Source organism: Camelus ferus, chromosome 10 (genome assembly GCF_009834535.1).
Source record: "Camelus ferus isolate YT-003-E chromosome 10, BCGSAC_Cfer_1.0, whole genome shotgun sequence".
NCBI classification, from domain to species: Eukaryota; Metazoa; Chordata; class Mammalia; order Artiodactyla; family Camelidae; genus Camelus; species Camelus ferus.
Window position 1 is genome coordinate 50,284,889 of NC_045705.1, and position 499,691 is coordinate 50,784,579.

The following is a 499,691-nucleotide window of genomic DNA, read 5'->3' on the forward strand; positions in this document are numbered from 1 at the left end:
TAAACAACAAGGTCCTGCTGTATAGCACAAGGAACTATATTCAATAGTTTGTAATAACCTATAATAAAAATAATATGAGAGAGAAAAAATATATATTTATATGTAAAAATAAATAAAATGTGAGGCCTTCACATCAATGAGGATGTGACAGGCCATATCCTTGTCTTAAGAAAAAAAAGAACGATGAATCAAAGACATACAGTAGTCTCCTAAGGCGGTTCTGGGAAATATCGCTGGAATAAGATGACTGGTTGGAAGCAGGTAATGATGCTCTGATTAGATTCATTCTGGATTTTTCTCTCAAAAAACACCTAACTATTCTATTCCTAGGCTATTCATGCCACCCGCAAATTCGTCCTATTTGAAAAGTGTAAAACCCACGTAATAATATCACAAGAATGATGTTATTTTCTTCCAGACATGACTGCCTTAAAACCCCTCCAAGATATATAGTAAATGGACTAGTCTTTCTGTGGTTGGCACCACAGGGTCGAGGATGCAGAGACTGCAGACTCTAGAAGCAGCTGTTAAGAAGATTCGCACTCTAATTTTCTGCCACACCTTGAAATGGCGAAATGTATTAAAATGTGCCACATCGCTTAACATGGGGCCAGGTTTGGAAGGTGGGCGAATGTTCCTTGGCGGCCATGTTTGCTGCTGCCCAGGCCTGCACCGGCTGTGTGTGGGACCGAATCAGAGAGAACCTATATGTGAGGTTCTGGCACAATCCAAGCACAAGTAAGGCGTGGGGAGTAGCCTCCTGGATGAATCATTATTTCTGAATGAGGAGGAAGGCACACGTGGAAGGGAGGTAGGGGAATGGAAGTCCTTCTAAGAAGTCTCTGCTGTCAGAGGCGCGGATGCTCAAATGAGCTCCATGCAAATGAAAACTGGTCCCAACGGCATCCTGAGCCAAAGAAAATTCTTGGTTGGGGTTGAAAAAATGTCAGATAAATAGTTTCTCTTGCTTCTCAGCAGGCCCCCGCTATCACAGCAATCCAGATCTGGCCTCGGAGCCGTTCTGGCAGGTTTATCTTGGACCAGCCGCTGTGATGAAATCGCAGTAATTCCAGGTTTCCCTCAAATCTAGAGTGAGCCAGAGGCAGTCTGGGCTTCTAGCATCCGGCTTACTTCACTGCCCTCTCTCTAGTCCCTCCTCAGCTTTCAAGCTTCTGACTTTTTTTTTTTTTTTAAACTGAGATAGGGTTGGTAGAGGGAACCTTTCCAGTGCAGCCCAGAAATCTGGAAAACATCACTAGCAGGTTAGTTCAAGAAACCTGTCTGGAGCACTAGTGAGTCTCCTGGGGTGGGCTGCACGGTGTGAGGCTGACGTGGATCGTGAATCTGATGCTATGCCAGACCCCCTACACCAAAGATCTCATTTAACCCCCAACACACTCTGAGGTAGAAACCATCATCCCTATTTTACAAAGGAGGAAACTAGGCCTCAGGAAAGTTGAGTCTCTTTCCTTTGAACTGACAGGGGTAAATAGAAGTGTCTGGATTTGACCCTGGCTGTAGCCTGAATCTCGGCCTTTCCTTGTTCTCACTGTGTTACAGCACTCGCCATGGGCAAGAAGGCCGTATTTAGAGTCCAAGGAAAGAGACTGGAATGAGAAAAAAGAAGCTGAACAAAAGGGAAGCAACCCAAATGGGAGAGGGTTGGGAGAGTATGTTACGAAAATGACAGAGGCCCGGCCAACGGTCGCCCAAGCCCCCCCACTGAAGACCTTGTGGGTCCCGGGAGCCCCCTGGGAGGTTATTGAGCGAGTTTCCTCAGAGAACACTTATTTAAGGAGAAGAACTCCCAGCAACTGGCACAGAGACGCGGGTGTTCTGAGAAGCTGCCCATTGCTCTTTGCCCTCGAAGGGGAGGAGACAGTGTCCTGGGTACATTTACCGTAGAAATACATGTGTGCTCTAACGGGTCCAGATTGCAGACACGACGGCCCAGGGCACTGAGAGACCTGCAGTGTGACTCACTGGGGCTTAGGCAGCGATGTTTATGGAATTTCTTGTAATTCCTTCAAAACAGGCTTCCTGGGCTAGATGGGTGGCTCCCTGCCGACTCCTTGGCTCCTGGGCTCCCACAAAGCATCCTCAATCCAGACAGGGAGATGAATTCTGGTACAGCTCAGCAACATCCAGCAGCGTGTGCTGGTGAAGAGGAGGAGCGTGGATTCATAGTGGACCTAGTGGGATCCTGAACCACATGACATGTCAAGAAGGACACTTCCTAGCAAAGCTGGCCAACAAATATCTTTCATTTCCACCTGTGGCATCTTAGAGCTTGTTCTTCAAATTGTCATGAGGCAGCTCCAGAAGGCCCAGAGGGACCAGAAGGCTGGTGGTAAAAGGGCCTGACATTCAAAGTGGACAAACGGCTGGATTCCAGAAATGACTCACCAGGGATGCTGACCTGAGGAAAATTATTTCTCCAAACAGTGAAGAGAGAAGACGGATCCCACGTCCCTGACTGCGGGTTCTCCCTGGCGTAACTCTCCAGGTGAGGGAGGGGACACATTTTAATCTTTGACTTATTTTATTAGACACTTTATGTGAGGCATGAAGAGTCAGAAGAAGATGGTGAAACTGCCCAACTTCACTCCTGTTGGTCGGGGAAGGGCCACCCCCACTGAGTAGAGCAAAAGAGACAAAGATTTAAAAAAAGCTGGCCTTATGACAATAACTTTTGAGACATATTCACATGCTGGCTTAACGTTTTACTTTCTTTTTTGTTGGTAAGCTAGGACATTCTGTAGGGCACAGGGCACAGAGAACGCGACTAATAGGAAGAGAGGGAGCTCTGAGTTAGGTGGACTCTGTTTGTCCTTGAGTCTGACACCCACGAACCCTGAGACTTTGGGCAAGTTCCTTCCTGTTCCACAGTGTCACTTTCTTGTCTGCCAAATGGGGTACCAAAAATACCCTGAATCTTGACCTGAATGTTATATGTTTCCAAAATCCCCAGCACATTATGTGTGCTAAGTAAATGTTAGTTAATAATAATAATAATAATAATAATAATAATAATAATAATAATAATAATAATAATAATAATAATAATATATAATAATAACCCAAAGGTACCAGGCTGTCAGCTCCAGGGCAGAGACTCTGCCTTGTTCCTCTCTGCACCCCCTGAACCCTAAAAACTGCTTGGCACACGGTGGGCAACCCCTAAATGTATGTTGCTTTAAGTGTGCTGGTTTGTTGAGCACTATCTCTCTGTACAACATTGTTCTGGATACTCTTGGGATTGTAGGAGTGAGAGGGATCCTGGGTAGAATCCAACAGACAAGGATTGAAGTTACTGAGTTTCTTCTTTTTCTTTTCTTTTCTTTTCTTTTCTTTTTTCTTTTCTTTTTTCTTTTCTTTTCTTTTCTTTTTTCTTTTCTTTTTCTTTTCTTTTTTGAGGTACTGGGGATTGAACCCAGGACCTCATGCATGCAAAGTATGCTCTCTACCACTGAGCTATACCCACCCCACTGTCATTGAGTTTTTTCTCAATGTTTTTTTGTCTTTTTCTTTTTCATTTAAAGCCAGAGAAAACAGCACCTACCAGGATCAGAGATATCTGGTCAGTTCGCCCCACACCATTCTCCCGTTTTTCCTTGCTGGCAGAATCCTGATTGTATATAGGGCTCCGTGTCTCCTTTCCATGACTCAGGAAGGCATAATTAATATTCACTACTTCAGGCCAGTCATTCTGGTGATCTCACTCCCTTTGCCTGTGACTGGTTCAAGGGAGGCCGTGAGGCTCAGTCCTGGCCAAGAAGGCACATTGCTAAGGGATGCCAGGAAAGGTTCTTTGCTTTAAAAAAAGAGGCAGAAGAAGACACACAGCGGAAGAATCCAGTCCCTTTTTCACTGGCTGTTGAGGCTGCCATCTCAGGCCCACGTGGAGAAACACAGACCCTGAGGATGGCACAGCTGAACACGGGAAAGATCCTGGGTCCTTGGTGATGTCATGGAACCACGGAGCAAACCAGCCCTGGAATTCTTGTTATGTGGATGCAGTTTCCTTTTGATTTAGGCCAGTCAAGTCAGAACTTGTGCTTTCTCCAGGTGAAGGCAACCTAGGGGAGGCTCTCCTTCACAGGCTGGTTAATGAGGGTTCCCCTCCCTTCTTCCAGGACACAGGACATTTGCCAGGAATACTGTGGGAGGGGTTCCTGCCTCGTGTGGGAGATGAGGTAGGTCCTCTCAAACGCTAGAATTCTCTGTTCGCCTGTTCTTCAGAGAGGACCTCTGAAAAGCCACTGGAGGGAGTTCCTCAGGGAAATAGGAGGCAGCGGGTGACACGAGAAAGAGTGCAGGACTTAGAGGAAGGAATCCTGAGCTTGACCCTGGCCATTCGCTTGGCAGCCCTGCAGCTCAGCTGAATGACATAGGCTCTCATAACCTCAGTTTTCTTACCTGCAAAATGGGGACAAAAGGAGCCCCTACCTCAGGATAAGGATTAAATGAGAAAACGTCAAAGTGCTTTACAGTGTGAACTCCTCTTTATAGACAATCAAAAAAAAAAAAAAAAGTCAAAGAGCAGAAAAGGAAGGCTTTCATTTACCTTACTAGGAAGGCATAAAAAAATAGAGAGAGATGGAATATATAGATGTTTGCTGGGAAACAAACAACTTGGGGTGGTCTTCTCTAGGAAGGATTTCATGCGCTCTGCCCCACCAACTTTCCCAAATAATACAACTTTTTCTAAGTGGTTCTAAAGAGCAGAACAGCTGAGAGCAGAAGGGAAAAGAGAAGTCCCTTGGACCGTGGCCTGCAGCCCTGCTGCCACAAACTATTAATAGCCTATAAACACTTGGAGTGGAGCCCCAGCCCCTCCCACCCCGGGGACAGCAGCGGGGTCAGAGCGCTGCCTGATATGGTCTCAGAATACTGGTGATCCCGGAATTCTCCCAGTTAGGGAACTGTTTTCCTGCTGGGCCGGGCCTGGCTGGGTTTCCTCCCGCCGAGCCCCCCGCCTAAACTGCCCGTCGGGTTCACGATCAGCAGGCACTAACTGACCGCCCTCTGGGTGCTCACCACCCACGAGCTGCCTTGACACGCATGTTCTCGTTGTACCCCTGCAGCAATGAGCAGAGCTGTTTTCCAGAAACAGAACCCAGTTCAGAGAGTGGTCATGACCTGTTCAAGGTCACCCAGAAGGGAAATTCGGTTTTAGAACCCAACCTGACTGTCTCCAAGCCCGTGCTCTAACTTTGCATTACCCTGTGGAGTCTCGGGACTTCTGGGCCTCCAACAAGACCAGCCAAATCCTCTGAACATGCTGGCAAGAAGGGTAAGGAGCCTGGGGGTAGAGTGAGCAAGAGAGCAGGGATGAAGCCAGCCTGGCACCTGCACAGAACCTGCGGGCTGAAGGAGCTGACATGCCCGTCAGCACTGCTCTGCTGGCTAGGCTGAGGGCCCAGGGAGCAGGCCCTCTCCGCTTCCCTCTCTTTGCACAGTCATGCCTGGTTTTATCACTTCCATGCTTAGAGAGACTTACAGACCCTCTCTGCTTCCTGAATGCAAAACAAAGACAGTCCCCTAGCTTGACATTTGAGGTCCTTCACGACTCAACTCCTGTCCTTCTTTCCACACTTACCCTGTGCCTTTGTTCCCACCCAGACCTGTTTTACAGGTCCCGGGATAGCCATTTTGTGTTGTAGGCCTCTTTGGACCCCAGAGCCCAGCCCAGCATCTGGAAGAGCTGCAATGCTGAGGAAATAAAGGAAAAGTGGTTTTCCCCTTATTAACTGGGTCCGGACAGCTGGAGCCAGGGGGATGGGGCCTGGGGTGCGGGGTGAGGAGCCCACAGACAGAGGAAGGCCCAGCCTGCCCCTTCTGACTGCAGGGCAGAGTTCTGCGACCCTGGGCCCAGGCGGCTTGGCCTTTTCTCCTTTCGGGTGTGCTGGGGCTGGGGCGTTGGTGCTGTCTGGGGCCCTGGGTCCATGCTGCTTCCAGGAGTCCTTCTCCAGTGGGTTGGGTATAAACATTAGATCCTGAGTGTTGTCTTCTTCAGTCTGGATGGCAGTACGTCCCACGGGGGAATGGAAGTGAGAGCATGTACTGGGTGCCGTTGAGGGGCCAGGAGTTGTGCTGGGAGTTGTTGTCCCAGGAAGCACGTCCAGAGAGGAGCCCATCTACCTAAGACATCTTTTTTTCCAACAAAGAATGGGAAGTGGGGTGCTTCTCTGGGTGGCCTATCCTGAGAACTAGGATCATTAAGCTTACAGGCAGTCTTCCTAGGCTGGCTTTGCTCATCACCAGTACCTGCTCTTATGAATGTAACAGAGAGGACTTGCTGGGAATGGCTGATCCCACACTCTACAATGGGAGACTTACCCAGTTTGTACTGCATTCTAATGCACCATGGGTTGGGGCGGTGGAGGTCTGGGAGTCACAGGGGGAGCTATTTCTGCCCTGACTCAGGCAGGAGTCCTTTCCTTGCAGATTCTGTATTCCCTGCCTGGGAGCTCACTGCTGAGTTTCACTGGGATGCCCTTTCCGTGCACCTGCAGGGAATTCTCAGCATCAGCAGAGGTTCAGTTTGCTGCAATGTGAGCACGGTCTTGGTGAATTAGTTGCCGTGGAGGTCACTTTTGCCTGATTGGTCTGCCCGACTCGTACCACCCCAAATCCCCAAAGGACTTCTCTCCCCGTGACCTTGGTGCTCAGAGTTCTGGGGCCTGGATGTCTGTGCTCTCAATCCCAACCATCCTAATCTCCCTCCTGCCCTGGGGCAGGGAAGGGGTAGCCCTCCCGCTGCCTTTGATGGGAAGGGTCATTTCTGCCCAGTGCCTGGTAGCCTCGGGGAGAGCTGCGAGCACAGGGCACTACTGCTTGATCTTACCGCATCCCCGGGTGCAGATGCTTTTCCACGTTCCATGTGCTTTTTCGGAGTCCTCATGGAAACTTGCAGAAGTGGAGATTATTATCACTCCTGTTCTGCAGGTAAGAGGAGACTCAAAGAGAAGCCTTTGCCACTAGTGGCAGGGTGGGAATTGCATCCAGGGCTGCTTTGTCAGTATCCAGTTCACATCCCTCATGCAGCTAAGGAGCTCGCCCTCAGCAGAGGAGAGCACGTGCCCAGGGGTTCATCCTCCATGTCCGTCCCAGCCACCCGGCACCTGGAAGCCATGGGATGCCCTTTGAAGAAGCATGTGTTCACCAAGACTTGAGGAGCCAGCTTCTGGGGGACCTGGGGCTGTGGCTGGCACGTGCCTTGGACCATGTTTTGCTCTGAGGCTGAGTCATCCCTGGACATTCGTATCAGGTCACTCTGTGGTCTTATGTTACCTGTCTTACAGCATTTTGGGGTTCTTTTGGACCTTCCCCAGCCCTCCTTCAGGGGGACTGGTTTCACAGGCCACCCATCTTACTTGCTTTTTCACTTTTATTTTCACCACTTCACACTGTCTGTGCCATTTCCTTCTGTGTCCCATGTCCCTAAGAAAGTAAAGCGCTCCTATTTAATGAGTGCCTGGCACACATCATGTTTTTGAATTTAATCCTTATAACAAGCCTGTGAGAGTTTAGTCCCATTTTTACAGTTCAGGATGGTACCTTCCCTTTAGTATCCTTCCTTACCTAATAAGTGGCAAAGCCAGAATTTGAACCTGGGCCTTTTAACTGCTCCTTTTCCATATACCCTCTGTCTCCTAAGGAAGTTGGTGCCAACTGCGGTGGCCACTTAAATTCAAACTTGAGCTTGAACTCTGCTGGGTCTCCAGATGGGCTAAGCCATGCTCCCCCTGATGTTTCTCTTCTGTCCCAGGTGCTCTGCTCAATCCTTCCTTCTAGTGACTTTATTTGCTGATAATCCTGGGCTCAGAGAGCTGAGAGAGGCTTCAGAAGCCTCCCAGTCCCCTCCTGCCCAATCCTCACAGCCTCACTGGAGGTGAGCAGGACAGACGCTGTTTCCTCCTTTCTTGGATGAGGAAGTGTTTTCAGAGAGGGTGTGCTGCATCTTCTCTGTTTGCCCCTCCAGGCCTGCTTTCAGGCTGTGTCCACCCTTCCCTGTGCCCCAGGAGGCTGCAGCAGCTGGGCTCCCTTGGCCTCCGGCAGGAGACTCCAGGGCCCCAGGAGAAAAGGGGGTGTTCACTCCCCTGCTCCCTCCCTGGCCTTGGTTTGGTGGTACTGAGTAGATTTCTGCACCGAAAGCCACGGCTCCTGTCTGGCAGCCCTTTCTTGTGGCTGTAGATGTCGGGTCCCCATAAGGGCCCGTGCTCCTGCCCCCAGCGTGGTACTGGGTGCCCAGGGCTACCTGCTTGTCTCCAGAGCTTTGTTGTTCCTCGTTGCTCCCTCAGCCCTGCCCCCAGCTTTGAAAATGGTGACTTCATTAAATTCTCACTCCTGAGAGGTCCATCTGTTTCCTGCAGGGACTCACCTGAGACCGAGGTGCTGTGCCTGGCCCAGGGTCTCTCGGCATCTCAGGGGAGGAGCTGGCTCTGAACTCGGGTCTCAGGGCTCCTTGTCTGATGATAAACTTCGTGTGCTACCTGGGCCAGCCCTGCTCTGCAGCCCAAACACAGCTGCCTAAGGCTGAGCACCTTACAGATTAGCTCTCACACACATTCCCGCAGTACGACATTGTCCACTCTGGTCACTTTAGGGGACCAGTTACTCTCGGCTCTTCCCAGGCAAACATTACTGAGTGTATGAGAGCACCTCTGAGTCCAGACCCCTTATTTCTTGCCCCAGCTGGCCCTGCCTTCTCCAGGGCCATCCCTGCTGGCCCAGAGGCAGTTCAGTCCTTCAGCCTAACAGTCAGAGCCCAGCCCTTGAGGTGTTTTCTGGCCTGGGGCTCAGCCCTGAACTCCAGGGATCTCCCGGAAGTTTCCAGTCTTCCAAGCTCCTGGTCACTAGCTGCATAGGTGGCTGGAACCACCCCCTCTGCTTGATGTTGGATGTTGGACACTGTGTCTGCCTAGGGGACTGTCTCTTCCCAGGTCCACCCCATCTAGACCTTGTCTGAGTTTCAGAGTCCACATAGTGCCACCTCCACTGGCCACCCCCATCATCAACAGTGCCTGAGCTCTGGGAACGCTGTCCCTTTGAGGAGACCACAACCAGTGGCCAGATTTGGGGGCACAAATACCGATATCCCTACCCCCCAGCCCCTGGGGAAGGGAGCCAAGGCTGGGACCGATGGCAGGACCTCAGCCAACCGGTTTGGACTCATAATCAGTAATACTCCCTTCGAGAAATAAGAGAGCCAGGAAAGGACACTGAGGCAGAAACACAGGTGTGTTGGAGAACGGCGCCCTGTCCCCTTGCTCTCACAGCCACAGCCTCTGAACCGAGGGGACCCTGTGGGCTCAGGGCCTGAAGGAGGCTGAACTTGCAGGTTGGGGCCTCTTTGCCTGAGGTGCACATGGGGCCCCGCAGGGACCAGTAGGACTGCCACCCTGATTTTCTGCCCTTTTCCCCTACTTGCTTATGCAGCAGTGAGCCCTCCCTTGTCTCTCCTGGCTGGTGTATCAGGAGGCTTTTTTCCCACCGAGGCCTGGGAGCACAGCCTCTTCCACAGAGGGCCTCCCCCAGCCATTATTCCCAAGAGGCGGCAGGGGCGAGGACCCATGTGGGTCTCATATGTGTCATAAACGACCTGAAGACCCCATTTTCCCCAAGAGCTAGTGGCAGTATGACCAATGCACAGAACCCAGGCTGGGAAGTCTTGCAGACCTGGTCTGGAATTTGGCGCCACCGCCTCCAAGCTGTGCAACCTCATGCAACTCATTTATAACATCTGTGAAATGCAAAGTCGATGACATCTCCCTCACAGGGCTGCTGGGCCGATTAGGAGAAATGCTTATGTACAGAGCAGGTATACAGATGTACCTGCAGGCCCCTCAAGATGGCGGCTGTCTTGCTCTTTGTACATCCCCTGCTCGACCTACACCTGCTGCACCTACACCCTACTCACAGGAACGTGCTTGCCCCCGCGCCTTAGGCCAGAACGGCTTCACCTGCTAGTTATTAAAAGGAAACATCTTGTGATGGTCGTTAACATGCGGGGCCGTGAGGGGCGTGCTCCTGTTGGTTGCTGGTTTCCCTGGGAACTGATGAGCCAACCTGAGGTTAACTCCCCCTATAAATGGTAGCCGCCCTCCCCCACCGGGAGCGGCGTAGGCTCTCATGTCCCGCCTGCCGTCCGCCGCACATGACGGGGGTGTTGCTCTGGGGAACTCGTCTCCGATAGGTGAGCTTCCCCGTCCAGCAAGTCACTGCTGTCTCTGTCGCTGTCCCCGGGCCACTTAGTGGTCTCGAGGCTGGGCAACCTCAAGGCCTGTGGGTCTGTGGGGAGCAGCCCAGCATCAAACACGTCAGCACTTTTAACGTCGTCCCACAGGGGTGGAGGGCAACGGGGTCAAAGGCCCCCGGGGCCAGCTTTGCTACCAGTCTGCCCTGCGACCTCGGGTGGGCTGTTTCCGCGGTGGGGCTGGGTGAGACCACTTCTCAGCTCTCTGAGCATCCAGACCCTACGACTCTTCCTTCCCTTTCCAGGCCCTGAGATGGAGGTTGGCCAGCCCCAGGCAGACTTGGGAGCGAGGGAACGAGGCACACCTGTGTCGAGCACCGATCCCAGGGCCAACAGCTGTGAGGGAGCAGGAGCAGGCGGGGAGGGAAGCTGAGCTGTGCGGCGGCTGCTCAGCAATCTCACCAGGGGCTCCGCGGCTGGGACGGCCCCTCGGAGACATCCTGGATGGAAATAAGGTACTGGCCTTTGTGCCTGCGTGGGCCAGTGAGTGGTTCTCCAGGGGAGTGCTCGTAGACTTGGCCCAGCCGCCCCCTTGGCTGAGGCTGGTGGCGGCGTGGGAGGTAGCTGGGGGTGGGGGGACGGGTGTGTGTGGGGGGGGGGAGAATGAGTGCCTGGGTTCTAAGGGGGATCTGAGTGGGTGCTGTGGCATCCATAGCGAAAGCCCTTCCCACCTCCAGAGTTTTCTGGAGGAGAGACTTGGTCGGCTGCCTCTGACTCAGCACTGGCCTGGGCTGGCCTTCCCCGGCACAGAGTCGGTGTCTGTCCACCAATACTCGCCCTCTGCCCCGGGCTGCCAGAAACTCTGAAGGCAAAAGCTGAGGAATTCAAAGCATTTATGACTTAGCAGGATTGTTCCCAAACTGCAGGCTTCTCTAAAAAGCCTTCTGGATTTCATTGTGGTTGCTTCTCAGCTTTTAGAACTGGCCAAGGGCTCCCTGGGCCTCACTTTTCAGGCCTCCCTGCCCTCCAGCTGCAGGGTCTGCGGGCCTCTGAGATTGGCTGGGTAATGCAGGGGAGTCTGCAAACCCTGGTGCCTGCCCAAAGGTAAAAAGTTCAGCCCCGGGGATCAGATGGTTCTAGCCCTTTCTAGAGGGTCATCTTGGCCACACCGCTTAACCTCCCTGGGTTTGTTGGCTCACCTCCCACATGGCTTGGGGCTACCCTCAGAACCCAGGAGAGTGGCTTTTCCAGAGGAGGACGATAGCTGCACCTGAGCAGAACAACGTGCTTTTTTCTGGTAGGTGTTTTCTTCTCTCGAGCTTAGATGGTAGCTACTGTCTCTTACAGGTTTGGCCTCTGCTCCTACTACCAGCTGCAGCTAATTGGCTCAGAAGTGGGCGCCTGATTCAAATAGGGCCAGTGATTAGCATTCAGACACCTATTTGGAGCTTTGAGTTGGTATCCAAGCTATAAACTGCAGCATTGCACTGGCAAATAGCTCTCCTTCCCTGCCTCCCTCCCATTCCACTGCAGATGTTGCTGATCATTCTAAGGGGGAAGAGTCCTGGATTGGTTAGTAATTTCTGCCATGGGTATGTGAAGAGCAGAGTGAGCATGCTGCTGTTGGCCAACCTGGTCTGATGCTTGCAGGAATCACAATAAAAACTTCATATGTGTGGTGGAGCTCTCAGCTTCACCAAACGTCCATAGCCACACTCATTTGGTCCTCTGGACAAGCTCTGGGTTATAGAATGGTCCTGCTCAGTCTGGGATGGTTACTATCACAGATGGAACACAACTTCAGATGGGAGGCCTGAAGAGGGTGAGATGGGAAGGAGACACCTGAGTCAGGCAGGCAGAGCCAAGCCCAATACTCAGTCTCACTTAACATCTTGCTACAGAAAGCGGCTCAGAGAGGTAAAGTGACTTGCCCAATGACACACAGCTAGCAAGAGCCAGGGCTTAAACCCAGTCCTTTGCTCTAAATAGAAGTTTTCAGGGGTTCTTGCTGTACCTGGACCATGTGCTGAGTCCTCTTTCCTGGGTTTATCCTGGGTCAGTGGAACTTGACTCCCTGACACATTTGGGAAAACCTAAGAAAAGATGGCTGCTGTGTGTGGCTGGCTTCCTTCTTCCCCCTGGAAATCTATTCTGAAATGTGATCTCATAGAGTTGCTGTAAATACGCAGCACCTTCTAACTTTCTGAACTGCATTTACATGGAGGCCAGAGTGAGTAATCCTGGGTCATGAGTGGAGGAAGCGGAGACTTTTCGTGGATTCGTTCACACATGGACACAGGCCCTGCCAATGGAGCCGTGTGCTCTAAGCAGGTAGCTGGGCTGGGCCTGGACTGTGAGCCAGGATGGCTGTCATCACACTTCCTCAGTTCCCTGTCGCTAGGTCCACTGATACTCCCAGCCACAGATGCAGGAGCCAGCTCCCTGCCTGGGGGGTGTTGGGTAGGAAGGTTGGAGAGGGTGGGGGTGGGGGTGGGGGTGGGGTATGTTGTCAGATAGCCACTCAACAGCCCTGGAAGGTTTGGTTTTTAAAGACCCAATGTCTAGCTAGAGCACCTGGGCACTTTGGCGGAGCCCTCTTCCCTGGCTCTCTGTCCACTTTACAGACCTAAGCTCCTGTCTTGACCCCTGCCCTACACCACCATTCCTCGATGGATCCCAGAAGGCTAGTCAGTCAGCCCCCTCTGTAAAAGGCATCTCCTCCTCTGATCTTGAGTCTTGCTTACTGCCTGGGCTCAGTCCTACCTGCTGAAGTCCTCTTTCCTGCTCACTCCCTCCCCATATACCTGCCTGAACAGCGCTGTGCCTTGTGAGCCTCACCTGTGGGACATCAGCAGGTCTGGCTGCTTTCCCTGGGCCCAGCCCCAAGCCTGCCTGGACCCAGGCCCTTTCCCCGCCTCCAGCCACGTGCCTCGTGCTCAGCCTGACTCCTGCTTTCTGCCCAAAGTCGCACAGCCCCCCGAATCCCCACTCCAGGGCAATGCCAAGCTACTTCTTTCCTAGAGAGGAAGTGAGGCTCCTTCAGGCATTCAGACCTGTGCTCCTCCCAGGAGCACCTCGATAACCAAGTGTTTGGCAGGAAAAGATGCAGAACATACCCTCAAAAGAACACCTTTGGAGTTTTGTTAAACCTTTCCTCCAGTTTCAGAGTTTCCTGCAGTCAGTTAAGGAAAGCCTCACCACTCCCCTCTGCCAATCAAATAATGCAATAGATAAATACACAAAGTGACGTCAAGAAGAAACATAGTGTTTAAGATGTTAAGAGGAACACTGATCCACAGTTAGAGCCAAACCCCATTGACTTCGCTCTGGACCCCAGTCTTTGGCCCACGTGGCTTGGGTTGACCAGGTTTATAAGGATGTGGAGGCAGCAGGGAATTGTGGAGAGAATGAAGACTTCAGAGTCAGACTGAGCTGGGTTTGAGTCCCAGAGGAGAACCTCTGTGGAACTCTGTTTTCTCTTCAGTAAAACAGAGATAACCTGAGAGGTTGCTGAGATGTTTGTAGGAGCCAACCCTGTGCCTGGCACATGGTTGGAGTCCAACAAGAGTTTGTCTGAAGTCTTTGCTTTATCTCTGCAGCTTCTCATTTAATCACGCTCTCCTGAGCAGAAAGGGCTTGAAGCTGAGCTTTCCCAGGAGGGAGCATTCATCCCCTGGCAACACTCTTGGCTTTGGCAAAGCACATGCTACATAGGATACAACCAAAGAGGGCCTGGTCCCAGAGACACAGGGATTAGCAGGATCCTGGTAGGGGTGGCAGTTGGAGGGGTCAAGGCTGAGCAGAAGCAGGGGAGATGCAGCTGAGTTCCGTGTGGAATCGGGAGCATACACATGCAGGGACAAGGCATGTCTCTTCCACTCTCTGCAGTGTCCTGTGCCTAGCACAGTGTCTGGCACCACAGGCAATGTCTAAATATTGAACAAATGAGGAACAAACAAATGACAGCCTTATCAGTCTGAGCCTGGTGGTTTCAGGAATTCCATTTAAAAAGCAAAGGAGAACAGCTGCTGGCAGGAAACGAAAGTTCTCTGGCAAACACATGGGTCTGTCTGGATACAAAGAGTTAGCTGTTGGTCAGTCAGCATAGAACCGGATTCTAGAGGCCTTGAGCAGGCAAAGGGATTCTGGTCTCTGGACAGCAGAAGCCACTAACGGTTCTGAGTTCACGAGGTTAGAACCTGAACTCTGGAGCCAGGCTGCCCAGGCTCAAAGCCCAGCTCTGTAACTGATGAGGCATAGGACCTGTGTCATGTCAATAAATCTCTGTGCCTTCATTTTTCCTTCTGTAAAATGAGAATAATAGTACCTACCTCAGAGGGTTGTTGAGAGGATTAAGTGGGATTATTTGTAAGTGTCGAGAAGCACCACTGTTAGTATTGAGAAGGGGCGTGGGATTCTGAGCTGTGTTTCAAGACATTTAAGCAGCAAATATGTGTAGGATGGATTAGCCCAAAGGGAAGCTAGTTCAGAGGCCATTGCAATATCCAGGCATGAGAGGATGAGGTCGAAATTAGGGAGTTAACTGACTGCCTCAAGATGCAAAACAGGTGCTTTATGAAGCAGTCAACCAACAGTCAAGGACTGGCTGGCTGTGGTTGGGGTGGGGAGCGGGAAAGTCACCGTGAGCCTCTGGAAGCGAGGGTGCTGGGAGGGAGACAGTGCCTCTGGAAGATGACGGGTGTCTAAAGGAGCAGGTGTAGGGAGGACAAAAATTCAGTTTGAGGTGTGCCAAGTTGGACCTGGGGTACCCTATTCAAAAGGTGATGTTGTAAAGCTGGAAATGCCCCCCTGGCTGGGTGAGACGTGGGGGCCGGGGGAGAGCAGGCAGAAGGGGAAGCCAGGGAGAGGCATGAGGACAGAAGTACATAGGACGCCCCCAGGGAGCATTCACGCCGGGGGGGGGGGGAGCTGGGGGGAAGGATGAGTGTATCAGGGAGGGAACAGAGCAGCAGCCAGAGGGTGGGAGGGAAGCGGCAGAACGTAGCGCCTCTGAAACCTTGGCTGCCGAGTTCCTGGAAGGAAGTAATGGATGACAAGGTCGGATGCCACACAGCCAGGGAGAGAGGGGCTGGGTCAGCCCACTGGGTGGAGAGCTGACCACTGAGAAAACAGTTTCATCAGCTTCTGGAAAACTAGTGGTCGATTTTCGGGATTCATAAAAGAAAGGAGAAATGGAGGAAATGGAATCACCATAGATCTGTATACTTTCAGGAGAATGTCTCAGGGGAGAAAACGAAAGAAGATGGAATTGCTGGGAGAACTGGCTCCAATACAAGTGTTTTTCATCCTAGGAATCTGCATGGTCTGGAGTACAGGTCAAGATGCTGGAGGAGGAGGGAGCTGGTCCTGGACGAGGCAGGTGGAGGAAGGGGCGGGGTGGGAGTTGAGGCAGGAAGAAGAGGCAGTGAGAAGACATGCCAAGATGCTTTGGTTAAGAGCATGAAGCAAATGGCTTTGATATCTTGGTGAAGGAAGAGGGGAAGACATAACGGGGGAGAAAGTGGGAGAAGTGGCATGGGGAAAAGGTAAGGAATAGGGGTTTGGAGAGATGAAGGCAATTAATGAGAGATGAGAGAGGACTTGAAGAAGCCAGGAGCATCCAGTGGCAACTGAAGGATGACCAGGTGGTCAGCTGGTACATGGCCATTCTGTGACTTTCTGCAGCAGCTCTGTGCCGGGGATTAAGACTAGGGATGCCTACCAGTGGAGCTGAACGAAGGTGACTGGAGAGGCAAGGAAGCTTTGAGTGTGACGGCAGAGTCAAAATGGCTAGCAGTAGGGTCCAGGCTGGACTTTGGGGTCCTTGCTGGCTATTTGGAATCTGTGGAATAGAGATAGTGATTTTCCAGCAACAAATAAGATTTGAGAAAAGTGTTCCTCAGTCTCCGTGCAGCCTAAGGGTGAGTTGTGTGGTTTTTGAAGCACCTAATCTGTATGGGACATGAAATTTCTGATCCTGAGGGCAAATGCCACTAAAGATTACACAGCGACTGGGGTGATTTCTGAGAGAATCTAACTAGGGACCTCAGAGGTATCTGGCCTGTCTCATCATGTCACTCAATTATTTCAAATGAGCTGCACCTGTCGCCCCCACTAGGATGGAAGAATCCATTTGGGAAGGGACCCTGTACTTTCTGATCTCAGTCTGTGCATAGAATGGGGCTGAACCCAGAACAGGCATTCCACAAATATTCCCCGACTCAGTTGCATTCCGATCATGTGCAGCTTGGGGCCCTGCCAAGGGAGTGACTGGGAGTCTTCGTGTCCCGTGGTGTTTGGTGTTTTGTTCATCAATGCTAGGGCAGGCCTGTGCCACCATGGGTGGGAACACTTCATGTAGGCATTGGAATCATCATGAAAAGAACAGGAGAGAAAGCTCTGTATCTTTTTGGCAAATTGCACCAAAGGTATGCAGGTCAGAAAGCCATTTAATCCATGACTGAAGACACATGGATGGGTAAATTTAATAAACTAAAATAATCTGGCAGGTCCCCTGATTAGAGTAGTTGCTGTTAAGCTTGCTCTCGTGTTACAGGCAATGACAAACTTGGTCATGGGTCTGGACAGCATGCAATTCCGATGCAGGATAGTAGGACATTATGGGAATTAGCTGGAAGGACCAATGATGCAGGAAGTACAGGCTCAGGCATTGTACAGAGAATGCGGTCACCCCCCACGTGCACTGCATCATCCAGAGACTCAGCGTGGAGGAGAGAAGGGTACACGCCCTCAGTAACCTAGCGTGGTGCATGCTTACTGGTCACCGTCGTATTGTCCATTATTTCAAGCCAAATGTCCCCAGTTCCATGAGAGCTGGTATTCTCCAATATCATGGCAAATAAGGAAAAATGGGATAATCTGAAGCTTGAGTAAGAAAAGCCTTCCAGGAGCTGCTTTTCAGAAGCACTGGCCAATGTTTGCCAAGGGTGGCGAGGCCATTGTCACAGTTTCCAGGAAGACGTGTAAGAGCCTGAGTGTTGTGCAGTCCCAGCCCTGGCTCCCAGACCAAGCGAACGTGTAGCAGATTAAATATTTATCTATTGTCCTGTCCACCTCAATAAAACAGGACACTCTTTAAAGCGGTTGCCTTAACGACATTTGTGTGTTTTGGAATGCTGCCCCAGGGCGAGCAAATCGCATCTGAAGATGTGAAAACATGAAAATCGATAACAAGAAATGAAAAGTTTGTTTCACTGATAAAACATCATTTATCTTAATCATTGGGGCTTCTCAGAATTTCCTAAGTGCCCTTTTAAATGGCAACACCAGAGCTAGTGCCCCTGTGTGGGCAGAAGGCCCAGGGGACTCGAGGCAAGAATGCCGACTGCTCAGGCCCTGGGAGCCGGCTAAGGAGAAGTGTCACCCAGGGGCAGGCACCCGCTGGACAGCTTTCCAACCAAGGATCTCCCAAGGTGGAGTTTCTGGGGATATTTCTGGTATTTCAAAACTCCCAGTGAAAATAAAATAATATGGTACCTTCCTGTGAAAGATATTTTGCAAGACCCTACCCGTAAAGTGTAAGTGGGCCAGTTTCGGTAGGCTTTATGTAACGTACCAATAGTAATTCATGCTGATGATTATGCGCTGGGAGAACGAAATTATTGTTCCACCTCCGGGAACCCTGTACGTTGCCCCTCCCCTAGGCTGGGTGACAGCATGCCTGCTCCCCTCACCGAATCCAAACAGGTCCTCTGGTGGGAAGGTTGGGGGCATCAGTCCCAGGGGTGAGCTCTCTGGCTCGTAGTCCTCTCCTCTCCTCTGCTTTACATCTGCAGCCCCATCCAGTCTTCTGATTCCCTTAGCTCTTCTTAGACCCAGATGTAGAGAGGATGGAGGGGGCATAATAGCTCCTTCCCTCCCGGCAGCGGGAGGCGGAGTCTTAGGCGCTCCCAGCAGGCGCTGCCTTTGAAGAGCGCACCCAGGCCTCCTGCACACGCTTGAGACCAGGTTCTGGGTGGGGTGGGGCTGGGCAGGAGCTGGGTCTCCTCTCCTGGTCTCCTGTACTCTCCAGCCATGACCGTGGTATGGAGACGGAAAGGTGGTCCCAGACGTCCATCCTGCTGACATGGCTTTCTCAAGTTTTCCCACACAGCGGCCAGGGTTTTTAACTTACATTGCTTCCCATTTTTCCTACGATAAAATATGTCGTCCTGTGATCTGACACCTCTTCTCCCCTCTCACTCTTCATACCCCAGCCATCCTGGCTTTCTGCCAGTCCCTCCAAGGAGCCAAGTCTTCTCCTGGCTCAGCCGCCTTAATAGCTCTTTACTCGAGTAGCGCAATGACTCAGGTGTCACTTTAAGACGTCACTTTGCCAGAGACCTCTCTTGACCTCAAAATCTAAATGAGACCTCCTTCACAGTTTTTTGTGCTTCTGCACAGAGATCATCCCGATTTGTAGGTACCAGTGATTTGTGATGACTTCTGTGCATCTCCCCCATTATTAGACAGGGAGCTCCACAAGTGGGCCTCCCTCGCCACCGGACACAGTGTACCTAACACGTCGTAGACACTCAGCACATACTCCTAGGCTATACGGCCTAACGGCTAAATGAACGGGTGAGACCCACCAAGAACTCATCCTGCAAGTTCCTTAGGAGGCAAATAGGTCCTGTGGGATGTGCCCTCTTCCGTCACCCCATAGACTGTCACAATGTGCATCAGTGCAGGAAACTCTGAGATGGGCTCTAGTTATAAAACAAAAACAAACCAAAAAAAAAAAAAAATCAAAGCTGTAGAAAGTGAGTTTAATTTTCTTTTTAGCCTCTTGTTTCCCAAACTTGAGTGTGACATTTTCTTCACCTCACATCTATTAACCTCCTACATGATGTACTTGAAGAGATGCTTCACTGGGCTTCCTACCTGGTAAGCCTGCAATTCTCAAGGCTGCCAGGCTTGGTGTGGGGACCGGTCATCCTGCATTGAGCACCCTCGTGCTGCCTTGCTGTCATCAGGAACACATATACACACGTGCAAACAGCCCCAACAGCAAAGCAAGAGGCACGAGCACATTTTGGAGCTAGCCTGGGTTTATATTTTTCAGGGAAAAGGAGGAGAAAAAACATTAAAATTTGGTGTGTGCAGATAAAATCTTTGTAGTTATAATAGCGAGCAACTCCTACATACTAACTTGTCCTTTGCTGGGACCTGAATCTGCAAGCGTTGGGAAGCTGGTGAGTGAGTCCACCGACCACACAGCATTTGTATCTCAGTGCAGTCGTCTTGTTCTCAGTTTCCACAGCAACTCTTAAATTTTCCAATAGAGCTCAGTGAATTTTGGCGGTGGAGGGAGGGGAAAGACTGCATGCAGTAGTAGCATTGGTGAAGATTTCAGGACACATCCCTCTTGCATCTGTAGAATGTTTTTTAGGGAGGTGGGTTTGTAATTAACTGCAGTGGATCTCAAATTATTTTTGATCAGCCCCTACTTAGGCAGGGCAAAACTGCTTGACCTACCGACTCCATCTAGTCTCATTTTCCAGTGGAAAAATAAATTAGTGGTAATTTTGAGGGAGTGGATTATGTATACATTTGTTCTAGCACTGGAGTATGGATGATTCATATTTGAACCACAATGTATACACGTCTGAGAGTCGAGTTATTGGAAAATTACAGCCCCAGAATACTGTTGATGCAAATAAGCTTCAGTATACCCTGTAGGGTTAACCAAGCCACCCACAACAAAATAAACTGATAATGCTAAAGCTAAGCTAACCGTAATTCATAATTAAAAAGAACCGAGAACAGCAATTGCAAATAGCAACTAACTCAGGACAATACTGATGATGTGCTGATACAGAGTCCTTCTCCCAGATTTTGAAAATGTCAGCTCTGTGCCTATACATGTGAAACTGGAACCTTCCCATAGAGTAGATGGGCGCTGTATGGTGGCTGGGCTTGTAGCAGAACACTGTGGGGTGCTTTATATTTTTGCTTATTTATTTATTTATATATTTTTATATATGGTAGCTAATATTTGCAAGTCTCAAACTCCCATATTTATCCCTTCCCACCCACTTTCCCCAGTAACCATAAGATTGTTATTTCTGTTTTGTAGATGAGTTTCATAGTGCCTTTTTTCTTTTTTTTTTTAGATTTCATATATGAGTGACATCATAAGGTATTTTTCTTTCTCTTCCTGGCTTACTTAGAATGATGATCTCTAGGTCTGTTCATGTTGCTGCAAATGACATTATTTTATTCATTTTTTATGGCTGAGTAGTATTCCATTGTATAAATATACCACAGCTTCTTTATCCAGTCATATGTCAATGGACATTTAGGTTGCTTCCATGCCTTGGCTACTGTATATAGTGCTGTTATGAACATTGGAGTGCGTGTTCTTTTCAAATTAAGAGTTCCCTCCAGATATATGCCCAGGAGTGGGGTTGCTAAATCATATGGTAAATTTATTTTTAGTTTTTTGAGGAATTTCCATACTGTTTTTTCTCAGTCAATTACAAATTAGTAGCCCTAGTAATAAGTACAAATGAAAGCTTAAACTGCACACCATTCACCATAATAATCCAAAGGAGCCCTTTAAAGACTAAATTCAGCTCAGGGCACAGGAAAACGTGTCTGGTAAGACACCCTCTACCCCGACCCTGGTAGGTCCCGGTCTTGACTTTGGAATCACTATCTAGGCGGCATTACCTCCTCTGGTCGGGCTTTCATTTCCCAGCTCATGCAGACCAGACATGTGCATTTGGATTTATAAAGTACTCATATCCTCGTTTCAAAATGTAAGAAGTTTTAATACCCAGTGTAAAATAATCTCCATGATAGTACATTAAGTGAAAAAAGCAGTGTGCATGATAGTATGTATAATATGCTATTTATGCTAACAAATGATTTTATATGTCTGCTGATGCTTTATATGGCCAGGGTATCTCTGGAAGTAAATATAAAACAGATCAAAATAGTTGCTTCTCGGGACAGGTAAATTGGCTGCTGGGGGAGGGGAGAGAGGGAGATGAGGTTTTTCACTAGATACCCATTCATGCTTTTTTAATTTTGCACCATTTATAACTATTAAAAATATCAATGAATTTCAATTCTAGAAAAGAGCAGAAAGGACAAAAGGACCCAGTGAGCCTAGAGACTTGATTCTTGCCTCGGTTTTTTTTTTTCTTTTAAAAGAGATGGCGGTTAAGTTTGGCTTATTTATTTTCTAATGCTTTTCCCCGCTTCATGTATTAAGCAGGAGATTCCAGAATCTAAAGGAAAACGTCTAAATGAAACGATAGGGTTATAAAACCAGGCCCAGGCCCTGGGATTCTGGACTAAAGGCAAAGATCTCGGTGTCAAAACAATTTTCTGATAAATTAGACTTGTTATTGAAAACTTTCTAAGGGTTCTGAGGTGTTTTCATTACAGTGTACACATAAAATATAAAAAGGAGTGCCCTTAATAAGGCCACTTGTCCACTCTCCATTTACAGCTTGAATATAAGGAAAAAACAAAAGACAAAACTCTTATAGCAAAGCACGTTTAAATGAACACATTCCTCTTATTTCATCCCTCTTTAGTATTGCTCAAGGAGACAAAGCAGTTATTTACGTTGATTTGCTATTAGGAATTTAAAAGAGAGCAAACAGAAATCTCATGGTATCTAGTGTTTCCTAATGAAAAACGAAATACTTCACTAATTATGTAAAAACAAATTGTATTCTTTTACATAAATTGACACGAGAGTACATTTTCTTTGTATCTTAAATGCTCATTATGCTGAGTAATAATTCCTTTTTGGAGCAAAATCTCTGCAGAAACAGGCAGCGCATCTAAATCGCGTGGGTTCTGAGCTACTGCAGCTAGACTGTGGAGTCAGACGTGAGGTGAAGCTGGAAGGAATGTTTTAGACACGATGGGAGGCCTTGCTCTGGCTGGTGGTGTAGACAGAGGCCAAAATGAATTCCTCAAACTACAGATGGGCTTTGCACGACTGGGCCTCCAGTAGTGACAAAGCATTCTGGAGGCGGGACACAGGCTGGTGTCTACCTGGCATATTTAGGAAAATTCTATGATGCAGATATATTATCAGTACACGTTACTAGTTATCCCACGGCTTGGTCAACTCATGAGTACAAGTGTTAGGTACCATCAGCCCATCCCTATGGAGCACATGGAATGTGCAAGTATTTGCCCCACGCCGCTTGTCCTCCTAGTCACCCCCACTTCTGTCCCCTTCCTATCCCCGCAGGACCCGCAGGCTGGGACAACAAGAGACCTGTATACCAAACTTGGGTTCACATAGAGGGGACCCATGTAACCATGAGCCCGCGGGTAACCCACGCAAGGAAACCACTCAGCTTGGGTCTAAATAACTTACATTTTTCCTCGCCTGAATTAGCCAGTAATTGCATGTGGGCAGACTTAGCCAGAAATGGTCTAAATGATCAATTAGAGGGCAAAAAGGAGTTCCTTTCTTTAAAGCTCAAGGGTCCCTGTTGAAGAGCCCTACTTCCCAAGCCCTGCTCACATGGGCCCGCGCCCAGCTCTCCGCAGTGCCCGGGTATATTGTACATTTGCCTAACGATAATGAATCAAGTACTTACTTTGTAGGAAAATATAGGGCACTTCCATTACATGCAATCAAGCAAAAAGGCTGCAAAATGTGCCACTCCATTAATTTTAAACACAATCCTTCCCAAATGTCACTCTGAAACCAGAGTAAGGGGTTATTACAAATCTGAAGGAATTAAGAATAATTGTCATCTGCACAAAGGAGTTAAGGGACATGGCTCCTGCCACACACATACTATTAACTGGGTTAAATTTGATTTGCCAGTTTTACTGTGAACCACTGAGCCCTGACCTAGTCTGCCTGGTGGTGAGATCAGGGGGCTTCTGGCTTCTTGGAGGGTGCAGGTGGACACACACAACTATAGAACATGCAGAGAATGTTATGTGATGGGCTACTTATTAACATATGTTCAAAGAAGAAAAACAAGTGGCAACTTCTGGCAAGTTTATGGAACCTCTAAGCCTCAGTTTCCTTATCTGTCAAAGGGGCTGATAACATATGCTTCAATGGGAGTCATGAGTATTCACGAGTTGAGCAGGTCAGAGCACTTGGCATGGTGCCCAGCCCACAGGTTACACCCATTAAATGGTAACTATTATCTTTATTTTCATCTTCTGGTTGGGGGGAGGGTGGTCCCTTGTGCTTAAGCTGGTTCCCAAATCACACAGGAAAATCTGGACCTAGCACCAGGATGGGGACAACCTTCACCAGCCACTGCTGGGTCAGTCCTCAGAGCCTGGGAGGTGTGAGTCAGCCCACTGAGTTATTGATCACTTCCTTCCTAATTTCAGTTCCCATGGTCTCTGGGTCGCAGCTGGACTTAGGGAAGAGCACAGAGCAGGAGACAGGAACAAGCAGGTTAAGGCGGCTCGGGGGACGGTCCAGTCTGCCCCTCACTCCACATTCCGGTACTTGGTGAAGAGGTTGTACAACACTCGCAGTGTGGATTTCAGGTCGCAGTTGACGATATCTGCATAGAAAACAAACAAAATGCATGTTGCTTCAGTGGTGACACATGGCCCCAAATTGGCATTGCTTGTCCTCTTCCTCCTGCCACCCACCACATGTGCCCAGCATGGTCCTGGGGTGGGCGTCTGCCCTGCAGAGCCAGCTTCCTGTCCTGGGAGAGAAGAGCATCCCCATGAGACAAGCAGGGGCAGGTGGCTGTTGAAGGATGGGCAGTGTGTGCAGCAAGAATTCAGAGCAGGGGGCAGCGAGGGGCAGAGGTGCTGGGGCATGGGTGTCTCACCTCTCACTGAAAGAAAGCAGACCCCAGAGCATGCAGCCTTTGCCCTGGAAAAAGCATCCTGACCTTGACTCTGTCCCCTGGGTCTTACCTGTCTCTGGGGTCCCTCTCCCTCTGCCTTCAGCCTGCACCACAGAGCCAGCCAAGAGTGGTGGAAAGGAGGGGAGGGCCTGGGGCTACCACGGGGGTTGAGGTGGTGAGTTAGGAGGAAGCTACCTCTCCCTTAAGAAGGGAGGGGAGGACACAGGAGGCCACCTGGCGGGGAGCACTCAGTAGGTAGGTGTCATCCAAAAGAAAGCCTCAGATTAAGGACAGAGCCAGGCAGCCAGTTTCGAGGCTGGAGCTGGACTGTATTTTCAGGAGCGTTCCACTGTGGGTCCTGAGCTGCTGCTTCAACAATTTCCTCTCGTCCTCACTTCCTCTGTTCCTCCCTCTCTTCCTTCTCTTTACTGCTCACTTTCTCCAGCTGCCCCTCTAACCCTCTGCCGACTCCTCTGCCATCTCCTCCGCCAACAAGGCCCCTCTCTGCTCTCCTCCCTCTGCGCTCGTGCCCCTGTTGGAGAGCCTTCCTTTGAAGAACCGGAGTAGGGAAAACATAAAGGAGGGAACTCTGCCTACTATTTAGGAATACGGGCTTAGGTAATAAAATTATAAGGAAAAGAAAATGTGAAAAAAAGAAAGAAAGAAAAAAGGCCAAATTCTGAAGACTATACAAGTCAGGAGAGTTGCACTTGAAATTATGTTTAAAAAGGGCAAGTGATGAACTCATCTACAAAACAGAAACAGACCCACAGGCAGTAAACAAACATGATTACTGGGGGTTGGGGTGTGGGGGAGGGTTGGGAAGGGATAAACTGGGAGTTCGAGATTTGCAGATACTAACTAATATATATAAAATAGCTAAACAACAAGTTTACTGTATAGCACAGGGAACTATATTCAATATTTTGTAGTAACCTAGAATTAAAAAATATGAAAATGAATATATGTATGTGTATGTATGACTGAAACATTATGCTGTCACCAGAAACTGACACACTGTAAACCGACTATATTTCAAATAAAAAAAAAGGAGGGGGGAATTCTAAGGTTGCTAGAGAAAGAAAATGTCCAATATGGGAGAATGTTTCAAACTGACCATTTAATTTTTTCTTTTTTCTTTTATTGAAGTATAGTTGATTTATAATGTATTAGTTTCAGGTATACAACATAGTGATTCAATATTTTTATAGATTATACTCCATTTAAAGTTACTATAAAATATTGGCTATATTTTTCTGTGCTGTAGAGTGTATCTTTGTTGCTTATTTTGCTTATTTATTTTACACATAGTAGTTTGTATCTGTTGTTCCCCTACCAGTATCTTGCCCCTGCCCCCACCCCCTTCCCATTCTCCACTGGTAACCACTGGTTTGTTCTCTATATCTGTGAGCCTGCTTCTGTTTTGTTATATTCATTTTTTAGGCTCCACATACAAGTTATATAATACAGTATTTGTCTTTCTCTGTCTGATTTATTTCACTGAACATAATATCCTCTAAGTCCATCCATGTTGTTGCAAATGGCAGAATTTCATTCTTTTTCATGGCTGATATTCCATTGCATTGCATTGCATTCTCTTTATTCATATAAATCTGTTGATGGACACTTAGGCTGCTTGCCTATCTTGGATACTGTAAATAATGCTGCAGGGAACACTGGGGTGCATGTATCTTTTTGAAATAGTGTTTTCATTTTCTTCAGATATATATATACCCAAGTAGTGAAATTGCTGGATCATATGGTGGTTCTGTTTCAGTTTTTGAGGGATATTCTTACTGTTTTCCATAGTGGCTGTACCAATTTATATTCCCACAGTGTACTAGGATTCCCTTTCCTCCACATATTTGCCAACACTTATTAGTTGCCCACTTTTTGATGATAGCCATTCTGACAGGTGTGAGGTGATAGCTGATTGTCATTTTGATTTGCGTTTCTCTGACGATGAGCGATGTCAAGCATCTTTTTATGTGCCTGTTGGCCGTCTGTATATCTTCTTTGGAAACATGTCTATTCTGGTCTTCTGCCCATTTTTTAATCAGATTGTTTTTTTTAATATTGAGTTGTTTGAGCTGTTTATATATTTTGGATATTAACTGCTTATTGGTCGTATCATTTGCAAATATTTTCTCCTATTCAGTAGGTTGTCTTATCATTTTGTCAATGTTTCCTTTGATGTGCAAGCTTTTAAGTTTAATTAGGTCCCATTTATTTAATTTTGCTTTTGTTTCTTTTGCCTTAGGAGACAGGTCCCCAAAAATGTTGCTACAATGTATGTAAAATGGTGTTTTTCCTATGTTCTCTTCTAGGAGTTTTATGGTTTCAGGTCTTAAATTTAGGTCTTTAACCCATTTTGAGTTTATTTTTGTATATGGTATGAACAAATGTTCTAATTTCATTCTTTTACATGTAGTTGTCCAGTATTCCCAGCACCACTTACTGTATATTCTTGCCTCCACTGTTGTAGATTAATTAACCACAAGTAACTGGGTTTATTTCTGGACTTTCTATCCTGTTCCACTGATCTTTGTGTCTGTTTTGTGCCACTGCCATGCTGTTTACTACAGTAGCTTTGTACTATCGTCTAAAATCAGGGACCATGATACCTCCAGATTTGTTCTTTTTTCTCAAGATTGCTTTGGAAACTTGGGGTGTTATGTGGTTCCATATCAATTTTAGGATATTTGTTCTAGTTCTGTTTAAAAAAAAAAAGTCATGGGTATTTTGATAGGGATTGCATTAAATCTGTAGATTGCTTTGGGTAATATGGGCATTTTAACAATATTCTTCCAATCCATGGCCATGGGATATATTTCCATTGCTTTGTATCATCTTCATTTTCCTTCATCAGTATTTTATAGTTTTCAGAATATAGGTCTTTTACCTCCTTAGTTTATTCTTAGGTATTTTATTCTTGTTGGTGTGATTTAAACAGGATTATTTTCTTGCTTTCTCTTTCTGATAATTATTAGTGTATAGAAAGGCAACAGATTTTTGTATTTTAATCTTGTATCCTGCAACTTTACTGAATTCATTTATTAGTGCTAATAGTTTTTTGGTGGAGACTTCAGGTTTTCAATATACAGTATAATGTCATCTACAAATAGTGACAGTTTTACTTTTTCCAGGTGGATGTCTTTTTTTTTTTCTTATTGCTATTTCTGATTGCTAGGACTTCAAATACTAGGTTAGTTAGACATGACAAGAGAGGACATCCTTGACTTGTTCCTGATTTTAAAGGGAAAGCCTTTAGCTTTTCAGGGTGGAGTATGATGTTAGCTGTGGGTTTGTCATAAATGGTCTTCATTATATTGAGATATGTTCCCTCTAGACCAACTAATGATGAGAATTTTTATCAGGAATGGATGTTGACTTTGTCAAATGCCTTTTCTGCATCTATTGAGATGATCTTAGATTTTTATCCTTCCTTTTGTTAATGTGTATCAAATTGATTTGTGGATATTGAATATTCCTGAGATAAATCCCACTTGATTGTGGGGTTTTTATATATTGTTGGATTTGGTTTGGTGATATTGAGAATTTTGACATCGATATTTTTTTGAGAGAGATTAGCCTGTACTTTTCTGTAGTGTCTTTGGTTTTGGTATCAGGGTAATAGTGGCCTTGTAGAATTAATTTGAGTGTTCTCTCCTCCTAAATTTTTTTGAATGGTTGAGAAGGCCAGATATTAGTTCTTTATATGTTTGGCCTATGAAGCCATCTGGTCCTGGACTTTTGTTTGCTGGGAGTTTTGCTTTGTTTTTTACAAATTCAATTCACTACTCATGACCACTCTGTTCATATTGTCTTTCTTCCTAATTCAGTCTTGGAAGGTTGTACGTGTTTAGAAATTTGTCCATTTCTTCTAGATGGTCTGATTTGTTGGCATATAACTGTTCATAGTATTCTTTGTGATCTTTTGTATTTCTGTGATATCAGTTGTTATTTCTCTTCTTTCATTTCTTATTTTGTTTGGATCCACTCTCTCTTTTTTTTTCTTCATGAGCCTAGGTGAAGATTTATCAATTCTGTTATCTTTTCAAAAAAACAGCTCTTGGTTTCATTGATATTTGCTATTGGTATTTGGTCTTTATTTTATTTATTTCCTCTCTGATCTTTATTCCTTTCTTTCTACTGACTTTGGGCTTTGTTTTTTGTTTTTGTTTTTTCCCCTAATTCCTTTAGATGGTAGGTTAGGTTGTTTGAGATTTTTTTCTTTTTTCTTGAAGTAGTCCTGTATTGCTATAAGCTTCCCTCTTAGAACTGCTTTTTCTACATCCCGTAGATTTTGAAAAGTTGTGTTTTCATTTTCGTTTGTCCAGAGATACTTTGATTTTCTTTGAATTCTTCACTGACCCATTGGTTTTTAAGTAGTGTGTGTTTAGTATCCACGTGTTTGTGCTTTTCCCATTTTTATTCCTGTAATTGATTTCTAGTTTCATACTGTTTAGTCAGAAAAATGTTTGATAAATTTCTGTCCTCTTAAATTTATTGAGAGTTGTTTTGTGGCTTAGCATGTGATCTATCCTGGAGAATATTCCATGTATGCTTGAAAAGAATGTGTATTCTGCTGTTTTTGAATGGAATGTCCTCTAGAGATCAATTAAGTCCAACAGTTTTAGTGTGTCATTTAAGACCACTGTTTCCTTACTGATTTTCTGTCTGGATGATCTGTTCATTGATGTAAGTAGGATGTTAAAATCCACTGCTATTATTGTATTGTCAGTTTCTCCCATTATGTCAATATTTGCTTTATATATTTAGGTGTGTATATGTTAACAAGTGTTTATCCTCTTCTGGTATTGATCTTTCACTGTTTAATGCCCTTCTTTGTCTTTGTTATAGACTTTGTTTTAATGTCTATTTTGTCTTACTGTGAGTATTACTAGCCCAGCTTTGTTTCTATTTGCATAAAATATTTTTCCTTCACTTCCCTTTCAGTCTGTGTGTGTCTTTAGTTCTGAAGTGAGCCTCTTGTAAGCAGCATTTAGATAGACCTTTTTTTTTTAAATCAAATCAGCCATCCCATGTCTTTTGATTGGAGTATCTAGTCCATTGACATTTAAAGTGATAGATAAACAAGTTTATAATGTACAGCTCAGGAAACTATATTCAATATCTTGTAGTAACCTATAATGAAAAAGAATATGAAAACAAATATATGTTTGTGTATGTATGACTGGACTATTATGCAATATACCAGAAAGTGACACAACACTGTAAACTGACTATACTTCAATTAAAAAAAAAAAAGTGATTATTGAGGGGGAAGGGGAGAGCTCTGTGGTAGAGTGTGTGCTTAGTATGCACAAGGTCCTGGGTTCAGTCCCCAGTATGTATGTATGTATAAATCAATCAATCAGTCAATCAAATTCCTTCCCAAACAAAAAAAAATTATTGATAGGTATGTACTTATTGCCATTTTGTTACTTATTTTCAGGTTGTTTCTGTACTTCTCTGTTCTGTTCTTCTTTTAGTTTCTTCCCTTCTTGTTTGATGATTTTCTTTAGTGGTATGCTTGTGTTCTTTTCTCTATAGTTTTTATCTACTGCAGGTTTTTGATTTGTGGTTACCATGGGCTCCATATATATTGACCTTAACTATATCTACTTATTTTAAACTGATAGTCAATTAAGTTCAAACATATTCTAAAAGACCTAGATTTTTAATCCCCCTCCACATTTGTGTTTTTGATATCCAATTTTACATCTTCATGTCTGTCCCTTCACTGTTGCAGCTATAGTTGATTGTACAATTTTTTGGTCTTTTCATCTTCATACTAGCTTATTTTAAGTGGTTGATCCTCAACCTTTACTATGTGTTTGCCTTTACTAGTAGAATTTTTCCTTTCCTACAGATACTTACTTTTTGTATTAGCCTTTTATTTTCCACTTAGAAAAGACCCTTTAACATTTCTTTTAGGGTAGGTTTAGTATTGATGAACTCTTGGCATTTTTGCTTGTCTGAGAAGTTCTGTATCTTCCCTTTAATTCTAAATGATAATTTTGCTAGGTAGAGTATCTAGGTTGCAGATTTTTCCATTTCTACATTTAAATATAACATGCCACTTCCTTCTGGCCTGCAAAGTTGCTGCAGAAAAATCATCTGATAGCTTTATGGGGGTTCCTTTATATATGACTGTTTTTTTCTTGCTGCCTTTAGAATTCTCTTTAATTTTGCCATTTTAATTATGATCTGTCTTGATGTGGGTCTCTTTGGCTCCATCTTGTTTGGGACCCTCTATGCTTCCTGTACCTGGATATCTGTTTCTTCAGGCTCAGAAAGTTTTCAGCCATAATTTCATCAAATAAATTTTGGACCCTTTTCTCTCTCTTCTCCTTCTGGGACCCCATATAATCTGAACTTTTTCATGCTTGATGTCCCAGAGGTCACTTAAACTATTCTCATTTTTAAACATTTGTGTTTCTTGTAATTCTGATCAGGTGACTTCCATCATTCTATCTTGTAGATCACTTTTGGTTTCTTCTGTATCAACTAGTCTGCTATTCATTACTTCTAGTGTGTTTTTCATTTCATTTATTGTATTCTTCGGCTCTGATTTGTTCTTTTTATAGTTTCTAGTTTCTCATTAAATTCTCACTGTATTCATCTTTTCCCTAATTCAGTTAGCACTCTTGTTTTGTTTTACGAGGGGGGTGGTAATTGGGTTTATTCACTTATTTCTATTTGGAGGAGGTGCTGAGGTTGAACTTGGGATCATGTGCATGTCAAGCATTCACTCTACCACTTGAGCTACAGCCTCCCCCTCAGTTAGCATTCTTATTACTAATGCTTTGAATTTTTTTATTTGTTAAGTTACGTGTATTTCATTAGTTCATTTTTCAAGGGTTTTCTCTTGTTCTTTCAACTGAAACAAATTCTTCTGTCTTCTCATTTTGCATAACTTTCTCTGTCTCTGTGAGATTAGGTGAAACAGCTACCTACTCCAGTCTTGAATGGGTGTCTCATGTGGGAATGCTGCTATACAGTCTCTGTGTGCCCACTGCCTTAGTTGGGAGAGCTGAATCTGATGTGAGCATGAGTCATATTTTCCCCCATGGCATGCTGGCAGGTATCACATCGGTAGGAAGCAGGGCTGGAGATGGAGGGGCTAGATCCAGAACCAGCTGTGGTCTGGGGCTTCTCTGCTCAGTGGCCAACACCACCCTGTTTGGAGTGGGATGGGCCCCAAGTTGCTGGAGCAGAAGCCCTGAGGTTTGGGTCTGAACTGGCTCTGTTCCCTCTAAGTTGTTTTCTCCTCACTCCCAGCATCAGCACCCCTGCCCCATAGGGGAGCAATGCTGGATCAGGTACTCAGCATGGGTCCGTGTGTGGGCTGTGGCAGTCCCAGCCCTAGTCAGAGTCTCAGATGGCTTCTGATGTGCTGCCTCCATAAGCACTAGCATTGGCTTCTCCTGCACCTTTCAGATGCTGTTCTGGGTCCAAGTCAACTCCGCCCCGCCCACGTGAGCCGCAGCAGCCCTCTCCCTAGTGTGGAGCAGCGTCATAAAGCAAGTGGGGCCAGAGCGGGCTGGAGCACATGCTGGGACAGTTGTGGGAAACTGGCCAGAGTTTCTTGCAGTTTTAATCTCCTTCCTCCACTTTGTTTCAGGACCAAGCAAGTAGGTGCATGCTCTTCACAAGATTCTTACAGCCCTCCTGTTAGTCCCACTGATTTTCAAACCAGCCAAGAGGGGCTTGTCTTCCCGGTGTCAGACTGCAGGGCTGGGGTGCCCAATATGTGGCTTAAACTGCTCACTCCCCAGGGAGGAGCTCTGCCTGTGTAATCCCCCTCCTCTTCTGAGTCCCCTCCCAGGGACACAGGTCCCTGATTGCTTCTCTTTCCTTCCTACCCAATTCTATGTGGATCTTTCTTACCCTTGGTTGTACAAGAGTCTTTCTTCTATCAGTCTCCAGTCAGTTTTCAGTGAGAACTGCTCCACATGGAGATGTATTTTTGATGTGTTCATGATGGAGAGGAGGTGAGCTATGCCGGCTCCTACTACACCTTCTTGATATGTCTCCTCCATTTTAATTTTAATGCCCACTCAAGTTTGAAGCCCATCTTTACTACAGTGGGTTAAATGACTAACCCAGCTGAAGTCATTTAACTTCTTGGAATCGGTTTTCTCACTGGCAAAATTGGGTTTTATGAAAAACCCCTACAACATATGAAAGGCTCCCTGAAGGGTGGTTTCCTTCCTGCTTTCCCATCTTTGCTTGTTAGCAGAGCTGTTATGTATAGGCGTTCAGTCTGTGCACTGTACAGCTCCAGGGGGTGTCATTCACACAAATTAAGCCCTGCTCCTTGGGAAATCTGAGACCCTTCTTCTACAGGGCATCACCACGAGTTGCGCCTGGTGAAGTGGGAGATGACAGCTGGAGACACTGCTGATAGTTGTTCTTATCAAGAAAGCCACTGGCCACAAGAGTGTTTCTAGACAGGCCAGTAGGGGGGCTATCTCAGCTAAGAGAGGGGCTCTGGATGCCTGGGACTGGACTGTGATTCCATGCTATATAAACAGAGCCTCTTTAAAGCTCTAGGCTAATAAATTGTGATTAGCAACCCAGTACTGCTCTGAATACCTCTCTGCTGGCCCAGAGTCCCTCTCTCTCTGGGAGCAGACAGGATGGTAGGGCTTCTGGATAGAGACAGCCAGAGCAGAGGCTCTCTGGGGCTAAGGAAGAGACAAATCAGACCCAAGGTCACTCTGGGGAGAAAAAAGCCTCTGGCCAAGGGGCAAGGGCTCCAGGTTTGCTCTTGTCACTCTCGGTGGCATTGGTGATACTTCCCATCCATCAGAGGACCATCCAAAATGAGTCTGTGGTTCTCCAAATGATGTAGAAGTCAAGGAGGGAAGGGAACTCTAATCCAGAAACCCAGGCTTTACACAAAGAGATATGGCCCTATTTGTGCCATCCCAGCCTGATGGCCCTTCTCTGACACCTCACCACCCCCATCCCTGAGTTCGTTGACCAAGGTGGCAGGACATCTAGTGGCGCAGTGCCCCCAGCTGGTGGGGGCTGGAATAACTTGAGCGGCCAGAGGCCGCCTCCTCAGGGTGAGCCCAGCCCCCAGAGGTGCATCATGTTCCAGCCTCCATCCCACCCCCAGTGGATGGAGCTCATTCTGCCTCAGTCCCTCTTTGCACCTTATTCCCTACTGGGACAGAATCCATCCTTTGGAGATAGGTCATTTTGGTGGCAGCCTGCTTCCCTATCTGGTGACTTTGCCATTTTCTTCACATAATTTTTTAAAAAATATGACAAGCTTCCAGGAAAGTACATACAACATATATATATGCAGTTTTAAATACCTGGAAGAGAACCCCTGTGTCACCACCACCCATGGCAAAAGCAGAACGCCGTCATACCCTAGTAGCACACCCTTTCTCTCTGTGTTCCGGTCATACCGTGCTCGCACCCTGCAAAGACAACCACACTCCTGACTTTTATTCATGATTACTTCCTTTCTCTTCATAGTTCCACCAGCAACACATGCACCCTTAAACAGCAGGCTGTAGTTTTGCCTGTTTCTACACTTCAATAGAACAGACTCATACTACACACACTTAGATTTTTTTAAACTCAAAATTATGTTTATAAGGTTCATCCCTGTTGTTGCATGAGCTGTTCATTTTTAAAACAATTTCACTGAGGTATAATTTATTGCTTTATTGAGGTATAACTATAATTATTCAACTACATTCTGTAGTTTTTCAAGACTGTCTCAATTTGTTGTCTACTTCCGGTAAATTTTCAGTGCCTCGAAATGGTTGGTTTTGATCATTGTGTCCAGTTTTACAGCTGTTTTTTTTTTGCAGCGGATAATCACCGGCCCCTTCATGCTACAGTAACTAGAGGTCTCTCTCGTGATTTCTCACTAGTTCTTTTTTACTGTTGCCATTGTGTAACAATTCACAGTACTCTAGTTTGTCTACTGGGGATGCACAAGCTCCAGTTTAGTCTATTAGATATTCCTGGACTAGAGTCTGGTATGTGGACATGCATACTTACGAGTGGAATTGCTGGATCATAGGGTATATTAGCTTTGTATTGCTTCTCTAACATTATCACAGATTTGGTGGCTTAAGACAACCCAAATTTATTTTACAGTTTTAAAGATCAAAATCCAAAATGGTTTTCACTGGGATAAAAATCAAGAAGTCAGCAGGGCTGTTTTCTCTTCGGGAGACTCTAGGGGAGAATTTGTTTTCTGGCTTTAGTAGCTTTTAGGGGCTGCCTGCATCCTTTGGCTCTTGGCCCCCTTCCACTTTCAAAGCCAGCAATGGCGGGCTGAATCTTCCTCACACTGTGTCACTCTGAGTCATCTGCTTCCCTCTTCCCGTGATTACACTGTTACTACTCAGATGATCCAAGATAATCTCCTCAGCTCAAGATCCTCAACTCAATTACATCTGCGAAGTCTCTTTTACCATGTAAGGTACTAACAGGTCCCAGGGCTTAGGATGTGGACATTTTTGGGAAGGCCATCATTCTACACATAATACCACACTGGTGTTACAAATCTTAAATTGATAGTCATTTAGGAAAATAGTTTGTCCTTATCTAATATATTTATCTTCACACTAGCAGTTTCTGTTGCTCTGCCTCCTTGCTTACAGTTGATATTATCAGAGCCAAAAAATTTTCCCACTGGTTTGTCCACTGACCGAATCTTTCTGCAAGTAGTATTGATCACCTAGAACGAAGCTACATTCACCTGCCTAGATTTTCAGCATTGTTTGAAGTAGCCTGGTTCCAGCTATTTGACTCCTATTGTAGACATTCCATCAGCCTGCTGGCTGTCCTACATGCAGACTTCATGCCTGCCTGGTACTAGGTTTCGAGTCCCCACTTGCCTGTTATGCTGGGGTCATAATCATATTCAGTGATGAGTCTACCTGAATGATAACAGGGTAGGTGTGTGCATTTAAGACATGTGGTGTGATGTCCTAAATAAAAAGCCACCAGCTTCATGTGAGTATTTCAACTGCTCCATTGACCATGAACGTGATGCTAATACTTGGCTTACACTAGCTGGGGTACTAAAAGGTTATGAAGCCTGGGAGGCAAAAGTTATCTGAGATGGAAACCCAAAGTTTCCAGGGGTTAAAATCAGAGCTTTGAGTGTCTAACAGCATGGTGGCGGATGCATAAAAAATTTGCTATGAAAAATGCTTCCACCACAGCCAATTTGATTTTGAAACATCCTCAAAGGATTACCTACATTGGCATCTTTTGTAAAGTCTGCAGCATTTACTACTGAATCTCAGTTTCCAGGTAGAAGCAGAGAAACGAGAGGGAATGCTGGAATATACCTCTCACAGAGTACAGTCACACAAAATACCATTTCAGTTCTCCTTTACGCCCTGGAAATTTTCAGCATGGGCATGGTGCCCAGTATAATAGCCAAAAAAAAAAAAAAAAAAAAAAAAAAAAAAAGACAGATGTGTTTTTCCATTCACATTGGTTAGGAAATTTCATATTAAGCAGTTCAATAATTGCACAAGAAATGCCATCTATATGCTGAAATATCCCTACAGGCTAATTGATATTGGGAAACTGTCTTAAGGGAAATCAGTGCTTGAAAACTGAAGTATTAGAAGACGTACTCCCAATCTGTAACCAGGAAGTTTCACATTAAGCAGTTCAAGAGAATGGAAGCAGAAACGCTGGCGGGAACTCTCCTGCTGTGTCTCCCCTACCCAGAAGCAGGGCGTTGATCTGCTGGCCATGGGACACTCAGAGTCCATTCCTAGAGGCATTAGGATGGCTAGAGTGGCCTTGCAGAGGCAGAGCCCTGAGAGGGACACTAGCTTTACTAGAGGTCCTCCTCTGGCAATGACCAGGTGCTTAGAACAAGATGATGATAAATAAGAATAAGGGATTGGCTTTTGTTGTCTAGAGCTGATAGTTACCGGAGTCTGGAAAGTCATGAGACAGGGACTGAGCCCTCTTCTCTGGTTTTCCTGCTTTCTCCTCCAGCTTTGTAAAGTAAAGGCATTCCTACAAGATATGTCCCTCACCCTCCTCTACATGCTTTCCTGTTGTCCCATGCTCTCTTGGTGTATAAGCGGAAGGCTTCTAGTCATATAACCACAGCCTTGATCTGCTTGAACTCCAATTCTGCTTGTCAGTGCCTAGGTGTCAACCTCAAGGTTTTCAAAGCTGGCATCCTTATGCCCCCTCCCAAGCTTGTTTTTCCTTCTGGGTTCCCTAGTGCTGTCGCTGGTGCCCCACATCTAAATATCTGTTCTTCACACTGCCTTCAAATGATCTCCCTGGAATAGAGTTACAATCACATCACTCACCTGCTCATGGACCTTCCATGACTCCCACTGCCTACAGAATTGGGTCCAAACTTGCTGCCTTGGTCTCAAGTCCCTCCATGACTTGTTTCATCATCGTCAACTATTATTCAATTCATACTCTTAATATTCCCACCAAATGGGTAACTGCTTACGCTCATTATTAGGTATCAGGTGCTGTGCATCAGATATCATCTCATTTAATCAGAGCATGTGTATGTCCCTAGGAGTCCCATTTTTATAGACATGAAACATAGGGTCAGAGAGGGTAACTAAGTTGCCCAAGGCTGGGGTAGGGACTGGACCCAGGGCTTAGCCACATGCTTTGCTGTTTCACAAACTGAGCCCTCATTCCCCAGGCAGGACTTTTGCTCACATCGCCAGCCTGTCTAGGATGCTGGTCCTTTCAGTTTGGTCCAGCTGTCACCATCTCCTCCTATACCCACAAAAGCCTGGGAGGGCTACTGGAACATTTTGCTCCTTTTGTATTTTTTTCAGTCTTCACATTTACAACACAAACTTGACAAATCAAGCCTCGTCCTTGGGCAGAGTTGGAGCAGGCAAAGGACAGGAAAGGCAGTTATGCTCAGAGCAGAGCTGCCTGCGAGGGCCCCTGCCTCTTCCCCCTCCCTTACCTGGGAGGCAGCTCCTGGGCAGGCCAGCACCCTGTCCAGGGACAGAAGAACCTGGAGATCGGGCACAGGGCAGTTCCTGCAGCAGCACCTCTGCTCTGCGCACCATCTGCACTGGCCATTATCCCTGCGATCCCATGTGTGAGTTCAGATTCTGTTTTTCCCCCACAGCTGTGTGACCTGCAGCTCACAGGACTGAGCAGCTGCGCCCTGTCCCACCTTCCCCTGTAAATGGCAAAGAAAACTTCGAAAAAGACAGTCCTCCCTCTGGTATCAAACATGAGCCCTGCCCTGTGCCCTGAAAACTCGTGCGCAGGGGCCATCTTGTCACCCACCCAGAGAAGAGCAAAGTACCTTCTGGCCGTGGTTTTGGCTTTTCCAATCCTCCATCTTGCATGAGCTCAAAGGCAAAGGAGACGTTCAAGACCTGGAAAGAGAAATGCAGTGTGTGAGGTGCTGCACTCATTCCTGGACCCTCGCGGCTCCCTGAGACCTGCCCAGGAAAGTGAAGGGGCCAGCACCGTAGCCAGAGGCGCAGAGGCTGAGCTCAAACGAGGCCACTACTGGAAGGAGAAATGAAGCTACCAAAATGGGCCACCACGTGGAATGCCAGCCAGCCCAGCCTGCTGTGGGTGAAGTAACACTCCTGGAGGAGTTCAAAATCCTCTTCCTGTCATACTGTGTTCCTGTGTCACTGCCAAGACTGTAACCGCAGGGGTCTAAGTGCACACAGTTGAGAGTATCAGATGGCAAGACACGTTCAAGAGGCAGAAAAGGATTTCTGCTTGAGACCAAATGCCCCTTGTCTAGCAGGCAGCCGGCTGTGGCAGCCGATGAGAGGCATCAGAACTTGGCTACCTTCTGGCCATACTCTCTGAGTATAATTGTTCTGATCAAGAGAATAACGTGGGCCTGTGTGAGACAGAGGACACTCACCCACCCTCAGGTCTGACCAGCCTTGCAGCCACCTTCCCTGTCACCTCTGGGGAGAGAAGAGGCTGAGCTGTGGCCCCCAGCAAGAGCCTATGGCTAGAGGACCAGGGCCAGGCTGAAGGGGAGGGAAAGCTGTTCAGGATGCTTGGTGATGCACGGGTATCTGCTTCCCAGCTCAGCTGCTCATCCCAGTGGCCCCCTCCCCCCATCCAACCACAGAAGACCCTGAGCAGACAGGAAGCCACTGCCTTTTTCCCAGATGGCCCCAGTGGAGGTGTGGGCTAGGGGCCTCCCCTGACGTCACCTCCCCTTACCTTCTGTTCAAAGCTGTCCGGGGTCAGGAAGAAGCTGTGCAGGGGCACGAAGTAGCCCTCAAGGAGCCCCATGAGCAGCACCAGGTACACTCCATCTGCAAACTGGAGGGGGAGAGCCAGGTGAAGGCACTGGGTCCCTGAGCCCCTCAGCCCAAGCCCACCAAGGGGGCTTGTCAGCTTCCATGTCAATCCTCCAAAGGCTGTAGCCCCAGGCAGGCTGCTGCTGGGGTGAGGAACAGTGGCTCAGGGTAGAAGGGTTGCTCTGTAGCAGGCCTGCCCCTTGTCTGGCTATGTCTGGCTGGTTCAGCACAGAAGCCATAAGCCTAAGGTCCTGATCTCAGCTGGTCCAGCATTTATTGGGCACCAACTGGGTACCAAGCCCTGATCTGGGACAGGGGCCACAGAGATGAGTCAAGTGTAGCCCCTGCCCTGGAGGAGCTCACAGTCCAGTGGGGACACTGGTGTGGAAGAAATGCAACAGCTGCTCTGATGGAAGGAAGCATGTGGGCTTGCATGAGACTGACAGAGGCCACTCACTCCCGCTAAAGGCAGCAGGGAAGGCTTCAGGAGGAGGCGCTGCCTGGATGGAGAGGTGAGGGATGAGTAGGAGTTCACTAGGGAGGTCAGAGGGATAAGGGAAAGGGGATGTCCAAGGCCAACGGCACGTGGCCACTAGGGTGACTTCTGCCTTATGAACAGAGAAAGAACTCTAGTGTCGTGCAGGCCTGGGCAGTCTCTCCTGCCTGGGAGGCAGCACAGTGCAGCTGTTAGGGACGTGCGCTCCGGGGCTGGGCCGCCAGCTCCACTGCCTACTAGCTGCGTGACTTGAGCAAGTCATGGAGCTGCTCTGCACCTCATTTTCCTCATCCATAAAGTGAGAAGCATAAGAGTATAGAATCTAATTCAAAGGGCTATCACGAGGACTAAGTAAATGTCAAGTGCCTAAAACACTGCGTGGCACATAGGGAGCACTTCATAAACATTCATGACTGCTGCTGGTGTCGGGGAGGACAACACAGCTGCCTGGCTCTGCGGACAAAGCCCAACTGTGTGCCAAGGGCCATGGCAAGAGGCTTAGAGCCTAGTCCCTCACCTCAAGGATAGTAGAGACCATCCATCCATCTGGTCTACAACTCAGGCGGGTAGGGCCGGAGTATGACTCATCCCAGGCCACCCCAGGGTGGGCGATGGGAAGCAGACACCAGTATCTGTGTCAGAATCAAGGCACTTCCCCAGAACTAGTTAACTGGGACCATTCTGACTGTGGCTGGAATGGATTGAGAATGAAATGATACAATTTATCAACTCAGGGGAGGGCCTTGGATTAGGGTCAGGGTTACTCACAGCTCCGAGTGCCCCTGACCTGGACTACTCCCCATGACCGGGTGGTAAAACTCCCAGACAGTGCTTGGCAGAGACCCCCTTCCTAGCACTTCCTGCCCAGAAAACTGAAGAGGAGGTGCTCGTTCCAGCCCTCTCCAGAAACCCATCACTTCTGCGGAGCATTCCCTATCTCCCAAAGAGTATATGAAGCTGACTCCAGAGTCCAGACACACCCAAGGAGAGCTCAGTCAGACCCAGGCAATGCCTGTAAAGAGAACAGGAGGTGCCCATGGGTTCAAAAGAAAACCACACTTTAGAAGTTCATCAGAAATTAAAGGAGGTTAGGAAAGAGGATACATGACAGTCTCAAAGTATCTCCCAATAAAGATGCATCATTCATTATGAAGAGGGAGAGCCTTATAGTAGGGGAATAGGGTGGACACCAGTTTAGTCAAACGATCAAAGTTACCAGCACCAGGAATGGGACTGAGGGACAGAAGTGCCTGAGAAGAACACAGCATTGCCAAGGTGGTAGTGTTCCTAGCGCCAATCATGAGGGAGAAAAAGAGAGAAAGAACTCTAGTGTCGTACCAACCAAAGGGCCCATGCTCTTCAACAATGCCCATGTTAGGCAGAGAGGCTGAGGACTTGCTCTCTATTAGAGACTAAAGAGACATGACAACTGAATGCAGCAGGTGAGAATCCGAGGGCAGCTGTGCTTCTTTGAAGCATGTGACATTGTCAAGAGCAGTCAGATACCAGCAAGCTCACATGGCTCAACCTCAACAGAGTAACATATCGTACTGATGTTAAAACTGCCTGGGTTTGATTACTGAGTTGTGATTATCTAAGAGAATGTACTTGTTCTTAAGAGGATGTATGATAAAGTATTTAGGGGTAGAGAAAAACCCCAAAGGTGGCCAAAAGTTAACTGGTGTGGGTGGGGATCCATGATAATATTCTTGCAGCTTTTCAAAGTAAAAAATTGGAAGAAATTCAGAGAAGTGTCATGCCATGCATCCCTCGGAGTAGAAGAGATTCCTGTACTCCCCGTAAAAGCTCCAGGGTCAGGGTGGAAAGCCCTCCTGGCCGTGTGGGCTGGGGCACTGGCAACGGTGGCTGGCGAGGGGGGCCGTACCTTGCACCCTGCACTGTCACCCACCTGGGTTTCCAGTTCCGTGACTTCCAGGTTCAGTTTATTCAGGTGCTTGTTCACAAAAGTGATGAGCGTCTAGAAGAAAAGCACAAGCCAGGCAGTGAGATGGGGACTCTGGCCAGTGCCAGACAGAGGGGGCTGCCTCTATGACTCCCCCGTGAGCACATGGGACGAGGCCAGCCAAAAGCGCAGGGCCTGGGATCACTGGGCCAGGCTGAGCAAGGCTGAGCAGCCTGTGAGGCTTTTCCTGCAAAGCTCCTCGAGTTGACAGGAAAGGATGGCCCGTAGGAGGTGCGGTCCATGCATTGTGTGACTCAGCTGGCCATACTCAGGACTGTACAAGGTGCAGGGAGTGCTGAGGGGGCAGAATGACAGGTGGAATGTCCCAGCCCAGGGGCAGGGGGCCAGAGAAGAAGTGACCCCATTGGTCCTCCTTCCAGTCCCTCCTAGGTCCAGGTGCCTGTGCCCAGGGAGACAGAGGGAGGTCTACGTGAGGAGTAGGGATGGTTGGGGGTTCAGTGTGGGTGGGAAGGCAGGGGGCTCATAGCCTCAGAACCCCCAAAAGACACTGGAGAAGAGACTAAATGAGGTATCCAGTGAGAACAAGACAGGAAAAAATGGACATTCAGCAGGAAAGCCCCGTAGCTGCAAAGATCTGAGGATGACACCAGTTTGGGGAGGCTTGCTAGCTGCAGGGGTGGGTTTTCCTAATGGTTTGCAACAGCTCACTCCCCTCCCTCCCCCACTCCCTCCCTCCCTCCCCCTTCCCAAGCACCTGTCTCCCACCTTTTTCACCACGTTGAGCTTGTCTGGTGCATGGTCGAACAAGGTGTCAAAGGCATCACGTTCTGAAAAAGAGGAAAAGGTGAAGCAGAGCCTAGAGGTGATGCCACTGCAGGTCCCAGCCATGAGCTCTCACAGGCCAGTGGTCAGCTCCAGAAGGGGATTCTGTGGGGTATGAGATTGTGCTGGGAGCTTGGGAAACTGGGTTTGGGGTTGATTCTTGGAGGGTGTGTGTGTGTGTGTGTGTGTGTGTCTCTCTCTCTCCCCTCTGTGTCAGTCCTCTTCTGGGCTGGGGTTCAGGGGCTCCAGCAAGAATTGATCATTTCTCTTCACTGTTTGTATTCCTTGATATCGTGGTTTAGTCAAGGTTCCAAAGTGTTCCCGAAGCTTTTTCAAAGCAGAATGTCATCCAGATATCCAATCAATTTACCCCCTAATTTTCAAAACCATGATGCCCAAGACAGGCCTCCTGGTAGAGAGCAGATAAGCAGATTGGGAGCCAGGGAGCCCCCGGACGGAAGGGGAGCTCCCCCTCCTGAGTGATCCAGTCACTTCAGCCCTTTCAGCCTCACTTTCCTCTCCTATAAAACTGCCCACTGAGACATGAACCTCCCCCAGGTGGGTTCTGAGGATGGAAGACAAGAATGGATGTGCTCTGTAAACTCGGAAGTATCTACTGATCTGAGTTATTTGTGTGATCAGAATATTTCAAAATATTATCCACAGTAAATACAGGATCAGAGTAAACAGCAAAGCCATGCCCCCTGCAGGGATTTTCCCTGCACAGCTCCCCCGCTCCTCCGATTTGAGAGGTGAACTAGTGGAGGGCCCTGTGGCTGGGAATGAGAAGGCTCCAGGAGGAGCCTGGCGCCGGGAGGGCTTGTGGTGCTGGGGCTGCCTCTCCTACTCTCACACCGATGGGTAAATCTGAGATGGCCAGAATGGGGGGTGTGATCTGGACATTCACAGACTTTATAAGCAAAGTTCTGGGAAACAGGAGAGGCAGGAGGTGTGATGAGGAAAGAGGCAGCTTTAGGAGGGCTGGACAGAGTAGGGAGAGGGGACAGTCCTGAGCACATAAATACATCTCTTCCTTTACTTCCATGGTCTGCTTAGAGCAAGACTGCCCTGCAGATGCCCAAGACCCATCCAGAAGCCCAGAAATGTCGGTGGTCTGGTTACTTGCAAGAAAACTGCAGCTGTGGTCACTTCTCCTCTTCCCACCGGTGCACTGACCCTCCCTACCAGCCAGCCCTGTCCCCAGGCTGGTGCAGACACACATGCAGAAAGCAAGCTGAGTGCCTGTTCTTCCCAGCTGCTACAGGATTAACTGGACCCCATGGCAGCCACCAGCACCAGCGGACAACCTTATGCAACTCACCATGCCTTCCGGAAAGAGCCCTACAGGAAAAGGAGAAAGAAAACAGTGTGAGTCTTCTCTCATCCCCCTTGGTAACAGATCCCCCAAACCTTCCTTCCTTGGCATTTTATTCTGCACTAAATCTCCAGCTACTGGTGGTCTTTACCACATTACCACCTGCTATACAGATACACTGGTGTTTGCACAAACCCTGGTGTAAGTGATGCTTAAAGGACTATTTCTTGCCTTAAGTAAACTCACATGATTGTTTACAGTTGAGAAAGAGTATTGAGGGATCAGAGACTCAAGATCCCCAAGCATATTTTAGGAGCAGAGCTCAGGTACCACCCCAGTGTGGCATTTCACTGCCCAGGCTGTGGAGGGCATCTGCTTGGGGAGGTCAGGTTAGGCTCTCTCCTGTCCACCCTGTGGTGCCCACCAAACTGCTCCTGCCATTGGTCCAGAATAGGTTTTCTCAAAGAGGGCAGGAGCTGGAACCACACTCACAGCAGTGAAGCAGCAAAGTACTGAGAGCACAAGCATTAGGGACAGACCACTTTGGTTTAAATTCCACAGATTAAGATTGCTTACTTGCTTGCTGTGTGACCTCAGGCAATCTACTAAACCTCTCTGGGCTCCAGGTCTCTTATCTTTAAAATGAGGATAATAATGGTAAATGCCTCAATAGGGCGTTGTGAGCATTAAATGATTTAATATGTAAAGAGATTTACGCATAATTCCCAGTATCTACTAAATGCTCAATACACTTTTTCTCAATACGTGTTGGTTCTTATTATGTTGGTTTATTCCAGCTGTACATCTATCACCTGTTAAGCTATGATTTGCCAGTAGTGTACTGGGAAGAATGCTGAACTTGGAGTTCAAGTTGAGTAGACCAAGGGTGGTCTCCTCCACCTTTGGGCTGTGAGGTTTCAGGTCTAATCATTGCTTCGTGTGTTTATTATGAACATCAATGGAGTCAAAAGCCACACCTGTGGTGTTGTTATTAGGAGTCTGCCTCCGTGTTTCTGTCTGTGGGGCAGGGTGGCCGGGAGAGGCCACAGAAAGCATTACAGGCAGCAGATTGCTCTGCAAACTGTAACTTTGTGTTCCCTGATTTGGGGGTTTCTCACAGGTCCCACTCCTCTCAGTACATCTTCCTCTTTTCTGGAAGGGGAAACAGCAGGCGCAGACCAGCCCAGCATAGAGAAGGGGAGGTGTGGGGCAGGACGGAGGGGAACTCTCCTCCCAACAGGCCTGAGCCTGGGCACTTCTCTCCCGAACTCCTCACAGAATCGAGGCCCTTGTATATCAGCTGTCCACCGGCTGCCAAGACTGGCCTCTGGAGTGACGTGCAGGGGTCTCTGCCGGGCCATCACCTGGGTATCCACACCTCTGCCTGACCCAGAGCCTTTTTAAGGCACATGCACAGCGTGGTCCAGACAGGCAGCACCTCGATCCCACCAGCCTCGGCTGGGGAAGGAGCACTTTTCCTAGTGACTGAGTGAGGAAAATGCTCCCACTTCAAAGGTGAAGAAACCGAGGTCAGAGAGGAGAGGAGACTCACTCTCAAGTAAGCGGCGGAACTTGGATTTGAACTCAAGCCAGGCTGGCTTAGAGGTCCCTTCGCTTTCCACTTTGCTCTTCTTGTTCAGGGGAATATAGAGGAAAGGTCAGGGAGCAGGAGATGCTAAAAATGAATTTTGCCCCACTTTGCGGGCGGCCAGGGCTCAGGCCTGCCCAGGGATCTCAGACCCACGCACACCGTCCTGCTCTTTCTGCTTCAGAACAAGACTCCCCTTTCCCATAACAAACCTCTTACACGTTCTGATATTCCAATTTCTTAATGTAAATGGAAAACAAACAATCCACCACCCCAAGGTAGAGAGGGGCTTTCTAGGTCATGGCATGTGACCACATAAATAAGATTCAACAAAGGAAGAAAAACGTCCTTTTGAAGGTTAACAATTTAAATTCAACCCCGTGTTTATGGCATGACGATTTCATGCTGGTTGGCTTTTTTGGGCACACTTTTTCCTGGAGTGCCACAAAATTAGAATTTTTCAATCACTGCTAATTCCCTCTCCCCACTTCCCCACCCAAGTTTGTACCTTGAGCATTGAGAAGCATGTTTTGAATGCACGGAAAAGGCTAAACTATAATCATTGGCTGAAGTCTAATCCCTCTTGCAATCCCAATAAATGAAAACTAAATATCAGCAAATGGATGAATTTTGGAGAAACATCTGTGTTCCATTACAGAATCGCTGGCAACAATGGTGTTGACATACTCTGTGTTACCAGTTATTTCCTCTTGGATTTGCCGAGACTGGAGGATTCCTTCTCGTTTCTGAAAACGGGGGTGGGGAGAGGGTTGGGAGGAGGAGAGAAAAATATGCTTTAGAAAAATACAAAAAACTGATCAGCAGTCCTGATGTTGAGAAAGTCGCCGGCGTTTAAGAAATGAACCCAGAGAGGACAGACTGCTAGGAGTGAAACGAGGGCCCTGATTTCCTGGGACTGGACTGTACCACTCATATTTAAGTGCAATTACTGTTTATTCCAAATAAGTTGGCTGTTTCTTGGATGGTGAATCTTTTCTTTCTTTATTGGAAGACATTTCTGCTGGAAGCAAACTCTTTGCCTCCTGGAGAAATCCACAGTAAACCAAATGGAAATGAAGGCCAGGGTGTGTCTGCCCTCCAGCTGGGGCCACAGAGGGAAGCGGAGAAACACATTTAACTGTGGGGCTGGGGTGGAGGAACTGAGGCCAACTTGGATAATTTAAACAGAGGGAGAGTGTTTTTTCAATGTTTAAATAGGGGAGCTTTTAAGTAAGAAGTACAGTCCTTGGGTAGCCAGCTTACTCTTTGAGAAAAGGGTAAGCACCCTCGAGGTTCACCCACACATCCACCCACGCATCCATCATCTATCCACCCCCTCCCATCAATTCATCCTCTTTCTTCTCTAATTGATCAGTGCCTTCTATATACAAGCCCCTGGGCTGCACTTAGAGCAAACATCATGGGACATATGACATACTTTCTGACCTTGAGGAACTTAGAGTAAAATGAGGTAGATGAACAGGTATGCGAGAACAGTTTTCCCCAAAGAGTCCTCCTGGGTTATGCCTCATGTCCCAGCTCGGTTATTAGACTTGGACCGCCTTTCACTCTCAAATGTGTCGTGGATAGTCAATTACACGGTTGCCCGTTGCAGACAGGAAGTGCTGAGTGCAGGAAGGGAACAGGCACTTCCAGCTTGGAGGAGGGGGCGGTCAGGGAGACCCTCCAGGTTCTGGAATTGGAACTTAAAGGACACCTAGGATTTGGCTGGACACAGAGCAGAGCTCATTCCAGTGGGAGGAATGGCCCAAGAAAAAAGCAGAGTCAGGAGAGCACAGGTGTGTTCAGGAGGCCATTTGGAGGGACGGTGGCTGCTGTTAGTCAATTGAGCACCGCTTTGGAGTTGAAACCTCATTGTGTGGGCGTGGGAGCTGAGGAAGGAGTGCTGGGGTCAGGATGACCTTCTGATGAGGAGGAGGAGGGAGATGCATTTGATCAGGTCCCTACACAACCAGTTACCAGACACTTGGAGGATGGTCTAGGCGTGGCAAGAGGCTGTCAGAGCAAATTCATCTTCCACAAAGGCTCAGATGTCAAAAAGGAGCCTCCCAGCATTCGTGTTTCAGCTGAAACCTGCTTTCTTGACCCTCCTGCCCAAACTTCCAGAACCTTTTTTTCATATTCCCAACAGCCACAGAAACGAGCATCCTTGCAAAGTACTTTGACAGAAGGAAAGGTAGAGCTGGGTCAGGGCCAAGAGTGTATCTGGATTCGATTAAGAAGAATGGACTCTCAAAGCAAAAAAGGAAGAGAAAAAATAAAAATACCATTTAAAACGGATCCAGTGAGGATAAACCAGGACTTTCTCCAAATTCAGCTCCAACATATGTAAACTTTTCACATGGGCTAATGGAATCTGTGTCCTTGTTTTGTGAGGCCATTCACAGACATGAAACTTCATCTTTGACTACACACAGAATTAAATGCTTTTAGGCAGAATGGAAAAGAAATCTGGGTTAAATGACCCCTCACACAGCATCCTGGTTCACTTCCATCCATTGTTTGTTCCCTAAAGAGCTCTCCCTGCGGTTCAGTCAGTGTCTTATGGCCAATTCTGTGTCCTGCTTCTGTGCCTGTTTAACTTGATAAGGCAAAATACCCCATAAAACCTGACATGCATTGATGCCATTTTCTGTAACATGTCCTCCTTTGTCCCTCATGCTAACAAAACTGCCTACAGGAGAAATTAAGCCAGCAGCAGCCTTCCGATGGCCCATAACTGAGCTCAAAATAAGGCATGAGACGTGGCTCCCAGTGACCACCGTGTCCCCCGCTCCTCGCCCCTGCAGCAAGTCCTGAATAAGAGTTTAAAAATATATAACTAAATGGATCCACACTTGTATTGATTGATACAAATAACACAATAGAGGTGGCTTGGATTCACTAAGAAGATGCTTGTACCAGGATGCGCTGGGCTGGCCACATATCTATAAAATGCTCAGCACTGTGCTTGACGCAGTTGAGAGCCCAATAAATGAGGCCAATTAGTCCCTTCCAGTTGGCTGCACTTAGTGTCTGAACCACGCGTCTGCAGTGACAAGGGGCTTCTGACAGCCCTCTCTGCTGCTCCTCCTGGCAGGCAGGGCCAAGGTGTCATAGTCCTATTATACCCCCTTGATGTTCAGCAAGTTCAGTAACCAGAAGGCACTGGAAGAAATACTTCATTAGGGCACAACTGAGCAGCACCCTGATGTCTTCCTCCCCTCGCATTAACTTCTGATCCCTGAGAACTCAGCCCAATGACCTTTCATCCTGGAAACTGGCCTGGCTGCCCAGGCAAAGCCTACCCACCCTCCGGGCTCCTCCTCACCGAGCGCCGGCATCGCTGCCAGAAGAACCCTGGATAACGCTGGGTAACCGGGGGGCTGCTACAAGGGACATTCCACCTCGCAGCATGTTTATTTGGGAAAGAACAGAAATAAGCCAACAAAATGATGCCCTTTTGCTCAACAGGCACGAAGTTGGAAAATAAAATTGAATTTGAGTGTCTAATGGGGTTAGGAGCAGAATGAGACAGTCACTCCTCATGGAAACTGCACAGCCATGTGTGAATGGAAATTCCATCCAACAATCTGGAAAAGACGACTTGAGATCCCGGCTGTGCCTCTCCGGGTAGGTGAAAAGCAGCATTGCCCTCCATATGGGCACAGCCAGCTGGGGTCTCTCTCAAACACTCATGCACACAAGCCCCCACATGCACAGATAGCTGCCCCTTCTCAATACCTGGGCATTGTTTAACCAGAAAACGATGATTCTACATGGCTTACGGGACACACACAGACACATCTTTCCTCCTGATTCCCACTACACACACCCTTGAATATACACACACAGGCTGCCTCCTGACAAAAGCACGAGAAGCCCAGGCACACACCCCACACAAGGCTGTCCCATAAGCAAGCACCGCTCTCCCACCCTTTGCACACACACCAGGGATAAGCCCACGTGCATCAGAAAGCTCACGCACATGCCTCCCAGCAGAGAGCACACCCAGACACACTCAGTACTCATTCAGCTGCCTTTCTAGCAAGCTCCCCAGTGTGCCTTAGCTCCCATACCTTTAAGGGCGCAAGATGTTTGTGGTAGTTTCCAACTTACCTGGACCACAACCACTTGGATGGAAACGTGGTCAGGGAGTCGGATTGGTGCCCGGAAATATTGGGAGAGAGCAACCAGCAGATGCAAGATGGCTACCAGGCTCTTGGCATGAACAGCTGAAATAACGGATGATTGGAAAGTTAGAGAATCTTCTTCTAAGTTCTAGGGAGATATAAGCAGATATTCTAATGTAGCAGTACCATACCCGATGCCCCTTCCAGCCCCTCCATGGGTCCGGGGACACCCTTGGTCATCCCAGGCCTCACCCTGAGCCCCTCAGTTCTTGGCCAGTGTCACCCATGGATCTCCTTCGTAGACCATGTTGTTGCTGGGTTGCAACGTAGTGTCTCCCTGCTCTAATCCAAGGTTTCCACCGGAACCCCTGGCAACTGCTGAATTCTGAGCCCAGATCAGCCCTCCACCACCCCCATGTTCTTGTTTATTCCAACAGCCATGAGCACACCTGCTTTGCACCCCCTCTCCCTTCCCATCTGACTATGGACTCTTGGGGTTATCACCACTGCCCTTGTCCCAAGGCTCTACACAATGCAAGCTCTCAGTCAATGGACATGAGTCAGGAACACTGGATCCCTTCCTTTTTTCAGGGCTTTAAGACCCCTGGAGGAAGGCATGAGAGACATCTAAAGGGCTCTGTTGCCCTTTTGAGTGCCATACACAGCATAGACAATGATCTTTGAGGAACATCTGGGAGGGGATGCTCACGACCCAGCTGGCTTTTGTAGCTACTGAGCTATGTGCTGGATGTTAACTCATCTGTGTTGGAGAAGGCTGGGCAACTACTGGGTTGTAGTTTTCTCAGTAGTTGGAAGAAGACTGATGGAACGGAGTGCACGATGTCAGGCAGACTGGAGCCTGAGTTCTGACTGGACATCTCTATACAGTTTCTCTCTCTCTCTCTCATAAACACATACATGCTATGTGTACAGATACTAATTATTGTATATTATATTGTTATCTTTAAAAAATCTGGGAAACACTTATATCCAACAGCAAGAGGATGGTTTAGGCCAGTGGGTTTCAAATATTTTTTTGTTACTAAGGAGAAAAACCCTTTGTTCTAAAAGCCATTAGGCAAAACTGATGAAAAAAGTACAGCCGTTCTGGTCCCTGAGTCCTGCCTGCAGCCCGCTCACAGCTGCTTCTCTTCTCCGCAACAATGCCTGGGTTTTTCCTTGCAAATCTCCAGGTTAGGCCAAGCATGGTTTAATAGTCACTGCTTCAATAAATTATGGTACAGCCACATAGTGGAATAGTTTGCATGCACTGAAAATCACTGTTAAGACAATGCAACTATAAATATTAATAATGTAATGTTAAAGAGAAACAATGGAAATAATGTAAACATATACATTTATGGATTTACATACATATAAATACACATATATTTATATATAGGTATATAAAAATACATATACATTTATATAACTACACATACGTGCACACACACACAAGCATGTACTTGAGATCAAGACTTGGAAAGGAATACAAAAAAATAAGGAAAACTGTTATGCTAGAGTAGTTTTTTCCCCTCCCTATTTCAAACGTTTCTTTAGAATAAAGACATGTTATCTTTTCAATTAACAAAACCTCTAACTACCTCTGCATATCTGGGCACTCTCATCATTGCCGTCTCTCTGCACATCTCCCAGGACTTTTCTCCCTGAGGCCGGGCAGAAGACAGGGCCACTCAAGTCGGGAGGGAAACGTGCAGAGTGCGAGCAGGGCCGAGACCCAAGACTCCGCGGTAGAAACTGGCCACCGCGGCCGCTGTGCCAACAGTGACGCTCTAGGGCTGGCAACCGTTTCAAAGGAGCTGCTGAGACAGAAATAGTCCTCCAAACACAAACTGTGGTGGAAACAAAACCTGGTGCAGTTTTGAGGGGAGGCAGTTTGACAATATGTGTTAGGACCTTAAAATTCTTTGGCCCTAAACTACCACTGCGAGGTCTTTATCCTAAAGAAGAAGTAATTATGTCATTGAGCAGAGACTCATCACGCTGTATTGATATCAGTGAACAAATGGAAAACAACCTTAAAAATCTATCATTAGTTAAGTAAATTATGATCCATCCATACTGTCATAATATTAAAAGTGACATATGGAAGGATAGTTGATGATCTGTAAAGATATACCTCTTCTAAACAATATATTCAGGTTGATCTCACCTTCATAACAATAGAAAATGTTTTATGTATAAAGTATGTACCGCATTTTGCTTATTGGCATACTTATTTCTTCACACACACACACACAACACACACACACAGCTTGAAGGAACACACCACAAGGCAGTGCCTATATCTGATGGGCAGCTCAAGAAGGGGAGCACATGAAGGCCGGACTCTGTCTCATGCCTGGCTCCTCCCTTCACCTCCCGTGTGACCTTGGTCGATGACACTCCTCTAGCAAAAAGTACTGTGCTTAGTATGTGCCAGTCATGCTTCCAGGTTTTAGAGACACAGTAGGAAAGAGACAAAAATCCTTGCCCTCAGGAAGCTGACATTCATTGTTTCTTAACCTCTCTACGCCTTGACTGTCCCATCTGTAAAATGGGGACAGAGAGTTCTTACCATAGATGGCTGAGTGAAGATTACAAGGATCAAAATATGTGAAGTGTTTACATTAGTATTAGGCATACAGTAAGCACCATAAATACGTTAGATGTTATTTAAATCTCTTTGAATTTATTAGTATTTTCTAAATTTTCAATAATGGAAATTCTTGTTGTGAATTAAAAAAAAAGAGAAAAGGAAGAACTCCCTAAGGCCCAGGATCAAGGACCTTGGGAACTCAGCAGCTGTCCCTACCACCCTTCTCCTGAGTGGAAAGTTGCCACAACGTCCTCAGAAACAGCCAGGGAAGATAAGTGAGGGAGGAGGGGTCGGGTCATGCCTGCCACATTCCTCACGATAGGAACCACTGCTGCTTGAAGTCCCGAGGCATTGCAGGGAGCAAGCCACTGAGATAATTATTCCCTCTGACCTAGGATAAGTCCTCTCAGTTCTGGAAATATATCTGACGAGAATAATTCGAGAGAAGCCAAAAAGAGACACAACTTAACATTCAACTTGACACTATCTGATATTAGCAATAAGCTGGAAAACACCCTAAAAAAGGATTAATGTCAACACACGGTTTAAGTTAACTATGGGATATCTACCCCAGGAAACAGAGCACCTATCAAAAATTATAACTACCAGGGCCACATGCAAATACAGATGTGCGTGATGTAACATTAAGAGAGAATAACAAAATGAGTTTGTGTGCCTTCATCAAGTGAAAGTATGAAACATATGCATTGATGTGGACAGTGATGGCAAAAAATGAAGAGCCAGATAAGAGTGGTCAGATGAATGATTATTTCACTCATACACATCTCCCTACAAGAAATGAAAGTGAATGTGAACCCAAAACAAATCATTCAAAGCCACTGAAGACAATGGTTTTGATATGGCTTTAAAAATTCAATGTGTCCATGTTGGTTCATCGATTGTACCAAATATGTCACACTGATGAGGTATGTTGAGGGTAGGGGAGTATATACGTGTGGGTGGGGAGGGCTATGTGGGAACTCTACTTTCTGCTCAGTTCTGCTGTAAACCTGAAACTGCTCTAAAAAAAAAAAAAAGCCTAACAAAAAAAAAGGCAAAAAAACTCCCATCTTCTATTTCAGTCTTTCCCAAAGTGCGTTCCATGGTAAGTGAAAAGGTGTTTTGTTCTGTTTTGGAGGGATACATAGAGGTGGTCCATATTCAAAGGAGTGGGAAATAGGATAAAACAAAACCAAGCAGGGGTCTTCATTAGAGGACTTGAATGCTTATGACGATTATGGATTTCTAAAATGCAGATACATTTCCCAATCTAGTGATCAGCCCCACTTTGCCTTCTCCTGCTGAATACTATTAACATCCCTGGGACGCGGGACAGCATCTAAGGCCAAGGGTCGTGGCCTCCCCTCGTCCTGCCCTCAGGTATCTCCTCTGCTCAGCAGAGGATGCCCTGTTCCCAGCAAAGGCTGGGAAGCTGTGCGAGGCAGCTTATCACGCTGGGCAAGCAAAGGCGTAATTATGCTGAAGGAGGTACTTGGCGTCTCGCCTCCCTTGTTGGGTGTTAGGAACCACTGAAGAGACTGCCACTGGCAGTTGCTGGGTCTCTAACTTGGAGAGGTGAAGATTCCCTTTTCTTTCTGAAGTTTAAAAGGCTTTTTTTTCTTTTTGCAGGGGTAGGAAGGAAGAGATGTCCATTTTAAGTTGCATACATCAGATGCAGTAAATTCTAGTACTTAACCCCTTAATACTTAAAGGCAAAAAACCACAGTCTAAGTCATTGTACTCACCTAAATTCATATTTTTATCTATTACAAATAACAACTTTGGGTTTCCTATGGGAAATATGTTGTTGCTACCGGATTCCCCAAATTCTACTGAATTCATGTTGACTCTGATAGGGACTCATTTAAGCCCACATTAGATAGCCAGACCCTTGAGGCAGCAAAAGAATGAACAGTTTATACTTTCTGAGATCCTTGGGCTATGCTAGTGTGAAAATCTGAATTTTCCAATCCTGTTCCAGTGCCTACGCTCTCAGCTGCAGCCTTTGCTCCCTCTGGACAGTAAGGGGGTGGGAGGAAGGGCTTGGGTGCTGGAACAGAGCCAAGTCCTTGCTCCCCGCTTCTCAGCTGCACGAACTAGGGATCTCTGCTTCCGAGAGCCTCTGCAAGCTGGAGACAAGAGCTTTCCCGGAAGGTTGTGCTGAGACTCAGAAGTAGCTCAATGGATCGGAGCTTCCTTCCCCTTCCAATCTCACATGAGTTTTCTACAGAAAGGCCTTTTACAAAAAAGGAACACTAGACTCGGACATTGTGCTATTGTCCCCAATAGCTTTCTTTCTAAGGAAAGGCATACGTCGCTCAGAGATAAATGGGTTTGCACCCACCCGGGCCGCCTAGCTCATGATGCGGCTGCCTGGCCTGGGGGAACCCCACGGCAGGGGCCGCAGGTGTCATTAACGGCCCCGCTTTCCCTTGCAAAACTCACAGTCTACATTCCACTTGATGCTCCTGGGAGGAAGCTTCAGGGTTTCGTTGATCTTCTCCAGGACAGTCTGCAGCTTTTGCTTCTGAGCAATCTCTGACTGGGTGACCTCAGCCACGTTCAGCTTCTCACTCTCAAGTTTCTCTGGGGGTGACAAGGGAAAAGAGAACAGCTGTGATCTTTGCCACGGACAGCCCTAACTCATGCACGCACACAGTCACTCCCTTGCTCGCCAGACACATACGGAGCACCTCGTATGTGACGGACACCGCTCTCCCCACCGTCTGATGGTGGCACTGGTGGCACCAGGATATATTGTGAAAACCTTGTGATTGTGTACTGAATCTCCAAATTGTAAGATCCCAGGACCACAGAAGGGGGGCATTTAACGCAGCTTGTCCTATTTAGGCTCTTCCTCCTCATTTGGGGTTTTTTCCCTCTTCTTGTCACTTCTGCCTTCTTCTCCAAGGACATTTCTGTGCCCTGACTGGAAGGCTTCCATGCTTCCCCTGGGCAGTGGTCAAGTCCTTATTCAAGGGGTTGTGAACACTCCTGCAGTACAATATGTGTCCTGGTGAGTCGTATTTCTCTGTCTTAAGCATGTTCCTTCCTTTTAAACCCACCTGCAAGGTAACTAATCTGGTATCCAATTCATCAGTTCTAAGGCACACATCTTTTCACATTGTAACATCCCTGAAATCATGCTGTCTTAAAATTGATGGCACCCTACAACTGCGGACAGCCAGGTGGAAGGTATTGTAAGAGTTGTCACTGCTTCCACGAGCGTGAACTTGGTCATAGCTCTTCATAGTGGGGTCACTTCCATGTCTCAATAAGCCTACAAGAACAATTTCAAAAAGTAGGATATGAACATTCTAGGCAAGAAGTAAGCACTGGGCAATAGTTTAATTGAAGTGCTTTCTCTCTCTCCCAGTGGTATTTATACTGATGTGCTTTAAAATCAATGGTCCTTATATGCAATGACATTACCCTTTAATACTTAAAGGCAAAAAACAATCTAATCATTTTATTAGTCTAAATTTATATTTTTATCTTGAAGAACAACTTCGGATTCCCTAATGGGAAATACGTTTTCTGTTATTGGATTCACCTAATACACTCTCCACAGCCATTCGAGGACTGATAGAACTGACATTTGAAACATGTTTAAAACGTCTTTTCTCATTTTTAAGGGCTGCCATACAAACGAATTGAACTTCTCCATTCATCAGTGGTTCCCCTACAAGCTTATTATTTATTTTATTTTTTGGTAGCTGTAGCCTATCCAAGTCAAATATCCCTTGGGTAATTCTTTGAAGATGAGGTTGCCCACTGGAAAATTTCTGCAGGTTCTGTGGATTTAAGAATTGTTTTCAGCACCTTGATAGGATGATCTCAAACTATTCTTATTTGTGATGGCCTGAAATGTTATTTCTCTCTTTTCTTTAGTTACTTGAGACCATCATTATTTCTAAAGTTCAGGGATTTAATAAGCATATATTTAAGAGTCTTTCTCTTGAATGTTAAACCTTCTAAAGAAACCGTGTGCCTTTTCTGTTTTCAAGCTATGAATTTTTACCTTGGATCCTCTCCTAATGAAGAAGTAACAAGTTATTTTCATCCTATACTGCAACTACCAGCATTTGGTAGAGGTACACTGGCCACTGTCAGAGGCTGCCCAAGGTACTTGGTTAAGGAAACGTCTGAAGCTTTATCTTGGCTCAGAGGAAGGCTGCTGGGATGCATTAGTGACAGCTGTCTTGGGAGTGGATGGGGTAGGTGGGGCGGGGAGAAGCAGCAGCACAAGAACCACTTTTTTGCTAGCCCTGTTGTATTACATTGTTGCCTCTGAATTTTCATATTTATAACCTCCTCTGGCATTGGACTACTTAGAGTGAACAGTGTAGGTCTCTGAGTCTTTTCCAAGTTAGTAACTTTTTCTTGCTCTGTCGTCCATTCTGTTCTTGTTTTTTAAAAATTGGATTTTACACATTATGTACTGGAACATTCACTGTTTTTCTCTTTCCACCAATATTTTAAAGTAGTTTATAATACTGAAATTACAAGTCATTCTTCCTAAAATTTAAAAAAATCTTTTTTTTAGCATCTGGCATTTCTTATTCTGGAGAAGAGTTTTTTATGGCTTTGCTTTATTTATTTGCATTACTTAATATTTTAGAAAATGTAATTCTTCACTTTTTCTACTTTAGTTATTAAGCTTTGGGTTTATCTGCTTGCTTTTAATTTTTGTTGTTGGATACTTTTATGCGTTGACATTGGAACCTATATGGATTTGAGTAGAGAGACTATCTCAAAGTAGCCCTTATTAACAGTTTTAGGTGTATCTCTTCACGTTCATAATACACACAATAGAAAGAGTCTCTCTCATTCTCTCTGTTAATAAAAATAAGATTACAGTGTATAAATTTTCTGCTACTTTTTTTTTTCCCATTTAAGCATATATCTATGTCTCAATATATATGGATACACCTTTTTTTTTTTTTTTTTTTTTTGTACTTTTGGACAAACTTCACCCATTTTATCCATTTCCCCTTCCCCATCCTCTGGCAACCACCAATCTGTTCTCTGTCTATCAGGTCATTTTTTGTTTTGTTTTGTTTAGATTCAACATATAGGTGAGATCATAAGGTATTTGTTTTCTTAATTTCTTTCTGATAGATAGTTCATTATTAATGTATAGAATAAAAACAGATTTTTTTGTATACTGATTTTATACCCTGCAACTTCACTGAATTAGTTTATTAGTTCTAACAGTTTGTTGGTGGAGTCTTTAGGGTTTTCTGTATATAACATCACATCACTTGCAAATAGTGACAGTTTTACTTCTCCTTTCTGATTTGGATGCCTTTTATTTCTTTCTCTTGCCTAAGTGCTCTGGCTTGGACTTCTAATACTATTTCGAATAAAAGTGTCTAGGGTGGGCATCCTTGTCTTATTCCTGATTTTAGAGGAAAAGTTTTAAGCTTTTCACTATTGAGTATGATGTTAGCTGTGAACTTGTCGTATATGGCCTTTATTATGTTCAGGTAAGTTCCCTCCATACCCATTTTGAGAGTTTTTTTTTTTTTAATCATAAATGGATACTGAATTTTGTCAAATGCTTTTTCTACATCTATTAAGATGATCTTATGATTTTTATTCTTCACTTTAAAAATGTGGTGTATCACATTGATTTGTGGGTGTTGAACCATCCTTGCATCCATAAATACACCCCAGTTGACCATGGTGTATGATCCTTTTAATGTATTGTAGAACTCAGTTTGCTAATATTTTGTTAAGGATTTTTCCATCTGTGTTCATCAAGGACATAATTTTCTTTTCTTAGGTGTCCTTGTCTGGTTCTGGTATCAGGATAATTCTGGTCTTGTAAAAATGAGTTTGGAAGTGTACTCTCTTCTTTTTTTTTTTTTTTTTTCAAAGAGTTTTAGAAGGATTTTTTGTTTTTAATGTTTGGTAGAATTCATTAGTGAAGCCATCTGGTCCTGGGCTTTTGTTTGTTCGGAGGGTTTTTGATGACTGATTTAGTCTCTCTACTAGTAACAAGTCTGTTTAAAATTTGTTTCATCATGATTCAGTCTCGGTAGGCTGTGAGTTTTAGGAGTTTGTTTGTTTGTTTGTTTGTTTATTTATTTATTTATTTAGATTGTCTAGCTTTTTGGTGTATAATTAGTCATAATAGTCTCTTGTGATTGTATTTCTGTGGTATCAGTTTTATCATCTCTTCCGTTTCTGATTTTATTTGAGTTCTCTCTCTTTTCCTTAATGAGTGTAGCTAAAGGTTTGTCCATTTCATTTTCTCCAAGAACCAGCTCTTGGTTTCACTGATCTTTTCCATTGACTTTTTTAGTCTGCATATATGTCTCACGTAAACATACATCATGATTATCTTTCTACGTCAATATAAATCAATGCAACGCAATCTTTTAAAAACCGCATAATATATTACAGGACTTATAACTTATTCAGCCATTCCCCTGTAGATACGTAGTCAAATTGTATTCCACTTTTTTCCTATTTGTAATAAAGTTGCAGTAAGCATCCTGTGTGTGTGTATGTGTGTATCACCAGCTGATTATTACTGGTTAAAAAGAAAAGCTGTTGCCTTACGAATTTTCTTCTTGAATACAGTCATCTTACCAAATCCTCTTATTGGTTCTATTACTGTTTGAGTTTTTAGCATTCTGTATGTAAACAATATAAAACCCGGTTATCTCTATTTTGTAAGCTTATATTACTTATTTCAATTTTATGACATTTTAATAGAGAAGGTTTGAGAGCCTTTTCTGTTGTTTCTACCCTTCACATTTTAAAAATATTCAATCCTCAAAATTTAGGAGATACACTCAAATATTCCTACATTTAAACAGTAATTTAATTCAGTGTTGCTAAGAATTTAAAGACAATTTATTTTTAAAGTCTCCTAGTTTTCTTCTTTTTTATTAGGCTAATTTCAGCTAGTTCCATGAACATTTTCTATTGCTAAAATTTTTTTTATTTTTCCAGGAAATTGTTTCTCCCATGTATTTACCGTTCTGCAAATTGTTCATCATCAGTTTAACTTGTTGTAAAGTAGTATGCACGATTTTGAAATAGGATTCTATTTAGAAAATTTTCTCAGGTAGGATTATTTTGTGAACCTTTCAGTTGTTTTTCAAGTTAGCATCCAAATATGCTTTTTTAGCGATTATTTATAGAAAACAATGAAACAGTATTCAAAAAGTTCTGAAGTATCAAGACAGGGCAGAATAAACTCAATTATCCTGAATGGTAGAAGAACTGAGACGTTCTAAACAAACATAGTTGCCATGTGTATTATACTATATTAATGTAACCACCCTTCAAAGAATTATAATCCATAGACTATTCCTTCTAGTATGAGCAATTCCTGAGCTACGATTTTTTCCAAATATATGGAGAGGGATAGTTAAAAGTTTTTTTTTTTTTTTTATTACATCATGGTCATAGGATTTGGTCTGTATAATAACTCCTTGAGACTTCCCGGACATAGCCAAATTTTGTAAGTGTTCCATGCACAGTAGAAAAGGATGACAATATTCCAGCTTTGGGGTGTTGCTAGTTAGTAATATTGTCCAGATCTTTATCCTCATGAACTTTTTCTTTAACGTATTATTAAGAGAAATATCTTCATCTACTGTGATGGCAGATTTGTCAAATTCTTCTTGAAATTCTGGTTGTCATTTTTTATTTTTAGATATTTGATGCACACAAGTGCATTATTTTCCTAGTATTTTTAGCCTCATTAATATGTAGAGACTTGCTGAGTGATGCTTTTTGCCTGAAAGTCTATTTCATCTGATATTAAAATAGTTACCTTAGCTTTCTTTTAATTAGTAGTAGTCTAGTAAATATGATTATTTCCACTTTTTCTTTCAACTTTTCTGTGTCCTCATATATTAAGACTCTCTCTAGTAAATAACATACAGCAAGATTTTTTGTTAGCACGTCTGACAGTCTTTGTCTTTTAAATGAATAAAGTAAATTTACATTGATTGGGTTGATGAATATACTTGGATTCACTTCTACTGACTTATTTTGAACTTCCTACTACTCAGCTTTTCCGATTCTTCATCACCTCTTCCATCCTTGCTGCCTCTGGGACTAAGGCTTCTATTCTCTCTCATTTCATTTTCGCCTCATGACTAGTAGGGAGGTTATACACTCTGTTTTATTATTTTAGTGGTTTCCCTAGAAAATTTATCACGTGTATTTAACTTAATAGAGTCTTACGTTAATTAGTCTCTTTATCCACATACTAAATGATACAAGGCCCTCAGCACGCTCTGACTCTAACCACTCTGCCTGACTTAAGTGCTATAGTTGTCTGGGATTCTGATATCTTTATTTTTTGTTGCATTTCAGGTCTTTCTTTTGTGTTCATTTTCCTTCTTCATGGAGTGCATCCTTTAGAAATTTCTGTTAGTGAGAGTATATTGGTAGTTAATCCTCTCAGTTCATGTTTGCATAAAATGCCTTAATTTTTCTCCCATCGTAAAAACACAGGAGTTTTTTTTCTGGGTATAAACATGTAAGTTAACATTTTTTTCCACTTTTGAAAATTTTATTTCAATAACTTCAGGATTTTATTGTTCCTGACAAAAGACAGCTTTCAGTCTGTTGTTCTTTTACAGGTAATTTCTTTCTTTCTCTCTGCTTTTAATCTTTTATCTTCAGTGTTCTTAGGTTTCATTATAAGTGGGCAGGTATAGATTTCTGGATATTTATCCTGTTTGGGATTCCATGAGATTCCTGAATCGGAGAATGCATATCTTTCATCAATTCTGGAAAGTTCTGACTCATTGTGTCTTTAAATATTGCCTATACTCCATTCTCTTTCTTTTCTCCTGCTAGAATTCCAATTAGTCTTATGTTCGATTTTCTTAACCTCTATGTCTTCTAATTTTTGTTTTCCACTCCACTGTCTCCCTAATACTGCATCCTGGGTAATTTTCAACGCCACCTTGCAGTTCATCAATTCCTTCTTCAGCTGTGTCTAATCCACTGAGGTTTCCCATTTCATTATTCCATTTTTCTCATTTCTACAAGTTCTATTTGGTTCCCTTTCACATCGTTCCAACTTTGATAGTTATTTATTCTTTTATCATCCTTTCAATAGTCTTTTAAAACTTTTACTTTGACATATTAAATATATTTTACACGCCGTAAGTGATCAGTTGCTAACATCCATAGCATCTGTGGGATGAATCTACAGTTTATTGTTTTGGCTGATGCTTGTTCATGGTGGCTTCCTTTCATGTATTGGGTAATTTCTAATTCTGAACTCATTTGCCTTGGAATTTTATCTCTGGGAATTTTTTGTGGCCTGGGTTTAAAGTTCATTCCTCTAAAAGGACATATGTTTGCTTCTACCTTGGGGAGCACAGGTAACTTGGAACCACTTTAAACTACATTTTCAGCTTGGGGCTTTTAAAGCCAAATAAGCAGTGTGAATCCTAGCCCTAAAAATCTGTGTGAGTACAGACATTAGATGATAAGGAACTGTCAGGGACAGACCTTTTCTTTGTTCTGCTCCACTCATACCTAAGGCTGAGACAGACACTTGTCCTTACTGTCTCTCTCTGTGGGACAAGATTTTCTAGTTTACCCACTGACAGTGTTACCCTTCAGAGACTCTGGATTTACTCAGGGGTCTCTGATCCAATTCTTCTTCTTTTCAGACTCCACCAAGACTTTGTGTCTTAACCCTGTAAGTGTGGCCCCTTAAACCTCTGGCTATACAGGTCATTAGAAATTAACACATCTTACTGAATTTACATTTCCTTGTTGTTTTCAGCATCAGAAAGATTTTCTTCCCTTCCAGTTTAGCCATGCAATACAAAAATATGTTTTTTTTAAAGGCTTATCCAGTTTTTGAAGTATGCAGCACCAAGAGGATTTGTCTGAACATATAGTTATCCATAATGTTGAAACTCAAAATCTATTTTCTTATCTTATTACATTAATCAGTAATATCCCACTTAAAATGGTGGTGATAGCCATCATCTTTGACTTGTTCCTCATACCATGTCTTTGATATTTCACTATTTAATGTGTTCACTGTTAGATTTTGTATAAATGGTCTTTATCATATTTAGGTAGTTTCCTTTTCTTCCTATTTCACTTGGGATAGCTGTTGAAATGTACGAAGTATTATTTGACATCTACTGATAGATTCAGTTTCGTTACTAAAACTTATATGAATACTCTACCACTTTTCATAAAATTGATAATGTATAAACATGAAAAAAAAATTCAAGCTGTGAAAATTAAGTCCCTGCTTCCCATTGTAGTCCCAAGTTCCCTAGTTCCATTCTATAGAGTTTACTGTGACTTACCAGAGACATTCTCTACATGCTCAAGCATTAGATGTGTCTCTTAATGCACACACAGGACACACATATACACACAATTCTGCACCCAACTTTTTTTTACTTAGTAAGACATTTGAGAGAGCATCTCTACTACTTATAAATAAAAGAACAATAAAAAGACTTTTATCCAACTTCTGAGTCTTTCAGAGACCAGAAAACCCCTCATCCAGAATAAGAATAGCATTATACATTATCTTCAACTAGCCGAGAATCAATGACTATTCCAGCAGCAAGGCTTTAGAGCAGCGCTTTAAAGTCCAAAAGAACTTTCTGCTATGATGGAAATGCTCATTTCCACAGAAACCAGTATGGCAGCCACCAGACACGTTTGGCTAGGGAGCACCTGAAGTGTGGCTGGTGTGACCAAGTAAATGAATTTTTAATTTCGGTTACTTTTAATAGCTACATGTGGTTAGTGGGCACTGTATCGGACAGCTCAGCTGTAAGGTTGTACAAGCCATTGTCCTGGTTTTACAGAAGAGTGACCTGAACTGCCAAGAAATATTTTAGTGGCGGAACCAAGATTGGTACTCAGATCTCCTATCTTTCCCTTCATTTCTCTTTCAATTTTAGCATAGCTGCTACTTCAGCCTGGTACTACTTTGGGTGTGGGGCAGCTACTCTCAAACTCTTCAAGCTGCTCCTCCTCCTGGAATTCATGGAGTACATCCCCATCTAATATCCACCTGAGAGTTAGCCTCGTGTACTTTAGCTGCTCATTCCCTACATCACTAGTTCTCATAAAGCTTTTCCCCGACTATACTGCTGCTCCTCTAGTTCGACGGAATCATTATTTCACAAAGAGATGCTTTGCTGGAGTTTCCTCTACTTCTTCTAAGCAACCCTCCTGTGCTCCTAGGTCGTCATCTTAAAGCTCCATTTCTGATCATGTCAATTTGCTCACAAGCCATCAGCAGTTACCCTTGCCCACCGAATGAAGTCTAAAATTCTTAATCCTTTATAATGCAAACTCATCATCTTTCTTTAAACAAATTTTTCATTTTAGAATGTTTTTCAGACTTATAGGAAAGCTGAAATGGCAGTTCAGATGGTTCCTACATACTCTAAATCCAGGTTCACCTCTTGTTAACATCTTACATTAATTACTATGGTGCATTTGTCAAAACTAATGAACTGACAGTGGCACATGACTAGTCACTAAACTCCATATTTTATTTGGGTTTCACTAATTTTTCCCTAATGTCCTTTTTCTACTCACACCTACTCATCACTATCCCCCTCCGTTCTATGATCATTTTTTAGAGATTCCTGGTTTTTCATGACCTTGACAGTTTCGAGGAGTCCTGGGTTTTTCCTATTTTTTTTTTAACTGGTTAGACTGGGGACTCTGGGGAGGAAGATCACAGAAGTGAAGTGCCCTTTTCATCACATCCTATCAAAGTCACATGCTATCAACATGACTTATCATTGGTGATGCTAACTTTGATTTGGACAAATTAGTGTCTATACCAGGTTCCTCCACTGTAAGGCTATTTGCATGCCCCCCCCCCCAGCTCCATACCCTAATTATTGGAAGCCAGTCACTAAATCTAGTCTACTCAAGGGGTGGGGAGTTAACCTCTACATCCTTGAAGGAGTTGTAAATTCGTAACTTATTTGGAACTATTCTGTGAGGAAGAATTGTCCCTTTTCCCTCATTTAATCAGCTATTTTTATTGATATTAATGTGGATTTAAGGATATTTATTTTAGACTTTGGGTTATAATCCAGTATTACTTTTTTCCTCAAGTTGTCCCACCTTTAGCCACTGGGAGCTCTTTCAGATGGTCCTGAGCACGTTCAACATGCTGCCCCACAGGTCTATTTTTTTTCCCTTGGCACCTCTTTTTGGCACCACAAGACACTCCAGGCTCATCTTCTGTATGCCCTGCTCCAGTCCTAGAGTCTGCTACTACCTGATACTCCAGAAGCCCTGGTTTCTATTATTGGAGACCGGTGCTAGGTCCCAGCTTCTTTCTTAGCTACAGACTCCATTCAACCAATCCTGACCATCACCTACCCATGTTCTCCTGTCTCTACGACCCTCTTCCTCCACTCACACCAAAATCAACAGGGCTTTGCTGGCAACGTTTTTGACTAGAGTGTTGTTCTCCTTCATCTGGTTGAAATTCTGCTCCTTCCAGAAGGCCTGAATCAAAACGCCTCCTCTTTCATGATGCCTTTCCAAAACTCTAACTTGACAGCCCACAGCCCAAAACTCTTAACTCGACAACCCCTTCATGATACCAGGCTGTGAGTTACCTGAAGGTGGCACTGTGACGTACTGACTTCTACATCCCTAAACTCAGCTGTAGTATTTGGCAAATCAAATAGTTGTTGCTTGATGAATATTGATTGACTAGATTAAGGTCAGTATAAGATGTACTCTTTAGCATCTACCAGGAAAAAACCACACACACACACACATAACCCAACACAAAACAAAACATCCTCCTGTTGAACCTTTAATGCCCCAGGTACCCTTCTTGGTCTCATGCCTGGAGAAGATACCCTGTTTGAGTCATAAGCTATTGAAAAACCAGAAGGAAAAGCCTTATGACTTTTCATCCCTCAAAACAGTCCTTTTCTGTTCCTAGTTACATGCACATGTGCAAAGATAAGGATCAGGGGAATCAAACATACCATAAGGAAATGTGCAGAGCTGTCCCAAGTCAGGAAACCTCAATAGGAAACAGGCAGCAGCCCATGGTCAAATGAAAAGATGATCTGGTGTAAGCATTTCCCTAGACCCCGTCGCCTCCTGCCTTTCTCACTCAGTCACGTCTATCGCCTGGGTGTTGGGGATGTGAATGTAGCAAGGGGACCACGGACGCACCTGCATACTGAGACACTGGGAAATGTGTCCCAACTTTGGACCACTCAGAGACTGTATTATTTGTGCCCTGGGTATGAGTATACCCAGGGGGACTGAGGATGCTGCCTCCACCGATCACCCTGAGGAGAGGCCGATCCTGGGATCAGAAATGAGATGAACTTTTGGCATGGAGTAAGGGGGAACTTCTTCATTCTGAGGGGTGGGAAGCTTTTGTTCTGAGGTGTGGAAATGGCTGTGAAAGGATGGGGAATTGGTGTCATAAAGAGGAAGGCCAGAGTGGCTAGTATCTGACTTTTCCCAGGCAGTGACGCCAGTGGTACAGAGAAACGGCCTGTATTGGGAGGAGGAGCCCTTACAGTATGATGCTGACGCTCCTTCCCGGAGCCCCTTGGCCCACCTGCGTTCACCTGCAGCTGCAGGCGGCTCTCAGCACACCGGTGGGGCCCATCTCTGGCCCTGAAGCTTTCTCCTTCTCCACCAGGAGTACAATCCAGAGGTTCTTAATTCCTACACAATCCTCAACCACAGGGTGATGAGAGCCATAGGATAAATGCCCCTGACTCCCCGTCCCGGGGAGGGTGATTCTGAGGTGTGGTGTCACCTGGTTTCTCAGACGGACCCCTGCAGCACTGAGCCCTGGTCGCAAACAGAGCTGTCACCCTTATTAATACACACTGGACAGCATTTCTCTCCTACACTCCTTACTTGATGTTTTGTACTTTCTAAGATCACCTCTCATGTAAAGTTCCTCCACCCAAGTCCTTGTTTCAGTACCTACTTCCAGGAAAACCTCAACTCAGATCTGTTGCCAGGCAAGAGGGAAGACACAGAGCACGGAGGCAGCAGTGGGCAGCTGGGTTAGGCAGCTCGGAGAGAAGGACCTGGGGGAGGCTGTGCCAGAATAACCCCCCAGACATGCCTAGGGACCCTGAGCAGGGCAAGCAGACCAGACTTTGAGGCTGAGCAAGTAGCATCTGGCCACACCAGGCATGACGTCCCCTCTCAGAGCCCATTATTAGAGAAGACCCAGCCAGACAGTTCACCTGTCACCTCTTCAGAATTTCATCGTAACAATAACACACGCAACCTTCTGCCGGGAGATCCCTGCCTCAGCATCTTGTTCATCTGTGGGTTGAGTCCCTGCTCCACGGTGTCACCAGAATGGCTTCCTGGAATCCAGATCCATATCCTGTCCTCACGCTGGCACATCTGGACTCCTGGAGGTCCCTATGCCACTTTTTTCTTTTTTCAAGTGCCAGTATTTCATAGTTAAGTTTCCTAGTCCCAAACTCAGCCCCTTCCTACTCTCCATGATCAGCTCCAGCACAATTTGAAGCTGAATTTGTGGAAATGATCATACCTGATTCACCTTGGTACCACCCCTGCACATAGATGTTTATTTGTGCAACAGGTAGCAAGTTAAAAACACAAAGTAAAATGCCCAGATACTAATTTCTAAACATCATTCTCTAATAAAAGAGCCTGGGGCTCCTTGGAGAGGTAGTTGATTCCAGGGCCAAAGTAAAAGTGAAACAGAAGATGAGCCTGGAGCATCTTATGATATTAGAAAGTAAGGAAATGCTAAGAAAAAATACGGGGCAGCATGTTCAGGAAGTGCCCGGGAGCCAACCTGAAGGAGCGCCCAGTGGTCGAGGCTGGAGGTGTATGAACAAGACATGAAGGATGACAGCACCGGATTATAACCCAAAGTATGAAGTGAGTATCCTTGCACTCGTATTGACATAAATTAACACTGAATTAATAAGCAGGTGGGAAACAAAGGACAACTTTTCCTTACAGAAGACTTCCAACTCATGAATGCGGAGGGAACAGGAAAACAGAAAAACAGAAAACCTCCACTAGGCCACCACAGTGACAACTGCGGCAGACACGCTCCGCCGATTGTAGTTAGTGGGAGGAGTGCAAGGAGAAACAAGGCGTTCGCGGTCTTAAAGTATCTCCCTGCAAATATATTAATTACAAGAGAAAAACAGTCACTTTACAGTGAAGAAATCTGGCCGACACCACCTTAACCAAACGGTCAAGGTGACCACCAGCAGTGACAATTCATGCTGACATCATCATGTCCTCCCTGAAAGGACACACTGAGCAGGACACTCCACTTCCGTGGTGTCCTTCCCCGAAACACATAGCCGCAATCTAATCGTGAGGAAACATCAGACAAACCTAAACTGGGGGCCATTCTGCAAAATAACCAACCAGTCCTCTCCAAAACCCCAAGGTCATGAAAGACAAGAAAGACTGTCCCAGATGGGAGGAGACTCAGGAGATGTGACAACTGAATGTCATGGGGGATCCTGGATTACCTCCTAGAACCAAAAGAGGACATGAAAGTAAAAACTGGTGAAATCCAAAAAAATTCTGTGATTTAGCTAAGCATTGTGTCCTGAAGATAATTTCTTGGTTTCAATGCCTGTCCCATGGTTGGTAAGATGTTACCACGAGAGGAAGCTGAGTGAAGGGAAACAGGAACTCCCTGGGCTGTCTCTGCAAGTCCACTAGACGTCTAAAGCCAGTTCAAAATAAAAAAGCTTTAAAGAAACAGTGACGAATGGGCCATGAGTTTGTTTAAGTGTTAAGACAAATCATGAAATATAAAGAAGATCGGGAAGAACTCCGTTGAGTGTTCTCAAGGCAGGAGACAGTGTAACCTGCAGCAAAGGACGTCACAGCCAGGGAAGCCAAGGGAAGCGACGAGGCTCTGAGCTCCGGGGGCAGCAGAGGGGCTGGAAGAGAGTGGTGAAGCCCCCCTTGCCAGCACCAGCACCCAGCAAGCCAGTCACTTTTCTCAGTGCTGCACGTGTACTAATGGGATGGGTTTGACACAGACAGACACGCATTTGTGGGAATAAGGTTGCAAGAATTGTGACTAACAGTGCGGGAAGAAGAGGGAGCAAACCAGGATGACGCCCAGGTTTCTAATCTGTGGTGGTAACACGACTTATCAAGGTGGAAAACGGAATGGGTTTGGTGTTGAAGAGGACTATTAGCTCAGTCTGGGGCAGGGTGGATACAAGGTGACTATGTGACATCCAGGTGGGCATGTTTGGAGGGCAGTTAAAAGATAACTTTACTTACAATTTCAAAGAGAAAGCCGTTGCAGAGATGTAGATCTGAGGGTGATGATCATATAGATGACGGCTGAAATCGTAGGAGGAGATGAAACCCCCCAGGAAGAGGGTATGGAAGAAAGAGGAGGGCCAGGGGTGGAAGACGGAAGAACCCCAGCCGTTACGGAAAGAATGTGTGAGGAGGACTGAGAAGTGGGCGTCAGAGGTGCAAGAGAACCAGGGAAGCGAGAAACCTCCAGGCCGGGGAGGGGGAAGGGATGTTTAGTAGTGTCAAATGCCACAGCACCGGAGGAGGTCTGAGCTGACACTGGTGACCTGGGGAGGAAAAGTTGATGGAGAGATGGTGGCACCCAGCCCGTACCTCGGCAGGGAATGATTAGTGGTGGGGAAGCAGATAGAGGGAGTGCCAAACATTCTTTTGAGAAACTTGGTTGGAAAGAAGAAAGAAAAATAGCTGGAGGGGAACTCGAGGTCGGGGGGGGGGGTCACCCAAAACTCTAGCTCCAGACCGACTCCTTCTCCTGGGGGCACCCGATGCGTGTTTTTAACTGCAAACCCGCTCTCTCCACTGGGCACCCTGCCTGGGGCTTTTGAATGTGTCTGTCTAGCCCTAGACCCACAAAGGACCCAAACTTGAGTTGACAGAAGCAGCAGCACCTCTGTTGTGAATCACCTCTTCAACATGAAGTTGAGATCTGAAATGATCTAATCTGACTTTGCACTGGGTGCCTGACTCGGGGCCGCACGGATGTGATGCTGGAAGGTTTTGTAACCATTCCCGGAGGCAAGATTGCTTCACAACCACGTTCCATTGCTCCACAGCCATGTTCCACCCTTGCTTTGAAAGCCCAGCGTGGAACAATTTGAGACAGTCTCAGAGCCTGCTTAGAAATTTGCTGGTGGAGTTAAAAGCTACAGTCACTAAGAAAGATGCTCAGTGGGGCTCATGGCTCTTCCATCTCTGCCTGTCTCATTTCCGCTCCATGTTCAGTTGCATTTACAAGCCTTTAAATATTAACACTCATTAATATTGATGCTTGAGTACCAAATCAGCTTAGCTTCCTAGAAATGACTAGATTTTATATTATTCATTCATTCATTCAATATACATTGACTACATGCTCAGCAACACGTGTTAATACTGGAGAAGACTGGATAAATAAATACAGCATGGTTCCTGCCCTTGAGAAGCTCACACACGCTTATATAAACAGCAGCAAACAACATAAAATGTCTTATAATAATAAAGGCATGCATATTATATGTGTGTCTATATGACAACAGCATATTATATATATGCATCTCTATAATAAAGGCACATATGTTCTGTATATGAGTGTGTGTATGTATATGCAAGGAAACAAAGAAGAACGCGGGACTGTCTCTCCCAGATGTGACTGTGTTGTGAGGGCTGTGAGAGGGAGGCACATTCAGTTGACTCTAGAAGATGGAAGGATGGGCGGTAATGGTTTGCCCTGGTGGATGAAGGAGGAAGAAGGGCCTCAGAGGCAGAAGGAATAGCAAGGGTGAAAGTAGAGAGGTGTGTGTAGTCATGTGGCGACAGCATTCGTAAACAATAAATCACCAACAATGGAAACGAATGACGAAGGACACTGACCGGCAAGCACTGTGCGTCAGGCACTATTCTAAACCTTCCACATAACATGAGCCACCTGTCTGCGTGGCCGGAGGTGAGGCTGGCCAGACAGCTGGGTGTCAGAGGATGAAAGGTCTTGAATGCGGTGCTAACGCGCTGGAACTTTGTCCACAGGTAGGGGAGAGAGTCCTGGGGGGATTAGATTTGCGATTTAGAACATTCCTCCACTAGCTGTGTGGGGAATGGGTTGGGGGAGATGAGATGGGAGGCAGAGGTGAGTCTGGAAATTGTTCTGACAGTTCAGACAAGTGAACGTGGCAGTAGGATGGATGCAGGACAGAATTCTGAGCAAGAGGAAACAGACCTTGGAGACCCCACATCCCTGGGGGTAAGGAAGAGGGAGAGGGGTTCTAATCACTCAGAGGGGAAGAAACGACTTCAGGAAAGTGGATGAGCTCAACGTGAGGGGTCCTAGTGGGCAGCTAAGAAGGAGAGTCTAGAATGTGGGGCAGAGGTTAGGATGAGAGAAAATGGGGAACAGAGAGGAGAAGTCCAAATCCACTCTGCTAAGATCACCCCTGAAGTCTCCTTGCCCTCCCCCACAGCCTGACATGTTCACACGAACGGATGTGAACTGACACAGGGACACACACCTTTCCAGAGCCAAGACACCTAGAGACACACACAGGAGCCAAACGTCAGTCACAGAGGCACATACACTTGCACCAACCTAGAGATATACACACAGGGCCATAGATCACAGAGGTACACACACATGCACACACACGTACACATGTCCGCAGGTGACAGAGGTATACAGATGCATACATGCACCTCCACACACATAAATATCCCTACAGAGGCCACAGGTGCACAGGTTTCCGGAGAGGGTGAGGCGGAGCAGCCCTACCTGGCCGTGGAGACTCCCTAGGCAATTCATTTATGAGACTCCAAGAGGACATCTGACGGCCCTACTCGTCTGTTGCCTGACATGCTACGCATTCTATCCCATCCCAGGTGAACTGCTGTGAACGGAAAACAGTTCCAAACTAGGAGACCGAAGACATCCACTGTGCCATTCAACTCGCCTCTTACCAAAAAGCTTCTGCAGGACTTGGCCATCGTATAAGTCTTCAGCCAGGTCTTTCACAATGATTCTTTCTCCGACCAAAACATCGTTAATCCAGTCAATTAATACCTACAGAGAGAGAGAGAGAGAGAGAGAGAGAGAATAAGAGTCACGGGGTACTTTCTTATAGACCAGCTTTCTCAGTCTGGACAATGACAACGTAAATGAACCTCAGATTCTGAAAAGAGCAGAACTGTCCACGTGACCCCATACGTGGACAAGCAGCCTGTGAGTGTGAGCCCCAGTGGCTGTTAACTTTCAGGTGACAGCCCTTCTAGTGCTGGTGGCACCAGTGTCCCTGCTAATATCTTCTGGCCCCTACCATTCCCTACCCCAGTGGTAAGCAAATTCACACAGTGTTTGGCTGTGTGGCTTTGTACTGGGCAAGAGTATGGTCTTTGGAGTTAATGCAAACTGGGGTTGAAACCACTGCTTTACCTACTAACTTATTCATCCATCTCTGGGTTCTATGGACGTGTGTGTGTTTGTGCCTCTGTGACCCATGAATCTAAGGCAAGCTCTGAGCCTCTGATTCCTTATCTCTAAAATTGATGAAAATACCTCTCACATTAAGTGTCAGAAAAGAATTACATGTGGCAAGGACCAAGCGTGCAATAAACGCACATTTTATTCATCAGTTACGCACTCTCCCATTATGATGTCTGGCCAGGTGGTTACTGCCACCAATATGTTGAGGAGGAGAAATCAAACACAGAAGGAACCATATCTGCCCACGGTCACAGAGCTCACTGTGGGCAGAGACAGGAATCGGACTCTCGTGCACTGTTCTGCAAAGCATGCGTCCTCCTCCCTGCGCCAGGCTCCGTGTCAGTGGGGCCAGAGTCTCCTCTCCCGCCCGTATCGCTCCCTGAGAGCACTCCGTGCATCAGGCGTCCAGCAGCAGCGTGTCAGGTGACGTCCCACTCGGTGAATCCACACAACCCCCCGAGAGGCAAGTAGCACCAGTTTCATTTTTCAGGCAAGGAAACTGAAGCTTGCACAGGGTCACTGCCTTTTTCAGTTTTTACCTCTTTTCCATTTATGAGGATACTATAGTCAAGATACAGGAGCGTTCCCTCATCCTAAGGAGGTTCCTCGGGCTCTCTGCGCTCAGCCCCTCCCCTTAGCACGGGCCGCAGGCAACCACTGCAGTTCTGCCTTTTCAGCCATTTTATTTGAATGGATTTTGTGTTTGACTTCTGTGACTTGGCGTAAGTAGACGGCCTTGACAGCACAGGCAGGAGCTGGGTGGAGTCGGGGGCCTTGGCAGCACATCGCTCTACTGTCCTAAGGCAGAAGCTTCCTCCCTCCCCTCTGCTCCCCTCTCCTTCCCCTTCCCGTTCCTTCTCTCCTCTCCCCTCCCTCCCTCTTTCTCCTTCATCCATCCATCATCCACCCACCTAGCATTTATTAATACACGTTATATGCCACACTCTCTGCTGGACCTTGGGGGAGCAGTGATGAAAAAAAGAGACAATTTTTAATCCCCAGAGGCTCGCCATGTAGTGGCGGAGACAGAGATGTATACAAGTAGGCGTAACGTCATGTGGTGACTGCAAGGACAGAATTAAATCCAAGAACCACAGCAGCACACAGAGGGGAGAGCTACAGCCCTGGGGCTTAGAGAAGGCTTCCTGGAGGACATGGCCTGGCTGTGGCTGCAGGTGAAGAGTGGGTAGAGCATCTGGGCAGAGGGACCGCACGAACAAAGGCCTGGTGGTGGGGCATGCTGGAAGTGAGCGCAGAGTGTGGGTGTGTTCAGGGGGCCACCACCAGCAGGTCCGGTGTCCTGTGTGGCCAGGCAGGGACGATCTGGGGTTGGAGAGGCAGCTAGAGCATGGAGAGTCCCAAACCACCCCCAGGAGCGTAGGCCTCAACCTGCAGTTCATAGGAAATGACACATAGGTTTTGAGCAGAAAAATGATATATTCAGTTTAGCATTTTGAATGAATCACTCTGGCATCCAGTGCTTTTTGTCCTGTTTTTTAAGTGCAGCTTGGACAAACTGAAGAAGAAGAACACAGGACAGTGAATCAGAAGGGGGATGAAATGAACATTGTTTGAGGGGTGACCACTTGTCAGCCACTGTGCAAAGAACATTATGCACAATATTTCACTTCCTCTCATTTCTGTTTGAACCCCACCTCCTCCACTCTGCTGTGACCATACACAAACCACCTGGCTATTCTGACACTCGGTTTCCTCATCTGTAAAATGGGGATAATACTAAATCCTCCTTCACAGGATGCTTTGGAGGGTCCTTGAGAAAAGCAGTGAAAGGACTGTGTGAACTATAAGACCCTAGCAAATGTGCGCTTACTTGCGCTAACTTCTCTGGCACTCATGACCAACACCATTCCCTGGGCTTTAGTCGTGCCCACTTCTGTTAAGTTTTCCATGTCCACCTCCTGGACCACAAGCTGCCTGTGGACAGGGACGGCTGGGACTTTCTATTCTCTCTGCAGGGGCTCCCGTGGTGCCTGCACATGGCGGGTGGTCTACAGACACCTGTTGAGTCTGGGAGGCACCTTGAAGCCCCTTTCTGATTTCCTCTTACCTTCATCAGTTCTTGAAGTTTGGGGTCACTGCGTGAGTTGGGATCCACCATCGTTCTCACTTCATTCTCCTCTTTAAAAAGAAAAGGCAGTCAGCAGGGTGGTCCCACATGAAGGCATTAGGCTAACCCAGAGAACAAGAGACCCCGTTACCCAGCATCGTGTCCTCAGGGTCCAGCTCGAAGGGGATGGGGCTGAGGGGCAGGTTGATGGCGTTCATGCCCTCCTCCTGAAGCTCGGACACTGCGGGAAGAAAGCACAGGGTCACACTGCAGCCCACTGAGGACTAGGGGTGGGGCTCCGTCACAGTCGTGCTCCATACTGGTATGTATTGAGAAATAGAGAAATAAAGCCACGTTAGCCTGCAGCTGTTACTCAGCCTGCAACCAATTCCTGCCTCTCCTTGCTACAAGGACCAAATTGTCCCCTTCATCTCACTTTTTCTGTCACCACACTCGCTTTCCTGAGAAACTGGGCATGGAAATCTGCCTCCTCTCAGAAACGATGTCGGAATAGACGGAAGTGAGACGGGCACTGATGTTTTTCTTAAGGCTCTGCCTTCACCTCTGGCCTGTCCCTCTTTCAAGGGCTTGCTGTCTGGGGCACAGTGGGCGCCCGACAACTCTTCATGGACCGGATGAACCAGGTCCCCCAGTGGAGGCTACATTTGTGTTGTAGATTGTTTCCATCCTCGGGTCAACCCTCCGCTGACTTCTCTCCTGGTTTGGCTTCCCTCAGTAATTTTCTGATTATCCTCCCTCCCTCCTCGGGCTGCTGCTCAAGAATGCCCCCATCCAGCCTGGGCTCTGAACCTGTCCCTTCAGCAATAGGAGTCGTGGGCCCTGGGGCCGGGCACCCCACCTCTCCAGGCCCGTTTCCTCAGCTGAACATGATGCGCTACAATGGTTGACCAGCAAGTTCTTTTACAGTTTCCAAATCCTAGAAATCTACAACTCTACTGTCCTCACGAAAAATCACAAGAGGTCAAGGACCACTATAGATGTCCAGTCTGCTCCCTCCACACATGCATCCCCCACATGAAGCCTTAGTGAAAAATAAAAATTCCCACCACAAAACCAGTGGTATGATGGACTCTCGCTGAACACTGACCCTGGATTATCACCTCCCTTAAAAGCGGTGACTCAGATCCCTTCACCTCTACTCAGTTCTAGTTTGGCTGATGACTTTTCACCAATGAAGCTCCGAAGGACCATTTTCTCTGAAGGTGTTGGTCACCCAAAGGTTCTTAAAGCACTGATAAGCAGCCGTAATCAACCTTAATAAAAGCAATGTCCCATCTTTCTGTTTTATTTTTTATTGACTCTGGCTTCACCGATTGCCAGCATACACTTGCAAGAAGCCTTAAGCACAAGACAGCTGCTTACAAAGAGTTCTTTCATATTAGCAAACTCACTGGTGGTTGCAGTTGGACAGGGAGCGAGATTGCCTAACAAAGAGAGTGAAACCCACTCGACCCTAAAGAGACACAACTCGCATTATGAAGCTGGTATTTAGTCCTGCTGTTGTGGGCCCTTGACATTCACATGGGATATCGGCCAGTCACCATCTCGACTCTCCAAAGCCACAGACACCCACTACTCTATATAATCCCCCCACCCATAAAAACATAACTGAAAACTATAAGTGACCCTTCAAAGCTTAAATGATTCTATAAGTATAGGATTGCGTTTGCTTTCCAAAGAACAATTGCTTCCTTAGACTTCTATAATTTCTTCTAGTGTTCCTCCTAGCACTAGCAGTTTGCTTTCTTTTCCAGGCTGTTTCTCACAAAGAAGCAAGATTTCCATGACTTAACAAGCACCACTAGGTGAGCTATGGGCAGTAGAAGTCAAGTCACGTCACAGTGTGGATGTGAGGCTGGGCTTGCTGGCCAGTGAAGAGACTAGCTCCTACCCAGGACCTTCTGGATTTGCATCCCCCTAGCCAGGTCTGCGCTGTCCAATACAGTAGCCATTAACCACATGCGGCTATTAAAACTCAAATGAATTGAAAATTCAATTTCTCAGACTCACACACATAGAACACAAACTTATGGTTACCAATGGGGGAAGGGGGTGGGAAAGGATAAACTGGGAGTTGGAGATTTGCAGATACCAACTAATATATAGATAAACAAGTTTACACTGTATAGCACAGGGAACTATATTCGATATCTTGTAGTAACCTATTATGAAAAAAATATGGAAACGAATATACGTATGTTCCTATATAACTGAGTATTATGCTATACACCAGAAATTGACACAACATTGTAAACTGACTATACTTCAATAAAAATATATCTAAAAAATTCAGTTTCTTAGTTGCATCTTTCACATTTCAAGTGCTCAGAGGCCCAGGTAGGCAAGTGGTACCACACCGGACAGTGCCGATGCAGATTTCCACTGTCACAGCAAAGTCAGTTGCACGGCCCTGTCCTAGGTGATCCTGTGTATCCAAATGCTGATGATGCCCACGTTTAAAATCTCCAGCCGAGGCCTGACCCTGAGCTCCAGGCTTACTTGATGTGTCCCCTCATGTCTATTAATGGAGATCTCCAATTTACACATTCAAAACAGAACCCGTGAGTCTCAGCGCCCTTGTCCCCGCCATAACAACACTAAACCAAGACTTGTCCATCCCCTAGTCTTCTCTTAAAGGGCACTACCATTTACATAGCGGTTCAAGCCAAAATCTGAGGAAATCACCTTTCACTTCTTCTTCCTCACCATCTGTAGACAACAAATTGGCAAGTTTTGTGGGCTTCACTGCCACACCAGGACCCTCTTCCAACCACTTCTTATCATCTCCACCACCACCACCATCCTGGGTCAGGCCACTATTATCTTTCAGCTAAACTACCAGAACCACCTTCCAACTGGTCTACTGCTTTCTGACGCATGCCCCCAGCCCTACCTACTTTCCATCGCATAATCAGATGGTTTATAAGGATGTAAATAGGATCCCACATTCTCCTACTTTAAGCCTTCCCACGGCTTACCATCATCCTCCAAATAAACCCCAACTCCCTACTAAGACCGCCTGCAAGACCCTCTGATTAGCCCTCTGCCTCCCTCTCATGTCGTGTTTTCTTCACAGCGCTCGTTACCATCCGAAATAATGATTATTTCTCTATGTGTTAACTATTCGCCCTCAACAGAATGCAAGCCGTGGGAAGACTGGCACTCTTTCTCTTTTGTCCACTATTAGGTCTCCAAAGAGGAGCCAGACTGCCTAGGTTCCAATCCAGGATCCACCACTTCCTGGCTAGGTGACTGTGGGCAAGTTCACCAGCCTCTTATACCTCAGTTTCCTTATCTGCAAAATGGAGATGATAATAATACTGCCTACCTCCTAGGGTGGTTGAGAGGATTAAATGATTTAATATATGTAAAGCACTTAGAAGAGTGCCTGGTAAGAGATATGTAATTATATGCTATTACTACTTACGGTAAGGACTCAAGAATCATTTGTTGAATAAATGAAAAAACTGTTAAGACCACCACCCTTCCACTGAATAGGTTATAAGTTGAAGCACAATTTACCAAAGGGGTGTATAGGATGCAAAGAAGGATTTCAGCTTGTCCTTAGGGGAAAAAAAATCCTATTTTGGCCTGACCCTGAGTGTGTGTTTACATATGTGTGCATATTTCTAGAGCAGCATGTTCAGCTTACATTTTGTCAAGAGAAAAAAGCCGCCTCCGTCCCAAGACTGTTGTATAGCCAGAGCCAATCTGTGAATATGGAGATACTTACACCTCTCACGTGTGACTAGAAATGCAATATATGTGCCAGGACTCCTAAGGGTGTGGCCGAACAGGATCTCTTCTTCCGGGTAGATCTTGTTCAAAATGTTTTCAGATGAAAAATCTCCAGTCAGAAACACTCCCCTCTGCCCTGCCTCTTTAATTCACTCACAGAGACAAAACAAACCCGAGAAGAAAGGCTGAGATATGTTTGCAATTGGAAATGTTTCTTTTTTCAGGAAATGATTTGGTACAGGAACATCATTCCCATCCCATTAACTGCTGACTCGGAGCCAACTGTTTGTAAAAGTGAATATGCAAACTGCCCAGTTCAGGCCTGGCCCCCGCCCCATGGGGCTGCATTAGTGGCCACGTTCCCAAAACAGCCCGCGTGCTTTGGAGGTTTCACTTCTATTAAACCAAAGCAGGACCCGGCAGAAGCCCCTTGCCGATCCCTGTGCTCTGAAAGAGAAAGGGCTGCAATTCAATTTTCTCGGCCTAGAATATGAGTATGATGTTTCTCCTTTCAACCTCCTCTAACAATCTAAAACTAAGTCTGCATGTGCAGCCCTCGGTGTCTCGCAGCGCCATTAGTCATAACTTAATGAACAGATTAAATGCCCAGCTGAAGGTCGGGCTCGGGAGAGCAGGGCGATAGCCGGGACTCCTGACGCGCTCACCACGGGAAAGGGTGCTGGGCTCTTCTGGGAAATGCAGTCTCACTCGGGGGCTGGCTACACAGCAGGAAAAGTACACTGATGGGCTTTGGAGTTTGAAAGAGCTGGATTTGAACCCTACTTCTATTTTTATCAGCTGTGGGACCTTACGTTCGTGACTTAACCTCCCTGAAATTTGGTATAAAACTATTCTCTGTAAAGCAAGGGTGTAGCTGACACTGGTGGTTTCCTCCCCAATATTGATTTTATTTTTCTCTGCTGAAAGAACCCTCATTTTGTCCCAGTATACACCCCTCCTTCCTCTGCCTCTAGGTGTGATTTTGATTGATTTAAACTAACATGATGATTTCAATCCCCTTAGCAGTGATGGGCTCAAACGTTGTCTTGTAACACAATTCTGGTCAAAGAACTGTGACAGGAAATTTCTAGAAGCTTCTAGAAAAGTTCTCCTACATTTTAAAGACAGGCCCAAGGAAGAGAAGGTATCTTTCTAACCATTATTGCATCGGGATGTTAAGCCTGGATTTACTGCAGCCACTTTGTAGCCATAAGCTAAGTTAACCCAAAGAAAAAGCTAGTATGCTAAAGTTGATGGAGAAGAGAGATAGAAGGGGGTTCTTGTTGATACTGCCAAGCCACCATCCCTAAAGCCACCCTAGCTTTGTGTGTCTTGGTGTAAGTGATATAATCAGTTCCTTTATTGTTTAAGCCAATTGAGTTGGCAGTTTTCTGGGGCTTGGAGCCTGAACTCTCTTATACCAGGGCTTATAAAGTTAATGGAACATGGGACACCAGGCTTATAAAGTTGATGGATGAATGCAGTAGGTCTGCAATGAACAGTAATTTTCCTTTTCATTTTTTTCCATGGGAAACAGAATAGCTACAGGCATCCCTTTCACTCCAAAATATATATACAGGGACTCAAAGAACACCAGGTGGAAAACAAGTATGGCGAGAAGAACAGAGAGACATTTCTAAGAGCACAGAAGGGTCCATTTATGCAAGGCCAGTAATTTCACTCATTCAACCAATAAACAGTTACTGGGCATCTCCTCTGAAGCAAACCCTGTGCCAGCACTGGGGATAAGGGTTTGGGGATTTGATGTGAGTTGGGCCTCAAGCTGCTCACAGGTAGTGGGAGGGGCAGGCACATAAAAACACAACAGGCGGTCAGCTGCACTCAGGGGTGAGGGAAGTGTAACCAGAGGGCTCTGGGAACTCAGGTCAAACAAGGATAACTTGGGATGGAGAAGGCTGGGAACGATTCCCAGAGAGGGGGACATTTGAGCTGGACTTGAAAAACTTAAATTTTCATCTGACACAGGTACCCCACAAAAAGCACATCTTGTGTAAAAACAGCAAAATGTGGACAAACAAGGCAGGTGTTAGAGGACTGATTATGTCTGAGCACCGGGAAAGTAGGGAGCACACAGGGGAAGCTGTGGAGAGGGACAGAGGGGCAAATAAGTAGGTGGGGTCCTGAGAGTCAAGGGCTGCAAATCCATTTGTTCCCCAGCACGCCCTGGACCATGCTCCCTGTGCCTACAGAGGGAAAAACCCAAACAACATACTGAGGGAGGGCAAGAGAATAAGCAGGATGTTCTTCCTCCTTCAGTGCAGGAGGGTCCCAGTGAGATACCTAGGCTGCTTGAGATCCTTATCAGGACTCTAGTGATTAATTTCTGGTCCTCTGGAAAGCTCCTAAAGCTCCCTTAATTTCTTCATGGCTCAAGGGCCCCCACAGAACTTATTGGCAGCTAAAGACAACGACACTGTCTGGTGAGCACATCCCAACAATTTATCTCTATGTGAAACATCAACCTGAAAGAACATCCAGCAAAAAACTATAGCTAACAAAAAACATCATACTTAAAGGTGAGAAACTGGATGCTTATACCCTAAGATGAGGAACAAGGCAAAGATGTCTCCTCTTATCACACCTATTCAAAATCATACTAAAAATTCTAGCTAGTACAATAATAAAGGAGAAGGAAGTAAAAAGCATACAAATTGGGAAAGAGGAAATGAACTCATCTTTGTAGGTAAGATTATTGACTATGTAGAACATCCCAAAGAATTGACCAAACCAAAATAGAACAAAACCCCCCAAACTCTTAGAATTAATAAGCAATTATAATAAGGTTGCAGGATACAAGGTTAATATACAAAGATCGATTGCTTTCCTATATACCAGCAATGAATGATTAGAATTAGAAATTTAAAATACAATATCATTTATAGTAGCACCCAAAATGCAATAATTGCATATAAATATAACAGAATGTATACAGGATTGATAAGCAGAAAATTATAAAACTCTGATGAAAGAAATCAAAGAAGGTCTAGATAAATGGAGAGAGATTCAGTGTTCATGGACTGGAAGACATAATATTAAGAAGTCAATTCTTTCCAACTTCATCTATAGATTCAATGCAATCCCAGTCAAAATCACAGCAAGCTATTTTTTGGATATCAACAAACTGATTCTAAAGTTTACACAGAAAAGCAAAGACCCAGAGTAGCCAACACAATATTGAAGAAGAAAAAAGTTGGAGGACTGACACTACTAGACTTTAAGACTTACCATAAAGCTACGCTAATCAAGAAAGCATGGTACTGGCAAAAGAACAGACATATAGATCAATGGAAAAGAACAGAGAACCCAGAAACAGACACAAACAGACTCCCTTTGACAAAGGAGCAAAAGCAATTCAATGAAGAAAAGATAGTCTTACCAACAAGCAGTGTTAGAACTGGCTGTCCATATGCAAAAAAATTAATCTAGACACAGAGCATACATTTTTCATAAAATTTAACTCAATATGATCACAGAACTAAGCATAAAACACTGTATATAAAATTTCTAGGAAAAAAACACAGGAGAAAATCTATGTGATTTTGGGTTTGGCAATGAATTTTTATATACCAAAAGGATAATCTATGAAAGAAAAATTGGTAAGTTGGACCTCATTAAATTCTACTCTGTGAAAGATATCATTAAGGGAATGAAAAGACAAACCATAGACTTGGAGAAAATGTTTGCAAAATAAATATCTGATACAAGACTTGTATACAAAATATACGAAGAACTCTAAAACTGAAAAATAAAAAAACAAACAACCTGGCTACAAAATGGGCAAGAGATCTAAACAGTCATGGCACCAAAGAACAGGTATGATGGCAAATAAGCATATGAAAAGGTGTTCAACATCATTTGTCATTAGGGAATAACAAATTAAAACAATGAGACACTACTACACACTTATTAGAATGACTAAAATCCAAAAAACTGACAATACCAAATGCTGACAAGGATGTGAAGCACCAGGAACTCTCATTCACTGTTGGTGGGAATGCACAATGGTACAGCCATTTTTGGAAGACAGTTTGGTAGTTTCCTACAAAGTCTTACAATTTAATCCAGCAATCGTGTGCCTAGGTATTTACCCAGTTGATTTGAAAACATATTCACATAAAAACCTGCATCTGATATTTATATCAGCTTTATTCATGTTTGCCAAAATCTCAAAGCAACCAAGATAGCCTTCAATAAGCAGATAGATAAACAAATTGTGGTATATCCATATGAAGAAATACTCAGTGATAAAAAGAAATGAGCAATAAAGCCATGAAGAGACATGGAAGAACTTTAAATGTACAATTCCTAAGACAAAGAGGCTCGTCTAAAAATGCTATGTATGATTCCAATTATATGACATTTGGAAAAGTTAAAACTATAGATACAGTAAAAAGATTGGTGGTTACCAGGAGTTTGGGGAAGGGTTGAACAGGCAAAGTATGGAAAAACTTTAAGACGATGAGACTGGTTCTGTATGATACTGTAATGATGGATACATGATTTTATGCATTTGTCAAACTCATAAAACTTTATAGCACAAGTAGTAAACCTTAATGTATGCAAACTTAAAAAAATCATTTAGGAGGTTGGAAACCAGGCAATCTACAGATTTAATGTAATCCCTATCAAATTACCCAGGACATATTTCACAGAACTAGAACAAATCATAGTAAAATTTATATGGAAACACAAAAGACCTAGAATTGCCAAAGCATTACTGAAGAAAAAGAAAGAGGCTGGAGGAATAACTCTCCCAGACTTCAGACAATACTACAGAGCTACAGTCATCAAGATAGCATGGTACTGGTACAAAAACAGACATATGGACCAATGGAACAGAATAGAGAGCCCAGAAATGAACCCACAAACTTTTGGTCAACTAATCTTTGACAAAGGAGGCAAGAATATACAATGGAATAAAGACAGTCTCTTCAGCAAAAGGTGTTGGGAAAACTGGACAGCAGCATGTAAATCAATGAAGCTAGAACACTCCCTTACACCATACACAAAAATAAACTCAAAATGGATCAAAGACTTAAATGTAAGACAAGATACAATAAACCTCCTAGAAGAAAATATAGGTAAAACATTATCTGACATCATCTCAAAAATGTTCTCCTAGGGCAGTCTACCCAAGAAATAGAAATAAAAGCAAGAATAAACAAATGGGACCTAATTAAACTTACAAGCTTCTGCACAGCAAAGGAAACCATAAGTAAAACAAAATGACAACCTATGGAACGGGAGAAAATTTTTGCAAACTATGAAACAGACAAAGGCTTGACCTCCAGAATATATAAGCAGCTCATACGACTTAATAAGAAAAAAATAAACAACTCAATCCAAAACTGGGCAGAAGACCTAAACAAGCACTTCTCCAAGGAAGAAATACAAATGATCAATAGGCACATGAAAAAATGCTCAATATCACTAATTATCAAGAGAAATGCAAATCAAAACTATGATGAGGTATCATCTCACCCCAGCCAGAATGGCCAACATTCAAAAGTCCACAAATGACAAATGCTGGAGAGGCTGTGGAGAAAAGGGAACCCTCCTACACTGCTGGTGGGAATGCAGTTTGGTGCAGCCACTGTGGAAAACACTATGGAGACTCCCCAAAAGACTAGGAATAGATTTACCATAGGACCCAGGAATCCCACTCCTAGGCATATATCGAGAAGGAACCCTACTTCAAAATGATACCTGCACCCCAGTGTTCATAGCAGCACTATTTACAATAGCCAAGACATGGAAAGAGCCTTAATGTTCATCAACAGATGACCGGATAAAGAAGATGTGGTATATTTATACAATGGAATACTATTCAGCCATAAAAACTGACAACATAATGCCATTTGCAGCAACATGGATGTTCCTGGAGAATGTCATTCTAAGTGAAGTAAGCCAGAAAGAGAAAGAAAAATACCACATGAGATCACTCATATATGGAATCTAAAAAAAAAACAAAAAAAACAAAAAAAAAACCATAACTACAGAACAGAAACAGACTCATAGACAAAGAATACAAACTTGTGGTTGCCAGGGGGACGGGGACGGGGAAGGGACTGGGATTTCAAAACGTAGAATAGATAAGCAAGATTGTACTGTGTAGCATGGGGAAATACATACAGGATCTTGTGGTGGCTCACAGCGAAAGAGAATGTGACAATGAATGTATGTATGTTCATGTATAACTGAAAAATTGTGTTCTACACTGGAATTTGACACAACATTGTAAAATGACAATAACTCAATAAAAAAAAGTTAAAAAAAAAAGGAGGTTGGAAACCCAAGGATGGAATGCAGATATGACAACAGAATCTAACTGTAATACAAACATATGAGACAACCTCACTGAAGGAGGGTAGGGGAACAGTGCAGACCTAAGTATCACTGGGAATGAATGGAGTCTGAGAGACCTAAGGTAAGAGGAACTACACACAAGCACTGTATTCTAGTTAATAAAGTTACTCCCCACAGGGACTATGGGTTAACAATTCTGATACTGCTATACATGTATACCAGAATTGAACAATTGGGTAAATGGATGGTGGATGGTAGAAACCAGGTCTGTCATTGTTGGAGTGGGAGGTTACAGATAAGCAAGGGAAAAGGCTAGGATGATCCACGTGGTAATGAATTAGAGTTGGAGACCTCAGTAAGAATTCACGTTTATCTTAATATACAGATTGCTACCTACAGAAATATTTAGAGATATGTGTGTTTAATGGATTAGAGTATACACATATATTTCCTTGTCCTGTTAGCTGAGAAGGCCTAAAAGAAATGACTCTGGTAGCAATGAACATACCTACTACCCAGATCTGGGCTGCTAGTACCATTCTCCAATAAAAGCAACTAGGGCTTCTTGGGAAAATGGCTGATTCTAGGACCAGAGAGGAAATGTACCAGATGAGTCTACAAGCAGAAAGTAAGGCGGCTGGAAAAATTTGAGCCACAAAATAAATGAAGTAGTATTGGATTATAACCCAAAGCACAAAATTATTCATGAATCTATACCAATATAAATGACTGAATAATGCGAGAGAGGAAAAAATTCTCCTTTGTAGAATTCCAAATAATTCATGTAGATCCCATGTCCTCAAGGAGGAAGAACACAGCCCCTCACTCCCTAAATGTGGGTTGTGCATAGTGACTTCCTACCCAAGAGCAGATATGGGAAGGGGGAAAAGAGTAACTTGACAGTGGAAAAACCTGACTAACAGCTGCCTCAGCCAGGTGAGCATGGTCAACATCAATCACATGGGAGCTGATGTGAGGTGATGAAAACAACACTTACCTCTGCTCTTCCTTCCAAAACCCCCTAAACCCTAGACCGATCTTGAGAAAAACATCAGACAAATTCCAATAGAGGGGCATCCTAAAAAATCCTTGATTAGTACTCAAAACCGTCAAGGTCATTAAAAGCAAGGAAAGTCTGAGAAAATGTAACAGCTAAGAGGAGCCCACGGAGATGTGGCGGCCAAGTGTAATATGGTGTCCTACATGATGTCCCGGAACAGAAAAAGGACATCAGGTAAAACCTGAAGAAATCTGAGTGAACTATGGACTTCAGTTAATAATATATAAACACTGGCTCATGAATTGTAACAAAGGTACCTACCATATTAATGTAAGAAGTTAACAGGATGAGAAACTGGGTATAGGAATATGGGAACTCTGTACTGTCCTTGCATTTTTCTTGTAAATCTAAAAATATAAACTTGCCTATTAAAAAAAATCAACATAAATTTGCTATTTTTCCAGCCAAATAAGCTTTCACTGGAGGGGGGGAAATCCATGATTTTAAGAGACACATATGTTTCTTCCCATCACCAAGGAGATGGTGGTAACTTAGCCAACATTGGCTGAGCCCTACAGAAGCATTTGAATACAAGACAAAGCATAAAGACCATTTCAAAGCCCTACCATGCAAGCTGTGCTCTTTCCCAAGTGAGAACCCACTTCCAGGAAGAAACTACACGGCTTTTTGGTTTTTTCCAGAGCTGAGATGAGAAGACAGAGCTTCCTCATTACTTAAGGATGCCTGGCAAGGTCATTTCTGCTTTCCCAAGGAGGATTCTGTCCCACTACTACAACCATCACTCAAGGTACAGTGGCATTTTTAGTGCTTTCTCTGGAACTGCCCTGGAATATATGTCTATCCATGGTTCCTCATGGGGTCTTTACACCGCGGGTTTTTGTATTAGTTGTCTTTTGCTATATCCTTGGTGGCCTGAAACAACACAGATTTATTATCCTTATGGGTCTACAGGTTAGAAGGCCAACATGGGTCTCACTGGGCTAAAATCAAGGTGTTGGCAGTGCCATGTTTCTTTCTGGAGGGTCTAGGGGGAGAATCCATTTTTTGCCTTTTCTAGCTTCTAGAGGCCACCTGCAGTCCTTGGCTTGCAGCCCTCTTCCTCCATCTTCAAAGTCAGCAATGGGGCTGCAGGGGCTGGAGGTCAAATTCCTTTCACTTTGCATTACTCTGACCTCCTCTCCTGTCTTCCTCTTCTACTTTTAAGGATCCTTAAAAGTACCCTATGGTTACACCGGGGCACCTGGATAACCCAGGACAATCTCCCTAATTTAGAGTCAGCTGATGAGCAGCAGAAATTCCACCTGCAACCTTTATTTCCCTTTGCCATGCAAGGTAACATATTCACAGATACCAGGAACTGAGATGTGGACATCTTTGGAGGGCTATCAATCTGCCTATAACAGTTTCCTTGGTTAAAGGGACAGGTTCTGTTCCCAATACTCATCCTTGCCTACAATGTGCGGGTTCATTGTTTCTCCATGTGAGATTGTCAAAAGAAAATGCAAAATCCCAACCCCCTCCATCCCAGCCCTTAAATCAGAGGAGTTTTATTACTTTTAACTAAAAGGATACTTATTTCAGCAGCCATAATGTAAAATATCAGGTAAGTATGGGAAGCAGATCACAGGGCCTCAACAGACAGTCAGGGTCCCCCCACACTCCCCTCTACTTGACACAACTGTTTAGTCACCAGGATCTGACATCTGGACCTTGGAGCACAGCCAAAAAAGGGAACTTAGAGGCTGGTGTTGTGATTGGCACTGACAGGGGGATCTATAGTCCTGTGTCTTAAAGTTTCCACCAGCGTCTTTGTTTTGGTCCATTCTGTAGTCTCTGCAGAGTTGGAAGGCTGCCAAGCACATAGCCCCTGGATGTGAATTCACTGTTCAACCAAGCACGTGATTCGGCTGCCCTCCAACTACAAGTATGTACGGAGGAAGACGGATGCACCATTGATTAGCTTTGGGCAGTCAAAACTATCTGAACTAAAACATTGGTGGAGGTCTCAAGTAAGCCATGGGAATTTAAAACACTGCACAGGCACAGAGGGGTCCATCATCAAATACGTCACCATTCTCTGTCTTTTGCCATGCCACATCACATTATCTCTTTAGATGGAGAACCAGAGCCATTTTCTTGGCTTTAAAGGTCTGTTCTCACTTAAGCAGAAGGTGATGTGAGTTGTGCCATCCTGGGAGTTTCTCATGGAAAACACCAAGCCATTGTGCATGAGTATATGTCTGTGGGCATCCGTACACCCTAAGCACTTGTAACAACCTTGGAGAGACCAACAAAAATTGATCTGGTATATTGGCTGATGACACGTGAAGTGTGGGTACAACAAGCAACCCAGGACAGCCAGAGTGGAGCTGGCACTGCTTATCTCCTTCATTCTTAAGCATGCATGGGCATCTCTGGTACCAGGGGCTGGGCCGGGAGCTGTGAATACAATGACAAACAAGGACTTCTCTTCTGGGGTCAGTATGTCCCTGTGGGGCAGCTACCAGTGGTGGCCGTCAGAGACCAGTATAGTGCCGGGCACATGCTACACAATCAGTGCTCAGATGGTGCTTAAGTTAGGGGACGAAGGGCAAAGACCTGCCCACAAACTGCAATGTAATATGATAAGGTCCTCCCCACACTTCTGAACCAAGTACTGAGAACAGAGCATCTTTCCAAGCGGGAGGGAGCAGCAGAGGAAAGCATGGGCGATGCAGAGGGAGAGCCAGAGGGGCTCCAGGCACCTGGTGCAGCTTCTGCACCTCACTTCCTTTTATCTTTGTGTGTCACCTGAGTCAAGTTTCTTTATGTCATTCTCTGTGGCTTTTTGACCTTCATGTCTAAATCCTTATTACTCCTGAATAAGCCAGTCATTTTTTTTCAGTGGCTCAATCCTGCTTAAAAAGTGCCACATCAAGTACTAGTCCACTTGAATTCCCAAGTGGTGGCCTCTGTTGAAACAAGGGCTCTGGGTAGGGGTGTGGCCAGTGAATAAAGGCGGCATTGTTGTGTTTTGTTTGGATCAGTTCACTGGTGGGCTAATTCTGGACTTGTCTGAAGGTCACTCAGTGGTTTAGCCTGAAGGAGCACTGCTTGTGGAAACTCTCTCTTGAACAGACAATGATGAGGATGGTGAGAGAACACACGCTTGCCTGTACTTCCTTTGTACCAGGCACGTTGATGTGGCACCATTTTTTATAAACATATAGTAACTCATTTAAGCCTCCCAACAATCCAATGAATAGGTACCATTATTATCTCCATTTTACAGATGAGGAAAATGAGACCCAGAGAGGTAATGTAACTTGAGCAAAGCCACACAGCTCGAAAGTGAAAAAATCCAGATTTGATCCCAGGCCAGCTGGCTCCAGAGTTCACATCTTTAACACTACACTGTATGTTGTCCCAGTTTTATGAAACAGCTCTTTTTTTTTTAAATATATGAAAATGTCTGAAACACAGTCCCTTCTGCAGTCCCACGTAAAGCCAAGAGAAGTTTCATGGGGAATAAGCTCATGTACGTGAATCCCCACGGGTTGTCTGATCCCTCTACGGAGGCTCAGCCTCTGTGAGGGCAGATTAAAAAGGAGGTGACATTTGAGCAGCATTTTTGTTTGTTTTAAATAACAAGTGGATTTATTTCTCGCTAGAAAAGAAAAACATGCTCATGTAAGAGAACTTCGAACATATAAAAAAACCAAGAGAAAATAATTCTACCCTTAGAGATAACATGTCGTATTTTCTTACCAGCTCTTCCGTCTTAGACACACACACACACGTACACTGGGTACACCTAGTTCTATAGCTCGCTCTTATAGTATCAGATAATCTCACTGTGCTTCCTTATGCCATCAAAAATATCCCTTTAACTGGCTTTCTCAATCTCAGATGAGGGCACACGTATACGTGACTTAACCATTCCGTAACTGTCGGACATTTAGGTGGTTTCCAGTCCAGGGGGGAGGTGGCTGCGTCTGGAAGGTTGAGTCATTCACCAGCTATGGAGGGGGAGGGCGCTCAGGCAGCGGCACTAGCAAGTGCAGCAGGATGTGGTGCCTCTGGGGAACCAGATGACAGCCCCATGTGCGGGTCAGGCCACAGGCTAGTCTCTGTCTTTCACGGATGAGGAGGCTAAAGTTCAGAAAGTTTAGGAGATTTCCCTGTAAAGGTCCCTAGAAGAAGATTCTACCATCTCCCTTCCCCAGTGTCTTAGTCTGGAGTCATCTGAAAGAAGAAATCCCAGGGAAAGGGGTGAAGGAAAAGGACAGTGATTCAGAGACGGAGGAAGAGCCAGCAAAGGGGGCAACCTTACTGAGCCAGTCACTGTGGGCAACTGAGCCTCAACCCCATGGGACTGAGAACCTGTAGACAGTGTCCCCAGGAGACGTCTCCCCATTACTGAGGTGACCCCCAGCGGCCACCTCTCCACGCTTCCAGGCCACGCTGGGTGCCAACTGAGGGAGCTTCAAAGCTAGAGCCCTGGGACAGAAAAGTGAAGGTGCCAGATTAAGGTGGGAGTTCTCTGTATGCACCCACTGCCTGCCATTGCCAGGCTGAAACAGGTGGCTGGGGGCACCATGTACAGGGCAAATGCATCTGCTATGCTCACCCAGGGATTCTGGGACCAGGGCCCGCCACCCTTTCCCCAGGACACAAATCCCAGGAGACTGGGTGAAAGGCTAAGAAGATACATTTTTAGCAACATATCTAGGAGGGGAACACTCTTGTTCTCCAAGGAAGACGCAAACCAGCATGGATGGGCTGTTATTATGACACGAGGCCAGTGCCATTCAGAATAAACATTCCCTTAGTCCTGACTGTGATGGGCCTGTGCTGGAGATTCAGAGCTGAGCAGGATGCCAGCCTTGCCCCCTGACCCGTCTCAGGTCTGCTCTGAGAGGATGCCAGGGACTGCTGCTGGGCGTTGCTTCCATCAGAACACACCACCATCCTGAGGAAACTTCTAGGGTGCAGGGGAAGGGATGTACCCTGCGCTGAGCTCCTACACAGGCCAGGCCCTGGGCTGAAGGGTTCTGTTCATTACTCATCCTCTACATCCCTTCTGGAGAAGAGATGCCTTCTTCTTGGGGACATAGCTAAAATTTTGGAACTAGTTCTTCATCACAGCATCATGATCAGGAAAGTCTTTGATTCCTTCTTCTGATGGATGGGTCTTGTAAAATGTGCTCATTCCCTTCCTCCCTCTCTTAAATGCTGATTGAGCACCTGCTGTATGCCATACACTGTTCTAGGGAAGAATGAATCCTTGCCCTAGGAGCTGGCAGTCATGTACACCCGGAGTCTCAGTGGGCTGAGGGCCGGCACAGGCATGGCTCTGGGTGATGAGGGAGACTAGGCCAAGCTTGCACTGCCAGGAGGAACCAAGGAGGGCTTCATGGAGAAGGTGGGGCCAGACTCTTCTGTGGACAGATCTCTGTTTTCCTCTCCATCTCACTTAGCACCATTTGTAATTAGCTATTGGTGTGCATACTTGAAGGACCCCGTCCCCGCCACTATTTGGAGCACTCCAAGAGACCTGACGCCTTGCCCGCCCCTGCACTGCCAGCACCTGCCACACCATGACTGCTTAATGTCTATTTTCTGAATAAATGGACAGTGTGGCCATGCTGGCCCCTGAGCAATACTCTCTTCTAGCAGAGTCCCACAGCCAGATGAACAACTCCGCCTTCTACGTCAGAGCACGATGGTAGTCTCAGGTGGGTCTAGGCTTTAAGAAGAGAAGGAAAAGGAGGTGGAGGCAGCAAGAAAGGGAGCAGAGAGGGCCAGGGTGGCTGGCGCTGAGCACGGGGGGTCTGAGCATTTAGGTGGAAGCATTTTTGCTTATCATCTAGGCCTTCTCAGCATCGTGACTAAGTCCTGTCCCAGAGCAAAAATCCGGGACCATCACACTGGAAGTGGCAAAACACTGCTGGTTACTGTCCCTCACAAGAGCGACTGCACCTCCCTGGTTTTCTTTTCAACCAACAATCCATGTTGACAGCAAATCTGTACAGAGAACCTATTAAAAGAAATTGTAGTAAATCAGAGTTGCTTTAACCATCTGTCTGGCATTCTGACTGCATGCCTGACACTTGCACTGTAGCTTCCTTTTGTACAACCTTCCATTTGATTTAATTCCACGGATAATTATCAAGTCTTGACTACATGCAAAGCGATGCATTGCGAGCCTCAAGCTGGTTGCGTCTTCCAGGCCTAGAGCACAATTTAACTTACGACAAAAATAAACATGCACAACGGAAGAAGAGAGCAACAGAGGCCACAAGAAACTGTAAAGACTATTTCAAAGACGGTAACAGTTTACCCATGTGAGTAAGCGTGGGATAGCTGGGACCCCACACGCATTCACTTGTCTAAATATGCCTTCGACAGCCTTGCTGAGCTACTTTCCTGGGTCTTGGGGTCAAAGGGATGAATGAGACCCAGCCCCAGAGCACAGCACAGCCCCCTGTGGGAGCCAAAGTGGCATCACTTAGCCCATTGAAAGTGGAAATCAGGGAGGGCTTCCCAAAGGAGATGTGTTGTTTGCTCCTAAGAGGGGAAGGAGTTCACTAGGGGAAGAAGGAGCAGGACATGCAAAAGGGCTGGAGACACGAGAACAGGTGCGTTTTTGGGAAGACTGCTGGAAAGTCGTAAGTCTGTGAGGTGTTAAGAGAATGAAGCCAAAAGCCAGAACGCACAAAGTGTGGATTTACTCCTGAAAGCCACGGGGAACTGCTGCAGGGTCAGGAAAGCAGACATCAGCAAGTTTGCAGAAGGGCTTGGGACAGGTTCTTTGGTGGATCCATCCAAGCAGAAGTCCTCCTGGGATGTACCACCACGATAACGCAGTCTGAGCGGCCTGGGCTCTGGAGAAAGGTAGACTACTCCCAGCTCTGCCTCCGACCTCAGTGTCCTTCCCCTCTGCGATGGGAACCACCATACTTAGCTCAGAGCTTTGTAACGAAGCTCAGATGACATAATGGACATGAAGTGCCCAGCACAGGAGGAGGACATGCCTTGGTGAGCACTTGGTACTTGTTAACCCACCCCTCCCCACCTTTCCCCAGTGCGTGCCCCGTAACGTGGGAGAGAGAGGGACCGCTCAGAGATGATCTCACGGAACAAGAATGACTCTGGCAAGCCAACAGAGCTCAAAAACAAAGTTGGAGGCGACTTTAAGAAATTATGATCTATTCTCTTGTCTTGGGTCGATAAAAAAAGAGACAGGACAGTGAAAGAGCAAGTAGAAGAAGGTCCATGAAATGCTTTAAGATGCGGGACACTCGGACTCAAGTGGCGTGGTCAAAGGGCCCAGGCGGGCTGGAGAAGGAAGGTGGGTGTTATGGAGCCTGCAGGGTGGGCTGGAGGCAAGGTGAAGCTGGATGGTGACGGCGGTGGGCTGACAGCCGTCGTGGTCTTAATGGGTGGCTGTGCTTTGGATGGATTTTCAGAGGTGGAAAAAAATGGTGCTCAACACCCACAGCACCTGGGTTGTGGCCTCTAAATAATGATGCCACTTCCCATAAAGGAACCCCGACTCCTTGCAGAAATGGCCGATTCTAGCTCTGAGGAAGAAAATATATAAGAAGAGCTTGGAACATCTTATTGTTAGAAACTAGTAAGTTAAGCATTTCTACTAGATTAGGATCATATCCTGGATGCTTCTACTGGCTAAAGCCAGAAAAAGCTGAGCACCAATGAGGATAATAACTGCAATGGATTAAAATGCATCAAATCTAGTTAAACCCATGAGTTAGTAATGATATTAGAAAAACAAAACAAAACTCAACACGTCTCCAGTCACCTCTGGAGGATGCTAGGAAATCTGTTCATTTTGAAAACTGGTAAATAAAGGGGAAATATCTTATGCTTATCCTATTCTAAATCAAACTGTACCTGTGCTGATCAAATACTTAGTGAGGCAAAGTTTATCTTTACAAAGCATTTTAGCTGGTAAGTGATAATGGAATAAATGAATGAGAACATAACCATTTGGAAACCCCTAATGCATTAAGGTTTCTAGGCAATGATCACCAGTGGTTCCTGACAAATCAGTGACAACCAGACACAATGTCTCTGCTCCCCCGCCCCCACAGAGACATACCACCATCAGTTCCATATCTCCCTCCCAATTTTCAGGAGATACGGGGGTCGGAGGAACGTGTTAAGTGAGACCATCAAGATACAATGAGCAAAATCTAGACTGTGGGAATTCTGTTCTTCAATAAATCGACTTCAAGGAATGAAAGAGATCTGACATAACATCAGTCAATTGCAATGCATGGGCCTTATTTTGATCTTGATTCCAACTGTAAAAATAATAAAGAAATGAAACAAAATTATGAGACAACAGCTGAAGATGTTAAGGAATTATTAAATACATGTAATAATTGTATTTTTAAAAAGAAATCCTTATCTTTGAGAGCTATAACTGAAATAGTATATCTGGGATTTACGGCAAAAGAATCTTGCAGCAGGGGCAGAGGGTCAGAGGGGAGGTATAAATGAAACAAGGCCGGCCCTGGATTATCACTGTTGAAGTGGGTGATGGGTTCACTCGGGGTGTACTACACTGTTCTTTCTACTTTTGTGTTAGGAGTTTTTATAGTAGGAAGTTCTGGGTTTTGTTTTTTTCATGGTACCTAAGAACTAGATTCTGAACATGGGAAGCAGGAGGAAACCACAGGCTTGTTTTGTAAAACAAGGAGGCAGATCAGGGCAAGCAACTAAGAATAAGGTCAGTCTGGAAACAAAAGATGCAACTAATATGGCAAGCATAGATTAATATTCTTAATATATAATGACTTCATTAGAAAAATCCATTAGCAGTCTATCAAAGCCCCTAGGGAAGTTTAATAAAATACATTAAGTGGCAATTTATACAAAGAAAAAATATAAATAACTAGTGAATATTGGGGAAAATATTCAGCTCCATTGGTCCACAGAGATGTAAGTGAAACAACATGAAACGCTTCACAGCAGCGGCCCGGGACCATCTCTCTGGGCACCTTCCTCCCCTCCGCGTCTGCTCCGCCCACTGCCCCAGCCCACCAAAGGGCACACACCTGCTCTGCTCCGGGCAGCCCTGGGTCAGCTGTAACTTCGGGACCCCTCAGTCTCCTCCTTTCCCCCAGAGTTGCTGTTCTCTCTGGTTGGGAACTTCAACACAAATGCTTTGCCAGAGGGTGCAAAGGAGTGAATCTGCGGTCCAGCAATTCATCAATGGGCTGAGAATCTGTGATGGAAGCACGGCGGGTCCCAGAGAGGAGCGGGGTGCCCCCTACACAACTTCAGGGGAGCCAAGGAGACTCATCACCACGGCCATCCCTCGGGCTCACACATGACTGAGAGTTGCTCACGGCTACCCATTTTACTTCTTTATTTTATTTTTTTTAACTTTTTTTATTGAGTTATAGTCATTTTACCATGTTGTGTCAAATTACTTCTTTATTAACTGTGGTCTTTTCAGAACCCAGATCAAAGAGTCTGAACTGAGGTAACCTTTAACCTGTCAAAATCTATGAGGAGGCATAAACCCAAATATGTGAATTTTCAAGCCATGTTTAATCTGGGTGAAAACTGAGTGGAAAGTCTTGCCAAGAACTTACACGTACATCAATCAAACCCATTTCAGTTCTTGTCTTCATCTGTTTATTCCAAACTATTTGGGGGGATTGCAAAGGCCCCTTAGGCATTACTGATTATGAGCTCAGTAAGCTATTTGCCCTGTCCATATTCCCATCACTAATGAGAATTGCTACACCCACTCTGCTCCAGCTACAGAGCAGAGCTGGCTGTTAGGTTTCAGGAAAAGCATTTAGCAGGCTAACAGCTCACAGAGGCCAAAAGCATCTCTTTACACTTTCAGAATGCACGCTTAGATTTACCATTAGGTAGGGGCAGAGGACAGCGAGCAGTAAAATTAGGTAGATCTTTTCTTTCGTAAGTCCTTCACTCCTTTATTTCTGTGTTCACCCTCATCCCCCCTTACCCTGAAACATCCTACACACACACACACACACACACACACACACTCACTCCATCCCTCCCCTCCAGAGCGATCTCTAACAAGAGCTAGACTAATACAGGTCAGGATGACACAAAACACCTTCAGAGGCAAGAAGAGGAGGCACCTACCATCTCAGAAGCCCAAACACGGGAGATGCACCAGCAGCTGACCAGGGCACCCCCAAAAGAGAACCCCCCCCCATAGCATGTCCAGCTTCATCCAGGCTCTGACCCACCTTTAGGGCAAAGTGCCCCACAGCCCATGGTCTAGGATTTCAGCCACAATCATATCTTCTGCCCAGAGGTGAGCTCTCCCTGTGGTGGCCCACACCCCTCTGCTTTCAGGCTAATTTTCAGAGGTCTGGAGGTCTGTAGAGATAGAGAATCTTTTCCACTGTTTCCCGAGGAGAAGGCTGCCTGCTCAACACAACTCTCAGCTCGGTGCATCAGTTGAACAAGTGGCTGCCTATATAATTTAATATGATGCCACATGAGACTCCCAGACCTGCTGCAAAGCAAACAGGATTCTGCCGCTCGCCTCTTGGCAACTGGAAATCTGGAATGCCTGCTTGTTTCTGCTCAGTCTGGGTATACAATTCAACTTAACTGCCAGAGTTAAGCAGTGGTGGAGGCTGGGCTGGGTATTTTCAAGGGGTCGATGTTAGGGCCACAGAGAAGTGGGTCTCATCTGGGGGGAGTCCTGAAATTTCTTAGTCTGCCTACAGAGTCAAGGTCATAAGCATCTCCTTCAGCAAAGGCAAGGTGTGGGTACAGCTGGGTGACCCCAAGAAGCCCTGGATACAGCATGAGGGCCATGCTGTGCCCTCAAGCCTCCTGTCAGTTGTGGTGGGGGAACCCATCCTTTCAGGAAAGATAACCTAAACCTGCATGTAGTGAGGTAATGAAGATAGGAAGGGATCTACATACACATTTCCAGCCATGAACTTATCATTTTAGGTGCGTGTTAAGGCCAAGAAGAAAACTTTCTTGTATTTGAATATTTGTCACAGTGGCCCACTCAGTTTATTGGCTGGTTGGTTTAAAGCAAAGCCCTGGTGGGAGATGTGGGGGCAGGCCCTGGTACTGTGTACCTGTTTCATGCGCAGATGAAGCAGGGAGGGGACCCAGCACTGGCACTGGCTCAGTGGACTCAGATGCTGGGACCATCTCATCCGCACCCTGGTGGAGTACTCCTGCAGGGACTCAGGACTGGTTCCCAAGATGCCAGGTCGTGGGGCACTGGGCAGAAATGCCTACTGCTGTGGTCAGTCTTCCAGGACCCTGAGCCCAAATCATCCTGCCCCAGTGGTGGGGTGAGACTAAGCAAGGGGACAAAGATAAGATGGTCTGAGAGGCAGTCCTAGGGAATATCTCTGGGCTGGAAGGAGGCACCAGGTCAATTAAGCAGGGGATTCCTACTTCCTGCTCCATCGGACTCCAAAGACCAAGGTGTGGACTGTGCTGGGAGACAGTGCTACTGAGCTGCCCAAGGGTGCTCAAAAACTCGGGAGCATCAGACCCCTGGAAAGGGCTACCACTGAAAGCAGAGCCTTTTCATAAATATTAGCTTTAGGACTCTCAAGAAGCACTATATTCTTCAAATAGCTAACACCTAAAAGGCACAAAGTATGCAAATTCAACTAACTTTTTTTAAATTAATAATTATGTGGCTGGCATTAAGTCGACCTTGCATGCATTATCTCATTTAATCTGTGGGATGCTGAACTCGTAAAAGTGAGTTTATGTTCTACCTGCTGCCTAACGCAGAGTATGTAAAAGAGAAGTCCAGAAATAGCACTGCAGGGCTAGACTAAAAGGTTTTGATTCACAGCAAAGGAAATTTAATTAAAGCATGTAATGCCAATTACTGTCATTCATAATCATATTATACCTCTCCAGAAATAATACAGATATAAAAGTCTAGAGTTACCTGCATGTTTGATGTAAATAGGATAAAATTATCCAAGTTCTGAAAATGTCCAGATATCAGAAAGAAAAAAAGTATCTCTACCTAGTGTCATGTGTCATCAAATTTCATTAGGCAGGGACATGAGCATCCAGGCACAAGAAAGTCCACCCCTCCTCTGTGAGCAGGTTGTAAAAACTTCCAAAGGTGCCTGAAAACCTGAGGTTAACATGGTCATGATTTTTGAGCTCCTGTAAACAATCAGACACTCCTGCTTGTTTTTGACAAAGCCCAGGAGAGGCCAGACAGCAGACACTCTCAGCCTGTCCCATCACTTTTTGGACTCTGTATGGTGATAAGGACCACATCCTTTCAAGGGGAAGCACCGAGGTCCAGTGGAGGGAAAGAGTGACAGGAAAGCTCCAGGGCAGAGAAAACATGGCACAACTGCCAAGCCACAGCTGGGTCTCAACAGGGCCATCTATGGGCATCGAGCACGCTGCCACTTCATTCCCCCGTCCCTTCATCACTTTCTGAGTGTGCGCTATTGCCAGACCTGGAGCTGAATAGTGGGGTCACTCACGGAGTGAGAGAGCACTAAGGTCCTTGCATTCTTAGGATTACAGTGCAGTGGGGGAGATGGACACAAATTTTTAAAATACACACATTCATAAATACAAGGCAGGTTCCACCAAGACCTAGTTTCTGCACATCTGAAATGGGTAATATAAGACATCTATTCCATGGGGTCCTGACAAAAGTGAAATAAGTCAATATGTACAAAGCCTTCGGCTTAATAAAAATTAATAGAAATTCTACTGCTACCAGTATTACTATCCTTACCACTAACAATAGTAGAAGCATGATTTTGGGTAAGTTACTTAATTTTCTCACATTTCAGGTCTCCCATCTGTAAAATGGGATAACAAGAGTTCCTAACAAAAGAAATTAAATGAGCTAATATGTAGAAAGTGTTTGGAACAATGCCTGGCACACAGTAAGAGTTTGATAAATGTTAGTTGCTAATGGTGGTTATTATTTTGCCAGAATCTTAAGACATCACATCAGCTCATAATATGCTTACAATCTAGTCCAGGGTGTCTCAACAGAGACACTATTGATGTTTTGGACTGGACAAGTCTTTGTTGTGGGGGGCTGTCCTCTGCACTGTAGGGCATTTTGTAGAATCCTGGCCTCTTCCCATGAATGCCAAGAGCACCCGCCCCCAAGTCACGACAATCCAGAATGTCTCCAGACATTGCCTAACGTCCCCTGGGAGGGAAAAATCACCCCATAAAAAAACCACCAGTCTAGCTAGAAAGTATAATGCACCGAGATGAAGGGAGACAGTGCAGAGCTAGAACCTAGGGTCATGAGGAAAAGAGCCCTTGAACAGAAAGCCAGCGAAGGCTCTTCCAAGAGGGGGCCATGAACGGTGTGCTTCATGACCATTTTGAATCTAAGTCCCTTTAGCTCAACATAAAAATTACTTTAGTGAGATTTCAAATCGCAAAACAAATTAAACATCGTGACTAAACCCAAATGAAAGCAACTATAAGACGCTGAATATAATTTTCCATTACATGCAGTTCCCTCCTCTCACCAAAATCCTGACCGAGCTTCTTGGCTAAATGTTACACTGATTTGATAAGCTGGGAAGAGAAAAAAAAAAAAGAGGGGAGCAGGGGAAGGGAAACTTCTAGGTCACCCTTGGAAAACCCTGGAGCAATGTCCACTGACATCTACGGAGATGAGTCCAAATTTTAACCAAGTAGTAGCAAGTGAGCTCGCTTTCAAGAGGAACAGTGTTTGGCCCCCACGGGCTCCTGGTTGCTGCATCCCATCCCATCCCCATGGCTTGGACCAACTCTTGCCTCAGTTTCCAGGATTCAACTTGACCTGAGACTGTCCTGGGCTCAACAGCATCATCATCTGACCCCAGTACAGTGCTTCATTCCAGTACCAGACAGTCTGATATCCAGGTTCTTATGGTTGACCTTCTGCCTTGGTCCCTGTTGATGAATCCCTGTCCAAGAATCTTCCTGGTACCCTACCCCAGAGCCCTGACCACTTGCCCCTGCTCAGTGTCTGGGCTAAAACACCAGACTGCCCCAAAGTTGCCACCTGCTTTTCTGAACATCTGAGCATCACCCCCCAAGTCCCACTTGCTGCGCTTGGTCTACCCATTGGGACACCCTATTTCATCGTGGACCCTTCTTTGCTGCTGTTGATTTTTTGGGACGGTGATCAGAGACTGATGTACTCTATGCTGGCCAGACTCCATCTTTACTGTTAGCATGGGGACCAGTAATCTGAGTGCAATCCCATCCCCAAGGAAGAGTCAGATCCAAGTCCCATCCCTCCCTGCCTTCCCCCTTCTGTTGTTGATAACTGGTCATGCCCCAGTGTGACCAAGAGAAATCATATTCTCTGTGTTTGGTCATCTCTGTCGCATGGTAGGTGAATCAGGCTGCTGCTCTGTACATGTGACTCAATTAGGATGTATAAACATGATATACCAAGTACCCCCTGTAGGCAAGATACCTTACTGGGTGAGGGAAGGGGAAGAGAACTTACTGAAGGTTTATTTTGTACCAGACATTCATTATATGATGCTTTACAAGATTATTTAATCTTAACTCACAACTACCCCAAGAGGTAGATACTGTCTTTAACAGTTTCTGTATGAGGAAGAGAGGCAACGAACCATCAGTTAGGGACAGCGGTCCTGCTGACTTCAAAACTTAGGCTCATTCCCTGACAACCAGGAGTGGTCTTTTTGATAGGAAACTGGAACCCTGTGGGGTTTCTATTCTTTCTCCTTCTCCTTTTTTTTCACCTTTTATAAATTTTCATTTTATACATGGCATCTGCTTTCAGGGCCAGTGACTGAACTCAAGAGCACTCACATAAACTGTCCTCAGCCTCCGTCGCCATTTTTTTTTCTGCTACGAAAATTCAGGTGTCAAGCACTTTTTCTCGAGGTCACACAGAAAATGAAATGTGGGATTTCCACAAACACTCTCAAGGGGTCTGCATACAAGCAGTTAATGACACCTTATGGCAGCCACCATCCCAGTGAGCAGGGTACCAGTGGGACCTAGGTTTCCCAGAGGGAGTCGAACACTATCTGCAGGGCTTGGTGTTCAGCAGTGTGCTCTGGCCCCTCTGTCCCTGCCGCCAGAGGTAAGTTTGTAAGTTTCATATTTGCACAATGAACTACCCCCCCACCCCTTATTTTTAACAGATTAGCACTTAAGGCTTTAAAATACCACAAAAATATACACTAGAGATTGCACTGGCTTTTTCCTGCAGGGGGGTTGGGGGGTAACCAAACTGATCCTTACGTGGATGGACCTGAAACAATTTCATGGTTGAGTTTAAATAGCCACGTCTGAGGATCTGAGTAACACAGAGAAAGAACCTCATCACCTGTTAGATCCAGGTGCATAGGCGTTCACGGGTCACACTCAAGAGGGAGAGAAAAGAGACAGAGAACAGAGGGTTCGCCAGCAGAGGACTACAACGCTGATTTGGAAACAGCTATTCATCCTGTGTAGAGAGCCATGTGAAGAAGCAACCAGCATCAACCCGAGACTCAGTCTGCAGACCCACAGAAGTCTGAGCTATGTTCTCACTTTTCTCATTATTTTTATGGTAAACCTGGCTACACTTAAAATGTCTAAAACCAGCAATAATGAAGCAATGAACCAGAAACCACAGAAGACACCTTTACCCTAGAAAACTGTTAAACCACACATTTTAGACTCTTACCTGATCCTTATAATTGGACAAAACTAGCTTTCACATGACCACATCATTACTGCCAGTTTCATTGTACTTTTTCGCCACTTAACATTTTAAAATATGTCTTCCTTCAAATTTACACAGTGAACATATTTGATATTTTAATAATATAATATTTATCCTAGGCAATAGAATATATTTAAGTCATCACACAATTGCCAGTAAATTGGGTTGTCTCAGCATAGGTAGAACTGTATACGCGTACGTGTGTGTGTGTGTGTGTGTGTGTTTGTGTGTATACAGTTGAGCCTTGAACAACACGGGGGTTAGGGGCATCCACCCTCTTCTTGGTGAAAAATCTGAGGATAACTTTACAGTAAGTCCTTGGTATTTGTAATTCTGCATCCATGGATTCAACCAAGCACAGATCATGTAGTGTTGCAGTACACAATTATTGAAAAAAATCTGAGTATGAGTGGCCCCATGCAGTTAGAACCCACGTCGTTCAAGTGCGTGTGTGTATATACTTTTTTTCCTACTGTTATTTCCCTGGGATATATTTCCAAAAGTGGAACTGTTGAGTCAGAGTCAAGGATTGATTTTGTGATGTATTTTAAGTATCATCATTCTATTCTCCAGGAAAGGAAAAAAAATATAATTTATAATGCCTTCTGTGAAATATGTTTCCACAAAGCCCTGCTCATGTTATACTTTATAGCTTGTATTTATTTTTGATAATGTAGATAGGGGTGATATGGCAACTCATAGCTATTTTAACTTGAATATATGAAATTACCTCCCTGGGATGTGTTTACAGTGAATGTTTCTCTTGTGTGAATTATGTACTCATATCCTTTGATCATCTGTCCAATGAAGTCTTGATTGTGCCCTTTAAGATTTATATAAAACTCCCCAAAGTGTCTAGATGGTAAGTTTTGGCTGTTACGTTTATTGTAACTACTTCTCTAATCTTTTGCTTCTCTTTCTATCTTTTAGTTTTATTGATTTTTTTTCTACCAAAAAAAAAAAAGACTTTTAAAAATGTAATTGAACCCATCAAACTTGTCACTGATAATTTCTTCAATTGCTTCAATAGTCAGAAAATCGTCTTTTCTCAACAATTGGGATAAGTATACCATTAAAAAGAATTAGCTCTCTAAACCGCCTGGCATTTGTTGTGGTATAGCGATACAGTGACCATATTTTCTAAATCAAAAATTGGAACATACGATCTGACAAGTGCCAGTATTCTTATGGGCAAAATAGGACAGAATATTTGAAATTAAGACTGTCCTAGAAAATTGAGGACATATGGTCCCCGTATGTATGGAGCAAGCTGTTATTTTAAAGGTACAGTGCCAGACCCTCTTCTCGCAGCTCCTGTCAACCTGAAGCAACAGAGATGTTTAGCCTGAGGTTCACCTCACCTGAGTCCTGAGCCCAGCCTTACCAGAACACGAAGGATGCTGGTAGGACCAGTTCCCCTCGAAGGAACAATCCAGAATTAGTTACGTTGCAAAAGCCTACTGCTGGCCCCTCCAGATCCACCTCTCTGTTCCCCACCTTCTCCTCGCCCAGGAGGGACTGCAGTAGTGGCCCGGGAAGGCCAGGTTGGGTTATTTATTTCCTGGTTCCCTTGCCTGTGGAGTCACCATCCCCAAAGGTCAAAGTCTGCTGGGTGGCCCTCCTCACACCATTTTTCCTATCCCAGGAATTCAGTAACCACTCAGGCCTAGGAGCAGTAACAGCTCCTCACCTCCCCATGGTTACTAGGCCCAGATGGAGTACACTTACCTCACTTCTCTGAAATAACCCCTTTATTAAACTGTACATGAGCTACCCAGTTTGAGTGGGGCAGGGACCTGCACTGAGATACCCAGTATGCAGGCTGCCTCGGTGAACGAGTACCCGCGACTGCAGCTGGTTTTCCCTAGACCCCATCACTGAATTAAACCATCACAAGGTTTAGGCTCCTTCTCGAAGCAGAGCCCTCCCCGGACCACAGCCTGTCTGACCACTGTGCCAGCCCCTTCCTTGGAGGACAGGATCTCTCCGCTCCTCCCACTGACTGCAGGACAGACCACCAGGCACTACAATCCAGCTGCTCATTCGATCTTGAAATCCTGAATTTCCTGTCCTGGTTCTATCCAACCCGGCTGCCTTCTCTTCCGCTAGGCCAAGATTAGGGTCACAGAATGCCCCCAAGGTTCACCTCTGCGGCAACAGCCAGGGCTTCTTTCTTCAAGTCTCTAGAAGGCCAGAGACTACATACCTTTAAGGCGCACTGGGCTGGTGTCCATCATACGTAAAAGCCGGGACAGTCATCACAAGCACCGGGTGGTCTCGTCTCAGCATCTGCTCCTGGTCCCCCACCCCTTCATTAGTGGGGGCCCCTCTCCTCCTAGCCCTCGCACGTTGGCTCCTGGTGCTGTCTGGAGGACCTCGCAATGCCTTCCCTTTCTACTGACCCACCTTTTAGCCCCAGCACTATCTGGGGCCCTACTGCATGTTCCCATTAGCAACCCGGATTCCACTGCTGCCAAGTCCATGCCACTTGGGGGCACCGCTAACGTGCCCCCCACTCTGTGGGGAAACCATGAGCAGAGAGAAGTCAAGGAGCAGGAATTTCAAACCACACAGTGCCGGGGGTGATGACCTCTAGGTTCATCTCCACCAGCACCCACAGAGCCAGGCTCAGGACTGTCAAACCACACTGAAGGGGACGAGGCAAACAGGAAAGACATCATGAGAAAGGAAACTTGGGGCCCAGACAACAAGCAAGTGGTGATCCACACGCATGAGAAAACTTGGTAAGGCTTTGGAGGAGAAGCCGGGCTCAACCTAGAACCTGAAGGCACAGGAGAGGAAGCAAGACTGGAAGCAAGGCCTTAGGGACAAAAATCAGCAGCACTTGTGACTATATTAATCACTGTTGGCTGAGGGCACAAGGAGGGAAGGCAAAAATCATGCCACACCTGCTTCCATCTAAGCTCTATGTGCTCCTGTTGGACACCAACTAGGCTGCATCTGATTCCCTGGGCCTGGAACAAGGCTGAACAAGAGCAAGCATCATAAATGCTTGTTGAATAAGAATGAATCAGGACATGACACAGTTATTGCCAAAGGGCAAGAGTTCAGCTTTCTATCTCGGAATCCTACATTTGCGAGGGGAGAAGAGTTACCGAGAGAAGAAATAGTTTGTGATGGATGCTTTTAAGAAGTTAAGTCAACAAGCATCAGGAAACACCTGGATACAGTTTCCCAATGGCTATGGAAACAGCTTATTTCATTAAGGGGCTGTGGCGGCCCTCTGTCTTCTACCCTCATGCAGCTTCGGGGGGGCAGGCTCTTTCCCCTTGGGGTCTTCAGACTGAAGCTTGGCATCTGTCTTTCTCAGGTTGCCTGGTAAGAGCTCTGCTCTTGGGCTGCACTCCCGAGAGCTCAACCTGGGCACCTGTGCACACCTGAGCAGCGTGGGCTTCCTGTCTTGGGCCTGAGGCTTCTGACCTGCACAGTTGCTGACCCCTCCTCCCTTTTTAAAGCAGCCTCAAGCTCCTAGTGTGAGATTCACTGGCCTTGAAAACACAATGTCTTTTCCTGTATTTTCTATTCCTGTCTTGGGCTCCATGTGCTTCTTTAGGCCATCCACCATCCCAGGTATCTCAATGTCTCCTTAGTAATAGCGCTAATATAATCATTTACATTTGCTTAATGGTTTACAAAGCTTATTTAATTCTGCAACAATCCTGCTAACTGGGTATCATGATCTCCAACTGACACTGAGGCTCCCAAGTGCCAGGCCCCCAGGGATCTACCCAAGATCTGGGACTCCTCATCTTCAGTCATAGCTGCTGCCTCCTCATCTGTCTCACTCCCTACAAAGAGTAAGATCAAGCAGAGCTGAGCACCTCCTGTCGCCATGCTACTGAGTCAGTCCATGCATCAAAGAAGGGTTGGACCAGGCTACAAGACGTGAGGTTCCTTCCAACTCTGAGCCTCTCTGATTCTATAATCTCACAAGCCTTTAACCTGCTGGCAATTTGCCACAAGCAAGCTTTCTCTCTCAAATCCCCCCAATTTACTATGTTCGTCACTCAACTACGACTCTACGTTTTTTGAAGCTAGGCAGTGAACTGGGTAGCAATTCCCTATCTCCGATTTCCTAGTCTGGAAAATTGTGTTACATCGGGCAAATGGAAGAGCTACCAGCAGCAAAGGGAAAAAAATCATAAAAATGTAGCTGTTTTTGTTTCATCCTGCCTTCTTCAGCAGATTTGGTCGGTGACCTCTCTCTGAGTCACGAAAGGCTTTAAAACTTGCTCTGATTTACATCTGCAGGAAACAGAGTTTATGTCTTGCATTTTTCTTAAAAAAAATTCTTTTTTCATTCCCAAACCATAGTTTATTCCCTTCTATATGGAATTTCTTGATAATACCGCAAGACAAAAATATACATACATAATAGCTCTTCAGCTCCGTGGTGTGGATTAACCAAAACCACTCATTTCAACAAGAGCCTGCAGGCTTTAAGCCAATTACCCACAATGTATTCTGTGAGATTTAGCTGGACGGTCCTCTCCTCATCAATTAAGTCATGGGAAAAGGCTCAGGATCACCAATGATCTCACTTGGAGAGTGACCCACAAGGAAAATCATTTAAAAAAAAAAGAAAAAAAAAAAAGTTTTCTACCAGAGAGTTTAGAGGCAAGGGGCTATTTTCATTATTCTTGGCATCTGAAGTATGACACATGGTCTAATCTTTCACATCTCTATATACTGAACTGTGTTCCAGAGGAAAAATAAAGAGCCACGATTTAGCAAAGGTCAAGAAGACAAAGTTTATAGCTGCACCCCCCCACCCCCAGGCTAGATCTCTGTGGATTATGGCCATTACTCTTTAGTTGCAAGCAACAGATCCCCATTCCACCAGCCCCCATGCTAATTAATTAAAGGAGATTTAAAAAATAAATACCATGATAGAATCCTAAAATGGTTCCTCAAAATTTTTTATCCTAATGCTAGACTGTGAATATGATGAGTTATCATGCCCTGATGATGTTAGGTGACAAGGCAAAAGGGGTTTTGCAGATGTATTTAAGGCTACTAGTTAGTTGATTCTGAGTTAATCAATAGGTTATTCCAGTGAGATGCACCTAATCACATAAGTGCTTTAAAAGCAGAGTTTTCTCCTGCTGGTAGCAGAGAGGAATTCAGAGAGCATGTGGGAGGCTCTCTGTTGCTGATGTGGAGAGGGCCACACGGCAAGGAGCTGAGAGTGGCCTCTGGGAGCCAAGAGCAGTCCCTGTCAGCCAAGTCAGCAAGGAAAGAGAGACTTCAGTCCTACCACTGCAAGGAACTGAAGACTGCCAACAAGCTTGAGTTTGGAGGCAGATTCTTCCCCGGGGCCTCCAGATAAGAAGCCAGTCCTGCCAACAGCTTGACTTCAGTCTCATGAGACCCTGAGCAGAGAACCCAGCCCACCCAGACTTCTGACCTATGGAACTGTGAGATAATAAGAGGGTGTTGCTTTAAGCTGCTAAATTTGTGAGAATTCATGACGCAGTCAGAGGAAACAGATACCCAGATGAGTCCACAGACAAAACAAACACAAAAACAAATACAAACAGAGTAAGGCCACGAGGAAGGAGAATCCCCCAGGCAGTGAAACCTTCTGACCCTTGGACTCTCCCCTTAGCTTTTCTTTTGATACTGACCAGCTTCCCATGCTTTCATGTTACGAACACGGCTTTCAGCCCAACCCTGACCAACCCCACAGGGCCAGAACCTATCACCAACCAAGAAAGTCACTGGTCCTTAGTTCAGATTCTGAGAGAGAAGCTGGCCACTGGTCATTCATTCATCTGGCAAATACTAATTCAACACATATAATGTGTTAAGAAGGTGCCGTGGGGATGCAGCAATGAACAAGATAAACTGCTTGCCCGGAGTTTAAGTTCTAGCAAAGGCGAGATACGATGAAAAGGCAAACAAATGTGTATGTCAGGCCAGCAGTGATAGGTTACGAGGGAGAAGGGAGCAGGGCAACGGGAGAAAGGCAAACAGGAAGTGCTGTTTTCAGGTAGGTGGTCATGGGCCTGGAGGGGAGGGGAGCGTCTGAACAGAGAGTTGAGTGACGTGCAGGAGCTGGACAGGCAATGTGGTTATACAGGTGAAAAGGCCGTGGTCTTTGTGCAGAGTGCGTATGGTGCCGAGTGGGACGGCCAAGATGGACAGTCAATATGGTACCATGATGGCTGCAAAGGAAATACGTCCATGGGTCAGCGGCAACATGAAGGCTGATTAACCTCTGGTGAGGCTTGGGAGTCTGTGGGGAGGTTGGAAAAGGTATCTCAGAGAGAGGGACCAAGGAATTGAGGTTCAAGAATAAATAAGAAAAATACGAAACGAACATAGGTATATATATGCATGACTGGGACATTGTGCTGTACATCAGAAATTGACACATTATAACTGACTATACTTCAATAAATAAATAAATAAATAAGAAAAAATAGGATGTTCCCTGGCAGAGGAAGGGAGATGACAGCCTTCCTATAGCCAACCTCTTCCTTCCCAGAGACTCTATACCTTTCTTATACCTTGAGAATGTTTCTCACGCAATCTGAAAGGACTAATTTCTTTTCTTTCATTTCCAAATCATTGCAGAGGGATACTTTGCAATATATGATAAAATAAATTTCTAGATAATGTCAGTTAACCACTATATACAAAAATAGATTAAAAAAACAAATTTCTTCTGTATAGCACAGGGAACTGTACTCAATATCTTTTAATAACCGTTAGTGAAAAAGAATATGAAAACGAATATATATATATATGAATAACTGGGACATTATGCTGTGCACCAGAAATTGATACTGTAACCAACTATACTTCAATAAAAATAAATAAATAAAAATGAACACTATTTGTTTAAAAAAAGAGAAAACGTTGAAATAACAGGGCATACAAAATACAAGCACGATGATCACGTGCTCAGATGATGCAGTAGTGTCAAACTGCTATAAAAATCTCTCCCCTGGTGGTGATGAGAGCACAACAGTGTGAACATTTTTAATGCCACTGAACTGTGCACTTAAAAATGGTTGAAGTGGTAAAATCTACGTTATGTATATTTTATCACACGCAAAATTTTCTCCTTCATTTTCATAATATCTCCAGTAGAAACTTTAGAAAATCTGAAGTTACTTTTAAGTTGGTTTTTTGCTTTCATCTCTGTCATATTGTGATTTACAAGAAGCCCTTTCAACAATTTCTTGGTTTTCATCCCCATTTCTGTACAGAGCTCCTAAAACTCTTAACGTTACCTAAGTGATAAGGACAGTAAAGGACTGGTATTCCCAACACCCGCTTTTCAATCACATCTGAATTTGTATCAGTGAGGTGAGTTTCAGAAAGCCTCCAAGGGTGGGGGCCAGTTGCCAGAGGAACCAACCACTTGATTAGAGGGTTAGAACTTAACCTCACCCCCTGACTTCAGGGGAGAGGAGGGGGGCTGGAGATTAAATTCAATCACAAATGATCGATAATTTAATCAATCATGCTTGTGTAATGAAGCCTCCATAAAAAATCTGAAAAAGGAGAGGGTTCAGAGAGCTTCCAGTTGGTAAGCACGTGGAGGTACTAGGAGACTGGAATGCCCAGCAGAGGCATGGAAGCCCCGCACCCCTTCCCACACACCTTGCTCTAAGTATCTCTTCCCTCTGACTGTTCCTGGGCTAGACTCTTAATAAACTGGCAGTCTAGTAAGTAAACTGTTTTCCTGAGTTCTTTGAGCCACTCTAGCAAATTAATTGAAACTGAGGAGGCGGCCGTGGGCACCTTCAGTCTAGAGTGGGCCAACCTGGACTTGAGATTTGCAGCTAATGTGGAGGTGGGGAAGGGGAGGTGGTCTTGTAAGACTGAGCCCTTGAGCTATGGGATCTGAGGCTACGTCCAGGTAGATAGTATCAGAACTGAGCTAAATTGTAGGACATCCGGTCAGTGTCCACTGAGAATGGGATTACTGCTTGACAGTATTGGAAAACACACATTGGAATCTCCAATATGAAAACTGTCACTAATGCTTTTACAATTTTTTTTTTTCTTTTGAAATAGTCTGCACTCCCATCCTTTCCTTTCTCACCTAAACTTGCACTTCCTCAGACCAGGGTCTGGTTCCTGCAACCATCTGTCCAATGTCCTCCCTGGCCCCATTCTCCCAATCAAAAATGTCTTATATATAAGGAAGCTAAACTAATCTTCCTAAAACCGTTTTCACGTTCTCACTTGAAAATATTCATTGACTCCGCTAAAAATGTTTAGTGGCATCAGTTTTAATTCCTTCACCCAACTTCAGCAGAACTCATGACGGTATCACTCATTGCTCGCTTTATATTAACGTGACATTCTACTCCAGGCAGCTGAAGGTTCTCCCAGGCCCCTTGTCCCGTCTGCTCCAGCCCACACTGATCTCTCCATCTCACGCTACCCCACCACAATGAAATCCGGATGAGAGATTGTTGAAAGGGCTCTAAATGCGTTGTGTGTGGTTTCAACCAGTCTGGGAACAGCAACCAGTTCTGCCCTTCTCGAGAAGAGCAGTGCCATAAAGGAGGGTATTAAGTAATTAGGGATGAGCTGTCAGGTGTGTCAGATTTTCAGTTAGCCTAGGAGCCTATCACTGTATCAGTTCAATCATCCTACCGAACTAAGTCTAGCAAATCATAACGTCTTCCTAAGATATGCTTTATACTGAATGTGAAGAGGAAGATAATATTATCTATTATGCAAATGAAAACCGTGAGGTACAGCCAGGAGAAAAGTGAGTTGCCCAAAGTCACACAGCTGGTAAGAAAAGGATTCGAAACAGAATGTCAGACTCGAAACGCGACACTGTTGCCGCCTCACATGCCTGCTTTTAAATGGCAGCTCTTCTCCAGGTTCTAGGAACTGCCCATTCCTCATCCCTGACAGCCTGAGAATTTCACACCCGACCCAGCAGTGCAAATCCTCCATGGATGCCATGGGCTTGCCATCCAGAGTCCACGGGCACCGGCACTCGCTTTCACCACCAAAGCTGAAAACTTTTCAGCCCTGAGACACATGCCGTTGTCTCAGAAGCAGACTGTTAAGCATCATCAGTCACCTAGGGTGTTTCCCTTCCCATCTGTGTTGAATGAGAAGGATGTTTTCAGAAGTAGCCTTTGGTATGATCAACCCTCTTTGCTTTTTCCCATGTTGCGGGATCAGGGTCATGGCTAGAAGTGAGAGGAGAGGAGGCAGAGGACAGGAACTTGGAATAATACTTTTTAAGAAGCAGAAAGAAAAGGAGGAATCCGTGGGGAAAACAGACCCATCGTTCAGAGTTGGGGGAGCCTTTAGGGATTCTTGTCACAGCTGAGGAAGAGGAGTGCTCTGAAGAAGCAGACAGTTGAAGAGAGATCATGAGAGACAAAGAAACAAAATTTGGAAGTCAGGCGGTCATGGGTAACCTTTGCTGGAGCAATTTCAATGGGAGCAGAAGCTGGATTGCAGTTTGATGCATGATTAGAAACGGTGAAAACGCAGTGCTGTAGATGCGTTTTCAAGACATTTGCTGAATAAGGGAAGAAAAGGAGCTGACTGAGGAGAAAGGATGGGGGTGGCACTGAGGGTTGAGGTGATGTTAGACCTAGGGGTTTGTCCCAAGTCATTTAGACAGATTATGTGATTATCCCTAGCAGCTCTTAGCAGGCCTGTGGCAGGCTCAGCAAAAAGGCCTCGTGAGTGGATTGAGGCTGGGGATTGCACAGTGGGAGCAGTGAGAGAACAAAGGGAGTTGAGGTGGAGATGGGGAAAACCGAGGATGCTGGAGAACATGGCCGAAATAATCTACAACTGACCAGGCTGGGGTGTGGGTGGCTGAGGGTCTGGGAGAACAGAGGGTCGGGAGCTAGAGGTTGGAGAGCACATCTTCCTGGGAATTACGGAGTAGAAGAGATGGTGACATGGAAGGTGGTAGGGCAGGGAAGCTCAGAGGGCAAGTGCTCATGATTCCAGACATGGGAGCGAAGTCACGTGGTGGAGTGGATGAAGCAGCCATGGATGCAGAGAAGATGGGAGTGCCACGGCCGGGGGACAGGTCAGTGAGAAGGCGGCTGTGCGGACGACTCCAAGTGCCAAAATCCTTGGTGAGTGAGACGCTCCCAGGAATTCATAACAGATGGGACTGGGCTAACCAGGCACCTCAGCCTAAAAGGAGGGAGGTTTCAAAGGAGTCATGGAGGACAGTGAGCTACAAGTGTACATGGAAAACCAGGGCACTCAGGAAGAAAGCCATGTCCCAGAGACAGCCCAGGGTTTCCAGGAAAGCATCTGAGAAATCGGTTAACGATGTCTGATATTGGGGAGTTTCTTAACAGCAGAGCCAGGACTTCAGAGGGAGAGCCTGGTGGCAGGGGTGAGTAGAGGAGCCTGGCAGGAGAAAGGGGCGCTGAACTGGATGGGAATGAGAAGACAGAAACACCACCAAGCAGCGGAGTGGGGCCCCGTGTCGTGGTGGCCCCACATAAAGGGAAGGCAACCCAGGAGTCTACCCCGAGGAGCCGCAATCGTTTTGCAGAGGCCTGGCATGGCCACTGTTCCCCGAGATGGTCATTTTGGCCCTTCTGCCTCCAGCTGATCTGTAAATGCTGAAGTCCAGCCACCTGGTGTGGCCATAGCCACAGCGAAGGCAGCAAGCACCACAGAGAAGGACAAGAGGCGAAGGCCAGAGTGGTCCTGGCAGTGGTGCGCAGGACAGAGGAAGGTGGGGAAGAGGAAACAAAGGAACTTCATAAAGCCTAGTTTATGACTTTGGTGGGAGACTATTCCTCCAAGGGTTTAAAAAGGCACAAATGCCTTTCTAATCCTAAAAAGCACGCCGTAAAGGAAAACACAGGCCTGCCTCAACAAGCTCCTTCCTAGCCGAGCCCGTTCTGGGTAGTCAGCTCTGCTGTCAAGCTCAGAAATCCATTCTCGGGAATAACAAGAGCCTAGTTCTAATTAATGCAGCCCAGCCCGCAGCCGAGATTGCAATCAAAGCAACGGGAATGCAGAATTTATCCTCGCTCCTCAGGCTGCAAAATGCCACTCACATCTCCCCTCTGGGGGACAGAGAACTGCTCCCTGTCAGTGTGCTGGCCTTGCCCCCTGCCTTTCCAAACAGGATGGAAAAACTGCTTACGTGGTATGATACTTTAACTAGAGGGCACTTGGAAAGTCAGGATGGGAGGGAAGCCTGCACATGAGTCTCGAGGCCAACCATGGGTTTATGGAAACGCAAAGCACAGGGCTGACGGCTGCTCAGACCCGAGCCGGGGAGGTAAGGCCAGCTCTTGCTCGGCCCGCCTCCCACTTCTCTATTTTTATCTGGGGGATCAGGCGTGTTGGAGAGAAAAGAGGAGGCCTGGTAACAACAGCTTCCCCGTCATTCTTGGTTACTTACATCTGTGGTCAATTTTCCACACTTTATTCCATAAAAGGTAAACGAGGCACGGTACTTGCAAGAGGATAATCTAAACAATATGAACCATGTTACTGCTAAAGACCATCTGGCTGATCACGCTCAGCCCCAGACTTTTAACTCCTTGAGGTAAGAAAGATGCCAAACCCAGAGAGGCCGGGCCTTCCTTTGGTCTTTCCCTCCAGAATTTTTCCCTCCCTCTTCAAGTCAATTAAAACAAAGACCTCTAAGGGCCCTGCCGAGCCTAATATTCTAGGCTAGCTGCTGGTGAAGCTCAGCGAGCTTTGTGAATGAGCAACTTGCAAAATGCGTCTACCAAATGCCTCTTTCTCTTTAAAAGGAAACATTAAAAGCTTTCAAAAAAAAAAAAAAAAAAAAAGCCCTACACAACCCAAACTAAAATGCTCTCAAGTGCTGGGGTTGTTTCCTTCATTTCTGATTCTCCTACTTCAAGCCAAGGGATCATTTACATAATTTTAATTTTAAAAAGCAAATGACACTGGAGAAGACACAGTGAAACCCGTGCTTTGCTTTTATTTGGGCTTACACATTTTCTGGCCATCTGTTGTTCAAGAAAGTTGCAAACTCCAGTGAGAGATGGGAAAATTGGAAATCAGATGGTGTTTTTCATCCTTTGGGTGGGGAGCTGATGATAAGGGATTCCGGGAAAGTTTCAAACGGGGAAGGTCATCACAAAAATGAGACTCGGCCCTCCTTGTAAGGTGCAGCATTTCCACCTGCAGGAGGAATTCAGCATTTGACCTAGAGGTTCAAGTGCACTTGATTCTTCCGGTCAGTCATTAAGAACGCTAGCTTTCCCCCAGCAACCTCTAAGGGTATGAAAAGTCATCAAAACAATTCGATTTAATACAAAAATGTTTAAAGCCACCCAGTACTGCAGCATCCCATTAGGGAAGCATCCTCCAGTATCACGGCCACAACAGAACCCTCATTTCTAGCCACGATCTCCTTCTAATCTGTGTAATCCCAGATTAGACCTATGCAGTCGGTTTTCTGGAAAAAGGCTTTCAGGGGTCAAGGCAGAACATGAATTCAAACACTACGGCTCTGTCAGGCTTCAACTATGATGTCTAAAGTCAACGGTGCTGGGGCGACTACTAATTGCCCCTTTAAAAAGCATTCTGGAAAATCTGGAAAGTGACATACACAGAAAAGGAAGACATAAAAGCCCAAGGGATGGCCACGTGGCATAATACATGCATGACAGAACGCGGCTCTTGGTTTGTCAAACCCACTTTAAATTCCACCGGCCCAGATGAAGCAGTGGTTCTGTTGTTGTTGAGTTTATTTTTTGTTGACTTGGCAAACTGCTGCCTTCTTTCTTCTCCCCCTCACCCCTGTCCACCTCACGAGCTGCCTCCTCTGCGTGCACAAAGACAGTACTGGGCTGAAGGAGTTAATGGTCACCAGGGGAGCCCTTGGGAGACGAAGCTTCATATCCCATGATCATAAATCTCTTTCGAGGCAAGTTTCAACCAGGACTCAATTCTGCCACAGCTCCCAAAACTCAGCATTCATCTTCAATTACATAAAGTGACATTCACGTCTATTTATACTCTCTTCATTTCCCAACATATTTATCTCATGAAATGACAACTGGAAAACACTCCTGTCCTAAACATGCACGTTATTTTTAAAGTTACTGAACCAGGCTGAATAATGTAATTAATAGGCCTTTTATTGGAATTCACTTTTAATATACATTCTTAAACAGCTGTGGGTAATGTTTTTCGGACAACAGGCCAGAAAGAAAATGAGGGGGAAAAAAAACCCCACGACTTCATCGTTCCTCAACTGTAGTAGTAATTTCACAATTCAAAGCACAGTAGGAAGCCTTTCATGTTAAATGAAAATATTATTTTATTATGATTCTATGATGGGTTATCGATCACATTACAAGTCCTTTGCAAAGCCCTTTCCCTTTGGAGAAATAGTTTCCATCTCTTTTTGAGTTTGGTCAGATGGATAGGAGACCCCAATGTAAACTTGCACCCTTACCCACTGTTGGACCACAGCCATAGTCAGAACAAGGAAAGCTGGGAATTTCCAACAACTGCAGGGTTGGGATGAGTGCTCAGGTTTGGACCCACAGCAGAAGAGGAAAAAGTCCCCCAGGGCAAGAGAGGCACTGTGACTCAATGCTGACGGCACAAGTTGAGTAACAAGTAGGTAGAGAGTAAGGTGGGACATCTGGTGCCATTAGCCTCAGGGTCAAGCACGATAAGGCCCAGCCAGCTGGGTAGAGTGTCAGCATTTGGAAGATCTGATAGATGGTAAGGCCACAGCCTGAGCAGGGATGCGAGCCTGTCGGGGCAAGTGAGAGCTCACAGGGTTTTAAAGGAACTAAGATGTGGGGATAGATGAGTGACGCCACCTGCGAACCAGCCAGGGATGGGAAAGGTGGGGCAGGCACATCAGTGAAGGGGCCTCTCCCAATTCTAAGCTGCTGAGTTCTTCTGGCTCAGATCCGGAGGTGGGGAGTGAGCACACAGGGTGTTTTGTGGCTCAAACTCCGTGATCAAGAGGCTGCGGATGGGAATGACAGTCAGAATACTTAACACTGGGCCACGTCCAGGCACTGTCCAGTCAGCGTGGGAGCAGACATAGGGGTGCCTGCCGGTGCCAGATTGTGGGAGGGTCCAGCAGGGCCTGGGGAGGGGCAAGCTTGCCCGTGCAGGGTTGGGGGCACTGGTGGAAACAGCGATTTGCCAACCAGTACCAAAACAAACTGCTGGGAGTCAGCCCCGGGGGAGGAGCAGGCAGGTTATTCGTGCCCCCCATGTGGTAGTTTCTCCACATCTGTGTGAAAGGGACATTGCTTAAGAAAGGAAAAGAAGGTTGAGGGTGGAGCTTATTTTTGTCCGATTTCTCAATAAAAATTTGCTTTGCTGATAAAAACTTGTGCTTCTGATATCAGGAATCTTGTCTCTCTGCTCCTGCAGCAGAAAAGAAGGTCACAAACTTCTCTAACCTGTCGGGCAGGTTTGGGTCTCTTTCAGGAAGCAGGTCAGGAGCCGGTTGTGCAGAACACTGGAGGGCAACTAACCTGACAGCCCCAGTGCTCCATTTGCAACCTTCCTCCAGGGCCCTTCTTTCTGTGTTTATCTTTAAAGAAAGAGATCATGGAAATGAGTATGAGCTGTGAAGTTGTGAGGGGCTGCATTAAACGTCAACATCAGCGTGAGGCATGGGCTTAGGCAAGATCCAGGTCAAACCCCACCCCACCGCACGCTTGGTATCAGATTCTGGAAAGAAATGAGCCTCTCTGTGAGTTTTCCTGCTGGAGAGGGCGTGAGCCACAACGGCCTGTATGCCTGGGAAGGGGAAGGCAAAGACAAGTACAGAGTTCCTCCCCAGAGAGGAGGCGTCCACCCTCATTAGGATAAGTGGGGGTAGGAGTGGGGGTAAGGAGTCTGTTGGAGCCGGCTTCTATCAACTTTCCATCATTACACCGTCAGGAGCCCATTGTTAAAAACAGCCATTATTAAAATTCAAATAAGTACCTGTCATTAAATAAATTATGCTTAAAAATAAGGATAATCAATACTCAAAACTCATCACTTATTCTGTTATCTTGGGATTACTTACATTTACAGGCTCTGCGTGGTGGGAGAGCCGCACGATGGTGTGCTATATTCTGTATCTCTTCCCAAGCCCACGTTCAAGGCTATCACAAAACTGGCCACCATGGGGGTGGTACTGACACACTACAAGTATACAAATAGCAAACACTGCAAGTCAGAGCTTGGTTTCTTGTTTTGCTGATTATCTACAGTTAAGAAAGTGATGGAAAAAACGCCAAAAATGCAGATTAAACTTAAAAGTGAGTCATGTCTATAGTCATTACAGCGTGAATAGTACAAAAAAAAAAAAAAAAGAGGAAAATACTACCCTCATATTTGAAAACAATTATCTGATTCAGCAAAGAGGTGTTGATGTTGTTGGTGACCGAGTAAGCTCTGACTTCTGTAATGCTGAAGCTGAGAGGGGTTTTGGTTTAATGAATATAATACAGATCATCTTTGAGTTTTGATGAGGTTACATCCTGATAAACCCACTGTTAAGTGAAAAATACTGAAAGTTGAAAATGCATTCAATACACCTAATCTATCACACATCATAGCTTAGCCTAGCCTTCCTTAAACGTGCTCAGAACACTTACCTTAGCCTACAGTTGTGCAAACTCATCTAATACGAAGGCTATTTTATAAGAAAGTGTGGAATATCAGTCTGTAACTGATTGAACACTGCACTGTCAGTGAAAACCATTGTGCTGTACGGGCACAGGACGGTTGTGAGCATGTGGGTGGTTCACCCTCGTGGTCAAGCAGCTGACGGAGCTGTGGCTGCCGCGCTGCCCAGCATCATGAGAGCACTGTACCAACCATCACCAGCCCAGGAAAACAGCAGAATTCAACATTCGAAGATGGTTTCTACTGGATGTGTACAGTTTTCACACCACTGTTAAGCTGAAAAATCACAGGTTGAACCATTGCACAAGGGTGAAAAATAGTTTAGCGAATCACATATCCGAGTTAATGACAACAAACGCACAGAGAAAGAGTTGGTGGACCGGGATGAAATTCCACGAGTCAAATCACAGTTGAACTGCAACCCCAGGCAAGCTATGGAGAACACAACAGAAAAGTCAACAAAAACATTCTGTGGGAATCAACTGGCTCATGGAATTTACAAGAAAGAGTATTACTGTTGTTTGTGAATCCTGTATGTACTGAAGATCCTGCGTATCAGTAAGACTTAAATATATATATGCACTCAAACAGATGCTTTTTCTGGAGAGCTGGTTGTTAAATATTTACCAGCACACAACTGAATAAGGGGTCTGCAAACTCATTCCTTGGGGAAGGGTTTTTCCTCCCCATTACCACTGCCAAAGGGTTAAAGGGCCAGCACTTTTTTTTAAGACTAGGAACCTGATTAGGTTCTGGATGAATACATATCATTCTCTCCCTACCAGCTCACAGAATTTAGTCCTCCCCTAAATTCCTGAGGCTCCTTCTGTTATTATTCACTTGGCACTTAACAAATGCTACCCCTATATTGACTTTTCAGTTTACAACCTTTTAAATTAATGCCCCATCTCGTTTTAGGACAAAGGTCAGTCTCAGAAGCTTTCATTGCCCCTTTTAAAGGTGCCAGCATGAAGTAGGTGCTCAAAAATGTCTCCCTTCAGTTAGTCAACAGGTCAACATATGTTCCTGGAGTCTGACCTCTGCATCAGACTCTTTGCCAACCCAGGGATTCTAAGAAGTAAGAACAACTTGTCTGTCCTCAAGGATCTCACACGTTTGTAATGATGATGGTGATGGTGATGTGATGACAGCCAGGGCTTGCTAAGTACCAAATGTGCCAGATGCAATGCCAGGGACTGTGCATATAATATCTGCACATACCAGTATCTGTGAAGATGGACTATCCAAAAAAGGTGCCTCGGATGGTACCTTGGCCATCTCAGTCCTCAGCAGCTCCCTCTGTCCTGGCTTCGTCGTGTCGAATACACACGTGAGTGCATGAAGGAATGATTGAATGGCCTGCTCTTAGCATCTAGTTGTCCATCCTCTCTGCTGCTTCTTGTCTTCCTTCTGCTTACCTTCCTTTCCTTCACAAGTGGGACTCTGTACGGAAAAGGAAACTGGAGAGGCCTGAACCTGATATACGAAAGCAAGACTGCTTTCCTAAAGCATCGTAATCTAGTGATGCCTGGTGCATGTGGCTCAAGATTCCATTTTTTGCCCAACTTCTCTGCTCACCTTCTGCCAATATTCTGCAAGTCTCCCAGGTGCCCTCATAGAAAGCAACTGGTACCAGATACAAGGGCTGCTCCCTCTCTAGGGGAGGCCCCACAGGCCGGTCGTGAGCCCTGACCCAGGCGTTAAGTTTTCCACAGCTAGGAAGACTGCTCCCGGGATGAGGGAGGCTTGGAGCAGCCGCCCTCCGGAGTTCTACCTGCTCCCGCACTGTCCCTGTCGGAGCTGCTGGGGCACACACCTCGACAGACACAGTCCTGCTCGCTGGAAACCAGAAACAGCTTTCCTCCCGTCTCAGCTGGAGAACCTGGTGGTAACTGACTTCTCACCACTATCATTCACCTTGTCTCAAGAAAATAAAGGTAACACAGCAGCTGTATTTGAGGTTTTTACCTAAAAGTTTACAACCTAGATTCGCCCACAGATGCTTCCTTCTAATTATGTTCAGCCTACTTGATAATCCACATGATAAAAGTTTCTAGATGATTTTTATGCTTTTATGGTCCAAAACCTGCTTTTTTAAAATGTGCCTGTTGTAGAAAAATGTCTAAAGCAGATTGAACTCATCCCTGTTCTCTTCAGCAGAAAAGGCTGAACATAACGTAACCGTTGCTTCCACTACTGCAAAGCCATCTCAGTCCTGCTGGTAATTGTCGCTTTGGGCTAAAATAACCAGGTATACATGTTGATGATTTTATTTTTCTTCCCCAGGAAGGGATTTGAACAGAGTCATACAGACTTCAACAGACAGGGAAAGAAGAGGGGAAAAAAGAAAGATGGGCCCCACGGAAGGGAACAGATCTCATGTCAGACCTCATGACAATAAATTGTTGACCAATTTCATTATCTTACTCGACTTAAGCAGTTATCTGTTTCAGCCTGGTTAGCTAATTTAGCAAGGAGTTGTAAATAATATTCCACACAAATGATATATACATTTCTTTTATAATAATTATCATATTTCCTTTCTCACTTCTTTTCTTTCTTTCCACTGTATCAATTAAAACAAAACAAAAAATTTGTTTTATTAGTCTGACTTGCATTTGATTTCTGATCCTGTTTTTATTTCCTTTTCATGCTATGCTTTGGTTACTTTGTTTCTTTTCTAAATTCTTTAAAACAAGACTTCAGAGCCTTTTTAAAAATCTTAAATAAATCAGATATATTTATTCCCTTATACCGTATTTCCCTTTCTCTCCTCTTGCCCTGATCCCAAAATACTGATTTCTCCCAAATTACAGAGCCGCCCCGGTCCAAGTTGTAACCTCTCACGTGGACTGCTGAAAGAGCCCCCTGACTCATCTGCCTGCTTCCTGCGATGCCCAACTCCATCAGCCACACAGCGGCCAAGTGACCTTGTGGCAAGGCCACCCAGTGGTCAGAGTTTGGGCTCTGAAGGCTCAAGACAACCTGTTTATATACTGGCCCCTTCACAAACATTCTGTGTGACTCCAGGCTAGTTGCTTAACATCTCTGGGCCTTGGTTTCCTCAACTGGAAAATGGGCATATTAAAAGTATCTACATCATATGGATGTTCTCAGTATTAAATAAGATAACATATGTATATTGCTTGGAGCAGTACTAGGCACATGTACTGACTTAGAAAATTCTCTTAAAATGTACATTAGTCCAAATACCCAACCCTGGACTATAAGTGCCCTTTGGATCTCAGTCTGCATCAACATGTCAATTCCTCCCTTGTTCACCATGCTCTAGTCACACACTGGCCTTTGTTTCTTGAACCCACTCAGCTCTTTCACACCTCTGGGCCTTTGCACATGCTGTTCCCTCTGCCTGGCTTCTTTACTTGGCTTCACTTGTCTAACGACCCATCCTTCAGCTCTCAGCTTAAACGTTACTTCCTAATCTGACCATGGCCCTGATCGACTACCCAAACTGACTTTAATTGTCCATGTCCTTCTCTTTCCTTTAGAGCACTTTGCACAATGTGTAATTATGTATATGTTGTTTTTCTGGCTTAATATTAATCTCCCTACTAGACTGTGAACACCATGAAGCCAGGGACCATGTTTATTTTGTTCAATCCTATATCTCCCATACCTAGCACATGGGAAGGAACACAACTTATCTCTTGAGTGAAGGGGAAACAGCGACTGAATTAAGAAACTTGGAAGATGTGTATGTTCCTTTACAGAAACCCCTTTGCCTTTTTCTCTTAGTAGGTTATACTAGTTTACTAAAGCTAATCAAACCTGCCCTAGGCCACAGATTTCACTGGCTTTGCCTGGTAATTAAGTGAGAATCCTTAATTTATCAAAACATTTATTCAATAAGTATCTCTTAATGTCAGCCACATACATAGCACTACATCCTGGGCTCTGCTAATCAAAAGAAACAGAAGATGTGAAATCTCCCTCCACTCCCACCCCTACAGGGATATTAGACATATTACATGTACACAGTAACACATAAGATAATTAGATAATATGACAAGGCTATGGATAATTATTTGCCAAAAAGAATGACACATTCAAAGAATACGTTAAGATGAGCACAGAAAGAAATCACTCAGGGGAAATTAGAAAGACAGGAACTTTGGGTGGGTCCTCAGGGTGAATGAGAGGTGCAGAGGAAAAGGGCATCCTCTGCAAGAGAAAATCAGAGTTGGGAAGAGGTCCTGGGGTGGTGAGATGAGAAGCCTGGCCTGGTGATTCCTGTTGGGCAGTCCAGTGGGGGACACTGAAGGGTGGGCGGAGGCCTTGAAGAATTCAGTGAAGAGGGGATGTGAAAAATCCGTCTCCTTTTTGATGGTCAATGTCATGTTCACCTTGTCATCCAGCACTTTGCCTAGGGTTTCAAAGGAAGTTTACATTCAACAGTGCTTGCTAAACTAATTATGTTGAATAAAAAATTTAAAATATGAATAGATTCATATCAGAGGAACTATTAGGGAAATTTTTGCCCCCTCCATATATCTCTAAAAGAAATCCATCATGGATTCTCAGGGGAACATCTATAAATTTTCAAATACCAGTTACATAAATGAGTTCAAAATACAGACAAAACTATGTTATACAATTCATGTTTGAAAGTAAGATCTTGATTGAAAATACCCAATGAGGACAACATTGTGAGGAAGGGAGGTTGTGAAATTATAAGACTACCTTATTCAAGAATGTGGTTTAATAAATCACAAATAATATCCTACAGACAGAAAGGGAAAATGTTTCAAAAACAAACAATATGAGCTATCCTACAAACACAGAGCTAGCACTACATGGGGAAACTATGAGGATGGTTCAACACTTTGACAGAAAAAAATCTACTTTTAAATGTAAGCATTATTTTGGTGGATGCTGAGAAGGCCATCAGTAACATTCAGCATTAAAGAGAGGATGTATTCCTTAAAATTAAAAAGATGATAGATTTGAATCTGAGTTTCAATATTATTCCCAGTGCGGAGATCCTAAATGGGTGCTATACATTCACACTTTCTGCAGTGATGGAAATCTGTCTTCCTGCACTGCCCAGTAGAGTAGCAACTAGTCACGCATAGCTTATCTCACACTTAAATGTGGCTAATGCGACTGAGAAACTAAATTTTTAATCTTACTTAATTTTGAGTTTATTTGAATTTAAACAGCCACCAGAGGCTAGGAGCTACTGTAGTGGACAGTGCAGTCCCGGGGGCTTTACTTTGCAAACACAGGCAGAAGTCTAAGATGCTCCTCTCAGCGCTCCTACTGGAGGCAACAGCAGAAAAGATTGCAGGACAAGATGAAAAAGAAATAGAGAATAAAGTGTAGGAAAGGCAGAAATAGAAACATCACTTTTTTGCAGATGACATAACAGTGCAAATAGAAAATGCAAGAACCACCAAGTGCGTACCAAAAATGTAAAGCTAGAAAAAGCAACAAAAAATGGTTCTAGTCCCAACAGTGAAAAAAATAGAACACTTAAGATTCTACATATCTAGATAAATAAGTTATATTAATGAAGTAAGAATTATAAAATGGGAAGAAAAATAAAGAAATACCTAAAGTTAGAGCCACTGTTCCTGACTTGGAAAATTTAGGGTAATATCAGCATCATTCGCCCATAAAACAAAAAACAGACGAACGTAAGAACAACTGAATTCCTGCTAGAATGCCCCAGAATGTGACAAATCACTGGAAAAACTAGTAAGGAAAAGTAAATACACAATCATACCAAAGATTGGAGGAGGATGTAATAATCACATTTAAGGATATATTATAAAGTGATCTTCATCAAAACTGAATTTTGTTGGATCAAGGTCAGGACAAAGACTCTAATAAAATAGTGATTCCAGAGATGAATTTAAGCACATAAAAGTCCCTAGGATACAGCAAACGAACAAAAAAACAGAACTAAGAATCACCATAATGGATGACAGAATCACCATGGAATAAATGCTGGTGGGACAATCTGGTATCAATATGAAGAAAAGTAGATTATACCCATAACTTACCAAATATGGTAATATTTTCCAAATTGGTCAATGAACTAATTAAACACAGGGAGAATTTTTTTTAAAGCATATTTATCCCAGCTGCAGCAGAGATGACTTCATGACTATTGACAAGCTAAATAGTATTATAAGGAAGAGGAAGGTGGATTCAAGTATTTTAAAGTCTATTTAAATATTTCAAATATTTTAAAGTCTCTTTAATAAAAACAATACAAATATAAAGGGAGCAAAAGACAGTTTTAAATTATGATAGATATAATGGATAGATATTTACGATCCAAAATAGGAATGAAGTCTTATATTGTGATATAAACACACTGTCATCAGTAATGACACCCTATCTAACCAATGGCTAGCGAGGGAAAAGAAAGAGGGAGAGAGGGAAAGAACGTTAACCAGCAGTAACCCGGGCCAGGCACTTTATGTACATGCTCTTTGCCCCCTGGAAATGTATATGATAAACCAACACATGGGAAAATGTTCCACCTCACTAATAATTTAAGAAATAGGAATCAAAATAACTGTATACCTTTAAGAACAGTGTAAGAGGCAGTGATAGAACGATACTGGCAGAGCTGTTGGAAACAGGCGTACTCAACCACTGCTGGGGGCCCTGTAAACTCCTCCAGTATTTCTGCAGGCTGTCTGACGACACGGAACAAGAGCTATAAAATGTTTGATCCTTAATTCTTCTTTGGAACTATATTCCCAAGGGAAAACTCAAAAGGAAAAGAGAGGCAGAAAGAAAGAAACTAAGCAATGTGAACAAAGTTTCTAACAGTGTATTAATAAAAACCAAAATTGAATCGGTTTAAATATCCAGTCACTGGCAACAGATGGCCAATAGGCACATGAAAAGATGCTCAATATCTCTAACTAACAGAGAAGTGCAAATCAAAACCACAATGAGGTATCACCTCACACAGGTCAGAATGGCCATCATCAAAAAGTCTACAGATAATGAATGCTGGAGAGGGTGTGTCCTACATTGCTGGTGGGAACGTAAATGGGTGCAGCCACTATGGAAAGCAGTATGGAGGTTCCTTAAAAAACTAAAAACAGCGTTACCATATGATCCAGCAATCCCATTCCTGGGCCTATAACTGGACAAAACTCTAATTTGAAAAGATACATCCACCCCAGTGTTCACAGCAGCACTATTTACAATAGCCGAGACATAGAACCAACCAAAATGTCCATCAACAGATGAATGCACAAAGATGTGGTATATATATATACATACACACACACAATGGAATCTTAGTCATAAAAAAAGAATGAAATAACGCCATTTGCAGCAACATGGATGGGTCTAGAGATTATCATACTAAGTGAAGTAAGTCAGACAAAGACAAATATCAGATGACATCACTTGTATGTGCAATTCTAAAAAATTATACCAATGAACATATTAAAACAGAAACAGACTCACAGATGTAGAAAACAAACTTATGGCTACCAAAGGGGAAAGAACAAATTAAAAGTCTGGGATTAGCAGATACACACTACTGTATATAAAACAGATCAACAAGGTACTACTGTATATAGCACAGGGAACTACAGTCAATATCTTGTAATAAATTAAAACAGAAAAGAATCTGGAAAAGAAGACATATATTCTGAATAAGTATGCTGTATGTATGTATGTGTGTGTGTGTATATATATATATACACAAATAAAACTCAATATATATATTCTAAATAACTGAATAACTATGCTGTGTACCAGAAACTAACAAAACATTGTAAATCAACTGTACTTCAATAAAAAATAAGTAAATAAATGTCCAGTCATGGGGAAACAGGTTAAGTAAATTCAGTATAGTAATTCATTGGGATTCTATGAAGTTATTAAAACCTGTAAGTGATCATGTAAATAGATCAATGGATAGAAATGTAAATACGGAACAATTTTTAAGCTAAAAAAAAGTACAAGAATATTCAATGCGAGCACACTCCCATTTAGGGAAAGAATCTGATAAATGTAGTCGGAGTCCCCACATCCTACACTCTCTCTAGGAAAGCTCATTCATTCTCATGGTTTAATGGCCACCAGCACCAACCTGCCCCCCACCCCCATCCTGAATTCTAGTCCCATGTCTTGGCCTAGATTTCCTAACAAGGCTGAGATGCCTGTGATCCCTCTGTCACCATGCTTGAATGCCCCTGTCTGTGCCACTCTCTGTAGCTGAATCAGATCCTCAGCCGTCCCTCTTGCCAGCCCATCTCCCTGACCATTTCACGTCAATCAATCCATAATGGCAAACACCTGAGTCCATCAAGATAAAACACATCGTAAACTCAGGAAAATACCACCCCTCAGAGCCGGTACAGATTCATAAATACCAAAAAGGAAAAAAAAAAAGTCCTTAACAAGTTGATATGAACAGACGGTTGACTGCCGCTTGTGTGACCGTTGAGGGAAAGAGGAATTTAAGACCTCCTTCCAGTCCTTGCTGGGAGCAGTGGGATGGGATGCTGGGGTGCAGGGCACAGGCTTTGGAGTTTACCACCCGGACCCGAAGGCCGCTTATGCCATTTACTAGCTGTGTGACCACAGCAAATGGCTTCACTGGGCCTCAGTTTTTTCCAACTGGGGATAATGATGGTTCACACCCCATAGGATTGGTAAGAAGATTAAATGATTTAAGACCTATAATGTGCTTAGAACAGTGCTTGGCACATAGTAGGCACTCAACAAATGTTAGCTGTTATTATCATCCTCATCATCCACTAAGAACAAGTCTTGGGCTCAGGATCTGAGCCCACAGAACAGTCCTTACTTCAAACAGAAGCAAAGATGCAGAGAAAAGATCCAGAGAGGAGGGCCAGGAAGCTATCTGTCACTAGAGAAGAGAACAGAGTCCCTTTAGTGGCAGGAAACCAGACTGAAAGTCCAGAAACTTCCACCTCTAAGCCTCTCCGGCTGCCTGAGGCTCTGAGCGCCCTTCAGGGTCCTTCCTCCTGAAGGTCCAGTTCTCAGGCGGTGTCCGCTCAGCCTGTGGCCTGCCCCGCCTGCTTTTTCAGACTTCTTGTCCACATGTGTCCTGAAAATAAACCATTTGAATAAGACTAGAGACCATTTGAATAAGACTCTTTGTCTCTTTGAAATGACAATCAACTAGCTGTGGCCTTTGCTTTCTAGACGAAAATGTGAGGAATCACTGAAGTGGGGTAAATTCACGGCCAAGCCAGGCTGCACCAGGCCTCTAGACTCCCAGCACAGTGCTCTCTCCAGCTGAACTTTCTCCTGGCTCGTGGAATTGTCTGCAGGCCAGGCTGCTGCTGTTTCCAGTTTGCTTGCCTCAGACACTGAACACTTCCCCCACCTTTCAGGGCTTTGTGGCAACTATTGTGGCCAGGATTTTTCCTGCAGTTCTCTCCTTTTTTTAAATAAATACCAGAAACCAAAGGACGTGCGTGGTCTTCAGATACTTCTCCGCATGCTCTTCAGTTACTCCCATTCCTCCTGTTGCCTCGCCTGCTCCGGCTGTGCTCGCTTCATTGTTCCTGGAACCCCTCACGGGGAAGGCTGAAAGGGACTAAGAACTCAGCTCTGCAGTCATTTCCTTGGGTCTCTGAAAAGCCTCTCCTCCCTCTCTCTTAATTAGCAGCCTCACTTCCTCTCTGTCCTGCCTTTTCTCCTCTGCTGTTGCAAAATCCACTTTACCCCAGTCAGTAGACTCTCCCTTTTTCCCAGCCAGAATTTTTCAACTTCTCTGCTCACATTTCAACCCAATAATTCCTTCCCTAATGCACACCACCTTTTCCCCCCTTTAGATTGTCAAAGGCCCATCATTTCCCCATCTTCTCCTTATTTTTTTATTCTTATTCCGACTTTCTGGCTCTCAGTCCTTTAGGATGCTTTCTTTTTTCTGCCTCATATAGTGTCTGCTAATATAGTGTTCTTGGGCTCTTTTCTCTCGATTTTGGGCTGGGGTCCAATCCCAAATTGCCTTCCCTTAGTTATAGTTTTATATCTTCTTTTTTTTATTAAGTCTCTCCGCACTATTCAACACCATGCAGAGCAGTGGCTTCTGTCTTCATGTCTTACTTTTCCAAACAAAATGAGTAGAATCGGTTTCTTCCCTCAACTGTAGATTACCCAAAAGAATTCCTTGTTTTGCTATGACACCAAAAGCAAAGGCAATAAATGTAAAAAATAAACTGAACTACATCAAATTTAAAACTTCCGTGCATCAAAGGCTACAATCAACAGAGTGAAAAAGCAACTCACAGAACAGAAGAAAATATTGTAAATCATATATCTGATAAGGGGTTACTACACAGAATATATTAAAAACTACAACTTAACAACAACAAAAAAAACTTGATTAAAAAATGGGCAAAGAATTTGAATAGACATTTCTCCAAAGATACACAAATGGCCAAAAAGCACACGAAAAGATGCTCTCGTCACTAATCAGGAGGGAAATGCACATCAAAACCACAATGAGATACCACCTCACACCCACTAGGATAGCTACTAAGAAAAAAATAAACAATACATCTTGGCAAGGATGCGGAGACACTGGAATCCTTGTGCAGTACTGGTAGGAACGTAAATTTGTACAGCCACTACGGAAAACAGTATGGTGGTTCCTCGAAAAGTTAGAAACAGAATTACCATATGATCCAGCAAGTCTACTTTTGGTTATATGCCCAAAAGAATCGGAAGTGGGGACTCAAATAGATATATCTATGTTCATAATAGCATTATTCACAATAGCCAAACGTCCAGGGACTGACGAATGGATAAACAATGGAATATTATTCAGCCTTAAAAAGAAAGTAAATTCTGACACAGGCTACAACATAGACAAACCCTGAGAACATTACACAAAGTGAAATAAGCCAGTCACAAAAAGACACATACTGCCTGCTTCTACTTATATGAGGTATAGAGTCCAATAAACAGGGACAGAAAGTAGAATGGTGGGTCTTGGGGGGGGGGTGATAGGGAGTCGCTGTTGGATGGGTGCAGAGTTTCAGCTTCGTCAGATGAAGAGTCCTGGAGATCAGCTGCATAGCAGTGTCAATGGACTTTACACTACTGACCTGCACACTTGAACATGATTAAAAGGGTAAACCTTATGTTATGTGTATTTTACCATAGTTTAAAAAAAAAAAAAAGAAAAAAGAACTTGGTCACAGCCTTATTACTTCACTCATTCAAGTTAGTTATTAACTTGGGCAAGTTATTCAGTTTCTTTATGGTTCAATTTTCCCATGTGTAAATGAAATTACTACCTGCTTCAGAGGCCATTGTGAAGATTAAGTGAACTTCTAAACGCAAAGCATTTATAAAAGAGCCTGACACAAAGTATTGTTCAATAAATGTCAGTCATCACAGGAGTAATAATTATTATTACAGTGCACAAGGTACTATTTGAAGCACTTTCCTATGTTATGGCATTTGGTCTTCAACCCCTGCCCCAATCTCCACCCCTCAAAAAGCTGAAATTTTACAGATGAGGAAACAGAGGCTCAGAGAGGTTAAGTGATCTGCCTGAATCACAAAGCCAGTGGGTGGTGGGTAAAGCTGAAATTTGGCTCCAGTGAGGTCCAGTTGCCTTACAGAAGTAAGCAGCCATCACTCTGGCTCCAGATCAAGTAAGAACCGACTCTCAAGTCTCAACCGTGAACTGGGGCGGGGGAGGCTATGGCAGGGCTGGCTGAGAAGCTGGGCTCTGCTCCAGGCCAGCAACCCACCAGCTAAAGAATCCCAACTGTCTTCGTCCTCCTCCCACAGCCATCCTGCCCCAGGGATGAGACCAGCTGGATCCAACAAAAAGAAACCAAGACAGGAGTGGGAAGTGGTCCCAGAGGTCCCCACCACCCCCGGGGCAGATGGGAGCGTGAGATGCGGAGGGACACCTCGGAAGCCTGTGGTGTTCCAGGGCACCCTCACCAAGCCCACACAGAGGCAACAAAACCCCTGTCACCCAGAAACTGGGAGCATCTCTCACGGAGAACAAAAGCCAGGGAGGGGCCCGCACCCCCACCTCAGATTCCCAATGGGCCCATGCTAATTTCTTTGGAGCATTTCTGAGGATAGGGCAGGAATTCAGTTCCTGACTTTCCTCAGGGCCCAAAGGGCTATGCCAGTAAGAACCTTCCAATGATCGGCAGTGTGGGGCTATCTTTCAAATCTGTGATTTCTTCCCCCTACCCAAGTCTTTTAAAATCCCCAAGCTGGCCTTGGTCACTTGGCATTAGAACCTGGTACTGGTGAGCCTCCAACCCAGAGGAAAGGTACCACCCGGCCGGAGGTGCCCTGCTGCCTCTCCGCTCCGTGTTGCCCGGCTGGAAGGGCCTCTGTGGGCTCCAGCCGCCCGGCAAGACTCAGGTCAGGCGATGAGCAAGAAGGAAGGCCATAGGGCCCTTGAAACAAAAAAGACCCAGAAACAGGATTTTGACATCTGGGAAAGTCTTTCTTCCCTTCCCAACATTGGGAGGGGCTCTGTAATAACAAACTTAACTTGGGCCCTTCTCTGTGGGGAGAAAAGCTAAAATAAATCCTCTCTCAGAGTGAACACTCCTCCTACCAATTGTTTTTTATGTTAGGAAGTAATATATATCCATTGTAGGAAATAAATTAGAAAATGCAGACAAGAAAATTAAAATTACTTCAAACCCTACCTTCCAGTTTTAATCACTTTTTACACTTCAGGTATACATTTCCAGATTTTGTTCAATGCAAATATAAATGTATATACATATATAAATATATATAAAAATGCTTTCTGCAAAGTTTTCAATTAACATACTGTGAAAATCACTCCAGGTCAATAATAGAGAACTGCACTGTATTTTAATGACGTTATAATGTATTATATATGTACATATACATACACCATAATTTATTTAATGTCTCTTCTTATTAGATATATAGTTTATTTCAAGGTTTTCACAAGTCTGAACAATGCTGTTAACCACCTAGGGTTCAGACCCTTGTCCAATTACTTCTTAAGACTAAACTCCTGAAGGTGGAATCGTTGGATCAGAATATTTTTAATAATATGCATAAATCTCCCTAATCAGTCTATTTCATTGATATACAAGGTTCCTTAAAGTGAGAGACCTCCGCACTGTGCTTATAATCTGAACCAGCCCTCAATTTTCTCACAGTTCTCCATTATAAGTAGTTCCAAAATGAAACTCCTTAAACCCCTTGTCTGTGAGCTCATAAATGGCTCAGTGGCATTTAAAAGATACACAATTTTTTTGACGTTAGTTATCCACTAAACAGAGACCCACGTGACATGTACTAGGATACTTGCCAAGCAAAATGAGACTGAACTACCCACCTTCTGATTGCCCCCATCCTCTGCCCCTCCATCTCTGTTCTTCCTCCCTCCATCCTCCTTCCTCTCCTTTTTCTTTTCAAATCGCTTCCCTTCTTTCCTTTCCATCACCACCCTTGTCTTTCTCCCTTTTTTTCCTTCCTTCCTCATCTCCTCTTCCTTCCTGAAGCAGTAGGGACCCTTCACCAAAGCAGACAGTGATGCAGTCGGGCGAAGGTTCCAGCTGCACAGAGAGCTGTAGAAGCTGCCTGTGAAATCTTCAGTTTTTGGTATTCATTATTTAAGTTCTGTGGAAATGGGTTTGCTTTGAAGTCTACTGACTCATCCTCATCCTTAACTTCTTATTTCCTGTAAATGATCCATTAGTTTTTGGCAGGGTTCACGTCACACAGCATTCCCATCAGAAGGGGCTGTTCCACAACCCTGGACAGTGTTAACACTGCCTTGTGCAGTGGAACTGGAAGCAAGATGGGGACGTGTAGACGCCGCTTTCTTAAAAGTTGCTTCAAGGGGCTGTAATGCTGCCTCAAATTAATAATGTGAAACACATGCTCCATCTGCCTGCTAAAGGGTGACAAAGACATTTATGTTCATAATGGCCAAAATTATTCTACAGATGAAAAGTTTTCTAAAGCTGGTCACATAGGCTAGTCAATCAGTTCCACCAAGGGGGAAAAATGCCCCCTCAATCATTCCACTTAAGACCTCTTTGCCAAAACAGCCAGTTCACCGTGGCCTTAAGATGTTGAAAGGGGAAACAAATGGAGATTATAAACAGTTCTCATAAGTTTTCCAACTTTCTGCCCCTAATAAGGCATGCATAGATTAGCGCCGACAGCTTAGTGGGAAAGGTCATGCGCCTTTTCACGAAGACCCAGGGAGCCATGCAGGACTCTTGTGGACTCCAGAAACTAAACAAATGGGTTACAAAGAAAAAAAAAAAAAACAGTTCTTCTTTAAGAAAAAAATCAAATTGGGCTGAAAAAGTACTATTATCAGCAAAACGCTAAATCTCTCCCTCTCAAGGCCCGCTGGTGGGGACACAAAGATATTCCTTTGATATCAGAGCAAATAAAAGTTTGAATTATTGACGACTCATGTTAATACTGAACTTTTTACTACCACCATATTTCAAAATGAAATTATGCTAACATCTCTGCCTCAAATTAAGATTGGCGATAATATATACCACAGTCCAGAAAATGTCTTAGGTTCAGATGATGTCAAGGCTGATTCCCCTGGAGAGCAAACACTGGCCATTGTTTCTCATCGGCTAAAACTTTCCTCAGCCCTCCAAATAAATTTAAGTACTGATGACATCAGAGAGTGCTGCCTGGTTATCAAAGCACATCTGGGGGTGGGGGTGGGGGTGGGAAGGGCAAGATAATGCCACTTAATAGTCACAGTGGTTGAGATGTCTTAAATGCAGGGTTGTCAGAATAGGGCTTTCTCCTATAATTTACAGAAATGAAAGCCCTATGAGAAAGCTCAGCGTATCGCACATGAAACTCGACTCTTTCCACTCTGCCATGTTGGACTCTTAGTTTCAAGTTTCTCATTCCATCTTTGCTCCCATGGGCCCTACAATGTCTTTTGGGGGTATTCTCAGATGTCTGGTGCCCAAATGCCTGTCTGCAAGTACAGCCAGCAGCTCACCTGTCAAGGGTAAACTCTCTCCCCAAGTCCTGAAGTCCTTGGTGCTCCGTACACCACTTATCCAGGAGGTTGGAGTTGGGGACATGGGTGAAAAGCAAAGAGCTAAGCCACCCTGCCAGTGCCCAGGTGGGTCCCTGCATCCAGCCTCATGTTCTGAAAAGATCATGGCCCTTCAATCTGCAGTATTAGTTCCTCTGACACAATGGGAAGATGCCTTCTCTTCCCAAAAATCTCCACGAGGCAAAGCTTCACTGAGTTCCACCAGGCCCATTCATGAGAGGTTCGTTAACAGACATCAAAGTTGGGGAGGGTATAGCTCAGTGGTCGAGTGCCTGTTCAGCATACACAAGGTCCTGGGTTCAATCCCCCGTACCTCCATTAAATAAATAAACCTACTTGCTTCCTCCCTTGAAAAAAAAAAAAAAAAAGAACAGGCTTCAAGGGCCAGCCACACCCCACAGAATGCCTCTCCCACCCTGCAGACGAGGTCACTGGCCGAACGACATTAGGAATCTAATTCCACTTTTTCAGTTACTTTCCACAATTCCTCTCACTTCCTATGAAAACAAGATCAAATGTTTGTAAGGACTCACTTGAATATATTTTCACTTTCCAAGCACAAACTAGGGGACTAAAAAACAAAAAAACAAAAAGAAAGAAAGAAACTCTCAGCAGCCACAGACAAGAATGCCTTTCTTCCTTCCCTGCCAAATCCAAGCATTATGCACACAGAAAGAACAGGATGCAATAAAAACATCTCCAAATGCTTTCTGATACATTCTCTCATTTAATCTTGCGACTCTTTAATGCTCACATTTTAATTGCAGCTTTAGAGCCTTAAATTCCTCCAGAGGGGCTGAAATACAAAAGAATTTGAAGCATTATTTCGTACTAACTGGATGCAACAGAGAAGGAGTTTCAGGCCTCCTGAAAGAAAAATCTACGCTCTAAACCACTCAAACCTCTCAGAGTCTGCACGAAACACAGCAAACTCAGCCTGTTGAGTTGAGGGAAGTAGGCTGCTGTAAAATCTAAGTAATTCCTGGCTGGCATCGTTAGCTTTTTTGTGTCTTAGTTTTAAAAGTAGGGTGTAATTACCTCTTATTTACTAGAGTCCTAAACACTGCCCAAGGGAATATAAACCACTTCTTTTGAGATGAAGTTGCTGACAAAGGTTTGACAAAGAAAAATAATTAATAGCTCCGTGCTGGCCTGGGCTGAGTCCTGGAGTGCGGGGCGGTGGACGTGCTGTGGACACGCAAAGGGCACGGCGCACACCCGGTCCTGAGAACCTTGGCGGCTTCTAAAGGGACTTAGGCTATCGTGTGGGATGAAAGTCCAAGAGGTTTTTGCACATGATCCTTTAGTCATGGTTTTGTGCAGAAATGGCACTGCTCTCCAGTTGCAAACTCTCTCCTGTTTAAGAAAGCCGTGGATGGACGATTAATGGCTTTCAGCTGGGGCTTGAGTGTTCTCCAAGTTTGGTTCTGGGCTCTAGCGTTCAGTATTTTCATTCTCAGAAATCCTGGTGAGAGAGCCTTTGGGACAGGGAGCCGCCAGTGCCAGTCTCCTGGAGCCTGTCCGATGGGCACCTAACTCGACCACAATCGCATTTGAGGAGCCAAACAGGAGATGGATGTGGGAGGATCACGTGCAGCTGGGTCAAAACCCTTAAGGAGGAGGAGTACGCCTCTTAAAACGTGTGAGTTTAGAGGTTCCAACTTAACTTTGCTCTTAAAGTTAAACTATAAAAGTCTTCTGAATACAAACAGCATTAAATTCTAGCAGATATCCCTCTGTATTTTTATTTTCACTTGTCTATCATGACTGCCAGGAAGCTCATGGCCCCAGAGCTGTAAGGTACTATCATTCTTTTTATTATTATTATTAATGATGCATTTACTTATAACACCTACACATTTCTGTCTCATGTGATAATCCCTTCCCACTCAACTGGGGCACAGACATGTTTCATGACTGGCAACTATTTCAGGTCCTTTTGGGGTGTGTCTGGGTGACCGACTGGACTTTAGGTCTTGAAGCCAGACAGAATTTGATTTCCAGCCTTGACAGACCACTTAATGTGCCTGCGCCTCAGTTTCCTCATCTGTGAAATGGAACTCACACTGTTGTAGCAGAACGGGCAGGGATTACGCTGCTCTAATTCCCTTTGGATGCCCAAGGGCAAATGTCTGGCATGGGCAGACATCTCCACCCCAATGACTAGCATGGAGTAGGCACCCAACACACGAGAGCTGTTGTTACTCTTACTGCTGTTCATACTGTCAGCCACAAGAACAAAATAGTAGATGTTACTGACCTCACAGAGCAATTTCTAATTCAAGCTTCATTACCTCAAATTAAGTCAGCTATTTTTGCCCCCCCCACAGAATTCAAACAAAGCCCTGAGATATTGGCTCCAACTCCTCAGTGATAATCTTGGCTTTAGGAATATTCATTAGGCGTTTCCGATCCAGGGGAACTATTAACGCTGTAGTGGAAGCAGAAATTGGGAAATCTGAATTAACTGAAGGTCTGTTGGCGGCTGTAACGAGATCACTTGCTCCTGCAAATACTATTTCTTGGCTATCGGTATCTTTTGTCCTGATTTCTGCATGCAGAGACCTCTGGGGAAAAAAGACTGTCCAGGGCCCACACATGTTTTCAGAACAGGCTGGTACATCCTGTCCTTGCTACAGGGCCTGGCACATCAGTAGCAAAACAGAGCTCTCTTTGGACACACTTTGTGACTTCTGCAGGACCCAAGACTTGCTGAAGCCACCACTGAATCTTCCTCTCGGGCTGGGTGGTGAACTGCTTCCTGGAGCCCCCTGGTGGCCCTTTTTGTGTTCATACACCCCTTTGGGGCAGGGAGAAAGCAGCCTTAAATGAGACACCCAAGGGTTGGTCACTGGCATCGATCATCCACTGGGACACCCCACATTCCTAGGATCAAGGCAACGTGCTGTATGAAGGCTGCTATGGACACAGAGCCTCTCTCCAATGTCAGAGTCATTCACTAAGCATCTCTTGAGCACCTACTGCATGCCAGGCCTCACAATGGGCATGAAGAATAGAGAGGAGCTCGACTCAGTCCCAGCCTAGAGAAGAGGCAGACCCATGAACCAAGAAGGACAATACAAAGAGACGTGCCAAGTTTTAAGGGAACCTCGGGGACAGTGCCAGCCTCCTTAGGGAAAGAAGGAAAGATACCAGGGAGGAGGCAAAAGTTAAACTGGACCTTAGAGGCCAGGAATTAGCCAGGCAGAGTATGGAGGACAGGCATTCCAAGCAGAAGAAACGATATGCCCGAAAGCTCAGACCTACTGGGGGACTGTGGCAAAGCCAGGGGCCTCCCAGCAGGGAGAGGAGGCTGGTGAAGCGGGCAGGGCAGACTGAGAAGGACCCTGCAGGCCACACCGGGGAGCCTGGACTCCACTTCTCCATCCATGATTTTCCAAACTGTGCTTGAGGCTTCCCACAGACATTTGATTCTAATTTCATGGATGCTGAAGCTAAGAGAATGCTGTAGTAGCCATCCACGATCCACTGACTGCAAATTCCTGTGTTCAACTCCAGTCTAACCAGGAGAAAAACAGACAAATTCCGACAGAGGGGCAGACTACAAAACATCTACAGAATACCAATACTCCCAAAAACCGTCATCGAAAACAAGGAAAGCCAGAGAGTTGTCACAGCCAAGAGGCGCCTGAGAAAATGTGACAATTAAATGTATCCTGGATGGAATCCTGGGACAGAAAAAGGACATTCTTAGGTAAAAACTAAGGAAATAAAGTACAGACCCTAGTTAATGGTTATATATTGATACTGGTTCAGTAACTGTAACAAATGTGTCATACAAATGTCAGCTGTGGGAAACTAGGTACAGAGCATACGGGAGTTCTCTGTATTCTCCTCACAATTTTTCAGTAAATCTGAAACTGTTAAAAAAAAAATAAAATATATTTTTTAAAAAATTCTGTGTTCATTCAAACAGCCAAACTATTATCCCTGGTGCACTGTATGGTGGTAAATGTGGTAAATGAGAACTTAAGAAATTAATTCATACTCTAGTAACAATAGCCAACATTTATTGAGTATCTATGCGGGCCAGGCACTCTGCTAAGTACTCTACATACCTCATCATGTTTGATCTCCAAAACAGCCCTGGAAACAGGAGCTATCAACAGCCCCATTTTACAGATGAGGAAATGGAGGCTCACAGCAGTTAGACAACTTGCCTAAGGTTACAAAAGTGGCAGAGTCTGGATCTGAACCCAGGTCTGTCTGATGCTAGAGGCCAGATGCTTAATGATAACTTTATACTTTATTGCCTCCTGACTTTCAGTTTTATGTACTAATAATTCATTGAAAAAGGAATGTACTGATTTTATTTTTCTTTTCAACATTCGCAACAACAGCTGTAGATGGGGTGAGCAGAAGGAGCGGTTTCTCTCGGGGAGGAGGGACTAGGTCAGAGCTGGTGTTGGAGCGAATGTTCTGGCAGCCGCAGTGTTAAGGATGGACGGGTGCAGGCTGGGCCCCTGTTGCTGAGATCTTCTAGCAATGTCTCCAAAAGGAGGAGGAGAGGCAACCAGAGAGAATGAACTTCCCTTAAAAGGATAAAGCAAAAGCCCTCGCCTAGGAACTGTTCATATCCAGCCCCGACCAATCAAACCACAGGCATTGCTGAGCCCCTAACTTGTGCATGGCCAGGCCTGCCTCCAGGAGCCCGTCTGCCACCTCCACAGACAGGACCCAACGGTTAGGAAAGGGAAAATGAGTGCAGCCCGAGTGATGGTGCAGGCTGGCCCAGGGCCCCACCAGGGGAAGGGCCGGGTCTGGGAGGGAGTGCTTCCTGTGGGCTGGGGTGGGCATGGGTGCTTCACGGAGGAGGCCTGCAGGTTGGTCCCTGCAGACAGGGAAAGGCAGATGGAGGGACTTCAGGCAGCGCCCAAGCCCAGCACTGGGCAATCCCACCCCTCCCTGCAGTCTCTGTGCCTGGGTCCCCCAGCTCAAGGGTACTGGAGCTGCGAGCCCAACCTCTTACCATGAGCTCTGTAGCCTCTCCTGCCCTCCCACATCAATGAAAAGCAGGCCTCATTTCACCCGTGTCCTTGAGGGGCTACTGTGTGCCACCTAGAGGCACATATGGAATCTGGTACCCCTGGAGGCCATGGAAAACACAAGTGTCCTGGACTGTCAAGTCCCCAAAGGCACAGATGCCACCTTACACAGCATGGCATGTGTAGGCACCAATCAATAGACGGTAAACTAAACAGAGACTTAAAAATGGATGGGTCATAGGTCACACTGGAGTGTACTAAGTTGGCGTTTGTGGACTATTTAGTGCAGAATCCTTACTACATACTTAGTGGCTTAAAACAACACAAACGTATTATCTCACAGTTCTGGTGATCAGAAGTTGAAATGGGTTTTCATCAGGCTAAAATCAAAATGTTGGCAGGGTTGCCTTCCCTTCTGGAGGCTCTAGGGGAGAATCCACTTCCTTGACTTCCAGTTCTGTGGCCACCTGCATTCCTTGGGTCGTGGCCCCTTCCTCCATCTTCAAAGCCAGTAACGCCGTGTCTCTCTGACCTTCCTCCAAGTCAGGTCTCCCTCGTACACTCCCTTCTGCCTCCCTCTTCCACTTTAAAGGAAGCTTGTGATTACACTGTACGCACCTGGTTGATCCCTACTTTAAGATCGGCTAACAACCTTAATTCCATTGGCAGCCTTAATTCTTCTTTGCCACGTAAGGTAACATAGTTACCAATTCCAAGGACTAGGACATGGACATTTTGGGGGTGCCATTATTCAGCCTACAGCAAACTTCATCTTTTAAGGTCAGACTATAGGAGATAATCATATTCCTTCTCTAAAATGTAAAAATATTAATTACCACTATCAGGCACCTACTGTGTAACCAGGCACACCACTAGGTACCTTGCATACATTCTCTTATTTAGTTGCAGTTAATGGTCAGAGGCAGGCAGTGTTAATAAACCAGATAGTGCTGTTCACCGGCTAAAATCCTCTATTGGTGTTCCTTATGTTTTGGGGGAAAATTCAGTCTTCTGATGGCCCTGTGAGGTCCCGTGGAATTAGCCTTGGCGCAACTCCCAGTCCCATCTCCCACCAGCCTCCCCTCGACCTCCATGCTTCAGCCATGTGGTCCTCCTTTCGGTTCCTCGAACTTCTGTGGCTGCACCTGCTAACCCTTCTTTCTGGAACATTCATCCCCAAGATTTTCACAGAGCTGGCCCTCCCTCATTATTCAGATCTCTCTCCTATTTACCGCTCCATCCCCAACTCCTAAAATAGGACTGAGCACATAGTAGGCACTCAATACCTATTTCTAAATAAACAAACCTGAATTATAGAAGTAAGGAAATGATATGATATGGCCAAGTTCACAGAGCTAGTCATCTGGGATTCCAACTCAGGGCGTACGCTACACCCCAGCCTTTCCAGGAGCCAACCCCCGATTTCCCCATCAGTGACCCATGGTCCAGCTGGGAGGCACAGGGGTAAAAACACTAACTCGAGCTCTTGAGCAGAACCCTGCTCACTGGAGTGCAGGGTAACAGTGACCAGGCCACCACGTCCCGATCAACCAGCGAGCATAACTGAGCTCGGTCTGCGTGCGGGGCTGGGCGGGCTACGAGACAAGGAGAGGACATGGTCGCTGCAAACCAAGAATTCCTCATCAAGTCGGGGAAACCAATCCAAAACATGAAACAACCAGATGCAGCAGCAGGCATACGATCCAGGGCTCGCTGCTCTGCCAGGAAGGGCTGCAGGGGCCAGACCGTGAGAGCACGGTGCGGGGCCGCAGTAGCTGGGCTCGACTAGCTGGGGCCGGGGTGGCTGGCACGGGCGTGGTGGACGGGGAAACACACGAGCAAGGACGTAGACTCTAGTGCCAGCAGGACGTGTGTGGAAGACAGTCAGCAGAAGGTGCATATTAGGAAGCAAAGGAAAATAAAGTCAAGTTAGAACCAGACCCTGGAGGCCTTAAAAGCTGGACTGAGGAGTCTATGCTTTATCCTTTAAAAGGATGGAGAGTCCCAGCAGGTTCCTGAAGAGGAGGAAAGCCCATGTTTTAGGAAGACTTATTTTGGAGTGGAAGCAGCATGGGCTGGATGGCAGGAAGACCTGTTCTCTACAAGGCGGGGTAGATGCCAAGGAAACCATCACAAAACACCTCTAGACCACAAAGCCACTCGCTGGGGCTCCATGCCCTTGGGTCAAGCACGGTCCTCATGCTAAGGGCCTTCAAAAGGGTGGTGCAGGGAAGACCTAACATCTCTGGGTCATGAGCGTGTCAAGCTGCTTTCCTCTGTGCTGGGATCACTAGGGCAGCGGTGAGCGCATGGAAGGGTGTAAGCCACCAAGAGGAGGAAAAACCAGAAACCGTGACCCGTAACTGAAGCTTAAGCAGCCTCCTCTTCTCTTAACCCCCAGAGTGATTATCTCCCATTTTCTGATTTCAGAAAACAAATTGAAAAGCTGGCTAGAAAGAATTTTTGACTCACCGAGCATGTTTTAAACAAAATATTTAAAAATATCCTTTCATGGTTTGTCTCCTCTGCTTCAACTCCAAAGAATAAATCTCTATTTCTGTGGCCTTTCCCTAACACCAGTTCCATCTACAATGCCTGCAGCAAAAAAAGAAAAAAAAAAAAAACCACTATACTTATACACTACTTTTTTCCTGAAGACATCCAAGGTAGAACTGAGACCTCAGAAACAAACCTTAAACAAGACGGTTCCAACCTCCGAAGGAACTCATGTTCCCCTATTCTCATAATCAGATACACAGCTTTTAAACATCAGGCTTCTCATTCCACTTCGCTGTCATTTGTGAGGACCTTAAAAAGCAGCCCTGGAACACCATTATTTTCATGTGTGACAAGGGAAGTCACTGCATCATGGATTCCAGAGATGTAAACCCCAACCAAACTAACCACCTGGAAGAACTCTAAAAATTCCCAGCAGGGCCTCAGAAGAAACAAATACGGGGCATCAGCGATGAGCCAGCAAGACATCAACAGTCAGGAGAACATTGTAACAATGGCACCAGTACTGGAAGACTTTTGTCCCTCCCCCTCATATTCTTTCCTACACCAGGCGTAGATAAGAGAGGAGGAGGAAGTGGAGAAGGAATGAAAGACCACACCAGGCCCACTGCCCGCTCCCCAAGCCACACGGCCCGTTAGCTGCAGTTTTTATTTCAGACTGGACTAGGCCCTCATACCTATAGGTGAGTCCTAATTACCTAAATGTCCTCACAGCTGGGAGAGACTGGAAGTCACGCAATCCACCTAAGATGTCACAGAGCATGTTTTAAGGCAGCGCTTGGTAGTGGGGGGAGGGGAGAGCGTTTTCCTGATTGAACTCCAATGGAAGTCAGCCTATTCGATAAGTCTGTTATAGAACAAAAATCCAAAGAACAATGAGTATCAGTTTTTGGCTAGCAAATTAAGAAGGTGAAAAACAAAATGGTGCCCAATTTTGATGAGCATGAAGTGGAACAAGTATCTCTATGTTCTTCTCGCACGTCTTAGTCCACTCGGGCTGCTACAGCAAAACACCACTGACTGGGTGGCTTTTAAACAACGGAAATGTACTTGTCATAGTCTGGAGGCTGGAAGTCCAAAGCCAAGGCACCAGCACAGGCAAGTTCCTGGTGAGGATCCCTTCCTGGCTCATAGCTGGCCCCTGTTCGCTGTGCCCTCCTATGGTGGAAGGGGCTAGAGGTCTTCCTGGAGCCTCTTGCATAACGTACTAGCCCCATTCACAAGGGCTGCACCCCCGTGACATAAGCACCTCCCAAAGGCCCCATCTACTAATTCTGTAACACCAGGCGTTAGGAGTTCAGCAGATGCGTTTTGGGGGAACAGAAACATTCAGACCACAGCATGGTCTATAAATCAGTACACGTTTTCTTGGGGAGGACCTCTCAAACTGTCACGTGTATGCAGGTCACATGGGGCTCTAATTAAAATGCAGATTCTTATTATTCAGCAGGTCTGGGGTTAGGCCCAAGAATCTGCCTTTCTCACAAGCTACCCAGTTACTGATGGTGTTGGTACAAGGATCACACCTTGGGAGGCAGCAACTTAGAGAAAATTTGGCAATGTGTAACAAAAGCCTTAAAATCTTTACAACTTTTGACCCAGTAATTTTCCACTAATGACATATTCTAGGGACTAATAAAGAATACATAAAAGGAAGATGCATCCAAAAATGTCACAATGTTATACCTACAAAAACTGGATATAATCTAAATAGTAAACAACAGGGACATTTATAAGCAAATCATGATAAAGCCATTTGGTGAAAAAAAACAATATCGTCATTAAATATCAAGTTCTTATAAAACGTTTGATGCTATGAAAAAAATATTCATGACATGCAAAGAGAAAAGATCGAAATACAAACATGGGGTATATCATTCATAATGGTCAGTTTTACGTGTCAAGTTGGCTAGGCCACAATACCCAGTTACTTAAACACTAGATGTTGCTGTGAAGGGATGGGGTGAACAACTATAATCAGTTGACTTCAGGTGAGGATTACTTTCTCTAATGTGGGCAGACCTCATCAGTTGAAGGTCTTACCAGCAAAAACTGAGATTTCCCAAAGAAGGAATTCTGCCTCAAGACTGCAGCATTAACTCCTGCCTGAGTTTTCAGCTTGCTGGCCTGCCCTACGTACTTGGGACTTGCCAGTCCCACAATCATGTAAACCAACCCCTTGGACTAAATCTCTTCAAATATATATGTGTATATGTATTTCTCCATGCATATATACACATGCATATGTGTATATATGTATATGCATATATGTATGTATGTGTATGTATACACACACACACACACACACCTCCCACTGGTTCTATTTCTCTGGAGAACCCTGATACACAGCATGATTCCAATTTTGTAAAAACAAAGCTAAAAACATTTATGTACATGAATTTACATTGAAAAAGCTTGGTCCCATAACTGAATATATAGTATGATTCTCACTATTAAAATATTAGCTATATGAACAATGAGAGAGAAGTATTAATGTTTGCCTTAATACTTAACATTTTTGTAAATTTTTTCTTATAAGCATGTGTGACTTCTGTAACCAGGGGAATTACAGCTACAGTACAATTTGAATTGAGCAGTGCTATTTCAGTGCCCACTACACTTACTACGATGCACCCTTAGGCAGCCTCAAGGAGACAGCGCCTTTCTTTACCATCTCACCTGCTTCACGACAAGAACTGTGTTCTTGGCATTTCCTCCAGACCTCTCCTCTCCCAGCCCATTTTTTTGTGTCCTATTCTGCCTTTTGCCCCTTCCTTCACTTTCTCATATAAAAATCCCATTAGATGGGCAAGGCAGTGACTTATTATCCCTGTTTTATAAATGAGGAAACTGAGGCTGAGAGGGTCTGAGTGGTTTGTACAAAGATACCCAGCTGGTAGTTGACACAGCCCAAATTCCTGTCTTCGTAAATTGGAAAACCAGGCACACGTGAGTGATGTTCATTACTGCTCCCATATGGACCGTGTGAGAACCATGTCAATTACGTTAGGAGGTGTTCTCACCAGCCTTCCACTGCCTTCCTCGGTGACTTCAGACGATGGCTCATTAAGCTCCAGAAGAGATGAGGATGGCCAGGGTCAGGTGCCAGGACCACAATGGCTCTGGGTTTGGCCACACGTCCAACACCCAGGCCAGGGTCTCAGATGACTCAAGCTCCACAGCTGGAAGTGAGTGGGGCCACCCGCACTGCCCCATATGGGGCCAAATTCAGTGCCTTCTTTCCAGTCTCCACCTAATTATTGGCACAAGGCCCTGGCCAGTTGCCATCCCGTGCCCACGAGGGATGGCTCCACTGCAGAAGATTTAAGCTACAAAAGCAACTCCAACTGCCAGCAGCATCAAGCTCTTGGACTGGGCTCTAACACAAAGGGCTTTCCCTCTTCCCTCCTCCTGGCCTGCTGAGACTGAGTGTGCTCTTGAATCCCTTTAGGATTGGACCCTTTCCCGGGGACCCTGACACACCCTCATTGGCATCCCCAGAGAACAGAGTCTGCATGTACCAACATTCCTGCAACAAATGGGCTGATCTCTCCAAATTAAGAACCTCTAAGCCTGGAGCCCCCAGAATATCCTGCTGTCATCTGCAAACCCAAGACTCAAAGGAGATTCAGACTGGAATACTACTCGGTGTTTGCTAAACGAATGAATAAACACTATGCGCAGGCCATAACTGAGGTCCTGGCCAGCCCCCTATCTAAGCATTTCCCAATGATTAAAAAAAAAGAAAAAAAAAAAGAGCCATATTAAATGGTGAGCCAGCTAGACAGCTGCCTGGGGTCCAAGTTTATAAGAAATGCTAAAATTTCTTTTAAAATCCCAGAATAAATTGAAAACACGGTACCAGTTAACTCAGGTTTCCACATACTGCTTCTTCCAATACTGATAAAGTAGAATTGGTCCCCTCTGTCCAAGAAAATAGCACACTTGGTGGGAGGGGGAAAAAAGCACAGCCCTCTTGGAAGACTGTTCTGGATGAAGAGGTTTGCACTGCCAAATGTGCAAGTTACGAGGTGTACCTAGAGGCCACACCACCAACCCCAAAACCTGCCAGCTGACGGGAGCCTGAAGTCAGTAGGTCCAGGTCTGCTGAAATTTATAAACCAAACTAACCTGAGCCCTTAGACCCGTTTAGTGGGAGTAAGTGACATCTTTGAGTAACTCACTTTAAACTTCTTTTTTGTATTTTCCAAGATGTTGCTTAGTTCAGAAAATCACACAAAATAAACATGTGTATTCCCTTGTTTTGAAGACAAAGAAACAGGCTTTCTAGCTATATTTAGATAAATACCAGTTTCTCCCCATCCCCACTACATAAATGTTGAACATATACTTCAAGTATATGGCCTAATACTGTCTGGGTCCCACATCAGAATCCCACAAGCCACGGCTGAAATGCTCAGCGCACCGGCTGGGTGCTGGGAAGGCGAGGGGGCCTCCCACCTTCGGCATGTGAGAGCATGACCGTCAGCCCCCGAGGGTTGTGTGTGTCCCATCGCCCACTAGGGGACCAATCCAGGCACCTGTTCCCCATCCTGGTGACCTGAAAACCAAACACTCAGGCTGCTCAGAGCAAAACTGGGAAAGCAAGAGGATTCCTCCTTCCCCTCCCCTTGCCATTATGATTAATAGAAAAGGTAGGGGAGGGAGAGGAGGAGAGTAAAGGAGAAGGCAGAGTAGAGCAGTGGTTTCACAATGAAGCCTTGAAGAGGGGTGGGGGCTGGGAGGAGAGAGAGAGAGGGATGGGGTGGAAACTGAGAACAGTGGACAAGATCTCAGAGCTGTTCCCCCCTGCCAGCCTCTGTGGGGAGGGAGGGAGGCAGCCTAGACACGTGCTGGCAGGGTTGATGACACGTGCTTTAGTACAAAGATTTAATGGGCAGAGCTAACCACGGCTTACAGAGCAGGATTGAGAAATACCTTCTCTGCTGTGCCAAGTACATTACAGAAAAGTTACCATCAGCCTCAGAAAATGTATTCAGGTTTCTGGGACCGAGTCAAGGTCCAGAATGGAGACTCAACAACTGAATCACAAAATTAGAAAGGTGTTAAACCTGCAGATAGAGGGCCAGATCCAGGAGAAGAATGAGCTCCTTCTTATGTATATATGTGCATAGAGTCTGCAACGAAGCACAACATACACAGCCCTTTGGTCCCTTTGAAACTGTGAGGAAGGGAAACAGCTGATGGCTTCATGTTTACTGAGCGCTTATTACGTCCCAGGCAGTGCTGCAGGTGCCTGCCATGTGTTAACTCACTATATTTCCCCCAGCACAAGAAATGTTCTAGCAGTATCTCCTTTGCAGAGAGAGAGAAAGCTGAAGCACAACGAGGTTAAGTAATTTTCAGTTTTCCAAAGGTGACACTGAGAGTAAGCAAGAGCAATCCTACAGAACTTCTTGGGACCAAAGAGAAAAAGGAAGTTAATTACACAGTATTCATGAAAATTAGTCAACAGGTACTGAGCCCTTACCATTTGTGCTACCCATTTGCTGCTCCAAATCCACTCTCCGCCACAGTTGGGTTTGGCTGATGGATGAGATCAGGATGTTTCGTCCCTGCCTCCCTCCCTGCAAGGCCCTGTTTTGCTTCTATAGCTCCAGCTTTCTCCCTAGCTGCTGCTCAATACCCTGCTCCTGCCCCTTAAGCCTTAAGGGCAGTCAATAACAGTTCCAAGCCATCGTCGGCCCCGGGGTGCCCCGCCATCCTGGGTTTCTTCAACCCCCTCACATCTTTGTAAAGGGACCTTCAATTGCTCCAAAGAGGATGCCAACTGTTCTCTGCCAGGATCTCAACCGATACATGACCGTCTGAGCACGTTACATGCATTTTTAATCCCCACATCAACCCTAGTAGGTGAAATATCCTCACTCTATAGGTGGAGAATTTGAGAATTCTGATGGGTTGACTAACTTCCCAGGCACACAGCTAATTAAGTGGCAAAATCTAGATTTGACACAGGCCTCCACTCTCCTTAACCACTGCCATGACATTGACCCTCTAAGCTAAGTTATATAAAATGTCGTCGCTTTCTGGGCTGTCTAGATTGTTCTGTTTTAGTAAGAGGAAGAAACATTTTTAGGGCCATTAAACACTTGACCTGTGATCATGGTTTCCCAAGCCTATTGCTCCCCAAAGGTTCCTGGTCTACCACCAAACATAAAAGAGCATTGATGATGAATAACTGCATTCCAAAAATCAATCTTATAAAGTAGGGGCTATCCCATTTCACACACCAGCCCATAATTCAGTACAACAGCTTCCAAAGATTCATGATCAATGTCAACATCAAGGCTACTGAAGCTGGGCTGGCCTCCAGCATTTTCCATTGTATGTTGTGTGCTGCAAAATACCTGTTTTGCAAGAGGTTAGTAGATGCTTTTTGAAAAGTAGAATCCTATAGGCAAAAAAAAAAAGTTTTGGAAACACTGTATCCTCTATGTCACTTGCCCTTGCTTTGGAAATTCAGAGAGGATAACAAGCCTTGATACGCAACAAAAGAAGATCCTTTTACCTAGCTTTTCCCAAACTAATTTGAACATGGTGCACTTTTTAGGGGGTGGGTGCTTATTAATAGCTTTCCTAAGTATGAAATTAGATAACTTCCATTCTAAATTCCCATAATATCCACATATTTTAGCAAGTTATACTTATTTGCCTATACAGTAACTATAGGTTCCAATGAAGGTCTTTTGCATTGCTTAAAAATATCTACCAACCCTGGGAGGGGGCCGCAGGCTTGTTAAGGTGGGAATCAACTGCAATGGAATATTCTGGTCACATCACCATTGCTACATCTCTCATTGGCATACACTTTGAAAGGGTACCCTTTGGGGCATACTGAGAAATCATTGCCTTACTGACAAATATCTCTTGATGTTAATAAAGAGCAAACAGCTCTCAACAAATAGCTTTAAGGGAACTACAGGTCAACATTTACTGCCAGACCCCAGCCTGTACCGCTGCTCAGGCCTCACTTTGCCTACATGGCTGGTGCAGCACACAGGGGTACGGTTAAATGTTTGTGTTCAGGCCTCTAGGATTTCCTAAAATCATCCAGATTTCAAAACTTCTTCCTACATTTCCCATAATTAACAAAAATACGTCAGAAATTCCAGTGAATCAGTTTCAAAATTGATTAATTCAAGCTGGCTTGCAATACTTACAAAAGAGACACAGATCTCACTCTCACACTCACACACACACACACACACACACACACACAGGAAAAGAAAAAGAAGAAAAAAGAGAGAAAAAATATTTCTGAGGAAATAATTGGAAATACTCAAGAAACGTCCCTATCTTAAGTCTGTTGGGCTGCTATTACAAAATGCCATTGACTAGGTGGCTTGTAGATAACAGACATGTATTTCTCATGGTTCTCAGAAGCTGGAAGTGTAAGATCAAGGCCCCAGCATGTTTGTGTCTGGTGAGGGCCTGCCTCGAGGCTCATAGCCGGCTCCTTCTCACTGTGTCCTCACACAGTGGAAGGGGGCAGGGGCTCTCTCTGGGGCCTCTGTTATAGAGGCATTAATCTCCCCCACATCACCTCCCAAAGGCCCCACCTCCTAACACCATCACTTGGGGATCAGGATCTCAACATATGAATTTCAGAGGGAACACATTCAATTCAGATCCTAACAGTCCCGTACACTGGCTACATTACTGATGTGTATGTAGCATTTGCTATGAATTCAGTTGGGTTATTCTAAAGATGAGAACCATCATGATCACACAAAGCCATCCCCCCATTCTAGCAGCAGAGAAAAGGGTTCTTCAAGGACCTAGAAAATAGAGATACTGTACATCAGTAAGTACAGACTTTATGTACAGATTTACTTGGCTTCCAATTCAAAGTACTTTGAAATCTGTTCAAAGCAATAAAATTTTATTCTAGTGAGCAACTGAGTATAAAGCAAAAGAGGAAATATTAAACGGCTACACGCATGGAAAATGTTCAACCTCACCAGTAATCAAAGAAATTAAAAATAATTAAGGCTGTTCCCATTAATTAAATTATAATAATGAATGCAGAAAAGGATGGAGTTAAGCTGACACTCTCACAGACCACTGCTGGGAGCATATATTGGCATACCCCTTTTAGGAAGTAACCTGGTAATAACTATCAAGACATTTAAAAGGTTTCATATTGTTTGATCCAGTAATTCTATTCTGGGAAATCTACCCTATGGAAATAACATTAAATATGGGAAAGCAATTATACTAAAACTGTTTGCCATCATATTTTTATCATGGCAAATAACTGGAAACATACTAGACTCCATGATAGCAGACACATGTTGGTAATCTATGCTACATCTTCCAGATGGAATATTACTATTACCATATCATATTCCTTAAAGATCATACTCAAGAATTATTCATAGTAACATTGTAACAGGAAATGTAGTGAGAAAAAGAAATGTGTAGAGACTAAAAATAAACAAAAAACCAGAAGAATACTGGAAATAAACACGCTAAAATGGAAACAGTGTCTGTCAAAGTCACTGCAATTTAGAGTGTGAGTCACAGATCAGTACCAGTCTGTGAACTGTGTTACCTGTTTATCAAGAAAATAATTTTAAAGTGTGCATTTAGAAACTTTTAGCAATTTGATATTGCTGCAACATCCATGTGTACGTTCCATGGAATTGTCAGTTGAACAGGGTACAGACCAGCTCGAGTGCTGTCAAACTGGAATGGACACTTTCAGGCTACAGCACAGCAGTCGCACACAGTAGGAAATCACAGTCCACAAAGGATTGGAAATAAAAAACCCTTCATCTAGACTAATGGTTTAGGTGGCAGCAACGTAGATAAATACTTTTATCTTCCTCTTCTGTATTTTCCAAAACTTTTTATAACACTATATTGCTATTACAAGAAAAATCAACATTTTTTTTTAAATGCTAGCAAAAAGAAGGGTGGACGGTATAGCTCAGTGGTAGAGTGTGTGCTTAGCATGCACAAGTTCAATCTCCAGTACTTCCATTAAAAAATACATAAACCTAATTACCTCCCTGCAAAACAAAACAAAAACCAAATAAATGCAAGTAAAAAGAGTTAAATAAATGTCACTTGACTGTTATATCTTTGGAAAATGTTCCTATAGAAATAGACAAACATATACTGAGAGGCAGGAGGACACAGTGGTTAGAAAAACAGATTCTAGAGCTGACAATCTGGGTTTGAACCCCAGCTCCACTGCTTCAACATTTACTAGCCATGGGCTAGATGCTCAACCTCTCTGGGCCTCGGTTTATTCATGCATAAAATGGGGATAATAGGAGAACCTATCTCAACACTACTCACAGGGTTTGGTAGAATGAGAGTCAGCATACATAAGGCCCTGGGACACACTGAGCTCTCTCTATATATGTTCACTGTTATTATTACAAATCACAGGCAGGGATGAGAGCTACAGCCAAACCACATTTCCCAATTTTTTATTCACAAAATGGGTCAAGAGGAACAGTAGACATAGTAGTAATAATAGCAATTAATATTAAGTGCTTTGTGTGTGCCAAGTTCCAAGCCAAGCCTTTGACAAGAATTAGCTTATTAATTATTAACAACACTAGAGAGTGGTATTAAGTTCTTTTCATCCTTATTCTGCAGAGGGGAAAACTGAGGTTGAGAGAAATGAAGTGACTTGCCCAGTGTCACCAAGCTATTAGATGTGTCTCCCTCCAGGGCACTGAGCTAGGCACAGGACAGGGGTCCCTAGAGGCTAGACTGCGAGCCCCTGGAGAGCAGAAATGCACTGTCTTGTTCCGAGGGGGAGCCAGGCTCACTAGCCTATTCAACGACCAGGCCACAAGAAAAATCCAGGACTTGTTTGCAGCCAAGGCCCTCACCAGGTCCCCTCCACCCCGGCGGCCAGCAAACAGCGGCTGGCCTTCCCCTGCAGCCTGGTGGGGGTGCTGCTCTTAGGGAGTGATCTAAGCCCTAAGGAAGGCAGCTCTTGGAATGTAATGGGAGGACGCAGGGGCTCAGGAGTCATCTCGCTCCGCCTCCTCGCTGCGGTCCTGGACACAATTTATTATCTTCGTCACTGGGTTTCTGCTCCTGGTTGGCTGGGGACTGGTGGAGCAGTCATCCCTAAAAGGAAATCAGTCTGCTAAGAAGTCCCATCTCTCCCTGCCAAAGGGACGGGAGGCAGAAGGAAAAACACTTCCTGGCAGGACCCAGCTGTTTCCGGGCCTGGAGGGATTCAAGGAGGCGGAGAGGCAACCGGGCTTGCGGGACACTCAGCAAGACCCAGGGTTCAGACGTCCGCTTGGGGATGCTCTGCTGTGATTTTCTCCCCCAGTGAGAAATCTGGGCCCTCTGCAGCAAAGGGCATCCATTCCAGAAGAGTGTGAGATCTCTACATATTTATCCTGAAAGTTGAAGGAAGAAAACAAAAGTGCTTCCGTCTGAGAACAGGGCGGCAGGCCCAGGAGTGGAGAGACAGTTAAGAACCCATAGGATTTTGCCTTGAAATCCAGAACATTCTGTCTATACCAGAAGTCTAAGAATTTGATGCCTAAAAATGTGTGGCCAAGGGAAAGCATTTCCAATAAAATTACAGTTCAGGATACATTTTCATTTCTACTCTTTTTTCAAGACTGAATTCTTAAGGAGAAGTTAAGAGTTTTAAAATTCAGGTAGGTGTTTTTCTTCCTTGTTTGGTGAGCAATTTGGTAATATCCAACAAAATTCAAACCTAGCAAAATTTTGACACAGCAATGTCACTTCTATGGATTCACTGTACAGATAAACAGGTACAGAATGCCTTCGTTTCCAAGCCTATACAAGGCAACATTGTTTGGAGGAGCGAAATACCACAAAAAATTTAAATGTTCATTGATAGGGAACTGGTTAAATTGAACGACGGCATGTCTAGGCAATGCATAAGAGTGTTTATTAAAAAAGTGGGGCGTGTGAAAGAGACTCAAGATAAATGGGTGTGTGCCAAGTGTAAGCGGAGCACTTGACACCGGTGTTCCAGACGTATGAAAACAGAGAGTGCGTATGCTTGCAAACCTGAGAATTTCCGACACTGTACTATTAGTATAATTAGCATCATCATCGGTTGCACTATTACTGTGAAAGCCTAGGAGTTAGAAAGGAAAGGGGGTCTTACTTTTCAGTTTATATTTCCAGCCTCTTTGATTTTTGTTTTTATCATAAACATTTTTAGCTAGTTTAAGAAAAACAGAAGCAATAATATCATCTGGCTAAACATAAGAGGTACGTTCCATGAGAGCAAAGGAGCGGGTCTTTCTCTACAGCCTTGACAATATCTGCCAGAGACTCATATTTAGAGAATGCCTACTGAGGGCCAGGCCCTGTCTAAACACTTTGCAAGTACTAATTCCTTTCATTCTCAAGACAACTCTGTGAGGTGGGTACTAACTAGTAATATCCCATTTTGCAGATGAGGAAGCTGGGGCTCAGAGAGAACTTCCCAGGTCACACAGCCAGTGTGTGGTGGGGCCAGATGGGCTCCAGAGCCCAGAAACCACCCTACCAGGCTGCCTCTCGATAAACACTTGTTGAACAAATGAACAAACTAGAAAAGCTGCCAACACCTTTAAGGCCAGAGAAACTGTAAATCAAACAGTTACTATTATTACTGTTTTATTCATTATTGTTAATTATTATTATTGGTGAATGAAAAATAAACAGTATTCAGAAAAGCCAGAGCAACACTATATACAGCAACAGCCAAGACATGGAAGCAACCTAAATGTCCATTGACAGATGACTGGATAAACAAGTTGTGGTATATTTATAAAACGGAATACTACTCAGCCATAAAAAATAAAATAATGCCATTTGCAGCAACATGGATGGACCTGGAGGTCATCATTTTAAGTGAAGTAAGCCAGAAAGAGAAAGAAAAATACCATATGATATCACTTATATGTGGAATCTAAAAAAAGAAAAGAAAAAAAGAGAACACTAATGAACTCATCTACAATACAGAAACAGATTCACAGACATAGTAAACAATCTTATGGTTACCAGGGGGAAGGGGGTGGGAAGGGATAAATTCAGGAGTTTGAGATTTGCAAATGATAACCACTACATATAAAAATAGGTAAAAAACAAATATATTCTGTATAGCACAGGAAACTATATTCAATATCTTGTAATAACCTTTAATGGAAAAGAATATGAAAACAAATATATGTATGTGTATATGTATGCATGACTGGGACATTGTGCTGTACACCAGAAATTGATACATTATAAATGACTATACTTCAATTTAAAAAAAAAAAGAAAAGCCAGGTGTTTCAGAGTGGGAAAAGCACTGGATTTAAGAATGAAGAAGGCTGATTCCAAACCCTGCTCTACCACTTAGTAACTGAGAGACCCTGGGCAAGTCACTTTGCCTCTCTGAGCCTCAGCTTTCTCACCTGTAAAGTGGACATGACAGGACCTCCCGGGGTTACTGTGAGGATTAAATGTGACAGCGTATATGAAAACACCAATGTGCTTGACATATGTTGGATACACAGAAAAATAGGAAAAGATACAGAGGATGGAATAAACTATTGTCAGGGCATCGCCAAGCAGACCCCCATCTTTTTCAACCTGCTGAGTTTTAACAGTGAACTAAAAAACTTATATTCATATATACTCCAATGATCTGAGGAGGACATCAGGCCTTTTAATTGCTCTGATCCTGCCTCCAGAATATTGATTTAGGACATTTAATACCATTTCCAAATACCAGGCTTCATTTGCATTGGGTTGGAAGCCGGGCTGCCGAGCAGTGGCTGTTGATTTTAGGCAGGGGCTTGAGAGGGCCTGCAGCCCACCTTCCTCCTGGCCTGAGGCCAGCCAAGAGCTGGCTTCACCTGGGACTCAGGAGAACTGGCCAGCGGCGAGGAGGCCGCGTCTTTGATGGATTTTCACTGTTTGATTAAAGTGCAGCTGGGGCCAGCCTGAACCTTTCAGCAGGACACTCGTCATGGGTTGCAGAGCCGGCCTGTGCTAAGGCCATTTGGCCAGGGCCAAGCCCACCCTGGCCCAGTCTCCCTTTTGCCCAGGAAGCCTGTGAGTCTGCCTTTTGGAGGCCCCAGGGCTTATTTTCAGAAGCTCAATTCTCCAAGCTCTAAACACTGCCTCCAGGAGCATCTTAGAATCAGAATTCAAAAGGCAGCCAATGGCTCCCAGGGTCCCAGAAGACCTGCTTTACACAACATTCCAGGCTGCTCAGCTGTTCTTCAGCAAACACTGGTCAGTGCTCTGAGCCCACCCCCAGCACTTCATTTACCATCCAGGGGGCTTCAGATAGTGCATTAATGTCTGACCCATTAAAGTCTTCTTTACTATAATTATTATGGAAAATTTCAAATAGACCCCAAAGTGGGAGACTAGTTAGTATAAGAATTCTGCACGGACCCATCACCATCCTACAATAATTGGCAACACATGGCCACTTTTTGTCCACTGACACTGCGTGATTTGAAGCAAATCCTAGACATTTGATCATGTCATCTATAAATATTTCAGTATGTATCTTGAAAAGATAAGGACTTTTTTCTTTTTTTTAACACAACCGCAACACCTTCCTCCCACCCTCCAAGTTAACAATGACTCCTTAATGTCATCAAATCTCCTTACAGATTTACACTTCCCTGATTGTCTCCTAAATGACTTATAGGAGTTGATTTGTTTGAAGCAGACTTCAAACAAGGTTCTGGTGGGTTTTGAATTATACCTGCAGTGTGTTTGGCTTTTTCATCTTCTCTCCTCTTCCCTTCAACCCCACCCTAGCTCAGTCATGTGAGGGCGTTGGAAGCCCAGAGACAACACTTACTTACATAGCCTTGGACACATAACCAAGCTCTCTGCTTCAACTTCCTCCCCTGGAAAGTGGGAATAATAAAAGCTCCCTAACTCCTGGGGTAATTGTAAGGGTTAAATGAAATAGAATATGCAAAATGCATAGAGCGGCATCTGGCACAGAGCATACACTCAGTGCTAGCTCTCACTGGTATTATTTTCTGAAAGACAGTGACTTTGACAGAATGCTCAAGCACAGCCATCCAGGCAAGCAAATGCAGTTACAGGTGGGAAGAAAAGTGAGCAAAAACTGGTGCGACCCTCCACATTTTTCTGACCAGACTTTGAGCCACTATTCACAGTGAGGAAGGAGAATGTGCTAGTTTAGAGCCAGTCTCTGGAGCCAAATTGCCAGGGTTCAAATCCCATGTCTTCTAGTTGCTAGCAATAGCAAAAGGATGCAGGCACTTGCCAAAGCTCACTTCCTTTCCCTCTGGGCAGACAATTCAGCTCTGTTTCTCAGCCTCTCTTACATGTAGGTATGGCCCCATAACTGATTTCTGGCCAACGGTAAATGGGCGGAAGTGATATATATCATGTCTACGCCTGGCCCCTAAAAACCTCCCACCGCAGTCTTGTTCTCTTTCTCACCCGTTGGTTGATTGGCAAGGACCCAAAGAACCTGGAGGAAGGCACAGCCATAAGAGGTACGGGGCCTGGATCCCTGCATGACCACATGGAAGGCAATCCAATCAAGAATGATGCCACTGGGTTCTGCCATAAGCAAGAAATACACCGTTACTACATTAAGCTTCTGAGAACGGGGGGCTTATCTGCTACAGCAGCGAGTGTTACCTTAAGTCGTACACCATCCTTGACCTTGGGCAAGTTACCTGGTCTCTCTGTTCCTCAACTTCTCATCCGTAAAGGGGCAAAGATGCAAATAATACTAACAACTATTTCATGGAATTGAGAAGATTAAATAAGTTAATACACATAAAGCATCTACCACGTTGCTTGGCCCGTAACAGCACAAGCGCTCGCCCCGACGCACTCACGTAATTATTGTCACTGTTGTGCTAATACTATTATTTAAAAGGAATGGTATATCACCAAGAATTTCTACATTTTACTTAGATGTACAAGTTTTAAATCTTTGCTTTTTTTCTGGTATAATTTTTAATAATTTGGGGCTAAAATTGTATTCCAGCCAAACAATTTCCAATTTAATAATGCAAGCTAGTGGTATAACAAGATGATGACAATTTGCTTCACAGGAAATATTTCAGGAACAGTCATTCTGCAAAATGAAGATCACCTAGTACAAGATGCAGCACATCTCTGGTGCTCCCAGCCAACGTTAAAAAAAAAAAAAAAAGGAGGACGAAACTTCCTCAGCGTGCACCTTTCCAGGGAAGCAGGCAGGGCTCTCATCAGGCTCAGAACTGAGGACAGACCCAGTCCTGAGTTCCATGGACTTTAAAAAGCCAAAGTGCCCAAGAAAACCTATAAATGGCCGAAAAGCACATAAGAGGTTCAATACCATTAGCCATCAGAGAAATGCAAATGAGAAATACACTCTGCACTCACTGGAAGGGCCAAAATCAAAAAGACAGAAAATAACAAGTGTTGTGAGGGTGTGGAGACTCTGGATCCCTCATACACTGCTGGTGGAAGGTAAAACGGTGCAGCCTAGCAGTCCTTCCAAATGCTAAGCAAAGCTACCGTACGACCCAGCGATGCCACTCCTAGGTATATCCCCAAGAGAAGTGCAAACATATGTCCACACAAAAACTTGCACCTGAAAATTGACAGCCATATTATTCATAATAGCCAAAAAGTACAAACCGTCCAAATGTCCATCAACCAATGAACAAATGAACAAAATCTGGTCATCTATGTAATAGGATATTTCACAGTCAAAAAAAGGAATGAAGTACTGATACATGCTGTGACTTGGGTGGACTTCGAAAATATTACAAACTGGAAAAAGCCAGCCACAAAAGACCACATATCACAGGATTCCATGTATATGAAATGCCCAGGATCGGCAGATCTAGAGAGACAGAACATACTGATGGTTACTTGGGGGAGTGATTACTAACGGCACAGAGTTTCTCCTGGGACTGACGAGAATGCTGTAAAGTTGATTGGGTTGATGGTTGTATAACTTTTAATATACTAAAAACCGCTGATTGATACCCTCCAAATGGGTGAACTGTATCTCAATAAAGCTGCAATATTAAAAAAAAATCTACTCCTCCATATGGATCAGGTACCTCTCCTCTGGACTCCAGCTGCCATCAGAAACCAGAGCGTGTTCCCACCTCATCAGAAGCCTTTGAGAATTATGTGCCCTGTGTTAAAATCCAGGTCCACTTCTGTGTGCCAGTGACAATGCCATGACACACACATGCTAATGAGTCTGAAGCTCAGATGAGAGGCCAAGGCTAGAGGTGCAGCTTGAGGAGTCACCAGCACATCCAGGTAGGAGATGAAATGTTATCCACACTCCCATGAAAACTGACAACCTAACACAGCTGTCCAACCCCAGAGATACAAGCAAGGTGTTTTTTTGGTTTTGTTGTTATTTTTCCCACATAAGAGCAGAAGCTAGACCATGAATCACACCACCCAGAACCAGCAATACTGAAAGGACTAGGTAGCTGGGAGCCCAAATTACTTAAATTGATGTCATGTCATTCGAAAAGCTCACATTCAAGTCTTACAGCCTGAACGACAATCAATTCACGGCCCTGGACTTCTGTTTCCCACCTGCTCCAACACCAATTTAAGCAATTCTGAACTTTGATCTCCACGGCAGAATGTCTCAGATTTATTGAAGTGTCAGGTCCCAATTGTGCTAACACCCGCCCCTGGCAGGGCCATTACAAGGCGTGAAATCTGGGTGTCTCATACCCCAGCCAAGTTCAGCACAGTGACAATCAGAAGGAACAAATCAATCTGCCTCTCCCTCGTCATCACGAGAGCCTGGTAATTTACTATAATGACAGGCATGGAGGAAAAGCAGGGAAAGGGATCGTTCTGTCCTTCAGGAACTTGACTATGTGCTGGAGGGGCTTCTGAGCCTTGCAACGCTCAGCTAAGAGGCATCTGCTACTCCTCGCAAGAGGCTATTTCGGGACTTGTCCGCATCCTGAGCTGCTTTAAAATGGCGTATGTTACCCTTCTGTGTTTTGCAAACATCAAAACTGTCAGTTCCTGCTGCCCCTGTTTCTCCCAACTGTCATTATTAACTACCTGTCATCTGCAGGTCTGTCCCTCAAGGCTGGAAGCCCTGGAGAGCTCAGCCTTCTGGTAAATCAGAAAACCCCTCCGCACTGAGAGGGAAGTTTATTTCCAAGCCTGGGGTGCAGGGGAGGATGAGCCTTGGCAGCCTCCCCACCTACCTCCACTCTGGGGGCCAGTGAATCCCGAGTTCACACTGAGACTGTAGCCGGCTCCTGCCTCACCTCCTCAGTTAGAGTCCTGACCTTCCTGCTAAGTTCTGCCAGCTCCTGAATGACAGACCCTGAATCTCACACCCTACAGGGACTTGGACGAGCCTCCCAGATTCAGGACTCTCCCAACAGATGCCAGGAATCTCTGCACCCTCACCTCGGTGCCCAACGCAACAGACCAGGAGTCCAGGAGTGCCCTTGCCACCTAAACTGGGTGACTGCGGTTGTAGACCCTCTTCCTGAACTCCTTCCTCATTCCCCCTCCCCACAGGAAGCATTTCCCCTCCCAGCATGCCCCACAGCCAAAGTCACCAAGACTTTGTTGACCAAGACAAAAACTGCTTTAGGAATAATTGTTTTGAATTGAAAAGTCAATGTAATACTGCAATTGGCAGATTAATTATTCTACTGGTGAATGTTTCCTGGAAAGAAACGAGCACAGAGCTTATGATCAGGAGCCCTGTGCCCTGGGTTTATGTCCCTGAGGGAGCAGACACAGGCCGGTGGGCTTGTCCATTTATAGTCCAACATCATCATCCCAGGAGCCCTCCTGCATCATTCCCAGTCCTCAGTGTCAGGTTGTGCTTTTCATAGCATACAAGAGGGGAGTTGCCTCTGGATTTTAAGAGTGATAAGGGAATGAGTGAAGAGAATGGGATATGACTCAACGATGAAATAAATGCCCATGACATCACTCCCAGGGAAGGCGTCTGACTCCACGAGTGACTCCCCAGAAATACTCCCTGGGGTGCTGGGTGTGATCATTACATGCTCCAACTGGCTCCGATCCATTCTTAGGAGATGTAACGGGACACCTGACTACTGCCTCCTGTGCAGGGTGAGGAAACTGAGCCCTGGAGGCATCAGCCCAGCCCACTCTGTCAAAATCCAACCTGAACCTCAGAAAGCTTCCAAATCCTGTCCCTTCTCTTGTCGACCTGGGTGGAGGGGGGCAGTGAGGAGGTTCCTTTGGCTTCAAGATCCAGCTTAAAAGCACCATGTCTCCTAGGGGGTCCTTCAACCCTGTGACCCAAATTTGTCTGCTATAGCATTCAGCCCAGTGTCTTGAAATTCCCTCCCATTTGTCTGTGGTTACCAAGTTGCGGGGTGAGTCCAAGAATTTAGAGATTAGGAGGTAGGAGGAGTTGATCAAGAGAAGGAAGGACTTCTTGACCAAACCTCTCCTGGGTCTCACATGGGCCTGATGAGAACTCAGAGTAGGACAGAGGGTGGTAGCTGTGACTTCCAGGGAAATTTCAAGTATGACTATTTGGCCAAACCTTGGGTCCTGTTAGGAGGAGGAGCACTGTGGGTGACAATCAGGCCATAAAAGGATGGAAGAATGGCCATGAGAGGCTGTTCTGAAATAAAGACCAGCCTGTACTGGAGCTTACTTGTGCACATGTTACTGGCCAGGCTGGAAATCTGTGCTCCCCCGACACATCACCCTCCCATCCCACCTCAGGTACCTGGTCCTACCAGGACTAGAAACTTTCAGCCTAACAATGTTGGTTTTACTTTCAAACAACTTACTAGGAAGACCACCTGGACCCCAAAGTAGTCATTTCTCCTGGTTATTAGTTATAAACTATTGATGGTAAGCAAGCCAACTGTCACCCTTTTGTCCTATAGTTGTACTTCTGGTGCTATAACAAGAAACAAAAAAACAAAAAACAATATTAAAAAAAAAACTTTAGGCATTATTTCTAGAAAAATTAAAAAGAGCACCAAAAGAAATGGCTAAGTAAACAACAGGACTGCACTCAATGGAATATTATTCACCAATAAAAATTACATTTAATAAAATCTGTAACATGAGAAATATTTACATTATAATAAATAAAAATATAGAATTTGTATCTATATAGTATCTATGATACACTTATAATTATAAAAATTTAAAAGTTAAAACAAAGAAAAAGTATAGAAAAAATTAACCAAAATTCTAGTAGTGATTGCTGCTGGGAGATGGAATATTGTATGATTGTTTTTTATTCCTATTTTCCCATAAATCCCAAAGCATGGATTAATTTTATAATGGGGAAGAAAAAACATCTTATATTTGAAAAGTCAGGTGCTAAGTGATTTGGTTTACTCTTCCTTCCCCCAAGAGAGTGTGCAATAGTTAAGAATATTTCTGTTTAAACTGATTAAGTTCACTGCGTCTTCCATCCATGGCCTAACATTTTCCTAAGGCTGGATTGCAGGGAAGAGGGAAGCCAATGACACTAATCCCAGAGTTGGTTTTTCTAAGGCTGTGGCAGGTGAGTACTTTCAGCGCAAACAGAATTATCACCCAGTAAGTGCCAGTAGAACCAGATTGTAGGTGAGGGGTACTACGACCCAACACCATGCAGACGTTGGTCCCAGGCCTGGACAAAGAGGCAGCAGCCATGACCAGGAGCGAGGCGAGCTCCATGAAGCCATGGCATCCGCCATCCTCTCCTTTGGGAGGTTCTTTTTCTTGCTGGGCTGACGTCAGGGGAGCGGCAGTGGCGGAGCTCCTTTGCCGAAAAGCAAGGATAGGGGTGCGGCTCTGGCTGATCTTCAGATTTCCTTAGTTCTGCACTTAGTAAGTGAAGCTGAGATGGGCAAGAAGGGATAGGACACGGGGAACAGGGCCGGCTCTGGGGAATTAAAGGGATCCTGTATCTCTCTTGCAGAGTTTCGGTCTGCACATTTCCCTTGTCTCCCCCAAGCCTTGCAAGTAGGCTCCTTCACCTCGGTCCTTCTTCATCTCAGCACGTTAGCATGAGTATGCGCAATGCCACTTTCACAAAGCAAGCTTTTCGGGACGCAAAGAACGCTGGCCTAGTCACCGCCCTTGACCAGTGGGCCTCCCTCCCTGCAGGCTCACTGCTGTCGCTGCACCGTCAGTGCCCACAGATTCCAGGACCCCGCCTCTGGTCTGGGGGCCTTTGTGTGTCTGTCAAATAACAGAGCTAAGTGATGATGTCTTGGCACAAAGGGTAGAGAAACAGGGCCAGAAACGGAGGCCTGGATGGAATCAGGGCACCGGAAGAGTCATCCAAGTTTTGAGCAGAGTTTGAAGTAACCTGGGGACTCCCCCACAGTGGGAATAAGATGCTCACTGATGGTTCAGGCAGTTGGTTAAGAACCACTTTGCGGAGCACCTGTTAGGTACCCGGTGCGGTACCAGGCACCTGGGATACTATGTGAGCAGGACACACACAGCTCCTGCCCTCCTGAGTCTAAGGGAAGACTAAAAAGAAGGCACGCGGCCTCCTTGCCCTGGGGGCCCCGGATTTCCTACTGACTGCAGGCTACAGAACATATTGAAAATGTAACAGCATGTTTACATCTTTTTAAAAAAAAAACTATTTCATTTTTATTTTATTCTGTAAAGTATTTCGTAAAGCCTTTTATTATTAAAATTGTTGTAGCACCTTCCCCAATCGTGTTCTCTTTTCCATGACCATCAGTGGAGATTTTAGATGCTGACCAACGTTTACACGAGAATTTCATCTCTCCTCCTGTGCTAATGGCTAAAACATAATTATGAACAGCGCTTACAACCACGTGGAGATATTCCATGAGACAAGGAGACCGATTCCTAACATGGGGGTGTCCTTGGGCCGCGGCCCGCTTATCCTGGTTTCCATCTCCTCCTCCCGACACAGAGGTGCCTTCATTAGTGGAGGAAAGAAAGAAGTCTTTGTGATGATGTCATTCCCAGACCACCCTACACAGACAATAAAACTGAATTTGAGAGCAGCCTGGTGAAATGAGAGCTCAGAAGTCATTGAACACCAGAGCTGCAAGGGCTCCAAAAGGTTAGTTAGCCTAATCCCCTGACGTCAGAAATGGGCAAAGGGGAAGAGGCTTGTCTGAGATCACACAGCCAGTTAGCGGGGGGGGGGGGGGGGGGGGGGGGGGGTGCTATTTTCACCAAGGTAGATGCAGGGAAATTCATTCCATAGAAATGCCGATATCACTGCGTGTTAAATACTATGCCAGGCAGGAGGGGCACAGGAGGAGAACCCTCGTCACAGTGTGACACACACAGCCACAGGGCTGCAACGCCGTGTGGCCGGGGCGTACAGACAGGGCAGTGTGGGACCACAGAGAAGGAAGCGTCTCACTCTCCTAGGGGAGCTACAGGAGGCATCAAGCAGAAGAGGGTATCTGAGTTGGGTCTTAACGACTGAATAGGAATTTGCTGTATAGAGAAGGGAAAAAGGTCATTCTAGAAATATGGAAGAGCATGCATAAAGGTGAAAACACGTAGAAGAACATGGAGTGTTTAGGGAATGAAGAGCAGTTTCCTGTGGCTAAAATGAAGGCTTCCTGACAGGGGAATAAGGGAGACTAGACCAGAAGAGCAGACCACGGAGCAGCTGTGAAGGACCTGAATGCCGGGCTGAGAAGTAAGAGAATGGCACATTGGCAAAAGGATGAAGAGTGGACTGAACTAAAAAGGATCAGAGACAGGGAGACAAGGGGGGTGGATACTGCAATATTTCAGGTGGAAAATAAAGATGCTAAAATTTAATAAAATAAACAATCAAAGAAGACAAAGCACACTTATGAGGCCTGAATGAAGGCAGCAATATTCAGGTGGCGGAATTAGCAGGACTTCGTGAGAGATGACTGGCTGTGGGGATGAGACGGAGCAGGGGCTGGCAAAGTGCTGCCCACGGCCGTATCCAGCCCACCACCCCTCTTTGTACAGCCCCAGCACTACGAATGGTTTTCACGCTTTTTAAGTGACTGAAAAAGAACAAAAGAGTATTTTGTGAGATATGAAAATTATGTGAAATTCAAATTTCAGGGTCCATAACTACAGTGTTATTGGAATACAGCCACGCTTGTTCATTTACCTATCGTCTGTGGCAGCAAGGGCAGAGCCGGGCAGAGGGCAGGGGGCCAGGGAAGTCTAACACGTTGACTGTCCGCCCTGTGAAACAGCGGGTGACTGCGACACTTCCACCTTAAGCAGCTGGTGGGATGGTGCAAGAGTAAAAGCAGATTCAGGCAAGTGGGACAAATAATAATTCCGTTTCGGGCATGCTGAGTTTGAGGGTCCTATGACACATCTGGAAGACAGTGGAAAGATGCTTCTGGATACAGATGAAGGATCTGGATTTGAGAGATGGACTGTGGAACCATCAATGGGTAGGTGGTCACCGAAGTCATGGGAGTAGATGAAATAATCCCCAAAGGGGAAAAAAACGGCGTGGGGGGGGCAGAGCAGGACCTGGCGAAACACTACTGAGGGGTAAACACATGAGAAAAGCCTACAAAGGAGTCTGAAAGCAATAGAGACACAGGGAACAATTCAGTGTGGGTAAAGTCAAGGGAGAAGAGAATTTTAAGGAAAAGAAAGCTGAATAATTCAAATGCTACCAAAAGCCCAAGTGGAATGAGGATTGAAAAGGCCACAGTGGATTTGGGAGACCTTGGCCAGTGAAGCGTAAATCGTGGTGAGAGAATAAATTCTTCAATCTACTTCCTAGACTCCACACTCTCCCAGTTTCCCTCCAATCACACTGGCCACTCCTTTCTAGCCTCTCTCTCACCGGTCCCTCCTCATCTCCCAACTTCTAATTATTTATTTGGGGGGAGGGGTAATCAGGTTTACTTATTTATTTTTATTTTTTAATGAAGGTACTGGGGATTGAACCCAGGTCCTCATGCACACTAAGCATGCGTTCTACCACTGAGCTATACCCTCCCCCACCATCTCCCAATTTCTAAATGTTGGAAAGCCCTTGGATGTTTTCTATATTCTATGCTCCCTTCCATGATGATCCTTGTCAGTCTCATGGCTTTAAATACACCTACACACCGAGAGGTCTCCAGCCCAGACCCCTCCCCTGAACTAGACTCCTAGAACCAACTGCAAGTTCAACACGGCCCCAGGGAAGTCCAGGAGGCACCTCTAACCAAACAGGTCCAAAACAGAGTCCTGCTTTTTCTCTCCAAACCACCTCTTCCTACAGAATTTTCCACTGCAGTTAAAATAAGATTCATCTTCCCAGTTGTTCAAACCCAAACCCAGGAGTCATCTTGATTGTACTCTCTCATCTTCCATCCAATCTTTCAATAAATCCTATCCTCTGTGCCTTCAAACTATATCTAGAATTGAACACTCAACCCTCCACTGCTACCGCTGAACTCCAGACCACCAGCATCTCTCACCTGGTGCATCAGTGGGCTCCTACCTCCTCTCCCTGCTTCCACCCCACCCCCTCAGTCTCTTACCACCATCAGCGAAATCCTGTTAAAACAGAAGCAAGGTCATGTTATTCCTTAGCACAAACATTCCAAAACCCTCCCATATCACTCACTGTATATTGTTCATTTTTAAAAGAAAACTCCTGAACATTGATTCTTTAAAATCACTGCACTGAACGAGCAAAGGACAAGAGGGGGATTGCACAATTTTAAAAATGTTCTAATATTCTGCTTATGCTTACACTATTTCTATTTTCTCTTCATGTAAAACAAGGCGCATGCCATGAGATTTATTTAGGCACAAAAAAGGACATGAAGAAATACATTCATACACTGCTTATTCAAGAATGGGGATCAGGTTTTAAGGAGTGTTAAAAAATTAAATAAACAAACAGTCCCAAGTTATAGTCACCCGCTTCCAGGACAGTAAACCAAGAATTCATTGTACTTTCATGCCCTATCCCAGCACCTAGCACTGTGCCTGGCACGTAGCAGGTACTCAAATAACCGGTGACAGAATGGGAAGAGGGGGTCAGGATGTAACTAGGGAATGAGAAAGGGGAAGCCAGTACAGAACACTCTTTCAAGGCTCTGGTGAGCAGCTTAAGAGGAAACCAGCACTGGGAGATTATCTACAAATGGGAGAGACTCAAGCATATTTGCAGATGTTAGGGGGACAGAGCAGCATGGAGAAGGCTGGGGAAATGAGCAAAAGGGTGTCTGGCTATGCCATGTCTGGGAAGAAGAGGAACTGAATGGCCTCCTGAGCCAGGGGAGAAGGGACCTCCTTGGAAGAGACTAAGACTGGGAGGGAAGAAAAAGACAGGTGTAGATATGGGTGGGACTGGGGGAGGGTGATGGTGAAGAAAATTTAATTTAATAACCTGGCACTTAATTTTCTATCTGAAGGTCTGAGGAAGAGCTTGAGTGATAAGGGTTTAAACAAAGCACTTTGGAAAATGAGAATGCAAGCTGATCAGGAGAGGAGGATTGCTCAGCAGTGCTAAGGCTTCTGCTCACTCTACAAATCATAAATCTATTACAGAGTTTGAGGATTTTCCCCAGTGACAGTGGACAGTCAACAAGAACCAAAATGGTACACTTCGGGACCAGACAAAATGTAAAGCTCTCAGGGGTAATAAAAAAAGTGGGTAAAATATAGGAACAACCATTGCCGTGGGCCTAATTTAGGGCAACTTCAGCAGGCAGATACAACTCAAGATGGTGTTCCTGGTAAAACCAAGTCCCAAGGACAGATCTGGAGGAAGAAAGGTGGAAAGTGCCCCTTTGATAAGTAGTTTCTGAAAGGCGAGCTTAAGAACCCACACAGGAGGGCCTCATACAGCACTGAGGAGGACTGGAAACCCAAAGAGAGAAGATCCACAGAGAAAAATAAAATCTCCCTGTCTACAACTCCTGAGAATGGGCCCAGACACTTTTAAATGCGGAAACGAGACATCTTGGGAAACAGGACGATTGTCTGACTTGCAAAGAAAGGTCCCTAATTTCTAAACAGACCCAAATAGTGCTACATGAGTTTTATACAGTCAGTACTAAGCTATTGACAGAACCTGTGGAATCTTCTTGCAGTCCATAATGAAAAGACTTTCAAATTTTAAAGACTATTTAAAATTGAGCTGTCAATTTTAATGGCTACCATTATTTGTGCACACTATGCATGTTACATCCTTTGTCTCACTTAAGCCTTACAACCTCCATGTAAGGAAGGAATTTTTATTCCCAGTTTATGGATGAAAAAACAGAGGCTTCAAAGGATTAAGGAGCTTGTCCTAAGTCACAGCAATAAATACAGAGCCAGACATCAAACCCTAATGTGTCTGGTCCCAAAGACATGTGTCTGACTGTGGGACACAACAGATATCAAACAAATGAACAGGGGTCCTTGGACCCAGGAGAATTCTATGCTGAAGCACTGGGATAATTTGTGGATTGACCAACATCTGTGATCTCGAGGAATCATGAAGGATGGGAGGCTCTAGAACACTAGGGATAATGTGGAAAGAAAGAAGTTTCTGCAAAGCACAGAGCTGTGAGTTTACGCAGGATCCAGAGTAAAGCTTAGCCTTATTGTTACTTAAGTGATTGGTCAGTGGGCCCTTGATAGGGAAAGTACTGATCACTGAGACCCAGCACGTGCTCACCAAGACCAACCCCACGGCCTTGATTCAAAGAACCACCCCGTGCAGCTGGAGCTGGGTGATGGCGGCCCCTTTATGAGAAGCACTTGCTCTCCCATTACCCACTTACATCCTCTAGATTAGCTAATAGGCTGAATGACAGAATCAGGATTTAATAGTTAAGTATAACAAGGATAAAAATAACATCTTACACTTGGTTTCAAAAACCCAACTGAGCAAATCCAAGCTAGGGAAGGGAATGATTTAAGAGCAACAAACATAAAAATGTCTTCGAGGGAGCTGATAACAAGCTCAGTGAGAGATAACAGTGTGATGTAGCTGGCAGAATCAAGAGAAGCAGCTTCAGCTGCATTAATCGAACATGATGTCTATGCTAGAACAAGGGAGGTGACAGCCCTGTTCTAATCTGGACTGGCTGGACCAGACCACTACTGTACTATGTTGACTTCTGGGCAGCTCACGTTGAGAGAGTCTAGTAGTTCTTCTCCATTCCTCCGCACTCCCACTATGATCTACTCTCTGCACTGCTCTGTGCCCTAAGGGAGCGGACCCCTACAGACTGCATCACCAACACTCCCTCGCCCTGCTGACTTCCCACTGGGTCAAGCCAAACGAAAGCACCAGCAAGAGATTCAAGGGCAAGAACAGGAGAGAACACGCAGAGTATCTCTTGTGCCACCATCTCCCTGCTCCATCTCCACATTTTTGACTGGCTCTGTCCCTCTAAACTCCCTGTTCCTGTCAGCAACACCCTCTTCCAGAGCTCCCGCTCTCCATGGGTTCTGGCTTGCTCCCCTCGTCCCTACAGGCCTGGGGATGGTAACGGCTCCCCCACTGCTGGTAGCTCCTAGGTGCCTCAGCATCCCTCTGTGTTCCCTTCACCCTGCCCACATCCCCAGAAATAGTCCCTTTTCTACATTATTTTTTAAATGCCAACTAATTTGACCTTCTGTTTCCTGCAGGGACCCTGACTGCAACTGAAGAGATGGGAGAACAGAGGGCCATGAAGCTCATCTTTGAGGACCAACTATAGAACAGAGGATGTTTGGACAGGTGAAGGGATTCCACAAAACAAGCCAGTCCACTTGAAAAAAGTGCAGAGCCACCATTCCACCTGTTCTCCTGGCCGCATGTATAGCACAGTAGTAGATACAGAGAGATAAAGTAAACTTTTCTAAAGAGTTAGCAAAGTGGGGTGAGTGCTCCTGGAAGGTCAGGAGCTTCAGTAATTGAGTTGCCCTGTCTTAAGCTGGCGAGCCCATACCAGGAATACTGTAGGAAAGTTACAGGGATAGTCTAGGACAGCACTCTCCAAGCCAGGATTTCACAATTTGTTACCAACTGCATACTACTCAGGCATTGGTTTACCAAAATAACCACATAGGGAGAAAACATTATGGGGGGACGTATTTTACTGCTTCTTGCTTCAATATAGAGAAGTCTGGTTCTTTGTGTCAAGTCTGATAATTCTCAACACCGAGTTCTTTTTCATGCTTTAAGATAAATCAGGAAAATGAAACTTACTTTACATCCCAGCATCACAACCAAGTTTCTCTCAAACTACTAAAGAGTCTATGAAAAAAAAAATTTTTAACAAGAAATCTCTACCTACACACCAACCACTAGCCCTTTTTCAGAACTGTCACCATATTATTCAAAACAAAAATCAGGATGCTACATATAACAAATATTGCAGAGGATGTGAGGGAAAGGGAACTCTCATACACTGTTGATGGTAGTGTAAATTGGGGCACTTTGGAAAAACAGTATGCCGGTTCCTTAAAAAAACTAAAAATAGAACTACCATATGATCCAGCAATTCCACTCTTGGCTACATATGCGGAAAAGATGAAAACTCTAATTTGAAAAGATCCATGCACCCCAATGTTCACAGCAGCACTATTTACAATAGCCAAGAGGTGGAAGCAACCCAAGTGCCCATCAACAGACAACTGGATTAAGATGTGGAATATTACTCAGCCATAAAAAAGAATGGAATATACCATTTACAGCAACATGGGTGGACCTAGAGAATACTATGCTTAGTGAAATAGGCCAGAAAAAGACAAATACTAACTAAATCACTTATATGTGGAATCTAAAAAATACAAATGAATGTATATACAAAACAGAAACAGACTCACAGATACAGAAAACAAACTTGTGATTACAAAGGGGAGAGGGACAAATTAAGGGTATAGGATTAACAGATACAAACTACTATATATAAAATAGATAAGCAACAAGGATATGCCGTATGACACAGAGAACTAAACACATTATCTTGTAATTACCTATAATGGAATATATTCTGCAAAAATACTGACTCACTATGATATACACCTGAAACTAACACAATATTGTAAATCAACCATACTTCAATATAAAAAGAAAAAAACCAGGATGCAAAATCTGCCCATGAGACAAAATATTTTACATGTAAACTGTCCTAGAGAAAAATAAGATCTCCTCAATTCACCCTGGTGGGAAAAAGGAAATGGTTTTGCAGGAGCCCTTTAACTCCTGAGTTCACAGAAGGGTCACAGCCAAGGATGCTACTGTGCGTGTGTAGAACTGAGGTTTTCTCCTGGGGTACGAGTTTATCATTTATCACAGAGTGGGGCCACTAGGACAGCCAGCTCTTCACTCATTCATTCAACAAACATTTGGTGTTGATCTACTTATTCATAGAGCCCTGCTGGGCCCGGGGGACCAACAAAAGAACCAGAGGCCAACGCAGCAACCGCACACTTCAGCAGGTCTAGGAAATGATCTGATTTCAAAGACCAATGAAGGCAAAGAGTAAGAGTGACGGCGCCCAGAAAAGTTTCAGCAGAAGACTTGGGAACTGCCAGCCTCTGGCACGGAGAAGGCGGAGACTCGGGGCCTACAGGAGGACGCCGCCTCCGGGCTGGCGGGCCCGGCCGCCTCCTCGGCCCCCGGCCCAGCGCGGTCGTCGCCTGGGCCCGGGCCCGGGCCGCCCCACCCGATAGCCGCGGGGACCCGAGAGGGCAGAGCCGGGACGACCCCGAGCAGGGCGGCGGCGACGGCCCGGCCCCGCGCGACGTCCCCGGGCAGCGCGCGCCCGCGCCTCCCCCCGCCGTCCTGGACGCCGGGCACCCGCGACGCGCTCCCGCCAGGCGTGGGGAGCCCCGGCCCCCTCGGCCCCGGGCCCTGCCCTCCGCCGGTCTGGGCCGCACTCACCTTCCTTGGCTTTCTTCCTCCGGGCCAGAGTCCCTCCGAGTTTCCCCAAGAAGGAGTCATCTTTCTTCCGGGACGGGGGCGACTTGGGAGTGGGGGACTTGGGGACAGACGGCGACTTCTGCGGGGAGGTGGCCATGGCGGCGGAGCGGGCAGCCGCGCGCGGGCCGGTCAGGACGCGGAGCTGGCGCTGGGCGGACGCGGCGGGCGCGGCGGGACTGAGGCTGCGGCTTTCCAAACGGAAGCGGAATTATTCCAAGCATTTGAGGCAGCTCACGCTCGCCTTTCCCTTCCCTCTCTCCCTCCCTCGCGCCGCCCTCCGCCCTGCAAGGAGCTGCGCGCTCGGGGCCCGCGCCCCGCTGCTGCCCGGAATAGGGAGGATGCCCCAAATCTGCCCCTTGCAGGACATGCGGCCTTGTCTGCTTATGAGTGTGTGACCCTCCCGCCTGGGAGCCCTGGAGCCTGGAGGCCACACTTCTCCCGGCTTTGCACCCGGCGCAGTTCCTCGCCCCCGCCCCGGGTTTCGGTGATTGCTGAATCGAACTCACCTGCTGCTCTGTCTTCGGCTGTCTTGGCCCGGCTGCTTGGTGAGGAGCTCCCTCTTCGCCTGCATTTCTAACTATACAGTTACTAGGCCGGTGTCTTGTGCCCACGAAAGAGTGAGGCAGCTGGGGAAGAAATTATTAGAGTGAACCAAAATACCTTCGGGCCCCACCAGCTGGGCACATCCAGCTGTTCCTGCACTTACCCGTGACTGTCAGCCTCCTCTTCACCCTCATCTAAGACGAAGTTTTGAAGTTCATGAGTGCAGGGCCAAGACCTATTCCTAGAGACATCCCTGTTTCTAGCAGTTCAATGGCTTGCACAAAGGAGGGTCCCAAGTGTAGGTGGAAACGTGAAGGGGAAGGTAGGAGACCATGGGCTCCTGTGAGACACTCACTCCCTTGCAACTTATCTTACATAAAAGCAACAAAGTGACAACCAGACTCATATGGGATAACGGGAGCGGCACAAACCCATGGCAAGGACTCATGCTGGAAATGAATAAAAGGCACTTTTTAAGGTGCTTGGCCACTTGAGATTCTCGGCTTTCCTGGCGTCTTTCTGTCTCTTTCACATACCCTCACACAACTCCGTGGCAAGTGTGTTGTCTCCAAGTAGCCACAGCTGATGGACCCTGGGTGATCACCTGACCCAAAGGGACCAAATGCTTGACTAGAGAGTAGCCAATTAGATCACCTCCATCAAGAATCTGAACTAAGCTAGAGACTGTTATCAGAAGTTGATCACTTAGTGGAGATGGGGGGACTGACAGCTCAGTGGTGGGCACAAACGAGGTCCTGGGTTCTATCCACAGTACCTCCATTAAAAACAAAAAGAGGTTGAGCACTTAGTGATGACCATGCTGACTCAAGGGGGTGAGGGAGCTCATTTTTAGCCACAGCATGCTGATGAGTAGAGAAACAAAACAGTGGAGCAAAGAAGTGTGCTCAAAAAGCCCTGTGGTCTGAGTAATGAAAAACCACAGGAGTAGCTGCCTGGACCTTGAACCTCTTCCCAGTGCTCACTTGCAGTTCTCTGGAGGGCCAGCTGGGATTCCTTCCCAGGACACATTCTAGAGCATTGAAATAACCCACTCGCCTTTACTTGGGCCAATCAGTCAACTAACAAGCAACAGTTCCTGAGAACACAAATTTAACAAACAAGATGGTCAGTAGATCCTCAGCAGATATGTGTTCACCTTATCTTTGCTTAACAGTCGTAATTTTCTTTTTTGAAAATTATATTTTAGCTGGTTCCTCTTACCTAATGGAAAGCAGAGAAGTCATAACTGCTAGAATTTTCATGCGGAGATTACAGTGACCACCCCCTCCCACCATTACCACTCTGATAAACCTGAAAGAGATGTTGAGATGCCAAAATAGAATTGTGTTCTTAATACATTAATCGTTCTTTTTCAGGATATTGTATACATAAGGACATCTCCAAAATCTGATCTCCACCCTGGGAACTCTTGTCCAGGAATCAGACACACAGCTCAATAGCTATGTGATCTCGGGCAAGTTTCCTCCCATTTCTGAGTCTCTGTTTCTTCATCTACAGGATGAATTGCTGGAAGACCATAATGGTTCTCAAACCTGATTGTGTTTCACAGCCCCTCATGGAGTTTGTTACAAACATTTGCAAGCCCTGTTTTGCTAGAAATTCTGATTCAGTACACCTGAAGAGAAACCCAGGGATAGGTATTTTTTTTAACAGGGATTAATTACAGCAGGTGATTTTGATGTAGCTGATCTATGCACTGATACTCAGGTACCTTCAACCACTTCCAGCTCAAACATTCTGCGGTTCTCTATTCTCCAATTGCTGATCTAGATGCAGGACTTAGGTTTAAACATGACATGGTCAAATTTATACATGGAGATCTCATAAATCACTCATGCATGCTTTTGCACATATAACCCTTCTTGGTAATTTTTATGCATACTGAAGTTTGAAAATGACTGAGCAAGACTAAGTCTTGATTGTTGAATGCTAACTCCCAAGAAATACTAGCAAAATAAGCTGTGGAGAAGGCAAAGCTGAGTTTATCATACATCATAAGGAGAGTCCTACTTTGGCAGAGTCTTAGCAGCATCTTGACTGGGGGAGAGCAAAGCAGGGATATTTATAAGGTTTTGGAATATGGTTTAAGGCACATCTTTCAGTGGGGTAGTGCTGAATTCATTTGGCTAAAGATCATGATATACTAGTTTAGGATTGGTGGACACAAGGAAAGACGTTCAAAGAGTCTTGGAGAGTAAATAGTCTTTAATGCTATCTATTGAAAAGTTTAAGGGTTTTATGTTCAATTCAATGAGATTGTGGGGGAACTAATTGAACAATAATGTTATTTATAACTTTTATCTTTCTGTGCAAGAATTTTTTGGAATAGTTGACATTATGTTGATAAACACAGGGCAATGGTAAATTCCTGTTAATGTGACACTAACCTGTATGGGTGTGAATGGTTTCTAGGGTGTCAAAATTATGCAGATGTCTTGTTATTCAAACATCTGCCTCTTAGATAATTATCAATCTCTCTTGAAAGACCAAGTGGAATGGATAGTGAATTATAAGTCAGTGCTATTTGAAGTGTAGTCTGAAAAGCAGTATTGATCTGCAAACTGTTATTAATCCTTGATGATCTAAATGTAGAAACTGAGTGTTTAGAAACTTTCATACACTTTAATAATGCAATTTTATATTTGTTTAGTATTTTTTATTGTATTCTACAAAAATATTGATCTACGATGGATTGCTCCTTCACCACTGATCACCTGAAAAGCAGTGTTCTGAATTGCTCCAGTTTGCTTACAGATTTTATATACTTTCTTTTGATATTATGCTTTTATAGACCTTATGGATATGAATTGATCTGGTGTTTGTTCAAAGATTAAATGAGATAATATATTGGAAACACTTTGCACTTTCAGGGCCTGGCACTGAGGTAGACTGAATCTAACTCTACTTCAATCAGGGACACACACCACAGGCTGTCCATTGTTACGATGCAGAGAAGTACCTGCACCAGCTCCCAACAGTCTAAATTGGTATTTATAATCATGGCCCCACTAACCAGCTTCCCTTCTCAGGCGTGATCACTGGTTTCATCTCATCCAGGGTCAGATGATAAGGACAGCTCATCAGTTACACGTGTGTTGCTGTGAGATTCTGCTGAATCTCCAGGCCAGTCTCTCTTTGAAATCTAGACCTAAGCAAACTGCCCTGGGAGAGACTAACCCAGTCCCGGTTCAGTGGGTGGGTGACCTTGGACAAATCTCTGCCCTTTCTGTACTTTTATTTCCATCATCAGTAAAGTAAAGCTAAGGTAGTTTCCACTAACTGAACATCCCACTTACCTTATGATCAACAATTTCAACCTAGGTTATACCTAACAAAATGAGTACATGTGTGTGCCCAGATATATGTTCTAGAAGGTTCATAGCAGCACCATTCCAATGCCTATTAACAGTCAAATCACTAAGTAAACTGCGATAGTCACACAATGGAATATTACACAGTGGTGAGAAGGAACAGTTGGCAACTACAAGCAGTAATGGGAACGTCCCACATGAGGTAATGTGGAGTGAAAGAAATCAGACACGAAAGAGCATATACTGTATTATTCCAGTCATATAAAGTTCAAAAACAGGCAGAGCTAGTCTCTGGTGTTAGAAGTCTGGGTAGCGATTAGCCTTGGGAGGGGTAGTGACTAGAATAGGGATGGGGAAGGTATGAGAGAGGAGATCGGAGCTGCTGATGTTCTGTTTCTTGATCTGGGTCCTGGTGACACGGGTATATTTACTTCAAAAACTCACAGAAGTTTCGCTTAATAATTTGATTTTCTGTATGCATATTGTACTCCTATAAAAATGTACAAATTTTTCACAAAATGATTGAATTTTGAAAATGAAGTCATGAGATTGCGTGCTCCGTGGGGTCCCTTTTATGTCTATGGTCTCCTTATCTAACACTCACGTTTAACTTGTGAGTTATTCTGCTCATCTAACCCTTGGGTAAGATGAAACCAATGACCGATGACCCACATCACTCAAAAATCCACTCAAACTAGGTCAGTTCTGTCCCCAGACCTTCCCTCAGAGGACCATTTTTCTAGCCAAGCACGTGCAGCCGTCATCCACCCAGCATCATACCTATCCTGGTCCTCTCATCTTCCCTCAGCAATTCCAACAGGTAGGGCTTTGTAATTTACAAGGCCAGACCATGTCGTGGTGAAGGTCTGGGGTTCAAATTGCCACTTGGCAGCACCGAAATCTGTATAATCTAACTCTCTGTGCCTCAATTTTCTCATCAAAATGAGTTCCTACCTCATAAGGTTGTTGGTATGACCAAGAGAGTTAGTGTAATCTACTCATCTCAGTGCCCAGCAGATCACAAGTCTTAGTTCAATAAGTGTTTGATATTAATCTCATTCGAGACTCGTAAATTATATTATCATTACCTCCATTACACAAATGAATAACCTGAAATTTAGAGAGTGTGAACAACCTGCTTCAGATCACAGAGCCCACAACTGAGAGATCAACGCTACGGCCCTTAGAATCCGTTCTCCCGAAGATCCACGGGATCTACAGTTTTCAGCTAGGATTACACTGCAGTCCCTCAGGATAAAGACTGTATTTCCCAGCGAGGTGCAATCACAGGACTAAGCTTCGACCAATGGGAAGTAAGCAAAAGCGTTACGTGACAGCTTTCAGGAATCTTCCCAAGAAATAGTTGGGAATTGGAGGTTCAGCTTCTCATATCATCAGACTGTATAACACAGGCCAAGCTTCCCACTGAGAACAACTGGAAATGCTGGACAAAATGTTAAATAAATCTGCTTGTGAGAATGGGAAAGCTAATAGAACCTACAGGGCCAAGATCTAGGAGAAAGATGAGGCCCAGAGCGGTAAGCCCATCACTTGGGGACTAATTTCTCCCCAGTGGCACCCGCCACTTGCAGAAGAGGCAGCTGAGAAGCCAAAGGGTTGAGCAGGGTAGTTGCCAACCTCACAAGGGTTAAATAGACCAAACTGGGGGCCCCCACTAAGCCCCCCTTGCTTTGGTTTGGGACTCCACAAGAATCCACTCTAGTAGACAAGAAGAAAATAAAGGCACATTTAGTTTAAAAAAAAAAAACACAACTGAGAAAAATTATTAATAAATAGCAGATCCAAACAAAAGGAAACACTAAAGTGTACAGCAGAAGGAAAGTTGTTCCAGATGGAAGGAGAAAACAAGTAACAGGGTAAATACATGGGTGCATCTAAAAGTATTAACTACATAAAATAACAATAATGTCTCATTGGGTTTTAAAGTATATAAGTCACATGGAAATACATAAAAGCAAAAGCATTTAAATTGGGAAGTGAGTAAACAGAGTTCAGTCCCAAGATCCATGCATTGTCTAGAAGTAGAAGTAAAAATTACTATTGGACTTTGATATATCAGGGAATCCTGTCGTAACCTCTAGGGTAACCATTAAAAGAATAGTAAAAGAGTAACTACTAAGATAACGGAGAGAAAACTGGAGTCTGTGTGTTCCATTCAGGCAGATTTCATAAACTGTCTCTCTGTCAAGGCAACTTGTCTTTTACATTCTGTTTCCTCCTTTGTTTTGCTGTGTTCCTTTTTTGCTGTACAGGTTAAAAACCCAGGCTAGAGGTAAACTAAGCATCCCAAATCAAGTTCAGGTAATCCTCAAACCGGAAGAGGCTTTCACTGGGGAAAACTCCACGGTTCCCAAGCAGGAATACCACCTGTTATGGGTTGAACTGTGTCCCCTAAAAAAAGCTGTGTTGAAGTCCTACCCCTAGAACCTTAGTGTGATGTTATTTGGAAAGAGAGCCATTGCAGATGTGATTAGTTATGTTAAAATCACATGTTAGGTCGTACTGGAAAGGCACATCATACCAGTAAGACCAGGGTCCTTAGGAGAAGGGAGAAGTGTAGCCCCAGACACGCACAGAAGGAAGATGATGTGAAGACACACCGCTGGAAGATGCCCACCGGAGCTGTGCTGCCACAGCCAAGGAACGCCTGGGCCACCAGAAGCGGGAAGAGGCGAGCAAATACCCTCCCCTAGGGGCTTGAGAGGAAGCACTGCCTGGAAGACACCTTTATTTTGGACTTCTAGCCTCCAGAACTGTGAGAGGATGAATTTCTGTTGTTTTAAGCCGCCCAGTTTGTGGTACTTTCTTACGGCAGCCCTTTGAAACCAATATACTGACAAAACAGGAGTTCCCTATAGATCATAAAGACCGTTTTATGAAAGGTCTGGATCCCAGTTGATAATTGGAGGTTGTCTGGCCACATTAAAACAGCGGGGTTAGGGGATGTGGAGAGAAGCTAGACAGAGCCTCTTGGAGACCTCTTTAATCACTGATAGCAAGGTGTGCTCTCATGACGAAAACTGTGTGTGAAATGAATTGGCTCTGGACTGTGAGTCTTTAGTGAGAATTCTCATTGCACATCGCCCTCGGGAGAACTCTGGGATATTAGCAGTGGCCTTCGAAGGCCAGGCTGTCAGTGAGCAGGTCCTGATTAGGGGTCCTACTTGCTGAAATAAGGCAGCCCTGAGGACAGGGGTGGGCAAGGGCTATTTTAGGTGAGCAGAGAAGGCATCAGGCAGGAAGAAGTTGGCAAACCTCAGCCTTGGTTTGTGACACCATGGACAGAGGGTGGGGATGTTTTTGAGGATCCAAAGGACAATGTTATTCAAATGGCCTCTGATCCAGCCCTAGGGGGCAGGTCTCAAGATCTTAGAGACAGCCAACCTGCTCACCTACCCTTCAAGAGTCTAGTAATGAACTGTAAACATCAGCAGGGGGATTTCCTCACCTGAATATGATCGCTGAGTGTCAACTATATGGAGAGGTGAAGCTCTAGAATCAGTGGCTCCTATGTGAGGCATCTAGCAGAGGAACAGAGAACCCTCCAGAGGACCAGCAACAGGGGCAAAGCTTTGAAGGAAAGAAAGAGACAGCTGTCGGCCACTTCAGACCCTGCCAGGCAAGAACACCTAGAGTTCCAGGGATTCTGTTGGTATGTGGTCCGTGTCCCAGGCCCCCGAGATCACTCCCAAGGTCTCCCCTACCCCCTTCCAGGCCAGTGTAGTCAGGGGAGCAAGGATGTCTTTGTCACAGTTGTAATCCACCTCCCTCCCCACGCCCACTTCCAGACTTGGCCTGGGGGAACAAGGGTTTCTGCTTCCATCTTTGCTGGGGAAGATAATAAGCCTCTTCATACTTAAATGTTTCCTATTAGGGAGGAAGTTTAGAAGTATTCCACCTAACAACGAGATGCAACCAAGTCACCAGGGCCAGGTGGTGTCTTTAGGGTGTACCAGAAGAACTGCTGCCCAAAGAGTTCTGCAAGAGGCCGGGCATTTGGTCAGCAGAGGCCAGTTCAGAGAGAGTCCCAAAAGGGAGGTGACAATGCTCTGAGAGGTACATTTCTTGGCCTCATTTACTGCTTGTATCTCCTTTTGTAAAACAAAGGCCTGTTCTTACCCATTTTGCTGAGATTTGAGGTGTTATTTTCTGTTTCTGCTGTTGGGATTCCACCGGTTGGAGAGTCACCATGGCCATTCCAATGACCAAGTTCTATGCTAGCCCTTTCCTTGTTTAAACTGGAGCCTATGTCAGGTAGACTCACTCTTGTAAGAAACCTGCAAGGTAGGGAGGAGGGGAGAGGGGAGGGAGGGAGAGAGGGTCAGTCCCACTTCACAGGTGAAGACACTGAGGCATAATTTATTCAGTATCATCCAGTGAGCAGTGGCAGGGCTGGAATTAGAGCCCTGAATCAGTGACTGTTGCTCAGCTTACTATGTTTAGAATAATTATACTTGATTTTTTTCTTGAGCTATTGATTTGCTTTCAAATCACACACTTATGGTTTGGGGACAACCACACCGCACACACATTTCCCCTCAATACTTATGGAACCATTTTCTGTTATTCTGGGGATGGGCAGGGAACTGAATTCATGTGCCACCCATGTATGGGGAGCTGCTGGCCCACTATCAGGTTATTTGTTTCAGCGTCACACAGGCCCACGAGTGCCATTTCCTGGTGACAAGGCCTTGCTCCTCACCCTCCCTGCTCCTCTGCCCCCATGCTCCCTAAGGACCTGCAAAACCACCTCACTCTCAGCTGGTGCCCAACACTCTCCCTCGGTCCTTCCTCTCCCATCTAGTTGGCCCTGTGCTCTTGGCTCCCTACCCTTGGGACTGAGGGTTTGATTATACAGTGCCATGCTTCTCAATTTAGGGCAAAAAAGCCCCCCAAGAGGGGGATCCATGGCAGTGCATCATTAGTAGGACTTGGTCACCCAGGAGAAACAAGACACATGTTCCTAGAGTATCATGGTTATTGTTAGACTTTTGTGAGGGGTGGTGGAGGTTAGGGAATTTAACCCTGTAAATGATGGTTTTTGTGTTCAAGTATGTATAGATGCAGTAGAGAAGGAAACAAATCACTCCAAAGTGGCAGCTTTCGCTTCTATCGCGAGATCTTCCCTGAGCAGGGCTCGGCCGCAATGAGAACGGATGTAGGAAAGGAAGGGAAGGGACAGGTACACACAAGGCACACGTCTGGGAGGGGACACAGAGCAAGGCCACACAGCCTGGTGGTCAGGGGCGACGTCTGGGACCAGTGCCAGTCTCCCTACTTTGGACCTGGACTACCAGCTGAGCGCCTAAGCCTCTGTGTCTCTGTCTTACCATCTCAAAATAGGGCAATGTTTATCTTAAGGATTTTGCTTTCAAGATGAAATGAAATAATGCACCTACAGAGCATATTGCAGCACCTGGCAGGTGAGGCGAGCTGAATTCACAGGATCCACTAGCATTATCGGGGTCTGAGGGCTCCTCTGGGGAGCTGTGACAGCATTGATCTTGCTTTTTTAATTTCTAGACATGAGCTGGGAGAGGGAGTGAGCCTGGAATTACCAAGCCCTGAGGACTGAGAGATGGTGAGCAGCAGCTAACGGGTCAGCTCGAGGCTGAGAGCCTGTGGCTCTGTGGGCAGGAGGGGGGCAGGTGAGCCCCAGCATGGGCGCAAGGAAACTTGTAGACCGCCATCAAGGTGGCTGGCCTTCCCCTCGGCATGCTAGCGCTTGCGAAACAGCACCTCTCACCTGCTGTTGTGTTTACTTTCTGTCAATGGAAAAAAATGAATTATTTCAAATATTCCATCAGTAGACAAAAGCTTTCGAACCATGGGGAACTTAGTGTGAAATGATGGGGACCAGACGTTTAATTCACCTGACATGGCAATTCTGGTGAATTATGTGCTGACACGTCATGAATTTGCACGCACTGCGATTAAGAACAGAAACAAACAAACCGAAAACCTTAGTCCTGAAGAGTGTGAGTTGAAGGAAGGGGCCGGCTCTGTGCAGAAGGGAGTATTCCTGCTGCATGAGTGAAATACAAAACCAGGCCACACCAGGTACAACTCCCCCTCCCCAGCTCTAAGAATAGCTGTCTTTGTTGAGAGAATACACCTGAGGCGAGCCCTCTTCAAGCCTCCTCCCACTCACATCCAGGTAAGGCTTTCCAGGTACCCCTGTGGGAATAAAGCATAGCAAGATAATTCACTGACTCCTACATAAAATTAAAGCTTTGCTCGGGTCCTTTCACTGGAATAAAGAAATGAAATGGACGCTGCCCTCAGAGGTGCCAGACCAAGCCCACATGTTCGGATTCTTTTGACAGAAAACCATTTATTTTTTGATCATTTCCGTATTTATAGCAGTGCACATGTAACACATTTCGATCCACACGAATAGTTCCCAATTGTCGGGGCAAATTAATCTTTCAAAAGCCACTCAGCAGTGAGGTTAGAAGAGAAACAGTAGGTGAAATAGGACACGCGCCCCGCCACATGTGAACCTTCTCATTACAATAAACTCCTCTGTTCGCACTCACTACATCCGATGTCTGCCCCTCTCTCTGTGCGTGTGGCAGCCCCAGCTGCCTCCTGCCACCTCTGCCCTGCTGAGGTAGTTCTCTGATCAACCACCTGGGTGGGACATGCTGCCATTTTCAGTTTGGAAGGAAAAGCCTGTAAATCTGCTTCCTGGGAAGACAGACACTGCTGAATTGTCATCTGCCTCCAGAACGCAGAAAACATCAATTTCACCGCAGCTCATCAGAGCTGGAAACACCTGCCACTTCCTTTCTCGGTTGCAATTAACATGCTACATCTCAGCATTGATTGATTCCAAGTAGCCTAACACTGCCAAAGTCAAGGTTTAAATGAAACAGTATAACCTGATATTATTTTTCACAGTTTTAGAAACACAAACTGACGTGTTTTTATTGCCAAAGAAGCACTACAAATAGTTGGGGATGTAAGTCTTTGTGCTTGAGATAAACGTGAGCAGAATAGGTTGAGGCTTATAATAACAATTGTTCTTTATCTTTGTATTTATTTGGGACTTGTACTTGTTTGCCTTTGTATTTATTTGTGGGTGGAGTGGAAGAATAATATTCTTTCTGTATCCCTGCACCTAGCAAAGGGCTACAGACTCCCACCGGTACTTCGAGAATCTTTATTAAACAAATTAGTAAGTGGATGGTTTGGCAAGCTTAAAAACTGTCCTTTTGGTCTACTCTACATAAAATTCTGAACTTATAGATGCCCTGTGATTTAACTTAGAAGCTGTATGAGACCAACTATGAAATACGACCTGGGACTGGGGCTCTCTGTCTCGTTCATTCCTAAATGGTTCAGCCTGGATCACAAGTATTATTTTATGGGAAAGAGAAGGCTCCCCCTCTGTTTTCATCATAATTGTACTCATATTGCATTCAAAGAAACTGTCTCCAAATGGTACAATATTTTACATTTTGAGGGTTTTGAACATTCTCTATTGTGAATAAACGGAATCATTTAGAGTGAATTCAACAGCCAACATATATGTGTCCCTTTGGAGATGATCATTGAAACGGTTTTTAGGTCCTGGGAAAACTGAAAACCGGTGGGAGTAGAGGCTGGTAAATATGAGGTTTATATTTTAGCTTGGTCAGATTAAGACTCAGCCTTAAACCACAGAACATAACCTTGGGAAAAGAAAGTGAACTAAATTGTTTCTCTCATCTATTAATAGAATGCTGGGGCCAAGAACCACCCTCTTTCTTGGCCCTTTTGGGAGAATCTTTCTTTTAGACTGAAACAGAACAAATTAAAATAAGTGGCAATTAATTCTTTTGCACAAAAACAACCGAGACACTACACATTCTGAGCATCACCTGCTAAATGTATGCAAGCATCAAATAGTGCACTTTTATATAACTGACAGAAGAGACCGCGCTTGGATATTTCTACACATGCTAGAATGAAAACTGAAGGGATGTATCTGTTTCTTAAAATGAGTTAACATTCCTGCACATCTATAGTCTTACCTCTGAACGCCTGTTGGCAGAAAATGTTATTTTAACTATCTCCATGAATCTCTAATACTGTACAACTCATTGCCCCCAAACCTCTGGGTTATCTCTATATAAAATAGCTTATATACCAATAGCTTAATGCTAATAAATCTACTCCAGAGTATAACAAGGAAAACCAGAGGATGAGGAAATCATTTCCACCAAATACACAAATAAATAAAAATGGATAAATAGCCTTAAGTGGCACAGTTTCCAGAGACTGAGAGGGAGAGAGAGATGCTTACATATATTTCCTAATAATACAATTCAGGCACTAGAAAACCTGAGTAATAAAAGAAAAAAGGAAAAGAAAAGGGAAGGAAAGGAGAAAGAAAAAGAACTGCAACCTTTGGAAGTTGGTATACCATGTAAAGGTTGTGCTCTAATACAACCCGAAACCTTGCTGACTCGGGAAATCCCGTCACACTCCTAATTTCCGGCTTGTCAGTTGACCAGTGTGCACAGACAGCATCTCAGACGGAAGTGGTTTATAGGTCAACTTATACTGAGGAAAGTTTGGTCTCCAGTCAGAGCCAACGGTTGCAAAGCACCATTTGTCTAACGACACATTTAAACACTTGCAGAAACGAGAGAGGCCAAACATACAACAACTGTCTCTTGTCAGTGACAGACTGAATCCTCAAAGAATCCCATTGAGGGAAGACCATCAAATACTTACGGCGACAAATCACTATTGCAGATCTTTCCTTTGGTGCCCATGTGAACTCTCAAAATGTCCAGGAATCCCGTGCCAGTGCACAAACTCCATCTCCCAGCTTTCTTTTCACATTGAAAATGTCATTAAGAAAAAAAATCCACTACCAACTTGGGATTTGGTAAATGGGGCCCCTGCATGCAGCTGCACCTTGAAGTCAGGGTGGTTTTGTCTTGCCCTGTGGAGTTCTTGGGCAAATGCTGGGGAGAGTAGCAGAGACATTTCTCTGTCTGGACCCCAAAGCAGCCCTCACCCCGGATCACAAAAATGGTCGTTTTTAGTAGCAGCACCAACTTCACCAACATTTTATCAACAACTGAGTTTTCCTTTCTGCCATTACCAACAGTTATTTAAAAAAGTGCTTCAAAATTATTCATTTTCTAAAACCATTTTTCACTGTTCCAGGGGCATAAGGAAAGTGCTCTGAGAATAAATAGCTTTTCTAAGCCAACAGCATTTGGTGAAAACTAACAATCCTGCTGGTATGAAGTCAAACTTTTCTTTCCTTTTTTCTTTCTTTCTTTTTTTAAAATAAGGCTCAAATGTTCTATGAAACTCTTCATTGCTTATGTATATTACATTAAGGCTTATAAATACACCTGGTAAATTAAATTCACCCTGGATTGAATTAACACCTGCTATAGGAGTTATTTGCTTTCTGTAATCAGTAATCTCAAGGTTTCTCCTCTTTCTCTGGAAACACAATTTAAATATTAACCTAATCTTTAAACTGCGGCTGCTTCTTTCTGACATTTGGAAACCAGTCATCCATGCAAAAAAGGCAAATACGGGTATATTAATGAAAAGGCAGTTTCTTAAAAATCTTAAGATGTGTAACTCAATGAATTGGGAAGATAAATGATGAAAGCAGCAGGAAAGTCAATCCCTATGTCAGTTTCTCGAGAAAACAATGCTGGTCATCGGCCAAGGTCACCTCCAATCTCAGAGACCAGCTGACGATGATTGCCAATTTCAAAAGAATCTTTGTATTTTCTTCATTATAATCTCTGGGAGGATCTTGGGCAGCTGCAGTGCCTCAGAGAGAATCTTAAATTAAAACATATATATTGCAGTGCAGTATAACTTAAGTTTCAGGTCTGACACCTCCAGTGCAAGGAAGTGGGAGAGAGTGAGGGGTGCTTTGCCTGATCTGGTCCTTGGCCTGCTCTGAGCGAGAAAGCCCTGCGGGCCTGCTCACGTCCTGCTCAGCTGACAGCCCCTAGAGAGTACGAAACTTTCAAAGTGCTGGTCTTCAGCCTTTTCTTTTATGCGTTGCTCCTCTAAGGAATCCACCAGTTTGTCCCTTTGCTCAATCACTTGCATCATCTCGGTGAGGATTTGTTGCTCCTCGTTGAGATCATTCTCATCTTTCTGGCTCTCTAAAGAAGAAAAAGAAAGAAAGAAAGAAAAACATTGGACTTCAGGTAAGATTCGGCCCCGGGAGAGCTTTTGGCATGGGCATTCTTGATTGTTCTGCACTTGTTCCGCCCTTTAATTTCCATGGAGAAAACAAGGAAATGAATTTAACACCAGGGAACAGCCCTCCAAGCCCCAGATTAGAAAGGTGGGTCCTTTGTGCTGCTGTCAGCTCAGTTTTCATCTTGAGACTCTATATAAAGCGACAAGGGAAAACCCCTTTGTGAGAAAAAGAAGTTAATACCAGGCGAGCCTTACCAAGCCCTCCAGCCCCCACCCCTCACCCGCAGCCCTGTCGGGGGGAAAAAAAAAAAAAGGCAACAAAACAACACAAAGGTGGCTTTCCCTAAACATGTCTGAGCTACAGCAAAGCAATCTGTTAGAAAAATTGCTAAGTAAACCATTTGCATCAGTGAATACTATTTCAGTGATGAGAATCCTTTTTTCGTTCGTAGTTAATGACGAGTTGCAGCCCTTTGAATAGAGACCAGGCTGGCCATCAAGAGAGGCTCTGCTTGGCCACTGGGGGATGTTTCCAGACAGGCACCCTGCTTCTCCCTTCTGCCTTCTGAATACGTGGCCTTCTTCCTAACAGCCCGAGACATTTGACTGCCTCGAGGAGGTAAGATTGTTATAAATAGAAGGAAAAGAGTAAGAAACTGGTAGTGATGATTTTCTGACACTCCAAAATAAAACTTCAAAGGCAGATTCTAAGTCTTGTCAACCAGATCATTGCCTTGGGAGAGGCCTCTGCAGACTCCATTGGCCCTTTACACTTAACGCAGGGGGCTCGGCAGTGAGCTGGATCCCGGAGCAGAGATGGTGCCTCTGTCTCGTGCATTGGGCTGAGTTCTGAGAATCGGGTCAGGAAGCAGGTACATATGATACAAGGGAAATAAAGAGGCACCATTCCCTTGGCACCTCATGTTTAATGGGAGGGAGGAGAGAGAGGCAGGAGAAGCAGAGTGAGAGCCCTGGGCTCCAGTCTCTGTCCTGACTTTGGAAGCCCCCAAGGAGGGCAGAAAAAGTCACATCATTTGGTGGGAACACTGAGGACCCCTTGCTTGGAACTCTGGGAAGAGGCCAGCTGGAAGGGCGCCCTATGTATAAACATGGGCCAGGCAGTACTCCATGGTTGGGCAGAGAAGAGGGGTCTGCGTGTAGCTCCTCAGACCTTGATCTGCCGTGTGGCACACATAGATTGAGCCCAGAAGTGTCTACTTGCCCCAGAGGTGCAAAGATAGCTGGCTAGTGAGCCTGCCATGGGGCTCCCCACAATGAGGGGTGAAGTGGCCCCACAGCAGAGCCGGTCTGGGAGACTGTCTGGCCAAGTGGAGTGGAGGATGTGCCAACGCGAGGCTGAGTGAGGCTGCGAGTGAGGCTCTAAGCACTCTGAGAGAATGACCAGGCTGTGGCTATGCCAGCACAAACCTTAGCTGCAAATGCCAGCAGAGAGTGTGGTAGCCCACTGACAGGAGACAGCTTTGTGGGGTCAATGAATCAGAGCAACCACACAGATTTCTAATGCTGCAAAGTCATGCAGACCTCCCTCTCGCAATTACCTGGTGGTCACCTTAAGGATCAAGCAGATGGAAGGGGCGGCAATCTGCAAGACTGAACATTTTCATCCCAAAGAGACTAAGCATTTCCTACAGGGACTGTTTAAATTATTGCATCAGACTAAATTTACCAGACTAAGTTCCCCTTCCTTCCTTCCTCCCTCCCTCCCTCCCTTCCTTCCTTTCTTTTCTTCTTGAAAACTAGTGTGATGAAGGTTTCATGCAAGATGAGAAGGCAAAATGAAGGAGCTACATTCTTTGGTACCTGCTCAGAAGAGTTAGAAAATGTATGAACATCACTTCTTAGTAAGAATTAAAAAAATAAAGGGTTCAAAACTGGCTAATGAAGTTTTTGGTGGTATTTTTTTTTTTTACCAGCCTGAAACAGAGCACATTAAAACTTTTTTTGAGATGTATAAATCAGATATTAGTTATATACTATGGTTTGTTAATTTAGGCATACTTCAGTATGAGTACCCCTTATATGATGATCAACACAGAAAAATTAAAAATTCCTCTTAATTTTGATTTGTCAATAATGGGACCAGTTGAGCCCCTTCTGACAAATAAAAGATGATGTACACCACTTTTGTCTGTTCCATACAGAGCAGTTCTATAAAGCTTTTGTTAGAAATAGCATTCTAACATTGTAAAGAAACATTCTACAGACACTGCTATGTGAGAAAGGACAGGAGACCCTGAGTTTACAGTGATCTGTTCTGAAGTCTTGGCCCCATCATTTACCTTGAGCATGTTTTTTAAGTTCTCAGAGACTCAGTTTTCTAATCTGTAAAATGGGGATAAAATGCCTGAATAAGCATGATCATGATGGTAACAACTCATTTTTACTAAGTGCTTGCCCTGTAGCAGGTCTCCCCACAGTCAGTGCAATGTTCAGTCCATGAGGTATACAGAAATGATTTAATTTGTTCTTCTAGACTTAAGTCTAAATGTAGGAAAGCCACACATGGCTCTGGCCCCACAAATACACAGGCATAAAGCAGAGTGACTATGCCTCGCTGGCTGGAGCCTGTGAATGCAGTATATGGTGTTAATTAAGTTTATTTCAACTCTCCCTCCCTCCTGGTGGAAATAATTTCCTCCTGTGTGATGCCCTGGCCCAGCCCGTGCTGGGAAGGATGTTCCTTTACCAGCCCCAGGGCCTGGCAGAACTAAGCCTGCCTTTCTCTGCATTCCCAAAGCATGTACGTCCTGGCCCTCAGCTCACTGCGCTATAATGAATGGTCTGGGTATTGGTCTCCCCAGTGAGGCCACAGGGCAAGGATGCTCTTCTCTACATGCCAAGCCCACTCTGGAGTCTCAACAAATGTTTGTCAAAAGAGTGGATGGATCCGTGAATAAATGTGTGAATAAATGACTTGGTTCCTATCAGCATGTGGGAGGGGGCAAATGCTGTTCTCACAGCCCAAGTGAACGAAGCTAAGAGGGACTTGCTGGGCTCCGGTGGGGGCAGAGGGAGGCTGGCTTTATGCCCCCTTCTGCCCCCCAGGCTGGTCGCACAAGGCAGGACGAGCTCCACTCTGCACTGTGTGGCGCGTTCGGGCCAAGTGTCTTTCTAGGGAAAAAGTCTTTACCAAGGGCCCCGAACGTATCACCATACTCACCCTCCTTGAGCATTTTCTCTCTTAATTTCTGCTCCAGTCTGCTTTGATGATCTTCTAGTTCTAGTTCTTGGGCCCTGGGGGTGAGAAAATGTTCCAACTTTGTAAATACTGGAGATCTGTGTAGAGATATTGGCTGATAAGCCCATTGACTATAGCGACTGCATTCTTTCTTCCTTATTAAAATGGGGTCTTAGAAGATCTCTAAACTCAAAAGTTTCAGCTGCTGAGATATGCTGAACTCCAGAGACGTGGGAAGCAACTGAAGGTGGTGATGTGATCTCAGTAAGCTTGTGGAAGGCCACTCCAGGATGGCTCCTGAAGAAATGACTAGAACAGCTCAGGGGAGAAGCAACGACAACCTGAAACTCTTCTCTTTTAGGGGTACATGATGTCAAGTATCACCTCTAACAACTCCTGAATCTCTGATTGTGATAAACAAGAAAATGCGGAGGAAACAGGAGTGAGACACTGTGTCCAGATGGAGGCAATACCACTCAAACAGCCATCCATCTGGGTGCAGGTGGTGAGGGAAAAAAGAGTTGGTGATACTTTGGAGGAGTCAAGCTGGAGTTCTGGGGACTCAGCGTGTCCACTGATACAACAGCAAAGTCAAGAAGTGCAGCTAGTTGTCGGTGAAGGTCAGATGGAGTCTCCTGACCTCTCACTGCCTGGGGGTATCCCATGTAGATCACAGAGTGTGGGAAAAGCCCCCACGTGCTGGGCTGTGTGATAAGGCGGTGGTTCCCCAAAACTTTGGGAATGCAGTTCTAGTGTGCTCAGCAGAAATGAGGACCACGAATACATGTGGCAGGGGTCTAAGGTGATAGGTGAAGTCACGTGATCCCTAAAAGGAAGCCTATAGAGGAAAAAGGGGTTGGAAGACAGGAGCTTGGGAATGCCTACATTTAGAAATCAAACAAAAGAGGCAGAGCCAGGGAAGAAGCAAGGTTGGAAGGATAAAACAGGAAATGCAGCATCACAGAAACCAAGAGAGGGAAGTCTTGAGGGAGGAGAGAAGTCAAAGGTGTTCACTGCTACAGAGACACTGAAGAGGGTGAGGGCTGAGAATAGGTCCCTGGGTTTGACATGGGCCTTCCCTTCCAGCCCCACCTGCAGTCTGCACACATCTGTGCTACAGTGTCGGGGCACTTGACTGCACCTGTGGGTTGCTGTCATCCTTTTTTCACTACTTCTACTACTACTTGGGCCATGGTCCATGCTTTCTTCGATACTCTGCCTTTTGTTATTGACACTGAACCTCCCTTGGCCCACTCTGGTAGCCAATGGAAGTGCCCCACTCAGATCTTCCTCTAAGAGGGAACTTTGTGGGAGGAGTGTCATGTGTAGTGAGCTGACCACTACAGCAGAATCCACTTCATCGTCATGCCGAGGCCATGCCATCCCTGGGCAGCATACATATACATACATTCCTTTTCATATTCTTTTTCATTATAGGCTATTGATACATTTTTGTTGAATACATTTTATAATTTAGACCTCACCCAAAGGCAAATGGTATGGATGTATAAAAAGCGCTTTGAAGTCAGGTGGATGTGGACTAGCTGTTTTGAGTCTCAGCATGTGCATCAATTTAAAAAACTGTGAGAGAAAAAATAATGCCCACAGATGACCCCCCACTTCCCCATGCCTGGCACTTTCCTCCATGTCAGTGGAACTCAGTGAGTAGAACTCCCGGCCTCCTCTCTCAGCCTTCACTCCTATGCTCATTCTCACCCCAGGGGAGGTAACTTTGGGAAGAACTCAGCTTATACCCTTTCTTTCCTGGCATCAGCCTGCCTGCAGCAAACTTGTGTTCTCAGTTACTCTGAGCCTTGCCATGGGCTCGATCTTGACACAGTTGACATTTGGGGCTGGAAAATTCTTTGTTGGTGGGGGAAGTGGGGGTGTCCTGTGCATTGTAGAAAGTTTAGTAGCACCCTTGGCCTCTGCTCACTAGCTACCGATACCAGTAGCACCTTCCAGTTGCAATAAACAGAAATGTCTTCAGATGTCACTGAACATCTCTGGAAGGAGGAGGCAGGGGAAGTTGCCCCCAGTTGAGATCCACTGGTCTAGGGTAATAGCCTTGCCTCTAATAAGAGACAAGAGACAAGTGGTTCACTACCTTTTGGGAGTAGGTAGATGAGCGTGTCTAATTCTGGGGTTTGGTTAGTGCAGTAGGTTGCATGGTGAACCCCCAAAAGGTATGTCCACATCCTAACCCCTGGAACCTATGAACGTGATCTTACTTGAAAAAGGGTCACTGCAGATGTACGTAAGTCAAGAATCTTGAGATGAGAATATTCTGGATTATCCTGGTGGGTTCCAAACCCAATGGTAGGTGTCCTTACAAGAGACCGAAGAGAAGACAGACATACAGAGAAGGCTGAGTGAAGACAGAGGCAGAGATTGGAGTGATGCAGCCATGAGCCAAGAGATGCCTGGAGCCGCCTGAAGCTGGAAGAAGCGGGGAAGGATTTTCCACTAGATCCTGCGAGGGAACGTAGCCCTCCTGGCACCTTCATTTCAGACTGTCTTCCAGAATCATGAGAAAACTCACTTCTGTTGCCGTAAGCCGCCTCTCTTGTGCTCACCTGTTACACCAGCTCTGAGAAGTGAATACAGCCAGCAAGCCCACCTGGGCTCTTGTACGTGGCCAAGCTAGCCTTATCAGTAACAAATGCTCTATTGTGCTGCTCTGTCTGTCACCTCCATTGGTTGTGTTATTTGTCACCTGGTTCAGAACCCAGGCAGAGATGAGGAACAGAATGTATTAGACCCCTTCAGAGACTCAAAACTGTCTCCCAGGATTGGGATGAAAAGTGAAATGAGTCAGCGTAAGTGAAACCCCCAGCACAACCTGTGGTGCTTAGTCGGTTTATATAAAGTGGAACTTTCTTTCCCTCCAGAACAGTGACAGGCATAGTGACCTTCAACTTTTTCAGAGTGCGGTGAGACCCATCTCTACTTTCTGATCTCCCAACCAGACTGCAACCTCTCATTCAGAGGACAGCCAGACAGGTCTCTACCTTCAATCCATTCAAACCACAAGGAAGGCTTCCCCATTGCAGGTGTGTGACTGCAGGTGGGTCCCCCTAGTCTGGCAGGGAGGGGATGGATTGAAAATGCCTTACCCAAATGCCCTCCAGCTCCAGACCCATCACCCAAAATCATTTTAGCCATAGGACTCCACAGCAGAGAACAGGCAACTGAAGATTCTCTGCACTAATGGCAGCATGATATGCAAGACATCAAATATGAATCTGTCTCAATCACAATTCTGTATGCGCAAGGAGAAAAAATCCTGGGACTTCAACCTAGGAGGGTGGGCCACCCCACTCCCGCCCCCTTTGCTTTTAGGACTCACTGTGTTGCCTTACTTACATGATCAGTAGCTCCGACTCATATCGCATTAATTTATTCTTCTCCAGAACCAGCTTAAACCATTCCTGCAAAAGCTGGGATTCATCCTGTGTGCCTGAATCTGCTTAAGAAATCAACAGCAAATGGGTTAGATTGGCATTTCTCTTCCCATGATCAAACTGCTTTGGAACAGCTTTAGGGGGCCATGTTTGTAGCAAAAATGGCTCTGCAGGTGGCAGCCCCCTGACGGCCTGTTGATGCCTCAAGGTCACGGGCGTGACAAATGAAACTCACCTGTGCCTCCTCCAGGGCTGGTCCTCTTGGATTATCTAGGGCATGAATACTTAAATCAGCTCCAAGGGGCATAGACCCTTGCTACTGTCCTGACCTTTGTGCATCACATCTGCCACTAAAGAAAATCCCATAACCCTCCTGGTTACTACATCCTCTCTTCTTCCAAATCAAAAGCCTACTGAGTGCCCAGGTGGGGTGTGGCTCCCTTCATGGGGCAGGGAAGCTCACACCCTCATTTGGTCATAGAGGAGCAGTGGTCGGCATTTTGACTTTTTTGCACAAAGAAAAGCCAAATGATGGGGGAAAAACATGTTATGAGCTTTGGGTCTCAGAGGGAGAAAGTTATATTCGTACATTCTTATAACTAGGATTATGACCTTTATTCTTTTATTAAAAAGAATTACCATGAGAAAATTGGCACTGCTTAAAGATACTCAATGTTAGATGCTAAATGTTTAGACAATAAAATGTTAAAATCTGGGAATATTTGAGAAATAGCGACATGGGGGGGGGGCTTTCTAGTAATTCTCCCTGAAATGAGAACACAGGCTGGGTTGCTCATGGCTATTCTCAAAGGGTTTATCCTGGAGGGTCCCACACGCGGAGAGGAAAACAGAAGATATGTGTGACCTTGGGCAAGTTGTTTAGCATCTCAGAACCTCTGCTTCTTCATTGGTTAAACTGAACGAGCAGACACACAGGTAATATAATAATAATGAGCTACTGTTGTAAGGCAGCAGTTCCGTGCCAGTCGATGGGCTGAGCGCCCTATAGTCAACATCTCATTGGATCCTCACAACAAACTCACCAGTGGGTTCCCATATTGTCACCACCTGATGGCTGAAGAAACAGAAGTTTAAAAGATTAAGATAACTTGCCCAAGCTCACAGTTAGTAAGTGGCAGAGCCAGGGCAAGCCTTCTCCTAAACCCATGCTCTTCACTGCTTGTAACCACACCTTCCACCTCCTCCCTTCTTCCCTCTCTCCCTGCCTCTTTCCTCCCTCCCTCACATAGGCAAGTAAAGTAAATAATGCCCCTAGCACATTGCCTGGCACACAGCACAGTCGTCCCTAAAAATGAGTTCCCTTTCTCCCAGTCTCCTTGATCATCTTTTTACTGATATGGAAACTGGGGGTCTGGAGTAATTTATATGCAATGCCCCAGATTATGTATTTAGTTAACATGCAAACTGGCTACAATGCAGAACTTGACTTCTGGTGAATTCATTCATACATTTATCCATCCATTCATTCAATGACACTTACTTATGGAATAGGTGTCAGGGACTGCCTTAGGTATTGGGGATCCAGTGAGAGATAATGCTACACCTCACTAGAATTTTGGAGATAGTAAGGCACAGTGCCTGCTGAAAAGAGGACTGGTAGATAATCTTTTGGATCAGCTGCACCAAAAAGCTAAAACAAAATAGACTGTTAGAAAACTGTCACTGTAACAAAGGAGCAAGAAAGGATTCTGGGAATACAGAGAAGAGAGGGTTTTCCTGGTCAGGGTGTGAGGTTGGGCTTCCCAAGGGAGGTGATGTTTGAACTGGGACGTTTAAGAACAGATAACAAGTTGAGAGGAAATAACGAGGATGGGAGAGGACATTTCCAAGAAGAGGGAACAATATGAACAAAGAGGAGGGGATAGGATAGAAGGTGATGGAGACAGGGATCAGGAGGGGCTAAGGGGACATGGAAGGGGTGGATGACGAGAACTCAGAGTGTATGACAGTCTCATCATAGAGGCCCCTGAACATCATGTAAGGCTCTTGAACTTTACGCTGTAGACACAAAGGAACACTGAAGATGGCTGAGTAGGAGGATGACATGTGGAGTTTCACGCAGGAAGGATTAAAACGGGGAGAGAAATAAATATTCTTTCTGAGGTTTCTTGAATGGCTAGATGAATGGACAAGCTTATGACCATACTGAGCACCAACAATGAAGCACTGTTGGTGGTGCTGAGGGACAGGGGTGAATAAGCACCATTCCAGCTCTTCAGGAAACTGGGAGCTTGCCATCCAGTGGGGGAACCAACACTGCACAATCGAATAGGACACCAGGCACCCCCCGCCATGTGACACAGGAGGGGAGCAATTCGTCCTGTGTGGAGGAGGTGGGGGAAGCCTCAGAGAGGAGACAGAAGGTGAGCTCAGTCTAAGTGGATGAGCGAGAGTTTTCCAGGGAGAGGAAGAGGTGAAGAACAGGGCATCCTGGGGCTTTCGTTGTTGAATGAAAGAATGAAGTAAACATACTGCAGGTCATATACAACATAGAATTTAAGAGCATATACTTCAAACTCAGACTTGGAATCAATCTTCTATTCTTGGACATGTAACTGTGTGGGCTTGAGCACTCGACAGCCTCCCTGAGCCTTGGTCTCCCCATCTGTTATAAAGATGCAGTGGGATTGTGCACATAAAGACCTTAAGCCAGCCCTGGCACATAGTATAAGGTCAATAAGCAGTAATGGCCACCATTCAAGTCGTATAATATATGTGATGGAAGAACACTTAGAGGTCATCTCTTCCAGCCGTGGAGGCACATAGGCATTCCCTCGACCTCCCTCCCGCTCCAGCCTCTACTGTAACTCTCCATGGATGGCAGAATTCTCTGCTGTCCAAGAAGCCCACTGCAGGGCTGTGTACTCTCAAGTACTGAAAACTTCTTTCTATTGGTCTTCAATGGGTTGGCCGCTAGCCACTGAGTCCAGTTTTGCCCTCTGGAGAAACATAGAGAACACATAACTATACATTTTACATGAAAGATATTCAGTTATTTGAAGACAGATCTTATGACCCACTGAAGTGTTCTCATTTCAGAGTCAGTACCCCCAGGTCTTTTATGATTTTTGTCATAAAAGGGTCTCCCACCTCTACCTGCCCTCTAATTTTCCAGGACACATTTTTAAGGAGTCCAGAATCAAACAAAATATCAACAGTCCAGAGTGGAGCGACCCTCTGCACCTTCACCCTGTGCCTTGCAATTGAAGAAGTCCCCCTCTATTTTTTTAAAATTTCTTTTAAATTTTTTTTTTTAATTGAGGTACTGCGGATTGAACCCAGGACCTCTTGCATGCTAAGCGTGCAATCTACCACTGAGCTATACCCACCACCCAGAAGTCCTTCTAGCAGCCTGTCTTCACCTGGTTCTTGCTAACTTGCAATCAAATTTGGTCTTTCCACACCAGCGGTGGTGAAGTCTGAGGACTTTATGTTCTGTTTCTGCCATTGATCTTTTTCTTAACCTAATTCAAGACTTTCTTTCTGTGTCTTGTTAAATATCGTCTTATTTATTTTGTTCCATCAAGGGGAACTCTTTGGAATATTTTATTCATCTGACATATTTCTCCTAGATTTGGGATTTTCGTGGAATTGAATAAAAGGGCATCCCAGACCTTTATACAATATTGGAAAACAAAACATCAGATGGGTCTGGACCAGGAACAGAGCTGTCAAGCCCCATTAGGCACCTTTCTCAGCCTTGGAGTGAGACTGTTCTATAAACTTTAAATGCATGGCACCCAACTGGTATCATCCAGCCCACATTTCTGTATCTTGTCTGGCTCTTGTAAGAAACTTTAACATCAAAATAATTTCCTGAAACCAATCTTCACAATATTTGCCCTGATAATTGGCACTACAAACCTCACAACTCCACCCAGAAAAGGAAATGACATTTGTTTTTTTACAGCTTCTAAGTAAACATCTATGGTTCCCTAGTAATCTCTCAATTTCTTTCTCAGTGTTCACACTTTCCATAATAATCCTTTCTAGAATTTTGACGAGGATCAGAATTCATGTTCGTTTCCCACATGAAGAGTAGAAAATGTACTTGTCTCTAGGCTTTCGGTTCTGGATTTCCTCCAGAGTTCTCAAAGACTGAGGGTGTATAGGCAAGTTATTTCAACATGATGGGGTTAATTCAGTTCATTCAACAGATTCTGACTGAGTCTTGCTGTGTCTAAGACTCTGCTCTATGTATGTACCCATCATCTTTCACTGGGCTTAGAAACCTGAATTCATTGCTCCCCCATTTTTCTCACCTGTCCAGATTCAATTTCCTCATCTTGATATTTGCTTAACATTGCTAGATTGAGGACCATTTTCCTTGATAAAGAAAACAGAAAAGCTGAGAGCAGCAAGTCCTCACTTTCCCCAGTCATGTAACATTATACCATCTGCCTCAGCACTGAGTCTACCCTTGCCTTGTTCTCAATCCAAAAGAAACAATACTATTTTGCTGTCTTTAGAGGATCTTTTGTTGTTGTCTTTCAGATTTACCCTCTTTGTTACATTATACGTACAGGTTGGAGCCAGACTTTTATTCTGCATTATGTGTCCCTTTTCCAATCCTTCTTGTGTGTCTTTCTAAAATCTGGTCCATTAGGGAGTTCCCTGCGTAGCCTCATTGATTTCTACTGATGCTGGACTCAACAAACACAGGTTGAACTGAATCAATCAATTTAATTTACTTTTTTAAATTGATTAATTCTCAATTTTATAGCCTACAGTTCATTTTTTTTTCAGAGTCTTCCTTTCCTCAATAGTCAAAATCATTTGAGGGGGATCTTTGAACATGGAATCAAGTGCAGGTTTCTAGGGAATCTGCTTTCCCAAAGCACTGGGTGCAGACAGACCATGCTGAGCCCAGACTTGCTTTGCTCTCAACCCCAACGATGTACTGAGCTTTCCATCACTTCACTGCTACCCATCAGATAGCTTCCTTGTAGGTCCTAAAGAAGTCTCAACCTGCATTACCCTTCACCGTAGATGCAACAGGGTGAAGTGGCAGAGGGCGTGGGCTTTGAGATCAGACCTGTCCCTCCCACTTAACAAATGTGTGACCTTATCAACTAACCCCACATCTCTCTGCCTCAGTCTCCTCCTGTGAAAAATGGGAATGATCATAGTCGCTGCCTCATAAATTGGTTATGGGAATTAAATGAGATGATGCGTGTAAAATGCTTAGCATGGTGCTTGGTACTAGTAAACATTCAGTAAACCATACCATTGTTACCACCACGTTGTTCCTTTCAGGATCTAGCTCTGCAGTTCTATGGGGCATATTTTCTGTACATCTTTAACATTCAGCTAGAGAATAACCCCTGACTTGATTACCCGTGGCAGAACTTTATCTGGTAACTTCACTTGAGATTAATAAAAACTCTTTAAAAGTTATATTTTTTTGTCTGTATGTAAACAGAAAGGTCACATAGTGGGCTGGATCATCAGTACTTGCTTGGGAAGACTGGAGACTCTGTGCCCACACAGACGGTTTGCTCAGCCACATCTCCAGCTGGTCCCAGGGCTGCTGTTGAACTGAAAGCCCTTCCAGGGCAGGGATGTAACTCCCTTATCTGGAACCAGGATGCAGCCAGACTGGTGTGGCCAGAAGGCCGGCAGCCTCTGACTGGGAATAGAATAGCTCAGTTACCTAACCCACACGGCCACCCCTGCTTGTTTGTGGTCACTGTTACCTGGTTCTTCATTTGCTACTATGTCCTCATATCCTGCTCTTTCCCAGACAAAACGCAAGGATTCCTCTTGCTTAGGTAGGGAGGGTAGAACTCAGGGGTAGAGCGCATGCTTAGCATGCATGAGGTCCTGGGTTCCCTCCGTTAAAATAAATATATAAATAAATAAACCTAATTATCTACCCACCCTGAAAAAAAAACCAAAACTCAACACAAAACGACTTTATATTAATAGAGTCCTGTAAACTGACCCGCTTTTCCCTAAGTGAGCTCTCAAAAAGGCAAAGCAAATTTTGTCACTCTGTATTGAAATGCTTCAATAACCGCCCCCACAGTCAAGTTCAAATCACCTAGCCCGACAACACGTAGGCCCTGCCTACCATAGAGTAACTGTCACTTAACGGTTATAACTTTTTTCTCAATGGAAACTAACAGAATAAATGAACAATCTATTCTTTAAAGTCATGGCTTCTTAACCATTTTCCTCTGTTGGTAACGCTGAACGCTTCTCTGATTGTGTATTGGTGTGTGGTTTTTCCAAGTTGGGTCTTGTTTTGCTCTCTGGTTCCCAACCAGCTAATTCTTTAGATGTGATTTCCTGCCTCCTTAGAATCCAGGAGAAGGAGAAGTCCTAATTTGGTTTTTGCTGCAATTGTATCAGCGCCTTCAAATATCCTCAGTGATGATCTGGAGCATGAAAAGACATTAGAGTAATTGCAGCCGGAACACTTGGTAGCAATGTGCAAGCATCTCCCTCAGCCTGGCTGAGTTTCAGCCCCTGCCTCTTGTTCTCTGGACTCTGGTCAGCTCTGAGCTCCTGTGCTCATCCATGGGCCTGTTTCATCTAAATCTCTAGCCAGGCCTCCTGTACCCAGCGCTCTGGGTACACTGACTTCCCGCAGGCTCCTTACACATTATGGTGATCATCTAGAAAGCTGCACTGGGGGTCTGGCCTGATTCCGTCTTGGCAAAGCCAAGATGCAGATGCTGGAAGGTAGCTCATGATTCTATTCTGGGAGCCAGAGGCTGCAGCTGAGAAACAAAACTTGAAATCCTTCCTTTTTTAAATAGCTTTTTATTTTGCTTTGCTTTTAGCAACGTATCTATTCACCGTAAAGTTTTTCTTGCTTTTGAATTTTATTGAAGTGATATCATACCATATGCAGTCTTCTGCCATCTTGCTTATTTTAAATTCTCCATTATGCTTCTAAAATGCCTCTGTGTTGCTCATTCATTTCCACTGCTGTATATATAATAATTCGGTTGCATGTGACACAGCTCACTGTACCACAATTTATCCATTTCCCTGTCAATAGATATCTAGGTTGTTCTTAGCGGTTTGCTATTGTGAATGATGCTGCTATGAACATTCTTGTATTTGTCTTCTGGTCCATGTGGGCAAGAGTGTCTCTGGAGTATATACTTAGGAATGAAATTCCTGAGTAGTAGGTATGCAAATGTTCCCTTTTCCAGCATAAAGCCAAGTTGTTTTGCAAAGAGTTGTTGCTGCTTATACTCCAACTAACACTGAATAAGAGCTCCCGTTTTTCCTCACCCTTGCCAAATACTTAGTATTATCAGATTTTACACGTTTTGAAAATTTAATGGTTTCAAATAGTTTCTCACTGTAGTCTTCATTTGCATTTTCCTAATTACTAATGAGTATTCTTGTGAAAGTATACTTATGCAATTTACCTATTTTTATATTGAGTTGTTTGCCTATTTCTTATTGATTTGTACGAGTTCTTTACAAATTCTGGAATACTGATTCTTTTTTGGTTATATTTGTGGCAAATATATGTTCCAAATTAGTGGCTTATCTTTTCTGTTCTTTTATGGCATCTATAGACTCCCAACTAGAGGTCAAAAAGATTCTTAACTTTTCAAGTTTTATTTTCACATTAAAGTCCTTAATTTTTATGAAATTTATTATATGGTTTAAGATAAGGATCAATTTCATCTTCTTCCTGTATGGAAAACCAGTCATCCTAGAATCACTTATTTCCTGTGAATGGCAGTGCTGCTGCTGGCTTATATCATGTTTCATACAGGTGAGATTACGTTTGGGTCTTCTGGTAGCTTTCAGTAAAGTATTAAATTTGGCTCCATAGATGTTGTGTGCATTTTTTGTTAGATTTACTCCTAGGCACCTTATGTTTTTAATGCTAATGTAAGTGGTATCTTCTTTGTTATTTCATTTTCTAGAAACTGATGTTGAGATAGAGAAATGCCACTTATTTTTCTATTTTGATCTGATTTCCAATCATGTGATTTAGACTCTTATTTTTTAAAAATTACCTGTACATTTTTTTGGAGTTCTCCAAGTGGGTAACGCTATCATCTGGAAGCAACAAAAATGTGTTTCTCTCCCTCCCAACCTTGTGCCATTTCCCCCCTTGTCTTACTGTACTGGCTGGGGTCTCGCGTACAATGTTGAATAGAAGAGGTGATGATGGGCATCATTCTTTTATTTTTGATTTAAAAAAGAAATGCTTCTAATATTTTACCATTAAGCAATGATGTTTGCTGCTGGGTTTTGTAAGCTATCCTTGTAAATAAGAACGTTCTGACCCAAAAGATCCACTTCTGTTATTTATCCAAAGAACATAAAAACACCAATTTGAAAAGACATATGCACCTTTACGTTCATTTTAGCATTATTTACAATAGCCACCATATGGGAACAACCTAAATGTTCAGTGACCGATGAACAGGTAAAGAAGATGTGGTATATATGCACAATGGAATATTACTCAGCCATGAAAAAGAATGAAATCCTGCCATTTGTAATGATATGGATGGACCTTGAAGGTACTGTGCTAAGTGAAATAAGTCAGAGAAAGATAAATACCATATGCTTTCACTTATATGTGGACTCTAAAAAAAAAACAAAACAAATGAATAAACAAAATAAAACAAGCTCATAGACACAGAGATCAGTGGTTACTGGAGAGGAAGGGCGTTGAGGGTGGGTGAGATGGGTGAAGGGGGTCAACTATATGTTGATGGATAGTAACTAGAATTGTGTCATGATCACTCTATAGGGTATGCAGGTGTCAAATTATAATGCTGTGCACCTGAAACTTACATGAGAACAAAATGTAAGCTTCAAGAAGGCAAATGGAAAGTTCTATCCTGTCCTTTTTTTGCTAAAAGTTTTTACCCCAAATAAGTGTTTAATTTTGTCTAGTGGTATTTTCTTCTCCTATCAAAAAGACCATATGTTTTCCTCTTTAATTTGTTCATGCGATGATTGTTAAGTCATCCTTAGATTGCCAAGTATTAAAATTAATTGGATTAAATATTCATTATATTCTTTCATCTTGTTGAATCTTTGCTATATTGGTGGCTATGTCTGCCCTTTTCATTCCTAATTTATTTATTTCTTCTCTCTTACTTTTAAAAATCAGTTTAAGAGGATTGCTTTTAGTCTTTTATTAGTTATTGGCTTGCTTGACCCTCTCTATTTCATCTTTATTCTCTATTTCATTTACATCTGCTCATATATTTGTTATCTTCTTTCTTTAGGTTTATTTTGTTTTTCATGAAGTTGGATACTTAGCTCATTAATTTTAAGTCTTTCTTCCTTTCTAATAGAAGTTTTTAAGGCAATACCTCTCAGGACAGCTTTCACTGCACCCCATGAATTTTAATCTATTATTTTCCTTTTCATATTTAGTATATTTTAAATGTCCAAGTATTTTAAAAAATATCCATTTGATTTTTTTCCTTTGATCCATGAGAGTTTTTTATTTTTACTTTCCAATATATGGTTTAAAAAATATCTTTTGGTTATTGATTTCTAAGTTACTACATTGTAGGGCAGAATGTGGTCTGTATAATATAGATTCTCTAAGATTTACTTTATGAACTCATATGGCCAATTTTTGTAAATCACCATGTAAACTTGAAAAGAATACCCATTAAATTAAAATTACTAATTACAATGTTCAAATTTATAGTGATGTTTTGTCTATTTGACTACCATTATTTTGAGAGATGTACTAAAATCTCCTGCCATGATAGTAGACATTTTTCCCTGGTTTTATCATTTTTTGTATGATATATTTTGAGCCTGTTATAGTCAATGCATATAACATTTAAAACTCATTCTTCTTGGTTGAGTTGATCATTTTAAAATTATGTAGTGACCCTGTTTGTTGCTATTCATGGTTTTGATATTAAAGGCTATTTTATCTGCTTTTAATATAATGACTCTAGCCTTATTTCGTTGGTATGTACTTGCCATCCTTTATTTGAAACCTTTCTGTTTATGTTTTATATGTGTCTGCTAAATAGCATATAATTGTTTTGTTCAACTTTCATTACTATTATTGACATAATTGGACTTGTTTCTACCATCTTTCTTTGTGCTTTTTATCTTTTTTTGAACACTTCCTAATTTCTATTTAGAATTGAGTTGGCAGTTTTGTTTGGTTTATTATTATTTTTTTAAATTTCTTCTCCCTCCCTTTGTTTCCTCCAGCTGATTTGGAAGTTATACACTTTGTTTCTATTCTTTCTATAATTACACTTAAAATTCAAATAGGTATCCTTCATACCCTAATAAAGTCTCAACGTAATAAACATCTTAGCCTCCTTTTAAACAACATAAGGACCCTGGAATACTTCACTTCTGACCACTCAACTCCAAGCTAATGTCCATTTTAGTCCAGTATATAGTCTATTTAGTTCTATCTTTTTAAAAAGCTGTTTTATACTGATAATGTTTATTTGTTTTACTTACAGGTTTATTACTTTTTGCATTCACTATTTCTTCTTGAATATTTCAGATTATCCTTTTTTATCTTTTTCTTTCACTTAAAGTATATTTGCTAGAATTTTGTTTGTAGATAGTTAAATCTTTCATTAACTGAATATTTCTTTATTGTGTACTTGCTTTTGAAATATATTTTTCTGGGTATACCATTCTAGCTTGAAGATTTTTTTCAGCCTTTTGAAATTATTATTTCACTGTCTTCTAACACCTACTCTTGCTGTTGAGAAGAGAGCTGTCAGTAAAAATTTTGTTTTTTTTAAGTGACTTGTTTTTTCTCTTTATCCCCTTCAAGGTTATCTATCTTTGGTGTCCTACATTTTCACCCCATTGTGCCTAGGTAAGTGTGAATTTATTTTAAATTTATCCTGATTTCTGTATCTCCCTGTATCTGTAGATTCATATATTTCATCCACTTTGGAAAAATAGAGCTAATGATCATATATCATGCATTTGGTGCCAGACTCTGTTCTAAATGCTTTGCTTAGTACCTCCGCCATTATCTCTTCAAATAATACCCAATCTTAATTTTCTCTATTCTCTCCTTCTGGGACTTAAACTAAATATATATCAGAACTTCTCATTCTGTCTTCTATATCTACAAGCTACTCTTTTTTGTTTTCTATCTCCTTCTATTTATGTGCTGCATTCTAGTTAATTTCTTGAGACACATTGTCCAATTCACTAATTGTCTCTTCTGCTGTATCTAAGCTACTGTTTAGTGCATTCACTGAGTGTTTAGTTTCAATGAATATATTTTCAATTCTAAACTATTTAATTTTTTTTTTAAATCCCTGGTATACATCTATCAAAATTTATCAAATTGTACATCTCAAATATGTGTAGTTTACTGTACAGGAACCATGCCACAATAAAGGTGTTTTTTTTTTTTTTTAAATTAGAAAAGATAACAGGGTTAAGTATATAATATTATAACTGAAAACATCCCTGATCATTTTCCTCTTAACTTTTTATTTGGAAAAATTTAAGCCTAAAGTATTCAGAATTATATTTAGTTTTATTTATTTAGTCTCTTTTCATCTAAAACAGTCCCCTAGATCCCCCCCACCACTCCCTTTTTGTTGTTTTATGGCATTGACATTTGTCAGTTGTTTTGCAGATTGTCTCTCAATTTGAATTTGTCCGATTATATTTTTACGGTTAAACTCAGGTTAAGCATTTCTGGCTGAGATGCTGCATAGGTGAAGATGTGTCTTTCTTTCTACATCACAGCAGGAAGCTCATGATGATACTTTGATTACAGTTAGGATTGGTTAAGTTTAACGTGGTATAGTCTGTTCACTTTTATTTTTCTGCTTGCTCATTTTGTATGTAATCTATTTCTTTAATGTTTTATACAGAGACATAGTATATTCTGTATTTGATAATTAATATAGTTTGTGGCCATTTAAATTTGTTGATTTTACTGACTCTCATTCTTGGTGGCTCACTTCCTTGTGTTTTGGGTGATTTAAAAAATTACTATAAGCTCATATTTTATTGAACTTAGACTATCTGAATCCTGAGAGCCTAAACCAAGACATGGTTTCTTTCATAGAGGATCTATAGTTGGTTTTGGGGGCACTAGAGATCTGATTTAATGTGAGACTCTCAAGGCTAGCTAGTTCCCCTACTTTTTGTTTGAACCAAGACTTAGATTCCAAAACCACCGATATTTATTCCAAGGCAACCCTGGATTTCTGTTTTTGTGTTTGCTTCCTTCCTGGAACAAGTAGGTTTCAACATAGCTTTTTTTCACCCTCCTTTTTCTTGGCGCTAAGGATTTCTCTCACTTAAGAGCCTAGCAATGTTTTCAAAAGTATCTTATTGTAGTGAATGGACTTTTATAGTGTCTACTCCTCCATTCTGCTGCTCCATACTTCTTAGGAACCGCACTCTATATTCTTGGCTGAGGTGGCCACTTGGGTATTTATTTTAAGATATTTTTTCAGGTAAAATCATTGTGACAGTGTTTTTTAAAACAGAGGGTTGCAAAATTAATTTTATGGGTCATAACAGGCACTAAAACTGAGCTAGAACAGACAGTATCAGTCTTTTATATGCAGCAAAATTTGCTATTATTTCTGAAAACACTTTATTCAATTATATATTTATGTGTACTAACTTGTGACGTAAAATGCATTTCTTGCTGCTGTCATGGGAATTCTTGTGTGTAAAGCAATTGTCTAAGGCATGTAACTCTGAAGCCTCAATGGCCCCAGAATCTATGCAATGGAGAGGACCCAAGGTTTCTTCAGGAAGAGAATTTTAGCCTCACCCTCACTGGGCCTATCTCTGTTATAAGGCCACTGCCCTACCAGGGGGCTACTGAGACTGGAAACAGAGATGAATACATAATGAACGGATTATTAACATTTGTTGAATGAGGTAGTTTGCCACAGACCTCAAGTATCCCTTTGCGTCTTTGTTAAATATGCCGAACAGCAAGGCCTAACCATCCTGTGATCCTGAGCCACTGCTGCAATCAGCCAGGGAGATTACTTGCTTCCTGGGAAAGGGGGCTGGCTTGTTCCTTGCACTGAGGTTCTCTGGTGCTGCACAATCCACTTTGTGCACAGCTGCCATCTGGGCCTATCAGGTCACACCACAGCACTTAGATACAGGGCAACATGTTTCAAGTAGCTCTTCCTGCTGTTTGCTGTGCTGAGAGTAAAAGCTCCCAGGCTCTGATGCCCTGAATCTCGCTGTTTACTTTCAGCACGTGGAGTGTAGCAAACCCATCCAAGTTCCTGGATTGCTTAGCCCCCAACTTCGGAGTCTTGTTACTCCCGGCCACTGTCTATAAATGGCATCAGGACTCAGACTCGGGAGTGTCTGATTCTAAAATCTGTGTTCTTTTCAGGACACCTCACTGGCACGTTATCCAGGAAATTATTATTCCTTCCGCTCCTCAGAAGGAGTCAAGATAAAAACCACAGAGTGTAAGCTAAACTACTTCCCTCTTCCTGGCTAGGATTTATTGCAGTTTCTCTTGTCATCATGTGTGCTCCTGCTGCCACCTGCTGGCATCCTCACACATCCTAAAATTTCTTTGTAAACCCCTTATCTATGTGAAGAAGCAGCCATCTGGTTATTAAAAAAAAAAAAAAAAAAAAAAAAAGCAGCAGCAGCAGCAGCAGCAGCAGAAGGAAGCTCAATGGAGGCAACCAGCTGGTAAACCTTCCCCAACGTTGGTAAACGTATAAGAGAGGAGTGATTCCCATACACTCCCCTGGGCACTAATGTCTTCTCCCTCAAAGCCAATCTCAGTTCTCATCAGATTTTACCTGTCTTCAGGTATTGAAGAAAGCACAGATCCCATTATCAACACCATCCAAACTTGAATGGTGGTCTCTTGCTAAACCAAGGAATTCCATGGCCCTGGCACTAATCCTGACTACCACGTTGACAACGAACAAACCAGCAGGTCTTCTTGCTTGACCAAGAAGAGTCTACAGTGGCTGTGAAAATCAACTTGACTTCCTCACAGAGGGCAATCAGGCTGCTGCACATTGTGGTCCTTTACCCTGGGTGGCTAGGACCATCTAGAGAATCTACTGCCCTTGTCAAGGACATCCATCTCCCTCATACATACACACACACACACTACAGAACATAATGACTTGTCATCTGGGGTGGATTGCGGGATTTTTATTTTTCTTTGTTTCCTTTGCCTTGAAAAATGGGGAAAAACCCTTCCTGGGGGTGGGGGAGCTTATTTCTGACTGTCGGAAAAAAAGAAAGCAGGAATTGTTGTCACGACAATTAGGAGCTCATCAAAGCCTCATTTTGCTCATCAGCCATCATTGCCCTCCGTCCTGCACCCCCGCATGTTCCTCTAATTCAATGCCCGCCTAATGAATAACTCCGAGGAACAAAAGACCCTTTCAGGCTGGCGCACATCATTATCAGAGGAGACTTGCATAACTGTCTCAGACGACTCGTGTTTTCAGGCCTGTCTCTAAATTTGGTTATTCACAACCTTTATAGCTCAATATTATTGCCTAACTGTGATCATTTTCTAATTATCCTAATAATACCTATTAAATAATTCCCATTAAATCACTTGAACCAGAGCAGCCCAGGCCAGCTCAAATACAACGTAACCTAATAAGCATTGGTCATTCATTAAGCACCAGGGCAATCTCTTAAAGGGGCTGAGTAGAATATTAAACTGCAAAGGAATATTATTATTGCACAAATGTTATTACAAGTTAGAGTGTATTAATTTCGATGCCTGGCTTGCAAATCTTCTGTTTGGTTTCCTTTGGGGCTGCTGTCTGTGACTTGACTCTCTCAGTCTCCTGCTCCTTGTTGATCTGCATCTGTCACCCACACAAGGACAATCAAGGAGAAAAAGGCCCATACACTTAACAGGGGAATTAAATTACCAAGGATATAAAGGGAATGAACAGAATCCATCTTCTGGCCAGGCGAATACACCTTTGAAAACATCAGAAGCTGGCCAGTTTCTTTAGCTGTTAAGTCAAAATAGCCTTTCTTTACAGTGAGGGTAAGGAAGATTTTTAAAAGTTCTAAAAATTTGGCTTCTAGACTTTGAATTTCAACAGCAAATGTCAGAGACTAATTCTTTAAAACATGTGTGTAGATATTTAATAATATTTTGTGAAATAATATCAGGTAGCCATTTATTGAAGGCCTACAATGTGATGGGTACTCTTGGGTGACACTTGGCCCACTGATACCCCTAATTTTAAAAATGACCTGGGAATATGAGGATTATTAGCTCTATTTTTCACATAAGGAATCTGAGGCCAGAGAGGTTAGGTGATTCTCCCAAGCCACACAGCCGAAATGCAATGGAACAGAAGTTGAACACAGGGTTCTTTGATGCTTATAATTTTATTCATCCTACAGTGCCTCCCCAGCAAACGGAAACATGCCCTAGCTTTGCTAGTTTATTTTTTCCATTTCTAAGGCTCTCACTGAAATCAGTGGATTCCTAAAGAAAAGTGCCAGAGCCTTTCTGATTGGGAACATGACCAAACATTTCATTGTATTGAAAGTCCTGACAGCAGCTGTAGAGGCCAGCAGTGACTCTCACTCCAAGTAACAAGAAACAGTTACTGTTTTTGTCAAGAACCTACTTCTGATGGGTGGATTTGGCTTCTCTGCAAGGAAATGCACAGAGTATTGCAGTAAGAAAGGGAACAAACTTTATTAACCATCTACCCGGTGCCAGGCACTGTGCTAGGGCTTCCTTATAAACTGTTTCAATCAATCCTCACCCCAAATCCAAGAAGCGGGGATGATTGTCATTCCCACTTAACAAACACAGAAACTGAGGCGCAGAGGGATAAAGTCAGACTCCAAAGTTTCCAAAGAGACAATAACCACACAGCTACTGAAGCTGAAACCGCAGGACCTCTCACGTGGATGGGCCCTTGCAAGGCTTCTGGGAACAGTCCCACAGTTTTGTCTGCATGACTTTGTATGAGCTTCAGGTCTCACAAAATCTCGGTCTGCCCCCACTGGCACCATCAATCTCAGATAACTGAACTTTTAAGAGAACTGAGGCCCTAACCTTTCCCAATGTTGTTTAACAAGCAACATGTGTTTTCAGTGTCTGCTTCTCCCACTTTATATTCCAAAATACAGAGGCTAAAGGCATAACATGAGAAAACTAAAGAGACAATAACCTCACTAACTCCAATTCACTAACCACACTGCTACAGGACAAACAAAAAAAAAGCAAACAAACAAACAAAACCATGTAGATATCTTTTAGTTTCATCCCTCATCTCAAAACCCTTCGCTGACTCCTCATTCGTTAAGGCATTTCACGTCTTTTCACGTTTCGCCTTTGCAGGTGCTATTCCTTCTGCCAGAACAATCTCCTTACCTCCCTCGTTCCCTCCTGCTCCTCCTCCGGTTCTCATCTTAGTAGATGACTACTTCCAGGTGATTAACTGGACCACCCCCGCTGCAAACCCTCCCCATCAAGATCAGTTAGGAAGCTGGTGATTCTGCCCTCATTCCACCCTGATGTTTGTTCCCACCATGGCACTCATCCTCCTGGACTGTGGTTTATTTATTTACATGTCTGTGTTCCACAACGGACCATAAACTTCTCAAAGGCAGAAAATGCCACGCTCCTCGTTATAGACCCACTGTCTCCATGTCTAACACGGGGCAGGTCTTCACCAGATGAATTCTGCTTGCATCTAAGAATCTGAAGCGGTCAGTGGATAGTTAGCATTTATTGCTTTACCTTATGCAAGGCAACATGCTACTTTCACATATACCTGATGCAATCATCTTCTTTAATTTTTATTATTCCTATCTTACAGAGCTGCAATTTTATTTCAGCTCTCTACATAGGGAACCACCATTATCCACACATTAGAGGAGAAAACAAAAGTTCACAAAGGTTGAGAACGTGATTGGCCCAAGGCCATATGGCTGGTGAAGGGAGAAACAAGGAGTCTGACTCCAAGTCCAGGTTTTGAATCACTACCAACATTGCTTGGTTGTTTCAACTGTTTCTCCTGAATTTACCTTAACCCCTGAATTTCAAAGAACACTCACACTAGCAGAAGAGAGACTGGGCAGACTAGAAACCCAAGCCCTACAGGCTGACCCTGGAATTTCAAATGAGCGACCAGTTTGATTTTGAAAGTGTGAAGCAGTTGTGGATTGAGCACCGCAGGTCCGCGTTGAAAGTTCCACAGCAGGTGACAAGGTCTTGATGTCTTGCCCAGGTGCCACTGATCTCGGACCACAGACACGGACCCAAGCCCGCTGCTCCGGATCTGCCGGTGGGGATGCCTACCTGCTTCTCCTCTCAGCGCCTTCTCCAGCCTCACGCCCTGGATCTCGGAAGCCCTCTGCCGCTCCTCCACCTCCTCCAGCTGCCTCTGGATGGCCTGCAATGCCAGGACCATACGTCACACGGGGACTCTCAATGTGCAGAGTCACAGAAGGGGCCAATTCTGCCACTTGCTTTCCAAGATGAAGAAGCCCTTTCCCTTGTGATGCCACCACCTCCTTCGCTAACTGGGTAAGAACCTCTGGATTCCCAAAACAACTAGAACTTGACATCTCCTGTCTTTACTATGAAGACATAAAGCAAGGGTCTGTGTGTAAGCTCAGTCTGCCCCCAAGGAGACGTTAAAACAGTTCCCTTTTGACCAGGCGAATGAATTAGTCAGAGGCTGCTTGGCAGAGCGGGCGGGTGGCCCTCATGGCTCCTGGCCTCGGAGCCTCAGCCTCTGACTGTGGTCATGGCTTAGCTGCTGGAGCTGCAGCCACTACTCAGAGTAGGACAGGATCTCCCAGGACAAACACACTTTCCCAAGAAGAACCAGCAGACACCACTCAGGAAGTTGGTCTGGAGCCGGAGACCCCGGGCCAGCTGCTGGGGCTGGGTGTTCCTCTCGGTTTGTCCTGCTCCTGTCTTCAGCTACACACTGGCAACCTATTCTTTCATGGCACCGCAGGGCCTTTTACTGACTATGGAAGTGTATGATGGCTTTGTTACTAGCGGGTTATCAAGACAAGACAGAAGGCATTTATCCCATTAAGGCACATAATCCTTAGACTAACCATAGGCACCTATCAAGGCTTGGGGTCATGACATCTTTACTTTCCCTACTAGGCATTTCTCTCTTATGTGTATTAGGAAGGAAAATTAAGAGAAAGCCTTTCCCAAATACATTCTGTTCATCCCCATCAATTTTCTCTGCTATCAAACACATGCTGCCAAAAGGCACATCTCTTGGCAGAACCCATGCTGCACCTGGCAGCCCAGGTACATTCAAGGAAGTGGCAGCTGTTTGGGCAGGTGGAATGTGTGTGTTCTTCCTCCTCTGCCTTCCTCTAGCTCTGTCTCACTCCCCTTCCTCCTTAACTCCAAACCTTTCTGAGTCTCCCCTGGGTTCAGAGCACAATGCCTGAGGAACCTCCAAACCCATGAAGAGGTAATGGGGGCGGGGCAGGGGAGTTGGGGGAAGGACTGAGCAGCCGTTGGCTTCTTGTCTCAGCTGAGAGTGTTTAAGCCCCAAACAGAAAATCTGAAATAGATGGGAATTCTCTCTAATACCACTTGTAATTTCATGCTCTCTTCCTCTCGGTCTCTCTTTTAAAGACAATTATATCTTTATAGATCTGTTTCTTACTGGCATAGTTTAGAATGGCTAAAGGAAGGGTAACAGTTCAATGTTTTTATTACTCACTATGTTGCAATTATGGCTGTATAATTGTTAGGGACTGAGTAGTGCCGCCCGCCCCATTCATATGCTGAATCCCAAAAGTGACTGTATTTGGAGTGAGTCTTTAAGGAGGTAAATAAGGTTAAATGAGGCCATAACAGTCAGCCCTAATCCAATAGGACTGATGTCCTTATAAGAAGAGGAAATGATACCAGAGCTTTCTCTCTCTCTCTTTCTTGTTCTGTACGTGCACAGAAAAAGGCCACGTGAGGACACAGCGAGAAGGCAGCCATACAAGCCAGGAAGAGAGTCCCCACCAGAAATCAACCCTGAAGTCACCTTGACCTTGGACTTCCAGCCTCCAGAGCTGCGAGAGGACACATTTCTGTCGTGTAAGCCACCCCGGCTGTGGGATGTTGTTATGACTGCCCGAGCAGACTGATAGAGTCAACATCCTTTAGAAACTAAGGAAGCAAATCTCAAACATTAAAAAAGGCTTCTAGGCGTGCTAGCAGCTTAGGACTCCAAAGGCCATCGTAATTCTTCTGTTATCACTGCCAACTGTCTGGAGTGAGACCATAAGGTGGGGGAATGGTTGAGTTTGTCAGTCTGTATCATAAAGACCTATCTTGTTCTCAGAAGGAAGAGATGAAGATTTCAAGAAAGCCTGTTTTGGAAGCTGAGGGTGGACAGAGGGAGCTGATGGGAACTTCCCCTGCCCACTAGGTGAAAGGGTGGTTCCCGTGTCAGTCGTTGAGAAGAGTAAAGGAGGCTGGATTAAATGTCTCCCCTCTTGTCAGAAACAACCTACAGGACCATACTGGCCAGATAAAGCGATAACTGGGGGAAGGGATGTCAGGGTCCACTGGATTCACAGGAGCAGTCGTTTTAAGACCTTCTGTCCTAAAACCCAGCTGTTCTCCACGGCTAGGTGTGGGGGCCTCAGGGAGAGGGAGAGGGCCTTGACTTTCTGCCTCATTGTGCCTGTCTGTGACCCATCGGGCAGGAAACAATCAGGCCGGGAGATCGACAGCAGAATGCTAGCTGCTTATGTGCTCACCAACCTTGGAAGAGAGGCAGCCCCAGGAGTTGTCAGTTCAGCGAAGACACTGCCAGGAAGTCAGGGGAGGGTTGTGTTCTCACAGAGGACAAAACTAAGGCCAGTGCTACGTGACAGTCAGGGCCCAGGATGGTTCCCAAGGCCATGTGTTGGCTGTCATTCCAGCTCACTTTGCAGGACACACATCGGCAGATAGAAAGCCAGCTGGGAGTGGGCCAGCTCAACACCTGGGCTCTCCAGGCCCCAGAGCCGCACCAGGGACTGAACTGGGGCCCACAGAATAGCCACAAGCCACAACCTTTCCCCAGCCTGCCTCCCCCAGTGCAATGCAGATTTCCAAGGGGCTTCCAGATCCAGACTCCCAGGATCCCAGACCCAAATTCACTTATCTCAAGTGTGTTTTCTGACCTGAGCTTTATGAAGTCTTTTCAATTCTTCCTGCTTAACCAATTGTTTTGTGGCTTTTTCCAGCTTCCTTCTTCTTCTAAATGTCTTCCTCTCCTACAAAAGCCAATAGAGAAGAATAAATAGGTCTGAGAAAAATGGGGTTGAAATTTAAAATATACTGTAACAGGCTTTTGCCCTCTCCAGCCCAGCCACTGCTGAACTTCTAGAATAACAATGTCCAAGAGAACTTCTGCAGTGATGGAAATGTTCTATATCTAGGCATAAGAGAGCTGCCCTTCCCCACCTCACTCTGCTTATACAAATATATCTTTAACACCACTGGGTTCTCTGTGTGCCTGGGCTAGTGGAATATACAACATTCAAAATTGATGCGTTTAAAATAGATGTCTATAGAAACTGACACACTATAAACTGACTGTACTCCAACAACAAAAAAGAAAGTGTTCAAGGCAAGAACACATTCATCTCAATACCAATCGTCAATAAAACAACTATAAAATAAAATAAAATAATAAAATAAAATAAAATAAAATAAAATAAAATAAAATAAAATAAATAAGATAAAATAAAATAAAGTAGATGTCTGTAGAAAACAAACTTCTGGTTACCAGGGCGGGGAAAGGGGTGGGAAGGGATAAACTGGGAGTTCAAGATTTACAGATACTAACTACTATATATAAAATAGATAAACACGTTTATTCTGTATATCACAGGGAACTATATTCAATATCTTGTAGTAACCTATAATGAAAAATAATATGAAAATGAATATATGTATGACTGAAATTTTATGCTGTACACCAGAAATTGACACAACATTGCAAGCTGACTATACTTCTACTAAAAAAGTAAATAACTCTGAAAAGGTTAAAAAAAAAAAAAAAAGACTGCATCCCTGTGGGGTGTGGCCCCACACAAGGTGCCTAAGACTGAGGGGGCTATGAGAAGGGGAGGGTGTATGCAAGGGAGGGGTCCCAGATGTTAAGGATTAAAATTATAAATGTGAGGAGAACCAGCACCCTTATAAGTTGATTTTTTTTTAATTGAAGTGTAGTCTGTTTACAATGTTGTATCAATTTCTGGTGTACACAAGCTGAATTTTTTAATCCAGAATAGTATAACTCTCCACTTACTAAAATCTTTAACATGCCTCAAAAAAATAATAAAATAGATGTCTAGATCTCATCAGTTCCAGGTTTTAGACACCAGAGAAAGGAGAAGTAGTAATTTGGCCAGCTCCACGTACTGAAAAGTTCAGAAGACTCTTCTGATCAGAGAAACAGCAGAGAATAATGTTTGAGCACCAGGCCCAGGACCATGCAAAGCTGGCATCAAATCCCAGCAGAGCTGTGCGAGCTTCAATGTGTCCTACAACTTTCCGAACTTCAGTGTCCTCTTCAGAGTGATGAGAATGATTGAATGCCTACCGTGTAGGCATGTAACAAGGAGTAAATGGGATAAGGCGGGTCAAGTCCTTTGCAGAATACTTGAAAAAGATATGGGATAGATATTCAGTAAACAGCATGATTTTTACTATCACTCACATGATTATTATATTATTCTTATACAAATTAGCATGATTATAACTATTTACTAAAATCTACTATTTTCCTGCATATGTGTGTATGTTTGTAGCATGTATCATATACATATGTATACATCTCACATATACAAAATAAATATGCAAATGGGGCTAGTTTTATTATATTTGCCATCTCTGAGCACATCAATTTTCTGTGTTAGGATGAGGATTAAAACATATGAGAGACTTCTTTTTAATGCTGGCAGGAACAAATATGTATTAAAAAACTGTTACAGCTAGCCTGGTGCGTGGGCACCCAGTAACTTTGGTTGAACTGAATGTTTGTGCATTAAAAGGACCATCGATTCATGAGCAGGGAGTAGACCTACCAGGCCTGAGCCCGGATACTGCCAGAGGAGTCTGTGTCCATAACAGAGGTCAGAGACTGTGGCTTAAAAGCAGATGCCTTTCCAGGGCTTTATGGATCCTTGTCATTTTGTCACCCATTCCCCTGAGGGACCATCACTCTCCTGAAGAAAGCATCCAGTTTTCAGGGTTCAGAACTTCTACAGATCATCGGTGAAAACGTTGATCTCAATGAGGAAATTTGGTTTGTCTAGAATTCTCTGTAGGATCTAGAATCCTAAAAGATCTTCCTCCTTTCTTTCATCCTTGGAAGGAAATTTTGGCTCTCAGAACTCAAACTTATTCCATTTCGTATCATTTCTATTGCTAGCAGATGACTTCCAGATTGACTGCCAACCACTGCAAACAGAGGTTCTAGGCCATTTGGGTGGCGGAACCACTCCTTCAAGCTGCTAGGACCTTTCTGGGAAGGCTGGTAGGGAGGGGCGTGGTGGTGATCACTGGTAGTTGTTATCCAGAAATTTTCTAACTCAATCTATGTGGAACGTCAGTCATTCATTTAATAAATATCTCTTGAGCTTCCATTATACTAACCTACATAATAAATGCCAGCATTTATTGAGTACTAGGTGCCAGACACTGTACTGATTACTTCACATGTATCATTTATTCTTCAAACTACACTTACATTACAAATAAGGAAATCAGAACTCAGAGAAATTAAATCACTCGCCCAAGATGACACAGTCAGTAATCGGCAGAGCCGGCAGGGAAGCCCCAGTAACCTGAATCCAGCATCCACACTTCCATCCAATTTATCCCACCTTCCCTGTGCCAGATACTGTGCAGGCACAGTAAGGGCCTCTGCTTTATAAAAAAAATATCAGCGTTTTCCCCTAAATTAAGACCATTCAAACAATTTCCTTGAGGGATGCTTCGATGCCATCTCAGCACTTCCCAGGAGCAAAGCTGGCACTTCCCCAACTGCTTTATCAAGAGTCAGCAAAACAGAACCTAGAGGAGGAAAGAAAGTCCTTTCCTGCCTTTTCTTAAAAGATGTTGACATAGAAAAAAGAAGGGTGATTGATGAAAAAATGCTCATATAGCCTTCTGATGCACCGGGCACAGTTCTCACATCCTCAGGGATGGTCATGACAATACAGAGAGGAAAGAGGCTGAGGGCTAAGGAAGAAAAAGGACAGAAAAGGGGGGAAACCTGGCAGGACAAAAGACAAGCTGCCTGTCCCATCCCTCAGATCCAGCTGCTAATAAGAAGCGGTGTAGAGCAGAGGTAAGAGGCGAGAGTGCATATCCCATCTCCCGTTTCTTGTGCAAAGATTCGTTTGAGCTGATGCAGGCTCTGTGACACATGGCTGAGGACACACCTTGGATGGGATAGAAGAGATAAAGAAACCAGAGAGGAAAAAACTCCCCTTGTTCCTTCAGTGTGAGTCCCTGGGAAGTCATAAAGAAGGGAGCTTTTGCCAGCTTCTCTTCCTACAGAGTGGGCCGTATCAGAAGCCAGGTGAAGTGGGCAGGCTCTCCCACGCTGCAAGCTTATGTGATGACTGACTCTGTCCTGGGCCAGCAGGAGGACAAGGAGTGGTCTGTGAGGCTTGCCCTCAATATCGTGGTCTTGCTACTTCCATGTGTTTGGGGCCACTCCATTCTTTTAGTCTCCACAAGTGTCAGGATGGGGGCCTCTTCCTCATCTGAATACAGAATTAACTCAGGGTCACTCAAGGGGATGAGAGGGTGTGTAAGGAGACCCCCAGCAATCAACACGATACGTAGAATTCATTTGTGGTGAGTGCAGAGCTAATCAGAGACGCACACAGTTAGAAACTAGAACTCTCTACGTATTCTCTCTCTCTCTCTCTCTCTCTCACACACACACACACACACACACACCCATGTCCCAGCTCCCTCCTGACTTGCTCCAAGCTGGGCCACTGGGACCTGGAACCCCTGAGTGACTTGAGATGATGCCAAAGCTCCTAGTGCCAGATATGGAAAAGTTGAGTTTAAGTAAATAAATTTGGTCCTCTCTCTTTCTCCTCAGATCCTCACTGCTCCAAAAAATAAACACTGCCAGAGCAGTGAACTGCTTCTCTGTCTGCTGGGGAAGCACATTAGGTCCAGCCATTCAGCCCTTCCAGCCCCAGTGGATAAAGAAAACAATGGCAAGGTTTGGTCATGGGATGCGTGTCTCCGTATACGTGACATACGGACACATTTAAAGACATGTAACGACGTTTGTGTTTTCTAATCCACGGATATGGGATGTGTTTAAAGGGCTCTCTAGAAATTAATGTTCATTAAACAAAGAGAAGTGACATTCCCCCCGTTGGCTCATGGTTAGTCAGTGGGGATCCTTGGAGCAAACAGGTCTAGATGCAATTGCATGGTTCATTTCGTATATCTGATTAGAATAAACATAACATTTTCCATGCAATCTGCCTCTAGTGCTTCTTAAATGAAGCTGTGCTTCCCCCAGGGAAATACACATCTGCTTGTTGTAATTTTTTCGATGGTTTGCTTGTTGGATCACATATTAAACCCACTTTAAGAGCTGCAGTCACCAAATGGTTTCAAGTAAATATGTCTGGTTTCTTCCCCCTTCCCATTTTACATCTCTGAGAAAGGCAAGCTTCAAAAAGTTTAAATATATATCCATATATATAAAGACAATTCTTAGGGTGTTCCAGGTAAAAGGAAAGGTTGCTGTCAGATGCAATGAAACGTGATCCTCCCAATGAAACTGCCGCAGCTGGAGCCCACATTGGGTCTGAGATGTGGATGGTAAACGGCCCCCGCAAGCCAAGGGCCCCTTTGGTTTGCCAAGTGTTGTTACCTTTGACCGCAAGGAAGGCTGGGGATCAAATTCTTCATCTGCAGAGGAGGTGGTGGTGGAAGAGGCAGAAGAGGCAGCCCCTGTCACCTGCATGCTGGTGGGGATGTGCTTGGGACCTGAAATGGGAACAGAAGAGCTCACTAAACTCTTGGCTTCTTCTCCTACTTCATGACCCAAAGCTGCCTCTCCCTCCTCCCTGCTGTCCCCATTCTCTCCCTCTTGGCCTTCCCCTTACTGCACCTGCCTCGAGCATGAGGAAGCAGTACCTAAGGGCAACTGAAAATTTGGCCCTCCATGTTAATTACATTTCTGGGTCCCTGCCAAGAGCTTTGTAGCTCTCTTTTCATGTTGGGGGAAAAAAAGGTATTATGCAGAAATCAATTAATTCCTTAAACACCATTTATATGGTGTGTTGCTTAGAATGCATTCAGAGATGAAATCTATTATTAAAATGCATGTCTGAAGTTAGCTGAGTTACCTAAATGCTTGTGTAAGGTTCGTTCTGCAGAGTAATTGAATGCAAAAAAGTCGGAGCCAGCTCTTAAACAAATCGCCCTTCTGTGGCTCAGAGCATCTGGCACCCATTTTTACTACATGACATCTGCTCAGTGTAAAAGGGCTGGCGTCAGAATGTCTGGTCATAGAAAAAAAATCCCAAATGTAATCAGAAGCAAAAGGACTCTAAGCCTAAGGTTTTATCACATAGTCTCATGCAACATAAATATTTCATTAATTATGGCTAAACAAATGCCACTTTTATTTTCCCAACTTGCAGATATTATCACATCATCGAAGTGTTGATTCAAATGCCAGGAAAGGAGGTTTAATATAGGGAGGGCTCCACAATTCAGGGCCCACGGGAGAGTGAAGTCGAGGGGAGATGCCAACCCTTGAACAAGAGGTAGATGGTCAGAGGCAGCAAAGTGCCCCTGCTCGCTTGGATCTCTTTGTGATCAGGCTGGGGACCACGTGTGATAAAGTCTTCCAGGTGCCACAGGAGACTTTTATTCTTCTCAGCAAGAACATCTGCCCCTACACATCAACCTGATGCAGAGTTAATGATTAATATCTGGATTAACCCTCCCTGAACACTGAATATCAGAACCATCCAGGGCTCCGTGATAGGAAATTTTCTAATCTTTACTCTGCCGTGGCAGCTTCTATCTGAAGAGAAATATATGCTGGGTGGGGAGGAAGGAGGAGAAACAATTCCAAGCTGACTAACCTTCTCTCCAGCCTGCCTTTTCTTCCCCATAATTTTTGACTATTCACCCTGGTGGGAGAGGCCAAGTTTTAAAAAATAGGGGTAATTTTAACCTCCAGGAGCACATTTACATATGCTGTTATTCGAAGCAAAATAATGCAAAACATCTATATAATAACACAGCCTCTCTGGGGAGGGAGTTAACTGTTTTCCACTTTAATTTGCCAGATGGGAAAGCTCAGGTGAAAATAGAATCAGGGAGCAGCATAATAATGGATGGAGGCATTGTTAGCGGGGAGCTGAGATTGTTTCCCAGCTCCAGCCACTAAATTACCACTGAGTGCTCCAGTCACTGAGTATTCACTTCTTAGTGTGTAAGCTTGAGGAACTAACTTTACCTCCTGAGCTTCTGGAGATCATGATTTCTGACCTGCAGAACTGCTGTGGAAGAGTAAAGATAATCAATGTAAAGAGCCTAACACAGTGCCTGGCTCCTTGCAGGTGCTTAGACAAAAGTCGTCATCGTCAGCATCATCAGCTGCTTCTCCCTGACGATGAAGCAGCAGCCGTTGCTTCATCATCATCACTGATGCATATTAACAATATGTGATATTAATAAGGCTGCCTAATTAACTCTCATTTTATGGAGGAAGTATAATAGCCTACATTTGAAACTTTTTCTGTCAAAAATAAATCGAAAATTTCCATTGAATTATATTTTGAAATTGAGGAGACAGTGTTTTCAAATATAACGCATTCCTTAAACTTCTGCCAAAGTTACGCAGAGTTAAATAGTTACCCCTGAATCTCTTCCCATTTACTCTCTTCCATCATAGAACCATTCATTCTAGTTTACTTTTTATTTGCAAGTTTAAAAAACTTGGCAGCACTGTTTCACTCGGGCTATAATGGATTGACTGATTCTGGGATTGATCTCCCACCACAAAGCCCTAGAAGTCAGGGCAGATATATATATGAAGCAGGTGTTTCCAGACATTGGACAAGAGGCAGTGCAGAACTGTGAAAAAGGCGGGAGCAGAAGCAAATGAGGTAAGCCCTGTGGTCACAGTAACTTTCTGCCTACAGGCACTTTCCACACCACAGTGCAGGTAGGAGGAAGCGAAACAGAGCATAGCCGATTCAGTGAGTTGGAAAGACAGAAATCAACGTCTGAGTGGACTGAGGCCATTGGAAGATACGAGGAAGAATACTTGGGAGGAGAGAGCTATGCAGAAAAAGGACTTCAGAAATAAGCATAGAAGTCAACTTGAATCTATTGCTTAATAGTAAACTATAGACACATAGAGAGAAACTGCATGAGGTTGGGCAGATAATGTCTGGCAAGTTACAGGGTAAATAATCTCTAAAGCTTTTATAAGACTGGGAAATGTTCAAGCTTTCCCCAACTAGGGTAGAGCAAACATTGGAGGCATTAGAGTGGAGACCATAGAAGAGCTTCACATTAGTAATAGGGACAAATTAGCTCTAGAAAAGAGGTTATTACAGACTCACCTGAATAAGCTTAAAAACAAGCCTTGAAAGAAACAAATTGATCTGCAAGTCAATTGACTGCCTGCCAAACATTCTTTAATGTCTATTTAATGTTTTTAAAATAAAGAAACAAAATCTGGATACTCTACAATGTGATATTCACAAAATCTAGCAGCCAGTAAACAATCACTAGATACACAAAAATGCAGGACAAGTCTGATAATCAAGAGACAAATCAGTCAATAAAAGCAGACTCAGAAATGATGAAATTAGCAGACAAGGCTCTTAAAAGGGCAATTTAAATGTGCTCAAGAATTTAAAAAGACAATATGAACAGAATGAGGACAGAAGCAAAAAAAAAAAAAAAAAAAAAAATTTTAAAAAGCACCCAATAGAACCTGTAAGGATGAAAAATACAAAATCTGAAATAAAAGTTTCATTGCATCAGTTTAACAATAGCTTACATACTGCAGAGGAAAATACTGAGTGAAATTAAATAATAGTGATAAAAAACTATCCAAAATGAAGCACAGAGGAAAAAAGACTAATACAATGAATAGAAACTCAGTGACCCATGGGATAATATCAATGGTCTAAAATACATGTGATTGCAGTGCCAGGAGCTAGAGGGAGACAGGAACAGAAAAAGTAGCCAACATAATGTTGCTGAAATCATGCAAATTTAATGAAAAGTATAAATCCACAGTTTCAAGTAGCTCAAAAAATCACAAGCAGGTTAAACACAAAGAAAATCATAGCAAAGCTCATGAGAATAAAATTGCCAAAACCCAGATAGAAATAAAATCTTAAAAGCAGACAAAGAAAAATGATACACTGCATATAGAGAAACAAAGATAAGAATGTCCACGGGCACCTCATCAGAACATAAATAAGCCAAGAAACAACAGAACATCATTAAAATGCTGAAAGAAAAACAACAACAACAAAAATCTGTCAATTTATGATTCCATGTCCAGTGAAATGATCCATTCAAAATGAAGCAAAAAAAAAAAAAAGCTTTTATTTTAAGAAAAAAAAAGCTAGGATAATTTGTTAGCCAACATGCATACAGAAAATGTTAAAAGAAGTTTTGCAGCAGAAGGAATATACCAGATGGAATTGAAGAGACGGTAAATCTAAAACAATTTTTCTTTGTAGTTTCAAACTTTTTAAAAAGCCAATTGACTAATGTAAGCTAGTGTAAAATAATAAGAAATATATCTATAGATCTTCCTCAATTTACAATGGGGTCACATCCCAATAAATCCCTTATAAGTTGAAAATATTGTTTAGTCACAAATGCATTTAATACACCTAACCTACTAAATGTCATATTTTAGCCTAGCCTACCTTAAACATGCTCAGAATACTCACATTAGCCTACAGTTGGGAAAAGTCATCTAACAAAAAGCCTATTTTATAATAAAGTGTGGATTATCTCATGTAGTTTATTGAATTGTACACTGAAAGTGAAAAATAGAATGGTTGCCTGGGTACAGAATGGTTGTAAATGTATCAGTTATTCACCCTCATAATCACGTGGCTCATTGGAAGCTGTGGCCTGCTAGAGAGTATGGTACCACATATCACTAACCTGGGAAAAGATCAAAATTCAAAATATGAAGTATGGTTTCTACAGAATGCATATTGCCTTTGCACCATCATAAAGTCAAAAAATTGTAAATTGAACCATTGTAAGTCAGGGACTGTCTGCAGTTGGTCTCTATTCCCAGCTTCGGCTAATATTTGGTCTTTGACCCTAATTCCTGACACAGAGCACAGAGCTCCTAAAACCCTTACAATTTTTTCTGAGTGAAAGGAGTGTCTGACACAGAGCTCCCAAATCCCTTGGAATTTCCTGAGTGAGAGGAGTGTCTTTTGTTCTAATGAGGTGACTCTTGGTGGGCTTATGGATGGAGGCTGGTCACTAGGAAGACCAACTTATGATTAGAAGCTCGGAATTTTCAGCCCTATCCCCCCCCCCCCCCCCATCGTCTGAAGAAGGTAGAAGGGCTAGAAAATGAGTTAAAATTTTTTCATGTCTACATGATGAAACCTCCATAAAAATCCCTAATGCACAGTGTTTGGAAAGCTTCCAAATCTGTGAACACATCCATGTGCTGGGAGGGTGGTGATCCCAGCTCTATGGGGACAGAAGCTCCTATGCTTGGGACACTTCCAGACTTCACTCTATATATTTCTTCATCAGGCTGTTCATCTATATCCTTTATCATATCCTTTACAATAAACTAATATGTGTAAGTGTTTCTCAGAGTCCTATACCATTCTAGTAAATTATTAAACCCAAGGAAGGAATTGTGGGAACCCCTACTTATAACTGGTTAGTCAGAAGTACAAGTGACAACCTGTAAGGATATAGAAGTTTTGAGCAAACACTACTAACACATTAGACCTAATTGACTGATGTATAACAACAACCCCAATAACTAGAGAATATACGTTATTTTCCAGAGTACTTGGAACATTTACTGAATTGGTGATATGTCAAGCCATAAAGCAAGTATCAATACATTTCAAAGGACTGAAGTCATACATAGTATGTCTTCTGACAACAGTAAGATTAAGCTAGAAATCAGTAATAAAAAATAGAAATTGAAAATCTCAAAATAATTAGAACTTAAGCAATACTTTTTAACAATCTATAGATCAAAGAAATAAAAATAAATTTAAATTGATTGATGACCAAAATACGGCATAATAAAAGGACTTGAATGCAGCTAAAGCAATGATTAGAGGGATGTATAAACCTTTAAATGTACACATTATGCAAATGAAAAGTTGAGATTAATGCTCTAGGATCCACTTCAAGAAATTAGAAAAAGAACCACCAAATGATCTAATGAAACAAAAAGGAAGAAAATAATTAAGATTAGAACAAATTATGAAAGACAAAGATGAAGAAATAAAATAGAAAATTAACAAAACAAAATCTTCTTTAAAAAGACAAATAAAATTGATGATTCCCCATGAAGAATGACTAAGAAAAAAGGGACAGAAACCACAAATTACTAATATTGGGGATAAGAAGTCCTACAAAGGATTAAAGGAAGCTATTACATAAACCATTTTATGACCATAAATTAGAAACTTTAGATAAAATGGACAAATTTATTGAAAACATGACTTACCAAAATTGAAACAAGAAATAGAAAAGTCAGAATAGTTACATATCTATTAAAGCAACTGAATCCATGACTAAAAATTATCCTACAAAAAATTTTCTACATTAGATGACTTTGTGCCCAAACGTTAAAAAAAAAAAAAAGAAAGAAAGAACAGCAATATTTTAAAGAACAATTCCAGAGATTAAAGAAAAAGATGGAACACTTCCCAACTTGTGTACAAGGCTAGCATTACTTTAATACCAAAACCTGACAAGGATATTGCAAGAAAAGAAATTTTCAGATCAATTACTCTCATAGGTATAAAACTACTAAAAGTGATTAGCAAATCCAATACAGTATTACATAAAAAGCTAACACATTATAACCAAGTTGGATTTCCTCCAGGAACACAATAATAGTTCAACATTTTCTAATTTATATAAAAATTCAATCAATGCAATTCAGCACATCACTGAAGTAAAAATATGGTATCAGTGGATGTAGAAAGTCTTTGAATAAATTTATCATTATTCATGATAAAAACTCATAGTAAGCTAGGAATAAAAGGGAACTTCCTTAAACTAATAAAGAGTACCTACATGTCTCTTAAACAGACACATAGATCAATGGAACACAGTGTCCATAAATAAACCCATATATATTTGGACAATTAATTTACGATAAAAGAGCAAAGAACATACAATGGAGAAAAGATAGTCTTTTCAATAGTGTTGGAAACTGGACAGTCACATGCAAAAGGATCAAACCGGACCAGTATCCCCCACCATACACAAAAATAAACTTAAAATGGATTGAAGACTTAAATGCAAGACCTGAAGCCATAAAACTACTGGAAGAAAACATAGACAGTATGCTCTTTGACATTGGTCTTAGCAATATCTTTCTGGATCTGTCTCCTCAGGCAAGGGAAACAAAAGCAAAAATAAACAAATGGGACTGTATCAAACTAAAAAGCTTCTGCACAACATAGGAAACCATCAACAAAACAAAAAAACCTACTGAATGAGAGAAGATATTTGCAAGTCACATATCTGATAAGAGTTTAATACCCAAAACATATAAAGAACTCATACAAGAGAAGCTGAATAGACACTTTTCCAAAGAAGACATACAGATGGCCAATAGGCAAATGAAAAGATGTTCAACATCACTAATTATCAGGGGAATGCAAATGAAAACCATGACGAGATATTACATCACACCCATTGGAATGGCTATTATCAAAGAGACAGGAAACAAGTGTTGGAAAGGGTGTGGAGAAAAGGGAACTCTCATACACTGTGGGTGAGAATGTAAATTGGTACAGCTGCTATGGAAAACAGTATGGCGATTCCTTGAAAAATTAAGAACAGAACTATCATATGATCCAGCTATTCGACTTCAGGGTATTTATCTGAAGAAAACAAAAACTAACTTGAAAAGATATATGCACCCCTATGTTCATCACAATATTATTTACAATAACCAAGATATGGAAACAACCTAACTGCCTATCAAGGGATGAACGGATAAAGAAGATATGAAATATATATATATGATGGAACACTCCTCAGCCATATAAAAGGATGAAATCTTGCTGTTTGTGACAGCATGGATGGATCTTGAGGTATTATGCTGAGTGAAATGAGTGAGATAGAAAAAGACAAATACCGTATGATTTTACTCATATGTGGAATATAAAAATAAATAAACGAAAAACTGAAACCAAAAATAACATATAGATACAGAAAACAGAGTAGTAGCTACCAGAGGGGAAGGGGGTAGGACGAGGGCAAAACTGGTAAAGGGGATCAACTGTATGGCAATGGATGGAAACTAAACTTTTGGTGGTAAGCACAATGTAGTGCATACAGACATCAAAACATTGCACACATAAAACTAAATAATGTTATAAACCAATAAAAAAGAAGAGTACCTACAAAAATAATCTACAGCAACCACTGAATGTGGTGAAATATAAGCCCTCAGATATTAGCTTTACAAACCATGATGTGCCCTCTCACCACTTCTATTTCACATTGTGTAGGAGGTCCCGGGCAGTACAATAAGGAAAGAAAATTAAGTAAAAGGTATACAAACTAGAAAGGAAGATATCAAACTGTCTTTATTTGCAGACAAAATGATTATCTATGCAGAGTATCTCACAGAAAAAGCTACTAGAATAATAAGTGAGTTTAGCAAGGACAATATAAAAAGTCAATTGTGTTTCTATACATTAACAATGAAGAACTGAAAATCAAAATTAAGAAAGACATTCCATTTACAATAGCAACAACCAAAAAAAGAAATTCTAAAGTGATACAAAATATGTGTAGGACCTACACACTGAAAACTAAGAAAACCTACATAAATTGAGAGATATTCCATTTCCATTGATTGAAAGACTCAGTAGGTATCCATTTTTCCCAAATTGATCTATAGATTAAAAGCAATCTCAGTCAAAATTCCAGCTGGCTTATTTGGTAGAAATTAAAAAGCTAAATTTAAAATTTATATGGAAACACAGAAGACTTACTAGTCTAGCCAAAATAATTTTTAAGAACAAAATTTGAGGACTCCTACTACCTGTTTGCAAGACTTACTATAAAGCTACCAAGATCAGGAGAGCATGCTGTTGGTGTCAGGTAAACACATAGTTCAACGGAACAGATTAGAGAGCACAGAGATTAAACCCACATATGTACAGTCAACTGATTACCTATAAAGATGCCACAGTCATTCAGTGGGGGAAGAAGAGTCTTTTTAACAAGTAGTGCTGTAATAATTGGCTATCTACAGGCAAAAAAACCCTTGACTTCTATTTACTATAAAAATTAATTAAAATTGGATTATAGACTCAAGCCTCAAAGCTAAAAGCTGTAAAACTGAAAAAACAGGAGAAAGTCTTAGTGACTTTGGGTTTAGAAAGATTTCTTAGAAATAACTCAAATTATTTTAAAAAAATTTAAGTTTGACTTCATCAAATTAAAATCTTCTATTCTTTGGATGATGATGAAACTGATGAGACAGTCTACTAAGTGGGAGGGAATATTTGCAAGCACACAGATAAAGGACTCACATCCATAACTGTTAAGAACTCTGATTAAATAGAAGGCTTTAGTATGTTCTTAGAAGACTCAGTATTCTCAAGTAATCAAATGTCTCTAATCATTTTGTTTGTTTGTTTTGGGGGGGAAGTAATTTATTTATTTAATTAATTTATATATAGTTTAGTGGAGGTACAAGGGATTGAACCCAGGACCTCGTGCATGCTAAGCATGCATTCTTCCACTTCAGCTATACCCTCCCCGCCAAAATTAATCAATTTAAAACTGTATCATTTATAACTGCACACAAAAAAATTAAATACCAGGGAATATATGTAATGAAAATCATACAAAGCACTGACAGAAATTGCAGAAGTCCTCAGGGATGTATCATGTCCATGGATTTGAAGACTTAATATTGCAAAGCTATTAATTCTCTCCAATTTTATCTAGAGAGTCAATGTAATACCAGTCATATGTCCAGAAAATATTTTTGTGGAAATTGATGAATTGATCCTGTAAGTCATATGGAAATGCAAAAGGCCAAGAATATCCAAACAATCTTGAAGAAAAACAAAGTAGAGGATTTACTTCAGACTGTGAAGACTTACTATAAAACCACATAATGAAAGCAGTGTGATTCAGGTGCAAGGACAGACAAACCAACCAGTGGAAGAGAATAGGAGGTTCAAAAACAAACCAGCCTAATTTATGACAAAAGTGTCACTACAATGAAGTGGGGAGAAAGGATGATCTTTTTACTTAGTGCTGCTAAATCAACTGGATAACAACATGGAAAAAAAACAACCCTCACCCTACCTCACAGAATACACAAAAATCTATCCTACATTGGTTGTAGACTTAATTGGGAAAGGTGAAATAATAAAGCTTCTTTAACAGTGTTGTACAATAGAAATACAATATGAGCCACATAGGCCATTTAAAAATTTCTAGCAGCCAGATTAAAAAATGTAAAAACAAACAAACAAAAATGTAAAAATAAAACAAAATTAGTCTTAATCATATATTTAGCTCAAATTACAAAATATTATCATTTAAACATGTAATCAATATAAAAATATTAATGAGATATTTTATATTATTTCCTTTATACAAGGTCTTCAGAATCTGGTGCGTATTTTACACTTACAGCACATCTTGGCTTAGATAATAAAATTTTAATGTTCAAAGTGAAATATAATTCTATCTAAAGAAAAAAAAATTTATACTGCTTCAGTTTTAAAATTCAAATTCGTTAACATTAAATAAAATTAAAAATTCAGTTCCTCACTCACACTAGCTACGTCTCAAGTGTGAAATAGTGCCTACCATATTGGAAGCACAGTTCTAGAAGGTACTATACAACAGTAACTTCATGACCTCAGAGTAGGGAAAGATTTCATAAACAGAATGCAAAAATCAACAATAAGGGAAAATATTGATAACTTTGATTTCATTAGAATAAGTGCTTCTGCTTATCAAAAACATCTTTAGAGAGTGAAATAGTGAGCCCAAGTGTGGGAGAAGATACTGTCTTCTCCTGTCTGATGGTGTCTACTAAAGAAAACCATAGATACCTGAGCCCACGACCTAACAGTTCCACTCTCGGAAGGTACTGACAGATTCTCTCTTCCACAAAACTCTAGCCAAGCTCCCTGAACCCTCTTCTTGGCTGGACCTCAACCTTGGCCCGTAACAACCAGAGTTTCAACACAAACAGTTTAGCCCACTCACCTTATCCTGCATTGAAAGCCTTAAACACTAGCAGTTTCTAACAGCTCAAGGCCACATCCCTCAGATGAGGAGGACCCAGTCCCCCTCAAGTACCTGCCTGAGAAAACTCAAGACTGATGAATTTACTGTTGGTTTTAGCCAACACCTGTCTATTCCCTCCTGACCACCCTTTCTTGGAGCCTTTACTAAAAAAGACCTGCAATCATCAATCTTTCCTCTGTCCTTTTGAGATGTGTATGTATCTCCTGCCACTCTGGAGTGTTCTTCCCAAGGAACTGGAAGGCAGTCCTTTCAAATGCAATCTTCAGGATGGACAAGGCCTCTGTCTCCCAGTCTCCAAGGGAGGATGGAAGCCTAACCTCCACCACCGCCCAGTAGCAGACCCAGCTGGCCTGATCATCATTTACATGGGCCCACCCTGTGGAACCTTTCACTCCCTTGATTCTGCTGAGGCCCCCATTCAGCCCTCTCCCTACTCCCTCATTCTTCCTGTCGAACATCCAGCCACCTCTGTCAAAATCAAAGCTGAGTCCGGTTCGTGCTGAACCCTCTTCCTTACTGTAACAATTACTCATTAAACTCTGTCCTTACCACTTTAACTAGTATCCAGCTTTGTTTATCTTTGACAGTACTCAACAGAAAAGATATGTATAAGGTGCTGAAAGCAGCGTTCTTCACAATAAAAACAACTGAAAACAACCTAAGTGCCCAGCATCAGACTGCACAAATGAAGAGCGGCATATTCATACAAGGGAATAAACCGCAGTGGTGGAAAAGAGGAAACCACTGCTACGCGTATCAACCTGTCTTCCCTCCCCCCACCACCCCCTGCATAATTTTAATGAAATAAGCCGGGCACAAAAGAGCATATACTTGGATTAGTTTTGTATTGTGGGAGCCATGAACACCATGTTGCAGCTTACAATAGCCCCCACTGATTATCTCACAGTTGTGTAGGTCAGAAGTTCAGGCCTGGCTCCACCGGTTCCCCTGCTCAGCATCTCACAAAGCTGCAGGCAAGGAGTCCACGGGGCTGGGGTCTCCTCTGTAGCTAAGGGCTCTCTTCCTGCTCATTCAGGCTGTTGGCAGGATTCAGTTCTAGTGGTTGTAGGACATGGGTTCCATTTTCTTGCTGGCTGTCAGCTGCCTGTAGCTCCTAGGGGCCTCCTGTCCATAAGCCCTCTCACAACATGACACTTTACTCCTTCAAGGCCAGCAGGATCAAGTCTTTCTCATGTTTTGAATTTTTGACTTCAGAAAGAGCCCAGTCCTTGTTAAGGGCTCACCCGATTAGGTGAGGCCTACCCAGAATAATCTCCCTTTTGATGAACTCAAACTCAATTGGTTTGGAACTTAATTACATTTGCAAAATCCCATAACCTAAGTACAGAAGTGAACGCCGTCATCTTCACATTCCCACTGACACTCGAGAGGACGGGATTACACAGGGCAAGTGTGTGGACAGCCTGGGGCCCTTTTAGAATTTTACTGACCACAGGCTGAATGATTAAATTTCTATAAAGTCAAAACACTGTGAAAGTAATCGAAGATGAAAGAAATCAGATGGTAAGTACTTTTGTTGGGTGGCATTATATTTAGGAAGAAGCAGAAGGGAGGCTTCTGAGTGCTGGTGAAATGTTCCATTTCTTGATCTCCAAGGCGATTACACAAATGTGCCCCTTGCAAAAATCCATCAGTTGCATACTTAATATTTCTGTATGTATTTTATACTGCACTAAATATTTTACACAAAAATAAAAAAGAGATGTTCTCAAGGTGTCTTGTTTAATTATATACAGGAATAATAATTAGCATTAAAACTGTATGTATAAAATTGGCGCTAGTAAGTGCTTGAAATCAGTTGATGCCCCTAAGTAACTTAAAGACTGAGGGATCTATGTTTACTATTTACCTGGCAAGATGTGTTATAAAAATAAGAAAAGTTAAATTTCAGCTGGCTCTTATTCAAGTGATTATAAATTGGAGGTATTTCCACTTGATCAAGCTTTGAAAGTTTCTCACTTTCCATGTCAGTACTGTTTTCTCCCTCTATGGCATGGAAGTGTGTATCTGGCAAGTTAAACGTGACATGAGCAGTGTAGAGTGTGTGTGTGTTGGGGGGGGGGGTTGGCTTGCCAAGAGCAAGGAAATAAAAGCAAACTAATGCATCTGATCTGAGAGGATAGGTAAAATCTGTACATTCTTAGGAAACTAACATAAGAACATCTGAGGAACACAAATCTCTTCTATGTGAAGGGGCCAGGCACTATTTCCAGAGCTGGTCAGCCTTAACCTAACTCTACTCTCTGCACTCCAATTCTGTTCTGAGCCAAGGAAGTCACACCATTTCCTAATGAATATAAATGAATGCAGCTCTTCATGATAAATAAATCAGGAAAACACATTTATCCCAACTTATTCTAATCAGCACATACAGAAGCCATATAAATGTGATATAAGTGAACTAAAGGTTAATCTTACCTACAAATTTGATGCAAAAATCTTAAATAAAATATTAGCAAACAGAAGAGTATATTAAAACAATAAGGCATCATGACCAAATGGTATTTATTTTAGCAATATACGGATGGTTCAGTATCAGTGAATCTATTACATAATTCATAACATTAATTAAACTATGCAGAAAAAAATCATACAATAATCTCAAAAGGTGCTGAAATGACATTTAATAAAATTCAACATCCACTTATGATTAAAAATACTTTTAATAAAATAGGACTACATAGCTATTAGCTATTTTCTTAAAATGACTAAATACATCTGGGTCAACCCAGAAGCCAGCACCATACTTTGATGGGAAAACATTCTTATTAATGAGATACATTCTTATTAAAGTTAAGAATATAATAAGGAAACCATTATCGCTACTTTAATGTTGTCCTGGAGATTATGGAAACCAAAGAAACTAGGAAACAAAATAAGTTAAAGGTACACAACTTAAAAACAAGAGGTAAAATTATCATTATTTGCAGATGTTATGACTACATATTGGGGTAGGACCCAAGAGAAACCATTGAAAAACTTTCACAAGCAAAGAGAATTCAGTAAAAATAGATGGTGCAAAACTGCTATACGAGATCAATAAATTCCATATATACAAACAATAGCAGGAAGATAAAATGGAAAATATCTTATTTATAATAGCAACAAAAATGAACATACCCAATAAAAAATATATAAGATCTATATGATTTCAAGTTTAGAATATTCTAGAGGGTCACAAAAAAGGATACGAGCAAATGGATAGGCAACTCATATCATAAAGTAGTAGATTCTTAACCAGTTAGTTAATCCCATAAAAGTACTCATAGGATTTTTTTGGTACATAGACAAGCTAATGCTAAGGCCATGTGGAATATCAAACAAGCAAGAAGAGCCAGGAAAATTTTGAAAAAAAGATCAATAATGAAATACTCTTTCTACTAAATGGTAAAATATAAAAATTTTAAAATATATAAATATACAAAGGAAATAATGGTACTGACACATAACAGACAACTCAATAGAACATAGTAGATGGTATGGAAATCAGTCCAAGTACAGGAATTTTACATATAATAAACATGTCATCTCACGTAAGAGAGGAAAAAAAGATGTGCTATTCACTAAATTATTTTAGGATAACCAAGGAGACATCTGAAAAAAAAAAGATTGGACCCATAGCTTACATTTTATATTAGGATAATCTCGATGTAAATATATAAAAGTAAGAAAATCTAAAACAAACAAGACTAAAAGAAACTATAAGAAAACATTCTATAAACTTAGAAAAAGTTCCTTCTGAATTATTATATGAAGCCCAGAAGCCATAAAATGAAAAATTGCTACAACCACCATATAAAATTAAAATTTTATATGACAAAAATCACTATAAACAAAGTTAAACACAAATAAGAAGCCGGAAAAAGTATTTGTAATTTATACCAAAAGAAACGAGCTAAGTCTCCCTTTCAATAGAATCCCTCCATATCTTTAAGAAAAATATGAACAACCCAATGGAAAACTAAAGACAGAAACAATAGATCACAGAAAAGGAAATACAAATGACTTTAGTATATGAAAAGATGCTCAATCACCTACCAGGCTGGTAAAGATTTTTAAAAAAAGTTGGATAACACACTGGTTAGCGCAGGTAAAAGGGCGCCCTCTCATACGTTGCTGCCGGAAGTATGAACCAGAACCACTTTGACAGAGGACGATTTGGCAATATCTATCAAAATTCCCAATTCACATATCCTCCGTTCTTGAATTTCCACCTCTAGGAATTTATCCTACAGGTTAAATTCACACATATGCCAAATGGTCCAAGTTCCTCATTATCATAGCACTGTTTGCAATAGCAAAAGATTTGAAATACTTAAATTTCCCATCATAGGGGACTGGCTACAAGAAGTATGGTACATCTACACAATGGAATACCATGTAGCTATGAAATTAAGGAGAAAGTTCTGTATGTACTGATACACAATAATCTCCAAAATAAAATCAAAAGTTAAAAAAGTGCATTCAATACGCTAGCATGCTATTATTTGTGCAAAAAAGAAAATATATAATATGTAAATTTGATTATATATTCATAAATTTTGTCTGGAAGTATGCTCGAGAACCTGATGATAATATCTGTCATCGGGGATAGGACTGGATGCTCAGGGACAGGAAAGGGAGATAGGGCTATTTATTTTGTGCCTTTTGTACCCTTTTATTTTGAGCCATGTGAATGTATTATCTATGAAAAAAATGCACAACACAAAGTTTATGATGTAATAAAAAGGGTGGACTTCAGCCTGCCCATGCTTATCTTGAATTGGCTGAAAATAAAGTCTCTTGTTAATCTATATAGCTTTATGATTAAAGCACCAAAAGGGAGAAATAATTGTTTTGCTTGAAAACTGAAAGCTCCAAAATTAAATTTAAATTTTAAAAAAGTTTTTAACAATGAATAAAAACAAAGTTCTCAGCAATAGGGATGGTAGAATCAGTTTGTTTAAAGCAATCAAACAAATATCAACGACAAAAAAAGAAATCATGTAAGTGTTTTCTCTAAGGATATGTCCCAATGCTTTGGCAAAGAAGAGAATGGGGTGAGAGATTACACATTACTTTCAAAAAAATCTCCTTACTGTTGAATTATTCTGATTTGTTGATATATTAATTTTATAATTTGAAAAATTATAATCAGATTTAAACATAAAAGCCTAAGTCCCATTGGTAGCCAAATACACATAAATGTGTTAAAGCTAGTGATGAAAAAAAAAAGTTTAAAAGAGGCACCATTTTTTTTTTTGACTAGTAAAATAGCAAAATTTAAGATATATAATATACAACGCAGGTGACAGCATGATGAAAAAGGTGCTCTCATCATTAGCTGTGGGATATAAACTGGTGCCTTTCCCTTGTTTCAACTGAAATTTGTAACATGCTGTTGTAAGAAATAACATAGAGAGATCCTATGTAATCTTAACCCATGCAATTCTCTTTTAAAGCACAAGTTGTCAGTGTTAGTTAAAAGAATCTTTCAAAAATTCACATTTTTCAATCAGGAATCCCATTTCTTGGAACCTATGCTAAAAAATATAATTCAAAGGAAAGAAAAAGCTATGTGCATAAAAATGTTCATTCAATACCATACATAAAATATAAATATATTCATATATAATGTATATATCAATAAGTTAAACCATAAGAAAATAGTTCATTAAATAATAACATATCCACTAGATAGAATATACTATAGCCGTTAAATCACATTTATGTAGACTATAAGGTAAGTGGCTTAATACCTATGATATAATGTTGCTTTAAAAAGATATAAAATTTTATATATAACTTAGTGAAAAATAATCATATGGACAATGAATGGGAAAGTGGTGTAATTACAGTTGATTCTGTGTCTCTTTCAAAACTTTCTATAACATAGTTCCAAATTTAACTTTTTCAGATTTTTTTCAAATTCAAGTTTTCCTACTTTTGTCAGAATTCAATTTGAGAAGCAAAACAAGGTGAAAGAGGCCTGCTTGTTAACCCAACAAGGGTAACTAGTTGCCCGGTTTGAACAGTAGACTTTTGTTAGGAAAGAGCCACTTACTTGCACCTTTCTCCGGAGAAGGAGCATGGAGCCTCTGCCCCAGGCAGGCGCTGCTGACGGGCGGCACCAGCTTCTCCAGGGCCTGGGCACTGCCCACGGGCAGCACCTTCCCCTTGGGGCTGCCAAAGAGGTCTTGGAGGTCCTTTCTTGGTCTGGATACTTGGGGGAAACTCTCAAAAGATTTGTCTTTCAGTCTGAGGGAGGAGAAGAGTGAGGTTTTTTTCTTGGGAACCCTGGAAGCATCTGGGAAGGTCTCTTGCAAGCTCACTTTCTCCAGGAGTGTGGGGACATCTTCCATCTTGCTGTAGGATGGGGACACAAACGCAGGAAACATCTTGGATGGCCGGTTGGGCAAACTGTGGGTGCGGAGGGCAGGGTCATGAGGGCCCGGGTCCGAGGGCTGGGCAGCCCTGGTAGGGGGGGCGCCTAGGGAGAAGAAGGCTGAGGCCCTGCTTGCCTTGTCTTTCTTGGGGGACTGCTGGTCCCTGTCTTTACTGGAGCTGCTTTTCCAAAGGCTGAACGAGCGAGTGCCATGGGGTGGGCTGGTGGGCAAAGCCTTTAACTCTGACTTGGCCCAGACCTTCCTCCCACCATCGGAGCTGGGGAGGAGCGGCTCCAGAGACCTTCGGATGGCGTTTGCTATGAGCCTCAGTGGGGACTTGGGCGGGGCCACACTTCGCTCCCCTGGAGCCCGTTCGGCTGGGGTCCCCATCTTTTCCTGAGCCTCTCTCTGGGCTGGCAGGGTCTCTCCCACTGTCCGAGGGAGTAGCAAGGGGCGGACTGGTTTCAGCGCACGGCCTCCTCTACCATTCTCAGCGCTTTGCTGGGAAAGTCGTGCCCCGGCTTCCAGGTGCAAGCTCTCAGGGTTGGAGTCATTCCAATCCAGGAGGCTGGTCTTCTGCTCCTGAGTGAGGACCAGCTTCTTTAAGCCCGACTTCTTCCCCTCTGCCAGCTCTGACCCACTCTCCTCTCCCCTCCTGAGTCTGGTACTCCTTTCTCCTGGGTCCTCTCCAGCCCTGGGAGACAGCTCTTGGTCTGGCAAGCAGCTGTCCTTCCCTCCCATGGGGTATGGACCTCTGTGGATGCTTCTGGAACCCCCGAAAGGGGCCCCTCCCTCCTGACACTCATCAGAAGCCATCTCTGCAGGGTCGGGTGGCCTGGGGCTGGCAAGGCTGTCTCCACCAGGTGTCACCAGGCAGTACTCTGCCCTCTCCAGCACGTGGTCATGAGGCAAATATAGGGGGATTTCCTTGGGTACTCCTTGGGCCCTGGCTCGCCTCAGAAAGATTGGGGTGGAAGGACTGAAATGATCCCTCGAGACCTGCGAGGGGGAGTTGTAAACTGTCACCTGGAGGGGATGGACAAAAAGTAGGAGTGATTTAGAAATTCCTAGCATTTACTTACCTGAGGAAGACACATCTCAGTCCACAGCCCCCTCCATTCCTCTCTCCAGATCTAGACAAAAGGAATTCTACCTGGGATGATTTCAGAGGATCACTCTTCATTCTAAGTGGCTGCCTTGGAATGGGCTGGAGTTGGCCCAGAGCCCCCATATCAGCACTGATCAAAGGCTTTCCTGGGTGGGAGGCCAGAAGGGAAGGCAAAGTCACTGACAAGTTCCTGGGCCAGTGAGGGTAGGGCTGGTCTGGCCCCTGTGGGTGGCCAGGCTCATAGGGAAGGACAAATACCCTGTGCCTGGCTTGGCCATGGTCCCTACTAATGGGCACATCCCACCCATAGGCATGTTCCTCCAACAACGAAGAAACCAGGGCTTCTTCTTCCTTGGAGACCATTAAGGTAAAGAGAAACAGCTACTCTTCCGGCTTGGAGCTGTGGTGGCAGGATAGCCTTCAGGATCTTCGATGACCCTTCTAAACCTGACTATGCCTCACATTTTGCACTGAATGAGTGGCCATTTCTAGCATGCAGGAGCTTGGTCCTTGGCAAAGAAAGAACATAGCAGACTCTAGAAGGATGAACTGTGCCCTGTCAGGAGCTCTGGTCATGGGACAGGAGCTTCACAAGAGCATGGACGTTTTTGTCTCGGGTGTTCTGCTTCCCAGAGCCTAGAACAGGGCCAGGCAGGTAGCAGAGGTGCAATCTTTCACACTGAAGGAGAGTCCAGCCCTGCCTAGACTCACAGCGATGCCATTTTCTGTTCAAGGGGGATGTTGCTTCCAAGGTTCTCAGCTGCTACCAAAGGCACCCTCAGTTCTGGGCCCGCCATCCTTCAGCTGCAGCTCCTCAGTGCCCTCCGTGGGGTCCTTGAGGGCAGAGTGTTAAGTCCTGGTGCCTCTGCCTCCCACAGTCCAGCCCAGATTCCATGCCCCTAAAGTCTGCTGAGTGAGTGAGTGAGTGGCTGGCTGAGAAGGAGCAGGGTGCACCTTCAGGAAAGGGCCAAGTGCATTTGTGCCATTTTTTTAGATTCCACGTACAAGTGATATCATATGGTATGGTTACCAGGGGGGAAGGGGGAAAGTATAAATTGGAAGTTTGAGATTTGCAGATACGAACCACTATATATAAAATAGGTAAACAGCAAGGTCCACTGTAGAGCACAGGGAATTATATTCAATACCTTTTAATAGCCTGTAATGAAAAGGAACACGAAAAGGAATATACATATCTATAACTGAATCACTATGCTGTGCACCAGAAATTAACATATTATAAATCGATTATACTTCAATAAAAAAAATTTTTTTTAGACGAAAAGGACAAGTAAAGAAGGGTGGACTCTTGGCAGAGCATCTCTCTGGCCTGGCTTGACCCTTGCGGTGACTAAGGGTGCTAGGAATCCAGAGTTCAGTGTGGAAGTGGGAGGAGCACAGGCAGCCCACCTTCCTAGCACCTGTGCGGCCCCCAGGCACTTACCTGAGGCGGGGAGGTCCGATCCAGGCCTTTCCCCAGGACACCAGCTGAGGAAGAAGATGGTGGGGAAGGCGAAGAAGACGAGGAAGGAGAAAGAGAAGGAGAAGCTTCCTTTGAGGGCAACATGGTTCTCTTGTTGTTTACTGTTGTTGTCAAATCTGCCAGGGAAAGAACACATTCTCCATTACAGAGTTATGATTTCCTTATTTCATCATGAAAAGAGGAGGTGATGCTCCTGTACACAGAGTCAGAGGGAGGAAGATGCCAGAGATGGACTCAGAGGTCCCGGAGCCCACAGCTTGGGATTTGGAAGGAGAGATGTGGGAGTGTCAGGCTCCCATGGGGGAAGGAAGGAAAGTCCAAGAGCCACTATGTCTCATGCTCACGTGCGAATGTTCCCAAAAGGTGGAGCAGGGCTCTCTGGGGTGTTTCTTAGAAACAGACAGCTACCTCTAACATTTGCCCTAAAGGCATGGGGTCAGGGCTGGGGCTACGTTAAATCACCCAGTCAGTAAACCACCTGAGGCCCCTGCCCACCCCACGCCTGACCACTCCCACAGGCCAGGCAGCCACTGCCAGGGAAACAGGCTCTTCCTTCTCACACGTGCACCAAGGGGTTCTCAGACGAGACGTTAGTTTGAGATTATACGAGAACACAAGGGAGGGAGACTATAATGAGTATCAATTCATTTGAAGCACATGTAGTGGGGTCTGTGCCAACCTCCCATCAGTCAGGGAACAAGTAAGATGCAGGGATGTACTCAGACTGACAGGAGACAGGAGTGCGGCCGGGGCCAGAGGACGAGCCTCATTCTGAACTGTGGGGGCTGAAATCAATTAGCCCAGTTACAGTGGAATTCTGGCAGCTGTCACCTGTAAGATCAATCTCACTCCCTCTCTCTCGGGAGTGCACACATGCACACACATAGCCCCTAGTCACTGCAAACCTAAACTCTCAAGCATTTTGTCTCCCTTTTGGACTATGCCCATAATCGGTCCTCAGAGGGATTCAGAAGATGCCATGCTCAAGTCCAGATCTGCCCGCTCAGTGTCATGCCCTCAGCCCAGCCAGCGCTCCTGTGAGCCGTTTCCCGGAGACTTCCCAGGGCCACTGTCTCTAACTCCCTAATACAGTCAGACTCCCTGCTCCTGGCTTCTCAGCTGATCTTTTTCCATTTCCCTCCAAGGTGTCCAGCCTTCAGATTTCAGTTTGCTTCTTAGCATTATCCTCCGGCCCGTTTCCCCAAAGCTTTGGCCGAGAGGCTCCTCCTCTGGGACCCACCAAGGCCAGGCCAGACCCAAGCATCACCCCAAGGGTTCCTTCTAGACCCACTTGCACAGGGGAACCACGCAGGGGGATTGTCAGTACTCCGTCCTGCTTTCCTCATACACAGATGTACGCGTGTCTGAGCACACATCCTGTCCTGGGCTCTGAGAAGCTGGCCACTTCCCCGAGGGAAGCCAGCCCCCCAGAACGCTTTGGGGGGAAGGTAACTCAGGGGAACAGATCTGAGGGTGGTGGCAGGAAGCAGCTGCCAGGAGCTGACACGGGGGAGGTGGCTGGCCGGCCTGCCATCACCCAAACCCCCATCTCAGCCCACAGGGAGATGGTTCGAGCCTAAAAAGGCAAAAGTTGTGAGTCAGTTGTTGCCTTGCTTCCTGCCTTCGGCTTGCCAAATTCCTGCCAGATTCCTTCTCCTCCTCTTCCTCGCCCCCTCGTTCTCCTCTCTCTGCCACCTCCTGAGTCAAACTCCTGAACTTGCCTCAAGGTCCCCTCAGCTCAACAGACTGCCTTTTTGTTCCCCCGAGGAGCCATCCGGGAACATTCTGGCACAAAGCCAGGACACCTTGGGAAGCAAGCTGACCAGAAAGCCTTGGGGTTCCCAAGGTCATGACCTGGGAGCTGCCCCCTCTCTTCTCTGTCTCATCCCCACCTCACCCCAGCTAGTGGGGTCTCTACCCATGTTCCTCACACCCTGTCTTTAGGAGAAAACTTGGGAAGGGCTTAGGGGGGTGGGGGAAATAAAATACCTGCCACTCAAGCTGCTGCCTGGGAGGAGAAGGTGGGGCCAGAGCCCAGCAGAGGGGATGGGAAATCTCACCCACCTTTGGGTTCCCTCAGAGGACGGTGGAGGGGATCCTGGACCCCCACCCCCTTTACACCCACACCAGCTGCCCAGCACCATGCAAGTTCTGTAGCCCCTCAGTTTCCTCATCTGAGCAATGGGAAGCCTAGTGCTCCTTCACAGGGAAGCTGAAGAAATAAAATGGGATAAAGAGAGGTGCCCAGTGCAAAACACAGAGTAAATGGCAAGTGCTAGCTAAATATTAATTCCATCCCCTTCCCTCCCCACCACGTACACAAGGCACTGCTGAGCCACGGACCTGTTCCAGAAGGGGCTGCACATCCACCATGGCTAGGATTTCTCTAACTTGGGGTCCCAGGAGCTTCTTTCTCATTCACCAACTCAAGTCCTTCTCTGCCAGCCCTTTCTTATTTTCCTGGAAACCTCGGCATGCTCCTGCCAGAGCTGCCCTGCCCTCTGCAGTCCTGGGTGCCTCTCGCCCTTCCAGTCCCATCATGCAAAGGGGGTTGATGAGCAGACCAAGGCCTGGATTACAGCTCCTCCCACAGCCCCCTGGGTCACCTGCCTCTTCTCTGGGCCCTCCACAATGGAGACCTTTCTGCTTGATCCCAGAGGTCATCCTGGTGAGTATGGTCAGCTGGGGGAGGGTGTTAAGCAGCCGCCTCCATCTTCCTGCCTGGGGCCGGGGCCAGAGCCAGCTGAAACGGGGCAGTGAAGGGATGGAGGAGTTGGTAACCCAAAATCTGCTCTCTCCTACAGGACCAACCTCACCTATTGGGGTTCCTTTTTGGGTAAAACAAAGATGATTGAAATGATGGCTCTGGGGATTTTCACAAAGACTGATTGCTGGGTGCAGCTTCCCAGAATTTGGAGCTTAGGCAATGCTCAAATCCTCCCAAAGTCTTGGAGTGCCCTCTAGGGGCGGCAGCTGCTCAGGCTGAACCCACAAGTGGCATTTGTTCCTGCGCTCAGGCCAATCTGCTTGTTCCCTGGTTCTTTGGTAAGTTCGTTCATTGTTTGTTTGTTTGTTTGTTCATTCGTTCGTTCGTTCGTTCGTTCGTTCATTCATTCGGCAAGTAAGGACTGGGTGTCTTCTCTGTTCCAGGCCCATGCTAGGCACTAAATCCATAGAAATGATTCCAATTCAAGGCCTACCCTCAAACCAGCCTTTTTATAGACTTGAGAACCAACACCTGATACTCCCCGGATAACTAAAGACGCAGCTGAAGTCCTCAGACCCACCCCAGAAACCATGCTGCTGGTTAGCAGTCCCCTCTCTCCTGTGCCTCCTTCAGCATCCCCCACCCTGCTGGGAGGGTCCCCCACCAGATTCCCTGCTCTCACTGCAGACTGGCAACTTCTTGAGGGTGAGGCTGGGCCCCTCACACTGGTGGTACTCAGTAAAGTCAGCTGGAAGCATTAGATGGACTCTGCACCCACAGGGACCAACACAGAAGCAGAATTCCTGTGACCGGGACGGGTGAGGTAGGAGAGTAAATGAGGTGACCTATGGAAAGAGCCCGGCCCAGGCCTTCCATAAACGTTGTCTCCTCCCCTTGCCCTTACCGCCTGGGACTGCAAGATGGTTCAAGAGTCATTTTAGGTTGTCCCAGGGGCTGTGGCCTGACCAGATGTGCAGCCCTGGCCCGCTTGCTGAGGTGCCCGTGTCCCAGCCTGGCCCCAGTGAGAGGGCCTGCAGGTCTACCAGTTGCTGGGAGAATGACTCACTGGCCAGGAGTCAGCGGTGACTCAAAAGGAAGGAGTCAGCTAAACTAGCACACTGTCCCAACTCCAGTGTTTCTTTTTTTAGAAACTTTTGTCTAACCCAAGGATTTCCTGGGTCCACCTCTCTTACAGCAAAGTCTGGAGAGGGAGTGTGAGGCAGGAGGAGGTGGAAGGCAGCAATGGACTTGGAATCAAGCGACAACTCCCTGCTCCTCTCTCAGGATGGAAGAGGGAACCCCTGCTCTGTAACTGGGGCAGCCCCAGGAAGGTGCCAGGCCTGGGATGCTGAGCAGCTGTGCATGTGGTCACTGCACTATCTGGTGGGAACTGGCTGCCTTGGCACCCACTGCAGGCCCTGGTCCACTCGCCTGCTCTTCCCTGGGATGTGGGACAACAGCCTGCTTAGAAAAAGGAACAGGGCAGTGTGTATTTGTGCGTTTGTGTGTGTGTGTGTGTACATGCGTGTGTGTGCTTGGGTTCCTTCATTGCTTTGCTCGCTACTGCAAAGGTTAAGCTGATGCCCCCAGCCCAATTCAGTATACTCAGTCAAAATAAAGCCTCTGGGCCTGTTTTCTCATCTGTGTTTCAAGCAGCTTGGAGCTGATGATTGCTAAGGTCCCTTTCAAGTGCAATTGTAGTGCTAAGGCTCCATGACTCCAGAGTGGGCAGCTGAGGGGGAAGGGAAGGTAGTAAATCCCTTGGAAATTCCTTCCTCCAGTCAGCAGCAGAAAGAGTCAAGCTTACATTTCTTTCCTTGCCCCTCACATCCAGGAGGCCAGCTCAGAGAGGACATGTGAGGAGTGAGAACAGCTGCCCCTGAGAATTAATCAGACAACTCTGCCCACCCCTGCCCGCAGCCCCACCCCCAAGGAGCTCATGACTCACTCGACTGGAATTTTCTCCTCCAGCTTTGGCATCTGCTGGGAGTTGGAGACTGGAAGCTGTTGGCTCGCTTCAGAGCTGTGGTGGAAAAAAGAAAATGGCAGGGGAGTCTCTTAACTGGGTAGAATAAGCAGGGAGTTTTCTGTGGCCCATTGAGCAAAAGTTAACAGACTAATGGTCATAATTGACTGAGCCCCTTCCTTTCCTCAGACCGCACCTCCCTGTCTTCATAACACACACTTTCAACTTTTCAGTTCATTCATTCATTAGATTTTTATTGAGGGTCGATGGGTATAGCTCAGTGGTAGAGTGTGTGCTTAGCATGCACGAGGTCCTGGGTTCAATCCCCAGTGCCACCACTAAAAATCAGTTAATAGCTAAATAAACCTAATTACCTCCCCCCACCAAAATTTACTGAGACCCTGCTATGAGACAGGTATTGCCTTCTTTCAGCAAATATCTCAAACAATGAGGCATCATTCTAACTCATCCATCATTCACAAGCATCTGTGCATATATGTCTATACACATATATGTATACATGGATATGCATATATAACATGTTTGCTTTTAGCAGAGCAGTTCTTCAAGGCTGAAGTCTCACATCAATGTCCCACATGTATCGTAGATAAACCAGAGCTGCTCTCATTGAAGCCTGGAAGCTGCAGAAAGCTCCACCCTCTCTCCCCATTACCCCAAGAGCCCTGAAAATCCTTTGGGAACCAGTTTTAACTGAACCCCTGGACCATCCATTGCCACCACCCTGCCTTTTGGCCTAGTTCTACTGGAAACACATCTACAGGATGTTGTGGGCTGCGTTCTGGAAGACCTTCCACCCAGCTGGGCCTTGAGAATCAGCTGACGGGAACGAACATCATGGGCAGAAGAAATGGGTCTTGGCCGTCTGGGGCATGAGAGGGCCAGTGGGATGCAAAGGTACCCCTTCCCACACTGGGCCCTCACAGTTGGCCTCAGGCCTTTGTGATGGTGGTTCCATCATGCTGGAGAGAAGGATGGGGCTGAGGCACACCTGAATGGCTCACATAGGTGGGAACAGGAGGCATGGAAGGAGAGAGGGCCCACAAGGCTGATGTGAGCGTGGGAGAGTGGGGGGGAGGGAAGGTTTGAATGCAGGCCTCTCTGAATCCGAGGCCCAGCCACACCTCCCCTTGGCTGCCCCATAGGAAATCCTAGAGTCCCCACCCTTCCAGCGCTCAGAGCTGGGCGTCAGCTCCTACCAGCCAGGCTATGGAGCGCAGGTATCAACCACTACCCGAAGGCTTCCCTTCTTTAGGACAAGATCTCTAAATTCCTTAGGTCCTTGGCTCCCCTCCCTACCTCACACATTTGGAGAACTTTGAGCCTGCTCCTGCTGGTGGGTTCCTCATCCCACAGGCCTGCTTTCATAATCCCATGGGTTTGAGGGGGAGCCTGGACGGATGGGTCAGGGTGCCGTCTCCCCATCTCCCCATAACAGGACCCACAGTCTACCTATGATGTAGGTCCACTTCCCCCTGTCAAGTGCGGGTCAGGGGCTTTCCAGGCCGGATGGATGTTTTACATGAGGAGCAAGCAGACCCCACGCACAGCACCATCCTGCTGATTCAGGTCAACCTCTTAATCACCCAACAGAGACATTTCTCAAGAAACATAGATGAGCGCTCAAAGCTCTTACTGCTTCTCCTAGGCTCTTAACTTTGTGGAAGGGGACTTAGCAGAAATGGTTAGAATTCGTGAGAGGTTTTCCATCACTGGTATTTATAGGGCACACACGCTCACCGTTTTACCACAATTGGAACAACAGGGTGGGCAGTAATGATTTGATCCAGTAATTTTGAGCAGAGTAAAGCAGGGCTGTTCCCTTCTTTTTAGTTTATATTATATTTATTAATTTGTTTATATTTATTTTAAGGGAGTACTTTTGGAGACCTTAGCACATGACCCGCTGCAAAAGGAGTAAGAGGGTAACTACTGCGCCGTGTGGTGCTGACGATATTTTATTATCACAGACTAACAATACATAGGCCGTTGGACCATCCTGTCATCAAATTATTGCCAGAAAAAAATGCATAAGTACCAGTTTTTCTAAATCAGAATAATTTGGGGGCAGATTTCCTTCCTAACTGTAACTGGTTTATGTCCAAGAACCCAGGGCACTAGATCAACTCATTCAGTTGCTCAGGTGTGCATTTTACAACTCACTCACCCAGCAGGCCCCTCGGAAGCTGCTCTTCTGTGATCCTCAAAGTGCAGGGCGTGGCCCTCCCGCATGGAAGCACCAGGGGTGCCGACCTAAATGCAGGTACTTGCCCCACCCGAGACCCATGGCATCTGAGTCTCTGAATAAGGGAACCCAAGAATCTGCCTCTTAAATAGGATCTTTAAGAACCATTGAACTAGGTGCTTTAGGGGAGCACTACTGAGCACTTTCTATAGCTTCCATAACAAGGGCTCGTGTTCTATTCCACACCATCATCTCGTACACCTTGGGCATCCCAGCATGCTCTATGCTAAAGAACGCTGAGGAGGTGATAGGTTCCTCGATGAGCTGAGGTGGTCCCAGAATCTTTTCACAGATGGTAAAGTGTATATAACATATGAGTGATCATTTAAGCCATTTCTAAGTGTACAGCTCAGTGGCATTAAGTACATTCTCATTATTGTGCAACCATCACGACCATCCTTCTCCAGAACTTCTTCATCCCAACTGAAACTCTGTCCCCATCAAATAATAATCCCCATCTACGCTCTTCCCCCAGCCCCTGGTGGCCGCCTTTCTATACCTTCTGTGCCTATGACTTTGACTATCCTGGGTATCTCATAGAAGTGGAAATATAGAACACTTATCCTTTTGTGTCTGGCTTAGTTCACTTAACATGATAACTTCAAGGTTCATCCATGTTGAAGCCTATGCCACAATTTCATTCCTTTTTGAGGCTGAATAACATTCCATCGGGTGGATATAGCAAAATTTGTTTATCCATTCACCTGCTGATGGACATTTGGGTCCTTTCCCCTTTCGGTAGTTGTGAATGCTGCTGCTGGGAGCATGGCGTACAAACCAGGAGTCTTTTTAAAGCAATATCCTGATCTTTTTCGGCATCCCCTCAGCTCACTGCTGAGCCATTTATCCAGGTGAAAATCATGATTGATGAAGCGCCGTAACATCCACAATATGCTGCCAACCCTATACTACCTGGTAAAGTGAGGGACTCACCATCACCAACACAAAGCATGGTGCTTACACGGTGCCGGAGACTTCAACCCTGCAGTGTGGTCTGCTTGGCCATGATGGAAACCAGGATGGACAAAGACAAAATACACAGAAGATGGCTTGAGAGTCGTGAGCTCTATTCACTTCTCTGCCTACTTTGTGTCTCATTCTGGAATTAAACTGGACTGTCAAACAAAATGCTTTGGCCACACTGCCTTGATCTCCACACCCAACCCCGTCCTCCTGGGAGAAGTGCTCTAGCTGAGTCAGGTTTTGCTGTGGTCCCCTCACCTGCCAGCAAAGGATGCGCCTGAAACAGCCTTGGGGAAACTATGGCTGCATTTTCTGCAGAGCCATTGTTCAAGATATGATGGAATATCTCTCTCAACAGCATCGAGTTGACCTGAGCTGGAAAAGTTCCATAGGGTGAAGAATTAGGAAAAGTGGAACCTACTCTGAGACCTCCTGCACACCAATATATCTTTTCCATGTGAACAATGAGGAATAATTGTCTATTTCCATTTGAATTCTGGCCGCCAAAAAACTCAGAATGAAATTTATGATTCCATTAGAGCAGCTGTTTAGGATCATGGTCTCTGAGGTCTCTATCTCCTAACATTGGTTTTATCATTCCTACAGATAGACACACAATTTTGTGTCATGTCTTTCTTTTTTTGTTTGTTTTTTAAATTTTTTGTTTTATTATTATTATTATTATTATTATTATTATTATTATTATTATTATTATTATTATATTATTATTATTATTTTAGATTCCACATGTAAATGATAACATATGGCATTTTTCTCTTTCCAGCCCACTTCAATAAGAATGTGTGTCATGTCTTTCTTGTAAGTTGCCTAAAATCCACTGGCAATTGAGGAGAGAGGAGAAATGCATGGAAGGGATGAAAGGCAGGTGGGCTTCCTATCTGTAAATGAGGGGACTGGAGCCCAGGGAGACGGACAGGCCTGCATGGGCCCAGTAGTACCCAAACAAGTGCTCAGACTCTGTCCACGGTGTGTGCTAATGTTCTCTAGACGGAACCACAGATGCTACGTAGCAAATGTGTTTTGATGACAATTTATCTGTTTTAAAAACAGCTCATGTGGGAGGTAAATCCAGAGTTTCCAGGATTCTGGCCCCAGCCCTTGTCTTCTTGTGAAACCATCAATTGTGAGAACATCTCCAGATTCAGGCGGAAGTTCTGCTGTTGGCCACCAGAGGGAAGCACAGGACAAGTGGAGCTCTGGCTCTCATGGGGCAGCTAAGGCCATTGGTCCTGACAGGGGTGAATTTATGCAGCCTGTTTCTTCTAACCCGGAGGTCACTAGTTGCTCTTGACTAAATCAAAACACTCTATTCAAGGCCGCTTTTATTAAAAACAAGCTGGGATACCAAAGACAACGACTTCCTGGTGTGTGGAGCTCCCAGCACTGGGCCACACCACTTACTAAGCTGTGAGCCCTTGGGAAAACACTCTGCCCATGTGCACCCCTGTAAAATGGGCTTCATGCTACTTACCTCCCGGGGTCATGTGAGGATGAAACGGGGCCATGTACGTTGAAAGTCCTGGCCAACACAGGCCTTCAGTGAAAGAACAGTTACTATAGTACACAAGCCCCAAGCACCTGTGCTGCCCCCTGGTGGCCCCAGGGAAACTGCTGTCCAGGCCTGCATGTGGTCCAACAGCCACTGAGTCCACCCCCCTTCCCTCCTGGGCTATGGAATGCCAGAGGGGCCCCTCAGGAGGTAGTCACAGAGGAGACTGCTCCAGGCAAGAGGGTCTGGGGGCCCCCTTATCGCTGCCTGTGACACACAACAGCCAGCCAGGCCCCTCTGCCACCTTCCCACTTGAGATTCCAAAGCTTCTCATGCAGAGGGAGGCTGGGCCTGGGTCCAGGTCCCTCATCCCCACTTACACTCCAGCCCCCAAAGTTCTCAACTCCACTGCCTCTGAGCCTGAGGGCCAGACCTACTGTGACCTGGTCCTTCAGGAGGAAAAACTGGCCCTGAGGGTCTCTGAGCACCTCTATCCCACTACCCCCCCCCCCCATCTCTCACCCAGGCAGGCTCTCTGCTCACCATGCACAGCTTCGGGCTCCCTGGGGCCCTGCAGAGAGCTTGTTCTGGTCAGGGCCTCCTTCAGGGAGCTGTGCTGGGTGAGGGGCTTGGGCAGGTGTGGGGGTTCCAGCTGCTGGGGTCTCTCATCACAGGACTCCACACTGGAGAACTCACTGCCACCAGGATCCAACTCTGCATCGGAGCTGGAAGGAGGAAGGAGAGAGCAGGTGAGCAGGGAGGCCTGTAGTCACCCGACCTCACACTGTGCCCTGCCCATCGCTGCTGGGGCAAGGGCCCTGGGTTAGCTGCCTCCACACCTGGCACCCTGCCTGGGCTGTTATAGGCTGAACTGCGTCCCCTCAAATTCACATGAAGTCTGAACCCCTAGCACCTCAGAATGTGACTGCTTTTAGAGACAGTGATTTTTTTTTAGGTTTTTTTTTTTATTCTTATTTTTTACTGAAGTGTGGTCTATTTACAATGTTAGTTTCAGGTGTACAACAAAGTGATTCAGTTATACATATACATACTTTTTTTTCAGATACTTTTCCATTACAGCTCATCACAAGAAACTGAATATAGCCCCCTGTGCTATACAGTAGGTCCTTGTTTATTTTATATAGTCATGTGCATCTGTTAATCCCAAATTCCTAATCTATCCCTCCCCACCCCCAATCCCCCACCCGCCGTAACCAGTTTGTTTTCTATGTCCGTGAGTCTATCTCTGATTTGTACATACAGTCTGTGTCTTTTCTTTTAAGACTCCACATGTAAGCGACTTCTTATGATCTTTGTCTTTCTCTGTAGAGACAAGGTCTTTAAAGAGGTAATTAAGTCAAAATGAGGTCATTGGGGTGGGCCCTCATCCAGTATGACTGGTGTCCTTACAACTTTCCTAAGGAAATTTAGACTCAGGCACACATAGAAGGGAAATGCCACGTGCACGTGAAGATGGCCATCGACAAGCCAAGGAATGGGGTTTGGAACAGACCCTCCCCTCACAGCCCCCAGAAGGAGCCAACCTTGCTGACACCTTGGGCCTGGAACTTCCACAACTATGAGAAAATCCATCTCCGCTGTTTTCGCAGCCCAGACTGTGGTTCTCACGGCAGCCCTGGCACGTGAATGCAGGCGAGCCCAGATCAGAGCAGGTGAAAGCAGCCCCACAAGTGTGCAGTGAAGTACTCACAGAAGGCTGGTCCTCAACTGCGCCCATCCCCGAGCAGGACTCCTAAGTTCTCTAGGGCAATAATGAGCTCGTCATGATGATGCTGGGTCTAAAACTTTAGGCATTTAAATACTGCTTGCCTCCCTTGGGAACAGAAGAGGGCAAGGAAAAGACTCCTAGGATGGGGGGATGTTTAACCTGGGTCTGAAACAACCATCAGGAATTCAAGTGGCAGGGAAGTGGAAGCAGATGTCCTGGGCAGTGGGGACAGGACAAGCACAGTCCTGGGGTGGGAAAGCACAAAACCTGTAGCTTGGTGCCACGTTCACGAATATATATATATATTCTGTGTGTGTGTGTGTGTGTGTGTCTCCAGCATGCTTCTTTCTGTTAGGGCACTGCTCCTGGTCCATCTGTGAGCTTCGGTGGACCGTCTGTCTAGCTGGCAAACTGCCCAAGCCTGCCAGTCACAAGAACACAAGTCCTGTTCACCGACTGGCCCTAAGGGTGGGCTTGCAATGAACCAGTTGGAGGCCTACCTTACCTTGCTATGTGGACATGAATTTATGGATGTAGGCTGAGACCCTCAGCAGCTGAGAGTCCCACACATGGGCCCCTCTGTGGACGGCTGTAAATCTGACATGCAGCGGGGCAGCAAGGGAGAGCAGCTGTTCAAGTCTCTGGCTCCAACCTTGCCGAAGTGAGGACCACCCGTGGACTTGCCAGTCAGGTGAACCAGAGTGTTTGCCTTTGTTGCCTCAACTGGTTTGAGTTGTTCTATACCCTTGACGTATTAATTCTTTGATCCTTATAGCTCCCTTGGGATGGTCCCATTTTACAGATGAGGGCATGGAGGCACAGAGAGGTCACATTGTAAGTGAGTGGAGAGAAGACTGGCCCCCAAATGCCGTCAGCCTTGCCCCACCCTTCTGGCCCCACTCCTACAGCAGCAGCAGCCTACCTGCTGTCGTCACTGGTGACCAGGACACGCACAGCCAGCACGTCCTGCCCAACCATGTCCTCCCTGGGGCTGATCCTCACTGAGGTCCACTCTGAGGGCAGGGGAGAGGCGGCTCCACCTGCCACATCCCCAGGCTCAGGCTCCGGGACACTCTTGGGCTTCTTGGGGGAAGTCGGCTCATCTGTGGAGAGAAAAGGGCCTAGGGAGACGGTGGGAATGAACAGCCTCACAGGGTGCCTGCCTCTCCTCCTCCAGAGGCCTGGGTGAACGCTCCAAGATGGACCTCATCCTCGATGCCATTGTGGGAGCCCCACCACTTAGCCCGCCAGATACCCCTGCATTGAGAGCCCACGTCTTGTGTGCAGGGCACCAACGCACACATCGTCCTGTTCAATGGCAAAGGAGGGTCTGTGATGCTCAGAAGGTCCACCCACCTCTTCACTCTGTTGTCAAAATCACAATGTCCATCAAGTTGCTAAACCCAGTGGTAAATTCTTGGTTCTCAATTTACTTGACAACCAGCAGCCTCTGACCCAGCCGATCACGCTCTTCTTCTAGAAATAGCTCTTCCCTCAGCTTTCAGAACAGCACAGGCTGGCCCCCTCCTCCCCACTGGCCATCTCCTTCTCCCTTTGTTTCTTTCACGGGTTCCCCCTTTCCCATCCTGGTCTCTTAGTGCTGGAAAGTCCCAGGACTCAGTCTTTGAACCTCTTCTCTTCTATACTCATGTCCTTGATGGTTTCATCTGGTCACATGGCTTTAAATAACTCTAGACAACAATGCCTGCAGACATTTCTCTCCCCAGTCTGGCGGTTTCTCTGCATCTAGATGCACACACACCACTGCTTACTTGGCATCTCCATGTGGATGTCCAGTAGACACACCAAACTTATGCCCAGATGGAAGGTACCATCTCCACCTCTCCCCAAGCCTGCCTTCCCCACAGTCCTCCCATCTTGATAAATGGCAACTTGGCCTTTCGTTTGCTCAACTCAACACTGTAGTGGCATCCTTGACTTCTTTCGTTCTTCCACTCTTCACTCAAGCTATCGGCAAATCCTCTTGGCTCTACCTTCAAAGTATGTCAGGAATCCAGGCACCTGTCACCACCTCCTCTGCTGCCACCCTGGCCCCAGCCACCATCATCTCTTGTCCAGATTGTAGAAATGACCTTTACTGGACTCCCTGCTTTCCCTCTCGACACACCCCACCCCTCAGTCTATTCTCAACACAGCTGCCAAGTGACTGCTAAAATGTAAGTCAGATCATGCTTTCACAATCCTCCAGAACCCCTGTGACCTTGCCTCCCTGTGCTGCCGCAGCTCTCTGCTCCAACCATGTGGCCACCTTGCTGTCCCCAGGCCCTCAGCATGTCCTTGTCTCAGCCCCTGGCTCAGAGACGCTATCTCCAGAGAGCAGGGCTCACTCCCTCCCCGCCTTCAAGCCAAATGTCACCTTATCAAGGAGGCAACCCATCATCCTCCTCAAAATGCAATCTGCACCCTCAGTGCTCTCCGTTCCTCTTTATTTTTATTCATAGCATACCCCACCTTCTAACAAATGACACAATTTCCCCATTTATTTTGTTTAGTGTCTCTCTCCCACGACTAGAAGATAAGCAGTGATTTCTGCCTACTTCGTTTCTTGCTAGAATTGTATTGGGTGAAGAGTAGATGTTCACTAAATGCCTGTTGAATAAATCAACGAATAAATAAATGAGCAAGACAGGCAGCCTGAGCCCCAGTTCCCTCTTGGCCGCTGACTAGCTGGGCGACACCCTCCTCTGGTCACAGGAGGACAGATGTCCTTTCTCCTTCCTAAGGTTGACACCTCACCGGAACTTGGCCTCCCCTACCCCACCCCCTGCCCCCACCGCAAGGGTCATTATCTCCTCTTCCCTGTGTCATTAATTTATTTGTCTACTGGATCTTTTCCATCAGTATTCACACACACTGAAGCCTCTCCCAGTTTAAGAAAACTATTTTTAATACCAGTTCCCACCCCACCCGCATCCTTCCCAGCCAGTCTTCTTGGAAGTTTGCTACACTCACGGACTCCACTTGTCCACCTCCCATCACTCACTCCTCAATCTCATAATCCCCGCCACGCCTCCACTACCCAACTGCCCCCAGCAAAGTCTCCAGAGGCCTTCTTGTTGCTAAATCCAATTCATCGGCTCTGGGGTCTCCCGGCAGCCTTTGTCCCCCAACCCCTCCCCGCCCCCGGGGACGCTTTCTCTCCCTGCCTAGCCGGCTGCTCTATCTCAGCCGTCTGGTCTTCCCGGCGGCCCTTAAGTGCTGGGTTCTTCATGCTTCCATCTGGGCCCTCCATTTTTTCACCCCACACATTCTTTCCGGGAGATGTAATTGACCTCCTATTTACCATCTGTGAAGACAACTCAAGAAATTTTGATTTTTATGTGCAATGCCTCACATTTTAAAATATTGAACAGGACAACAAAACACGCCTACAGGCAGATGCAGCCAGGGAGCTGCCGGTCTGCACCCCCGGTGCACGTGCACGCTTGCTTGTCAGTGCCTGTGTGTGGCTACGGATGGAGAGGGGGGCTTTGGGGAAGCAGGTGTTATAACTGGATGCTTGACTATGTAGCAATAATAATAGCAGCAGCTTACTTTTACCGAGTACTTTTATCAAGGATTAAATGTTTAACATGTAATAAGTCTATTAAATTTCACACCTTTTAAGAAAAGTAGTATTAGCCCCATTTTGCTGCTAAGAAAACAGGTGCACAGAGAGGTTAAGACATCAAAGGATGGGGATCAGTCTCTGAGCAGAACAGACCACAGATGGACATCAACGCACGTGGCCTTATTCTGGGAGTTCAGACTGGGATATTCCTCAGTTCTTCACTCTTCCCAGTAACAGAGTTGGGTTTTTTCCCTGTGGCCCTGCAGTCCTTCCCACTGGAGTAGGTGGGGTGCTTCCCTGCCCAGCTGACCCGAGTCTTGGCTGTGAGATTTGCTTTGACTAGTGGAAATTAGTGTGTGTGACGTAAGCAGTGGCTTTCAATGACCTTGCTGCTTGGCTAATCCACTGGCTCTCCTGCTCACTGGCCCTGAGAACTCATCCCAGATGGCCTCTGTCCCTTTGGTCTAGGTTCCTGATTGTGGGCATAAGGAACAGATCGGGAGTCAACCTATGGCCTGGCCAATCCCATGGGAGCCCAGGACACCCTTACATCTGTGGCCTGAACCAGAGCCACCCAGACAATCCACAGACCCCTGAGCAAGAAAAATAATGCTACAAGCTACTAAGATTTGGGAGGCTTGTTACACAGAATTACTGTAGCAGAGATCTGGCTCTATGCCTGGTTTGTATCTGGGTGCAGGCGTGCGCGCCTCAGAGCTGTGTGCACAGACACTTGTATAGTCAACAGAAGCTGTGAGCCCTCCTCCAACAGGCCTGTGCTGGGGATTTGTGGATAGATCATCCGTGGTCTGCCTTCAAGGGTCTCTGTCCCACAGGGGAAAGAAGGTCTGCTCACAAGTATCTGCTTTATTAGGTAGACCACAAGGAGTGAGGCCAAGGTGGGGTGGAAGGGGAGGGAGATCTGACTTCCATGCACTAAAGACTCTGGGTCTTTATTTATGGGAGAGGCGGTGCTCCAGCGGGTGGGACCTCTGGGAGCCAGAGCAGAGTGGGCAATCTGCATGGGAATGGAAAATAAGTCCACGCAGCTGGAGGGCAGGAGGGTACCGGAAGGAAACCAGTGGGAAATGATTGCACTGACATCAAACCAAGAAGGGCCTTGAATGGCAAGGTGAAGGGTGGATTTCACTCCAGGAGCACCCAGGGAAGGACTGGAAGTGGGGGCTGGCATCATCATCCACCTCCTGAAAGGTCACTCTGGTTGCAGAGTGGGAGGTGGATGGGAGGACCTATAAGGAGAAGAGAGAGAGATCACTTAGGAGGCCGCTGTGATAGCCAGAGACCCAGTGACTAAGCATGTGTGGCAGTGGTGAAGTGGGAGAGGGGGTCGAGAGCGCCTGGCAGGGGCGCGGCTGCAGGCAGAGGAGGTGAGCTGTGCCAGACCCAGGGCCCCCGTACCTTAGGGACCAGCCCAAACCTGCAAGGAACACCCCAGGTCTGCTTTCCTCCTTCCCCCTCCTGGACGGTTTTGGCTTTGCCAGCAGTGCTGAGGGATGGAACAGGCTAAGGGCTCGGGCTGGCTCCCTGGGCTTCTGGAGGGGTGGACACATGGCTGACTGAGGATCCTCAGTGGAGGGGTTGGGGGTGGTGGGCACCTGGAAGTGGAGACTTCGTGGGAAAAAAGCAGGTGCTTCCTTTCATCCCCACCAGGCCCAGGCAAGAAGTCCCCCTCCTGTTGCCCCAAGGGTACAGCTGGGTCTCAGGTTCAGTGCTGCCCCCAGAGGAAAATTTCTCCACTGAAGCTTCTACTTCCAGACACTTCTTTTCATTCTCCTGAGGACTCCTGGCCACACGCACAGGTGAGCAGTGGTAGTTCTAGTGGTACTGGTACCAGTAACAGAAGTAATCTAAAGGCACTAACTAAAGAAGCACTAGCTCATCACTCAGTGCCCACACACCTGTCGAGCAGCTTGTGCTCATCTTCTCTGACATCCCCATGACCTGAAAGGATGGTATGATCACCTTCAGTGCACGCATGGGAGACCGTGGAGTCGGAGAGTAGCTGAGCCAGGGCCATCCCGAGAGTGAGCTGGACCAGCCGCGGCTGGACACAGAACACCACGTCTGTGACCAACCCCAGGTAAAGGACTGCGGTGTGCTCACCTGTGCTGTCTCCCCCAGGCCCAGCTGCTCTCCTAGACTTTGCCTGAAGTTATCTGTGCTCAGAGGGAGAATTCAGGACCACAGTTGGGCCGGTGGCTGCCAAGGGAGGAGGTGCGTGGGAGTAGGGGGTGAGGACAATCCAGCCCCTCCCAGGGCAGCTGCCCCAGCCCTCCTGGAGGGAGGGAGGTCTGCTCAGAGCTGAGCATCTCAGTCTCAACCCATTGCTCTGGCCAGATACCTGCTCCCTGGTGAAAGATGAGACTCCAGAGGTGAGCCAGGCAGTGTCTGGGGAAACTCCGTCCTCACACACCACCCCCAGCAGCCAAGTCCTGAGGTCCCTCCCAGCCAGGCCCCTGATGCAGTGTCAAGGTGAGGACCCTTGCCTCGGTTCTGCTGGTGAACTTGCTCCCGTTTTCTCCCCAAATCTGCAGACTCTCCGCCAGAACCTAAGAAGACAACAAAGCAATACGTTCTCCTGTGTCCTGTTATAAAACCCATTTTACAGATTAGGAACTTGAAGCTCAGAGGCATTCTCTCTTTTGTCTGAGGTCACACAGCTCCTACCTGCCAGAGACACTTTTGGCTCTAGATTTAGAAAAGCTCCCTCTGCTCTCTTGCCCACTGTTCTCTCTGAAGAAAAAAGTTTTAAAAAGGCAACGGAACTAAGTTTATCAGGATCCAGTCAGGAAAATAGAACCCAAGCTGGGGAGTTCAACAGAGGAAAGTTCATATAGTAAACTAATAATGATGGTATTGGATGGGCTGAAAAGCCGAACAGGGATTGTGAGACAACCCAGAGAAGAGCAGGAAGCCACTGCTAGGGGGACACAGGAAGAAGCTGGTGCTGAGTCCAGAGTCCAGGGCCATGCGGTAGGGGTGGGGACCACACAGAAGACGCAGCACTGCCTGGGCTGCAGAGAGACAGGAGGAATACCCTAGCTTCTCCCTTGATCCCACCCTCTACTCTCCCACTAGTGTGTCCCAGTGATCAATCGTAACAGGAAACCAGTCACAAAGGAGCTTGGGAAGTGGAGTTTGCAGGGGTTACACCTCTCTAATACAGAGCAGAGCAGGGGAAAGGCAAGGAGCATATCTGAGAGCAAACAGGCAAATATCCAGGGTACTCAGCATAGTGCGGTGTACCCAGCCACAGATGGGCCCACATCCTGGCATGAGCCCTCCACTCCATCAGGACTGGAGGGCTGGGGCCATGAGGTGTCCTTCCGACGGCGTAGTGGGCCCCAAAGCAGCAAGGAAGCTGGCTTCTCTCCTTTTGTTTAGCTAACGGTGCCAGGTTGGGGGCCTTAGTCCCTGGACCTTGACTTTTCTTTCATCCTCCTTCCCCTGCACAGACAGGTACTGTGTCCAGGCAGCCCTGGGCCTCTGGCTTTGGACACACGTGCTCCCACATGCTGCCAGGAGAGGCTGTGTGCAGAATCTACCCCTAGGAGGCAAAATGGTAGCAAAATCAAAATTCCTTTCTCCCAAACAATCAAAAGGCTCTGCAGAGGTAGCAACACACAGTGTCTTACTTCTCTTACAGGTTCTCCCTCCTGATCTGTGAATCGACGCCGGCAAGCTCTTCCCAAGGCAGCTGCAGGTTCCCTAGTCTGAGGTCCAGACCAGAAGGCAGAACCTTTATTTATTCTACAAATATTTATTAAGGGTCCCCAGGGTGCCAAGCACTGCTCTATACATTGGAGTTATATGAGTGTTCAGAAGAAACAAAGACCCCTGCCCTTGAGGAGTTTACGTCCTAACAAGAAGGAAAACATAACAATACACATAGGTAATAAGCGACTTCCGTAAGATAGTTAGGAGATGATAAATGCTATGGAAAGACTGTCTGGTAGGGTTGGGGGGATCAGGAGAGCTGGGGGTACAGGCTGCAGTATTGAAGGCAGACCTCACCAGGAGGGAGACGTGGAAACAAGGACTTGAATAAAAGCAGGGCCAACCACACGGATACTGGGGAAGGGTGTTCCTGGCAGAAGGGACCGCCAGCGTGAAGGCTCTAAGGCAGAGGCCACAGCGTGTGAGAGGGAAAGTAGGGGAGCAGGTCAGAGCCACACAGGACCAGAGAGCCACCTGAGTCCTCTGTATGCCTTTGGCTTTTACTTGGAGTGAGCTGGGGGAGTTTTGAGCAGAGGAGAGATCAGACTTCAGTTCTAACAGGACTACTCCAGCTGTCGTGTTGGAAATAGGTTGAGCGCAGTAAAATATAAACAGGCGACCTCAATAACGCAGGAAGAGACGGCGGGAGCTGGGGCCAGGGCGGCGGCATGGGGGTGGTAGACGTGCACAGATTCTGGCTGTACCTAGAACTCACGGATGGATTAGATGTAGGGCCAAGAAGAGCAGAGCTGAGAATGGCTCCAAGCCCTTGAGCGGAGCAGCAAGAAGGGCGGAACTGCCGTTTCCAGAGACTGCGAGGGCTGAGGGTGGAGTCTGTCTTGGGAGGATCGGGAGTCGGTGGTGGATTTTAAGCTGGAGACGCTCAGCAGACAGCTAAGTGGGGATGGCGAGCAGGCCGTGGACACAGAGCTAGAGACGGCCCCTCTGCTGAGGCTCAGACACTCACGACACCAAAACTAAAGTCCCACTAGCAGGTGGCTCGAGCTGAAGCCGGGGTGTCCAAAGGGAGGCAAGCGGTTACCTTCAAGAGAGCTGGGGGACTGGATAACTAGAGAAAAATAGATGTTGCCACCTTGTGTGAATTGAGGCCTGTTGACTTGCCAACCAGAAGATGTCCCATCAGGCACTAAGCCACCGCTGACCCAGAATGCCTCCCTTGGGGCATTTCCTGCTGTGCAAAACCAGGAAAGTGCCACTTGGAACTCAGCAAGAGCGCTTGCTGGTCTGAGTGCCATACTGGGCGTGCTCGCTGACTCTGCCTTCACAAAGCCTTCTGTCAGAGGCATTGTTAGCCGTCACTCACAGAAGGGGTTGACCATTGCCTCCACGTCCATACAAAGCGCTGGGATTGAAACTGGGTCTTCAGCCAAGTCCAGGGCCTTGCCCTGTGCCAAGGCTCTCCGGAGAGCAGCACCTGAGTCCTGGCCTGGGCCAGGTGACTGTTCCTTGACAGATGAAGTTGAGGCTCCAAGTCATCTCGAGCATCAGTGAGCTTTAATATCAGCACTGATCTCAAGGTTACCATGAGGAAGTGATGAGATAACGAGGTACCACACAGGTGCTTGGCCCCAAGGAAACTCTGGCCCTGGGGCAGGAATAGCGGCAGTCACTTCTTTTTTTTTTTTTTTTAAACTTATTTAAGGAATTAAAGAAAAAGCTCTGAAAGTGAATGAGTCACAGAAATAAAGCAGAACAGCCCACCCGTATCCTCTCCGTTTGACCCACTTACTCCACTCAATATTCAGGTTGCAGGGATTTTATTTCTTTGGCTGGATTATTATTTCTGTAGGATCAGTTCCTGGGGCGGTATTACTGGGCCAAGAGGTCAGAGCCCATTTATGGATCTTAATAATTGTTGCCATATTGCTTTGCAGAAAAGATGGCCCCTTTTAACTTTTCACTCGATACTAGGGATTCGGTTCATGTTTTTTCTCACAATCTACTTCAATATTTACTTATTCAGTGGGTACAGCACAATTAATTTACATTCCCCTGAAAGCCAAGTTAGAACATTTAAGGAAATGCTTGCTTTTTTAGTGTTTTCTTTTAAAATTTGCTTGAGTGTGAACTGTCTATACATTGCCTTTTTCATTTTCTATTATCATTGGGTCTTTAGTCAAATAAATATTATCTGATCACCTACATGTTCAAGGTGCCTGGTAACACCTACTTTGCAAGAACTTCCTTTCTTTCTTATATTTTCCCTGTTCTCTGAGTCAGAATTGAGCCCTCAATGGGATCCCCACTAACTCCTGTTTCTCTGCCCTCCTGTATCTTTTTGCCCATCCAAGTTACATAGGAACATTGCTTGGCTTGTTTGAGAATCACATTTCCTTTCTACATTCACTTCTGGCTTACAGAAGGCAGCATATAATCCTGCAGGAACTTTCTAATGCCATAGCAAGGAACATCTTTGCTATCACATCAAATTCAGATTTTTTTCCTCAGTCTGATTGCCTATCGAATATTTTCACTTTTGTACATTAAGTTTTAAAAATATATAGAAGTCAGATCTGTGTCATGTTTTTCCTATGTAATTTTTCCATCAGAGGTTTTAATTTTAGAAAGTTATCAGTCTGTCATCTAATCAATACTTAATTCTATTTAATATTTAATTCTATTATTTACATTTTTAAAGTCTGTCATCCAGTGTTTCTGGATTAAATAATATTCTATCAAACACTTACATACACTATAATATGCAAAACAAACTCCCCCAATCAAAAAACTCACTTCCAAGAGGTATGGGAAAGCCCACTTGAACGAAGTTACTTAAGCTTCTTTACTGCAGGACTCTTCAGACTCAAACATGCTAATGAATCTTACAGATCTCCAAGGCCTGGCGTAAAACATTTCTCAAACTTTGTGACTGTTGAACCCTTTCTTCACAAAGCACCTCTGGGAGCTAGAATTCCACTGCCACACTTTAGAAAATGTTGCTTTAACCCAACTTCAAATCAAAAAATCAAAACCAAAAAATACCATATGATATCACTCATAAGTGGAATCTAAAAAAAAAAAAGACAAACTTATATATAAAAACTTATATATGAACTTATATATAAAACAGAAACAGATTCACAGACATAGAATACAGACTTCTGGTTGCTAGCAGGGAGTGGGGTGGGAAGGGATAAACGGGGAGTTCAAGATTTGCAGATACTGATGGGTATACACAAAATAGATAAACAAGTTTATACTGTATAGCACAGGGAAATATATTCAGTTATCTTGTAGTAGCTTATGGTGAAAAAGAATATGAAAATGAATATATGTATATTTATGTAAGGCTGAAGCACTGCTCTATACACCAGAAATTGACACAACATTGTAAACAGATTATACCTCAAAAAAAAAAAAATCAAAACCAAATTATAAGCCCCATGAGAGTGAGGACTTTAGTCTGTTTCATTCCCTGCTATATTCCCAACATACAGTAGATGCTGAGTAAATATTAGTTGAGTAAACAAATGTGTACATGTACAAACAAACAAATATGTGCATGCACCACTAAACAAAACAAATCAAGTCTAGTACAACGACACTGAGATACCTACAATCCAAGATGCAGGGAGGGGCGGGGACTTTGTGTGGTTCACTGTTGCATCCCTAGGACCTAGGACATGCCTAGGGCACGGCATGCATTCAACAAACACTTGAATCAATGAATGAATAAAGGAATGAGTCACTTGCCCAACCCAGCTCTTGACTTCAGTCCCTAACACCCTTTCTCTCAGGGAAAGGAAAGAATATCTCACCTGGGTAAGAGTACAGGCCATTGGCCACCACCCTGGGCAGCTCAGAAGGCAGCTCCAGGCAGCAGCCGGGCTCAGAGGCCCAGGGCCTCAGAAGTGTGCCTCTGGAGGTGCAAGTTCACAGCTGAGTTTTCATGTCAGCTTCAGAAGCCCAGCCACATCCAGCCTGGCAATGAGAAGCGTCCCACCCAAGGGAGGTTGAGGACCAGGTTTCTTTGACACTGTCAAGATTAGCTGAGTGAGACTCCAAATCCTTCCCCTTAAAGACAAGTGGAATTGGGCCAGAGCCTGCCATGGTGCTGTCCTCGGAGTGGCCCCGTGGGCAGAGCCTTGCAGCCTAAAGACACAATGACCTGAGTTTGGGGGGACAAGGCTGGTCTCTTAGCATCACAAATGGCTCTCCATCTGGATGAGCACACCTGCCATGTTCACTGCCATCCTGAAACCAATGACCCGTCCTTCCTCCTTACCTTTCACCCATCATTCAGCTGGACCAGCATAAAACATTCAAGAGCGACCTCTGTCACACAGGAATCTAAGTCAGCATGAGGCTCCTAAGTAAAGCTTTCCTGCAGGTCCATGGCTTAGATGTGTGCAGGAAGTGGGTGCACGCAGCTGTTAAGAGTCTGTTCCTGACAGCTGAGGTGACCCTGGCCCTCACCCAGCTATGCCCAGCACCTAGAGCAGAAAAGTACCATGAGTTTTCAAGGAAGAGCTCCCAAAGCCTGGCCCCGGAGCATTGGTGATATTTTCCAAATATTACCCCTGGGTAATATTTCCTCTTAGAGTACCCAGCGCAGCCCCAGAGAGTCCCATGTCACCACAAGTGCGCGTCCCACCAGTTTAGTGAAGGCTGGCCCCTGAAATCAATCCCTGTGTTTGGGGCTTAAGCAGCTTCCGTGGCAAAGAAGAGAGGAAACAATAAGCTTTATAAAGAACCATATTTATTTTCATTTACAGCATCAAATACCATAAATAAAGCTAAACATTGTTTGCTGTGTGCAAAATACAGGGTTCCATGTGGCACTGTACTGGCTACCAGAGGTCACAAACATGCGTGGTGATGAGATGGGGGGGGGCTAGCTAAGGAGGAGGCCAGGGGAGGAGGGCATTCTTTGGTTGACATTCTATAAAGGGGGGAGGCTCTGCAAGAGAAGAGAAGACAAGAGCGATGATGCCGTCCTGGCTAGGCTCTGCACTGACACAGGGAGCAATGCGGCATGCAGGGCTGTGCAGACAGGCCACGGGCCAGCATGGCTCCGGGCCGCATGCAAGACACACACCATCTGCAGCCCGAGACTGCGAGGCCTGGCCTGCAGCAGCCCCACCGGACTTTCTTGGTGTGATGTGTCTCTTTAAAAGTGCTTTGAAGATCCAGCTGCTCCAGGTAAAGAGTCAGCAGGCAAATGTGTTCTGAGCAGAGCTGTGGGGGCATTGAAATGGGCCGCTCCAGGCCTGGGCCTGACCTGAGTCAGCTCTCAAAGGCATCCCTGGCCTGTGACGATGACTGTTCTAGTTGAAGCTTCTGAATCATCTGGGGCTTTAGGAGCCAAGAGAGATCAGAAGAGCCACAGCAAAACCCTTGGAGGGAAAGTGTAGGCTGCAGGAGAGAAAAGGTTGGCTAGGAAAACTGTGATTATGTGTTCAAACACAGAGCATGGGTCAAGCTCATGAGGATGCCCAGGAGTATTTTAAAAAAAATTGTTCCCAAAGAGTCACCAATATGGTTTTGATCGATAACACCAATGATCTTTATGTTAGAACCCATTGAAGAAGATGCTCGTATGCATGTACTTTTCCAGAGGCTGCAAGATGAAAGAGTTCTTTTCAAAGGTGAAGCGCCCTCTCTATGATACTGTCTCACAGGCAGAGTTAACCCTCCCAGGAAGGTAAGTAGCTTTGTAAATGCAACGGAAAAACATGCACGCAGGCGGCGGGGCACACAGGGGAGGCGGGGCATGCACTGGTGTGGACCGGGCAACCGGCTCAGAGGTACCAAATCAGAATCAGCTTTCGAGCTGAACACCCCCCACCCCCAATGCCGTTCACCAACCGTGCCACCGAATATGTCCATCAGTATGCAAGACACTCACAGTTAGCACAACCAAGGCTGCGGCGGGAGGATGGAGTGCAGAAAGCGGGTTAGCAGTTAGCACCACTCTCTGGAAATTGGCAAGAAAATCAGTCACCTCAGAGCAGAAGTGTGTCAGCCAAGAAGTGGGTGTAGCACTGGAAGGCTGAAACGAACTGACGGCCACAGTGTAAGGTTGGAAAGAGAGAGACAGAAAAGAGAATTTAGTCGGGGGAACAAGGAAAACGATGGACAGCACGAGAAGGTACAGGAGTTGAAAACAAGGCAACCGTTAAAAAAAGAGAAACTTCCCCGGACAAGATACCGCTTGGTTAGGACAGACGAACCTTCCTGGCAGTGCCCATCCCCTTGTCTGCAAGGGTGGACAGGTGCAGTTGACCAAGGCCAATTCTCCCTTGCCCCCCATATCCTCGCTGCCCCAATTTTACTCTAGGGTCTCATATTCATTCTTGAATATGTTGTGGAGGCTTAGAGGCAGCCATCCCCAGGATCCACCTGGGTGTCCTGGTGCTGCCCCACCAGGAAGGTTCAAAGTCTCAGAACATATAAACATCTCAGGCTTCTGACAGGCACACCCTGTCTCACCAGAGTAATTCAAACCAGTCTCCTTATGGCCAGAAGCGACATTCTCTGAGATTCCTACTCTGGCTTCATGGAGCATCCCACAAAGCATCTCATCCCGCCCTGAGCTGACAGTAATAACAATGACACAGTTGTGCTTGTGTTCACATTGTGACTTTCAAGAATCAAACATAAAATGAATCAAGGGCTCCTCCACCATGTAGAACATTAAAATACCAGCAAAATTTTGGAAAAACACAATGCAGGTCACAGGACTGAGAACAGTTCCAACAAGGACAGAGGCACCAGTTCCCATGGACATGGCCACAGCCAAGCCCCTGATTTACCCAAGGACTTAGGGAAGTGTTTATAGAAATGCCTTCCCCCTTCTTCCCACCCTAGAGAAACGTGGCATCACAAAGCCCTCTGGAGCTCTGGCTCCTAACCCACCAGGCTCCATCCTTATTTACTCCAGAGGATCTCTCTAGAGGAACAAGACATAGTGCCGTCTCTAGCCCAGCAACTCTAGCTACACTGAACACAACTGAAGGCCTTTCTCTGTCAGCCATCTCCCTTGTTCAGCTGGACGCAGCAGCAGTGCGTGTCCCAGCAGAGTGGAGTGGGGAGAGCTGCGGCCTCCTCCAGATGCCCAGGGTGAAGAATGCAGGTGGGCCCAAGGCCTGTTTTGCCCTTAATAGGGTATCTTTCTGTTGCATGAGTCAATAAAAGCTTCCACTCCCAGCCTCTCCTGCCAATCAAGACACGGGGGAGCTTCCCCCCGGAGGTCAGACACATTCCTCTGCTAGGACAGCGTGAAAATAAACGGTTTCTGACTGCTGGACCAAATATGTATGGCAGTGGAGCGGCTAAGAAGCCAGGGTGTCTGCAAGCCATGCTCACAGGGCAGGCCACGCTTCCCAGAAATAATACCCTGAGGTGGGAATAAACGCCCTCGCTCCTGAAAGACGTGATGTAAGAGGGCAGTGTCTTCCTTCAGCCTGACCACTGTGGACCCTGAGTGGCCTTGGTTTGGCCTGCAGGGCCTCAGAGTGAGGGCTTAACATGCCACAGGCTGACGTAACTCCTCTATAGCATTGCATCAGTTTTGCAGAGCTCTGCATGGTCAGGAGCCAAAGGGCTTTCGTTGCAGTGCTCATTAGTGGGAAGGGAAAATGTATGTTTGCAGCAATCTGTTTGAAACCCTGTGGTTCTACGTCATTTGGCTGTGATTTGGTATGGAGGGGGGAGCCTGTAAGCTACTATTTTATATCAAAACAAGGGAGTAAAGGAGTCCTCCCCCCTCTGGAAGGACAGACAACAGGCAACTTACACGCTGCCACGTGCTTTTGTAGCTTTAATTCTCTTTTGTCCTTTCTATCCTTTTCTCCTAAATTATTATGCTTTCATATTGCAAAAAAATTGCTCCTTGTTGACAAGTGGCACCTGGCCACATAAATCAAAAGGCACTGGTCAGGAGGTGGCACCTTTGCTTTGGTTTCTATAAAAGCCCAAATCTTTCGCACTGCAGGCAGTGGCTTTTACAACTGACCGCAACGTGGAAGGGGTGTCTAATACCAGTTATAAACGTCAAACCCGTGTCTAGAAAAACTGACACCCATAGGGAAAAAATGCTCTCTCTTGGTGTATTAAAAGTTAAAAATTGAAATGTAAACCTAGAAATATGGCTCACTTTGGTACAAAAGTACAAAGCTATTTAAAAAAAAACCAAAAACCAAAAACACATCCTTCATGTCGTGCCGGCCCCAGCACCCCGAGCAGACGTTCACCACGGCCTGGCCAGGCGCGGGGGGCCGACGGGAAACTCTTTGGCCTCGAGCTAATTGGTTAAAGAGCGCGGGGCTCCCCGGCCAGCGCCTGCGCTGACTACACAGATCGCCATCTACGCGGGAAATGTTACGGCACTTGGCAGCTGAGCTTCAGTGCAGCTTGACCGGGAAGCATCTGAGCAGCCAGTTGCGGATGCTCTCGAGGGACTCCTCGGACTCCCGGTACATGGAAGCCAGGACCTCGGAGAACACCCAGAGAAGAGGCAGCCCGAGGCTCAGGAGCTCGTACGTGTAGCGGTAGTTGTAAGCATTGTCCCTGATATGCAGGCTGGCTGCGCGCAGGAGTCCCTGAATCCAGTTAAGCAGCCTCCGGGGAAGGTGGAACAGGCCCCACGGCAGCCTGAGAGGCCAGCTTAGCGCCTTCCTAAAGAAGGAATTGGTGATACCTGGGGGGCTGCCTTCCGGTGTGCCGATGGCCGCGGCGGCGCAAGAACTTTCCGCAGGAGGGTCTCGACGAGGGGCTTCTTGCTCTTTCCACACCCCGTCCTCCTGAGAAAGGGATCGGGGTGAGGGAATTTAGTCCATGATATTCTCACAGAGGGCTCCTCAACGAAGCAGAGGAAGAACGCCAATAAACAGAGAACTTGGCAGACTGCCACTTGCAACCAGCCCCTCTCTCCAGAATCTCAGCCCCTGTGCTCTGCTGAAGCAGGGCTGGACACTGGCAGTGACCTTCCTGGGGAGCAAAGTGACCACAGGGCTCACAAGCCTTCAAAGCATACGTGCCCTTTGACTCAGCAACGCCATTTCTAATGATCAACCCTCGCAATTTCAAATAGGATAAAGATGTGGGTACAAAGACATTTACTGTAAAAATATTAAAAAATGTAAATGTCCAACAATATAGGATGCAAGTAAATTATTAACCGTCCTTTACAGGCATCAAAAACTAGTCTCCAAAAGAATTTTTAATGTTATGGGAAACTGTTCTTAATATACTGTTAGTTTAAAAAAAAGTCTATAAAACTGTAGGGGGGAGGGTATAGCTTAAGTGGTAGAGCACGCGCTTAGCATACACAAGGTCCTGGGTTCAATCCCCAGTACCAACTCTAAAAATAAATAAATAAATAAACCTATTTAAAAAAAAAAAACTGTAAAGATAGAATTCCAACTGGGTTAATATACAGTGGACCCTTGAACAATTTAGATTTGAACTGCATGGGTCCACTTACATGCAGTTTATTTTTCAACAGTAAATACTGCAGTCCTACCCGATCTGTGGTTGGTTGAATCTACCGATGCGGGGAAATGCCAGTACAGAAGGCTGTGTATAAGTTATACATGGGTTTTAACCCCATGGAGAGTCAGAGTCCCTAACCCCCAAGTTGTCCAGGGATCAACTGTATTCACATAGGAGAAAGTCTACAATAAAATGTTTCAAAATGTTAACTATGATTTCCTCAGGATGGGGGATAATGGGTGATTTAATTTTCCTTCTTTATACACTTTCATTTATTTACCCATTTTTCTACACTGAGCCTATATTACTTGTGTAAACAGAAAAAAAGCTGAAGTGTGGGTAGGTAATGATCAAGCAGTAGAGGAGGTATTGGCTAAGAGCTGCCGGGGGGCACTATCACAAGCCGTCCACAAATCCAATGGCTCAGTCACTCTGCTGACATCCAAGAGCCTGGGGAAAGGACTTGGAAACCACAGACGGTTGGCCCTGTACCGGGCACCCCTGCTAACAGGGCCCTGTGGACACGAGGTGCACAGCTTTCACATGGCTAAGCACACAGTCCCATCCTTGGCACATGGGAAAGCTCTTCTGGGCTTCTCATGAGAATCAGCGCAGCCACTCCCCTGGGAGCTGACATCTGGAGTAGGTGACACCCCAGAGGCCAGCTGAGCAGACTGAGGCAGAGGGACCCTCCGTGCAAGGGAGTAGAGCCCTCATCACCTGAGTCTCAATCCCTCCAAAGCCAGAAATGCCCTAACTTGCAGAATCCTCAAAAACATTCTCCTTTCAGAAGCCTCCCATTGCACCACTGCTTTCAAGACAAAACGTACCTCTTTTTGTTGCTTCAGCTCTGCCCGTCTCTTCCGTTGCTGACTATTGCTTTTACAGTGAATGAAATGAGGCTTGCAGAAAAACTTGCCTGTAAAAAGAAACACACACAAACAGACACACACAGGTTTTCCCCCTGTAAACCAGAGCCACAACAGAACATAAACCAAGTCCCCGTCACCATCTAGGTCAGAAAACGCCACTAATGGAAACAAGCCCAGGAAGGCACAAACTTGGAAAATGGTTTCTGTCACCTGCCTTAAAGAAGTGGCACTGAGAGGAGGCAGAAGGACCCTCTGCTGCCTCAGAGGACAGGTTGTAGCAACAGAGGGGCTCCCGGGGCTGGGGCAGCAACCCTCAGATAATCCCCAAACCAAACAGAGGCCACGTCTCTTCCTAAGGCCAGCTTCCAGACAGCAAAATGGACAGCCTTGCCTAGCAACCCTGGTTCTAGTTCCTCTTCTTTCTGGGACCCATGGGGTGTGAGGTTGGGAAAGACACAGAACAGATGGTGGCACTGAGGGGTAGAAAAACCAAGGCAAGGCACACACTGGGCCACTGGCCACTGCCCAGGACCACTGGGAACCTCCCAGAGAAGTCTTCTTTGCTCACTGTTACAAGGACAAAGACAGTGATGGGAATGATAAGAATAGGGAAATTCTGTGTAGGACTCAATACACCAGACACTATGCCAAATGCTCCCCATGAATTAACTTACCCACCCTCACAACGACCTTATGAGCTGGTATTACTGCCCTCATTTTTTTTTTTTATAGATGAGGAAACTGAGGGACCAAGAGGTTAGGTAACAGGCCCAAGGTCGAATGGCTAGTAAGTGGATTACATAGTCTGGATTTGAACCCAGGCAGTTAGTTTGAGGGAATGGGATCACAGGTGCTGAAATTATATGACAGTGCAAAGCTCAAGTGCTGAACATTAGACAATCCCTCACTCCAGTGAGTGCAGTACCAGGGGGCATGTGACAGTTATGGCCATTTTTACAGTACATACTTTATACATAATGACATTGACATCCCATCACTTATCGAGCCTCCACTCATGTCAGGAGTGGTGCCGAGCGTGTGACACAGGTTATCGGGTTTGATTTTCTCAACCACACAGGGGCGATAGAAGGAGGTGAGACCAAGTAAGAAAGCACATGTAAAACACTCAGCGCATGGGAGGTGCCCCCAGTGCTAGTGCACCCACGGTGCTGACAGCTCCCTTTCCCTCAGGACCCCTGCCCGCCCCAGGCCACCTCTCTCTTTAGCAGGGGATTTCCGTTCCCCGAACAGCTTTCCTGATGACACCATTACTCCCTGGGAAGGGCTGGGTGTCCCAGAGCCTCCAGAGGGACAGGAGCCCAGGCCAGAGCTGAGTGCTGTCCTGGCCCCTGAGGGGTTACCTTCATCACCGTCGAAGGCGTAGGCGGCCAGGCGCAAGGTGGTGGCGCAGACACTGCAGCGGAAGCACTCCCTGGTGGAAGAAATGGCCCTCCGCGCTCAGCCGCTCCATCACGTACACCCGCTTCTTACAGAAGTAGCAGGTGTCGCTGCCACCCAGGTTCAGAGGAAACACCTTCCGTACAGATTCCTGGGGGGCACAGAGCGTGGGAAGAGAAGAGCAGCACATTATGTTGTCCAACGCGAGGCTAGGCTTTTGGAAATGCCGACCTGAATCACGGGGACCTCACAGGCTCTGCGTTGCTTTTATCACCACAGGCGTTGCAGCAAAGAGCGAGGGTGGGAAGATACAGACCCCAGCCCTGTGGGGGCAGCTGTTAATTGTACTCCCAGGCAGCCTGGCCTCTCTGGTTTCTGGGTGGGAGTGACATCTCCTGGTCTGATGGAGTGGACATCCCTCACAAAGATGCCTGCCCAGGGATGCTCTCTCCAGGATTCTGACCCAGGGGTTAAGTGTTGCCTGGGTCTAGAATGAGGTCACTGAAAGAATGTTTTCTACATCTCTGTCCCCCTGCGGTGACATAGGTCATGTGAGGAATGTCTGCGGCATCAAAACTGTTCAAGAGAACAGTAGAAGGGGAGAAGGCTGTGTCCTGCAACCCGCCAGGCTGCCAGTCAAATTCCTAAATGCAAGGGTGGAGGGCGAGGGCCGGGGCACACCTGGGTGGTTCCAGGGGAACGTGCCCAAAGGAAACCAAGAGAATTGTCAACTCAAATCACTGTGAGGGCAGTGAGCTGTGTCACTTGGAGAAGGGGAAAATTCAGAGGAAAGGGGGGGTTTTCCTCCATCACTTAATTCTCAATCCAATCCAGACTGGACACTAAACACTGACAATAAGGGATGCCCAATTATTTGGATGGCCTCACCTGGCCTTTTCCACTGAGTTCTCCAGAGCCTCAGGCAGCAGGGAAAATGCTCTACTTTGTGAAATGACCCACAATGGGGCTGAGTCTTGTCTATAAGTAAACATAGCCTCCTGCTAACCTCTGCTCTGACCCAGCCCGTTCTCAGCCCCTTTTTTCCCATGAGAAGGGGGGCCAGGCCATCCTCTCCGCATCCCGTGCACCCTCCCTGGAGGCCAGAGCTGGTGTCTGAGGGTGAAGGCTGAGGGCTGTATGTCCTTACCAGGTCTGGAGAGGCGGCCTGAGTCTTAGGTCTGTGATCATTCATGTACAGATTGACCAGAACTTCAGCTGCAGCCCCTATTCCGCTGGACACTTTCCCTACCGTCAGCTACCCAACAGCAGAGATAGAGGAGACAGAGACAAAGGTAGAGGCCAGTTAGCACCGAGAAGGAAAACACGAACAAGCTGGATGTGGAAGAGGGTTCCACACCCACGTGCAAACAGCACTCAACGTCCTGGGAGAGGCATAACCAGCCTGGAGCAGGCAGCGGGCACTCTGCAGATGGAAAAAAGAGAGAAACGGAGCCCTGCGGCCCCAATTGAGCAGCGTGACTCAGAGCCACAGCGGGCGGGGTACGATGTCTTCAGGAGTTCAGGTTGCTTGGTTCACAGAGAGGGGATCGAATCCTAGAGGAAGGAATCTGTCCAAGGCCACTTTGCAAATAAGCACAAGATCCAGGACTCTGCTCAGGTCTCCTGAGCCCCAGCCCGTGTGCCTTCACACTCAGGAACCAAGCCCTCACAGACAGCTGCACGGCAGCTGCCGTCCCAGAGTCCCCTCCTCTCTGGAAGGCTGAGCTGCTGCTTAGTGAGCACTGGGGCCCCCAGACCTGGAGGGCTAGGACCCCACTCCACCACTAACCGGTTCTGAGACCGGGCACAAAGCTCTCAACTCCTGAGCTCAGTGTCCTCATTCAGTGAAATGAGGATAAACAGTGCCTGCCTCACAGAGCTGTGGCCAAAACTAAGTGGGAGAACTACTGTCTGAGCACCTGGCACTGGGCAGGGCTGGGTCAAGATGAACTTGACTCCTCCCTCCCTTCTTCCTTTGAATTCAGCAGCCCCAGCCTGCCTTGTAGCTCCTGGGTCCTAGCGAGCAATGGCTATGTCTGACCTGAGTCCCATCAGGTCAGGACTGTAGATCACCTTGCCAACAAAAACAGCGACTAGAATGGGAGTGAATGCTGGTCCCCACTGGGCAGGTGGAGGGAGCAGGACCAGGAGCTCCAGGCAGCAGTGCCCAGAGGCCTCAGAGCTGGTGCCAGGCAAGTCAGCTCCACGCTGGCCCTGGGGATCACAGCCTGGTGGCCTGTGGGTGCCTGTGCTCCAGAGGGCATGATGGTTCATGCCTACCTGCATCCCCAGCAACACATCACAGAGCTGGGGAAGGGGTGGGAGCTGACAGCCCACACAGACGTGGCACAATCACACATAAACCCCTGGGCAAACCCCAACTTGCTCCCCCTTCTCCCACCACCTAGGAAAGGCCAGCCTGGAGACACTGCAGTCTCCACTGCAGGACAGACATGTACAGTCTGAGGTTTTCTCTGTAAGCGCTGTTCCTCATCCCAAGACCCTGGAGGGAGGGAGGCTCCAGATCTCCCCTGCCTCTGCATCGAGCTTCCAGAAGATACAGCCACAGAGAGCCGTGATTTAGGCTCAAGGCCCTCGGACGCAGGCTTTTAGCTCTCTTGATGGCAAGTTCACAGTGACTTGTATGCGAAGGAAGGCCCTCAATCTAAACCCAAGGCTGCTCTTGGAAGGCCACGTCAAACCTGCTGTGAAAGCCTCAACTATAAAGCAGGAGGTTCAGGGAACAGCAAAGTGAATGGCAGTGGGGGCCCACAGCTCCCCGACTCCTAGAAGCAGCATCTACCCCCAGAACCAGAGGCCACTTCATTGGGTTCCAGCAAAAGCACAGGCACTAAAAGAGGATGAGGAGGGAAAGGCTGCCAGCAGGCTGGGGAGAAAGACAAGGCCCAGGAGGCACCTGCCCACTTTCTCATTAAGGAGGCCCCAGCACCAACAGCCACTTTGGATTAGTCGCTCCAGATCACATGAAGGCTCTGAGGGACTGTGAGGATGTGGCCAGGGGCCTGCTGGGGGGTCCGATCCCACCTCTCAGACAGATGGGACCTCCTCAGACTCAACAAAGCCTGCCCCTTCTCAGTAGCAGTAGCTGCCAAGCCAGTTACCCCTCTCCCCAAAGCCGGCCTCACCTGGGAGAGATTAGAATTCTGCTTCTAAGCACACACTCTGCCATTTTCAGGATTTCACAAATGCCAAGAAACTTGGCTCCTGCTTCTAAAGGAGGTCCAGGTGCACCGGCTAAGGACAATACGCTGTTATTTGCCTGATGTTCCATCCCCTGCTGGGGCCCCCAATACAGGCCCCTGGGACAGGAGCTACAGAACAGCAAGGCCTTCCTGGGTTTACATCAGAATGAAGAGGGGAGGTCAGAACTACCCCCTTGCCCACACTCCCCTCGTGCAGCTGCCTCCATTGACCCAGTGTGTGAACCGGCTCCGCGGTGCTCTCCCAGGAAGGCACCGTGTAATGCCACGTACCCACGCGCAATTACTGCCTCCCCCGAGTGAGCCAAGGTTGAGACTGGACTTTCTGGGGCTTTAAATACAAGTCCCTAACGAGACCTCATTAGCCATTTAGCTAATAAGCACTTTGTGCCGCTGAGCTTCCGTGCAATCCTGACTTAGGGAGCAATCACTGAAGCCAGGAGAGGGCCGTGAGGAGGCGGGGGCCCTGCTGAAACACATGTGTGCCGTTGCAGTCCTGCTCAGTTGCTCTACAAACACGGGGCCTGGCCAGGGGATCCAGGATGAAGACCGCGCCTGGTCCTTTCATCATGGGCCCTTACTCATACAAGACTCCTTTCTCCCAGTTGCATCCACATTCCCACCCTGTGACAGCGCCTTTCTTAAAAATTATGAAGTGAAAGCACCCTTAGGGGAAGCAGCATTGGCACTCCCATATGCCCTTCCCAGCCAGATGGAAACCATGCCAGAATCACCAAGGCCAAGAGGTAGACCAGGACTTCCTGAAAGGTTACAAGGAGACCAGGCGATGGATAACTTATCTCAAGAGGTGCCCTTTGAAGCCCACCCCAGAGACTAGTGTGAAGGCAACACTACCAGTGGGATCTTGGGTTACCTCCTGTTTTCTGACAGCCGGATGCCTCACGGGCTGTAAGACAGCAAGGCCGTGACCAGCTAGACTCGTGCTAACTCAGTGCTCCTCAAACTATTCGTGGTGAATGACCAGGCTTTGCTTCTTCTTTTTAAATCTCTAATCCACTGCGGCCTGACACTTCCGGATACAATGAAAATGAATTACTAGAAATATGATCAGGCACTTGGATGTGTGGCAATGTCACACTGCTCTACAAGTGTCTAAGGCTTACTCTCTCTTGCTGTGCTCACTAAGTCACAGACCAGTTCCTGCCCACAGCCCACATTTTGAGTAGCCCTGCTCTAATAAACTAGAGAATCAATGGGCCTTGAGCACCCTGAGGAAGAAAAGATACTCCATTCATGGAGAAACCTTCAGAAAACTCGTACTGGTGTAAGAGCCAGAGGTCCTCAACAAGGTGATGGCTGCACTGGAGGGCAAAAGCAGGTAAGCTCCTGGGGAGGGCTGGTCAAGAGGAGCACTTACAATTGGGCTGGGAATAATTTGTCTAAACACCAAGTTGGAGAGTCAGATGATATGGCCAGAAACGAAACCGTCCCAGTCACTAGTTTTTTGAGAACTAATTTTGCCACCCTTTATGCATTTTTTCAATATTCTTGTAATTTTTGAAGAACCAGGGTATTTCTCACTACCTTTGTTCCCTTGAAGTCTAGTTATTTTCAGCTAATTATCTAGAACAAGCTGGAACGGTTGGACACTTCGGGAGGACCATCAGCTAACATGACATCAGATTAACCTCACAGGCATCATTTCCCTTCTGTGAGCCTCAGCTTCCTCATCTGTAAAATGGGGAGACTGCCCCCATCCTCACAGGGCTGTGAAGGAGTCATCAAAGGATCTGGGCCAAGCCTCTCATGGTGCTGGGCTCCCAAGAAGCACTTGGCAGATGATTAATGAGTCCAAAGCACCAACATTGCTGCAGCTTCAAATTTCCATGTCCTGGAACTTCTTTTTCCTCTGCTGGGTGGAGTTTACTCAGGGAAAATCATGGCTGCTTGTGTAGCCCCCTCTGCAGTAAGACTTACGTGGCCCACCCAGGTGAGTGCACTGGCTTCTCTCCTGCAAGTCAACCCACTTGCACACATGATGACGTTAACTGTCATCACAAGCACTGTCGCCAGAGGCTGCAGGAGATGACTGGTCCTCCACAAAGAGGCATTCCCGAGACTGCCCTGTCACCCCTAGCTCAGAATATGACAGTCCCTGCCTGCATGTTGGAGATTTTCTCACCCTCCTGTTTGCACTCCCTGATGTCAAGACCTGTCTTACTCATCTGTGCTCCTGGCACAGGGCAGATGCTCTGAAAGGAGGCCCAGGAGCCTGCTTGTTTCCAAACAATCTTAATATCCCCCCTCGGGCCTGGAACTCAGCCAAGATGACCAGCTGCCCAGACTGTCCTTCTCCACAGAGCTGGGCCATCTGTGGCCACCTGGCCTGCAGTGCATATCAGGAAGCTCACACAGGTCAGGCAGGGCTGGGAGCAGAACTTCCAGGGCCTTGGAGCTGAGGGCTCAAGGGAAGGAGAGGTAGGGCCAGAGGAGGTCTCCCAGGCCTACTTGAGCAAAGACATTCCTCACTGAGGAGTCCCTGGATTTGAAACATCAGAGGACAGGCTGGGGGGCCTGAGTTCTCAGCCATAATATGCTCAGGGCAAGGACTGAAAGTGCCTTGTTTGAGGGGTCTGGAAACGACACCCTCAGAGTTGAGATGCAGGCAGGTCTTTGAGGCTCTGACCTTCCAGTGGCCACCCATGTCTGTGCCTACGTCCCCTGGTGCTGGGCACTGAGCTGCACTGAACCCTCATGGCCTTGCAAAGTGGGTCTGATAATCCCCCTTCACTGACGGGGCAGCCGAGGTTCAGGGAGGCTCTAACTCAGGCTGCACTGTTCCTAAGTGGCTGGAATGGAAATGGAAACCTGAGGGTAACTTCTTTGCCTTTAGAAAGAGAGGAATAAATATTCACTTTAGGTAAGTGAGTTTTCTTCTAGAATTCTTCTCCACTGGGGAAAGAGCACATTTGTGGCCTTTGATATATGCTAGGTCTTTGCATTATTCCAATCACTCTCGGGAGTAGCTGCTGTCACCGCCATCCTATCGGTTAGGAAACCAAGGTGCCGAGAGGTCCACTAACTCGTCCAAGGTCACATAGCAAGTAATGGGTGCTCTGAACCCAAGTGTGACTCCAAGCCCTTATAGTATCCTGCCTCCCCGAGACGCACGGGCGCTCTGCACAGTAAAATCCCCCAGGCTGGGACGCACACAGGACACCTCTAAAGGGCTGCCTAGCTCCATCCCCAGAACAGAGAGAACAATGGGGTTGGAGCCAGCCTTGAGTTCTATCCCTGTAGCAGGTGAAACAGGCAGACTGCCCAGCCAAGACTCACCCAGCTTCTCCCTAATATGCAAATCTCTAGGTAAACCCCGCAAATCCAGTTTTAAAACAAACACCCCAGGGATAGAGAAAGCTCCTTTTGCAATGCACATTGCTCTTCTGACCTAGGAAGACTAAACCACATTCCCCAGCCTAGTGAGGCCTTTCCTCTTGCTCAGCTGTGCAAACACTCGGCTACCATCTTGATCTTGCAAGAGCTCACCAGCCTTGGCAGATGGCTAGGCTAGCAGCCATGCTAGAGGCCAAACTGGCAGTGGCCTCCTGCTTTGAAGAAAGAAGTTAGTTAACTAAGGGTTGATGGGGTTGAGCACTACAGGAGGGCTGATTTGATGGGATGAATGATCAGATTGGGCATGATCCCATAGTCTAAGGTCTTAAAAGATAAGACTCCAGTAAGAATCTGGGTCCTAAATGAGAGGGCCTCAAAATTCCCTGTGACTGTTCAGACCAAAAACCCAGCTCCATCACTCTGAATTTTAAGGTGGAACGTAAATCTGAGAAGGTAGTCAAGTGTAGTGTGAAGGCAGAACCTTGGCTACATCTCTTGGAATTGGTGACCCAAGTTTGCACCCCTGTGAATCCCTGTGAGTAACACAAGTTTGACTGTCTTTATCTATGAGGAGATGATTATTCCTGGAGCCTCAGAATTCAGGTGTTGGGACCTGGGGCAGGAACAGAAACACACTGCCTCCCAGGTGGTTGCCAAGAGCTAAGCCTCTGTTTCCAAGTGCATTTTCCTTCCTCTGGCTCCCCTGAATTGAGGCAAACTTGAGTCACTGGGCAATCAGAGCAGCCCATAATCTGCTGGGAAAAAGCATTAAGGACCCCAGGCTCTCTCCAGGGAAGAGGCTCTCTGAGCTCCACTAGGGCTGAACGAAATTGTCACTAGGGTGTCACCTACATTGAGGGGCAGCCAATTCTCTCCTCATAGGAGCCATCACTCTGCCTGATTCTGCACATGCAAAGCCCAGTGTTAAATCAATAGTGGGGTGGGGTCCAGGAGATGGAGGGAAATTGTGGGTGGGGGCTGGGAGTAGGGGGCAGTGCAGCTTTCCAAGACCTTTCCAAGACTGCTTTAAGCTGGAAATTTACCTCTCCGTACTTAACTGCTTACAATAGCTTCACAGCGAGATCTGGAGGACTCTGTGGGGATCAGGTCCAGGCTGGGTCCTTTTCACAAATGGAGAAACAAAGGCATAGACAGGGGAAGTCTCCCAGCATGGCCTTTTCTGAGAGCTCCGCAATCATTCCCAGCTGCACAGTGAAAGGCTCATCAGCCTGTAATTAGTAAGTCAGGAGCTATCCAAACAGCCCAATTACACCATCATCTGATGGCCAAGGCTGGCTCGGAAACTGGAATAAAAGAAAACAGGGGGTGATTGTTCTACCCCAACCTGGGAGAAACAAAGAACAAAGCTGTAGAGGTGGGGCCCTGGGCTCTGGTACTGGTCACCCCAAGGCCCACCCACCCCATGTGTAGCCCTCCTTGAGCCTGGGCTTGGGGCTCTACACGCTCATGGCCTCTGGGCTGGACCCTTTGACAAGGCCTCCATTCACACGGGGGTTTTGTGGTACAAGAAGAGAACACTGGGCCGAAGTCAGAAGCCCTGGGAATTCGTCTCCTCCGTCCCTTTGTTTTCCTATCTGTGGCTCTGCTCCTGCTCAATTCTTTTTCCCAGTAAGAGCCCTCTTGCCAACCCCATTTAAAATTGCTACCCTAGCCCAGCATGCCAGGTCCCTGCTACCTGCTTTATTTTTCCTATTGGAAAAACTGTCTTCTGATACATTATATAATTTACATCTATACATTATTGTTGATTGTTTACCTCCCCTACTAGGAAGCAAGCCTCATCAGGAAGGTAACTCCTGATTATTACTCTGCTCTCAACTCTGGGAGGGCAGTGACCAAGCCAGGCCTTCACAAGGACAAAAGACAAGCAGAGGCAAGAGAGGGCATGTCCTGGGTGACCCAGAAAGGGACAGGGCCAGAGAGAAGCCAGGTGTGGGCCCAGCTGCCCAGCCAGGAGCACCAGCCACTGCCTGTCTGTGCCCAGATGCCCTTGCCCCTCCCATTGTCCTGTCAAGTGTGCTGATGACATTTTCCACAGCAGGAAGTACTCCCCTCCCAAGCTGGGCACAAATGCTACTCAGGTCTTGGTGATGGTGCTGCCAGTCTCTGCCCATACAGCTCACTATCATGTGAGCCAGGAATCACCCTCCTGTTGATGAGGAAATGGAGACCCAGACAGGTCAGAAGACTGAAGGTCAAATAGCTGACCAATGCTGACCTGGAACAAGATGCCGGGCACCCCAGCCTGGGCTGCTTTCAGTAGAGCTGATGATGGGACATGTTTGTTATTTCTCCACATCCCCTCCCTCTGGCTTCCCAGGGCAGCTCCTTTCTTGGAGACCCTGCCTGCATTCTTCTCCCCCAGGGAGGGGAGGTTAGTGTGGGTGGGACTCCCAGGAGGCAGCTCCTAATTTCCCACTCACACAAGAGCAGGTTGCTGGTTTGTGCTTCAGCCTAACAGGGTGGAAACAAAGGAGCTGTAACTCTGACGGACACACTCAGCCCTGCACACAGAGACGAGCACAGGTGGGAGCAGACAGATTGGAGGTGTTCAGAGGAGCAGTCTTCCCAGAAGAGTCCCCAACCTACTCCTGTGAGCAACAGATAAACAACTGGGCTTCACGTCCATTCTTAGGTTCATCTATTCCAGGAGCCAAGCTTCTCCGGAGACTGTCCCCTCCCACCCCAGCCTGGTGGTGTTCTTAGCACATTAGGTAACAAGAAGACAAGTGGAAAACATGAAAAGTGCTCCAGGACCCAAATTTAATCAATGCTTATGGATGTATTTCATTATCTACTCAACCAACATTAGCTCCCCACCAGCTCTCCAACCTCTGCCCTGCTACCTGCATCATCCTTCAGAACTCAGAGCAGATCCTTCCGTGACTCTTTACAAGAGGGTAGAATGAATTCCTTTAACACAAAAAGAGTGGGCTGATTTTCACCCTCATTCTTCACACTCCCACAAATACTTTCATCCCCAAATCAAGTTGCACCAGAATTATCTTTCCATCCACACAAGTTCTGTCTGCCTTCCTTTGCACATTCTCCTTAAAATACCATTCCCTGCACTTTGTTCTAGCAAAATCCACCCCCAACGTAATCTTCAACACTTGGCTCCCATATTACCTCCTCTGTGAATCCTTCCCAGGTTCTCCCTTCTGGGTTTCTAGAATCTTGCCTTTTACCTCTGATAGAATTAACAAATAGTATTGTATTAGATTTACCATACGAAATCAGCATCTTGTTAGGTCAGAACCAGCTAAATATTGGCAATTTCATATGGTAAAATGTGACACATTTCTATGCTGGTGTGCCATTTGCCATCTACACCATAGTCAGAGGACTGTACCTCCCTCCTCTCTGTTTTCTCAATACCCTGCACAGTGGTTGGCACATGGTGGGGTGCCCAATAAATGCTTGGTGGGTGAGCAATCACTGTTTGATAGGTTTTGTGTGCTGCCTCTTCCACCATGTTTCTTGCTCCCACACAAAACCAACCAAACCCAGGGTTGTTGTCAAGTAGCTTATAAATTTTCATCCCAGGCAAGCCAAAATTCAGGTGATTGTGTAGGTCAAGCAGAGCAGGAGAACATCTCAGGACATGCAGGGAGTGGGGGAAGCCAATTGTTCAGGACAACTACCTTTCTGGCAGGAGAAACAGAGTCAACAGTCGACGGAGAGGAAGGAGCAGCTGAATCAGGAGATGGAAGGCAGGAGGGAGAAGACGAAGGATGAGTATGAGACAGGCTTTTAGAGAGTAGTTTATTCTGCACAGAACAGAAACAGAAGAAACTCTGATTATCCCCAGGGAAATGCACAGCGATGCTCGCCTCGATGGTGCAGCCCCCAAGCTTACACATCCAAGGAGGGGAATGGACATCCAGGCCCAGGTCTCAGGACAAAAAGCTAGAGCCTCTGTCTTTGGAGCCCAGCAGGACTGTCTGGCTCCTGGTTACACTGCATTCTGCTACAACTATTCTGGCTCCCTCCTCACATCAAAATAGCTGGAGCCAATCCAGCCTGTTACTGCCAACATCGGCCGCAGACACCAGCACTAACACTTGAAGCCAGCTGCAAGCTTAGGCAAGGACAACTCCAGGCTACTTGGACTCCCTAGCAGGAACCTCTGCAGATGCATGGAACCCTAAAAATGAACTAAAGGCAAAGTAGCCTTCCCAGGTCTACGACTCTGCTGAGTACCTCGGGCACAAGTCCGGAGGAGACTGAGTGAGAGCAGCAGAGGAGGTGTGTTCTAGAGACCAGGCTTGCTGCAAGCAAGGGAATACCGTAGACACACAGGCACCATGGGGCCCCATCCTCAACCCTGTCATCTCCTTGCGAGCACACGCTCTTCTTTTCAGCAAGTTTCTAAATAAGTACCTGGCCTGGAGGGGGGCTGTGCTTCCTATTCTAAGGCAAGGCCATTCTCCCTGGCTGGTGCTGCCTTTTGGGAAAGCAGAGGGCAGGTTACTAATGTGGTGGACCTCAGCATTCAGGGTCTCCCTGATCAAGGCCACAGGGAGATTTCTGCATCGTGCCCCAAACATCATGAGCAACTGGTTTGCCTTCACTTCGAAGGTACTGTGATGTGATTCCTGTAACAGACCAGCTTTCCTTCCTTGTGTTGACTCCTGGGAAGCTCAGCCTACTCAGAAGCTGTCTAGGACTTAACAGCACACAGTTTCTATTCCGTAATGTTTTCCTGAGACCTGAGCCCATTTTTCTGCCTTGGTTTTCCCTTTGTCATGACTTATCTATTTATTTTGAATCTTCTCATTTGGGGTATTTTTAATCCAAATTCTTTGGTGGCTTAAAAAGTAAATTAAGGACCTCAGGCTATAAAGGGAGGAGGAAGGAGGAAAGAAGCTCCAGAGGCTGATTTATGGTCACCTCCCTTATGTCTAGATGTCCAACCCCAGGCTTCCTGGGGGCTCTGAAAGCCCCGTGTTTACCTGTGGGAAATCCCCGTATCCAAACATGGAGGCGAGGTGAGCCGCCTTCTCCTTAATGTTCTTTTTGTGAAATTCCCTGTTGGCCAAGTTCTGAGCCCTCTTCTGCAGTCAGGGTGAGAAAGAAGAAAGAAGAAAAAAGCAATAGTGACAGAGATGTGAGGGCTCCCTCTGGGGGAGAGGCGGGAGGCGGCCAGGTGGGCTTGTCACACCCACTACACCTGGCAGGACAGAAGAGCGGGAGGGAAGGGTCAGAGGAGGAACCCGCCCTGGGCAGGAGGAGGGAGGGGGGAAAGGCAGGCACCCCAGACATGGGTGGAGGCAGAGGCAGGGCAGAGAGCGAGGCTGTCACCTGGAGAATCTTCTCCTCCACTTGCTGCAGCCGCCACAGCACCCCGGAGAGGGCCCGCGCTCCCTGGCAGGTGGGCGGCAGGGTGGCGGCATTTTCTGGCCCCCTCAGCTGCAGGTCAGACTTGGCTCTGGCTCTCCAGGGCCTGCTCGGGCACTCGCCACCAGCAGACACTTGCTTTAGCTCTCGGAGCACATGCCCCGTCACAACCACCGAAGGGAACTGGGGGAGAAGGAAAATCAAGCTTCCTTCCTAGCTGTGGCCCTCCCATGGACCCCCTCCACCGTGAGGAACCATCATCAGGATGAGAGGCAAGGGCACACCAGGTGCCACATTGCGTCAGATTCCAAACTAACCTCAGGGGTTGACTGTCCACCACCTGCATCAGGATCACCTGACATCATCCTTAACAACACCGTCCCGGGCCTCACCCCAGACCCACCAAATCAGAGCCTGTGCTGACCTGGTTCTCAAAGTCTGGGTCCAACCCCCAGATATCCTGGCTTAATTAATCTGGGGCTGAGCACCAGAAATTGATATTTTTGATAAAGCTCTCTAGGTGATTCGTACACAGACATAAAATCACTGCAGTACATCCACATTGACCTCCTTTGACCCCCACACCCCCCGAAGCAACGCAGAATTCCTAATGCTGACCAGCACGTTTGAGTGCTGTGGTCTGTCATAGTGATCCTGTTCGTATTCCAAACCAGAGATGTTAGCTGAAAAAGCCTCAGTCTGTGGCTCAAGGCTCCCACTGGGCAGATCCCCATCTGCTCAGGTACCAGAGGAGATCTTCACCACATTCCAGTCTTACCCCTTCAACGGCTTGCAGCCAGTTGGCCACCTGAGCCCATTCCACTATCACTGCCACTTTTCCATCGATTTAGAAATCAGCCTACTTAAGAGGTCTACAGATAAGCTAAGTGTCCCAGGGGCATCACTGTGGTCTGCTTTATCCCAGGCAAATAAAGCACCAAAAGCATGGTAGCTGGTTAGTCGATGCCCCTGACTGGCGTGTATTTTAAGATGCTGCATACTTGGCTAGTCTTATCTATAAGGGTGATGACCTCAAGTTGTGTCTGCCTTCGCAGAGAATCTACAGTCAGCCCTACATGGGATGCAGAGAGAGCCACAGACCCCACCCTCTGGATCAAAGTCCCCTCTGGCTTCACCAAGACAGCGTCCCCTGGAAGGAGCCCTACCTGCCTTTTCAGAGTTGCTGATGGGCTGGGTGTGGGCTGCTCCGGCTTGGGACAGCGAGAGTTAACAGGAGGGTCAGAGGAAGAGTGCAGGACGGGCTTACCTATCCCTGAGACACGGTGCTCCTGGGAGGAGGAAGGTGAGTCCGAAAAAGCAGCCGCAGGAAATAGGAAGGAAAAGGTGAGTTCAGACTGAGACACTTGGAGGGAGGAGAGGAAGAGAGGCAGGGAGAGAGAGTGCAGATGCTGAGTGAGCCCTGGGCTGAGCTCTGACAAGCTGGGTCCAGCAGGAAACTTGAACCCTGGCTCTCTGTCCATGTGACCAGCAAGTCCTGGAGTCCCCTCCTCTTGGACAATGTGTGAATCCCCAGGAAGCTGGCTTCTGGCTCAGACGTGGGACACCGGGCAGGCATTGCCAGAGCCCATGCCAGGCCAGGGTGGCTAGTCTAAAAGTCCTCCTGGAAATGGGGATGCTTCCTGCCCACTGGATGCCCACAACAGTCCTTTTGATGGAAAAGAGCCCTCATCCACACCTGGGCACTGCAAAGGGCCAAGCCTCCAGAAGGGGCAATGAGAAGACAATTCAGACAATTACAAGTCTATTTTTTTATTATTAAAAAAAAAAGCTGGCTTCCTGGGGAAGGTCAGTTTGTCCAGGAGTGGCACTGTCCACATCAAGACTAAGGAGACATCTGTGATTGCCTCTCAACTGAATTAATCAAGAGTTTGTCCTCCTCCTGAGAAAAACCTAATTCTGTCATGTGACAGATGCTTTTCAAAGAAAAACTGACACTTTTATCCCAGTGTGACAGTGGTGTCCCTGAGGAATTCAGGGGAGCAAATGGAACCATGCAGCACAGACCCCGAGCCAGAATCCGAGAGAAGTCAGCCTGGCCCAGAGCATCCTACCTCCTTCAGCCTCACAAGGACCCTGGTCAGACACAGAAGACCTGCCAGGCTGAACCAAGGGAGCAAGGAGACAGGGGCCCCAGAGGATGCTCAGGAGGCTCTCCATTCCTGTAGGCCCACATGGAACTAAGACCCATGACTCAGTTTCCCCTGGTTTGGATGTGTCCTCTCACCGTGGACTTAGACCCCCCAGGCAGTCAGCATGCCTAAATCTCCCTCCAGCTGCACCATCTCAAAGATGGCTGCAAACCAAGTCACGGCTGCAAAGCAAAACCAAATCAGGGAAGGGATTTCCTTTCCAGCACAGAACAGGCATCAGTGAACTATCGTCCTCGGGCCAAAGCCAGCCTGCTGCCTGTTTTGGTAAATTAAGTTTTATTGGCACACAGCCCTGCACGTTTGTTTACATATTGTCCATGGCTGCTTTCACACTATAACGACAGAGCTGAGTTGCTGCAAGGGAGATCAGATAGCCCCCAAAGCCTAAAATATTTGCTCTCTGGCCCCTTTTAGAAAAGTCTGCTGACTCCGGATCTAGAAGGAGCTTGAGTCTCCCTTTGAGCCAGGCCTGGTTGGCTCACCTGAAATCCACCACCACTAGCCTGACCTTTCTGCTGGCTTCTCAGTGGGTTCTGGTCACCAGGAAGGCGGCACCAGTGAACATTTGACAGGACTCACCTGCCTCAGGAGTGAAGGGTTCCGAGAGTTCTCCTCGAACTTGGCCAGCAGCTGACTTGCCATGGACTTGACTTTGTTCTGATTTCCACCTTCTTTACCGCCCTCTTGATTGGAGCCCAAGCTCTGGCTCAGAAAGGCTGAAGGCTGCAAAGGCCAAATTAGTGCATTGGTTGTTGGATCTGGAACCCAGATATCAGGGAGGGGCCTCGGGGGCTCATGACAGGGACAGTTTCCTAAAAAAGGACACCTTTTGCAGTCTGAGGAAGTGAGGCTGATGCAGCAGGCAAGGCCCAATGGTGACAACGCTCACAGGAGGGATGTGTCTTCTCAAAGAAGGACACAGACAGACTTGGGAGCCAGACAGTTAGTGTTTGAATCCTCTTTCACCTCCCAGCCCAGCGACCTTGGAAATTACTTAACTTCTCTAAAGTTTCCTCATCTGTAAAATGGGACCCACTTCCATGTAAGCGATGCAAAAATCAAATGTAGTGATAAAATGATGAGTAAAATAGTTCTCAAACTACATCACAGTGGCTGCCAAGGGGTGAAGGAAACAGGAGGGGGTGTCAGGCAAGGCACAGGCTCTGGGCTTCCCCTCTCTCCTCTGCACCCTTCTCCCAACATCAACTAGCCCTGCTCTGGTGTTACTCTCTCTAAAAAAATAAACAAGTTTGAAATAATTTTAAGTTGACAGAAAAGTTACAAAGATAGCAGATAGTTCCTGCATACCTTTGGCCCAGCTGTACCTAATGTTAACATCTGGGATAATCATGGTAATCACGGTACTGTTACTAAAATTGAGAAATTAACACGATATATTAACTGAACTACAGACTTGATTCAGACGGTACCAGTTTCCCACATTTCATGATGATGCATTTCATCGTCATGTCTCCTCAGCCTCCTCTCATCTCTAACAGTTTCTCCATCTCTCTCTGTCCTTCCTGACCTTGGCACTGGTCAGCTATTTCGTATAAAGTCCCTCGATCTGGGTTGGGCTGATGTTCACTCATGATTAGACCAGTTAGGGATTTTGGAGAAGGACCCTTTTCATTGCTTTATTTCGTGATACATGATATCAACATGACTTAGGATGGTACAACGTTGACCATGATCACTTGGTTATGCTGTTTTACAAAATGGAATTCCACGGAGGATTTTCTAAGCTCATCTGTCAAAGATAAAACTTTGAAAATGTTGTGGTAGCTCATAGTGAAAAAGAATGTGAAGATGAATATATGTATACTCATGTATGACTGAAAAATTGTGCTCTACACTGGAAATTGACACATTGTAAACTGACTATAACTCGATTAAAAAAAACTTTGAAAATTATCAGTGTCCATCGACTGTCTGTTGCCCAGTGCCACAGTTCTGCCCTCATCCACCTCAGAAGTATAAAGGGCACTGTCATGTCAAGAGGACAGCCAGCTTTCCCAGGGAGACAATGAACCTCCCTCGCAGGAACAGATGTTCCCAAAACAAAGATATGTTCACTTAGAAGAAATCCATGGGAAGAGGCAAGCTATAGGCGATTAAAAAAAAAAAAAAAGATTCCTAGGAGTAGCAGCCCCATGGGAAACCTTGTATGCACAGCCACTGAAGAGCTGGACAAACACAAACCAAAGAGTTAGTCCCCACTTCAAAGTGGGGACGATAGCTCTGCCTAGCAATGCAGACTAGAGTGTGAATAGGGCAAGTGTACTGGGGTGGGCACTGTTTGCACAAGGCCAGAACAGGCCCGGACAGCGGGCCGTGCCGACCAACCAGCCCTTCTCAGACATTCACGTGTACACAAATCACTGGGAGTCTCCTTCAAAAGCAAATTCAGATCCAGTAGGTCTGGAGGGAGCTCTGAGACTCTGCATTTCTAACCAGCTGCCAGGTGATACTGGTGCCCCTGGTTCTTGGCCCGCATTTTGAGTAGCGAGAATTTAGAGAGAATCATTGCTTGCTTAAATCTGACTTTAAGCAAAACAGCTGGCCCAGAAAGCAGAGCCATTTCAGAAGGGGCGGATGTGACCAGATTTCTTCCCACACCCTAACTCCTGTGCTGCCAGCAACAGAAACAGCAAACACCCCCTCAAATAAGGCACAGATGAAAGGCGGACTTCCCCCGAGACAAAATGAATCCAAGGGAAGCTTCTTGGGCGGAGGCGGGAGCAAATCACAGGCACTTAAGGCAGAGCCAACACCCTGTAACTGGGGAATGGGACGTCTCTCCAGCCCAGTTCTTCAGCCTCGGCTTCATCTCAACTACCTCTCTGTTCACTGGCTTCTCGCTCACATCAGTGCCAAGAGCAACAGCTCTTCAACCATATAAGACAGCAGAAGTTTCTTCCTAAGTCCTATAAATCAAGCATGAATGTATCCTATAAATTATCCTGCATGCCTCAATGTCATCATTTTGGTATCAGCCAGTAGTAGCAAAAGCTGGTGTCCTACAGTTCACAGACAATATCTCTGCTTGCTTTTGTGGGATGAGAACAGCTCTTTGGAATGAGGTATGTATCTCAGGTTTCTTTAAAGACCTACCTGAGGAAGCAAGAACCAATGCTCTTTTTCTGATCAATTTTTCAGTAGCAGGAGAGAGATTCTGCTACTTGGCTTTGACAAAATAGCTTGTAATTTTCTTCTTTGACCAGAAGATGGCACTTGTGGGTGCTGGGACATTTGCCTTAAAGACTAAAGGTACAGAAAACAAAAAGTAGAAACTTTGGGAGAAAAGTGGGTCTGCTGGTGCCTCTTTTACTACTTTCTATTAATAGTGATTATATTGTGATGAACCTAAGAGCCAGAGATGACGCCTGGCATGTTAGATGTGTCTCCTTCTTTAATCTTTAAAAATCATGCAAAATGTCATACATTTCAAATGTGTCATCTGTGTTTTATAGACATGAGCCACACCCTGGGAGGGAGACAGAGCTGGTAGGCAGTCAGGACCAGACCCACTGTTCTCCTGTCAAGCCAAGCTTGGATCCCGGCAGTTCATGAGAGGAGAGAAAGGAGGGCAGGCTGCCTGCCATGGGCAAGTGGGAGGGCTGTGCCCACTGGCTGTCAGGAAACGGGCCTTTTTGGAAACTGACACTGAGCACATGAACCTCATCCAGGTTGTTGAAGCCTTTCCGCCTCCGCTTGTTCATGTCATTCTCTTCGGTCCGGCTGTCCACCTGTGATGGCCAAGAAAGCATGGTGAGCTCAGGGCCGTCAGGGCTGCAGTGCCAGCACCGGGGATGCAGCCCTGCCCAAAACAGCTGCCAGCCCAGGAAACAGATGGACAGAAATTACCCTGCACCGTGACCAACGCTCAGTTCTGTTCAGGCACAGTGGAGGGAGTCTTCCCCCCAAATCAGGCTGAAACATTCCAGAGCACAGAGACTCCCTGTGACATGGGCAGGGATTGTCTCCCCGTCAATGACCTTGGGCTCGGAGTGGTCACAGCCAGGCCTGCTGATGCTGCCATGTAGAAAGCACCTCCTACAAGGAGGTGGCACTGGCTCACCTTGCAGGCAGGGATTCTCAGGACTCAGAGCAGCTGTCCAGGGATTTGATGGCAAATTATGCCTGCCATTCAGCCACCATCACAGCTACCAGTAAACAATAGTGTGTTAACTTCAAAGCATCAGATATGGCCTGAAAGCTACAGTGACCGTGCAGCCCAGTTTGTGGACAGTTTGATTTATTGCTTTTCCCCAGGCATAATTATGAATAGTGCCCCCTTTCACTCTCAAAAGTACCTGGTTTAGACAATAAGTTGCATGATTACACTACTGATAATCCCTTCCAGTCTACTTCCTGCTTTCCAAATCTGGACATTTAAATCCACAGAACCCCTCTACCCAAGCTCATTGCATGACCCCTGCAAGGGCCACCCGAGGGCGCACCTGTGATCTGGCTTGTCTCCTCCAGGGAAGGACAGGGACCGCACAAGTTGAATTGATGCTATGGGTTGGGATGGGGGTGGGGGCTAGATTTAGCACCTCCTCTGTACCCTGCTGGGTTAGCTCTTCCTTCACACTGCGGTTATATGCTTTACCACCAGTCTCCAGCTGAGACCGTCTCCAAACGGCCAGCTCGTGAGAACCACGGAACCATCCCTACACACTAGGCATCCCTCCCTGTGGGCCACCTCTATAGCAGGGCCACATTAAATCCCAGCCTGGCCGCCCCTCCCCTCAAACCCCGGTGTACAGCCCCAACAGCCCCACGCACCCTCACCTCGCTCCACCACAGAGGAGTCTATCATCTCCCAGTTGTTCTAAATCAACAATATTATCAGAGTCTCCAGCACAGTCTACTATGTACTCACTTGCTTCCAAAGGCAAGCACCTGCTTCCCCTGTCCTTACACTCCCCATCTCCCTGCGCCCTCCTCCTATTGACCAGCACCCTTTAAAAAAACTTTTCAGACAAGATCAACCACAGTTTAGTCATTAACATCTGTTCAAAAATGTGACCCTTCCCTTGCTCAGGTCACACAAAACAACAAATCAAAGGGCCCTGCCCTCCCTTCAACATTTTCCTCAGCCTCCAATAAATCATTATTCTGTGAATGGAAATAATTTCAACCCCAATGTTTGGGCAAACACCAAGAGAAACAGATGACCTTATTTACAACAATGCTGAGTCTCTGAGCCCAGGCCGTCTGGGCTCCCAGCTCCAAGGCCTGGGAATGCTGTGCTGGCCCAGAGACCGGGCCTGTGAAAGTACAGGATGTCCTCCCCGACAGGAACACTCCATGCACAGTCTTAGGGTTTTCTGTTGTTCATTTTGTTGCCACCTTAAATGAGGACTTGGCTTTTCCCCTTGAAGAACAAGACATCTTACTCTTGTTGATTCAACAGCCTTGGGCGTGACTGTTCCAACCATCAGCCTAATGGGGATCCAAACCCAACATGTCAGCCACAGGCACCCAGAAAGAACTCCTTGGGAGAGGGTACCTGGTAGCAGCACCTAAGAAGACCTCAAAATCATTCAGGGGGAAGAGAGGAAGTGGGTGGGGGCAACCCCAGCTCCTTGGATTCAGCCTGACCCACAGGACAGCAAAATGCCATCTAAATGGAAAGGTTAGCAACACATCCCCCCAAGGTCTCTACTCTTCCTTATGGATTTATCAGGGAAGCACTGATTCTCAACCAAGAGCTAGGTTCCAATAAAAAGCTTGAGAGAACGCAAACCTAGAAATTTATCTAAGTTTTTCTTATCTGCATATCCCTATTTGTGAAATGAAATTGCCTCCATAACCCCCATCTCTTTGGACTCTATTTCACACCATAAAGAACTGGGATACAAGGAGGAAGAAAATACTTGTGCCCAGAGATAGCATGAGAGTAAACAAATAATTCACTTCCTTTTCCTATTAATCTTTCCTGCCCTTTCACCCTTTCTTATCATGATTTGCCAATGATTTGAAAGATTCTATATCCCAAGACATTTACTAAACTACTTGGTGTTCTCCGTTTCAAAAAGAAAATCAAAGACATATATCTACCAACCTCACCATTTATTTGATCAGCACAACTGCCTGACTTAAGGTGACTTTAGCCCCAAACAAACCAACTTCATATTTAGTTAGCTGGTGTGGCCTAACCTGGGAGAGATTCAAAACTGGGTCATAGGAAGAGAGATTGGCCATTGCGGGCAGTGGCCTGAGAGTAGGGTGGTCACCATGATGTTTGGAGAGATGGCCAGTGACAATGGCAAGAGAGCTCTTCCCTTCCTCAGTGGCAGAGCAGCAGGGAGCCACGGGATCGAGTCCTGACATGAATTACTTCCCAGCTAAGTGCCCTTAGGAAGATCACCCAACTCTTCTGATTTTAGTTTCCTCACCTCTAAGATACAATACCATCTAAGTAAGTTAATTATAACTATAATAAGTAAGTCATTGTAAGGATGAGCAAAATCACGTATGTGAGACCCTTCTTACACTATGAAGTACTATAGAAGTGTTAGACATTTTAAGTTAGGTTAGTGCTATTCACAGAATCAGAGAATCTGAACAATGCTCTGGCTTTGACATTTATCACCTATAGGACATCACAATATAATCTCCTTAAGTCCAAGTTTCCCCACCTCTGAAACTGAGGTGATATGTCCCTCCATCATCCTCAAAAGGTAACAAGAGGAGCAAATGAGTCATCTGTGACACTAATGTATATCCTGTAAAACGTTGGCTGCATCCTGGCTGTAGTACAGAAGCCAGGGGTCAACGCAACTAGCTTTATTCATCTTTTCAGAAAATGAGCATCTCTGTTCAGTCAGTACTCCTAAAGGACGGGGACTATCATTTACGGATCCCCGTCCATGTGCCAGGGAAGGAGATCAGACCTGAAGCTCACATAAGGTTCAAACATGTGCTGAATCCCCAGCAGACCCAAATGCATATTCGTCAGCCTGGCTTCGAAGTGCACTCCCATTCTGTACATCAGTGCAGAATCCCAGGCGGGTACACAGAGGGCAGGAGAGAGAGTGACCTGCAAACCACGGGTGCCCTGGGTCGGGTCAGGGTGGGCATGCTGCTCAAGGTCTGCACTGGCCCAGCCGGGCAGTGTCAGACCTGGTGCTCCTGACTCCCTCAGCCTTCATATCTCTGAAGTGAGAAGTACTAGAACCCTAGTGGAAACTTTGGCTGCTGGATGGGTGGTTCTGTGAGGACAGGTGGAGACTGGGAGTGAGAGGAACTTGGGAAGTCACAGTAGAAGCTCCCTTGGGCAGGGTCCTCGGCCATCTTGTTCATTGCTGTGCGCCCAGCACTGAGAAGAGAACTTGCCATAAAATGGGGACTCAGTAAATCCATGCTGAATGAATGGGGGAATGGAAGAGGCATTTTCTTACATAACGGCCATGGGAACTTTGGAAAGTGTTTGTTCAGGAGGGTCAAGGAGAAGAAAGCTGGGAGGGGGACCCTTCAGCTCAGACTAGACTCAGACCCAAGTCATGCTAAGTGAACCCCACTTTCCAGCGACCAGGGCTGGAGGACCTGGGGCAGAACCAGCCTGCTGAGCAGGATAAATCCTGGGGCCACCGATCTGGCTTCAAGGATGGGCTTTCCAGGAACAAATAACAACTTCTGTGTTGTGTTGTCCCTCAAGAAATGGGCTCAGAATGGGGAAAACAAACATCAGGCACCCTGAGTACACATGTAATGTAATGAGTATAGTGACTGAAGTGGCCATAAATCCAGGCATTAACTTCATGTGGTGAGTACAGAAGAGCACAGACAGAGTGTGTGTGTGTGTGTACACGCACCCACATGCACACACAGGAGGACAGAGACCACAATATGCATGTTCAGATGTCATCCGTGTGCATGGTGACAAGGACTCTGGAGTCTCCAGGAACTGCCCCAGGCCACGAGGCTTCTAGATGCTGACCAGGACAGAGGCAGATCTGCAGAAGCAGACCCAGGGCTTTTTAAAGAGGAAAACAGGATCCCCAGGCTCCTCCCCTTCTCCCCAGGCGTGGGCCATCCAGTCTTCAGAGCTAACCCACCCCAGCAGGTTACCACTCACCAGAGGCACAACTCTCTTGGTGTGGGATGGGAAAGTCACTCTTTCTAAAAGCAGACAAATTCCTAGATAGAGAAGAAGTCTTCAATTTGCCCTAAGTTGCTATCTTTCACTGGAATGCGGATGTTATCAGGAAAATCAGATTAGGGAGGAAAGAATTTAACACCAATATCAAAAACCAGAAGGGAAAGAAATTTTTAAGACTGGCCCAGCAGAGACACAATAAGCCCCCTTCAGATTAAGAAGTCACATTGTGAACAAACATGGGCCACTCAACCCCCAGATCAAGATGCTCCTCTGAAGCTCTTGTAGTGAGGGGGGAGGAAGGGCTGTGGGGAGGGGCAACGTCGAACGCAGATGCACCTATATGCACAGATCCTATGTGCACTCTGGGGTAGAAAATCACTCAAGCACCACCTAGCCTGCGTCTCTAGTCCGTGGGTGCACATGCGCTCAGGCAGTGAGGATAGGGGGTCTAATTGCACTGACAACTTCCGGGTGGAACCATGGTGAAGGCTCGTGTGTGTGCAGTTTTTAGTCTCCTGTGCAGACATCCTCCTGTGTGTCCAGGGGCAAACTGGAGTGGACTCAGTACCCTTTGCTTGTGAAACATGTTAAGACCAAAGAGCATTGCAAATAGATTCCCCAAACCAAGAAAAGATCCAGATACAAGAAGACACACGGCAGAGAGGGGCAGAAGGTACTTTGCATGTGGTCTGATCATTGCACTGGCATTCAGTGGTGCACAGTATGCTGGGGTGTTTTAGAACCAGAGCGGAATGTGACCCACCAATCCACCTAGAGGAAGCATTTGTCAACTTGAGGAGAAAGAGTGGGACAACCAACGCTCATACCAGGCACTCACTTCAATAACCTACCCTCTCTATCCATCTGAGGAGCAGGCCAAATTTTAGACATTAATTAGGTCCATGGTGAGAATCAGACCCGTGGGTTTTAACTCTCCTCAAGGTGGGCAGCCAAGGAGTACACCCTTGGAGGAGACTGGACTGGGGCCCAGGGTGGGGTGGGCAGAGCCCACCGCCCCCATGGCATTTCCTAGCTGAGCCAGGGTGAAGTGGAACAAGGACCTGGCAGCCCTCAAGAGGCCTGGAGGGCCTGGCTGACGGCTGCCTTTTGACCATTCCCACCTCTTGAGCCAGAGTTGGCCAGGCTGTTTGAATTTGGTCACTCTGTAAACAGAGGTGTGGTGAGTGAAAGGTTTAGACATTCCTCTCCAGTTCCCAGTTGTGGGCTAAGTGGTGGGAGAAACCGAGTGAATGGAGAAAAGTAAATGTTTGGCTCAAAGAGCTTCCAGAAAGGCTGTACTGGCTTGCCTGGGATGGAGTAGCCCAAAGTGGGGTCCTAAGTCTTCAGAGGAAAAGCAGCTTGGCTGAGGGTGGAGCAAGCCAATGACTGGGCCCCAGAAGATGGCTTTCACTCAGTGTGACCTTTGATGGGTCCCAGTCCCTCCTGCAGAGCCTCTGAGTGGGGCAGCTCGGGGAGCAGCGGGGTGCAGAGCAGTGGGGAGCAGCTCAGCTGTTCAGCTGCTCTGCTCACACCCGAGCAGACCCACACACCTTCCCGCCCCAGCCCCGGCCCCACCAACCCATCCTTTCCCACAGACAGGGCGTGACAGAGCACTAAGCACCCGGCTCCTGGGGTTAGCACAACTGCTTCAACTTTCCAGGGAGCGCAACCCTCAGTGGAAAAAATGACCAGTGATCACACAGCCCCAGGAAAGAAAGGAGGTCACACCGCCCCAGCCCCACCCTGAGTGGAGAGGCCCGCAGGACAAGGCTTGACTGGCCAGTGGTTAAGAGCCTGTCGGCAACTCAGAGACACAGACACATGCAGAGGCTTGCAGCGCTCTGCCAAATGAGGGGAGGGAAGGCAAGCTCCGGGCGGGTCCCTGCAGCCTAACATCTCTGGGCCTCCACTTTTTACCTGTAAAGGGAGCACATCAAGCAAGGTAACTCATACCTTCCATAGACAGACCATCATTCATATAAAACTATAATTTCTCACTAGGCCTGGAGTTTCCAAACTGTGTACCAAGGTACCCTGTGGCACCATTGTGAATTCACAGAGGAGCTGTGATATATTTTAAATTTTCTAAGGAAACATGGTCATGTCTGTCACAACACTTTGCAAAACACCCCTACCAAGTTTTGGGGACTTAACTACTTAACAAACAAAACTTTTAAGTATTTTTTTTTGACCTGGGGGCAGTGTGAAAAAAATTACTAAGACACCAACGGTGCCGTAAGTCAGGAAAGTTTGGGAACATCTTCATTAGGCTCTGAACTCCTCAGAGACAAGGACCCTATATTACTCATCTCTGGGTATTTGCTCTGCTCATCAAAAACAAAGAAAGCATTCAGCCCTAAAGTTGGCATAAGTAGGGCCCAATAAACATTTGTTGAATGAATGAATTTTAAAAAATGAATGGAATAGAATGTGTGAATGTAGCCTAACTGCTCACCCCTGCCACTAAATGGCCATCGTGTTCCTGATCTAAACTGCCTAACAAAGTGCTTAGGAGGCAAAGCTAATCTGATTTACTTTCAGACATACTCACTAGCATGTCCCCCTGGCTCTCCACCATGCCCTCCCCATAACCACGTTTAAGACTTTGAAGCTGGCTACGTGGTATGGGGGAAGCTTGACTGAGTTCTACTCATGTCTTCCATGAGCGCCTGATCTGTGTAATTTATCAGCATGAACAAACAAACCCAGAACACAGCAATTCCCTTCCCCTCACTCCGCCCACGAGCAAGGAGAACTTAAGCAAAACACAGGCCGAAACTTACTCGTGGAGTCCTCTTCCTTGGAAATGTGAGGTTGAGATAGTTATGAGAAATGGATGACTTGGACAAGCTGAGGTCAGCATTTTCTCCATAGATTTTGCGCCAAGAATCTGTTAGGAAATAAAAGATGAGATTTGGATCCTGCCACTGCTCCCCCAGGGCTCAAGGGGTGTCACTGAGACAGGGTTCCTGCAAAACAATCCCTTCACCCCCAACTAAGGCTGTAAGTGAACTGTGTAGGGGGCTGACGCCACTCTGTCAGTGACCTTCCAGTGACAAGTGCAGACGTAGACCAGCCCCAGGTGGCACCTGCCACATAGACCCACTTACACACACAGGTCTGAGTGGGTGGGGTCCACCTCTCTTTAGCTTCAAGGTCAAAGGGAGGGCATGGGTCAGCCCCGGAACAGAGGACAACAGTGTGAAGAGCAAGCAGTCACAGGCATGGAGGAGAGATGGTTCAAGAACTGGCAAAGCCTCGTCCCAAAGCAGGTCCTTACCCACAGGTCTCAGCGGGGCGCCCCGGAAGAGCTCATAGAACTTGGAGAGGTACATGACCATGCTGAGCTTGTCGGGCTCCTGGGCCAACGCCATCTCTTTGCCCGTGGTCACTGGGGGGATGCCAAACTCACGCTCGGCCACGTCAAAGGCCAGCTGGTTGTTCTCCACAGCATCATCTTCATTCAAAGAGTCAAAGTTGCTGGGGAATCAAAGCAAGGTGAAGTTCAGGGAGAGGACACAGAGGTGTGAAGAGCTGAGCAAGTTTAGCCATAAAGGAGGACTGCAGCTCATACTGCCAGGGGTTGTGGTGCGGGGAGGGGCAAGGAGCGGTGACCCCAGCCCCTGCTCCAGTCCTTCCCTGACCACCACCAGCCCTCGGGGGCTCGTCCAGAAGATGCTGACCCTGTCCTCATGCAGGGTGGGACCAAATCAGAAAATGATTGGAAAACTTATGAACTACTTTATTTTTAAATAGTTCCCCTATGTTCTTTCCCTTTTAATTGCAAAAGTAACATGGACTTCTTGTAAGTAAAAGAATCAAGTTATAGGTAACATACAAAGCAACGAGCGAGAGCCCCCTCCCCATCTCAAGGCAATCTCACTCCCTGAAGGTACCAACTGATAACCTTTACTAGGTTTCTATTCAGCCTTTTGGACGAATTTGCTCATGGGTATGAGGTTACACTGAAGTTCATTTAAACATAACATAGATGTCGTGTGCTTTCAACATCACAATCTGTTTCCACAAACATAATCCAAACTTCCTAGTGACCCTGCTGTTATTCTCAATTTATAGATGAAGAAGCAAACACAGAGAGGATAAGTGGCTTGCCCAGTGGTACACAGCTAATGGATCTGGGGCTCAAATCTAACTCTTTTAGCTGTAAAATCCTCAAACTGGTCCCCAGAATTAGGTCTTGACCTTAAGTCCTCTCTGAAGGGTAGAGCTCCAGGGGGTGAACGCTCAAATTTTCCAAGTGTGGTATGAAGGCAGTCTGCGGGGAATGAGTGCAATCAGTCGCTGGGCCTGAGCCACTTCTGCGCCTCACATAAGGAACACAGATCAAACAAGTTGCTGGCAGAGTAATCAGCGCAAAGGGAAAACAGCTGAAGAAAAAACTCAAATTGGAAATATGCAAAGAGAAATACTGAACCAAGTCCTGCAGGCCCTACATCTAGAACCGCCCTGGTCTCCTTTGTCTCCAGGGTCCCCTTGGGCCGTGAGGGGCTCAGCAGGTCTGTCTGGGCCTCAGACTCACATCAGTTCGGGCCGAAAGCGGTGGATGATGGCACACAAGGCCAGGCCACTCCTCCAGGATGTGGTCAGGTCAGTGACGTTGACATGCTGGTAGCCCTCGGTCTGCTGCTGGCACCAGGTTAAGAGCTTGCTGGGCCGGATGTCTGACTCTGCAGCAGGAGACAATGGTGAAGCAATCCAGGGAAATCTCAGCAGCTCCCGCTGGGGAACCCCTGATGGCCACCATGAGTGGGGACCAAAAGGAACAGCACTGAGGAGAGGGGCCGTGGGCACAGGTGTAGCCCCCGCCCTGACGAGAACATGGCAGGAGGGCAGGGTGCTGGGACAGGAAGCACGCTCTCCTGCAGTAAAGAGGCCCTACGACCCCCTCAGGCCAGGTCCCAGTAGAGGCTAGGAACATAGAGGTGAGGATGATGTGGTCTCTGCCAACAGCATGCTTATCCTATGGGGAAGACAGATGTGGAAGTGGGTGACGATGGAGAAACTGGGTGCTGGGGGGGCACATGAGTGGGTTTGCCAGGGCAGGGGAACTTGCCCAGGAGTCATGGAGGAGGTACATCGAGCTGCTTCTAGAAGAGTGTCTAGGAACTCATCAGCCAGAAAGGACTGTGCCGTGGAAAAAAAATCTAGAAAAACCTGCCGTTTTATGTGACGTGGTTTATTACAGGGCTGGCAGCAGTGGGGCACATGGGTGTGAAGGGAAGGGCAGAGTGGCTGGTGAGGCTGTTTGTCCAGCGTCGGGCAAGACGCAAGGTCTAGGCAGGCACCGGAAGCCAGAGACATCTTTAAGCGGTATGGTGACTTGAGTGCAGCTGGATGGATGCTGGGAAGTTAGTCATTAATTATCTCTTCCCTCCACCACTGAGCACCAGCCCCGTGCCTGGCCCTGCACCAGGCCCTGGAAGATCAGGAAAAGAGGGAAGCACATGGAGCTTGTTACCTAGCTGGGGAGGCAAGACCCCCATACTAGAAACAACAGGAAAAGAAAAGCAAGTTCCGGGGAAGTCATTCCAGTTCACTTTATGTGCCAAGCACTCGCCTTTAATCCACACAATGATCTTACGGTTGATATTGTCCTTGTCCCAGTTTTACAGATGAGGAAACTGAATTACAGAGAGAAGCACCTGGCTAACGTCACACAGGTCACCGGAGTAGAGCCAGGTTGGCTGCAGGGCCTGTGCCCTGCCAGCCACCCAGCAGGCCTCCTCCCTGCAAAGCTGGGGCCCCAGAAGGTCCACTTACCCCGCCTGGAGAGGCCGACGGATCTCCTGACCGAGCCCAGCCTCTCAAGAGGACCCTGGAGCAGCTCCTTAGTGATGTACAAGTGCTTCACCTAGGAGCAAGAGAGACCACACAGCTGCCCGTCAGTCTGTCCCCAAATCCTAGTTGCAGGGTCTCTGAACCCATTCGACCCTCTCATCAACTTGGCCACTCTTTTCCTCTCTCGCTAGAGGGCATGACCTTCAGCAAGGGAAGCCAGGCCACTTAAGACAGAGCTACAGATCTCAGTTAACCACCCAAATGTGGGGTAACTCAAGTGTAAGTATACTTAATTGGCTGATTTTTAAAATTCACACTATTCTTTGTGTTATTGACCGAAGAGTTTGGAGGTTGTATGGCTCTAAGACAATGTGAGAAAAAACAGACTCTAGGACTTTGGACAGAAGGGACTAGATATTTGATCAAGTAGATTATTTGAGAGAGAGACACTCAGCAACCCACGTGCTTGGTGGCAAATAACCATATGTAAATACATGTATGTATGTGGACAGACACTTGCACGTGTTCTAGTTTTCTCCTGTGGGCTAGAGAGATGCTGGCTCTACTGTACTCGGTGGCCTTCCTAGAGAGAGGAACTGGTTTGACCTTCAGGCCAAGAGGCATTAGTGGCCTCGGTCCTACAGATGTGCCAAGATTTTAGGTGACCTCCCCCTTTCCCACCACCCAGCACACAGTGACCCAGACAGGACTCCAGGAAAGGCTTTACCTGATGGGGCCTGACACAGTTGGAGTTGAGGTTTGGGTACCGCGTCCCCGGATCCAACGTGTACTGCTCAAAGTTCTTGTTGATGTTCTCTGGGGTCGTCTGAGGTAACAGCCGGTAAAGACTCTCCCTGGAGAGAGGCAGAGCCCAGGGTCAAGGATTGCTCTTGCAGCCTGGGGCCTTCGTCCCCACCCTTCCCCTCCACCTCCCTCCCCCTGCTTTCCAGCGCTTCTTAGCTGTGTTTGCATAGCCCTTCCCAGCAGGAACCTGACCCAACCCTGGCCCTCCTGGTTCTGATATCTGCAAAGTGAGGGAGGGTTAATAGGGCCGAGAGGGAGCAGGAGGGGGCCTGGGAGGCAGTGATGCTGGCCTCCTCCCCTGGGCAGAGGGCAGGGACTCAGAGCTGACAGCCCAGTGACCTGTGGTTTTCCAAGAACCACCACTCAGCCACGCTCCCTCCTGTGGCTGGTCCCCCATGCCCGCAGGTCTCCACACCCAAGACCAGCAGCGGCCTGTCCCCACCCACCAGCCCTGATTTCTCCTGATCCACCAGCTGTCACAGCCACGTGGCCAGCAGCAGGGGTCTGGGAAGAAGCCCAGGATCTCAGCAGCAGAAGAGGCCTGGGAGGTCAGAGCACCCAGTTCCCAACAGGGTGGGACTCAGCGCTGCAATGGATGGTTCCCCTAAACCTCCTCTGGCATTTTGGTGTCTCAGCAGTGCCAAGAACCCCAGCTTCAGGGCTGCCCTGGATAAAGATTTCTCTTTAGCATCCAGGGTTTAAGGTCCTGGGACCCAGGGAAAGTCACTGAAGGACGTAGATCATGGTGGAGAAAGTTTCCCTGGGGACCCTAATGATCAAATTAGGCCACAGATGGCAAGGCAGATGAGAGGTGAAGGGGACAGAGGCTCCAGGTTCCTCCAGCCTCGCTCCTCTCCTGCCTGAGTTTTGACCCAGCCCGGTGCCTAGCCAGGGGTCCTGCTCCCAATACCCACCTTTCAGCCAGCAGCTCCAGGGGAGGAGTGCCCTGGTCCCAGCTTTTCACCATCCATGCTGTATCAAAGGCTGCCAAGAAGCCACGGGCACAGCCTGTGCCCATGGGCCAGAAAGGCTGCAAAAGGAAATGTGCAAAGTTCCAGCTGATTCCAGTGATTCCCAGCCTGCCATCCCATTCTATCCAGTATTTAGTGATTGCCAGGCCCATGTGAGGCACTGGGGGGACAGAAAGGTGACAGGGCAGTCAACTAGGATTCACCACAAATACAAGTAGCTGGAACACAAAGTCCTCTGCAAGGGTGCGGTAACACAGGATCAACAAAACTGCTTTGGGGGCTCAAAAAGGCAGAGGTGAATTCTCACCCTGGGGAAGGGAGATAGAAATCAGGGAACGCTTCATAAAAGAGTTGCATTCGTGCTGATTTTAAAGAATGGGCAGGATTCTGATCTCAATCCAATCAGGAACAGTGTAGGCAAAGGCTTGGTGGCAGGACAATGACAGAGCCCGACAGAAGAACAGCCTGTCTGGTTTGGGTGCAGCAGACAGCATGGGAGAAGAGAGAAAGCTGGGAAGGAGGAATGGGACAGGAGCAGAGGGGATGCCGAGGGCTTAAGCAAGGAGTTTGGGTTATAGTCTACACACAGGGGTAAGCAAGGATTGATTCACTAAGCTAAGTTCTAACCAAACTGTTCCAGGGCAGCTGGAGCATGGTTTGAAATTTGATGCTAACTTGGGGTAAGCACATAAACATTTTTTGGTCAGCACTTACATTAAGATAAAAATGTATCCCTTCTGAAAGCACTCGTTTAATCTAAGAATCCTAGCATCTGCAGATTTTCTGGGAAGAATTTTGAGCAGGCAGGCCATGGACACAAACTGGACTTTGGGGCCCACACTCCTTTCTTGCTCCTGTACAGTCTCAGTGCTGAAAGGCTGCTGAGATCCACCCACATGAGGGAGAAGTGTCGGCCCAGCTGAGAACTGACAGGGGAAGGATGGCCCATGAAGTCCAGACCAGGGCCGCTCAATTTTGCACTTCAACTGAGAAATCAGCCTAGAAGAACCCAGAGGGGCAAGAGAAAGCTCTTCTGCCTGAACACAGGCAGCCAATGGCTCCTCTGAAATGAGTCAAAGGGCAGGACGGGCTCAGTAGAGTCCTGCCAGTTAGCTGAGAGCCTTCCTTCCCTGGGGCTGCAGGACAGCAGATGCTATCAAAACATTAATAGGGGATCTGTCTTCCAACAGGAATGAGGGGCTCCCAACACAGGTAGTACCTCAAGCAAGCTGTCGCCCACCAGGGCCACCAGCAGCTGGTGCGACTGTCGCTCACGCACCAGGGCCGCGTTCTCAGAGGCGTACATAGAGGTGAAGTCGAACATAGCCACATCGGGCTGTCCATAATGGTTCATGGCGAAGTCTAAAGATGGCAGCTGGTAATTGGTGGCAAAGTCTGCGGCTTCACGTGCGTAGGAAAGCAGGTTGTCCTGGTTCACGTTCTCTGCACACAGCAGCATCTCTGTGTCGATGTAGTCCTGGGGGAAAGAACAAGAGCACAGTATAGCAACCTGACCCTTGAAAAGGCAAGGATTCATACTACTTCTTTGCAAAGGACTTGGAATGGGTTTGCAGTGAGGCCAATCAAAACAGAAATAGAAAATCCAGGCCAAGGGAATAAAGAGGAACCAAATCAACCATCTGTGAACATTAACAGTTGTGATTAAGTATCGAATTTGGCTTTGAGCTTCCTGGCATCCAAGGCAAAAGGGAAATGTGATATATTACAGGGCTTTCCTTATCAGAAAGAAGGAAGCATAGAAATTCCTAGGGAAGGCAATGTTTTCCTGGCACTAAATTCTAAGAGAACTGTCTGACATAAGAATTTTGACAGAGAACATTGTGTTGTAATGAACCGTGTACTCAATAATGGTCCTGCAGCAAATATGGAAGCATATTTCATATGGCTGGTTCTTTTGATAACTTTCAATAAAGGGCAAAAGAGCAAGTGAGTAAGAGTGATTTTATAATGGACTAGGCTAAGCTAATGTGGTCCAGAAATCCTGTGGTTAGTGGTCAAACAAATCCATAAAAGAAAAGGGTACTTCGCATAACTCTCAGACTTGCTCTGCACCATCGGTTACCCCTTTTCTCGACAGGCTGAGGGCTCTGAGGGGCCCTGCCTTGCCCTTAAAGTGTTAATTGGTCTATCTCCCTGCTGGGAGGTAGAGAACACTGTGCTTAGGACTAGGGTATCCACCCTGGAGGGACACTGGCAATGAACTACAGGATGTCTCGCAGAGTCAAATCTGCTCCTCGTGTGGCTACAGAAACGAAAACTTTTCCCAAAAGATGAAAGTGCATATCCCTTGGGGCAGGGGTAGGGGAAGGCAGGGACCTGACTGTAAGACCAACACAGGCCTGGGGGTCATTGAGATCAACAGGTCAAATTCCATCTCTGTTTACTGATTGTGTAAATTTGGGCAAGTTATTGAACTTCTCTGAGTTTCCGTATTCTCATCTGTAAACTTTGAATCTATAAATGAGAATAACAAAATCTACTCCACGGAGCCACGTGAGGATTGAATGAGACCGTGTACGTGGACTTCCTAGCCCAATGCCTGGGCAGTGGGAAGTGCTTGATGAATGGGAATTCCTGTCCCTGATAAATCATGATGACACAAGTCACAGCATCTGGTGAGGTGCACCCTGGACCCACCCAAGGCAGCAGCAAGAGTATTTACAAAGGTCTGAGAAGGCGCAGTCTCATTTACAAACAGTGCCCTACCGTGTCAATTTTCCCAATAGCCGTGATTTCCCCAAAATTCTAATATTTCCACATCCAAACCATGTTACCTAAACTGAGCCCAGCATGGGCCAGAGAGCCCTTTGTCAGGTCATGGCACTCAGGGTAGAGCTCCAGTTATACTCCTTTCTCATTCCTGTTCTTAGATGACATGATCACCCCCTCCCTAAAGGTGCCGAAAAGTGAAAAATACCCCCTCTCCAAAATATGCCACAAGCACCCCTGCCGAGGACCGGGTGATGGATGAGTGTGGACACTGTGCAGTGAAGGTGGCACCCAGTGCTGATGTCACACACAGAATGTGAAGACCTGGCCAAGGGGCAGACCCCCAGGCTGCGCCATGACACAGAGCCTGCCACGGGAGCATAGAGGGGCTCCGATAACTGCCAAGGAGTCGGGTCACCATGAGCAACATTGAGTGGCCTGGACAAACACCCTGGGATGATCTGGGGGAAGCTTCATGTCCCAGAAGGCTGGAGTCCTCAGCCAGTGAAATAGGAACCCCAAGTCAAACTCAGTGTGAATCCCCAGGGTGGGCTAACAAGAGCCTCCCCAGTCCCTCCTCTGCAAAGGTACCCCCTATGCCTGCACCCTGGACCCCAACAGTCCTTCACTCTCTGGCACAGGCATCCCAGCAGGGCAGGTAACTTCAGGAGGGACCACCTGTAGAGCAGAGGGAAAAAGGGGACACAGCCTCACCTCCCCCAGGCCAGGTTAGCAGTGGGGCACCAGATGCTGAACACCCACTGCACACACATCTGCTGACTATGCTCAGCTGGTTTTATCCAACCCCACCCACCCACCCACCCACCCCAGCCTCCTGTCCGGCAACTCAGCTCTCAGTAAAGCCCTGAGCTGATGTGGAGGAGGCCCAGGGGAGGGCTAGGTTACTAATGCCATCCAGCCGGCTGCAGGCACAAGCTGGTGAGAGTGCAGGCACATTCTCTGACAAGCAGCAATGAATGGTCACTGTGCTCCCTGGGCCACAGGCTGACACCCGGAGAGTAGGCTAACCTCGGACTGCACGATCCTTATCTTGAGGCTACAGCAGCAGTGGTGGCAGAAACAGGGGGAGGGCTCTGGAAGGGTTGAAACCCGACCAAAGAAGCTTCCAGCCCTGGCCCCACCACTCCATGTGCTCCTTCCTTGCCACCCTGCTCTCTGTTGAAGCAGGAAGGTGCAAAGGCAGGAAGCCAGCAGGACCGAAAAAAAAAAGCAGGTGTCCAAACCAGGCAGAGGAGTCATGGAGGGACTCTGCAAGCCAAGCGCTCTGTATATGTTTTAAAATTTATTCCTCTGAATAACCCTTTCAGACAGAAACTATTATTACTATTCTACAGACAAGACAACTGAGGTTCAGAAGAGGCAAGCAGCTTAGTCACAGTCCTGAGTTAATACATGGCAGAGCCAAGACTCAGTTTGAGTCTGGCTGCAGTAGAGTTCTCCCCCATACCATGACAAGCGGCTGCAGGGTGACAGCCGCAAGTGAAAGTGCCCGAGGTCCACTAGGATAAGGAACCCCCATATAACTCCAAACGATGTGTGACCTCGCAGAAAAGGAGGCAGGGATAAATGAGACACTCGGAAGGAGAAGCTTCAGCTGATCTCTCAGTGGTTAAGACCCACACGAACAGCCAGGGAAGAATCTCAGCATCCTCACCCCAGTTCTCCGCAGAAACAGCTTTGCCTATATCGTCAGTGCGGGCTCCTCCACCCAACACTCATGCACCACTAAGGAGAAGGAAGTGGTGGGTGGTCCCTTCCCTCTTCTCTCCTTGCTCAGCCTCTGACAGGATAACGTCTGCTCGCACACTCACTGATGCTGCCAGCCCAGGTCACAGAGGGAAGGACAGTCTGGACGTCACAGCCAAGAGATACGTACATTAATGATGACACCCTTGTCGAGCAGGCTCTGCTTCTTGGCGGTCATGACAAAATAGTGGGTGCAGTCCTTGTAGTAAACAATGTTCTCAAGATCAATCCCTGAAAAGAGAAGGTTCATCGTCTCAGTATTACTTCCTCAGCGCCTACTGTGTCAGGAGCCCTGCTTTGCCTCATTTCAGGTCTCACTATTTACCTGCAAAATATTTGTGTTGGGTCAGCTTTTAAGACATACAAGGCTGGTGAGATATAATCAAGTGCCAGAATTTACCCAGTTAGCTCTGAAGTTCCACAAAGATACTATTTCTTTTTGTTGTTGTTGCTAACTGAACAATAACACTGTGTAAGTCCCAAGGCGGACAACATGTTGATGTGATACATTTCTATACTGCAATAAGATTAAGCCACTCTTCCTTTTAAAACTCATAAAGCCCTTCAGGGCTGTGGACCAGCATTACAAGTCAGAGCTGAGTGTGTGCTGCAGGAAGACACAGTGCTGTCCGTGGCATGGCAGCTAACTGACGACAGAACCAGGATTTGCACCCTAGCCCGTCTGATTCTGAGTCCCAGCCACAGTGCCCTCCATGTGGCCAGAGATGCAAAGAGCTATGTGAATTCTCCAAAGGCTGCTCAGGGATATTTCTACCACACCCCTGCTGTGTGTGAAAACCCAGGACCCCTGGTAGGAATGACTCAATTAGAGGACTGGGTTGTATCTTTTTGCACTCTCAACCAATTACAAAACACTTTATAGACTAGGTTTCTGCATTTAAAACAATGCTGTGAGATGATAGCTTAGATCAGTGTTTCTCAAAGTGGGATCCCCAGCCAGCTGCAGCAGCATCCCCTGAGAACTTATGAGAAACGCAAATGACTGTGGCTCAACCCCAGACCTACTGAATGGGAAACTCTGGGGGCCCGGTCAGCTTGAACAGGTCTTACAGGTGATTCTGATTCATGCTTAACTTTGAGAACCCCTGACTTTGCTTCTTTGAGGGGAGAGAAAGGAACAGATGCAAGGCAACTTATCAGCAGTTATCACAGTGTGGAGCAGGGTAACCATGGAAACTCCTTTATTACTGTTAAATAGGAAATAGCCATCAATGAAGAGGGCCTCCCCAGAGGATCCGAGGAAATTCCTCACTGTCACTCTGTGAGGGGCACTGTTGTCAAACAATGGCCAAAGGTGACCATCACAGCAAAGTGTAAAGGAAGCTCATTGAAACATCTGGAAAAACACATTAAACGTCCTGTCATAATTTACATTTGGTGGTTTACTTAAGTGTTTAGTTTTTTGGCTTTTGAGGGGTTCGGAGGGTTGGAGAATTCCTAAATCATTCAAAAGGACATAATATGCAGGAAGGAAATACTTCATATATACAAATAATAATGCCACTGTGGTGACACTCAGAGGGTCATGCAGTGGACACATCGCTGTGGCGTCAGAGGCAGAGTCTGGCTCAGCAACTAATCTTCAAAAACTATCTTACAGAAATAATCCAACAGAAGCAGTTTTATCAGTAACAGTAAATAACTGAAAAGTTTAAATCAGAGGGCCACAAACTTTTTCTGTAAACGGTCACAGAATGAATATTTTGGGATTTGTGAGCCATCCGCTCTGTGTCACAAGCATTCATGGTGGGGCAGCCACAGGCAGCGAGGTAAACAGACCAGTATGGCTGTCTCCCAAGCAACCTTTACTTATAGACATTGGAATGTGAATTTCATAGAATTTTCAATTTGTCACAAAAATTTCTTCTTCTGATTTTTCTGCAGCCGTTCCAAAATATTAAAACTATTCTTAGCTTGGGGGAGGGTATAGCTCAGTAGTCGAGCACATGCTTAGTATGCACAAGGTCCTGGGTTCTATCCCCAGTACCTCCATAAAACAACAACAACAACAACAACAACAACAACAACAACAAAACAAACAAAAAAACCTCAAACCATTGTTAACATCTTACCTTGAAGGCAACACAAAAAGCACATAGCAGGTCATGGTTTGCCAACCCCTGGCTCCAATGCTTCAGCAGCAACAATACATCCACCTCATGAGCTATTCTGCCAAACCTGACCCCCAGGAGGACTAGGCAGTATGGACAATATTTATCGTGTGATGCTCAATGAGAAAGGCAGAATAACAGAGTACTGCCCCTATGATGAAAGCTCTAGCCATGTAAAAAGTAAGGATGCAAGTGGAAAATTACCAAAAAGGACTACGTGAAGATGAGGACTATTCCTGTGGTTAGGTGGTGCTGGGTGCTACTAACTTACCTCTAGTATAAAAATTGTATTTAACACTGTTACACTGTCTTTTCAAGGAGAAACATATATTTTAACACCAGGTTAAAAAGAAAGAGGAAAAAAAATCTGAAATGTACTTAACTCGGAGCAGGAGCTTCATCCTTCTCCCCCCTCACCCTGCTTTAATTTTTTCTCCACTATCCTTATAGACCACCTGACATGTTGGTTATTTGATTATTGATGGGTCTCCCTCCCACCAACAGAAAATAAGCTCAGAGAAGGGGTTTGTTTTGCCCACTGCTGTATCTTACGCCCTCAAACAACATTTGGCACATAGTAGGTGTTCAATAAATGTTTGTCAAGTAAAGGAATGAACCCCTTCTCTCTTCAAGGCCCACGGGTGGGGGACAGCTGATGCCCCTGGGTGAGTGTCATGTTCCCCTGGCATTCCTGTACATCCCTTAGGGGAGGGCAGCTGGCACACTGATAAAACACCAATGCTTCTTCAGGGACCACCTAGAAATCACTGGCTCCCTCCCAGAGCACTCCCTGAACCTCACACTGACCTTGGGCATAGACCAACCGGCCTGCATTAGGATGGTTTATGTGGGTGTCCCTCCCTGGACAAGGAGCCACTATTGGAAGGGCACTGTGTCAGCCTCGACTTTGTATCCCACAATATTGAGTACTAGCATACAATGGGCCCTCAGCAGATGTCTCCTGATGATAAACGCTTATCTAGTTTCATGTACAGCATCTAGAACTTTTCCTCCAGAATCCCTCTTGTCCTTGAAGAAATCCTGCCCATCATTAACCTAAAGAGAAATCTCTGCTTCCACTTTATCACAGTGCGTCTCCCAACCCCAAGAGCTGGGGAAGCCAGCCCTGCCCCCCTCCCCCGGTACACTTTAGAGAAGCATGGACAATAGCCTGGTTTGGAGAAAGGTGAAGGTCCCACCTGTTTCTTCTTTAAGGTCCTGAAAAAACTTCTGATTGAAGATGAAAGCCACACCACTAATCTCTTCCACCTTGGCCTCAGCTGTACTGTTTCTGTTTATGAAGTTGGCGGTGATCGCAATAGCCAGCTTCCCACGGAATTCTTTTCTTCTGAACCCTGCATGAGGGAGAGGGGGGAAAAGTGGGTCTTTCTTCTGGATTTGGTGTGAAAACTGAAAAAGATTACTGAGGAAGCTATTCTCAGATGGCCCACAGGCCACTGAAAGCAGCATGTTGGATCTCTAGCGAACAGAGGCTGGCAGAAACACTGAGGCTTGTACTTGAGGAGTCAGAGGCACTTCTAAGTCAGTGGGACTTTTTCCTTTTCTAAAATCTGTAGGACCAATTGTCCTGGTTAGGCTTCCACAAACAAAAGGCTAAATGTGCTTCTCCAACAGGCAATCACAGGACTCATCTTTTAAAAGATGTGTGAGGCATTGCCACTAGGTAGCCTCATGGAAGACACACATGCCCTTGAAACTTACACAATTTTTCATGATTTTTTTCCTCTGAAAAGTAGGATTATGAGATCGAAATCCCGAGGAACAGGGATTTTAACAAATTTTCTTTCTGCTTCCAGTCCACAGTGATTGGTACTAAGGACACGGTAAATGTATAATGAATAGCTGGAATTCTAACTTGCAGTTAATTTAGTTCAATGATTCCTCAGGGTTCTTATAGTTTTCAGTGGTTTACATTGAAATCACTTTTAAATGGCAGTAAGAATTATGCACCCAAATACAATGTTGGGGTTTTTTTTTCCCCACCCACACCAACAGCAATTCCAGGACCCCAGAATTCAACTCAGTTTTCACTCATCTACCCGGAGGGAACATTGGATCCCACAGTTGTTAAGGGCTCAGTCCCACCAGACTGCCCTCCACTCAGATGCCAATCGTAAGCCCATGTTGTCACCTGTGCTGCTGATGGACCGGCTAGAGAGACTGGAGGTTCAAGGACCCACTCCTTGGGTTCGATTCATTTTCTAGAGTGGCTCGCAGAACTCAGAAACATCTTACTAAATAACGTGGGAGTAGTCAGAGGGAAGAGATGCTTAGGGCAAGGTGTGGGGGAGGGGCCTGGAGCTTTCGTGCCCTCTCCAACTGTGCTACCTTCCCAAATCTCCACATTTTCACCAACCCGGAAGCTCTCCAATCCCTCTCCTTTGCGTTTTTACGGAGGCGTCATTACAGAGGTATGATTCATTAAATCACTCACCATTGGTGACCGAACTCAATCTCCAGCCCCTCTCCCCTCCCAGGAGGTCAGAGGGTGGCGCTGGAATTTCCAGCCCTTTAATCACAGGCTTGCTTCCCCTGGCAACCAGTCTCCTCCCACCCGTAGGTGCTTTCCCAAAGCCACTTCATTAACATGAACTCAGAAGCAGCAAAGAAGCTTGTTATGAATAACAAGACACTCATTTCACCTTTATGGCTCTGAATCTGAATTTCAAGAAGCACAGACAAGAGGCCAAATGTCATAACAAAAGATGCTCATATTGCTCTCATCGCTCAGGAAATTCCAAGGGTTTGGGGAACCCTGTGCCAAAAAGGGGAACAAAGACCAAATATAATAAATTTTTATAATAAATCAATATCGCAGTATCCCTTTTTAATAAATGAATATCACAGGTGATTACAGAGAATCACAAGCAGGTGGTCCTATTTCAACAGACCACCTCCTCCTAATCCCATTTCTTTTTATCAGGTCTTCCTACAGCCCTGAATTTCCCCCAGCCCCAGATACTGCTGTTTATTTTGCTTAACTCAAGGCATTTGTCTTGCTAGCAGACTTAACCATGGTCGTCAGCACCTGTGGGAATTCCCCTCACATTCTCTTACCACATGCTCAAGCCTTATAGTGATTTGGCAAAGTTGTCAAATATCTGTTTAACTAAAAATCTTGGGTTTCCATTCAATACTCCCTCATTTTAGTTCTACATTAGACCTTTGTGGAAATGGTCAAAAATGGCCATCAGTCTCTAGTATTTCTTAATGGGGGTGAGTTGCCCCGCCAGGGGCATTTGGCCAAGTGCGGAGATGTTTCTGGTTGCCACAGCTAGGGGTGCTGCTCATGTCTAGTGGGTGGAAGCCAGGGAGGCCGCGAAGCACCCTGCAGTGCACAGGACAGCCCCTGAGGCACAGAATTATCTGGCCCCAGATGCCAGTCATGCCGATTGAGAACCTGGCTCTAGTCTGCTTGAAGGAGAATTAATAAAATGGCCACACTTAGGCTAACAGATTGCTTATTCTTTAATTCTTTATTCTTTATGCTTTCCCTTAGAACAATCAACAAACCTGACCAACCGTTACTACCCACAGCTCCAGGCCCACTGTTACAACTAAAGCTATTGATCTTACCGTTTCTACTTTATTCCAGTAATCGAAAGTAATAATCATGCTTGGTCTCCGAGTCCTTCTCCAAGGAGAAGGTCACAGGACTGTGACCTTACAAAAAATAGCCTGCAGTACCAAGAAGACCACACCTTGGGTGCTTATAAGATAAAGAGATGAAAAGAGTGACAGCCACTAGCCTCTATAGCCTTGGTCATCTGGAGACATCATGATGCCCCTCTGAGTCTTATGAGAAGAAAATAAATCTGTTGATTGTTATCAATGCTTTGTTGTTTGAGCTATGGCTATATAATCACCCTGCCCCATCCCCAAGGTGGGTTCACAGCTTGAAGGTACTAGCCTGCTGTGAGTCCTCTTTGCCTGGCAAAGCAATAAAGCTGCCTCTTTTCTTCTAAGCCCCAAGATCTTGTCTCTGGGTTATTGGGCTCATCAGGGATATTTTGGCAATATGCTTCCGTGGTCCTAAATTGCTCAAATCATTCTCCTCCTTCCTGACCCGCTTTTCATGTTCACAAAATGCCAAACCACCCTCAGGTTAAACATGGTCCTGGATTTTTATATCCAGACTTACTGTTTTCTCAAACCATCAGAATGGCCTTATAAACTCTAACAATAACATTCAGGTTGGCAGCTTAAAACTTCTCTGTTCAATATTGGTTATTGATTGCTGGGGGCGGGGAGTGGGTGTGTAAGGCAAGAGGGGAAAGGAACACCGGGTGCACAGCCAGTGGGAAGGGCCCGAGCTTGGGGGACCACACATCCTGAGTTCTCTAAGATCAGTCCTAGTTCAGGGAGGGTGCTCTGTCCTCAGAGAAGGTGCCCTCCCAGGCAGGCATCTGTGGCCTGCAGCCCTTGAGCAGGGCAAGCTTGAAAAGCAGACCTATCCCCAGCCCAAGAGATGCCACGTGGGACCACTCTGCCCACAACCCATGGTCTCAAATTAGTACAGTTAGTCCAAATCAGTATAACCTTTGCACCAATTAACCGTGGGGCTGGGGTGGAAGTGATAAAGCATTTCCTGGCAACAGGGTTCCTCTCTCAATCTGATGAGATTCTTCCCTGAAAAACATGTTAACGCTTCTAAATTTAGAATTCAGAGAAGCATGGTTTTGTACCTTGACAGGTTGGGAAAAACCGACTTTACTGCCTAGTCAGTGTGCTTGAAAGTTATGAGAAGAGATGGAGTCCTCCTTCTGGACTATTATACTTCATGGTAAACCATCAATAGTATAAAAATGGTTCCCTTAGTTGGACGAAGTATGAAAGTGCTTAGCACCATGGCTTGTACACTGGCAGGTGCTCAATAAATGTACCTTGATTTTTTTTTTTTTTCATTTCCATGGCATTTTACATATGAGTCCCCTCCCAGCCCTTACAGCGATGCTCCAAGAAGTTCTATTATCCACACTGACAGTTGGGAAAACCAAGGTTCAGGGAGAATTCAATAGCTGTTCTCTAAACACTCAGCCTCAGGCACAGCAGGGTGGTCTGCCTTTGTATCAAGACCCACCCCCTTCAGCTTTGGCATCTGCCATTTGGCCTTTTCTCCACCTCCTTCCCGATACACCCCCTCCTACCCCTGACCCCCATCCTCAGCCCCAAGAAGAAGAGTCTTCACCTTCCAGCATGTTCCTGCGGCCATCGGCACCAATGATAACATCAAACTCAAACTCCGACAGGAAGTGGTCTGCAGGAAGAAATTCTGCCCGCCAGCCAATTTCTGCCAGGACAGAAAAATGAGATGAGTTGGCAGTGAGAGATGGGAGGAGGGAGTGATTACACCCTCTCTGTGTTGACCGTGAGGAAGGGAAAATGTCACCAGGTTTAGGCACCCCAGACAGAACCTCCAGTGGAAAGACCCAAACCGCTTGGATTCACACTTGAATCTGCAGTCCTTCTGGCTTTAGTTTCTGTTCAATCCAGAACAAGGTAAACCAGCAGTGCCAATTCCATGCCTGGTTTTACTTATTTCTTTAAAGGCTGGGAGTCTATCTGCAACGAATCTCAACATGAAGTCTCACCTGCACCTTATTTATCTCAACAGATTCCACTGTGTTTTCTTCGTATCCCCCATGTTCCTCACCGCCCTCCCATTGCTAAACAGACCCAAAAGGATGTGCATGGTGCAATGAAACCAGTTATCACACTTAACTGATTCTGTTGGGCAATACACAATCACTCATGAAACCTCTTTCAGGTGAATCCTTGCTGGTTACCTACAGCTAAGACTTAACATCCACTAGGGGTCTGAGAAAGGTTAAGAGCATGCAGGTCTCAAAGTTAAATTACAGATGCTGTCCTGCCACAAAAGCCAACTAGCACCACCCCTCAATGCTCGACATTCTGGGCAGAGGACTGGAGAAACTGGAGTTGTAACCTCCGTGTGAAACTATGAGGTCTCTGACGCTAAGTTCGACCAAAAACTGAAAGCCCTGCCCAGCAGCAGAAGAGTCTGGTAATAAGTAAGATAAAGGAACAAACTCTCTGACCAGTGTATATAAAAGAACAGAATTTATACAAATATCCTAAAAGGAACAAGAGAAAAATTACTAAATAAGACATACCTACAATGGATGAACTTTATGGTTTGTAAATTATTTTTCAATGAAGCTTAAAAATATTCTATACCAAATAATATTTTGAACACTTATTTCATATATGCTCTAGAAACTTCCCTTTCTTTACTGGATTTTAAGATATCATATGGGTACAAGTGTATCTACATATTTATGTATGTACACAGCTTGAAGAGCACATGAATAAACTTTATCAGACAATCAACTCTATGCCTTCTCTCCTACTTACTACCTAGACTTCACTTGTCAAAGTACTGCCTCCTAATGACTGGGTAACCAAATTACAGGTTTAATGGCTTAATTAATCCCCTGAGAGCTGAAGAGCAAACCCAAAGTATCTGACAGCAATGGTCCAAAAAGTTAAAATAGCCTCTGATGGAATTATGTCACAGCTCCCAGTAAGAATTATTCTTATAGAAACATTCTCTGGGAGCTGCAGTGTGACTTCCATTTTGCAATATCTGACTTCTAGACCAAAAGGAAAATTATACTGTACTTTGATTTTCTTGATCTTCAGGAGGCTCTAGAACCTTCACAAACTCCACATTCACATGGATTTCAACCCCCAATATCAAGGCCACCTTGAATAGGATGAGCTGCAACTGACGAATACCTGTTAGAAGGGAAGGGGGAAGAGACAAACTGTCAGCAGCAATGTCTGAGTGCCTCCTGTATACAGAATACTATATAATCACTGCTCAATGATCTCTGAGCATAGCAATACACAAGCATACCTCGTTTTACTGTGTTTTGCTTTATTGTGCCTCTCAGATAGTGCATTTTTTACAAATCGAAGATTTGTGGTAACTCTGCATCAAGCAAGTCTACTGGTGCCATTTTTTTCCTGACAGCATTTACTCATTTTGTGTCTGTATCATGTTGTGGTAATTCTAGCAATAATACAAACTTTTTCATTATACTTGTTATAGTGATCTGTGATTAATGATTTTTGATGTTACCATTACAAAAATATTACAACTCACTAAAGGCTCAGGTTATGTTAGCATTTTTTAGTGATAAATTTAAAAAATTTAAATTTTAATTCCTTTAAGTTAAGGAATGTACTTTTTAGACATTATTATACATATACACTGAATAGACTACAGTATAGTGTAAACATCACTTTTATATGCACTGTAATTCATATAACTCGCTTTACTGTGATATTCACTTTATTGCAGTGGTCTGGAACCGAACCGGCAATTTCTCTAAGGTATGCCTGTACAGATAACGATCATTACTGAGCACCAGTTCTGTGCCAAGCGCTCTGTATTCTCTCATTCAACCCTTACAGGGGCCTTTGGGGATAACTATTCTCATTTTAGAAATGAGAAGTTGAGGCTCAACAAGGCTAAGTGACTTGTTCAGGCTCACACAGTAGCAAAACTAGAATGTGGACCCAGACCCATCTGATTCCAAGACTAGGCTCTAGCTGTCAGATCATGCTATAATGATGGTGGCTCTCTCTTTCCTGCCTCCTTCCAGAGCTGGGTTGTGGGTTTGATAAGATAAAGATAGAAAGAAAAGTAAGCAGAGAGAGAGGAAAGGGCCAGTGGGCAAAGTCAGAGATCAAATGGCTCACCCTGAGGGGGGCTCTGCCTGAACTCTCAGCCATCCAGGGTAAGGGTGGGGTGGGGAATCCTCCCCATAAAGCTGGGCTGGTGGTTTCCCACCTCCTAGCCCCTCTCCTAAACTGCCCCAGTGAGTGTCCCCTTGTTTCTCTATTTCATTCCCTGCCATTGAGCACAAAAGGGTATGCCTTCAAATATATTTCTGCAGAGCACGACGTTTCAAATGTTCTGTGAGTCCTCTGTAGTCTGTGGGTTTTGCTCATTTAACATTTACTGAACATCTACACTGTGCCAGGTGCCATGGTAGGCCCAGGAGATACGAAAAACACCAATGGAGGAAACGTGAGTAAACGGAATGGGGCAGGGCCTGATGGTTGGGGGCAGCGGGGTCTGGGCTGCAGTCTGAAAGCCAAGAGGGGAGGGACCAAGCATACCAGATCCCATGCGGAGATTGAGAATATGAAGGCTGCAAGGGGCCAGGGCACTGGAGGGTTAGGAAGCTTCTGGAGAGAATCTCTAGCCCAGCGGTGGGGGAGAAATCAGACCACAGTGGAAGCTGGGATGAGTGAGAAGCACAGGCAAAATCTATGTTGCCTCTTTCTAGAATAAATACTTTGACGTAAAGAAAAGTAATGGGCAAGATCAGAGGACTGGAGGGGTTGGGGCAGGTAAAAAGGAGGGAAGGAAACCAAGAGGGACCAGAACTGGAGAGGAAGTGGCCAGCTCTGCCTCCCTCTGACAGTGGGTTGGGAGGAAGGAAGGAGTACTTGGGGAGAGGCGAGTGCAGGAGGAAGGAGAGGTGCTGGAAGGGGAGGGCCTACCAGTGGCTCCTCTTCCCCAGAGCACTGAGGGAGGCCATCTGCTCAGAAGGAGGCAGCTGTGGTGGAGGCGTGGATCAGCCACAGTGGGAACTGGAGGAGGATGCTGACACAGGATGAACTGAGAATTGCTGAGCAATGCTGAGGACCAGGTCACAGCTGGGGCTGCAGAAAAGAATCCAACCCACCTCCTGCGTGGAAACAAGCCTTGGCAGACGCCTGGCCTCTCCTCACAGTCTCAAGGTTCCTAGTCTGTCTGGTTTGGGCACACAGCAGGTACTCAGTTCTTCCCGCCTCCCTTCTCACAGGTGTTGGAGCTGCCCTTGACGTTGATCTCTCTAAAGGTTTGATCCTCAGTTCCAGAGTCCTGCCAGTGTTTCCACACATGGGGCTATTTTCAAGGACTAGGGGTTAAGTGGGAGCCCCATCAATGGGGCAGCGAGGGGCTCCCGACCAGGAGGGCAGCCTGACAGCCCTGGGGCCCTCTGGAGGCTGCTGGTGCCCAGCTCTGAGTCTCAGGAAGGCTGGAGGGAAAAGTGGTGCTTACGTTGTCATTCTAAATGGGTGAAACCAACATACTTTCTTCCGTGGTGGTAAAGAATATCTGGAAAGCTGACACTGCAGCTTTCTGGGCAAATCCAAATTTCTTTCCAATGGACTCTTAGAATTTTCTCATCCCAGTGCAGGGATAAACTCTGGGCCACTGCTGTTAAGTTCTCCTGTATCTGACTAAATTACACCCTGTGTGGCTGCTAATACTCTCCAGTCTTTCCCTCACCAACCTCATACCCTTTTCCCATCAGTTCCTGTCCTCATAAGAACATGGCTCTTAGAGTTCACCTTCCACTCACTGGTTAAGAGACCGCAGCTCTGAACTCTGAGTTGGGGACCCTGGCTGCTGCTTGCTCACTGGACACAACTGGATGCAAAGCGTTTCCTGAGTCACCCACTATAACCACGTTTCACACTTGACCTCATTTAATCATCGCAGCCCTCCTGGTAGGCAGGCATCAATCACATTTATGGGAAACAAAATTGAGGCTTGAGGAAGGTAAGGAATTTGACCTGTCACACAGAGAATGGACAAGACAGATTTTAGATCCAAATCTGTTCAAACCTTGAACTCCCCCACAAAGTATTAACTTCCCTGACTTTTATGGGTCATGACTGTTACATATAAAATGGCTGAAGACCTCCTCCCTGCAAAGCACTGAGGAGAGAGGCTGCTCTTCCAAATCCTGTCTGCATCTGCACAGATCCTGCCTTGAGAGACCCAGGAGGAGGCATTGATGCTCACCTGGTCCTCCTTAAGCATCCAGGGATAGTCTAGGACCTGAAATCCACATTCTCAATTCCCCTCCTTTTCTGGGTAAACACCCATCATAATGGCCTCTTTTTAGAGCTCAAGGAAACTTGGTGTAGGATCTGTGTTATTCCTCTGTTCTGAAACCTGCCATGATTGCCCAGAACAGGTAATACGATGTCCAAACTCCTTTGCCTAAGAGGCACTCAACATTGAATGGTTTTATGTGGCTCCCCCTTCTAAGCTCCCCTGGCAAGTCTGACTGCTCTATTAAACCACGTTTTATTATTGACAAAACCTCAGTTGAGTTCTCTGACAGTGCAGATGTGTTACTTACCTCTCCCCTCTATTTTCCATATTTCATTCATTCATTCAGCAGAAGTCTATTGAGCATCCACTATGTGTCAAGCACTCTCTTACTCCCTGGAGATACTCTGGTGAATAAAACACACCATGATCCCTGGCCTCACTGTGCTTCCAGCCTAGTGGGGCACAGCACAGGGTCTGGCACCAAATGTCTGCCAGCTGGATGTGTGGAGCCCCCAGGAACTTGTAAGATGGACCATTCTGGGGCTCCTCAATGTAGAGATATGCCCCCCACCCAGGGTCAGCCCCCTCCCAGCATGAGGTGCCAGCCCCTACTGGCGCTACTCACTGATGTGGTCGATGGAGCCAGCACAGAACTTCCCGTAGAACTTCTTGGCTCCCAGGCCTCGCAGGTCATGGATTGTGAAAGGCCAGAGGTGCAGCACGTTGTTTCGGGAGAAGGTGTCCCTCTTCTCCACCACGACCACTTTGGCCCCTAGGTAGGCAAGTTCAATGGCAGTGCGCAAACCACATGGTCCTCCCCCAATGATGAGACACTGTGGAGGTGAGAGAAGAGAGAGACACTCAGTGAATTCTACCTTGGAGAGAGAAACTCCCAGTTGGCAGCATAACTGGGGAGCAAACCCCCATCCACTCAAATCAACCATCAAGTGCAAACCAATCACCTGCTAAGACCTGCCATTCATCCAGCCAATGTACATTATTTGTGGGCCTACCAAGCACCAGGCACTGTGTCAAACCCTGTGAGGGACTAGGAGGTAAGAGGACTTGGGGAAGGCACAATAAGATACACATGAGGTTCAGAGTCTGACTGAACTGGCTTAAATCAAAGCTCTGGCATTCAAACTCTTAGTTTCCTCATCTGTGAAATGGGTCTACTACTCTTTCTTCATAGTTATTGAAATAAGATTGCTTTTAAAAAGGTTTTGGTGTATCTTTGTGTTCTGGACTAGTCAATGGTTTCTTAGATAGGACATCAAACATACAAGCAACAAAAGAGATAAACTGGACTTCATCAAAATTAAAAACTTTTTACACTTCAAAGGCCACTATCAAGAAAAAGGCAACCCACAGATAGGAGAAAATATTTGCAAATCATATATCTGATAAAAAACTAGTCTCCTCAATGTATCAAGAATTTTTCAACTCAACAATAAAAAGACAACTAACCCAAGTAAAGAATGGGCATGTGATCTGAACAGACATTTCTTCAAAGAAGACATACAAATGGCCAATAAGCACATGAAAAGATGCTCAACATCATTAGCCATCAAAGAGATACAAATCAAACTCACAGTGAGATATCTCTTCATACCCACTAGGAGATATCTCTTCATATCCACTAGGACGACTACAATCAAAAAGACAGACAAAAACAAGTGTTGGTGAGGATGTGGAGAAACTGGATCCCTCAGTCATTGCTGGTAGGAACGTAACATGGTGTAGATGCTTTGGAAAAGTTTGGCAGTTCCTCAAAAAGTTAAACATACAGTTACCATATGAGCCAGCAATTATACACCCTAGAGAAATAAAAACATGTCCACTCAAAAATGTGAACACAAATGTTCATGGCAGCATTTTTCATAATAGCCAAAAAACAGAAATAACCCAAGTCCATTAACTGATGAATAAACAAAATGTGTCATATACACAATGGAATATTATTCAGCTATAAAAAAGGAATGAAGGGTTGATATAAGGATAAACTGCAAAAACATTATGCTAAGTGAAAGAAACCAGACACAAAAGGACACATGTTGTATAATTACATTTATATGAAATTTTCCAGAACTGGCAAATCCATTGAGATAGAAAGCAGATTTGTTGTCACAAGGGAATGGGGGAAGGGGATTGGAGAGTGACTGCTAATAGGTATGGGGTTTCTTTTTATGGGGATAAAATGTTCTAGAATTGGTGGTGGTGCTGCAAAACTTTGTGACTATACTAACATCATTGAATTGTATACTTTAAAAGGATAAATAGCATGGTACGTGAATTATATCTTAATAAAATATTTGCATGAGAAAAAAGATGTATGGTACCAAGTTTGGCACTCATTAGTGTTGCTGTCGTAATTTTTATTGCTGAGACCTTGTCCTTGTCTTCTAGAAATTCAGTCTAGTGGTAAATTCAGAACTGTGAAATAAATAACTAGAATCCTATGTGCTTAGTTCTATTTGGAGCCCAGAAGAAGAAATCTAATCCAACTTAGTAAACTGGAAAAGCCTTTGCAGAGAAGGTCTTTAAAAACTATCATCATCATCATCACCACCGCCATCACCACCACCATCATCATCACCATCACTATCACCATCATCACAGCCTACATTTGTTGAGCACTTTTGATGTGCCAGTCACTGCTTTATGTGTTTTAGCTCTTAATCCTCACAAGAAATCCAAGAGGAAGGGACTATTATTATCCCCAGTTCACAGATGGGAAAACTGATGCACAAAACAGCTAAGTAACTGGCCCATGGTTTCAAAGACTGAAAAGAACAGAACTAGGATTCAAGCCCAGGTGGTCTTACTCCAGAACACACCACAGTGTACTGCTGCTGGTTTGCCAGGAATAAAAAGAAAGAACATTTAAGCGGAGAGATTGCCCATTCAAAGAGAAAGAAGTTCAAGGTGGATGGAAAGAAGGATACTTTGGGGAAAGGAAGTGAAACGAGGGAAAAGAGATAAGGATTATTTTGGAACTAGATGCTGAGAGCCTTAAATATCAAGCAAAGAATATGGCTGTGGTCCTATAGTCACTGGAGCCATGGTGGGCAGAGGTGACAAAACAGGATTCTGCTCAAGTTCCATGCTAGGTCTCAGTGGACACTGCAATGTTGAACAAGACAAGGGTCCTTCCTTGAGGAAGCCATAGCCATTTAGGAAAGAAGGGAAGATGCATAATGACCTACCCAACTAGTTATACTGGGCAAAAGCCCTTCCATTCAAACCAAATCTGATGAGCAGCACCAATCCAACAAAAAACAGGAAAATGGCAGTGACCTGGCTGAGAGAGTCAGAGACACCCCCACACAGCAGCCTGCCCTACTTCCTGGCAGCCCCTGAAGCACCTTCAAGAGGCTTCAACTGGGAGGGTCTAACTAACTGGGGACACCCCAGCAAGGCCACAGGGAAGGAGAGCTGCACCCACACCTCGCTGCTGGATATTGCACAGGCATCTGGAAACATCCCTTCTGTTCCTTCTGCTCCTTCTGCTCAGGATCAAACCTTATCTTTAAAAAATGCATTCCCCTTCCCCTGGCAAATACTCCAACATTCAGTTATCATTCATCTGGGGCCTCCAGACTCCCAAAGGGGAAATGCAAGCAAGCGTATCAGAAGCTCCCACACCACAATCAGTGTGACCTACTCACTGGAACCTTTCAGAGAGTTTGTGGAAACCCCATTAGGGGAAATGAAGTCACTGCTGAGATACAGCTCACTCCAGAGCCGGGGAGTGGGTATACAAATCCTTCTGCCTCCTTTCCAGTTGGAGCTGACTGCAGAGAACCAACTCCCGAAAGCCCAGCTCCCTTCCCTATCTTACACACTACACAGCTCCTCCAGCTTGGACATAGCCAGACTATGACGGGCATTTCAAAGCAAGACTCCAAACCCCAACACACTGAGGTTGGCTTTGGGGTTAAGTCTGGATTCACTGCATTTCTTTGCAGTTAGCACATCTTTTCCTGTTTGCTGAGTTCTGTCACTCCAGGGCCAGGCATGAAGTGGGGTGGGAGGATGTGGGGTGAAGAAGGGCAGAAAGGGAAGGACGGAAGCCGTCCTGCATCCTCCCATCCACAGGCCTGACCTAGCACTGCTCCCAAGGCAAGGCTGGGGATCCCGTTCCCACCAGCTGGGGGGCTGCTGTCCATTTTTTGTGCAAACAGTAGCCAGTGTACTGTCTCTGACCCTCCCAGCTAAATCTGAAAACTGTACCAGTGAAAGCTCAGTTTTCCCACCCTGGGCCCCAGCTCACACTTTGGGCCTGAAATTTCCGGGACGCCAGGCATACGGCATCCTAAAGTCAAAGCAAATACCAAAGGGCCTAATTACATAAAGGGAGAGAATTCGGTGCAGATGCTATCAAGACAGGAGAGAAGGCTTGCTGGCCAGGGCCAAGCCAGTTCCTCTAGGAACACACTTGTTATGATTCACATGGGAACTCGGAGTTCTGACAAGAAACTGAAAACCACGGCTGCTATACGCCTGGGCAGAGGAGCAGGCAAGAAGAGGGCTTCCCTGGTGATGTCGGGCATGGTGCAAACAAATCACAGATGCAAAGCGTTGTGATAACTCAACCCAGAGGAACTCTCCACCATTCTCAGACCTAGTGGGGCTTTACTGTAGAGGACTCAGTGCCAAGGAAAGAAAACTTTTCATTAAAACTCAGCCCTGAGGCCGAGCCCCAAATTAGATTGTACATTCCTCCCACAGTCTCTGTCCTTAGTGCTACCCCAGAACTAAGCTCCACGTGTTACAAGTATGTGCATCTGATTCCCAGACTACTGTAAGTGCTCCTCAGAAGCTGCCCCCGTGTTCTGAATAAGGCCTGGCACACTGGAGGCCTCGATAAACAGTTGATGGATGAAGGAACTTCCCACACCCTCGTGGCCCACCCAGTTCTGGCTGTTTGTCTGTAACTGGGATGTTGAGTTCACATCAGCCAGGGTTTGTGTCTGCATTTCCCACCCAGGCTGGGGGAGCTGGGGTCTGCCAAGGCCACCAGCATCATGGACGTCAGCAGATCTGTGTGCTCAGGCGACATAAATTTATTATGCAGTGGGGAGTGAGGCAGATCCAACAGCAGCAGGAAGTCCATTGTGTAGATAAGCTTGGCATTGCTTAGGCCTCCACGTCTGTGGAGACAGACATGGAAAAATCAGCTCTTTATTTATCAACGGTGGGAATAGGGAAAAAGGGGGCTTGTCCACTGTCAAGGTACAGGGCTGGGGCAGCCCCAGCTCACACAGGACCCCATTGCCCCCTGGAGGAGCCCCACAAGCACTACCCATTTCTTGGTGACATGGCACATCTTTCAACCCACAAGTGGGAGGGTGTGCTGGGACTGTGTCAAGAATGCTAAAGGGATCAGCCCCCAGAGGGAGCCGCCGCTGAGGGGACCAGGGGCTAAGTCAGGGGTTAGCAGTCTGGAGACTTGATTTCCGCTTCTGAATTCTGCCTCCAATTTCCTTGGGAGCTTTGTGCGCAGACAGCCCAGTGAGGTGGGGTGCAGAAAGCCAGCACTGGGAGGCAGCAGGCAGACTGGTTCTGCTGCTCACAAGCTGGCTCACCTGGGCTCTGCACCTCATTGAAAAGAAGGATTATAGGATCTAAACTGTAACACCCCCAGCACTTTCTACCTGCGAGCCACTGTCCTAACCATGTGTTTCATCCTTCTAGCTGCCCTATGAGGTAACAGTCATCACCATCTCTACTTTGTAAAGGAGGAAACGGAGGCACCGAAAAGTTAAGCAACTTGCTCCAGGTACCACTGTTACCCTCATTTTTGAGCTAAAAAAATGGAGGTCAAAGAGGGCAAGAAATTGCTCCAAGGTGGGTCACGTAATAAGGAGGTGGTCAAGTCTGGACACGAACCCAGGCAGTGTGGGTCCCAAGTCTGTGGACAGCAAAGCTGGACCGCAGGGCATGCGGTCAGGATGAAGCAAGGAGAGTTTCAGCTCCTTCCCCACCTGGAGCATAGAAGAGCTGGATTCAAGCTGAGTGCACGGGGCCTCTGCGCGGAAGGCCTGATCCGCATCTGGGCCGTGCTTCGTGTGTTTCCCTGGGGTGGAAATTTGCAGGCTGGATGGAGCTAGAGCCCATGCAAATCCCGGGAAGCCACTCTGGCCAGTGCCTCAGCAGCGGGGCTTTGGGCATGGACAGTGTTGGCCTCTCCGGTGCCTCTGGAGACCTGGCAGTGAGCTGAGTGACACGAGGTCACGCGTGGTGCCGTCTCCCTGGTAGCAGCAGCCCTCCGGATGTGCTGACCTGCAGGCCAGCTCCCCAGGCAGCGCTCTGGTTCCAAGGACGTGCTGTCATGCTTCCTGGTGTGGCTTCCCAGCCTCACCAGCTCTTAGGACGGGCTGCTTATCTAAACCCAGGCAGGAAGGCCCTGACTGTTACTAGGTTACCACAAGTGAAAACAGCTCGATCAGAATCGCAGGACACAGAGTTATTGAATCTAACATGCCTCCCACATCCTATTCTAGGGGCCTGCCCTGGCGCTGCAGTGCTAAGAGGGGCTCATGAGAGATGCAGCCACCTATGGTTCTAGCCGTGGGTGAAGAAGTCCCTGGAAGGGGGTGGCCAGACTGGCTTCTTCACGGTGACTTCAAGGGCCACTCTGGGTGAGGAGCAAACCCTCATCTGACTTGACACGGCCCTGCCCTGCCCTGGTCTGACTCTTCTGGAACTCGGTCACACCCAGTTATTCCTGAGTAACAATTAACACCACTTAAAAACCACCGAAGTTTACAGAAAGGAAAAGGAGAAAAATATCTTGTTCTCCTGCCTGCTCTCAAAAAAAGAAAAAAAAAATACAAATTCCTCTGAGAAACATTCCATTCTTCTCTGTCCTTCTCTTCTGGCCCGAGCTGGTGCTTTCCCCCTGGTAGGAGCAACTGCAACCAGTGACCACCAGGGTCTGGATTTTCAGGGACAGTTTCATTTGCAAACATCCTGCCCCTCAGCCTTGTAATTACATTCATATTGGACCCCTGGTTTGGGAATTTTAAGTACATTCATCAAGGTTGTGTTTCCACTCTGGGTGCTATTCATACCTCATGCATCCTCCCTCCTATCTAAGGCATGATTTCCCTGAAGCCCAGGCACACAGCTGCCCCCAGCCCCGCGCAGTGGAAGAGATCAGCAGCTAGTGAGCCCATGACTCCTTTCACTTTAGATGTCAAAGTGTGCCATCAACAGTGCCAGCTCCATCCCACCTTTGCAGGTGCCTGTCCATCCCCTACTGGGAAGAGCAATAGTCAAGGTAGCATTCATAATAGCAATAATAAAACCAGAGCTCCCACTTACTGCTTGCTTTTATTGTGCAAGAACTGTGCTAAGCACTTTGTAACATATGCACCTCATTTCTTTCCTACAATAACCTTGAACTGGGCATATTTGTTGATGAGAAAACTGGAGTTTACGAAGGTTAACTGACCTGACCATGGTCACAGAACTAGGATGAGAACTAGTCCCGGATCCCAGTTTCTACTTGAAATCACAATCCTGTATTAATTCTTCCAGGTTTCCTTGGGTGTTATGTGGTAGAGTATTAGCATGTTCTCTCTTCAACTAAGATATCTAAGACCATTGAGACCACTCTGTGGGATGGTAGAGGATGCAAGAGAGGGCTCATGTTCCCAAAACTCAGGAGGCTGCCCAGCTGGGGACTGGAGAGAAAGGTAAACAGAGACCAGGAATGCTCAATTGTTTGGGATCACCTCTGTCCACTGTAGACTTTTGTGGAAGAGACAGATTTGGTCAAGCAAGGGTCCCTCCAGGAGATGGCCCATAAGTGGAGGACTGAGGCTGACGATTCAGAGAGACACAAGAAATGTCAGGTCAAGAATGAGGGAGGCAGTCTGGAGGGAGTAGGGAGGCCAGGCTGAGTGGAAGTGAGTGTGGTGCTGTAGGAAGGGGCAGAGGAAGGGGAGGGAGGGGGAACCAGATTGTGGAGGGCCTGGGATGTCAGACCAAAGGGTTTGGATGGTTTCCCTCCTTGGGCTATTATGGGTTTGGAGTAGAATGAAAGTGCTAGTTTAGGACAATTGGTTCCAGAGTAATAAAAAAGACGGTAAGAAGAGAGAAAGAAACTAGAGGTGGAGAAACCAGTCATTGCAGCATTTGAAACAGACTCACTCTCTTGAATCCCCTCCTTCAGCCTTGACCACAGATGCTCAGGCACCTCTGCTGGTTCCCTTCGTCTTCCTGACCTCTGCATTTATGAGTGCCTGGGGTCCTCCTCCCTTCTTGACCTTTATCTTACATCCTCTTCCTATGGCTTTAAATATCATCTACATGCTGATGACGCTCAAAATGATCCCCAACTCCGAAACTCCCAGACTCGGGTAACCAATGGCTTACTGACATTCCCAGCTGCTCTAATAAGCATCTCAGTTGCGGTGCCAGACCTGCAACCAAACTTCTGATCACACGTCGTTCCCCACCTACCACCCTTCCACTCCTCTCCCAGTCATTGCCATCTCCGTAAATGAATAGCCACTTCTCACTTTTCCAGCTCCTTGGACCAAAAGTCTGGAGTCAACGTAGATTCCTTTCCTCTTACCTCACAATCAATCCACCAATAAACCCTGTTGACTCTACCTTCAGAAAACATTCTGTACCGATCAGCCTCCCCTCCTCCACGCTGCCACCCTGATCCAAGATGCCATCCTCCCTCCCCTGCCCTGATAGCAGGGCTCCTGCTTGGCTTCCGGCTTCTCCCCTGTCCCCTTACAGTCCATCCCCCAACAACAACCACAGTGGTCTTTCTAAAGTCAGATTGGGTCACACCCAGCTCACAACCTCTAACATCTTCCTGTGGCAAACAGAACTCAAAACCAGATCTTATGATGGCCTCAAGACCCTACATGACCTTGCCCTCCAACTTCCCTTCTGTCTTCAGCTCCTGCCACTCCCCCTGCCCGCTCTGCACTCCAGCCATAATGGTCTCCCTAAGCACATACAGGGCACAGGGCCTTTTTACTTGCTTTGCCCTCTGCCTGGAACATTCCTCTAAGATACACAAACACTCCAGCCTCCAGAAATAGATACATGTTCATGTTTATCACATTCTCTCTTTCTTTTTAGTTGCTTAGTAAGCTTTTATGTATATATGGCTATTTTTCTAATACCAAGAAAAGGAATATATTGCAGAAAATACACAGAACTAGTTTTAGCTTTCTTCATATTAACATCCACCTTTCCAACATTTTAAATGTTTGTAAATATTTCCAGCCATCTAATTGTATATTCTTCCATTATGGGCTTCTTTTTTCCTGTTTTCAATCTAGTAACTTTGCAATATTTTTCACAACATTTCACTATACATTTTCAAATGTACAGAAAAGTTGAAACAATTTTAGTGAACACCTAAATACCCACCACCTAGAGTCCATGATTAGATTTTACTCTCCTTGCTTTATCTCACACCTATTCATCCATCCACCTCTCTACCCATTCATCAATGCATCTTATTTTTTGGTGAATCTGTACATTTCTTCCCAAATACTTCAGGATACATTAATTAGAGTTCAATATTTATTCAAGTTTTTTTTTCAGGTAAAATTTACATACAAAAATGTGCCCATCTAAAAATACCACTTAATGTAACAATTTACAATACATGTTGCTTCTCATAGCATTGGTTTTCTCCCCATCAGTGGTCTTTATTCAGTTGACCTAGTAAGTTGTTGTCCCTGGACTCGTGCTGGCATCCAGTGCACATTAGTGCACATAGTTATCAGCAAGGAGCTTCTAGTCAAGGGGGCGGGCTTGGGGCCAATCAGCCAGCTACCTTGCCTTCCTTTCTCCCTTTGGGAAAGCAGAAGCTACAGGCCCTTCCAAGGCCCCAAAAAAGGGTGTGGAGGAATCTCACATTCCTTTAGGAGGAAGAGGGGAAAGAGCCTTCTGAGATGGGCTGAGTCTAGATGTATTCAAAGCTAAAAACGTTAGGCTAGTTATCCATATGTGGGTAAAAAGTAGAGCTAAGATACACAAACACTCCAGCCTCCAGAAATAGATACGCAGGTTCATGTTTATCACTTTTCTCTCCTTCTTTTTAGTTGCTTAGTAAGCTTTTGCTTTTATACATAACAATGGTAATAGCCAGCACTCATAATCCTTTATTCACAGCAACCCACACTCATCCTGCCAATTTCACAGCCTTAACTTTCAAGAGGCGGAGCCAGGATTCAAATCCAGGTGCCTGGCTCCAGGGACCACGCCTTTAGCCACAGTGTCACAGAGACCATTGCAGGTAGTCAGGGAGAGGGAATCCCCACAGCCTTCCATTGCTCCACTTCTCTGTGAATTTTCGTTCTTTTTCAAGTCTGTCTATCTGACCTCCTGTGACCTCCTCAAAAGTAAAAAGGCAGGCCTGGCTTGCCTTTGTACCCCCAGCAACTAGACTGGCCCAGATTAAGTGCTCAGTGATGATTAGAAAAAAGAGAGGTGAAAGTACTCGACAGGCCTTGGGTGGACCAGCACCCTTGGGGGCCAGTCTGGGTTGGGGCTGTGAGAGCAGCAGGTAGTGGCAGGATCCAGGAGGAAAACCACAGCAGGTTGCCCCTTCCCACCCAGGACTGTGACTTCTGGAAGGGGTGAACATCAGGGGTAACTTAATCCAATGAGAAAGGCACAGCACAGGCTGTGCACCCACCTACACTTTCCCAGCCCAGAGAACCCAGCCAGGCCTGTGACCAGCAGCTGTCAACCTGCCCGATGACAAACATTTCCACTCAGCGGGTGCCAAGACTGGGGGCCACTTGAGGTCTGGAGAAGCATCTACTGAGTGTCTTACATAGGCCAGGCCTGCGGCAGATGCTTTAAGTGAACCAACTCATTTCCACTGTGAAAGTGGCATTGCTTTCCCAGTAGACGGTTGAGAAATGGAGACTCAGAGGTTATTTGACTTAATAGAGCTGGCATTTGTGGAGGTCTAAGTCTGTGGCAGGCACTGATCTAAGTGCTTCAGATGTTTCAACTCATTCAAACTTCACAGCAACCCAAGGTTAGGAAACTAAGGCACAGAATAGGGTTAAGTGGAGAGTCCAAGGTCACATCACAGTTAGGAAGGAGGAACTTGCATACAGACCCAGGCTTCTAGCTCCAGAGCATAAACTCAGATCTGCCATGTTACATTTGCCTAAGATCACATGGCAGTTAAGACAGAGCCAAGGGTCACTACTAGATCCTTAAGACTCTGGCATCTGGCTTTTTCTTTGGCATAGCCCATGCTGTCACCTTTCTCCCAAGTGTTAGAGCCCATTTTCCCTTTCTGGCCCCTTTTCTCTCCCTCGTGAGACTCCTCCAGTGGCTCCCCCTTACCCCATGAACACTCATGGCCATGGGCAAGGCTGACCTTACCCGTGGGCAGCAGCCTTGTCCCAGGCTGGCCTCTGCAGAAAGGCCACTGTGGGCCTGGTAATGGATCTGGATGAGAAGAGGCCAGGCGTTCCTTGCACGTTCACCGACTACTATTGCTCTGAGGTCAGCAAAGAAGAGACTATTTACCTGAGCCCAGCAGCTGTTTCTGCAGCCAGCCCAGAGCTGGGCTGAAAGCCCAAGGGGCAAAGGCCGTCCTTGCTACTCCACAGCCATGTCTGGACCAGCTAACCGACCCCCAGAGCCCCTGAGAATTCCCGAAGAAGGAGGTGGCAGGTAGGAATACACCTAAGAATATACTGTAAGGATGCACTGGCCTCCTTCATATTCTCCTTTTACAGGGTCTCTAGCCCCATAGGTAGGTGCTGAATGAATAGAGCTTAGGGGTCTAAGCATAGCTTAGCTCAGGCATGCAAACAGGTAAAGTCTCATCAGCCCTCAGTCAAATACCCTCGAGAAACAGCGCATACAGTGGCTAAGCAAGGCACAGGTCCTGAAGCAGGCAGGCCACTAACCAGCTGTGTGGCTTTGAGCACAGAAGCTTATTACACTCATTTCTCTTGACCTCAGTTTGCTCAACCATAAACAGGTATAAGGGTAGTTCCTACCAGCTAGGGTTGTTATGGGGATGGAGTTAGTAAACTGCAGAATTGGTCACGAAAGAGCCTAGTCTAGCACCGGATAAGCAGTCAATAAACAGTAGTGATGACTGACAGCTCCTCTCCACCCTCCCTTCTTCCTGAGGAGGAATCCCAGAAATGAAATCAGCATTTGGATGTCTAAGAGCTGTAGTCCAGTCCATCTGGGGATATGGATGCTGTGATCCTACCAGTTCAGAGGTGGGGCACAGCTAGCATTCCTTGGGGTGGACGTACTGCCCTTATGAGGGCATCTTCAGGAGATGGATGAACCCTAAGTGCAGCCTGGGCATCCAGAAGGTCCCCTGCACCAGCGAGTTGTCCTCTGCCCCTTGAGCTCACAGGCCCATGCACTAACTTGAAAGGGACATTAGGTCAGGGGTCAGTGCACTTCTGTAAAGTGCCACACAGCAAATACTTTAGAGTTTTTGCCAACCGCTAGCTTATAGTATCCTGTCTGACACTTCCTTCCCCATGATGCCTTCCCCTTAAGGGGCCCAGAAGATATTCATGGGAGCCCAGTGGCCATTATCAGATGTGTTCCCCTTGCCACTCCTGCTGTCTGGAACGCCCTCCCCCAGATCCCTGTGCTGAGGTTCCTTTTCAGCATTCAGGTCTTAGTTCAAACATCACATTCCTCAGAGATACCTCCCCTGCCCCACCCCATCTACTCCCATTGCATCTCCCTTTTTATTTTCTGCACGGTGCTTATCACAACCCTAAAGCTTTTTTTATTTATTAACTGGTTCACTGTGAGTCTCTCCCTCTGGAATGTAAGCTCCACCAAAGCAGGGGCCCTGCCTCCCTTACCCACACGGTACCCCCAGGGGCCAGAATAGTCCCTAACCTCATAGGAGGTGCCAGGAAATATTTGCCAAGTGAATAAATGCATAAAATCAGATCATGCCTTTACCCCAAATCAGGATGCACACAGAGGCTGACTTAAGTGTCATAGCCATTATTTACTGAGACATTGTCTTGGGGCTTTACATATATTCTTATTAAATGAGGCAGAAACTAATTTAAGAGATAGAAACTATTTTATCTTCCCATTTCTGTTGAGGACACTGAAGTTAAGGTCCCATTGCTCAAAGACATGCATCCGGTAAGAGGTAAAGCTAAATTTCAAACCCAGACCTGCCCAAATCTGGGACCCAACCTATTAACCACCACTCTTGCTTAAGTTTACCTGGAATTATATCAAATTAGTATGTACACAGATTGTCTGCGGCTGATTAGAAATGCTGATGGGCAGTGCAGTGCCTTTGGGCTTGTCAAAGTGAAGGGAAGATATTATTATCTAATATGTATAATATATGGGGCTTTTCTCATATTTACCATTGAAATAGCAAGGCTCAGATAGAAGCAACAACTTCAGATGTGACAAAGCCAGAAGTGAGATCAAATCTTGACACTTCCCAAGGGAAAATCCGTTTGGTTAATTGCACCTTGATCCATCTCCTGGGGGTGGGATATACACATTCGGTACCCATCCCACAGAAGACGACTGTATAGCAAAGTCTCATATCCAGATTGGATCACCATCTCAGAAGACAAACCTCAGAGTATTTATGTTTAGAAACCTTCCCCAGCAAAGGAGATTTAAGGCCTCACAGATAATAGGAGAAAGGTGAGTCCTTTCCAGGTCCAAGAAACCCTTCTCACTAGTGCAATGTAGTTTTGACTCCGCTTGCAGCTGCCACAAAGTGGTAAGCAACTTACTCAGCAGCTCCTGATAACTTCCAAGCAGGTCACCTTACACTATAAAACGGTTTGTAATTAAAATGTTTTCAGAACTGTGAATAGATCACAGTGTCTAGACATTGGGAGATGCCAATCTTACACCATCCTGCCCACCCATGACTACAACCCACCAAAGAACATGTTATATTTTCTTTATCAGAGCATCTTTAAGGGCATGTTTCTGGAAAGCCTCTCCTCACAGCCTGCTGGGAGCTGCTTGGGAATTCTTTCTGCCACCAAGAGGAAGGCATGCCTGGGCACTGAGGGTACCTGCTCTCTGGAGGCAGGCCTGGACCAGCAGCATGACTGTGGCATCATTCCTCAGGCTGGCTGAGGAAGTCCACATATGAAAGGTGGGACTTCCAAGATCCAGGTGTATCACATCATGGCTGTAACCCTCCAGGTAGAACAAAGTGCTACCCCAGCTTAATTCCTGGGTGGGGGTTGGGGTAGAGGGCAGCAGTTGGGTAGGTGAGGACATGGCTTAAGCTATTAAAAGGAAAATAAGGCATTTGGAAACCACCATCCTAGCTCCCTGTAGTACCTGATCCTACCCATGAAGCAAGGAGACAAGGATATCTATCATTCATTTGTTCATTCATTCATTCAGAAAAGACTCAAGGAACACTTTTTTTAGGCATCATGTTGGGTACCAGGGAAATGGATTAGGAGATGGACATGTCGCATTTTCTGCCCACAGGTACCCCCACCTCAGTGAAAACAAAACACCACTGAGAGTTCCTGAGCAAAATGGAGTTCACCAACCACACACACAGAGGGAAGGGGAAAGAGCAGAGGCAGGGACCCCTTAGGCTGGGTGAAGAGGTCCTGCTAGGTAGGAACGGAGAGGAGGGTGGTGGAGACTAAGAGATTATAAACTCGGGTGAGGGGGGAGAAGGAGGAAGTGAAACTGACTCAGATGCTAAGACTGGGAGGGTGGTGTCACTGTGAGCTAAGATTGAAAGTCAGGAAGAATATATTTAGGGAGTGGGAGGGAAGAAGAAGAGTGAAATTACGAATTTAGTTTTCATGTTGTTTAGTGTCAGGTATCGTAGAGAAATACAGAAGGCATGTAGAAATCCTAATAGTTGATCCAGAGAGTAAAAGAAACAGGTTTTTAAAACAATAATAGTAACTTCTATTTTGCGGTGGTTTACCATGTGTCAGGTATGGTACATAACAATCTCATTTAATCCTAACTAGAAACCTATAATGTAGGTATTATGATGCCCATTTTACAGATGAGGAAATCGAGGCTCTGAAATGTTAAGTAACCTACCTGGTTGCAGGCATCTGACTCTGGCCATTTATGCTCTTTCTGCTATGCCCTAGAGCCTCTGATTTTGGAGTCACTGTCCATAAGAGAAGACTACGTCTTCCCAAGTAAGAGTGTCCAATAGAACTGGGTTTCTCGGCTTTGGCATGATGGATTTTGGGGGCTGGATCACTTTTTGTGGTTGGGGTACTGTCTTGTGAATCGCAGGATGTTTGGCAGCATCCCTGGCCTCTCCCAACTACACTGTAGTATTACTCCCCTCCCCAGAGCATGACAATCAAAAATGTCTCTATCACCAAATGTCCCTGGGGAGAAAAAACTGGCACCAGATTAAGAACCACTGCAACGGAAATATAATGTGGGCCATATATGTAATTTTAAATTTTCAAGTAGTCATATTTTTTTGAAAAAGAAAAAAAATGGGTAAAATTAATGTTAATATTTTATTTAGTTCAATCTATCCAAAATATTATCATTCCAACATGTAATTCATATAAAAAGTACTGATGAGTTATTATGCAGTCTTTTTTTCATAGTAAGTCTTTGAAATCAGCTGTGTATTTTACACTTATAGCGCATCTCAATTTGGACTTGTCACAAAAGCCCTGTGGCTAGTGGCACCCGTACTGGACAGTACAGATAAAGACAGGGCTCACACACCCACTTTTATAAACCGTGGAGACAGAGGAACAGAATGCAACACCAAACAATAGTCAGAGGGCGTAGCAGACAACTTCTGGGGATACTGGCAGCTCAAGCTTTCCTTTCCCATCTGATAACTGCCCCTACCCACCAGCCACCCACCTACCTCATGGGATGGGATAGGGCAAGTGGGAAGTGCAGACAGGTACCTGGTAAAGAGAGGTGGAGGGGAAACCAGAGAGAGCCCAGGGGAGTGGGCCCTGGGACGCCCACCCACACAGACAATGGGAGTTCCTGAGGCTTTCAGGGAGGCAGCCACCAGAGGAGTAAGGCAGATACAGACAACTCATCCATAATTGGGACACGCCAAGTCACCTCTGCTAGCAGCTGCTGACGCATGGCTGATTCCAGCCCAAGTAACCGCTGAAACAAAGCCCTCAAAACCACAGCATCTGAGTCAGTCTCGAGTCAGATGCAGAGAAACCAAGGTCCTCGTCTGGGACTACTCAGTAACGATCAACACGTCTTTGGGGTAATTCAAACAGAAGTGCTGGGGGCTTGCTGCTGTCTGGACTTCATTTATTCACTCATTAGGCTACTGCTACCCTGAGGGGAGCATTCCTGTCCCTACTGTACAGATGGAAACAAAGGACCATACCACACCACTCATTATTTAAAGAGAAGAAACTTCACTGAATCACAGAATTCAAAAATAAACCTTAGACATGGTCCCTCCTTGAATATGAAATCAGTTAACTCAATATTTTATACAAGGAACAAGAAACAAAAAACTCTTTACAATTAAAAAGCAAACAGCTCCATGGGGGTAAAGAAAGGAAGATCAATGGGGCAGGCAGAGGACAGAGGAAGACAAACAAAGGGACAAGGGGAGATTCCCTTGGGAGGAGAGCAAAGGGGGCCAGCAGAGCTGATGGAGGCAGGGGGAGCAGGAGCCTCGGGCAGAGGTGGGGGACTTGCCATCCACCTGCACCCTCCCAGCCTTGGTTCTGCATAGGTCATCACTGCTCTCTCAGTTCTCTGAGGAGAAACACTGCTCACCCCTCAGAGGCTCCACTTGATAAGAATTAGCACGATGGTGGACCAGGGATCCCATCAGGTCACCTTGAGAACAGGTAGAAGAGAGCAGCCTGGGTGCCCACAGCCTGGCTGCCCACAGGCCCTGGGGCTTGAGCCTCTCCTGCCCGGCAAACCCCACCTTCTGAGTCAGCAGCTCTAGAAGAGAACCTTCCCTTAGCTGATGCCCCAGGGGTGGGGGGTGAGATGAGGGTTCCCGTCACCTGCACCAGGTATCTCTTAACTGCCCAGCACAGCACTGTCAGAGCCAATCAGCTCCCATTCTCCGTATTCCCACGAGGCGCCATGCCAGCAAGAGACACATCCCTGTACTATCTCCCCCAGCTGGGGCTGCCATCCTCATTTTGCAGACGGTAAACTGAGGCCCAGAGACTACAAGCCCACCTGGGTTCTTTCTACTACATAACAGGCAGGATGAAGGGTGTGTGTGTGTGTGTGTGTGTGTGTGTATTTAGTAACCTTAAAGGGGAAGGTTGTGCACAGTGTTTATACATATATGCAATGCATGTGAAGAGGGCTTTATAAATTATAAAACATTTTTACAAATGATAGTTATTATAAATGTATTTTCCATACAGAGAGCAATTATCCTCTAGATGAGTTTATGGACCTACTTACAGAGTTCTTTCTAGTCTGTTATTCAGCTAAGCACCCCTCTACCCCTGTCTAAAAAAGAAAAAAAAAAAAAACCACATGTAACCTCTGCTTCATCCCTGTGTAGGCAAGGTCTTGTTTGTTTTTCAAAATCCACTTTGTAAGCACTGGAGAGCTCTTCCCTACTTCCCACAGTTCCTAGCAAAAAGTGCAGGCCCCAGCTAACCCCATAAAGGAGAGCCTCCCGCTGCATGCAGCTGGCTAGAGGGCCTCCACCTCCCTCCCAAGTAAAGAAAGGAAACCCCTGACGGGGCCAGGACCCAGGGCCTGAGTCAGAGCGACTGGGCTCACGTTCTAGCTCCAGGACTCCTGTGCTAAGCACCTACTATGTGCCTGGGAGGCATTTGGTATATGTTAAAGGTGCAGAATTTCCACATCTTTGGTGGTATTTTGGAAATATGACTGCAGGTAGAGGTTGGGGTTCAATTTGAAGCAGTTTAGGGTGTAGAGGTGTCATCCTGGTTTCCCCCAGGCTGCCAGAGGTCCAACAGCTTCCCCTTTTCACACACTATAGGGCTTGGACGCCCTGGCTGCCTCCCTAGGGAGAGCTGAGTATGGCCGTGCAGTCGGAGAACAGGAAGAACCAGCCTTGGGAGCGGCGGTGCTCCTGCAGCCCGGGGCGCTCCTCTGCGGAACTGTCCCTGTGACATCTGCACATGGCAGAGAGCTGTCAGGAGGCTCAGAGTCCAGCATAGCCAGGGAAGGCTCAGAGATGGCCAGCCTCTGTCATGTGGACTGGAGGGAAGCAGACGAGACTTAACAAGAGGAAAGGAGGCAGGCGAGGAAGGTCTTCAGTGTGGGAAAGTGCTCTGGAACCGGCAAAGCGAGGCATAGCTCTTCACTGTTCCCTCCGGCACAGATAATGGTGAGGGTTTTTATTCCAGCAGAGATCGTTTATGGAGGGCTTGCTGCTTTATCTCCAGCCTCTGGAACACGGCCACTGTGCCCCAGAATATATGTATGTGTTGAATGGAAGCCAACCATTGCTGTGAGCCCTTCACCAACACCTCGTGCAAACAGGAGTCGTCTTGGGAGAGGGAGGTGAGGAGCCCTCCGGGGCCTTCAGCCTTTTGATAACTTTCTAGGCCACACGAGCCTTGCTTTCTCCCCTCCTGCTCTGTAAATGCCTAAGGCAGAGAGATTGAGGAATACACGGCTCACTGGGGAGGTTCTGAGCAACTAGAGGCTGAGAGATGGAGGTCACCTCACCCACACCTGACGCCTGATGGCAGAACTGAAAACTACAGGGCCTGGTGTGGGTTGGTTACCACAGTTGCTATTAACCACCAAAGTAAACTCCACCCCACCCCCTCCCCCAGCAGACTGAAGAGAGGGATCCCTGAAGTCATTCCTCCAAGCTTGTTCTTATGTCAGTAAAAATACAGAAAGGCTTGGTTTCCTACGTCTGGAATCTATTTGTGAAACGTCTCAGACAGCCAGACAATTTCATCACAAAACCCAAATATCAGACATTCTCTGGGACAGATAATAGGGCAGGACACTCAGGAGCAAGGTGCCCTGCAGACAGACTGGAGGCTGGCACTGTCCCGGGTTCACCTCTCTCCCAGGCTGGAATTTTGGGCTGGAATTTCAGAGATGCCGAGGAGCACCAACTCTGCAGCCTCCGTAGGCAGGTAAGTCCAGTGGTTGAGGCCCGTGGAGGAGGATATAGACACCCGTACTTAACCACTGTGGGAAAAGTGAACAAGGAGCAGCAACCAGGGCAGGGAGGCAGCCAGGGATAAAGACCCCTGCCACTCAGATCCCGTTCACACTGACAATCAGTAATAATGACCAAGGCAATAACCTTACTCTGCATCCTGCACTGTTCTAAGTGCTTACACATGTTAATTTATGCACGTCTCACAATCACCCTGGGAGCTGAGTACTGTTATCATCCCCATATTACAGCTAAGGAATTGGAGGAACAGAGATGTTAAGATGCTGAAGGTCACAGAGCTAACAGTGAGATGCAAACCCAGGTTGGTCTGACCCTAAAGAACCTGCTCTTAGGAATGGCACCACACCCACACCACTGTTTCACTTCTTGGCATGAAGAAGTGAGAGCCTGGGGGGCAGTCTATCTCAGTGGAGCCCTTGGGGTCCCTAACTCTCCCACATGGGAGGGCAGGAAGGTCCCTCTCACCTCAACAGTCCCCAGCCAGCATCTTACCAGTGATATTTAAGTGACAAGACACACACCGTCCCCTCCTGGCTCAGCTCAGTCTCAGAAACGCCATCACACTCAATTCTCTTGCAGGCCAATGAGAAGCAGAGGTGGTTAGTTCCGGGCTCTGAGCTGGAGTTGTGGCCCCGAGCTGGGCTGGAACAGGGAGGAGGACATACAGAGTGTGGACGGTGGTCCACCCCCACTGTGCTCCAAATGGGTGCCCATCAGCTGAGACTCTAGCAATCATTTTAACAAATATTGCAGTGATCAGCCAGGCACACCATACATTTTCACCTACTCTGAAAATTGAGTTGGAATAGAACATGGTTCCAGGGCCCAGGAGAGTTAAGCAACCAAAAAGCAAAAACCACAACACATATCACCTAAGCCCGGTGACCATAAAGCCTTTTCTGATTCAAAGCTTAATTAAGAAAAACAAAAACCAAAAAAAGGAGCAGGATATGGTTCTGTGATTGCATCGAGCCACTTCCCCCCCATACTCCCGACTTCCTGCACAAAGAAGCATTCGGTCACCTTAGCACCTTCTCACCAAGAAAACAATAGGCTACATTTTTTCCATCTAAGAACAGTCGGCTTGAAACAACAGATGGAGAAGCAGCGAGAGTGGGCGTGGGTCTGCTGCACCCCAAGGATGCTGATTAATGGGTTTCCCAGGTCTGCTATCAGCTGTCCCAGACACAAGCGCAGAGAATGCTCCCAGAACATGTTATACCGAAGGCCCTCTCACAGGCACTCGAGGGAGCAGCTCGGCCTACGCGTTCCCAGCCCATGAGCTCAGGCTGGAGGGGAGCCAGGGAAAGCCAAGGTGGACAGGGGAAGGACCAGGCAAAGTCTGAGGACTCAGGTTATCCTGGCTGCTCCAGGAAAGGAGACCTTGGAGCCATGGGTCACAAAGACACCAGCTCCAACTCAACAACACTGGACTATCTGGCTTGGCCTTGATTACAAGAAAGACACAACAAATTTAAGAAAGATCTTACAGAGAACTCCTACTAAAACCCCTCATATCACACAAGAGGAAACAGAGCAGGAAGAAAGAGGGGAATTGACATTTTTGAGGACTTCCTATACACTAGAAATGATTCTTTATGTGTGTGTTAAAGCCAGTAAGGTATGTTTTAGTATTGCTGCTTTACAAATGAGGTAATTGGGACTCAAACAACTAAAGTAATTGGCCCAGGGTCATAAACGAGTAAGGGGAGGAGCAGAGATCTGAACTAGGTCCCTCCCAAGCTCTTCCCAGCACCCCTGCTGCTGCACACAGGCAGGCCCCACTCAGCTCTTGGCCCCTAGTTTCCAGGTCTGGTACATCAGATCAGGGGTCCTTGACCATTTCCATGCCCTGGGTCACTCTGGAAACCCAGTGAAGCTTGTGGAAACCTTCTCAGAATTATATCTCTAAATGCACAAAATAAAATGACACATTGAACATATCTAATAATATATTAAATGATAAGATCTAGCTGAGGGTCTAAGACCTTACATAATTTCCAAATAGTAGGAAGCGTAAACAGAGATTGAGATGTCCACAACTGCAGGGAAAAATTAAAATATCTATGACTTCTCCTGGTGACGGATCACAGGCATGCCTAATGTAGGTTTGCTGCCTACATTCATGATTGGGGGAAATGTTACATTTCAGTTAGAAGTTAGTGAAAATAAAGATTTTTATCCCATCCAAGTTCACAGATTCCTGAAGATTAAAAAACCTCTTAAGAGATGGAAAACAAGCATATGAAAAGAGGTTCCACATCATATGTCGTCAGGAAAATGCAAATGAAAATAACAAGGAGATACTACTGCACATCTATTAGAAAGGCCAAAATCCAGAACACTGACAACACCAAACGCTGGTGAGGATGTGGAGCAATAGGAACTCTCATTCAGGGCTGGCAGGAATACAATATGGTACAGCCACTTTAGAAGACAGTTTAGTGATTTCTTACAAAACTAAACACACTCCTACCATACAATCCAGCAATCAAGCTCCTTGGTTATTTACTTTCACATTGAAAACTTACGTCCCAAAACCTGTACATGAATGTTTATAGAAGCTTTATTCATTACTGCAAAACTGGATATCCTTCATTAGGTCAATGGATAAATAAACTGTGGTATATCCAGACAATGGAATATTATTTAGCACTAAAAAGAAGTGAGCTACCAAGCCATGAAAAGGCATGGAGGCAGCTTAAACACATATTTCCAAGTGAAAGAAGCCAGTCTGAAAAGGCTACATACTGTGTGATTCCCACTATATTGCATTCTGGAAAAGAAATATCAAAAAACTATGATGACAGTTAAAAAGATTAGGATAGGGTGGGGTGAAAGGTAGAATGAATAATTGGAGCACACCCTAAGGTAAACTGTGGACTTTGGATGATTATGATGTGTCATCACATCAGAGGGTCATCCCCTGTTATAATGACCCACTCTGGTGCAGGATGTTGACAGGGGAGCTTACGCATGTGTGGGGACAGGGAGTATAAGGGAAATCTCTATATCTTCCCCTCAATTTTGTTGTGAACCAAAAAATGCTCTAAGAAAATAAAGAAAAAAAAGATGCAACCACAAAAAAACAAACAAAACTCATACCACACTAGCACGGCCACAAATCCTCAGCATGGGCAACAGTTGTCAACCCTTTCCTTAAATCTATAGAGCAGAATAGTAACAGTGAGCATTTGCTGGTTGGTTATAATGTTGCGGGCCCCTGCTAAGGTGACTCATTTCCTTACAACTCTTTGAACTGCCTAAATACTACCTTCATTTTACAGATTAAAGTCTTTTGGTTTCAAAGTTGAGTCTTAAAGCAAATTGGACACATCTATCTACCCCATGTCAAGTTTCTGGATTATTATGATTAGAGAGATTGCAAAACAAGCTGTTAAAAACTATCACTCAAAACCCTATTTTCAATCTGTGTAAACAAAATAAATTAGATTCTAAAGTTGACGTAAGGTTGCAAGTGCCATCCTTAACTCCAAATTTCAAACTATTACATCCATCAAAAGAGCTTCACGGTATGAGCACATTACCTGAGACCCTCTCTCTAATAAGCAATCACTCAAACGTGAAGCTCTAAAATCATAAATTCATAAATAGTAAAGCTGCTGTCTTCCTTAAATATTTCAGGCAAAGTTTCTTACAAAAATAAAGTAAGACTAATGCCTGAGTCATCTCTGTATCCTTAATATCCAATACTAAGTGTCAAAGTAACGATGTAGTTGGAGATACAAAGGATTTTACACCTTTCTGAGAGTCATTGTCTGTTTGTATTGAAGTTTTCAAACAAAAGTCAAACAACTGGCACTAACATCTGGGACCGCTGATTTTGAACATTCTTTCATTCTTCCATTTATCCCTGTGAAATTCCAGGCAAGTCCTTTATCCCAATTAAGCATCAGTTTCCTTGTCTGTAAAGTAGGGATGATCATGCCAGCCCTTATTAGCTCACAGAGTTATTATGAGAATCAAATGAGATACTGGATATAAAATTGCTTTCCAGGCAGAAAGGATTTGTAGTATTGTGATGGATGGCTAAATTCTAACGAACGATGTCATTCGATATAATCTGGAGGGCTGGAGTAAATCTATAAGGGAAAAAGACAAGAGAATCCTGTAGCACAAGGCGGCATCATAAATCCATGCCACCACACCTGTCACTGAGTTCAGCAGCAGAAAAAATGGTCAGTGATTTACTCTTTATGGAAAACCTTCTTGCCAAGAATATATGAAAAGACAGGGAGAGTTTGGACCTGTCAATACTCAGGTTTACAATTCCTTGCAAAGGAACATAACCTACATCCTCCCCTCCCTTGAGGACCAGGTGCTATGCCTAGGCACCTCTCTAAGGAGAGGAGTTTCAGAGAGGGGGTGACCTACCATGTCCAATGTCTGAAAGAGGCCAAGTAGACAAGGATGCAAAGGTGGTCTTGGCTAATTCTGAGGCCCCTGGTGATGCGGAAAAAAAGCATTTCTATTGGCACAGAAGAATGAAGCCAGGTTACAGCAGGTTGGGAATGAGAGGGAGGTGAAGCCATGGGAGGAATGAGAACAGAGATTACTTGCCCAGGAATCTGAGAAGAAGGAAAGAAGAAACAGAGCTGATGATACTGGTTTTCAGGAGAAGTAGGATGTCTGCTTAAAGGGAAGGGGCTGAAGGGTAGAGAAGGAGATAAAGGCTGGGGATAACTTAGACAGAAAACTGATGAGGCTTTCTTAACAGGCTGTCCCAGCAGCACAAAGATGCTCAGCACTGACTTATCACAACTTGGTACCGAGACCTTCCCTCCAGGCTCTGCCACTTTTTCCAACGAAACCAGGCAGCCTCAAGGACAAGATAAAGGAAGAGTTAGACTTAAGACAGGGCTGACTTGAAGTCAGGGCTTCAAGAAGCTGCTGAACACGACTGCAAAAACAGAACACCGCCTCCAGGATGGGCAAAAAATGGAGGTGTTGGCTGAGGATGGAAATCGGGTTTGGCAGAAGGTTTTGTGAGTGACGCAGTGAGAGAGAAGCAGCAGCTCAGAACTGTGGTTAGAGAGGACTACTTCAAAGGAGAGCTGAGGTGGAGCAGCTCCGGGTGGTGGCCAACTCCGAGGTGTGGCCCTGGGGATGGGGTCGCTGATTAAAGGTGGGAGGTTGGAGCTGCCGGAGCCACAGAGGCGAGGGCCTCCGAGGAGGGGGTGCTCTACAGGTTGGACTGAATGCTAGAACACTCGCCAAGGGCAGGGTGGTGACGAGACTGAGAGTGAAGAGGGAGTGTTGCCAGCATGGGGCATGTGAGAAGGGAGTTCTGGAACACAAGGTGGGCGAGCAGGAGACAGGCTGATCAGACAGGCACTGGGCCAGGCTGGGGGAGAACCTTCAATGCATAGGCCCTGGGGAGCCACGAACGTGAGCAAAGAGCCGCAATCAGATCTGTGCTTCGGACAGACAACTGCATGGGGGTCGGTAGCTGGGCTGGATGGGAGGAAAAGGCAAGAGAGTTCAGAGATGCGACTGCCATCACTTAGATAAGAGATTGCACTCCACCGAAGTGCGGGCAGTGGAAATGAAGAGAGGGAAAGGATATGAATAAAACTGCGAAGGAAGGTGCAGCAGGATCTGACAACTGGAGGCGGAAAGCAGATGCCAGTCCAAGAGGATGGCAGGGTTTTGAGCCTTCAGTATTTAGAGGAACAGAGGAAGAGAAGCAGGTTTCAGAAAGAAGACAGTGAATGTGATTTAAAGGTGCCCAAGGGGCCTCCTGAAGTTGTCCATAGGGCACTTAAGTGGGGTCAGGGGCTTAAGAGGGAGATAAGGGCCAGGGATACAAAAGTAGAGTCATCTTCATGGAGGGGTGGGGGTGATAGCTGAGTGTAGCTGAGATTTCCCTGGGAAAGCACACCCAGCAGAAGCAAAAGGAGTCAGAGATGAGTCCTTGGAGGACACCGAGTATGCACTACAGAAAAGGAGAAAGTACATGAAGATGACTTTAAAAAAAATGGGTCGAAAAAGTTGTGTCACAAATGCAACAAGATAGTTTTAAGAAGGAGAGGAGGTAATTAACAACTACCAGGCACTTGAAATGTATTTTACGTTCATTTGGCACCTGAGCCCTAAGACATAACTATTATTATTCCCATTTCACAGATGAAAAAACAGAGGCTCCAAGAGGCAAGGACACACCAATTATTAAGCAGTGGAGCTGGTACCCAAAGAGAGTTCTTGGAATAAAACCTAAACTTGTTAAAATGGACTACATGAAAGGCCCTTCAGTGATGTGCCTCCTGTCTCCCCCGACCCCCATCTCCTACCACACCCCCCACTGCTCACTTCCCTCCAGCCCTCTCTTGGCTGCCTTGCTGTCTCTTCCAGCTGGCAGAAAGCTTTCTTACCTCAGGGCCTTTGCACTTGCTGTCCTCTCTGAATAACCAGCTCTCTGCCAGCTGGCTGCTTCTCATCTGGAGATCTCAGCTTAAAGGTCACCTCCCAGGCACCCTGGTTAAAATCAACCCCTCTCCCCATTCCATCCTCTCTGCCACAATACCCTACTTATGTCCTTCTCGGGATGATGCAACAAAATTATCTTTGTGTTTCTGTTCTCCCCAGATGAGACAGAAACCTCCATGGGGCCTTCTCTGCCGCCTTCCTCCTCCTCTCTGGTGCCCAGAGGCCTGACACTTAGATAGCAGTCCCTCAGTGAGAGAGTAAAGGGTAACTTAATAAACCAACTCCTTCTCCGGTGGTGTTAGGTGCTGTGGCTAACTGGGAGGACTTTTTCCTTCCAGGAAGACTTTCAACCGAAACAGCCAGGTCTGCCCTAACCTGGGCAGCAAGGCTGGTCTCGGCCTGTCCCTAATCTGTTGGTCTGTGGTGAGAGAGCAAGCAGCTCTTCTAAGGCATGACGAGCACAGGATGCAATAAATTCTTGAGGCCTGAGACAGCTGTTGTTCACAGAAGGGAGAGACCCCAGTCTACCTTTCCCTCCTTCATCGCCAAGGGTAAACAAGTCCTCCTGTGAGGAAGTCAGGTCATGTGATTCTGCTCAGCCACCTCCAGGGCCTTACATCTCATTCAGAGTAAAAGACAAAGTCCCTCCTGTGGTGCTTTCTGGACCTAGATCTTACCACACGGGCCTGGCTCTTTCCAGCCACATTGGTCTCCCTGCTGTTTTGATGATATACCGAGCACATTCGCTTGTCAGCAGCTCTGCACCTGCGGCTGTTCCCTTTGTCCAGAATCCTCTTTCCTCACAGAGCCACAAGCTCATGCCTCACTCCTTCAGGTCTCTGCTTTCACAGGTGTTAATTACTAATAAACATCTTGCACTTCACCTTCTGAGAATCTGCTTTTGAAGAAAACCCACAATAAATACCTACTGTTCATTAGGCATTATTCTAAGTGCTGGAATATCAGCAAAACCTATATAGATAAAAACTCCTGCCTCATGGAGCTTATTTATATTTTAATGGGGTTTCTGGAAATACTTCTGTCTATGTGATAAAGCAATATATGTAGCTAGAGCAGCCCCTTCTACCTTCTTTCTGCCTCAAAACCAGACATGATGGCTGGAGCTGCAGCAACCACCTTGTGACTACAAAGTGACAAGTATGAGGAAAAGCCTAGAGCTGCATTATCCAATTCAACAGCCATTAGTCACATGTGGCTATTGAGCATTTCAAATGTGGCTAGTCTGAATTGAGTGGAGCTGTAAAAGACACAGAATTTCAGAGACTTAACACACACACACACAAAGAATGTAAAATATCTCAGTAATAATTTTTTATATTGACTACGTGCTGAAATGATAATATTGTGGATATATCATGTTACATGAAATACATTATTAAAATCAATTTCACCATTTCTTTTCACCACTTTTAAAAATGTGGCTGCTAGAAATGTTTAAGTCACATAGGTAGTTCACATTACATTTCTATTGGACAGCACTGGCTCAGAGAGTCACAGAGAATATAGCTACTGAATTTCTAGTCACCATCGTTCTCTTGACATCTGGTTAAAAAATAAGCCCTTATTTGTTTATGTCTCTGTTACCTGCAGCTAAGGGCAATCCTTTCTGACTCAGAGGGGAGAACAACCTGAATGCAGGGCCCGGTGAAGCGGGTAGGACCTGCCCTATGGCAGGAAGGCTGAACTCAGCCTGGTACCCCACCCAGCTGATAAGAGGTAGACAGATATATTCACACTAAGTGGAAAAATCCCCTGCCATGGACTATACTGATCTCCAAGACATTTTTTATTGTGAAAAAAAGCAAAGCAGAGCAAGAGCTTCTCCAATGAGCAGGAACGAGGGAAGCCAGGGGACACCTTCCAGTCTGGGAAGCAGAGCATGAAACTGCTTCATGATTTCCTCTTGCCCTGCCCAGTGGTACACATTAATTTGGATAATCCTGGCCAGAGATTCCCTAAGGCCTTATGCAACCCTGGGTGGGCCAGGAACTGCCAGAGGTTTTTCTTTTTTTCTGCCAAGAAAAAGGAGGCCCAGCAGCCCTTCAGCCTCACAGGCCTACTGGCCAATTTCCCTGTCCCTCTTGAAAGCTCCATGAACAGCCAGATGTTAGTCAAGGCGCAGACAAGCCTGTGACCATCATCTTGCATCACAGGGAGAGGATGCTCAGGGAGCAATACTCAGATGCAAATCTGGACAGACGCTTGAATAAGGAAATAAGGGATTGGCTGGTCCCAGCTTCTGTAAACCCACTATCGAGGCTTGGCAATACCAGGACTCACCAGTACAGCTTCAGAAAGAAGCCTCCTCAGCTACATAGTTCATTCATTTAGTTCCTGAGCACCTTCCCTGTGCCAAGTACTGTGCTGGGTGCTTCAGACCCAAGGATGAGCCAGATACGTGCGGTTCCTCTCCTTATGGAGCTCAAGGTGAGTGGAAGGGGACCAAAAAGCAGTCAATGAGGGGCACCGATCAGCAGGATAGTGATAGGACCAGAGCCTGGGATGGGATCCCCTGGGGGCACCAAATCCAAAGGGGGATGAAATAAAAGAAGGGGAAGTAGAAAAGAGATCATGGCAGGCTGCCTGGAGGAGGTGACACTAATTTAAACTGAATCATAAAGAGAACAAAGTAGCTAGGCCAGGAAGGGGTCCCAGTTCAGCACAAAGAATATAGATCTTCCATGGCCAGAGCTCTAAAAGCTCCCACCATTATGAAATTCTGAAGACAGCATACACTTGTATTTGTTCTTCTTTTAAAAAGCATTCACCTTTTACAGATAAAGCAATTGTATTAATGAGATCATGTATGTGAAACTATAAAGCACTAGGCATTTGTTGCGTGGTAACAGTAATTAAATTGTGATTATGATCGTTATGGGGGTGGTGACAATCTCTTCCATATTGCTACCGGACTGCTCTTCACTCAGTGGCCCCATTCAAAGCCACCCAGCCCAGACTCCAGGATTCAAAGGATGTCCATCCCAATGCCCACTCAGCCAAGCCAAGGAAATCCAAGTGGGCAACAGCCCACCATGGTAGCTCCCTTCTCAAGCAGGACTCTTCTTGTCACTCTCCTGCACTACTGGTGGGAGTGTCCCCTGCAAGGACCTCCATGGACAGGATCTTGACAATGCCTGTAACACTGTCAATGCAATGCACACACCCTTGGACCCCGAAGTTCTCACAATCTATCCTATAGACGTGCTTTCACGTGCATACAAAGTACATATGAGGAAGTGTACTGCGGCACTATTTTAAACAGCAACAGACTGGAAACAACCTAAGCAGTTAAATAAATTGTGATGGAGCCATAAAATGGGAAGCCATAAAAAGCCATGCAAATAATAAATGATTAGATCCTCACATACTGATACAAAACAATCTCCAAGATATATTTTTAAGTGGAAAAAAGTTCACAACAAATGTGTAAAAATATTTTCCATTTAATAAAAGGAAGAAGGATGCACATGTGCACACGCTCGTACACACGCACATGCTCACACACGTAGAGACTTTCAGGAAGGGCACCTGGGAAGTGGTACAGTGGTTGCCTCAGGGTGGAGACTTGGGGGCCTCCTCCCAGAAAAAAGATACTTGTTTTCACCGAATACTTTCTCACCCCGCTTGAATTAATTTTTAAATCGTGAGCATGCATTTCTTTTTTAATTAAGGAAAACGAATTAGTTTTTTCTTAAAAAGACAAAGAAGCCTTTATTTATACATGTATTTGTAAAATGAACCACAGTGAACCCGGATTAACCACTTCCTATGAAGACAGCCAAAAAAGAGTTTTTTCCAGCTCAGTTTAATATTGTCGGGAATTGAATTTCCTCAAGCTTACATATCACGTTCAACACACGCATTCACTCAAACCCCACATGCTCCATGTAGAGCTGCAGTGGCAAGTGTAGTAATTCATACTCTCTGATTGGTAATCTGGGCTTGAAAACGTGTCTAGTGTAGCAGTGCCCAAATCCACTGTCAGGTAAGTAGACAGATCCAGAGTTCATGGAAGATTTTCGTTCCACCAGTACAGAATTTCGCACCGCAGGGACCATCCTCTGCTCTGTTGGTTAAGTCTGCAACTGTTCGTATCAGGCAAGGCGATGCTAGACATTTCCCAGCCAGCACAACAGAGCCTGGCTTCAAGGGCCATGATGGGTGATTTCAGAGGTGGGGAATGTCAGATAGGCTTATCTAGGCCTGGAGATAGCGGCCTTCCCTCCCAGTTTCACCCCTCCCACCCTACGTCCCTACTCCAGCTGTGCTCTGCTTTGAAGCTCAGGAACCACGTAATGAGTTGGGCCACAAGCACTCCCCAGGCCTGGGCTACCCACCACTGGGGAGCCAAAGACAGGTGAAGGTCACAGTCAGGAGCAAAAAGTGTGGGGTGGCCATGCTGGATGTTCACAAAATCCAGACATTTCCTTCTCACAAGATAACCCGAGAGTTTTCATTATATCGGCTGGCTCCACTACTGCTGGTGACTGGAGTCCATGAGTCATTTCCTGCTAGTGTGTTTTTATGGCAATGATGTACAAATGCCTTCTGGTCTGAACTGGTTACCTGTGATGACTGAGCCATCCCTTGGAGGGTAGGGGGAGGAGGAACCCTGGATTGGGAATCAAGGCTCATCCTCAATGATCCTCCAGGTCCTTGGTTTGAGGGAGTGACCCTCCCGGAGGAGACCCTCCCTCCACAGCCTGGCCCCAGGAGGCCTGCCTGGTCTCCTCTGCCATGTGTCCATTCTGCTCTTTCAGGCTCTCAAGCTCTCCCCACACACAGCTTCATGCCCATTACATGAGCAACACGCTCTTCCCAGAATATGTTTCTCTGACTTACAGTCCCTCCAGCTCTTCCTTCAGTGATGCAAGGCAAACTTCTACTTGTCTGCCAAGCCCCAAATCATATCTCCTCTTCCGGGAAGCATTCCCAGATTACACCAAGTCATGCCTCGCTCTTCTATACTCCTGCAGGACAGTGCACACAGCTCTCTCATAGCACTGAGGATATTAATGATAGTAATGACTAAACATTTACTGATCACTTATCATGTACTGGGCAGCATTCTAAGCACTGTACAAAGATGACCTTATTTAATCCTCATAGTAATTCCATGAAGGAAGTACTCTTATTATCCTCATTTTACAGAGACTGCTACTGAGGATCAGAGATTTCAGTAACTTGCCCAAGGCCACACTGCTATTAAGTGACTGATTGGTGCCTAGACAGGTGCCTGACGCAAAGTAGCTGCTCGATAATCATTTACCTCATAAATGATTAAATAAGTGAATACAGAAATTACGACACTTCTGTCTCCTCCATAGAAAGCTCAAATGAGAACCACTTATTATTAGTCTTTCAAACTATCTCCCCTGCCAACCCTGGGTATTGGAAATACCTAATGAGTGAACGAACCAAAGACTGCATGAGCAAACCAGGAAAGAGACTCCAAATCCCAGCAATGCCACCCACTAGCTTCTACCGAATAGTTTCAGCTTCCTGGGCCCCTGTTTGTCACCTGTCAAATGTCAAATACACAACATTCTGTCAAGTTCCTTCTAGCCTTACAGGTACGAAAAAAATAAACGGCCGGCTCCATGACCTAGTGATGATGGTAATTCCCACGCCAGATTATGTACTGCATTTTCCCCGGAGCTGTTCTCCCCGGAAACATTACACAACTGGATGTGGCATGTGATCCAGCACTACCCTAATTCAGGGCCAACATCAGTCCCGAAAAAGTATCTTTGTCTCGCTCGGGGTTCACTCCTTCCTTGTTCAAAGAGGTCACACCCAGGGAAAGAATTATTAAGTGCCTGGCAAAACTCTCATAAATAATAATCAATAATTAACAATGATCCCAAGTTAGGTTATGCAACTGGCACCTACGCCACTGGTCTAGGGACCCTGCAGTCCCCCGCCCTGTCCCCTGCTACCTGTACCAGAGGCCTTCTTCTCCAAACAGATTCTGGTCACAATCTCTGCCTACCATCACCATTCACACACACACACACACACACACACACACACACACTCACTCACTGTTGGCGTGGAGGGAACAGTACAGTGCTTAGCCCCCATGGGAGCTGATAAAGGCTTGTGAAATGCTGAGGCCCAGACCCACTCTCAATGGTGCCGAGATGCGTCCACATCTGCACAAAGGTGGTAGTTCTGGCTGAACATCGTTCATTCCCCCTGTACCTGGGGCTAACCAGGAGCCTGGCTAGGTGCCTGGAACCTGACACGCCTGTGTTTTACACGGCTTAGCATTAATGATCAACCGCGTGCACACTAATGCCTGGCATTTCTTGTTCGGCTAATGCTCAGCCTAAACTACACCACCAAAGGATACCTAAGTGAGGTGTGTGAGCAAGACAGCGTCTGTTCATGTCGAAAGAGAGGGAGGACCATGTTCTCTGTTTTGCTTGACTCACAACAAGCAGTACAAGCACCAGGCTTTTAGAGCGAGTATTAACCATCTATGTGAGTCCAAAATGGAGAGGACTGTATCATAACCAGTATGCAAACAAGCAATCACCTGTTGTGTAGAGGACACTTGCTGTTTGTCCATCTCCCACCTCCACGTCCCTGGGGACCTGTTCCTCTCTCATGTCAATCAGGTGATGCTTAAAAGGGCTGCCAAAGACAGCAGCCAGCGCCCCTGGCTTTGCCACAATATCTGGCCCAGAGGTGAGCCGGTAGAGATCCTTCCCTGAGATTCTTCCCCAAATTGAGCAGGAAGAGAAAGATTCTAGTCTTTTGGGTCACAGAGCTATAAAGATATCAGCTAGAGGCTAACAACATGGAGAAACGGTTTGCAGGAGGGAAGAACGGAGCCAAGGCAGAGCAAACCATCCAAGAGATAGATGGAAGGAGAAAGAATAGGAAAGACTTTGAGTGTCTAGAGCTTCCTGTTTATACAATTTAATCATTCCCCTGTTTTATCTAGGTTAGTTTGAGTTGAGTTTCTGAAATGCACAGCTAAAGTAGCCTAACGCAGTCACAACCGTACAAAAAGGGTATTTTCAAATGTGTTTTTTCTTCAGGGTCTCAGTAGTTTTTATGAGATGAGCTACCACCTATTTGAAATGTCTTTGTTCCTCCTCCTAAAAAAGGTGTAAAAATTCCTGGGCAAGAACCACTCTTTCTCAGCATCACTAACTAAAGACATTAGTTCTTTCCCTTTGTATCTTAGGCATCAATGATGACCTACCAACCACAGGATGTAAGGACTTTTCCACTTCAAGTCATCAAAGCTTGTAAACTAGGGGCTGGCCAGACAGGCTAGGCAACGAGCTAGGGATTTGTGAAAGGACATCTTTATGGTGGTCAACCCTCCAATGCCCTCCCTCTGCTGGCTGACGCCCTCCAAAGGTCTGTCTTCAGATCACCAAGAAAGTCAGTCTCTCAACTGCTAGACACTGTTGGGTATATGGGGCAATGCATTTCCTGATGAAATAAGAGCTCTGAAAATCTTCCTTGAGAAAACATTTTGCAACCCAGCCACCTGACTTCTATGAAACCTTTTTAAAAGAAAGCCACCATAGACAATTACTGAGAAGGGTGAAGCTTTGAAAGTTAAAAGCTTCCCCCTCCTGGAATTCTGAAGAGCTGTCCAGTGAACCATGAACCATGAAGTTAGAATAACTCGGAAATGAGGTGATGGACAGGGGTGGCACCTAGGATACCGGCCCTGCCCCTCTCTCCCCTGTTTTTTCTTTAATGCTTTCATCTCTTCTGCATAAGGCTGAAGCTTGGCTGATTACGGGCAGACCCTTCCTGGATGGCTAGTATGCTCTGGGCTAAAGCGATTGGGCTGTTTCAGGCTGACAGAATGCTCTCCCATGCCCTGGAGAGCATGTGCACCCCAGGCTCAGAGGAGCTTGGCAGCTGTCTCCCCCAAGGCAAGGGAAGCAGCCTTATCCCACGGTGGCCTCGAAGGCTCCACATCTCCAAAACAAAAACACAACAGTCCTGATTGCTATGGAGAGTTCAATCCTCTTGTCTAGGATTGGCCCCAACTAGAATTCCACGGGCTCTGGCTGAGCTGGCTCCTGTGAGGTCTAAATGCAGCATGCTAGCTTCTAACCTAAACACACAGCCTGGACCCGTGCCCAGGGCTCACAGGGAAGTCTGGACTTCCGGCCACCCATTCGGCAAGGGGTAACTGCAGAGATGTCAGAGATGTGATGCTCTGGGCAGCCCCACACTCACCAATGTTGCCTATGGCCACACAGAGGGGGAAGTGATTGGCTTGTGGAGGGTGAACCCCAAGTGTGCAGAGGAAGGGATGGGGAGGCGGAGAATGCTGAGGTGTGGAGAGGAAGAGAAAGAGGGAGGAAAAGGCAGTAAAAACCAAAGACCATTGTAGCCAATTAAAGTCAAGGGATCTTTCTAAAATGTTTGCTCCTAGGGAAACACAACTCTAATTGGGTCTCTCCAAGGAATTTAGGGCATAAGCCCTAGAATGAGAGACATCAAGGTTGCCTTCTTGTGTGTAACGTTGGCCAAGATAACTGACTTCTCAGGTTCCGTATCTCTTAAATGACCCAAAGGACTACTGTGCTGTTCAAGGAGACCATGTACAGAACGTGCCTACCCCATAAATGTTGCTCAAAAAATAGTAGCTACCAGAAGAAGCAGTGGTAGGAGTAATAGGAGAAACAGGATAACATCAAGCATGCCTTCATTCTCTCTGCCTTGGAGAGGACACAAGAAGAGTTGTTGAGGCCACCAGGATAAGGTGGAAGCCCCCAGCCAGGATAAGCTGGGCACATAGACACAAAGGAGACCTTCAGCTGAATCCAACAATAAAACACACACACACCTACCAAGAATCTCAGAACAGCAAAATGGCAACAGCTTTCTAACCTCCCAACAAGCCAACCCCCCTGCCCCACTTGGGTACGAAGCGTCCAGCAGGAGTTTCCCTTACCTTGGTGTTCATGCAAGACTTCCCTCGCTTATACTCCTTGTGGGACCCGCGCTTGTCCAGTTTGTACCACAGGGCCTTGGCCTTCCAGGTGGTCACCTTGGACTTGAGCTTGGAATAAAAGTTTCTGTGGTCCAGGGGATCTAGGTCCAGGTGCCGTGTGAGGATGTTGAAGGCCTGGAGGGTGCCTTTGCATGTGGAAGCCTGGACAAAGTTCTCGAAAACCTGCCCGGCCTGGGTCTGCTTCTCATCCTCATTTTCCCCCATGTCTCAGGAGCCTCGTAGAGCAGTGGTGTGGAGAGGATGGAGGAGAACACCATGAAGTACCGGAGAAGCGTCACACCTGCAAAGGTAGGCGGAGGCAGAGGTGAGCTCCAGGGAGGCAGAGAGGGTACAGAGAGGTAAAAAGGCAACTCCTTTAAGATATTAACATAGGAAACATAACACTGACTACTAAACATACTTAATATATAGAAAATGTACAGTCAGTCATACCTTCTAACCTGGCTGCCTTGCTGGCAATCTCTCTCTCCGCAACACTCCACTCACTTGGCTGGCTGAAAAGAACTACAGATTGTCAAAGATATACCCTGGTCAATCTTGCTATGAGCCAGATGGTTCTGGAAGCAGTAACCAGCAAAAGGAAAACAAACAAAACACAGAAAGGCACACTCAACTCGGTACCACTGAAAACCTATAATTTTGTGTGCCACAAATTGGTTGACTAATATTAATATAACCTAACCACATAACAGGGGTGCACAGCCCCCAGAATCAAAGCACACGCCTCCCTAGATTTCATGACCATCATCCCACCCATCCTAAGATGTCACACTTTTAAGTCTTCCTTTGTCAGTTACCAGAAGGCGAGTCTTTCCCTTATACAGACCACAAACGGCAAGTTCTCAAAATGTCTCTCTATTCCTCGTATCTGCCAGAAGCACAGCACCCACCTCAGTCAGACATAAAGAAGGACAGGCAGACACATGGGTCTCCTCCTGATGCACAGAACGTCTCTGTGCTTTGTAAGGCCAAGCTGGGAGCTATTCGGAGTCAGACGCGCTACCATTGCGCCATGAGGTCCTGCAAGCTGAGAGCTATTTGGAAACAAGTGCTTAGGTCAAAGGAAGGAAAAATGCGATGGAGGTTCATTCACATCACAAAAATAGCTCCCCTGGGTTCTGGCCATCGTCCTTTCTCTCTGCACCACTCTAACCTCAGGCATTTTCTTAGGAAAGTCATTTAAGTTTCAAAGGAACAAAAATAAATTAGAGTTGATTTTCCAAAGCACTAGTTATTTTTCCAGACTCCAAAGCAAGTGCAAGAAGACAAGCATGGAGGAGCTGGGGCTGGCCCAGCTGCCAGAGGGCTTGGGGGGGGGGGGTCTGTAAACAAGAGGATATGGCATACCAAGTTCTCCCAGACGGCAGCCTGGCAGGAGGAGGTCAGCACACAGAGACCAGGCCCTCGGGCTAGGCAGCTTCTGACTCTCCAGACAGAAATGTTATTACGGGCGCATTTGGGGATTGCAAGGCTGGCCTTATAAGACTAAAAACAGAAAATTGTGTTTATCTTCTTCCTTAATCCTTTACTCATTCATTCAGCAACAACTGCTGGTGCCTTAGCAAGGGCCACGCATTACCCCAGATGCTGGGGATACAGAGATGGGGCCTAGCGAGGAAGTCAGGCCCATAAAGAGCTGATTACAAGACAACAGGCAAGCACATATAAAAATGAACACAGCACATAGAAGCCTAGAGAAGGAGGTGTTTAACAGAGCCTGGACGAGTCCAGAGGAGCCACAAGAGGGAAATGCCAAAATGCTACAATTTTAGGAACAAAGTAGATTTTACTAGAAGATGGGGGAAGAGACCATATGAAGGTATAAGTCTGGAAAGAGCCAGTAGAGCTGCAAAAGGACAGCAAGGTCAAGGTGTCAGGAGTTTAGGACTCGTGACAAGGTGTGGTGGGGCATCCAGGGCAGACTGCAGAGGGGGTCTGGCTTCTCTAGTGGGCCGTGGGGAGCAGGAGACAGAGCAGCAGGGTGAGACAAAGCTTTGGGAAGACAAGTGGGCAGAGATAGACTGGGGAAGGAGGCAGCAATGAGGAAAGAAGCTGGGAGGGCAGGGAAAGAGAAAAGCACACACGTGTATGTTATACAGCCGCTGCCTGGGCACCACCTGTGAGGGGCGGCATGCTCGGGGCAGACAAGCTGTCCAGACACCAGACGCCCAGAAACCGAGGGATGAGGTGGCACGGCCTACAGTATAGGACCCTCCCTCCCATCCGTCTTTCCCCAAGAGCTTCCAGTGGGCCTGGCTCAGTTGAAGGAGAAATAGCACGTTCCCTGGTCCAGGCCCAGCCAAGCTCCACACTGCGGCCAGGCCTCCATCCTCCATGAGAACTTACCTGGCTGCACTGGTCCCTCAACTCAACAGGTTCAGAGCTGGCTCTGTGCCTTGCCTGGCACTGATAAGACACGGATTCGCTCACACATGCTCTCTTGGCGCCTTTAACGTCTGCAGTGCTCACTTTGGCATCGCTCACGTAAACACTGCCTCCTACTGTGTCTCCATGTTCCCCATGTGTGGGGCTCACCACCCAGGGAGCATAAACATAGAACAAGAGGAGTTTGCTTTTCAGGGTGTATTAACATCCTCAACCTTTATCTAGCTTTGGAACCATTTCTGTGCCTGGGATTGAGCAAGGGATGCAGGGGCTGATGGATGACTACAAAGCTACTTGAGTCCCACTGGCACCCTGCAGGCCTTTCCAGGGATGGGCAGGTAGTGCAGAGAAAGCCACAGGCGCTGACGGCTCTTGAAGCCTGCGTCCAGAGCTCAGCTTGACGCCTCCCTGCCCGTGTGGCCTCACACAGGCCACGGAAGCCCTAGTCTCAAGTTTCTCCTTTTGTAAGGGACGGACAATAGTCCGCACCTTGCAGAGTTGCTGTGGAAGGAAAGACACACAAGTGATGGCAGAGCCTGGCCCTACGAAGCACTGAGCAGACGTGGAAATGCATGCTGAAGCCATCACCTGGGGCGGATCTGAATCTGGGGAATGCACCAGTTTGAAAAAGAGTTTCATAAATCAATTCTTTAAGTCACCAACTCCTCCCTGTATAAAATGGTGAACTGTTCAGGGGTATCAAGCCAGACCTGACTCTCAGAGAATAATTTACAAACCAGAAGAACCTGTCTCCTCTCAACCCCAGCTGCCTCCCATCCTCCTCCAAATGAAAAATGAACAACTTAATTTTAGGACTCCAGGGAAAAGAGCCAAAGTGGTGCTGAGGGCACTGGGTGGGCGTGGGAGATCCAGGAGCTAGCTCTTATCTGGAGTGAGAGGAGGGGAGGTGGAGGGAGATGGCCGGACAGGAGAAGATAAGCTCTGACTGGGCCCGTGCCCCAGCAGCCCGTACCAGGCTCAGCCCTGCCTCCCTGCACCTAAGGGGTCTAGTTTCAACCTTTAAAACTGCTTTCCAATTTAAGCCGAAGACCTTAGAGATGACTCTAACACCCACGCTGAGTTAGGTTTCCTCACAGAAGAGCATTCGAATATTTAGAGCCTGGCCAACTCGGGTGTGAATCTGGTCTCAAGGCCTTGCTGGCTGTGTGATGCTAGGCACGTTATCTAGTCTATCTCAGTCTGTTTTCTCATCTGTTAATTGGGGATACAAGTACTCACTTCCTAGGTTGGAAAGGAATATATTCAGTCACGTGTGTGATGTATTTAGCACATGGAGACTACGTGATAATCAGCACTCACTACTATTCATCAAATGGCTCAAGCATCATTAGACCAAAAGGAAGAGAAAAAGGAACACAATTGATGACCACTGGAACTAGCTTCCCAGGTCAAGGAATTATGTATGCTTTAAAATTAGAGGCCGTGGGCTTTCAATTTGGAAGATCTATGTTCAAAACCACTTCCTAGCTGTGTAGCCGTGGACAACTTGCTCAACTTCTGAGTTTAAGCTCCCCATATATAACGTGAGGAACCTCATTCGAGGAAGTCTGGGTAATAAACTGAAAACATCTGTGGTACAAGGTAGTTTTGTGAATGAACTAGAAAGGCTGACTGAGAAGGACGCCATGAGTCTGAGTCTGGGCTTCCAGGAACTGGAATGTAATATTTTGCTAGATACCCCTCTCTTTCCCCAAAAGAAGGTCAAAGGTTAGTTAAACCAGAGGATCCTGGGTAACAGCTCTTGTTAGTCTTCCTTGTCAACCATCACCCGGCTGTTCCCTTTTTAGAGTTTGATATGAAATATAAATAAAACCAACTACCCAGAAATATGAAAGGTTTCTGCATTTTCTGGGAAGAAACAAGATGTGATGCTTTCATTTCCAAGAATAGCCTTGAAGCAATGTGGTTTTTGCCAACTGGAGTCCCTTATTTGTGGTTCTGCCTATGGGACTTTATGAGTCACAAAGCAATTCCCTTTCCCTGCCTCTGGCTGCTACAAATTAACTCAGGGCCTCAGATTGTCAGCTTTGGTAATGGACTCGGCCTATGACATCTGGGAGACAAGTTCAAGGTTCATGCAGAGTCCTGAGTAGCTCTCAAAATGACAGGTGAGCCTCCTGACCCAAGAGTTTCTGATGCCCTCACATTTGGGACTCCCACACCTTTGCCTTCCCTGGGCCTTGTCACCTGCTAAATGGCATCAAACAGTGTGACAGGGCAGTGGATAAAAGACGGAGTTCTATAAAAACTTAAGGAGGGCTGGGAAGGACCCTGGGCAGAACCTTCCCTCCAAGCTGCCTGAGGAAAGCACAGCCCTCAACCCCACCCTCAAGGCTCACAGACAGGACGTGTTTCAAGATAAACACAATCAACAAATCAAACCCTCTCACCATTTCCACTGCCAAGCCCCCCATTCAAACTTACCATCTCTCAGGCTTACCTCCCCAAGGGACCATGGGGCAGGACTCAGTTTCCTTGGCAGTGAGATGGGGGTCTTCACCCCTATGCACTCACAGGGTGTTGGAAAGGCTAAACCCCATAGCTCTGCACCTTGCACACAGAAGAATCTCAGTCGTGGCTATTTGGATCCAACACCTGAGTTGTGGCAGGAGCCAGCCAGGTCCAAGGCAGTGGGAAATGCAGAGCCCAGCACGGGCAGAACACCTAGTTCTCAGGTGATGTGTGCAGACATCATCTTCTTACCTGGCCCAGGAAGGCCTGGCTTTCCATCAGGTTGGCACGTGGTACCCAACTGAACCTAAAGGAGCAACTCCCAGGGTTGGGACGGGGCTGGAAGGGCCCCCTTGTCCTCCCTGTAATCTCCTTCCAGCCTGGGGTCCCCAGCCTCCCCTCGGTCACCTTCCAGAGTGGAGCACGCACCACCTCCTAGGGCAGCCTGTCACATCCCTGCCTCCACTGACTGGAACAGAGCCTCCATGAGATGACTCCTGTTAGTCATTCTCCAGGGAGATCAATGCTATCTCTCCAAAGGGTTCTCCCAGCTCCAGATTTTAGGCCTTGAGATCACCCACAGGAAGTCAAAGTCCCTTCCATGCAGGCTGAACCCATACACGCAGCCTTCTTCCACACACCATCCGGAGCCCTCCCTGGAAAGGCTAACAAAAACATTCAAGAGGCGTGCTGTAAAAGCCCAACCAAGTTCCCAGCCCACAGCAGGGCCTGGACACTGCCCTTTGCCTCTGATGCCCCAAGGCATGAAGCTCAGGAAAGAGGCTCGAAGTCCACTGCAGTCCCTGGCCTTCCATGTGGCTCCTCCTTGGAGAGTCCAAGGTCCTGTGGTCTTGCCCTTCCATCCCCAGCTCTCTTCTCACTCTATTTCAATAGCAAGTTGACTCCACTGCCCTGGCTTGAAATGACCTCACACATTCCCACATCCTTACCTCCATCCATTTTCTTGTGGAATCACTCACAGTAACAGATCCCAGGACGACCTGAGGTTGCCCTCCCCCCACCCTCACCCCATGAGTCAGAGACCTGTATGCTGACCAGTCACAGTGCCAGGAAGGAGGCCAACGTCATCAGATGCCCACTGCAGGCTCGGCTCGTTCACCTACATTACCCTGAGAAGTCCTCACAACAAGTCTATGGGGTACAGTGATTCCTTCTCTTTCTGTTCCTACTCTGTAATAAGCAAGGACTTTGGGGTGGGAGGAGCAATTCCAGAACTTGCTCATCTCACTTTTCTGTAATGCAAGTATAAATTTGCCACATGTGGTTGCTATGTGTATGTGTTTATGTTCATGTAGGCATGTATATGTGTGTATGTATATAAATGTATGTATATATGCCTGGGTGTATATGTGCTGCATATATGCGTGTGTGTGTGTATATATACACATGCATGAGTGTTTGCATGTACAGACACAAACACATACAAATTTAAAATTTTTTCCATAATGATTTCTGGCCAGTGGCCCTCATCTCTGTACTGCTAAGCCCACCTCTAAGAACCTTCTAGGAGAAGTAAAGCCTTTGAGTGTGTCAGAACTCTGGCCTGGGCACGAGGAAACTGAGCCTCATCAGAAAAGCACTAACCGCACTGTTCAGCTGCTCACAGGGTAGCAGCCCCTGTCCCAGACCCTTTACATCCATGGTCTCACTTAACCATCCTTGTCTGACAGACGAGGAGGCAGATTCACAGGAGGCTGGTAACCCCTTCCCTATGCCAAGGTTATTGAGCAGCCATGCTGTGAAATGAGCCCAGTTTCATCTCACTTCAAAACCCACACTCTTAGCCACAGACTAATATGAGCCATGTAGGTGGAAATAATATCCCCTGCCTTTTCTGAAGCCACTGTGTAAACTAAGTGGGTTATACTCTGTTGTCTCTGAAGTTCTTTCAGGCTCCGAGAGCATACAGATGTCAACTACAGGGTGTGGCTTCAAAAGTCATGGTACAACCAAACAATAAAGTATTAGGCAGTCCTTTTAAAATAATATTTATCAGGACATTTAATCCTTGGAAAAGGCTTCTGCCCTAAATCAGAGTGAAAAGAGCAGGCTACAAATTCAGGTACTCAGTATGACCCCTATTCCTTAGACTAATACCTAGAAGAGAAAGGAAACAAGCCAAACGTGAACAGTGGTCGTGTGTTTGTGTGTGTGTCCTATTTCAGATGATTTATTTGTAGCTTAATACTTTTCTATATTTCCCAGATTTTCTACTGGAAGCGCACATGATTTTATAACTCCCTCCTATGTACGCACTCCATGCGTGGAGTCTTCCCGCCCTGACGAGACTAGCTTGGTCTCGTGTTTCCTCTCTTCCTCAGCCTGCACCGCTCCAGCCACACCAGCAGTGCCTTTTTTCTCCAGAAAAGAAAGGGCCATTCTGTAAGAAGCCTTGATGCTGCTAATTTAATGGCTTACATTCCAACAGGTGAGGGACAAGATGCCCCCCAAAGGCTGCATTCCTCCCATACCTCTGCTCTCTGGACCAGGGACCTTCAAGTCCAGTGAGGCAGTTCCCTTTCCAGAGAGCTGTGCCGGGGAATGGGGAAGACCAGAAGAGCTTCTGATCCAAACTCAGCTGTGCCCCAGTCCCCTTGCCAGTCAACCCCACAAGAAAGAATTCTGCGTACCTGGTTAAAGGGCAGGAGTTCCCAAAATAATATACATCTCAGCACACACACCAAGCACATGTTACCAACAAAAACTCAGCAGCCTATTCTTTACACACCCCGGACCACTTTCATCACACAGTGGGTGCCAGGCAGGACCGCGAATTCTAAACTTCAGTTTCTAGGAGGCCCGCCTATCTCACAACCAACTGGTGGGAGGTACTTAGAATAAGCAAATTCATAGAGACAAATAGTAGAAGGCTGGTTACCTGGAGCTGAGGGAGGACATGTTTAATGGGGACAGAGTTTCATTTTGGGGTGATGAAAAAGTTCTGGAGATGGATGGTGGTGATGGTTGCACAACAACGTGAAATGTACTGAATGCCACTGAATTCTAACATTTAAAAATGGTTAAATTGGTAAATTTTGTCATGTATATTTTTTCACAATAAAAAATAAATAAATACATTCAAAACACAACTATCCCCATCCTATATAGTGGGAGCTATCCAAGGCCAGGCTATAGAGTTTGTGGCCTAATTAACAATGAAGCTAATTTTCTAAAATGCTGTCGAATTAAAATGTAATAAGCAAAATAAATAGTGAAAGAATCTTGCTGTTTTTTTTATTTGGCTCAATGGCCTAATTTCTTATTTTTTTTCTGTAAGTCATCTAGGCTTCTCTCAGTCTTCCTTCCAAATCTCATTTGACTCCAGGAAGCCTTAGAAGCTCCACCCTGACAAATTCCAAATTTACATTTCTTGTTCTGCTTTCTCCAGGCAACCCCACCAAGGCTGTTCCTCCCCTACCTGGCACCTGTAAAAACTGCTTCAACATGGCAGGGAAGGTTAGGTATAGGCTCCCTGGTCTTAGCTCCCAGGGCCTACCATCCACTGCCTGGGGAGAACACTCCTGTATTCTGACGGTGCCTGTACAGTGCAGCCAGCAGACTGCAGTTCCTTGAAAGCAGGGAGCATTCTTCCCTGCAGTGCACAGATTTCCTAAAAGCTCCCTGAGGGCAGGTCCCGATCAGCCCAGGGCTGTTGGACATGGCATCAGGCTCAAATGAGGGGAAACACTGGCCGTGTAATTAGATGAGACTTCTGCCCCTCAAAGTCGGAGCTTGGCATATTTTTCATTGACTAACATCAATTTCAGAGACACTGGGTATGAATCCTTTTGATGCTGGGAGACCCCTGTTGCAAGGCAAAGAAGCTTCCCCACTTGCAGAAACAGTAAGCCTCACACATATACCATAGTTACTGTTCTTAGGAAAAGCACGTGCATGTGAACAAATCCTCCCTCCACTAACTCCCAGTCTTCCTTCCAGGCTCCTTTCTAGACACTCTCCACCTCCCTAACCCTGACCCCTTTCCAAAATGGGTTGGCTCCTTCCCAGGGTATCCTGCCCTCATCTCAGTTATAGTAAGTTCTTCCATGCTGAAATTAATTTTTTACTTCCCTATTCCCAGTTCCTAGCACAAGGCTCTCTCTGTACAGTATGTGCTAAATGAATGAATGAGGGTTCAATCCCTGAGAACATAATAATCGTTGACATTTAATGAGCATCTATGAAGTCTCACACACACACTGTACCCAGGAGCCCAGGATGACTGCAGAGCAGTCCCTGCCCCAGAGGCTCACAGCCCAGTCATGTCTCATGAAGTCTGCCTTCCAAAGCACCCCCCCCAATTCTGAAGAATTGTGCCAAGTGACTGCGTTTTTCAAGCTAAAAAAGAAGACTTCATTGCCCAACGAAAGTTTTTCTTTTTCTGATGTGTGAATTTATCATTGTGAAGTCAGTCTCAAAAATGTGCACAAATGCAACCACAGTTAGAATTATATTTGTTCTTAGTGGACAAAATAAAATGGTACCCTCCCTCCTTTCCTCCACAGTCTAGATGCCCAATAGAAGAGTCCAGCCTGGCAATGTCCACTTCTTCACCTCCAACCTCCACTCAGTCTCCAATCCACCACAGTCTTGTTCCCACCCACACACCTAGCCCACCCCAGGCACTATGCCCAAGGTCACCACCAACTCTGTTGCTAAAACCAGCTGTCACTTATCAGAGCTTATCTTTCTCATGGTCTTTCCTATTTTCAGTCCGTGCAAATACCTCTCTCTGAATTCCCCTGAAATTTTCCAAGGTTCTGATCTTCACCCTCGTCTCATTCTCAAGGACCTCAACTCTCCCATAGTTCAACCAATATCTATGTCCCGATGACCCATCAGGCTTATCCCCCTGTCTTGAACCTCCCTGCTGCATTCCATTCCAGGCCTGTATTCAACTGCCAATTACATGCTTTCCCCAACTCTCTTACAGAGACCTCATGTGTAGGCAGTTTACCTCCTGCCCTCACGTCCCCTGCCTCCCTAACCTCAGTGACCAGCACCATCTATGGCCAGACACGCCAAACCCTTGGAGTCACCTTCTCTGCCCTCTTTCCCTCATCTGGAGGAGCCAGCCAGTCACCAAGCACTAGGTCCTCAATAGCCTTAACCACTGCCTCCCGTCCATCCTCCCTGCTCTCACATCAACTCTCGAATTCTCCTCCTAAATGCCTTTCCTGTGTCCTCCCTCCAATACACCAGCCTTTCTCTCCAGCTGCTGCCAGAGAGATATTTCCACCAGAAGTGCACACCTGGTCAGGTTTTGTTCTATTTCAAATCCTTCAGCAGCTCCCTGACCATCTTCAGGACGAGATCCAAACATCTTAGCAGAGCAAAACAAAAACCACCTTCATGATTTGCCCCTTGCCTGCTCTCCAGCCTGCCCCTCACCCCTTCCCCAAGACTCTAGACTTACTGAGCCCTCTGCAGTTCCCTGACAAAGCCAACTCTTCCTGGCTTCCCTCCCTGTGCCTTTGCTTATGCTGGTCCCTCCATGTAGAAAGCCTGTCGAGATGCTGTTTACTTGGTGAAAACCCAGTCAGCTTTAGGGCTGAAACATCAGAGGCAACAGAGTGTCAGAGGTCCCAGTGTGGACTCTGGAGTCAGGCAGACGTGTTACAAACCTGAGCCACCACCTACGAGGTGTGTGAGCCTGAGTGAGTTACCTAACCTCTTTGAACCTCAGTCTCTTTGTCCATAAAATGGAGATAATAACAGTCCTGGCCGCACTGGGTTCCATGAGGATGAAGCTCAGTGACGCCAACTAGAGAGTTTCTTTGGCTGCACTGTACTTTGAAGTCTTACCTTGGCCTCGCCACACCCCTTTTCCCACACTGTACTCGTGGAGGTGCCAGTGATGGGCACACACAGACCAGCACATTGAACTACCTGCAGGTCTGCCTGCCTCCCCGGGCTGCAAGCTCTCTGATGCTAGGGGGTGCGCATCCAGGGCCTGGCACCTGTGCCTCTGGCAATGGTAGATGCTCAGTAACCGCTGCTTGTCGGTAGAATCCAATCAAGAGCAACCACAAAATTTAGGCTATGTGGTGACTTGAACTGTGACAGCCCTGTATCTCTAACCACCACCAGAATTACCACAGGAGCCTCCTAACTAGTCTCCACTTCCCATCTTCCTCTTCCCACCTTGCTGGCCGGCACCAGCCCACCCTCTTCCTAAAGCCCTCAGGGCTCCCAGCACCCCACTGTATAAGCCCAAACTCCCCTGATGGGTTCATCAGCCTCCTTCAGGCAGCCTCCTCTTCCTGGTTAGGCTCAGTTCCCAAAGGCATCAGGGCTCCCCTGTAGCCACATCAGACTGGCCCCTTGAATGCTCCATGTCCAGCCTCTGCCTTCCTCCTCCCACCCCTGCTCAAATCTTACCCATCCTCTGAAGCTATGTCAGGACCCATAGTACTAACTGAAAACCTACTATGTGCTATCATCACAGTCTACTCAGAGAATCAATTTTAAATAACAATTATTGGTAAGAGGTGGGTACCAAGACATGTGGACACAGAGATGGGAGATGGAAGGACTGACAGCCTGGAGGGAAGTTCACAGAAGAAGTGGCACCAGAGCTGGACCTTAAGGGATGAGCTGGAGTTTTTAGGCATAAAAACTTCCCCAACCAGCACTGACCTTTCTTTCCCATGCCTTCTTCAAACTCCCAGAGTCTATGCCAAAGGTCACTAAACCTGATTCTACACCAAAAGATTCACTAGGAAGTATCCAAAAATACAGCTTCCTGGGCCCTCTCCCAAACAGAATCTAAGATCCAAGGGGAAAACTGTTTTTAAGTCCTCAGGGAATTCTGCAGCCCAGCCAGGTTCCAGAATCACTAACTCATTCAATTCCACTCATGCCATTTACTGAGAACCTACCCTGTACAGGGCCTTGCTAGGCACTCTGGATACCAGGGGAACTAAATCTGTCTCCCCAGTATCTGGGAAATTCCCATCTAGTGGGGAGACAGTTATAACACAAGGGTCTTATGGGGCACAGAGCCAGCCATTAAGCAGCTCATTTAGCCTTGAACCCAACATAGTTTTGTGCACTAATCTTGTCTGGACAATTAGTGTATAAACTTCTTAAGGAAAAGGTCAGTGTCTTTTGTTTCTGTTCTATTTCCCACAGTACTCAGCTCAGTTCCAATTATGCAGATGGCATTCAATCAATATTTTAGATTCCAATAATTCAACTTTTTGTATTATGTCCCTTTTGGACTAATTCACCCATTAACGAATTGTCAACTGATTTTTATCTTTGTAATTTTGGTGCCAGTGTGGTGTCTGCTCCTAGTAGGTAGTACATGTTTGCTGAATGAATGAACATTTAGTGGTAAGAATTTATTTCAGGAGGAATGGAACAGCTTACATTGTACCCCCTTTCGAGTTCACTTATAAGACTGCCAAAATTTTTCATTTGAATTATAGGCCTTTAACTTCAGGATTGATTTCCTGAGACGCAATTACATATGCTTTGTTGTTTACATTGTCATTAATGTTATTAGCAATGTAAATAATACCTCCCTGGATCTGGGCAGTCAGCTGGCCTCTGTGCAGGTGTGCCCAGGGCAGGGGAAGGAGAGATGCTTGCCTGTTTCTTCCATTAAGGTGCTCACCCAGCTGGCAGTTCAGCTGGCCACGCCCATTTCCCCAGTCTCCACACAAGGGCCTGTAAACTGCATTCAGCCTTTAGGAGCAGGTGTGTGCACCTGCATGGGCGGGTGAGCCCCGCCTGAGTCAGAAAAGCCTAATGGGCTGTTCAAAACCTACTGACATGTCAACACACTTGGGAAGCCAGGATCTGTGATTTAAACGTGAAAAACCCTGTGCTGCAGAGAAGCAGCCTGACAAAACCAGGACACACATCTGGAGGCTGCTGGGAGACGTGTCCAAGGATGGGACATTCAGCCAAGCAGGGGTGGGCTGGGCAAGCTGGGGTGGCCAGCGGGGTGGGCTCTCCCCTGCTTCCGCTGGGGCTGGCGTTCCCATGCTTTGTTGCTGGTATTGTTCTTTGTTTGTGTGTATGTTTGTTTTAAGCCCTGAAAACAGGGCTCATAGTCTTGAGAGGGGGAATTTTGGGGTATGGATCAAAGATCTTTCGGCCCTTCCTCCAGGCCCAGCCAGGAGATGGGAATTCTAATTCCCTTCATGCCCAGGACCAAAGAGATCTTCCCTGGAGTGGATGCTGGATCGTGGACAACACCCAGGCAACTCTGCCTGAGAGCCCTTCACTCCCTTTTGCTTCTGCTAGAAAATGGGAGGGTTTACTTGCTGGTAATTTACTCATTCCTATATTCATCCCATAGACACCAGTCACCTTGTGCCAGGCAATGTGCAAAATGAACACAGCTTAACAGTTTTCAGATGCAGCCTCCAGGGAGTGAGTAGGCCAGAGACTGACAGGGTGAGACAGCACTGAGCAATGCTCTCTTCACTTCACCAGGACCCACACAAAGGACGCTCAGCCCATGTCAAATATGCTGTTACGAGGGGGGCGGTCCAGACATCTGAGCAGAAGGGAGGGACAAAGACAGTTTGGGCCACTTCCTTATTGTGCAGAGGAACTGAAGTCTCCATGAACTATTTTCACAAAAGCTCTATAAAACCATTGAAGGTTTCAGACAGTAAATACAGCAAGGCCTCTATGATAAGACAGGGACAGAACCAGTCCCTAAAATACACTCAAATGCTGAACCCACTTCTGAACAGATTATTAGCTTGGCAGACCTGAACTTCACTGTTGGTAATGGCTGTGAGGCTGACACTGAGGGCAGTGTGGGCCTGTGTGAGCAGGCCGCTGAGCTCTGAGGGTAAGGACGCCTGGCTCTCCAGGTGACACTCAAAGGCCACGTTTCTGTGGGCTCAGAGATGCTGGGACAAGCATCCCAGGACCAGTGACTGCCTTGACCACTCCCCATTCAGTGGGTCAAAACGCCCCTCACTGACCCACACCCCAACAGACAGCAGCCCCACAGAGGACCACACAGAAGGTGTGACCAAGCTGGTGGATTTTCTATCAAGGTTTGGGAGACAGTCTCCTGCCATCCCACTGTAATACATTTGCGGTGGCTGAATTGAAGAGGCTGGGCTCTTCTCTCAGCTTTTGGGGTTATGTTCTGAAAAACACATTCACTAAAGTAAACAGCAACTGTCCCAGAAAGGATTTTCTCTTTCCTTATAAATAAATGAAACCCAGGGGCCACAAAAGATGGACTGTGATGCGAGACCAAGAAGCCTTGGACTCCAAGGTCACTCTCTGGGTTTTTGCTCCCCTCGTCTCCCTGAAGGGTAAGTCAGGCTCAAAGTTCCATTTCCAGAATGGATTTCCTGGGCAGACCTCAGCAAGGAGTTCATTAGAGAGGAGAGGCCAGAGTTCCTGGAGGGCTCTCTCCCCAACTCCCCTTCCCACTCTGAAGGGGTGAGCTTTTGAAAGATTCTGGCCCACCCTCATAGCAAATGATCCATTCCGATAACTTTTGCGCTGTAAATCTTGTCCTTAAAAACAGCCATATATATTTTGTAGCCTTCTTACCCAACATTCCCAGCTCCTACAGAATTATTGTGTGGCTTTGTCTGGAATGCAAAACAGTCCCTGGAGAGACAGTCTGCACATGAACTCACAAGGGTGTTTGCTATCAGCTTATTTGGCAAGAGAATTCTGAGACATTTTAAATATGAACTGTCAGCATGGTCTGTCCCGCCCTGATGCCTTAGCCCCATCAATAAACACCTCCACTGATGTGTGAGACACAAAATTTAGAAAATAAACACACACTGTCTGAAAATGAGCCACACACACATTTCTGCAGGGAAAGGTATTTCAGATGCCTGGAGAATTCATAGCTGGAGAATCCTTGCTGGTTCAGACTGATGTTTCAACAATTCTCACATAGTTAGCAAGCGCTTTACAAAGCTCTTAACGGTCTGGTTCCAAACTCTTCCTCCTCCCTCAGCTTATCTCCCAACTGTAAATTCCACCCCTTCTACCATCAGCTGGGAAGAAAACATGCCCATGACTCCTCTTCACTTTCACGTACCTAATCAAGCCCTTTCATATCTCCACACTTGGAAAACTCTTTGCCTCCTTCTCTGCCTGGCAATCTCCTATTCATCCCTCAATACCCAGTCCCAGAGCACCTGCTTGGTTCCATGTTCTCTGTGTGACACTCTCTCCTCAGGGCTTCTAGAGCATTTGGTGTGTGATTCATTTAGACAATGCTTAGAACTATAGCTGTGATTCTGTACACACCTGTCCTGCCACCAGGTCAGGCTGTGAGCTCCTGGGAGTAAAGGGACTGGGTCTTACTCACCTTTGCATCCCCACAATTAAGCCCAAAGCCTGGCACTCAGAAGTCCCATCATAAATGCTTGATGCCTCAATCAATGCCCAGCCCACTTAGCCCCAGCCCTCTCTTCTCCATGCAAAGAGAAGCCACGTGAAATGCAGAGCAAGAAAAGGCTTTAAAATCAGACACCCTGCATCTTAGCACTGGCCCTCATGGGACATGGGCAAGTTATTTAACCTGTATCTGCCTGTTTTCTCCCCAGTACAACAAATAGCCATGCCCATCTCTCAGAGGGCCACTGTGAAGAGAAAACGAGGCAGAATATGTAAATCCAGTGCCTGCTCATTTCCCTGAGCTCAGTAGGAAGTGCTGAGCCAAATGGTGTCCTCTAGAAAAAAGTGAATGGCTTTCATTCTGGTTCACATGCCATCAACACAGCAATGGGGCAGACAGCCTCTAACCCAAAGCGCCCTCTCTTGGAGCAGGGGACAGTGTGGGCTGCCCCGGATCCGTGCCCTTAGCTAGAGAGTCTCAGAACGATGTCTGCTTAGCAACAAAGCTGATTTCTAGCTGAATGATAAACCCATGAGAGTCCACTATTGCTGAGGCTGGGCCATCCAATCCTTCATTTCCTGTCTTGAATTAATTTTTCACCCAAGCCACACCATAAAACAGAATACTGCTGATGCAACAGTGTTTGGTCCCTGAGTACAGGTCAAACTGCCCACACATAGGAGAAGCCTCCACCTCGCCGTGATGCTGCACCCAGATTTTATTAGGCCTCGATAAACAAGGAGCTGGGAGCAGTGGGGCCCTGCTAACACCTTAGGCAATCAAGCTCAGGGTCAAAGAGAGGAGTGGAAAGTGTGGTGGCTGAATCCAGAAGAAGAGACAACATAGTACCTGGGAAAAAGTCACTTTGAATCATGTTTCTGATTCCAAGGCTGGGAGTCAGGAGACTTGGCTTCCATCTGGGTTCCACCACGAGCTTGCTTTATGGGTCTGGCTAAGCCATGTCTCTGGGCCTTGGTTCCCTTACCCATAAAATTGGAGAAATAGATCAGATGATCTATAGGTTCTTTCCAGCTTTAATGCCCAAAGAGCATCAGTCTTAGAGAAGATCCACCTTCCTCAGCCCTTCCCCTGTGTGTGTTAGTTGTCTGCCCTATGACATCTCTTAGCTCTCTCGAGCAGCCTTCCACCAACATCATGACCTTTACTGCTCCATAGTGTCTGGTCACCCCTGACCACAGAGCCTGGCCAGGGAAGAAGATAAACTTGGAGTCATATTTTTGAGAACATATCTACCGCCCTCTGGTCAAACAACTGAACAGAACACAGGCACCTTAGGGCATCAAGATCTGGGCTATCCCAACAACCCCGAGCCATCTGTGTTGGCGTCTTCTCACTCACGGGTTTTTCCCACTCTCCTCCTATACTGACCTGTACCCTCAGGTCACCAACGCACTTTCAAAACATTAGACTTTTTTCTAGGCTGCTTGGCAGGACACGGGGCAGCAACAGGCAGTTCTTATCTGCACTCTGGCGTATCACGGGGTGAAGCGGAGGGAGGTGGCAGAGCTACAAAGTCCAGGAAAAAGTGCCTACAGAAGCAAGCAGAGGAGGCGGCCGACCTGGAGAAGATGGTGCTGATCACAAGGACAGGCAGAGTGGGCACTGGAACCACAGGAGTCCAGGAGGCTCCTTTAAGATGCCACAACCCTCTGAGCCTCCCTTACTTCCTTAGTAAGAAATCTGAGGGCAGGTACAGTTCTGCAACTGGCCCATGGCCATGCAGCTAAGCTGTGAACAACTAGCACTAGATTGTGGGTCTTTTGGCCTCAGCCCACCTTTTTTTCCACTCTACTCCGTTGACCTCAAGATCTAATTAGGTTGCTCTAATGAAGCCAGCTGGATCCTCTGCAGACTCTAAGCAACATGACCCAAGTGTCACTCAGGGAAAGAGCAGGCCCAGCAGATATTCCGATAACCGCCTCCCCCACCCCACGCACTCCTTCCCAAACTGACATGGTCTGCTGTTCATTCTCCAGGCCTCGCCACAAAATCTTGGGGGGTTCAGAGGGAGAGTGAGAGAGAAGAGGTGGGCCTTCCTCTCCCTATAGAACCCCAAACACCTAAGATAACTCACAGTGATGCCTCTCCCTCAGTCTAGCAAGATTAGCAGGGAAGAGTGGCAGAAAGAAATAGAATTAACCCACTAGAAGTCTGACCTGATTAGGCCAAGAGTATTCCCCGCGAGCAATTCAATGGATCATCTGAAGGTTTATGATGACAAACAATAAGACCTTTCAAGATCAATGTTGGTCAGATCATCTAAGCATCAGGAGAAGGAAGCTCAGAGTCAAAGACTCAAGGAATTAATTATTCAGTGTGCATGACCCAGTTCCCGGAGGTGAGGCTGGGTGAGAAGAGAACGCACCAGTTCCTTATCGTGGCAAGAAATTCAAATACTTCACAGGGTAGTGTTCCTTTTGCTGCCAAAGAAGATCCATTTATGGTTAAGAGTGACAAAAAAAAAAAAAAAAAAAAAAGGAAAAAAATAGCCAAAGTTCACTCATTCAACAAATATTTATTGAATTCCTCTTATGGCCTTGGCCCTCCAGACATTTGCATATGGTTGGAGCTTAGTAGAGTAGAAAGATGAGGGAATTTATAAACAGGAGGCCTGGGCTGTGGCCCAGCTCAGCCCGTAGGCAGCAACATTAACTGTGGGCAGGTTAAAATTTGACCTGTCTGAGTCAAATTTCTCATCTGTAAAATGGGAGTAAATCCACCTGCTTTATTATGAAGATGAAATGATCTTGATGGAATGTAGAGTATAAGGTAAACCTAAGGTGTAAACCTTCCCTACAGAAGTTTATAACCTGGTCGTGTTTTGGAAAATAACCCAAGGTACCCATTTGGCAAACCTCACATTCTCTGTAATTTGGGCAAAGTGTATGTTTCAACCTGCCAGTGGAGACAGAGCCTCCAGTCAGCCCCAGGCTCCCAGTCTGGGTGCCCCAGAAGTTGCAAGAAGGGGTGGGTAAAACTGGAAAGAGCAGCCAGGGCCTACCTGGCCCTGTATCACGCCTGGACCGAATGAATGTTCCAGGAGAGCCCTAAGGTTGGGAGGCGGGGAAAGACCAACTGGAAGTGAGGTCAATGAGAAATAAAACAAAACGAAAGGAGTGAGCTGGCCAGAAATGCACACACTTCCCTCCCCACACACATTTCAGACAATGATGGAATTCTCTGTGCATGGTCCGATCCTCCTCTGCAGACACGCTCTACTTTCTGTGTTTCTCCAGGAAGGGGGAGGGGTTCTTAGGCCACAGCAGGCTGGCTGATCAGGACCTTTTTGACCAGACATTAAGGACCAGAATTATTGGAGCGGCTTTCCCCTTTGTCCAGCCAATCCCTTCTCATCCTACTGCTCAGGACCTCAACATGGACTCCTCGCTCCCATGGATCCTTGGTGCCCACCAGGCCAGCCTCTGAATCCCCAGCCATACCTGCCAGCTGCCCCTCTTCTGGGCCCTCCACCCTGCTCCAAGTTGGACACTAATGCTCTCCCCTCATCGCCCCCCACCCCCTTCCTCCCTCCGCCGGGCTCTGGCCCCGGTATCACACCTCCAGAAAAGCTCTTGGAGGGAGAGCCAGTTTTATTCATGTCTCCCGTTCCTCTAACTCAGGGCATTCTTTAGGTTCTTCACCCTCCTGTAAATGTAGACTGATGGTCCCAAAACGTTCTCGGAAGGCTGTACACAGAAGGGAGGCAGCGGAGGAGGGAGGAGCCAGGGAGAGAGCGCTAGACTACATACGGCACAGTCAATGTAGCCAGTACGTTATAATAGCTATAAATGGAGTGCAAACTTTAAAACCTGTGATTCACTACATTGTACACCTGTAACTTACACAATATTGTACATCAACTACATTTCAATACTTTTTTAAAAAAAAGAAAGCTAGACCAGAAGTCCAGGGCCTGCACGCCAGTCCTCCACTGGACAGCAGTTGGTTATGTAACTTTAAGGAAGTATCCTCAGGCCAGGTCTCGGTTTCTCTCTTAGGTAATAAGGGGTTTGCTTTAAAAGACGTCTTGGGTTCTCTCTAATTATAAAACTTGGTGATAGAAACCAGACTAGCCTGGTTCACAAGAGATGCGGGTCCTGGTCCTTAACAGCTTACAGTCTGGCTGCTCAGACCTCAGTCTCCACGTCTATAAAATAAATGATGATGATCTGACTACCCCTCCTAAGGTATGCAGCCCCTACAAGACAGAAGGCAGGACCTCGTGAGCCATAAAGCTCTGGAGAAGCCTCAGGGCCTGAACTCCTTGAGTCAACAGACACTGGTCACCCACTGCCACGTGTCCAGTCCTGCTGAGGGGATGACACTGCCTGGCTCCAATGGGAAGGCTGGAGGACAGGTCCTTGTCCTCAAGTCTCCCACAGCTGGCTGGGGAGACGGGACGAGAGAACAAAACTCAGCTCAGCCAGGGATGCACCTGAGGTCTGAACAAAGCACTACAGGAGTGGAGAGGAGTAGGAGAACCCAGCTTTGCTGGGAGGGTGAGGGAAGTGTCTCAGAGGGAATGGCGTGTCCTGGTTGTGGACATCCGTTTCAGAAGTTGTGGGACTGGAGCCGGGTAGAGAAGAGGCAGACAAGTCTGGAAAGTGAGACTGAGGTTTGACTGGAGGGGGCCTTGAAGGCCAACAGGAGAGTGACTGACAGGCAGATGTGTCTCAGAGGAAGGTCTCTGGCAGCATTGTAGGAGGACAGAGCAGGGGGACAGAGAGCAGGGCCAAGAGAGCGGTGGGAAGACTCTTAACATAGTTCATGAGGGTGACTATGCCAAATAAGTCATTACTGACTTTCACCTGCACCAAGCCTTCTAGACCCTAAATCTCCACGGACCTGCTCAGTCTACAGAAAGATGTGAAGAGGTTTGCTGTCCTTAGAATGGAACCCAAGCAGAGGAAGATGCTGTGATCACATTTTCAACTCTTGGACAAACGGTCTGCCATGCTCTGAAGTCACTCCCTGCAGAAGCTGCCTGGCCAGATTCTTGTTGTGGCACAGATCTGGGCCAGCAGGAGACTGCAACAGCATCAGAGCTGGACTGATGTCAGCGCCTGACTCCTGACTGGAGTCAGGACAGCTAAACTGCTGGTCTTACTTAGGGGCAGAGGGGGAAAGATTCCATCCCCCCAAAGACCATGAGTTACACAGGTCTTTCATGTCCCCAAACATATCTAAGTCTCAATTCCTGCCACCCTCCCTTCTCTGACAGCCTGGGAGGGCTGTGCGGCCTTGGAGGTTGTAGGCAAAGACAAAGGCGCTTCACCAGCCATTGTTTCTTTCTATGGGGTCACATTCACCTGGGCTTGAAGGAAGAATGCAAGCACACTTACCCTTTCCAAAGCCTGAAGCCAGCCCCACAAGAGTGACTCGATGGCAGAAAAGAGATCCACCACTGTGACTTACTCACTTGATTCTTATGCATCACGATGACAAATGTCAGCTCCTTTCAGGGTAAGCCATGCACAGGTTGCCATGTTCCTTTAAAAACAAGAGCCCAAATGAATGTCAAGTACAGTATCTTACATTACAGCCTCCTACTGCCTCCCCATCAGGAGGCCCCACATGCCATGCACTTTGCCCTGTAGTAACACTTTATCTGACAAGAGGAAATGGACAGAGAATGTCTCTGCTACAGGTTCTGCATGTGAAGAAAGGAATTATGAGATGGTTAGACATATTCTACTGTCTGCCACTGTCTGGGTACCCTAAGGCTCATCGCACCTCTACGCAAAGGCTTGCAGGGAAAGTATAAGATGGACCTGGGAAAGAATGCTTCACTAGTCGCTTCAGTAAAAACAGAAAATGCCAGAATTTCTACACTTAGGACATGATGAAAGTAAATCAAGTTGGTGTAAAAACTTGGTAACAAGTCACCAATGTAAAACTTGTCATATTTCCTAAGGTGGAAAGGTCCAAAAGGCTGAATAAACTCAGAAGTCGCAAAAGTTGACCATCTGATCGTGGGTGAGTTTCCTAAACAAATTACGATTTTGGCTTCCAATGACCACACCAGTGATTTGATTACATCCTCCCTCGTCTGCAGAAAATGCTTCTACACCTGTTTGGAAAATAAAGCCTAGAGTTACAAAACATTTCTAAAGATTTACTACCACAATTCCAAGTTTCTAAGAAGTAGCCTCAAAAGGACAAAAATTAACACGGATGTAAAACTTGAGAGCTACAAGAAGCAATGCCCCTCCTCTGTGGACATAAGTGCACTCTGTTCAGTGAGGTAGGAGGCCTACGTGCCCAAAGATAGACACACAAATTCTGTCTAGTACACAAAGGGTTGCGTTTAGAGCCTGGGACTCACTGTTTGGAATTCTCAGACTATTGATGAGAGAAAAGCCACAACTTCCTGAGCACTGGCCATGCATGTAACAAGCGCCATTAGAGACCAGACATGCTTTGTCTCACTGGCTCCTCACAGACAGGAACAGAGGCTCGGAGAGCAGAAGGCTCTTGCGATGACAGGACTCAGCCCAGGCCTGGCTGAGCCAGCACTCACGGCCTTTCCCATCACGCTGAGGTGAGAGGAGTCCCAGCACAGCAGCGACGGGCCCGCACGCCCCACAAGCAGCCACCTGAGCAGAAGCTGCAATCGCAATCATCCCCGTCATCATCACCATCATTATCAGGCCACACCGCTCCAGCCCGTGGCAGCTGACAAACAGGCTGGCCTGCCTCCGCCACATTCTCATCAGTCCTTGCTGCTGCCTCGAGCCAGAAGTCAGAGAGGCATGAGGCCTCCACTCCTCTGCCCTCTGCTTCTCCAGGGAAGCTTCTGGGTACAGTGGGTGGGGAAGCTGGACATCCTGGTGCAGAATTCCACTGTCAATCTAACCAGGTCTGAGAACCAGGGACCTCCCCCTGCTCCCTAGATCTCAGGGACAGAAGGCCCTACCCACCCTGGGACGTTGCTGAGACTAACAGCAGGGAAACAGAGGTTCTGCCTGGGCTGTCTGCATGACTGGATGGACGTGGGCATTTCAGGACCCATCTCTAAGAGCTGAGCACCAGTCCCACAGTGTGGCTGGGCACACTCTGTGATCCAGCCATTCCGAAGGCCAACTCCTACCCTCTGCCTGATCAACACCCAAAAGCAATGCAAGCTCCCCTTAACTCCACTAAACCAGAAGGCCCTAAGGCCCAGCATCTTCCCTCCCCTCCAGGGGCCTCAGCTTTGTCATTTGCAAAATGAGGAGCATGACCTCACCAAGGACCCCTTCCAGCTGCCCCATCCACATGCTTTGACTTTTAAAGACCCCCTACAAAGCTAGTCAGTTATTAAAAGGAGGGAGAGGGATTAACTCACACACAGGCATTATGACAGGCGGTTAGCACGGTTAGCACGTGCTATCTCAGATGATCCTCCCAGCAACCCAGTGAGGCAGGCAGGACAGCCGCATCACAGAGGGCAGAATTGAGGTATGGCCCAGCCCCAGTCCTCACCTGGAGACTGTCACCACTGACCATGGCTGCCTGGGAGTCACAGTGGAGCCAGCTGGAGCCCAGGACCATGCTAGCTCCCTCGGTAATCCATCAGAATGAGGAAACAACGTCTCCTCTCAGACTGGCCACCATCCCATCCCAAGAAAAGAGGCACAAGTTCTCCAGGCCCCTATGGGCCTGACTTGGGTGATGCAGGAAAGATTTCCTGTGAGCTTGAGTCACCTCAGTGATACTGAGGGACATGAGAGGAGCTCAGGGGACCTTCCTCTCTGCTGTTTTCCAAGCTTAGCTCCATAGAGTCAGAGTCTTCACTGAGGGACCCCAAGCACTTGGAACAGGGGCTGGCACCCACTAGGCCCCCACCATCAATATCTGTTGAACAGAGGAACAAAGAAATTCAGAGCTTGGGTGCACTGAGGGCTTGTTCAAGAACCCTCCGGAGTGAGTTAGTGTGAGACACACCAAAACCAGCATAGAATCACAACGCCAGCCCCCCAGCAGTGTGTGCCAGGCATAGTTCTCCACACTCCAGGCCAGGACGGAGGACGAAGGCTTAGATGCTGAGCCAGGTCTGCTCTTTATCCCAATCGCCAGGGGAGCAACTGACAGAGCAGGAGGTATGTCTGAATACAAAGGCTACCCAGCAAAGTGGTCAAGAGCTCAGGCCATGGGATTCCTAGCCTGGCTCTGTCACTTTAAATTAGTCAGGTGGCCCCAGGCAAGTCACATACTCTCTGTGAGCCTCAGTTTCTTATCTAAAAATGGGAATGATGCTAGTGCCTACTCCACAGAGCTGTTCTGAAGATGAAATGAGATAATGCTGTAAAGGACACAGCCCAGTGTTTAGTTCTAAGTGCTTGGTGATGGCATCTGCTGAATTGTCTGCATCAGAGTCGGTGGTTAAGAGCACACCTGGAGTCCTCTGCTTGGGTTCAGTCCCAGCTCTCCTACCAGCTAGCTCTGTGACCGAGGGCAGATTGCTTCAACTCTCTATGCCTCAGCTTCCTGGTATATAAAATAGGATTGATTGTGAAGATTAAATGAGTTCTGTAGGTAAAGAGCTTAGAATAATTTCTGGCACAAAGTAAGCACGTGATAAAAGTGAGTTCGTCTTACACATAATTATTAATACCACTAGCATCCTTTTCCCTTTGTTCCAATAACAGATGCCACCCCATCCCTCACTCACCAGCCAAAAAGGTGGGCATGGGATTCAAGATAGGTACATCAAAGTATCTTTCCTTCTTGGCCACATTCTTAGGTACAAAGGGTGTGCCCATGCTCCAAGCTGGGCCAAGTTCCAATCTAAAAAATCCTGGGGAAGACCTGGTACTCTTGGGTCATTGCAGGGCCATGTGGGTCAGCTGGGAGCTGCCTGCAGCCATGGACTAAGTCCGGGATGCTAGAAGTCACCTGTTCTCTTTCTGGGGCTGGATTCTGCAGCAGCTACTTTGAGTCTCTGCATTTCCCTTAGAACCTTCCAAGGTATCTTATTTTTACTTAAGCTCATTCAAGTTGGGTTCCTGTCACTTGAAACCCAAAGACCCCCAACTAACAGCAGCACTCAGCAATCAGCTGCTCTATTATTACTAAATCCTGCCCATAAAGAAAAGCCAGCTGCACCCTCTCAGTGAGACCCAGGCGACCAGGGGAAAGCAAACACGGGCAACAATTCATCTCTACAAACTGAGGTGAGAGGAGCCGCTGCAGCCTCTGGACAAATGCCCCTCCTGGAAGAGGAGGGTACTGGAACCAAAAAAGTGAATAGCCCATTCCTGAGGGCCTGGGCTGGAAACCCAGCCTCAGACGTGGGTCCCCTTGTCCTGAGCATTAGGAAGAGGAAAAAGAGGAAGCAGGAGACTGAGCTGATTTCAACTGGCTTCACGTGGTGCAGGAAAACATCCAGGTAGCTGCTTGAAACGATTCTTTTTGGAGGAGGAAGGGTGGTTGAGGGAAGAGAAATTAGCTTGCATGAGCTCTTAAATCACTCTCTCACTGGTACGATCACATCTAACCTTCAGTATAGCCCTAGAAGCTGGATGCTCATCCAACCCATTTTCCAGGTGAGGAGACTGAGGCTCAGAGAGCTCAGTAACTAACTCGTCAAGGTCACACCACTCGTGCCCGCTGCCTGGTCCACCCATCAGGCTACCTCCTCAGCACCCTCTAATCTCTGAGCCTGAGGCCCCCTTGTCACACAGGCACGTCTGCTGCCACTCATACCTGTGTGCAGACCTAACCAAGGGAGATGGGATGTGCTGCAACCCCCTCATCTACAATGGGCACCCCACCCAGAGACAGCCTCCCAGACGAAGGGGCTGCCCTAAGGTACCAACAGGCAGCATCTTGGATGTTTCCTTATCCCATGGAGAAGTTTTTTTGGGGGGGAAATTGTTTGGTTTTTATTTTTGTTTATTTCTCAGTCACCTTTCCCAAGAAATTCTGACTCAACAGGTACAACAAAAATGCCTGACACATAGCCTGGGCTGAATAATATAATCTTTACTTGGTCTCATTTTCTTGCCACCTCCTGGGCCAGTACCCGAAGAGAGTCTATTCCTGTACCCCCAGGCCTTCTAATAGCACCCTCTTAATTCTGTCCAGGAAAAGAAGCTCCACCTTCAGATGTGTTTTAAAGAGTTTTAGAGAAACGGAAGTAAAAACCCAAACCCCAGCCTGGTAGCAAAAACAAAGAACCAAAACACACTGGTTGCCTCCCCCGTCTCCTGCAGCACAAGCTGTGGGGTGAACACAGGAACCAATACGCACAGCCATCGTCTTCCTCAGGTCCCTGGGAGCTCGACTCCAAGATCTGCACAGATGTAAACTAAATAACCAGTGGGGTGAGGATGATACAGACACAAACATCAGCTGGTACCAAAGGAGACTTAGCTGGAAAAGGAAGTGGCAGCTTCCAACATTCGCTGGAGAAGAAGGGGAGACCATGATCTGCAATGATGTAAAAGCCATCCTGACTACAATAATGACAGGAAGAGCATCCTCGGCAGGGCCCCGGCGGCACCCGTGGGCGTGGGGAAGTTCGGTAAGCCAACCCAGAGGAGCCTCACCCACGGACCCACGCAAGACACACACTCCACCAGGCCACACGCCACCCAGAGCCTGCCTGCCAGCTAACAGCTTTTGTTTACTTTCCAGCAGCTAGGCTCAGGCTGTGACCGCCTCAGGCATGAGGGATTATCCAGGTAGGTTATTTCCCTGACTGTTCTTGTTCTTTTCATAGCTTTTTTCTCTGCTGTTTAAAAATAAATGCATTAATTAAAAGGGACTGGCTGATCTTCCCCCAGAGCATGACTTGGTTTCCCTCCTTCTTGGCTAGGTGCAGTGGGGTACCATGCTGCTCGGCACGACCTGCTGCTGGAATGGTACGCAGCACGTGGCACACTGGGTCAGCTAGACATCCGAAGGGATGGAATGCTCCAGGGGTCCCATTTCCTGCCCACCCCCCAACCTGGTTCCCATTAAATCATCCAAGAAAAATTATTCAATAAACCTGCGCTGCGTTTCCTGGCTCAGGCTGTGAAGATACCAAAAAGTATGGGAACTAGGGAGTCTGAGCTTGGGAAGCAAAAGCAGCAGAAGGAAGAGTGGTGGTGCCTCAGGGCCAGCAGCCGCACTGGGGCTTGCATGTCAGCCTCACTGCCTGCAGGTTTTTAGACCTTGGGCAAGTCATTTCAGCACTGAGGCTCATAGCAGATGGTATCTACCTTATAAAGCTGAGGTGTGGGCTAAATAAGACAATGCACATCAAAGAATAAAGGCTGCCACATGTTAGTCATTTACTATGGGCCAGGAACTGCATGCTAAGTGCTTTGTGTAGATTATTTCACCAGGGCCTTACAACTTCCCTGTAAAGTAGGCACCACATCCTCAAATTCAGGTAAGGAAACCAAGACTCAGAGAAATCAAAGCACCTACCCAAATGCACACAGCTCATAAGAATCAGAGCTAGAGCACACACCCAGGCCAGTCAGACTCCAAAGCCCTAGGCTCTGCTCTGCTGTCTGACAGGTGCTCAAAACACATTATATAACATGTAAATGCCGAACTGGAGGCTGCTGGCTCTCCACCCAGGAGGCATATGGAGACAAGAAGGGGAGTTTTGGCTGAGAGCATTTAGGAAGACTTCCTGAAGTAGTTAGGGCTCAATCTCTGCCTTGGAGGGTGAGGATGGAGGAAGGCCAAGGAGAAAAGGAAGGGACTGCAAACTAGAAAAACCACAGCAAAGAGCTGGAGGCTGGGGTGACCCAGGCAGGCAGGCACAGTGGCAGCAGAGACCAGACAGGCTAGAGAATGAGAGAAAGGGGGACTGCTCTGAGCAAGGGATGGGCGCCTGGGCCATTATCTTGGGAGCCATTCGACCTGTGATCCTTTTCACCCACACCCCAAGGATGGTCCTGTGGCTGCTCCTTTGGTCACACAGTCAACATGGAGGGAATCAAGAATTACGACTATAAAGGCCCTACCTCCCCTAAGTAGGCTTAGAACCCTGACGAGCAGCTGTTTTTGCCAACTCCCACCTGTGCTGCTGTGCCGACCTGCCAGGCCCAGACTCCAGCCCAAGCTCCAGGACACCAGGAATCTGAACGCTGCCAGGTGCACGTAAGTACCACCACCACCACCCTGGCACTCAAGGTTCCAAGGAGGGAGAAGAGGGCACGGGTCAAAAGGAGGCTGTAGGACATAAGCTCCTCATGGCAGAGGGGACTTCATATTCCTGGGACATGGTAGGTGCTTTCTCAATAACCTGAACCAAATGGACGATTCTCTCACTTAAGGAACAACCCTAGAGCTTGATAAGCCTGGATTACAGTCCACTGTGGAGCCCTGGGTATAGTCCCACCTTAGCTGGAAGGACCATTTTTCTGTTTGCCTCTTGGAGAGGAAGTGCCACCCCCACCCCCAGCAGTCTCTGCTTTGGCCCCCTGCCGGCAGTCCCCTGCACCCCGAACTCGGTTCTGAGCCCCACCCCTAGTGCCTGCTCCTCCTCCTAGGTGAAGCCAGGGATGCCAGATGCCGGCTTCCTCCTCCTCCCAGAACAGGTACCCCCTGAGCACGCCTGTGCTCAGGGACTGCTCCAAATGCTGAAAGCTACAACGCCCTCCCGCTGTCTCAGCTCCCCACCAAGCCCAGCCCAGGCCCCGGGCCCCACAAAGAAGGGAAAGTGAGGTGGAGGAGATCTCAGCAACTCTGCTCATTTGACCGTCACATGCTTTTTTGGAAGTAACAGGACCTGGAGGAAGGAGAGGATGAAACAGAACTGCATAAAGGTCTGTTGGTCACATGGCCTCCTTCCACCCTGCTCAGGAGAAGGGCAAAGGGGAAGTGATGAAGGGGCTTTGTGGGCTGGTCACTCTGAGCCTCCAGATGGAAGCTGCCTGGGATGGGCAGGGGCGCCTATGTCATTACCTTTTACCCACGAGTCTGTAGGCAAATTACTTAACTCTATGGACCCTTGATCTCCTGACCTATTACATGGAGATAATAACCAATGACCACACAGGATGACTGTGAACACTGACATGTGAATGCAGACATGATTAGCAAACTGAAAAATATCCTTAGAAATAGCAGACATTTTCCCCAGTCCTGGGAGGTGGGGGCTTCAGGTCAGAACACACGACTGTAAGGGAAAAGATAAACTAGGAACCCATTCCATTTGGCAGTTTTTCCAACACCTTCTAGGACAAGGCACAAGTCTCCAGGGATTCAAACATTGAGACTTATTTCACAAAGTCTTTGTGAGTGCTTGCTGTGGGCCAGGCTGTTCTAAGTATTTACGTGGCCCATCTCATATAATTCTCATAAAAACCCTATGAATGGGTCACAGATGACAAAACTGAGGCACAAAGAAATTCACTCCTCTCATGGCCTCACACAGCTGGTAAATGGTGGAACTGGTATTTGAACCCATCAGAGTCTGCTCCTTCGGCATATGGTCAACCAAGACGAGTCTCAGACTCTCTATGTGGCTGAAGGCTCTGATAAGGCCTGCAGATATGAGTCAGTGAGGGAGGGCCCCAACTCACCCGTGGCTTCTCCTGCCCCTGGGCAGCTCTGACTCCTGGGCCAGGGTCCCCACTCACACTTCTCCTGGTGTGTCCTGGAAGTTGGCCACACCTCTGCACTCCCCAGGGCTCCATGGCGTACTGAGGGAGGTTGATGTAAAAACCTATATGTCAATGTACATTTACATAATAGATCACTCATGAAGTAATTTGTTCTTATTGTAAAAGATAGTCCAGTGGGGTGGCAAGGGATAGATTGGGAGTTCAAAATTTGTAGATACTGACAGGCATATGCAGATTAGATAAACAAGATTATACTGTATAGCACAGGAAAATATATATAAGATCTTGTGGTTAGCTCACAGTGAAAAAAAATGTGACAATGAATATATGTATGTTCATGTATAACTGAAAAATTGTGCTCTACACTGGAATTTGACAACATTGTAAAATGACTGTAACTCAATAAAAGAATGTTTAAAAAAAAGATTGTCCATGTCAGACGGAAAAAAAATTTGCAAATTCCAGTTCTGCCACTTACTCTGCTGTATAACCTCACGCAAATTTTAGCCTCTCTGAGCCTCGGCTTCTTCCTCAATAAAACATAGTTAACAGTGCTTATCTCAGGCAGTTGTTGCAAAGATGAAATGAGATAATATGTCTAGCGCAGCACCTGGAAGACCATAGGCTCAATACATTATGGTTGAATCAGACAACTTTACAAAAGATTTCCATTGGAAAATCATTTTTTCACAATAATATTTGGTGGTAATAATAGTACTTTTAAATAGTATTCACCTCCCAGTAAGTTAAATCCATTACATGCATTATTACCTCATTTAACCCTAAAAAGCATCATTTTTTCATTTGTTGTAGCTTTAGAACAACAGAAAAAATATGTCCAACACATTTATTTTACTCACACACATACACATAGGGACAGAGAAACAGATGGTCAAACAAGATAATATACGATAATATACAAGCTTACTTTATGCCAGGTACTGTTCTAAGCATTCTACAGTCAATAATCTATTTCATCCTTTCAAAAATGTGCCTAGAAGGTAAGTACCATTTGCTCTCATTTTACAGATATGGAGCTTGAGGCGCAGAGAGGTTAAATAACCTGCCTAACATCACTCAGCCAGGACTCAAACCCAGAGCCCACATTCTTAAGCACTGGTATTACACTAAAATAATGAAAGAAAAGTCAGAGCAAGAATGTTTAATGGATTCCCAAGCCCCAGTTCTAAGAACTTGGGGCACTGCTTGTCAACCCCCTAACCTAAGCTCTGCCAGCATCCCCCCACACCCTTTTGCCAGTATCCACTCTCACCCTCACTCCTGTCCCACAGCTCCTGCTCCCACCGTTCCTAGGCAGGGAGTGCCAAACTAATGGACTTTTTTAGGCCTAGTCCTCTCCTCCTGGCATCTCAGCCTCCTATCCAGCCTCTCTGCCTCAGCTCCCTATATCCCATCCTCTACAAAGCTGCGAGGGACATCTTCCCATACATGGATTCCTCTGCTCATGAACACTTTAAGGCTCCCTGCTGCCCAGAGCTGAAGATCTCAGTGGGTTGAAGAAGATCAACAAAGGACTCAAGATCCCCACAGGACCTCTCTTGGCCTCCTTCCCTTTGGCCCCAGACTTCTCACTTGCTGGCTTACAAATGCCGGTGCAGGGCAAGCAAGTGAGGCCTTTCCTGATCATTCTATTTAAACTGACAGTCCTACCCCGACCGCTTCCCTCCCCTGACCGCTTCCCGCCCCCTGCACCCAGCACACCTTGGCTTCTTTCCTGCTCTAGTGTTCTTTACCCACCTCGCATCAGCGGGCCTCGTACATTTAACTTGTTTATTGTCTCTCTCCCCTCCTAGAACAGACCTTCCACAAGGCAAGGGATTTTACCCTATTTTTTCAGTTTCCCTGCTGTGACCGCAGTGCCTAGAACAGTTGCTGGCACAGAGTAAGAACTCATGAATACCTTCTGAATGAATGAATGAATGAATGAATGAATGAATGAATGAATGAATGAATACACATTTAGAAGGCCTAAGAAGAAAGTGTCCAAACAGAGCAATAGCCATGCTTCTGGCCTCCCTCTGTTCCTGAGGACATTTCTGGAGGACAGGCTAGAGATGCCTACATTAAAATGCCTGGAGGCCACACACTTCCTAGGATTTTACAAGAGTTCCCTATCAAATCCTGGGCCCTCATCCACCCATCTCTGTTCTGAACTTTTACACACACACACACACACACACACAATCTCTTCCTCTGTCATACTGAAGGTGGTCTGCATCTGTCCTAAACTCATCTGCCCAGCCTCATCTTCCCATTTTGCTCAGCCTTCACACCACTAGAGATGCTCTCTTCTTCCTCCCACATATCCATCTGCACTTCACCTACTCCTCCAAGATACAGATCAAATGCAGCCGCCTCCGCCTCCACCTCCTCCAGGAAGCTTTCCAGGCCCCCTCCAGCCTCTAGAAAACACTCCCCACACCCACTGCTGTTTCCACCAGTCACAAGGAAATTAGTCATGAACTACTTTGTGACTTGCCTTCTATGACCAAGTTGAACTGTTACCAAAGTCTCCTGTTACTTAATTTTTTTAAACACGTGTGTCTTGTTTTCCCAGGAATACAGCAAATGCTTTGGGAGGAGCTGCGCCTTAACCATACTGTCATCCCTGTGGCACAGGGCTAGGGACACACAGTAGGTGTCCACTGTATGCTTCTTAATTAGCTGCCCAACATAAGCAAGTCACCTTCCAAATCAGGTCACTTCCTCAGTTACAGATGCCTGGACTGGCTTCTCCCAATGCCCCGACTTATTTCTTCAGCGTCCTGCTCTGACCTTGGGTATCTGCAAACCCAGTCATGGGCCTGTGTTTTCAAAGGGTATTAGACCCACTCTAATCATGCCTCCCTGTGCTGGGGAGATGAGGATGATTAGAAAAGAAATAATCTGTAAAGTCCCACAGATCTGGAAAAGCAAAGGACATTGTTATCCCAGGCAAACGCGGACATTCAGAGTGTTTCAATTTCCTCAAATATGGGAGTTCAACAGAGGAAAACAAAAACAAAAACAAACAAAAAAAACATGGTGTAAGTTTTAGGTGATTTCCATTTTAACCATGGAAAACCAACACTTGAGGGCCATGTGCGCCGGCTGAGCACCAGTGCTAAGTAAATTGAGATTAAAACAAAAGGTAGCAAATCTCAAATTACTTCTCTGGCTCAGAGAGGAGAGCCAGGGAGGAGGGAGGGAGCCCTGTGCACTGCAGACCCTCTATGCATGGGGCCCAGGCTTGCTCCAGCAGAGGGTCTCCTGGCGTCCCGCTGCGAGGTAAGTGGGGCTGGGACCAGCCCGATTCACACCTGAGGAGCTGGGCCACCTGGCAGAAGCAGCCACATGCTGACTCAACCAGGTGTCATCCTCTTTTCACAATTCACCAATCAGGATGCCCAGATAATCTACGCTTTTAAAAATTTTGAATAGGAAACGCATTCACTGGGTTCAGAAATCAAAAAGCACAGACCTTTCCAGGAAATGTGTCCCTCCTACTCTTGGTCCATCGACCTAGTCGGTCCCGGCTCTGAAGCCAGGAACCACGGTTATTGTCACTTGTGTCTAGTCCCTGATGATGTTTATGTATATACACACAAATACACAAATGTATTCTGTACATCACTGACAGTAGACTATACACATTTCTCTGTGCCCAGTCTTTATCTTTTAAAGGAAAAGACTTGGAATAGGGCAGGGAAACAGTCTGTCTACAAAACAAAAGAGGTGGCTCTGTGTAAAATGCCTGTGAAACAAAAGAGATGGAAATATTCCAGAGAACACATGTGTGAGGAGAGAAGGCTGGGATATATTTGGAGGACACGTGTGGGAGGAGGGGAAGCTGGGGGAATATTCCAGAGGACATGTGTGTGAGGAGGGAAGGCTTAGGGAATATTCTGGAAGACACATGTGTGAGGAGGGAAGGCTGAGGGAATTTTTGGAGGACATAGGAGGGAAGGCTGAGGGAATATTTGGAGGACATGTGAGGAGGGAAGGCTGAGGGACTATTTGGAGGACACGTGTGTGAGGAGGGAAGGCTGGGGGAATACTTGGAGGACACGTGTGTGAGGAGGGAAGGCTGGGGGAATACTTGGAGGACACGTGTGTGAGGAGGGAAGGCTGAGGGACTATTTGGAGGACACGTGTGTGAGGAGGGAAGGCTGGGGGAATACTTGGAGGACACGTGTGTGAGGAGGGAAGGCTGAGGGACTATTTGGGGGACACGTGTGTGAGGAGGGAAGGCTGAGGGAATATTCTAGAGGACACGTGTGTGAGGAGGGAAGGCTGAGGGAATACTCTAGAGGACACGTGCGTGAGGAGGGAAGGCTGAGGGAACATTTGGGGGACACGTGTGTGAGGAGGGAAGGCTGAGGGAATATTTGGGGGACACGTGTGTGAGGAGGGAAGGCTGAGGGAATACTCTAGAGAACACGTGCGTGAGGAGGGAAGGCTGAGGGAACATTTGGGGGACACGTGTGTGAGGAGGGAAGGCTGGGGGAATACTTGGAGGACACGTATGTGAGGAGGGAAGGCTGGGGGAATACTTGGAGGACACGTGTGTGAGGAGGGAAGGCTGGGGGAATATTCTGGAGGACACGTGCGTGAGGAGGGAAGGCTGAGGGAACATTTGGGGGACACGTACGTGAGGAGGGAAGGCTGAGGGAACATTTGGGGGACACGTGTGTGAGGAGGGAAGGCTGAGGGAATATTTGAGGGACACGTGCGTGAGGAGAGAAGGCTCTGGGGTCATTGTGGGCACCAGTGGTCTGTGGTTGACCCAGATCTAGACCAGCCAGAGGAGAGCAATGGTGGTCAGGGGCAGGTATGGGGATCAACCACCCTGACAGCAATGAAGCCCCACTGGCTAAAAGCTCTGACTAGCCTCGCTCAGCACTTCATCTTCCAGAAGAGAGAGAATGCGTCTATAGGAATGGGAGTAACCTAATTCCCACAGCAATGGCCGAATGAGGAGTGACCAGGAGGACACAGGAAGGAACTGTGGAGGAAAAGCAATCATTTCCTCTGGAACTTGGGAGAGACCGAGAAGGGAAGTTGTGCCTGAGACTCTAAAGCAGCCTTTCAATTGCTGAGAGAACAGAAGGCCACTAGGACCTGAGATTTTGTAAGTAAATGATTCAGAGGCTCTGAAATGCAATTCGAGCAGTGCAATTGAGGATGAGGGAAGGATGGAGAGGAGTGCCGAGGAGGAGGGACAGAGGGAGAGGCAGAATGAAGGAGGGGTGCCTTTCAGGGAGCAGCCAGCTCACCATAAAGGTTCAGAGCTGGACTTGGGGGCAAACTGACTAATTCTAATTCTGCTTTTCCCATCCTAGCTGTGAAGTCTTGAGTAAGTCAGTTAACCAGCCCCTCTGCACCTTAATTTCCTCATTGGTAAGTGGGGATAATGACAGTATCTACCACGTGGAGCTGGCAGAAGAATGAACTAAATTAGTATTTACAGAGCCCTCACACCAGTGCTGTGCTCACCGCAGCTGCTACGTGAATGGTAGAGAAGAGAAGCCGTGTGGTCACACAGGGAACCTTGACAAGGTCAGTTGTTAAAAAGCTCAGGTCACGTCACTGGGAGAAGGATGCGTAACCAAAGGAGACCCTGAGACATTCATGCAGGGCCTGTCCCAGAGCATCAACTGGAGGAGGCCAGCCCGGGACAAGCTGAAGCTGCACAACATGCCCAGATGGTAGGAAGGGGTGGGGGTCATCTTCAGCCAAGAGGCCCAGGGGCATAAAGGGACCCTGGAAACTTGAAGCTCGGCTCCCACTCTGGGCACACGATGGCCCCTGTCAAAGAGAGCTATCCTTAGACTGACAGAAAAGGGGAATCTTGGATTTTTAGAAAAGGATACTTTTCAATGACTTCAAGCCCCCTGGCCGGCCCAAAGAGTTGGAAAGTCGGGCAGAGGAGACCACTGAGCTGCCCACTGCATCTGTGTGGGGCAGCCCAGGGACACCTGAAAGCAGTCCTGGGAACTAAGAACTCATGATGTCAAGGAGTGTTTACATCTTTCTGTGATAGGATACTTGACGGTTGACAGAGAATCACAACAGACTTGACATGACTTAAGATGGTCAGAGGTCAGAAAAAAAAAAAAAGGCAGAGACTTAGACAGGGGCTGCTTGGACTACTGTCCCAAAGCATACTGATGAAACAGCATGTCACAAGGGGAGGACTCTAGCAGAGAGCTCTCTCTTGATAAGCATTTTACCCATGACTTGGGTGAAATTGTGGAAGGCACACTAATTAAATAGGATCCTGAAAGAGCTCTACGGAACAGGGTTGCACAGAACTTAACACATTGAAATTTCACAGGAATGCTTGTTCTGAGTCAAATGGGAACAAAATAGGAGGATCTGCATTTCAATTCTAAAGCCACACATGTTGAGGACAGGGGAGAAACAGCAACACTCCATGTGAAAAAGACCTGGTCAGCAGTAATGTCAGTGACTCAGTAGTGCAAAGTAGCTGCCAGAAAAGCTGATGCAATCTTTGGCTGCATTAAAAGGAGTAGAATCACCTGAACTAGGGAGGTGAAATACGCCTTCCACTGCTGTGGTCACACCACATCGTGGATACCACAGATGGTCTGGGCACTAGCCTCACTGTATTAGAAGGAATATGGACAAACTGGAGTTTGTTCAGAGGCAAACTACAGGAAAACACCTGAACCTACATCATGTACTGTTAATCTGGAAGGAGACTCAGGAAAGGACGAGAGGGCTGTCTTTATGTATTATGTTTCGCTTTTTTTTTTTTTTTTTTAGTTCTAAAATGTCTGAAAGCAGAAAGTATCTTAGAATTCCCTAACAGCTAGCATCTCTCTAGGACAGAATGCAGCTGCGGCATAGTTGTCGTTGCCTCCTTGCCACTGTCATATGGAAATTTGACTCTTATTCCTGGTGACATATCTGAACAACTGCAAGCCTCAACATTTCAGGAGCCAGACATTTAAGGACCATTTAAGGAAGAAATGTGAGTCCTGGAAAAAAAATTCCAAAGACAATAGAGATTAAGAAATACATCACCACTTTACCAGAATTTAATATGTCTCACACACACACACACACAAAACCCTCAAACATACTGATGACTCTGAGTCAAAAAGTGACTTGGAAGAGTTGGATTCTTAAAATGAAGAAGTTTTAGGAATGCTGTAACTAACTTATGTACTTTTTATGTACATGAAAGAGTGATATGGAAGAAAAACTTATGTCTGGAGTCTAAGAGAATTCTTCCAGTAAATATAAACATTTTAAGTAATAACAAAGCGTTGTTCCACAGCTTAATCGGAGGCACTTTTTCTTTCTTGAAGGTTCATAAAATAATGGTATATCTTACAATCGATGGTATCATAGATTTGATTTGAAAAACAACAAGAGCTGTCACATAGAAGAAAGACTAGGCTCTCTTTATCTACGGCTTCAAGGAGGAGGAACTGGGACCAAATGCCAGGAGCTATAGGGAGCCAGCAGGGAGGTCACAGGACGAGCCATCCAAAGATGGAATGGGCCACCTCCAATATGAAGCCATGGCTGGACCACCGCGGGGAAATCAAGCACCCACAGAGCAGCCCTGCAGTCCCGAGGCCTGGTTAAGGAAACCTCCCCACAAGGAGAAAGGAGGCCCAGCTCTCGTTACCCACCTCTGTGCTCAGATTGACTTATTCTCTTAAAAAGTCACTGCTTCAGAGTAAAAGTCATTTGGGGAACAGAACCGAATGGGAGGCTTGAGGCAAAGAGGAACCCGGCCTGCAGCTGTACTCTCCGACTCCTGAGGGCCAGTGCAGGAATGGGAACAGAAGGGGAGGCCACCTTCATGCCTGCTATCTGCCAGGAACGTGACAGGAGCGCTCCGCACACTGCCCTGTTTAATCCTCACAGCTGCCCTGTGAGACAAGTGCTGTCACCCCACCTTAGAGGAGAAACCTGAGTCTCAGAGAAAGTCAGAGGCTCACCCAAGGTGTTACAATCACTCTGAAAACCGTGGCCAGTCGGTGATGACACACTTCAAATAGAGGGACCTCCAGAAGTCTCGTTGGCAGAATGAAGGAAGGAGCGCTCAACTGAGCCATCAATCAGTGGACCAACTTGGACTTATATTGGTAGCACGGATGCTAGGAGAATAATAAAGACGAACACTGCTTCGGTGTCCCACCACCGCCCCCCCATCAATGGCTCACACACACACTAAACCTACGCCATTTGCTCCTTGCAGAAGCAGTTTATCCCATCACATAAAGCATGGATGTTTCTGAGACATCTATGGCAGAGAACAGGTGCCCATGGCTCTGCTCAAATGTCAAAGCCGTAAGCACACCAGGCAGCCGTGCCTCCCACCTGCCAGGTTAACACTGGAGCAGGCAGAAACTGAGTTCAGCTTTCATCCCCTCCCAGAACCAGGATGTCCGGAGGGCCGAGGAAAGGCTGGGGAGTCAGCCAGCACCGCCCCACCCTCTCCATGCGTTCCCACTGCCAGGAGACATCAAGTCCAGCCCAGGCCAGCAAGCACACCCAGGCTTCCTCCTCCACCAGCAAGGTTGATGCAAAGTGGACCCCAGAAACCCAGGATAGCACCCACCTGAAGGGGATACTCAGGTGCTTACAAGACCACAAAAGGGGGAGAATCAGTCATTCCCAATGAGGGCCCACAACACTCTGTGAACAGGTGATGCCTGCAAAACCAGTGTTAATGAAGGAGGAGTCACTGGAGTCCCTGACCCACCCCAGCTTTGCTGCCTCCTCCACGTGCAGGCAGGTAACCCCTGCTCCTGGTCCATGGGTACCCAACCTCAGGGGCCCCGCACCCATGGCTCTCCCATTCACTCCCCTCAGATTGACCTTGAGGGAGGGGAATGGCCTGCCTATAGTGAGCTGGTAAAAAGTGGGGGCAGTTACCGTTTTCTTCAGAGAATAGAGCCAAAGCACAAGACAGGCACACTTGGTGCCAGAGGAAGTGACAAATGTCCCATATTCTAAGACCCTAACTGAGGGGTTCCAAAATGGGTGGCTCTCCCAATAAACTGGAAGACAGGGGCTGCCCACGCTGACTCCCTTCACATGGAAGATGGTGGGGCAAAAACAGACAGGTCTTATTTGGGCCTGGCCTTAACTGCCCCCCACAACCCCTCCCCTATTCCTACCAGCCACAGCACTTGTTGGTCCAGACAAATAGCTACTGTCTGGTCAGTGTACCCGCCCAATGCATGGAGGGCAGTACAGGCCTCCTAACAGGTCCCCCACAAGATTATCCAGCAAGCTGATCTGCCAGAAGGAGAGTTCTGATCACCCCTCTCCAATGGCTTCCCACTGCCTGTGGGGATAGGGCCATACCCCCTGGTCCACCCCCAGCACTCAGCACTCAGGGCTGGCCTAATTCCAGCCTCGGCTACCAGTTTCCCTAGGCAGCCCCTATGTTTCTACCATGTGACACCCCAAACGTACCCTCATTTTTCTATATATCTTTGTGGAAAATATGTGGAAACTCTACCTGTCTCTGCCTATGGAAATCCTTCTACCTTCTCAATGACTAAGTGCCATCTCCTCCAGGAAGTCTCCCTTGATTCCCTCACACTTTGCAACTGTCTAAAGCACATTCCAAACTCTTATCCACAGTGGGCATCAATGAATGGGCATCAGTGAGTTTGGGCATCAGTGAGTTTGTCTAAGGCACCTCCCTCCACATGTCAGATGAAGGCGATGAAGGCTCTGCTCCTGTCATTCAGCACCGTACGCCTGGCATGGCCGCTGTGCCTTGTGGGCTAAGGAGCCTAGGTCATGGCACTCCACGCCGGCCCTGACAGCACCCTATTTACAGTCCTTTCTGGTTCCCTCCTCCACCTATTTCCAGCTGACTCATCCCCCATTCTCTCAAGGTTCAGCTCTCAGCTGACAGCTAACAGGAGACAAACTAATCCACATGGTGTCCTTCCTGGTTAAAGTCTACATTGTTAACAAAGGCCCTCTGGAGACAAGGGCTGAAAATAAAGGTGGGAATTTTAGGCCCCAGGGCTCTGGAGGAGGTATTTTTGATCAGGAAAGCTCTTGCACCCCAAGCCATTGTGCTAGCCCACGCTACAGAAGTATACATTCTTAAATTCAAAGCAGGGGAGAGCTGCTAAAAAGGGAGGTGTGGCTCAGTGCTTCAGAAGGGAAGGCCACCTGCAAGTAAGGCTGCCCAAGACTCCTCACTGGCTCACAGCCTGGCAGAAATGGTGGAGGGAGAACAGACTTGACTCTGACCTGGCTAGGCAATACTGGGTCAGGAATCACACCTCCCTGGCCTCTGTTCAGTATCAAGAAGCTACTGAGCCTCAGTTTAAACAAGGTGGCAAGAGTAAGAACTAGATGATCCCAGAGGAGCCTTCCAATCTGACATCCCAAGTTCTGTGACTCACGGCCTCCACTTTTTCCCCCATCCCAGGAGATCAGTATCATTTGAAACTACCCTGCTTCCACTCCCTCCTCACCTTGAGCCCCACCTGAGTCAAAGGGTTAAAGCCAAGGGTTAATTCCAAAGATCTCCCAGCCAATCAGCAGGAAGCATGCAGGGGACAGGCCTCTCCCAGTGCAGCTGGATGGGAGGGGCAGAAGTAGGGGGAGATGTTGGTTTCTATGGACACAGAAATGCTACTCTCACTCCATTTGTGCCAGCCTGGGAAAAACAGTCAGCTGATTGCCTTCGCTTCCCTGACCTACCTTTTTCAGAGATTACAACTGCCTGCCAAATTTAAGTGCTGTCCTAAAATCAGGACATATAAGGTCTCTCAGCCTGGATCTGAAGGGTTTCAAAATGGGTAGAGAGTGAGCGCAATGCAGAATGAAACTTGGAGGCAATCTAGGCCGTGGAGTGCCACACTGCCAATTAAAGATCTTTAAAAATAGCCTCTCTCCTCTCTCACACTGAAGATTAAGATGAAGTTTCAGAAATAAACAGACATCTGCTAGAGCTTCTGAAGAGATTATAGCCAAAACACCCCAGGGAGCAGCCACGAACAGCTAAGAGCTCTCTCCAGGCGCCCACAGCATCCTGTTCATCAATGGTAGGGGAGAAGTTAGGGGACAGAGGGACAGAGAGGGAGGTGGTGTTCAGAGGCTGGGGAGGATGCAGCAGGAAGAGGTGCAGGGGGAGAGCTCAACTTGGCAGTAAATGGAGAACTGCCTGCCTTCTGCAGAGAAATGAAAGCTCAGGGATCCACCAAGAAAATTTCCAGGAAGTCATCCAGAGGATTCCATGCCAGTGTCATTCATTCTGAAAATGGGTCACTCCTTAAAAATGGAAAAAAACTGACATTTTTGAGTGCCTACCTAAGTAGGGCACTTCACAAATATTTTCATTTCATCTCTACATCAATTCCTTGGGATCGGTGTGGTTACCTTCTTTTTACAGACTAAAATACTAGGGTTCATTGACTGGCCCAGGGCCACATGGCTAGGATTTGAACCCAGGTCTGTCTTAGCACATTTGCTAGTCTTTGCCTATGTCACCTGCACCCAGAACATGACCCTTAGGTTTACTCTCAGTGCCCAGACTCTCGACACCCGCAAATTTTAATACAAGGAGATTCCGAAAGGGGAGAGGTAGAAAGCACATGGAGGGGAACAGTTAACCTGTGGCTAATTCAGGTAGCTGCTAAGTCTCAGCAGCCCTGTGGGTCCTGTCACTTCCCATCCTGGTGGCTTCCCAGCAGGCCCAGAGAGAAACAAAGTGGGAAAATAAGCACAAACACATGCCTAGACTCTGTCTGGAAGGAACCACAGGAGAGCAGGGACAGCAGATGCCACAGAGGAAGAGAACCAAGGACTAGAGGATGGAAAGAAGAGTCTTGCTTTTCATTGAATTCCCTTTGTACTGAGTAAATAGGTTACCATGCACCCACATATGTTGGGGGGGTGGTGAGCACCATCCTCTGTGTGTGTGTGGTGGTGGGGGGAGGTGAGTACCATGCATCTTTGCATGTGTGTGTATGTGAGAGTGAAGATCATCAACTATGTGTATGTGTGTGTGTGTGTGTGTATATGGAGGGGTGAGTACTATCATCTGTGCATGTGGGGGAGGGTTGGGGGGGGCCATTTTTAAGAGGATCCAAGATGTGTCCAAGGTAACAGATGCAGCCAAGCTGGAGACAGCAACCTGGACCAAGCAGGAAGCCCTGGGTCCCCTGGTGGCAGCAAGCCTGGACTCTAGAAGGCCAAGTCATCATCCAGAGGCTCCTCCTTCCTTCAGAACAGCAATGTGCTGCAACCCCAGGCAGTTGGCTGAGCAGCTCTCCTAGCACGAACCCAGTGGTCACCAAGGCCCTAACCAGTTGCACAATCCCCAGAGGACATTCCCTGAGGAAAGAGACCGAACACTCTTCTTAAGGGTGTCCAAGTCCCCTGTTGATTCCTCTATTCTGTCCCTTTCTTCAGCTATCAAATTTCTCACCCCTCCAAGCAGGGAGCTCCTGACTGTTATCACCTTTGTATCAAGTTGTGCAAAAGCCCAGCTGTCCTGACATGGGGAGCCATCAGTGCCCTGATTTTATGGCAGCCATGAACTCCACATGCCATACCTCGACCCCCCCCGGGCCCCCAGGATGAACAGCTGTCCAGCAGTGGGGTCAGCAGTGCTGCCAGGCCCCCAGCAGACCCTGAGCTTACCCTGTTCCAGGGAGCAGCTCTCCTTAGTGACCAAAAGGTCCAAGTGACTTTCTTCCCAGGCACTTCTTCATCCTCCCCTACACCTCATTCTTCTGGCCTCTGGCACAGGTTAAACCCTGAGATCCTGCAAATCTTTACCAGACACTGTCAGTAGTCAGATCAGTAGCAAGGCCAGCCATTCAGAATCACCAGAGCCAAGAAGTAGTTTCCGCATCTTAACACATTGATATTATGGTGCAGGACAAGATGTTCTTAGGCTGCCACTCCAGTCTCTGGCTGGGCTTCTGGACTGGGTGTGTCAAAAGCTGGGGCCTGCAAACATCCCATAAACCTGCTGATGCGGCAGCTAAGGGACCAGTGGCCACCACCCGACTCCATGCCATCCTGTCTTGTTGCCAGCAGAAAGGACATCGGCAGTAGACATCCTCCATGGCCCAAGAATGGGAAAAACCTGAGCCCCAAAGCAGGAGGAAACAAGTCCCTGCTCTCAGGCCTGCCTTGACCTCTGTATTCCCCAAAGAGAAAGCTGACCAAGCCTTGGAAGGAATACAAGAGCTGCAAGGTATCTGGACACCACTGGGAGGAGGTGGGGTATGGGTGGCGAGGGGCAGGGAGATGACCCTGACCCTCAGGGGAGAGAAACACCAGTTCAAGTACAGAACACACTAAAAAACCCAACCCTAAGAGCCGGCACCATCCACACACATAACTCCCTGCCAGCCACTGGGAGAAGACAGATTTTCCTGAGACAAACTGCAGTAGTATTTAGATGCATGACCGGGTACAGAGCAATTGCATTTAAGAAACAATACCATACCTGGTATTCACAAACCGCCCTTCATCTGGGACACACAGATGGACACTTCCTTAACAGCTGAGAAGGGAAGCATCTCAAAAGTCAGACTCCACTGTGACCCAACCCTGCAATGGCAGTTGATTTGTGACCAGAGGGCCCACGTCCCCATCACCCCTACCAACTCTGAGTTTCTGAGACCAGACAATTAGGGCTTGAGAGAGGAGGAGCCTTAACAGCACCAACCAGCCAGACTTCCTAACTCTGGGAAGATGTAGGGAGGAAAACAGAAAATGGTGGAGGGAGGAGCCAGGGCCCCGCAAAGTGAGGTGAGTGGGGTGTTTGGACATCAGACACTTTCCCAAGAGGACAAGACAGGCCATCGGGGCCGGAAGATTTGCCCTGCCTGCTTTTTCTTAACACACTATGTTGTTCTGTCTTCCTCTGATAACTCAACCTCCTGGAATGAAAAAGTCAAAATCAAGAGCCTAACATTAGAGCAATTTCATTCTGGGGAAACCAAAATGAAATTCTCAGGAAGGAAAGGGAGGTGACAGAATGGGAGAAGGGGTGAGGTCACATGGGCTTCATAGCCTCCCATCTCCTAAGCCCAGCTTTCTTTGCTTTCTTTTAAAACATCCAGGTATGTTCCTTAAAAGAATGTCATAAAACAAATAAAGCAAATATCAAAATCCCAGTGGCTCTGGGACCTAGACACACATAATGCTGTACCAAATGCATGTATAATTTTGTCTACCCATCCGATTTGGTTGAAGTTCTCTTTTTTTTAAAGAAAAAAAAAATCCCAAATATCTGGATTTTCCATTAGAAAAATAAAATATTTTTATTATAAAAATTTTAGAAAAATACTGAGAAATAAAAGATAAAAGGGAAAAATTAACTCTGTCCCTGCCATGCAGAGAGAAAGACATTTTCTTATATTTATGCCTAGTGGAAAAGACTGTTTATGTTTAAGAAGGAGGAGGAGGAAAAGAAAAAACCCTCCTCATCTGGGGGCTCTTTGCAGAGAAGGATCTTTGCTGGGTGGGTCAGAAGGCAGCTATCAGAGTAACCAGCACCTTAGGGAGATCTGACAAGGAATCCAGGTGTGAAGCACCTTATCCAGGGAAGTGAACACAACTGTCTCGTCCCTTCTGAGCCTCTGGTCTCCTTCATTAGGATGCCCACAAAGGTGCCAATGGTGATACTATCTCTTCACCATAAATTCAGCAGACACCAAAAGGTCATCAGTGTTTGTTCTCTGTCACAATCTATCAGTTGCACACAAATAATGATTTGAGAAAAAGCCCACATCTCACTAGGTGTGGAGCCAGTTAGAGAAGGCTCCTGAAGGCACAAGGCAAGAATCTTGCAGTGCCCAGAGAGAGGTGGGCAGCATCCTCTGGGCAGCCCAACGCCAAGTGTCTAGCTCCTAATGTGGTAATTCCTGCAGCTGAATAAATTGGGATTCAGAGCTAGGGCAGAAATGACCTCACTCCCTGTCAGCCCCACATGTGATCTGGGGAGGCCAGCTGCTGATCAGGGCTCCACGGCGGCGGCTGCCTGGGCTCCCCACCGCAAACCAGAGCGCCAGGGAGCACAGCAAATAGTTCTCCTATTATTTCAGGATGTTTACAGGCTGACGCTCGCTGAGGAAACATCCACACGTGAGCAAGTCTTCTTTTTTTAAAACCTCTTATCTAAACACAGGCACGAGCAGTCACACAAACCCACGACAGGGTCCATTCATTCAAAATGCATTTCCTGAGTGGCTACACCACCATTGGACAGGCGCTCACCGCTCACCGGGCTTCCGCCCTGTCCCAGACATGGCACTGGTGATCCCACAGAGCACAGAAGCGGACTCCAGCATCAAAGTGTTCGCTGTCCAGTGTGGGGCTCAAAACAGAGGGTAACAGCAGTTTAAAAGCAGGAGTGGGGAGGAGGGGGGTGCCCCAGATTAAAGTAGGCATAAGAGGACTAACAACCAAATGCAGCATACAGACTTTGAATCCTGATTTGAACAAACCAACAATGGTCACTTCTGAGACAATCAAGGAAATACGAAAATGTAGAGCTGAGAGCCAAGAATTACTGTTAATTCTGTTACATGCAATAATGGCAATGTGGCCATGAAAGAATGTTCTTTTTAAAACAGAAATATGCTGGATGATACAGGGGCAAAATGACATGCTATCAGAGATTTGCTTTAAAACACTTCAGGAATTGAAAATAGAAGGGAAGAAAAGAGAGAAAAAGAGAGAGAGAGATGACGCCTGCCTGGCATGATCTTGGTTCTTGAAGCTAGATAATGAGTATTTGGGGCTCATTATATTATTCTATGTTTGTGTTTGAAAATGTTCATGACATTTTAAAACAGAGGACTGCCATACATCATGGCAGATAACCTAATGGAGACTAGTATAAAAAGCAAAGGAGATAAATTTCACAAATAATTATAAAGTAAGGTGGGGAAATGTCAGCACAGGGGGGCAGGATGGGGGGCTGCACACAGCAGGGGACTGCACACACCAACCCTCCAGAGTTCGGAAGATGGCCATATGGTTTTTCCTGCTTTCCTTAGTGTTTAATTCACCACACAGACCTCACTCTTGCAGTCTGAGGCCAGAATCCTAGTTTGGTCACCCACTAGCTGTGTGATGGGGGGTAAATTTTAATCTTTCCAAGCTTCAGTTTCCTCATCAGTAAAATGGGAATAACCCCATCTATTTCTTCAGAGGGCTAATATGGAAATCAAGTGATATACAGAATGAAAAGTCCCAGGATGATGAAGTGTTCCCTTTACTGGCTCTCTAAACAACAGAGATCCTCTCACCCTGGGAAGGCCTTAAAAAATTGGCAATGTTCAGCCCAAACAAATCTGGCACCCATACCCAACCCTTCCCTGGAGAGTTAAGGCTCTCCCCTAAGAAGGCAGGACCTCTACCCTCCCGTAGCAGGGAGTGAAAGGGGCAGTCCCATAACTGGGAGGCACACCAGATGGAGGTGTAGACATAGGCGGAGGGAATAGACACACATCCCAGTCTTAGGCAGACAGGGATTACTGAGGTGTCCCTTTTCTTCTTGAAGCTCCTGGGACTAAGCCTCCAATGAGCAAGCTACAACCAGCCTTAGTCTTTACACTGATTTATACTAAAATGTAACTGGTCTGTATTAGGCCAATCATGATTTTCTTTTAGAAGAGAAGGATGAGGGGAAAGACAGAGCCCTGGGCCTGAAGGAGGAAGAAAGCAGTGATTTCCTTTTTCATAAATGTACTCTCAAACTACGGATTTCAGTCACCTTAAAACCATAACTAGTATACCTCAATACCTGCCCTCCCCTCAAAAAACAAAACTAGAACCAGTCCTAAGGTAGGTTATTTCAGCTAACAGTCCTCCTAGACCATGGAGAACCCAACTCTCAGAGGTAGGATCGAGTCTATGGCAGAGGCAGGCTTCCCCCTCAAATAGCACTGAAACACCAACAGTCAATCACTCATCACAACATGGCCAACACCTGCCATCACCCTTGATGGAGGACAAGGTGGGCAAGGGGTCTGCAGGTTGAACTACTTGGGTTAATCTGGGTCTGTTCAAGTGCTTTGCTCAAGAAGCATCCCCATAATCTTTGGATAGAAACTTTTCAGAGGCCAGGAGCCTCCACTGGGCACACTGTGGGGCGATGAGCCTGCAACATAGCACACCACTTTCCACAGCCATGGGGCAGCAGGAGAATATAGGGCTTAGCTCTGGCAGAGACTGGTTCAAATCCTGGCTCAGCCACTTTCTATGTGACCCTGGGCACTTACCCCACCTAAGTGTGTTTCCCCATCTCTAAAATGAAGAGGACAAAACAAAGTTTGTGGAGAGTTACCGTGATATTGGCTGCAAAAGTGCCTCTGGGTAGGACCTATCCCTCAGTAGACACTTAAATCTGTCTTCTCTGCCAGAAAGCGAGTTCTTACTGCAATAAGAACCTCCACAACATCGGGTGGGGCTGCCCGGGGTACGTGAGGCCCACTTGGGTCCACTTCCCCTGGGAAGGGGACAGGAATAGAGCTGGCCCTCGGGCCCAGGTGCCAGGGCACCCAGGCAGGCAAACATCTGAGGGCCAACAGGCTGCTGGCTTTTTTCCCACAAAGCCTGCCCAGAAGGGGGCTGGTTAGTGACTTCACCCTTCACTGAAACCACTGCCAACTGTATTGTGCAGGCAAGACTGACAGCATAAGGTTCCAGCAGGGCCTTACGCACCTCCAAATAAAAGCTCTTTGGGCTTTAAGAACCCAGGCTTTAGAAAAAACAATGTAGAAGGAGACACACGTTTACTCTGGTTTCAACACTCCTCCTCCCCATCCAGCAAAGGCTGTTCCCAGCACTGTGGAGTGGCTGCCCTACGATATAGTTAACCCCACCTGCCCCTGGCCTGGAAGCCAAGTCAGAGGCACTTCTACCCGGGCCAGTCGGCAACCACACGGCAGGAGCCTCGGACACCCCGGCAGGGATGCTCCAGAGCTTGGGGTGAGTGCGGGCTGCTAGGGGCGGGAGGCTCAGAAAGGACAGAGCCTTGGGCCCTTGAGCCACCGCCACTGCCCCAGACCCAGTCCCAGCCCGCAGGCGGCCAGGCCACCGACATTTGGCCCAACTTAACTTCCTGTTGTTAAAGAGGCAGGGGAACCGGGCGGGGGTGGGGGTTGGGGGTTAGCGAAAAGCCGGGAAAGAACGTGACCCGCGCGGAGCCCAAATCGTGAGAAGGTAAGTTTGGGGATGATCTTCTGCCCTGGTTGGCAGGCGGTACTGCTGGCGCGTCGCGCCCACTCCGTGTGGATGTTTGGGTATTTTCTAGGTTTAGAATTGTGTGTTGGGAGGCAGAGTAAGAGATACTTCAAGGTACCGCGTTCTAATCGATTCAGAGCCCTATCTGAGCAGCCCCGGCTTCCCTAGGCAGCGCCACCTGCTCGCTGGGCGCCCCGCGGGCTGGTTCTCAGGCAGGAGATGCTGCGGCCGCACCTGACCGTCTCAGGCGCCGGCCAGGGCGCAGAATCCAGGCTCGGCTGCCACAATCCCCGCCCGCCCTCCCCGGAGTCCCTCTCTCCCCTACCCACCCCGCCTTACCGAGAGCCGCGCCAGCCGAGCCTCGGGTCAGCTCCTGCCTTCGCCACGGGCCGCGGGCGCAGCGGTCGCCACCCGGAGACCGCCTGCGTACCTGAGAGCGAGCTAGGCGGCCCCGCGCAGGCTTAGCCGGGCGAGCGCCTGCAGTTCTGCGCCGCGCGGCCAACAGGACGGGGATCCGCCCCCTTCGGCGGCGAGGCCAATGACAGGGCAGCCGGGGGCGCAGCCCCGCCCACGGCCCGAGGCCCGTGGCCAATGGCAGCGCGGCACGGAGCCCACCCCCGCTCCCCTCACGCCCCGCCTCTGTGAGGCCAGCTGTCACCGCGGCTGCTGTGGGCGCACGTGGGCTGTAGCCTGGCCCGAGGGTAGGGAGCAGCCGGGCGCTCCCACCCAGACCAGTGCAGGTCTGAGACCAGCAGAGGGCCGATGGGGGCGGGCGTGGTGCTGCTGCTATGTGAAAACCCCGGTGCAGGTATCCAAATATCAAGGGAGAGCAGAGGGATGGGCCTCCTACTCCTTGGCCTAGGCAGCTGGAAAGCAAGCCTCGGGGTCGCCTTTTGGACTTAGGGGAGCAGCATATCACCTTCAGTGGACCTCCCTCTTGCTTTGCTCCTTGACCACCCTTGGCTTCAGATTGCCCCTGCTAGCTGATAAGGCCCTTCTCCTTACTTGGACTGGTGGGAAGAGGGGCGGCGGTGCAGGTCACCTGTTACTTAACTCAAATCACCGAAGTACTCTTTTCTTGGCTACCTTAATCTCTTCTCTGTGCACCCTTACCCGTTGTGCACCGCTCCAGGGAGCACCATTCATAGAAAACACAGCGTGAACAGTGTGAGGGGTATGAAGCAGCTTTGTTAACTGCAAATACTGTAAACACCTTGGGCAAACTTCCCTGGCAGCAGTGACCATGAAACAAGGATCCTATGGGCAGGAGCCACGTCTTACTTACCTCTGGGGCCCAGGGGCCTATCATGGGCTTGGCCCAATATAAATGTTCTTGAAACAGAGCTGACCCAGGGGGAGGAGAACAGGCAGGCTCAGGCAGTGAGAAAACAGTATTGTAGCTCAGGCTGCTGGAATTTCCACAGAACCAGACTACCCTCTGGAGAGACTAAGTTCCCTTGTCAGGCAAGTACAAACAGAGCAGTTTGCCCCTATCATGGGCTTATTTTTTCCATACTCCTTACCATGTGATCCTATTTGAGGCCCTTTGGGTTTTCCCAGGGATTGTCCTACTTGGTTAGCATCTTCAGCATCTTCAGAGTTCAGTCAACTTCCTGCAGATGAACTTTCAGCAAAAGCTGTCCCTGCTCAGTTTGCAACACTCAGTTGGCATTGATTCTCAGAGGGGCAGCTCTCCACTCTGATGGAACTCTACCTGTGATGCCAGTTGGTGGGGTGTCTTCTAGGTACATTACCTCATTTAATTCTGACAATGGCTCTGTAAGGTATGCATTTTTATTGTCATCCCTGTTTACAGATGTGGAAACTAAGGCTCAGAGAGGTAAAGTAACTTGTCAAGGTCACATGGCTAATAAGTTTCAGAGCCTAGATTTGATTCTGGGTTCCAGAATCTGCATGCCTCACCACTGTGCACTGGGGCCTCTGCAGCTCTGCTCATACCTCTAGAATACCTCACAAGCCAGGTGTATGCCTGAAGGAACTGCTCTGGGGCCTGATCCATCCCAGTCCATCCGAACCTTCTGTTGAGCTCAGGCCTGGGCACAGTCAGGGACAGGAGATGAGACCAGCATGGTCTTGCCTTATTTATAGAGTGACATATAGGAAACAGCATTACCTCTGCCCCCAGCCCAAGTTCTCACTGGACACAGGCCTCTTGCCTCTGGCCTGGGCCTGAGACACCCATGCTAGGGATGGAGGTAGAGACAGAGCCTCATTCATTTCACAGATGCTACTGTGAGCTGGATGTGGTACTTGAATTCATGTAACTTGTTATTCAGCTGATAAATAATCAGAAGTACACAGTGCCACTGGGAGCTGTATTCTTTATCACCTTCATTTTTTATAATTACCATCACCTATCTACAGCACATGTTCTCCAAATTAAACAAATTTAACACTACTTCAGGAACACTGTGGGCCCACCAAGTTCTACAGAGATAGCACTACTCAGCATAGAAATTCTAGCAACTCAAAAACTAAAACTTATCAGTGTGTTCCTAGGACCTCTGCCTCCTCTCCCTAACACTACTCCCAAGTAAGAAATACCCCTGCTAGATGGGTCTGAGGGCTGATGAGTGAGCTTTTCCTTGGATGGAGGGCAAGCTGAGAGCTGGTGGAGGCTGACTGCAGGAAGGGAGATAAACGCTGAGAACTCTTGAACCAGTGGTCTCAGCACTTTGCCACCACATACAAGTCACCCTTGCTGGCCATCTCCCTGGGAGGTGGAAAGGAATGAGGACAGAAGATCACAACTGCCACTGCCCTGGACAAAGTAGTAACCATCAGATATCCTGCTGAACTCTGGCTGTGTCTGTGGGTTTATACAACTAAGACCTTCAAAAAAAAAAAATCATGATATGTTTGAGTGCACTTAAAGGAAATATTACCTAAACCCCTCACTGAACAGATAAAAGAAATTTTAAAAATTAATGGAGCCTCAGAGAAGAGAAGGCACAGAAAGTCACAGAGTACAGAAGTGGATTCCAGGTCTCCAACACCCCTGCTTCACTCTGAGCACGTCAGGCAAACTCAGCCTCCTTGTGCCACTGCTCAGTAGTCTATATTTAATAACTATCTGTCCCCAGCCCACTCTTCTGGGGTGGTGAATGTGTGCCTGTGAAGGTTGTCTGGGAGATGCAGATGGCCACATTAGCATCAGAGGGAGGGAGAGAAGGAAGGCCCAGATTCATCCCCAAAAATATCTATATCTCAGACTGGAAGCAGTGGATCTCAACAGCACCATGCATGCCTCTTCTGAAAGAACTCCAGGTGATGATCTCCATCATCCTGGGCCATCCACCTGGTGGTATTCCGGGAGGCTGCAGGGTTGTCAGGCCTGGCTTCTTTGTATTTCCAGCCCAGCAGCTGGCTTGAAGAGAAGTCAGAGTTGAACTAAGTGGATCCCCCATGTGGAGATTTTCTGCAGGGACTCCAGGGTGCATCTCACTGAGTTTGAATGACAGGGAAAAGAGTTACCACCTGTGCCTCCTCCTGCAAATGAAAAATGGTCTGTGCCCTCAGACCCCCTCCTCATGTGTAGATGTTCCAGGAAGGGGTGAAACAGTGAGTGTGTCTCACCAGCCTCCTCCTCAAGACACTATTAAAGGGCTTTGGAATTTCAGAAGGAAGAGGAAGGCTGGTATCTATACAGAATCTGGTTACCTTGTTAAATGATGAGAAAAGGCTGATTGGCCCCAGTCTACCTTGGATGCTATCTTTGGAGAAGGGTTTTCTACACCAGGAAGTGGAAACGTTTGTACCTCCCTTAAGCGGACTCAGGAGTATGCAAGAAGGAAGATTGCGGGGGACCTGTTCCAGCCCCTTATCATCCTGATAGGCCTCAGAATGCACTATTTTTCATGGTTGAGTCATAGACAAGTTTTCAAGGTCATTAGAAACTCATCAGGCCTACCACACATTCAGTGGATCTTCCAGAGACAGTTTGGAGAAGAAATGGCACCTGTCAAAATCAACAATGCCCTCAGAGCCACCGCAGCACTTTGGGGAATGTGTGCATTTGGCTGCAATGATGCAAAGGTCCACAGGCAGGAGGTGACATGACAACCAGAGCAAACAGAGAACAGATGTGCAGAGGAGAGGGGAAGAAACACAGGGTCACGAGTGGTCTGGCCCCAGCGCCAAAGAGCCTAAGAGATGCGAGGAGCAGAGGTAGAGGTATACACACACATACTTAAAGCCAACTGTGAAATCCAAGGGCATGATTCTGGTCCTCAGAGACACAGGAGACCAAATAATAGCACAAAACCCTTGATTTCTCTCTCTCCAAATCCACATTTTCTTCTCACCTGCCAACTCTGCTAACCGACACAACTTCAGGCTCCAAGTAGACACCGAGGCAACAGCTTTCCCAGACCTCTTCAACAGCTTCCACAACTGTGTGAACACTACTCCCTCTAAACATTCCTTATTCCATATCACGGTAAAGTCCTGCTTCTCTGATCCAACCCTCATGATACAATAGGCAAATAAAACTGCTTCTTCCATGGGCCTACATTGGGCCCGTGTTACCTGATTAATCTTCACATCATCCATACAGGATTACTTCTGAGAATTACGAGGCTGAGATGAGTAAGCCAATTTTACACTTGGTGTATTAGTCAGGGTTCTCCAGAGAAGCAGACCAGTAGGAGATGAGATATAGATGTAGATAAAGACATAGACAGATTGATTATGAGAAATTCGCTCATTTGTTTCTGGAGGCTAAGTCCCATGATCTGCTGTCTGCAAGCTGGAGACCCAAGAAAGCCAGTGGTGTAGTTCCTTACGGAGTTTAAAGGAGTGAAAACCAGGGGAGCCAATGATGTGAGTCCCAGTCTAAGGGCCGGAAAAGACTGAGGTTCCAGCTTAAGCCATTAGGCTGAGAAAGTGAATTCTCCCTTCTGTCTTTTTGTTCCATCCAGGCCTTCAGCGGATTGGGTGGTGCCCACCCACACTGGGAAGGGCCATCTGCTTCACTCAGTCTACCGATTCAAAAGTTAATCTCATCTGGAAACATCCTTACAGACATTCCCAGAAATAATGTTTAACCAGATATGCTGGCACCTGTGACCCAGTCAAGTTGACCCATAAAATTAACCATCACACTTGGAAAAACCAAAGATCAGGAAAGTTAAATACTGTGTCCTAGTATCTGGCAGAACTAGGATTCAAACCTTGGTCTGTCTAGCTCCTGAGTCTAAGCTCCGGTCACCTAGTCACTCTGAGACTTGCCAGAAACACGTATCTCATTAATTATAAAAGTACTGCAAATGTGATGTATACTTATCAGAAATAGGGAAGATTCTTAGACATGTCAGTTTAAAATGTAAGGATACCAAAGACACGGCAAAAAAAGGGACGGATATACCCCCAAAAGACATAAAAACACTGGCAAGAGGACATACATGATAGATCTGTTGGTCACCAAGCAAGTTGCACGTTAGGCAACCTGGCTCAGGCCTTGTCTCATCTGAAGGGGCCTGATCCCTCTCTGCAAAGGCATGTTTGGAAAAGAAATTTGACTTTTGGCCCAAAGAAACGCAATCATTGTTTCTCTGCACAGTTCACCACTCAGCACCCTCCCACTGGCCAACAATCCCTGACAGTTCAACTGGGAGAAAATCAAAGAAGTGATTGAGTGAGGGCTGCTCTGGGCTTGTGCCTGAGAGTCACAGGATCCCAGGACAAAGCGGGAAGCCACGGCCGCAGCGGCCTTCTAAGAATGCCTGAGAGGCCAGCCCTCGAGGTTTTCTATTCCCCTGAGGACTGAGGAAAGCATCTCAGAACAAGGCTGTGGCTGCCCCATGGACAGTCTGGAGCAAAACAAATTTATGTTGCAGGGTTCACTCAGGGCAGAATAAGAACAGAGGGACCTGGGAGGGGGGCAGAGGGAGGCCCAGGAAAGAGGCGCCATGAAAAGAAACATCACCCAGTTGTATTCTGACCCCATCCCTCCTGGCCTCTGGGCTTCATGCCTGCTTTTCTCCCTCTTCCTTTTCACCTCGAATTACTGTCACTCCCTTGCAGACTGTGCTCTGGGTCACCACCTTGAGCAGTCTTCCTTATTGCCTTGGTGCTTCATTCTCCTTCAACGTTCTGCAGACTTGTCTGTGTCCCTGTGGAGTTTTACATCCATAACATCTCCTTCAGAGAAGTACCTCTAAAATCTGTTTCTTCCTTATAAGAAAAATAGGTTTTATCTTTCTTTTTAATAAAAACTGTATCCAATCAAAAGGAAGAATATAAATTATATAATCTCATCACCCAGAGATTTGTACCATCAATACCTTGAATATGGATCTGTTCATACTATCAGTATATACACCTACAAAATCGTGTAGCTGTAGAGGCAGTATAAAAGAGAGGTTAAGGGTTTAGGCTTTGGGAGGGGGAGGGGAGGGGAACGGAGGAGGGGGAGGAGAAAGGGAGTGGGGAAGGGAGGGCATAGCTCAAGCGGTAGAGTGCAAGCTTAGCATGCATGAGTTCCTGGGTTCAATCCTCAATACGTTCTCTAAGAATAAATAAACCTAATTATCTCCCCCAACAACAATAAAAAAATCTTTAAAAAAAGTTTGGGCTTTGTAGTAAATCAGCTTGGATTGGAATCTCAAATCTAGTTGTGTGATTTTTGGATAAATTAATCAATCTTTCTGAACCTCAGTTTCCTCTTGTGTAAGATGGGAAAAATGAAGTACTTATAAAGTTGTATTAAGGATGTTTTTAGGATTAAATAAAGTGATCCACATAAAACCCACTAAGCAAGATACATAAAATCACTGTGTGTGTGTGTGTGTGTGTGTGTGTGTCTGGGAAGGGATGGACATTTAAAATACACATAACAAAAACTTCACCACTTCAACCATTTCAAAGTATAAAACTCACTGGCATTTAGCAAATCTACAGTGTTGTACAACTATCACCATTCTCCAGTTCCAGAACATTTTTATCACCCCAAAAGGAAACCCCACACCATTAAGCCATCACTCTCCATTCCTCTCTCCTCGGCCCCTGGCAATCACTTATCTGCTTCAGTCTCTATGGCAAATCACTTTCTCTTCAGCCTTTATCTCTTTAAATTTTTTCCTGACAGCTTGGTCACATGTCTCTCATCAGCCAAATCAAACTTAAAAAAAAAAAAGAAACAAACAAATCTAAATAAAAATAGAAAACTACAAAAACAAATATATAAAAATGACTTGGCACAGCTCCTGGAGCCACAGCCCTAGAAAGAAGTCTCATCATAAAATCTGAAGAGTGATCCGGCCATGCTTGGTCTGTCTGCATCCTCCAGGGTCACTCACCCTACATCTTATAACCTGGCTCTTGCTGGAGTGCCAGGGGCCTCCCAGTTGTCAAATCCATGTTCTGTTTCCAGCCTTCACCCTCCTTAATATTTTGGCACCACATGATGCTATGGACCAGCATCCTTCTTCAAACCCTCTTTCCTTTGATTTTTAAACACTCCCATCCATCTCTCTGGATGACCCACCTCAGCCTCTTCCTGCTCTTCTGCCTCCACCTCTCTCCTTGGGCGCTCACATCCATTGTCCCTTCTTCCCCTATCACATGGGCAGTAGTGACTTCGAGCTCTCTCCTGAGTTCCAGAGTCATATATTCATCTGCCCATTGGAATTCCTGGGTGTCATCGAGACATCTCAATTTCAACATGTCCAGAAATTGTCCAAAACCCACTTAATAATCTATGTTCCTAATCTCACTAATGGTATTCCAACAACCCAATCTCTCAAACAAGAATTTTCAGAGCCATCTGTGATTCCTCTCTTTTTCTAAAATGTTTTTCCAGTGGGATAACAAATCCTGTTTATAGTTCAGAAACATCTCTCGAGCCCCCCCTCCTATCCACTCTTACTGACACTTAGTTCAAGTCTGCAACCTCACTTCTTTTGAAAACTACACTAACTTTTTCAGTCTCATATGTCTTTTTCATAACTATCTGAGTTATATTCTTAAAATACATAAGTGATCATCACATTTTCCTATTTAAATATCTCTGTCTCCTTAGAAAATGTAGTTAACCCCTTCACCGTATCTGGTTCTGACTGCCTCCTGACCCTCAGCTCCCAGAACATGCCAGGACCTGCCACAAATCCTCCACTGTCCTCTATGGGCTTCTAATTTTTTTTTTTAATTTTTATTTCTTAATGGGGAGGTAATTAGGTTTATTTATTTAAATTGAATAATTGATTGAACCCAGGACTTCATGCATGCAAAGTGTGCACTCTACCACTGAACTATGCCCTCCCTCTACCATGGGCTTCTAAATGAAGCTGCCTTCAATTTCTGGCCCTAGAGGTGGGACACATGACCCAGACTGAGCCATTCAGCAACCTCTACCTCTCTGGCCCCAGTAATTGGTTCTGGCCCAAGTCAGAGCCAATGAAAAGCAATCTTGGGCCTTTACTTGAGCTGGGAGGAAAACAGACCTCTTCTTCCCACTGGACATGAAGAAAGAATGTACAGGGACCAGAATTGCTGTATCTTGCAACCAAGAGGAGCCTGAGAATGGAGCCATCACTAGGGACAGGAAAATCTCACCCTGCTGACATCTTCTGAGATTTCAATCAAACCCTACTCAAAACCATATATTCTTTGTCTCTCATTCCTTTTTTTTAAATTGAGGTATAATTGACATATAACATTGTATTAGTTTCAGGTTACAACATAATGATTGATTATTTGTATATTATGAAATGATCTCCACAATAAGTCTACTCAACATCTGTTACCACACATAGTTACAAAAAACTTTTTTCTTGTGATGAGGCCTTTGAAGATCTACTTTCTTAGCAACTTTCAAATGTTATATGGTATTATTAACTATAGTCACGATGCTGTACATTACATCCCCATGACTCATTTATTTAATAACTGGAAGTCTGTACCTATTGCCTTTTTTAATGTAAGCCAATACGTTCAGCCAGCGCCCCTCCTTCTTAACTTTGCTTAGGATAGTTTGACTTAGGTTTTGTGTTACTTGCAAACCAACTCATGACTCTTTAAGCCCATGCTTCCCAAATTCTGCTGAACATTAGAATCACCTGGGGAGCTTTTAAAGCTCCCAGTGCCAATTAAATCCTAATGTCTGGGGATGGGAGCCAGGCATCAGTCATTTTTTAAAGATCTCAGGTGATTCCCATGCAGCGTGAAGTGTGGGAACCACTTTGAGCAAAGCAAGTTGCTTCCTCAATGCTTCCCCAGTTCCCCATCTTCCAATCGACCAGAGGTCTTCACACCAGATTAGTGGCCTGTCTCCCCCTTTGGGCTCTGAGCAACTTAATGGCAGATTCATGTCTTTCATCCACTCTGCCTGCCTTACTGGTAGGCCCTCAGTGAATGTTAAATAATGAACAAATGAGGAGGGAGGGTATAGCTCAGTGGTAGAGTGCATGCCTAGCATGCACGAGGCCCTGGGTTCAATCCCCCATACCCCTATCAAAATAAATAAATAAACATAATTACTTCCCCTGAAAGAAAATGCACAAATGAGTGAATGACATCTTCTTATATATTTCTTTCCTTCAAGGCACTGTGTACTGGGTACAAAGTATAAGAAATTTCAGGCTCTGGAGCAAGAGTGCCTCTGCCTAAATCCTGGTTCGATGTGACCCAAGGCAGGTACTAAACTGCTCTGTGCCTCCTTTCCTCATCTATAAAATGAAAATAACAATAGTGCTTACATCACAGTGACGTCAGGAGTTCAAGGTCAATACATGTGAAATCCTTAGAACATTGCTTGGTAGACAGCAAGTACACAGTAAATGTCAGCCCTTATCTTCATTCATTCATTTTTCATACACAGAGAGCTGGGTCTCTCTCCAGGCAAGAGAAATCACAGAGAGGATGGATGCTGAGATCTTCATACCTGAATGCGCTGTGGAGGTGGTTTTGCTTTGCATACACGCTGTCAATGAAGATGAGATTTATTCAGGTGACTGGAAGTTTACTATGTTGGGGTGGAGAGCAAATTACTGCTTGGTGGCAGAACAAAAGACTTGTAAAGTTCTCACTACTGCTGGGCTTGCCCTGCACACAATGCCAAAGCATAATCAGGTTTTTTCCAAGCCACCCAAAGCCTGTCATTTGGCCCAAGGCCAAATGAAGGGCTATTGTTTTATATTATTCATCCCAGGGAATTCAGCCTGTTTTAAAGTAACTTTTTATGCCTAAGGGAAAGAGAAAGCACTTCCTTACGAAGAACACAGCTTTATAATAGGATTTTTTGTAATAGAACTTTACCAGTCTAGGCTTTGTCTTTTTATTTTTTAGCATTTCATTTTTTTGTCTTTTGTTTGTTTGTTTGTTGTTGTTGTTTTGTATGGGGAGGAATTAGGTTTCTTTATTTGTTTTAATGGTAGTACTGGGAACTGAACCCAGGGCCTCATGCATGCTAAGCATGCAGTCCACCACTGAGCTATACCCTTCCTCCTCTAGCCTTTGTCTTTAAAAACTTACATGCTGATCAGTTTGTTAACAGTGGTTGCAGGGCTCTTTGCTGTTTTAGGGAAAGATAGTAAGCTTTCAGCTAAGGATGTCCTTGAAAACATCACTCCCCATCTCTTACTGTCAGCCTTCTTATCTGTAAAAGGAGGGGGTGGGCTGCCTCTTTCCTCCCTCCCTCTCTCCCATCAACTTGTATTCATTGAGCTCCTATCATATGCAGGGTACAGCTGGAAGAGCTGTGGGATACACAGAGATAAACAAAACCCTATTAAGCCATTGTCCCATCCTCTGTTAATTTGCAGTTTTGCAGGAAAACTGCAACCAAAAATCATTATGTTGTAGTTAAGATTTTCATCAATTCTCATTGAAACATTTCCAGTGGTTTTCTAACCAGTCTCCCTGCTTTTCGGGTTTTTCATCCTCTACCATGGTCAGAAGGTCCTCTCTGAAACACATGTCCTGTCAGGATGCTGCCCTCCAGCCCCATGACACAAGAGATACTCCATGCCTTGTTTTCTTTACTCATGCTATACTCTCCTCATCCCCTTTGTCTTGCAAACTCCTACTCAATCTTTGAAGCCCAATTCCTTGCTTTTTTCTGTACCTATTCCCTTGGCAGAATAAATTATGAATCTCTCCCTCCTACTGTGCTATCCCACACATTTTTTTAAACACACTTCAGTTTTAGCGTTTAGCACAGTAAGATTCCCTCACCTGCCTGTCTCCTCGAATAGCCACAAGCTCCTGTATAGAAGAGGGAGAGATCTTAATTTTTGTTTCCTGATGTATGGCACTGATCTGGTGCTGAACTGATGATATGGAAGGCATTGAACATCACAGGTGAGAAATGTGTTAAGGAGATGCATAATCTCTAGGAAAACTGCTGGTTATAAATAGAAGGGCAAAAAACATTTCTGCCTTTTTCTTTCCCAAGCCGTAACCATGCATTGGGGGAAAGTTGGAGACCAGGGACCTAAGGGCTTTTCCCCTAATATTTCAAACATGAGGAAATAAAGTATAACACCCCAAACACTCATGTACCCACCATAGAGCCTTAGCAAATCTTATTTTGCCTTACTTGCTTCAGATGTAATTTTTTTATTTTTTAAAAACAGAAATATTACAGTAAATGTTAAAGGGATCCTTTTCCTATCCTCATGAATGTAATGTTTACCATTCTAACGTATGTTTTTACACTTTTACTACATAGGCATACATTTCCAAACAACGTTTTGTACTGTATTTCACATTTTAAACATATTAACTTGATATAGACTCATAGTATATGGAATTACAGTTTGTTTTTCCCTGCAACATTATGTTTTTGAAATTTATCCTCATTGATATTTGAGATTTACTCATGAGGATGTGCTAACTTGTTTCAACTGTTGAATAGCATGCCATGGAGTGATATACCATGTTTTATTTGCTCATTCCCCTGTTGATAGATTTTTTTTGCTATTATAATTGATATCGCAAGACATTTTCATATGTCTCTTTGGGTACACGTATGAGAGTTTTCCTGTGTGTCTAGAGTTGGTTTTGCTGGGGCATAAGAAATATCCATTCTCAAATTCACTCATACACATTGCTCTCCAAAGTGATTGCATCATTTATTCTCTCTCATCAGTGCTGCCCTATCTAGCATGAACCACTGCTGTCCACACTTGGTATTATCAGACTTTAAAGGTCTTGCCCATCTGATGGGGATGGGATGATACCTCGTTGTGATCAGAATTTGCGTTTCTCCAAATACGTGGAGGTGAAGCTTCTTATGTTTATTGGGTCCTTGGGTGTCATTTATTTGTGAATTTCCAGTTCACACCCCCTGTTGATTATCCTCCTGGGTGGCCTTTTCCTTACTGATTGTAGGAGTTCTTGGTATGTTCTGGGTATAGTCTGTGACAAGTTTTTTACTTGGTTTATCGTTTTTTTAAACAAATGTTGTAATTTCAATTTAGGCAAATTTATTGTTTCCTTTATGGCCTGTGGGTTTGTTTTTCTTGTTATTCTCTATTTAAAAAAAATTTCCTTACCCCAATGTCATAAATCTATTCTTTCCTATTTATAGTCTCTTCCAAAAAGTCATACATTCTACTATTCAAAAATTGTTTTTATTTTGCATTCCATCTTGAATTTTAACTTTTCCATATGGATAACAAATTACTTAATATTGGTTATTGAATGGTCTATCCTTTCCTTATGAGTGTCACCTCCGTCATATGTCAGGTATTCGGATACCTGTGAGTCTATTTTGGTGCTCTCTGTCCTATTCCATCCATCTATTGGTCCATTCCTGCACTAATGCCTTTATATCAATGGCTTTGTAATAGGTCTTCGTAACTGGCAGGATGAGTCTTTCCTCTTTGTTCTTCTTCAAAATCATTTTAGCCATTCCTTGGCCCTTTTTCTTCCATATGAATTTTAGAATCAGCTTGTAAAAGTGTAGGAAGATTCCTTCTTGAGATTTTGACAGGAATTTCATTAAATGTATGTATTAATTTGGGGACATCTTCATATTTGTGGTACTGAATCTTCCAATCCATGGGCCAGCTAGAGTTCTCCACAGATTCAGGTTTCCTTTTATGTGGGATGTGGCAATCCAACCCTGAGCATCATTCCCAAAGGAATTCCCAATGGCAGCATAAAGAGCCTCTGAGAAAGCTATCACTGCGTGGGAGCAGAGCCAAGCCGGCAGGAAATGAAAGTAAGCTCTTCAAACCCATTGCCAAGATTTGGCTAACCCAGGGGCCATACACAAGCTCCTGCTTCCTAATCTCACTGTGACAGGTGGTCCTAGTCCATCAAAGCAGGCCCCCCTAGCCTGGGGCTTTCAGCTCTCTTCCTAACCTGGCCCTTTAGGCAGCCCCCAAACTAGAGCTGGCATGACCAGTGAAGCCAGCCTCAGCCTCTCTAACCAGCAGGCATTTTCGGGGACCCTGTGACAAGCCAACACCGGTGGCTCTGCAGGCCTGTGCAGAGCTCTGAGCTTGCTGTCTTCCAAGACAGAAGGGCAGGTGCATCAGATGTGTGACCTCCTCCTGTTTTTAGAGATTGCAACCACCTGGAGAAACGGTAGATTTTAGGCAAACCAATTAGCTGAGCAGACTGAATGGAGATATAATTTGCCACAGGGTCTGGCTTTGACTTCATTCCAGCCACCAGGCTACTCTGTGTTGTTAACGCATGCAGAAGCCCTTGGAATCTGGTCCCTGAGTCCCAGGTAGTGGAAAGCTACTTAGTTTCCTTACACGGTTTATAAAAACAATCATTACATGACATTATGATGAGATTACAACAGAGGCTTTTTTGAGGATCTTCTCCTAGCTCCCTTCTGCGCCCTTTGCATTTGGCTCACAGTAGGTGCTCACTGCTTATGATGCAGATTAGATTCCTTAACATCCCTTAAGCATCTCTCTGATGTCCGGGCTCGGGGTTAAGTGCTTAAAATATCTGAACCCATTCAGTCCTCACCTCCGTGGCACTATCATCTCCCCAAAGGCTCAGGGAGCTACAGTGACTCATCCAATCAAGGTCACACAGAGAGTCAATGACAGAATCATGAGCCAAGCTCTGTCTACCTGTGACTGCGGAATCCGGGTCCAGTGCCATGGACTCACTTTTGTGATGGGAGGGAGGAAAGGAGGGAGGAGGGGGAAAAGGGAGAGACAATGGGAGGAAGAGACAGGAAGGAGGAAGTTGAGAGAGGAGGAGGGAAAGCAGAGGGAGGGAGTGAGGCGGGTGGAGTTGGAGGCTGCAGGCCTGCCTCCTCCTCCCTTTCCTGGAGTCTGTGTCCTGGGATCCTGGGAGTCTAGAAGCCCCACTGCAGCAGTCTTGCCAGAGTGCTCTTGTTTGCCCTTGGAGGAAGGAGAAAGGAGGGCACACTTTCACAGCGGAGGATCGTCTCTGAAGAGGGAGGCACGGTTCTTTGGGGCCTAGTGGATATAGGGCTAAAGGGGAAAATCCTGAGCCCAATTATCCTTTAAGATGGGGATAGAAAAGCCATATCAACCCCATGACCTCTGTAGCCTGGGAGATGGGCTCAGCTAAAGACCACAGAGAGCACCAGAGAGATGATTTGAACAGTATAATTTGGTTAAACATTATTTAAAAAAAAAAACCCAAAACAGAAACCTCTTCTGGAATATAGAACTCAAAGGGTGGAACTCCTGAAATTTTCTTTCCTCTGTTCAGATATTCTATTATATGCGCATATTACAGTGGATTTAACTCCCTTTATCTTGCTTGATTTGCAGGATGTTGTTCAAATATGACCCCACCTCGCAGTGGATGGGCGGGATGGGCGTGTATTGCAGTGGGTGTGGCTGTGGGCACAGGCAGGCCTCTGCGGGGAGGCGCTGGCCCTCCTGTGAGCACAGACGGAGGATGAACTGCCCGTTAGTTACGTAAGACGCGTTACCTCAGCCAAGAAGGAACCACTTTGGATTTTTGACTTCACTTTCACCTTCCTCTTTGCTGCCCCCAGCTCCCCAGAACTCCACCCTGTTCTGAAGGCTGCAGAAGGAGTTCTGAGAAGCCCGCTCTTCCTCCAGGCTCTCCAGGGTATGTGCCTAATTAAAAACCAGTCCAGTTTACCCCTCAATAGGAAATAGGGCAGACAGGAAGTTGGTGCCAAAGCAAGCCAAAACCCCAGTCAGCAGAGGAGGCATCCGCATGCTTCCTGTGGTGACCCGCTGGGCTCAGCTGCAAGGCACATGGGACGGGATAGAAGGACCTGGGCCCTCAGGGCTGGTGAGGACTGGCTGTAGAGCTGACAGGGACTCTGGCCGCCGGGGCTTGAGTCCTTTGTCCTTAGGTGGGCAGCAGCACCTCACTTCTGAGGGGACTTTCTGTTTGAAATAGGAAGTCATTTTGGATTCAGAAACAGGAGCCAGTCTACAAGGGGACAGATGGGAGAAGTGAGCAAGAGCTTACAGTCCCAGCCAAACGGGGCCCAGAGGACTCCCTATTCACTGGGAAACTGAGAATTGGAGCAAAAGCCTGGTCGCTCAGATTGGGCTGGTAAGGGCTGGAACTGAGAAGATAGATGGGGGCCCCAGGTGGCAGCTTCCCAAGTACCACTTGATTTGATCCTCCCTTTCCCAGTACACAGAGGGGGCTCTTACTACTGAGTCAGGCCTGGTTTCACTGAGTGATGGGCCTGGGAGAAGCTAAACAGAAGATGTCCAGCCTCTGCAGATGGGCCTGACATCTTCAGCCTCATTGTATAGGTAGTAAGTTGAGCATCTCAACTTGAACCTGTTAATCGTCTGAGTTTCCCCTCCATAGCACCTGGTATTGACAAAGCCCTTAACTAGCATTGACTCTATTCATTCACTTTTTAAATTAGACAATTGCATTTCCTCATTCCCACACTGAAGAGCCCTTAGGAAAATGAAAGACAAACCCTAGGTACAGAAGGGTAAAGGGTACCAGCGAATACTTCCCAGCTGGGTGTGGTTTGGGGTGTTTGTTACTTAGTAATAGATTGCTGGAACACAAGTAGACTACCCCAAAATGTATGACTTAAAACAACCACTATTTATTATTTCTCATGTGTCTAGTTGCCCACGTGTCTTCAGGTAGTTGGCCGGGGGCTGGCTGCTCTGCTGTGGCCTCAGCTGGGACAAGTCAATTCTGCTCTATGTGACCTCTCACTCCCCAGCGGCTAACCCAGGCCAGTCTCAGGGCGGTAGCAGGGGCTTAATAGACAGAGTAAAAGACACAAGACTTCTTAAGACCTAAGCTTGAAGCTGGCATGCTGTCACTTCCACTAAATATTGTTCAAAGCAAACCTGAAGGCCAGCGCACATTCAAAGGGTGGGGAAATTCATTCCATCTCTTGATGGGAGGAGCTACAGTAGGTCGCATTGCAGAGGGTGTGGATACTGGGTGAGTGGAGAATTATGTCTGTTTTGCAGTCAGTCTATCCCCATATCCAATGAGGATAATAAGAAGTTTGCTAGGGGTTATGAGATATAAATCCCTCCTTTGTTTTGACTGAAGTCTTTAGCTAAATCTCCATGACTCAATATTACTTTTCATTATTTTAACTTTCCAGCCTCTACATGGAGGTAAGGAGAAAAGGGAGGAGTAGCATTGGGGTGGCCAGCCACCCTTGTCAAGGGCTTTAGATCTGTGGTTTTCAAATGGCGCTCTTTGAAGCCCTGGGGTTCTCTGGTGGCTTCTCAGCAGCATCCACGAGGGGAGTGCATGTGCCTAAGTGTGAGGTCCCCAGCTTGACCAGGGCAGCTCTGCTCTGTCTTGTGATTTTCTTTGGAGAAATGTTATACAGCTTTGAAAAACACAAAAGAAAAAGATTTGAAGCTCCCATTCACTGAACTAGACCAACCTCTCCATCTTATGGAAAAACAAACAATCTTGGTGAAGTCAAAATGTCTACTCCAAGTTACTCAGCAAATGAGTGTCTTGGCTGGTATTAGAGACCCAGTCTGCTGATCCACCATTCAGTCCAAAGCTAGAACTCCTAACTTTTTTTCCCCCTCTCCTCACTGTGTTCAAGATAAAAGAAGACTGCAGTAGCTGAATGGATAAGGGGGAAACTGAGGCAAGCAAAAGGGATATTCCTGACATGTTTTCACATCTCTACTTCCCCACCCTGTGAGGTCATTCATAGTCCTTGAGCTCTGAGTCTCAGTGACCCCCATTACACACACACACACACACACACACACACACACACCCTCACATGATCCCTACAAGGCTTGACCCCAGAACCACAGACAATTCAGGGCATCATATTGGCAGGTAGGCAAGGCTTACTGGTCAACCTCAGGGCTGAGCAGTGTACACCTGGTGGAGCTAACGCCTACCAGGGCAGATAGAGCTCCATCTAATCTAGGAGAAAAGCTCATTTCCCAGGAGACGTCTTGGTCTTGCTTGGAGCCTGTGATCTCCTTGTTCTCCTTCCAGTGTGTTAATTCCATTTCTTCCTAAGTTAGATTTTTTAGGACATGGGCTATTTATAGCTCCTCTGAATCCCTTTCCAGTCTGTTTCCTGTTCAAGTACTGCATTAGTCACCAGAAACTGTCTCAAGCAATCTCCGAGTCCCTGCCTGATCTCAGCAGCAGGGAACAGGGATGCTGATCAAACTGAGGGTGGTCCTGGTGGGGAGGGGGCAAGCAGGAGGCAGGAGGCAGGAGGCTGGGCAGGGAAGCAGAGGGAGCATCTCTTGTCCCCCATCCTCTGTGGAATGAAGCTCTGAGTCCTTATGGCTTCCTGGAGTTTACTTAGCCCTTAGAGACACAGAAGCCCTTCAGAGGCACCTCCATTTAGCTGCATATTTTTGCCATTACTTGATGACCTATTTGCATGCAGCTCCTTGCAGAGAATTTCCTCCCAAGCCATATACGGTGATTTCGTTGCACCACAATCTGAGGTTTCTATTTGCAGCGATAGAGGCTCCTTCCTGACTTCCTCCTGCCTGTCCCCACATCCCTCTTTCTCACTGTAGCCTGCCTAGACTGCTCGGAGATTTCTCCAAGCTCAGGTCTGTCTGAATGTGTTTGGGCCCGGGAACGTACCAGCTGCCTCCGAGGGCAGGACCCCTGAGCTTTTGTATCCAGAGACCCAGGGAGCAGTGAGCTCTGAGGCCAGGGGAGGAAGAGGCAAAGGAAGTGGGTGAAGGGGGCAGCATCCAAGCCTCCCATGTCTTTCCACCTGTGTTCACATGGTTCCCTTGCCAGGAATGTGTCGAGGTGACTGTGTCAAGGGATCTAGTACTGGAAATCTTCAGCAGGTCACCATCATCCCTGGAAGCCCCTGGCTATCTTGAATACTTGGATCGACCTCTGCAAATCCCTAATGAAGGAGTTGAGTGTGGGGTTTCTGACCCTACCTTGCTGGGAACTTCCCCTTGAGGGAAGTCTGAACTTCTATTCACATAGTAAGTCATCAGGTGACCAGCATCCGGGAGACTAGGGTCTTTCCAATTATAGCTTCACCACTCCCCAAGCCCCAAACCAGGGGATCCTTATGCCTTGAATAAAGCTCCTGGGTTTCACAGGTGACTCAATCTAAGCTGTCCTTGAGGGCAGTAGCCTTCTCAGTCCCAGACTCAACGTTGCCCATCTCAGAGCAGCAGAGACACCTACCACTGCAGGTCACTGAGTACCTATGCTGAGCTGCCTGGTGAGTGCTGTGGAGACAAAAATTCCGAATGCTCAGAAAGAGTCTTGGTGAGAAGGTGCCTGAGCTAGACTCGACCCTCCTGTCTCGCTCAGAGAGCAGGCATGCACACCAGCCCCCTGAGCGGAGGAAGTGGAGGAGGAGGAGGAGGAAATCAGACCAGAGATGTGCACACCAGGCGGCAGCCCAGGCCAGGCGTATCAGGCTACTCCTCAGCTGTGATGCGCACCAGCAATCTGGCACAACTATTTTGATTTCCGTTCAGTTTCCATCCTAGGAAATGCATTACAGACTGTCTCCCACAGAGCACGCTCAGTTACATCCTTGGGATGTGAGAGCCCAGAAGACGCAATCAGGGACAGCCGAGTCAGGCTTAGTCAAGGATGAGATTGCTTCTGCCAGTGCTGGTGGCCTTGGGACTGATTCCCAAGAGCAGGGCGGGGACGCAAGGACCACGCAGGGATGTCCCTCCTCTAGGACCATGATTGTGGGTTCTGAAGCAGAGAGCATCAGACGGTGAGACCCTCACTCAAGGTTCTCTTAAAACAAGGCTCTCTCACTCTTTTTTTTAATAATGAAATTAACATACATACAGAAAAGTACATAGAACCTTATACATTCTAATAAATAACTATAAAGCAAACGCCCATGTACTCACCACTCACATCAAGAAATGAAACACTGCCAGCCCTCTGAAGCCCCTTGCATCTGATCACACCCTCCATCTCCCTTAGACTTGTATGGCATTTACTTCCCTTTCTTTGAGTTTTACCACTTAAGTTTGCGTTCCTAAAGAAAATAATTTTGCCTGTTTTGAGCTTTGTATGAATAGAATCTTCTTTGGGGTGTTTGTGTCTGGCTTCTTTTGCTCAGTTGTGTTTATGAGAGTCGCCCATATTGTCGTGTGCCGCTGTAGTGGCTCATTTTCATGGCTGTATAGTATTCAGGGCTGCTATATGGGAATCCCATACTTATTTATCCATATGACTGCTGATGAACATTTGAGTTGTTTTCAGGTTTTGACTATTACGACAGTGCTGCAGTGGGCATTCTTGTACATGTATCCTGGTGGCATGTGCATGTATTTCTCCAGGGTTTATACCTCAGCGTGTAATTGCTGGGTCGAAGGATGTGCATGTCTTCACTTTTATGAGGTACTAACAAATGGTTTTCCAGATGGTTGCCCTGCCTCTTGCTCTCTTCTGTTGCACAATTGTAACAGCTGTGCTGAGGGAAGAAAGCCACAGGGTCAGAACTGCTGGTCCCAAGAGATGCTCCAGAACAGAGAACTTCTGTTGAGAAATCAATCTGTGTGTGCCTTTGTTTCTTTCTCATTTATGGGGCCTGTCAACCCCTTCCTCACTGTCCCAGCCCTGCTGTTACAACTCCCCATTACTCCCCTGACCACAAATTCATTTCACTGTGGTTCCCAGACTAATCTAGTCAAGGACATGGAGGGTAGTTGTCCTCTGAAGGTTATTCCAAGGATAGTGGAACCCCTGCCATCAGATAGGGAGCCAGGGCAAGGGTTTAAGCAGGGCTGGTGGCAGAATGGCATTGTCATGTCTGGAATCTGAGGGCTGATGGTTCCTTGTAGCAGCCTGGGATAAGCAGAGAACAGGAGATATTAGGTCCCTCACTAGGCCCAGAAACCTGGCGCAGACCTAGGCCTGCCTTCAGCATAGCACATCACTCAGGAGTCTATATTGCAGTGAGGAAAAACAAAACAACAACAACAACAACAAAAAACTTGAATACTTTTAAAGCAAAAGGGGAATTTATTGGCTTGTAACAAAATATAGTGATAGGCTGCCTTCAGGAGAAGCTTGATTCAGAAACTCTAGCAATGTCATCAGTGGAATATCTTGCTTCTGGTTTAGAAGAGTCAGTAGTTGCTAAGACATGGTAAGAGGAAACTCCAGAGAAAAAAGAATGGAACAGGAATGGAAACCAGCGGCCCTGGCTGAGGCCAGGTCTCGGCAGGATCTATAACTGGAGACAACTTGGGGAGTGATCCCCCATTTCTAGATAGCGTGAGTGCCCCCAGCAGGCTCCTAGTGCCCAGGGAACCATTCTTAAATTTGGGGATTGGCAGACTCACACAACCCTTTAAAAGCAAGTTTGCATCTTCAGATTCTCAAAAAAAATTAATGTACTGCTGCTATTCTGAGCACCTGGGAGGGTGTGCTCAGAGAGGAAAGAGAAAGTGAATGTTCTTACTAGACTTGAAAATTTTGAATATATTTTCTATGGTAGAAATTAGGAACTGAGGTCTGATTTTGAGATTTGGCATGACTTACAGATACGTGAGGAAATTTTGATTCTAGCACGCTGTCAGAATTTCTGGGACATTTCTATGGTGTGTGAGACCAAAGGGACAGAATATTAGAACTCGGGGCTGTCTTAGAAATCTTAGAGGTACAGTAGGTGCATTGATTTTTAATAACATTTATTATTATTTTTAAAATACAGAAATAAACTTCAAACCAACTGATCCAAAGTTCCATTGATAAGACAACCATTTGGCATTTTTCAAAAATCACACCACTGCATGCTATTTACACAAAACAGTATAAAATGAAAAAAAAATGAAATCCTCTTCCTTAGCCTCACCTACCCACAGGGACCCTCTAGTCACAGTTTCTTATGCGATTTTCAGAAAATTATTTCTTCAGCAGTCAGATCCAGAGTAAGAAGGGTTGGAGACCTGCTCTGTTAGCTGTCCCACATAAATGAGGGGCGACCCGAAGCATTCCAGGCCCTCTGGCCCACTCTCTAGTGGGCCTCGGGGCCCTTGTTCTGGGTGATGGATTCAGCCACATGGCTCCCGGAAGCCTCCCCTAAGGGCTGGGGTACACCGGCCCTCCTCCCATCCTCCAGTCCCACTCCTCCCTCGCCCACTCCGGCTCCATCCCTACTCTTCACCAGGGCATCCTCTCCTGAGGAAGCTCACAGCAGGAGAATATTAACTGAATGAGAACACCCTGAAGGGAAGGATTTTCCTGCTGATTACATGTCTGTCTCTCTGGAACATCTCTGTTTTTCCCACAGTGATTCATCCAGGGATGATCAGAGACAGGCCTGTGGGGGAGATGCCACTGCTCCTCCCCAGCTTTGCTCGGGGCCACACACTAGTGCTGCCTTGTGCTTAGAAGCCTCCTACCTTCCCCCTGCCGCTGGTCCCCAGAATTTAGGGAAGAAGCCTGGGCAGTACCTGCTTTTAGTGTGAAATCCTTTTCCTTAAGCATCGCGTCCTATGTCTCTGTGAATATCCCTTTGTATGCAATTGGGCCTGGAAGTGAGGTTCTCAAAAATTCTCATTTACTCATTCATCTGTGACTGCTGAGAGTTTGCCATGTACTAGGCACGGTGCTAGACCTTCAGTACCTTTGCATCAGGCCTTAAAAGATAGCCAGGTTTTCCTGAGGCTGAGGTGCGGGGGGAGGCTGATCAGGCATAAGGAACAGTGTGCTCAGAGATGCAAATATCTGAAGGTAAATACAACCAACTCCTTATAATTAGATTCTAGAGGAAGGGAAGGCCAGTGGCAAGAACCAGGCAGGAAAGGTAAATGGGGGCTGGATGACGAGGGATCTTGAATCCCGGGATTATCAATATGGACTTTATTTTAAAGGCGGTGGGAACCTTTGAGTAGCAGAACTGAATCAGTCAGGGACCCAGCAGAACGGGCTGGCACGCTTAAATGAGGATAATTTGAGGAGTGCTAAACGGAAGGGCTTTTTACTCAGGTTTGGGCATCATGTGCTAAAACCACAAGGTATGATGCTCTACCTGAAGCAAGTAACAGGAGAGCCATGGTAGGAAGGGGCGAGGGGAAAGAGCACTGCTGGGACAGTCATGAGAAGGTCACCTGGAGAGGAGCTGTGGCCTCAGGCTAAGGTGACTCTGCAGTGACGTGGGTAAAGACCCAGCCTCACTCTCTTCCCCCTTTGACCTCCTGCTGCTGCTCCCCATTGGCCGAGTCCAACCAAAGCAGAAGCCAAGGGAGGCTATCATCGTGGTCCACTCAGGTCAGCCCCCAGGGCCAAGAGCGGGATAGAAGGGGTTTGCAGGGGTAGATGCACAGGGTGGGGTGATGAGATAAGCAGTTCACCAAGACCACTTTGAGTAGATGGAGGATGAGTCAGAGGCAGAGGGATGGGACAGGGAGAGGGTTGCAGAGATGGGGAGGAAGAGAAAGATTTGAACCATATGGAGGACGCGGAAGTGTCATGACCTGTTGACAGGGACAAAGTGCTGTGTGCACAGCGGGGTGGGCCGGTAACACGGGTTGGTAAGAGAATTTACCAGAGGTTAAGTATGAGAATAGAAAGGAGTTAATTAGGGTACACTGTCATAGGAAAGAGCGGGCCACATGGGTGAGGGTGCCTGTGTGAGCACTGAGGGCTGGTTATTGGGGACTTTTATAAAGTAGGGTCACAAGATACCTGATCAGCTTGTGTGCAAGGCTCCGACTGGTTGCAGGTGAGGTAAGAGGTTTAAGGTCCATGAAGGGTGGTGGGGTCTATGACTCTGATAAGGTGGGCTGAAACAAGCCAGCCGAGCTATTGTGAGATTAGGCATTGCCTAGGGCTATTAGTTTGCTAGGGGAAACGTGCCCAGCAAAGAATGTCAGACATCTGAAAGGCCAGGGATGGGGGGTCCTTGGACTTTGAAGAATGGCAGTGAGCCCAACACTGAGCACAAGAGAGGCGTCTGGAGTAGCCTGGGTACTTCGGTGGGTGGTGACACCATTACATAGGAGTGGGTTCAAGTTCAAGGGCAGGAGCTGCTACTGGAGAAAAACCACGATTTCCTAGCAGCAAAAGCGACTGTGGACAGAAGTTGTGATGGCCCCCTGGGTCCCTGCTCTGGTCAGAATCACAGTGGCTTCTGGCATCCTTCTCCTTCCGTTCTGTACCCTTTTTCTCTACCATCTGCAAGCCCCCAAACACCCAGTCACGGAGGTCTGCCCTTCTCAAAGTGTCCAGGTTGCAAATCGATTTCTCTGACTCCACTGCTCTCCTGTCTCCACTGGTCAAAAACCAGTCCTTCTTATCAGGGAAAACAATTGCAGTAAAAGGTGACTGACTGCTAGCTCTCTGTGGAGATAGACACATATTGTTAAAGGATCCACTGAGAGAAGAAGAAGACATGCAAATAGCCAATAGGTATGTGAAAAGTTGCTCAACATCACTAATCTTTAGGGAAATAAAAAATAAAAATTTAAAAATCCATTAAAGGATCTACTGGAGTGAATTTCTAATTAATAGACTATGCAGGAGAGATTTTTATTTTTGACTCTGGCCCCTCCCAGAAACTCTCTGATACCCCAATTCCACCTGGTCCCCCACCCACTCAAAAGAACAAGGTAAGTGATTTAGTGGTTCCTCTACAATGCTGGCAACCCCTAATCTGGCATTATGTATTACTAAGGACTTTCAATGATGGTGCAGATTTTCAGTTTGGCTTCTAAGAAATATATGGTATGTTTGGGGTTGGGTAGACCTAAACATATTTTAAAACAACAAGGCAACTTTGGTAAATTTTGTGAGTAGGATATCCAGAGTCCCCCCTCCCTCCCACAGTGAAATCCAACTGTCCTGCCCTAGGAGAGCTGCCTTGAAGAGGAGAGCAGTAATGGAAGGTGGGAGCCAGGGAGGCAGTGTTGCTAGGCAGCCGGCTGCTCTCCTGGGTTGCCCTGGTGATGATGGTCTGTGTGTACCAGGTGGGTGTTTGTGGATACTTGCTGAGTGTCTATATAAGCAGGCTGGACTTTTTCACCACGATGTGTTCCTGGAAACCATGTCGTAATGTGGATTGTCAAAATTTCCCAGAGGAACAGCATTTGTTCTCCTTGAAGGGTTGCATTCTCGATGAAAGATGCAGCCAGGGATAAATCATAACTGTGATCAACAATCTGTCATAAGCAGAAGGTACAAGTGCCCAAATATCCTCAGTGAGTTCTGGGGCTAAAATTACCCCACAGGCCTCACCACAAAGCCATTACCTGACTCCACATGCATCCCCACGTACCGTGCCCGTTCACTCACTCATTCACTCGTTCGAGGGCTGCAGGGGTCCTTGTGGTCCACTCCCAGCACCAGCTCCACTCAGATGATTAGTCTTCTAAGCCAGCGTTATGAGTTGCGGTCCCCTTCAGAAAACCCCTACTACCTCAGAATGTGACCTTATTTAGAAATAGGGTCACAACAGAGGTTGTCAAGTAAAATGAAGTCATTAAGGTGGGCCTTAATCCAATATGGCCCATGTCCTTATGAAAAGGGGAAATCTGGACTCAGAGACAGACATGCACAGAGGGAAGACAATGTGAAGACACAGGGAGCAGGCCAGTGAAGACGCAAGGTTGGAGGGGTGCATCTACAGGCCAAGGCATGTCAAGGATTTGGGGCAAACCACCTGAAGATAGGAGGAGGCAAGGAAGGGTTTTCCTTCAGGTTTCAGAGGGAACACGGCACTGCCAACACACTGATTTAGGACTTCTAGCCTTCAGAACTGTGAGACAACACATTTCTGTTGCTTTAAGCCACCCAGCGTGTGTTATTTTGTTTTGGCAGCCGCAGAACACTAATATGACTGGCCATGGCAGTCCCACCCTCTTGGCCCAATGCTGGCTAAGGAGCTCTACGGGGAAGACTGCTGGGCTGGGTTCTGAGAACGGTTTCTGCTTCTCCCTCTACGGGTGCCTGGAAGTGGCTCTGAGACTGGCTGCCGTCATTGTACTGCAAGCCTAAAGGGCCAAGCCCTCACTGAGGAGGGCAGAGAGTTGACGGTCAGGACCTGGGACGGGTGACCTTGTTGAGTTGCCCCTTCGGCCAAGCTGGAGCAAGCCCGACCGCTGCAGTTTCGCCACATGAGATGATACATCTCCCTGCGGTTTAAGACAGAAGGTGAAGTCAAGTCCCCTCGCTGACCCCAGTGTCCTCCACGTGTGGCATGTGTGGATTGACTGTCATTTGTGCTCTGCATTTCTCCCTGCCACCTCCCTCATGCAACTGAGCCTCCAGGCCCTTCCTCACCTCCATCCTACAACTCAGTACTGACAGTGGTGGGTCATTTGTGAAGATGGCTGCAATAATTCCTCCTATCCTGTACTTTGCAATGCAACTTTGCTGTCCCTCCTATCAAGAGGTGGAGTTTATTTCTCCATCCCTTAAATCCAAGCTTGGCCATGTGACCTGCCCTGGACAACGGGAAAATAATAAATGAAACACAAGCAGAGACTTTAGAAGTGCTTGTGAATTAGGACTTTTCTTTTGGTTGCACTTGGAACCCTGGGATGGTGATGCAGTTGGGCCTGAACAAGTCTTTAGGACACAGCTTCACCTTCCTTGTTGATTTCAGTTCCTGCTTCACAGGTTTGCTCTTTTCCCTGTCAAACTCCATGTGAAAAATACACCTACTATGCGTACATTCTGCAGATCAGACACACAGTAGGGATGAAAAGTAGAAGGAGCTCTGCATTGGTTTCCTATGGCTCTGTAGCAAATAGCCACACACTTAGTGACTTAAAACAACATAAATTTACTCTCTTACAATCCTGCAGATCAGAAGCCCGAAACGAGTTTCATGGGCTAAAATCAAGGTGTCTACAGGGCTGCATTTCTTCTAGAGGGTCTAGGGGAGACTCATTCCCTTGCCTCTATAGCTTCTCGAGGCTGCCTGCATTCCTTGCCTCTATCTTCAAAGCCACAGCATCTTTAAACCTCTCTCTGACTCCTGCCACCCTCTTCCACTTCTAATGACCCTTGTGATTACACCCAGGTCATCCAGTAAACTCTCCTTATCTCAAGATTCTGAATCACATCTGCAAGGTCCCTTTTACATGTCAGGTAACAGATTCACAGATTCTAGGTATGAGGACATGGACATCTTTGGAAGGCTATTGTTCTGCCAACCACAAGCTCTTTGAGGGGCCTCACACTTGGGTGAGGGTATATATTTATAGCAGACACTGCTACCCCTCACCCACATTCGTCTTACTAGACACACACTTCCTTGCCTTGTATTTGGTGACAGTCATGCAATTGAGTTCTGGCCAATGGGATGTAAGCAGAGGGCACTGCTTGCAGGCTGGGCCACAAGATCCCCCACAGAGGCTCCTGGCTTTTGCCACTTGAGCTGAGTGACAAGGACTCCAAGGACCCAGGGGAAGATGGAACTGCAGGGTGGAAGAAGGCAGAAGCCCTAAATGACAGTAGGACGGTCTTCCTGATGACTCACACTGTATTTGGATAACATTAAGACACTGAAATTTGAGGGTGTTTTTGTCACAGTGATTAACCAAACACCAATAATGCACAAACACTTTTAAAGAACTATGGTATTCAATTTCATAAGAAAACATCGCATTTACTTATTATAATAAGTTGATCTGTGACATAGACTGAACAAGGTTACTTGATAAACACACACAAAAAAATGAAACCAGGAATTATGTGACTCAGCTGTGAGCAGCCCTCTGTATCTGACTTATTTCTATGATTTGTGTTGATATTGACTGGGTGTACCTTATTGAACAAGTCTGATTCACACTGATAAGTAACTGCAAACGATAACCAGTATATTTTAACCTACAGTAATCTCCAGGAACTCTTCGCTAAACAGATATCTCCAGAAAAGCTTGATTCCGAGGTCAGCAGAGAAACTTTTTACTGGGTGACACAAGTTAAAGTTTTGAAGAGCTTCTACACCGATTTACTTTTATGTTGTTTACTTTCAAAAGACTCAGAGACAGTTTACCCAAAACCTGCAGGATAAATGAAACCAAAACCAGGCAAACAAGAACAACAAGATATGAGCCCAGTGGTCAAGCAACTGGAGTTAGAGATTTCACGGGTGGAGAAGCAGGGGAATGTGTGTGTGCGTGTGCGCGCACGCGCGCATGCGCGCATGTGCACATGGTGGGGTGGGGGACAGGAGTAGGCAGAAAGATCCTGTGACCTTGAAAACATGTGACTCTACTGTACAAAATGGTCCTTCTGGGCAAATGACAGGAGGGTCCCATGTCTAGATGGTCCTGTGCCTCACCAGAGTAATGAGCTGAGGGTTCCTATAGTTGCTTGAACAGAGAGCAGAGCCTGGGACCCCCAGCACTAATGTACACAAGTATTGACAGAGGCTGGGGAGGGCCTGGGGCCCCAGAGTAGTTACTTCTAGGCAGTGGTCAGCATCTCGCCTGTGACGTATTATGGGAGATTGGTTCTGTGGCCTCACTGAGTGGGAAGTGAGTCCAGGGAGCCCCTGTTGCCTCTGGCACCAAAAGAAGTAGAACGCTCTGGAAGTCCAGCCAACAAACAGGCAAGGCACTTATGAGAAGTGTCCCCATTTGGGAGCCCAGGACTGCAGGAGAAGGCAGCTCCTCCCAGGCCAACCTGGGAAGCCTGCACCAGGAAGAACCTGCTGGGGGAAGAATGCTCCCATTGACAGAGCACACATTCTGTGCCAAACTCTATGCTCTGCCCTTTACATATAGTTCAGTTGAACGACAGCCCGGGGTGGCAGGGCTTTTAATTCCCAGTTTAGAGATAAGGACGATAGCTTAGCAAGACTAGAGAGTCAGCCCCGAGAGCACATGGCAGAGCTGGCACCGTAGCTCAGTGCTGCTGGAATCAAGCCCATGTGCTCAGCCACCTGCAGAGAGGGGAGGGCTCCGGCTGCACACATGCCACCACTGTGGGATCCCTTTCCTCTTGAACTTTGCTTTGACCGAAATAGACCAGGAGAGGGAGGCATTGTGGCCCTCAGCACCACAATTAAAGCTGTAAGTGTTACCAGGGGTTACCACTGACCTTGGCCTGCACAGAGGGAAACAGCGAGCGGCAAACCCAGGGTACATGGCGTGCGCTGGTAGCGCTCACCCCAGGCATCGGGGCAGCAGGCACAATATGCTCTCATCTTCCTTGCCTTTCGGGCCTCAGATTTCACAGGCTCGGTGACAGACCTTCTGGAACAGCGCAAGGGCCCTCAGAACACTCTGAACCGCTCATTGTTTACAGAACAGTGGCTGCTATGAGCTTCCCAGGGTTAACCACTCTGTAACTGCCCACGTTAGAAGTGGGGAGGCTGAGGCACAAAGAGTTTTGCGCCTAAACTAGGATTCAGAAACTAGTGAAAGCTGATAAACTGTTTGGCTGTGGTCCCCAAGCATGTCCACTGAATATCTGATGCACCAATTGTGGGCTCTAATTAATAGTAGTTCATGGGAGTAATAAACATCTTCCAAGTAAAACATTGGCTTCACCTCTGGGTAGGCCCTGCCAGGTGTGGACCAGGGGAGCTGTGGAGAAGTCAGGGGGTTGACTGGGATAGAAAAGACTCTCATCTACACCGCAAGTCTAACAGTTCACCCACCAAAAGACACCTCACACACTCGCCTGGTCATGTGTGCAAAGTGGGGCTCCTCTCTTCCTTGGGGCGGCAGATACCGGTCCTCACAAGCCCCCAGACAACCTGCCTCCTTGGTTGTTGTTTGTTGTGTGTTTGCTCTGTGACACGGTGGGGTTGTAAGTCACATTTTCTCTCTAACAACGTTGACAGCTGCCTGAGTCCTAGCAGCCCAATCAGGGTCCCAGGGATGATGAAACCCATTCTTTTCTTTTCTTTAATAAAGTTGTTGCCCAAACCCCTTTTCCCTCCACACTTCCCTATAAAACACGTCAAGTCAGGAGGACTTTCAGAATGATGCTTATGTGCAGAGACTTGCCATGAGAAACGACTTGGGGACATTTAATTAGACTGGAGATTGACTGATGAGAATGTGGACTTTTCTCTAAAACTCTAATTTTGGTACTTTATTATTTAAAAAAAATTTTTTTAATTAAATAGCATTTTACATAGTTGTCTTTTCCTGGGCATTTAGTTTTCTTGTTGAATTATTTATTTATTATTTATTTTTATTATTTATTACTTAATCATTTATTTAGAAATTTCCACAAATTCCTTAGAGACAGCGGGTGGGGCTGCAGGAAAAGGGATGGATGAAGATGGAAGCAGCACGGGTCCTGGCTGCGGTGGGCCCAGAACACGTGTTAACTGAGTAAGTGATGGATGGATGACTGAATGAACGAATGAATGATATTTTCACCAAGCAGTGGATCAAAGTGACCCTTGCTCCTCCCTTCCCTTTTTGTCACCTGCAAAATAGTATCCAGAAGTCTCATGTACTTCACCCAAACATTTACCTGTTCAGGCCCCAGGCCCATCTTGAAGGGTTGGGGACTCCCTGGGGTCCAGGCCAGAGCAGTAGCTGACATGGGCCAGTTGCCCCCGGCAGCCACCAGCCCTTCCCTGCCTGGGTTACCAAGCCCAGCCATGCGGTTCCCTCCTGAGTTCCCAGAACACCCTGCCAAGAAGGCAGAGTGGGGCTCACCTCTGTTATGCACTTGGGGTCCAGTACCTGCAGCCAAAAGTAGCCAGCAGGGGGAAGTGCAGTCAGGATCAACATACCAGCTGGTGAATGTGGGGAGGCCACCCCAAGCTTGAGGGAGCGGAGTGGGTGCAGAGTCCCAGCCAGTTTCCCCACCTTCACAAACTCACTCCTCAACAGTACTTGGGCACTTCATTTTCTCTCCCCACCGGCAAAAAAAGTGTGTTGAACTTTGACTTGTAGATTAAATCATGAGAATAATAAGAATATTGTATATCCACTCTGAAGTGCAACATCCCCTTCATCTCAGACTCTGGTGTTGTCCCCTAGGGGTCCAAGCCCCCCACTTCCCTATATCTCCCCTAGGTGAGCACTGCTCTTGGGAGGGCTGGTCCCCTTCTCTGCTGCGTGAGACCACGCAGTGCAATCTGCCTTCAGTTCCACACCCCTCACCCTGGTCCTAAGGGTTATGGGGGTGGGGGGCAAAGTCAGTAGAGCCATGGGCCCCCAAATCTGTCCCAGGCTGCCACAGCTGCTGTTCACTGGAAAATTTGAGCAAAGGAGCAGAGTTGGAACTCTGTTAAATCGATCCTCGGTTAAATACACTGACTCTACCTAAAAACTCTGAGAATGAAGAAGTAATCTGAATGTTTGCTGGGGGAGAAGGGTCTCAAAATCTGCAAGCTGCCAGGATTTTCTAAGGGTCTCAAAAGAGTTATCCTAATGTATTAAGGGACAGCGACCCATTAGAGCCCTTTGGAGGAGAATGGCTAGGATAGCACTGATGGGTGAGAGACAGCCAAAAGAAATGGTGACATTTGCCTTGGAAAGCATGTAAGTAAGTGACCACTGTTTTCAAATCTCTGAACAGCTCCAATGGGGAAGAGGAGTGGGCTTGTTCCTAGGGGGCCCTACAAGTGAGGACAATGGAGGAAGGCCACACTGAGGGGGGTGGCAGCAACCTGAGGAAGCACCAACAGTCAAGAGCTACCCAGACATAGGACAGACTGGCCTGTAAGGTGGTGAGTTCCCCACCCCCAGGAATATCCAAATATCCCTTCTTTCCTTTACTCTGTCAGCATATATGTATTGCGGCCCAGCAATAATTAGAGTGCCAGACAGGCAAGGCTCCTGATGTCAGGGAGCTTACATTTTAGTGGGAAAGACAAAAAATTTTTTTAATAATACCAAAGAATTAGACTTATGGAAGAGTACATTCCGGGTGTCTCCTCTGGATTCAGTCAGAGGGGTGAATGTCAAGCTGAGGCAGAATGGCCTCTTAGCAAGGAAGGTTAAGGGAGTATCAGGTGGGTACCTTTAAAATCCCCTCCCTTCTGCATCCAGAATCTCACATACTACTACTCACCTGTTCCTTCACTAATGACACCAGGTGATCCTCCCCAAAAGGCAGATGTGGCTGAAGAAACCTTGACCCGAGCCCCCCGCCCCAACCGTGAGTGCGTGGCTGGGGCCAGGGGTCCCAGGCACAGTGGGGTGGTGGCTTCCAGTGTCTCCATCTGCCACCTTCTCACCGGCTTGATTGCATAACTGCTGGGCTTGGTTTTACAGCCCAGCATGGAGCTTGTAAATCTTCTCTCACATCATGAAATGCCAGCAATTTCACAGCCAGGGATTCCTGTTCTCATAAAGTCCCCACACCAGCAGCCTTGCATCTAAAACTGTCTTCTGGACTGATGGATTGATGTCAGAGCTGCTCTGGAGCCAAACACGGAGCAGGCAGCCCCTTTCACCTGCTCAGCTCCTCTGAAGCCCCAGAAGTGAAGGTCGTGATTGCCAGATACGGTTGCTGGGGCTCTGCCTGCAAAGCGCCCCTCGGTCACAGCTCCTGGGGAGCAGAGGGACAGAAACAGAGGCCCTGTCTTGGGAACCAAGACACACTTGTGTTCAAGCCTATTTGAGGGGGAAACACACTTCTAAGCAAATCTTCACAGTTGTAACCCATGCAGGGAGACATCCACTTCTATTTACATTTGCCAGTGACTCTCAACTCTGGCTCTCATTAAAGTGACATATGGGATTTTAAAAGATAGGTTTACAGAGAGCCAGTTCCCACTCAAGGAGATTCGGACCCAGTAGAATCTAGACTCTAGAAAGGGTCCCCTGCATCTGTTTGTTCCACAAGTAAAGATTCACCACCTAATTCATAAGAAAAACAGAAAACGAGCAAGGACATTGTAAAAAGCCTTCTGAAGTGGTCCTTGATGATCCTTACCTCCTCAGACTCATACGCTTGTGTGATCCGCTCCCCTGAGAGTGGGCTGGACCTAGTGACTCACCTCTATGAATAGAACAGGGAGCAAAATGATGGAATGTCACTTCCAAGACCAGGTTACAAAAAGACTGTGGCTTCTGTGTGGGCACCCTCTCCCTGTCTCTCCCTCTCCAGGCAGCCAGCTGCCATGTTGCAAGTTGCCCTGTGGTGAGATCCATGTGGCAAGGAGGTGATATCCCCAACCAACAGCCAGCGAGGACTTGAAGCCTGCCAACAGCCACATGAGTGAGCTCAGAAATGCTTTCTTTCCCCATCAGGCCTTGAGATGACGGCTGTTCCACTGACATCTTGATTGCAGCCTTGGGAGTGATCCTGAGACAAAGGCACCCAAAGAAGTGCTCCCTGATGCCTGATCCACAGAAACTCTGAGATAATAAATATGTGTTGTGTTAAGCTGTTATGTTTTGGGGATACATTTTTATGCAGCAATAGATAACCAGTACAGACATATGTGACAAAACATTACTGGTGGCTTATCTCAGGTAGTAGGATTGTGCCTCATCTGTATTTTCTCCCTTTTGCTCATCTACAACTTCTAAATTTTTTAAATCACCATGGACTATATTCAAAATGAAAAAACAAATAAAAATCATTTTCAAATGTTCAAAAAAACTTCTAGAGGAAAACATGGGAGAATATCTTCGTGCCCTTATGTTAGGCAAAGATTTCTTAGACAAGTCACCAAAAAAGGTGATCCAAAAACAATAAATTGGACCTTACTAAAATTAACACTTTTGCTCTTCAACAAACATGTTTAACAAACATCATTTAAAAATATGAAAGACAAGCCCCAGATTGGGAGAAAAGATTTATAAATCATATAGCTGATAAAGGACTTGTTTCCAGAATATATAAAGACCAACAATAGGAAGACAAACAGGAGGGGAGGGTATAGCTCAGTGGTAGGTTGTGTGCTTAGCATGCATGAGGCCCTGGGTTCAAACCCCAGTACCTCCATTCAAATAAATAAATAAACCTGATTACCACCCCCCTCTAAAAATGTAAAGAATGAAGGAGGTTGGTGACAGGGGAAAAGAGGAAAAATGTAAAATAATAAATAAAACTTTTAGAAAAGAAGACAAACAACCCAATTTAAAAATGAGCAAAAAATTTGAATAGATGTTTCTCCAAAGAAGAGACACAAATGGCTAATATGCACATGAAAAGATGTTTAACATCTTTAGTCATTAAGAAAATGTGGATTCAAACCACAAAGATATTAACGCATAGCTATTAGAAAGGCTATAATCAAAATGACAAGTGTTGGTGAGAATGTGAAAAAAAAATAACCTTTATACTTTGCTAGTGAGAAGGTAAAATGGTGTAGCCATTTTGGTTTTCTTTACTTTGTTTATTTCATTTTATTTTTATTGAAGTATAGTTGATGGACAAATTATATAAGTTACAGGTAGTGTGGCCACTTTGGAAAACAGTTTGGTGGTTTCTTAAAAAATTAAATATAAACTTACCATAGGGCCCACTCCTAGGTTTCTACCCAAGAAACATTGGTAAAAATATGTCCACACAGAGACTTATAGGTAAATGTTCACAGCAGTATTATTCTTAATAGGCAAAAACTGGAAAATATCCATATTTCCATCCGTAGCTGCATGGATAAACAAAATATGGTATATCCATATAATGAGATACCACTCAGCATAAAAAGGAACAAAGTCCTAATTCATGCTACAACATCACTGGATCACAAAAGCAGTAGGTTAAATGAAAGCAGCCAGGCAGAAAGAGCACATATCGCATGATTCTGTTTATATGAAATGTCCAGCAAAGGCAAATCTCTTTATAGAAAAAATGAATCAAATCAGTGTTTGTCTAGGGCTAGAGTGGGAGTGAGTTTGAGAGTAAATGAACATGACGAAATGCTTTCAGGTGACAAACATATTCTGAAATTGGATTGTGGAGGTGATTGCATGACTATAAATTTATTAAAAATCATTGAATTATACACAATGGGTGCATATTATGGTATGTAAATTATACCTCAATAAAGCCATAAAGCCTGTTATGTTCATAACCTTGAACCCAGTAATTTCATGCCAAGGGAATAATCAGAAATGTACACAAAGTCTTATGTCAAGTATGCTCATAACAGTGTTTTTTTTAAGTTAATGAAAAACTAGAAAAAAAAAACCTGAGTGCTTAGTAACAGATAAATGATTAGTAAGTGATGATTCACTTGATAGAATAGTATGCAGCCATTAAAAATAGTATTTACAAAGAATGTTTAACAACCTTGGGAAATGCTTAGGATAGAGTACAAAAATTGTTCTTATGGCCAGATTTCTCCAAAAGGAAAATGTATAAATGTGTATATTTAAAAACACAGCTGAATTTGTTCTGTGAATGTATATGTCTATAAATGCAGCATAACCAGATGCATACATGGGCAAAGTTTTGTTTTCCTTCTGGGCATTTATAAAAAAGAAACTTCTGGTGCCTATAAGTCATTTCTGTTTTCTTCTTTGTCCTTTATTATCTTTTCTGTTTTTTTTTTTTTTCAAAAAGCATGTATTCACTGAAAAGAAAATATATATATATGTATGTATATGTATAACTGAATTGCTTTGCTGTATGCTTGAAATTAACATTGTAAATCAACTACATTTCAACAAAAAAATTAAATTTAAAAAAGCTATCAAATTTAAAACTGAAAAAAAGCATGTATTTATTTTAAAATCTAGAGAAAAAAATTGTTTAAAGAAAAGAAAGCAACAAGCCGCTCCTTGCCTGATGAGAGAAGAGGCTGAGGTTTCTTGAGTGAGGGGTACACCCTGGCCTCAGTGAAAGTGTTCTCAAGTCAAGCCCTGCCCTGTTCTTGCATCTCTAATAAGTGGATGAGTCCAAGCGAGGTTGAATGGGACTCAGACAGCTGTTTCCAGGTGTGCTCACTGCCATTTATACCTGCAGCTGCTGATAAGCCCTCTATATCATTTCACAGCGTGGCTGGGATATTGGGTGATGCTCCTGACTCTGAGGGGCATAGGAATACTGCTGCAGAGCCAGCCACCCACTCTGGGCAGGATGAGGGAGATGGGTACTAGGGACCCACTGACAACCAACAAAAAAACCCCTCAGTGTGGACATCTCCCACTGCCTCACTGCCCCCATCACAATGTCTGACACCAAACACCTTCTTCATCCCCAGGGAAAGGGTCAAGGCAGCCCCTCAACTGGCAGAGAATAATTTCCCTTGTTTGGTGAAACATGTCTTAAAATAAAACTTATTTCAGGCAATGGAAATGAGTTAACAGACTAAAATTTGTACCTGCTACAGCCATACACCATACACAGTGTTACAGTCAAGTTTGACAAATCTACATTTATATACATTGATACATCCCTCAACTCCTTGTCACGTGCCACACTCAGGCTATAATCAGTCAGCTGGGGCACCGGATCTAGCAGTTGCAGGGACAGAGCATGCACTCCAGAACAAGGCTGCCAGGCTTTGCCCCCTAATGGCTGTGTGTCCTTGAGCAAATTACTTAACCTCCCTGGGCCTCCATGTCTTTATCTGTAAAACGCAATAACAGTCTTAATATCTTCCCTGTACCATTGCTGTGAGAATGAATTAAACCTGGCCCACAGTTACGTGTTTTTATGCGTTAGCCATTGTTGTTACTCTTTGTGCATTTAACCAGAGATTGTATTTGGTACTTACTATTTTATAAAAACCAGTGGAAAATAGAAATGTAGAAATGTTAATACTGGTGATCATTAAACCGTGACAAAGATGGGAAATTTTCATTCTCAAATGAGTACCTCCTGGATTTGTTTGTCACACGTAGGTTCAACTGTTAAAGAAAAGAACAGATAAAAGAAAACCATAGAAAATCTAGAAATGTAGCGGAACAGACTCTATCGGTGCCCCACCACATCTGCTCCACGTTTACCGCTTCTGTGCACTCCAGCCTGGCTTCCCACCCCAGCCGCCGGGACTCTTCCTCAGTGCTTTCTCTGGGACTCCCCCTCGGGAGTAGTCACAGCCAATGACTGATGGGAAGTGGTGGATAAATACCCCAGCTTCCCAACCCCTCAAGAGAGGAGTGTTCTGCACAGTTTACCAAGGCCCCTGGGGAAGGTAAGCTCCAGTTACCCACTGTGGTTACTTGCTGGAAAAATCACCCTTTCTCAGCTTTCTGTCCTTCCCTCTCTCATTTCCCTACCCCTCTGTACCCATTAGCATCTCCTCGGGTCATTTCTCAAATAAACTACCTGCATTCAACTTTTTGTCTCAGGTGTTACTTTTGGGGAAACTCAACCAAGATACATTATTAAAGATTGTGCGTACAAGGTTAGGCACATGTGGTGATTTAATAACGTTTTTAACCTGGGGAGCAGTGGGGACTATAAACATCTCTCATCGCTTTAAAAGCTATTGTTTTGAAAAATAAGCAGGTGTCCAAGTTTCAAACGCTTGACATTTAGATGGATTTCTGGGAACACTCACTGTGTATGAAAGCAGAGGGCTGCTGTGATCAGTCACTCCTTCTCTTGATGGACATTTGTTTTATTTTCAGCTATTACTGGAACAAACAATGCTTCCACTAACATCCTTCTGGCAAAATCTGTGCACATACCCTTGATTTTCTCTTAAGCGCAAATTTCCTAGAGTGGGACCCTGGGTCAAAGGTGCTGTGTTGCCAAATTGCTCTCCAGTTATTCTCCACCACTTCCCTAGGTCTGGTTTCATAAGTGTTTTCTCAACTCAATTCTCTGCTCGCTGTGGCCGAGCAGAAACTGCTTTTGGCCCCGGCTGAGGATTCTGACGGGCAGGTAGGCTGCAGGCTGCAGGCAATGAGCTCTTATACAGTGGAGAACAGGCAGGGCCACAGGTCTGGGTCCAGCCCCAGGGTTAAGAGACTGAGTTGAGTAAGAGTCAGGGTCCAGGTCAAGGCTGACCCTGGGAGCAGGGCTGTAGCTACTGGAGAGCTGAAACTTTACCCAGGGACACGGAGGGTGAGTCCTCGCCGCATGGGTGGTGGCAGCAAAGTCTGTGTCCCCGGGAGCCAGAGCAGGACCTGACTGGCTCATATGGCAGCTTTGTGCAAAGGAGGAAAAGATGTCTCTTCTTCAGGGTAAAAACAAAAGACTGGGAGGGGCTGCAAGATGGCAGAATAGAAGAGTGCAGATCTCAGCCTCTCCTACAAATACATCAAAAATACATCTACATGCGGAACGATTCTCACAGAAGACCTACTGAACTCTGGTGGAAGAACTTGCACAAGTGGAACTACAGGGAAAATCATCACAAAATGGGAAAAATAGCAAAATCCTACTGTATAGCACATATAAAACTATATTCAATACCTTGTAAATAGCCTATAACAAAAAAGAATTTGAAAAGGAATATATTTATACATTTATCTACGTATAACTGAGTCACTATGCTGTGCACAAGAAATGAACAACATTGTAAATCGACCATACATCAATTTAAAAAGAAAAGGTTGAGTTAGTGTATTACTGCATAACCTGAATGGCTCTGCATGGTGGGCAGCATCCCTGACTCCATGTGCACCCACACCAGGGGGGCACACATGTACGTGGCTGGCAGCACACACACTCTGAATGCCTGTCTCCCCACCCCCAGTTTCAAAGGCTCAGGGGCCTGGGAATCAGGCATTAAAGGGCATCAGGTGGCAAGACTGCAAAGGGCAGCTGCAGTGCAGGGGGGACAGGATGCACATGTGTGTGCAGAGAGTGTGCACAGGCCCGAGTGCCACTGTGAATTCAGGGCAAATGTGGCTCTCCCCTGCTACATGTCTGGAGACCCAGAGTCTCTATGCATCAGTGTGCTCTCAAATTAGGGTGTGTGTCTACCACGTGGATGATGCCCCTTAGATGTGGTGCCCTTGAGCAGTGCACAGCATGAAATCCTGAACATGGGCCACAAGGCACCATCCATTCTAGGTCTGTGAGCTGTACCCCACCTGGTGGTGGGTGGGCTCCTCAGGAGCTTCTGGCCTGGCTCCGCCTAAGCTCAGGGATGCAGCAGAGACTTCAGATCTGAGTAGGGAGGGGCTGAGGAAGTAGAATCCAACTCAGGCCTCAGCCATCTCCCAAGGTAGTTCTCCGGGCTCAGGCTACCAATTAAAGGCCTTGAAGATGAAAGAGGAAGGCTTTGGTAAGCAGCCAGGCAAGACGAAAGCCAAGCCTAAGTAGTGTTTTATGGCCTCCTAGTGGGAGGATTCATGTGCTCCTTATTATGCTCAATCAAGAGCTTGTGATTACAGAAACGGGGGAGAGTCTAACCAAGGCAGCCACCTGGCCCTGGCTTTCACTCCTGACTCACTTTGACAAACCACACGTTCTCATCTCCCCACCACCGGGCATCTTAGGAGCACACTGATTGCTCCAGGCTTCTGGCAGCAGGCCCCACCCACCCTGGACAGACACTACACCCAAGCCCCCTCCCCAGCCCAGGAGCCTGAGCCTCCGCTGCGTGGCAGACCAGCGCCTAGAGGTGCTGGGGGCAGAGCAGCCCGGCCCTTCCTTCAGCCGGGCGCTCGTGGAGGGGCAGGAGGAAGGGCGGCGCCCCTGGCTGGGGGTTGGCAGACTGACAAGCCCCATCCAGCCCGCCCTGCCCCCTGCTCCCTCGACCCCAGCTGTGCTCAGCAGGCTGGCTCACCACCCCATGGACAGGAGCAGAAATGCCCATCCCACACTACAGGTATTTATTTCCTTATTGTCTGTCTCCCCCTATAAGAATGCAAGCCCCATGATGAAGGGCTTGTGTTAGTCATCCTCCTGCTACTGTGACAAACTCCCACCAACCTGGTGACTTAAGATTTACTATCCTACAGCTCTAGAGGCCAGACACCTCACTGGGCAAAGCTCAAGGGCAGAGCTTCATTCTTTTCTGGAGCCTCCAGGGGAGAATTGGTTTCCTTTCCTTTCCCGGCTTTTAGACGTGGCCCACACTTGTTGGCCTGTGGCTCTTTTAATCACTTCCCTCTGACCTCTGCTTCATCACGTGTCCTCTCTGCCTCTGCCTCTCCTGACTCCCTCTTCCACTTTCAGGGACCCTCGTGGTTATGCTGGGCCCCCCGAGTGATCCAAGTTGGTCTCCCTATCTTCTGGTCAGCTGATCAGCAACCTTAACTCCCCCTTGCCATGTAACATAACACGTTGACCAGTACTGGGGTTTAGGATGTGGACGCCTTTGGGGGCGCCCTCATTCTACCTAGGGTATATTGTCTCTTGTTCACTGCTGTATTCTCAGTGCCTGAACAGCATCTGACAGTTGTTGAATGAATAAGCGAATGAACAAATTATTAAGAACAATATTTAATAACATAGGAAACAGTAATTGTGCTTAGTAAGTGCCAGGCACTGTTCGAAGTGCTTTACGTACACTTATACGAACTCACCTAATCCCCAGCAGTTCGGTGAGGTACCCTTGACGATTGCCTCCGTTCTACAGAGGAGGAAATTAAGGCACAGATGAGTTGCCCGCCCCGGGCTACACAGCCAGTTAGTGGTGAAGCTGAGATGCGACCTCAGATTTATTAAGCACTTACTTGGTTGCTGGCCCTGGCTGTGCTTGTTCCATTTCTGATGTCATTTCATCCTCATGAGAGGCCACAAGGAAGGTGGGCAGAATGTGAACCCTGGTCTTAGCGGACCAGAACTAAGTCACTGGTTCAGCTGGGGGAGTCGGAGGGGTCCTTCGGCTCAGTTGAGGCAATAGATTGCATGTTGCTTCCCGGGTCTCCTTACGTTCTAATCAGACCCGGACATGGTGCTCAAGTTCCCATCATGATGCGGGGCTCCTGCCTTGGACCCTCCTCTCTAGTCCTGCTTCTATTCTGTGCAATTAGTACCCAGACCAGTAGCAGGCATGCAGCAGACCATGAACTTCACCTGCAACTGGGGCTGGCAGCTCTGCCTCCTAGAAGCCTGTCCTTCTCCAACGACAGGAGCCTGCTTCCAACCACACCCAGAGTGAAGGTTGCATTGCCCATTTCCTTGATGACAACTCTGGGGACCCCCATAGCTGGGCCCCATCCATGTTTTGCACATGCTGGAGCTGCTTGCTCTCTGCATGCTAGCCCCTGTCACTGGCCTCTGTGACGGGCTCCCCTACCAGAGCCTTCTTCCCAGCTGCCCTGATTTTCCCTGCCAGCCTGCTCTTCAAGGCCAGGAGCTCTCGGGCGGGCGGGCGGGAAGACTCCAAGGACTGCGTCCGCTTCCCTGGCTCTGCAGGGAGAGGGCCACTCGAGCAGGGAGGCGGCCCTGCCCCCAACTCACTTGCATCTTAACCTTTGTAATCAAAGCCAAGAAGAGTGAAACTCACTTGTGCCTGCCAACATAGTGGGGCATCGCATCTTCTGTTCCTGCAAGCACATTTTTCTAGGTCAATGTCAGATCAGGGAAATCCAATGCCGCATGTCCCAACTTTCTATTTGCAAACAGAGAAGAGGCTTTCCAAAACAAATAGTGTTTACAAGCAAAGCCTGGAGACGTTTCTATCAGAGACACACTCAGTACCCCAGCAGGACAGATGCTTCCTGCCTTGGCTGCTGTAAATCCAACAGCAGCCCCAGCTCCAGCCTTAGAAGGATAGGCTGCGTTGAGGGAGAAAATGTGTATATACACTTATGTGTTGATGTGTGCCTGTACAGATGTGCATATGCATGTTTCCTTAATGATCTTTGGGTGTGTTTAGCATGTGGATGTGAATTAGGGGTTATGCCTACGTACTTGTGTATATGTGTATGTGTATGTATACAGGCATGTGCACATGCGTGTGCATGTGTTTTTGCCTGATGATTTTGCACCCAGCCCTGCTCCTCAGACATCCAGTCCTCTCTGTAGACAATTTCCTCTTCTTACTGCTACGGTCCAGCCCTCATCCTGTTCTTTTTCTCATCTGAGTGAGGAGCTAAGGCTCAGGGTCTGATATGCTGTAAATGCGTTTCCCCCATCCTGTTTCTTCTCAATGTCCACCCGCTGCCTGCTCCCAGTTAGATGTGGACATTCTGTCCAGGGCAGCTGAGTGCCATTTCTGCTTGCCGCGTTGGGATCCAGCAGTCTGAGTTCCCAGCATGTTAACACCTCTTGGTAAATGGCACTTCGTACTGTCCTAGGAAGGCCTCTGGTGTCACATCTCACAGACAGTCACCCTGACATCAGGATGTCCCTCACAGACTCTCTTCCTGGCGCCACCAGCACAGTCTTCCCCCGAGCACTGCCGATTTCTCAGCTCACAGCCCCACCTGCCTGGGAAGCACCGGTTTCATCCACTCAAGCAACTCAGCCTGGCTTCCAAGAGCAGAGTGATTTTCTTAGCAAACCCTCCTGGTGCCTCCAGGAAAATCTCAGGGCTGGGGGGGAGCTCCCTTGTGGTGCATTAGCTCAGGCCCCTCCATGAGCCCTTCAGTCTGGTCCTCGGCCACACCTTTCTCCACTGCCGCTTCTCTGCCATCAGCCCACACCCCAGCTGCCTTCCAGACCAGCTCCACTCCCGCCCCGCCCCGAGGAGGCCTGCTCCCAGACACCTCCCGCCCTGTGGTGCCTTTCCCACCGGCCCCGCCTCACTGAGTGACAGCTGCCCGTGTGTTGCCCAAGGATTGTTTTCAGGTTGCCTCACAGCACTTATCTCGCCCTCCCACCTAGATTGCAATCTCCTGCTAGAGTCAAGGCCTCCGCTCCCTGTGAATAAACCATGGAACGCGACACAGGTCTGGACACGGTACAGACCCGTCTTACCACTGTGGCTCGTGGGTGAGTGGATACAAGTAGACGAGGCTGGGGTGGGGGGCGGTCAGGCCATAAAACTGCGTGCCAGGCGTGGCGTCTGGTGACTCATCGGCCCTGCCTCATTTAACCCTCCCGATAACCATGGGAGCAGGGTAACATTATCCCCATCTCAGAGATGAGAAAACAGAGGCTGAGAGAGGCCACACAACTAGCAAATGGCAAAGTCAGGACTAGTCCTAAGTCCATCTGACTCCACTTCCCTGTTACCTTGAGATGACCACAGCAGTGGTAGGCAGAGTTCTAGAGTCCAGAGCTTCCTGAAATTTTAAAGCACACCCTACCAGAAAAGGTTAGAGCCAGCACTAGATTAGCACTATCCAATAAAACTTTCTGCAATGATGAAATGTTCTTTTCTATCCTGTCCCATAGGGTAGCCCCCAACCACGTATGGCCAGTGAGGACCTGAAATGTGGCTAGTGTGAACTGTCTAGGGAACTGGATTTTAAATTTTATTTAATTTTAATTAACTGAAATTTAAATAGTCACCTGTGGCTAGCGGCTCCATGTTGGGCAGTATAGCTCTGTGCAACTACTTCCCAAGCATGTTCATGCTGAGCAAACATAGAAAATAACAGTAGTTGTACAGTGAGTGAGGCTGCTTGTTACTGGGGGCCACTGGCTCAAAGAGTCCTGCCCTCTCGGTCCTACCCAGCCACCCCAAGGGCTATGACCCTGAGGGTCAATGTTGCGATCAACGTGTAACCCATTCCAGGCATACCAGCTCTTAATGATGGCTGAGTTCCCTGTCAGCTCCAGCCTCCAAGCCCAGGACACCAACGTCATAGTGATGATGAGAAACTCAGTACAGGACGTGCACGGGACCTTGTCAGTCCTTGCATGGCCTCCTGTCCCTCCATTCCCCACAGTCAGTGCCAAGCCCTGGGCTGGGGCTGCAGTACAAAGGGTGACTCAGAGCCCAGCTTCACTGAGTGTGGGGCATCAATGATGATGAACTAAGCAGCCTCCCTGACCTTCACCGTCAAGGAGCCTGTGGCCCCATGGTTGTCAGAGCAGGACGCTGGTGGGCTCTGGCCCTGTGGAGGGGAGCCCAGGTGCCCGGAGACAGGGATCCAGGCGCCCACCAGGCTATTATTGGCAGCACTTTGGCGCCACCTCCTGGGAAGCTTGGAGAGTGCCAGTGGGCACAAGCTTGCCCAGAGGAAGGGAGGACGGGCCCTGCCCACCAAAGAGGGTTGGTTGTCAGAGACCTCTCAGGCCCCACCTGGCAGCTCTCCGAGGCCCGCAGGGCACAGCAGTGGGGTCAGCTCTCTTCCTGCAGGGAAAGGGCACTTTGGATGGAAGGAGGGGTGAGGCCAGCTGCCCTGGGGAAGGAGACGGGGAAGGGAGGCAGCTCAAGCCCTGTGTGAGTCTGGAAGGAAGACATTTCAGAACCCAGGACCTGGTTCACACCTCCATCGTTAAACAGTACCAGGCCCTGGATATACTGGGAGAAACCCGGCAGGAGCTTGGAGGTGGCCAAAACGTGACTGTGGGAAGTGGGCTGAAGGGCGTGATGTCTGGGCAGGTCTTGGAGGATGAGGAGGGTTGGCTGCACTCAGAGGAGGAAAAGGAACTGAGTTCACAGGAGTTTGTGGTAGAGGGAGCCGCCCCAGGGCCCAAGCCTGGAGGTGAGAAGGGGGGAGGGCCTCTGGGGAAGCGAAGTGGCTCCGGGAGGCCAGAGAGTGGAGACTGGGGGGAAGGGCACTGGAGCTGAAGCAGCTGGGGTGAGGCTGCGGGGGCAGCACGGTCCAGCTCACCCAGGGCCTTGTTTTCTGCAACCGCCACTCTCTCTGGCAGACCCCCAGGGTCCAACCCCCAGGGACTTCTGAGTTTGAGTGGTTTTCTCCGAGGCTACCCAGAGCAGGTCTGGGGCAGCAGGTGCAGCAGAGGAGCTGCGTAGTGGAGATGGGGAGAGGGGAGGGGACAGCCCCAGGCTGGGAGACAGGAGACTCTCCGCTGACTAGCCCTGTCACCTGGCAGCATTCCTCCTCTCGGGCCTCAGTTTCCCCGACAGAAAGGGGTTGCCTGAAGGTCTCCATCAACACTGCTTAGCCGGTCTGAGTCCCAGAGTGCAGGAAGGGAGTGAGGTTTGGAAACATCTGTGCTCTGGGGAATGTCCCCTGCTCCACAGCGGGGTGGGCGGGGCGCTCTGCAGCCAGGCCCCAGTTGTGCTCAGATGCTGAGTGGGGCTTCTTAAACTGACTGAGTCTTGAGTTCCCTCAGTGGGGGAGCAGGGGGAGTGGGGCCCCCATGGAGGGTTAGATGCCAGGCTGAGCCTCAGAGGCTTATGGGGGAGGGGTCTCTTGGTCAGAGTTCAGCCTCACAAGTTTCTTCATGGCCCCCACAAAGGGCCATGGAGGCCATGCCGGGGGAGCCCGGGGCTCTGTCTAGCTCCAAAAGTCTGAGGAGCCCACCGCAGTTTCTCCCCAAGAGATTGCTGGGAGGCAAAGTAAGAAGTCCCCAGTTGAGACTGTGGAGTCCTTTTCTGGGAGCTGCGAAGTCTTAGTCCTGAAGTCTCTGGGTGAGTGAGTCAGGAAGCTGGGATGGGAGACAGGGCGTGAATGGGGGGCAGGGAGGGGGACAGCCAGAAAAATGGAGGGGGAGGGTATAGCTCAGCAGTAGAGTGCATGCTTAGCATGCATGAGGTCCTGGGTTCCATTCCCAGTACCTCCATTAAAAATATAAATAAATAAATAAAAATAAACCTAATTGCTTCTCCCCAAAATAAAAATTAAAAACAAAAACCAGGCATGAACAACTGAAGCCCCTGGAAAGCACACTGAGCCTTCTTATCTGAGGGAGGCAGGGCAGGGTTAGGGTGACGCCTCATTTTATGACGGTAACACTTCCCTCAGGGAAGAATGTCAGAGGTCAGCAGTCTAGCCCAGTAATTCACAGAAAAGGACATCAAGCCGTACATTAGAGAGTAACGTGCACTGGGCCAGAGGGTACATTGGTGACTGAGTGACAGAGAAGTAGCTCCTTAGGGGAGGGACCTGAAGATTCCAGCAGGCTCTTAGTACCAAAGGGCAGAGGGAGGCATCCTGCAAGTGTGAAATACACACAGAATTTCAGGATTTAGTGCAGAAAAAAAAAAAAGGATATGGAATATCTCATTACTGATTTTTATTTTAATTATATGTTGACATGACAAGATATTGGATATATTGGGTTAAATAAAACATATTAAAAAGTAATGTCACCTGTTTCTTTTTCCTTCTTTTAATGTGGCTGTGAGAAATGTTAAGATAAATAAGCAGTTGGCATCTGTAGTATATATTTGTTACACACCCGGCAGTGATTTCCAACGCTGGCTATGCCGGGTTGTTTCATTGCTGTCACCCCCAGACCTAGTCCACAGAATGGGAGAGGGTGGGGATAGACAAGGGAACCTTAGAGGACTTTCCACGTGTGAGGCACTGGTCTAAAGTTTACCATCTCACTTTGTCTTCAGAATCCCCAGTTACAGGAGTTCATCCCTCCAGCAGCCGGCCCTTCGTGCTGGGACTCCCCAGACCCTGGTCAGGAAAGTGACCACAGGAACCACAAGGTGGCGCTGTTCTCACAACCCTCCAGTCCCCTGAAACCTCCCGGCACCTGAGCCTAAAACAGTATTTGGAAGAAGAGGCTTTCCCTGGACCGGTTGTTGAATTCTTTCTCGGCCTTCAGCTGCCAAAGGTTGTTCAGACTCAGGAATGCGGCTACGAAAAACACTCTTCTCTGAGTGCAGTGCAGGCTGCAGCTCCTCGCCAGTTCTCCTCTACAAAGGAATTCAATACCCAGAGGCCCTCGGGCACGCCTAACACATACGGGAGGAATGCCTACACGCTAAGCAGTAGCACGTGCGTCCGCGCGTGTGTGAACAGGGCAGCCAGAGCCAGAGGACGCTGGTGTCAGATTGTTTAGCAGTGGGTTTTATTTTCCTTTCTGTTTTAGCTTTAGATTTTCTTAGGAAGGAAGGAAGGAAGGAAGGGGGAAGGAAGGAAGGAGAAAGAAACTAAGAAAGAAAGAAAGAAAGAAAGAAAGAAAGAAAGAAAGAAAGAAAGAAAGGAAGGAAGGAAGGAAGGAAGGAAGGAAGGAAGGAAGGAAGGAAGGAAGGAAGGAAGGAAGAGGGAGGGAGGGAGGAAGGAAGGAAGAGAAAAGAAAAGAAAACCTATATTGAAACCAAATACGTAAAATTAAAGGGAAAATTTTAAAAATTGTGCCTGTTCCAGTTGCAGGTGTGGAGGCAGAAGAGTCTCTCCCCGGTGAGTAATTGTCTGAAGCATCATTTGAAACCCACCAATCTAATCCCACAGCCTTGTTTCACGTATGAGGAAGCTGAGACTCAGGAAGGAGAAATGACTTGTTCAAGACCACACAGCTACTTTTAAATGTTTTTATTTTAAATCTAAGTCCCCAGGGCAGGGGTTTCCACTGAGAAATAAAGGCGGTTTCTGCTTTCTCTGACTTCTGCCCAGATTCTCTTCCAACTGTGATGACAGCCCAGGGCAGAATGATGGTCATGCATGACACGTCCATCCAGCTCTGTTCACCGCGAGCCTTTTCAGCAACTGTGGTCCTGCACGACGCTCACACTGTCCCTGAGAGTCGGGAAAGGTAAGAGGATACCCCAGGGATCTGAGAACAAACCAAGGCACAGAGAGACCACCTGACTTGCTCTGGAGCATAGAGCGAGTGAGCGAGTGTCAATTAAAAAAATAAAGTAGAAGATTAGCACCCAGGACTCCTGCGACAATTCTACACTTATAGTCTAGAGCTGAGTTTATTCTAGGCTTGGTGGGAAACACTTTAAAAAAATAAAGGAGGAGGCTGTTAGGTATTGGTTCCCAAGCTGATGGAAAAAAAAAAAAAGTGAGAGCAAGTCTCTGTTCCTTAAGAATAGGACCCTGACTTCTTCATTTTTATATATTCAGAGCCAGGCGTCATGGCTGGTCCATCGTAAGCCTCTAACTATTCATTGAATGAATAAATACATGTGACACAGACATTGAAATAGATACGCTTGGTTCCTGAGACAAGTAATTAAGATGCTGCAAATGTTACTATCATTTCCAAAATCCACATAGACAGAAACCCTGGGCAGATGTCTTGAGAGGAGGCAAGCTGACAGCACACAAGGATTCGCTGGTCTTTCTTTCCTGTCACTCTGAACGGTAACCCTCTAGGGGAAAGCAGGCTTCCGACAGTGCTGAGCTCCTGGCAGCATTCTTTTGGTTTGAATCATCCATTTAGCTAACATTTCCTACCTACCTACTAAGGATCACTGCACGTTAGGTCCTGAGGCATATGGAATAGATAAGTTGGATAGCATATTTAATAGTATAATATATCAGGAGTTAGATTTAAAACGAGAACCTTTAAAGGGAGCTAGCTGTGTGATCTTAACAAGCGCTGACTCAGTGTCGGTGAGAACAGGGGAAGCAATAATTAGCAATCCAATCTAGTGGCTATTTTCTAAACTCTGATATGCCCAAGAACGAGTGCTGGGGACTTGGAGAAACAGGGATGAGCAAGACAAGCCACTGGAGCTCTTCAGACAGACGGGCAAGCACAGAAATAACCACTTAGCATCAGGTTTATCCATGTTGGAACGTGTATCAAGACTTCATTTCTTTTTATTGCCAAATAGGATTCCATTGTATGGATGTGCTACATTGTGTTGACCATTCATAGTTGCTAGACATTTGGGTTTTTTCTACATTTGGGCTGCTATGAGTAATACTACCACGAGCATTCATGTACAAGTTTTTGTGGGAACATATGTTTTCCTTTCTCGTGGGTAGATACCTACCTAGGAATGAAATTGCAGGATGATTTGCTAATGCTATGTTGAACCATTTGAGAAACTGAGAGGCTTTTCCAAAGGGCCTGCACCATGTTACATCCCCACCAGCGGTGTGTGCAGGTTCCGATTTCTCCCCATCCTCTCCAACACTTGTTATTATCTGTCTTTTTGATCACAGGAGCCCTTTTGAGAGTGCTCTTGTCAGATATTTTTCTCCTGCCTTCTGTGGGGCTGGACTCAGAGGAGGGACCACCAGCCAGCAGGGGGAGAGGTGGCTCTGGAGAGGGACTGTTCATGGGGTCCCAGTGCAGGTGGTCAGTGGTGCGGGGCACGAGGCTGCACTTCCCGGCTGGGTGTGGTCCTGCCTCACCTGCGAATTACGGCAGCCTGCTAAGCCCGAATGATGGGCATCCTTACCTGTGCTTGCAGCACCCAAAGTGCAGGGGCACAGGCAGGCAGCTGACGGAGCAGAGACTGGGAAAGACCAGGTTCTGGAAGGTGGATACTCTCAGGCAGCCGCCAGAGTGGAAGAGATCTTACGTTCATTGCATGTCTGCTGTGTGCCCACGCCTCCCGTTATCTCATTTCATTCTCACAACAGGATGAGGAAAAGGAATCAAAATCTTCATCTTAAGACCTGTAGATTCTGACTTCTTTACCTGTTCCAGGGTTTCTCGGGCTTTTTTTTTAAGTCTCTCCCCTACAAGCCCTTTTAGGCAATGTTTTCTAACTGCTTCCCCCCATAAAATTTTAGTACCACGTATCTGTTTACATACTGTATGTACATCTATGCTTTAAATATAAATATAAGAATATTTTTGTCCCCTAAGACCAACTCTTGCCCCTTAGGGATGACACTCCTTGTGGGGAAGCCTTGCCCTCCTGCACAATGGACTGAAAAATGATGATAAGACAATGCACCTGCCTTCAAGATGCCATGGTCCACTGAGGATGATTCAAAAGTTACAAACCAAGGGACAAAACCCCAAGCACTGCAACAGGAACTGACAACACAACGACCATGTGTGCTTGAGATAAGAGGCTGACACGCCAGGGGCTGGGCAGAGGCCACGGACCTGCTCTCTTGGGAGCTGACCTGAGTCATCCAAGGCTGCATTCAGTGCATCTCTCCTGATCCTCTCCACTCTGCTCCTGAGCTGCTGAGTAAGCTCCCCTTCTCAAGTGACTCCCAGGAAACTGGTTTAGCAGCACAGCAAAAAGTCCAGGCAGCTAGGGGGGCGGGAAGCAGAAGATGGGCCTCCATTCAGAAGCCGGCAGCTGCAGGAATCTTTCGCTGCACCACGAGGCTCATCCTGTCCCCTGACCTTGGGCTCCAGGAGTGCATCCAGGCTGGGCAACAAAGAAGGGCATGCCCCGTAAACTCGAGTTGATTTTAATGTCAGCTGGCTTGCTCAGTCCCTCTTTAAAGGGATTTCATGTCCACCTGGCCACAATTTGGTTTTACTCCTGTGTGTGCTGGTGGCTCAGGACGCTGGCTGTGGCCACCTAACCCAGCTGCAGAGCGCATCACGACAGAGTCTCTGATGCATGAGCTCCCCTTCGCCGCGCGCAGAACCTCAAGGGCTCTTCCAGCCGTGCACCTAGCAAAAGTAAGAAAGCATGCTTAGACCCAGGGAGCGAAGTTTAAATTGTGTTTTTCTTGCTCTTTCTCTTTCTTCTTTGAGGATCTGCCTAATAACCTGCGGTACCATGGGAGATACATATTTGGTCTTTGCCCCCAGTTCCTGGCACACATCTCCAAACACTCTCAGAATCTCTGAAACGATGAGTGTCATCTCAGTATAAGATGACTGGTGGCTGGGGGTCCCTAGACAGCTTCCGGGTGGGAGCAGGACACCAGAAAGACCAGGGCTTGATTAGAGGGTTGGAGCTTTCAACCCCACCCCCTGACCTTTGGGGAGGGGAGAGCCTTGGATGGAGTTACTCATCAGTGACCACTGATTCAGTGAATTGTGCCTCCGTAGTGAAACCTCTGTGAGAGCCCTTCAGTGACAAAGTTCGGAGAGCTTCCCAGTTGGTGAGCACCTCAAGGTGCTGGGAGGGTGGCCCGCCCAGAGAGGGCTTCACACCCCTCCCCATGTACCTCACCCTGTGCGTCTCTTCCATTGGCTGTTCCTGTGCTGTTTCCTTTATAGTAAACCAGTAAGAGCAAGTAAAGCTCTTTCCTGAGATCTGGGAGCTCTTCTGGCAAATTGTCGAACCTGAGGGAGAGGGTCATGGAGCCCCAGGTTATAACTAGCTGGTCAGAAGTAGCTGGGACTCGTGACTGGCATCAGAAATGGGGATGGTCATGTGGGCCTTGACCTGAGGGTCTGCACTAACCCCGGGTGAATAGCATCAGAATTGATCTGAGTTGTTGGACACCCAGTCAGCATCCAGGGTGTTGCAGACTGGTGGCTGGTGTGGGAAAACCCTGTCAGAAGTGTCAGAACCACTTGTACGGTTCATTCACTGTTTGCAGTATCCCCAGCCCAGGGCCCTTTACCTGCACAATCTCATTAACGCACCTGACAACCCCAGGCGGTAGGTACTGTCATTGTGCCCACGTTACAGATGTGAAGCCTGGGGCTGAGAGTAACAGAAGCTGAGAGCTGGGATTTCAACCCTGGTCTAACTCTGAAGTCAACATTGTGTTTTAAAACAACTCATTTGTTTGCTTTTAATTTTTTGCATAGGTGCTACGTGTACAATTTGCAAATTTCACCAGGTACAGAAGGGTTAACCCAGGACAGTCCTCTGCTGACGGACGCACGGTGCTGTGCGCACAATGTTTTGCACTTGTTTATTCAGCAAGGATTCGCTGGGTGCTCCCACGTGCGAGGCTCTGTTCTAGGAGCTGGGAACAGAGATGATCGAAACAGCAAAGCCTCTGTTCATCTGTTTTTATAGAGCTGACATTCTGGAGGGCAAAGAGAGACCTTCAAACCTACACACACACATGCACATACATACACAGAGGGAGAGAGAGAGAAAGAATATTCTGTGTATTTTAGGAGGTGATAAATGCTATTAAGAAACCAAAGCAGAGGACTGAGAATGATGAGGAGAGTTGCTATCTTAGATGTGGTTTGGAGAGCCCTCAGATAAGGTGACATTTGAGAGACACGAAGAAAGTGAAGAAGGTACCTGATAAGGGTGTAGCATCTGGAACAGGTAATGGGCTCTTCTGATTCAACAACAAAAAGACAAGCAGCGCCACTTTTAAAAATGGGCAAAGGACTTAAATAGGCACATCTCCCAAGAAGAAAAACAGTCAACAGACATATGAAAAGACATTCAACAGTTTACACCTTACATCCAGTATCATTAGTCACTGGAAAAATACAAATCAAAATGACTTCACCCCCATCAGAATGGCTATAATAAAAAAAAATGGAAAATAAGTATTGGTGAGGACGTGGAGAGGCTGGAACCCTCCTGTGTTGCTGGTAGGAATGTAAAATGGTGCAGTCACTGTGGAAAACAGTTTGGCAGGTTCTCAAAAAGTTAAATATAGAATTATCATACGACTCAGCAATTGCAATCCTAGAATTGAAAACAGGTCCCCACACAAGTACAGGTACATGTATGTTCCCGGCAGGACTATTCGCAGCAGCCAAAAGGTAGAGGCAGCTCAAGTCATCGGTGGATGAATGGAGGAGCAAACTGTGGGGTGTTCACACCACGGAGTATTATCAGCCTGAAAAAGGAACGAATACAGATGCATGCTACCACCATTCATTTTCTTGAGATCTTTCACCAATTTCTCCTCTCTTGGTTCTTAATTTGAACCCAGTCAAGAAAATTTGAACTCAAATTATTGAAAAAAGAATGGTGGTAGCTGCTGGCAGAAAGTAAAATATAAAACTCGGAAAACACTTCAGTTTTCCGTTTGATTTTAGCCACAGTCATACTGTCTCCTTCGCTTGGGCTGGGGTGCTACCAGCAACACTGCCCCGTCTTCTGATCTCCGGTGAAGCTTGGTATCTCCCCCAGCAATGATGAAGGTTTGGTCCCTGAACAGATAGTATTAGGGTCACCCAGGAAATTGTTAGAGATGCCGAGTCGAGGGCTCCGTCCAGGAGCCTGTGTTTAAGACCCGCTTCCCTGCCCCCTGCAGTTCTGATGTTTGCTGAAGTTTGAGAACACCAGCTAAAAGGTGATGAGTGCCGGCGTGGGCTGCCCGGCAGTGTTGGTCAGCCTCCCGGCCAGCGGGTGAATCTCCAAAACAACACAATCAAACTAGCAAGGGTCTTGCAGAGATAGTAAGCAAACAGACCCACTCCACGTGTTTGCTTTAGACTAAGAAAGAGCAGACACAGAGTGACGATGACAGAGGGATATAAATGAAGAGACACAATTTTAGCAGTATCTATCCAAGTTGCCCCCAAGGTAGGAAGTCTTTCCCTTGTTAACAGTGGGGCTTTGGGTAGGTCCCTTCATTTGAATCTTGCTCATGTATCATCAGGGGCTGGATGGAAATCATCCTGCAGGAAGGATGTGCAGACCATGAGAGAGAAAGGAAAAAGAGTTTAAAAGTGACAGCCTCAGCAGCAGGACCTAAGTGTGGATGGGAGCGTGTTCTGGGTACAGAGTGAACTTCTGACCCAGCCGTGCTGGCGACACTGCACCGAGGCAGACAAAAGGTTTGCCTTCGTAAACAGAGAAGAGCTGTCTGCTCAAGACCCTCCATCACCCTCCATGGTCTAAGCAAAAGGGACCATGCCAGGGACACTCCCCTCACCCAGCCTTCCCTGGAGCCCCAGCTGAGTGCACACAAAGGGAGCTCTGTTCCCTGTCCGCTTTGCAACAGCTTTGTTGGCTGGACCCTGCAAGGATGCGGAGGCGATCATACCATAATAGCTGACACTCCCTGGTGCCTGCTCCATGCCAGGAGCTCTGCTAAGTGGCTTAAGGAGCTATTTCTTGTAAGACTCACAACAGTCCTGGGAGGTAGGTGCAGTTCCTGCCCTCCTTTTATAGATAAGGAAAGTGGGGCTCAGAGATGTGGAGAGACTTGTCCCAGTCACCTGACTGGAGAATAACACAGAGCTGAGGTCATTCCGGGGCCCCTGCCCTTTACGATGCCACGGCAATGCATCTCACAAAGGAGAGATTGGTTAAAAGATGAGAAAACTAGAGTTTAGAGAGAGAAATTAGCTTATCTAAGATTATAAACCTAGACGGTAGCAAAACCATGACAAGAACACAGTTCTTTTGCCCACACCACGATGCCCCCACTGCAGGCTTCTTAATCTGATATTCCTGACCAAGGACAGAGCGTCTTCCTGGGAGGTGACCCTTCCCCTGCGAGCTGCCGAGGTTCCCGAGGTTCCCGAGGTTCCCGAGCCTCAGGCTGCAGAGCAGCTCAAAGTCTGGATTCAGGAATCCCACACCCCCACTTGAATCCCTGACCTAGACCTTGGGCAAGTTATTTTACCTCTTTTTTCCCCCAATTTCTTTTAATTAGGTATAATTTAAGTGCATTAAATTCAGTGTTTTTAGTGGACTGTTCTACAAGTTCTGACAAATGTATACCAATATTGTATGTCTACCGCCACAATCAAATGTCCCTGTGCCCTTTTACAGTCAGTGCCTCCCTCCGTCCTACCCTCTGGCAACTAATGATTTGTTTGTAGTCCCTTTAGTTTTGCTTTTTCTAGAACATCATATAAATGGGATCAGCATATAGCCTTTTGAGTCTGACTTCTTTCACTTAGCATAATGCATTCAAGATGCATTTTTGTTGTTGTATGTATGTTCATTCCTTTTCCCTGCTGACCAGCCAGGATCTCAACGTAGCAAAAACCAACAGTAGCCACCCCACTTTAACTGGAAACACCCTGCAGGCTGCTGAAATCTTCACACATTAAGTTTCTGCTCATTATCTTCAAGATGACACAACTCTCTGGGAGACAGTGGTAGTGGACTGGATTGCAGATGCAGATACATCCCTTGGGGACTTCCCAGATTATCTTAGTGACAGCAGGTGCGGGCAAAGAGCCCTGTGGTTTAGGCAGTAATGTGCCCATAAGCTAGAGAATCCTGGGATATTCAGGTCATGGCAGTTAGGGTCAGAGCCAGAACTCAAACTCGGGACCATCTGGATCCAAGTGCAGCCTTCCTCTCTCCAGCAGCTTCCAGCCACATCATGGGGACGCAAGTGTTGCTGGCTGTTGCACAGGTCAGGGGACAGGCTGATGGCATGAGAAGAGAGCTTTTTGGTAAGCCACGATGCCAAAGCCAAATGATAAATGAATCCTCAGTAAAGCTCATTGCAGAATGTACCCCAAAGTGCTCCCTCTCCTACCTACTTAATCAGCATGTCCAAAGGGCACCCAGGCATCTGCATTGTTTAGCAAGCTTCCCAGGTGATTCTATTATGAAGCCATCATTGAAAACGGCTCCAGGGAAGAAATAAACACACCACCCTGCCCCTGGGGCCATGGAGAGAATTGGGTAGAAACGCATTTCTAGATGTTCTTCCTCTATAGTTGGCTAATAACACCAATTCTTCACTCACTTTTGGCACTGGCTCTACCAAAATTCTCTTGCTCCTGAGTCATCCTCCACTTCAGATACACATGCAGAAATTTACAGAGCATATGAATCCACCTGCTAAATTCGAAAGGAAGACAGCCAGGCTCGGGGCTTATCCCTCAGGTGCTGTGTTCCAAGGATGATGGCCCGGATATGGTCCTCTGGGTCTCTTTACCCACCCACGGAAACTTGGCAATTGAAATGTATGTTTTGGATATTCAGGGGCAGTTACTCATGGAAACCTTGAATCCACATGAACACTCTTTCCAAAGCCAGATGGAGTTTCCATTCAGAAAAATCTTGGCATCCATTTCTTCAGAATAATCACAATTTGCAGGCAGGAGCTGGGAGGTTTTGATGAAATTGGTGGCTGGCACTGCCGGTCAGAGGTCAGCTAGCAAAGGGGAGGAGGCCCCTGGCTGACTTGTCCCTGTCCTGTCGGACCTGGTAGCCTTCTATTTCTAATTCAATTTCTAATAACCTCCTCTAATGCAAACTTTCCTTGATGAGGATTGCCTTGTTAAAATATAGGCAGACTCACCCCAGACATTTAAGGCAGCCTAATAGCTAGTAACAGAAACCCAAAGGGAAGTGTATGAGAAGAATCCCAAAACATCTCACGGAGTCTCGGGGCAGACGCGGCAGCTGGGTCTCGGACGCATGAAAGAGGAGAACCAAGAACCAGAGCGACATCACACGATGAGGCAGCTCCTCTCTTCCCATCACCCACCTCGCAAGCTCCTAGAGTCTCATTTCTCTATATCTCTCTCCATCTCTCTCATTAACTTTCTCTTTGTATGTTGGCTTTTGTCCTCAAGCAGCTAAACAGTGGTGTTCCCAGCCTAAAAATCCAGGAAAGAATCTGATGGGTCAAGCTTTAGACAGGCGTCCATCCTGGTCCAGTCAAAGGGGTGGGAGAGGTGGGCCATCCATGGGGGTACCACAGGCTCTCCTGCTCCCACAGCCAATTGGATCGGCAATGGACACGACCTCTCCCATGGACATTCTGAAAAGAGTCATCCTCTTTTGTCTTTTCCTCCGTCTTACTGTCCTGGCTTCATCTGCTTACTTCTCTGTTTCTTGGCATACACTGGAGATTCCTTGTGGGCAGGGACCCCAGCCCTTAACTGGCCTGCATTCATTCAGGCTATCCTTACTGAGTGCGAACTCCCTGCAGACTCTGGGCTGGAATGGACAGGAGATGGGTGCAGGGACAGGCATCTTGGGCCATCTCATGGGACCTGAATTCTAGCAGGGAAAACAGATACCAAATACTGAATAGATACTAAAGAGCTGTGCAGAGACATGAACTCTGAGCCAGCTCTTCACGTCTGTTTCCAAGTTATGTTCAGTGTTGTCTAAGATGGAAGGAAAAGAAAAAAGAGGAGTGTGTAATCAGTCCTTCCTTGGCCTTATTAATTATTTTGAATGGTTAAAGTGTTAAAAATTGGTATGCAATAGTCACCTATCCAGACCTGTAACCGAGTTCAAACTCATTCAGCTCACCGCACGACAGGCCAATAAGTCGGGAGACGAGGTGTTGGGGCAGGGAATAGCGACTTTATTCGGAAAGCCTGCAGACCGAGAGGATGGCAGACTAATGTCTTGGAGAACCATCTTCCTCAAGTCAGAATTCAGGCTCCTTTTATACTAAAAAGGGAAGAAGGTGTGGTTGGTTGTTGCAAACTTCTTGGTGTAGGAATTCTTTGTTATTGCAGCTGTCAAGGGGGGGTCAGGTCATGGTGCCCCTGTGAAACCTCTAACAGGACAAGTGTGATTTTCTATTCTGCAGCTTATCTTTATATAAGTACAAAAGGGTTAATATTCTTTAAGGTCAGAGCCTTGAGAATAGGCTCTCTTGTATATTTCAGGCTAAAGGCAACATTCTTTTACAAAAGGTGCAGAGCTGGCAAGACTAAGCCTGGAAAGCAGGGCGCACAGTTAAAGCCAAAGAAATAGATTTAATATGGAGTCAGATTTGTTCTTTACTGTTACAGACTGAGCACCTCTAAGTTCTAGATGCCTACAGTTTCCTTGTTTGCAAACTGATCCCTACCCTGGTAGTAGTAGTGGTGGTGTTGGTGGTGGTGGTGAGGTGGGGCAGAGGTGATAGATAAGCCCCATCCCTGCCCAAGGTCATTACCTGGCTACAGCTGCCCTACCCTTCCACCCGCCCCAGGAGGAAAGCACCCAATCATTGGTGCAGGACAGAAGGGCCTTTTATGAAGAGAGACGCCCCCGGCCGGGCCTAGTGTGAACTGTCCACTCCTCCCTCTCACCTCACAGTGATAGAGAGCATTTCTACCAAGAACAGATCTAAGAAAAGTCTGTTTGACTCCAAGAGGTGTTTTGTTATGTTTTATTGTGGGGAGGCATGGGATGGGGTGGGGGGGCTTGCCTTTTTCTTTTTTCTTTTTTTTTTTTGGTTTTCATTTATTCACAAACTATTTGAAATACACAGAAACAATACCAGGCACACACCCATATACCCATGTGTAGTTAATCAAGTGTGACAATTAAACAGATGTGAATTTTTGGACACTTGTTCCTCAGAACTCCTCTACACTGGTGCATTCTCTTTCTTAAAGAAATAAAATGTTACAAATACGACTGAAGACCGTCCCCATCTCCCCACCCCCCTTCCACCTCAGAGCCAGTTTGCACGCTCCTGCAGTTTTTACTGTATTTGTAGCACCCATGAACAATAGATACTGTTGTTTTGTGTTTTTAAAATAAGCACAAATAGTAAGCGCGGTGCCAGCTAGTGCCTGCCAAGGCCCTGCGGCCCCCAAACGTCCAGCCCTTAGGCGTCTGCCTGCTCCTCTTTGGAAGATAAAGTCCTGACGGGTGTTGGCCTTGGCAGAATGAACAGCCCTGGGAAGTGACTGGCCTCGCCATAGCTCAGGCTGACTTTTCTCAGCTCGCTTTCCCCCTTATCGGAGTCATCAATTTCTTGCTTGTGTCAGCCCATGTCTCCATCTTACTGGAGTCGTAAATCCACTATCCTCCCGTGTACCAAAGCCCCTTTCCTCACTTATAGCCGATCAGAAATCTGCTCCCCCATCCCTTTGTGTTCACAGCCCCTCCCCTAATAAAAGACCCTAGTTCACCCCAGCGGACACGCAGGTGCCTCTTACTTGTGTCCTGCCTGTAGCAGCAAATCTATTAAACTTCCCTTTGTTCTTAAACTTCCCCTTGCCTTTGGTAAATTCTTTTTGCCAACCCTCATCACCGGCCGCCTCGCAAAGTGTCCCCCAACAGTAAGTGCATCTCATTTTGCCAATTGCCACATTACGTCTTTTGAAATTTATACTTATGTTGCCTAGAAATAGTGTCTCTTTAACAGCTGTATTCTACTGTTTCTGGAAACCAGTTTATCCATTCTTCTGCTGAAAAAGTCGTTTTCACATTTTTGCTTGTGAGTAGTTCTTCTGTAAACATTGTGATACATACCTCCTCAGGCCCATGGCCGTAAACTTCTGCAGGACAGACAGACCTGGGTGCGTGCTAACTTTGTAGGTAATTTTCAACAGGTTACAACTAATTTGGGGCCACTTCCTCAACCATGGAATGAGATTCCAATAGAGAAAATGTGAGAACTTAGAATTTTTGAATGATAATTCCAGGAATTTCTTCCAACACCCTAAAAGAAAAAGAAAATGTCCTTGGTGGGTACAGAGCTTAGATTAGTGTATGATGGATATTGTGGCATTTTAGAAAGTTCCTGACTCTATTGGATGATTGATCTGGATGGCTCTGGATGACTGCCTGCTCTGTGTGCCCCTGGGCCTGTCTGCTCACAATGACCACCCAGACTGTGACCCTTTCTCAAGTCAGGCCCCAAACACAGAGGGTTTCCCTATGTTCCCTGACTCCTGCCTCTAAACTTGTTGGCACCCAGAGCATGTGTGTTTGGGGGCGGGGGAATCTGGTTGAGGCCCATCTGCTTGTCTGTGACTGCCTCAGGTATGAAGCTGGGCAGGGGATGAACTTGTATTTGGGGACTGTAGGTTTCCTTATCTTTCCTTTCTTTCACCTTTTTTTTTATCTCTTTCTTTTTTGCTAGCTTCACTTAATAATGGCACTATTGATACATTCTGACATTTAGGAGTACAAAATTTAGACACACCACTCCCCCAACCCCACCTCCATGGGAGAAAACACGTAGCCATCACTTGGGGCAGCTCAACATTCTTCTTTTTTTAAAGTTCAGTCTAAAAGTCAAGATCTCCAGACTTCAGGGCAAAAGATACAAGGTAGAAGTCTTATTCAGGGAAATTCCCTGGTTTTTAAGCCAGCAATGTGGAGGAATGGAAGACCATGGTTTGCTCTGTAAATCTGCATCAGTTGCAACCCTTGGCTGAGCCCCGAAATGCGCCCTCTGGCTGCAGCCTCCATTCGGCTTTGGTTTCTTTTTAGTGTCTGTGCCCAGAGTGGCAAGGAGGGGGTATCTGGAGATTCATCTCTGGGCTCTTTGCATGGGATTGGCCATGATAAAATAAATTTTCACATATTGAGGTATGCGGAAGTCATTCTGGCTTATACGTGAGTTAACTTGAATTTTATGCTAACTGAAACAGCCTGTTTGTGGCTTATCAAACATACTTTGTATATCTGCTTTAATTATTAAAGAAAAGGGCACACTGACCAGAAGTAAAGAATGCCCACATTAAAAATAAAGATTAAATGCCTCTCTTCCTGGGACGCCAGTGCTGGTCCTCCTCTGATAAGACTCCCTTCCCAGGTGCCAAGGCCACACGGCACATGCTGGACGTGTACGTGCTGGTCAGGTTTTTTGGAAACCTTGAAGAAATGTATCCCTGACTTGTTTGTTCTGACAAGATATAAAAGTGTGCCGAAAACCCTGCTTCTCTGGAGCAGTTTCTCAGAGGAACCTGGGAATCGGGCTTCCAGGCTGGTCCTCAGTTTGGCTCAGATGAAACTCTTTTCTATTCTTATTATTGATTGTTTGTTGATCATTTTTGTCGGCAGCCACCCCTGGAAAGCTAATGAATAGCTGAGCCAGGTCTGCCAAACAACCAGGGGACAGAGCAGGGGATGTTGGGAGTGAGGAGGCTTTCCCTGAATTTGCAGGACGGCTTGGCCCAGAGACCCAGAAGTTGAAGAGAACATGGCTAGAAGCCACATCTTGGTGACAAACGATGATTTTGAGAGTTCTGGGGGCAAAAAAAAAAAAAAAAAAAAAGGCAGTCACGAGAAAGAAAGCGTGAGAGCACTGGCTTCAGAGTCAGCCACACGCGGAGTCTCCTCCCAGACCCACTCACCTGCTGTCTGGCTCTGGGCAGATGGCCTAATTTCTCTGAGTCTCCACGCCCTCGCTATAGATTTGGGGTTTGCACAGTGCCTGATTCTAAGGAGGCCCCCAGTGTGCTTTCTTCTCCATTGACGCTTTGCTGTGGACTCAGCTGTATGAAATATGACAAAGAGGCCCCTGCAGGGGAGGAAAAATTTAGCATCTCCAGCTGGGCCTAATAATTAAACTGACACAAGACAGAATAACAGGAGAAAAACATCCACATTTTGTTAAAATTTTATGTGTACATGGGAGCCTTCACAAGAAAATGAAGACCTGAGGAAGAGCCCAGAGCAGAAAGCTCATGCACCTTCTAGACAAAGGAATGATAAATTTATTAAGAAATGACAAGGCAAAGGGGTAGAGGTAGGGACAGTGAATTGTAGGGAAATGACTGGGTGCTAAGTAGGGGAGACTAGTAGAAGATACGGGTTATTTTAGTAAGTGTGTTTGTACAGATCCATCTTGGCACCGACTCCCCCTCTGGTGATAAGGATGTTCTCTTCCCGCTACAGGGAGGGCACCTCTCTCTCATGGGAAATTTTAGGGCCTATTTTAAGGTAGAAAAGGGCAGGTCAGTGAGCCCTTCCTGCATCTGCTGTTTCTCAAGTGCCTTCAGTTCAAAATCATCAATATGCCAAAGTGGCATACTTTGGGGGTGGCCTGTCCTGAATTCCTTCCCCAAACACATGTCTTCTAAGTGGTCACCTGCAGAAATTGCTTGTCTCATCCTCCCACGTCATCTTATAATTCTTGGCCAGGGTGATAGCAGAGGAGTTTGGCAGTGAAGGGTCAAGGCTCTGGAGCCAGATTCCTAGGTTCAAATCCCATTTCAACCACTCAGGAGGTATGTGACTTCCTTAGGGAAGTTTCCTTATTGTGAGCTGGGAATAAAGGTAGTAGCACTAACCTCAGAGGTTGTTTGAGAATTAAATGAGTTAATACCTGCTCCTGGCACACAGTGGGTGCTCAGTCATGTTACTGCTATATTGATACATCAATAGCAATGGCTATAAAGAACAGCCCATCCATTTCTCAGGGGCCCAGTGTGTATTGTAACGGAGGCCCTGATGACACGAAGGTGAGCATGTCAGCCTCTGCCTCTTAGGTGCTCCTGGTTGCTGGGGGGAAATGGGCCAGTGACTGGGCAGACCATGGCAAATCAGGGCTGCCATGGGGAAGCATGTGGTGCTAGGGAAACCTAGGGGAGAGATGGGATGGAGTGGGGACAGGTAACGAGAGACTCTGAGTCTTGAAAGATGAGGTGGAGTTAGCCAGGCCGAGGAGAGGAGGGAGGGCTGTCCAGACAGAAAGAGGAACAGGAAAAAATAGGAGTTTTTGATAAATAAAACACAGGTTCATTCAAAATTTTTTTGAGTGCTCCCTGTTGTAGGCACTCATTTATTGTAAAAATTGTTTAAAAATAGTGAGTGCTCCCTGTTCTAGGCACTAGGAAGACAGCTGTGAATAGACAAAGTTCTGCTCTCATTACGACAGCTAATGTTTATAGCCCACTTATCACATGCCCCACGCTTCCCTGCATGTGCTATGCTCGTGACCTATGAGGTACCCCACACCTTGTCGACTGAATTAAAAACAGACAACATGAGAGCTGTGAGTTTAAGTTTTAGCTGGGGACTTGCTGAGAACTATAGCATCTCAGAAAGCTCTGAGGAACCTCTCTAAAGAAGGGGGGAAGATCAGTATATCTGTGACTTTGGCAAAGGGGTTACATGCAACCAAGCACACATTTCCGTAGAAAGTGGAGATGGCTGCTAGCCATGAGGAGCAGGTACCTTGCTTAACGGTTTTAGTGCTTTTCCAAGCACAGGAAGATTCAAGAGTTTGGGTTTGTATAATTTTCTCCTGAAAATATCTAACTATCTGAAGGGCCTGTCCTGCCAGTTTTCCTAGAGCATAAGCACCTCGTTCCTGATCTCTGCCCGCACTCTGCCAGGTTTGTTGACAGTACTCGACTACAGAGTCTGACTTCGTTCTTGTAGAACTACACGACAAGTGACATTTTTAGTTGTCATACTATAACCTCTATTTTGCTTTGGGGTTAACTGGTGAACAGACAAATCTGATAACTTGGTCAGACTAGTAAAGTCCTAAGGAGCAGAGCTGGGACTGACACTAGGCAGTCTGGCCGCAGGTGTCTGGCTGGTCTTTACTCTGTTACGCCCGTAGGGAGCTTAATAACATTTTGCGGAGCTACTGCAGGAGCTACATGTGAGTTTTCTTGGCTGGAGTATGGCGTCAATCGTGGCAGACAGATTAAGGCCAGCCTGTGATGGGCCTTGAATGCCAGGTTAAGGGGCTTGGATTTTATCCTGCCTGCGGGGTAGAGGACGCCTTGGAAAGAGCAAGGTGGAACACAGGAAGAACGCTTTCCCCCCGCCTCCCGTAAACTGTGGCAAAAATCTGGGCCAGAGATGATAATGGACTGGGATGCGGCGGGGCAGTGGGATGCGGGGAAGAGGACAGCTTCGCGTAGAGCCACTCTCGGTGGTTTAGGAGGCTGGCCTGGGGCGGGAGGGCGCCGGCGCCCGGGTTGGCCAATGGCGGCGGGCTGGGCCGGGCCCCTCCCGCGGGGCGGGGGCTGGCGGGAGGGCGGGGCGAGCGCTGCGGGCTCGTTCGGGTACCGGTGCTGCCGCATCCCCGCCGCGCTCCCCGCACCGGAGGCCAGCCCACAGCTCGGTTCCTGCTCCGGCTCCGTAGCCCCGCGGCGACCCGCCAGCGAAGCCTAGCAAGTCCAGCCCGGAGCGCAGCTCGGCCCAGTCTGGGTGGGTGAGGGGCGGCGGCGGGGAAGCGGGGTGGCTCAGCTCGGTCCTTCCTGACTGGGCGCTGGACTTGGTTCCGACCCTGCAGGTGGGAGTGGGGGTGCTGACCCGTTTTCTGACCACCCCATATGGAGGCTGGGATAGAGATAGGGTGGGAGTAGGGTAGGCTTCAGAGCTGTACTCTGACCCGGTCCGGGGTGGGGGGGCAGGGCTCGAACCCGGGACCCAGCCGGGCTGGGAAGATAGTGGTGCTACAACCGTTAAGGGGGGGGGCGTGTCCAGGTTCTGTTGCCCTCGGAGGGGGCTATCACTTGGTGAGGGGGTCAGAGCCCAGCCTGTGCCCAAGAATGGTGGTGGGGGTACGGAGGGGATTCTGGCGTGCGGCTGGAGCGGGCAGGGGGCTTCCCTGTCCAGAGGAACTGCGTCCGGAAGGGACTCGATTTCGTCCCATCTGGGGGTGGGTGCGGGGCGCCAGGGGCGGGTCGGAGCTCAGAGTGCCCGGCGGCTGTGGGGCGGGGCGGGGCGCCGGCGCGGGCGAGAGGGTGGTCGGCGCCCCTGTGACAGCATTCTGGAACGCGCAGGCGGCGGCGGCGACAGCGGCGGGCGCAGAGAGGAGATGCGGCGGCTCGGGGGTACCCTGCTATGCCTGCTGCTGGCGGCGGCGGTCCCCACGGCCCCCGTGCCGGCTCCAGCGGTGACTTCGGCTCCGGTTGAGTCTGGCCCGGCTCTCAGCTACCCGCAGGAAGAGGCCACCCTCAACGAGATGTTCCGCGAGGTTGAGGAACTGATGGAGGACACGCAGCACAAACTGCGCAGCGCGGTGGAGGAGGTGGGTGCGTCCCAAGGGCCCGCGCTCCTGGGAGGCCGGAGGCTGGCGACCGCGGGGGCTGGGGAAGCAGTGCTGCGGGGGCTGGCCAGGGTTCTCCGGTCTGCGACGGGCTGGGCAGGGCCGGCAGCAGATTCCAAGAGATCTGGAGCAAGCGCGGGGTGATCCCATCTCCCACCTCATTCTGCCTTCCTGCCAAAAGATCTAGATCTGAGGCTGTCCATCCAGAGACTCCGCTTGGACCCACCCACGGGCAGCCGGAGGTACCACCTGCCTGCAGGCTGACCGCCATCACCCCACAATTATCTTCAGGTGTGCAGTTGGCCTCATCCTGTTTTAAATGGATGCTTGCAAGGGCCCTGGTACTCTAGCGCCTTGGTTTTGCAGAGGAAGCTCCAGGCATCTCAAGTTCTAGCTTGTCTGTTGGGCTTCGAGCTTGTCATGTTCCCAAGTAACAAGGCGCCATAAGGCGACAAAGAGCCCTGAGCTTGGCTGGTAGTCTGTCTGGGCTTTCTCAAGTGCCATGTGGGGCTGAGAAGGAAACTAGGAGTCCCAAAGCCCAGCAGTGTCAATTGTTAGAGGGTGGGTGAGAGGAGGAGGGGCAGTGTGAAAGGCAGGCCCCCAACCCAACCCCACCCCAAGAGTGCTCTGGAGTCAGTCCTGGGCTCAAGGTCTCCTCTGCCCCTCAGCAGCAAGGTGGCATTTGACAATTCCCTTAAGATCCTGTACCTCAGTTTCCTGTGAGAATTAAGTCTACAATATGTGTGGCACCTGGCGTATAGTAGCTGCGTGATATACAGCAGCTGTTAGTATCAGAGACCAGATACCTTGGGAAAACTTTGCCTGGCTTCTTCCTTTCATTGCCTCCCAGGTGCAAACACTACAGATGGTATCCTCTAGGGTGGGCACCCACGCATTGCCAGGGCTGCTTGGACAGGAGGTGTCGCTGGCCCAGCTCTTGCAGCCAGGTAGCCCTGCTGCCTGGGATGGGTGGGCATGGCCACCATTGGGCCTGGCTCTGGCTACAGCCTGTCTTTGGAGAGAAACCAGCCTTCCCAGGGAAGGAGTCAGTGAAAGACCAGATGTCCAGGCTCGTAGGTCAGGCAGCTCCACATCCCTGCTTCTCCACGTTGCGTTTGGGCAGAGCCTCAAAGCTGGCTCTGGTCAACCAGGAGAGATGACTTTCTTCCTCCAGCCCTCTATCATTTGGGGCTATTTCTCCTTCCTTCCCACAACAGTCAACCCAGTGGACACTGGTGAAGGGGACACTAGATTGGGAGGCAGTTATGTGGGCAGCTGTACCTGAATGCCCACTGGGCAGGCCAGATTCCAAAACCCGTGGACTTTGTTTCCTGTGAAAGCGGAAGAATCATGACATGGGACAATGAAAGAGGTGGGGGAGTCAGATAGGCCCCAGTGTCTCTTAACTCTGCACCTTCAAACTGAACTGAGCTCATGAGCCTTCTAGCCCCAGAGCAGGTCTCTGCTTTTCTTCTCTGGGTTCTAGAACTTTCCCTGCTGCACATGGATTCTTAGACTGACCAAGTCACCTCCACATTCTTATTCAGTGTGACCTTGCCCGTGCAGCATGGTTCTCTGCCGGCAGCCCCCAGTGAGGGGGATGGGGGAGTGGCAGGGGGCTCTTCAGCCTCTTCGTTGATCATAGCAGTTTGGGGCCCAGCGGGACATGGGAAGTGGTGTCCACTCCGAGGGAGTTGTCCACGTTGGCTCTGCCTGGGCTCCGGCCTTCTTTCTCCAGACATGGCTCTGCTTGACTTGTGCAGATAGGCTGGCTGCAGTTTGCCACCAGGGGAGACATTGTCTGCTACCCCTACCCTACTCAGTGCGCACCAACCTTCCTTTATCTCATCCCAGCTCTGCCACTTACTAGCGATGGGATCCAGGCTCTAAAATGGAAAAAGTGTACTCCTAGGGGTAAAGGGGAGAAGTAAATGAGGGGATGCAAGTAAAGCAAGTTATCTGACCATCTAAAATGGGGTTAAGTAAAATTGGTGTCGTGTAAGTTGCCCGCTTGTGTGGTTGTTATAAGGACCATGGGAAATTGTTGGTTCTCAGTAAATAATGACCATCATTATCATCACGTTAATATTACTACTATGAATAATAAAAAAGGACCAGCAGGGTCCAATATATAATAGATTCTCAATAGATCATGGCTATTACTATTAATTTTTTAAAAAAAAGACTACCAGAAAGCCCCTTAAATCTCATAAACACAAGATAGTTGCTATTTACTTGTCGTCCCTGGGAAGAGCCAAGAGGACCCACGGCCAGATGCATTAATTGTTTGCATAGTTGCATCATGAATCTGCTTTCAAGTAACTTCCTGACATTTAAAATATTCAGCTGACTCAAACTGTTGATTTCTCTTAAGGGGAAAAAGTTAACTCTACTTGTAGCATCATTATTGAAGGGAAGCAAATCTTTAAATGGTGCGGTTTGGGCTCTTCCTGTCTTCCTGCTTTATTATTCTATGTGTTATTGATAAATGTATTTTGAGGCTAAAATCACTGCCCCCTCTGGTCATTGCCTTGTCTGTAACTGGCATATTTTGGAATGCTCTGCTCACCCCTCCTATATGAGGAAGAACCCCAGTTACCTCTCCAGTTTTTCTTACTGTGCTTCTTTAACAAACACAGATTCAACCAACCTCAGATGTTATTTTAAATAATATTCACATTCCTTCTCTATGAAACAAGTCCTATTGCTTCAGACTTAAGTTTCTCCTGCTAGTGGCAGTAATAGTTGTGGTTGAAATTTCCATTGTAAACTGTACTTTAGTTCATGGTGCCTTGGAAGAGCTGTTAGCTCATTCTGTGGAAATAACTACTGGTTAAGAGAGAGATGGTTTTCTATAAAGACTGTCTGCTCAGCCCTGAGCAAATTCCAGATTTGGTAACTTGTCAGTTACTTGAAAGCCAAACTGCAGGATTCCGATTCCTATGGGAATTTTGAAAACATTAAAACACTCCCTTCTCCTTCTGGATATAGCCCACCTCCCCAGCATCTCCAGGCTGCTGTTCTTTTCCAGCTGTATCTTTTGTGTTGCTACACATGCCAGGATCTCTTGCTTAAAACAAATTTTAAAAGCCGTTTTCCTAGTCTTAAGCATCCAATCTTAGCTTCATTCCATTTCTTCTCCATTTGTTAGCAAGCCCTTCAAACACACGTTATCCACTATGTCCTCTTTCCACTTCTACTCGAACATTCCCTGGCAAACTAGCTGCTTCTAGAACCACTTTCTTCAGGGACTATATTATGCAAGTAGCTATGCACTGCACCTTTGCTGGGTGGCAGATACTGTACAAAGCACTTGGATTTCGTGGTCCTTAATCTTACATCTGCTCAACAAAATAGAATCACCCCCATTTTACAAACAAGAGAGCTGAGGTTTAGAGAGGTATTTGGTGTCTTGCCCAAGGTCACGTGGCTACTTTGTGGCAGAGCTGGGACTTGGCCCCATGTTCCCTGACTCTAAAACCTGGGCACGCTCTACTGTGCTGCCCTCTGATGAGGCTGGGGGCGACTTCTTGCCTTACGGTGGCCAGCTCTCAGCGGCCCAGTCCTTGTAGATTTACTTGGAGCCTTTACCATCTAGGAGGTCCCTCCCCAGATATAAGCTCTGACACCCAGCCTGCTTCTAGCCAGTCCCCTTGCTCTGTTCTCTTCCTTCCTTGGACTCTGTATTGTCTCCCAGCTAGTCTTCAGAACTTGCTTGCTTCAACCCCCCATGGCTTGGTGCAGAGTTTCTTACCCGGGGAAGAGCAGAGGGGAGGGAATACTTCAGAGTCATCTGGGAAACGCACTGGTGTGTGGGGTCCCCCCTGAAATTGTAATTCAGCAGGGCTGGAAGGGATCCAGATATGTGTTTTTTCTCTCCTCCCACGTTTTGGGCAAGTCCTGATTGGGAACAAGGCCAACACCCTCTGCTTTAGAACTGTCTATGGCTCTACCTGTCAGCCCATCTCTACTTCATCAGCCATCACTTTATCCAGTGAGGGTCCAGGGTGTACCCCCTGCCCTCACCCAAAACATACCGTTCTCATCCAGGCTGCCACAGTTTCGCCTCCTCTGTGCTCCCCTCTGTCCAAATCGTTTCTGTCCTTTGAGGCCAGGCCAATCATGCCTCCTCCTCCACCTGGAAGCCTTTTTTCTCTCTTCTTTGAACGCCTGACTTGCTTCCAGAGACTGTCATGATCATCCTCAAACTTGCTTGCTTGGGGCTCTCCTATTTCCCCAGTAAAAACATGAGCAGAATAATACACTGGGAAAGACACGTAATTTGGAGTCAGACTGCCCTGAGTTCTAATCCAAGCTTCGCCACTTACAATGTGATGACCTTAGGCAGATTCCTTAGCCTTTGTCAGCCTCTTAGTTTTCTTCATCTGCCAAGTGAGAGTAGTAACACTTCCTCATAGAGCTGCTGTGAGTAACTGAGGAGATCCGGAAGGGTCTGGGGCAAGGGCTCAGGCATAGGTGATGCCCAGGCTCGGCAGCTCTTGTGATGAGAATGGGGATGGTGGGGACAGAGCCAGTGATCAGGCTTCAGACATCTCAGGAGGTGTCGTTGGGTCAAACCTGGTGGTTGCTGACCGAGTCCTCATTTGGTTATCTGAGCCTTCATGCCGACCAGACTTTACTAACACTTCTTTGTGCTACACTGAGACGTGGGAATTCTTTCGTCATATACACCCCACTCAGCACATCTGGTTGGGAAAGGCAGGAAAAGAGGGGCCTCCTTTAGTATGGAAGGGAATTACATTACATACGACAGTGATTTTTTTTTATTTAAATAGGAAAATATTTTTTGAGGATTCGTTTTAAGGAATAAACATAGCTCAAAGATCACCCTGTTGGAAAATCGCCAACCACCAACTACCAACTACAACTTCTCTTTGTGTCTCTCATTTTAAATTCCTAGAGAGAGTGTCTAGTTGGCTCAACTAGTCCATGATGTGGCCTCTGTTTGAGTCCAATCAGCTATGACTGGTCACGTTGTCACCTGTGCATTCCTCTGGGCTTGGGCTGGGAGATAAATCCAGAGCAGGACATTGAGTGCAAATTCAAGTTGACTGACATATCTGAGATAGATGTCATGGAGGCTCAGGAGACTGATGGTCTGAAGACAGTGGCCTCGGAAACCTGCCCTAGGAAAGGACACATGGGCAGGAAGAGCCAGAAGGAAGGTGCACCCTGGGAAGTAGTCACCTGACCCTCACAAGGGTCCCTCTTGTCCTCGGGGGTGGGTGAGGAAGGAGACATAGCTGTAGCCCTTCCTGCAGGGAGGAAAGGGCTGTCTTAGATTGGGTCCCCTCCCCCACCTGGCCCTGCCACAAGGATGTGGGTGTAAATACTTTATTGCGATGTGATCCCAGAAACACTAGGAGGAAGTAGGAAAGTGAGATGGAAGAGAAGACAAGCAGTAAACCCTGTGCTGATGGACAGATTACTTCTTGGGACAGCTAGGGCTCCATCCTGCCAGAGGTCCTTGGAGAGAGGCTATCCCACTGCGAGGAGAGGGAGCCCCTGTACCTGCCCTTCACTGGTTGAGGGTTGTTCCTGGGGTGTTCAGTCCTTGACCCTCAGGTCCTGTGCAGACTGAGCACACTTGCACAGCCAGAGAATGCCCTCAGAGAGAGAGAGGGTTGGTTGTTGGCACGTAAGGGAATTGAATGCAGGTGACCTCCCAACCAGACCATGGGGAGATGGGTGGGGCACCAGGAGAATTCATACAGGGGTTAAGACTGTTCAGTGGAAGCCTCTCAGATCCCAGCTCTGCCCTTCACTGAGAATCTTTCAGAAGTTAACTAGTTTTCCTGAGCCTCAGTTGTCCCATTTGTAAAGTGGGGACATTAACACCCACCTCATAGGGAGGTTGTGAGATTTAAGGCAGTGTTTACATAAACATTTAGAACAATGTCTTGTCCTACTGGGTACTCAAGTAACAGTACCTGTCATCACCACCATTACTTGTCACTGCAGAAGAGGAAAAGAGACGTGGTTCCTTTTTTTCTAATGGACTCTGATTTGTATAAAGGGAAAACAATATTGCTCATTAAATTCATTGATTTAATAGATGGAGGCAGAAGAGGCTGCTGCTAAAGCATCATCAGAAGTGAACCTGGCACACTTACCTCCCAGTTATCACAATGAGACCAACACAGAAACCAAGGTGGGAAACAACACCATCCACGTCCACCGAGAAATTCACAAGGTAAGGGCGGTCATGGTCCTCCTTTCTGCCGCGCCTAGTCCCGCCAGAAGACTAAGGTCTTGCTTACATATTTGATACACAAGCCAAAAATACATGTGGAGATGGTGAAATACAGGTTAAAAACCAGAAGGAGTGAGGGAGCTATTTAAAGGGGAAAGATATGTATCAAAAACATAAATTGCTTTTGCATTTAAGCAATAAAGTTGATTCTGATCTTCCTGCCGATCCAATTGAGGGCTTTTTATCATTTGAAAAAAGGAACAAGTATCTAGAGTGATACTTTTCTAGCACTGAGTTCGAGGAATTTATCTCACAGGTTTTTATCTATATTTCAATAGAGAGTTGAAATAGAGATCATGTTGTGGTGAACAGATCTTCACGGTTTCCTTAGGAGGAACTCATGTGCAGTATACTCAGTCCTCAGAAGGGAAAGCCTCTGTTGCCTCAAGGTTAAACATTCATCCGTATGCTGGTTATCCATTCAGAATTCTATGGCGGAGTGTTTTCCAGCCCACCGCACGTCTAAGTGTCTCTTCATCCAGTGTCTTGTGCAAGGGACAAGCAGATTTGTTCTGTCTAGAGGAACGTGGCATTAGCGTGCCCTGGTGTGAGATGTCTCCTGTGTGACTCTGGCAGAACTCTGAGTGCAGGCCATGCAGCCTGTGTTCTCTTGGAGAGAGCCTGGCGTGCGGATGTTCAGGGTCGTTGCTAGAGGCTGTAGAGCTGACCTTCTGTTGTGCCAGTCAGGGAGCTTGACCTCTGATCCCATCTCAGCTCCTCCATGCAAGGCCACAGTGGTTCTCACAAAAGAGTCTTGCTTTTGTTCAAGTGCCCAGGTAATGACTGGGTTGAAACAATAGCATTTCTGTGCTGTAGAGGATAAAGGGGTCAATTTTCAGGGGCTGCTGCCTTGACTATAAAGTAGCCTTTGTGTGGCTGTCCTCCCGCTGCATGCTAATGGGCCCAGCTCCAGGGCGTGCCCTCCCCCGTCCACCCCAGATAAATGAATGAGTCACCTGCCAAATAGGATCCTTTAGCATTCTCATCGGAAGCCTAGAGAATGTTTCCAAAAGTGATTGCTTTATTCTTGTCAAAACCAATCTGAAGTCATCCTTTCTGACAGTAATTAGCTCACAGGATTCAGCTGCTTCTTAAATCTACTCCCTATAGATACCGGAATACCCAAGTGTGAGTCCTACCAGTAACTGATAGTGAAAAATTATTTCAGTTTCATGACCATCACTAATGAAATAGGGATATCAGCCCCTATGTGACGGATTCCTGAGGATCAGACAACTTAAGGTATACGAGAGTCATGTAAACTGTGAAGTGCGATGCAGCAGCAAGTTGTTCTCATTATTACTGTTGTATTATGGTGAAGTCATGTTACATGCATGGTGTAGTAGCGGGTTCAGTGGAGCGTCTGTCCTCTGCTGATGCCTTAGGAAAGAGGGGCTCAGTAGTGAAACATATTTGGAAAACATTGTACACAGTTCTCTTCCTAGACGCACAGTATAATAAAGACATAGTATAATGCTGTAGGATCATAAAGGCTCTGAGGAGTTCTCATTCCTGTACATTCAGAGCTGGACAATGAACAATATATATAACGTTGGCCAGTCCTGTAAGTATCTGGCATAAAGGAAGAAGACATCTCTTTGTTAGAGAGAGGAATTACTTAGATAAAAGATTTAAAATCTGTTGCTGATGACGTGATGATTATCTCCTTGGAGCTGGAGTTAGAGCTGGAATGTAATCCACGGTTGCATGCTAGGCTGAGAGTTTCCACTTGGTTTTGGCTGCAGGCACCTGTGATATTAGGACTGGCAGGAAGTTTAAAGATGACCTAGAAATGACAAAGTTGTGAATCAGAGAACAGAAGTGACTTGTTCCACATTACATGCTAGACAGTTGTCGATGTCAGAGCCAAGGCCCGGAGAACACAAATCACTTAGCTCCTGGGCCAGCGTTCTTTCTATTCTTTTATCGCCAACACAGACATTAGACATGGCCTTGGATGGAGTGGAATGGCCTGGCTTCCACCCCAGGATTCTGAGGTTCAGCTTTGTGGTGCCTGCTCCTGATCACAGAATCTGAGGCAGACAACCGATAGCGGAGGAGGGGGCCAGGTCTGCCATTGTATGTAAGCACTTTCTTGATAAAATGAAACTGTCCTCAGAATCAGGAAGAGGGCAGCTGTGGCTCAAACCTGTTTTATTCTCCTGAATGTCATTCGATTCCATACCCAGACCTGGAGTAGTCCAAAGGAAAGTGGACGCTGAGTTTCAAGTGAATGGGCCCCAAGAGCAATACAGGTGCTGAGTATTGGCAGGGTGACAGGCCATGTGCTGCATGCCTCGGGGTGCCCCGTGCTGTGCTCTCGTGGCCACACCGCCGGTGGAGCTCAGGAAGAGGGGGAGTGGGCATTCTGCCTACTTTAGCAGATGCTCCTGCTTCAGTAAGTGGAAAACACCAAAACAAAAAAAAACCAACTCGTGGAATTTGCTCAGAATTCCTTCTGTTTCACTTTCACTGTGCGGTTCTCCTGCAGATCACCAACAACCAGACTGGACAGATGGTCTTTTCAGAGACGGTCATTACATCGATGGGCGATGAAGAAGGCAAAAGGAGCCACGTGAGTCGTCATCCTCCCCACACCCACACCCGAGGCTCACACTCCTGAGCTCAGCCTGTCGAGGGCGACCCAGACAGCGGGCCGCAGCAGGAGGGAGCTGGCTCCTGTGCACCTCTCCTGCCCTGTTTCTGCCAAGGTTCCCCAATTCCTCCCTTTCTGGCCAGACAGATGCAGCCTGCTAGCAGGCTCTGCCTCCGTGCAGCCGGCCCCAGAAACAACAGACACATTCAATTCCATTGTCATTTGCAAGGTTGCGTCTCAGCCTTGGGAGGGGAACGCGGAAGTGCCGGGCGCGTTGTTTGAGGTCCCTGGTAACAAGAACTGGTGAACCTGGACTGAAAATCCCCTAAAGCCTCTGGCCTGACCCATGTCATTTATAACCCCAGCCCTGGCCTGGCAGTTTGAGAGCCAGAAAGGGAAAGGTGCCTGCTACTCAGTGGCCTGTTGCTCAGTCCCAAGGCCGGCTGGTTTTTAGAGAATTACAGATTATGAACGTGGCCAGGGGTGTCATTTCACAGACAGAAGGTCTGGCATAGGTCGGGGGCTGATCCAGGCAGGATCACTGGCCTTCAGACTCCCAGGCCAGAGGCAACTCAGTGGACCTTCATCTTTGCAAAGAGGGGCCCAGCTTTGGTTGCAGAGACCCGGTGAGACAACAACCAGGCGACGTGGTCCATTGTAGACAGTGCCTCCTCTGTGGGGCCTGCAAGGGCCGGCCTCTCTCGGCCCAGGTGCCTTAGGCAAGTTTCCAACCACAAGGTCCTCCCCTCTGAGGTGCAGAGTGCATCTCCAGCTTCCTAAGGGGATCAGGGGATCCCCCCCACCCGCTGGGCCTTATTGCAGGAAGAGAAGCTGCGTACCTGTAACCCTGAGGGAGGCGGTGTTGCCATGGCTGGCAGTCGATGGGTTCATTTTGCTCGTTTTTGGCACTTTACTGACTTTACTGCAGGCTGGGGCGGGGGGAGTCCAGTCAGCTGTATGTGATGGTGGACTTTCCATTCAAGGGACCTCAGGGGTGGCAGGGGGCAAGCCATGTGGCGAGATGGAAAGAGACCTGGTGGCAGAGGCTGGAAGCATGAGTTTGTCACTTATAAACTAGGTCACCTTTCAGTTTCCCCATCCTGAAATAAGACAGTGGCTTTTGCCATCTCTCCCAACTCTGAAAGTACAGAAGACCGTGAAACAAAAATAGACTAAGGACAGGAGGGAAGAGAGGCTGGCTTTTGAAGGTGGGAAAAGAGAAAGAGAGAAGACAAAAAGGAAAAGAAGAGCCCAGACAAGCAGGTGGTGTCAAGAGGGGAAAGCTTTAGAGTACTCCAGATTTAAGTCTCAGTGGAAGGGCAGGGGAAACAGCTCTCAGGGCTGTGGGTTAGAAAGAAGCCTTTGTCTTCAAGTGAAAGGAAAGAAAAAGGTGTGTGATTGCACGACAGTATAGCTGTGCTGGGGGAGCCTCCCAGAGCCTGGACGGCAGCAGCACCGCTGTGAGCTCCCTGTGAGGGCCAGGTGCACATCCCGGGCTCCCCCCTGCCTTCCAGGTGAGGTGGCTGTGTCACGTGTTGAGCCCTGAGGTTGGAGGAACCAAAGCTCTGAGAGTGGCAGGTGGGCGAGAGACAAGATCTCAAAGACTCCAAGAGTTTGCGAGGGTCAGGGAGCAGCTGCCTGCACTTGTAGGCTGCAGCCTCCGTGTTTGCCCAGTTTTGCCAAGTCTGCGTGGCCCGTGTGTCTGTGCCCCAGGCTCGGCCGCAAGGCCCAGAATCCCCATATGTGCCCACACAGGCACATGCGTTCATCATGAGATGGAGGATGTAAGTGGCACCTCCGTGCAGTGCAGAATCTGACCCCCTGTGTCAATGGTCCTGAGAATGCAAGAGGTTGACCCAGAGGGCAGAGACTCACCAAGTTTTTCCAGATTCCTGCTCAGGCCCTTGGTATATTAACTCAAGAGAGTTTTTCTAGGAGAATAAATTCCAGTTCGATTGTCTAGGAAGGAGACCTGGGGCATCTGATGCCTGACTGGCCAGTGCCCAGTGAACCCCATGGGTCTTTAGAGAACAGACTGGAGACTTTCCAAGCCACCTATGAAGGATGGCAGTGGGTCACAGGGCAGGAGCGGTGGTGTGTCCCCTCACTACACAGCCTTGCTTGTTGTCGGGGCGCCTTGCCAGGAGTCTGAGAAGCGAGGTCTAGTTTCAAGTGCCCACAGAATCCTTCCATCCAACTCCTCTGTGGTTCCTGGGTTACTATTGTCCCAGCACAACTGAGCAGGGGCTCAAGCATCATCTTTACAGAGTCGTGGGGCTCCTTTTTCTGAGAGGGAAGATGTAAAGGCTAGATTGCCTTGAAAGGGCGGAGGACAGTCGGACATCGTCACTGCTATCCCATTCCGTGATTTTGCAACTTAATGACTTTTACAGTTGGCTCTGAAAAAGGCGTTTGGTGCCGATGAGACTTTCTCTTAGGTGGCAATGGGAGGCTTGCCGTTCAAAGGGACAAAATCATATGCTGCCCAAACCTTCTGCAAATGGCAGCTAAATTTTTGGGATTTAAAATTCCCAGGTGAAGTCAATTAAAAATAATCACCAAGTGCCCCACATTTTCCTTTCATCAAGCGCTGGGATGTGTATGCATATTTCACCTGAGCGCCCCGGCGACGGTGATGTGGCCTGACGTCCTTCTGTGAGGCTTTTGTGCGGAGCCCTCGGCCTGTCTGCCTTCACGGGCCAGCGGGTGGGCTGACTGACGCTGAGCTACTTTCGTGCAGGGGGTTAGGAGGAAAGTGGCGGGTGGGCAGCCTGAGAGCAGACGAGCCGTTATGCACACATGGGAGGCTTTTGTTTATAACTGTGTCCCCAAACAGGAAGCATCTGGCCCAGTTAGCCACCGCACCGTTTTGAAGGGACTTGTCCTCTAATTGAAATATAGCTCGGAGCTACCGAGCTTAGCGTGTTGTGCGTTTGTTGTCTTCTCTGTTTTCACTTTAGAATAGGATCTAAAACAGCAGGTCTGTTTGCTTTCCCAGCTGAACGTACCTTACTTGAACCTATAGATTTGATCACATGTAACCAACTCCAAGGTACCACTCAAGGCAGCATCTACTTCTGAGGGCACAGGCAGACAGATTTCACTCCCAGATTCAAGATGGCAGTGATCTGAGTGACCCGTGATTCCCTTGTCCAGGAGAATGGTCAGAGCAGACAGTGCACTGCGGACAGTGGCGGTGGAATTCTCCACCAGTGTGAGCCCAGTGTCTTCTCTGATGGGAGGACGCTTTGGCTGTTATTTGCGTTGAAGTCTGGGGGAAGTGGGATGGCAAACTGTGCTGGCTGAACTTGAGGATTTACTTCTTTGTATCCCATTGAACAGTCAGCATCCTGTCACTTCAGAGCCCGAAGAGGCCCAGCAGGAGTGTGGGCAGAGGAAGCGGGTTGATGCCCTCTTCCCCTGTAGGCCTCAGGGTCTCCTCTGCCCCCAGCTGGTTCACTCAGCACAGAGTAAGCTTTGTCTGCTCCCTCTGCTCTGATTTCTGAGGCTGGAGCCACCCTTATCAATCTCACGGAATTGCAGAGGGCACAAAGCTCATGAGTCATTGGGTTTATTTTGGCAGAAATGCACGAAGGGAGGACACGGGTCCAAAGGCCCAGCCTCCTGGAGAGTCCTGCTGGGGGTGTGTGTGTGTGTGAAGGGGGTGATGGTGAGGGGGCCAAATCCCAGGAAATGCAGCCCTTCCCTGTCTGTCTGGGGGCAGGAGGAAGTCTGAACAAGGTGTGAGGCCCACCTGGGTTCAGACCTGCCCTGACCCTTACAAGCTCTGTGATTCAGCTCACAAAACTGAGTGAGAGTCTAGTAAGGCGCAGTTTATAAAAGCTCTTTGTGTAAGGCTCATTATTATTGAAAAGTAATTAACACTGACTTCTGATTGGCTTCTCCCCTGGTTCCCAGCAACCTACTGCAAAAAGAATGGAATTTTCCTGGAAGCTGAGGATGTGTTTCAGGACTCCAGGGGCCTCTTCCCACTGTTTGTGGCCTTGGGCTAAGTTCTCCAGAGCCCTGCCTCGCCCTCTGAGTAATGCGCTCTGCCGGAAGCTCTGTGCTCTGAGCCTGAGCCTCGAGCTTGACTCACCCTGGGCGTCTTGTCCTCTCGAGTCCTGCGTGTCTGGTCTTGTGCTGGGGATACAGAGGGAAAGTGGGGCCTAATGAATGACAAGAAGCACAGGGGGTGGTCATGTGCTGACAGGTTACAGGATGGGCCTGGGATGGCAGGACGTATACTGGTTTCTATAGAAACCAGCTTATAGATCTAAGAGTGATGACAGTCTTGTGTGACTGTGTGATTCCACAGCCTATAACCAGACATGTGGGTACTTTTGTGTTTCTAGATGTATATGTGCATTGACTTTGTAGTTTCTGGCCAAGTCTCATACCTTAGTCCAGTCGGAAAAAGTTACAGGGAAAATGGAGAAGCTCTGGATCATTCTGAGAAGTGGATAAGCATTCCTCAAATAAATACAGTTGATGTGGGTAAGCGGTTTTTAAGGAGTAAGCATTTCTTTTTGAACTGTGACCTGGCTACATTAAATTGTACTATCTTCAACCTCAATATCCTTCAAGAAGGAATTCATTAAATATACATGATTCCACAAGCAAAATCAAAACACTGTGAAGTTTGATAAACGAGTTTCATATAAGTTAGTATAAAAGGACATCTTCAATAAAATGTAAAGTGAAGAAAAAGCAATTGCAGAGCCATGTATTTACTATATAAAGTATATGAGGTATACTTTATATGCTTTATACACTATATAAAAATACCTCATTTTTAGAAAAAAAGTATGCATAGAAGAGCTTGGCAAAATGTAAAAAAAAAAAAAAAATCATTACTAGTAGATATCTCTGGAGGAATTGAATTTTGCAGACCTTTCCTTTACAGATTTCTGTGTGTTTTGAATGTTTTAAAAAGATATTATGAATTATTTACAATTTTGCTATAGATATCTATCTATACTTTTGAGCAATATTGCAAGTGTTTTCATCATGTAAAACCTGGAAATCAAATTGCTCTGTCAAAGGGTGTCCATATCCAAGATTTTGAGAGATGTTGCCAAATTTTCCTCCAGGAGGTTGTACTAATTTTGCTCTTAGCAGCAGTTTCTGGGATAATTTCACCAATCCTCCCTCACCTACAGTGGGTAGGGGTGATCACCTGTGTCTTCTTTTTGTTTCTATTTCTTTGATTATTAGTAAGATCAGGGGGCATGGCTGTTTGAGAATTGTAAGTTGTAGCAAACATAGGGTGCTTCACAAATAAATCTCATCCTTTCCTCTCTTTTTCAGAGAGAAAGGTCAGTTTTGCATTCCAGGCTGTTCCCGAAACCAAACACCATCTGGCTCAGTGTGGGACAGATTAGGAAGGTGTGAAGTTCCAGTGGGAACTGTCTGAGTGTTCATGTCCGTGGAGGTGGCTGATGGGCTGTGAGTCACATCAGGGAGTAGGTGATGGTGACGTGCAGGCCACTGCCGCCACCCACCCCTGTCATCACAAACAGGTACTCCCTCCTTCCTTCTCTGGCTACTTCCGCCAACACCCCAAACCCAAGCTTCGATGCCCTTGGAGAGGAGGGGCATTTAAGTGGGCGGCTATGGCTCGGGTGCAGGCAGACCCAGTTCAGAGTGCAGCTGTGTTGCTGTTAGCCATGTGACTGATTAAATCCCTAAATGCTCTAAGCCTCAGTTTCCCCACATGTAGAGTGGATTCATCAAAGTACCTTCCTTCCATAGAGCGTTTCATGAGAATAAAATGAAGCAATCCAGATAAAAACCACCATACAGCACCTTGAACACAAGAAGCAGCAGTGAGTCAACGTCATCCCTTTGTTGTTATGATTATTTGATTACCCCCAAACCATGGCTGTCAAAATTCCCAATTTTAATTATTCAGCTCATCCATTTCCATTTATTTGCATATTGAGCATGTAATGTGTGTCTGGCAGATAAATGTAAAAGACGGTCCCGAACAGCAGAGAGGACCCAGGCTAGCAGTGGAACAAAAAAGTAAACAGGTCATTACAACGTGGATTCATATTTCCTAAGGCAGAGGTGGACAGGGCATGGTGGGAGCCTTGTGTGGCTTCCCAGATCAGGCAGCCAGGGAAGATTTTGTCGATCCTTCTTGCTCTCTGGAGTTTCTGCTTGTTTTGTAAGCAGAGACATTAATTGCCCTTTTGTTCCAGACTATCTTTCCAAGGATATTTGTACAGCAAGCAGCCTTGGAAAACAGAGATAACACTTCCTGCCTGGCAGAAGGCAGGTTCATTTGCAGCCCATTATACAACATTTGGGTGCTTGACAGTCCTCAGCTGTGATGCATACACAGCATCCACCTAGGTCCCTCCACGTTGTCCCCTGGGACTTGGGGGCGAGGGGGAACTGTCACAGACATGAGGCTCGTGCTGCTTTGGTGCTGTCTCTGACCCGGGAGTCTCAGGTCTCTGCTGGCATCCAGGAAACTGTGGAAGGCTCACTTGTCACCTTGCAAATAAGGTCTTGGACCCTTTAGACTTCTTGGCGGGCTTCCTAGAATAGGTGGCGGTTGAGCTGTGTTTTGAATGGTGTCTAGGAATTCTAGTTGTGGGGAGGAAGGGCATTCCTTGCAGAAGCATTCTTTGTTCAAAGTCAAGGAGGCATGTGAAGCTAATAACATGTTTGAGGAGCACCACGTAGTTGAGAGCGCCAGGGCTGGAGGTGTGCTTGGGGGAGCAGCAGATGAGGCTGGGGAGAGGCAGGAATCAGATCAGGAAGGGCTCCGAGAGCCCTGCCAAGGAGCTGGAAATACACACTGACTTAGGAACATACCCTGCGTCTGAAATGCTGTGTGTATAGCGCATCAAGGCTCTCTGCCATCCCAGAGGACACAGCTGGGAAGACGTGGTTTGGGTGGCAGAGACGGTGGGGACGGGGTTTTGCTTATTCCTGCTGAAACTCTAGGCTGAATCCTCTGTGCCCTGCAAAAAGCCTGGCTTTGGGGCTTGGAATCTGGAAACTTTTACTTAGAAATGGAACACACCTCTTCTGCTCGGTGCCAGTAGGCAGGCCAGATAAATGACAGTGATTGAACTTGAAATTTCATTAGGCTGACGGCTGCAGAACAAGCCATTTCCGTGGTTTCTGGGTTGCCCAAGCACGTCAGGGGCTGAAGAGCTCCCTGTGCAGGTGGGTGGCTGTCCACTGCTGCTAGGGCCTGGAGATCCTTCCAGACCAGCCTGGGGGCCTTTTCAGCCTGTGTCTCTGCCCTTTCTGGACCTTTGGCGTAGTTCTGAGAAACTCCCAGGGCTCGTGAGTCCATTTTGTTTTATTTTTAAAATAACATTGAGGACCACAATGCTCCCTCATTTGGTCACTGACTCGGAAAGTGACCAGATTACCCATCCTCTCTCCAAAGCCACCTATTTCTCCTTCTCAGAGTAAATCCTGCAACAGTTCAGACCAGCTCGTCAGTGCTGTGATATGACTGAGTGCTCAGTGATAACAAATGACCATGGTGACAATGCTAGTAATAGCCAATGGCGAACGTTAAGAGCTGCCATTTATGGGGCCCTTGCTGTGTGCCAGGACTAGGATCTCACCAGCTTCCCTTCATATAATCCACATGACAACCATTTAAGTCACATACGCTGTTGATCCCATTTTATAGATGAAGTAACCAAGGCTCAGAGAAGTTCAACAGCAGAGCTAGGTGGCAGAGCCTGTACCAAGAAAAAGAAGCAAAGCAAATTGCCTAGGTGTTGTCGATTACCAAATCTCTAAAACCCATGCTCTTAAAGGAACATTTTTAAAAATTGTGTTGAAATATATATACATAAAATTTGCCATCCCAACCATTTTTAAGCATATAGTTCAGTAGTAAGTACATTCACACTGTTGTGCAGCCAGTCTCCAGAACTCTTTTCATCTTGCAGAACTGAAACGCTGTGCCCATTAAACAGTAACCCCTGTTTTTCCCTCCCTTTGGTCCCTGGCAACCAGTCTTCTGTTTTGTGTCTCTATGAATTTGACTGTTCTCGATACTTCGTATGAATGGAATCATACAGTATTTGTCCTCTTATTTCACTTAGCATAATGTTCTCAAGGCTCACTCACGTTGTAGCATGTGTCAGAATTTCCTTCCTTTTTCAGGCTGAACAGTATGGTTTGTGGAAACTACATTTTGTTTGCACCCATCTGTCAGTGAACACTTGGGTTGCCTTCACCTCTTGGCTGTTGTGAATAATATTGCGATGAATGCGAGTGTACAAATCTCTCTTTGAGTCCCTGATCTCAGTTCTTTTGGGTATATACAGGCTGGAATTTTTGGATTACATAGTAATTCTATTTTGATTTTTTTGAGGCACTGCCATACTGTTTCCTACAGCAGCTGCACCATTGTACACGCCCACCAGTGGAGCACAAGGTGGGATGTTATATTACCCCTTGGCATCCATGACTGTAGGCACTGGGGAACTCAGGGTCCAATTTGAGCTGAAGGGCTGTACAAAAATCCCCGGACTCAGGTGGGAGGGTATAGCTCATTGGTAAAATGCAAGCCTAGATGCACAGGGTCCTGGGTTCAATCCCCAGTACACCATAAAAAATAGTAATTATAAATAAATAAATAAGTAAGCCTGATTACCCCCCCCTCCCCCCCAGAAAAAATCCCTGGGCTCTGCTGCCCTGGGTCCAGGCAGTGCCTTCCCAACACAGGTCCCCGTGGTTGCCTCTCCATTACGGCAGCCACAGCCTCAGAGGGTGTCTCTGTGGTGTAACTGACGCCACTAAGTAGTAACTCACGCCCTGGCCTCAGGCCAGCATGCTGGGAACTGCCCCCAGGCTGGCTGTAGGCAAGCTCTGGCTGCGTCTTAGATGTTCATCTCCAGGATCCAAAGAGGTGATTTTCCTGATAGTTAGAAATCACCACCCCCTCCGCACCTTCCTTTATGAGATCCCCCATGTCTCACAGAGAATCCCAGTGTCGTCAGGGAGCTTCCACGTCCCTGTCAGGGCTCCGCAGACTCCTAGGGGCTCAGCTGGGCTACAGCCTCAGGGAGAGGGCTTTGTGGTGGTGGCAGCAGTTCTTTAAATCCCCACCAGTGGTCAGGAGGGCTTCCTGGGAACAGGGTCAAAGGACAGTGCTTTGGTCATGCCCTCCCCTCCTCTGGGGTTAGGGGCAGAGCCAGTGCAAGGGACCTGGGTCGGGATGGGGGGTCGGGATGCAGAGAAATGTATCTAATGCCCTCAGTCATGCCCCAAATCTGATCAGCTGAGCTGGTCTCCCAAATAGGCAGGAACATCTACTCTTGGTCCCATCCCCAGCAGACTGTAGAAAAAAATGATGGATGGGGATTGAGTCATCTAAATGTTTGTCCAGATCTCATCGCTCTGTCTGGACGTGCTGTCCATTTCATTTTTCACCTCTACCTCCTGGAAGAGAAAGAATAAACAAGGCATTTGGGTTCATTTTATGGGAGCACAGAGTAGTGGGGTTTGGAGTCTGAAGTGTTATGAGTTGGAATCCCTGCTTCTTGGGCAACTTCCCCCAACGGCTCTGAGCACTGGTTCCTGCCCCATGAAAGGAGGATTTAGTGACTGCCCAAAGTAAGAGACAATGTATTGACAGTATCTGTCACTTAATAGATGCTCGGTACATGTAAATTCTCCTTTCTGACCTAATTTCCTTGGCCTCTGGGGCAGGAAGCAGCAGTTTACTGAATATGAGTGGGATAAATTAGTACATGTGTTTATTTTGTTGTAAGGTTGCTGTCCCTTGAAACCCAGTAACTGAGAAAGTTTCTCAGGTTATACTGGGTATAAGGTCCTAGACCAAACAGATGTAAAAGCTGTTGTCTGGAAAGATGGTCTTGTGCCAAAGATAAAGTAAAGCAAGACTTCACCGAGTCACAGAATTATAAATGGCAGGATTCACAGGGTCCTTTGAGCTCCTGTAGACCAGGGTTTAAAGCATGGGGCACATACACTACCGCTGTCCCCACCACTGTGCTCGTGACAGACATCACTAATCAATTGTTGTTTCCTAATGAGCCCAGATAGAGCTTCAGAACTTGAGATAACACAGCCCTTCAAGCAACCACTGATTATCACCTGGGAAAGCACTGTATTTGAAATCCATTTATTGTTCCTACTCTAGACCAAACCTCTCATTGTACAGATGGAAAAACAGAGATGAGGGGCACATAATTTTCTCCAAATCATGCAGCTGTTGAAGTTGGGACCTTATATCCAGTTCAGTTGGGTTTTTAATACACTGTGGACTTGGAGTTTCCTGTTTAGGAAGCAGGGCGGTGGTGCCACCGTTTTTGTGACACCTTGTAAGATTGGTAACTGGGCAGGTGGTCTGTCTGATGCTGAGAAGACGGTGACCACGCGTGGGGTGGGATGAGGCTTCTCAGATCTAGGGGGCAACACCAGAAGTTGGTGAAGTGGTAGCAGAAGTGTCTGTAAGACCGTGAGCCCTGGGAAGGCAGGGGCTTTGTCGTGTTTACCTCTGTATCGACATGAGGTAGGTGCTTAGTAGTTTAATGGATACGTTGAATGGATAAAACTATTGACCAAGGAATAAACTGGGGACTATAAATATAAGCAGAAGTCCCTGAAGATTAGATTCAGCAAAGAGCTGCCAGTACAGAGATGAGTTTTATTTGCTTGAAAGAATGGTCCTCTCTGTGTTTTTCTTGTCTTCATTCGTTCATCTAATTATTGAATACCTACTGTTTGCTGGGCTCTATACCAGGTGTTTTTATGTGCTTTATTTTGTAATCTTTATAATACTGAGAAGTAGATATTATTTTACAGATGAGGACACTGGAGTTTGGAGAAGTTAAATTCAGTTAAATTCCCAAAGTCATGGTAGGTGGTTGAATGGTTCATATTCCTCTGAAACCAGATATAAATTTTTCCCTTTTCAAGAAAAAGATATATTTCTGATAGAAGTAGTCATGGAAGTTTGCAGCCATAATTTTGGGTGGTTTTGAACCTTCTGCCACCTGGCTATACTCCTGTCATTTATATTGAGTCATTGAACACTCCCCCTCCCCCCATCAAAAATGCTCAAAATGAAAAAACAAAATCACCAAAAGACCACTGGGTAGCAATAAACACAAGGATCTTTCCCTCCCAGGGATGGTGGAGCCCCTTGGGGTCACCAGGGGAGGCTGTTAGGGTTAGGGAGCTGTGGAATCTCTCACTCTCTTTCTTTTGCTCCTGCCACTGGTCATATGAGACCTGTGCCCCTGAAGGGGACTGTTCCAAACCACCGAGGAGGGAGGGGCATTTTAAGTGGGTGGCAGGCGCCCGTATCTGAAGTTTAGCCACTGACACATTTCAATGATGTGATGTGGAAAATACAGCCACAGGGAAACAGCCCAAATTTTCCACAGTCTCATAATCCATGGCCTCCAGGGAGAGGAAGCAGGTACAAAAGGCAGGGAGAGCCCACTGCCTGGTGAGCTGCAGTCAGGGTGGAAAAACATCTTGGCTCGCAGATGGAGGAGGCCTGCTCCCCAGGCCAGTGGGTCCCCGGTGGCTCGAGGTGGGCTGGGGCCAGCAGACTCCATCCCTAAGTCAGCCCCAGAGGCACAGGTGCCCCCACCCAGCAGCCTTTTGCTTTTCCCATTGCTTTGAGGCCCTGTTTTCCCCCATGAGGTCTGCAGGGACCTCTTTCCGCGGAGAGAACACACACCCTGCAGCAGAAAGGCCAAGTCAAAGGCCAGTAGTCACACCTGGGCCCGCCTTGGCAGTCCTGTTCCCCTCCCCCTGACAGCTTCGCTAGGATTTGGAGGGTGAAAGAAAGGAAAGAGAACGAATATTCATTGAGCACCTACTATGTGCCAGGTAATGTGGACCACTTCATAGAAGCTGTTTTCCTTAGCTCTTACCAAACCCACCTAAAACGGGTACAGCCCCACTTAAAGAGAAGGAAGCATAGAGTGACTTGCCAAGGTTGGAAAGCTTGTAAGTTAGGATTTGGAAACAGGTCTGTCTTACTGCAAAGCCTAGCCTTCCTCCTCTGTTCACTGCTTCACAAAAGGGGCAGATGAGAGGTCACTAGTGGTAATTGAATGTCTGGTCCATGCTGTGATGTGTGGATACACTTACCACCCTTAATCTTCCAAGCAACATAATTCCCATTTTACAGATGAGGACACTGTGGCTCGGTGATGTTAAATGACTTACCCAGCAAGGAGAATTGAGAAGGAATTGGACCTGGGGCTCACTGTTGGGCTGGTGGGTCCTTTTTGTAGCTGGTGGCCTGGGTCTCAGCTTGGAGAGCTGGACCTGGTGGTGGGGTGGATCCCTTGGCACAGGTGCCTTGGCAGGCAGCACTGGGGTCACTGTGATGATGGGTGTCTGGGCAGGAAACCTGGGTGTGCTCAGACCCCCCTCCCTAGATTCCGGCCCACGGCCTCCTCGGAGCTGAAGTTTTGAGTCCCCTGCCATGCCACGAAGGTGAAGCCAAATAAGACATGGCCACTTGTGAGCAAAATGAGGCCAGAGTATGTCGTTTTCCATAACCAAAACATACTAAGGCTTCTTCCAAGCTCATTAGCACAAATCGTTCAGCCTGGAAGGTTTAATAATTCCACAAGCCCCTTTTTAAGTCCTCACTGTGGTGAACTTTGTGGGGAGGGTTGGAGGAGGGAAGGCTTAATTGCTGATGACAGGAAGGAGGCCAGGACCCAGGGGTTTGGAAGCCCACTGGAGCTCAGGGTGCGTGCCCAGCCGCTTCCCCACCCAGGGGCCTGGCAGTCCACTGGGGACGTGACTTTTTTTCTTCATGGAGGGAAACAACTCTGTTTTTGTTTCCTATGGCTTTCCATTTTCTTTTTCTATTTTTTTTAAAGGAAGTTGAAGGAATTCTTATTTTTCAGAGAGGGTGCTGGATGGGAGACACTAAAGCAGTGGTCCTTAACCTTGGATCTACATTAGTGTCACCTGGAGAGAACTCTTGGGGAAGGAAACACACCTTTATTTTCACCAACTTTTAAATCACGGTGGCATTTGCTTCAACCTTGAAAGCAGGCGACCAGCCACAGGCTCACTGGCATTGCCCTCGTTCCGACAGCCGCCGCGGGTGTTTTCGTGCCTTCTGGCCTCTGTTGCTGATGACTTCAAACAGCGTTTACGCTACTTAGAAGTTAAGGTCATTGTCAGACTGGCCGGTAGATTTTACTGCTCAAGAGTGTTGGTAAGGAAGCCCATAAAACCCTGTATCTCAACACATTTTGATCACTGTATTTCAGTGCAGTCATTGTCCTTTGTAATCTGTGTGTTTTCCTTTGCTTACCTAATGCATTATTCCAGGAAGGGGTCTCAGAAGGGGTCTGCAGCCTTCATTAAGCTGCCATAGAAGCTCATGGTGTGAAAAAGATTAAGACCCCTGTTTTAAGAAAAGGCTGGTGGCCAGTGCCCACACTGTCGTTCAGATTTAGATGTGGCCTCCCCGGCAAGGGGGAGGCTGTTGAACGAGCTCTGTCTGTTGCATTTCCTGGAGCAGACGCCTCCCACCCACCCCATTGTTGGCGGGACCTGACCCCCAGGCCCCGAGTACCACCAGCCTCCCTGCAGGTGGTTTGGATCCTAAGGACTGTGCAGACTCATTTGCAGGAAACTGAAGTTTGAACAAATCCTGATCACCTGCTCCACGGAGGCTCTTGGAAATGCAGGGTTAGGGTCCGTCTCCAAGTAGGAGTGTGCAGGTGGTCCCAGACCTGCCATCTGACCCTGGGTGGGCCAAGTGGGACGTCTGCAGACTCCCGCGGCTCGGAGCCCCTGGCGGGTGCTAATCTTCCTCTGGGGGACCTGAGTCCCTGGCTGGGGCTCGGCAGCCTGAGCTCCCTCCTGAAGTGTCTCCTGGCCTCTCTCCCCTGAGGATGGTTTCACCAGTGGCTCAGCTTGAAGATGCAGACAGGACACCCCGCTGGAGGGTTTTGGTGTGTTGGGAAGAGTCACACACACCCCGGAGTCTGTTCTTCCCCAGAGAAGTCTTCACCCGCCCCACCCAAAACTCAGCCCTGAGCCCCCAGGATGGACAGAGAAGAGAAAGGTGAGCCCTCTTCAGCCCCTCGAGTTCCCTCCAGCACAGGTGCCTCGGGGTGGAGCCTCAGAGAGCTCTCCTCTGAGATACCGGATCGAGTACAGGCATCCTCTCCAAGGGCCAAGAGTGTGAAGGGATGGGACACACTCAGGACTTTCTTCTCAAGGCAAAGGAAAAACAAAGTGAAGGGGTTAGGTTAGGCCGAGTCAGCTCACTGACTCACGTGCAAAGAGTTAGAAGAGACCACGAGTAAATACGGAGAAACTCCATCCCTCCCCAGTGGCAGAGGGAGGGTCTTAAACAGAATCAAAATGTAACAGCAATAAAAACACTGTCAGAACCTGCTTAGCGTAATTACTGGAAAACCGAGGCAGACACTGGTACCCCTCTCCCTGAAACCTATTCTGTCCCTGCTTCATCCCCAGCACTGCTCTTCCCCTGAGTCACACAGCTCGCACCAGGCTTAGCCAGGTGCAGCCCAAGGGTGTGACTGCGATTAGGTTTAACCCTTGTAGTTGCTTTGTTCGAAAGTAAGGTGAATTCAGTAGGGTCTGTGTGAGGAGTTGTCTGAGGGTGGGGACACGAATCTGTGGCCCCCACAGGCCCTGACGGGACCCTGCCCACCGCAGTCATGTGGAAGCATCACCCTGGCTTGTGACTGGCCCTGGCCCTGGCTTCCACTGGTCACAGAAGCATAAAGGCCCAGGACACCTCTCCATGGCAGCGGCTCTGCTGCCCTTCATGGCTGAACATCATTTTTCTGGGGCAGATGCCAGCACTGAGGGGACCTCTGATGCTGGTTGCAGGTGTCACAAACAGGGACGAAGCCCTGGTAGGACTCGAGGTGAGAGGATGCAGAACATCTGTGAGATGTGAGTCACACGGCTCCTCCATCCCTGAACCAGGAAAGGAGGAAGAGGAAGGTGACGAAGATTTGCCCGACGCGGCTAAGTTTGTGGATGAGAGGCCAGGAGGGGTGAAGCAGAGGCTTCCCTATGGACCAAGTGCTGAGAAGCTTGTGGAAACAAGAACCAAGACACTCCTTCCTGTAGACACCCCTGTCATGACTTCCTGGAGCCGGCTCCTCAGAGACCTTCCACGACACCCAGATCCCTCTCCCTGGGTAGGCCGTCCCCTCCCCTGAAGGAGGGCTGGTCACAGTTCCCCGAAGGCAGCTCTTCCTGTGTCTGCTTCCAGGCCCCTGACTCAGTGGAGTCAAGGAGTGCTCCTGTCTCCTCAGACACAGCACAACCCTGGAGGACCCGCCATCACGCCCCAGGCATTGCTTCTGACGCCACCATTCATTGCTCAGAATGTCTTTGTTAAAGAGAAATTGTAAAGACCCTCCCCATGGACTTGCCTCCCAGCACCAGGGCGTCAAGCTGGGGACTGAGGGGGTGCTCCACCTCGGAGACCAGCCAGGACCACAAGAGGCACCGGCAGCAGCTGACTCTAGGCTCACCATCAACAAGGATTGCTGTTTTATGAAAACCCACTTGGATTCACTGGACTCCTAGCTCTGCCAGACTCCTGAACAGGGAGGGGAGATGTCCAGCCAAGGAAAATGACATCTAACCTGTCTGGCCTGGAGAGCAGCCAAGAAGACCAAGGAGGTCACAGCCTGGCCAAAGCCAGAGAGAGTCAAAGTGGAGGCGAGAGAATTCATGAAATCAGCCACTGAGCAGAACACTGAGCAGAGGCTTGTGGACTGGCCTCCTCGCTCTGAATGACTGCCCAAGATTGCTGAGGACACAGTCCACCATGCTTCCTGTTGGCCTGCGGGCAGGGGAGTGAGCCCATGTAGGCACCCCATGCCCACGGAGCCACAAAATCACCACCTTCAAGGTGCCAGGTGGAAAGACTGGCAAGGCCAAGGGCAAGTTTGGGATGCACTGTGCACTGGCTGTCCATTATCCCAACCTCAGTGATGTAAAACACACATTGTTATGCTCCTGGATTAGGGCGAAGGATTTGGACAAGGTACAGTGGGATGGTTCGCCTCTGCTCCAAGATCTGAGAGCTCCGACTTGAAGCCGGATGACTCAGTGGCTGAGGCTGGAGTCATCCAGAGGCTTTTCACACTCATGCTTCTGGCTGCTCGCTGGTGTTGCAGCCTCTCCGTGGAGCCTGGGCTTCATCCCAGACTGGAGCCTTGGTTTGGAGGGTGAGCGTCTGAAGAGGGAGAGACCAAGCCAAAGCCGCGTTGCCTCTCATGACCCAGCCTTGAAAGTCACGCAGCATCACCAAGTGAGCTAAGTGCTCTCCTAGGGTGGATGGGATGGTTGAGGGACTGTCCTTTCAGTCCCTCTCACTTCCTATCTCTAGAAACAATCCAAAGATGCTTTAACTGCTCTGGTCAGAAGAGGCCAGTGACTCAAGGAAAGGTCTCAGGGGGCTTTGGGAATTGAGGCAGGTCCCACCTTGAGACACCTATGACCAACCAGCCACTGATCACCTTGGCTGCTGCTGGACGGTGTCCCCTCAGAGGGAAAAGCAATTACAGACACTCAAAGCCCCCCAACCTGTACCTTAATTTTCCCACTGTGAGTCTAGGTCATTCTTATAAATGCCTGTGATCTTTGGAGTCCGAATGTATTCCTCTCCTCACTCGGTGTTCACTGGGATGGATACTGAAGGCCAGGGGTACCAAGGAGACAAACCCTCTTTGCCCACTGGGGACAGTCAGGGAAGTCATTAAGAAGGCTCCTTAAAGATGAGATGGCTGAGCGGGATATGAGGGCATTCTAGAAGCAGGGACCAGAACTGGGCTTTGAGGGAGGGGTCAGGAAGTTGGACTGGAAAACAGGTTGGGAACTGACCACAAAGGGCCCTCTGTGCCGTGTGGAGATTGGACTCAGCAAACGGTTGACAGGGAAGGTGGAAGGATGGTGAGCTACAAGGTAGTGTCCTCAGGGTGAGGGCCTCACAACCTGGGTAAATTTGCTAGAGTCCAGGACCCCGAGCCCCGCAGAGCCAGACCCTGGACACGCTTGGCCCTCTTGCTGACTGAACTCAGACTTCACTGATGTGTAGGTTATGAGTTTGCAGGGGTGAGGAGCATCTCTTTCTAGTGGCAGGAATGTTGGGGCCCCATCTGGAGTCAGGACACCCCCTATCTGGTGTCAGGGTCCTGGGGAGCCAGGTTGCTTGTCTGAGGGTTGCTGGGTGAGAGAGAATTCCAGGCAGGGGAGGGCGATACTGTTGGGAGCAGTGCCTGGCTCCAGGAGCTGCCTGGTGCAGGCAGAGCAGAGAGTTCCCTGGTGACGGAACCCCAGGCCCCCTTCCCTCAGGTCACGGGGGACACGCCTGTTTTTTTCCACCTCCTCCCTTGTCACACCATGCTATTATGCCACTAGCACAGATGCAGTCTAGCTGTTCCCCGGGCCTGGAGGGCCACCTGTCTCCTGTGATTTGGCATTGATTGAAATAGTCCAGCCTCATCCGTCACCAGGGCCCTCTGCTGGAGCCGCTTTTCAGCAATTATGATTAGGCTCCTGATGACTTGAATGGCAGGTACCTTCTGCGGATGGAGCGCTGTGTCCTGTGTTTGATGAAGGTCAGACCCAGGGGAGGCCCCATGGCTCCACTCCACCCCACGATCTGCTGTCGGAATGAGGGTGGGGGCCCCACAGACCCAAAGCCTGGGAAACATGGATGGGGAAAGGATGGAGAGGGCTCCCTCCACTGCTTCTAACCCAGGTCGGTGACAGCACTCAATTGGTCAGAGACAATTCGGGCCCAGGAGGAAGTTTCCTTTGGAGTTAAATATGGGTATAATTTTCCAGAAGAAATATCACTCAGGCTGAAAGAATGTGCTGGGAAGTTCCATGAGTGTGGGGCTGGCAGTCTCTGGCCTGGCAGTGGAACAGGCTGTCGTCCGGGGCACCCCCTCTCCATCCTGAAGACCTGAGCGTGTGAAGGTCTCCCCAGAGGGCCCTGGGTCTGGGGCGGAAGCAGAGGAGAACTCCAGGACTTCCTGAGAGGTCTGGGTGCTGAGGGCCTGGAAGGGCTGTTCTCTACATCTGGTGTGCTGAGTGCGGCTGGGTGCATTTTCCTTCTGTGGCCTGTGTGTCTGGGGAGGGAAGACTGGCGGGAGCAGACCCCAAGCCCCAGGCCTTTGCAGGCGTTGGGCTTTAGGAGAATGACAGCTGGCGTCAGCTCCTGGCTCCGGCCGGGGTTTTCCATAGGGTGATCTGTGCATCATGGGTCAGGCCAGAATGCTGGGTGAGGTTTGTGGCCTCCGCCTGCCCTGAGCTGGCGCAGTTTCCAGGGCAGCGTCTAGGAGAGGCTGGGGGCGCCCTGCTGTGTTCAAGACATACGTGCATGAGTCTCACAGGCTTCTGCAATTGGCCTGATCTTAAGTTCAAAACAGGACTCCGAGGAATGGAATGGGGAAAGTGACTTGGAAACCCTGTAGAAGGGAGGGGAGGCCGCCTGCCACTCTCCCTCAGTTCCTCTCCTGCCCTCCGGGTACCTACACCAGAGGCCTAGCCCGGGGACCCTACCCTCCCTTGGAGGCAGAGCTGGCAGCTCCCAGCCTCCTCCAGAGGCCTCCTGACTCCCACTTCTCTGTGCTGCACCCAGTCTGCCCGCTCTCTGGGGTGCCAGGCACACTGGATAGGGCCCATCCTGGTCACTTACACTTGCATGACCCTGTTTCTAAATATGGTGAGATATGAGGGATTGGGGCTTTAACTTATGAATTGGGGGTGGGTGTGGGGAGTGTAATTCAACCCGTACCTGGGCAGTTGGAGGCAGCAGAGTGCAGTGGCAGGAGGGCGCCTCGGCCTGGGGGTCTGATGGACTTGGGTTTACCTCTTAGCACTTCCAGCTCCACTGGTGACTTTGGGTTCTGAGCCTCAGTTTCCTTATCTGCAAAATGGAGATTGATCAATGGTTCATCTGTCCGTCTATTCGTTCGTTCTTTATTCTTTTACTGAATGGCAGCTCTGCGCCAGGCACACCCTAGGGGATGTGAAGTCAGCGGCTGACCTCCCGGCGGCCGTGAGGGTCAGAGAGGGCAGAGGAAAGCCCGAGCAGGGGCCGGCACACCGTCGGTGCCCTCTCCCCCGCCTGCAGTGTGCACCGCTCTGCGGGCCGGCAGGCGGAGGGCCCTTGGGCCTCTGTTTCATGTCCCTGGCTTGTCCCCCTGAAGATGTTCTCAGAGCCCTGGGCTGGAGAGGAGGCTGTGGACAGCCCAGGCCCCGGCAGGGCCCAGGCGGTGGCCTCCTCCTTTGGGCCTCACAGTACAAGAATGGGTTCCCGGGGACTGTGGGTGGCATGCCCCAGCCAGTGTGGGAAGCGCGGTGTGGCCACAGAAGGGCCACCGAGAAGCCGAGCCCCCCTCGCCCACGCAGAAGCCGTGGAAAGCCTTGCCAGTTCCGGTGTCGTTTTCTCCCCCTTCCTTTGCTACCTCTGATAAACTCTGAAATGGAAAATCAAAGACGTAGCATGGCTCCTTTGCCGTTTTCCACTATTTCATGATTGTGTCGAAGCACCAAGGCCATTTCCAGGCCCAGCATCTTGCCAGGTCTCCAGCGTGGTCCCCGCCAGCCCCACCTCCCCACCCACATCTGAGCAGAGTGATGTTCTAAATATAGCACGTCCTCAGAACAACAAAGACCCGATCTTCTGAATGGCTTCAGCCCTGACAGGCGCCTCTAGGCTGATTGTCAGCCTTCCCCGCCAGGATGGGAGGGAGGAGCAGGACAGACAGGGAGTGGCCAGGATTGGAGAAGCCTCGGCAGTAAGTGACATTTGAGGCCCAGACGCCCGCAGGCAATGGCCTTGGCCTTGAGTTCCTGCCTGCTGTCTCCAGGGATGTGTGGGGCCCGGGGCCCTATTCCCAGGCGGGCTCTGCTAAGCTGGGGCTGAGGGACAGGAGACCGGTTAGCACTGAAGAGAGAGAGAAATGCTATCTTCCGAGGAGGAGCCGGGAGATGTTATCTTTAGGGTCAGACCCACTGGCGTGGACTCATGACTCCACCTCTCCCCCGAGCGACTCGGGGCAGATCTTTCACTTAAATCTGTTTCCACATCTGTGAAGTGGACAATAAGGCCTGTGATGGGGGCATTCGAGAGGACTGGTGCTGAGTGGTGGCTGCAGTGGCCCCGCCTGGCTGGGGCTGGGTGTCCGGACGCCGGGGAGCGGGGCTGTGGAAGGCTCTGCCCGGGGGACGCCCAGCTTGCCATCTCATCCCAGCACCTCACCCCACCTGCTCTGCGGTGTTCAGGTGACCCCAACATTCCGCATCTTTAATTTCACCTCAGGGGTGTCCCTCCTTCCATCCCAGTGGTCGGAGAGGTACCTTGAACCCAGGACCTCCACGGCCCTTTAGATGGGGATGCAGCCAAGCCTCTCTCCCCGCTCCCAGGCCTCTCACCGCAGAGCTCACCTCCTCGGCCCTCCTGTGTCCAGCTGGGTGCTGAGGCTCCTTTAAAACCTCTGCCCAAATGTGAACATATCTGTTGAGCACAGGTGAGAGAAGCTGGAATTATTGAAAAGAATAAAATCCGGCATTTCTCAACTCCAGGCCAGGCTCTGCTCAGGGGGCACCATGTCCTCCCTACCCACCCATTCATTTCAGGTTAAGGTGAGAGGACCTGACCTGTTCGTAGGTCTCTAACACCAGGAAAGGAGGGACCCTGTCCCCTACTACTGAGGGGTCCTCGAGAAAGGCCCCAAACTAACAGCCTTACCGTATGGAGAGCCTGGTCTTCATACTGTGAGAGGTCACCCTGCCCAGGGACTTCACTCCTATGGGCGTCCGGGCAGCTGCCCACTGTTGGTGACACTCTCTGGATGGAGACAGGTCAGGACTAGATGTGAAAGCCCCAAGTGCTGGCAGGGGTAGAGATGGAGAGTTGTTGCTGGAGACATGAGCCCCTGTTGTTTAGACTTGCCTTTCTGCTGACAGCAGGCCCCTGGCAGGGGGCTTCCCGGGGAAATGGGGCACTGGACAGAGGTGGGATGCCCCGCGCTCTGTTGCTCTGGCCACTGTTCAGAACGCGGACTCAGCACCGCAGCCCCGTGAGAGAGGTCACAGCCACGAGGTGGCCAGACCAGGATTCAGTTCATGCTCTTTTGTTTGGCCTCTAGGGTTTCTTCACGCTTTGGAGTTGCTGGGTTTCTGGTATGATCACAGCTCTCAGAGCCCATCTGGGGATGTGCTGGGAATGCGCGTCCACAGCACGCGAGCTGGCAGACAGTTAGCACAGAAGCACGAGGCTTTCTTGGGGGGCAGTCATGCTGAGCTAACCTGCCAGAGCTCCTGCAGGAAGCAGAAACGTGCTGGGAAAGGAAACCATCGCGTTAGTGTATTTGGAGTTTTTAAAACTGTTTGGCAAGGTTCCATGCTGAAAATTTTTCCATATCTAGAAAAAAAAAAATTGCTTCATGGTGGCTTCGCAGGGAATGCTTTGTTCTGCGCAGGGGTCAGCTGAGGGGAAGGGAGATATTCCTGAGGATGGACGTGCTCTTGTCTTCGTGGAAAACTGTGCATGGCAGGGGGTCTTAGCATGTACCTTCGTATTTAAAGATCTGGAAGAGGAGGTGTGTAGTGAAAAGTCTCAGGTATACAGAATTCTTGGGGAATGAGAAGCCAAAATAATGGAACGTGCGTATTTTCTTGCTTTGGTTCCCAAATCATTGCTCATAACAACAAAATCATTTGTTAGCCCTGCACCAGCACTAGTAACGTACAAGGGGTTTCACCCAGTCAACACAGCTCCGTTGGTGCCCCTATGTGCCAGGCGCTGTGCTGGGCCCAGGCACGTGTCGCACGCGTAGTTCTGCTTTACAGAAGTGGGACTACAGTCTTCTTCCACTCGCTTATTTTACTTACTGGTGGATTGTAAACATCATGATGCAAAGAACTACCTCATTCTTTTCCGTGTCTCCCTGGTGCTATTTTCCCATGAAATGATTGTACAATAATTTAATCAGCTCCCTCTTATTGGACATTTCCACTATTTGTGGATTACAAATATTATACCAATGTAGCCTAAAACATCCCTGTACTTGGCAATTTGCATGTATGGACAAGTGTTTCTGAGGATCGCCACCTGGAACGGGAATCACTGGGCCAAAGGCTCTATGCATTTACATTTTGGATAGATGTTGATCAATTGCCTGCAAAGAACATGTACCTCGATTTAAATTTCCCCAACTTACCATCTGGTAATGCTCCTCAAGTCCCTACCAACACTGGGTAATTATACTGGTTTCCTATTGTTGCTGTAACAAATTACTGCATATTTAGTGGTTTAAACACAATGAAAAATTAAGCAGAAAGCATTCTGAAAATTTTTATCTGAAATTCAAAGTTTATTAAGTGTCTTGATTTTGTCTGAGAATGCTACTCTCTCTCTACCTTTTTTTTTTTTAATTGAAGTATAGTCAGTTTACAATGTTGTGTCCATTTCTGGTGTCCAGCATAATGTTTCAATCATACATATATGTACACATATTCCTTTTCATATTCTTTTTCATTATAGGTTACTACAAGATATTAAGTATAGTTCCCTGTGCTGTACAGTATAAACTTGTTTATCTATTGTATATATAGTAGTTAGTATCTGCAAATCTCAAACACCCAGCTTATCCCTTCTCACTCCTTTTCTCCCCAGGTAACCATAAGTTTGTTTTCTATGTCTGAGTCTGTTTCTGTTTTGTATGTCAGTTCATGTGTGCATGTGTGTGTGTGTGTGTGTGTGTGTGTGTTTTAGATTCCACTATGAGTGATATCATATGGTATTTTTCTTTCTCTTTCTGGCTTACTTCACTTAGAATGATGATCTCCAGGTCCATACATGTTGCTGCAAATGGCATTATTTTATTCTTTTTTATGGCTGAGTAGTAATCCATTGTGCAAATATACCACAACTTCTTTATCCAGTCATCTGTCAATGGACATTTAGGTTGTTTCCATGTCTTGGCTATTATATATAGTGCTGCAGTGAACATTGGGGTGCATGTATCTTTTTGAATTAGAGTTCCCTCTGGATATATGCCCAGGAGTGGGATTGCTGGGTCATACAGTAGCTCTGTTTTTAGTTTTTTAAGGAATCTCCATACTGTTTTCCCTAACGGCTGCACCAAATTACATTCCCACCAACAGCGTAGGAGGGTTCCCTTTTCTCCACACCCTCTCCAGCACTTATCAAAACAATGCAAATGTATTATCTTACAGCTCTTTAAGTCAAAAGTCCAACAGGAGTCTCACTGGATTGAAATCAAAGTGTTGGCAGGGCTGTGCTTCTTCTGGAAGCTCTGGGAGAGATACTGATTCTTGGCCCATGGCCCTTGCATTTTCAAAGCCAGAGAAGTCTGGATGACTAGGGTGGGAGGGTGGTGCGGAGGGGTAAGTGTCGTCGTTCTGACGCTGACTCTGCTACTCCTTTCCGTCTGTGAAGCCCCTTATGATTACACTGGGTTCCCCTGGATAATCCAGGCGTCTCTCCTTAAATCAGGTCAGCTGATTAGCACCCTTAATCCCACCTGTGACTCTACTGTCCCCTGCCGTGTAACATGGCACGTCCACAGCTTCCAGGAAGGAGGGGGTATCGACATTTTGGAGCGGGGCTGGTATTCTGCCTACTGCAGATAGTATCAAACTTTTTGTGTCTCTTCTAAGTGAAAACACGGTATCCTGCTCTTTTAAGCTCGTTTTCTTGATATTGGTCAGGTTGAACATCTTTTCTGAGTGAAGAGACAGTTTCTCTGTCTATAAGTTGTCTGGTCATTCTCTTCACCTCCTTTTCTGCTGGGCTGCCCTCACCCTTTTTTTTTTTTTTTTTTCAATTGAATGATAAATTCCTTGAGGGCAAGGGCTTTCTCATACTCCTGTCTGCATCCCACTGCTTCTAAACCTGACTGGGTTCAGAGAAAGGACTTGATGCCTGTGGGCCCTCCGCCCCTCCCTCCCTCCCACCCGTGCTCTGGCTGTTCTATTTTGGAAGAAATGCCAGGATGCTTCCGGCTGAACTGGCTGAATTGTCTGTGTCCAGGAAGGTGTGGTGGCTGAGTGCTTTACTTACAGCCCCGTGGGCTTTTCAGGCCATTATGGACTCTGTGGGCAAACAGACTGAGTGCCTGGCCCCAGCTCAGCCCCCGAGACTCAGTTTTCTTGCCGATAAAAATGGCGATGGTGGCACCCTGACTTTTCAGGGTTGCTGGCTTGGGACAGGGACAAGATCCACTCCTTTCAGGAGGGCAGACTCTGCTTACTGAGCTGCTGTACCTGCCATGGTGATGGAAGCCGAGGGCAGAGCTGCGGGAGGGGCAGCTGGGCTGGGATGGAGTGGGACTCTGGGGAGACACAGGGAAGAGCAATTTTTGGTCATTTTGCAGGGTGTTGGGCAAGATGCTCTTCTTTTGTTACCAAACCAAACTTGAATCTGCTCACCAGCGCGCAGTAACGCCAATCTACTGACAGCGGGTTGAGGTGAAGGAAAGTGCAGTGTTCACTGCAGGGAGAATGGGTGGCTAATGCTCACAAGCCCCTAACTCCCCCGTGGCTCTGAGGGAAGGCTTCTGAATGCAGGGTGAGGGAGAGGGTCGCCTGGTGCATGATTAGCTCGTAGACATTTTTCTGATTGGTTGGTGGTGAAGTAATCAGGAGCCAACATCATCAACCTTCTGGTTACAACAGACCTGGGGTCTTCGTGCTTATGGTCAGCATACAGTTAACTTCTTCCACTTGGTGGGGATTTCCATATTTGCAAAACAGCTCAAGGCTATGCCTCAGAATAAGAGCTATGGCCCTTCAGAGGAACTAAAGGTCCTTTACTTGTTTAATAGCTAAACTATTATTATTTTGTCTTGCTTGACCACTTTCTATTTTCCTTCGGCTCTGCATTTTCTCACTTCTCTGATTAGATTTTTTCTTTGGAACTCGGGGAATGCCTAGGAGGCTAAAGCTTTTCTGCAAACAAGAGGCAGGAAACACGGGGTGGGGTTGGGGGTGGGTGTATCTGTCCCAGGAAGGCCCCATAGGGTCCTGTTCAGTTATACTTTGATACTTTTTGAGAAGTTACAGTAGAGGTTTAAATTACTTTTCAGTTATTCTGGGTGCCAGCCCTGGTTCATTCTGGAGCCCTTGGTGAGCACAGAGCCTGGCACTTGGGGGTGACTTGTCCCACGTCTCCAGGTTGGCCCCTTGTCATCCTCAGAGGGGCAGGTGGTGTCCAGTGGGACCGATGGTGTCTGGAGGGATCGATGGTCTTCCTGGCCGGGCGAGCCTTGCTTGATGAGCAGAGCATGACCTGTGCTCTGAGGTGTGCCAGGCTAGGGGGCAGTGCCAGGCTGAGGTTATAACAATCCTGTGCAGAGGCCAAGGCTGCAGCTGCCCTGAACCAAATGCCCATCTTCTCAGGCCTGCAGTGCTGGCCAAGGGACACCAGCCACTTCCCAGGGACAGAGATTTGTTCCCTAGGCTGCCTGGCCAGAGCCTCCCTGCTGACCCCCAGGCCTACACCCATGGTCTGGCCCCAGGGGTCCCTGGAGACCCCATTTACAGTCTCCTGTCCATATTCAGTAGCACTGGGGCCTCAGCTCACAGAGCGGAGGTGGGGACAGCTGGGGCCCCTTAGGCGGGGGCCTGCCCAGCCAGGCCTCACTGGGTCTGGCTCCACACTTGCTTTCAGGATGGAGCTTGCCCGGGTCCTCCCTCCCTGAGGTCCTCCCAGAAGGTTTGCTCTGAGGCCCCAGAACACCTGCCTCAGGAGAGGCTTTCTCATCCTTGTGTCTCTGACGGCCACACCTGGAGCCCTTTCAGCCAAGGGCCGGTGGTGGAGAGAAACCCCTGCCCCAAACTAGCTGTACTATCTTGAGTGACCCCTTGGCCTCTCTGAGCCTCGGTTTCCAGGAACGTAATCCCTCCCTGCTGCCTGCAGTGGGAGCACGAGGCAGCTCGGGGTGTGCAGCCCGCCGGCGCTGGCACCGGGAGGGGCTGTCGTGTCTCCCGCCTCTCCAGCCCTCTTTCCCTCTGAAGCTGCCAGTCCTGGGCCTGAGCCGACAGCAGGTCTGGAGCCGAAGCAGCCCTGCTGTGATCGTGGCCTGGCCACAGTGGCCTCCCTCTTATGGACCTCAGGATGGACAGACCACTTCCCTCCCTCTGTCCCCCATTTCTCCAGCCGAGCAGGGCCGGCACATGGGCTGGAGGACTGAGTGCCAGCCGTGCCCTCCTCCGGTTTCCAAGTTGGCAGCTGCCTTTGTCTGGCAGCCCTGGACCCCAGACCAGGCCCTCAGCAGGCCCCCCTGCAGCCGCTTAGCTGCACAGCTCTGCAGCCCTTTTCCCTCCCTGTCAGCAGGGCCTGCTGGGCCTGGACTCCAGCCCCTCCTGTGCAGCCGGCCCCGCCTGAAGCTCATTAGCTCTTCTTATTAAATCCATCTGCTCTGTGTTGAAGAATGACCCGGGTGTGTGAGGGGAAGGGCTACACACAGAGGCGACTGTGTGCATGGGTGTGGCATCCTGCTGGGCAGAAGCCTGGACATGCTGGGTGGATGAGGGCCCTGCCAGCCTTGGGGGAGTGGATGCTGAAGAGAGCCGGGTGGGCTGGGGAGTGAGGGGGTCTGGAGGCTGTCCCTGGGGGCCAAGACTGTGGGGTGAAGTGGGGCTCGGCCCTTCCAGGGCACCGTGGGTCAGCTGGTCTGCCTCTCACTGACGAAGCTGCTCCTCCACCCCCTTCTCCTCCCAGGAGTGCATCATTGATGAGGACTGCGGGCCGGGCAGGTACTGCCAGTTTGCCAGCTTCGAGTACTCCTGCCAGCCATGCCGGGACCAGCAGACAGTGAGTGTGCCCAGGGGCCCCAGGGCTGCAGCACCAGGGCCATGGGGGCCCAGAAAAGGGGGCTTGGGAGAAGGCCAGCAGCCCACAGTTCTCAGCTGGGCTTCCTGGAAGCCTCCATGCATGGTGCCCAAGGGGGTGACTCCTGGGGTGACTAGGAAGCCACCTGCAGACCTGCTGCCACCTCACCTGCCCAGTGACCTCTGGCCTCAATGCCTGCCTCATGGATAACAGAGATGGAAAGGGAGGGCAGAGGCCCCACCCTGTCCCTTCCCCTGGGAAGGCCCATCCTAGTAGACACAGCCAGCGACACCACAGCAGAACCTCAGGCAGGGATGGGGCAGCCTTTTCCCTCCCAGCCTGCTGCCCACCTCCCAGATCTTTCTCCCAGTCTCTCAGAGAGGGCAGAAGGAGGCCCCAGAAGAAGCCAGAGCACGTCCCACATGGCGGTTCCACAGAGAAGCAGAAAGGCGGGGAGGAGACTCTCCCTCCATCCAGCAGAGGTTTTGGACAAAGCCATGTAGGCTCATAGAATTTTCTTGTCCTTTTCACTATTAAGGCAATAACACAACATGATAACAAGTTAGGAAAATAGAAGGCTTCGTACTGCCTAGCCAGCCATACCCGTGGTTAGGCAGCTCCTGGCCTCCCGGTGCCACTGCTCCCCATGTGCGACTCCAGGCCTGTGGCACCCAGGGCCCTCCCATTCACGTGGCTTCCTGGGCCTTAATTTAATCAGCCGGTGAGGATCAGGCTGCTGTCTGCGTCTGGAGGCCATAGGCCATCTTCCTTCCTGACCTTTAACTAGGGACCTAATAAAAGGGAGGCAAGGCCCAAGTCCGTGGGGGAACCATGAAGATGCAACCATCCTTTGTAAAATCTCAAGCTGTGTGGGACTCCCCCAGGTGCCATTTTTCCATCTCACCTGCCCAGCTCCCATCTCCACCGCCCTGACTTCCCTTAGAGCCCCCTAGGTGTAGGAGGTTGGTTTTCTCCTGTCTGTAATGGGAGGATGTGGGTTAGCCCACCTGCGCTATCTCCAGGCTTCCCAGAGTGGGGGCAGTGACAGGCTGGGCTCCCCGAGGTCCGTGAGCTGGCTGGCTAGTGTGTTTCCCCTCCCTCTGCAGCTCTGCACCCGGGACAGTGAGTGCTGTGGAGACCAGCTGTGCGTCTGGGGTCACTGCACCAAAACGGCCACCAGAGGTGGCAATGGGACCATCTGTGACAACCAGAGGGACTGCCAGCCAGGGCTATGCTGTGCCTTCCAGAGAGGTGGGTGTGTTCCCCACTGGGTGCAGGGCAAGCCCTATCCCAAGCTCCACCACTGGGCCTCCTGGGGCCCTGTCCATGCCAACCACACCTTTTCCTAGGCAGAGTCCCCAGTGCTCATGGGTATGTCCCAGCCCCACAACCTCTGCCTGGGGCGGAAGACCATCTTTTTCTTTTTTTCTTCCCTGTGATGCCTAGAAATTAAATTCCTTCAGGAGGCATGAGCCCAAGGAGAGAGGAACACCCCTCCCCACCCCACTCCACTCATTCTTCAGGCCTCATGGTAGCACCTGGCCCGGGTCCACTTTCCTGTGAATGACTCCCTTCTACTGCCCCTCCCAGGTGAGGTCGGCTCAGGCATGCTCCCCATCTACAAATGTTTTTGAAACCCTCCCTTAGCCCCCTCTCCCGGCCGCTAGTCCACCTGGTCCCTGCTGCCCCAGCAGTCTTCCTCAAGGAGATGGCTCTCTGGGTATCATTCCTCTGGGAGCTGCAGTTGCTCTTGTCCTGTTACTTCAGTTAGACTCCCCAGTCCATCTTCCAAGGCCTCGGCCAGTCCTCCTTTTCTCTCCACTCCTCGGCCTATTTGGGAATCTTACTGCCCCCCGCCCCAACCCCCAACCTTTCTCACTAGCCCAACCCCAGGCCTTAGTGGTTCTGTGCTCAACCTTGAACACCTTTCTCCATTCTTAATCTCTCCAGATTGCTGGCCTCAAAACCCAGCACAAGCCCACCTCTTCCAGGCAGTCCTCCTAGCTCTCCCAGCTCATGCCCTCCTGAGCCCATGCTGCCATTCTTATTTCCCGTCACTCCACCTCTTCAACTCTAACCTCCACGTTGGGGTTCAGGGGGGAAGGTGGGAGGCTGCACCCCATTTCTCTGCTCCCTCCCTGGTGCTTGCCTGCCTGGTGCTGGGCACACAGTGGGTGACTCTTGCTGCTTCTAGGTCTTTTGTTTCCTGTGTGCACACCCCTCCCCATGGAGGGTGAGCTCTGCCATGACCCTGCCAGCCGGCTTCTGGACCTCATCACCTGGGAGCTGGAGCCTGATGGGGCTTTGGACCGATGCCCATGTGCCAGGGGCCTCCTCTGCCAGCCCCACAGGTGAGGTCTCACCCATCCTTCCTCCTGGGGGCCGAGAGCAGATGAGGCACTGCCCAATGGGGACCCAGGAGCAGGAGTGGTGGGGAGATGTGGATTTAAGATAGATATAGTTTGAGGTGTCCTTGGGTCTTCCAGATTGAGGGACTGTAGGACTGAGGCTCGGGAGGTGTGGCCAGGGGCATGGATTTGGGTTCATCTAGAAGCAGGTTGAAGCCTCCTGAGTAGATGAACTTGACAGATTGGGTGTGGAAGGAGCCCAGGCCCATCACAATGAGAGAGCAGCAGAGAAGGCGGCAGCCGGTGCCTTCAGAGAGGTAGGAGGGAAGCCAGCAGAGGGGCCACCAAGGGGAGGGCAGCGCCAATGGAGCAGAGGCTGTGGAGAGACACTGATGCGCCAGGCCTGGGCTGAGGCGAATTTCTCCACGCAAGTGTCCCTGGACCCCTCAGTAGCCGCTACTCCGCCCTCTCTGCCAGCAGAATCCAGGGTGGCTGGGTGGCTGGACAGAACCCTGGGCCTGGGTCCCAAGGCTCCCCTTAGGGGCTGCTCCAGCCTGGAGGCCTAGGTGGGCAGGGCGCTCTCAGACCCCAGAGTGCTCAGGGCTGCTGAGAGGCCCAGACACAGGGGGACAGCCCTGCAGCTAGATGTGAGGGGGCTGCCCTTTGAGCATCTGTTTGAAGAGGACTCTTGAGGAGATGTCAGAGGAGGTTCTGTGAAAGTGAGATGGGGGACAGTGGCAGAGACTGCCTTAGCTTCGAGCCTGGGCCTTGCCTCCCTGGGGAGACATGGGTCTCGGCTGAGCCGCAGCCCTGTCCCTCCACAGCCACAGCCTGGTGTATGTGTGTAAGCCCACCTTCGTCGGGGGCCGTGACGAAGACGGAGAGAGCCTGGTGCCCAGAGGGGCCCCTGACGAGTACACAGATGGTGACTTCCTGGAGGAGGTGCGCCAGGAGCTGGAGAACCTGGAGAGGAGCCTGTCGGTGGAAATGGCTCTTGGGGAGCCCGGGGCTGCCACTGAGCTGCTGGAGGGAGAGGAGATTTAGATGCAGGTCTGTCCTGTGGGTAGACATGCAATAGAAGTAGCTAATTTATTTCCCCAGCTGTGTCCCGAGGTATGGGCTCACCAGGCTTCTTTCCACAGCCTCTTTCCAGTACATTTCCCTCTGGCTTGAAACAGTATGAGGGACTGCACCCTTGTCCTGCCACCTCCCACCCCTAGCCTGTACACCTTGCATCATGGTTCTGGTGCCTGGGGAAGACCACGGTGTGGGAGGCTGAAGGCAGAACAGGGCTGCTAAACTGGTCCAAATTACTGGCTGCTTTGCCTCTGCTAGTTGGCAGATGGCACGTTTCATTTTGTTTGACATCGCTCACCTTGAGAATCCTTGGAGAAGAGGGCACGGAAAAGGATGCAGAATTTCCCCCAGGATGGGTTTGGGGAAATGCTGACTCAAACATGTGGGGAAGAATGCCCTGCTTTGCAAACATAAACCTGCAAAAATCCAACAGATGAATTTTTTGTGCTGGCCCCCCCATGGGCACAGGCGGGCGCTGCCCTCAGCGGCTGCTGGGGAAATGTCCTGCTCACTGCCCGTCGCCTGCATTCATCCTTTCAGCAGTGTTACTCAGCTCCTACCTCTGTGCCAGGGCGGCAGCTTTACGGGTTCTTACCACAGCCTGGTGGAGGGGGGAGTAGGTCTCTCCGTCTGTCAGGACCTCAGAGGCTCAGAGATGTCAAGTTGCTTGCCCAAGTCACACAGCAAGTGAAGACCAGAGCAGGATTTCACCAGGTGTGATTCCAAGCCCAGTGCTCTCCCCACTGCTCCCCACCAGCCTTGGTGCCACCAAAAGTACCTGAAAGTACCTGCTATGAGGAGGAAGGCTGAGATTTTTCTTTTTTTGAGGCATATCTGGAACTAAGGTCAAAGTAGTTCACACACCCCTGGAAGATTAAACTTCTGTTAGAAATACAGTGTTCTCCCCAGTGTGCAGAGTGGCCATCATTCTAGTGGGGACACTCTCCTGTGGCAGTGCTTTATCGGTAACTTTGAAGGTACTTGACTGGAGCATAATGTGTACGTTAACTTGCCAGAAATAGAACTTAGGTAATTGTAGGTCCAGGATTATAAATGAAATTTGCAAAATCACTTACCAGCAACTGAAGACCATTATCAACTCCATGGAGAAAATCAAACCAAGTAAGGCTCTGTGAAATACGGTTGTAATACCCAAGCTGAGAGCACTGAATTGTATGCTGTTCCATAAATGATATTTTCAGGTGCCATGGAGTGTTTCCATCATGTATTCATCCAGAGTTATTAAATGTTCAAGTCACACACAATTGTATAAGCATGCTTTCTTTGAGTTTTAAATTATGTATAAACACATACGTTGCATTTAGAAATCAAGCATAAATCACTTAACCTGCTCTTTTGTAGTTCTTGGAAGCTTTTTTCCCTTTTGACTTTGAATAAATATAAAGCCCTGTCAGCCAGAAAAAATAAAATAGAAATAACTGGCATTGTCTAAAAGAGAAAACCCTCTTCCATAAAGCAAATTTTCCAGACAACTGAAGCATACCTCTTTTAGCATCAAAATATTTTAGAAATGTTAACCATTTTTTGGGTGGGAATTAGTCAATAAGACTGTCAGCAAATGCAGTTCTGGGCCAAACTGTAAGGTCTTGAGGGGCCGTACTCATAACAGTAAAGCTGCCATACATGAAGGTGATAGGTACCAGGTCAGGCAGTCTGCCCGTGTTAACTCAGTCTTCATTGACTCTTTGAGTATTTTCATTGATGAAGAAATGGAGACTCAAAAAGATTATGTAATAGAGCTAGAAGCAAAAAACAGTATCTAGTACAGTATGCCCTGGATATAAAAAAAAAAAGTGATAAAGACCGAATATAGAGCTGTTCTCTTTTCAGTGTCAAAAATCATCAGGACCACCCTGCAGCCTTATTACTCAACAGATGCTTGATGAGAGCCTGCTCAGGACCAGGTGCCATGATACGTGTGGGGCGGGGCTGGGGGCGCCAAGTGGATCCAGTTAGGGTCCCCACAGCTGAGTGAGGGAGATACACTAAATGCAGCACAGAAAGAAAGGAGTCACCCCAATATCTGAACAGAGTGTTATGGGAGCCTCAAAGGAGCATGTGGCCTGGGAGAGCTGGCATGGGAACTGGCTTGTGAAGATGCTTGATAGTTTATCAGGAGGACCAGAAGGACTAGGAAAGGGTATTCTGGGTCACAGGCAGAGGGAGGGGCAGGGAGGGATGGTACCTAGGGGAAACTGCAAGTAATTCACAGTGGCTGGAAGGCCAGTTAAATTTGAGCAAGTATTTGGAGAAAAGGCTAAATATTACTTTTAAAAAAATGTATTAAGGGGGGAAGAAAATAACTCGTTGGTAGAGTGCATGCTTAGCATGCACAAGGTCCTGGGTTCAATCCCCAGTAACTCCATTAAAAAATTTTTTTTATTATTAGTACCTACCATATGTCAGGCCCTATATTAGGTGCCAGGGAGACAGTGGTACATGAGATAAAACGAGGTCCCTTCTTCATGGAGCTTATATACAGGTATGTTATTTTGCTCCACTTTGTCATCATAGTCACAAAAATGGAAGAACATGAGAGGCTTGGCAAAATTCTTGGCTTAAAGTCACACGTAGAGTAGCTGGTACGCCTCCTTGCCTCATGACTCTAGGAGCGTGGTAAGGGTTACATGGGTTTGGTACTACAATCTTCCTGCCTGCCCTTCCCGGAACCCCGGGTTCCTGCCAAGGAAGCCACAGCTAACCCCAGCCATCTTCCCCTGTCCTCCCACCATCACAGAGGCTGGAAAAGCTGGACACTTGCTTTCCTAGCCCCCCTTGAGCTAGAGATGGCCATGTGACCCACTTCTGGCCCAGGAAATGTAAGGCGGAAGGCTGCCAAAGAGCTTCTGGGAAAGATTTTTTTTTTTTTACCTGAGTGACCAAAAGAAAGAGGCATACCAGAAAGTATGTCCCCACCCTCCACCCCTTCCCGGGCTGCCTGCCCTTGAGCACAGGTGTTGTGGATGTGACATTGGTGCTGCAGCCCACCCTGGGGTCATGCTATGAAGGTCAAGGCTGTCAGCAGGGCTTCTTCCTCTTGGAGGCTCTGGGGGAGAAACCATACCCTTGTCCTTTCTAGCTTCTAGAGGTTGCTCCCGTTCCTTGGCTCATGCCCCCTTCACCTTCAAAGCTAGCAGTAACAGGGTCTTTTGGTGCCATCTCACTGCAGCTGGGAAGTTTTCCACTTCTAAGGTTTCATAGATGATCCAGAATAAGCTTCCCACATCAAAATCCTTAACCATCACATCTGCAGTCGCTTTTGCCATTTAAGGTAAATAGTCATAGGGTCTGGGGTTTAGGACATGGGCATCTTTGAAGGGCCACTGTACTACTTACCACAGGATAAACGTCTGAGTCCTCGATGGTGTTGAGGAGGGAAGTAGTCCTGCTGTCAACTTCCGGACTCCTTCTAAAATAAACCATTAACACGATAAAGTTGAAACCAGAAACAACAGTCAAAAGGGGAACAAAGTGCAGCTTTATGAATCCTAACCCACCCCTTTTCTCACCCTCAGTGGGAAAGCAAGATTAGAAAATGAAGTGTTTGGGCGTGTGGTGCTGGCTCAGAGTCTGGGCCCCACCTTCCGCACAGATGAGTGGCGGTCCCGTCCACCCACATAGCCTTAGACTGAACCAGAAGAGGAGTGCGATGGGACAAAAATAATGGCTGCCGACTCCCCCCAGGGTCCCCTCTTCCTGTTCTGTTCCTGCTCCCTCTCGTTACCCCTCCCAGGGTCTGGCTTCTCCAGACTCTGGTTCTTTGGGCTTTTGCCACAGTCGGGAGAAAGGGGTGCAGGCAGAAGGATGAGCGCTGGAGGGAAGCCAGGGGGCGGCTGCGGTGGGGGGAAGAGTGGGACCAAGGGCAGTCAGTAGTCCTGTGGGCTGTGCGTCCTCAGGTAGTCAGGAGGTGCAACTCCATTAGAGATTGTTTTAGTAGCCAGACTGGGTTTCTAAGGCCAGAGAGCCAGCAGCTGTGCAGCTGGGCACCTCCATGCAGGGCTTGCTAAGAGGTGGGCCTGCAGCAGCAGCAGCTCAGTTGCCCTATATAAAGAGAAGTCGTAAGAAGTCCCCTTTTGGGAGATCAGGGTTTGGAAGACAGGTTATTTTCCTGGGGGGTGGAGTAGGGTGGGAATTAGACTTATTCTAAAGTGGGGAGGGGGGAAACTAGACTTTTTCCTTTGGCTAAAACCTACAGGAGGAACTTCTAGAGAAATACTCATAAACTTTGTATGGGAGCTATTGACATTTCAAAGAGGGGATGACTGTGTAGAAACTGCAGGACTAATACAGGAGGAGCATCAGGAACGGATGACTGGATGGAGTAGCGAGGCAGGGGAAGGCAGAGGCAAAGAAGATGGATTACTATTGCACCCACAACTCCAGACGTACAGGCATGGAAGAAACAGGAAACTAAGGGCTGAAGACTTGGCAGGGGCCAGTGCAGCCTGGCATAAAGTGGTACACATTTCACAGGAATGTCTCTCACCAGCAGGAAATTAGGAAAGGATAGTCAAGTTTTATAAGGGACCACCAATGCTGTTAGGAGCTGAGTGCTTGGCTGTTAGGACCTGTAGGGTGTTTACCTTCTATGAGTTAATGGTGATCAGGTAAAGGGGGACAGTAACCTCACCACCACCACCCAGCAGGAAGCTGCTCTTTTCCCTTCTTCCTTACCTCTTCCATCATTCATAGAGCTGGTGCAGAAAGAGCCAGTGGGGAGATCTCTGACCACAGCCTTCTACCTTCTCCAAGCACATCCAGTAGGCACTGTGGGTGGTGGGGGGAAGAGCTCTGAAATCAAATGACTGAAAAACTTAACAAGATCAGATTGTTTGAATAATGCAAAGTGAATTAAAAGTTATAGGGTTGCACAAGAGCTTGAAGAGAGTTTGCTTCCAGTGGGAAACAGCATTCGCCAAAACACAGTTGGCAGAGTTACTAGAAAAACAGAACCACTGCATATTTGTATCTCAACAAGGTGATACTTCTTAAACAGGTTACTTTAAACATTGCAAAATGCTGAACATTAAGTGTGCCTTCTATACCGGAGGAAGGGGCAGGCTGGGAGGAAAGAAAGCAGAAGGGGAGCATGGAACCTACGTTTAAGCAAGACTATTGGGTCCACCAATAATTCCCCAGCCTGGTAAATTCCCAGACTCGGACCAATCAGAAGATCAGCTTCTCCTGGGCAGGTTAGCAGGTGACGGGAGGAAGGTGGTGGTGCCATCTCGGGGAAGGGGCAGAGCATCCCTCCCCAGTGCTTTTTTGCCCGCCTCGCTTGGCCCCTAGTGATTGTTTCATCCTTCTCTAAATGGTCACACATGATTTAATGCACTCTCAGTTTTGTCAAGTGTTCTTGTTTCTGAAAGCCAAGTTTTGAAAATTAACACTACATCTAATCAGAGTATCACAGCGCCCCTTTCCCCACATAAACGACATTGAAGGAGCATCTTGAACACTAAGCCTAGGTGGCTACAAGCTTTATTTGGCCCACGAACCCCTTTGCAAACCTGATTAAAAAAAAATTTACTAGCCCTCTAGATAACTATACCCACACACAATTTTGCATTTGACTTAAAGACTTGTGGCCTTGTAAGGCTTCTGACTGCTAGTGACCAAAATACTGATTCTGTTTTGCAAAAATTACACATAATTGTTTAATGGAATACTTTCATTTAGCAAACAAAAACTTGCTAATTCACATGATCTCTTCCATATATTCTTGACTACAATTTGCTAGTCATAAGTGCAAGAGTTGGTTAGTCTCTTGTTGCTAAACAAAGGGACAAAATTCACAGGGAGAACTATAGCAGCCATTTGAAAAGGAGATATTAGCAAGTGAACCAGAATGAAAGGTTCTGTGTGTGCCATACACTCACAGGCCACTTCCAGATTTAGTGATCACGCTGCAGTGCTCTGATGCTGTGCACGCCTCATCTTGGGGCCATGTTGGGGCAGCTCTCTCCTCTCTCAGCCTAGATACCATTCTTAACAGTGCAGCCTGGCAACCAGTAGCTTGACTGTTTTCTAGCTGTGGCACAGCTCACCCACGTTTCCTCAGAATTTTAAAGTACTTTCCATTCCACTACAAAAGAGATCACCAAGCACTGTAGTCGTGTAGGGCTCCTTCTCTCACTATTTTTATCTACTCATGGCTACTACTCTTTACTTACACTGCTTAGTTTGAAAAGCAGATGTTCCTCTAGCAAACCTGTACAGATCAGCCAAACAAACACTGTACAGACCAGCTAAACAAATAAGGTATGGTCCTGAAACCGGAGCTCTTGCTTCTCTGGCCAGAATGCATGCACCCCTGACCTTCGCACCTGCCTCAGAAATGTAGGTACTTGGTTCTCACAGGGCACGCCTGGGTGACACAAACTCATCTGCTCCACAGTAAAAACTCTTCAAAATCTTGGCATGACCCAAAGGGAGCAGGGTCACAATTGATCATGGCCTGCCTCAGCCTCAGAAGATTCAGCAGATGAGTGATCACCAGGTCCCAGTGCCCCTGGGCTTGGGGCGCTTGATCCACAGTTAGTGCTCTGCCTCTCGGCTTAGAGGTGCTCACTTGATTCTCTGAATCTGGGGAAGGCTGGCACATTAACCTCCTTTCTGCAAATCACCATTCCCGTTGCCACAAAGCTACTTTGAGAAGTTCAACACCCTTTTACTGAAACTATTAAAGTACAACATTGTGTTTTCTCTAGACACTGAAAAGCAAGAAACTTTAACTTTTTCTTTTCTATGATGAAATATATACTTTCTTTACTCTTGGTATTCATAATACGCCTGCAATTAGAAGCAGCAAACATGAACAACAAAACAGGGCAGAAGGCACAGAATGAGGAGCAGGTATGAGGATTCTACCATTTGCTATTATAGGAACACTAAACCAAACAAGGCTCAAAGCCCGTTTTGTTTACAAATTGGCCTCCTCTGCTCCACAGAGACCGTCTTAGAAAGCAGAAACCGCACTTACTAACCCCTACATCCCAAGCTGAGCAGGCCTGTATCAGAACCAAAGAGCTACCACGTTACACCAGAAAATCTAAGTGATCCGAAAGACAACTCATCACAAATGCTTCAAGTTCTCTGAGAACACCACCAGTTTCACTAATGCTAACTCAGAACAGTACTTTCTCAAATTTAGCAGAATGCTACAGTTTACACGGAATAAAAAATAGCCAGAAAAAACCTTAGAAAACTTGTAG

General features: G+C 46.8%; 3 protein-coding genes, 4 long non-coding RNA genes and 1 other non-coding gene across 12 annotated transcripts; 5 read left to right on the forward strand and 3 right to left on the reverse strand.

Annotated features, from left to right (window-relative positions):
- The first annotated feature begins 1,982 nt into the window (after positions 1-1,982).
- Positions 1,983-74,796, forward strand: LOC116666438. Its single transcript, XR_004323286.1, has 5 exons — positions 1,983-2,506; positions 10,507-10,716; positions 37,145-37,919; positions 42,599-42,910; positions 74,516-74,796. It is a non-coding gene; the product is annotated as an uncharacterized LOC116666438 (long non-coding RNA).
- PARVA (parvin alpha) lies at positions 20,611-166,989 on the reverse strand. Of its 3 annotated transcripts, XM_032489009.1 has the most exons (14): positions 166,605-166,831; positions 72,892-72,981; positions 72,741-72,811; positions 70,150-70,252; positions 53,623-53,763; positions 48,565-48,680; positions 45,133-45,191; positions 42,864-42,883; positions 41,486-41,547; positions 40,706-40,774; positions 38,221-38,322; positions 37,328-37,400; positions 33,405-33,455; positions 20,611-23,715 (listed from the first exon to the last, which is right to left on the reverse strand). In XM_032489009.1, exons 1-13 carry the CDS (start codon positions 166,738-166,740, stop codon positions 33,406-33,408), a joined length of 1,092 nt encoding a protein of 363 aa, XP_032344900.1. In that variant the 5' UTR covers positions 166,741-166,831; the 3' UTR covers positions 20,611-23,715; position 33,405. The 3 variants fall into 3 exon arrangements, with proteins under 3 accessions (XP_032344900.1, XP_032344901.1, XP_032344902.1); XM_032489010.1 differs by lacking the exon at positions 33,405-33,455 and having other exon boundaries at positions 166,605-166,989; XM_032489011.1 differs by lacking the exons at positions 33,405-33,455; positions 166,605-166,831 and adding an exon at positions 94,092-94,134.
- On the reverse strand, positions 160,667-160,738 carry TRNAT-AGU. The gene has a single exon. It is a non-coding gene; the product is annotated as a tRNA-Thr (tRNA).
- A 9,872-nt stretch (positions 166,990-176,861) lies between the features above and the next one.
- LOC102507940 (F-actin-monooxygenase MICAL2) lies at positions 176,862-390,441 on the reverse strand. Its single transcript, XM_032488994.1, is given in 38 exon segments — positions 176,862-180,678; positions 183,900-183,973; positions 187,284-187,383; positions 204,606-204,699; positions 207,452-207,544; positions 212,194-212,309; positions 228,901-230,248; positions 231,775-231,929; positions 236,469-236,543; positions 241,205-241,267; positions 241,766-241,947; positions 243,874-244,054; positions 258,923-259,025; positions 260,547-260,635; positions 261,950-262,022; positions 262,024-262,137; positions 263,134-263,241; positions 272,227-272,352; positions 273,538-273,639; positions 273,887-274,105; positions 275,089-275,211; positions 276,673-276,816; positions 279,774-279,842; positions 286,990-287,096; positions 287,487-287,686; positions 288,747-288,894; positions 289,988-290,078; positions 290,733-290,859; positions 291,724-291,839; positions 293,000-293,257; positions 296,408-296,508; positions 299,609-299,764; positions 303,619-303,720; positions 305,073-305,189; positions 308,924-309,131; positions 342,840-343,179; positions 363,563-363,633; positions 390,267-390,441. Coding segments are annotated over 36 exon segments (5,931 nt in total). The 5' UTR covers positions 343,104-343,179; positions 363,563-363,633; positions 390,267-390,441; the 3' UTR covers positions 176,862-180,493.
- On the forward strand, positions 180,593-198,658 carry LOC116666439. 2 transcript variants are annotated; one of them, XR_004323288.1, is made up of 3 exons: positions 180,593-180,723; positions 181,171-181,337; positions 198,108-198,658. It is a non-coding gene; the product is annotated as an uncharacterized LOC116666439 (long non-coding RNA). The 2 variants fall into 2 exon arrangements; XR_004323287.1 differs by lacking the exon at positions 198,108-198,658 and adding an exon at positions 182,480-182,614.
- Positions 389,447-419,414, forward strand: LOC116666440. 2 transcript variants are annotated; one of them, XR_004323289.1, is made up of 2 exons: positions 389,447-389,672; positions 415,134-419,414. It is a non-coding gene; the product is annotated as an uncharacterized LOC116666440 (long non-coding RNA). The 2 variants fall into 2 exon arrangements; XR_004323290.1 differs by lacking the exon at positions 389,447-389,672 and adding an exon at positions 404,836-404,969.
- Positions 419,415-428,747: 9,333 nt separating this feature from the next.
- LOC106730826 lies at positions 428,748-441,232 on the forward strand. Its single transcript, XR_001367274.2, has 6 exons — positions 428,748-428,928; positions 431,877-431,984; positions 435,475-435,928; positions 436,235-436,267; positions 436,481-436,619; positions 438,658-441,232. It is a non-coding gene; the product is annotated as an uncharacterized LOC106730826 (long non-coding RNA).
- An 11,042-nt stretch (positions 441,233-452,274) lies between these two features.
- On the forward strand, positions 452,275-493,726 carry DKK3 (dickkopf WNT signaling pathway inhibitor 3). The gene is made up of 8 exons (XM_032489015.1): positions 452,275-452,448; positions 453,027-453,274; positions 459,369-459,506; positions 462,058-462,141; positions 488,921-489,013; positions 490,138-490,282; positions 491,226-491,382; positions 492,204-493,726. Exons 2-8 carry the CDS (start codon positions 453,062-453,064, stop codon positions 492,421-492,423), a joined length of 1,050 nt encoding a protein of 349 aa, XP_032344906.1. The 5' UTR covers positions 452,275-452,448; positions 453,027-453,061; the 3' UTR covers positions 492,424-493,726.
- Positions 493,727-499,691: the final 5,965 nt, after the last annotated feature.

What these genes read in the sequence shown, in the direction of transcription:
- PARVA (XM_032489010.1), bottom strand. Translation starts at nt 166,740, where the DNA reads ATGGCCACCTCCCCGCAGAAGTCGCCGTCTGTCCCCAAGTCCCCCACT. An exon ending in CCCTGAGGACACGATGCTGG is followed by an intron (nt 72,812 to 72,891) that starts GTAACGGGGTCT and finishes TTCTTTTTAAAG; the next exon opens with AGGAGAATGAAGTGAGAACG. An exon ending in CGGACAGCTTTGAACAGAAG is followed by an intron (nt 37,401 to 38,220) that starts GTAAGGGGAGGT and finishes TTCTCTTTCCAG; the next exon opens with GTCTTGAACGTCTCCTTTGC.
- DKK3 (XM_032489015.1), top strand. Translation starts at nt 453,062, where the DNA reads ATGCGGCGGCTCGGGGGTACCCTGCTATGCCTGCTGCTGGCGGCGGCG. An exon ending in AAGAAGGCAAAAGGAGCCAC is followed by an intron (nt 462,142 to 488,920) that starts GTGAGTCGTCAT and finishes TTCTCCTCCCAG; the next exon opens with GAGTGCATCATTGATGAGGA. An exon ending in CTCCTCTGCCAGCCCCACAG is followed by an intron (nt 491,383 to 492,203) that starts GTGAGGTCTCAC and finishes GTCCCTCCACAG; the next exon opens with CCACAGCCTGGTGTATGTGT.